This window comes from Paroedura picta, chromosome 5, assembly GCF_049243985.1.
Source record: "Paroedura picta isolate Pp20150507F chromosome 5, Ppicta_v3.0, whole genome shotgun sequence".
Taxonomy (NCBI): Eukaryota; Metazoa; Chordata; class Lepidosauria; order Squamata; family Gekkonidae; genus Paroedura; species Paroedura picta.
This window is the reverse complement of record NC_135373.1, coordinates 57589655-58074336: the sequence shown is the minus strand read 5'-3', so window position 1 is coordinate 58074336 and position 484682 is coordinate 57589655. Positions and strand designations below refer to the sequence as shown.

The 484682-nt window shown below is 42.0% G+C and overlaps 11 protein-coding genes, 1 long non-coding RNA gene and 1 pseudogene across 26 annotated transcripts; 6 read left to right on the top strand and 7 right to left on the bottom strand.

Annotated features, from left to right (window-relative positions):
- The first annotated feature begins 14224 nt into the window (after positions 1–14224).
- Positions 14225–53721, top strand: SLC26A3 (solute carrier family 26 member 3). The gene is made up of 21 exons (XM_077338185.1): positions 14225–14350; positions 17821–18006; positions 24497–24636; positions 24747–24857; positions 26999–27153; positions 30017–30181; positions 30909–31061; positions 32241–32323; positions 33456–33603; positions 33707–33820; positions 33911–33988; positions 38865–38960; positions 40916–41022; positions 43911–43980; positions 44057–44149; positions 45973–46068; positions 47662–47895; positions 49047–49101; positions 50495–50643; positions 50951–51013; positions 53058–53721. Exons 2-21 carry the CDS (start codon positions 17876–17878, stop codon positions 53079–53081), a joined length of 2265 nt encoding a protein of 754 aa, XP_077194300.1. The 5' UTR covers positions 14225–14350; positions 17821–17875; the 3' UTR covers positions 53082–53721.
- A 14244-nt stretch (positions 53722–67965) lies between these two features.
- On the bottom strand, positions 67966–80771 carry CBLL1 (Cbl proto-oncogene like 1). 3 transcript variants are annotated; one of them, XM_077338175.1, is made up of 6 exons: positions 80297–80584; positions 75353–75517; positions 73919–74019; positions 73239–73322; positions 72071–72144; positions 67966–70690 (listed from the first exon to the last, which is right to left on the bottom strand). In XM_077338175.1, the coding sequence occupies exons 2-6, from the start codon at positions 75384–75386 to the stop codon at positions 69646–69648; spliced, it is 1338 nt and encodes a 445-aa protein (XP_077194290.1). In that variant the 5' UTR covers positions 75387–75517; positions 80297–80584; the 3' UTR covers positions 67966–69645. The 3 variants fall into 3 exon arrangements, with proteins under 3 accessions (XP_077194290.1, XP_077194291.1, XP_077194289.1); XM_077338176.1 differs by lacking the exon at positions 80297–80584 and adding an exon at positions 79748–80019 and having other exon boundaries at positions 67967–70690; XM_077338174.1 differs by lacking the exon at positions 80297–80584 and adding an exon at positions 80642–80771 and having other exon boundaries at positions 67985–70690.
- Positions 80772–80823: 52 nt separating this feature from the next.
- Positions 80824–91625, top strand: DUS4L (dihydrouridine synthase 4 like). 4 transcript variants are annotated; one of them, XM_077338179.1, is made up of 8 exons: positions 80824–80986; positions 81708–81794; positions 82859–82989; positions 84270–84391; positions 87852–87969; positions 89077–89199; positions 90513–90739; positions 91134–91625. In XM_077338179.1, exons 2-8 carry the CDS (start codon positions 81726–81728, stop codon positions 91382–91384), a joined length of 1041 nt encoding a protein of 346 aa, XP_077194294.1. In that variant the 5' UTR covers positions 80824–80986; positions 81708–81725; the 3' UTR covers positions 91385–91625. The 4 variants fall into 4 exon arrangements, with proteins under 4 accessions (XP_077194294.1, XP_077194292.1, XP_077194295.1 ...); XM_077338177.1 differs by lacking the exon at positions 80824–80986 and adding an exon at positions 81017–81406; XM_077338178.1 differs by lacking the exon at positions 80824–80986 and adding an exon at positions 81417–81625.
- A 5541-nt stretch (positions 91626–97166) lies between these two features.
- On the top strand, positions 97167–121865 carry BCAP29 (B cell receptor associated protein 29). Of its 3 annotated transcripts, none has more exons than XM_077338181.1 (8): positions 97167–97300; positions 98049–98157; positions 104187–104287; positions 105319–105469; positions 107940–108075; positions 111890–112001; positions 118108–118208; positions 120553–121865. In XM_077338181.1, exons 2-8 carry the CDS (start codon positions 98066–98068, stop codon positions 120589–120591), a joined length of 732 nt encoding a protein of 243 aa, XP_077194296.1. In that variant the 5' UTR covers positions 97167–97300; positions 98049–98065; the 3' UTR covers positions 120592–121865. The 3 variants fall into 3 exon arrangements, with proteins under 3 accessions (XP_077194296.1, XP_077194298.1, XP_077194299.1); XM_077338183.1 differs by having other exon boundaries at positions 97183–97328; XM_077338184.1 differs by lacking the exon at positions 97167–97300 and adding an exon at positions 97466–97683.
- A 5723-nt stretch (positions 121866–127588) lies between these two features.
- SLC26A4 (solute carrier family 26 member 4) lies at positions 127589–154962 on the top strand. The gene is made up of 21 exons (XM_077338170.1): positions 127589–127736; positions 129574–129748; positions 130115–130254; positions 130888–130998; positions 131420–131604; positions 132884–133048; positions 135062–135214; positions 135297–135379; positions 137097–137244; positions 138741–138854; positions 140023–140100; positions 140253–140348; positions 142820–142926; positions 143447–143516; positions 144637–144729; positions 144887–144982; positions 145864–146094; positions 147506–147560; positions 149948–150093; positions 152684–152764; positions 153863–154962. The coding sequence occupies exons 2-21, from the start codon at positions 129582–129584 to the stop codon at positions 153884–153886; spliced, it is 2343 nt and encodes a 780-aa protein (XP_077194285.1). The 5' UTR covers positions 127589–127736; positions 129574–129581; the 3' UTR covers positions 153887–154962.
- LOC143837828 (uncharacterized) lies at positions 154669–157704 on the bottom strand. Its single transcript, XR_013231104.1, has 2 exons — positions 157402–157704; positions 154669–156339 (listed from the first exon to the last, which is right to left on the bottom strand). It is a non-coding gene; the product is annotated as an uncharacterized LOC143837828 (long non-coding RNA).
- An 8-nt stretch (positions 157705–157712) lies between these two features.
- COG5 (component of oligomeric golgi complex 5) lies at positions 157713–329415 on the top strand. The gene is made up of 23 exons (XM_077338169.1): positions 157713–157862; positions 158459–158598; positions 162465–162522; positions 167777–167831; positions 167917–167986; positions 168887–169007; positions 229256–229386; positions 255072–255237; positions 259506–259618; positions 259705–259782; positions 275994–276075; positions 281169–281373; positions 282078–282239; positions 284395–284494; positions 297961–298071; positions 302470–302532; positions 306173–306276; positions 309246–309483; positions 319641–319717; positions 320565–320691; positions 321696–321775; positions 328844–328987; positions 329169–329415. Exons 1-22 carry the CDS (start codon positions 157778–157780, stop codon positions 328956–328958), a joined length of 2481 nt encoding a protein of 826 aa, XP_077194284.1. The 5' UTR covers positions 157713–157777; the 3' UTR covers positions 328959–328987; positions 329169–329415.
- Positions 179767–192469, bottom strand: GPR22 (G protein-coupled receptor 22). Of its 4 annotated transcripts, none has more exons than XM_077338166.1 (4): positions 191947–192469; positions 190619–190883; positions 189870–189966; positions 179767–188539 (listed from the first exon to the last, which is right to left on the bottom strand). In XM_077338166.1, the coding sequence occupies exon 4, from the start codon at positions 188511–188513 to the stop codon at positions 187212–187214; it is 1302 nt and encodes a 433-aa protein (XP_077194281.1). In that variant the 5' UTR covers positions 188514–188539; positions 189870–189966; positions 190619–190883; positions 191947–192469; the 3' UTR covers positions 179767–187211. The 4 variants fall into 4 exon arrangements, with proteins under 4 accessions (XP_077194281.1, XP_077194283.1, XP_077194282.1 ...); XM_077338168.1 differs by having other exon boundaries at positions 179767–188491; XM_077338167.1 differs by lacking the exon at positions 189870–189966 and having other exon boundaries at positions 179767–188491; positions 191947–192468.
- LOC143838811 (putative ribosomal protein eL39-like 5 pseudogene) lies at positions 256032–256700 on the bottom strand (annotated as a pseudogene).
- Positions 329416–329469: 54 nt separating the features above from the next.
- HBP1 (HMG-box transcription factor 1) lies at positions 329470–353199 on the bottom strand. 2 transcript variants are annotated; one of them, XM_077338171.1, is made up of 11 exons: positions 353048–353199; positions 348866–349058; positions 344473–344704; positions 343798–343930; positions 343011–343122; positions 342815–342927; positions 340201–340357; positions 337201–337345; positions 334773–335099; positions 332825–332966; positions 329470–330559 (listed from the first exon to the last, which is right to left on the bottom strand). In XM_077338171.1, the coding sequence occupies exons 1-11, from the start codon at positions 353060–353062 to the stop codon at positions 330548–330550; spliced, it is 1581 nt and encodes a 526-aa protein (XP_077194286.1). In that variant the 5' UTR covers positions 353063–353199; the 3' UTR covers positions 329470–330547. The 2 variants fall into 2 exon arrangements, with proteins under 2 accessions (XP_077194286.1, XP_077194287.1); XM_077338172.1 differs by having other exon boundaries at positions 348866–349054; positions 353048–353104.
- A 4013-nt stretch (positions 353200–357212) lies between these two features.
- PRKAR2B (protein kinase cAMP-dependent type II regulatory subunit beta) lies at positions 357213–410237 on the bottom strand. Of its 2 annotated transcripts, XM_077338162.1 has the most exons (11): positions 409898–410237; positions 393602–393637; positions 376590–376642; positions 375334–375417; positions 369173–369279; positions 368542–368695; positions 368036–368137; positions 366863–366937; positions 364595–364660; positions 364273–364411; positions 357213–363182 (listed from the first exon to the last, which is right to left on the bottom strand). In XM_077338162.1, exons 1-11 carry the CDS (start codon positions 410235–410237, stop codon positions 363049–363051), a joined length of 1290 nt encoding a protein of 429 aa, XP_077194277.1. In that variant the 3' UTR covers positions 357213–363048. The 2 variants fall into 2 exon arrangements, with proteins under 2 accessions (XP_077194277.1, XP_077194278.1); XM_077338163.1 differs by lacking the exons at positions 357213–363182; positions 364273–364411; positions 364595–364660 and adding an exon at positions 364667–366425.
- A 9898-nt stretch (positions 410238–420135) lies between these two features.
- PIK3CG (phosphatidylinositol-4,5-bisphosphate 3-kinase catalytic subunit gamma) lies at positions 420136–455331 on the bottom strand. Of its 3 annotated transcripts, none has more exons than XM_077338158.1 (11): positions 454985–455331; positions 446345–448336; positions 434942–435007; positions 434616–434841; positions 433280–433383; positions 430395–430541; positions 429271–429361; positions 427147–427277; positions 425692–425803; positions 424754–424911; positions 420136–422542 (listed from the first exon to the last, which is right to left on the bottom strand). In XM_077338158.1, the coding sequence occupies exons 2-11, from the start codon at positions 448322–448324 to the stop codon at positions 422261–422263; spliced, it is 3297 nt and encodes a 1098-aa protein (XP_077194273.1). In that variant the 5' UTR covers positions 448325–448336; positions 454985–455331; the 3' UTR covers positions 420136–422260. The 3 variants fall into 3 exon arrangements, with proteins under 3 accessions (XP_077194273.1, XP_077194275.1, XP_077194274.1); XM_077338160.1 differs by lacking the exon at positions 454985–455331 and adding an exon at positions 454637–454942; XM_077338159.1 differs by lacking the exon at positions 454985–455331 and adding an exon at positions 450046–450198.
- A 19059-nt stretch (positions 455332–474390) lies between these two features.
- CCDC71L (coiled-coil domain containing 71 like) lies at positions 474391–476424 on the top strand. Its single transcript, XM_077338157.1, has one exon. The coding sequence runs from the start codon at positions 474695–474697 to the stop codon at positions 475571–475573; it is 879 nt and encodes a 292-aa protein (XP_077194272.1). The 5' UTR covers positions 474391–474694; the 3' UTR covers positions 475574–476424.
- The last annotated feature ends 8258 nt before the right edge of the window (positions 476425–484682 follow it).

Sequence of the window (484682 nt, the reverse complement as noted above, 5' to 3'; positions counted from 1 at the left end):
TGTCCAACCCATCGTGACCCCATGGACAATGATCCTCCAGGTCTTCCTGTCCTCTACCATTCCCAGGAGTCCATTTAAGCTCGCACCGACTGCTTCAGTGACTCCATCCAGCAACCTGCTGATATCTGCTTCCTCCAGTGTCAGCAATCATGTGAACATGCAATTTGATTCAGTCTCCTGTTGCCCATAATAGCTCTCCTTGCCTGTAATCACTTACTTTAAAGCGATTTTCCCCAGAAAGCAGCCTTAGCTTGATTTCCTCAGACAAGTATCTCTGTCTTAAAGATACTGGCTTGAATTGAAGTGCTAATTGTGGTCATGAGTTGCCTAGCAATGTCATTCCCTCTCTCAAACTGAATGGGAGACTGAGTGATAAGTGAAGGGCTAAAGATTCAATGTCTCAAAATACAGAAGAATATATGATGTTTTTAAGTCACTCCTTTTTTAAAACGAATGTTTTTAAAAGGAGTGACTTAAAGGGTGGGGTAAATTAAAACAATGTTTAGTGCTACAGGGACCCATGTCTTTATAGTGCTATTAGTACCCATATTTGAGAAGGAAGGACTCCCTGGAGAAGAGCCTAATGCTGTGATTGAGGGCAAAAGAGGAAGGGGACGACAGAGAATGAGGTGGCTGGATGGAGTCACTGAAGCAGTTGGTGCGAGCTTAAATGGACTCCCGAGAATGGTAGAGGACAGGAAGGTCTGGAGGATCATTGTCCATGGGGTCGCGATGGGTCGGACACGACTTCACACCTAACAACAACAAAGTACCCATATTATATAGTAGCTTCAAGATAGTGTGATTTTCTAGTGTCATAGAGACTGATTGCCTATGATATCACTGAAGATGGTCAGCACATGTCTATTCTATGACCTTGCCATTCTCCCCATTCTTCCCAACTTTGTTCAAATGCCTATCCAACTGGCATAATGGCAACACTGTGGCTTCATTTCTGGCATAAACCAGACTATCCAGGGCTGGAAAACCCTCTCTGCAATTATCTGCAGCTTCAGGGGCTGGGCAATGTCAGGGCAATGTCAGTTCCCCCACCACACAGGCATCATTAGCACCAAGACAAGGCCAGGCAGCTGCAGCAATATTGGCAGGACAGGGAAAACTCTCCCCACCCCCATATGGTCTGACAGAGCAGCACTGGAAGGCAGCAATAGCAACAAAGCAATGGAAGCGACTAGGGAAGATTGTGCTACTTGTAGACTGGAAAGACTTTTCCAATAAAGTCATGAGAGCTACACAAAAATATACCTTTGCAGGTTATCTTGGAAAATATTACTCCGCGTATCAAAGTTTAGTCAATATCAAAGTTAATTAACTTCTGCACAGCTAATAAAAAATAATGTTCCACTATGTTCTGTCAAATGTTATGAAATGTCTGATAATGCTTTATCACTTTGTTTTGGCTGCGATCCAAAGAACTGCAGACAAAAACTTCTGCATGCCCAGGTGGGGCCTGAATCTGGATTTCTTTTTTATAAGCAGCCCCCTTCCATGCCACCTGACAATCTCCATTTGAACATTAGGGGACAGATTTAATATGTTTAATAGTAAATTAATGCAATCCAAAACCAGAAGTATATAAGTATAAAATATGTTCTCCTAATCTTGGATACAAGCCATCCAAATCTAGCCAATTTATAAGTTGTCTGTCTGAACGAATAATTCTCAATAAATGCTTCCTATAAGGGGCAAAGTTGTGGAAATTGGGAGAGAGTCTCTGATGTATTTATATGACTTGTGTTCAAAAATGACATGTTCTAGGGCCTCTATACCTTCAGCACATCAAGAGCATGTACATTCAGCATAGGGTATTTTTTTTATACCTGCCTTCAAGAACAGCAGAAGGCAATGCATCACATTGTATCAGTGTAAATATTCTCCTTTATTCATAATTTACTAGATGAGATAGATAAGGCAAGAGTATTATTCTTTTTTTAAAGAGCCTCTTGTGGCGCAGAGTGGTAAGGCAGCCGTCTGAAAGCTTTGCCCATGAGGCTGGGAGTTCAATCCCAGCAGCCGGCTCAAGGCTGACTCAGCCTTCCATCCTTCCGAGGTCGGTAAAATGAGTACCCAGCTTGCTGGGGGGTAAACGGTAATGACTGGGGAAGGCACTGGCAAACCACCCTGTATTGAGTCTGCCAAGAAAACGCTAGAGGGCGTCACCCCAAGGGTCAGACATGACTCGGTGCTTGCACAGGGGATACCTTTACCTTTACCTTTATTATTCTTTTTAGGAAACCTAAATCTAAAAGCTGCTTTCTCATTCTATTTAAGTCATGCTGCCCCTCAACATCCAAAATCCTCTGCTTTACCAAGTGGGACTTAGCTTGACCCTAACCCAAGGAAAGTGGACATTGCTGTGAAAGTAATTTCTTGCTCAGTAAGACAAGATTGTAAAATGGCAAGTGGAGGCAGGGGGGGCTGTTTGTTTGGTTTCTTAAACCAAAATCCTACTTTGTTGCATCTGTTTGAAAAAGCTATATAGATCCCAGCCAATATTTGTATAGTCATAAGTAAGAATGATCATGTATATTTCCCTATTTCAAGCAGTCACAATTTAGCTGCATCTTTCCAAACTGTTCAGATGAGTCATGTGGCCTCTGCCAAGCCCATCTGTTATTGCCCACCTCAGTCCCATGGCCTTGGCCATGGCCTGGGTACATTGAGCCACTTGGAGGCAACCACACTATCTGCCCAGTTTGCTAGCTAACCCAGCAGCAAAGTGTGAACAAGCTTGGTGCCACACACAACCTGGACAAGCCAAGGGTGTTGGGGGAAGGGCACAGGAGGAGGAAGGGTGAACCAATGGAATTAGAAGCATATAACTCCACTTGCCCTGTTGCCCTGTTTGGATCTTTTTCTTGGGGTTGCTACAAACTTAGGTTTGCCTCTCAGCCTGTAAAATATTGCTTCATTTTTGATAATTAATATTTGTTATTAGTTTGTACCCCTGGTACATTGAGTAGATTCCTCTTTATATCCTTATCCATGGTTCCTCTGTATATTTGTGAAACAGCCTGGGGGTGGAACATGTCCAGCTGTTCAAGTTAAATAGGGCCAAAAAGGGTGCAACCAGCAAAGCCGGCTGCATCCTGATTGGCCCTGCAGCTTCCACCCTCTGTCCCTGGACTCTAGCCTCTTTGTTCTCAGACGAACCTCAGTGCCTGGAGCCAACAGCAGGTAAGGGGAGAGGGCCTTGGGCACAGGGTCGTCATGGAGGGCCTGCTAGGCTGGCCCTGCTAACGTGGGCCTCTTGGCCTGCTAGGCTGGCCCTGCTAATGAGGGCCTCTAGGCCTGCTAAGCAGGGCCTGCTAACGAGGGCCTCTTGGCCTGCTAACTGCTAAGCAGGGCCTGCTAACTACCTGCTAAGGAGCTCTGTCCCAGGCCAGCCCCCACCCGACCCACTTAATCCAGCTGTGAGCTGCAGCCCAAAGCCACCTTAAGCTGCCTGGCTGGGGGCCAGGGGAGGGGACCCTTTCAAGGCCCGTTCTTAGGAACGGGCTTTGAATCTAGTTGTTACTATAATTTAATATCGATACACAGAGTTTCTTTGGGTTGATTGAAGTCCCCCCCCCAAAAAAAATATTTTTCTATTTGCTGTACTGTTTCCATATGTTAATTTTATATGCATTTCTTAAGTGTAACACTTTCTTTTAAAGAAGTAAACAGTTTATATTTTGTAAATGTTAAGTGCTCATACAAGTGACTGGTACAAAGTAGCATTAAATGAAATAACTTGTACTTTTAGGAGGATTTTTAAAAAGAATTCACACAAGAATTTTGTACATGTCAATCAGGTCTATCACAATAATTTATTTACTATTGTTTGTGTCTTTCTCTGTTTCCATAAGATTTTCGTGGTATATTAGATAAGATATGTACAGTGGACACTTGCTTACTCCTGAATGTTTTCAAAAAGCCATTTTCATGTACAATAAAATTTGCAGTTCTGCACTGACTTGTCTTCTGGTTATCCAATCAAGGTTTTTAAAAGAATGTCTGTGGTTAGTTTTGCCAAGGTATTGATTTCTGGGCCGAACTTAACATTGGAAGAACAGCCTGATGACAAAAGCTTCATCCCTGTGTTTTGTTCCCCTTTATTCCCATAACATAGAGAGAAACCTACCTGTATCTTAAGAAACTTATCTGTATCTTACCTGCATCAACCCAAACTCCAGTTCACTGGCTGCCATGGGCTTAGGAGGAGGGTCACCTGTCCTACAGCATAATGACATCAGAGTACAGGGTAACTTGTACCAAACACTGAAGGAGGGTAGGCTGTATGCTGCCTTCATGCTTGAGCCAGCCCTGAGTTTCTTGGAGCAACATTTAGTTCTTTGCACAAAACTCAGCTCTGCTTTGTGCCTGTTCATGCACAGGCCATAGCTAAAAAAGACATCTATATTAAGGCATCCCCAAGCACAGATACTTTTAAGGAAACATGATTTGTTTCCTTGGGCAGATCTTTAAATTATGGGTGTTCTGGAGAATAAAGGGTTCAATTTGATACGTTCATACCATCTATTTCACAACTGAAAAGTCTCCTAGTCTGATGCTCTAACCACTATACCACAGTGATGCTGATCTCTTCCATCCTCAGATGCTAAGGATAAAGGGTTACTATGCCTTAACTATGACACAACTATATGTGCTGTTTTGTTGTGAAGGAATAACCACAGTATGCTCCTAGAATGTATACAAATTGTGGTGCCTTTTACACAACCTAGGCACTTGCCTGACTCTTTGTTCTTTGGACAAGTTGACGTTTCCCTTCTGTGGCTAAATTTACTTTGTGGACTTTCCCCTTATTTTCCTTGATTCCTGTATGCACAGAAAGTCCTTTTATCACAGAGATAAAAAAGCCAAGCAGTGTAGGCAAGCTTGTATATGTAAGAACACATGGGGTGGCTGGTGGGGGGAGGTGGTAGTCCGTATCCCTCAGCTAATGTTCCTCACTGCTAAATTATGTTCTTAAGAAAGTTGATAGGAAACGGCAAACATCTTGATGTACTAGACGTACTAAGTACTGCTGAAACGGCAGACACTAGATGTACTAAGTACTGCTGAAACTTTAGGGTGCCATTCCTGGCTTTGAGAAAGGTACTAAAATAGTCACAGAGCCATCTGTCCAGTTAATTTGACCTTATTTTTGTTGATTTTATTGGCATATTTTAAATAGCTCTATACTATTTCTGACATTACTCTGATTATGTGGCATGATATTGCTTGCAAAATCAATATGATCCCAGGTTTCAGTATTTCATTTAAAAAATCCAGGAAGGCATAATATGCAGCAAAATATACCCAGGCCATTTCTCAAAGTGAAATTTAAACAGGTATCGTCTGTGTACCAGATGACATCAAATGATACTATGATTTATATATGATAGTATGCTTACAGTACTGAGTGGAATTTAGTGCCAGATAATGTACTGATGGCCACAAGCATAGAGAGCTTTAACAGGGGATTTAGACAGATTTTTGGTAGGTCTCCCAGTTGGAGGTTCTTTGCCTACCATGCTAGTCAGTCTTGCCATTGATACAAAGTGTCCCATCTTGTCTAGCCATTCTTCAACTTCTGGAACTGATCTTTGCTTCCACTTCGCTGCTACTAGCAACCTAGCTGCAGTGGTTGCATAGGGTTGAACTTTTGATGAGCCTCTGAATAAATAAGCCCTGGACCACTCAGTTGTAAGCAATATATTCACTTATGCAAACTTCTGATATTTTCTGAGTTCCTGGCCTTTCAGATGTTCATCTCATGCCATAATAAATTTTGGGATGAGGCGTATTTTCCTGGAAAAGACAACAATTTATACAGCAATTATCTGAGTAGAGGTAAAATAAGTCTTCAATTTCTCTTTCTGCAAAGCAAGCAGAATCTGATAGGTAAATAAGAGCTGATAAGTGACTAGGTGAGATACTGAGAAATAGATTCATATAAAATAAATTGCCTTCAAGATAACCATGGGGCATGGTTTATCCAGTTTGGTAGGTGGAATCTTTTAACCACATGGTCCCAGTCTGGTACTGAATTAGCTGGAGAATCAATGGGCTTAAGTGTACCCAAATACAAGTAAAAAAGGAACATATATTAATATTCCAATATTACATATGGGTTGTACAGTCTATAAATTTATGAACACTTAATTAAAATTGTAAAAGTGATTCAGGTATTTCAATGGAGGATTTGTAAGGAAATTGCTATATTATTTTTGCGAATTCATTATACATTAACTATTCTATAAGGAAAACAACTGAAAATAGAGAATACAAAGTGTTGTACTGAGCATGCCAAAGAATATCTATCTATTTTGATTTAATCTGAAGAAAGTCCACAAAACACACTTCTGAGCTGACCTGGGTCGAGTTTGCATAGGGCTTTTTATCGACTCCCTGCCTGAATATATTCCTATCCTCTGCACTTAATTCAATTTCTATTTTCATTTTGGGTGCTTTAAATTTTCCCTCTGCAACATGCACAATTGATCCATGGTTACTCTACCTTTCACCCATGATATCCAGGAGCGTATATAAATTACCATATTTGAAAAACTGTATTTGAAAGCCACGAGTGTAGATTTCTGCTGTTTGCAAATTAACTTCCTGCTATATGCCTGCAACACTGACATAGCAAAGCACACTTCGGTGATTAGCAAAGGGCGTCAGTTTAAAAGTTTCCTGGTTCCTGGTTGCAAGGCTTCCTCCCCTGTTTTAAAGTGACTGCACTCCAGAAGCCCACACTTCTCTCAGCATAGATTTGCCTCGTTCTCTGAGAAGCTACTGCTGTCTCGGGAGTCAAAAGAGCAGAAATGAAGCACTAATGCTTGCTGGACTTCACTTGATCCCCCCCTCCGCTAGTTCAGGAAAGGTAGTTCAGCTTTGTGACCACCACTCCCCTCCCCCCTCTGAGCTTCCCCAATAAAGTGCAGAAGGCTTTCTGTTTCAATTTGAAGGGCAGGGGAGGAAGGGGGAAGACCCAGGTTGAAATCAATCTGAATTCAGCAGGATTGACAACGGAAAAAACAAAGTGCCGTATATTTTACCACAAAATCTGGGCAAACTTATTGACTTGCATATAAGCCGAGGGTGGGAAATGCAGCAGCTACTGGTAAACTTACAGGGTGGCCTAAGCGCTTAATCCATGCTCCAATGTTCAAATTTTTAGAACAGGTAGCGAGCACTACAACAAAATGGTTGCCATGGGAGAGAGGACTAATAATAAAATGTCCCATAACAAAACCTGAACCCAGACTGCTTCCTTCAGGAGTACTTGAAGAAGCTCAGACATCACTTATTTGATCACTTAAGCATGGCATATTTGACACTGAATGGTTATTATTCAACTTCCCTAGGATAGAATAGGTCTCTTTAGGAGCCACTGCACCTAAGCCCACCTCAAAGTGGGGGCAACCAGATCTTCTCTTAAGAAGGCATATACTGTCTCTTGGATCCAGTCCACCGGTCCCCTTCCTCCAGAAATTTACACAAACTTCAGATGGGGGGGGGGTGTTAAATGTGACATTGGTGGTTCTTACACAGCCTTAATCTACGTTTTGCCTAAAAGAGATCGTCTTTTATAGAGTACATTAGTAAAGTTCACAGCAACACAGAACAACCTGGGGACATGGACTCAAATTTTGTTTTGCTCTGCCTACAGTCTGCTTCCACGTACTTTGAGAGGAAGCATTGTTATTCTGGAAATATTAGAGCTGATGATTATCTCACCAACTTTAAAAAATTATTTAAGGGTAGGTGGGTAATGAGGTTAAGCGCAACCAAGTATCCCAGTTAGCAAAATCCGGTCGGTATACATAGGGAAAAGAAGTAAAAACTAGACCAAAGCAGCAAAGAGAGAGCAAATGATGGCTTGTATCCAGAAGAGGATTTCCTCAAATGGAAGGGAACAATTTTTTTATTGATCCTCTCTCTTGCAGCAAATCTTTGACCTGTCACATGCTACTCCTGTCCCCTAGAAGCAGCATATGGAGGCACACAGAAAGGGAGAAGGCAGGGTTCTGTTCCGCTAACAGAAATACCTTTTCGCAGTGGAAATAACTGCTGCATCCATGCCACCAAATGGCAAATATTCTGCAAGTGGCATAAGCCTATACCTATAGCAGGAACTGGGTAAAATTTGTCCTTTTTTCGAAAAAGCCAGGATGTTTTTTTAATGAAGGTATTAAAAAATGTAACAATAGAAAGAAAGAATAATCTTTGTGGCATTGTATTGTGAACATATTCTACAACCAGAACATCCAAAACTGCAGCCTCCAAATGTTTATTACTCTCTATGGTGTTATAAAATGAACTAATATATCTGAAGGCAAAGGGAAGAGCCTGTTTTGTTTCTGTCATTTGCTGGAAATTTCCACTTGAGGCAATGAGACAATGCCGTTTGGATTGTCATGTGTTCCTAGCTTGGCTGTTTTTATACCTGTGTCCCACCCATGTATGTGCCTCATAATCTTAAGACACTTTGACAATCACACAGGTCACTGTGAGGGCAACATTTAAACAGCTTTTCCCACAGCAGATAGGCAGGCAGCAATGACTGACCTCCACATCTACCCCAGTGGTTGAGTAGCCTTGGCACATTTGGCAATAAAAGGCTGCCATCAATATAAAGCAGATCTTTGATTGTTCACATCTGAGATGAGCATCACAGAGCCAGTGTATAACAGTGTATCACAGCATTAGATGGATGATTGAAATGAAGAATGCATCTACACATCATGGAATGTTGTGCCCGCATGCACAATAGCAATCATTCACAAATGAATTTTCCTGCATGACAAAACACTTCAGTTGTCAACACACATGAATCTGCCATATGCTCAATAAGGCCACTGGTCCATCACAGTCGCTGCTGTCTACTCAGACTGGCAGCTGCTCTCCAGGGTCTCAGGCAGAGGTCATTCATAGCACTCACAGCCCGGCTACAGTATTCCTATGCAACTGAATGAGCTTGTCCACACAGGAAAATCCAGTTGTGAACAATCGCTCCAGAGAAATTTCCATAATTTAGGCGGCCATGGTTTAGTAATTGAAAAGGAAGGGACAGAGAAAAAAAGCTTCTTTCTGCACTCAGAGATTGGGACCAGCTGTTAGGCAAATTCCCAGCATCTTTTGTTCTTGACAGAGGGCAGTGATGTAATTGCTCGAGCAAGAGAAAAACACAAGAAAAATTCCTTTTAAACTTTAAAATTTACTCTGGACCCATAACCCTATTGGGATATTTGGTTAATATAGCGAAATTTTGCCCAGTCATAGAAGTGTGGTACTGAGTGCAGTAAATAAATCACCCAAGAAGTAAATTGCAAAAAAAAAGAGGCAACTTACATTTATTCAAGTAGATCCAGCTCATCTGCAAGTTGCAGTCTAAAGAAGAGGGAGAAGCCTAATCTAAAGAGAACTCTCCCTATCAGAAAAGGCCAGCTAATCTAGTATCATGTATGAGGACTTGTATCTACCAGAGAGACCTGCAGAGACATTTATCTCCATGGAAGACCATGTGAGGTGAGATAGGACAATTTGAGGAGATTACACTTATACACACTTAGAGTGATGTAGCACCCCCCCCACCCCCATGTCCAGGCATACTGATTCTTTCACTCCAACAGTTCACAGGAGTAATAACTATGATTGCACTAATTCTGTGGAACTTCTGATTGGTACTTATGTTTTTACATAACTGGGACTGATTCTAAATCCCCTCCTGCTTGTGCCAGATTTCTGTTGACACAAAACCCACTGTCCTCTGCTGACCCTGACTCTGAATTTGAGATGAACAGTAGACTGCAGCAGGAAAGGTGTGTTCTGTGAGCAAACCATTGTCCAGAGATCACCACTGGACCTTTCTAGCAAAATTAAACATGATGGGATAGTACAAGTGCTGTCGAGAATTGCTGGAGATGCTACAGCTTGCTAAGAATCTGGTTTCTATAAATACTTCTGGAAAAATGGCTTAGTCCACTTGCACCCTACCCTATGGGGAGCTTTAGGGAATTCTCTAATGTTTGAGGTTTATTAAATATTTTCTCTTGCAGTTCAGCCTACCTCTTCTTGTTTCTCTTTTCTGCTGTGTGTTACTAGGTGTTAGTGCTTGTGCTCTGAAGACCTCTCTGTTGCATTAATGGTGGCAATAAATTCATTGAAAGCAAACAACAAAAGTGTGGATTGGTTTATTTCCTGAACTCTGCCAACAGTTTATTTCAAATGATAAGATAATTGTTTCCCACACCAGAGCCAAGAGTAATACATCAAAAAAGGAATATTTTTGTTTTATATTTTAGTATCAAATGTAGAGCTATAGAAAGATCACATACAGATATTTTAAAACTTTAAAAATGCTGCTCTTTTTATGTATGATGTTGTTCTGAGTACAAAAGTAAGACATTTGCAGGCAAACAGATTAAACTCCATAGCAAGAAATCATCTCAATATATCTAACTACTGTATAAAGGTAAAGGTAACCCCTGTGCAAGCACCGGGTCATGTCTGACCCTTGGGGTGACGCCCTCTAGCATTTTCATGGCAGACTCAATACGGGGTGGTTTGCCAGTGCCTTCCCCAGTCATTACCGTTTACCCCCCAGCAAGCTGGGTAATTTTACCGACCTCAGAAGGATAGAAGGCAGAGTCAACCTTGAGCCGGCTGCTGGGATTGAACTCCCAGCCTCATGGGCAGACAGCTTCAGACCGCATTTCTGCTGCCTTACCACCCTGCGCCACAAGAGGCTCTCTAACTACTGTATAAAATAGCGATCCCCAACCTGTGGGCCGCGAACCACATGTGGCCCTTCGACTAATTGGAGGTGGGCCCCAAAGGACGCCTTCTCCCCCCCCCGGCCCTTTACTTCATCCCCCCCCCGGCCCCTTACAACACACTTCAGGTGTCATTGTCTCCCATCACTCCCAGATCTCGTTGCAGCGAAACAAGCTCAGGGTTCCCATTGATTTGTCATTGTCATGAGTTAAAATTTCCATGAAAATAAAATGTTCCTTATGTTCATTGTTGTGGCGTGTCTGTATCTTATTTTGAAGGAATGTTTAAACATTACCATAGCGATCAGAGAGCGAAAGGGCAGTGGTTGAGAGTAGAGGAGTAAACTATCCCCCCCACCAGGCCTCAGTAAAAGACGCTGAGTGGTTCCCGGTGAGTGGTCCCTGGCATTGAGTGGTCCCCGGTGATAAAAAGGTTGGGGACCACTGGTATAAAACACTGGAAACTAGTATTGGCAGTTTAAATATGCAAAGGAGCAAAGTACTGGCAACTTAAAGAATAAACAGCTTTATTGAGAATAGAAACAGGTTTGTAATGGGAGAGCAGAGAGATAGTCCTGACTAACTGTTCTTTTTCATCTGAAGGCAAGCAGGGAGGAAGTGTGCTCATGGGAGCAGGAAGTCTCCAATTAAGCTAATTAGGAGGAGATTATTTGAAAAGTATCAGGAAGTTCCTAATCTAACTAGGCAAAATACACATCTCCTCTGATGCCTCCTGTAGGATGTTCTTCATATGCTGCTCAATCATGCATACTACAGATCTTGCATATTCCAACTATTAGAGGATGGTTAAATAATGGCACCATCATTTGGTTAAAATTCAGTTAAATAAGGCAAAAGTCCAGTGGCACCTTAAAGACTAACATTACTTCAACAGTAGCCTTTAAGATACCACTAGACTCTATGGCTGAAACATCTAGTGGCACTTCCATAGGAAAGCATGACTGTGGAAAAGATCTTAATTATCATGAAATAGCCACATTAGGTTAGTGGAATGGCCCATGAAAGCCTTGGTGTTCATTGCATTACTGATAATTCCTCAGCCTGAATGTTTTGAACACATTTGAACCAGAGCTACCCGTATATACTCGCATATAAGCCAACCCACATATAAGCCGAAGCACCCAATTTCACCACAAAATCTGGGCAAACTTACTGACTCGTGTATAAGCTGAGAGTGGAAAATGCTCCATCATCACAGGCTCTCCCATCCAGCCTCCCCCCCCCCAACAAGTACAGAAAAGTCAAGAGGATGAATAGCTGCTGGTTTTTGTACCCCGCTTTTCACTAACCAAAGTAGTCTCAGAATGGCTTACGATCACCTTTCCTTCCTCTCTTCATGCCAGACACCCTGAGAGAGCTCTGACAGAACTACTCTGTGAGAACAGCTCTGGAAGGAGAACCAAACAGTGCCCCCCTGGCCAGGAAACCAGAGCAGAACAACAGTACCTGAAATTGGCAACCTACTACCACAAGAACAACAGCTACCAAACTGGGAGAATGGACAACTCTAACTACAACTGCAGTGCCCCCCCCCCCCCAGAACAAAACACTGAAATAAAGAACTGTAAAAATCAACTTTTAAAAGAAACACAACCACAAGAAGAAAAGGCAAACAATGCTGTCCCTCAAATAAATGAAGAAAGAAACACTAGGAGAAAGAAACAGTAAATCCCAAAGCATACCCAGAACCCAACCACAGAAACGAAAAGAATAGTTTGGAAGAAGTGATTAAGAAGAGGAAGAAGTGAAGGCAAAAGGGGGGGGAAAGATCAGAGTTCCTCAGTCAAACCGTTGATGTCATACAAGCTGCCAGAGCAAGGTCAGCTTGCAGTACACATTTGCAAAAGGCAATGCAATGATTGGCTGCCTGAAGCAGGCTTTTATTTCAAATACCATATATACCCGCATATAAGCCAAGGAAGGCTTTTTCAGTGTGAAATGAGGCGCTGAAAAACTAGGCTTATATGCGAGTATATATGGTAAATATTTTTAAATCCCATTTATTTCAAGGGAAGAATATTTGCAAAACAGATAAACTAATTCCCATCTAATTGTACATTTAGGATTGGCGTCTTTGTAGGTTTATCATGGCAACCTCTCATGCTGTGCCCATACAGAACACTTGATTGCTGAAAATGAGGATTCCTTCACTGGCTACATCAAAGAGCTTTGGTACTTAGATTTTAATAAGCAGTAAGGAGGGGACAGAATTAGGCTAATAACACTGTGGACCTGGTCCCCAAACAAACTGGAGGACCAGCAGAAGAATCCCTCTGTGCAGACGCTGACCTTATCCTGCTCCCTACACTGTGCTTTCATACAACACAGAACATGCTTAGTGTTCCTCTATGACAGAGGGCCACTGGTTATGTTATATGACATGAGCAGTGACTCAAGAAAGCTCACACCCTGCCACAAATCTTGTTAATCCTTAAAGATATTAACTTTTGCTACAAACACAGCTACCCATCTTGGTCTATCTCCATGGAAGGCACCACATTTAGCCAAACAGAATGGAAATCCATTGGGTATCTGAAGGGGTGCGCACTGACTCACGAAAGCTCATTCCCTGCCACAAGTTGTGTTTGTCTTTAAGGTGCTATTGGACTCTTGCCCTTTTCTACAGCTATATTCCCAGTTGCAGTGGGAGAGCTTAAACTGCTGGAGAGGAGAACTGTTTATGCCACTAGGACTTACCCCCCCCTCTCCCTTCCTTCCTTCCTTCCTTCCTTCCTTCCTTCCTTCCTTCCTTCCTTCCTTCCTTCCTTCCTTCCTTCCTTCCTTCCTTCCTTCCGTCCTTGCAATGAACCTCCTGCAGCTTAAAGAGTTGTATAACAGGAATTCAACCTGTGAAAAGTTTTCCATTGTAGCATCAACACAGTCTTTCCTCAGCCCCCTCGGGATCAATATACCCAGCCAAGAACCCTCCTTGAGCACAATAGGGAATCTTGATTTATCCTCCACCAAAAGAGGCTGCTTTTTCAAAACATTCTTTAGTACCTCTCAGTATAGGCTGGGCCTTTGCCTTTCGCAAGCCAGCATCTTCGGCAAAGTCACATCCCTTATCATGCTGGAACGCAGAAGCAGCTACTTTTGCAACATTTATAACTGCTTCTCAGACGTCTCATTTCCTTGTCAGTCTAACTTAATTTTGGAAACTGACTGGCATACATCAGTGTGCCTCTCTACTGTTGTTATCCATATATTTGTTCCCATTCTAACTTATGCAAACTAGTCATGTAATATAACTCGACAAGTTAAGCAATCAGCAAGACCTTCAGGAAACCATCCTTATCATCCTTATTGATCATAGGCTCAATGGTCAAGGCCATCATGAAATCTTCATACCCTGTAAAAGTTAATGGAAGTTAGTTATTATAGCTGTACATAGGATGGTGTTTTCCACAGCTATATAAGGAATGGATTCCACTGAAGAGCCAATGCTGTCGAAGTGGTCTCTGGTTTTCTCCTGCCAAATTCCTAGCTGCCTCTAGCTTTTTCTCTATTCATGTTCCTGGCCGCTCATTGATGAAAACTTCCTACAGGTAAGTTCTACTTGCATATTAGATAGATGTGTGTACATGTGAGCAGTGAAAGTAGGTTTATTTCATCCTTTAAAATATTTATTTCATAACTTCATTAAAAACAGCTTCAGTTGCCTAAATAGCCAATCATACATCCAAAATGGTCTGAGAATCCAAAATCTGGATTAACAAGTGTGCTAATTACATAGGTTAACTATCACCTTTTTTCAGTTGTTTGATTTTAAATAAATAAATGTATGTGTTATTTATATATCAACCTATCCTGGTTGGCCCAGGGTGGTTAACAACAACTTAAAAACAATGCACAATAAAATAAATGTAAGATAACTGCCTCCTATTGAAATGTAACCCTGTGAGGATAGAACAGAGCTTGGCGGTATTTCCTGTCTGTGGATGCATTTTCAAGTAGGGAGGCCAGCATCTACCTTCTGTAATAACATGTAACTGGACTATTCTCACCATCTATAATCCTCCTGGCACATCTGATCGCTTTTTTGTGTTAAATAGGGCAAGCACGCTTTCCCCCCCAGCTTCGCTACATGTGAACAAAACACTGGATTTCTGAAAGTATGTGTTCATGTATACCAAATGTGTGGATGCATAGGAAAAATGTGGATTCTAGATGGCACATGTTCTCAATATGTGCAGTTGGAGCACCAAAATCAAACAACTGAAAAGGGCTTGACGCATGGCGAAATTCAGAGAACACTAAACAGGCTCTGTACAACTAGCTGGGTTTTCTGAACCAGGATGAGCCAGCCCAAATGTCAGAGGCAATAAAATTCTGATGGAGCCTGTCTCAGCTATATAAACAAAAGTCTTGGACAGAACACAGCTGCAGACTGCATTTTTCAAACAGGTATCCTAACACAGTTTAGTGGCTCACCAGCTGGGGAATACTATTCCTTACGATCTAAGGGAAGTAATCCTGGTCTTTTTGACCCCCACCCCCAATGCCCAGGGCATAGGCAGAACTAATATGAGAACAAAGTATATGTATGTATATGTCATCAACCTGCAACCAGTGTATGGCAACCACAGCAAAGGGCTTACAAGGCACAAGAGAAGCAGAGGCGGCTTGCCATTGACTTCCTCTGCTATCTTCCTCGGTGGTCTCCTTTGCAAGGACCAACCCTACTTACCTTCTAAGATCTGATGAGACTGGGCTATACCATACCATTCCACAGCCCAAAGAGAACAACGTGCAGATATGACGAAAGGCAAGAAGAAAGCAGTAAACTTGAGCCTTTAATTGTGCTATTGTTAGTTTGACACACAAAACATGGGAGGGCAGCAGGGGGGCAGCCAGAACTCTTGAGCCAGAAACCTTGGTGCAAGACAAAAGACGGTTGTAACTTAAAGGGGTCATTAAAAAATGATTTTGCCATGGAGAGCTCCTGTTCAAAGGGAAAAAATGCCAGCACCTCCCTTGGTCACCAGCAGTTGTGGGTATATCTGAAGCATTTGTCTGGAATGTAACCATCAGGGTTCAGAAGAAGGAGGAACAATAATTCAAATATTCCATTGTTCATGAAGCCGCACAACTACTATGATCTTACTGGACATGTCGACAGATACCAAACTGCTTGAAGAATGATCTGGATTGCTTTCCAAACAAAATATAGAAGAAAGGAGACCTCACAGTACTATTTCCCCCAAACAGGGATTGTTTCTGTTTGGGAAAATTATTCCCGGGTGGAAGGCTTGGGCTCCACATGTGTAGGAATTGAGGAGAACACACAAGTCACACATGGTTGTGCTCTATCTGACATAGCATGTGGGCCTAGACCTAAACCATGAACTCTATAGTGTGCAAAGAGGGAAAGAGTAACATTACTTTTCATATTGCCTGCCTCCTGGTTCTCGATTCAGATCTTCTCCCTCCGGGTCTACTGACTGAGCTTTGCCAGCATCCAATCACTGTGACCTTTGTTGTGTGCAACATGCTTTAACCTATTGTCTAGTTGAAAGCTGCCCATATTTCAAAATTCCATTCTCTGGGGAAAGAGCCAAATGAATCATCAAAACCAGTGGGCTTTTTGCCACTAAACTGGACTAAGCAAAGCACTGCCAACTGCTGCACTGGTGCCAGGGTGCAGCAGTTGAGAGTCTTGGACTGGAATATGGAAGACCCAAGTTTGAACCCCTGCTTGTGCCATAGAAGTCTGCTGGGTGACCTTAGGCCGGACACATTTTCAGCCTAGTCCACCTGATGGGGTTGTTGTGAGAATAAATGGAGGAGAAGAGAATGATGTATGCCACTTTGGGTCTCCATTAGGAGGACAAGGAATAACAAATTAAATGCATAAATAATAAAAACAAAACAGATACAGATGATGTAGCACAAAATACTGTCCACTTTCTCTTCTCTTTTGTGGCTAAAGGATCTCTGCAGTTAGCACCACATTAGCACCTCTATGTTTTTCAAGTGAAACTGGAACAGAACTAATTCTTTTTTTTATTATATTTCTATGCCACCTCTTCAAAGCTCAGCTCAAGGTGACACAGAATTAAAATTCAGAAATACAGCACGTGAACAAAAGTATATATGAGGAGACAACTGTAAATAGTTTCTAGTTACAATATCTGCAGGACGTAATCAGGAAATAGTTGGGATGGAAGGCAATATTACAGTAATAGTATATATATAGATGAAAACATGACATATTTCTAGGACTAAATTTAAACTACAACAACTCCACATGCTTGCAATGCTTTTTCTCAGCCCTGGAAAATCATAAAATAATTAAATAGTAATAAAGAGGAGAAGAAGTGAGGTAGGTGAGCCTGAGAGAGCCCTGAGAACTGTGACTGTCCCAAGGTCACCCAGTGGGCTGCGCATGAAGGAGTGGGGAATCAAACCCAGTTCTTCAGATTAGAGGCCACCGCTCTTAACCATAAATAAGATTCTTTCTCATACTTTGGGGCACCGCAAACCTCTAAAAGGAAACGATATTGGGGTTAATATTCCTGTAAACCTATATACAACCCCAAATCCACAAACCTAGGCTCAGGTTCCAAAATTTCCTCAAGTGTAAAGACAATAAAATCTACGCTCTTTGGCCTGCATCCATCTGTGGGGTGAAATAACAGCCTAAAATTAACCAAGCACTCAGGTCATATAAAAGCAAATACAGTTTACTTTTCTCTCCATTATAATAGGAAATGTGTTTTTTTTTAAGTGATCACCTTATCTTTGGAGTATTGACTTAGAGATAAGAAGTCAGTCTTCTATGTTTTGGGGCTCTTATGCATGTGGAAGTTTTTTGAGCTTTTTTTCTTCTAGAGATAGAACATTTTGGAATGTGAAAAGAAAGGAGGAGGAGGGTCACTAGAGAAACAAGATTTCAGTGCCCTAATACTCTTTTGTTTGATCTTCAAAGGTGGTAATGGTTAATTTGAAGTTCACTGATCTGTGGGCTTCATGGTGCTAGGTTATTTTAAAAGTACACTGTGTAATTTATTCTCAGGATTTAAAGTAAGAAGGACTCAACCAGCTGTCACAGGGACCTTTTTGCCAGAGAAATGGTTGAACCTGTAGGCAACCAGTATGTTGTGGCCCGACCAGTATATTCAGAAGTCCTTTTTGATGAAGACCATCCGAAAGTGCATCGATCTCATAAAACCTTTATAGATCATCTCAGAGTACTCTTTAGGTAAGAAACATTCTTTTACAAATAAAAGTTATGATCAACTAGCTAACTGTTGCAAGTTCTCGGTCTTTTCTTGTTGGAGGGGCTTTTATAATCCATTTATCTTATATTATACACGAGACTACGTAATAAATAATGTATAATACAATATCCATGAGGTAAGATTTGACCATCTAAACAAGGTTCTATATTTCTTTTTTGGCTAATTCTTTCGTTTTTTATTTATGTTCCAAAAAGTAATGAAGGGAGGCCAGACGAGCACAAAGTTATCTTCTGCATATCTGTCTCCATCCCACAATTTCCTACATGGAGATATTTCCCCTATCAACATAGTATAACATACTTTCCTCCACCATTTTTCAAGGTCTGGTGCTTTCTCTTGTATTTATGCTGCAGCTATTAACATACTGACTGTGATTAATATAATTCCTATTAAACACATCTTGCTAACTAATATCCCTCTTAACATAATGGTCAAAGGAGTTGCACTATTATTTTTTCATATTTTTATATGAAGAATTCCTCTCACTAACTTGAACACTGCATTCCAGAAAACTTTTATAATCAAATGGTGTCACCAGATATGAATTAATGAGCTCATGAGGTTTTTTTTACATCTCAAGCATATACTTGATAGGGAAGATGTTATTTTCCTTAGGCTGTCTGGTGTCAAGTACCTCCAACACATGAGTTTAATAACGTTTTCCTTTATTGTTATATTCACTGAAACGTTCTGCTGATTGGGAAATACATTGTACCAGCAGGTCTTCCCCCTCACTCTGTGGCTACTTTTCATTCTACCTCTGCCAGTATACTGTAACTGGGCAACTATGTCTGTTAAGTGATGTTGTAGATATATTTATTTGACCTTGCTTACTCTGTATGAAATATCTCACTTGCCAAAACTGAAAAAAGGCAGAGTCACTATGTTGTATTTGTACATATGATAATACCATCCTTAATAAAGTCCGGCATTTTGCTAAATCCAATTTTCCACAAGGATCATAATTGCTTCATTGAAAAACCTCAGCAAAATCTGCATGTCACAATACTTGCTTACAGAGGATCGTTTCAGCTTTACATTTATCCCTATAGATAATGCAGTCCAAATCCCATTAGAACTTTGTTCATAGAACAAAATTCTAGCCCAGCGGCACCTTTAAGACCAGCAAAGCTTTTGTGTGCACACTCCCTTCTTCAGATACGCTGAAATGGAAGTTACCAATTCATACATATAGGTAGAGGGTGAGCAGCAAATTAGCATGCAGCATAATGAAGGTGTTTAACAGATGCAAGGACCAAACAAGAATAACAGGCTTAGTTTATATGGTCAGCATTTGTTTGGATTTGGAAACACAGTGAGGCAAATAAATATATCAAAATAGGAGATTGATACGTAAGTGTACTGCTAAGAGTTATTAACAGAGACCCTGTTGTTAGACTCCATCCATTTCCTCTCAAGCATGAAGATAACTAACAACATCCTTTTCTTTAAGGGGTGGGGGGATTGGTTGTGCAGTGTCCTGTCTCGTCTGTCACCAGGCCAGAGAAATACATTCCAATCCACCATTCTAAATTACATTACATTACATTATTCATTACATTATATCACAATCTGTAAGCAATACAATAACAAAGAGTATGTATAGCCCTTTTTGGTGAGAATACAGATGTAAGCGTATGTAGAGATATAAGAAATGAACATCCTAGTTAAGTTGGGAGGGGGCATTAATGTAATTCAGCAGTTTCCCCTCCCAGTCTGTTCCTGAGGTTCCTTTGCAATAAAACAGCTACTTTGAGGTCCCTCACTGAATGTCCTGGAAGGCTGAAGTGTTCTCTTACAGGTTTCTTAGTCTTTTGATTGTTGATGACACATTTGTATCCATTTATTCTCTGGCACACAGTTTAACCTCTTTACCCTATGTAGAGAACTGGAGGTTATTGTTGGCATAAACAGCATGAGCTGACATAGTTGATATTGTTAGGTTCATTGATCGCATTGTCTAGGTGTACTTGACATCAAAGTTGGCATCTGGATTGGGTGTGGTGGTTAGGAGTGTGGACTTCTAATCTGGTGAGCTGGGTTTGATTCCCTGCTCCCCCACATGCAGCCAGCTGGGGGTCCTTGGGCTTGCCATAGCACTGATAAAGCTGTTTTGACTGAGCAGTGATATCAGGGCTCTCTTAGGTGTCACCAGGTGTCTGTAGTGGGGAGAGGAAAGGGAAGGTGATTGTAAGCTGCTTTGAGATGCCTTCTGGTAGAGAAAAGCGGCAAATAACAACCAACTCTTCTTCTATTCCATGATCTGGTACCAGTGTTCATGTTCTAGTTAGATGCTGCATTATTGGAGGAGACGAATATTTTAATATTGGTGGGCTGTCTGTGTGCAAGAAAAGGTTTGACCCATAGGGCTTGTGAAAGAGAACTGTTGTCACTCAGCAGGGGCTGTAAGTTGTTGATGCTGCACTGAACTATTTTGAGTTGAGCACTGTATTTGATTACTAGTGGTATTCTGTTATTGTCTCTTTTAGACCAAGAAGGGTGAATTTGGGCAGCAAACTTTTAAAAACTAGAAGTGACGCCCATTTTGAAAATGGCCAGAAGAATGAGTAAGGGAGGTGGCAGAGTAAGGGTTCCTGCCAAGGGGGGTGGGGAAGGCAGGAAGGCAGGCTGGTCAGAGTGGCATGACAGAGCACACTCAGCCACCATCCCTGACAGGAGGTAGGAATACAGGGAGTGGAGGACCATGAGGAGGCGCATGCCCAGACATCATTCCTCACCCAAAAGGGAGGAAGATGCATTGGGGGAGGCGGCGTACAGCCAAGTGCTATTCCTTGTCCTTCCAGAGATAGGCACATAGTTAGGTGAAGTGTGGTAGTGGGTACTCTGTTGGAATGCAAGCTGGCAGAAAGCTCAGGGTGGTGGGATGGCATTTTGCAGTGCCCAGGAGTCTCGCGAGAGCAGCAAGGGCAATGCGGAGCATGCCTGTCTGCCCTTCTGTGGCCTCTTGGGGGCCAGGATGCCAAGGAGAGTGGGGAGGGTTGCATGCAGCATGTCTGGGTGGTGCTTGGTGCCTCTCACCGATGGCCAGGAGGCAAGCCAGGAGGGCAAGGAGAAGGGTGTGTGTGTGGTGGGGTGCAGTGGAGCATGGTTGGACTGCCATCACCAGCTCCCAGTCTCACATGGTGGTGGCTCATCCTCCTCAGGCATGGGAAGCATGGACGAGACTTCGGATGATGCAGCAGCCCTCTGATTGGCCTTCATTGGGGAGGGCAATCTCATTATTGGGGGGATGTCTCCCAATGAGGGCCAATCAGAGGGCTGGCATGTCATTGGAAGGACCATGCACATTTTATGTGTATGATATTTGCATGCCAGTGCTGAAACATTTCAATGCTGGAGGGCACCTCTTCTGAAACAGCAGCCCCTGCAGCTCTGCTTATAAAGGATGCTGACTTATAGCAAACTGGAAAATGCTTCAAAGTAAATCTTCAAGGTGATCTTGAGGGGGGGGGCGGAGAATTCTTCAACTCCAGTTCCTTAAAAAACACTTCTTGATATGATGGCCACAACAATGCAGAGATAGGCTGAAGAAGATAACATATTAATCATAAGCCTCAGTGGGGATGGAGGAGGAGAGAACAATATTCTGGCTACTTTGAATGCCTTGGATCCTGTCCCTACTCCTTGCTTTCCACCAGACTAGATATATTGAAGCCAATAGGGTACTCTCATGTAAGGGGATCACACCCTGCCCATATTTTCCGGGACAGGTGCTAGAGACTGGGGCACGTTTATCTCCAAGCACATGGGAAATGTACTTTAACATGAATTGTGCCACCCCATTGAGGCTGCTGAAAAATTGCAATGCTTCGCATGTGCAAAGTCCTCTTTACCTACTCCTAGAAAATCAGTCCTTAATGTGACTGTGAAAAGACAGAACTGTGCTGGAGAGAAAAAATAAAGGGGAAAAAACATGTATGTGTGAATGGACTGCACCAGTAGCACGATTATCAGAGCTGCCACAACACCCATGAAAACCTGTAAGGTTATATACTGGTTCCTGTGAAATACCTACCACAATGTGTGATTTGCTGGAGCACCAACCAACCGAGTACAATTCAAGAAGCTCATTTGGCCTATAACATATTCTTTGTATTTTGGACTCTCACCTTTATGTTCCATATCAGTTTATAAAACAGTCCAAAGTACCCTGTCAATAGTTTCACCTGAATGTTATGCTTAATGAGAAAGAACCTATAGAAAAGTGTTTGGAGCGGCTAACCCCACCATTGGAGGTTTCCTTGTTCCTGAAAACAGATCTGCACATATGTTCATGGTCTTCTCCTGTATGTTTGTGTGTGCATATCAGCTAAATGGAGACGCACTGTGTATCAGAAGTAAAGTGCTTCAGTTCATGCTACAATAAATCTATCAATTTAATATCTATTAAGCTTATGCTACAATAAATCTATTAATTTTTAAGCGCTATAGTTTTTAACAGACATTTATAGTTACTTCTCTGGAATTTATTACTTTTAATGGCTAATGTTACATAGACAAAGAATACACTAGTTGATTTTATTCCAGTTTTTAATAATAATAATCACAATAACAACAGCAATAAAAACAATGTATAGATCGGGTAAGTTAGGAATGGAACTAAATAAAGCTTATCAGAATTATCTCACCACATCTCCAAAATCCTTTCTGCTGCTTTCCTCTTCTCCCATTTGTAGCTTCTTTTCCAACAGAGAAGGAAATAGAAGGAATAAGGTTTTAATCTATATTTTCTTTGTTGCACAAAAATAAGAAATAACTAAAATAAATAGTTCAAAAATACAGTAAAATCATAGAATACAAATAAATTTGCCTGAAAAACCTTTTGAGGAATGGGTGCCTCAAAATGGAGGAAAAACTAGTTACCTCAGAAACAAGTGTGTGGGAGGGGAGTATGGCATGGAACTACTCAGCATCAGTACTTCTCTGGCCTATATGAAACTGAAGCCATGTCATTAAAGTAGCAGCCATTCCAGACAACTGTGTCAGTTTCCTGGTCACACACAATATGGCATTCATTACCTTAGGAACATAGCAGATGAACATTGCAGGTCAGATGGTTGAGTCATTATTACATGAATTGCCTCAGACAATATAATTATCTTTCAGTTTCTCTTCCCCAACTGCCACAGGAATAATAATAGGCTGTTGTGAGTTAAGGTTGCCAACTCTTTTCTGACACGTTTCTTGGTGTTGTTGTTGTTTTTTAATTGCATGTCAATAGCCTTTCTCGGTCATTCTGATTTTGGCACTTTGACCTTGTGAACCAGGAGAATACACTACATAAAAATTCTCTTGATAACATGTAGTCATGTTATCTTGACTGTGTACTCTTGCTTTAGTACATTAAATTGAAAAACAGGGTTTTTAAATGGCTTCCGGTCACAGTTATTTAAATTGGAAACTATGCAGGCTTTCTCAACAGATGGCTTATGAAACCTTGGAGTTTCTCGATCGTCCCTGAAGGCTTTTTCTAGTACAGTGGCAGTTAATTAATTTTTAAAATATATTTTTAAAAATTTATCACATGATATGACTATATATGGTTAGGTTGACCCGCCCCCCCCCAAATGATCAATGATAGGAGGGGGGCAAGAGGAGGGGCCCCGGTCATAAAAACCCTTGCTGGTTGAGGCTCGTTGCATGGGGTAGTGAATATAGTCCAGAGAGGTAAGTACTCTCATATTAACCTAGCTGCGTGAGGGGCAGTGATGGGGTGATAGAGCAGCAGATGCCTGCCCAAGCCCTGTTCCCTGCCCAGAAGAGTAGGCCGCTGAGCCATTTCTGGTGCTGGGGGGCAACAGAACATGATGTCATATCTGGTGGGAGTGTCTGGGTGATGTCACTTCTGGTGATACGTGACTTCCAGCAGTGTGGCAGGAAAGTATTGTCTACTGACATCTCTTCTGGGGTTTCTCAAAGCCTGAATAATGTTTCAGAAATGGCACAAAGGTCAAGAAAGGTTAGTCACACAAATGGCAGTTTCACATACTGAGAGGATCATGTGCAGCTTTCTCTTCTAATATACAAGGTAGAAACCTCAAGATCATAATAAATGAAAAGGGCTGACTAGAAATTGTGCTGGCAAAGTTTTCCTGGTTTGCAGATGCATTTATGTGAAAGAGTTTCCCCCCAATGAAAGTTGCTGGTCATGTTACAGTAAAAAGGCAGGTGCCTGGCAGAAGACATTGAGAGGAGGTGAGAAGGAACTTGATGTTCCAAAAATGCTGTTTAAATAAACGATGACTATCTTATTACAGTAAGAAAGAGTTCTGGTACTTTCAAGTTGACTCACCTCTGCTTGAACTTCTTGTGATACAAAATCAATATTAACATACATTTATAAATTATCCTTCTGTCTACATTTTTATCCTTTCATTGAATTCCATTAGAAATATCTGTATCTAAACTGTTGTATGGTTGGCTTTTCAGATGCTCACCACAAAAAGCAAAGAAAATTACTCTTGGTGTATTTCCTATCCTTTCCTGGCTACCAGCATACCGCTTCAAGGAATGGATGCTCAATGACATCGTTTCTGGACTTAGCACAGGGATGGTTGCTGTTCTACAAGGTACACTTAAAAATATATTTTTTAAAGTTAGTTTTCTTCTGGGTGTGGTTTTGCTTTATACACATTCATTCTCCCTGATGTGATTTGTGTTCCTTATGTTTAATTTCTAGGCCTAGCATTTGCTTTACTGGCAAATGTTCCTCTACATTATGGACTCTATGCAGCCTTTTTCCCAGTGATCATATATTTTTTCTTTGGCACTTCCAGACATATATCTGTTGGTAAGTTTCCGATCAACCTCTTGGTTCCTATATGCCCTAAACACAGTGATCATCAACCCTTCCAGACCAAGGATGCAACTATAATCCCATTGCATAGTCGGGATATCACATCATGGTCATATGACATGAGTCACTGGAGAAGAGGAGGGAATGTGAGGAATATACCAAGGGTTGGAGCCATGGAAAAGCCCTTTCCACCGAGTGACCTCTCTTTGCCATCCAGGTGTTTTGTTCCATTTGCTTGGGGGGGAAGATAGGAGGTGAAGTGCTCTTGCTTTTTGCTTATGCACATTAGCTGGTCCTTCCAAAAAACAGCTAGAGGCTTGTGACCCAGCAGGTGGGGCTCCACAACCCACCTGAAGATTCTAACCATAGGGTGAAGACCATTGCATTACAGGATTTTAATAAACCTTACACTGCCTTTTCCAGCACAGAACACCATATCCATGAGTCACTTCTAAGTATTGCTGCTCTCCTGCTCCCCTCTTTGTTCTGATTGCCCATCTTCAGGATGAATTCTATAGAACCTTTTTTAAAAACTCGCTTTTTGTGGTCTTTTGATTGATCCTGATAAAAGATATTATATATGTTCTATTTTAGGCATTCTTTTGTGACCCAACCCAATGCCTCTAATCCATGCATTACTACATTCCTTAGAGTAGTGGTCCCCAACCTTTTTCAGGCTGGGGACTGGCGGCAGCAGGGAGGGCGAATTCCCGGCCGCACATGCGTGTTTTTGGCCATGCATGCGCATTGCGCATGCGCGGCCCTGCTTCCCTCCCCCCCACACACAGTAAGAAGCTTGCTGGGCCGCAAGCTTGCGGCCCGGGAAGTTTCTTACTGTGGGGAGGGGGGCGGGGAGAGGGAGCCGCGGCCCAGTGCCAGGGCCTTTGCGGCCCAGCACCGGGCCGCAGCCCAGTGGTTGGGGACCACCGCCTTAGAGGAAGTATTCCATTTGATATCCCAAACAACACCATAAGAAAAGATGTTATACCACCATAGTAGTGTTATGCCAGGCATATATGCAAGCATTAATATTTCAGAACTTGGTGTACTTTTTAAATCCTGGGTGGATATCACAGAATGAGACATAGAACAGATAGCGAGCATGTATGAAATTCAAAGTTTCACAAGGCTTGATTGCTGAAGGGGGTCATGCATTCATTGTCATGCTGTGGAGCGTTCCATTAATTGAACATAGTACATTCCCTAGCATTGCAGAGAATGGAACATCATTTGTACTTTGGAGTCTCTGTGTGTGCACTTGAACCACTTAGTCAGGGTGAATTTTGTTTATTAGTCCGAATTACACATTTACACTTGTAAAATATACAAGTGGGAGGGTATAGGAGGATTCTCAGGTTATGAATTGCATGCACAAATGTCAGTGCAAGTAGATCACATCTATGTGGTCCACATTTGGTGAAAGAAAGAAAGAAAGAAAGAAAGAAAGAAAGAAAGAAAGAAAGAAAGAAAGAAAGAAAGAAAGAAAGAAAGAAAGAAAGAAAGAAAGAAAGAAAGAAAGAAAGAAAGAAAGAAAGAAAGAAAGAAGCAGGCTTGGTACCACAGGCATGTACTCATACTGGCCTGCTTCTCTAAAGGTTCTATGTATACTGTAATGTAAGAACAGGCTCATACCAAAGGCATACTGTAAACTGGTCTGGTTTCTATGTAGGGATAACAAATAACATAAAAGGAAACAATCCCAGCCTGAAAAACAGGTGAGAACCACAAAGGTTAGGGAGAAAAGCAAATGTAGAAAAATATAAACAATTTATTATTAGAGCTCAAAAATGTTTAAAAACCATACAAGAATATACTCCTACCTTGGGATGCCAGTCCCCAGGTAAGACCTGGAGATCCTCTGGAATTATAGCTCATCTCTGGACCAAAGAGATCAGTCCCCCTGGGGGAAATAGCTGCTTTGGAGGGGGGTCTCCATAGCAATATACTCCACTGAGGACTCTCCCTGCCCCAATTTCTGCCCACTCCCAGCTCCACCCTTAATGTCTCCAGGTATTTCCCAACTCAGAGCTGGCAACCCTATTCCTAAATCTCTAAAAATGATGTGGAACCTTCTTTGCTATCCTGGGCTCTTTCAGACTGAACAGTTTTCCTCACCCAACATTAATGCTCCACAGGTCCTTTCCCAGTTCTAAGTCTGATGGTAGGAGCAGCAGTTTTAAAGATAGTCCCCGACGACACAGGCAGTGGCACAGCAACAAAGAGTCCATTGACAGATCAAGACAGAGTCATGGTGGCTGCAACTGTGACTATGCTTGCAGGTATCTTTCAGGTTAGTATTTTCAAACAATATCTATCACTCTTCACCTGCTGCAACCAAATATATGGTGTAAGAACATATTTAGTGTAGAATTTAGTACTGTGTAGAAGTTAGTACAACTTGTGCCACCTTTTGTAAATAAAGAGACATCAGGTTTCAGAGCAAGGGATCAACAAACAAGCAGCACAACTTTGTATGTATTTGTTTATTTAGTCCCTGTGCATGCAAGTCCCCATGTGGCCGCTATGGTCTTCAGACAGCCACTTTTGTTTGTTTGTTTGTTTTGGCTAGTCCATGACTTAAGGTGGCCTGTCTGCCATCAGGCAAACAGCCCTTTTATTATTATTTTTATTTATTCCTAGATTTATATACCGCCATTCTTGGCACAGCCATCTTGTGGCAGTTTACAAGCATAAAGTATAAAATAGATATTTTAAAAAAAACCCTTACACTCAACGATGGCATAATCAATAACCTAACCTAACTCCCTTATGGACCCACAACTCTGATGCTGACAGTCGTTAGTTCCCCACTAGATGACCCTAGGTGATGTTAGCCTGGCATGGGGGGCAGATTGTGGGAGGGACCCACAGATCAAGAACTCCAGTCTCTGCCCTGGCCTCAAACGAATGCCTGGCGGAAGAGCTCCATCTTGCAGGCCCTGTGGAACCCAGAGAGCTCCAACAGGGCCCTTCCAGGAGCTCATTCCACCAGGTTGGGGCCAGGGCCAAGGTCAAGTGAACTCCCAGGAGCCCGACACAACCAGCAAATTCATGCCCAAATGATGTGGAACCTTCTTTGCTATCCTGGGCTTTTTCAGACTGAACAGTTTTCCTCACCCAACATTAATGCTCCACAGGTCCTTTCCCAGTTCTAAGTCTGATGGTAGGAGCAGCAGTTTTAAAGATAGTCCCCGACGACACAGGCAGTGGCACAGCAACAAAGAGTCCATTTCAGAGGCTCTCATTCCTGTGGGGCTCCAGGGCAGTTTCTCTTTCCCCACAAACCCTTTGTTGTTGTTGTTATGTGCGAAGTCGTGTCCGACCCATCGCGACCCCATGGACAATGATCCTCCAGGCCTTCCTGTCCTCTACCATTCCCCGGAGTCCATTTAAGTTTGCACCTACTGCTTCAGTGACTCCATCCAGCCACCTCATTCTCTGTTGTCCCCTTCTTCTTTTGCCCTCGATCGCTCCCAGCATTAGGCTCTTCTCCAGGGAGTCCTTCCTTCTCATGAGGTGGCCAAAGTACTTGAGTTTCATCTTCAGGATCTGGCCTTCTAAAGAACAGTCAGGACTGATCTCCTCTAGGACTGACCGGTTTGTTCGCCTTGCAGTCCAAGGGACTCGCAAGAGTCTTCTCCAGCACCAGAGTTCAAAAGCCTCAATTCTTTGACGCTCGGCCTTCCTTATGGTCCAACTCTCGCAGCCATACATTGCAACTGGGAATACCATAGCCTTGACTAAACGCCCTTTTGTTGGCAGGGTGATGTCTCTGCTTTTTAGAATGCTGTCTAGATTTGCCATAGCTTTCCTCCCCAGGAGCAAGCGTCTTTTAATTTCTTTGCTGCAGTCCCCATCTGCAGTGATCTTGGAGCCCAGGAAAATAAAATCTGTCACTATCTCCATTTCTTCCCCATCTATTTGCCAGGAATTGAGAGGGCCGGATGCCATGATCTTTGTTTTCTTGATGTTGAGTTTCAAGCCAAATTTTGCACTCTCCTCCTTCACCCGCATCAACAGGCTCTTTAGTTCCTCCACAAACCCTTACTACAGAGTATATTCAATATAAATCTGAGTGCTAAAGAAATGGCTAAGTGTCCCAAGTCCTATGCACCTCAGGGGTTCACACAACATCACAGCATGCTGTTTACCGTTAGCCAAGCATTGTGAGCAACTTGTGGGAAGTTTCTGGGACCAGGTGCAATCAAATGAGCATTAATGTGCAAAACTAGAAGTGACATCTTCACATTGGAGTGACGCTTAATGACTTTAGGGGAATAACAGGCAGGCGTGAGGAGGGGGGAGAGACCAGAGGCAGCATAAAGTGGGAATGGACATGTAGGCTCCATCCCCTCCCAGGTGTAGAAACCATGAGAGAACTCACTCATGCTTGGGAGGGGGGAGGGGGAACAATGGAAGCAGTTGATTCCCTAGCTTGTGGTGGTGTCCAGACCTCAGCTGGCCTTCCATGGAATACTGGGGAGGCAGAAACTCTCTGGAACAGTATCCCATGACACAGCAATGCAGTTTCTGGAAACACAACCAGAAATAATGTTGTGGCATGAACAGATGCCATTCCCCCTCCCATTTTCTCCCAATAGTTAATTAATGGTAGTGAGGACTAGGGATGCTTCAACAGGGTTTTGGCCTCCGAAAATGGCAAACCTAACCCACCAGCTGATTCCAAACCTCTGTAAATAGAGTCATAATTTTTCTGAATTTTTAAAAGACCTGCTACTTGTGGACATGTTTAGAGAACAAGTGTGCCATGGCTCCCACTTCTCTTTGCAGGCATGCTGAAAGAAGGAACACGATGGTAAAGCAAGATCATGCAGTGTTGGAGGGGATTCCTCTATGGCACTGACACTTGCCTTCTTTCTCAGTATGGTAGATCTCCTGGTGCTCAGTTTGGGTTTCATGCACACTCAGTCTAGTTCCACAGTTCTGGCCTTGACACTAAATCCTTCCTCTTCCTGTCACATGCTTGCTGTTCAGATCACCCCATACTCAGCTGGTGTCAGAACTGGAAAGACTGAAGACTTTTGAATGTTTCAAAACGGAACCATGTAGATAGTATTATTATGGAACTAGCAAGGCTGACATTCCTTGTTTGTTTGTTCCCATATAAATATCACTTTTGTTTTGTATTCCAGCTGCTACTGGGTATCCTACATGTTGGGTTCATCGTTATTTATTTGTCTCAGTCGTTAATCAGCGGATTCACCACTGCTGCAGCTATCCACGTTGTAGTGTCCCAACTGAAATTCATTTTCCAGCTGCCAGTTCCTGGATATAATGAACCACTGGGGCTTATTTGGGTGAGTGTTTAGATCAAACAACATGTAAGCACTTTACTACAACAAATGCTTTAAAATATGAGTGCCTTTTCCATGTAATTTGAATATATCCAAGGGCAGGCTGTTGAACATTCCCATGAATTCTTTTCAAATCTCACTTCCACTTCTGAAATGACCCATTCCTATATGCTGGGAAGTTTCAAACTTCTTTTCGTCTTGCAATTCAGTGGGTGGAGATAAATTGCAAGCAGATTGGAAGTTTTACAGAGACTGAAAGGCAGCAAGATAGAGACATATTGTTCACCTTTATCCCGCTATCCTGGGTTCTTAGTTTGTACAGGATTTGATAGCAATTTGATATAGAGGGACAGAAGGACTGGCCTTTAATGCAGTCCATATTTGTGCCTGTCTGAACTTCTATGCCAATATTGGCTTAGCCTTGAATACTTGAATAGAGATGTGTCAGTACCGAGGTCCATTTGCCACCCAAGCCATTGCATGGGGAAGCATAAAAAGGAGGATGCCAGTATAGGAGGGGAAGGTGGCCCATAGAACATGAAATGGCTGCATTTTCTTCCTGTGGCCTGTGCTGCCCCCAGAAGCACTGTATGGATCCAGCAGGTGGAAGAGAAGATTGTACCTTGCTTAGGGTGGTCAAGTACTGTCAACCGGCCTTGATATGTGGTTCGAAAGATTACTGCCCCTACTCTGTAATGTTAGACAACATATCTTTTTCACTCATTGACAGAGCCTAAAAGGAGTATTTGAACAGATCACAGACACAAACATTGCAGACCTCGTCACGGCTCTTATCATCTTGGTTATTGTGTTTGCGGTGAAAGAACTGAATGAACGTTTCAAAGCCAAGCTTCCAGCACCCATCCCCATTGAACTCATTGTGGTAATGAAATTATTCTCATCCTCATCCTCATCGAGACTATAAAAGCCAATAGTATACATAATAATGATGGCATTTTTAACAATACTTGCTCTATGTACTGTAGCAAGCAATTCAGTCTTTGTCTATCACTCAGGGAAAAAACAAATTGCATAAAATAATCACTTCTTGAAACAGGGTTGGGGAAAATGCAGTTCTGAAGTATTTTCCAGTATTCTGTGATTCACCAGCATTATTTCTAGAGGTCTCATGTTAACAGATGTACAAACTTTAAGAATTCAATAAACCCAGTTCTTCCTAGCTAAGAAATGAGTATATGCATTGCCTGCTGAATTTCTGCCTCTCTGAGGAGCACAGCAGCCCCCAGAATGGAATAGGAGCAACCCTTTTGTAGATGACCTCCTACAGACACCCAGTTAGACTGCTGAGCTTCTTATGTTAAGAAATCCTTTTTCTTCACCCACATGGATTCTGCTTTGCGTTCTAGAGTACCACATGTTTATATCTGATATATGTTAAACATTTTCCTTTCCCTTTAGCAAGTTAATATAGATTACAAAGGAAGGAAGAGGGTGCCTCAACTAGTGAACCCAGAGAGAAGATGGGGTGTTCCCTCATTATAAATCGCAAACTTGCTTGGTATTATGAAATATATACTAAATGACAGATATGCAGCACCAAAAAAATCAGTTTATGCAGTCCTCTATGACTGGCTTGTCCTTCTAAGATTCAAGAAACAAGTTCTTTACTTAAAATGTTGATAGGTAAAGAACCAGACCTTAAAAACTGCCTGTGAACTGAATGCCAAGAAAATCAGGAGTAACTTGAGCATGCAGAAAGAGAGAGAACTCAACCTATCAGCAAGAGCTTACCCTACCTTGATGGGGAGGTCAAAGCCTCCCCATCAGTCCTTCCCCCCCCCCCCATACACATCTCCTATTGCGTGGTTCAGGAACATGCTCTTAATGGATGCATTTCTGGGGTACATTTCTATGCTCTGTCTGTCCCACTGCTGAAATTTTAATCATTAATATATAGCTAATATTGAAGAAAGACTAGACAATAGAGAAGGAAGTGAATCTGAAAAGTTCAATAACCACAAGATCAATAATATATCTCCTAACAAGAAAGTCAAGACTAGAAAACAAAGGAACACATGGCTGAACCATTGCTTTCTTTTAGACGGTCATAGCAGCTGGAATATCCTACGCCTTCGATTTCAAAGTGATATTCAAGGTAGACACTGTTGGAAAGCTAGAAAGGGGGTAAGTACATGCTATCTGCACTGCTTTCTGATAAATCACATTTCATTACAAGTGAAATTTTGATCAAAAAGAATGGTCACATCTTGATTAAAATCTTGGAAAGCTACCAGAGAACTCACTATGATTGTCCTTCTGAGGTTGTACAAAGATATTGTGATGTATCTGGATTTTCTCCTAAAACTGTTCCAAGCCCTCTTTCACATCTATTCAGCAGTAACTAATCAAAGAAACACATACTCACATGGGGTGGTTTTAATGATTCTGGGGCCCTAGGCAAAACTCCAGGATTGTGGCCAAGCAAGGAATCAATCAAGGGGCAGCCCTTACCTCATTTGAGGTGGGTGGGAGCTGTCAATCGAAGCTGTCTACCTGAGCTCAGGAAGGAGAAGACACAAGCAGCAGCCACCCTGCCAGATGTCTGAGCTCTGGATGAGGCAGGTACAAGTGGCCGTCAGTGTGAGCAGGTGGCCCAAGCCCCAGATGGAATGGATACAAGTGGCAGCAGTGCAAATCTGCTTTCCCCCCTTCTTCCTGCCGCCTTTCACGTGGTTGGGTCTGTGGGCAATTTCCACCTGTTGGTAGAGTTTAAATATGTGAAAGAGCAGAGCACTATGCTTCTTAAAAGAATAAAATCATTTTATTATGAAGATAGACTTTGTATAGAAAGAGAGTCCTACAATCAAACTGACTGACATCCTGTCTGTCCAGAAGGCAAGCGGGGGGGGGGGGGGGGAGTGTTTGAAAGAAACAGGAAGTCTCCAATTAAGCCAGTCAAGATGCTGAGGAAATTATTTGAAAAATATCAGAAAGTTCCTGACCTAAATATGCTAACTGCACATCTCCTCCGATGCCCTCTGCAGGATATTCTTGTTATGCTGCTGAATCATGCACACTATAGATCTTGTGTAGCCCAATGCCCCCCACCATCGGGTTTAGCCCACTTGCCCTTGCCTAAGATGATCCCTGCTCTTGCATTATGATCTTTTGTACAGCAGCATTGTCCACCTGCTGGTTTTCTAACTGAAATTTAAAATTATCCTCTGGTACTACTTTACCAATCACAGCTGAGCCAGCTTGCCACCAATATATTTTCTGTTCAGCTATGATATATATTTTTTTTCTTTGCCTTCAGTTTTCAGGCTCCTGTAGCACCAGATATCAATATCCTCCAAAAATGTGTGGTTGATGGTTTCTCCATTGCAATTGTGGGCTTTGCTGTAGCCTTTTCGGTGGCTAAAGTGTATTCCATCAAGCACGATTACTCCATAGATGCCAACCAGGTAATGAAATCAAGGCCATCCCTAAACAAAAGTCTAATGAAAGCAAGACTCACAGAAATGTTCCATATGACCACTGAATATAAATATCACTTTGATTTTAAAGGAATTAGTTGCCTTTGGAATAAGCAACATCTTTGGTGGGGCATTCAAAGGATTTGCTGCAAGTACTTCACTGTCGAGATCTGGTGTCCAAGAGAGCACAGGAGGTAAAACGCAGGTATGATGCAGCTCAGTATCATGGAATATTTATGATGCAAGAAGGCATTGATTCTAGAATACAAGCTGACATTGGACTTTTCTCATTCAGATTGCTGGATTCCTCTCAGCGATTGTAGTGATGATTGTAATCCTGGCCATTGGCCATCTCTTGGAACCACTCCAGAAGGTACTGACTCCCCACTCCCCATAGCTTCTGTCCTAGAGGAGTGACTGGAAATTATATTATTGTTTCAGTCTGATGCCCCAATTATCCAGTCTTCCCTGGGTCTACATGAAAAAAGAAGCTACAAAATGTGGATTTTATTTCATATCTGAACTAAATTGATAACACAGCAGTCCAGATTAGTGCCAGTATAACCATTTGGTAGAACGAGTAGAAAGCATCAACTGTCAAACTGCATCCATTTCATGTAGCATCCAATAGCTGCATAGATCACCTTCCACTTTTGCATGCCCATATTTATGCTAGCCAACTTTTTACCAGCCTTATATGTGGCACCTTTCTAAAGCAAAACTGATGGCCTGTGATAGGCTAAATCTATAGTTGCTTCTAGTGAGAAGAACCCAGAAGGATGCATGGATTCACCTTTGGCCCATATAAACAGAAAAAAATACATTCCTGTTGCTTTAGAACTGGTCATACATTCCTCTTCGTCTGGTTCAGAACTGATAGGTTGATGGGACAGTAATTTTTTCATAATTCCTCTTCTTCCAAATGTCATGTGTAGAGGAGATATCCTCATAGTTGGAAATCGTACTTTAATGTTCAGAGAAAACCCTGAGATCATCAGCTTTATCTCCTGATGGGTGGCTGCCCGGTCTCCCACCCCCCGGGAAACATTTGCCAGACATTTTGAAGCTGTAGTTGGATGGCTTGAGCAGAGTTGCCTGAAACTCAAGACAGAGGTCCTGTGGCTGGGTAGGAAGGGATCCTATCAGGAAGCGTGTTTACCCAGCCTGGCCAGGGCGCAGCTTAACATCTCACCCCCTACCAGAAACTGGGGGTGATTCTTGATGCCTCCTTATCGATGGAGGTGCAGGTCACGAGAGAAGCCAGCCTGGTGTTCCACCATCTGCACCAAGTGAGGCTACTAGCACCCTATCTGTCCCTGGAGCACCTAGCCATGGTGATCCATGTGACTGTCACCTCCAGGATTGACTTCTGTAACTCACTCTTATGTGGGCCTTCCCTTGTCTTTGAGCCAGAAATTGCAGCTGGTGCAGAATGCAGCTTCTAGGGTCATCACAGAATGGAGTGGATGGGGGCACCCTCTTTCAGAACTCCTGGACATGGACTCTGTGGTCTAATAGTTGTGAAATTCAGAGGGGGGTTAGATAAGAGCCTCCCGGAACTACCGTGAAAGTTTGGAGGCTGTAACTGGAACCCCCACCTCCTCAGGCCCAGGGAAAGGTGGGAACACCAGAATTCCCATTAAAGTCAATAGCACCATTGACTGTAATGGACTCTGACTCGGTCTGGATCAGGCTCCTAGTGCACAAGCCTACTTTGGAGAGCCCATATCCAGCCAGTTGCATTGGCTGCTAGTTGCAGTCTGGATCAAGTTCAAGTTTTTGATGTTAACCTTCAAGGCCATTCGCGGTCTGGACCCCACACATCTGAGGGACTTATGCTACCCGTAGGGCTCTGTGCTTGCCTTATGCCACCTGTAGGGCTCTGTGCTCTTTGACTGCTAATCTGTTGGTGGTCCCTGGCCCACGAGAGGAATGCCTGGCCTCAACCAAGTGGGTTGAGCTTTTGGAAGAGCTGAGGGCCCTGATGGAGCTTTCACAGTTCTGCATGGCCTGCAAGTTTGAGTTCTTTCACCAGGCACGTGGTTGAGGCCAGGGCAGTTAAGATCAGGGGCCCCACCTCGACAGCAGATTTCTCCCCATGAACAACTCTCCTGAGGCACTAGGTGGGAGGTTGTTGTGCAGGGGTGGGGGGTGAGGTTTTAGTGTTTTGCCGCTGAGAGGGAATGGTTTTAAGGTTGGGGAATTGTTTTATTATTTTATTGTGTGGTTTTATTATTGTAACTCTCTGTGAGCCAGCTTTCTGGGAGTGATGAGTAATTAGTCTAAAAAATAAAATAATAAATAATATAATAATTCCACTTAATAGCAATAAACATTGAACAATGTATCATTATTGCTGTGCTCACAATTTTGCACCTCATATGGCCAGGCTGCCTCATGGTCAGGGTGGTAAGGTTTGTTTATTTATGTATTTATTTATTATATTTGTATACCGTCCTCCCCTGAGGCTCAGGGTAGTTCACATGGAATTTGCTTCTTCATAACATATAAGTGGGCTATAACAATAACAACAATAATAACCATAACTGAAGGTAATAGTCTAATTCATAACAGTTCGTACAGGTCCATGGTTCAGGTATATCGGTTCTTGGGAGGGAGGTTCAGGTGTCCTGCAGATGTTACTGATTCCAGTTGGCCTCGACCAAATACCTGGTGAAAGAGCTCCCCTTTTCAGGACCTGGGGAACTGAAACTGTTTTTGATCTAGCAGGACCCTCCAGGAGCTCATTCTGCCAAGCAGGAGCCAGGACAGAGAAGGCTCTGGCCCTAGCTGAGGCCAAGTGGGCTTCTTTGGGACCAGGGATCATTAGCCAGTTGATGGTGGCAGAGTGTAGGGCTCTTTGCTGGGCATAAGCAGAGAGGTGGTCCCTCAGGTACACTGGACCCAGACTACGTATGGCCTTAAAGGTAATTACCAGAACCTTTAGCCTGATCTGGAATTTGACTGGTAGCCATTACAGTTGATGGAGGATAGGCCGAATGTGGGACCTCCACGGTGTTGCTGTAAGGACCCTGGCCATTGCATTTTGGACCAGCTGTAGTTTCTAGATCACGGTTAAGGGCAGGCCTGCATAGACCAAGTTGCAGAAGTCCAGTCTAGAGGTGACCATCACATGGATCACTGTGATTAGGTGCTCCGGGGCCAAGTAGGGCACTAGTAGCTTGGCTTAGTGGAGATGGTAAAATGCCAGTTGCACTACCTTTGTAACCTGGGCTTCCATTGTGAGGGAAGCATCCAGGACCACGACCTTCCTACCCAGCCACAGGACCTCCATCTTTGAAGGGTTGAACTTCAGATAACTCTTCTTCAGCCATTTCTTCACTGCTTCCAGGCAACTGGCTCATGCTTCTGGGGGAGAGTCAGGGCGGTCATCCATCAGGAGGAAGAGCTGGGTGTCATCTGCATATTGATGACAACCCAGCCCGAACTTCTGTGCCAGTTGGGCAAGAGGGTGCATGAAGATGTTGAATAAAATAGCAGAGAGGACTGCTCCCTGTGGGACTCCATAAGCAAGTTGTCAGTGGTTTGATGTTCTCTATCCTATTGCTACCTTCTGTCTGTGGCCCCAGAGGAAGGAAAACAGCCATTGAAGGGCTGTTCCTCGTATTCCAGTGCCAGTGAGGTGAGCTAAAAGCTTGTGTATTGAATGCTGCTGAGAGGTCTAGTAGTATCAGCAGCATCGACCACCTCGGTCCAGCTGGCAACGGAGGTGGTCTGTCAGGGTGACTAGCACTGTCTTTACCCCATGACCAGTCCAGAAACCTGACTGATATAGGTCTAGAACTGAAGCTTCTTCCAGGAATGCTGATAGTTGATCCACAACAGCCCTTTCCACCATCTTCCCCAGAAATGCTAAGTGCAAGATGGGCCAATAATTGTCAGCCTCTTGTGGGTCTAATGATTTCTTTTTTCAGTAGTGGGCTCTTTTAGTCCCTCTGGGAATTCTCCCACTGAAACATTCTTCAGGTTGATTATTTCCTGGAGGGGGGCTCTTATTTCTATGTCAGGTGTTTTTAGGGTTGCTTATAGAGCTATTTTTGAATCCCAGTGCAGCATTTGGCAAAGAATTCCAGCCCTTTTGTAGAAATCCATAGAACGGATTTCTGAGAAGAGAGCCTTCAGCCTCTCACACCCACCCTAATAAAAGCAGAAACAGATTGTGTGGACCTGTTTACTCCCAATGCACTGGACAGGAACCAGAATTCTCCCCCTGGTGCCTTAAGAGGTATGTAGAACACCAAATTAACAGTCCCCTACCCTGTCATTTTCTACAGACTGATTAGGCATCATACTACAAGATACAGATTGGATCCTGCAATCCACAGATACAAGCATCATGGATCTTTCCCCTGTCCACCTTCACCTGGCAGTCCTCTCTGAACCAGGGAAAGTTATGGAACCCAGCTTGTGGAACCCAAGTGTACTAATAGTCATGTGGACTAGGAAGCTGCAGTGTGTGTGTGTGTGTAGTGGGGGGGAGGCTGAAATGCTAGGGTTAGAAAGTACTGGGAGGAGAGGAATACAAAAAACATATTTCTGTGTATTTCACTGACAATAAAGAAGAGCTGTTTTTTTGTACCCAGCTTTTCACTACCCGAAAAAAATCTCAGAGCAGCTTACAATCACCTACTCTTCCTCTCCCTACAAGAGACACCCTATGAGGTAGCTGAGAGAACTATGACTGCCCCAAGATCTCCCAGCTGGTTGCATGTGGAGGAGGAGTGAGGCAATCAAACCCGGTTCTTGAGAATACAGGCCACTGCTTTGAACCATTACACCAAACTGGCTCCTTAAAGGAGGATTTCTTAGTGCAGTGGTCCCAGTCTTACTGAGCCTGCAGACATTTCTGGAATTCTGAGGAAAGGTAGTATGAAAACCACAAAATGGTAATTCTGGAGTGGCTGCTTTCCCTTACTTTTCACCCTTTGGAGGGAGCCATTTAGGAAATAGTGTGATTGCCCCAGCTTACTCATACTTGCATAATCACTCTGTTAAGAGAACTGAAATAAGTTGCAGTTGAAAGTCTTAATTACTATCTGCAGTTCTTTGAGGAATTAGGGGCTCTGACAGGGGAATCCAACTGGTACCACACTGGGGATTGCTGTCTTAGTGGCACAGACCAAGAACGGAGGAGCGACCTGCAATACACATCCTTTTCTTCTATTACTTATTATTCTTTCCCTGGTCTGACTTCAATGCTTAAGTTTTATCTCATTTATTGTTTGCAGTCAGTTCTTGCAGCTTTGGCCCTTGGCAATTTAAAGGGGATGCTGATGCAGTTCAAAGAGATTGGAGTTCTCTGGAAAAAAGACAAATATGACTGCGTAAGTCAGCCTTTCTCAACTTTTTTACCATTGAGAAACGACTGAAACATTCTTCAGGTTTTGAGAAACTCTGGAACTGGTGTGTTTGTAGAGCTGTGTACATGTCCATACAGGACCCCTCCCCTTCCCCTCCCCCTCCAGGCCCATCACTGGCCATTTTGAGAATGGAGGGCAGGTTGACATAACCATATATGGTCATATCACCCACTAAATGCCTAACAAATTTGAAAAATATATTAAAAATTAACTCACCCATTTGGGAAACCCATCAAGGAACCCCAGGGTTTCAGGAAAACCTGGTTGAAAAAGCCTGGCCAAAGTAAATAACAATCTCAATGCAATTGTATTTGAGGGTGGTCCTAAAATCTCTTTCAGACACTGTGAAAGTTGGCTATTTAGAGAAACTGCATTGGTCAGTCCACCACACTTCCACTGCTGGGCTTATTCATGCCGCCTAGCCAAAAGGCGGTGGCTGTCAGGAATGATTGGGGGACCTATTTGCAAAGTATGGCTGGTTTATAGTGTGTTTTGTGTCATTGATTGACTGTTCTTTGCATAACGTGATAACATGCAACATGTTTCCTTTAATAACTGGAAGGCAGTCACAGTTGCGTATTTCAACTATAGCTTTGAAAACAACTAAGAAAGGATCGGAAAGGCAAAATCTGTCTGCGTATTCTTAGAGATAGTTCAGCACAACACCTGATGGCATTTGGAGGAGGCTGCATCCATCCCCTGCTCCAGTACTTCATCTATAGAAATGCCAAGTAGCAGAATTGAACTAAGCTCTCCTTTTTCATTTTTTCCATTGTCTACACAGACCATCTATACCAGTGGTCCCCAACCTTTTTATCACTGGGGACCGGTCAAAGCTTGACAATTTTACTGAGGCCGGGGGGAGGTAGTCTTTTGCCAAGGGACTTTGCCACCGCCTGAGCCCCTGCTCTACTTGCTATCCTGCCAGCGCCCCTGACTTCCCACTGCCTGCTGGGGGGCGCTGCCAGCAGCAGCTGTACAGTGCCATACCGAGGGGGAGCCCCAGCCATGGTGCCCGCTGGAAAGCACCAAAGATGAGCTGGCGGCATAATGGCAGGGCAGCCCCCAAGGCAGCAGCTGGGGAGGAGGACGAGGCAGAGCTTCGGCCCGGTATCGACTGACCTATGGACCGGGACCGGTCTCCAGACCGGGGGTTGGGGGCCACTGATCTATACTATGGGGAAATGTTTAAATGCCAAGGTTACTTAAACCTTGGTAATTGCATTCTCTGAACTTTAGGAGAGCAATGAGAATGCATTTGTTAAGGTCCCTAAATTCTAAAATTCCTAACTCTTTAAATCCATCTAACCCTTCAAGGTGACTTAGAAATGTTTTATTGTACTGAAAAAAAATTCCTGCATGCTACAAGGACTCAGAGAGCACTATGACTCTTCATACTTATACAGTCAAATGTTTGTTGGGGGGCAGAGGATCTTGGCAAGTTTCTGCATCTTTGGGGAGCCACAGAACAGCAATTTCTGAGGTCATTACATTGTAGTGCCACAGATGCGAGTATTAATATTTAATATTAATATTTTTCTCCAGTTCCCATACTCTCTCTGGATACTGGTGGTGGGGAATTGTTTTTAGAAGTGAGGAACTTGGAGGAGACAGAAATGGAAAGTCAATTCCTCTCTGCTCTTGGAGATCTGCTTCACTGATGTTCACAAAAAGAAACTCTTTTGATTGCATTTTGAGGAATAGATGATAAAACTTTTAATCAGACAGAGTTGTGGTAAAGGCCTAGAAAACTCCCTTCTAAAATGTGGTGGCAAACACTAAACACAATTCCACAACTAAAGTCACCTTTAAGAATTCTCTTAAATCTCTTGTAGTTATAGTTTAAAGCCCAACATCTAGATATGAATCTTTTTCACAGTTTCTTTACATGTCTTAATTTTATCTGGGGTTCTTAACAGCTGATTTGGATTGTGACGTTCCTGGCTGCTGTTTTACTGGGTCTGGACCTTGGACTAGCAGCAGGAGTAGGATTTGAACTCCTAACTGTTATATTCCGCACACAATTGTAAGTAAATATTTATTTATTTTTGTTCTGCTTATCATAACAACTTATCATATAGTATAATCTATAAATGTATTAAAACATAGAACATCTATAGAGGGGAAATAATGCAATAGCATACAATCAATATCATAAAACCATTATGAACAAATAATATATACCAGCATCAAATTATAATAAAAATTTAAAAACATTAAGTCCAACTATCAACCTTCTCAAACCACCTTTGGAAGACTCTTCACATTTTCCAGGTCTCTGATTAGACTGCTATGCACATCCAAACTAGTTTCATGTATTTAATAGTAGTAAAACCCATTGCGTTCAGTAGTGCAATGGGCACTAGCTCATGGCTTGGTGTGGGTTTATTGTCTCCCTTGGAAACTGGCAACCCTAAGAAGAGGTTTCTTTGTGCACAGCAGTCCTGACCCTAGTCATGTTTATGCACACCTGGGTAGTGTGGGATTCCAGAACATGAACCTACACTTATGTGGCAACCTTACCTTCTCTCTGCAATGTTTTCTTGACCTGAAATAGGTCACGGGGTGCTAGGTGGCTGGTTAGGCGGCTGCAGAGTCATTACACACTTTTGAGGCCCCACTTCCTGACCTCAAGTAATATTTCTAGACCAAGGACAGCCAACCTCCAGGTGGGGCCTGGAGATCTCCTGGAATTGCTGCTCGTCTCCAGACTATAAAGATCAGCTCCCCAGGCAAAAATGGCTGTTTTGGAGGGGTAATTGTAGCATGGTATCCCGCTGAGGTTTAGGGATGTCAGCCTCCAGGTGGGGTCTGAGAATCCCCAGGAAGTATAGATCATCTCCAGGCAGGGAAAACTCTCCCCCCTCACATGCATGCCCTCAAAAAGAATGCATGGGGCCACAGACACCCCTTGGCTAGCACAGTCTGTTGCTTGGCTGCTGATGTTGGCCATCTGAAGCTTCAGGCCTACTGCTGTCAACTATAGTCCCTGTTGCTGTCTGCAAGGCCAAGTTATTGCCTAATAAAAGTAGATCACCTAGTTCCCCTCTAAGTCTGTCTACTTTCCTTTAAAGCTAACTCCACTTGACATTTTGGGCCACTTATGCTTTTGATTTCCTAGGACCTTCCTGGCAAATACTGTTTTTTATTTACCAGGCCGAGCCTGAAAAAAGTCACTTCAGTTTCTATGTCTCTCCAGCCATTTATTTGTTACCATTTACAGTTGCAGGCTGTAAATATTCTTTATTTATATCTTCCTGTACTTTCCAGACTCGCAGGACCCATGCTGGTCTGACTCTGTCTGTTTGCGCCCCAAAATACAAACAGTTCCTGGTAAGGGCTGGCCAAAGCCCATAGCTCAGGAGGGACACACCCTCATCACTTCACCCCAACCTCAGCCTGCAAGCCACTACCATCATGTCTACTATCGCTGTTCACCTCTAGATTATAATGATCAGCTCTGCAGGCAAAAAATGGCTACTTTGAAGGGTGCACTCAGAGGCATTGTACCATTTTAAGGCCCTCCTGCAAATCTCCAGGAATATTTCCAACCCGGGGGTAGCCAACCTCCAGGTGGGGCCTGGAGAGTTCCTGGAATTACAGCTCATCTCCAAAATATAAAGATCATCTCCCCAGACAGAAACGGCTGCTTTGGAGGGTGGATAGGGTTGTTGTGCAGAAGAAACATTTAAGGCCAATTATCACGTGATAGTACATATACTGAACAATGAACATGCATATGGAAACATACTTAAAGATGTGCACAAGAAGTCATACAAATAAGATAATGGCCAAAGTCATATTGCTGCCTTATATATTTGGAATAAAGCACTACACTACCGTAGCACGACCAATATCTTTTCCATGCCATCAGTTGAGGAGAAGTTCCTGATTGAACTAGCATCATGAGTTTGTTTTTAGGCATACAACAACAACAGGAGGAAGGCTGAAAAGTAGTTTAAGTCCATGTAGAAATTCTGTGGAAATCCATTTTTCCAAAGCTGCTAAAAGATTTTCACATTACAGTTCTAAACTAGATGTTATTTGCTGTTGACCTGATTTTGAGTAAGGTGATACAGGTATAGGGTTTTATACAGAGAATTTCCTTGTTAATGAGCTGTTTCTGAAATGCTATGGTACTTTCAAACAGTGCTGGTTCCCCTCCCCCCACGCTTTTTTGCCAAGCAGCCTTCCTCAGAGTTTAGGGTTTTTTCTAGAGCGCTATAACGCTCAATTTAAAGCATTCAAAAATATCTGCAGAAGATCATGAGGAGATGAAAAGTGGGTGGGAAGTGTCATTGTTGGAAATGCTACGAACAATTTAAACAGCACACCACCACAGTACTTTAGAAGCACAACAAAGGGGCAGGAAATGGAAGAAACTGTTTCCCCTAAAAAGTAGCTAAACCCTGCTTTGCTATCCCAACACAAGTTGGTTGGTATGAACAGGTGAATAAATTCCACTAGCAGGTGGTTATTAAAGAGGATCTGTATGAAATGACAGGAAAAATCTATTAACAACCAGTTACTAAGATGGAATAGAAAGGCAAATGGTCCTAGTGTGAAATGTAGCAACACTATGACAAAATATGATTGATGCTAATATCAATTAAGCCCACAGTTTAAAAACACCCATAACAAATCTGCATTGCGAATATCCATTTAGTTCATACCTGCTTTAATGGCATAGGGTCTTCCAGAAACTCCTGAAAACTGTAATCTGATGAACGTGCAAATAATTCTCTGCTAGAGATTACAGAATGACCATTATCAAAATTAAGCAAAGCAAGCAAATTTCTTTGAGTTCGTGATGCAAATATATTTAACTAATTACATCCTTTCTACAATGCCAGGCATTCATTCTTACTCTATGGCATTCAAATCATTTAATTGTTTCCTTATTTTATTTTACAGTCCGAAATGCACACTGTTGGCTAATGTTGGAAGAAGTGACATCTACAGGAACAGAAAGGATTATGAAGATGTAAGAATCTAATAGCTCAGATTTTGCAACAATATCATAAAATGCTTTTAACTAATCTGCATGCTTTGTGGCATAGATATATGAGCCAGAAGGAGTGAAGATTTTCAGATGTCCATCTCCAATCTTCTTTGCTAATAGTGGGTTCTTCAAGGACAAGCTGATTGCAGCGGTAAGAATTTAATTGGGGATAATATTTAGCAACAACTTTATATATATTAATTTTGTCTTCTCTGCCTCCAAGCCACTTCTGAAATTTTCTTGTGATAAATGGATTTTTAAAAATATATTATAATACATTCTTTTCCATCCCCCTCTTGCTCCTCAGGAGCTCAGGGCAATGTGCTTGTTTCTACTATTAATTTGAATTACCTGGGACCATTACCAAACAGAAGGCATTGGGTCGTGCTGCCAGATGATGTTTGCTCTGGGGTTAATCACCTCAATTCTTCCTGGAACTGCATGGGGATTGTTTGGCCCTCTTTCACCTGTCCACCTGGATTTTCACTACCACACGAGGCAGCCAATGGACAGGAAGTAGAAACTTCCCACCACTTGTTTCAATCGTCAATCATTGTGATATGACAAGAGCTCCCCAGTCATCTTCCAGTGCCATTTGAGTGCCTTCCCCCTCCAAGTCCAAAATAATTTTAAAAAATACCAGGATTGTGTTGTAACGCAAAACCATCACAACACACACAAGGTAATGTTAAAAATTCCACTAAAACCAAGAAAACCAGATCCTACTAAAACCAAGAAAACCAAATGTGGTATCTGTGTGTTGCTATTTCATTATTTTGGAATCATGCTGTGACACAATTGGATTTTTTTTTAAGTTGTAAGGGTAGATGTCAGAAGTAATGCTTAGGGGGGAGAGTAGGAGCATTGCCCCAACTGGGGATGGCCCATATTTCCTGCAGACACACAGCCCAGGCACAACACATGCTCCATTGATGTCCAGGACAAAAAAAGGGCCTGAGTTGGGCCAAGCTTGGGGCAGCCCCGGACCTGCATCAACATCATCAGGAAGTGAGAATTTGGCCTGATTTCCAACAGAAGGCAAGGCCAGCCAACTCCCTCGTGCAGAAACTGTCTAAGTGAATACATTACAGCTCACAGGCTAATCTTCTTAGTGAAGGCAAGCTCAGTTTTTCCATATTCTTCTTGAATCTCTGCTGGGGACTTTGGGCTAGTGTCAGCCTAATCTACCTCACAAAATGGTACTGAGGATAAAGTGGAGGAGGAGGAAATGATGTTACAAGATGCTTTGGCTTTCCTATTTAGGAGGACAACAGTTATATATATCAGCACATTTATTTATTTATTTATTATTGGATTTGTTTCCTGCCGCTCTTGGAAAACCGTCTCACAGTGGGTTACGCAATAAAACCCCCACATAAAACACAACTATAATACCCCATTAAAATTATTGTATTCCCATTAAAATTTTGCATCCCCAGTGGCAAAAAAACCAGGGTGGTCGCCCACAACAGTGGTCAAACTGTGACTTCCTAGATATCCACCAAGTACAATTCTCATGAGCTCTTGCCAGGAAATGCCAGGACATGCTGGCAGGATCTCATGGGAATTTTATTCCATGGAAATCTGCAAAGCCACAGTTTGACCACCCCTGCATTATGATTTATGGATAATAGTATCCAGGCCATGGAGTAAATTGACAAACTGCAGTGGCAGATGCAAAATAATCAAGTTTTCAATTACTGCAGGATTGGTCAAACAGGAAAAGGTAAGGGCTTATCTCATCTTTGATTCATTCACAGTTGGTAAACCCCCACTCTAAAATCATGGATATAATACATGCCAGGGAACAGTCATGCACAGGACATTTGCTATAGCAATACAGTTTGCTGTTAAACATTTAAGTCCTAGAAAGAAAGTTCTGTGCTCTCTGTTTGAAAAGATATTTATGGTTTATCAACATTATGGTCAAAGCAAGTTTATGATAAAATAACCAATACAAATGTAATGTCTCAGGTTGGTTTCAATCCACTGAGAGTGCTACGCAAGAGGAACAAAGCCTTGAGGAAAATCAGAAGGATGCTGAGGAAAGGAAAACTTCAAGTAACCCCTGTAAGTATCTTGAGTTCATGAGGGCAAGCAGAGCCATACAAGTGTGTGTCTATTCTTAATGTTTTGTTACACTTTTGAGCTCATATGCTTCTTTCTCTTGCCACTTTTTGCCTCAGAAGCAAAAATATGTAGGCATAAACCTTCAACCTGATTGTCAGAGTGTTCCATTAATGTCAACAAACCTTACCTGGTTACAGGGTTTTGAGAGTAAAACATAAGGACAGAATAAGTGTTTGCCTATCCTTAATGTTTAGCAAAGTACACGATTTTAAAAAAAAAACAGGATTTATGGCTGAAGTCATAAAGATAAGATTTATAGCCCAGATAGATGAGAATTCTCAGTGCCTCAGTAAGAAATCTAATTCCCTGTAAAGTTCAACCACCACAACAAAAATAGGCTAAAATTTTGGCAATTAAAAAAAAAATTACGATTAAACACAGAACTGAAACACAACTGGAACCTGATTCTCTGAAGAAAGGCTGAACCATGGTGAGAAATTTTTTCACACGTGGCTGAGGCAAACCTAGACAGGCCTTCCTTGTCAATGTTGTAGTCTCCCTAGACACACCTCAGAACCAAACCTAGTTTATCTCTGCCTAAATTATTAAGCAATATGAATCAATAGGCCAAATTCATGAGAGGAAGGAAGGAGTATTACTGAGGTACAAAGGTAAGAAAACAATTTCCTGCCAACCACTTTCAGATAATTTTGAAAAACAAATGAGGCATGCTGCTGTTTTTAATAGGGATACTAGCCTCCAAGTGAGACCTGAGGATCCCTTGAAATTACAGCTCATCTTCAGACTACAGAAAATAGATGCTTTGGAGGGTGGTCCCTGTCCTTCCCAAGTTCCACTCCCAAATCTTCAGGAGTTTCCCAACCTGGATATACCCCCCATTCCCCACCAGTGGCCAGGGTGGATCTTGCAATCCTAGTTTTTTAGCAACTACTGTATCATTACTATTCATCCATTTGTAGTCACATGGTGGCTCATTTAAATTCAAAAGCAGAGACACCTTTACACTTGGAAAAGTGTCATCCTTGTGTCTTTACTAAATTATTGTCTGTAGTATTGTTATGAGCTATTACAAGGAATGTGGGAAAGTTAATTGCCAATTTTCAAAAATCTGGGGAGAAAATATTGTTTGAAGGTCACTAATGATTTATTCATTGGATGTAAGCCAGTGGAAGGCTAGAGAAAATATTCATGTTTACCAGAGTGTTATCAGTATCATAAATAGATGACTATTTATTTATGTATCTATGTATTTATGTTGCTGATATGTAGCAGGACGTCACCAACTGACCATGCTTTATTTGTTTCGCAGTGTGATTTTATTGTAAAAGATAGAAAATTGAAAGTCTTATTCAAATAATTTCACCACCTACAAATTACAGATAAACAACTTATTTTCCTGATGCTTATTATACAGGATTGCAAATCTTCAGGTTGAGGCTGGAGTTCTCCCAGAATTACCTAGCTCATTGTCTAGCAATTTCCCAATATTGAGTTGCCAATCCAATGCTTATATAATCTGAGTCATCTTTTCATGAATAAGCATTCTAACTCATTTTTACCCCTTTTAAACAGAAAGGTTTTCTTTGTACTATAAGTAGTCTGAATGATTCAGAAGAAGAGCTGGACAACAACAGTATTGAAGAACTGGATAAGCCTACAAATATGAAAGACTTGCCAATTCAGTTAGACTGGAACTCCAACCTTCCTTCCAACATCACCGTTCCAAGAGTTGACATCCATAGCATCATCCTTGACTTCTCGGCAGTGTCATTTCTTGATGTTTCTGCTATGAGAGTCCTAAAAGAGGTAATGCAACTCTCATGCAACTTCTTGCTAGTAAATAGAATAAAAATGTTGTTCTACCAGAATTACAGCTGACGTTCACTACACATACTATTTCATTTCACAGCCAAACATTCTCTATAGCCATCTATATTGACCCATAACCTGTAGATTTTGTGGATCTTAAGGCAACTATCAATGACATATAGGTAATGTTATTAATGTGAGTCTAGCATATTTAAGACATTAATGTTTAGCATATATATGGTATTTTACACTTCAAACAACTTTACATATATGATTTCCTTAATCCTTACAATAACCCTGTAAAGAGGAGGAGAAGGATGGGAATTTCGGCTCTTTCCTCCCCCCAACTTTTATTTTTATATGCCTTAGGCAATTTTTTGAGAGGTAGGCTATTTTGATGCTCTAATTAATAGAAAATGCCTATATATAAGAACACATGAAAGAAGGCTGTGCTTGAAGCTGCACTGAGATGGTGACATACACGCATACATGCAGGTCTTGGTTGTGGAACGATTTGAACTTCAGATTTCTAATTCACAGTGTGCTCTACTGACTTCACTGCACTAAGGTTATCCTGTACTACATTTAACATAAGCAGATAAGAAGCATTACCATGCCACTCAGCCATAGCTGTATCTAGCTAGGGTTGGATGATGCCAATAGATTCATTATAACCCCCTAACCTGTATCTTTATTGCTTCTTGGTATATAATATTAATGATATTACTAAAAAAAAGTTCGGTTGTATAGCTTCACTGCTGTTTATGATCTGTCAAGTGTGTTACCACAAACTACAGTAACAGTGATATCTGAAAATAGGGCCGTGAGGAGGATTGATGCTCTATGCCAAAGGGATGCCATAGAATAAGCAGTGGCTGAGTTCTTCCACCATGGGCCATTTTGTACAGAAGTCACTTCTGCAGGGCAAGTGCATAAATCCTGCCTTCAGTTTATTGTGAGGTTTCCTGTTACATGTCCTGTTCATCACACAACAAACTATATATGGAAATTCCATGGTTGCTTATGTGTCAGTACTTCAGGATTTAGTATGTATAAGGCATCCCTATCTGTTCTTTGTCATTTCGATGATGGATGATTCCTGCAATGTTCCATATATCTCTAAATGCTATGCTCTTCTCTGCTAACAGATTTTAAAAGAATTTATCCGGATAAATGTGGATGTATACATTGTGGGAGCACATGGTAAGGTGATCCACTTCTGTTTATGACTATCTAAGTAATAAATTCTAATATGCACAAAATCTGTGTTTAGCTCTGTCACTCACAGCCTAAGCATGTTTACTTGCACACAAGTCCTACTAAAATCTTTCATGCTACAATTACCCCTCCAAAACATTCAGTTTGGACATCCAATGCAAAATGTAGAAATTAATCACACTTAGTATTGTAAGCTTCTGAGGAACAGTACTTTAAATACTAGATTTAGGGTCACTATGATTGTGATTAGCAGTAGGTTAAGGCTTTCCCATAGCATGTGACTGGCCACCTTCAGAAACAAGATAGTCAGCTATATGATCCATCATGGCTGCTCTTTTGCTCAGTTTTAGCACTCAGGGTCATACCGGCTGCTGTTCTTGGGGGTTTTCTGCACCAGATTATTGCATTAGCTTGGCATCTTAACTGCTCTGTTTCTCCCTCCCCTCCCTTGCATATAATATCATTTGCTGGTTGTCTGAAAAAATTGGGACAATGTAGGCTAGGGGAAAATGGGAAAGCAATGACTAGCAAACAATGCTGTATATAAGAGAGTAGGAAAATGATGCAGTTAAGAAGACAAGCTGGAGCAAAAGTGAAGGAATATTCCTTGTTTGGTACCAAATGATATCCATCACAATTCCTAGGATCAGCAAGGGTGGTATTTTCTAGGTACTTTTGGACTAGTGAGCAGCTCTCATCCAGAAGACTTCATATGGTCCAGGGAATAACACGTGTTCTACTCTGACTTACTAGCACAAACAAACTTCCTTTTGGATGTGGCTGGTCTCTTTGCAGTTCTTTTCTTTGTCTGGAATGTAATGGAGGCACACAACCTACATTTGATGCCCCTTCAGTATAGCTGTTCAAAATACTTTACAGACTTGAGCCCTGATAATGTCAACTGCAGCTTTGTTTGACAAATTGTGCTGTAAAAACTCCTAAGTGCTGTGTAAACATGTGAAGGACTGTGGAGGATTAATGCCTCACAGAACCAGAGTGGCTTGGGAGACAGGCTGCTCAAAGGAATTTGATTGGCTAGCAACAGTTGAGCAAAAAAGAAGATTTTCGCACTGACTGAAAAAAGTTTAACACTGACAGAGGACTGGGAAGGTTGGCAAGGAGGAATGGGAGGATTCATGAAGACCCCCATTTGGGTCAGAAAAAGAGAGATCTTTTAGTTAGAGAAATGATTCCCTACCCAATTGATATGGGAGATAGCGCAAGATCTGGAGTGATCCCTAGTGTGTTCAGAGAAGGAATTTTGGTACTGAGATATTTATCCCTGCCTTCTGAAACCCAAAGAGTCAGTTAGACTCACAAAAGTATACAAGAGCTGTTATCCAGATTTGTAAATCTTTTCTCTCACACACTTTTTCAGATGGTCTTCTGGATAAACTGGAAAGATGTGCATTTTTTGATGATGAAGTTAAGCCATCCATGTTCTTCCTTACTATTCATGATGCAGTTCTATTTATATTGGTAAAAAGGGATATGGCAGCTGGCTCCCCCAAGTTCAAACCCATTATGGTAAGAACTCATTGCAGTTTCTGCTCTGTACATATGCTAGGTCACTAGTAAACTTATGCTCTTTGGGAAGGTAGTACATTGATATAGAGATCTTGGTGGAAGTTCTGTGACCTCATCCATATGGACACAGAATGTGCAATGGTTAAAGCAATTTGTTCTGGAGCCTGATTTAATTAATGTAATGGCTGTTGTGGGTAGACTGATGGGGCTGATGTCAATTTAGCAAAATTACAAATGAACCAATCTTTTAAACCAAAGAAGAGACACCAATATTCTTCCCAACTCTGAACCTTCTGTTCCACCACAGGAAAACGAAAACAAAGATTATATCATCAATACAAATGGTGGACTACGCAATCGGGACATCATGGTAAATCATTGTCATTACTTAGTGTCATTACTAAAGCATTTCTGAGACTGTAACCCTAGACTTTAAGTACTAAAGGGCAGTTTCTTTCACCTGAAGGGAACCAGCAGATCATAGTGGTTTGGCAAATTATAGAATATACTTTGAGTAGAAACCCACTTCATCATACCTGAGCACACACCATTTCAGTACCCTGCTCTTAGTACCATGACATACAACAGGCCTTAATAAACACTGGTTTCATTCCACAAAGGACTTCAGTACAGTTTAGAACTAGTCACTACCAATGTAGTTGGAGAGAAATTTCAAAAGGCATCTATGCTTACCTGTTAATGATAATGGCAGTTGATGTAGAATTTAAAGGGGCTTAATGGCTGTTTCCAAACTTTATGATATCAAATGAGAAATCAAACATAAGCAAGACTCTTTTACTTGGAGCACGTTGAATTAGGCCTCTGTACCCAGCTACACATAGGAGACCCAACCATAAAACGGAACCCATATTTAACTATATTGTTGAATGGGCCATCATTTGAAAAATTACATGAGAAGGGAGGTGCCAATAGTTAGTCTTGTGTTGGTTTTTGCCCAGGTGGGTCTGTCAGAAGAGCATAATCATCTCTTATGTAGCCTACTTGGAAGGGAACAGGATGAGAACAAATCTGTGGCAGACCTGAAAAAGATTATGTTGTTACCCAAATTGCTGAACACGTGTCCTAAAACACGTATCTTTGAGCTTGTGGGGAATATTAGCTCAAATGCTGCGAGAGGGGGGTAACTTAGCGTTATTGGATCGTTACCTATGTCTACGAGGGTTTATTACGCCCGTGGGAACTCAAGGCAAACACAGATTTAAAGGTAAAATATTAATATAAGCTTTTATTGAAAGGAAAATAACAAAAGTACACACAAATAGCTAACACACATACAAGCAGCCATATAGAGAAGGGGGAGGAAGAGTGGAAGGCTTGATAGTTACTTGTCCGAGGAGTGGTGGGTCAGAGGAAGAAGCAAGAACCAGCGTGGGAGGTCCCGGGTTGGAAGACACTCAGAGTGGCTGTGTGAAGCCACAGTTTTTATAGGATTTTGGGAAGGAGGCTATGTGACAAGGCTCAGGTAAGCATGTGCTGGAAGTTTCCAGGGTCCCCAGAGATTAGGACAATACCTGGCCAAGTGGGGGGTGATGGCCGTAAATGGATTTGGATAAAGGTATTAATGGCTCTGAGGAAGAGAGCCATCAGGTCCAGCTGGCAGGGTGTGGGGAGAAGATATCCCCTGGCAGAGGGGCCAAGTGTGAAAAATGTTGCAAGACAAAGGATTTTCCTAGGATCCCTTAGGCAAACAGGAGGAAGCCAGTCCACTCACTTAGAAATACAATGGTGTGTGTGTGTGTGAGCTGATGCAAGCTTGAGTCCAGAGGCACCTCTGGGCCAGGCAAAGGCTGTCATTCCAAACCTAGGGCAGAGAGCAAGATTTCTAAGATGGAGTCTGGCCTGGCTTGGCTGACCCTAGCAGTGTCATGGCTTTAGCTTAAGCCTAGACTATTGTGGGGTGCCATTGGTTATAGAAGACAGTGTGCCAAGGCATAAGGCAGGGATGCTGCCATGCGTAACAATGTAGAGAGGCTGCTTGTCATCATTCAACTACAAACCTGTCTGAAGATGTAGATCCTTGTAGACTGGGGACTCTTTTTAGTTATTACAATTTTGGTGTTTTACCTTGAATATCAGGACAGTGCACTATGTGATGACACACACAGTCACCATTTTTTGAGACCAGGACAATTAAAAATTTTTCAAGCTTCAGCACACATGATCAGAAACCATTAAAATGTTTCCAGTGCTGTGTAACAAAGATATATGTATTGCTTTATCCATACAAATCTGCAACTGAGACCATCAGATGGATCATTCATGGTATGCTGCTCAAGTAAAGGAGTGCCAAAAAAATTTAAAAGGGTGAATGAGAATTCGCCACTGAGATTTAGGTAAAACATTTTAAAACCTCTTCTTATAGATACCGTCATTTGTTTCTTTCCATTCCCCAGGCACCACCAGAAACGAAACTGTAACCTAATAAATTAGAAAAGAAACACCGGAATGTAAGACACTTGGAAGACAATGCAAGTGGTGTCAGGGAGAATTATTTCAGATGTTGAAGATATCTTCTAATGTGGATATGTGAATATGTATATAGTGTAAAAATATGTGAAAATGTTGATTTTGCACAATACTGAATTATCAGTCTACAATACCAGGAAGTTAGATACTTGAAATCTTGTTTGGGTTTATGTTGTATACGTGTGCTTGTAAATAGTTTACATGTAAACTGTATAGTTGCAAGTGTATAAATTGTTTTCCATTTTATACAGTGCCTGAAAATATTTTATTTTGTATATATTTCCATAAAGTTTTTAAAAATTCCCTCTAATCTCTGATTCTGGTGCATACTGATATAGTTGCCATAAAACCAGTAATTTAGGGAGAAAATACACCAATCTAGACAAGAGCATAGTTCCTTGTAAGAGTTCTGCAGTTCATCATCTTTACACCGCCCGTGGCGCCACGGGCGCCACGGACTAAATAAAGCCGTAAGGGCTGTGTAGGAGGAGTTAGGGCGGGCTCGGTCCGGGATGAGGAAGGGTGCCGATTGGCCCCTTCCTCTTGACGGACCATCGGCCGAGCCAATCGGCAGGCTCGGTCGATTCCCACCCCACTCGGTCGATTGGCTCGGTCGATTCCCACCCCACTCACAAGGAAGCAACTGCGAGCCGCGCGAAGCGCGGCTCTCAGTTGCTTCCTTGCTGGCGGGCTGACGCGTCGGAGGCGCGAAGCGCCTCCGACGCGTCAGCCCGCCGGCCAGGGAGCCCCCGGCAGTCGCGTGAAGCGCGGCTGCCGGGGGCTCCCTTCCCGGCGGCTTGGCGCAGCGAGAGGCACGAAGCGCCTCTCGCCGCGTCAAGCCGCCGCTCAAGGAAGCAACTGCGAGCCGCGCGAAGCGCGGCTCGCAGTTGCTTCCTTGCTGGCGGGCTGATGCGTCGGAGGCGCAAAGCGCCTCCAACGCGTCAGCCCGCCGGCCAGGGAGCCCCCGGCAGTCGCGCGAAGCGCGGCTGCCGGGGGTCCCTGCCCGGCGGCTTGGCCGCCGCTCAAAAAGCCGCCGCTCAAAAAGCCGCCGGGGGCTTGGCCGCCGCTCAAAAAGCCGCCGCTCAAAAAGCCGCCTCCGCCCTCCGTCAAGCCGCCGCTCAAAAAGCCGCCTCCGCCCTCAAGCCTCGGTAAAGCCGCCTCGCCGCGGTAAAGCCGCCTCCGCCCTCAAGCCTCTGCTGCCGCCGATCTACCCTCGCCTCCGCTCTTAAGCCGCTTCCACCTCCGCCGATCAAGCCGCCGCCGCCATCAACCCGCCGCTCAAAATGGCCGCCAGCGTTCACTGTAAAGCCGCCTCCGCCGCCGCCGATCAAGCCGCCACTAAAACTCGCCGCCAGACACCAAACCCAGCGCCGGGTAAGTAATCTTTTACTCTCCCACTGCCTCCTAGCGCCCATTGTATTTAGGATACAATGGGCTCTTTTACTAGTCAGATACAATTCCAAAGGAGAGTGAAGGGAGGAAATCAGCTATGGTCTGAAGAAAATATATCATCTCCTCAAGTTAATAATACTTGAGGAGTATTATAATAAGTATATAATATAATAATAATAATAAATCCCTAATTTCTTCTGCAATGTGTATAAGGTCCACTGGTTAGAAAAATGCTTTATAAGAGTACACACTAGCACAGAGGAAAGCAATAAAGAAAAGCATTGGCTTCTACAGAACTTTACATTTCAGAACCAAAACAGAGGCATAGAATCTGTGCCTGGTAAATCTAGCACACGATATTATTATTTCACTCCTGCAATCCCCAGTGTGGTGTGCATGCTGAGCTAATCCATCCTTTACTCTATCTCATTGGTGTAAGAGATGCTTGCAAAGAAAACAAAATTGTACTTACCATCTTGGTGTAGTGGCTAAAAGCGGCAGCCTATAATTTGGAGAGCCAGGTTTGATTCCCAGGTCTTTCAAATGCAGCGAGCTGGATGACCTTGGGCCAGACACAGTCCTTTTACAGCCATTCTCACAGAACAGTTCTGTCAGAGCTCTCTTAGCCCCACCTACCTCACAGGGTTTTTATTGTGGGGAGAGGAAGGCAATCATAAGTCACTTTGAGACTCCTTTGGGTAGTGAAAAGCGGTGTCTAAAAGCCAACTCATCTTCTTTTTGTTTGCATGGTCTTCTGTGGATTTGTGCAAGCACAGGCCAGCTGTGGAAAAGATTTCCAGAGCTTTCTAATAGCCTATGAATGCCCTTCGTCCTTCTGGAGCTTTCCAGCAAAAATTAACACATAGCCAGGAGGAGGGGTGCTATTTTCTCTGTTCTCTCCATGCCACCACCAGAGACATGTGTGCTTACACAGAAGACCCCTCGATAATCTACAGCTACAGGTAAATGCATCTCTGTTTTCCTCTTCCTGGCTTCTGTGCAGTCCCACATTGGGAGATTAGCAAGCTCATTGAGTGAAAAAGGTGAGTGTGAATCTCTCAAAGGAAAAGACCATGGAGGTCTTTTGTCAACAGTCATTTAGCATCACATATTGACTTTCACCCCAAACTATCTTCTAACATAGCTGCAAACTCTCTACAAGTGTCCCAACTGAAAACATGCTGAAAGGTGGTTAAAAAAACAAACAGTACTCTTTTGATGACAGCCATAACGCATAAAGTGGCATTGAACAGTCAGGCACTCAACACAGAGTATGATAACCTTTACTGACCAACAAGGATGGGTTGTGTGAGAACACTAACCATGTGCCACATGAGAACTAACAGACAATCCCTGGTAAAGACATCACTCTGTAAAAACTTCATGAATGGAGAGGGCATAGCTTAGAACTCCCAGTATCCTTATTCCACAGTTGGAAGTGCTGCATACAAAAGAACCCCCATTCTAAATTAAACATCAGGGAGGTGAAAAATGAAACAGGGAGTTGGACTTTTAGAAATTCAATAAGGAGAGGAAAGGTTAGAGAGTTTGTGTCTCAACCAGTGGCCAAAACATAACAACACAAGAAGCAAGGTCTAAGCTCTCTCGCAGCTTCTTTTCCACTTAGAAATGCAAGATCTGGTAGTGCAGGTGTGGTGCTCGCCACCAGGTGCATGCATTCGGTTTACCCAAATTAATAGAATAAATTATCAATATTTTCCTGCATTTTCTAAGCCAAACCAGATTATCTGATCTGCTTTGGCTACCAGTATAACTGACCCAGATAAAATTTTCCAGGCTTTTAGTCAGCTGTTCTATAACAGGTCATTCAAAGAGCTGCTGTAAGGTTGTCCTGTAATTCCTTTGTTGTAAACAGGGGTGGGGGGGTGGGGGGGTGGGGGTGGCATGTTGCCAGCACAGAACACATCAATTCTAGAAAGAAATGGAAGTGACATCATTACATTGGAGGATGTGTCCCCACTCCCAAAATGCTCTTAGGGTTAGATTTTTATACTACCCTCCAAACAAGCCAGCTCAAATACTGGATGTTTAGCAAGGCAGGAATGTATATTATCACTTTCACACAGGCTTGTAGGGAGAAGGTCAAGGAAAAATATTATTCAATATATAACATGTTATATGTTAAATAGATCTAACCATCTTAGGAAAAAAGTTTGCTACTCAACTGTATGGATATTTATGCACACATATTGCAGTGCACACAAATGTGACTAATGTTTCTCAGGGACTAGGTTCAAGGTCATTCCACACAACAAGGTATTTAATGAATGTACCTGTTTACAAACATAGTTTAGAAGTGACAGTTTCATATACTAATTTCTCTAACTGAAATGGAAATGCCAAAAATGCTCACCTTCCAACCTACACCATGTTCAAAGGGGTTGCAGTTATTTTAGAAAGATTTCATCCAATTAGGTTTGGAAAAGATTTCAACAAAACAAGGGGGGAAACAGAAACTACATGATTAGAGTAAGGTGACCAGATTTTAAGATTTGTATAGAGGGACACCATTGACCCTGGGTTGCCAACCTCCAGGCGATGTCTGGAGTTCTAGAATCAGACTCAAGCCTGCACAACTTGAAGACACAGTGGGGTTGCCAACCTCCAGGCATGGAGACCAAGGGCTGTCCTGGAGGCCAAACTGTGCTCCTCTCGCACCTTCCAGTGCTGCCTTCCTCTGGAGCCGACCCTTGCAGCCCTTCCCCGCCCCACTGCCTCTGCCAAGCCTCTCACCTGGGGGCCCTCTCCACCCACCTATTTACTTATTATACTGAATAAGTAAAACTATAACTGTTCTCCATTCATCTATTGTCTTCTCTGTACATTTTTACTCTAAATGCAACCTCAGGGGATAAATGTGACCTGATACCATATGAGGAACTCTAAAACTGATTTACCTAAACTTCCTAATGTGCTTAACTGCATACTTATATCCATGGTTTGTTGGCCTAGGGGAATAATTTCTGCTTAAAGACATTCAAATCATATAATGGAAGGAACGTTCTTGCCTGGTGAAGAACAGAGGGCTGTAACTTAAAGAATCAGAGATAAGAGTATAGGACAGTGACAAAGACCATATTTTTCATAAACAAAATTACAGGTTCAACCTATAGCATATACAGTTATAAGGTCTCATTTAGCAGGGTAATATCTTTCCAAGCCTCTAGAGCTGCCAGTCTGAACACAGGGCCTTTTCGCACGGGGATCTTTGTTGCAAATTGTTTGCGGAATGAAAAATCGCCATTTAAAATAGTGGAATTCGTCGTTATGCATACCTGCCTTTGTAGTGGAATCAGTTGCGTTTTTTAGCGTTTCCCACAGGCTTCCGGTCTCGGCAGAAATCGCTAGAAAGGAAGCGCTATTGCCAAGCTCGTCCCGCCCCTGGCCGTCAAGCAGCCAATGGGCAGCCGTTAGCATGCTCCCAAACAGCCCCTTTCCCTTTAAGAAAGGTTTAAAAAAAAAAAAAAACAGACCCATAGCAACGAATCTAGGTAGATTCGTTGCTACGGAGAGACCCATCCAGCTGCCTAATGTGAGCTGTCGTTTGATTGTATGATCGTTGGCACGCTGCCTCGAGTGATAAAAAAAAAATCCCCCCCCCTCACGGGCCCGATTTTCGGCTGAATTTATGTGTAAAAAATAAAGGGACTTTATTTCAGCAAACGGGCTTTTATGTGGTTTGTGCTTAGTGACTAAAGGTGAAGGACTGAAGCCAGGGAAGCCTCTAAACAGAAAGAGGCTCGCTGGTGCGTTTATCCCCGCTCGCTCGGAGAAAAAAAAATGGCGATCGCTTCGCCGGAAGTTTGGAGGACAGGCTCAGGAGGAGGGACTTTGAAGAACCAGCAACAATGGTAACGCACAGGTCTTTAGCGCTACTGTTGCAGATTGGTTGCAGGAGTGTATCGCTATCCGGAGGGTGAATCCACTTTTCTGGATTCCCCTGAAAGCGCTACAACGAAGCGCTTTTTGCGGGTCGGTTTCAGGATTGTTGCAGATTGTCTACGACGTCGTGGGTTATGGCAAATTAGTAGCGTTTCCAATTAGCAACCATTGTGCTATTTTGAAGCCGTGCGAAATGGCCCACAGTATTAGACCAACAGTTCAACTCAGTTTAAGGCAGTTACTGTCAGTTTTTGGCAGTATTATTTATGAATTAACACCCCACTCTTATTAAAAAGCCTAATTTATAATTTTAATTCATATTTTAAAGCCACTTTCCTCCTGCCATCTATAAAATTAATTCAGATGAAAGCAGGGGCCTGTATGCACACATCTATAAAGCACACATCAAAGAAGATACTGAAGAGGGCAACTAGAGATCCCCCAAAAGAGTCTGTAGTTGAAACTAGTTTACAAATAAGGTGACAAAATAACTATTCAGACCATAAAATTTTGTATCAAATATATATATTAGCTAAAATAACAAAAGTACAAGAGAAATAACATCAAGTAACTATTTCCTATTCATGGCTCAACTGTATGTAGGATAGATTCGAATGAGTAGCCATGTTGGTCTGAAGTAGCACAATTAAACCAGAGTCCAGGGGCACCTTTAAGACCAACAAAGATTTATTCAGTGCAAGCACTCTTCGTTAGACTGTGATCTTCTTACATGACAGGTAATGTACATTAAAGGTGCTACAGGACTCTGATTTTACTGTATGTAGGAGATCACCTGATTTGAATGACAGTAATGACATGCCCCTCCCATAGTACAGTGTAATCAGTATTCAAGACAGCAATCAAAACCCCCACTCCAATTCATATGGCACACCTCACTAGTTCTCCTTTTGGGTTGTAGCAAAACCAGCACATGTAAAGAATAGTTAATGTTGTAATTCAGAACCAAGAAATGGAAAGAAAGGCAACAATAAATGAGGTACAGCTAGATTTAGAGCAAGGACAAGGATGCAAGAGGAAAAAGGCAATAAACCTGCCCAATTGTATTTGGGGGGGGATCCAATGCAACCTAGGTAACAGCTCTCATTGCTGCCACGTGGAAAGAGCCTTGTTTCCACCACGGCCACATTATACACATTTGCCCTGGCCAGGCGGTGCCGACCAGGAGCGCAGAAGACAGCTGAGCGCTCGGCCGGAAGAGAAAGGCTCGCTTTGGGGGGACATTGGCCGGGCGGAGGAAGCGGTCTGGCCGTCTCCACAGCCAGCGGGAATGGCAGCGCCATGCAAACCCTGCCCTGGAGCCTGAGCGACTGCGTGGAGGCCTCCTGAGCCCAGCCCGCTTGCTGGGCTGCCACGCGGCACGCGGCCCCCAGAAAAGGGGGGGGGAAAGATTTTTAAAAATTAATAATAAAAAATTGGGACATTTGGTGAATGTCAAGGGACGAGGGGCAGATGCCCCAAAGGTCACCTTAGATTAGAGGGAGACATTTGTGGATACTTGCGGTACCACTTGGTTGCTTATGCCCCCAACAGGGCTCTTCACTCTGCGGGTATGAATTTACTGGTTGTCCTGGGCCCCCCGGGAAGTTCGCCTGGCCTCAACTCAGGCCAGGGCCTCTTCGGTCCTGGCCCCAACCTGGGGGGATGAGCTCCCGGGACAGCTAAAGGCCCTGCCGGATTTGTCAGCTTTCCGCAGGGCCTGCTCTTCCGCCAGGCGCGTGGTTGAGGCCAGGGCAGAACCCCAGCATTCCAACTAGGACCCCTTCCCACAGTTTAATAGATCTGCACCCACTCCCCAGTGGAAGAAGACTTGGCCTCTGGCTGAACAAGGAGGGAGGGGACCGATCGATTAGAAGTTGTCACCGCTTGTTATTTATTGTAAGTGGGGGTTTTACGGGGTTTTACTGGTTTTTAACATTTTATTCTGTGTACTGCCACGGGTTCTTAGGGAAAGCGACGGTATATAAATTGGAAAAATAAACAAGCAAATAAATAAATAAAATATGCTCCAGTATCTGTGACAGGTTAAAGAAAACTGCATATTCCCAGCAAGAAAATATTTCTATCCAAGAATCAGAAATATGAAGCATTTTCCTTAGGATTCTTTCTGATGCCTTCCTCAGGAGCTCACAATTTGTGAGGGACTGTGGCTCAGTGAAAGAGCCTCTATTTTGCATTCACAGGGTTGAGGGTTCAATTGCCAGTTAAAAAGGACTGAGTTTAAGGCAACTTCATGTGTGTGCAGTCTTCTTAGACCAAGATCCAAGGTTAATAGATTGGTCTCAGAAGGGGCATTATTAAAGGGACATTTAGGTGCATTATTAAAAACTCAGACCATATGAACACCTTGACAGTGACACTGTTCAGTCATTCAAGGGCTGCTGTTCTGCGTTTGGAGGCTCTGTGGCCATTTCTGGATTTGTTCCTACATTACTAATTTTGCCCAGCCATCTTTTTCAAAACTGCTTTGGCTTATGGACTCTAGCTGCATAGCCTGTCTTGTTTACATTTTGATCATTCACTTCCAGACACGGAACTTGGCTTCTACCTTCAAAGGCAGGCCTCCTGTGAGCCAAACAACTGATCTACACGAGGTCAGTGCTCTTTCACAATTGTGACATAATGTTCTGATCTTTCTTCCTTTGTCTTAAGGATAAGACACAAAACAAACAAATCTTTTTGCTGACCTGGAGAGCTGACAAGTCTGTGTTAAAGTAGGGCAGTCCCTTTCCAAGGAAGTTCAAATGGGGACCAAGCTACACATAATGTTTAGTGATTAATTTGTTTTTGGCTGCTTTACAAAATGCAGCCAGGGAGAGACTACATAAAATACCAGTAGACTGACTTAGCATAAGGAAGGGGTTTCTTAACCCTTTTCCCCTTTTACCACCAAACAGCTGTGCATTTTCCCACAAAGGAAAAAGTCAAAAGTACACATTATCTTTTTTCTTGCAGTGCCACTGGGGTGGGGGATGTTCAGTATGAAAGTAACCCAATGGTTCTATTGCTGAAGCATCAATATTGTAAGAACATAGTGTTTGAATCTGTTGGTGGTCCCCACCCCATGGGAGGTGCACCTGGCCTCGACCAGGGCCAGGGCCTTCTCTGTCCTGGCCCCGACCTGGTAGAATGAGCTCCTGGAAGAGCTCAGGGCTCTGGTGGAGTTGTCACAGTTCTGCAAGACAGAGCTCTACCACCAGGCATTTGGTTGAGGCCAGGCTGTGGAAGATCTTGGGTCCCTCCTCAGCCTGCCCCGGGACATCAAGGGCCAGAGGTGGGTCTTTTTGAACACCTTCCCAAGTGCTGTAGGTGGTGTGTGTATATGTTGGGGGCATTCTGGTCTATTCTGGACTGGTAAACTGGGGGGGGGGGAGGTTATGCTGCCAAGGGATTGTATTGTTTTATCTACTGTTTAATTGAGGTTTTTACTATAAACTGATACAAGCCGGCTTGGTCCGGGAGTGACATTCAAGAAATCAATTTAATAAATAAAAAATAAAATAAAAATTGATATCTGCCGATGCCTAGGCATTTTCTTGTTGCTGTCATCTGGTGAAATGACCTGCCTCAGGAAGTTATGGAGACTCTCATGTTTCTATTGTTCTGCAGGATCTGTAAAATGGAATTGCTCAGGAAGACATTCTTATGAACTCAATATGGCACTTAATAAATTAATCAACTGCTTGGCCTCTCAGATTGAGTGACCCACTGAAGGGTTTATTTGCAATTATGCTTTCACTTCTGTCCCTACATACTTTAGAACTCTAGGCTGTTTCCACAAAGAGTGAACAAAAGTGTGGCCCACCACAGCCCCAGCACTAAGTGAGCAAGGAATGAATAATTAAACTGTCATGTAAAGGTGGAAAATATGATGGGCTTACTGTTACTTGTTTGTTTATTTTTCAATTTATATACCACCACTCCCCAACTGGTCTTGCGGTGGTTCACATAATAAAACATTAAAATACAATAAGACCCAATAAAACATCCCAATTAAACAACAAAGGCATCAGTGGTCGCATCCTCTTTACCCAAACCTACCCCACCTTGTTCAGCCAGAGGCCACGTCCCCTTCCAGTGAGAGTCGGAGCCGATCTGATAGACCTGGGAGGATCCTTAGTTGGAATGCCAGGATTCTGCCCTGGCCTCAACCGTACACCTGGCAGAAGAGCTCCATCCTGCAGGTCCTGCAAAAGCTGACAACTCCAGAGAATTGTCAGGGAAGGGAAACATCTACTCCGACACAGTGCCAAGGGCATGTACCTTTCAGTCCCAGAGATCAGTCCAGTCAGAATACAAAAACAGGAAAGATATGCAGTACAAAAAAAAATCTTCCCAAACAAAAGATTATCACTATACAGTCTGTATGCCCTCCTATAACTAAATTGTATTATTATAAAACACATTTATCAAACCATCCTTAGTTCAAATCAGGCTCTATATGGAATAATCTCTCTTATAGACACTAACAAATGCACATTTATTTATTTACTAGCGTCAAAGCCCATTCCTAAGAACGGGCCTTGAAAGGGTCCCCTCCCCTGGCCAGGCAGCTTATGGTGTCCTTGAGCGGCAGCTCGCAGCCAGATCAAGTGGGGTGGGTTGCGGCTGGGCAGCTTGTTAGCAGGACCAACAGAGATCCTTAGCGGTCAGCTAGTCAGCTATTTAGCAGTCCTTAATGAGCAGTCAGCAGGCTGGAGGCCCTCGTCAGCAGACCCAGCCTAGCAGGCCAAGAGGCCCTCATTAGGAGGCCCTCCACCACCATCCTTTGCCCAGGGCCTCTCCCCTTACCTGCTGCTGGCTCCAGGCACTGAGGTGTCTGACAGCAAAGAGGCTAGAGTCCAGGTACGGAGGGCGGGAGCCACAGGGGCAGGGCCAATCAAGGCAAAGATGGCTGCACCCTGATTGGCCCTATTCCACCTTGGACAGCCAGACACGTCCCACCCCCTAGGCTGTTTCATAAATATATAGAGGAACAACAATGGATAAGGATACTCAACTTTAAGCCCTTCAACCAAAAAATACCCAAGACAGTTTACAGCATAACTGTTACTTACAGAAGAAAATAATGTAAGCTGTTGAAGACAAAGGCAGGGGCAAAAATGAAGTATTCCAATTCTCATTTTCCATTCTTCTCTGCAGTGCCATTACTTAGTATAGCCCAAAGCTGCTCTGGAACAAGCAGACTCATCCAGACAGACTTTAGAGAAATAGCTGTTCTCGTTTGAGGGTGCAACCACCAAGATTTTGTCCCTGGATTGCCACTTGTGAAACCTCTGTAAAGCCTGGTTCCTAGGGGGCAAGGCCCCATGCAAACTGTCCAAAATATCCTTATACTCATATGTACAAAATGGAAATTGTAAATCATTTTAAAATTCATAAAAATCACACACTCCGAAAACAGGTACTGCTTACTATTCAATTTCCAATAAGATTAATGATGCTTGCATAATCTCTCGTAGAACTAACAATTCACACAGACTGGAAGGAAGCATCTTGATCAGAAACCCTCTTTGATGAAGAAACAAAACTGAATATAGCTCTCATACATTAACTACATTTTTGTACATTTGAGTGTTGTTGAACCACAGCCTAGATCCAGTGGGATTTTTTCTTCGTTCAATAACAGATAATGCAAAATAGAATAATATCAGAATATCAACCAGACTTCATGGAATTGAAACAAGATATATTATCAAGGGAAAATGGGCAAAAACTATTCCTGTAGTAAAAGGAAATAAAAAGCCTTGATGGATGACTGCTGAAACTTTTTAAATTACTAAAAATAAATGAGAAGCAAAAGGTGACAGAAACAGAATTAAAGGCCTAAAAGCAGCATTCCAGTGACTCACACATAGAGACAAAGGGAACTATTATTATAACTGGCGTAAAGCAATAGAAGAGAACATCAAATAAAAGTGCTGGCAATTGGATTCTTGGCCATTATGTGGAAACATTCCACATAATGGCTGGAGCAGCAGTCCAGCAAGTGGGGCTCTGCATTGGGCCTTGCCAGCCATTGCAGCCTCTGCTGCCCATCCCGGGAGCCATTACCACTCTCTTGAAGGTGGGGACAGCCTCAAAAGACAGAGGTGCAGCCTTTCTTGCTGCACCTCTGCTGCTTGTCTTCTGAGTCTGTCCCTGCTCTCCTGATCGCCATGGGCTGTGGACACAGCAGCGGCACAGCCAGCGGGGCTCAACACCAGGCTTCATCAGTTGCCAGCTACTGGCATGGGTTGGGACTATAGATGTCATGTCCATAGTCACATCCATTTCAGGAGGTGCGCCTGTAGATGTTTCCGCATCAAAAAATAACAAGAGATCTGTTCCACAAAATCCAAGATATCAAGGGGAAATTTAGAGCATGATGAGACGTATTGAAAAGATCAGGATGAAAATAAATTAACAGAACAGGACAAAATAAATCAAAGATGAGAGCTATACGGAAGAGATGAAAGGATGACAAGATTCCTTCCAAGAAAAATCTTTTGAAGAAGAACCTAAAGTTTTTGAAATTTAAGTGAAAGCAGCCATGAGAGCAATTGGGAAAAACAAACTGCCAGGAGTAGATGGGATATCAATACCACTATGCTAAGCCACAGAAACTGTTTCCAAAAAAATCTTCACAAGATTGTGCCAACAAATATTGAAACCAAAACAGTGGCCCACAGACTGGAAATGCTCAATTTACATCCCCCATTCCAAAAATAAGAATTGTCAAAGAATGCAACAGCTAAAGGATCACTGCATTAATTTTTCACACAAGTGATGATTAAACAACACTGTTACCATATATGGAACTATATGGTAGGTGTTCACTCTGGATTCACACACTTTTTAACTGTGTGAATCATGAAAAGTTATGTTTGGTTTTAAAAGAACTTGGTGTGGCACAGCATCTGAGTCTTTTGATGTACGACCTGTACTCCAGACAAAAGGCTACTGCTAGGACAGAATATGGAGAAACAGAATGGTTTCCAATTAGCAAAGGTGTTAAACAAAAGATGTATTTTATCTCCCTGTCTCTTCAATCTGTATGGATGACATATCATTAAGAAAGTAGGATAAGAATTAAATGAAAGTGAAGTAAAAATTGGTTGAAGGAACATTAACAATTTGAGATATGTAGATAACATATTTCTGGTAGGAAATATTAAAGACTACTGCTGAAGGTTAAAGCAGAATGTGCCAAAGCAGGATTACAGCTGAACATCAACAAAGATCAAGCTATGGTATTCCATATTTTATTCCCTATTACTATATATGGGTGTGAAAATTGGACAATGGAGAAAGCTGACAAAAAGAATGTTGATTAATTTGAAAAGTGATGTTGGAGGACAATATTATGGATATCATAGAATGCCAAAAAGAAAAATAAAAGGGTTCTGGATCAAATCAAGCTTGAACTCTCCACAGAAACTAAAATTACTAAAGTGAGGCTATTGTACTTTTGTTACCTTATGAGAAGAGTCAATGGAAAAGACAATAATGCTAGGAAAAGTTAGAGCCAACAGGAAAAGAAGAAGACCCAATGTGAGATGGATTGACTCAGTCAAGGAAGAAATGGTCCTCAGTTTGCAAATGTGAGCAAAGCTGTTAACAACAAGAAGCTTGGAGAATGTTATTTCATAGGATCACCATAGGTCAGAAACAATTAGGCAGCAGCTAAAATACACACAATAACATACTATGGTGTGGTGCTACAAACTACACATGAAGTCGCCTTATATTGAATCAGACGTGGCCCATCAAAGTCAGTATTGTCTTTTCAGACTGGCAGCCAATCTCCAGGATCTCACATTGAAGTATTTCATATAATCTACTACCTGATCCATTCAACTGGAGATACTGGGGATTGAATGAGGGAACATCTCTGCATAAAGCAGATGCTCCATCACTGAGCCATAGCCCCTACCTTTTGAAAGTTATCTGTTTCAAAAGTATTTTGTGGCTTGCTGTTCAAGAAACACAAGTCCAAAGTCCTCAGGATCCAATATAACAAAATACAATTATTTAGATTCTAACTAGACTTACACCCTTCTAAATTCACTGAAGCCTAGGGATTTAAGAAGGATATTTAGGATGGCATGGTAATTTTCCAAATGAAGGATAGTGTAACAAGTTCAAAGGACAGCAGCATATTATTTGTTTGCTTAAAAGTTTTAAATAACTTTGGATCTTTTTTATCAGCCAAAACTTTAAGAATACAAATGACCTCATTCTTATAACCTAGCAGTAAGCTGGTTTCACAAGCAGAAGAATGCCACATGTTATTTCCAGTGTTTAACTGCTTGCCAAGGCAAAAAAAAAAAATCCACCAAGAATCCTATTTTAATAACATTTATAAAAGGTTATGAGATTACATTTGCAAACTGAATTATAAAATTCTTCTGATGTTTGAAGAGGTACAAATGCAAATGTCTAATAACAACTTTAGTCTTCCTGATCCAGAAATCCATGTGAGGAACATGGGTTGGAAGCCCCATAAAGAGTTACTACAGATATGTGTACAAATGTGGATTCTCACAATGAATTAGGTGGCTGCATCTCTTTGATGCTGATGAGGCTGCACATTCCAGTCCATGAGTCAATAGTAACACAACGCTGCACTAGAGCTTAAGCAAGGCAACTGGTTTAGCAAAGCCAAAGAAGCAATTAAAACATGAGCTACTCCTCCATACTTCATATTAAAGTTATGAGTTATCTCTAATGGAATTGCCAATGGGAAAAATTACATAGTACTAATATTTAAGAAATTTAAAGCAAAACTGGAACCTCATCAGGCATGATGCGGTCAGTATAGACATAAAAAGTACTATGGTATAGATGGATATGTAAAATTTCCATACACACACTGTGACGTCCATACTTCTACTCTCTCACGTCAGTCCCAAGCACCCCACAAAATGCTGCTGGGGAATGGGGGACCCTTGAAAGTAGCATGAAAGGTGAGTCTGAGAACTACCAAGAAAGGGAGGAATCAGAGAAATGAAACCCTTCATATGCAGATTTTCCCCCCACAGGATCCAAACCATGATCTTAAGATTGATTACCATCTGTCTCTGGTGCAATTCTTTGCTCACCACACCTTGTATTCACAGCTGAGATATACTCTAGCTCTTCTGGTTTGCTCTCCTTTGGATTTGCTAAGCAAGCCTAATTCAGAACACTGGGCTGGCTCCAAACAAACCATTCTGGTGGTATTATTTATTATATATTTATATATAGAATTTCTGTTGGCAGGAGAGTGTTTTTTCATTGATTTCCCGCACACACCAACACAGACCTCAGATTCTGTTTTGAGGATCCCTTGTCATCGAGGAGAATTGCAGAGTCTTAGTGAGCTGCAACAGAAAGGAAGTGGGGAAGCCCTGTCCTGCCAGCTTCACTTAACTGACAGTGCCTTAGATCCAACCTACCAGTTAAACACGCAACTTGGTTATGACTGTGGCAATCTTTTAAATGTGGGAAATCTGGCCCACAGGGGATGGAACAGTGTACATCCTGTTCTGCTACCTGTTCCTGCACTCTTAAATACAGTTAAGAGATCATCCCAGCTAGATCTGCATTTACCCTAAGCAAACATTTGAGGTACGTAGGCAAGAGACCTGAAAGAGATTTGTGTGAGGAAAAACACCTCACTGTAGCAGTTTGACATTCTTCAGTTCAGCAGAACTACACCCAAATTCTTCACCACAGGTGTTTGCCATGTGAAGGAGTCTGTGGCCCACTTTGTGTTTCCCAGCATGAAACACACTGACTGCCACACAATAGTCCCAGCTCCCAGAAGATGCACGCAACTATGTGAAATAACTGGTGGCAAATACCGAGGGCTACATAAACATTTTTACACCTTTATGTCCATGTATAGTGTTTTACATGTACTTGTAAAAGCTTAATGTATGACGTAGTCCTTCATTCTCAAACTAGCCAATTGCATTTGTAAATAATATCCCACACAGGAAATGCATTTTTTTACTACTAAACTAGCAGAGGGGAGGGGAGGACTTGGATCCAAAGGTCATTTTATGTTATCAGAAGAGGGAGGAGACATGAACATTTTCATTGATTTCCTCCCCCCCCCCCGAAGATCCCCATTCCAACCTATTCATGGAGGTCCCTTATCCCCCAGGAGCATCTTTTAGGAGAATTGGGAAGGCTTTTTTTTTGGGGGGGGATTCTAATCCATGGGCAGAAGTACCTTCTGTCACTAAAAAATGACTTCTGGATCCAACCCACCGAAACTGAGCTTGTATTTCAACATTATCACAATTTATTTCCAAAATCACCTCAACATGGAATCATCAGTAAACAGTGAAATACATTTTGTTTTGTGGATGGGGGTATACCTTAAATTTGGAATAAACATAAACGTTTCCCCTATTAAGATATTGCTTTAAAATAATTTGTCATTATTTCCCCTAAGAACTGAAACGTTAAAGGAAAAAAGAAAAACTTTGGCATGCCTAGTTGAATAAGTCTCTGACTTTATACGCTCATGTCTTCTGTGAAATTCAAAACGATGCACTGCCTTGGCAACAATATTCATTTGACAAATAAAAAAGGTTGTTTGACCTATTCTTTTTACTCATTCATTGAACACCTCAACTACCAACTATATGAAGTATTGTCATGCTGGCTGGAGAAATACAAATACAAAACAATTTCTCTCTTTTTTTTTTACACTCATTCTGCCCCTAAATGAGAATTAGAAATACATTCCATTTGTATGAGGGGGAAAAAAGCAAGCACTTTTGGACCATGTCTTAAATTTAATAATACACAGGTTGACAAAAATAAAGGAAAAAAGTATCACAAATGAAACTAAACATCAGATTTAACAAGACTTTAAGAGTGGTACAATAAATGTTTGGTTGTTTGAGAAATACCACAAACATTCATCTCTGGGGTAGGTCAACCAGACTACAGCACAATGTCTGTTAAAATGTAGTTGTTAACTACAGCCACTTTTACCTTAACACTACGATATATCAGGCATTAAAGTCCTACAATCAAAGGGTTTAAAATTTTCACCTTAAGATTCAAGCCCCCAGATAGTTTTATAGTCACAAGTTGTTGTTCAAATAAATGCGGGGGGGCGGGGGGGGGAATAAGAAATCCCCAAACAGTCAGATTCATTTAAAAGCCCATTTAGAATGTTATCCTTCCTATATCATATATAAGTTCAAGTTACTTTTAATATCATTGATAATATGGCCTGTACCTGGCCTGATCAGGGTGGTGTGGTCCAGGAAGTGGAGCCTGAGAAGGTGGGCCTTGCATTCTTGGTGGTGGTGGAGGCGGCCCTCTCGGAGCAGGCCAAATGCCTGGACTCATTCCCCCTGGTTGTGTGAAAGGTGGGCTGAGAGTTCCTTGATCTTCACTGAACTGTGGCAAAGCATTAGGGTTGTAATGATGGGGAGGGGGCGCGTTGACATTGACAGGTGGGCCACCATGCTGAGGTGGTGGTGGTCCAGGTGGAGGATGATTCATATATGGTGGCAGTTGGGCAATAATATGTCCAGGGGGAGGAGTTATTGGTGGAGGGGCAGAGGTCATTGGAGGGGGTGGAGCTTGGCTGTAAACCAGATGTGGAGTACCTGCAGCTTGGGGGGGATGTTGCATTGGATGGCTTATTGGTGGGGGTGGGGGAGGGGGTGGTGCATAATGTTGTTGTGGCGGCATAATATGATGAGGGTGGGACACCACAGGTTGACCCTGGTATTCAGGATGATGGAGAGCAGGTGCCGGGGCAGGTGGCGGTGGTTCTCGAGTACCAGAGTTTGAATCATCCTGTATGGGCACAGTGATGAGATTACTGTGCTTTCTTGTTGAAATGCGAAAGGTGTCTTGACTGACTGAGCGAGGGGGAGGAGGAGCCATAGACATCTCTGCTGGGGATGCCCGGATGTCTTCGTGCGGCTGGTTATAATGCTCGTGCGGTACATGCTGCAGCGGTGGAGGTGGCATCATGATGTGCTGCTTTGGTGGAATGTGGCTCAGATGGTGCTTCTCTGAAGGCATTATGAACCGCTCAGGGATTTCAGCAGGAGGCGGAGCAACAGGAGTATGAACAGGCTCCAACGGAGGACGTGCAACTGGTTTGCCTGCTCTCATATGACGGTGGTTGATGTGGGCTTGCAAGTCTCTCTGGGATAGGTATGTTCGCTTGCAGCCTTGAACAATGCTACACATGAAGAGAGACCCTCGGATGCACTGCTCAATTCGCTGTACCGACTCGTTACAGCTAAATTAAGGAGGGGGAAAGAAAGAATGTCACAGACTCAGCTCCAATTTCTCAGACTGTGCAAAATAAAGTGATTTAGTCTAGTAGATCAAAAGTGATGGAGATATTAAAGCATTGAGAATAATTCTGCTGTATCAAAGTATAAGGAAATATTAAAGGGCTCATTGTTGATCTTCCACAATCAAAATCAGAAGGCACACAAGGGTGACATTCTCACCATCATTTTTGTACTGTATTGATGCATCCCACAAACTTGCAGGAAGGGAGGAGAGGCAGCTGGATGAAAACGGCAAGAAAACAGACAGCTAGTAAAGTCTGGTCTATCAGGATGGACCAGGGTGATGACATTTCCAGACGGGAGAGCAGCAGTGTACTCTCTGGAGGCCTGGTCACCTTAAATCCTGTGTGGTAAGGGAGCAAATGCTAGAAGCCTAAGTCACAGAATCCTGAGCGGGAACCGAGGCCCAGGAGTAACAGCAGAGTCTTCAGGGAGACAGGTAAAGAAGATAGGGGAATAGGAGACCTTCAGGATGTAATCAGGCATTTGAAAATTAATTCTAAAACTCTGTGCCACTGTTCCAAGGTTTTAATTACAAAATAAAAATGTTAGGTTACTCATGGAAAGCATGTATTATTTGTCTTCTAAATATCAACACTGAACCCCTATAAAAATTCCTTAGGCTTTAATAGAGAACTATTCTCAGTGTCTCAATAACCCATTAATCAATTTTGAGTCAAACAAACATTTCTAAAGTACAGTTTTAAAGTACAGTTGATTTATGTTTTGCTAGCTGTTCTTATTATACTACATAGAGCAGAAATACTGAAAATGTACTAAGATGTGTATTTTAAATGGGAAGAAGATATAGAGTTTATCACCAATTCATAACAACCACTGAGATGACCTAATATTGCCCAACCTGATTATTGCATGCAGCTGTTTGTTCTGGTTAGGTCCCTGATACCATTTCTGAACAACACAACCCCCTCATTAATGAACAGCTGCTTTGAAAACCTATTTTCCAGCCAATTCTGCTTCCTCAGAATCGTGCTGGCACAAAAAGACACTGTCCTACTCCTTCCCTTCATGCCTGGTCAAGTAAGAATGGATGCACATGCTAGTCACTTACTATGGATCCATTCTGCTAATGGAGGTGCTTTGCTCCAGTACAAAGAGCCTCTGCCCTGGTGCAAGAGCCTTTTCTGGCATGGCTTCTGCTCCATGGAAAGGCTCCTACCACTGGAGAAAAGAGCCTCCCCTAGCAGAAACAATTCTGGATCCCACCCATTTGAGAATCCATTCACATGTGCTGACTTGTCAGGGGGCAGATTCTGCATTATCTCTCTCTCTCTTTAATAAGCATTCATGAATGAACTTACCCCGGGCACATCTTGTCACCTTTCTTCTCATGCAAAAGAGCACAGTCATAGCAGAAAACATGCTTGCAAGGTATCTAAAAACAAAACAAAAAACACCCACCACCATGTTCAAGGAAATTGCTAGCACAAATGAACATCTTTTCAGATAGACCACTATTAAATCTATTCTTTAAAGCACATTCTTATCCAGCACACCAAGACTTTGCTGTCAATAGTAAAAATCCAAATGGTTTTAACAGGAAATTCAGTTGATTTCAATTGTTTGTGAAGCTTCTGGGCTTGCCTCAAGTAAATATTTGGTGCTTTATTTTATACAGTTCATGACCTGCTGGAGTGGCTCTAATGCTATCCTCCCACCTGTAATAATAACAAAAGTCTTGGGTGGTTCCATATCTGGATGGATCATCATATATCCAACCGTGAGAGAAATCCTACCACCAAAGAAAAGGCAAACTCCCATCACCTTGGCCTGGTACCAATATCAGCCTTCATCTGAACAACAGCACAACTTTAGAAAGCCAACGACAAAGTTACATTCTCCTCTCTATATCTGATGGGTTTTTAATTTTACCTAAAACAACATCTAAAGTCTGTAAAATTGGATTTTCATGACAAAACCAACCCAAAATTCTGGATCTGTCAGTGTTTCACTAAGTACAGTTTAAAAGTACAGTAAAAGGCTGCTGTTCTTTCTGGTCTCATTCACTTTAATAACAAGCTCCATCTTTTTAAAAAAGCAAGAATCCTGCTGAATCAGACCAGTGGTCTATCTAGTCTAGCTTCCCATCTCATACACAGGGCAAACCAGTTGCCATGCAAGGCCAACAAATAGGACACAGAAGCCAAGGCCTTCCCTCGATGGCGATTCCTTAAGATGTTCCCTTAATCCACCATAGTTTACAGCCACTGATGGACTCTCTTCGGTTTAATCCCTCCTTTAAAACCTTCTGCGCTTCCAGCCATCACTATGTACATTGGCAGTAAATTCCACAATGAAATTACTTGTTGATTAAAGAAGTATTTCCTTAAAGAAGGAAAAAACCTATTGTTTGCTGACAGGTCATTTAATGCAACTGGGCTCCTTCTTGCTTGTACATCAAAGATTCATAATTTATCATAACTTGTGGCGGCACAATTGCTTGTTTTTCACCAGTATGGTACTACTTACCATGCGTCCATACATCTTGATGGGCAACCCACATTTGTCACAGAAATGGACAGGGGTGTCATCTTTTTCTCCAAGTAAATTTATCTGTCAAAATGTAAATTTTCATTATTTTATCAGTCTACAATCACACATTGGCACACTAAACACATGGTGATCTTTAAAGCCTGGGTAACGTGCCCACATTTTTCTGAAGACGTAAGACGAACCATTCTCTTTTATTTTAGTGTTATTTTTGCAAGCAGTACAACCAGTAAGGTAAAGGTAAAGGTATCCCCTGTACAAGCACCGGGTCATGTCTGACCCTTGGGGTGACGCCCTCTAGCGTTTTCATGGCAGACTCAATATGGGGTGGTTTGCCAGTGCCTTCCCCAGTCATTACCGTTTACCCCCCAGCAAGCTTGGTACTCATTTTACCGACCTCGGAAGGATGGAAGGCTGAGTCGACCTTGAGCCGGCTGCTGGGATTGAACTCCCAGCCTCATGGGCAGAGTACAACCAGTACTTAGCATTTATTTAGTAAAGTAACAACAGAGCACTAGGCACTATCCAGAAATGGCAATCTATATTCTCAAAGCAAGGTGTAATTCACATCTCCTATTAATAACACTACCATTTTGATTTTCCTTTATACTATATATATGTGAATAGTTTTCATACAAAAATCAGGCCTACAGTCCCACCTTAAAGTCCCAGAAGAGATGTCCAGGAATTCTTCTTTGATTACCAAACACATCACTACTTTTGCATTCATACTGTTGTTCTTCATTATAATCAAACTCTTCTGCAGGAAAAAAAACCCCAAAGAAACTTTAGAGAATTAGTTTTCAAAACATGTGATAACTAGAATACAAGAGAATGAGAATTAACTCAGAAAAACAGATATTAGAACATACCCTTTTTATAAACAGAAAACATGACATTTCTATGCTATTTTAGCAGGTTGACACAAATGTTTGCACACCTGCTTTGCTACCTGTCGTAACAAGATCTGTTCTGACTAGCAAAATCTAGAATGTTCAAGCAGGGCAGAGCTTCCATTCTTTAAAATGCTTCCCCCCCCCCCAATCTTGTCCCAGGAATAGCTTAAGTCTACCTTGAGAGAACGGACAGTTCTTCAGCTCGACTTCCATGTCTCCCATGTGATCCATGCGATGGTCACCTCTAGACAAGAATTCTGCCGCTTGCTCTACATGGGCCTACCCTTATCATTGATCTGGAAACTACAACTGGTCCAGAAACTACAACTGGTGCAGCCAGGGGTCCACATCCCGCCCATGCTCCAACAGCTGCAATGGTTACCCATTGAATACCAGATCAAGTTTAAGGTCCTGGTACAAGGCCATATACAGTTTGGGTCCAGTGTACCTGAGAGACCACCTCTCTGTCCATGCCCCCTAAAAAGCACTATGCTTGGCCAACACCAACTGGTTAATGATCCCGGGCTCCAAAGAAACATGTCTGGCCTCAACCAGGACCATGTTGTTCTCTGTCCTGGCCCCTACCTGGTGAAATGAGCTCCCAGAAGAGATCCGGGCCCTATCAGGGCTACCACAGTTCCACAGGGCCTGCAAAATGGAGCTCTTCTGCCAGACATTTGGTTGAAGCCAACAACAACACCTATTGGGCTCCCAAAACCCCCTCCCATCCAGACACATTCACTCTATGGGGGAGTGACTGTAATGTTAACATGTTTCAAGATTCTGTGAATAAATGTTACCTATGTTATGATTATGTTGACTATACCGCATTAATGACACAATTTATGTTCTCTGTAAACTGCCCTGTACTGCAAGGGAGGATGGTATATAAATCTAAATAAATACAAATAAAAAATAATTATAGAGTGATGGGCAGAGTGGTAAATAAAAAAGGAACTAGATCAGACCCACACAGCCCCACTTGTAGACAATGATCCACACAGCAACAATGGAAGAGATCTGGGCAAGCCAGCAGCATGCCAAAATTGGATGTCATTATTTTAAAACAAAGAATTAAAAAGCCTTTTTTTAGCCTTTTCAATACTGGTGTTTTCATGTTCTTGACTCTGTTAATTCCAAAACTGGCAATAGCAATTGCTCAGTTCCCATATAGCTCTTTATTAAATCACATTTTACCATCTTCACCAGCCTTTGATGGACCCCTGTTCATGTTCCTGGCAGGGCGAGGAGGTGTTGGTTTAGCTTTGGTGGTCTGTTTGGAGATGAGCTTTATAGGAATGCGTCGGCGAACATCAAGACCACCCAAGGAGCCAGAACTATTGGTGCCTTGCAAATCATTGTCTGTGTAAATAAATAAATAAACAATATCTGTTAGTTTCCACTTATCCAAGCACAAGGTCACATTTGACTTTCTTAAAAATTCTGGCCAAAATTACTAAAAACATCTATGCCATATCCAACCACAAGCAGGAAGCCCCCCCCCCTCCCCCAAGATACATGTTGGCAGAAAGTGAACAGGGCAAACTGAGTTTCAGACTATGATTTGGGACAACCAGGTTCAATCTCTACTCCGTCATGGAAGCTTGCTAGGTGAAACCAGGCCAGACACACACGCTTATAATCTAACGTACCTCACAGGGTTGTTATGAGAAGAAAACGGAGAGAATGACATAAAATGCTTTGTGTCCCCACTGGGGAGAAAAGTGAGGTACACATATGAAATGAATAAAAAAGGCTGGGTTTGAATCCTTTAAAAAGAATAACTAGCTCTCTGTGTGCAGAGAGGATTTTTAATATGGGTGTTCAATCAAGCAATGCTCCATCTTAACCTAGAACCATCTTGATGCCAAGTTTCAAAATATTGTACTACTACTGTTTTTAAATTGTACCTCACAGGAGTGGAAGCTATCCCAATCACCAAATTAGATGTATACTGTTTTTAAAGGGTGGGAACATGTACAGTCATAGAATCACAGAGTTGGAAGGAACCTCCAGGGTCATCTAGTCCAACCTCCTGTACACTGCAGGCTAGCTGGCTAGCAGAAAGCATGGAAAGAAAACAATAATGCACTCATGCGTTAGTGAAGAACTTGCCTCTTTCAAAGTACTTGCACCACCATGATCTGATTTGGAACTCACTTTTATTCCCACAATTTTGTCCTCACAACAACCCAAGGAAGTGGACTGAGAAGTCATGACTGGCGAAAGGTCATCTAGTAAAGTTTCATGGTTGAGTTGGGGGGTCTGAGCCTCAGCTTCTGCAGTCATAGTCTAATGCTCTGGCCATCACTGCTCCTTGTGTGAAATCACGGTTTCTGCATTCACTTTCGTCCTTTCCCCAAATTCATCTTTCCCAGAGTCATTGGTTTAGTTCCTTTCTCATTATTAGCACAACTGCATTTGCTAGCAGTCACTCTAACCACTCCTACCAGGTGCCTTTCTCATGACTGAAATTTCAATTGTAAGCCAATCTTTTTTGGTTACATTGCTCTACAGAATATATCATACAGAATGTGATTTATAGAAGGTGATGAGATGCCTTTTAACATCCAATTTTACAAGCTTCCCTTGCCCAAAGAATTCTGAAAAGCTCAGACTGAGGGCCACGTGCAACCAGTTTTTTTTTCACTGGGGAAGAACTCTTTAACCACCTGAAACAGTTATATTAGAGATCATAGGACCTGCATAGACAAAAGTCATGCAGAATGGGGGATGAAGTAAGGAGGAGATGTGGGCAAAATTAAGGGAAAAAGCCACCTGGATGCAATCTAATATTCCCTTCTCTACCCCAGAAAAGATGTAAACTGTCTTTTTAGACATCAGTCCAGGTTTTCTAAAAGCATTTCTTCACAGCCAGTTTGAGGCTATAGCTATGGTAAACAAAGAATGCACTAAAGTTGATGCGCTAGACTCAAACCAGGTATATCAGATATATGACCTACAGGGAACAACTAACACAGGTAACAAGTAACCAGTCTTACTAATGTGCCATTATTTGTAGGAAACCAGTAAAACCCTGAAGCTACTGTACCAGAAACTCTGAGTTGCATCCAGGCTAAACTGGCAATTTCTCTTCCTGTCATTTCTCAATCCCCTATCCCGCAGATGACTATTTTGCACTAAGAGGGAATGTTCCATTCCAAATTCCATTCCATGAAAAATTTAACCTGGTTCCAACCCCCAAATTACATTTACAGGAACTCACTGAAGGGACTCATTCTCTGTTGCAACCCAGAACTTGATTTGTATTAGTTCCTACAGATAACTGAATTAGGAAAAGTGAAGTATATAGAAAATTCCAAATTGATGCTCCAGGAACTTAGGTGAACCTCTTTCCAGCCCTTTACATAGCCTATAACATAAAGCATAACTGACTGGCTTTGGAAATTCTATAATATTCAACCATGTTGCTCCTATCTGCATAATGTTCACATTTGCAGCTGGAAATTATGACAAATAAAACAGTAACCTTTAAAAGAAATTAATGGAAACCTTAACAACTGAAGTATTTAGAATGAACTAACCAAGTCTTTTCCACTGAAGTTCAGTGACAGAAACTACGCTATCACTGCAAGTTCTTGCATGAATGTTTCTGCATTTACTACGTTGATACCTTGACTTTTTCCTCAATCGGGACACAAAGGAGCATTTTATCCTCACAACAACCCTGTAAGTTAGGCTTAGATTGGGTGACTGGCCCAATGTCTCCTGTGGTAGAGTGGGGACATGACTCTGCTTCACCTAGATCCTTGTTCAACATTCTAACAGCTACTGGCTATTGAAATGGAGAAATTCACTTTTTTTAATTCCATATTTCTCTGTCTAACGAGCAACTGTCTAACGAGCACTTGAGAGGGGGAAGGAAAAATGAACAGGAAAAACATGATAGCTTCTGGTGTACTAACAATGCTCCAGTATTATTTTCTACAACTAAAATTTATTGTGAAATTAAGGGGAGAAGTGACATTGAAACTGGGGCTTATCTGCCTGGCAGACAACACTAAAATGTTATAACTGATGAATTAGAATATTTGCATAATGCAAACATGCATAAGGTTGCAATCCCAGAAGTAAGTTGGAGCTAACTCGCATATGTCTATGTCTATAACATGAACATAATTCCCATATTTTCTGCACCAGCGCTGGTGGAGGATGGCATTCTTAGTGCAGCATGTTTAATGTTACATGTGAGAAAGCATTCTTTCTAAGATTCTGATTTAAAGTATCTGAAAACCCATATTTAGGTTTCTTTTTTATGTGGCTGTTTTGATTTGATACATCACATTCTGGTAGACTCAAACAACTGTGCAAATCAAACATGTTCACTCAAAATCAGTCCCCAAATTTAGTGGTAATTATACCAATGTCAGTACGTTTACAACTACATTTAAAAATGTGTATGTTGTTGCTCCCATTTCTGAGATGTTTATTTCACACATGATGATTTCAGTGCTCAAATCTACATTAACAGTTTCAGTATTGAATGGCAGAGATTTGCCAAAACCTGAGTGTTCACCCCTGTGCTAAAAGAGCAATCAACTACAGTAAAATAATAAATTTCAGTAAAACCACTATACATTTTAATGCACCTACTTTATATCCAGTTATCCAAAATTAAAAATTTTAGGCTATAATTATTTTATTTTTTACTTCATTTATTCCTGCTTTTTTTGCCCAACAGGGATCCAAAGCTGCTTACATCATGCTCTTCTCACCTTACACAGCATTTTTGATTCAGTTCCCAAATATATGAACTGTTGTTACCCCTTTTAGCAGGCATAAGACTGGTCAGAAGTTGCTAGTTAACAGAAGCTAGTCATATCAGATGCTTTAATATGGAAGCTTGTGAAGGAATAAGGAACACCAATTGATCAGAGAAAAAGACTGGATAACTTTTAGTCACAGATATTTGTATATCAAGTGTAATTCATAGGCAAGAATAAAAGCCTTTATTCTTTTCAGTAAACACCAAGACAGCTGACAAGATGGACTAATGAAAGTTTCAAGTGTGGATGAACAGCATAACAAATCAAGTATTGTCAGGTTTAATACTAGTTGCTCCTCAAATGATGAGTTCACTTCAGTGCTCATGTTATAAAAATAGCATATGTTGTTTCACTCCATGGCCACATTACCTCTGGAAATAATTTATGCTGTATAAAGCACTGACCCATAAGGACGGACACAAAGGACGAGCCCTGCCCGCAGGCTTACAGACTTGTACGATTCCATACAACTTTAACTCATTCCCCTTCTCTTAATCAATCTGTGAAAAATCCAGTCAACCATGCTTGATTCTTCAAAGGAATTTTACATAAATGCATAACCACAAAAGTGGTGGCGGCGGGGGATGGGGGGGAAAACAGAGATTCATCCGCCACAGCCCTATAGTTAAACACTAGAATAGCAGCAGGCAACCTTTTTGGGACCCAGTGCCAACTTCCTGCCCATGCAAATTCTATCTATGCAGATGTTTGCTTGCTGGCAAATGAAGAGATGAGAGTACTATCGACCAGATTCAGTGGAACATAACTAAATCCTGGTGATCCTGCAAATGTGTCAGGGGCTCACCTCATGCTCATGGATGAAGAATGAGCTCTGCACACTAAACTAAACAGCTTGGTGCAAGATGCTCAGTGTGAATGTAAGGGACTGTTTGCCACTCCTCTAGAATCCCAAACTGCAGTCAAACACACACACGCAAACAGAACCTAAATCGTAGTCACTTCATGTCTATCAGAAACGCAACCAAAAATGTTCTCTGCACTGCATGTTTGCCTGATCAAAGTGCACTTGAAAGGGGGAAATCTTCGTCTCTGTGTTTCCCATTACAATCACAAAGTCCTCACCGCTAATCCCACGTTATGACACAGAAAGAGAGCAAAGAGCCCGAGGAGGCAGCCCAGAGAAAACCTTGAGGGGTTCCAAAATGCCTAATTATTCATAGGACTCCCAAGAGAGGAAAAGGCAGGGGGGGGAAAGCTGTCCTTAAGGCACAAGCCCTTTGGAAGGATCAGGGCACCCATGAAGCCAACCCACTGGGGGCACCCCAGTCCCTATCGTCTCCCCCCCCCCCATCACAGGAGTTCAGGGCCCCTCCCCGTTTTGTCCTCACTACACCTCTATGATTTAGACTACGCGGAGAGAATGACTGGACAGTCTTGCGGGGCGATGTAACCCCGGTTCCTAGGCTGGCCCTCTAAGCACTGTGAAAAAGGGAGCGAGGGCGACGGCCAAGCGCAGATCGCACCCCGTCCCCGGCGGCTTCACGTCCCCTCCGCGCACTAGGCCGCAAGCTCCCCAACGGCCTCCCTCCCTCCCCGCCCACCGGCGCAAGGCAAAGGCAACGGCGTCCCCATGGCCGCCTCCGCTCCCAGCTCCGCGGCGGCGGCGGGGAGGGGGGGAGGGGAGCGACGGCGCGAGCGCCAGGCTATAAATGCGGCTCCCCGCCCGCCCCCCGCTCACCATTGTGGTCCATGATTCGGCGCAGAGCATTCTGGGACAGGAAGTCACGGCGCTACGGGGTGGGCGGAGGCCAGAAGCACACGAGGAAGGAGAGGGGGTGGGGCGTGAGGCAGAGGGGGTCGTACCCACGCAAGCGGAATAAGGGGAGTTTAAACGTTGTGCTGCATATGAGACGCGCGCGCGCGCTATCGGACTACAGTTCTCGGTATTCACAACGCATTAAGCGTTTTGAGGGAAAGAAGGGGCAAACAAACTACATTTCCCAGCACGATTTACTGTCCCTCGCGCAAACGCTTCGAGGGCCCACTGACGTAATCATGCTTCGACCAGTCACTCCTATTAAAGGTAAAGGTATCCCCCGTGCAAGCACCGGGTCATGTCTGACCCTTGGGGTGACACCCTCCAGCGTTTTCATGGCAGACTCAATACGGGGGGGGTTTACCAGTGCCTTCCCCAGCCATTTATAGGAAGCGACAAAGTCTAGAGGCGTCTACTGACGCAATACGCATGGGCCCTTGTGGCCGAGTGGGGAACGGGCCTTGGTCTTAATGTAGAAGATAGAGATCCTGAGGGCTAGAGAGGCGTTAACGGGCTTTCCATGTTGATCGGAAGCACTGGCCCTAGATCGCCGTAGCCAAATACTGTCTCTATGATTCTCCTTGGCTTGGGGTTACCTTGTTATGACGTTTTTGGACTATGGGAGGCTCAATGGGCCAGAAGAAAGAAATAGCGTTCTCGGCATGGATGATGGAGCCACGTGATTTCGTAAGTTTCTTTGCGAGGCGAGGGGCTCTCGGGTTAGATCTGAGCCTCTCGCGGCTTCGGTTCTTGTGCCTTTCGGCTGCTAAGGAACAGGGCGGTTTCGTACGGGGGTTTCGGTGTCTAGCAGATCCGAGTTCACAGTTATCGAGCTTGCCGAGTGACCTCATAGAGTTATGAGAACAAAAGAGGGGATCGTGTGTCATGGTGGTTGGAGTATCAAGGGTAACTAGGAACTGTGGGAAATCCAGGATTAAATTTCCATGTGCCCCAAGATGACCTCTCTTTCGTCCAAATTTATCTGCAGGGTTATTGTGAAGATAGAATGGGAAAGGGAGAATCGTGCATTCTGCCCCGAGGCCCAAGGAAGGTGGGGCAAAACTACTCTAGAGAGGTAAATATTAGCGAGGGGACAATATATTACTGGTTTGCCCGTTTATTGACTTGCATCTGCCCTCAGAAGTTGTTTCCATTATGAACAGCGGTACATTGTCCGTGTCCTGGTGAACGAAAGTTATGCCCCTTGGAAACTATTGGAAGTCTCTTTCTACCTCGTTGAAAATAACTTCAGCCACGCAAGTTTTGGCTGCCCAGTAACGTTCTTTAAAATTGAACCTCTGGGTGTAGGGAGATGTGTGTGGCTTTTAGAATTTTTTTAAAAAATCTAATGGGAGACAGGCAACCACTTTTTTTACCTTTCCGCATTCATTATTCAGTGGTATGGGAAATCCAAAGTTGGATGCATATGGATTTTCGTATATTGCCATTGTACTAAAGGGCAGGGTCCCAATAAAGCTGGGATTATTTTGACACTGGCCATGGTCTCTATTGAATTTTGTAATTTGGAATGGTTGTAGAAACAGAAAATGAATGTGGGTGGAGGGGAGCTGTTGGTTTGCAATTAATGTGATGATATTCCAAGCTGCTTTTAAAAAGTATAATTTTTCAATAGAAATCTTGTACTACTTTAAAGCAAAAAAAAACAACAACAACAGTATAAACTTTTGTGGACTAGAGTTCATCACTGAGTGGATTCTTATCATCTGGCTATTTGTGTAGAAATATTTAAAAAACCATCAGGGCTGTGAAAATACATGATGAAATGTAGAACTTGTATCTAATAAACAAAAATAGAGAAAATGACCATAATGGCAGGGGAGAGTCCTTATCTCAAGTCCAGAAGTGGGGTCAAAACCTAGGATTCCCCACCCATTTCAGGCATTATGTAACCTAGTATAGCCAGTGTATATGTAACTTAGTATAGCCAGTCTTTGTAATTTTCCTGATTTGAGTTTTATGTAATTACATTTCACCATATACCTTCAATGCAGTTAAGGGCTCCCTGACCTCTGTTTATGTTTTTATACTCCCTACATAGCAAAGATCCATTCATTGCAGCTGTCAAGGGACAGTTTTTTCCTTAGTTTAAATGAACTTGATGATGGTGCTTTTTTGTAGATTTGGGCAGAAAATGTATATGTGACTGATAAGTCTGCTTGTACCCAACAACATCCACTCAGAAGTCCAGTCAACTTGTTTCAGTCTGGGAATACTGTGAAAATATGTGCTCCTATGGTAAGATACTCAAAGTAAGTTCCATTTATTAGCTACATACTATTTATCATTTCACCCACATTCACTTTTCCAGAGTGACTTCCGTCATAGTAAATCTTAAATTAGTGGATTGCACTTTGTTTGATTTATTTATGACCCCTCTCCCTCACACCCCATCCACCTATCCCTCATTGTGAGCTTCTGGCCTCCACCCACCCCGAGCGGTCTGTGTTCCTGTCCCTGAAGTGACTCAAAGAACCACCAACCTGCCAAAATATAACTCCCAGTGAGGGTTGGGTAATGATGACCCTTTCCCCGTGTGATAAACAAATCATCATGGGCAATGTTAGTTTTCTAATTTTATGATGTTTTAGATCTTAATTTAGATTAATCTAGATTATGTGTTCTGTAATTTTTAGAATTATTTATGAAATTTTACTTATGATCCGCCCTGAGACTATAGAGCAGGGGTAGTCAAACTGCGGCCCTCCAGATGTCCATGGACTACAATTCCCACGAGCATTCGCTGGCAGGAGCTCATGGGAATTGTCATCCATGGACGTCTGGAGGGCCACAGTTTGACTACCCCTGCTATAGAGATAGGGCGGAATAGAAGTTCAAATATAAATAAAATAAACAAAAAGCCTGCACAGTGTTTTTTTTTTTTTGGGGGGGGGGTAGAATTCTACATGTGAAGGTTGAGTCACAAGCTTGGTATGAACTGGGTCTTTCTAAGTAAATATGTTTTGTAGTTGCTTACATTACATTTATAATACCAACAGTTTGATCAAGGTGCTCATTTTAATCAGTGTGGAATTTGGTCACTGGGATAATGTATGGAAACATGTTTTGTAGCATCTAGTTGCTTTTTAGAAGGGATCAAGGGGGGCATCTTGGGAACCGTCAAGGTATGATGGATGCCTGGCTCCTGCATCCCCTTCTGTTTATTCTCACCACACTGGGTTGCATCCTATTTGCAGTGCAATCTGTTCAGTGTGGTTCACTTGCACAAAAATGTCTAGGATTGACAAACTGAAACTTAAGTTCTTCATGCATATTGGCTAGTTAATGGTATTGATAAATAAGAGAGTTTTCCACAGAACCTGGTTTCATAATGGCATTCTTTAATGAAAAAAATAAAAATCCAGAGAGATTAATATTTTCTTTGTGGTAATTTTAAAAGGGCATCTGAAAGTAAATTTTGTTACTCTGTTAATATATAAAGTTATCCTGTTATACATAGTATTCAGAACAAAACTACTAAAACAGTGCTTTTTATTTTTTTAAAATCTCAAATATATTCTTGTTTCTTCAGACTGGCTTTCAGAACATTAGTTAGGAAATATAATTGTGACCTGTGCTACACTCCAATGATAATAGCAGCTGATTTTGTAAGATCTGTGAAAGCAAGGCACAGTGAATTCACAACAAATCAGGGTAAGTATCTTTACATTTTGTTGGATTTTTAAGCTTATAAAATTCAGTACAGAGTTCCTAGCTCCTTTCTATATTATTTTATCTCATAGCAAGTGTAAAAGCAGCATATACCTCACAGGCCCATGCCAGCTGCACTGTTTGATTGCATCACAACTTGAAGTATAAAAAATACTGTGCACAAAATGTGGAGAGACTTATTCAAATAATAACTCCAAAAATCATTAGTTACACACTAGGTTATCTTTTCTTGACTGATGGAAATGTTCATGGATTTGCAAACACCAGCTGATGTTTTGTCTGACTAGACAGCATGCAGTCCACCAGATTGTTATGGAATTAACAAGATGTACTTGTGAGTCCTAACTGACCCTGGCTTAAATTTTTTGAAACAGTAATATACCCAAGAATGCTTCATTTGTTTGTAAGAGGACTCTTATCTTTTGGAACATTGTCACATCACCCAATGTTTGCAACTCCATGAAAATTTCCACCAGGCAAGAAAAGATAACCTACAAAGAAAGTATTTTCCAGAGGCTTTTCATATAGTGTGTGGACTAATGACATTTGGAGTAATTATTGATAGAATCATAGAGTTGGAAGGGGCCATACAGGCTATCTAGTCTAACCCCAAGCTCAATGCAGTGTTTGTCTAGCCACTGCTTAAAGACTGCCTGTGAGGGGGAGTTCACCACCTCCTTAGACTGCCAATTCTACTACTGAGCTACTCTGGCTGTTTATAAAATGTAAGTTGTTATTTGTTTAATATATGGTATATGTTTTGAATAAGTCTCCACATTTTGTACACAATATTTTGTATGCTTTTGGAGTGCACTTTCCTGCTATTGTGTCTTGTTAGTTGGGTTCACCTAGGAATTTGTATTCTGTTTTTCTTCCTCTCTGGGGTTCAGAGAGGAATTAACAAAATAAATGCAACAATACAAGTTAAACAAATAAAAATTTATCCAATAGTATAGACTGATGCTCATTTCTCTAGGCTGACGCTGGTTTCTTGGCTTGTGACTTCTGTCCTATGGCCCTGAGTCAGCCAAAGCAGTGGTCCCCAACCTTTCCGAGGCTGGGGACCGGCAGGGCATCGGGCCGCGCCCGCACGGACTGGCCATGCCCGCGCCCGCACGGACCGGCTATGCCCGCGCATTGGGCCGCGCCCGCGGCCCGCACCCATGCATCGGGCCACGCCCGCGCGGGCCTCACCGGCGCGTCGGGCCGTGGCCTTGGCCCGCGCCCGCGCGTCGGGCCACGGCCACGGGTCGCGCCCGCACAGGCCCGCATGTGCGATGCGCGGCCCAGCCCTGATTCCCTCTCCCCGACCTCCCGCAGTAAGAAGCTTCCCGGGCCACAAGCTTGCGGCCTGGGAAGTTTTTTACTGCGGGGGGGCGGGGAGAGGGGGCCGCGGCCCGCAGGTTGGGGACCACTGAGCCAAAGATCCCTTGGGCTCCTGGGAAAGGTTGTGCTTCTGGCCATACTCAGGCCTAAATGGCTACAAACAGAAGCTTAGCGCAAGCTTCATTCACATATGAGATCATTGAGAGGTCTCCCACCTTCCTCCCCCTCTACTGGCCGGGGAGAAAAAATCAAAGGAGAGCAAGGCAATCCAGATCTCTTCTGTGCCACCAGCACTTCTGATGTCTAGCTCTGTCAGCCTAGTCTTAAAATGCCTGGCATAGCTATATACAGATATGTGTGAAAATATATGCAACTCTTAAATCCAAGATGTATCTCTGCATCTAGAAGGATACCTAATCTTTATGAAGGAAGTGTGCAGGGCTTTCATTGCTTGTCAACTGTTGCCTTCCATTGTCATTTTCATCTGAATCTTCCTTTTGTGCTTAGGCTGGCAGATCCTTCCTGGCAACGGGGGGGGGGGGGACTTGGTGGGAAGGAGATCCGGGCTACATTGCTGGCAGTGTGGTGATGTCATTTCTGATGTGTCCCAAAATGATGTCATCACATTGTGCTGTTGCAGTGACACTTTGGTACTTGAGCAAAAACTCTATGGTAAATATGGCTTCTACCAGAGTTTTTGCTGAAAAACCAGTATTGCTGGCAATGTGACAATGTGATGATGTCAGTTCCAATACACACTAAAAGTGCCATTGCCACATTGCTAGTATGTCATCTCCTCCCTGCACCTGGTAAATCCCCCCATCAGCCAGCTAGTTGTCAATGAGGGGAGGAACCTGAGGATGGGGGAATTGCCCACTTCCAGTAGGGGGCTGGCAACTCTATTTATGGTTGATCTTTTCACTGATCCTTCAAACCACTGTGACACATATACCCTCAGACTGGGTAGCAAGTAGCTTATTGTCCTACCTTGCAAGAGGGAAAAAGATCAGAAAAAAACTGTGAAAAGCTTGTTGAAAACTGAGCTCCCTCTAACCAGATAGCAGACTTTAAGATACATGTGTTAAGTTGGCATTAGGTGGAATTTTCTCTCAAATTTTGGGCTTATTTGCAATTTTGCTTGTGGAACACTAAGAAATTTATAAGTTTTAAATTCCATATACATGTCAAATATTGTAATTTTATATCTTAAGTAAGTTGCATTTTGTGCTGTTAAAGTGGTAAAATTAGTTTAGATTTGATAAGATGGAAATATTGCATATATATGAATTTTTTCCTAAATATAGGGGTGGACAACTTCTCTATGGCTTCAATATTTCTAGAAATCTTACATCTGTATACTGTATACTGTATACAGAGAGCCAGTTTAGTGTAGTGGTTAGGAGTGCGGATTTCTAATCTGGCATTCTAGGTTCGATTCTGCGCTCCCCCACGTGTAGCCAGCTGGGTGACCTTGGGCTCACCACAGCACTGATAAAACTGTTCTGACCGAGCAGTGATATCAGCGCTCTCTCAGCCTCACCCACCCCACAGGGTGTCTGTTGTGGGGAGAGGAATGGAAAGGCGACTGTAAGCCGCTTTGAGCCTCCTTCGGGTAGGGAAAAGCAGCATATAAGAACCAAGTCTTCTTCTTCTTCTGTTGCTAGTTTTCAAAAAGATGTGAAATGGAAATGCTCACAGCATCACTGCTGGAGGATTATTTGAGCTTGGCATAGTGACTGAACTGTGAATGAGGATGTCCCTGGATCAAATCCCCCCCACCTGCAATTGATTTGCATTTGCTAGGTGTCCTTAAGGAAGTTATTGTTTCTGAGTCTCAAACCCCTAACCTGCAATATGGGGATAAGAACTGCAAGTCAGTATATAGAAGCAACTTTAGAACCTTCAGACTGCCATATTAAATACTTAGTATTACAAAGACATTTATTTTTGTTCTGAAAAGGAAACATAATTTTGGTTTGGGGTGCAGGATAAGATAAAAAGCTGATAATGTTATTTGCCTTCTGGGAATCCAGTTTTGAGGAAATAACTGACATATAATATGTTGTGCGGTGCATATTGTTTTCATTCATTACACAAATACCCTCTGTTTTGTCAGGTGATCGCCCCCTGATTGTTCAGTTTGCTGCAAAAGAAGCACAAGTTCTGGCAGATGCTGCCTGTATCGTCAGTCCATTTGCAGATGGTGTTGACATAAACTGTGGCTGTCCACAGCGGTAATGTTTGATTGAATTTTGGACAGTATTTGAAAATATTCAGGACATTGTGTGTATCCTGCCCATTCTTTAATATCCTGCAATGGGAACTAGTTGAAATACCCTTCATGTAGTTAAATGGTAATTCACTCTAGACCAGTGGTCCCCAACCTTTATTAGGCTGGGGACCGGCAGGGCATCGGGCCGCGCCCAGAGGGACCGCGCGGGCCACGCCCACGAGCCGCGGCCGGCCGCGCCCGCGGGCCGCACCCGCGGATCGGGCCGCGCCCGCGGGCCGCACCCTCGGATCGGGCCGCGCCCGGCCGCGCCCGCAGGCCGCACCCGTGGATCGGGCCGCACCTGCGGGCCGCGCGGGCGCGGCCCGGCCCTGATTCCCTCTCCCCGCCCTCCCGCAGTAAGTAGCTTCCCGGGCCGCAAGCTTGCGGCCTGGGAAGTTTTTTACTGCGGGGGGAGGGGCGGGGAGAGGGAGCCGCGGCCCGGCGCCATGGCCTTTGCGGCCCGGCGCCGGGCCGCGGCCCGCAGGTTGGGGACCACTGCTCTAGACTCAAAGATCTCTGCTGGGTTAGGATGGTTCTTCATTGGAGTTTTGTCTCTGTTGTTGTTTTGGAGACAAAATACCTGATTTGTTAATTAGTTGGGGATTTACTTATATCATATTTTGTATGTGGTTTTAAATTATGCTAGCTGTCCCAAGACCGTTTTTGGAGAGGGGCAACCTAAAAATCAAACTAATAAAATAAATATCAGAGATTAATCTTATAGAAGAGAGAGAAGAAAAATATCTGTAGCCACTTCTTCATTGTGCATCATTTCATAAATGTCTTTCATGCCCTTAGCTTCTTTCTTCTGCACTAAATAGTCTCAACCAATTAGCCTTCCCTCACAGTGAAGGGTCTTCCAAGTTCCAGGATGTTTGAGTTCTGTCATATCCTTTTAAACATGGTGTGATCTGAACTGACTTCAAAATGAACTTTAACAGAGTAGGAAATTATTTTATATTTCCAGGAAATCGTGCATAATCAGTTGACAATTTACTTCTTGGCAATGCCAATTCACGTAGAATGTTAAAAGGAAAAATTAAAAGTATCTTGTTTTGCTTCATTCTAGATGGGCTATGGCAGAAGGTTATGGTGCTTGCTTAATAAATAGATCAGAAGTTGTGCAAGAGATGGTGAAGCACGTAAGAAATCAAGTGGAAAATCCTATGTTTTCAGTATCTGTAAAGATCAGGTAAGTTCTGACATTATCTACCAAAAATAACACTATATGTGACTAATTAAAGGCTAAAGTAAGATGAAATGAAAATCCTTTCTGTAGTAGGAACTTCTGAAGATAGTTTGTACACATTTTCCCCAAGAAACTTGTTGTTACAGCTGCAATACTCAGGGTCACCAAGCTTGCACCAACAAAGGATACACCAGCCAAGCCAGGACTGGTGGGGCAGGTCCTTTCTCCTTTGTTCCTTGGAAGGGGATTCCTTTTCCCAGGGCAATTACCCCCATAGCCCTCCCCTAGTGTGGGTCATATGACTCTTGATACTATATATTAGCAGCTTATTTATTTATTTAGAACATTTATATGCTGCCTGTTCGGACCCACTCTAGACAGCTGACAAAATTATTTTTTAAAAGTTTATAGGGATTTGTACATTCTGAACACCCCAGGTTATATTTATTTATTCAGTTTATATCCTGCCTGTCTCCCAATCAGGACCCAAAGTGGCTTACATCGTTCTCCTTTCCCTCATGTTATCCTCACAGCAACCCAATGAGGCGGGTTAGGTTGAGAATATGTGAGTGGTGCAAGGTCACCCAGAGAGCTTCCATGGCATGATTGGGATTCCAATCTGGGCATCCCACGTGCTAATCCAACACACACCACCACACCATGCTGGCTGTATATTGCACTGACTGTGGGCAAGATTGTCAATATATGAAAACTCTTTACCAAAAATGAAGCCCTGTGTGCAACAGAAACAAGTATAGATAAATTCCAAACAAAATTATTCTTATGTGCTATGTGGCCAGTTGACAGTCCAGTCCCAGAGGACAAAGGTCATCTGCCACCCTATGGCTAAAGGAAACATTGGTGATGACCTTCATTAGCAGTGTCTGATACCACATTTACATAGAAGGGGGAATGTGTTTCCTCAGTGGTTGGGAGTAGGAGGAAGGAACTGGTTCTTATCCCTGTATGCAGTTTAGAGAAAAGCTGGCATTCCATCTGCTCTTCAAGCAGTTTTAGATTGTATTGGTCTGTGCAGAAGAGTACGCTGCCACACAAACTCACATTATCACTTAAATCTGTGGGAGGCCCTGGGCACAACTAACTTTGTCTAGGTTGCAGACAATGTGTACTATTCCCAATCCTTACTGACAGTATTTGATGAATGAGGGTAACAAATAAAAAGTTAACTTTCAAAGAAAATCTGGAATATATTCCACCAATATGTTTTTTCTATTTCTGCTGTTGTTCTTAACTCCATACTTAATTTTCATGAAGTGCAGGTTGCTGAATGATGTTTCTGTTACTTGGAATATTAGGATTCACAATGACCTACAGAGAACTGTAGACCTCTGTCGAAAAGCTGAAGCAGCTGGAGTATCCTGGATTACAGTCCATGGGAGAAATGCAGAAGAGAGGCACCAGCCAGTTCACTATGATGCAATTAAAATAATCAAGCAAAGTGTGTCTGTACCAGTTGTGGCTAATGGTGACATGAAATCTTTAAAAGATGTGGAGAATGTTCATCAAATAACAGGAACAGATGGTAAGTGCAAACCTTAGGTTAAGCTCTCCCGCTCAGTCCCTCTGTAATGAGAAATGGAAATTGTGCATGCATATCTTACCTCTAGCATTAAACTTTAGTTCCGTTTGAGAATTGAAATTTGAATGTACATGGGTTTGATGCCCTCCATATTCAATGTATTGGCCATTAAAATATATAGGCTGTTTTAATTTCATAATTTTTGACTGTGTAATCCAGTGCTATTGTATGTATTACAGTGGTCTCTGTCAGACAGAGTTTATAATTCTGTAATCTGTCATGAATCTCAGTGAGAAAGGGAAATAATATATTAAGTAAATAAAAGGGTACAACACAAAGCATTAATATAAATAAAATCAGCAATATGTTAATTTTAAAAAATGTTTCCATTTTATAGGTGTCATGGTTGCCAGAGGGCTTTTAGCAAATCCAGCCATGTTTGCAGGATATGAAGAAACACCTCTGAAGTGCATCCAGGACTGGGTTAATATTGCTCTTGAACATGGGACTCCTTTTACATGCTTTCATCATCATTTGATGTACATGATGGAAAGAATTACTTCAAAACAAGAAAAGAAAATTTTCAATGTTTTATCAAGTACGTCTGCTGTTGTGGACTACCTTAGAGAAAACTATGGACTGCAATAACAGTTTTTTTACTTGTACTTTTATTCTAAAATGTCTTTGTAAGAGCAAGTATATTTTATATAATATATATGTATGTGAAATGCAATTTCAGATTTCTCTTCTCTATGTCGCAAACATTTGTATTCACAAAGTTTAACACATTCTTAATTGCAGTGCTGTAACAAGATTCAGTGTTGGACATGTCAATCAATGATTTATCATGGTCGTGGACCAGCAGAATAAAACATACATTAGCAATGTTGTCCATGTCTAAGACTGGTATCAAATCCCTACAAACATATGATGTGGACCACCAATAATTTCTCTTACATAGTTTGCACTTACTTCAATGAGGCATAGATAAGACAGGCTGGTTATTCACTGATCAGAACCTTTTGTTTGTAGGTATTCATACTAAACACTGGTAGAATTCATGGGATTCTCTAGAAAAGATATTTGAAGTGCATTTTAAGTGTTTAGATGTCAGATTTGAAAAAGAAATGTAGAAGATTTTTAAAATAATTGTATTAAGGACTATGGTGTGGTGCTGGTGGCAGGTTCTACCAATAATATTCTTAAAATTGTGAACATGTAAGTGACAAATCAAAAAGTTGAAAGTTGATCAAATTCATGTTTGTAGTAAAACTGACATGTTTCATGTTCCCTTGTGAATGGTGCCTCTTAATATAAGAATCACCGTATATACTCGCATATAAGCCGAGGGTAGGAAATGCTCCATCACAGGCTCTCCCATCCACCCCCCCCCCAAATAAATACTGAAAAGTCAAGAGGATGAATAGCTGCTGGTTTTTGTACCCTGCTTTTCATGCACAGAAACCAAAAGAATAGTTTGGAAGAAGTGAAGGCAAAAAGAAGGGAAAAAAAGGTCAGTCAAACCGTTGATGTCCTACAAGCTGCAAGAGCAATGATTGGCTGGCTGGAGTAGGCTTTTATTTCACTCAGTGTATAAGCTGAGGAGGGCTTTTTCAGTGTGAAAAAGGTGCTGAAAAACTAGGCTTATACGCGAGTATACAGGGTATTCTTAAGGCTTTGTGCGTATCTTGAGAAGCAGAAGCATCCCTTTGAAAAAACGTTAAACACCAGCTAATGCTTTACTGAATAATTTAAGTTTTAACGTATACCAATATTTTTAATGATGTTAAATTGTTTTGGTACCTGAAAAATATAGTTCCATTCAGTGTTTCAAAAGGCCACAGCAGTAGACTTACCAGATCCCCTAATAAAGGTGGAGATACTCCGCATTAGACCCTACTGCAGCTGCCAATCCACTGATTGGCTGGACGGGACTTACCAGGAGAAAACCTAGGCCTTGTAGCTGGTGTTGTACAAAAAGTTGTACAAAATGTCATGACTCCATAAACATTTGGGTGACACTCTGGAATTTGGGCACAAACTACCATAGAAGTTACTTTTTACCATAGAGTTTGGCCCAAATACCAGAATGGTGCCTGGATATCACTGGTGTGATGACATCACTTTCTGTGCAATGGTAGCAATGAGGTCTAGGCCCTTCTTTTACTCCTCATAAGTTCTCCCACATCCCTTGATGGTTACCTGGAAATCCTACACAGCACTAACTTTAACATATGGATTTTTTATTCTGTATGATATTTACAAAGCAAAATAACCGTCATGTTAATATCAACGTTTGTACCAAAGAATACAAAAAAAAGCCTTTGCAGGTGCAAAGTCATTGATTTCAGTGAAACATGAGTAAAAATGATTTAAGTTGCTTCCTAAAAGATCCATTATCACTAAGTACAGTGTATTCGATGTTTTAAATGGGAAACCTAGTTGTAGGTAAATACTTTAAAAACATGTTTACACTGAAGCAAATACTTTACTAACTAGTAATAGGCAGCATTGCCTTAAATGCTTTTAGTTCTATCCCCTTCTCCCCCCACCCCAGATTTCTTCTATTTTAAGAGGTGCTAGGAGAGATCTTATTCCTACGTGCCTTTTGAACTGTAGTGAGTTTGGAAAAGAGCATTACATACTATCTGTCTGAACGGGATTTTACTAGTATTGAAAGCATTTGTGTTATCTTTAGACTATTGTTCTGTAGTATTTGAGTCCTTCACAAATACCAGATATTGCCAGTCTGTTTCTCCTCACCACATTTTCTAAGCAAAAGTGAACTAGAAAAACACTTGCTGTGAACTATGAGGGAAATGAAATTGGGCAGATTCTTACAAGACCTCTCCTGGACTTACAAATGCCAGAGGAAGGAAGACGCCCTGATTTCATAAAGGTATGTAAACAGCTATGTGGATTCATTCCATAATATTGCTATTGCAGTTCTGCATGAGTCACTACAAATGTATCTCAATTTGCTTCTCAACACCTCAAGAAATATCTTTGCAGACACTCGCACTTGTACCAAGTATCTAGCATTTGGATTGCACGGACCCAAACTTGCACTCATCAGTCATATAGCTGGCTGCAGAATCATTCTGTACTCAAAAGGGCCATGCAGGTGTTCCTTAGCAGAATCATGACTATCTGTAAACAGCGGTTAACAAAAAAGTAGGTAGTTAAAATATGCTCAGGGATAAATAGTGTGGTTTTCCTATCCAGAAGTGCTGTATTTTATATGTTAAATGAACTCATCACTTAGGGATTGATTTTTTTCCAAAAGAAGTTATGTGAAGAAAAAAGGTCACTCCTGTGAGAAATTAAGATAATTGTATTTAGAAATGTTATTGCCTCTTCTAATAATTATCTCTTAATACAAGATGCACATTGTTGTAAAGAAATATTTGGCTAGTCAAACTCCAGAAGAAGTTACAATGCATATCTGTATTAAAATGGACAATATAAGTTCTGCAAATTTGCTTCCCAGTTATTCCCCCCCCCCCATAAAGGCTCTATTATTTTAGTGCCTCTGAGATAAGATTAGCTCTGCTTCTGTTGTCCATGTACGGGGAGCTATGTCCTGTGAAATGCCTCTGACACATTTTTGAAAATTGCATTCATGGTAAATGCAGTTGTAGGAAGTATACTGTTTGAATCCTGAGGTTGTCTAGTGACACTTGACCAAAAGGAGAAAGGAGAACAATAATTACCTTGGAAACTAAACCAATTAAACATATATGAGAAAGCTAGTGTGATATACTAGTTAAGAGTGCCAGCCTAGGGTCTGAAAAACGTAGCTTTAAATTCCACTCTACCTTGGAAGCTCACTGGGTGACCAGTGACACACACTTAACCTAACCTTCACAGAACTATTCAGAGGATAATATGGAGGAGAGAAATCGCTTTGAGAAGCTATTGGGGTAGAAGGCCAACTATAAATAAAGATTACCTGCCTAAATACACTTTAACCACCCAGTAGTTCAAGAGATAAAACATCAATTTTTCTCAAACCTTTTTATGGGTGGAGTGAAATAAACCACGGAGTAATTAAAGGCTTCTAGAGGTATAATTATAATTGTGTCAACAGAAACATGAGTGGGAGGGCATCCAGTCAAAAACACTGGCAGCTTGACCTACTTTCGTAGTTTTCTTTTTAAAGCTTTTCTGCCCTGATCCACATTTTGATTCAAACTCCCATCTTCAACATGCCCACATTGATCTAGTCCTCAAAAAGGCTTGCCAAGGACTTATTTCAGCATAAGGATTATAACTGAATCCTCAGCACGTGAGGGAACAACAGAGTTTCAGTCTCATTTCAGAGCAAGCAAGGTAAGCCTAGGAGAAAACGGGGGGTGGGGGGGCAGGAGCCCCAGATAGAAGGGATAACAAGGGAGAATGAATTTTGTTAATTAAGTTGCAGCTAAAGGTGAAAGCTGGGGATGCTCAGGTTGTAAGACAACTTTTGAATGGAAAATGAATGCTACTGTGCCATATGAAGCTTGTAGTTTTCTCAGTGGTAACCTAACCAATCTTAAAAGGTTTTTAAAAATATATATTCCTTCCCTGTATTATTATTATTATTTAATTTTTAGACCGCCCTTCTCCAAATAGGTCTCAGGGTGATTTACAACATAAACAGTTCTCCCCACTGGGGATCCAAAGCAGCTTACATTGTACCCTTCTCCTTCATTTTTCATCACAACAAGCATATGAGGTAGACTCAACTAAATGTGACTGAATCAAGGTCACCCAGTAAGTTTCTGTGGTATGAGTGGGGATTCGAACCTGGACTGTCCAGATCCTAGGCCATACTACACTGGCTTATTGTTCAATGGATTAATGAGATAATGTGTCCAAAAACTGAGTAACTAAAAAGTATGGTGTGATCCTCAAAACATATAATTTGTTCTTATTACTTGCTAGCTGTAGAGAAGTATGCTTCTCAAGACTAAATCCAATGTTGTTTCCTGTATTAGTTACTGTGCGGCTGGAATCTTGAGGTCTTTGGCTGAATAACTTAACATATGGATCATCTTGAAGGGATTATGTACTTCATTTTAATACACCTTTCCCACTGAAACAGAAGACTGATTTCCAAATAAAATGCAATGCTCTAATAAGGTGCCTACAACATTTACAGCTTATTTTACCAAATGCCTTGAAGTACCTTGAGAGCCAACTTGGTGTAGTGGTTAGGAGAGCAGACTTCTAATCTGGCGAGCTGGGTTTAATTCTCTGCTCCTCCATATGCAGCCAGTTGGGTGACCTTGGGCTTGCCACGGCACTGACAAAACTGTTCTGACCCAGCAGTGATATCAGGGCACTCTCAGCCTCTCCCCACACCCATACTGGGTGTCTGTTGTGGGGAGAGGAATGGGAAGGCGACTGTAAGCCGCTTTGAGACTCCTTCGGGTAGAGAAAAGTGGCATATAAGAACCAACGTTTCTTCTTCCAGTACAAGGCAAATAAAATTTGTAGCAATGTGTTGAATCCCTCAATCCCCAACATCACCAGTTACAAAGGCCAGAAAATAGGTGGTAAGAAAGGCCTGAGATCCTAGCAGGCAGCTGCTAATCTGTGGCAGTACTGACTGTGATGGACCAATTCAGTACAAAGCAACTTCATAATGTTATGATTAATACTTCTTACAGTGTAATTTTTCCCAACAAAAATCAGCAGACTATTTAAACAGAGGATGCTATTTCCTTTGATGCCTGTCCACAGTAATACTGACTATAGATTGATGTCATGTTGCCCAGTCAAGAATTCAAGGCAGATTTTCCATCACTAGTTGTTTTAGCACCTGGGACATTTATGAACTCAACCAACCATGGCTGTTTCCAAAATTGTCCCTAACTGCATGGAAAATTCAAAAGAGGATACACAGTGAAGTGTTATCATGTCTGTTCAACATTTAACAGAGCACCCATTCCTACTTCACTGCAGCCTTAAAAGCAGGATGAATCGGTCTCGTTTTCTAGATTTCCAGGACATTGGAATGGCGAGGCTACTTCTTTACCCTAGCAGGGCTCCTATCTCTTTAATGCTTTGCCAGAAAAGAAAGAAAAAACATGGCAAGAAAAAGCTATGCTAGTGTGGTCTGGCTACCAAAAGTTATTTTTTTAAGAGATACTTTTAATACTGATTTACGTCTCCTTTGAAGATTAAATGTCTCCCAAAAAACAGAGGGATACTATTGGAAGGAGAAAAGTGGGTGATCTTGTCACCATTCAACATTCCTGCGGCCCTGTATCTCTGCCTCAAGCGTTTGCCAGGCACTTACAGGCGGAAGAGCTGCAGATCTCTTCCGAGCCCCCCTCAAGGAAACCCAGCCACTCTCCGTTACAAGGGGCATGCATATTTACCTGCTGAATAAAACGGGGCTCACTTCTGAGGAAGCACGATTCAAGGCTTGCACTGGCAGCGCCCGTCCTCTCCGGAGGGCGGATCCAAAGCCTCTCATTTGCTGCCACCACAGCCGCCGCCGCCCCCTCCCCCTGCAGCTGTCGCCGCCATCAAGGCGAACGGTGTGCCCAGGAGGAAGTCTGCGACCTCGCGAAGGCCAGTCCACCCGCGTGTTGGGCTCGGGGTATGAAATTTAGCGAAGACCTGAACGCTTCTCAAGGCATCCGGCGAGGAAAGGATCGGGGGTGGGAGGGAAAGTTCCTGCCAGGCCCCGCCTTTACGCGGAAACTGCAGGGAATGCTCCCCTCAGAAATGTGCGCAGGGTAGGGGAAGAGGAGTGCAAGGGGCGAGTTGGGCTCTAGCTTGAAGCAGCTGATTCGGGGAGCCTTTCTCTTTTGGCAAAAGCGCTTGTGGAGAGGAAGAGCAACCCGCCCGGCCCCGTCCAATGGGGCTGTGGTAGCTGCGCATATTTTTGCACGAGAGAAAAGTGTTAGTGTTTCAGAAGGCTTCCCTTCCCGCACTCTTGTGGAGGACACGAGGTTGAGTATAAACTCTGAGGAGAGTAGGCATGGTTGTCTCTTCCCCCCCCCCCCAGCGCGTTTGACTAAAACACACCTTGAAATCGTTTTCCTGTTCTTGTTCGTCTAGGACTACTGAAAACATTGGCCTGGTGGAGTCTGTATTCTTTGTTGTCATGCCTGACGTGTATCTTAATCCCTTTTGTTGCAAGTTATAGTCTAAAATATTCTTCCCTCAGCCATTTAAAATACTGTCAGGCTTCTCTGTCAGCCTGCTAACTGGATGGCTTGTTTTCCCTAAGAGGCCCCATTGCTTAATATGGCCCCTTCATCCTAAATGTCTGTTTGAAACCATGATGAGCTAATGGTGCTTTCCTCCTTTGCAGATCTTTCCAAGGTAAAAATGACTTTTCAGTGGACGGCAGTTGCAGTCTTTCTATATGCTGAAATAGCAATACTGTTGCTGCTCTGTTTACCCTATATTTCTCCCTTGAGGTAAGAATATGTCATGTATCAAATGACTATTTTTTTTAGAGGGAAGAAATTCTAGTCATACAACACTTTTGTGCATTGCTGGACATTGGTTGGATTTTGTGGAGACCTCTTAAAGCTAGCCAGATGGTGTAGCAGTTAGGAGCGTTGATTTCTAATCTGACGAGCCGGGTTTGATTCCCCGCTCCCCCACATGCAGCCAGCTGGGTGACTTTAGGCTCACCACAGCACTAGTAAAGCTGTTCTGACTGAGCAGTAATATCAGGGCTAAGGTGACCAGATTATCCCACTTTTGGAGGGACATCTGGGGGCACTTGACAAATTGTACTTACGTTGCAATTAAAAAATATATATTACAATACAATTTTTGCATTCTATGAAACTTTTTGTTGCTCCATATAGACCAAAATTTTAATCAAGAACCCCCCCCCCCCCAGTCAATGGTGTCCTGCGTTAAAATCTGGTCACCTTAATCAGGGCCCTCCAAGTTTTAAACAATGAAGGCAGTGATATTTCCAGAAAGAAAGACAGGCAGCTTGGTATAGTGGTTAAGAGTGACGGCCGCTAATCTGGAGAACCAGATTGGATTCACCACTCCTCTACATCCAGCCAGCTACATAATCTTGGGCCAGTCACAATTTTCAGAGCTCTGTCAGCCTCACCTACCTCACAGGGTGTTTTGTGGGGAGACAAAAGAGAAGGCAATTGTAAGCTGGTTTGAGACTCCTTCTGGTAGAGAAAAGCAGCATATAAGAACCAACTCTTCTAATGAGTGTTTAAAAAATAGGTATTTTGTTTGTGTCTAGGACTTGTGTAAGCTGTTATCCTGGTATCTGTATTCTCTTAAATTTATTTGTATGCTACAATATGATGCTTGGATGAGAGATGCAACATTTGTACCTAACTCACTCTCCAAAGTCAACATGCTGTAGTCATAACTGTAGTAATCAAATTACAAATTGGGAGATCATCCAGCCTAACCTATCTTGTAGGGTGGTTGTAAGAATAAAATGGAGAGGAGGACAACTGCTTTGAATTCCTACTGGAGAGAAAAGTAGAACAGAAATAATATAGCAACGTTCAGCAGCTCTCTGAAGAGATGGCATATATATTTTCTAAATAATTAATTGAAATATCTTCAAGTAGGAGTAACTGTGAGTTATAAATCACTTGAAGTCTGTGTAGGGTATTCAGGAAAATACCATTAGTGTTAACAGAAACTAGTGGCATTTTCTGCTTGCTGAATTTTAAAGTAGAATAATAAAAGAAATCTAGAAACATAAAACTAAGTCTTCTAGGGGATAATTAGGAAAGTCCATCTGTCATACAATAACAAGGTTACCACAGTTTTTATTCTATTGGGGATTAACAGGATTAGTTGTGGGTGATTTATTTGTATCTTGCCAAGTGATTCCAAAGACTTAAGGACACTTCTGTCTTCTGAATAAGGGGCAATGATTGGAAGTCCATTCCTTTCAAAAGCAGGCTGCATCTTCCCCATGAGAGAGCTGGAAAAAATATAATCTAATGCCCTCATCCAAATCATATTCCTTCCCTCACTTCCTGTGGTTTGTTTAGGTGAGGAAGTGGGGAGGATTCCTCAGACCAGGGGGCAGAGTGTAGGGCAGCAGCCCTGGCTGACTGAGATGGCACAATTAAAAAAAAATGGCAGTGCACAGACCCAACCCTTCCCAAGGCAACCCAACCCCTCCTACTGGGAGGAAGAAGGGGAAATTTCTGAGGATGTGATAATTGTGCCAGAGCAACCCAAGTGTTGTTTTAACCAATAGGACTATCAGGGACTATTAACCAGGACGCTATCTTTCTCTCAGAGTCATGGGAAGCTGGAGATGAAGAGACTTCCTGAATCTAAATCCAAAGGGAACATGGAACTTTTTTGCCAAGATTGCTTAGAGAGAGCATGGATAATGAGCTATTCAGAATGGAACCTTCTGAACACTTGGACTAGCAAAATGTGCTAGTGGACTGGCTATAGAGACAACAGTTGGACAACAATGTGTAGTCTATCAAGATGGAGATCTCTTAAGATCTTCTTTGCAACCCAGTTGTGAACCTTTGACTCAGACCTTCATTAACATGTGCCTGAGTTTTTAAGGTTGCATAAGGGGGGAGCAAAGCAAACATTCACTAGTTTTTCCCAGCCACCAGGCCTCCTTTAAGATTTTCCATGTATTCTAATACCAAAGATGCTGAGGAAATTGAGGTAAGAAAAAGTAACGCATAGCGTTTGATTGGTTGCTCAGACCCATGTTTTCAGCATTAGTGGAATTATCAATAGAAAATCCTTGGCAGGTACCAGCCAGTTTGGACATGTTTCAGCAAGGGCCACTGTAGCTCCCAGACCCGGCATGGCTACACCTGATTGCATGGAAATTGAAAGGGAAAGACTCTAAAAGCCAGGCTATTCTGCAAAAATCACAAGTATGATGCTAGTTTCTAGAAGTGTTTCTTTATCAAAAATTTTCCAGTGGTCCCAGAGGTATCCAGACATCCGCAATAGTCAGATTTCTCAAAGGAATAGCTCATGTCAATTATTTAGTTGTCCATAGATTTCCTTCTTGGCAACTATCTGTAGTCTTGTCAGTGCATATTTGACCGGTGTTTGAATCTCTGAGGGAAGCTGCACTAAAATGTTTGAAAACAATTGTCCTGTTTTTGACAATCCGTCCAGAAGGGTCTCAGAAACAGGAACTTTATCTATCAAGAAAAGTCTCTGTGTGTTTCATGATAAGTGATCCTAAGAATGGATCTCATATTCAGCCCAAATGTCACTGCTTGCTCCCACTGCACGCAGAAGAAGAGGTGTTTATTTATACCCTGCTTTTTGCTACCCAAAGGAGTCTCAGAGGCTTAACAATTGCTGTCCCTTCCTTTTCCCGCAATAGGTACCCTGTGAGGTAGGTGAGGCTGAGAGAGCTCTGAGAACTGTGACTGGCCCAAGGTTACCTAGTTGGCTGGATGTGGAAGAGTGGGGAATCCAATCTGGTTCTCCAGATTAGAGGCCATCACTCTTAACCACTACACCAAGCTGCCTGTCTTTCTTTCTGGAAATATCATTGCCTTAATTCTATTTAAAACCATTCAACTCTAAGGAAAAGTAGTGCAAGTGCTAGATCTTCAGAGCCCTAAGTATTTGCATCAGGTGCACAACAGCATCTTCTTAAACAGTCTCTCTCTGTATCTCAGTAAATTCACCTAGCAAGGGAGAGAAAACATCTGGAGGGCCGCAGTTTGACTACCCCTGGTCTAGACCAATAATACATCTCAGGCAGTGCATCTCACTTGCTTATCAAGCTAACAAGTTCTAGGTACTACTGGGAACCATTCATCATGCTACAATTAACACAGCATTAGAAGCTGAAGTTTCCACTTAGGATATCTTTAAGGTAAACCCATGGTCATCAGGACCTACAGAATGAATATCATTGCTCAGCTGGCAGAACCTTCAGAAGGAGGGTATTATAGCGAGTGGTACAAGTGGACTGATTTTCCCACCCAAAATGGGATACAACTGTTTTTGGATGTCTCATGTGAAGATGCCCCCCCCCCCACAAGTGAGACAGGATCTATGGCACTTACTGTGAGGGTTCATTCTGCTCTGAGGATGGGAGAGCATCTTGTGCTGTGCTGATTTGAATGGTAGAATAACAAGCGATTCATGCCTTCTTGTTTTCTGACCTGTATTTCCTAAAATGCTGACTGATTTACTTAGAGAGCAATCCTAAACAGGTCTATTTAGAATCTTACAGGCCTATTCAGGAGACTTAATCCCAGGAAAGTGTTTTTAGGATTGCACAACAACAGTTGCATGTTTAAGACCAACAAGTTTTATTCAAGATATAAGCTAGTGTATGTACATGGAAGCTTATACCTTGAATAAAGTTTTGTTAGTCTTAAAGGCACCAATGGACTAATGTTTCAGACCAGCATGGCTACCCACCTGAATCTATCATTTAGGATTGCACAGTTAGCACTTCAGTCTAGGTACTGCTTTGATCCCACTGAACTGAGGAAAGTGGGTAACTCTGCTCAGGAGTCAGGAAACCTGGAAGAATTTCTGCATAGCTGTAAAAGGAGTAGAAATCCTGCTATCTGTTGTACCTAACTGGAGCAAGTTTCACCTATCCTCAAGCCCTCGTGAAATAATCAGAACTGTCTATGGTCCAGGGGCTCCCAAAGTGGAGCAGTGGAAGCATCTAGGAGAGCAGTGAGGAATTTGGGGGCAGTAGGGGGGCAGCAGCCTGACTCTTCCTACTGTGGCTATTTTCCTAGAGAGAGATGTTCCAATGTGGCTTGCCTTTGCTTGCCAGCAACCCTGGACTTCCTTGGTGGTCTCCCATCCAAGAGCTGACCAGGGCCAATCTTGTTTAGCTTCCTGAAGAAAATCATAGCTTCAGAAGGTGGTCTGGATGGGATCATGTTCCTGCTGAACTCCTTCCCTTCTCAGACTCCGTCCTTCCCAGTCTCTACCCCAGACCCCCAGGAATTTGTTAACCCAAGGTTGGCAACACTTCCCCAAAAGTCTCCATCGTTGGGAAGCTGGTTCTTTCTTTCTGTTTCTTTCCCCATCTGTCTGTCTTCCCATTGAGGCCCAAAGTGGCTTTTACAAATAATTTTTACAAAAAAACTTATTATTTTTTTTCCAGACTATGTTATGGCTGTTGCACAACCATAAAAAAATGAGTGTAGGCAATATAGTGTGTTTTCAATTTGCAGTAGACATAACCCCAGGAAAAAGGTGTGTGTTTGTAAGTGGGGATGGGGGGAAGCACTAGGGATGTGACCTGGGAGCCAAGGGGGGCAACAGCCCCAAAAAGTTTGGGAGACACTGTCAATAACCCTTTTCTTGATTTGCTGGTGGTCAGTAAATAAGATACACAAAGAATTAAAAACAAACCACCTTTGACAGCTTTGGATAAGTAATCATGGGAAAACTTTTAAAGCAATGATGAATGTATATATGTGAGGAGGAGAGCTGTCCAAATCTGCAGAGCCATTCTCACTGAGGCCCATTATGCATGGCCGCCGAACCGGCGATTTCGGGTCACATGGAAAACGCGGAGAGGGAAGACGCGACGCACGCCGGTTATGCACAGGACAGGGCGCAACGGCGGCAAAACCCAGAGTAACCGATTATGCACGCAGCGATCCGGGCGCCGCTTCTGGTTGCACCCCGGTCACCCGGAAGCTGCGCTTTCTTCCGCGTTTCGCTAACGCGGCTTTTTCGGCGGCATGCACTGAAGCTGCGGCCGGTTGCAGCCGGCACGGTGTGTTATCCGTGATTTTAGTCGCCGCCATTCCACCCCGAATGTGCGTTATTCCCCCCCCCCCCCGTGCATAATGGGTCTGACAGAAGCAGTTGTACACACTGATACTTGGAAATAAGTGCTCCTGATTTCGTTCAGTCTTATATTTAAGTAAGTATGCAGAACATGGCAGTTTCATAAGCACTTGGCAAACAGGTACTTGAAACCTATTGGGGTACCTGGATTAATCTCTGAAGAAGCAACCTTACAGAGACAGGTTTGCTAACAAGATAACTGAAGGTGTTATTTAAATAACACATTAACGGATTTTTGGCTTCAGGATAAGAGGATCTAAAAGCAGTAAATAATTCTCATTAAAGCTGGATGCTAAAAGACACCCTGCCGATCTCATTAGATAGGATTGGCAGATCCAAACGCAGAACAATGCTCACCCCATGGATTTTAATGACTGCTGCAGAAATGTGACAGGAAAAGCTGTATGTGGTGAAATTTTCCATTATGCACAATTCTCAGATGTAGGTGCTTACTCCACAACCCCAAGTCCAAAAGCCCTGTCTGAACTAGATTTTAGAGTGTTTATGAATAGTTAAAGGTACAACCAAGTTGCATGTCAGTATCGTGCTGTTTTGCATATAAAAACGCTTCTTTCCAAAAATCTGGTCAATTTACTATGGAAATTTAAAATATTTTTGTTATCCTTTCATGTATTAAATGTCCTTGTAATGCTGCATTTCTATTTTACAGATGGCAGAAGATTTTTCTGTTTTCTTTATGGGGTAAAATTGCAAACTACTGGAACAAGGCATTTCTTGCCATTATTGTTCTATTAATTGTTTTATTTCTTGGTAAGTAAGAAATATGTTTTGTGTGTGTTCTCATTAAAATTCATTGGATACATGTTAGTGGTGAAACAAAAACCTTGTTTATTAAATGCAGATTATTATGAGGTTAACATGTTTAGTATAAGTATAGCAAAAGTAAGATATATTATAGGATACATTTAATTTAAGACTGATAATATTTTACTATTATCTGATTAGACACAGAACAGCTTTTAAGATTTAAAAGGGAGAAAATGAAGCAGCAGGATGTGTTTTTAAGAGAATCAGCAGAGGGCACTATGTCTCTCAGTTGAGCTAAATACTACAAGGAAAACCTTGTGTCCTGGGATTTATTGACAATGAGTAAGCTATGTCTTGTGCTTTTGTGGGGGGGGGGGGGGGTAGCATTACCATTACATCCCTAGAATGTGTTATTTCATGTATTATAGTGTTTGTTTCAGTTCTGTTGTAAAGTGATGTGCCAGTCAGACTAAATATGGCAAATTTAATTTACGCAAAAGCTTTTTGCAGAATTATTTCTTGTTTCATGGTTTGTGTGTGACACAACAAAGCTATTTATTTGCTTCATTTACAGACTGCCTTTCTCATTGAAAGCCATATTTTTTCAATGCAATCCTTTCCTGAGTTAATTCCACTTAAGCTGACTGAGTTTAGTGGACTTAGGTGAGAGTAACTGTGGGTAGGATTACACTGTTGGTTTCTGAGACTTAATGATCAGAAAAGTAACAGTTTAATTATTCTTTTACTATCCTTTTTGAACAGTTGTTTCAAAATTGGGGTATTTTAATTGCTGTTCTTGTTTTTCTAATGTATGCAGCATATTGACTATCCTACTCACTTGTTTTTATTCACCAACTAATTTTCACAGTCCTGATTTCCATGCACCCTCATATTCTTATCTCTTTACCCTTCTACCACAACACAATCCACTTGTTAAAGTTTGTACACTATTTCCGTGTAGAAACTTTGCATATCATGCTGAATTAATAGGAAAAAAGGGGAATAAAAATAACTGTAAATTTTAATGCTTACAGATGCTGTAAGAGAAGTGAGAAAATATTCAAATGTTCACATAGCTGAAAAAAGTACTCAGGCAACTGCCAGCGCATATGATCACATTCAAATGAAACTCTTCAGATCACAACGAAATCTTTACATCTCAGGATTCTCCTTGTTTCTTTGGCTGTAAGTATAAAGTTCAAACTTTTCTATCATACTTTTCTGCCCAATTAGGGCCCTTAAGGCAGCAAACAACAAAAAGGCATTGAAATCAACTTTAAAAGCATTTATTTGTATTAAATAAACAACAAGGAGGATAAATATCTCCACCTACTAGGGGAAGGCAATGATTGAGGAGGATAGATTAATCTCCCTGGGGAGGTAATTCCATAATTTTGGTGCCACAAGTGAGAAGGCCCTTATGTAGTACTGAAGTTTATTTTATTTGCCTCATAAAAAAATTCATGCCCTGAATGACAAAAAATTGCCATGAAGAACTGTACTGGTTCTTGGCTGGAAAGCATTCTAGGTTGGGTCCAATGAACCATGACTAGAACAATTTCACAAAACAGTTCTCTTCCACTTCCCTATACAACCTCCTGCAGTTCCCAGAAATGTGCTCCTGAACATCAGGGGACCGTTAGATAGAATACGATGTAACACAAACCTTGTTCAATAAATAAATTTGTATGTTACAGTCAAATCATGTATACCCGCATGTACATTTGTACATCTGTTCTTTAAAAAGAGCCAAAACATATTAACTTTACAAATTAATCCAGTACCAGTGCATGCATGGAACATAACATGAGAATTACTTGACCCATAATGACAAATCAAGCATACACTATACTTAGATGTATATACATTTACTGTAATTTGTGTGCAGGGCTATAGACTAGGGTTGCCAGGATGCTCCTGGCCACCGACGGGGAATGTTTTTTTTAGATCATTCTTCTCTAATCAGCTTGTTGTATTGGTGTAATACAATCAGGTTTGAATACCCATTCTTTCACCTCAAAGGTTGTCTTGTTGAGGAGAGAGGAAGGGTAGGCGATTATAAGCCACTTTGAGACTCCTTTGGGTTGTAAGAAGTGGGTTAAAAAAGACAGCTCTTCTTCTTAAGCTTATAAAAGACACTCCTGGCAACAGTGATGACATTGGACACCCAGGAAAAAGGCCAGATCCAGAAGGATATAAAAACGGGAGTTTTCCTGGAAACAGAACTTGTGATTTCAGCAGCGGCTATGCCACCTCCTACAGAAGCTCTTTAAAAAGTGTTCTAGGACTAGGCTGTAATCAGTTCCACTTTCTCAACAGGGGCTATATGGCCATCTATGGCGCCTCAGCCCATTTGAAGGGGGCCACAGACTGAAAAATGTGAGATGGGAAGCCCAAAGGGTTTATGGGGGGACCTGATAACTGAACCAATGAAATAACCTTTTTTGCCATGTATGACACCATTGATTGCTAGAAATTTCGACCTTTGTCAAAGGAAAAAGAAGAAATCACATTATCTGTTTGTTTGTGTGTGCTTGAATCAATGCATTCAACCAAAAAACCTCACATGCTTCATTTGGTCAAATGCTCTAGAAATCTTGCATATATATAAGACAAGGCCTGTTGAGTATAGTTAGTTCACTCTTAACTTAGGCCTTTTTAGTCTAGCTTATTACACAAGCAGCCAGCCTATTGCAGGGGGTCCTGGAACCTGAGAAGAGCTCCTAAAAGGACCGCGGCCAAAAAAGGTTCAGAATGGCCAGCCTAAATAATATACATTTCAATACTTTGGTGTTAATATGCAGCTGTAAATAATTTCTTAAACAATCTAGGCTTCTGTTCAGCTGCAATATGCAATGACATTTATGCTTGATCTTAGATAAAAGGCTGAGAAGAACACATACAGAAAAGTTGAATGTAGTGTGTTTTGACATACTAGCTTGGTCCTTAACAATATCTAAGAGTTATTTGCTAAGGCTTCATTTTGCTAAAGCAATTATTCACTAAAGCATTAAAATGTGTAAAATAATTGCAGGATATTTTCAGTGGCAGTTCGTGCATTTGGAACCCCTTCCTCCATGAGGGTTGTCTGATACCTAAGGAAACAACAAAAGAGGGAACAAAGTCAACCCAAAATACTCCAATTTTGTCAAGTGGGTCAAAATACAACAAGTAAAACAAAATACAACAAATTAAATTAAACATTTATTCTGTAGTATGTACACATGTAAAATCAAAACATGAGGTTTCTGAATATCAGATTGTACAGTTCATAAGCATTCGTAGTGGATGAATATGTCGTACGTACCACATGAAACCAGATAAATTTCAGCCTTTACAGCCTTCCTCTGTGGTCAGAAATACATTAAATATACAGAGTTTGCATTCAGAGAGTATTATATATTTTTTACAACCAGGGGTTCTCTGAAATTGTGCCAGACTAAAACATTCTTTGTATCTAGGCTTTTAACTAATGGGTTTTATCTTTCAAAGGTTTAATGGTTTGTGTCTGGCCTGGGGATCATTTCGTCTACATCATTTCAGCCTGCTTAATGTATTTGGAGAGGTAGCATATAAATTTTCTAAATAAATAAAATAACTGAGTTTTTAATAGATACCATATTTTGTTAGCTCACGGCTTTTCTGCCTCCCTCAGTGTACTAAGGCGTACTGTTTCCCTCATCACTCTTCTGGCAAAAGAGATGGGAGCTCAGGTAGCTCTGGAAATTCAAGTAGCCAACACCAGTGATGCTGCCAGGAAATACCTGGAAGAGAATGAAAAATTGCAGCAGGTCTGTTGAACAGCTGTTTCTGTTGTTGATATGATTTATGTAACTGCTGAAATGCCCAGGGGGTTAGGCCAAGCCTGGTGAGATTCTTGACTTATTTTTATTATAACCAAGATCTCCCCCCCCCCACTGATTTCAAAAGTAGTTAACTCTATGATACGATATTGGGGGTGGAGGCAGTAAATGTTCAAGAAAGGGAAGCTCCAAGTCCTTGGATGCAGAGGGCTAGTAATGAAGCTTTTTAGAAAGCTAAGATAAGCCCACTAAATCTTGATTAGCTGACATAATATTATGAAGGAAGGATAATATCTGTTCTACATAATATATTTCTGGTAAAGCCTTGGAGGAGGAGCATCTCATGGCTTAAGTGCCACTCAGCACATAACACCCACTCAGGGCAGCTGTCCCACCCCTGAGTGCTCCTCCAACCAGCTTGCCTGTCTGTCCAGCAACCAGCCAGTTGCCTTCCATCCCCCATTCCTGACCACCCCCTCCTCCTTCCACTTCGCTCCAAGGATCAGAGGCTGCAGATCCCTGCTGCATGAGAGCTGCCCTGCTGGTGAGTTCCCTTCCCGGGGGCCTCCAGCCTGCAGCCTTTCCAGCTGAGTTCTTCCACCCACTGTCCCCAATCTAGCGCCCATTGTATTCCTGAATGCAATGGTTTTGGCCCCTAGTTTGTATTCATGATACAGGGAATTAAAAAGTTTTATATGCATGATTTATGTAAAATATATAAGGAATGAGATGAGATGTTCTGTTAGACCCAGTTTGGTGTAGTGGTTAAGAACAGTGATTTCTAATCTAGAGAGTCAGGATTGATTCCCCACTCCTCCACATGCAGCCAGCTGGGTTACCTTGGGCTAGTCACAGACCCGTTTTTAGAGCTATTTTCACAACAGTTCTGTCAGCCTCACAGGATGTCTGTTGGGAGAGAAAAGGAAAGTGACTATTAGCCACTTTGAGACTCTTTTCACTTTGAGGTGGTGAAAAGTGGGGTGTAAAAACCCCAACTCTTCTTCTGCATATTCAGTATCAATTCCTGGTTTTAAGCAAATTAAAAGCCAGTCTTAACTTTTCAATATCAGGCACATGTGCAAGCCACTTCTTAAAAATAAACAAGAATAGCACTATGGAATAAAAAAACATAGAAAGCAAATTTACTACCATTGTATATGTAAACACTGTGTAAATATTGCAAGGTGCATCTGTTTCATTACACATAGATTTTTCATGGCAATATAATCCGTTTTTATTATTTGACAGAAGATTTTGGATTCATACAACTCTTGGATTGTGGGGATTTATTTTTTGAAGGAACACAAAGAGATCAGTATTTTTGTAATAAGTTATATCTGCAAAGGATTACTCCAATGACTTGCTAACTCTAAGCAGGAGAAAGTCACTAGACCTGCTGTTGGTCATAAAATAGGGCACACCAAATTTTGTTATATTCTAACTTTGATAACCCCGACTAACCTGATCTCATCAGATCTTGGAAAGCTTAGCAGGTATTTAGTAATCCATTCCATTTATTTTTAATTTTTATTTTTGCTCTTCTGACTAAAGTCTTGAGCATTAACAATCAGGAATAATATCATTACCAGATACAAATACAGTCAGAGATATAGGTATAACCGTAATACAGTAAGTGATCTTGGGCATCAGCAAACACAACAGCAATACTAAATATTGATAGACATACCAAAACTAATATGGCAATAGAAGAGTCCCCAATTTCTATATACAAAAACAGATACAGCCTGTCCTCATCGTAACAAAATATGGCTATCCAATAAATTACATGAGAAATTTTTTTGCAACAGCCATGGTAATTTTACTGTCCTTTCTCTCCAGAAGGTTTTGCCATTTTCAGTAGGATGGGAGACAAACCATATCCTTTAAAAAGAGAAAAGCATTACTCTGAATTCATAAAATTTTGGGCATTCCAATAAGCGATGGAGTAAAGAGTCTCTGCATTCTGTATCACAACTACATCTTTCAGCCAGTGGGACCCTTTCATAGCATCCTTTCAGTTTTGCCATGGGAATAGAATGAGCTGACATAAAGGCTGTTCTATATTTAGGAATTATCAAGTAGTCTAGATAGGTGAGATAAGATTTTGAATATGGCAGGGCCAGATAAAAAGGATAACACACTCTGTGGGTTTGTATTTCAACACTCATCTAAAGCTGAAAGATGTCTCAACATCAGTTTCCTTACAGAAGACAGATTAAGACTATCAATATAAATATTTGGTGAAATTCCCAGCCACTCCATGAGGGAAGTTACTAATTCCTGCCAAATTGACTTATAGGCATCCATTCTCAATTTTTTAAAAACCACTTGTACCAGGGGATGCAAAAAACAACTTTAACAAGAATTCAAAAGTGGGATGATCAAGCTCTTCCCTCTAAAAGTCTCATTCCAAGTTCAGCTCTCAATACCACTCCTGCCACACAATGTGGGGCCCCTGTGATTCTTTGTTAGAATCTGGCAGAGAAAACATCTAACAGATCATAACAGCCAGAGATCCAAATTGGAGCTCCATACAGTAATTGAGCTCCCACCTTGGAAGTATATGCTGCAGATGCCACTGGTATATATTAGCCCCCTTTACCAAAAATTAAAATTACTCTATATCCTCACATATAAACCTAGTTTTTCAGCACCTTTTTTCACCCTGAAAAGGCCCTCCTTGGCTTATACACGGATAATTGAAATAAAAACCTCCTCCAGCCAGCCAATCATTGCTCTGGCAGCTTGTAGGACATCAACGGTTTGACTGTGGGACTCTGATCTTCTTTTTCCTTTTGCCTTCACTTCTTCCTCTTTTTAATCACTTTTTCCAAACTATTCTTCTGGTTTCTGTGCATGAAAAGCGGGGTACAAAAACCAGCAGCTATTCATCCTCTTGACTGTTCTGTATTTGCTGGAGGGGAGACTGGATGAGAGAGCCTGTGATGATGGAGCATTTCCCACCCTCGGCTTATATATGAGTCAATAAGTTTGCCCAGATTTTGTTGTAAAATTAGGTGCCTTGGCTTATATGCGAGTATACACTGTATAAAAAAAGATTTAATTAGGTGCACCAGTGGCAATCTTTTGTGCTTCCTTAATATGTTGTTTCCAGGACAGATTATATCAAAAAGTATGCCCAAGAGTTGTAGAACTTCATATGCATCTGCAGGAGGCTGTGCATGAGGATCTGTGCTTTCATACTTTTGAAACAGATGATGCTAGCTCAGGAAGTGGTAATCACTTGTTTAGTGAGGCAGATACACTGTATTTTACAGGAGTTAATAATTTGAAGGAGTTAATAATTTGAAGCTTAACAGCAGAGTGAAAATAAAAGGATGGGAAAGACATGGGTAACCAAGGATGAATGGGAATATATGCACTATGCTGAATGCAAGACAACATCTAGAACTGATCTGTGATATTTTCAGCTGTAACATTAGCATCAATCCCCTAGCTCAGTGTTTCTGACTCTGCATATTTAACTTCTGTGCTGCTAACATATTTTTAACTCTAGAAACTGAGTTACTGTTAAATGAACTATCATTAACTTATTGAACAGTAAAACTGTGTAGGTGCTGAACAAATAAAACCTTTTTACCGTTAAAATGACTCTTAGTGCAATAAGGGAGGGATGTGTATGTTCTGAGCCAATGAGTGCATTCCAGCTTCATCCACATTAGTCTGAAAAAGAGACAGCGCATAATTTTGGGTCTATCTGTAATTTGTAGTTTTAAATTGGTCTTGTTATTTGAGACTCCGATAAACTATTAAAATGCATCTTTTTTCTTTTTGCTGTTAGTCCTTAATGGAAAGAAGAAATTTTGCAAATGACGAGTTGATCCAAGTAACAAATAAAAAATTAAAGCAGGAAGCTGAAAAACTGAAAACAGAAATAAAGAAAAGCTTAATGGGTATGTTCTTTGCTCCCAGCAGCTTTTATTGGTGTAAGGATTTTCTTTGTGTGAGTTTAGGGGAACTAATGTTGCTTTCCGTATTACAGTAATTGTCTTAACGTCTCATTCTACTCTTCCCTTCAACCATTCCAGTGTAAATGTGGCTTATGCTTCTGTGACTAAATCTAGATTGCAAATGGGAAGTTCTGCTTGGTGGAAGTTTTTGTTCCCCGTAACAAGATGCATACTGTTGATGGTTTCTAACTACTTAAGAACTCTTGATGAAATAACACTGAGATAAGAGCTTCTTCCTGGATTGTGTATGTTCATTCTAGATCTTACAAGTCTGTGATGTTTCCGAACTTCTACGTGGCTGAGGTAACTCTTGTAAATAACAAGACTGCTTATGACCTTGTGAGGCCAAAATGACTAAAATGTCATTCTTTGGCTGTTCAGAAAACTATGCAGTTAGGACCTACCCAAGACAAATCTTATCTACTATTAAATTTTACAGACCCAAATGTTGACACTGAAAGCACACAGTGGGAGAGATAGAAAAAGGTCTCTTACCATCATTAGGGGCTCATCCTTGCTGGGGGAAAGTTGATCATTAAAACAACCTACCCACTCTTCTGCATGTACACAGACATGCCCTAATTGCAGTGTCATGAAGGAGGCTGATATGAACAACTCTGAACGCCGCCCTTCCCATGTCCTCAGTAACAGAGGCATTTATGAAGGCACCCAGGTGCTAAGGTCAACTCAGCTCAACCTGAGCATTGCTTGCTTCACAAACCTCCCTGCAAGTTGCCCCATGACCTGTTCTCCTTCCACCCATGTAGAAGGCAAGCAGTACTTCCATCTTTTGTTAACTGGCTATGGTACCATCCTTATTAAAAACAGATCAACTGGTTTACTGCACAGCCCTTTTACCTCAAAGTGTCTCATGTCCATTCTACACATGTCAAATAAATCCTGTAGTTTTATTTATGCAACACAAAATGAGACAACCCAGTCAACATTAACCTTGTATAATGATAGATCTAAACAGCCTCAGCCTCATATCCCTTCCTCTTTACAGCAACATGCTCCTCTTGCACCATGCTTTCACCTGCACCTGACACTGCATCAAATTGTCTCTTCATGGGTTTTAGGAAAGACAACCCCAGATGGTTATTTCTAAAAAGAAATTCCATCTAAACATCAAGAAGAAGTTCCTGACAGTTAGAGTGGTTTCTCAGTGGAACAGGCTTCCTAGGGAGGTGGTGAGTTCTCCATCTTTGGAAATGTTTAAACAGAGGCTAGATAGCCATCTGACGGAGAGGCTGATTCTGTGAAGGGAGTGGCAAGTTACAGTGGATGAATGATAGGGTTGTCCTGCATAGTGCAGGGGTTGGACTAGATGACCCATGAGGTCCCTTACAACTCTATTATTCTATGAGGAAAACAGGACAACTGCTGCCGGCTCCTATCAATATAGTCATATGTGAGTTAGGAGGCAAGCTGATGTAAAATTAGTGGAGTGCCTATGAATGTAAGATACAAAAGCCCTGGAGTAAAAATCTTGCTTATTTCATGACCTTAAGAGAAGGCACTATTCTCTGCAGCTCAGTGTCCCATATACAGTATCAGGATAATATTTGCTTTTAACAGTGAGGTTTTGAGGAAAATAAGACAGATTATGTATATACTTGGTACTTGGAATATATTATATAAGCGTTTATTAGTAATTTTAATGCCTGAGTTCATCTTCTGTAGTTTTATTTTCATGCTTATTTTATACACTAGGGCATTCACTTCTTATAATAAAATTATGCACCCAAGTTTTGGCAGTATATTTCTGTATGCAAGAGATTTCTTTTTCAGAAAGGAATGAAGAAGGAAAAATAAAAAATAGTCAGTGCTCATGGGCTCTTATAAACAGACATGGTTTGTTTACATAATAAATGTAACAAGAACATTGTTTTCTTAGATCTGCTGTTTACTTTAGGAAGACTTTTTATCATGGTTGGGGTGGTATGAAAATAATTTGACCTCTAATATTAAACTTATTCTATGTTCAGAATTATTTCAGTAGTTTAGAAAATCTGAAAAGAACCAGAACACTTTTATTTTAAAAACATTCCTAAATCTGGTCACTTCGTACTGGATATTTAAATAAAAGATTGAAGTTCATCTGAAGTAAGACAGATAGCAACCTGAGAAAGGGACTTCTTGGTTGTGGAATTGCCTTCCTAGGAAGAGTCATCTGCCCTCTCAGACAGCAGGTGAAGAGCTGCTTGTTCCATTTACTGTTTTCTTATTGGACCCACCTTCCTGTTCATGTAGTTTATTGTTGAGCATACTTTTAAAAAATTGGTTTTTCAACGGGTTTACCACCTTTAGATCTCAAATAGGGTCTGAAGGTAGTATTAAAAATGTTAAATAAAAAAACCCCCTACCTTAGGTACTTATATGAAACTTTGAAGCTCTTTGCAGAAATTAGGAATCACTTATTTACCAGATTATAGTCTACCGCAGTTTACAGTTTAAAAACAAAAGGAGCCCTTACCAATTACAAACTATGCAACTAAACTGATAAATGCCAGATGTAATGAAAAGTGTTCTCTCTATTGTCCATGAAGAGAATCAGGAAGTGTGATTAAGTTCTGAAGCTACAGTGCCATCACAGAAAAGGGTCTGCTCCTGTTTAACCTGCATCCTGCACCTAAACTTGCCTCTTGTTTAAATTGTAGGTTGTGACCACTGGGGATTAGTTAGTGATGGTTGACATGTATCTTGCCAGATGATTCCAAAGACTTAAGGGGCAGTGATTTCCACTAATTTCTTGTCTTGCTGCAGACTCATACTTTGTACCTTCTGTTGTTCTTGATTGATGGCCTGCTGACCTATGGAACAAAATGTTAGGGGTGTCATTGGACTGCAGCAGAACAAGAAAGGGAGAATAAAATCAGAGTCCAGTAGCACTTTTAAGGGGAGGGAAGGGAAAGGAAGGGAGAGGAGGGGAGGGTTTTGCTCTGTGGGGTCCAAACTATGAATGGATTTTGTTGGAAACAAGCCAATGGGTTATGTTTACTCTGCTCAGTTATGCATAGAGGCTTCCTTTAGAGCAGGGGTGGCCAAACTATGGCTTTTCAGATGTCCATGGACTAAAATTCCCATGAGTTCCTCCCAACAATATGTTGGCAGGGGCTCATGGGAACTGTAGTTCAAGGACATCTGGAGAGCCACAGTTTAGCCACCTCTGTTCTAGAGAGACTGCTGCTAGAGGAAGGCTCTACCCTTAGATGAGCAGAGTGATAGGATTTAAGCTAGTCTCCTTTAAATTAATAAAAACAACTTATTTTCTGAATGATATTGGTCTTCTGTAAGCAATGGACACTTTTTAACATGGTGGTCTTATGTGAGTCCCACAGTGGTTAACTACTCCTCTTCAGATATCTCATTCAAGTACAGTAAACTATAATACATCCCCCTTACATCCACCAATATCACTTCTCTCTTCACCCTGAAAAGTCAATTAGAAATGTTTGGGTTATGGAAGTTTTTGAGGCTGAAGTTAAGCATTTATTTATTTGTTTTGTTATTTACTTCATTTCTTATCTGTCTTTCTTATTGAGATTCAAGGCAGATTGTAGAATGCAAAGTACAGTGTGATATGTACATTAAACTGGATCACACAAATTAAAGAACAATGGAATAACAGTAAAATAACATTGCACAAACTGGATCTCACAGTTAGAGAAGAGTTATTTTTTTGTATCCCGTTTTTTATTACACAAAGGAGTCTCAAAGCAGCTTACAGTCGCTTTCCCTTCCTCTCCCCACAACAGACACCCTTTGAGGTAGGTGAAATAAGAGAGCTCTGAGAGACTGTGACTAGACCAAGGTCTAGACTAGACTAGACTAGACTGTGACTAGACCAAGGTCACCCAGCTGGCTACATGTGGAAGAATGGGGAATCAAACCTGATTCTATTACACCAATACATCGAGCTGATTGGAGAAGAATGATCTAAAAACTGGATAATAAAATCAGAGTCATGATGGTCAGTTCATAGTCTGAGGAAGAGTGCTTGCACTTGAAAGCTCACACCTTGGATGAATCTTTGTTGGTCTTAAAGGTGCTACTGGACTCTGATTTTATTGTGCTACTTCAGACCAACACGGCCACTCATTTGAATCTAAAAACTGGATGACACTGCTAGAGACACTGAAGTTTGGGATGGTACCAGGAGCATCTTGTACTATGCTAATTGAATGCCCTGTGAATTGAATGCATCTTTGAAAATTACTACTGGATCCAAACTAGTGTCTGAAAACCAGCTCTGTATGCATTGTTTGCTGTGCCTTGTTTGAATATTAAGACATTGTGAAACGAAGCTTTGTCTCAGACAGTACAGAAAGAAGTGTGGATGCAGTCTTATTCTTCGTGGCCTTGGCAAGATTCAGTATGCCTAATGTATGTGGATATTTTTTTCCTTTTTCATGAATCTGCTTCTCACAAACTTCTGCAGACTCTTTGGCCTCATTTTCTAGTTCCAAGCCAAAGCTCAGTGAGATTTGTCATATGCAGGACCTTGACATTCTTCTGACTTAGGGGTGAGGCCATCTAGTACAAGAGTATTTTGGTCAAAACATAGTTACAGTGCAGTACGTGTTTTTTCTTTGCTCACCTACAACTATCTTTAGCTACCTTCGTTATGTTTGAAGATAGGATTGTTTTTAGTTGCAACCAAGGTGTCAGTCTCCATAAAACAGACAGTAGGAAGTTACTGTTGGATCAAGTTACCAAAAAAAGAATATTGCAGACTCATATATGGGTATCCATTTTAAGTTAAAGAAATACTGTAGAATAATTTATGTGGTTATCCTGACCTTTCCCCAAGGAACTCAAGGTCCCCTCCCCTTTATCCTGACAACCACCTGATGCAGTATATTGGATTTAGAGAGAGAGAGAGAGAGAGAGAGAGAGAGAGAGAGTGACTCATGGTCATCCAGGGACTTCATAGTGGAAGGTTGAATCCTGTCAAAAGATTTTCATGTGGCAGGTTGGGGGTGGCGAGACAGTTCCCTTCAGCTGTAGCAGCCTTCCACCTACCCCCTGACATGGTTTCTGTTGGTCGTTCTTCCATTGGACCGTTTATGCACTGGGAACTTCACCGCCCCACCCCCCTGTCAGGAGCACAGATCGGGGGCGGATGAGGTGCACTGGGCCAAATGCTTCCCCATGTGGGTGCAGGAAGAGGTGGGGCAACCTGCCACAACTAAAACTCCAGTCTGAAGCCCTGCATGAAACCTCCAGTGCGTAAACAGTCTAGGGGAAGCATTTTAGAGAGTATTTGAGGTTGTTCAGGAGAGGTAAGAAATTTAGACAGCGTGAGAGTCTGAATCCATTTCTGAGAGTTTAATACAGTACTAACCATGATGCCACCCCGGGTCTATTTAACTGGTCCCCAAATTATGGTTATTCTTACATTATTCCTTTTAAACCTTGATTTTTAAAGATACACCTTGACACAGTATTGTGAAAGTAGGGAAAATGTCATACATAAAATGTATTCTAAACGAGTTAGATTTTAGAACATTAAATCACATATCATGCTTTTGCATTTCCAATTCTTATTTGTATCTTAAACAGATATATTTTTATTTTCCTGACCCAAGTGATTTCTCCACCACAGTTCTCTTCACCTCTGTAACTACCTTGCATTCCCACTCCTGTCCAATAGTCAACAGATGGCTTCTCTTTCTCTCATCTGTCTCATCAGACCTTTTACTTCCTTCACATAAGCTTAATTGTCTGTCAAAAGCATTGCTTCTGAACAGTTACAATATTTGAGCATTCTGTGACATCAAGGAATCTCACCCAATGGCAGGGACTCAAAGGTATGTGACAGGCAGCAGACAATTATCTAAAATTGATTAAGCAGACGATTATCTAAAATTGCTTAAGCTCTAATGATTTACAAGCCTGCTCTGTTTGACTAAAACACTTAAGACAAATGTAGGAGAACTGACTTGAAAGCAGAAGTTCAGGTTGTTCACATACTCTTAAAAACCATCCTATGTGCTTTGTCCAAATACAGTCATGTATTGAATAATACTGTTCCTGTGTTTTACAGTTCTTGGTAAGAAGACAGATGAAGTGAGTGCAGTTAAGAATCGAGCTGAAAGCCTTAAAAAAGAATATGACCATCTTGTACAAGAACATAAAAAACTGAAGGTAGGTGTCAGAAGCAGCTGATTCACTTGAGCAGAACTTGCTGAACTTGAGAAGACTAGCAGAGATGTCTGGTCTATTTTTGTTTTGAGTGCATGTTCTTCTAAAACTTTTAGACAGCTTTTTTGCTTGAGTGTACTGCAAAACAATATAAACCTTTGTGTGGGAGAAGACAGACCACTCCTGTTTGGGGGTTCAGAAGAATCATATTTGCAGCTTGGGCTGCAAGACTCTTCATTGTCTAAGGCCAGTATTGATTTACTTGCTTGAACTTAATGACCAGAGATGGCATAAGAAACTTCAGGATATGAGACAGAAAATCCATATAGAGCCTCCAACCACGGTGATTAAAATGTCATAATAAACAATTGATTACTTCCTTTAAACCTGTATATCGAACAGTGAAGTATGGTCCCCATCTGCAGATATCTCAATCATCAGGACCACATGGATGCTAAACAAATTCTCCTACACACTGGGGGGACTCCTCCCCTGAGATTTGTAGAAAAATCTGAAATATTTTTAAAAATACACTAAGGGTTTTGAACTCCCCTCAAAAAGAAAATGGCATTGCTTGCATTGTTTTCCTTCTGCATCAAGTGATGGCAACAAACCTCAGGGCTATAAGGGGGGTGAGCTTCAATAGTGTTCGCTTATGGTAACTGAGGGGGAAAAGCCCTTGCCATCCCCCCCCACTGAACCAGGGAGTGGGTGGGGGATCAGGTGCAAACCTGCCTGTACACCTGCTGTATTGACAATGAGGGAGTTGGTTGGGGGTGCAGGAGTCTTTGCCACCTACTCCCAAGCCAGCAACAAAGGCACAAGAGTTGGACCCAGCAATCCTGCCTACTAAAGCAGCAGCCAAGGAGTTGAACGGGAACAGGGAGTGTTCACTGCCTCCCTGCTGAGCCAGCAACAAGAGAGTGGCGGGGGGGGGGGGCACGGGAAGCCTTGCTCTCTTGCCTTGTTGAACTACCAGTCAGGGAGCCAGGTAGGAAGGCGTGGCAGCCATCCTGCTGAAAGATAGGTTCCTCACCTTTCTTGCAATTTGGCTGGTTCAGTCACTGACCTTTGTCTTTTTCAAAAGTATTTGGAAAGATAGCTTGTTCACTTTGGTTGACTTGAATTCTGTCAGGTGGAAGAGGAGTTCAAAATTCATGGTCAGGCTTTCATTTCAGAGTTAATTCTGACAAGATCAATCAACTCATATATTATATTTTTACTATTGTGTGTGATGACAAGGTTTTTTCCAAGTTCATTTTCACTTTATGAATGTGAACAGTGCTTAGTAACAGAGAAGCACTACAGACTTCAAAGATTCTAGTCTCAATACATTGACTAATTCTAGCAACTGGCAACAAATTGGGCTTTAAAATCGTTTGAAACAATGCTTCTTGGGTGAAGCCATAGGAGTGATTTTATATTAAACATCGATCATATTTGAAAGTTATGAGAAACTAATTGCCCAGAGTCTTGTTTCAAACAGTGAGTTCCCCTCCCCCCACTGACTGAGGCTTCAAATCCTGCCTAGTAACTCCCAAAATGGCCATTGACATCACACTATGTACTCATGAGAGCTCAGTGGCATACTTTTCTTAAAGAAGCAGACATTGCTTCTATGATTTCTGAGTTTCTTTAGCTTAGAATATTTTGCGTTTTTATACTTCATATTTATCTGCAAACTTAGGGATTTCCACAATCTGAAGTCCAGTTCAGAACTAGATACGATGATGCTCTTATTTGTTCAGAAGGCCCCATCATTTAGCTCGTATCACACAATTTAAAGACCAAGGTTCTGACCTTGTAGCATTTAATATTATTTTTATTTATTGAATTTATATCCTACCTTCCTCCTTGGACTCAAGGCGGGTTACAAAGAATAGAAGTCCCCTAAAAACCCCACCGTAAAACAGCATGTTCCCACAAAGCTAAGACTGCAAGATCCCTCCTACTTCCCACAGTTATCTAACAAGGAGGTGCGCTAGATGTAATAGCAAAGCTTGTGGAGGGCCCATTAATCCTATGAACCCAGCGTCAACCATAGCCTGGTGGAAGAGCTCTGTTTTACAGGCCCTCTGGAATTTGCCAGCTCTGTCAGAACCCTCAGCTCTCCTGGGAGCTCATTCCACCAGTTCGGGGCCGGGTCAAGACCAGGCATCTCTAGGGCCACAGATCATTTGAATGGGGTATTAAATGGATGACTGTTTCTTAACAGTCTCTCCAGGATGTGCAGCCATTGTTGTTCTCTGGGCACTTTTGTAGGCATTAAAACTATGGTCAAAGTGCTTGATGTATTTAAACTAGCTTTGCTGATTTTCTTCTCACAAGTCTGTCTATATCTTTACAGGAACATGCAGGTGAAAAGCATGATAAGAAAGCCCTGTAGCTACAGGAGGACATTGGAGGGGTTGTGCATCTTTTAGCATAAGCATACATTTTCTCTTGTTGTTTCCTTACATGCTGCTGCCATATAAAATAAGGCTTATTTTTTTAAAGAGAAATGTACTGCTTTTACAGATGAACTCTATAGTATAGGTTGCCAAATATATTCTCGATTGCAATGTAAATAGTAAGTTGTCTAGCAGAAACACCCCATAAAAGTATCTTTTTGTAATCTCTGGAAAATATTTTATAGTGGAAATTTCCATTTGAAGAGATAGTTTCTTTTCAGATTTTGCACTGAAACAAAGTCCAGGGGATGAAGCACTGTCAACTCACCTATTGCTTATAATGTGCAAAAAGATGTCTAAGTTATATCAAACTACAAACTGGTGGTTAATCACCCAGTGCCATTAAATTGGTTACTTGAAAAACAAACATATGGATTTTATCTGTGTGAGGCAATCACAAAAAAACATCAAAATAGACTTGAACATATTTCATTACATCGATCAGTATGCTTTAAAAGTCATATCACTGCATGATTTGTATTTTTCTCTCCCACTCTATAATGTTCCTTTCAATCCACAATATATAATGTTCATTTATACAAGAATTTGTGTACATTGTGTGCCATCATATTTTCTTCTGTGGATTGTACTTCTGAAAAATGTTTAACTTGTAAGTTCTACTTTGTGGAAGCAAATGATGTAGAACTTCATACTAGGCATCCTCCCCAAATATTCATTCATTGCAGTTGAAAGGTTAACTGTGTGTGTTTTTTTGTTTCAATTTTTATTAGTTGTTGAATTCTTAATAAAAGGATTGCCTGCTTTTTCCTTCTAAATGTGTAACTGATAAATCTAGTTTTTACAAAACTGAGATTAATTATAAAAAATCTAACTCTGTCTACTTTGGCCCAGGGTTTCCATTCATATGATGTTCATCAGAAGTGCTGCAAAAATTGTGTAAAAAGCTAAAGACAGTTTGCCAACTTCTATGAAATTGTATGTGAATTCTTCACACAAATGCCAAAAGTGCCTTTTGTATCCACAATTTTATGTTCCTATTTATCTGATTTTTTTTTAAGTTATACATGTCACTAGATTCCGGATTTCAGCCTTTTGTTTTGTTCTTCTAAAAAAATAAGAAGAAGAAACTGGAATTGGATGCAACTAAAACTGTTAATTCATTTGAAACCCTGCACCCAAATGTTTGATTTTTTTTCTAGTGTCATGTAACAGAGTAATAAACTGGTTCTGCATGGACCTAACCTCAGAATTGTACTGCTGATTTTTTCATGTCCAGTACAGAAGCTGGCAATTCAGTGAGGGAAAACTATTTTTATGTCTCAGTTGTTTGACGAGGCTTAGAAACAAACCATGCAGTCCTAATTAAAGTTATATCTGTCTAAGACAATGGATTTTAATAGGCTTAAAAGGGCATAACTTTGTTTAGGATTCTAGTGTGAAAATATTAACCCTACAGGGCTGGATCTAGCTAGCATGTTCATTCAATCTCATTCAGTCCCCACCCCTTACTACAGCACCTGTCTCCCATGGCTTTTATTTATACCGGTCCCATAAACCCCAGTATGGCTTTTTGATGAACAAAGATGATTCCATCCTTGCTTTTTCACCAGCAGAAAGGCTAGAGCCCTAAAAAAATGAACCTGCTAAATAAGATGCTGTCATTATGGAGAATGATGGAGCAGCATGGCTATTGTGTTCCTTCTTATGAAAACATATCCCAGTCCTTATGTATCCCAAGAACAAGGTTTTTTTACCCTTGGATTCTGTGGAATGCCAATCTGAGGTTTTAAATTCTACATTTGTTTGCAGTAACGACTAAGGACCCATCATCATTATTATGTTGCTTTGTTCTCAGTAACATTTACTGGATGGATGGAGAGGGATTGCCTGAAAGTCTTGGTAGAAGTGATCCTCTGCAGGCTGAAGTTCACCTGCCACTATGCTCTCATTCCCAAAGTGCAGTCATGAGGCAGACTGTAGAAATACAGAAAGCCATTACCACCCTTCCATTACACTCCAGCAAAGACCTCTTTGTGGTTCCTTTGGGGCCTGTTGTGGAAGAAGTCAAGGTATAAGTGACTAGACTACTGCAATTGCATTGGCTCCAGGTTGATGACTGACTCATGTTCAAGGTTTTGTACTCACATTTAAAGCCCTAAACTGTCTGAGATCTTAGTACCTGCCGAACCACCTTCTCCACTATGCCCTATAGAAGAGCCTACACTCCAGCACACAATCTGCTAAAGGTCCCCAGCCCCAGAGAAATGAAACTGGCCTCAACCAAAGCCAGGGCTTTCTCTGCTATGGCACCAGCCTGGTAAAATACTTCCAAGTGAGATCAGGGCACTGTGAGACAAAACAGTTCCATAGGGCCTACAAGACAGTTGTTCCAGCAGGCCTATGGTTGAGGCCCACAAAACATCAACATAACTGGCCTCCTTATACACACATGGACATAAACAACATCTGGTCACCACAGAGTTACATTGGTATAGCACTTTATTCCCCACCACCGAAGATGAAAGGGCTCCTGGGCATTTAAATAACTACTTTAGCAAAAACTAGGGGCCATTCCGCACAGCGTTAATGTTGCTGAAGTCTTACCATTGTGTAACACTATTTTTTTAACATTACGCACAACGTCGTACACAATCTGCAACACTCCTGCAAAAATTGCTTTGTTGTAGCGCTTTTCAGGGAAAAGTGGATTCTCCCTAAAACCGCTAGACTCTTGAGAACAGCCTGCAACACATCCAAAAAAGACATGTGCATTCTCAATATAGCGGTAGCAAACATGTCCTTCCCTAAGGTCTTGCACCCAAGCTTCCAGCCTAGAGCAGGGGTAGTCAAACTGCGGCCCTCCAGATGTCCATGAACTACAATTTCCATTAGCCCCTGCCAGCATTGACTATCCCTGGCCTGGAGAAACCAGCTGCTCTGAACTGTGGCCTTTATGACATACCTCACTGAGATCCCGCCCTTCCACGAACCCCCAAATCTCCACACTCAAATCTCCAGGAATTTTCCAAGCCAGAATTGACAGTGCTAGGTATGTGTGTCCTATTTTTCCTCCTCCCTTACCATGGTTTTCCTACTGTGAGTGTAATGCAAATCGTATACAGTTATTCCTGTGCAAGGGTCTTCCATAAGCGCTATGCCCTGAGTTCTGTGTTTTGGGGAAGCACGGTTTCCCCTGTTTTCCCATAACATTGTGGTGCATTCATGCATCTGGAGGTGTCTCCTCAGCTTTTCTCCAATATTTCTCAAACCTGCTTTGCTCTAATTGTGGTGGAAGATCACAGTGAAACTTGGATAAGGGCAGTCTGGATGGGCACCTTTAGATTTTCTGACCCTCATGTCAGCTGTTCACCCTGCCAATGTTTTCTCCTGCCATTAGTGGTTTTTATTTGTTCGTTTATAATTGCTACTAGAATATCATATTGATGTACTATCGTAACAATATGGATATTGAGTTCTCTAAACTCAGCTTTCATTTTTCATTTTTAGAAAGCATTCTATAAATAAAGAAGAACCAATGATTTTTTTAAGGTCAGTATCTAGCTTCTTAATTTGCAGGAAGAAGATATATTTTTGCAGGCAAAAGTCCATGAGATTTACCTTTTTAAAGGAAAAGTGGGTATTTAGGGAAATTGTGGCACCTATAGTTGCAAAAGCATATTGATATAAATGTATTCTAGTGCTTTCTTGCCCCAATCCAAAGGCCCTGGTTGCCCAGGGGAGAAGCATGGCAGGGAAACTGCTACAAAACTTGCCATGAGGGAAGCACCATTGCTGCTGCACCTGATCTGAAGCCACACTACCAACAAGCAAACCACTAAATCCTATCCCTGTGTGGCAGATACCTGCTGTCTAATTATTACTTGATTGTGTTTGAGGCAATGTACTTATTGCAACTCTGCTACCACATATTAATGTGTTGTGAGAGATCCAATCTCTCATTCGTCCCCTCAGCCTGCAGCTCATCAATCATTTCATCATATTAAAAACAAAGGAAATAAAGATATAGTGGGACAATTTGTTTTCCACTGTGGCATCACTGCTAGCATTTCATTTAACTTCAAAGTGTTAACAACACTAGGTAATTGTTGACTGACTGAACAGCAAGAGCTAGGAAAATATGACTTCAGTAAACAGTTTTTAAAGGGAGCTAATTAGATGTTTCATGGGTCTTGTAAAAAATGCAAGCTTTCTCATTATTTAGGGATAATTGTTATAGTTTCAGAACATGGGGTAGCGGAACTGAAAGGAAACTTGAGGAAAGAAGAGGGAAGGTAAATGTAGTACTCCCTCAGGCAAGGCACATGCTACCTTGTAGGGAGGTCATTGGTATAAAGAGCCCTGCGAAGGAAGTTGCTGTATCTAGTTTGTTGCCATGCAGTTCCCTGATATAGCTCTTATCTAGCCTGCTGCAACTGATTCTGCTGAGTGTCCATTATCTCATCTCCATGGATCCCATGGTCCCAGCTGTGGGGTCAGTCACATCCACAAATACATTGTTATATAATTCTTCAGGCTTCGAGAAACCCCAGAAGTGGCATGATCATGCGGAATGTGATTGGGAAGCATTGCTGTGTACATGCCCACTTAGGGCCCCTCCCCTTCCCACCAATCCAGGCCCATCATCGGCCATTTTGAGAGAGAGGGCAGATAACAATAAACGTTTAACAAATTAAAACTATATAAAAAATAATTAGCTCCCACCCATTCAGGAAATCCTTCCAGGGCCATCAAGAAAACCCAGGGTTTCACAAAACCCTGGTTGACAAAGCCTGAGTCAGGCAATCACAGAACCTGATCTTATGACCATAACATTTACATCACGGGTGGGTGCAAAAGTCTTTCTGCTCATAAACTGCAGTTGGATTAATGGCATCAGTAGAACACATATTAGCACCACATAGGAACCCTCATCTTCAGTTCTGAAGTGAAGTGGTATCTCATGAGGGAGGGGCTGTTGGTAAAATGCTGGAGAGGATAGAAAGGAAATAGGAGCAACAGTTATTTCAATGCATGCTTCTTTGGATTCAACAATTCTGGGAACGCTGGCATGGTAAGCAATAAATTCACAAAACTATTTTGATCTAGTGCTTGATTCCACTTTTAAATGTACATTAAACAATTCCATGCAAATAGAAATTTAGCACCATAAGGAAGCACCTTACGCCAATTTTTGCTATGCTGGCTTTCTGTTTGCTAGGAGTTTTAAAATAGTTGAACATTCCATAATGTGATGCCTTACAGGTAGACTGGAGTGGTGGAGTCCACTTTACTGCCTCATTCTTTTTTCATATTTAAGGTCCATATATGCTGGAAAATGAGGCAGTAATGAGGTGACAGAGTGCTAAGGGGATAGAATGGACTGTACAGAATGTAAGGGTGGGTTCTCCAACCTCAACCATTCCCTGTAGATGGAAAACTAGCAAAATATATGAAAGACCAGTATGAAATCCTTCTCCTGGATGTGCTTCCTGTTTGATTGCAAAAAGTTTGTACATCGGGAAAACATTCAAAATTTGATCCTTTCACAGTGTTAAATTGGTACAGCCCATGCTTTCACTACAGAAATCTGCTAAACTGCATGCATACAGCCAGCCTAAATTAGGATTCTATTTACACCAGTCACTAGCCTGTCCTAAAAAGATTTGCCAACACATTGGTCAAACTCACATAGAATCTCATGAAACTCTCCAGGGAAGGGTAGAAGACGGTCAACTATGAGAGACATCAGTTGAGGTATGGAGCTCATCCACTTCTTCATCCTGCAGTGTGGTATCAGTCATCATGCATCAACCCATTCTGCTCTCTTCATAGGGCAAGCAGGCCATTCACTGTGTTAACAGAATAAATGGACACAAATGGATGTTCAAAATAGCAAGACTCAGGAACTGGGGGAGGAGGGACTCAGTCTCCCTGAGTGCTCTTGTTACTGACCTAAAAGTCACAGTTCTCTAGCAAAGCAGCTCCAAAGGGGAAATCCAGCATAAAATTGCTGATTTAGAGTTTATTAGAAAGTGTCTTTGGGATTTAGGACTCATTACAGGTTAGCCAATTATACCTATTAAGGCCACCATTAATCAACAGTATTGGCTTCTTTCACTATTAGGTCTCAATAGCTTTTCACCTTGTGTAAATTATATCTTTACTGTATATTACAGTCTCTTGACCCAGTCTCTTGACCCAGGTGGGTTTGTTTTTACATTAAAAGTTCTTACATAAAATGAATACATATGAAAAAGTGGTTTCTGATCCATGAAAGCTTATGCTGGAATACAAAATATGTTGTTAGTCTTTAAGATGCCACATAGCCTGTGTTTCTCCAAACTGAGCCCCCCACCGCCGCCCATTTAAGGTCTGCCCAACCAGTATCTTTAAAGGTAAAGGTAAAGGCATCCCCTGTGCAAGCACTGAGTCATGTCTGACCCTTGGGGGTGACGCCCTCTAGCGTTTTCATGGCAGACTCAATACGGGGTGGTTTGCCAGTGCCTCCCCCAGTCATTACCGTTTACCCCCCAGCAAGCTGGGTACTCATTTTACCGACCTCGGAAGGATGGAAGGCTGAGTCAACCTTGAGCCAGCTGCTGGGATTGAACTCCCAGCCTCATGGGCAAAGTTTCAGACGGCTGCCTTACCACTCTGCGCCACAAGAGGCTCTTCACCAGTATCTTTACACAACAAATAATTAAAATTGTGGTTTTCACAGCCAGTGGGGTCAGTGATGGCCAAAAGGGACTTGGGTAAATCAAGAATCAAAGAATATAGGAAGAGGAGTACCCACTGAGGGCAGCAGCTATTAGCTATGATGGCTTAAAGGGACTTCCTCCCCATGCCATGTGAAAGAGGCAGCTGGCAAACATGGTCTCCCCTGGCCAGAGCCACGAGGGCCCCCCTCCTGCTCCTTCTTCCGGGCCCCTCCTCCCCACCGCCCCGCTTGCACGTGCGGAAGGCGGGAGCCGGCAACAGGCCAGGGGGGCTTGCGAGCCAGGTTGCTGCCGTGCGCTGCTGTTTCCCTGTAAATAAAGGGAAAGCGGTTAAGGCTAGCTCCAGCCGTATAAAAATGCCGCCACAGGGTCCCCCGCCCTGGCCGGGGCACTGGGCTCAGGTAAGGCGCACCGCTCCTTCCTCGCCCCCTGTCCTTGCGCGGAAGGCTGCTGAGGAGGAGTGAAGGGTCGGACAGCGCTGCTGCCACGGGGCGCGGGATGCGAGGCTGGCAGGGGCAGGGGCAGGGGCAGGGGCAGCCAGCCAGCCAGCGAGCGGGTGCTGGATGGAGGGGACGTGCCGGGAGGCCAACTGAGGAGAGGGGGGTGCGGGCAGGCGGGCGGGGACTAAAAAAGATGAGTGGCCACGGGAGGTCTCGTCTCTCGGAGGAAGACACCACAGAGCCTGGGGCCTTCTTTAAACAAATTTTAAAAATTCGTCGGTGCCTTAAAGCTCTGCGGGCGCCGCCTCTCCTCCTCTGCAGGCCGAGGCAGAAACTTCTCCCTTGTTCCCTCTCTGGTGGGGCTCTGGAACGCGCGCGGCCGTTTAAGCCGCCGAGGGCACCGGGGCACAAGGCAGGAAGCTCCAGGGGCGCCTGCAAGACCCCGGCACAAACTGCCATGGACTTCTTCAGGGGCATACAGTATAAACATTCTGGGATATTTGTCTTCTGGAATAAAAGTCTTTGAAGTGCCACTTAATTCCTGGAGTCCAGGCAGCACCTTCCAGGCCTGTTATGTTTAAAAATTCAACATAAATGTTTGTGGATTAGAGTCCACTATATCAGATGCATAAACTAAAATGAGTTTATGCTGGAATAATATCTTGATAGTTTTTAAAATGTCACTGCATTCCTGAAGTCTTGTAGAAAATTGAAGACAATTTTTAAAAATTAACATAAGTTTTCATGGAGGAATTTATGTATGCTGGAATAAATTCTGGCTAGCCTTTTAAATGTCAGTAGTTTGCTGGGTGCTGGGGGCATCTTAAAAGCTAATGTTGAAAAAAAATGCAATCTAGTGGATGTGTCATAATCCCTTTTAGAATTGTTTGTACTGCAAGAAGGGGTGCAAAAGAATTCTGTTTCAGAGAGCAATTGATGGAGTAGATTCAGTAGATTTTGGTGTGTTTTAATCTATACTTTTTAATCCACATATTTTTAATTTAATGGACTCACATTTTTGGTCCTTGCAATGTTATTGCATAGTTAGCTTCCTTGAGTCTAAGGAAATAAGGTGAGATATTAGTATTTTAAATAAGAGGAAAGCAAAATTACTGAAATTAAATCTTGTAAGTCTTTAAGGGACCATTGAATTCTTGGAGTCCGGGGGTCCAGTGCTATCAGGTTGCAGCCAATTTATGGGGAACGTTTTAAGATTTTCAGGACAAGCAACAAACAGTTTGCCATTGTCTGCCTTTGAATAGCAGCCCTGACTTCCTTGATGCTCTCCCATCCAAGTACTAACCAGAAAAAACCTTGCTTGGCATCTAAATCTGATCAGATTGGGCCAGCCTGGGCTATCCGGATCAGGATAGCTAGAGCCTAGTAGTATCTTATATACTAACCGTGATTTGTAATTCCAAAATAAGGTCTGTTGGACTTGAGCCCACTTCCTCAGATGCGATTTAGTAGTTTCTCATCAGGCAGACCTTTTATATAAAAGGTATGTGGGGAAAAACAAACAGAAGGTATCATGAAATATGGGTACTACTGAGTGAAATAGAAATATAACAAAATTAGATCTATTCAAGAAAAGTACACACCATTCACAGTTGGCATTTGTAAAAGACCTAGATTTTCCTAATTAACTCCTGGAGGGAGGGAGGGAGACTTGAATTATGCGCAGCCAAGACAGAAGAAGGAGCACTGGACACTCCAGGGATAGGAGAAACTCATTGGTGCCTTAGTCAGCCATGTGCTTTGCAAATACTGCCCCTTTGCAGTTTTTTTTCCCCTGTAGGTGGGGGCATGGCAGCTGGTGCTGGTGCTGGAGCTGGTGCTGATGGATTGTTCTCAGATCTCAGACGCTATGTGATCACCCGTCCCATTTACAATGAACCTAACTTCCAAGAGGATAATGAGAGCATTCTTGGACCATCCAGAACTCTCCGGGAACGAGTACAGCAAGCATGCAGGTGATATATGCTTCTGGGAGGGGGGAAGGAGAAGTGACATTTGCATACTGGAAGAATCCTTGATCAAAATATGGAGGCGTACTAGCATGCCAGCCTCCAGGTGAGACCTGGGTATCCCTTGGAATTGTAGCTCAGCTCTTGACTACAGAGATCAGTTCCCCCTGAGAAAATGGTTGTTTTGGAAGGTGGACTCTATGGCATTGCATCCCTGTCCTTCCCAGGCCTCAACCCCAAATCTCCAGGAACCTGAATCTGGCAACTCTAACCCCTCATCCATCACCAGTGGTCAGTGGGGACCTGACAATCCTAGGAGCAGAAACCTTCACAGTGTCGACCTCTAGCAATTTAATATTTTGTCATTGGCAGCTGTTCCAAAAAAAGAAGCCTCAAAATAATCAAGACCTTCTTCCCCATTCTGGAGTGGCTGCCTAAATACAGGGTGAAGGAATGGCTACTTAGTGATGTAATTTCTGGTGTCAGTACTGGACTTGTGGCTACTTTGCAAGGTAAGAAGGGAATTGGATATATGCTTACTGAATTGTTAGTATAACAGCAGTTTGAAAATCCCCCTGTCAAGGATGTTATCTCTAGCCCATTGTAGGCAATCATCCCTGCTATGTTTTAAACCTTTCCAGTGGTCATTTGGAAAATCAGTATATCCTTGTACTCATTCAGAAGGAACCAGTGCATCACTGTCATTCCTTTAAGCTTCACCTATCAGTGCATTTTCCAAAGGGTCATCTATATTTTTCAACTAATGCACATCAGAAACATGAAAATGTTTTGGGCAAGGTTAGTTTGAGTGAATCTCTAGCACCAGAATGTTGCCCAGATTTATTAGACTAAAGCTTTTATTTTTATTTAGGTTTGCAGCCCTAAAATGTTTGAACCAATGTTTGAACCAATGAGACTTATTTCTGAGTAAGCAAGATTGGGATCAGATTGAATACCGGACTGCTTGCAAAATTGTCATCTAAGATGCCCAACCAGAATGACTGTTCTTCTGTGAAGCAAAATCTCAGATATGGAACAAATATAGATTAGGACAACTACACGTTCAATAACAAGGGGAGCTTATATAGATACAAAGAGTTCATTACAAAATGAGAATTTAAAATCCTAACTTCTTTATGTTTTAGGCTTGGCTTATGCATTGCTGGTAGCTGTCCCTGTTGGATATGGACTCTATTCTGCTTTTTTCCCCATCCTGACATACTTCTTTCTGGGAACATCAAGACACATCTCAGTTGGTAATTGTATACCTCCCATTTTAACATCAGGGGAAACAAGAAGGACCGTTTCCACACTGGAGGCTCTGCGCCAGGCTGCAGGCTGGAGTTTGAGCTGGGGCATATTGCCCCATCTCTTCCTGCTCCCGCCGGCGGAACATTTGGCCTGTGCTCCTTTTCCGCCCCAGATTTGTGCTCCCGTATGGCAGCCAGGCTGCAAAATTCCCAGTGTGGAAATCCAAGATCACCTGGTTACACAACACTGCAGCCCAACAGGATTGGGCCCTCATGGCATTTTAAAATAGAGTTGGCATCCATGAGTCAAACCCATGGACCCTATAACATCTAGTTTGTCCCTAAGATATTTATTTTTACTGTTAACTGCTTTTGAGCATATTAAGATGTTTGATGTCTATATATAATGCAACTTTCATTTGAACAGGCCCTTTTCCTGTTGTCAGTTTGATGGTTGGCTCAGTAGTTCTGAGCATGGCTCCTGATGAAAACTTTCTCATCGTCGACAGTAACATGACAGGGCTGAACAGAACAATTATAGACACTGATGCCAGAGATGCAGAGAGAGTGCTAATTGCCAGCACCATCACATTTCTGGTTGGCATTATGCAGGTAATAACATGGGCTAAAGTTGGCTCAAAATGTGTTTGCTTTTCTGCCTTATTACATAATTGGGGGGAAATAAGAAAAACCAGCTTAGCAGCACTTCATATACTTCTGTCAGCTAGAGCTAAAATATGTTGAAAATATTAAAATTAGAATACAAAAGTTGTTTACATAATGTTTAGAGGTTTGCATGGTTTGATAATACTCTTACACTACTTTTTAAACATTTATTTAATGGGATACAAATGGGGGAAAACTTAAGTTTTGCAATCAAAAGTTTAACTTGTCTCCAATATCTTGTGAATATGGGAATGCAAGAAGGTCTAGCAGCTGCAGGGGGGGGTAAGTTGTTGTTATTGTTGTTGTTAGCAAATCTATTAACACTCCATGCAAAAAAAAAAACCCAAGAGACTCCATGCAAGACTCCATGCTCACCACCTAAATGGCAAGAGCTGTGGATTTTAGAAATTTTATTTTATTTCACAACATTTATACCCCACCTTTCTACTCTCATTGGGCTTCACAAAGTAAGATTTATGAGCAGTTAAAACCTTCAGCACAATCAAGTGGTAAAGTTGCTTCTGCACACTACCACTCCAGGTTACAGATTTGAAAGCTTGTATCTGCCCCAAACGGTTTGCACACAGAGCAAAATTGCATATCAGAGAGCTGGATAGATTGAACTGCTTTTCTTCACATGCTTATTGTCTCTATTCAAAGGGTTTTAAAAAACACACACAAGCATTAAAACATACACCCTGACACCATTGGCTGCAGAGGAAAGGACACGCAGTAATGGGTTTAAACTTCAAGTACAACGATGTAGGCTAGATATCAGGAAAAAAATTTCACAGTCAGAGTAGTTCAGCAGTGGAATAGGCTGCCTAAGGAGGTGGTGAACTCCCCCTCACTGGCAGTCTTCAAGCAAAGGCTGGATACACACTTTTCTTGGATGCTTTAGGATGCTTAGGGCTGATCCTGTGTTGAGCAGGGGGTTGGACTGGATGGCCTGCATGGGCCCTTCCAACTCTATGATTCTATATAATCAAGAGAGATTCCCCACTGCTGAATATCTAATAGTGCCAGTCCTAACCAGAGTCACACCGTACTAAGACCATTGATTTAAACTGTGTATGATACAGTAGTAAACTGGTTCTAAAGGCATAATAGAATTTTCTGTTACATCAGCCTGCAGTAAAGATTATGATGTTTTTATATGCTATAATTACTTTCTGCATTTCTTACCTTTTGAGAAATTCATTTTGTTTTTTTCATTTTTTTCTAGTTAGTGCTTGGAGCTCTTCAGATTGGTTTCATTGTGAGATACCTTGCTGATCCACTGGTTGGAGGTTTTACAACTGCAGCCGCTTTTCAAGTGTTCGTTTCACAGCTGAAAATAGTCTTAAATGTTTCGACCAAAAACTATAATGGAGTTCTTTCCATAATCTATGTAAGTGTGCCTTGATAAACTGGCCTTCCTTCCCATGACATATGATTAGAACAAGTGTGGTGTTATGGTCAGATAGTCACGCTGTGATGAGAGATCAACATCAGATCTCCATGCTGCCATAAAGTTCCCTTGGGTGATCTTAGCTAATGGACAACAGGTACAGCTGACCTAGCCCCACACTTGGGGTAGTCCCAACTGCCCACAACTCTGCTGACTCAAAGGATGGGAGACAAGAAGAGCTACTGCTGTTGCTGCACTTGCCCCCTCTGTGGCTTGAATAGCTGACTTCTAGAAACAGCAGTGCCTCCTATCTGTTGGCAGAGTTTGAATATGCAGAAGGAGAGTTAAGCACCAGTCTGCTTAAAGAATAAAATAATTTTTATTCAGATGAGAAACATCTATGTATAGAAAGAGAAGAGACCTAACCATATAGCTAGCTGTCTGCAGTCATTTTTCTTTTCAAATGCTGTTCTGGAGGCAAGCAGGGTGGAAGTATGCTAAAATAATTAGGAAGTTTCCTGTGGAGCTAATCAGGACACTGGAGAAGCTTATTTGAAAATCCCCAGGAAGTTCTTATTCTATCTATACACAATATACATCTCTGATGCCCCCTGCAGGACACCCTTTAAATTCTGTTCAATTATGCCCACTGCAGATCCTGCATATTTCAACACTACCTACCTTGCACAGGGCAAGATAAGGTTGCCAGGTTTGAAACTTTTTTCCTGGGACAAAACCAAATCACACTTCTCTGCATTTAAATTATATGACAAAATACAACCAAAGACAGACAAAATAAATAAATTGTAAGTTCTTTTAAGTAATAGGAACAGCCTCTGGGTAAGCACATTTAGATCACTGAGTAATATGTGATGAAACACATCACAGTCAAAGTTGTCAGGGTATAGAGCGGTAGGCAGTCCCTCAGGTATGTGGGTCCCAACCCGCGTATGGCCTTGAAGGTTAAAACCAAAACCTTGGACCGGATCCGGGCAGCAATTGGCAGCCAATGCAGCTGCCTCAGCACCAGCTGGATATGGGCCCTCCAAGTTGTTCCAGTGAGGACCCCGGCAGCTGCATTTTGCACCAGCTGTAGTTTCCGGGTCATGGACAAGGGTAGGCCTGCGTAGAGCGAGTTACAGAAATCTATTCTGAAGGTGACTGTCGCATGGATCCATAGTGACAGAAGGGAATGTCCATATTTAGAAGCAATAAACCTCTGAATGCTACTGCTAGGAGGTAATCTTAAGGGAAGGTCTTGGCCTCTGTGCCTTGTTTTTTGGCCTCCAGAATAACTGGTTAGCCACTGTATGAAACAGGATGCTGGACTAGATGGCCTGTTGGCCTGATCCAGCATGGTTTTTCTCACATGTAAAAGGCTCATATTGGTACTTGCACTTAACTTTTACAATGAGAAACCACAAACCAGAAGTGTCAACATTTTATGACAGGGATGCCAGCCTCCAGGTAGGACCTGAAGATCCCCTGGAATTACAACTCATCTGCAGACTACAGAGATCAGTTCCCTTGGGGAAAATGGATGTTTTGGAGGGTGGACTCAAAGACATTACACTCCACTGAACTCCCCATGCTCCACGCCCAAATCTCCAGAGGTTTCCCAGCCTGGATCTGAGAACCCTGCCTGCCCACCCACCCCATAGTCCACTGGTGGCCAGGGGGGAACTAGCAACCCTATTTTATAACCTTGCTTTGGATATTAAAAGTTTTGGTTGTAACCTTGTTTTAGTTTTAAAAAACCTTTTCAAAAGCATACAGACGTAATTTCAAAGGTCTTTTCTTTTAAATGTCATAGATGCTTATGTTTATTTTCTTGGAAGTAATTCCGATTAAATTGAATTTGTTTAATTTCAAGTTTTGTGCTTAGGACTGTAGTTACTGATTCTTAAACAGATCGCTTCTGACCCTAGTCTGAACTTATCAGATGTTTTAGGATCATGATCTCATATTTTCTTTTGAACAAAATTATTTTGCACTGTCTTTCTTTCTCTCTAGACACTTATTGAAATATTTGAAAACATTGGAACCACTAACATTGCTGATCTCATTGCTGGCTTGTTGACCATCGTTGTCTGTATGGTAGTCAAGGAAATAAATGATCGGTTCAGACATAAGATTCCTATACCTATTCCTATAGAAGTGATTGTGGTAAGCAGTGAGTAAATGCAAATGGCGGGCTGGGCAATGGGCCAGTGTTCTACATTTAGAAAGATACATCTTTTGATTCCAGACTATCGTAGCAGCTGGGATTTCATATGGTGTTGATCTGGAGAAAAAATACAATGCAGGCATTGTTAAAAGTATTCCTAGTGGGTAAGTGCAGACAATATTGCTAAACATGCTCTAATTCAGCCTTTCTCAACCTTTTTACCATTGAGAAACCCCTGAAACATTCTTCAGGCTTTGAGAACCCCCAGAAATGGTGTGATCATGCAGAATATGGTTGGGAAGCATAGCTGTGGACATGCCTGCCTGGGGCCCCTCCACTTTCCATGCCCTCCAGACGTATCATTGGCCATTTGGGGAGAGGTTTAAATGTTTAATAAATTAAAAATAATTCCCACCAATTCAGGAAACCCTTCAAGGGCTGTCAAGAAATCCCAGGGTTTCATGAAAGCCAACTCTAATGTTTTACCATTAATGACAATAATAAGGCTGCTGAACATATAACATTTTCATAAAAGAGTGTTGGGAATCATGTTTACCTATATGTGAAGTTAAGCATAAAGATTAAGCAGGGCTTTTTTTAGTGCAGTTAGCAAAATACATAGAGCAAAACTGAATCATGTATAGTATTCACATTGAAGGTGTATACAGATCAATATGTTATTTCCTTATGAGTGCTGCCAAAATATCAAGCGTGAAGTGACTCTCAGAAGAAAAGGGAAATAGAGAAGGATTCTCCATTTTTGTTATTTCTGGAGCAAAGATCATGTACTGTTGGGTATAAGCATGTGGATCTCTAAATATGTGCATGCCTTGACAATAACATAAAAATGTGTAGAGAGTGGAAACAGACAGGTACTATTCCACTGTTGTTCCTACTAAATACTATTCAGTCATTACAATTTTGGTGCTTCAGTTTCACATAACAGGAGAGTGTGCTACCCACAATTCTCCTGATCTGTGTAATTGTTATTTTATGTGTACAGGGCAAAGGAAATATTTTCTAGTATCTGTATGTGTAACCACATATGAACAAAAATCTGTACCATAGTGGGGAAATGTGTGCATAGCCCTGTTTACACAAAGAGGGAGAATCAAGAGGTTCGTGCATTGTTCAGTCTTATGATTCAGTTGGATCACCAAATTGTAACAACTGAATATGGCTGTATTTATAGTATAGTTTCCAGGGATCATGCTCTGGGTGCCATACTTGATGGGGATGCACTGGATCTTGTCAAGCCCCCGCAGATGGTTGGAGCCATGTTTCCCAATGGACAATGATTCAGTGGCACATGCACTGTTTGGGCTGGGCTGCTGCTCACAATGGTGTAATGCCCAGTGACTGCCCATACACACCCCTGTGTCCTTCCTTCTGATGGAAACATTGGTGTGGGCTTTCCCTTGATGGACGCCCCCTTGGTGGGGGTGAAGGGACATTGAGCATTGAAGGAGTCAGTTTAGAGGCAGGCATTTCTCTGCAAAGTACTATCCCTGCCCCCCTCTCCACATCACCAAACCCCACCCACCCACTTACCCCAGGCACCAAATGGGGTGGGTATGCCACTGTTTATCAAGCACATATCTTTCATGGTAAAAGAGATTGTGTTGCATGACTTTCATCTAAAAGCAGAAAAGAGAACCATTATTTCTGCAGTAAAGGTTTTTTATAATGTGTAGTCTATGCAGTTTGTGGAGGGGATTGACGGGACATATTTTTCCTTAAATTGCATTTGTTCCCTTGTGAAATAAAGAAATATAATAATTAACAAGTTAAGTAAATCAAACGGTGTGTTCTAATTAGTATTTGTAGAGTGCCCACACATCAGTAGACACATATATATATATACTTATTTAATATTTTTAGATTCTTGCCTCCTGCACCTCCAACTGTCAGTATGTTTGGCGATATGATGGCCTCTGCCTTTTCCATCGCTATTGTTGCGTACGCAATAGCTGTCTCTGTAGGCAAAGTATATGCAACTAAATATGACTATGCTATTGACGGAAATCAGGTATGTAGTTTTAGAGAGCCTTTCTAAATAAAGCTAATTTATCTGTGGGGAAAATATATTATTAATTTATCTGTGTATTGCATACATTTTGCAATTAAAATTATTTATATGATATATGGAGAAAAATAAACTTCATTCAATAATTTAACAGTGAGTGATGTCACAGAGATGGCTAATGGCAGAACTAGAAAGAACAAAATTTAGTGCCATTTCTGAAAATGACATTTTCTCCCCCAGGTCCCATCTTCTTCCTAATAAATTTATTTATTTATTTATTTATTTACAGCATTTATATTCTGCCTTTCTGTCTGAATTGGGTTGTCAGAACATTATAAAATAATAATAAAATCAATTTAAAACAAACAGTAAAATTCATATATAAAAATATAGACTCAGCAATTAAAAGACAGGGCAGGAAGAGAGAGTACTAGATATGAAAAAGTATGACATTACTCTGACTGCTGTTGTGGGAGGACAGTATCATGCCACGTGAGACCCATCACTAGAAAAGGGGAAACTTGACATGGGAAGCCATTTTGGGCCGTCATATATGGATCTAATCTCAGGATTAAAATAAATAGCATGAGTATGTACAATACAGCTGACATTTTCTCTTTACAACTGTTATAAGGTAAAGGTAAAGGTATCCCCTGTGCAAGCACCGAGTCATGTCTGACCCTTGGGGTGACGCCCTCTAGCGTTTTCATGGCAGACTCAATACGGGGTGGTTTGCCAGTGCCTTCCCCAGTCATGACCGTTTACCCCCCAGCAAGCTGGGTACTCATTTTACCGACCTCGGAAGGATGGAAGGCTGAGTCAACCTTGAGCCGGCTGCTGGGATTGAACTCCCAGCCTTATGGGCAAAGCTTTCAGACAGCTGCCTTACCACTCTGCGCCACAAGAGGCTCTACAACTGTTATACGTAGTACTATTTTACAGTGTCATCTTAAACAGATGCGGTTGAAGATAGATTCAGGTGAGTAGCTGTGTTGGCAGCAGAACAAAGTCTGAATCCAGTTGACACCTTTGAGACGTTGAGAAAGGTGTTACTGGACTTAAACTGGAGTCAGTTAAAGTCAGTGGGCTTCAAAGGGTGAAATTCTGCTTAGAATAGATACATTATCAAGCCCTTGGGAAGCACTGGGAATGACTCTAAGCAGATCTACTCAGTTCTATTCTAATAAATGGGGCTTCTTCTCTGGAAAGTATATAATAATGCATATTACAACCTGAATTGGTAGAGTTCTGAAATCTTACAAAGTTTCCATGTGACATTAACATGGTTGTATGTATACTGAGATATTTCACTCTTGATATATTCCTACTCTTCCTTTGTATTACATAATACACTGGTTCAATTTTTTGTTTTGGTTTTGCTCCCCACCAGTTTTTTCTAGCTTATAAAAATTCCCTAAGTAAATAATAATGACTTGTCATATAGAGATGTGTTATTTTTTTAAGAAAATTTTGTTTATACCATTTATTTAATCTTTCAGGAGTTTATTGCCTTTGGGATAAGCAATATTTTTTCAGGAGCTTTTTCATGCTTTGTTGCTACAACAGCACTGTCTCGCACAGCAGTCCAGGAAAGCACTGGTGGGAAAACCCAGGTAATTTCCTCAGTTGATAATTACCATTAAAGATCATTCTGATTCCCATATTACTATAAAATTTTCCCATTAGAGATTTTATCTGGCATTTATTAACAGTGAAACAACTTGTTGCCTTCCTTGATTCCAGTTTCTAACTTATCTGTCACAAAATGTGAAAAGGTTCTTGAAGTACTTATTCACTTAACAAATAATTAGTATAATAAATTACTTAACTCCATTGAAGTAAAATGCTTAGCACTGCACTATAAATTGTGGCATTCACTGATGGTAGATGCAATTCCATTACAACAGGTGGCTTTAAAAGGGGATTGGACAAAGTCCTGGAGGATAGGTCCATCCATGGCTAGTAACTATGATGCTTAATGCCAATTGCTGTATACCTTCAGGAGAAGGCTATGTGCCTCTGGTTGGCTCTCCAGGGCAATTAGTTGTCCACATCGTGGAACAGGATACTTGACTTGATGAATCACTTGTCTGATCCAGCAAATACATGTTGGCAATATAATGTATTTTACCAGGATAAAACAAGATAAGAAAAGCAAAGAGCAAGAACAGTGAGAATCTGAAAGCTTGCTTGGTGGTTTGTGACATTTTGGTTAGCTGATAAAACATGTTGAGGTTGTGAGTTCATGCCTCACCTGGAGCACCTTTTTAACTCGCCTCGGACCTACAGGGAGAGGCAAGGAATAAATCTAATAAATAAATAAATAAAATAAATAAACATGGAAACCTTGAGACAGTCATCGGAAAAGACCAGGATGCCACCTGAGTGTATTAGATCCAGAGGTTCTTTTTAAAATGATAGCTTGTGCAGGCTTTTGTGGGAGAGCTCAGATGACCTGATTACCATCTCCATATTAAATCAAGACTGAAAAAGAAAGAACGTGATCACAGGTGGGAAATTCATGTGTCAGTCTGTCTGAATAGGGTACATGAACACAAACATTCATTTATTTCAATCCAGTCCCTGGCTTCTTCATTAGCACTGTGACATTTGCGTGTATTGTTACTAATTTATTTCTGTATTTGTCCATGAAATTAAAAAGTAATATTCATGAAAAACCAAACTAGCCTAGTAAAGGCAGTGAAACTATGAATTATGACCATGTAAATACAGCTAATAGGAAATCTGTTTGATTAATCATCTAAACCATCTCCTTCTCAGGTTGCTGGCATAATTTCTGCTGGAATTGTACTGATTGCCATTGTAGCCTTGGGCAAACTGCTGGAACCTTTACAAAAGGTATTTTTGTGACTGAGTTTCTTATTGTTTACATATTTGCACTCTTCCTTCCAACAACTAGCTTCCCCCTCACCCCCAATCAAACCCCCACACAGACAGTGTTGGTGTCTTCCTGGAATAATATAACTAATTACTCTTTTTTCTCATTGCAGTCTGTGTTAGCAGCAGTTGTCATTGCCAACTTGAAGGGGATGTTCATGCAGGTGTTAGATGTGCCCCGATTGTGGAGGGAGAGCAAGTCAGATGCTGTAAGTCCTTTAATGTTTTGTTTTTAAAGAGATGTGCTTGATCTATGAGGCAGGTTACTAAATGGATTACAGAATATAAGAACAATTTCAGTCAACTTGCAAAGACTTCTAATAGGCAACGCAATAGAAGAAGAAGAGTTAGTTCTTATATGCTGCTTTTCTCTACCCAAAGGAGTTTGAAAGCGGCTTACAATCACCTTCCCTTTCCTCTCCCCACAACAGACACCCTGTGAGGGAGGTGAGAGCCCTGATACTGTTCAGAACAGTTTTACTATACTAGTGCTGTGGCGAGGCCAAGGTCACCCAGCTGGCTGCATGTGGAGAAGGAGCAAGGAATCAAACCCGGCTCACCAGATTAGAAATCCACGCTCCTAATTACTACACAAAGCTGGCTCTCCTAGGGTTATAGAATTGGAAAATAATGCAAACAAAAAATTGCCCGCTATGATGTACCCTAATGCAGACAGTTTGGTTCTAAAAGTACAAGACACTACAGTAGGAGCTAAGTGATACTTTTATTTTATTTTGCATTAATCTGTTCTTAATTGCCTGCCTTTTGGGCATTCAATACTACAGCTTCACAATAGGTTTTTTAACTTGCAAGAAGCAATTATAAAGGCATGTTTTAGGAAAACTAGTCCATAACCTCTGAACCTTTGTAGACTGATGCAATGTAGGATTGGGCCTGGTGATCTCCCAAAATTACAACTCATCTCCAGACTACTTTTCATTGCATCTTGCCCTTCTTTGTAATATCTTTTCTCCTACCATATTTCTTTTGCTCATAACCTTTAATATAAATGCATCAGCCTAACGGTTGTACACTTCATGCACTTGACGAATTAAGCTCTGGTTCATTAATGCTGGTGCTGGATTCAATATTAAGTCTCTGAAGTGCTACAAGAATACATCTCCTGTACACATATCCCAATAATGCTCATATGCGTATGCATTAGGGTTATCTGGTCCAGGTTGGGAAGCAGCTGGTGATTTTGGAGGTGGATCCTGATGTGGTTGGGGTTTGGGGAGGGGAGGAACGTCAGCGGGGGATTTAATGTCATATTCACCTTCCAAAGTGGCCATTGCCCTCAATTATCCTGGAGGGTCCACTCCAAGAAAATTCCTTTATCTCAGAAACTGTGCTAGTGGCCAGATAGAAACTTGAAGCACCGCTGGCTGACGCTAGTGGTTGTTTTCCTGAAAGAGTGCCTACTGCTGAGTCACTAGATTTACTTTCTCGCTTCACAAACCCAATCTGCTTGGAGGTATATGAGAACCTTGAGGCCATGTGTCTTAAGCTAAAAAAGTCAGTTTATGGAGTTTGCCATAGTATCCTGTCTAATGGCAGCAGAGCTTTGGACTTGGAAAAGTAACTTGAAATGACAGAGAACACTTGCAAGGGCCATAGTAAAAAAATGCACCTCTTAAAACAGAAAGAGAAACAGAAGTTCAGTCTTGAAATTCTGTAACTGGCACCGAGATTCCTACTCTCAATCTCTGTGTTCCTGAGGTTTTGCTGCATCATTCTTGAACTCTGGCTATGCAAGTGCCTTCTGTTTGATAGGTTATATTGGGAAAGAAAACTATCTGACTGTTTTTATGGGGACATAATGGAGGAGGGGAGGACTGCTTATCCCTCCTTGAACTCCATAAAGGGGTGGCAGGATGAAAATGTAATAGGCATCATTATTGAGAGATGCATATATTTTGCAATATATATCGAACTATAATAGCTCTCAGATAAGTTCTACTTGAGTTCATCTATTGTGCCAGTATTCTTAGCTGGGAACTTTTTTCATCCACATAAATACTTAAACATGCATCCATCTGGTTCAATGCAGTCCATTGAATGCATTATGTCAATAAATATCCATGTATCAGGAAACCAGCATGGAAATATCACTAGTCAGTAGATGTGTATTTTTACATATTTTCTCAGAAGAATCCAAGGCAACATGTTTCATTTAATTATTAATGTATTACTGGGATTATCAAGATACTGACAAAATATAATATGCTGAATGAAAAAAATGTAAAACATGGAACTCTTGTTTATGACAATGGCTTTCTGATCCAGAGATCAACAGAATGCCCAAGTGTTCAAAAGACCAAAGCAGATAATTTTTAAAGGCTTCTGGCTTATTCTCTAAGTAGCCTCATGAAGTGCCTACCTTAGTTCTCACTGTATTTGCACAATACAGCTTCATACTGGAGGTGAGGGTTCATGATGGAGGTTTTCCTCCATATAGAAAACTTCCCTATATGAGAAAACTAATGTGTCACGGACCTGTTAGCTTTCTGTATGAAAGGGTTTTTTTCCCTTCCGGTATGGAAGAGATTTCAATCATATGTAGGTCTGCAGTTTGAAGTGGTGCAATCCAGACATAGATTTACTGTGTCTGTGAAAATGAGACCTTCAACTGCAATGTTTATGAAGGGTATCAAGCCTTTTGTTGCCATTTCTTTTCCAGATGATCTGGGTCTTCACCTGCATAGCGTCCATCATTCTTGGACTTGATTTGGGACTACTTGCTGGTCTGGTGTTTGCACTATTGACAGTTGTACTGAGAGTTCAGTTGTAAGTCCATGAATTCAGGAAATGAACTAAGGGTGCACCCAATAAGCACTCTCCCCTGTAATGGGTGTTCCTTCTGCAGCACCCAATTATGGCCTCCCCTGCACTACAAATGCTTTCTGCAAGTTACCTCACAACTCATGAGGCAGGGTACAAAGCATGGCACATAGTCCAACAGCTTCCTGCTGTACACACTTGGAGTGAGTGTGCATGCACCCTGGTGGTGGGCAGAACACAGAGGGGCACTTAGCACCACTGGGAGAGGACATGGTCCTGTTTTCCACCAGAGCAGAGATTTCTGCTTGTGTGCTGGGACCACAGTGGTACTGAGGGGTGGAGTATTGTTAGTGCCCTGAGCCAGCTTAAGTGGCCCTTACACCAGCATAAACTTCACTTATACCAGCAGTCAGGATTGTGCTGTAAGAGAAACTTCACCAACATTTACTTGCAATGAGCCATTCTTTATTTTTCATTTATTTAACATTTGGCTATGTACATTCACATATGTTTTTTTCCCCTCTAGTCCCTCTTGGGGAAGCCTTGGCAATGTTCCTGGCACAGATATATATAAAAAGGTCACCAGATACAAAAATGTAAGATTTTCTCAAGTTATCATGTAACAAGAAGTTTTGTAGTGTTGCTTTTGAGGATTTGGTGGAAGTTTACAACACAGAATTATCTTCAGTTTCTAACAAAGAGAAAAGTAGGACAAATTACAATTACTGTCAGAGGGTTATTGCATGGTGAAGCATGTCAGGCCACATAGTTCATGCTGTGAGCCTTTGCCTCTGAGAGCAAATCTATACAGTTAGCTAATCCTTATCCATGGCTCCTCTATATATTAGTGAAACAGCCTGGGGCGGTGGAACATGGCCGGCTGTCCAAGTTGGAATAAGGCCCCTGCAGCTCCTGCCCTTCATCCCTGGACTCTAGCCCCAGGAAAGTGCACCTAACCTCAACCAGGGCCAGGGCCTTTTCACTCTTGGCCCCTACCTGGTGGAATGAGCTCCTGGGTGAGCTGCGGGCCCTGCGAGATCTTTCAGTGTTCCGCAGGGCCTGTAAGACGGAGCTCTTCTGCCAGGTCTATGGTTGAGGCTGGGGCTGGTGACGTAGATCGATGCCCGCCCCCCCCCCCCGGTGTTTGAGTAGTACATTATCAGACCTCCTTCTCCACCCCGCTAGTAGTGGGGGTCGGGAGTGGGTTTTCCGTCATGTTGGGGTTTTATGTCTTTTAATGGGTGTTTTAATGGGGATTTTATAAGACGCTGTAACCCGCCATGAGCCGGCTAGCGAGTGGCAGGGAATAAATAAAAAATAACGAACTGAACGAATGAATGAATGAATCAATGAATGAATGAAACCATTCAAATTGCCAATCTGGTCCCAGTGAGATGAACTTTGTCAGTTTCTGATTATAGCCTTGTAAAGAGAGTTCCATCTTAATTTCCATCTTAATACTTCCACTATAATGCAATTTTCATCTTAATACTTCCACTATAATGGCTTTTGTTGTTCAATAATGATAGCAAATTATTAAAGTCTTTCTGCAGATGGGCCAGTTTTACTGTGGGATGGTGGACTTTGTAACCCATCACAGACCCATGAAAAATAGAAACAAGCATACTGTGTGTGTGTGTGTATGTGTATATATATATATATATTCATATTCCTATACAGTATGCTTGTTTCAATATGAAATGATTTTCACAACAGGTGCTTGAACCGGAAGGAGTGAAGATTGTCAGATTTTCAAGTCCTATTTTTTATGCTAACATTGATGGCTTGAGAAGCAGTGTCAGATCTTCTGTGAGTAACCTGTGATAATTCTATACATTTTCTATTTTTCATGCCCTCAATCCAATACAGTTCATTTAAGCCCATTGATGTAATTGGATTGTAGCCAGTATATTTATTCTTTGGAAGACAAATTGAGTATTATTTTGTTCAATTATTCATTCTCCAGGTGGGATTCGATGCAGTTCGAGTATATAACAAGAGGCTTAAAGCGCTAAGAAAAATACAGAAGCTAATTAAGAAGGGGAAATTAAAAGCAACAAAGGTAAAGTATTAATCTTCCCTCTCCATTCAGTAATTAAGGGTTTGTCATGACCTGAAATATAGGTGAGAGTTCTTATTCAAACATATTTATGGGATCTGCTTTTCTATTTTAGTTTAAAATGAAGAATACAGCAATTGGTGGGGTTTATGCCACCAATTTTACCACCCCATTGAGCTGACTGAGTGAATGAAAATATTTATACCCCATTTTTCCTTTTGGCTCAAGTTTGAAGCCTTTATTCTGTCAAAGGAGGTTCCTTCCAAAGTGTGGCTTCCTCATTGGGAAAACACCACTTAAGTTGGAGGAAGGGCCCCTTGGAGAATGGTTGCCTCCACCACACTGTGTTCAGCAGCAAAGAGGATGGGATTGCGTGTGAATGACAACAGCAGAATTATAGGTTCCCCTCTCCCTGTAATATTCATGGACTCCTTTTGTAACCAAATTAACCAAAAGAAAAAGGAAGGGGGAAGCAATGCATATGGCTTGGTAAGACCTGGAAATGTTTCCAGGATGGAAAACAGAGCAGTGGCATGTTAGTTAAAAGGGGAACGTGGGAGTGGAGGAGAAATCAGTCTGCTCAAACATAGAGAATACTGGGAGAGGGAGATTTGAATGGTGGGGCTGGATTTCTGAGTCACCCCCCACCAAAGGCCAGCTCATAAATTACTAATGGCCATAGCAACGTGAGGAAACTGAGTTCCTAGATGAGAAGTGAAGGGTCAGATTGGGTTGGGAAACTTGTGCTGTAAAAGAAGACTTTCTGAAGAACTCTGCCTATCACACATACCTGTGTGTATACTGCTTTTCATCTTGGAAGGAGTTGTTTGTTCCTTTATTAATAAGTGTTGTGCTAAATATATAAATGCATATATCCCCACTAGAATGGCATAATTAGTGATTCTGGCACTGCTAACGAAGCTTTTGAACCTGATGAAGACCCAGAAGATCCTTCAGAGCTTGACATTCCAACTAAAGAAGTAGAAATCCAAGTGGACTGGAATTCAGACCTCCCTGTGAAAGTTAATGTCCCTAAAGTGCCTGTTCACAGTCTCATTTTTGACTTTGGAGCTGTATCCTTCATGGATGTAGTAGCAGTGAGAGCTATGAAAACGGTAAGAGTGATTTATCATGTTGATGATTGTTAAATGTTTCTAAGTATTGGTATTTATTAAATTACAAGGACATTTATGAACATGTAGGGGCAAGGCAAATTTGAGCTGGAAACAAGGTAATTCTGAACGTGTACATATCTTTCCATGTGCACAGTCTGAGTTGGATCCAGACTGAGTTGGATCCCCTGCTTTTCACACTCAGTGGCATCCATTTTTGACCCTGGGAAAGCTCATTTCCAGGATCACAAGGAATGCGTGGATAAGACACATGCAGGTTGTTGAGCTGCAACAAGATTGCTTCCTTCTTCCTCTTCCATCAATGGATGTCTGCTGATGGAAAAGCCAGGAAGGGTGATATCATCCCTTTCCTCCTTCCCACTGCAACTACCTGACCTATATGAATATGGGTCTCATGACTCAAGGGGGTACTTTCCCCAATTAGGAAGGTCTACCAGGGTAAGAGAGGGGGAAAAGGTTAGTTCCTATCCCTGATGGGCTGTTAGGTTTAATACTTTGTCTACAAACATTTTGCAGTGCAAAATGGCAACACTGCTTGCACTGTGGGCAAAGAAGTTAAAGAGAAAGAAATATTTTCTTGTGGTTTGTTTTGGGCTAGTATGTACTTTTGTGACTTCTTTAATGTGTAATTTGTTAGTTGCCAGATTTAACTGAGACGGGTGAAAGCCTCCATTTTTGTGGTGGTCTGTCCTGTCACAAGCACCAGTGGTGTTAATCGATGCAAAATGTGAAACTAATATATTTATCATCATCATTTCTATTTAGATGAAGTTCTTAACGCTATGAAACAACCTCAAAACACTAGTACAATCTTATGCATAGTTACTCCAGTCTAAACCCATGAAAATCCATGAGTTTATCCTAGTGTAACTAGGGTTAACTTTGCAAAAGGTTGCATTGTGTCTTTGCCTGCTCCCTCCAATAAAACTGGATCAAACAATTTGTATCATTGGCGTCAAACCTATAGGATTCAGATAATTGATTAATATATTTGTCATTGACCTATCATATAACATCAATATGCAGTACTGCAACTCATTCCATTGGGTTGCCAACTTACAGGTAGGGGCTGAAGATTTCCCCAAATTTTAACTGATCTCCATAAATTGCTTATATCTCATTTATTTAAAACATTTATTTCATTTCTCCTGGAGAAAATGGCTACCCTGGAAGGTGGACAGCGTTGTATTATCCTGCTGAGTATCTTCCCCTTGCTACGCTCCTAAGCTCCACCCTATAATTTCCAAGTATTTCCTAACCTGGAGTTGGTAACCTTATTTCTCAATTAAAGTTTCCTAACATCAGCTTTCAAAACAAGCCAATGGACTGTAACTTCACTGCAGTGTTAATCTACATGCAAAAATTAATTCCAGCCCAAACCTTTCCTTTTCAGATTGTCAAAGAATTTGAGAGGATTGATGTGCGAGTATACATTGCATCACATTTAGGTAAATATTGTTGCTAATGGGAAGCATCTGTTAGTAAGTGTAAAGTGGAAGGGAGAAGCCATAGCTTAATAGCAGAGTAAATTCAGAGGGTCTCAGGCTGAACACCTTAAAAAGGAACTTCAGTTGTGAGTTAAGGAAATATCTTTACCTTGGAAAACTATTAACAGGTATAATATGTACTGCAAGTATGTCAAACATATGGCCCAGGGGTGGAACTGGCCAGACCAGGTCTGTTATCCAGTTTGCAAGCAAACAGGAAGGTGGCAACGGCTGGGGCAATAGCAGAGAAAATACCTGTTTCAGGTCAGCTACTGGACATCCCCCCCCCACACACACACACCATTCCTCTTGTTCTCAGTTGGGCCACACTGGGCACATTCAGCCACCATGTCCTTCTTTTCCTCCTGTTAGAGGCTAGAGGTCGCGGCTTCCCCATCAGTCCCCATGTGCAGTGGGCCCCCTCCATCGCTTCCGCAGCAGAAGTCACCTTTGCCAATGTTGCCACCGCCACCTTTTCCTCTGTCCACCTCTCTCACTCTTTCTGTGTTCCAATGTTGGAGGGGGGGAAGGAAAAAGAAGGGAGGAATTAGGGTGGTTTGGAGAATTTATGTATTTATTTATGATGATTTGGCTTACATACCTCCCCTCTTCACTAGCAAGCTCAGGTGGTTTACTGCAGTAGGTTAAACAAATTATACAACCATTAAAACATCAAAACATTATAAAAACTAAAAGCTAACAAAGCCCCTCCCCTAGGCCAGCTTCAATCTGACCTGCAGAACTGGCTGTAGGCAAGGTAACATATACCAAGCAGGGGGAAACCTGAGAGGAGACGAGGAAGTATATGTGAAGGTGGTGGGGAGCTGCTGATGGAAACAGGTATTAGGAATGATAAAGGCATACTCAAATGGATATTCCTGCTGCAACATAAATGCAATGTAAATCTCTGCTAATTGTTGGGAGGCACATTTCAAGGTCTTAACTGCAGCACCATCTGCTGAAAGTATCCCTGCCCAGATGGTCCTTGCTCCAAAGCCTGAGAAATGGCCCTTGTCACACTATTGGAAATTAAATTTTTATTATTTCAGATGAAATCTGGCAAGGCACCAGAACCTGACCTGATGCCTTTGGAGCTGCTTAAAGCAAATGCCAAATGGTGGGCAGAAATGTAGTGGTTAAGAGCGGCAGAATCTAATCTGGAGAACTGCACTTGGAAAGCAGATGCTAGGCTGAGAGCGTGAGAGGCCCAAAGTCACCCAGCAACTTCTACAGCAAATGGGGGTTTATGAACCTGGATCTCCCAGTTGTTCATCCCCATGCTTGAACCTCACCACCATGGAGTGTATTTATGTCTTTGTAGAAAGTCAGGTATCTAAGCAGGACTGAGATGCAAATAAAGGAGTGGTCAGTGAGAACAAATTTGAGATTTGGAGGAGAGTCTGTTGGTGTGGATGAATCACACGGAAGGCGGGAAGGGCTTTTAAAGGAGTTCTGGTTATTGACAGGTAACTGTTGTAGAGGGTTCATGATCTTTGTGGTAGATGGAGCAGTGTTGAGGATGGTGACTTCAGTTCTTTGGGGAGCTCATATTATATGTGTATGTTTTGCTGTGGGCCTCTCTATGTGGGGAAGAAACCCTGCTTCACACACAAAAATGCTTCTAGGGCTGCAGAAAAAAAAGTTGCTGATCTTATTTGGTGGGGAAATGTATTTTCTGAGGGGGGACAGGATCCCTGGGATTACTTGTGCTGGGGAGGGGCAGAGGATGGACAGGAAAAATTTCACTAAGGTGGGAGGAATACTTAAGGTGCTTTATACATAGTGAGTCAGTATAGTCAACAGAATGGGTCATTCATACTGCTCCCCACCTACCAATGAAAGAATGTCACAGGTGGGTAGCACTCCAACCAGCATGTCATATTGGTTCTCCTAGCTTTATGTAGGAAACAGAGATCTGTGTATTTCTGTCTGCAAACTTACTACTAAGTTTATAAGCATTCCCTGGCAAACCCTGAACAGCCCCACCCATTTCTGTGAGACGCTACTGAAGAGACCTGCATAGGATTCTCAGTAGACCAACTTAGAATTGCGCTGTTAGTATCTTAATGTGCATGGCATTTTAGGAAGAGCTCTCTGTAAACTCAAAACCAATCGGTATTCCTTATTAAGCACCTGTTCTTGAATTTCAAGACAGGGAAGACCTCCTGACATGTATGTGTTCCGTGTCCCAGATCAGGTCCCTGTATCTTTGTACCAATGACATCATAGGCAATATATCTTTTGAAATACAAATTACATCAGAAAAAAGTCTTATTCATTATATGTTTGGGAAAGTGATGGAAGATAAAACCTGTTTAGAATGTTTATTCTCATCTTTTCGTTTTCAGACCACATTATGAAAACGCTGGAACTCTGTGCCTTCTTTGATGGAATGATCCAAAAAGATATATTTTTCTTGACTGTCCATGACGCTGTCCTCCACATACAGAGTCAGATCGTTCACAGAGACACCCAGGACCCTATACTTGAAAAGGTAGGTGCACTACATAGACAGTTTTTTTTTAATATGCACATATTTTGTTTTGTTTTATTTTTAAATATATATACTTTTTAATTAAAAATATACAAAACAATGTATGATCAAATATTTGTCATAATAACAGGTCATTCAACTGGTCTGTCTTCTCCAGTATAGCACAATCACTTATGATAATCCTTACAAATGCTAGCTTGGTGTAGTGGTTAAGAGTGGCGGTTTCTAATCTGGAAGCTGGGTTTGATTCCGCGCTCCCCACATGCAGCCAGCTGGGTGACCTTGGCCCTGATAGAGCTGTTCTGACCAAGCAGTAATGCCAGGGCTCTCTCAGCCTCACCCACCTCACAGGATGTCTGTTGCTGGGGGAAGAAAGGGAAGATGATTGTAAGCTGCTTTGAGACTCCTTCTGGTAGAGAAAAACAGCATATAAAACCAACTCTTCTTCTAAAATGTTACCTTTCTACTGACCTTTACTTTCCCAGTTACATACAATTTTGTATATATGTGTAAAATTATGTATGAGATCCTCCCCCCAATTTCTTTCTTTCTTAGATTCTATCTATTAACCCTGTTGCCATCTTTTAACAATGGGCAAAGATTGTTAATTTCATCTGATGTTCTCTCAGGGATCCCTCTTCCTCCCCTATGTTTTAATTGTATTTATGTTTTTGTATGTGTATTTTACGAGCCTCTTGTGGCGCAGAGTGGTAAGGCAGCCGTCTGAAAGCTTTGCCCATGAGGCTGGGAGTTCAATCCCAGCAGCCGGCTCAAGGTTGACTCAGCCTTCCATCCTTCCGAGGTCGGTAAAATGAGTACCCAGCTTGCTGGGGGGTAAACGGTAATGACTGGGGAAGGCACTGGCAAACCACCCCGTATTGAGTCTGCCATGAAAACGCTGGAGGGCGTCACCCCAAGGGTCAGACATGACTCGGTGCTTGCACAGGGGATACCTTTACCTTTACCTTATGTGTATTTTAGCCTGGGTTTTATTTTTATGTTTTTAATCTGTTAGCTGCCTTGGTAGTGCTGATGAGTACAAAAAGGCAGAGTATAAATTTTGTAAATAAAATATCCACAATCACTCTAGCAATTTTTTTGTATTATTGCTGGCTGCTATATGAATAGTTTCTGTCAAGATTCCTGGATTCAATTACAATGAATCCTTCAGTTCTGAATCATAACACTCTGATGTGCATATTAGAACAGGAGGTACAATGCACAGGACTGAATTGAAAATTTGGTGTTACTTATTTTATGCTAACTTCAAAGTGGTCATTTCTAAAGGACTTTGGGAATAAATGATCTAATAATTTAAGCATAAATCCATTCTGTGGATATGATTCTGCCTACAATATCAATTGCCGGAGACTTTATCAATTATTCTCATCTTTAGAAACTTTATGTATATGCCAACACCTGAATGTCATGTCATCTGTTAGATAATAAGGAAAGAGAAACTATGGGTGTGACCTAGCTGAAGTTAGACACTTTAAAGCTTCATTGATTTGCATTGGTTAGTTAAAACACATTCATAAATCTCTTTTACTGAAATCAGTGAGACATAATTAATTGGCTGTTATGCTCCATGCTTTTAGTAATAAGAAATTTGCAAGAGAGCAAAGATGTATAATTTAACTACTATTCCATTTTAGCAGTACCTACATGGTAAAATAGAGCCTCTTGTGGCGCAGAGTGGTAAGGCAGCCACCTGAAAGCTTTGCCCATGAGGTTGGGAGTTCAATCCCAGCAGCCGGCTCAAGGTTGACTCAGCCTTCCATCCTTCCGAGGTCGGTAAAATGAGTACCCAGCTTGCTGGGGGGTAAACGGTAATGACTGGGGAAGGCACTGGCAAACCACCCCGTATTGAGTCTGCCATGAAAACACTAGAGGGCGTCACCCCAAGGGTCAGACATGACTCGGTGCTTGCACAGGGGATACCTTTACCTTTACCTTACATGGTACAATAATTTGTCTAGCCTTATCCTAAATTGTCAGTTTCTATCTTCCTAGATCATGTATTCAATCCTGGTAACTCTCCTCCCCCAACTCAAATTTGTATTTAATACAATATCCTGAATGTCTTTATTCCTGCTTCTATATTTAACAGAAAACATGTTATTTACAAATAACGAATCTCTGTAGCAGATATTGAAACATTGGAGTAGAACCAGTCAGCGTTTGCATTCAGTCTTACCTTTCCTTACTACAGCCCCTGCTTAACATGGCTTTTGTCCATGTAAGTCTCATTATCCCCAGCATAGCCTTTCTGAGAGGTCAAAGGAAACTCTTAATCTCCTTTTTACTGCAGAAAACCTCTTTCTATCTAGCATATTATGAAGTGATGGAAAATGTCCCATTAATGCCTGTACCATCAGTTTTACTGGGGTTAGTATCTATCTAATACATTAATATTGAAGAAACTGATATCTACTTTAAAAATAAAAATTACAAATCAGTTCCAAGTATATATCAGAACATTGTTAAGTATAGAACAACTAAGCTTGATAAATCCCACTATGTTTAGTGTAGCCCTATTGACTATTTTATAATAAATTTCTTCATGACATCTCTCAACTTTTTGGAACAGATTTCACTAATGCAAGAGTCAAAAGAACCAATTGGATTCACAGAAACAAATCAGGATGAAGAACTTGATGTTCAAGAAGAGGTATGGTTTTATTTAGTATTTTTTACTGTTCTCACAAGAGCCTCTTGTGGTGCAGAATGGTAAGGCAGCAGAAATGTCTGAAAGCTCTGCCCATGAGGCTGGGAGTTCAATCCCAGCAGCCGGCTCAAGGTCGACTCAGCCTTCCATCCTTTGGAGGTTGGTAAAATGAGTACCCAGCTTGCTGGGGGGTAAACCACCCCGTATTGAGTCTGCCATGAAAACACTAGAGGGCATCACCCCAAGGCTCAGTCATGACTCGGTGCTTGCACAGGGAATACCTTTACCTTTACTGTTCTCACATTCTATGTTGACAAATGTATGGAGCTCAATTAGCAAACTAGATTATTGTTAAATCCTCTTCCAGTAGGATTGTAGGTTTTGAAATTCTTGGGAGATTTGGGGATGGAGCTTTCGGAGGGTGGTGTTTGAGTAGGGTTGCCAGGTCCCCCCAGCCACCAGCAAGGAATGGAGGGTATAGGTTTACCAGATTCAAATTATGAAAATCCTGGAAATCTGGGGATGGAGCCTGGAGAGGACAGAGGTAGTGGTGTACAGTGTCATAGAGCACCCTTACAAAGCATCCATTTTCTCCCGGAGAACTGATCTTTGTAGTCTGAAGATGAGCTGTAATTCCAGGGGATCCCCAGGCCTCCCAGATTGTCCCCTCCTTCCACGACCCAAGAGTTTGTTGTGTCCCAATCCCTGCACCCAAATTGTGTACTGTCTTTTTAGTAAGCTTTTCCGGGGCTCAGAATAGTCTCCCATGAACTTCTGCCACTCTTGTATTCATTTTATGGAACTGCTAAAGGAGAACTTCCCAAAGATGCATCCACAGATGTGACATCACTTACAGTGGGTTTAACAGGGAACTGCAGTTCTGTAGTGGATCCCTAACAGAGAATTTACAGCACTTTCACCAAAGTACATTTTCCAGAATTCTTTGAGAGAAGGCATGCTAGGTAACATAAATTAATAATATTGACATGCGCTAAGTTTCAGTCAGCCTCTTATTTTCTATGAAGGGTTGTTTTTAAAGACAGATTATGATTTCAACAACAGTTTATTATTCTGATTTCCCTTATAAACTTTTATTACTAGGCTATGCGCAGACTTGCTTCATGATGGAAGATTACAGAATTCATATCAGTGGACTGTGGGACAAGCCACACAACAATATTTCATGCTTCATCACTGGAACCATTGGGACTAGGAGAAAACATACTGTATGCAACAGATGCTGCAGACTCACCTAATTTATCTTTTCATATGCTATCCTTGATTTAAAAATTATTTGATAAAGTTGCTCAAAATTAAATACAGCAAAAATGGGTTACATATCACCATTACTGTAGCAGAACCAGCAATTAGCTTTTGATCGCATACACATGCTTAACAGCATTTACAGTCCAGTTTTACTTCAGTGTATCCAGGGCGAAACCCTATGCAAGTCTGTTGGAAGTCAGTTCCACTTTATCCACTGTGGGCTATTCCCAGGAATCAGTTATTAGGATTGTACCCATAGCCACCCAAGAACCCGAGCTAGTTGTTGATGTAACCAGGGAAGATGGTTAAGGATTTATTTGTACAATATCAAGCAGAATGTTATTTCTCAGGAGTATCTTTTGGTGCTACCACCACAAAGGGCTATTTATGACAATAAGTAATGCAGTAATTAATAGTAGGAATCTGAGTCGGGGGGGGGCAGACTCTCCGCTGGATGATTAAGGTTTCATAAAAGTCTTCATTAAAATGCATGGGGTAAAACTTAGAAATGATTTAGTTCACAAATAATGAACAGAAATCTGTAAGAATTACTTTAGAGCATAAGAACCTAAGAATAGCCCTGCTGAATCAGTCTACGGGTCCATCTAGTCCAGCATCATGTCTCACACAGTGGTCAACTGGTTCCTCTAGAAGTTCATCAATGGAGCATAGAGGTGAAGGTCTTCCTCCGATGTTGCCCCCTGGCCCTTGTATTCAGACGTCAACCGCTCCTTCACTTGGAGATTGAATAATTATTGTCATTGGCTGCGTACACTGCAAATCTGTATTAAAAATAAAATCTTGCAACACACATTTTGACCTTTAAAAAAAAATGGAACAAAAGTCATTACTGAAAATACGGGATTCTGTTCTACTGATACAATAGAACAATTTTCTTCGCATAAATTAAACTGAAATTGACCAGTCTTGCATAATTTATTGTTTACTTATTTTATTAATTTAATATACATCTCTCCTTTGTGGCTCAAGGCAGTTTACATTGAAGTTTGTGATGCAATACAAGGAAAACATCATGATTGCGAATGTATAACATTACTAATGGTATAACTTGCAACAATAGGACATTTAACAGCAGAATGTTGTGACTTTATAACTCTACAACTGTGCTGTTATTGATTGCATCATGGTTCAGCTCTTCTGCAGGGTGCAGTTTATGGTGGGAGGGGTTTCTGGGAGCTCTAGTTGGTCGAGTTGGTTCGTTGGCCTTGACCAAAGACTTGGTGGAAGAGCTCCATTTTGCTGGCCCTGTAAAATTGTTTTAACTCTAGCAGGGTCCTGATCTCTTCTGGGAGCTCATTCCACAAGATGGAGGCAAGGATGGAGAAAGTGCTGGCCCTCATGAAGGCCAGATGACCTTCCCTGGCACCAGGGATCACTAGTTTGTTGGTTTTAGAGAGCATACTGCTCTCTGGGGGGCATAGGTATAAACATGGCTGGAAGAAAATGACATGGTGTGTCTGCCCCAACTTATACCCCCTGGATATGCAGTCCTCCACCAACCCTACACAATCTAATAATGGAACAAACATGGTGAGAACATCCATTTAACTATAACATACTGATGGCCCCATGGGATGGACATATCGGTGGTAGTTTTCATGGGAGGTTCAGGTGCCAATGGAAAGTGATTGAATTCAGGTTGACTTCAACCAAATGCCTGGCGGAAGAGCTCCATTTTTACAGGCCCTTTGGAACTGTTTAAGCTCCATTAGGGTTCTGACCTCCTCCAGGAGCTCATTCCACTAGATGGAGGCCAGGATGGGGAAAGCTATGGCCCTTAAAAAAAATTTTGTATGCCTAATTATTGACTTGCATTTATTTTGCCAGGGCCTGTGATATCTTCTGTTTAATTCAGTGGGGCAGATCTTCCACTTAAAAAAAGACACTTTACTTTTTGACTTGTGTTGCTAACTCTGTATAGGCCTGTACTGTTTGCTGTGCTACACTGAACCTTCCAGAGGAGTAGATGGGTTAGGTTGCATAAATATTTTGCATAAAAATAATAATGGAATTTGCTTCTATGTACACATACTTAGAAGAGCCTCTTATGGCGCAGAGTGGTAAGGCAGCAGACATGCAGTCTGAAGCTCTGCCCATGAGGCTGGGAGTTCAATCCCAGCAGCCGGCTCAAGGTTGACTCGGCCTTCCATCTTTCCGAGGGGGGGTAAACGGTAATGACTGGGGAAGGCACTGGCAAACCACCCTGTATTGAGTCTGCCATGAAAACGCTAGAGGGCGTCACCCCAAGGGTCAGACATGACCCGGTGCTTGCACATTGTCCAGTCATTCACCTGCAGCAAAAATAAACAGGAATTTAGTGGCATTTTAAAGACTCAAGATATTTTGATCCAGCAGAAGTGTTTCTGGACTATCTTAAGATGCAATGTACTGGATCCTTGCAGGCAGATCTTTTATGTAGGACCTATGAAGAATTGGGCTGTAGTCACGAAGGTTCATGGTGGAATAAAATTTTACTGGTCTGTCAATTCCAAGGGGTAATCCTGTCATAGTGCAATCCTCAACTAATCTAGACAAAGTCCATTCAACGAGGCTTATTCCTGGGAAAGTTTTCTAAGGGCAGAACTGCTAGTTTGCCACAACAAGAAATGTGGGGAATTCTTTTTGGCACTTTAAAGACAGTGTTTTGTTTCATAAGAAGCTTATCCTTCTAGAGTGGTTAAGAGAAGCAGACACTCACAACAGTGCATTATTCAATGTGTGTGGAATGGAGATTTGGGCTTGATTCCCCACTCCTCCACATGAACCTACTGGCTGCCCTTGGGCCAGCTAGAGTTTCCTCAGTACTCTCTCCGCCCCACTTACCTCTGTTGTGGGGAAGAGTAGGCAATTGCAAGCCACTTTGAGATTCCTTAAGGTAGAGAAAAGCAGAGCATAAAAGCAAACTCTTCTGTTCACATGCAGTGCAGTAGATCCTCCCAAGCAGATCTTAGGGAGGGGGATTATCTATTCATTGCATCTGAAGAGGTGAGATCTAGTCCTGAACATTTATACTGGAATGAGATACTGCTAGTCTTTAAAGCCACCTTGTCCATGGGGTCGCGATGGGTCGGACACGACTTTGCACCTAACAACAACAACAAAGCCATCTTTCCTCTTACTACCTATGGACAATAGGGTTTCTCATCTGGATTTTAAAACTAACAGGGTTTCATTCCACCATACACTTGTGTGCCAATTTTTCTCTCACGTCTGTAGTAATAAAAAAATCCTGTTCATTTTCTTAACTAGGCTTACCAACTCTAAACTGCGAAATTTTGGAGACAGAGCCAGGGGAGGGTGAGGACTGCAAGGGCCTCAGCACCAAAGTGGCCATTTTCTCTAGGGGAACTGACCTTTGTCTCCCGAAGATCAGTTGCAATGCCAGAACGTCGCCAGCCACCGGCTGGAGATTGGCAACCCTACTCTTGAGGGACCTCCTGTTGCTGCGCACTAAACCCACTCATTTCATTCATTCTGCATAGGCTGTAACACGGCTGCCATTACGGAATTTGCAAGATTTTGTAGGTTTCAGACTTAACTGCAGGATCTTTCATCCTATTTCATATTATGGCCGCGGTTCCGCCATCGCTTTTGTGTTAATAAAGCCAGCGATTGGCTAAAAGCGACGCGTTGCTCCGGGAGATCATCCCGGAAGAAAGAACAGCCTGAACTACGTTGAGCTCGCCGTCGCATGCTGACTGCGTCATCTAGAGGCGGCTGTATGCCAGCATGGAAGGGGAAGGAGGCGCGTTCGGCTTGGGAGCTGCACCTGCAGCCCCCCAGGAATCGGCAGTGGGGCCGCTGCTAAGAGACGGTGAGGGGACGTTTCAGGAGCGCTTGGCAAGCGAGGAATGGGTCTCATGAGCGGCCCTCTTCATGTCTGCTCAGGAGACTGCTCCAGTATGCTAATCACTGGGATTTGTTACCCAGGAAGTGATTTGGGGTTTACAGCCCTTCTGTGCTGAAAGTCGTTTTGCTAGTTTGTAGTTGATGTTTTTTACGTTGCGATCCTATGCAGAAGCATGCCAGTGTAAGCCCATGGCTTTTACGTTAGACTTCTTCCTTTCCCGTGCCGTGCTCTCAGGCAAACAGCACGAACTTTGGCGAACAAATATGGACTGGGGGATGGAATGTTTCTTTTGCCCGAATTTATGGGTAGTGGAGTCACAGTGATTCTGCTGCAAAGTTTTAACAAGGCTATCGTGATGTTTCTTATGTCTTAGTAGGGGGATGTGATTGCATTAAGAGTTGCATGCCTTAGGTAATGCAAGAGTCGAAAAGTGCAGTCCCTCTAGATCTGTGTAACAGATGTGGGAGATGAGTGAATTCCATGGAGGCAGATTGAGAGTCAACTTGGAAAGCTTGTTAGGGAGAAGGAAGTTAAATCATGCCTTTTGATGTCTCTTTCAGAATGTTATGCTGACTTTTTGAGGGAAGACTTTGATGTAAAAGCATACACCTCCCAGTCTATTCATCAAGCAGTTATAGCTGAACAATTGGCAAAACTCGCTCAAGGAATCAGTCAGCTGGATAAGGAACTCCACTTGCAAGTAAGCATCCTGCAGATTGCCCACGTCTACATACAGAGATTTGAATAGGGCTGATTCTGCAGTTACTTTGTTTTTTCTATTGTGGATTTTGCTTAATTCAGTTCGATTTGAACTCTGATCTTCCTCTATCCCCCTCCCCCTCCCCTCAATTGAAACAGAAAGTGTTCTGCACTTGATTGGGGAAGCTCAGAATGGGGAGGGGTGCCAATTGCAGGAGGAGTCTCTTTCTTTTTTGAAGGGGGGGGAGAGGCTTGGAGACAGTGGAGGAGAGGGAAATAACAAGAGGCAAAACTCTGCTGAGAGAAGTTAGGGCTTTTGGAGCGCAGTCACTTTAAGACAAACCCAGAACCAGGAAGTCTTTGAACTGATGCCCTGGCCTATCAGGGAAGAACACTTTGCTACCAGGCATGGAGAAAGGAGTTAATTCGCAAAAAGCAGAAATCTGCACACTTCCTGATACTGATTTTTGAAATATCAAGGGTTATATCCACTTCTGGATTTTGCAGGGGAAAGGTAGGGTCACTCTGGATCAATCATGCATGTTGCAGAGAGAAAATTTAAAGTTTCCCAAATCAAAATGTTAATCAAATTCAGTGTAGATGGGAGGGATTCATTCAAACTGGGACTGGGTAAAAAGCCCAATTCACAATACACCCAGCTTTGTACAGGTGGCTTTTAAACTGACAAGTAACTTTATATTTACTTGTTGGATCTATATCCTCTTGTGCATTCATTTATGAGGAACTGATTGCTAATTTTGTCTCTTCCAAAAGCTTTCCTATAGTATAGCTGAGTTAGTGCTAGCAGTTGTTTCAAATTGTAAACTTGTACATTTTCCAAACTTTAAAATGTAAATAATGTAAATAAGGGTGGTGCATATAAGATATGTGTGGGTTTTGGTGTTAAAACAAGTCTTGATATTGAATCACCAAAGTAAGCAAAAAGTTGTAAATGTAAAATGCTTGTCCTTTATAGGGGAAAGTTGGTCTTCTTTGCTTATAAAAGTGGGAGTCTTTGTTTGTTTTGGCTCCTTTTACTTCACTTTTCTCCACTGAATGTGGACTCCAAGCAGCTTACAACATGGGGAAACAACAGATCATGAAATACAACAAATTGATTTGGCAGAAGCAAACTAGTTTCCAGTGGAGTTAAGGGAAGCATAGTGAGTGGGTAAAAGCTCTGCATTGGGGACAACACTCTTTCCTCATACACTTTCTCCTTTCTAGGACGCAAATTCCCTAAGCTTCAAGGAACTATAGGGGATGAACAGAGCAGATACCTAATGTCTCTGCTCAAACACTGCTAGATAACTCAATTTCTGTGCTTTAAGGAAAATGAGGTTTCATAATGAGATTTTGCTTTTGAACATCTATGCTAGTCGTTCACCAGTTTTATGAGGGGGGAAAAGTGGAATCTGTTCCCACTGATTAAAACTGGAATGTTTCTGGTCTCTTATGAAAATCTCTGTCTGCGATGCTTTATAAAATACTTACAAAAGGCAACCCATTACATTTGCTTTTCCATAGTGTTCCTTTTGCATGCCATTTATTCTTTTATGTTAATTTTGGGGGTGTAATAGTAACCAAGGCTTGATACGAGAGTAAGCTTCAGTTTCAGCTCTTTGATTTCAATTCTGTTTAAGATCAAACTTGACAGTCTTTTGCCATGTTTTAATTTGGAACTGTAGAATGTCTGACCAAACATTATGGAACTGGGAAAGTCATAGAGTTCAACATCAGCTAGCAATATTTCACATGGAAAAGATGGCACAGCTAAATAAAATGTGTATATAAAGGTAAAGGTACCCCCTGTGCAAGCACCGGGTCATGTCTGACCCTTGGGGTGATGCCCTCTAGCATTAAATGTATATATAGTACTTCTCAATTAAAAAGTCATGAAGCTACTTTATTATAAGTACCTGAACAGGCAGAATCTGTTGGGCGATATTCAAGGTGCAGCAGGATGATAAAACTTTGTCAAGGATTCATATGAAATACATTGCCTTATATAAATTGTCTGTTAACAGTTCACACCAGCTGGAAACAGTTACTTAGAAAGCCCAGTTTGATCTGAGGAAAGTGAAAGTCATCAGAACTTGCAACCATTTGTACACTGGGTTGGATCCCATTGAAAAATATCTGCATGCTCAAGAGGGAAGCCAGGACTCAGTGATAGTGAGGACTTCTCAGAGGAGAAAGGGGCTAGCATAGCCAGATCAGAGGCTGGAGAAGCCGACAAACAAGAGGTGCAAACATACCAAGATTTACAACTGAGAGCTTGCACAGAATCACCTCCCATCCCCATCCTGTTCTGCTTAAGCAGATGAAAGCCAGCTGCCTGTTTCCAGCTCTCCAGAATCCAGCCCGCCAGGCATATGTTTGAGGCCAGGGTTGGGGTCCTGACATTCGATCTAGGACTCCCTGTGTCCTTCTGATTGATCTGGTGCCTCACTCCCAAAAGGAGAACAGCAGGATGGTTGTCCCCTGGCTGAACTAGGGGAAATAGATAGTTGTTTTTACCTGTCGCCTTGGTATTAATAATATTTATTATTAAGGGAATTATGGGATTGTACTGCATTTCGAAGAGCCTCTTGTGGCGCAGAGTGGTAAGGCAGCCGCCTGAAAGCTTTGCCCATGAGGTTGGGAGTTCAATCCCAGCAGCCGGCTCAAGGTTGACTCAGCCTTCCATCCTTCCTAGGTTGGTAAAATGAGTACCCAGCTTGCTGGGGGGTAAACGGTAATGACTGGGGAAGGCACTGGCAAACCACCCCGTATTGAGTCTGCCATGAAAACGCTGGAGGGCGTCACCCCAAGGGTCAGACATGACTCGGTGCTTGCACAGGGGATACCTTTACCTTTATTGCATTTCATTCTTTTATTCTTGTAAACCGCTGTGGGCCCAGCCGGGATTGACAGTATATAAATCCAAGAAATAAATAATAAATAAATAAATAAATATGTGCCCCATTAGACAAGTGAAGGTGCAGGTTTAGAGCAGAGCTGCAGGCTAAAAGGCGAAGCACTCACCTTATGGCTAGATGTCAGCTGTCTGTTGAAAGTGATGTGTTGTTGCGGGATGAGTTCAGAGCAGCTGGTGTTTAGCTATAAAACATCCTGAGGGATGATGTGAAGTGTGGATGCAATGTAGCTATAGGTTGACATGCTGCCACTCTTTTGCTTGAAATCCTTGATCTCTCGGTCTATGCTTGATTGATTTCTGGGCTCTTGAAACCATGGATTGTAACAACCTTGCATCCTGTAATCTTTATTGCCATTATTTGCTTGGAATACTAGTGAAGGATGCTGCAACCTGATACAGGTATCTGTCCAGCTATTACAGCAGCCCTCAGACTCTTCCCCCCCCCCAAGTTCCTCTAGAGTCCCTCATCCCCCTGGAGCAGCATTTCAGAGGACATTTTGGGCTGCTTTGAGAGATAGGGTAGTTACCATTGTACAAATGGAATTTAGACAAGATCAAACCCAGGAGGAGATCTCCAGCCAGTTCACTGAAAATATTTTCAAATCTGTGCCTTGATATTTGATTATTATGAAACGAACCAGAGGTTTACAGTGGTACTTTCTAGGATTGTTGTAAACTAGAAGTTGCCTCATCAGAATAGGTTACCGCTTACTCTGTGGCAACATAATAGTAGGTGAAATACAGTTGCTATTATGGTCCATCAATACCTTTGACTTTATAGCCTGCTGTCACTAGTTTCAGTGTAGAACCATCCAAAAGCCAGAAAACTGGCATCTTGTATTTGCAGATGGTTTTGACGTGCACTGCTCAAATTGTGGCCTTGTGTGTAAACCATTTTTTATTTGTGACTTAGCATTCAAATTAAAGTCCATATTCTTATTTTCTAGGTTGTTGCGAGGCATGAGGACTTGCTTGCCCAAGCAACCGGCATAGAATCTTTGGAGGGTGAGCATGTTTTATCCTTTGAGTTACTGCGATTTGGTGGCTAGAACTTTTGCTTTGCATCCTGAAGATCTCTGGTTCAATCCCTGGTACTTCCAGGTAAAAGAATTGGGTAGGTGGGGATGGGAAAGACCTCTACTGAGAGTCTAGGCTACTATTGCCAGCAAGAAGATGTAGCTAATAGAATGGCTCAGTATAATGTAGCTTCATGTGCTGTTTTCAAGTATCAGCACATATGGTTAGGGGTGGATTCAAAATCCCTTTTAGTTTAGTGAATAGCTTCTGGAATTTATTTAAGGTATTGATTGATCAATATCTCATGTGGCTTCCATACAAGGCAGGTCACAAAGTAATTAAAGCAAAATAATGTAGAATAGCTAGATTAGAGTCCAGGTGCACCTTGGAGATCAAGAAGACTTTTGGAGTATAAGCTTTTCCTTTGAGCAGGAAGTGACTTGGGGATAAATCTAACTAGTATCAAAACTTATTTAAAAAATGGGCTCTAAAATAGGTGTTGGGCAGGAGGGCTCCTGCTGAGCAGGGTGGCCCAGCCGGTGAACTGGGTTGCCTGGGCCAATGCAGTGCTGCGGAATGTGGCTGGCCACCCTCCCCCACTCCCCGGTGGGTAGAAGGTCTGGGAGCACGACAGCCTAGCCTTGGGAGCTGGGCTGCCAGGGCCAGTGCTGCACACACGGTACTGTGGATCATTGGGAGCTGAGCTGCCAAAATCAGTGCTGTGCCCACAGTGGAGAGTGTCTGGCTGCTCCCACCCGGCTCCACCCCGCCCCGCCCTACCCTCTGCTCTTCTTTCTCCCAAGTGGCTGGAAAGGTATGAAGGAGGAGGAAGGGGTGGGGAAGACTTTGGTCCTCAGTGTGGGCGCTCCCTCTCCCTATTGGATGTATGTTTCCCACTGAAGACCAATTGAGGTGGGTTTTAACTGGTATGTTGTCTGCATGCAAACCGGGTTTTATTAGAGCTACACATAGGGAAGATGACTTGCTTATAGTGCTCTCTTATGTGGTTACATCCTTCTAAGCACATTAATTTAAGTGGAATTAGAAAGGCATACTTCTCTTGCCCTGATATGGGTAGACCATGCTAGCTCAACCTTGTCAGACCTCAGAAGCTAAGCAGGGTCAGCCAAGGCTAGTATTTAGATGGGAATCCTCAAAGGAATACCATGGTCATGATGTGGAGGCAGGCAGTGGCAAACCACCTCTAAACGTCTCTTGCTTTAAACCTCTCTGGGATTGCCGTAAGCCACTTGTAACTGGATGGCAGGAATCAAAACCCTTTATTTAGGATTGTGTAATTCTGGTGGGCAGATTTAGCTTGTTCCTGATTGCTTTTAGCATTGATATCTGAGTAACTGACCTTTGGCTTCTGAAAGGAAAGCTTATACCCTGGGGATTTGTTGGTCCAAGATGCTACAGGAATTGAACAATGTATGTGGCACATTCTATTACTTTTTTGCTGTAATGTAGGTTCTTAGATTGTCAGCAGGTGGAGCCTGTAGTTTAGAGATTGTTTTTGATAGAACCTTTCAGTGTTTACAGAGACTTATACAGAAAAGCAAAACATTCTGGAAATCACTGGAGGCATGGATAACTAGAGACAAGATTTTATTATGCGAAAGAATTCTCAAAGCAAGCAATTTAGAACCAGAATATTTTTTCTTCCTAATTACTGTTTTTTTTTTTGGGGGGGGGTACCAAAAGTCATAAACAGTGAGTCATCACACACTAAAAGGGAGGCCTAAGATTTTCTACCTGTATAATATTACTATTTTGGTGAATAGTCAATAGCCAATTCCGCCTTGAGTTCCAGGGAGAAAGATGGGCTATAAACAGCTTCAATAAATATCTGAAGTAGAGTCTTGTTCTTGAGTTTGTGACCTTTATCTGAAGCTAATGTGACTTCCTGATCTCAGGATTTATATACAGGTATATAAATGTCCATATTAGTTCTTTTCTATGTAAAGACTGTTAACTGTTTAAGTAGTTGAATATATTGTATGCACCTTGCCTTATATGGGTCTTAAATGGGTTTTTAAAATGCGCAATTAAAAAAAATTCCTGGAGATTATATAGCTGAGAACAAGATTGGCTTAGAATAACTTTGTTTTCCCATGTCATTATATCTTTTGAGTGATCATTTCAAATGCTTATTGTGTGAAACTGAATCCAAACACAATTTGCTGGCTGAAGCCAGTGAGGTAGAGTGGTTAGAACTTAATAGAATCTGGGAGACCCAGAATCAAATCCCCATGGAAGCACTGTGTCCTTAGGACAATCTCTGTCTTGCTGATTGGAGCTATTTTCAGATGTTATTCTGTTAGAAATTTCCCTCCTGTTGCTCTCCTTGTTAAAAGCAAAAATATGAACATTTTACCACCTGTGTGAAAGGCCTTGGCCTTGGAAAGGCAGTGTTCTTTCCCACAAGACTGTTGGGTAACCTCATTAAAAGGGGAGATGGTTCAGTTAGTTACGAACTTGCAGCTGCCTTTTATTGTATATAGCAATTTCAGTTTGGCAAATTCTTTTTTTTTTAATGGAGGACAGTGAGTGAGAGACAGGGCTAGACTCAGATGGGAGTCTGAAGTTCAATTCCTTGGAAGCTATCCTCCAGTAGAAGAAGACTTCTCCTTGTGCAAGAGTAGAGCCTTTTGTGTCAGTGGAAACCCTCTTCCTTTAGAGGAAAGCAGAACAGATCCATAGAATTCAGCTCAGTATTTATTAACTTACTGTGGAGAGAACTCTTGAAACGACCACGTGAATGCATGGAGTACCCTGTTGTGTCTTCAATATGGGTTACTGGATCTACCTGAGTGCCTGTTTCCCCCCTCCCTTTTAATCTTCTTCTTATTAAATAAAGCTTGACAATATGCGACTTGGATTTTGGCTTCTTGATATATAGATGACTAAGCTTTGGCAAATGTGTGGGTTGACAGATTCTTGTTATGTCACCCTGGTGTGCTGAGCCTAGTTTATATAGAGAGAATTGGACTCCTACAGGCTTCTGAGTTTGTACATGAATTTTAACTGTGAGTGTGTATGTTAAAATCGAGCCCTGACTTCCTATAACTACCAGTAAGAGGTGCATATGACCTGAAATATGTTGAAATTTGGCTAACTTTCTGATGCTCTTTTGATATTACCACTCTGTAGAAATGGTAGTATTCCTCAGTGATGATATGATTTCTTTCCACCCTTTAATTAGGACAAAAATCTGCTTGTTTTTGAGGAACACTTTCTCTGTGATATGAAAGCTTGATGTTTTTATTTCCATGGAGAAATTAAAACAACATGAACTCTTTAGTGTTAAGGCTGTTTTCTACTAATTGTTTACTGACTCTTCATTGGTATTAAGTCATCATGGTAAATCGAACCAGAGTCCAGTAGCACCTTGAGGACCAACAAAGATTTATTCAAGGCGTGAGCTTTTGAGTGCAAGCACTCTTCGTCAGACTATGAACTACCATCCTGACAGTGGGAACATAAAGCAAAAATTAATTCTGTTAAAATAGTAAACCGTGTCGCACATACAAATACAGCCTCTTTTGCCTCCCCTGGGAGCAGGAATTGGGTTTAGTCGTCGCTGTTCTTGTTTATTTTATTGCCTATTGTTATTGTATTGTGATGGGCCTCTTGTGGCGCAGAGTGGTAAGGCAGCAGACATGCAGTCTAAAGCTCTGCCCATGAGGCTGGGAGTTCAATCTCAGCAGTCGGCTCAAGGTTGACTCAGCCTTCCATCCTTCCGAGGTCGGTAAATGAGTACCCAGCTTGCTGGGGGTAAATGGTAAAGACTGGGGAAGGCACTGGCAAACCACTGCGTACTGAGTCTGCCATGAAAACGCTAGTCACCCCAAGGGTCAGACATGACCCGATGCTTGCACAGGGGATACCTTTACCTTACTGAATTGTGCTTGGTTGGTTTTATGGGATTTTAACACGCACTGTAACCCGCTGCAAGCCTTGTGGAAGCGGTGGGTAAGAAATGTAACAAACAAATAAATAAATAATTATTTGCCAAAACAGCCAATCAGTCCCCTCAAATTCAGTTGTAGTTCTCAAAAATATGGGAGAAATAAAACTGTCTATGTCAGTGATCAAGGGCTCCCACCCCACCATTTGCTGCTGGCCCCATATTCTCCATACAAGTGTGAAACATTTCTGCAAGTGAATTCAGCTGGTTGTTGTAGACATTTCAGAAGTAGCATATTTTGTTATTGTCTCTGCTGAGTTTTAATTGCCATGTTTCGGTTGCTGTGTTTTTAAATTGTGCTATGGTTTATTTTTGTACTTCACAATTTTAATATTGTACTATAATCACTTACTGTTTATTGCTTTGAAAAGCAGTTTAGGAAATTTGTAAATTGTAGGAAAATTGGGAAGCCAGCCAAAAGCTGGGCAACAGATAGCATAATGTGAAAAACATCCATTATTCAATATCAGGGTCTCTGGAATTGCTTTCCCCTCTGAGCACTGATAACCAAATATAGGTACACATTATGTATAAACTGGGAATTCTGTTTGTGTTTATGTATTATGCATGTATTATATAGGGAGATTACCAGAAGATTACCAGAACTCCAAGCGCTGCAGCAGATAAAATGCTTTCTCACCCTACTCAGCTCCAGCCCAGACAGTTAATCATAGCCAAGGGGTGAACATTTATTCCTATTTGTCTTGAATTTAGGGGGACATTTCTGAGTAAATGTATGAATAAGATTGGATTGTTACGGTGCAGGTATCCTAAGTGGCTTACATTGTTCTCCTGCATTCAGCTGTCAACAAGTCACCATTTATTTGTGACATAAGCCTGAAATCCTCAGGTTTATACTCCCTCCCACTCACTTGTCTCATTATGGCTTATCAAGACTGAAGATTTCCTGATTTTAAGGAAGTCTTTAATCTTGCCTCAAATTATTGCAGATAATTATTGCAAAAACTGTGCAATCCTAAACAGAGTTACACCCTTCTAAACCTGTCATAAGCATACAAAATCCCCCTGCATTCAGTGGGACTTACACTTAAAGAAACTCATTACAGCTCAGACTGCAAGAATTATAAAGAAGATGTTATGGGAGAAGAATATTTACACATACACACCACACACACAGAAATGTTGCGGATGACTTCAACATCTACTAAAGTTCATCAGAAATATTGTCTATATTTTTCAAATTAAATCAGCCTTAATGTTAGATCTGTGGTAATGAAATACTGATTGTTGTCTCTTTTAACTCTCATACAGGTGTTCTTCAAATGATGCAGACAAGAATAGGTGCCCTACAAAGCACTGTTGATCGGTATGACTGCTCTCAAATATAAATACAAATATTAACTTCTAATGTACCACCAAGGTTTCTAAAAATACTTTCATTTTTTCATTAGGATCAGAACCAAAATTATCGATCCCTACAATAAAATAGTGTCTCGAACTGCACAGTTAGCAAGGCTTCAGGTAAGTTATCTCCTGTCTTTTGCCATCTATTTCTCTGCCAATCCCTTCCTTTTGGTTGTACAAAACGCAGGGAATTCAGCTATAGCGTTTCAGAGAGTTACGAATCTGCCAGTGCTGCCTGCGGGAAACATTTCTTGCAGAAAGAAATGTCATAATTTTGAGAACAGCAAAAGTGTTTCTTAGGAAGTGCTCCTGTAATATCAACTGATCCATGTACAAGAATTAATTGTAGCCAGATATAACTATAGTCTTTCCATTGGCTGAATCCAGAGTGTTGCTATGGATACTGTGTAATGTGGGGTGGGAAAGGTCAATGACACACTCCCAGAATAAATAATTGAAACCACTGAGGATGTATTCTGAACACATCAACCATCTTTGCTGGGGGGAGGGGCATAAGCCAAATGGAACTGTTCATTACAGACTTGTAGGACAAACTCTGTACAGGGTCTTCTCCAAATTGCTTGTTTCAAAGTGATTTTGGGAGAGTTATTATGAATGTGTCTCTCCAATAGCAACACTTAATGTATTCTGATATTGATCAATAGCAGTAGATAAAAAATGATTGTCCAGGACTGGTGGAGCACAGTGCCCCTCACTTAACTCTTTAAAAAGTTGTCTGATTGCAATATTAACAGAACTTATATGGTTGATTAAAATTAAAGATACAGACATGTCCGAATCATGTTTTTCAATGTTCTTGCAGTTCTACATGCTTATTGTTTATTGTTCATTGGATCCATTTGTGATTTGTTGGGCTCAAGTTCATGAAATGGATCTCATTTCAGAGAGTTGTGTGTGTATTGCATTGTAAGCCCAGAAGTGCATGCAGCGTTTTCTATAGTCAGTGCTTCAAACTGTGTAATAATGCAACATGTTGAATATGTTCTTCCTCTCAAGGCTGCCTGCGACTTGCTGCGGAGAATAATACGCATCTTGTATCTCAGCAAGCGACTTCAAGGGCAGCTGCAGGGAGGGAGCCGGGAGATAACAAAAGCTGCCCAGAGTCTCAACGAGCTCGGTGAGTCTCCTTGGTCATTTCAGTGGCTTTCTGTTTGCTAACACGCAAAGCTCTTTTGATAGTTGAACTGTACATTCCTGTTCATTTAGGGAGTCATTGGAATGCATAGCAGACAGAATTCCTCTTACTTGAGGTGCATTTGGAAACACTGAAAACTATAGTGGTGTTGACTTCCTCCATTTCTAATGGCTGAGAAATTGCTAGGTTGGTGCAGATCAGTTTTTGAGCCTTGATTATGCGTTTTTAAGAGCCTCTTGTGGCGCAGAGTGGTAAGGTAGCCGTCTGAAAGCTTTGCCCATGAGGCTGGGAGTTCAATCCCAGCAGCCGGCTCAAGGTTGACTCAGCCTTCCATCCTTCCGAGGTCGGTAAAATGAGTACCCAGCTTGCTGGAGGGTAAACGGTCATGACTGGGGAAGGCACTGGCAAACCACCCTGTATTGAATCTGCCATGAAAACGCTGGAGGGCGTCACCCCAAGGGTCAGACATGACTCGGTGCTTGCACAGGGGATACCTTTACCTTTACACGTTTTTAATGTCATCATTTTTGTTGTTCTGATGTTGCTGAGGAGCCATGTACATCATGTGTGAGATGCCAAAAGCCATCAACTTAAAGCATTTCCATGTTTGTGTGCATTTTGATTTTTTTGTATTTGATTATGCCCCCTTGTGTTGTAACAAACTCAAAAAATCAAAGTAACAAACTCCTTCTCCTGTGACTGGCATAGGATCTCATTTTAGCCAGGGCATCAAAAAGATTCCCTATAAAAGTGATAGTTCCAGTGCTGTAGCTGAGTTTAGTGGTTTAAGTGATTTAAGGAACTGTACATAGTGTCTTTCAACTTTAAAAAAAGCTTTTGAAACAGTTTACAACCTATTACAAACACAATACATCAATGGAAAACATCACAAAACTGCCAATCTAATTGTCATTACAAACTCAGTTGTTAATTTCCAGCATTCTGTAGGGGGTTGGACTAGATAACCCTGGAGGTCCCTTCCAACTCAGTGATTCTAGGATTCTTAAAGAGGGCAGACTTGGCCCAGTACTTGATAATGATGAACGGATGGGAGGTTCTGTTTGAAAGATCATCAGTCTCTCCCAGTGCAATTTTCAGAGGAGCTGAAGGGAGCTGTGGTTCACCCTCTCCAGAAAAAAACATTGCTAGATGCAGGACCCTGCCAACTATGTATCAAGTGCACTTTCTACAGAAACCGTCTTGCTCAGTCTCTGTGTGGCTTCATCCGAATCTTTTATTGGCATATAAAACTATCACAGTTAAAATTAAAATAGGTAAGCATAAAATGACAAAGTAGATACAAAGAACCCAGAAGGAATGAAAAGTATACAGCAGATTGTCCTTAACAGCAGTCCTGATGCAATTTGATTGCACTTCGCAAAAATTTGGCCACACTTCCTATTTTTCTCTTCATCCAGAAGGAAACCTTCAGAAGGTCAGGAACTCAGATATTTTATACCAATACTTGTATGTGTAGCTTCATCCTCAATCCAGAGAAGTAGCTTATAGAGCAAGGAAGCACACAGTTTGCCCACCACTGATAAAAAACTTGTACCAATAATTATTTGGGTCCGTTGGGTCACCTTTTTATTGATAGGGACTATTATATGTGACCAGGAGGTGGCTACAATTCCTGTCTCATTAATTTGAGTAAATATTGGTGACAGAATCTCCGCCTAGCAATCAACATTTGCTTTAAGAAGCTCTGAAAGTATCAAGGCCAGGTCCTGGTGCCTTGCCAGATTTCATGTGAAGTATTAAAAGATTTCCTATACTGTGACCAGGGGGCCATTTCTGAAGCTTTGGAGTAAGGACCATTTAGGCAGAAATACTTTTGGCAAGATGATATTGCAAAAAAAAGGCCTTGAAACGTGCTTCCCAGCAAATTAGCGAAGATATAACAGGGAAGCAGGGAGCTAGTATTTAGCTCATTTACAGTCATATTAAATGGGAATTCCTGTTCAGTATCTTGTTTATTTATTTAGATTTATTTGTCACAGTTGAGATACATTGATTTGTATCTTCTTGAGTTTAAGAAGAATACACTTTTTCCTTTGCAACAGATTGATTTGTAAATTAGTTGTCCGGCATTTTGTCTTCTTCAGTGGGCCACAGTGATGCCGTTTGGGAGCCTGCCTGTTGCTTAGAATTTGGTAATTGGAGGCATACAGCTTATGAACATGGAGATCCCTTGAATTTGTTTAATGCTTCCTGCCCCCACCCTTAAACATTCATAGTGCCGGTGCCTGCAGTCTGTGCAACATGCCTTCTAATTCTAAAATTGATAGGGGGGTAAGGACAGGAGTCACTTGCTCACAGTTCTGCCCAGCTAGCCAAGTCTGTTACCTCCTAGCCATCGTGAAGCAAAAGCATTGTGTGGTTGGACTGCCACCTTGGTACTGCCCATGGGAGCAGAAGGAGCAAGTTCTTTCTTTTGCAAAGATCCCAGTGGGTGTTTGTCAGTCCTTGGGAAATCACCTAGTGCTCTCCTGACAGATCTTTATTTGCCCTCTGCATATCCCTAGTGCTTATATTGTTGTAACAGATGACATTATCTTCAAGGAGATTAGTTTAGTAATTGCTCAGCTGTGTTTTGAAAGCTATGATGTTCTTCATCAGCTGAGGATTTTTTTCCTTTATATGTTTGTTAGAACCATATGAAATCTGTGCCCCCCCCCCCGTACCATGCCCTTTTCTCCTCCACCATTTTACATTCATAGTACTCAGCAGGACCAATTGTAAACAACAACAGGATATAGCCTCCTCTTATCTGTACAATAAGGTTTTCGTTATAGTTTTGCTTAAGAAATAGCAGCCAGCATACCATATCATTAGTGCACATTGTGCAGAAGCTAAGCTTTTGCTGCTAGCTGTTCAGTGAACCGCAACTGTAGAGATGTCTGCGATGGGCTGTGATTATCACATGAATAATATTTTCTAGCTTAGCTCGTGTATTCTTGCTTGGTGCAGCTGATTTGGGAGATGATTGATATAATGACCGAAAAGGATTTATTGTCAATTGATGCACTTGATGGAATGTGAATGCTTAGTTGAGTTTAATCGGGAAGAGACAGAGAGATGCAGCAGAAAGTTAAGCTAGGGTGGGGAGATTTAAAGTAATCCAACCTATTCAATATTTTAAACACACTTTGAGTTGCCAGCTCTCATGATACCATATTGGTGGCATCAGAAGTGGAGTAAAGGTGATTATATGTAAAAGAAAGGCAGTTCCCTTGTGTGTATCATGCCTGTTTCCAGGCCATTCTATATCTTCACTTAGCGCCACAGAAAATTTGGGTTACTTCTGAGCAGTTCTGGAGTAGCACCAAATGATATGGTGGAGTCTTTGACTACATATTTATAAGGATTACAAGGATCTCTTTTTATCATCCCATAAGTATCTCTCAAATGCATTTTTGAAAGCCCTCGACCTGACAGCCGGTATGGTGTAGTAGTTAAAGAGCAATGGACTGTAATCTGGAGAACTGGATTGAATTCTCTGCTCTTCCGCATGCAGCCAGCTGGATGATCTTAGAACAGTCACAGTTCTTGCAGAGCAGTTCTGTTTGAGCTCCCTCAGCCCCACCTACCTCACAGGGTATCTGTTTTGGGGAGAAAGGTCACTCGCTTTGGGACTCCTTCAGGTAGTGAAAAGAAAGTATAAAACCCTCTGGCTCTACTTCTGTTTGAGAATACACCTTGAATTCTAAAGGATGTATTACATGATGAACGTTCAAATTCAGTTCATGGGTCCTTTGCAGGTGAACAGATTAACAATTTACTATTTAAATTATGCCTAAGGCAACATTAAAAATAAATCATCCAAAGCTAAAACATAAAGCAGTAGAAACAATGGCATGTATCTGACCGTGTAGCTTCTTTGATGGAACAGCATTTCCATGTGCATACCAGGGATGCTGATTCAGCCAGTTTCCTCCTCTTTTACTATAGGCCTCCACTGATGCCCCCCTCTCCCTGCCGTCACGACCAGAAACAAATGGGGCGGGGGGGAGGAAATCAGTGTTCATATAGTTGGATACACGTCAGTGATGCAATCAGCAGGATAAAATCAGAAGTTAAAATAAATGTAAAGGTGGCAGTAAAAACGCAATTATTATAATGAGAACAAAACCAGGCAAAATCCCTGAGCAAATAAAAAAACTTACACCTGCTGTGTAAAACTAAAGGCTTGTATCAGACTCACTATTTTGGGAAAGGTGATCTGGTTTAGATGCCTCTTCAGAAAACTTCCAGTTTTCTGTTGCTGCCTTCCTTGCTGCAAAGATGAAGGGAGCCCTCTGATGCTGGTCTCAGCCAGTGACCAGATTCTCATGGTACCTGTGGTCATTTAGGTTCCTTTTTCTCCGTATGACTTAGAGTTTTCAAGGTAAGGACCAGCATCTTGAATTGTGCCTGGATACTAATAGGTAATGTGTTTCTCTTAAGACCAATAAGACATGCTCTACAGAATCCACCCCCCAGGTCAATAATTATTTTGTTACACTTTACACTATCTGTCATTTCTGAACAGTGAGAAATTAGGAGGGAGATTGTGCCCTTTCATCCCCTTTTGCAGCTTGGGATAAAATTAACCTGGGAATGCTCCTAAAGTTGACTTGAAAACCCTGAGTAGATCTCTGTTCTTGCAGTGAATTTTATCTTAACTGAAAAACAACTGAGAAGATTATTGTTAGCTTGAGTTCTATGTGGATGATCTCCGGCGCCAGCTGGACAGAGGTGGGTTTGTGCTCCTTGTGCTACTAGATCTGTCAATGGCATTTGATGTAGCTGATCATGAGTTGTTAGCCTAGAATATGTTGTACAGCCCTGCAATGGCTGATCTGCACACAGAGAGTTGCAGTGGGAGAGGAGAAATCGCTCAATTAACAACTTCTGTACAGAGCCCCACAAGGGGCTCTCTCCCATGTTGTTTAACATCTGTATGTGCCCTCTGTCCCAGATGGTCTGGAATTTTGGGCTGAGTTGTTATCAATATGCTGATGACACCCAGTTCTATCTCCTAATGAATGGCCAGGCTGACTTACCCCCTTCCCACCTCTGGAAACATTTGCCAGCTGTTTAGAAGCAGTGGCTCAATCAGAGCAGCCTGAAACTCAGCCCTTCCAAGACAGAGGTTCTGTAGCTAGGGAGTAAAGGCCCAGATCGGGAAGCACATCTCCCTTGCCTGGATGGGGTGCAACTAACGATCTTGCCTGGCCAGGAATTTAGAGGTATCTTCTGATGCCACCCACTCTATGAACACTCAGGTCACAATAATAGCCAAGCTGGCATTTTTCCATCTGTGCCAAACAAGGCTACTAGTGACCTATCTGGCCCTAGAACATCTGGCTACAGTGATACATGCAATAGTCACCTCCAGACTAGACTTCTGTAACTTACTCTACTCTGGCCTGACCTTATCCTTGACCCAGAAGCTGCAGCTGATTAAAAATGCAGCTGTGAGTGTCCTCACAAGAACACCATAGAAAGCCCATGAGGGCTGCATGGGCTGCCAGTCCGGATCAAATTTAAGGTTTTGGTTTTGTCCTTCAAGGCCATTTGTGGTCTGGACCCTGCGTACCTAAGGGACCATCTGTCTCCCTATGCCCCTAGCAGAGCTCTGTGCTCTGCAAATCAGAACAGGTTGATGATTCCTGGCCCATGAGAAGTATTCGCCAGGGCCTTTTTGGTCCTGGCTGCAACCTGGTGGAATGAGCGCCCGAAAGAGCTAAGGCCCCTGTCCCCTGTCAGAGCTCTTGCAGTACTGCAGGGGCTATCAAACAGAGCTCTTCCACCTGGCAATTGGTTGAGGCTGGGTGGTGAAACATCAGTTGGGTCCCTTTTTCTAACACTCCACCGTAGGCATGTGGTGGCACTACAAGAAGGGGGAGATTGGGGGTGGACAGAATGGGCTTGTTTTTCTGGTTATTTTAAATCTGTATTTTCATATTGATGTAAATCGTCTCGAGCCGGCCAGCCGGGAATGGCAGTAGAGAAGTACAATAATAAACAAACAAACAGAATGATGAGAAATCTCAATGTTCTGCTTCAAAGTTCACCATTATTTGAGTTTCAGTTGCAGTTCTCAACTTAGAACACTTTTAAAAAGTCTGTGGAAGATTGCACAGGGAGAAAAGCGGCATTGTAGGAAGCGCTATGAACATTTTAAACAGCACACTACAATGATTCAGAAGCGGAATGAAGTGGTTGTAATCAGAAGAAAGTAGCTTCCCTCCAAAGTGGCTCAACTATGCTTTGTTAACCCGATGCAAGCTGGTTTGTATGAACAGATAAATAAACTCTGCTAGCAGCCAGTTATTAAAACAGGCCTGTCTGAAATTACAGGAAAAAATCCATTTGCAACCGGTTATTAAAACAAAGGAAATTTGAAAATGGCCAAGCTGAAGTCTCTTTTTCTTTGTCATTATTATTGCAGTCCCACCAGGAGAATTACTGTATTGCAGATGGCATATGAAATTCATTCTTGGTTTAGTTTTATCCTCAAGCCATTTCCAAGGGGTGTCTGATCAGATAGTGCTCTCTGTCTGACTGCCAAGAAGTCCATTTTCACACTGGAGGGTGTCTAAAGATTTCAAAGAACTTTTATTATAAATATATATATATATATTACCCAAGGTTTTTAGCAATTGAATAGCTCTGCAGGGAACATTCAAGGTGGCATTTAGGTTGAATGCATTTGCTGGATTAAAGAGGCTCTATGCATATTTTTAATTTGTTAGTAAAACATATTGATTCCCAATGGTCTTACCTTCTAAACACTGAATTGTATTATATGCATAAGATGTCTTTGTCTGGGATGTAATAACTTCTAAGGCACATCTCTAATTTTATGGTCCTTAAAAGGGCAGCTTTGTAGTTCAGGGTCAGAAAGCCCTTGGTAGAAATTGTATACTAATGAAGTTCCTTCCTCTTCCTTTTATGAAACTCCTTCCTTTATGAAACTTTCAAGGGTTGAGGAGAGTAGTTTGCTGTCTCCGTGAACTTCCCTGACAAGATGGTGAAAGCTTTCATGCAGTTCTGCAGTTTAGTGCAGTTCTGAAGTGGCATTGGGAAAATACAAACAGCCAACAGAATAGATGAGTTCAGGAGGGCCATAATGAAAGCCTTAGCCAGATGCCTGGAAGCAGTGATGAGGTGGCTAAAGCCTTCAAAAATGGAGAACCGATGGATGGGCAGGAAGGTACCAAGTGAGGAAGTGTGTGTTCCCAATATGGATGGTGTACAGCTGTCAGTAGCTCACTCTGTCAGGAACCTGGGTGTGATCCTCAATGCCTCCCTCTCTGTGGAGGCACAGGTCACAAGAGCTGCACGGCTGGCGTTCTACCATCTGCACCAAGTACTAGCACCGTACTTGGCCCCAGAACACCTAGCCACAGTGATCTATGCAGTAGTCACCTCTAGATTGGACTTCCACAATGTAGGCCTACTCTTAACCTTGATCTGGAAACTACAGCTGTTCCAGAATGCAGTAGCCAAGGTCCTCATAAGAACATCATGGAGGCCCTACATCCAGCTCACTTCCAAACAACTGCACTGGCTACCAGTTGAATTTCGGATCAGACTTAAGGCTTTGGTAATCACCTTTAAGGCCATATGTGGTCTGGGCCCAGTGTAGCTGAGAGACCACCTCACTGTCTATACCCCTTAAAGAGCTGTAAGCTTTGCCACTTCCAATTGGCAAGCCCATCTGACCACAACCAGGGCCAGAGGTTTCTCTGTCGAGGCCCTCACCTGGGGGAATGAGTTCTCAGAGGAGATCAAGGTCTTGCCGGAACTAGAACAGTTCCTCAGGGCCTGCAAAAGGGAACTTCACAGCCAACATCTGACAACATCTACTAGGCTTCCCAGAACCCCTCCCCAAGGACATCTTGAACTAACCAACAAGTTAATATTGTTCGATCAGTTACTGAACATATTAGAACCACTGTTATTCTGTTATCACTGTTATTTATTTGACATTGTTACTAAATTATACTGTACTGTTCCATGTTTTCCCATGTTCCATGTAAATCACCCTGAGCTGCAGGGGAGGGTGGCATATAAATATAATAAATAAATAAACTGTCTAGAAGAAAGTTACATAAGTAGCTGTTTATGAATCCTAAAGTTTAATGTTGCCCCAACATTAGGAGCAACAAAGGTGCCTTTTTTCCTTGATTATGTTACTTTAATGGGAGCTCAGGTAGCATGCCTTGTTCCCTCCCCCAATGTGTAAGCTATGTATATAAGAATTTAAAACGTTAATTTGCTTTTATTTCTTTAGTTGTATTCCATCTCTCTCTCTTTGCTTTGTTTTAAAAAGGAGATTCTATGCTGGTGGCTGCACAATGATTTCTACTGGGCAGTGGAATATGTAGTGATGATTAGGGTTGCCAACTCTGGGTTTGGAGACTCCTGGATATATTAGGGTGTGAAGCTGGCGGGAGGATGGTATTTGGGTAGAGGAGTGACCTCAGTAGGGCATAATGCCATAGAGTCCACCATCCAGAGCAGCCGATTTCTCCAGGGGAACTGATTTCTGTAGTCTGGAGAACAGTTATAATTTTAGGAAATTTCCAGGCCCCTCCTAGAGACTGACCACGCTTGAGGTGATATTTTGGTTGATTAGTATTATGATTCTAAAGTCTGTATGGAAGGTCTTGTTAATTTGGGGTTGTACTTACTTTTATAATACCCTATATAGTTTATATAATATGTCTCAGGAGGCCTTGTACAACAGTTGGGCATCTTTCTAAAGAATGAACTAACCCGATAAGATGAAATTTGATATCTTCATCAGCAATTACTGTATTTTTGCAAATTCTTATTTACCAGCTGTGCTTCTTATAGAACAGCTTTATATATTTTAAAAAAACCCTTCCTTCCTGTAAACATGTTCTATCAGACAACAAAGTCTTTCCTCTTTGCTTTGAGAGCTGACATTTTTAGCAGTGTTATTTATATACTTACACTTTGAATAACACTGTAAATAACACAGTCAAACTAATGCTTTGTTGTTTCTCAAACTGGATTTAGGGGCCCTGGGGTACCCCTTGGGGGTATTTAAGGTGTTTGAAAGACTTTTATAAGAATAGAAGGAGAGCTCTATTTATGCCCATATGGCTAACATGAAAATGGAGTCCTCACAGTTTTCTTGGAATAGATGTAGGGACTTTCTACCTTATTTGTTATTTTATTTTGGGGGCTTCCATACCACCCCCTCATGATTGGTAGCCTCAGGGAAAGAGATGGAGTTGTCTTTCCACCTCCCCTTTTAACAGCAGGATTTCATTGACTTCACCTAGAAGCATACTGGATCAGACCTGTGGTCTGTTTAGTCCAACTAATAATGTTGCAAACATAAAACATTTGTCAAACATTTAAGGAGGCTGTCAGCCTGAAAGCTACTATTTTAGTATTATGTCACAATAGGACCTCTAACTACTTCTGTCAATCTTCAAGAAACTACAAAAGCACATTTATTTATAACTCTTGCTAAATAAAATTAAAGATGATTAGAAAAGCTATAGTATTGTACCAATAAAGAAAGAACCTGTTCAAATTGTTTGAATATATGTTTCATATCCATACTAGGGGCAAAGCCCATTGTATTTTAAAATACAATGTGGGCTAGCATGAGCGCCAGTGGGGCGGGGGGGCTCGCAGGGCTGCTTGCGGGGCCCCCTGCTGCGGCGTCCCAGGTGGCCCCTCTCCCCCCCTGTTCTGCCGGCTTTGGCACGGTAACAGGAGCAGGCCCAGCGCATCAGAGATGCACTGGTCCAGCTCTTTGCGGCGCAGCGCAGCCTTCCCTGCCCCCTGGCCGCGGTGCGGGGAAAGGAGCAGGGCGGACGCGTCTCTGACGCGTCAGGCCTGCTATTCTCACCGTGGCATTGGCTTTCCCCCCTCCCCCCGAGGTCCCGGTGTCGGTGCGCCCAGAAGACCAGGCCTGCACTTCAGGGCGCGTTGAAGCCTCCCCACCACCCCCCTCCCCGGCCAAGGTCCCGGCCTCGTCTTTGACGCGGCAGCCCTGCTCATTTCCTGGCGGTGAAGCCTCTTCTCCCAGCCAACTCACTGGGCAGTCCCTGATGGGCCAAGTGGCCAATGGGGAGCCATGCTGCGTGCGGCTTCCCATTGGCCACTTGGCCCCAGAGTGACACTTGGAGAGGCCAATTGGGAGCCACTTTGCCGCTCCCAATTGGCCGCTCTGAGTTTTTATCACGGACTTGCCCCACCCCTTTCTCCTTCCACCTACCCCTTATTGTTTTATTTTTACCGCTCCACAGGAGCAGTTTACAGATAAGCTGAAATCCGAAGAGCTCATTATCCAAGAAGCAACCCCCAAACTTGGGAAGTATTTGATAGGGGTTTATGATTTATGATGGCAATTAAAAGTAAAAGATGCTCTAGTATATATAGAAATTGTTGAATAAATAAATAGGACTCTCTGCATTCTGGCAGTTTATTGGTTGGCATTAGATACTGTTTTGCAAATGTCTCTAGTAACTCTTTTGTGACGAGGGTCTTTGTCTAGGGAACCTCATTCTGCATGGCTGCTAAAAGCATGATGAGTTGCGGAGTAGAGGGGCACCCGGTTTTGCTTCTGGCTAATTGTATTTGGAAAGGATGTGCCTGGTTAATGAAACAATTAAATTACTAAATATATACCACCACAGTAAGCAAAACCTAGCAAAAACATGGATGCCTCAAATTTCAGTGTTAAAAAGAGAAAGTAATCCAAGTGTCATGATCAACCAATGATCCATCCAGATTTAATCTTTCCTTATTTGTAGAAATAACAGTTCGAATTGCACAGGTTAACCCAGGCTTATTAGAGTTCGAGAGTTAAGCAGATTGGCCACAGTCACAGCCCTTGGATAGGTTCACTGGGGTTGCTATGCAGAGGGCAACAATGGCAAACCACCTCTGATTATCTGTTGTTTGGAGATTCCCACAGATGGGGTTGCCTTGAGGCAGTTATAACTCAGTAGTACATTGTTGTTTTTCTTATTTGTAAACACACCAAAAAATACTTTAGACAAATGTAATTTTGTGACCTGAATACTTCCACACAATGAAACAGATACATACACCCTTGTAATACATGATAGACAAATATAGGTTTCATGGAATTTCTTCTGTGAAAGTTACTATTATGTGGAAATCTTGTAGATGAGATCAGAAAGTTTTAGGTGGCACTGTCACTTTGCACTTAAACAAGAAGTTTGCAAGACTTTTTTACATTGACAAGAAAATATATTCCTTTGTTCCAGCATCCTGTTCCTTTATGTATCTGCTTACGCATAAAGCTTGTCAGGTAGATTAGAACAATTGGGCATGTAGATACAGGGGGAAATATAACACCAGAATACCACCCAAACTCCAATGTCTTATTTCTACAATCTCTGACCATGCAAAGATGTCACTTAATATTTGAAATATTTTTATTAAAGGTAGTGTTTTTGTATGTAAGGTTTTCTGCAAACCTGGTTATTTTCTGAATTTCCAAAACTTTGTATGAGTGTTGTGCAAATTGGCATTGTGAGGATTTGAATGGGGATATTTATTGTAGACCCCAATAAATAGCACTATATCTAACAGTAAATTGCTTGGCTCTGTAACAAATGATAAAATCTGTAAAATCCAATAAATAAAAGCAGAGATTTTTTTGTACTTGGGAGACTCCCCAGATATTGGAGGGGAGTCTTTATAAATTAATAAAAATTAAAAGCAATTAAAAAATTATACCATCTTCTCTATAAAAATTTGTTGAATTTTCTTCAAATTAAGGAACTGAATTGTCTACCAATATGGCAATTCAGCATGTACAAATTGTACAAATGAATGCTATTTAATTTTGTAGGTATACGGCATTAATTGCCATTACAATGAAATTAGCTATTTTGAATAGCTGGGAAGAACAAGTTAATCTCATGTGTACAGCAACGATACATGGCTCTTGGCATTCTTATCAACAACATCAACTATATCAACAACATCAAACGGGTTCAGGAGGATTGGCTATTTTTCACCCTACATGTGGTATTCTTATGTACGACTAGATTTAATGCCCATTTTAAATACCAATAAAATGGGCGCTATAAGGGCGCGACCGATGGTGTGGCGATCGTAAAAGAGTTCTGTATAGGGAGGGAGGCAGGTGGAAGAGGGGCATGAGGCGTGCTGGTGGCGCAGTGGGCCTCGGGGAGTCTACCGCGGGCAAACTAACCTGGGCTAGGGCAGCGGCGGTGTGAAGGAGCCGAGGAGGGCATCTGCGGCCATGTTGCGGTGGACGGGCGGCGAGGGCTGTGCACGGCGCAGGGGGCGGCACGGTGGAGTGCTTTGGTGCATGGCGAAGTAGAGGGCGGGCGCAATGTCTGGGGCCGTTGCGTACTGCGGAGCGGCTCGGCGGCAGCCTTGTCCTCTCAGCGGTGCTCTTTGAGGGCGGTGGCTGGGCGTGGCGGCGTTTGCGAAGTCCTCCTCGTCTCGGGGGCCATCGTGGAGGTTGCTGGCTGGGCACGCTGGCGTCGGCGAAGCTTGGAGGGCGGTGAGCATGTTGGCTGTTGTCGGCGGTGTGCGGCTTCCCGCTGAGCGGCTCGTTGTCGTCGTCTCGGGGGCCATATTGGAGGGTCCATGCTGGGTGGAGGTCGGGGAGCATCTTGGCTGGAGAGTTCTCGGTGCGGCGTTCGGGAGACGGGCCAAGTGGCTAACTTGGCCCTGGAGTGCCACTCGCGGCTCCTGATTCGCTCCTCAGAGTTTTTATACCAGACAGGGCCCGCCCTAACTCCTCCCCAACAACCTTACTCCTTTAGTTAATCCGCTCCGCAGGAGCGGATTAAAGATTATTATTCTCCTGGATGAGGCCCTAGATGTAATATATGATACCCTAGAGATGAGGGAACTCTTGCAATCCCCCCCCCTGCATTTATTATTCTTTACCAATTAGCAGAACTTTGGCTCCAAAATATTTTTTTTCAGTTCGCAGATGAATATTTTTGGCAAATTTTGGCGACAGCCATGGGTTGTAAATTTGCCCCTCAATTAGCCGACCTGTGTATGGAGAGGTTTGAAGAGAAATACATCTTTTCAAGTATATATAAACAAATTATTGTGAGTAAATGATTTTTGGATGACATCTTTTTGATATGGGATGGTTCAGAAGAAACATTACTTCAGTTCACAAAACATATTAACATGGTTCATAGAACCATTAAATTTGAACTGAACTATAATGAGGACAGCACCGATTTTTTAGATGTAATAGTTAGGAATCAAGGCAATACCATCCAAACAGATGTTAGCTCCTTTCAAGCAATCTCTTAAAACATGCTCTCTATAAGGCCAAACAAATTCCAAGATATATTCTTTTGATGCCAAAAAATAAAATCAATATTACAGATAAAATGTTTGTTTTAACTTAACAACAAACATTAACATAAAATTAAAAATACCATTAATAAGTATTGGTATCTCCTCTTTTAACATTCCAAGGTGCATCTCAATTCTTTTGTTTGCCCAGAAACAATAAAAAAAATCTCAAGGACATGCTGGTTCACAGCAGCTTCTCCCACATAGAACTGGCAGTAAACACTGTAAATGGAAAAGGGTTACCAAATGTTTTTTCCCCCCTTGCCACCACTGTAGATTGTTTCAGCATGCTATAAAAAAATGCAAAGCTTTAAGGGTTCCAATGATAGAACTTTCTCTATCAATCAGTATATAACTTGTACTACATCTGGTGTTATATATTTAGTGGAAAGTAAATCTAAGAATAATATAGATTTCACATCTAGACCTTTAAGAGTACGTATCCTTGAACACCTAAGCAGTCTCAAAAATCATTGAACCTCTGCGCCAGTGGTCCAACACTGTAGAACGATTCAACAAACCATGAAAGATCTTCAGTTTTATGGCATTGAGAAGATCACAGTGCCCAAGGAACATCTGATATTTGCTCTAAAGAGAAGAGAGACCTTTTGGATATTCACTTTTGGGACTCTGGAACCAATGGGTTTAAATCAAGAGATTGACTGGATGTGTGTTTAAGCACAAAATGTTGCTGTTTTCTTTGTTTCTTCTTCTCGCTGATTCTAATGTACATGAAAAGGTGCCTGTTCTCAGGTACACAATACAAAGTTTCCCCGCCCCCTCCTTCTGGCTCTGGCTGGCTGCAGTTGGTCAGAAATGGCTCTCTGTCAGCACTGTTGCATCGTCCTCTTACTTTATAAGATTCTCTCCCTCATCATTCCACCACTTCACTCATTGCAATACATGCACTAATAAGGAAACACGCCATTGAACATTTTTGGGTAGCCTTTGGAAGGTAAATTTCATTCCATCTTTTCCCCTTTCTGTTATTAGGTGTTAACAGTTTGATTACATTTTTCATAATTGATTTTTTATAGAGAGCTAATGACTGAAAACTAGATATCTTTCATTAAGTGATTCTGATACTTTGCAGTAAGTTTTATGACTTCACAATTTCTTCTGTTATGTATTAACTTGAATTGTGTAGAATTACAGTGTATTTCTTTATCTTTTACAGACGCTTACTTTGGAGCTTTTATTGGCTGCTGTATGTATTTTATATATGTGTTAAGAACGGGTGTGTTAAAACCAGACCTTTGAAGAAGGCCCTAAAAGGGCTGAAACACGTCAGTCTTTTTGGTTGACATAGTACACAGCATACTGGCTTGCAATAGCCTATGTGCTGGATATATATTTTTAATTCCTAAAGTTGTTGTTTTTTAATTGTGCACATTAAAAATAATATAATTTTAACAACAATACAGACATTCAACCTTTGTAGGTCCTAACTGTTACCAGTTGGTTTTATGGTTCCAGTTCCCCCCACTTGGTTTTTATTCTTAGCTTTATGCCTTATTTTATACTGACAAAAACTTGCCTGCTAAATATTCTCTTAGTAATATTTTTACTGTCACCGCCCTGTAGTTGGTCCCTTTGCATAGACATGTTTATGTCCCACTTTAAAGTATGCCTTCCCAGCTTGTGGCTAACTTAAGTAGAATGCTGCTCAGTCCCCTTGAGAGGCAATCAGGGTCTTGATTAAACCACCTGTTATTTGGATGCTGTTAAGTACCTGTTAGAACCTACGTGTGACTAGTGGACTGCATTTCATGGGTCATGTGTGATACATGTTCAGATTCTAAATATTTATTGTATTTAATATCTGGTTAAACCTGATTTATTTTTAAGCATTTACCATAAGATTTAGCATAAGATGGAAATGGAAATTCAATCAGTTGCCATAAAAAGTATTTTGAAAATTACATGACAGATGGAGTGGTTAGATCATAAGTAGAATTAGGAGACATTTGTTATACTTTTTGTGGTAATAGGGACAAAGTGTTTGAGTTAAGACACTTTAAATTCTTATATGGACTGCTAGAAGATTTGAGTGAGAAGAGACTTTTGGAGGAGAAGGTAAACTTATAACCCAGGTCACTTGTCAATGGGCTGTACAGCAACCTCTCTCCATGAGTCTAATAACAAAGCTTCTGAGTGTTTGGGCCGCTGAATCACTTGTAGTGTGATGTGAAATATTGCATATTGTTCTGTTAAATTTGAAGTGATTGTGTGTAGGTGTGTGCATCTGAGTAATTGTGGCAGCACCAGTTTCCCACACTGATACCTTCAGTTGATCTCAAACTGAAAGGAATACTACTTATCCTGCCTTTTCAGAATTATCTTTTTCTTTCCTTTGAAAGTCTGTGAGATGTCTGCACTTTCAGGGTGTCATTTTGAAAGCCTGTGACATAGGTTGTTTAATTTCAGAAAGGGTATTTGTGGACGTTTCTTTCTAAGCAATCATCTCTCCAGCCCACAGTGCTCAAGTTCCCATCCATGACATTAAAACAGTTGAAGGAAGGATAGCTTGATGAGTCATAGAGGATCTTGCAGGCTTAAATCCAGACAATTGATACTGGGAACAGAGATGTCCACTGTGACATCAGAGCAAATCAGGCAATGGCTAAGGGTAACAGGAAGAATTCAACCTGCCAATCTCTACATTAAGGTAGTCCACCAGGATGATTGGTGTCATTTCCTCTGTTCAGAAAGCAAGTTAAAACAGACCAAGGAGTTGGATGCCTCATCTAGCAGTGCCTGTAGCTGTACCATGAGCATATATTCAGGTGCTCACACCTTTAAAAAGGTGGGTCAGCCGTGCAGCAATGGGCTGTTAAGGAAGCCTGATAACCAGAAGATGGTATCCTTTTCTACTCCAAAGTGATACTCGCTGATCTTGAGAAGCCAACCTATACCACCTTGGTGGATTAAGGACTCAAGCTATGCTGGTGGCTTTGACAGCCTTAAGCACCTTGTCAATATCTTCAAGATCCCCATTTTGGCTGTAAGCATATTGGTTCAACATTTTTATTATGAAAGGAACTGGCAAAGATGCTACAATCTTACATCTACCCTAAATTGGTACAGGATTTATTTTGGGACCAGACTGATGCTTAATTGTCTATGCTATCCATTATTTAACAGCTGGTATTACCTTGGGATAATATGAAGGATAAGCATGTAAGAATAGAAGCCCTCTCTTTGAGGACCATGTAGGTATTTGGGCTGGGTAATAACAAATGTGGGAGTGGTAGAAGAGTTATTATATCAGTTAACAGTCACTGCCCATCTTTACAACCAGGCAGCACTCAGAATTACCATCCCCCTGCTACCAGTTTGGAAAATTCTATTTTTTCATTGGCATTTTAAATGCTGGCTATTGCTCGATTCATGACCAAACTATGGGCAGCAATTCTGTGTTGGAATGGAAATGCAAACCATAAGTTTGTGGTCTAGATGTAGCACCAAACAATTTTTCTCAACAGGAAGGGAGGGGGGAAGAGATTGGACCTGAGGTTGACCTGAGGTTAGTTCATGTAATTACAAACCATGGTTAGCCATTGCATTTAGACAAGCTTGTTAGTTCCTGCACCATTTCTCTCTCATTCCATAATGCTAGTGAGCATTATTGTGATCCCTGACTTCTAGAGACATTTAGTGGAATTCAGAATTTGCCTTTCAGGTACACAATGCTGTTGAAATTTCCTAAAATAAGCATTGAGATGCAGAAAACACTTCTAGTTAACAATCTTGTGTAGCTTTGGATATGTAAGCAAGTACTTAGTGTGAGTAAAAGCCATTACTGTTTCCACAAGATAATCATGAGGAATATGTACTCTATATAGGTGCCTTAAAATTTGGTCTCAGTTGATAGATCCACTGTTTACTTATAAAGAATTTAAGGGATTGAAATTGGTTTGGATTTTGCATGCAGGTTACCATTTTTTTTAGCTTTGTACTTTTAAAAGTACTCTCACATGACTCTCTTTTAATATGGAAGTAAGAACAATTATAACATTCCATTTTCAATGTAGTCAGTGGGTTTAGAAGAGTGTAACTCAGCTTAGGACTGCACTGAATTTCTTTTCCTTGTGGAAACTAATTATAAACAAAGAGGAAAGTATCCAGAGTTGATTGGAGGCATAATTTTAACCTATTCACGGCCATCGGAAAATGCCCAGATTTCATTGACAGAAATCTGGGTAGTATGTCTAAACAGGAGCAGATATTAAGACTTTAGAATGAAGGGGCTGAATCCAAACAGTTTTTTTCATTCAATCTCACAGTCTACATCCCACATGGCTTTTGTTCACTCATGTCCCACAATTCTCAGCATAAACTTTTTGAATGTTCAAAAACGTCCCCTTTCCTCCTCTCAAGCAGAAAACTGATTGGATCTCTCCCATAGTCAGGTGACTTCTTTGTGGCCAGGTAGCAAACTGTTTTTTTTTTTTTTTGGCAGAAAACTTAAAAACAAAAGCTTTATATATTTACAGCAGATCAAATATAACTTTTTAAAGTGTACACTTCTTTTAAGGCTTTTTTAAAAAAGAAAATATTTACTTTGATGTATATTAGAGGACAGGCTTTTGACAAATTATACCTATGAAAGCATTTTGACAAACTGCCATGCAATGTGCATCTTGACTAATGATGAAGGAAAATATACAGCCCTAATCTATTCAGCATACATGTCAAACACTTACAGTCTAGGCAATTCTTCTTTTGTTTTCTCTTTTTTAAAAATCCTTATTTGGCAGTATTTATTTTACTTGTTTTTGTATTTCCTTTTAAATGATTCCGTGATTACCATACTGTAGTCTAGTCCGTAACAACCTGAGGCACTAAACACTTCTGCCTTACTTCATTGTCTTCAAAAGTAATTGTCCTGTTCCTCTTAGGCTCTATCCATGAGTTGTGTATTACAGCATTATTCGGGATTGGGTCCGCTTCCACTATTGAAACCACTCGCTTTTTCATTTTACTTTTCAGAACTTTTTGAAATTTCTGCCTAGTGAATGCATATAAAAGAGGGTGGAAGATGGTAGTTCCATATGCCATGACTAGAAAACACAATCTCAACTTTACCAAAAGGTCACTTGGGCCCAAACATAAAATTGTTGTATTTAAAACAGTAATTGGTGTCCAGCAGAGAAGAAAAGTTGAAATGATCAACAGTGACATCCTGAAGACTCTCTTCTGTCTTTCCCGTCTTTCGCGATGTCGCTTTACTGCCCGCCGTAAGGCAATTATGACTGACACTGAAGTCCTTACACCAAAGACCACATTTCTCCCTCCACTGCTTTGTGATGCATCAGTGGTCTCATGTTGTGTGGACAAAGAAATGGTCTTTTTCTTTCTTGCTTTTTTCTTCTGCCCTGTAGAAAACCTTGTGCCTATTCGGATATTCAGTGCCTGGAGTATTTTGCTATATGTGATTAGCATTACTATAACAGTAAAAAAAAAGATAGGAATTTGTACTAAAAGGTGGTAGTACATCCCTAGTTCTGTGTGGTATTCATTTGCACTAACACACAGAAGTGTCTTGTTTTCCCAAGTATTTGTACTTTGAAGACTGAAGAAGCTGACTTCGATGAATGGAATCAGGAATGCAAAAAAAGAGACGATCCATATTGATGTCATAAGCATCACAGCCCTTCCCATTGTCAAAATCCGATTAGCTGGTTTCACAGAGATATCGTATCGGTCCAAAGTGATAGCGAAGACATTGATGGCGGTGGAGACGCTTGCGAAAGACACACAAGCCTCGTGGAAGCAGCAGATCAGTGCAGAGTTACTCTCCAATGAAAGCAGAAGAATAACTATAGTTAGAGGAATACATCCCATACAAATTATTACATCGAGAACATGAAGGTTCATTGTAATAATGTTACTGACAGAGTTGATTAAGTTGGATTTCATGCAGTAAAGTACCAATACGGTGAGGTTGCTGCCAAGTCCCAACACAATTTCCAGCATCAGAAATCCAGCAAGAGAAACTTGAAAGCTTAATGGATAAGACAGTGGCTGGTACATATTGGTGCTGATGTCATCAATGGCATCTCGAACTGTAATGTTAGATTCAGACTGCATGTTGACTTCTGGAATGGAAGAGAAACACATTTTTTTTGTTGGAGGATCGTTTGGCCCTAAAAAGATGAGAGAGACAATATAAAGCAGTTTGAATTTGGATGTTCTTATGGTGAATCGCATATATATATAGACAAGCAGCTTTAATTGTACTTTAACAGACAGTAAATTTGGAATTGTACTTGGATTGTGGGATTTTGAGATATTAAAAATTACAGATTTTTAAATAAAAAGCAACAACAAAGGCAGTTGTCACACCCCAGTATTTGCAACCCGGATGATATATATGCATAGATACAGTTTGTGATCATTGGAAAAGTAAATCAAACTATTTTATATAAGAGTATGAGGAAGGACCTAGATTTGAAAGAAATCCTCCTCCTGGAAGAATTCTTTGTATTTAAATTGCTGTTTCATTGCTACTTCAGAAGTTGTGCTGAATGTATTGAAATGGTATAGCATTGTCTACTTGAAAGTTTCTCATGTGTGTTTCTCTGTGCATAACTACATGTATACACAAAACTATGTCGTCACATGTTTATTCTTGTGCTTAATTGTAAAACTGTAAAAATTGTAAAACTGCTGAGATTCTTTTCATTTTATTTATTTAGATTTCTATACAGCCCTTCCCTACGGCTCTGGGCATATATTTTGCATTTATATATTGCATATATTTCCATTCTAGGAAATTCTGGCTACTAACAGCCAATATTTCATATAAAAAGCAAAAAAAATTAATTGTGGCACCTTTTTCACATCTAAATTTAAGAACATATATTAGTTAACACAGTGGGGATGTGCAGACAGACGTAAATAGATCCAGGGTATGTGGATTTCAGTGTTGCAATATAGGGTTATTTCTCTAATTATAAAGTTTTGATAGTGAACTGGCATTAATTGTAGAAATATGACCACACTATATTTTATTACAAACTATTGTTTATAATACTAATATACCATATTTATGTGAGGTGTTTGATAGCTACTGTTTTGGACCAATGCATCCTTTGCATTGCAACAAACAATGTAAATATTTGATGTCACCCTGCAAGCTTTGTATGCCTGTCTAAATGTATATCATAGTGTTTTGCAATATATTTTTAAATGATTCAGGGATATTAGCGATAAGCTGAAACAACTGGTATCATAGCTTATCCCCTTTGAATAAGCTGCAGGAATTTGCAAAGCAAAATTTGACAAAAATGGAAATTTCCCCATGAACCAGCTTTTAGACAGGCAGCTTTAAGCAGTGAGACTTTGTTGGATCTGTTATTAAGATAGGCAGTTGAATGAAATAACAATATTCAATGGGAAGGTAATTAAAATGAAATGCATCTCCAGAACTGTAAATGTGAAGCAGAGGTTGGGTACATGCAGCATCTGACCTACCTGTTTTCTCTTGCCTCAAGGGCCTCTCAGCTTGCTGGAGCAGCTTGTCATAAATTCATACATGGTGTCACTGACAGATTTTGACAAGTGTTTTCACCTGGCAACAGAGAGATGGCTGCAATCTGTTTCCTGCCTTGCAGAATATTTTAGTTTTTCCTTTTCCTCCAATACTTTTAGCAGTAGATTTTTTTAAAAAGAAAACCAAAGGATATGATTCCCTGATACGTTTCTATAGACCAGTATCAGAGAGATATGAATTATCTTTCCCTTTTAAAGCCATTAGTGGAAAGCAGAGCTTCTGTAAGAGGCTTGTGATTTTTTTTTACCCTTTTTGTGTTGCCTGGCACCATTTTTTAAAATTTTCCCAGATGGAGCAAAGTAAAAATGGTTAAGGAATAACTGACTTCTGAAATGTATTCAGACATCCTCTTGTTATAGGTGTACTCTGATTTCGATTGGATTTTGGTGCATTTATCTGTTGTCACGAGTTTGTCACAGAAGTTATCGTATAATTCAGTTCCTGTGTTTTCACTGAAGCCCGTGAACTGTATCAGCTGATCTGTGATAGTTTTATTAAACTTTAGTCACTGTAACTAATGACTTGGATAATACTTTATAGATTATTTATATAGAGCCTAATTTTAGCATTCTGATGACATACAGAAAGCCACATCCTAGTATACATTCATCAGCCATTTCCACAGGTCTGGTTTCACATTATAAATCCCCCTTTTTAGTGAGATGCTCACCATTTTGCTGTAGTCATAAACCCTTGATTTAATCTTCTCTCCATGAATACTTGGATCAGGTGCCTTAATCTTCTTTCTATGCTGATGCGTTGCATGTATTTAAGGGGTAATATAGATGTTCTCCATGGTTTTGTGCTGGTTCCTTTGTCTTTCAAAAAATAAAAAGCATATCCTGATGCTTGTAGGGCAGATGGCTCAGAAGATTCCCCAAGCTACTGTATTCTTCATGTGGCTATAACCAAAACCAAATTAGAGGATCTGTACCCTTGAAGACAGAGAGAAAGAGAGAAAAAGGTTCAAATAGACATTCTAGCATAAAGGGATTCCAAGTATTTCTAAGGATAACATTTTCATATAAGGTCATCTGAAGGCACATTGTGTAACATTGCACCTTTTAAAGAGTGTAAATTTTTTGTGTGAAGTATGTAGAATTAAGCACATTTATTTGTTTACTTTTAATTATAGTGGTTTTTTCCCCATCTCTGAAGTCAAATCAGTTTCTACTGTGTACATTTCAAAATATTAAAGGTAAAAGACAGTATGGCAGTAAAAGGGGGAAATTGCTGCAGTATTTTTCTAAGTGTGTCCATAGGTGCTATTTTTGCAGTGTTCATGACTAGCTGTGTACTCCTAAGAATGCTTTCCTGGGAGTAAACCCTATTGGCTGTAACTGAGTAGACCTCTTTAGGATTACTCTCTAGTTTAACACAGTTCTGGGTTGACTTCATGTGACCATGGAAGAGCGTGTGCTGTTCCATGGGGATTACAGCTGTTTTCATTCAAAATTCCCTACTTTGTGTGAGCTTATTTACATAACATTTATTCAAGCATACCTGCAGTAACAAAGCGGTTAATAGAGTAACACACATGCACAAAAATAGGCATTTTTCTTGTGAGCACATCAGGGTTTAGTGATATAACCAATCCTCCCCAAAAGAGCATCTCTGGTCTTTTATATTTTGAATCTATTTACAACATACACAAATGTCGGTAATTTAAAAAGAATGACCTGTACTAAAATCCCTTTTTAACGGCATTAATTTTTTTTTAAGCAACAGGACCTTAAGCTGCACCATCTCTAAGAGCTTTTTGGCACAGGAATGGTAATTTTCCACATTTATGCATTTATAGAAAAGCACACAAAGAACTGCATTTTTTTTTATCCAGTGGAAGAAAAGCACATTTGACTATTTAACATGGTATGTGTCATCAAACATATGAACAGAAAGTTTAAAAAGTCAGAATTTTAAAGTTGATCCTGCAATCTCATCCCCATCACAAACATTTTTTTGCTGAGGCGCCGTACCATAATAAGGAATGCACCTTACCTCCACTGAGGATTGGATAAATTCCCGAAGCTGGTGGAGCCGTTCCATTTTAGAGGGATTCATTGTTGGGGGTGGTGGTGGGGGGTTTTGAATTTTTTTGTTCACTTGTTAGCAGAGTACAAGGGGAAGAGAGTGAACAGCATCTCTCCAAAACAGGACCTCAATGCAAATTTGTGCTTGTGCTGTGCCATTGTTTCAGCGTTTTGTTCACGCCTGCTGCACGGAATGCTGCTCTCAGAGCCTGCTGCAGTCTCCCGCTTCCTACTGTAGAATCAATAAGCGTCTGAAAAGGCATAATGAAAGTAATTTAACATACTGAAGCCTTGTCTCCAGAGACAACATTGAGGCTCGGTCGTTGTGGAACAGGAACGGCACAGGCTGCTTTCGGAAAGCTTGTTCTGGGCAGCCTGTGGGGAATGACAAGCCTACCTTGTCGCTTCTCCTTCACTGCAGAGAGATGCAGTGCATTCACTAATTTTGATTGGTCAGCGATGGTTGGGCTTAAACTGTGCTTCATGCCTATGGGAGTGAATTTTCTTTTTTCCTCCTTTTAGATGAGGATTCTTTTTTAAAGGGCTAAATTTACAAAAGTGATTTGTGTTTCCTTTGAATGCGTTAAGGAAATGGAGTTTTAGTTCAACTGTCGTTCCCCCAACCCACCCCCCGTGGGCTTCTCACTACATGTGCCACGTGAGATCACACTAGTAGGTGAACACAACATGTGCCTCTGTTGTATATATTGTACTTAGTTTATTATGTTGGTTGTATAGGCGGTATCTATTTTTTTTCCTCAGTCTGTTCTACGATAGCTTGTAATGCAAAACCAGCTGTGTCTTTGGTAGTGGATGTCACTTAATCTTTGCTAATATCTTTTGTAGAATGGATCAGCATTTGTTCCTTCTTTTTGGAATAAACTGTCTTTATGATAAACAGAAATGTGAAAAGAGATAAGAACATAAGAAGAGCTCTGCTGGATCAGGCCAGTACATCTAGTCTGCCATCCTGTCTCACAAGTGGCTAACCAGTTCCTTTGAATGGCCGGTAACAGGGCATAGAGACTGAGGTCTTCCCCTGATCTTGCCTCCTGATTCTGGGGTTCAGATGATTAGTGACTATGGCTAGTAGTCATTGATAGACTTATCCTCCATGAATCTATCTAATCCCTTTTAAAGCTGTTTATTCCTTAAGCCATCGCTACATCTTTTGGAAGCGAATTTCACATTTTCATTACTCTCTATTTCCTTTTGCCCATCCTAAACCTACTGCCTATCAGCTTCAAATTCTAGTATTTTGTGAGAGGGAGAAAAAAATGATCTTTGTCAACTACCTCCATCCCATGGATATTTTTATAAACCTCTATCATGCCCCCTCTTACTCACCTCTTTTCTAAACTGAAAAGTCTCAGGCTCTTCAGCCTTCTCTCATAGGGAAGGTTCTCCAACCCCTAATCATCTTGGTTGTCCTCCTCTGTGCTTTTTCCAGGTCTGTAATGTCCTTTTAGAGATACAGTGACCGGAACTGTACACAGTCTTCCCAAAAGAGGCCACACAATAGATCCATACAGGAGTGTTATTACAGTATTGGCTGTTTTATTCTCATTCCCTTTCCTGTTGTTGTAAGGTGCGAAGTTGTGTCTGGCCCATCGCGACCCCATGGACAATTATCCTCCAGGCCTTCCTGTCCTCTACCATTCCCCGGAGCACTGACTGCTTCAGTGACTCCATCCATTCCCTTTCCTAACAAACCCTAACATAGAGTTTGCCTTTTTCACAGGGTTGACACTTTCATTGAGCTCTTCAAGTTTTTTCCCCATCTCAGTCTCAGCAAGATTTTGTCTTATATGCTTGTAATGTTTACTTTTGTACATTTTTTCACTGGTGGTGTTCACAAATTCTGGCTTAATATAGATCATTTGCACAGTGATATGCAGTGAACGTTAACATTGTATGAATAGTGTTGTGTGTTTTTGAACACTGATCTTATTTGTTCTTCTGCTTTTATAAGCTCTTTCCTTTATCTTGTCTTTGTTTTTCATTTTCATTTTAAACAATGTTCAGTTTCTTGATCTTTATTCATATATCAGTAAGATCATTAATGGTGGTGGGTACATGATTTGCAACTGAACCAAGGAATCAGAATACTTTATTATGTCTAAGCTGTGAATAATACATATCTAGAAATTGCCCTTTATTAGGTTAATGGGAGTGTATAGATGTGAGCTGCATTTTAATGGAAACAAGCTACTGTCCAGTTTGTACAAGTGACTTGACTATCCAGCTGTGGCCGGTTCAATAATGAAAACTGTCAAAAAGGTCTTGGCTGTTGATGTGGAAAACTTCAACGTAGGTAGTGTCTTTTGAGAACAGCAGTTGCACATTAAAGCTCTTATAAAACTTCTTGTAAAGTGATAGCTATGTAGAATTGTTGTTAAAGGGAGGCTTAATTTCATTTCAAACAACTACCAGCAGCCTGAGCATCTTGTGGTATTGCCAGCTTTATCAGAAAATATTAATGGCAAGGTAGAACTAACAGGGAATTCACAAACTTTGCATCTCCCCTCCCCAATTTAAAGGTTGGGCAGGCTCCTTTCCTACCCAGAAGTCACACTAGGCTTAGGAAGTCCTTCATAGAAGTAAACAGATCTCCTACTTCCAGAGTATAAGAATGAGAGAAGGAAAGGTAGAGGATTCCTCTGTGGATTGATTCTGACTTCAAAGATTTTTTTGAAGCCATGAGACTTCTCACTGTCTTTGTATGCCTCTAAATGCAGCAGAAGTTACCCCTCCCACCCACCCCACCCCCCAAAAAAGAAAAAGAAAAATGCCTGTCACTTAGCATTGGCAACCTATTTGCTTATACTTGCTATTAAAAAATACATGTTCATCTCTGGTGAGTGGAGCCCTGAAACTTACCCAATATTTTGAGTCATTTTCTAGTGTTTTCCTGATCTGACTTTGTTTTGTCATCTTATCTAAACATGGGACTGAGTTACTGGGTGCATGTTGAATGTGTCTGCAGATGTATCCTTTCTACTGAGTTCTGTAATACTGTTTTTGGAATCTTATAGAGACAAAAAGAAGTAGAATCCTTGTAAATATATTCATCCTGGACTCCAAAGCTAATTTCCTCTTCTGTTTCTCCCTTGCTTTAGAATGAAATAATTTTTATTCCCCCCCCCCAAAAAAAGTTCTTTGTATTGGAAAAGGTTGCTAGTTTTACCCTTGTTATATTATACTCATTTAACTCTAACCTCTTTAGCTGCTAACACATATCAAACTCTGTTGTTGTTGGAGTGACTCCAGTTCTGTTTCATAAGCTTTTTAAATACATACTGGAATATAACAAGAGGGAACTTTTTTTTTGGGGGGGGGGGTTGGCTTTTGAGCTGTGCCTGTTGAATTTCACAGCTATGACACTTTGCTTGTCAGGTTTGCTCAACACTTTCTCGGAAGGTGTTCTGATATATATAATTTATATTTATTAGCAACAAGTAACATACCTAGGAAGGGAAGGCAGTGTGGTGTAGCCCAATCTTGCCAGATCTTGGAAGCTAAGCAAGGTTGGCCAAGTAGGAGCTTGGATGGGCGACAATCGGAAAAGGCTGGGATTGCTCTGCATAGGAAAGGAATGGCAAACTACCTCTGCTTCTCTCTTGCTTTGCAAGACTCTTGCCCTGGTTGCCATAAATCACTTGTACCTTGATAGCACTTCTGTACCTTGGTTGCCATTTTCTGTTACAATACTAATGGAACAACAAATAATAGCATATCCTACATACAGTCTCTTGGCAAAGTAGCTGAGGACTTTCAAGGCGTATTCTTGTCATGATGTGTTTGTTTGTTTATTTATTTATTTATATTTATATACCTCCCTCTCTTGAGGCTCAGGGCGGTTCACATAAAACATAGAAAACTAGTAATCAATCATAACGATTTTCATACAACATAAATAATATGACCATTAAACTGTAACATAGGTGCAAACTATAACAATTCAAACAGGTCCAGAGCAGAACATATAGGTGGATTTTTTGGGATGGAGGGAGCAGGGGCCCTGCAGATGTTGCTGGTCGCTTGGTCCCAACCAAAAGCCTGGTGGAAGAGCTCCCTGCGGAACTGTTTTATGATATCTGAATACAACCTCTGTGTTCATAGGCCTCTCAAAGCTTTTTCATTGGATAGAATCAAAACTTTTTAGCTGCCTAGAGTTAGAACTACAAGTGCTATATAATCTCATGCTTCAGACGTAAACTACAGATGCTTAACTGGTAAAGTCTCTTGGTTTAATTTGCCCTATTTGGCTTTCTATTTTTAGTGTTTGTTTTCAACATGGAGGTGTTAGAATAAAATTTCACATGCATGTCTACCATGTGATTACAGAGTTCAGGTTCCAAAACCAGCTTCACCTCTTGAAGACATACAGCCCATCATGGAAGCTAGTGTTGTAGATGCAGAGCAGTGTGTTCTAGGGTTGAAATACCAACATCTGCATCCTTTTCAAAGAGGGAAAGAATTTTGCAGTGCACAGTATTTGAAATAAGACTTTCTGAAGACTGCTTCAGTGGTATATTCATAGCTGACAATTCATTTTTAATGGTGTCCTGCACAATTTAAAATGTTTGCATTGATAATTAATGAGCTGCTAAAATTCAAGGCCACTTCTAATGCAGTAGTTGGTACAGCACAATAGTTCTATATTTGGTTCTGACTTAGAGGCTGTTCAGACTGGAGACAAGGAGTTTCTTAATATTCTGGAAGTGCTATTCTAGGCAGACTAAGGAATGTTGGCAGAGATTATAATTTGCATTAAGGCTCTTGCCTGTAAGCACTGGATGGTAGATGGGTGGAAGAATCCTATGAGTTGCAGATGATGGTGGTGTCCACTGGACCAACTAAAATGCACTTAGAATCTAGTCAATATCATTCTCCATGTAGTTTAAACCCATTACTGTAGGTTCAATCCTGTGCTGCCAACAGGAACCTTTTCCTGCCCTCCTCTAAGTGACAACCTTTCAAATACTTAAAGAGGGCTATCATGTCCCCTCTCAACCTCCTTTTCTCCAAGCTGAACATTCCCGAGTCCCTCAACCTATCTTTATAGGGCTTGGTCCCTTGGCCCCAGATCATCCTGGTCGCTCTCCTTTGTACCCTTTCAATTTTAACTACGTCCTTCTTGAAGTGAGGCCTCCAGAACTGCACACAGTACTCCAGATGTGGTCTGACCAGTGCTGTATACAATGGGAGTATGACATCTTGTGATTTTGATGTGATGCCCCTGTTGATACAGCCCAAAATGGCATTTGCCTTTTTTACCGCTGCATCACACTGCCTGCTCATGTTTAGCTTACAATCCACAAGTACCCCAAGGTCTCGTTCACACACAGTGTTACCTAGAAGCATATCCCCCATCCAGTAGGCATGCTTTTCATTTTTCTGACCCAGATGCAGAACTTTACACTTATCTTTATTAAATTGCATCTTGTTCTCATTTGCCCATTTTTCCATTGTGTTCAGATCTCGTTGAACTCTGTCTCTATCTTCTGTATTTGCCAGTCCTCCCAATTTGGTGTCATCTGCAAACTTGATGAGTAGTCCCTCCACCCCCTCATCTAGAGCATTAATAAATATGTTAAAAAGTACCGGATCGAGCACCGAGCCCTGAGGTACCCCGCTACTCGCCTCCCTCCAGTCTGATGAAACGCCATTGACAACAACTCTTTGAGTGCGGTTCTCTAACCAGTTCTCTATCCACCTAACTGTCTGAAAATCCAGATTGCAGTCCTTCAATTTATCCATCAGAATATCATGGGGAACCTTATCAAAAGCGTTACTAAAATCCAAGTAAACGAATTTCCACAATCCAGCAAATTTCCACAATCAAATGATCTATCCAGAAATCCACTACAAAGATGTTATAGAGATGACAGAAATGTTCCCGTAGTCCTTCCGTCCCTGTTTACGGAATGTGTATTAACAATCTGACTCTCTTGAACTGCATTCTGAAATGGCACAGGCCATTCTGCTTTGCATTTGGGATGGACCTTAACCATGAAAACCATGCAGTGAGGTATTTTATTGGCTCTGTAAAATGGTACAAATCATATGTCTCTGCCACACTTCCCCACCCTCCCACTTTTCTGTGTAAAATATCAATTTCATATGCTCATAAAGAAATGAGGTTTGTCTCATGAAAGCTTATGCTGGAATAAATTTGGTTAGTCTTAAAAAATACTTTAAAAGCCTCTTGTGGCGCAGAGTGGTAAGGCAGCAGACATGCAGTCTGAAGCTTTGCCCAGGAGGCTGGGAGTTCAATCCCAGCAGCCGGCTCAAGGTTGACTCAGCCTTCCATCTTTCCGAGGTCGGTAAAATGAGTACCCAGCTTGCTGAGGGCTAAACAGTAATGACTGGGGACGGCACTGGCAAACCACCCTATATTGAGTCTGCCATGAAAACGCTAGAGGGCGTCACCCCAAGGGTCAGACATGACCCGGTGCTTACACAGGGGATACCTTTACCTTACTTCTGTACTACTTTGGTGTAAACAGGTATATCTTGTATTATATTTTTATTGTTCTGATATGATTGTGTAATAAACTAATTAAATACAGAATAATAGAACATTTATAAAAAGGGATTTTTAAAAAAGCAATTCTGAAGGTGGACTGCCAGAAGGGTTTTATCCAGAGTTCGACAGGCAAACAAGACTCTCAGGGACTTCTGTCTCACTTTGAGAATGGTGCCCCCATTGCTGATGGAGAGCATGTTCCTTTTTGTGTGCCAGTTGACAACTAGAACAGTGGTCCCCAACCTTTCTATCACCGGGGACCACTCAACGCCTTTTACTGAGGCCCGGTGTGTGTGTGGGGGGTAGTTTATTCCTCTACTCTCAACCACTGCCCTAACGCTCTCTGATCGCTATGGTAATGTTTAAACATCCCTTCAAAATACGATACAGACATGCCACAACAATGAACATAAGGAGCATTTTATTTTCATGGAAATTTTAACTCATGACAATGACAAATCAATGGGAACCCTGAGCTTGTTTCTCTGCAACGAGATAGTCCCATCTGGGAGTGATGGGAGACAATGACACCCGAAGTGTGTTGTAAAGCAGTGGTCCCCAACCTGCGGGCCGCGGCCCGGTGCCGGGCCGCGAAGGCCATGGCGCTGGGCCGCAGCTCCCTCTCCCCGCCCCCCCCCCCCGCAGTAACAAACTTCCCAGGCCGCAAGCTTGGGTAAAAACCTTTAGGCAAGTATGGCAGCATTCTATAGTGGTGACAAACACATAAATTTATAGAATACCTTCCCAGTTCTTCCCTCTCTTTGCCCTTGTTTCATACTAGTTGTCATGTCCCCGCCATGCACTTCCAACAAGACATATAAAACAACTTTAGTCAGTCTTTATCTGTTCAAATCCACCACTGAGTAGTTTCACAACTTTAGTTTCCATTGCCCATGTGTGGCCTACAGTTTGCTGACATATCAGATTCACCTTGCAGTCTTATGAAGTCTTTATTTTTTATCATTTAGTTTAATCTCTTTGGAAAAGAATGTGCTACCAGCTGCTTAACAAAGATTGTCAAAGCAGAGATGACAAAACGCAAGCCTATACTCATCGCTAATTTCCTACTTCCTGTTGGAACTGATGAGAGATGCATGTGAAAACATACTGTTGCTTTGAAAGGAGATCCAGTGATTAAACCATGACAGTAAGGAATACGTTTGCACACATCTGTCAATGACAAATGTGTGCCCTGCTTTACTTTAGGCAACTAAGTAATGTATTGGTGGATGGTGATTTCCTTGTGTTAACTGATGAGCCAAAGTAATTAAAACTATCCATCAGACCTTGTGTTCAATTCAAATCTGTGTGCTTGTTCATCCATATTTATTAGTACTTTGTTCTTGGAACTGCCATAACAGTGCATTTGTACTGAATACTATGTGTCTGCTGCCTGGCTTGTATTTCATGTTAAAATGAAGTCAGTGTCTTCAATATACGTTATGTGAAATAAACAATCTTTGCTTGTAAGACTGTTGAGAAAGATAGATGGGTGCTACATCTGCTGAGAGCTTGAGCCAAAAAAGAGATAGGTTTGAGGAATCGAGATAATTAATCTAGTTTTGACAAATTAATGTAAGCATTTAGAAACCTAAATGAACCTGTGGAAGATGTAACAGATGTAATATGTTCCTCTGTGGGACTGTTTTTGCAATTGTTCACATTGGGGCAAACAGGTGGAAAAAATCTGCTTGGAGTCCAAGTGTCATGTGTTTTTTTCAGAGAGCAGCACAGAGAAGAGTTGGCATGTATGTTATATCCTACGTGTTACTTGTTCCTGAATGATGCAGGTGGCTACCCTGTTGTAATAGAGGGTTTTCCATTTGTCTTTATCTGCAGTTGTGATTCCTCATGCATTTAACCTAGGTGTTGTGCATTATGTTCTCTTGTGCTGTATCACTCTGAGAGACTGAGGGACCAAGTCTCCATCCGTATCAGCTGTTAATCAAGTAGTCAGTCAAGCAACTTGCAAGTTGAATTCCAGAAAAAAATTCCTTTGATAGTCAAGGTTCTGGGTTTAGGTTGAAGCTCAAAAAACGTAACTAAAATATATTAACTAATGAGGTTTATCAAAAGAAATGTGAAGTATTTAAGCAGTTCAAAACAGAGAAGAAAATAATAAAATTAAATAACTATCTTAGAACACTTATTCAGGCTTTAGTCCTTAGACCCAGATGTTACCTGGTGAAACTGAAGGTACAGGATCCAGATAGAACTCGAAATCTAAGAAGTACGTGTTCTGGCCACACAAGGCCGAGCCTATAGTCAAAAGGAGGACAAAAGGGGAGCCAGTCCTTCAGGGAAGGACCAAACTGGAATTAATGTGATTTATGCCAGATTGTCTGGCCATTAGTGTCCATTCCATATTGGGCCATCCTGCCAGACTTAATATTTTAAATGTTAACCCGCTCATCTCCTCTCCCCATTCCTGTCCAGCTAGCAGTCCGGAGCTCTTTCCTTAGGAGTGGGGGGCCAGATCTCACCAGCTCCCTGATGGTAATTCCAGGATCTCTACCTGGCCTCAACCATATACCTGGCCCTGTGGAAAGCTAATAACTCTGGCTGGGCCCTTAGTTCTTCTGGGAGCTCATTCCACTAGGCTGGGGCCAGGGCCGAAAAAGCCATGGAACTGGCCAAGGCCAGGCAAATGTCCTGGGGTCCCTGCTTGTATATACATTTACAATACGTATTTTTTTTTTAAAGTGAGGATTGAGAGCTCTGAAGGAACTGGATTTATCACCCTGGGGTTTTATAAGTCTCCTTTTCTCTTTTGGTTGGCAAAAATTAATGGTCCTTTAAAACAAAACCTTAACTAATACATTTATTGGATGGATAAAGTGAAATTATATACAGTTTATAAAAGTACATTGAAAATCCTTTTATTACCAGTTCAAAAAAGTTAACTGTTGTCCTTCCTTCAGAATAATATTGGTTAGTGACTAACATTCGCCTTCCTTTCCTCTTCCCACAACAGACACCCTGTGAGGTGGGTGAGGCTGACAGCCCTGAGATTACTGCTCAGTCAGTAAAGCGCCTCTCGCGCCTCTCGCCACATCAGGCCCCCGCCCGAGGGAGCCCCTGGCAGTCGCGCGAAGCGCGGCTGCCGGGGGTTCCCTTCCTGGCGGGCTGGCGCGGTGAGAGGCGCGAAGTTCCTCCCGGCCTGACGCGGCGAGAGGCGCAAAGCGCCTCTCGCCGCGTCAGCCCGCCAGGCAGGGAACCCCCGGCAGCCGCGCTTCGCGCGACTGCTGGGGGCTCCCTGGGTCGGTGGCCTGATGCGGTGAGAGGCTCTTTGTGCCTCTCGCCGTGTCAGGCCGGGAGGAACTGCGAGCCGCGCTGCGCACGGCTCGCAGTTCCTGGAGCTGGGAATTGGAGGTACCAATCGGCATGATCTGAGTTTTCAGAGAAAGAAACTTCATCTTTTCTAGGTCTCAGCCTGAACAAAATATTATAGTGTTGCTTTGATATCTTTAAACCGCCCGTGGCGCCACGGGCACCACGGACTAAATAATTCGGTAAGGCCTGCCGAGGCGGGATGTGTCCGTGATGAGGAAGGGTCCGGATTGGACCCTTCCTCACGACAGACAATCGGAGGGACGCGCCTGCCGATTGGTACCTCCGATTCCCAGTTCCTCCCGGGCTGACGCGGCGAGAGGCGCAAAGCGCCTCGCGCTGCGTCAGGCCACCGACCCAGGGAGCCCCTGGCAGTCCTGCGAAGCGCGGCTGCCCGGGGTTCCCTGCCTGGCGGGCTGACGCGGCGAGAGGCGCAAAGCGCCTCTCGCCGCGTCAGGCCGCCGCACAAGGGAGCCCTCATCAGTCGCGTGAAGCGCGGCTGCCGGGGGTTCCCTGCCTGGCGGGCTGGTGCGGTGAGAGGCGCGAAGCGCCTCTCGCCGCGTCAGCCCGCCAGGCAGGGAACCCCCGGCAGCCGCGCTTCGCACGACTGCCGGGGGCTTCCTGGGTCGGTGGCCTGACGCGGCGAGAGGCGCTTTGCGCCTCTCGCCGCGTCAGGCCGGGAGGAACTGCGAAGCGCCTCTCGCCGCGTCAGCCTGCCGCCAGTGATAGAAGCTCGCCGCCGCGGACCAGCCCGCCGCCGCCGCAGACCAGCCCGCCGCCGGCCAGCCCGCCGACGTCTGAGGTTAGGACCTAGCGCCCGCTGCATTCCCCTGCAGCGGGCTTGATTACTAGTTTATGTATATGTTGGTTAAACTCCCAGAAACTAAAATTACATATTTAATACAGAAAAGTAACTTCCTATGCAACATTTTTACAGTTCTTTTGACTCTTGTAGAAAAGAGAACAAATAGCCCAGCCTTCTCGCACCTGCAGGCATTAGTTTTACAGCCACACACAATGTCAGTTGTTCCTCAGGTACGGGTCTCAGACACTTTGCTGGCATCAAATGAAGGGTCATTCAAAAGTGGACTATCCCTGCTCTTTGCGAGAAAGTCAGTAATGAGAAAGTACCTGCCAGGTAAACATATGAACTGAAAGAGACAGGGTTCTTTCACCCAAGCATCAACAAACACTGCTGATACACATTATCACCAGTGGTGGTGGAATGTGCTTTCTTGTGGCTTATGGCAACACTATACAGTTTTCAACACAAGAGATGTACAGAAGTGGTTTACCATTGCCTGTCTCTCTATAGTAATCCTATACTTCCTTGGTAGTCTCCCATTCAAATATTAACCAGGACTAACCCTGCTTAGCTACCAAGATCTGGTTAGATTGGGCCACTTTGGTCAGATTGTTAGCACCAATAATGCTTGTGTGTTCCACCTGAGAAGCCTTACTTGGATTGACTGTAAAGGATCCATCTACACTTAAAAATATTGGCCATTTGAAGTTCGGAGAGTCTCTGTGAAACAGGCTCATCAGCTGAAAGTATTCTGTGTTGGTAAATCAGCTAGATTCAAGACCAGTAGTACCTTAGAGCAGTGGTCCCCAACCGTTTTATCACTGGAAACTGGTCAACACTTGCCAATTTAACTGTGGCCTGGGGGATAGTCTTTTGCTGAGGGACGTCGCCACCGCCACCTGAGCCCCTGCTCCGCTTGCTTTCCCGACCTTGCCCCTGACTTCCCGCAGCCCACTGGGGGGCGCTGCCAGCAGCAGCTGCGCAGTACCACGCTGAGGGGAAGCCCCAGCCATCGCGGCCGGTGGAGAGCACCAAAGGTGAGCCGGCGGCAGAGTAGCAGGGCAGCCCCCGAGGCAGCAGCTGGGGAGGAGAGCGATAAGGAGCCACAGCCCGATACCGACTGATCCAAGGACTGGTACTGGTCCCCGGAACGGGGGTTGGGGACCACTGCCTTAGAAGCCAATGAAATTTTCATATCTGATGAAGGGAGCTTTGATTCTTAAAAATTCATACCCCAAAAATCTTGTGAGTACCTCAGATGCTACAGGACTTGAATCTAGCTGCTCTACTTAGATCAACAAGGCTTACTTCTGAAACTGTTGGTACGTGTTGCCTTGCATTTCTGTAGGCCTGCAAGGTACGTGTTGGCTTGCATTTCTGTAGGCATTAATGAATAAAAATGGGTTATGGAGATTTGGGGGCAGATCTGTGTTTCACACTCATAAATACATCTGAACCCTGAAATAAAGTGGAGGCTTTCTTTCTACAAGAATTCCATGGTGGATAAATCCATGTAGAACAGTGATACTCACTCCATGTCTCACATACAGGTATATGACTACTATATGTCCTGTGCACCTCTCCTACTATATAACAGTATTAAATATATATCTATAGCCTACTTCTGAAGGTGTAGATTTTTCTCTCCCAACCACTGTTGAACCGTAGCCAGCCCTTGAATATCTAGAGCAAACAAAAGGGCTTCTCTGCCTCCCTGCACTTTCTTTATCATGAGGAACAGTAGCTCAGAAATTGCCAAGGTGCCCAAAAGAGAATAAGTCATCTGTGGAGAAATGGGAGCAAAGCTATCACCACTCAACTATGGCTGGATTGTTCTTTTCCTGGGTGGGTACCATGGTAGTAGCTACTCTCTCTTCTCTGCTGCCTGGGTGATAGGATGAGAACATAGAGGCTTTGGAGAAGGAGGGTGTATTAGGGAAGAGGGGCCTTTTCCATACCTCCATGGCCCAGGGAGCCCAGGGAGTTTTGCTGCTTACCCATTCTCTAGTCCCTACAGTGTTTCAAAAGGGGGCAACCACAATCCTTACCAAGCAATGGCTTTACACATTTTCCTGGAACATGATGTGGATGCCATACTAGGGAACAGTGCTAAGAAGAGGCATAAGTGGAATGTCAAAGAGACATGTGTACTTCCAAGCCGCTGAATATCACTGATGCAGAAAATGATCCGTAACGTAAAAATGTTTTTGACAACCCTTGCTTTTGGTCTTTAGTATCCTTTGTAAATGGCACGTGCAAGGCAACAGTGGCCATCTAAAAACTAAACATTGATATTGCTCTCATGAACTCTATAAGGCAATGTACACTGATTTGTACCACAGGGTTCCAATAATACTCGGAGTGCTAGATAAATAACAATTCATAACAGAAATGTGTAATGAGAAACTCATAAGCAATTTGCTGACATTTAATTCTTGTCTGAAATGGCTAATTATTGCAATTTTGCTATTTTGATGAGTGATTGGGGGAGATGAGTTTATTCACTGAATAGATGCTTAGGAAAAGCAGGTGGCAAAGGGAGAGCATTTCAGGTCAGATAATGGATTCTTGCTGGGGACAGCAGAAGCAGTACAAACACATCTAGCCAGAAGCAAGGGATATAAGTGTGGCAATAGTTACACTTTATCAAAGAGTCATGCAAATGGGTAATGAAGGGACACATTTTGATGTCCAGGGGACATTTAGATACATTTATCACTTTAAAATGAAAAATGAGACAAAGCAATGGAATTCTCTACTAAACATAGACTATGAATTTGGCTACAAGAGGGGAACAAAGACTTGAAAACACCTTTCCTTTCCTTACCCTGTAAGTTAGGAGCCTGAAAACCATACATGGGAATATTTTATAAATGATTTATAACTGCATAGATAAATGTGGCTATGTTACATGCCTGATAATATCTTTAGTTTCTGTTGTTCTAACATATTCAGTCCAGAGAGTAATGGATGCAAAGTGAAATATTAACAGGGGCAGCTAAAAAGGATATGGACAATTGATACAATAAGTATAAAAGCATCTTTCATGGAGGGTTCTGCTAAAGTAGCCCTTCATCCCAGCAGAAGGTAGTGCATTGCATCTAAGTAATAGGGAAGAGTGATGATATTTTGGAACTATTAAATAAAAGTATTTAGGCAGTTCAAACATTTTCTGTTAAGATTAATGGATATAAGTAGGGAAGCATTTCCAATTGGCTTTGAGTTTTAGCATAGCCCAATCTTTTTTTAAATAATCAACTTCATACAGTTAACAAGGATTAAAATAGCAAGCTTTGAATCCAACCAGGAATCAGCTGCTACTAGTTACAGAGGGCAGAGATGACCGAGCATTATAATCATGGAGTAATAATCTGAACTTGATAGTATGGTACCGGGATAATGTTGAAATCTGAGAGAGTCTGAGCTCTAGTTGCACCACCATTGAGGATACACAGGGAGGGAGAGAAACATTCTTACTCCAGAAAGTTTGCTGGAGTTTATCAAGAGGTTCCAGTGGTCCACTGATCCAGATTGGGCATGCACAGAGCAGTTTAGGAAGAATGATGACCTTGTATAGCTTTGAAGTGGAATAAATTGGCTACCTTTGGTATAAAATAATTTCTTAAGAGTGTCTAAAGCCATTTTTTGTTATGACAGAATTTATATGGGAGTTCCAACTTAAATCATAATTAAACTGTCTGGTACATTTTATTTTATTACCAGAGAACATATAAATTTTTAGATGAAATCGTATAAGGTGCCTTCCAACATTACCTTTGCAGCACCAGAACAGCAGCCATGCATGCATACTCTTTCTGCTGTTCCAATAACATTGCAAGCCCTTCTAAATATGAGAAGTCCCTCATGCTAAAGGTGTTTCCTGGCATCCCCTTGCTTTTTCTGTTTTCTTTCCCAAAACAGGGGCTATTTTGGCTTTTCTCCTCTTCACTGAAGTAGAAGCTGCAAAAGAGAAAGGAATTTTTTTGTAGTTTATCAGATAGGCATTCATGACCAATGTAGGCAGGAAAATCCTTGCTCTGCATATATTAATTTATAATCCTGGCTACATAGTAACCATTTACAATATAACACAAGTTGATATTAAAATGCAAATTATAAATTTGCATTTTAAATTATAAATTTAAATATATATATTTAAATTTAAATATATAAATTGACACTGTATAGTGGTCACTGAATAACACCACAAAAACTGGTAAATTTTAGCAGGGAAGCATCAATGAGAAGCTGGAATTTGTCTTGGCCACTCATACATACCATTAAAAACCATGACCCAGTGGTTAATACACATAGTCAGTATGCATCTGTTAAAAGAAAACAAAAAGGATGGTGTAGTGCAGATATGGAGTTGGCCTTGGAGTCCTAGGTTGAACTTCCTGCTGAACCGTGAAGAACTCTAGATGGTCTTGGTCATCTAAACTTAGTCTGCCTTATGGGACTGCTGCAAGAATAAAGGGAGGAGACATAGGAAAAACCACATAAGCCACCCTACCCTGTACTCCTTGGGGAAAAGGCAGAATAAATATAATCATAAGTATAAATAAAATATAATGAAGAATGAAAGGTGCACACAAAAACAGAACAAACTATGGTTAAAAAAATAATTGCCAAAAGGAGATTCTGTAATGTGGATAGACAAGAGGGGAAGCTACAGCAAATCAAACATTTTATATAAATTAAAAGAAAGCAATTTTTGCTTGCAACAGCAAAGTAGGAGCAGCAAAAAAATAAAAATAGCACTACTAGAAACAGTTCTTCATGCATAGCCAAACAATGAACAGCACTGTGTCATTAGAGGGGATGGAGTAGCTTTCAGCAAAAAGAAACTATGATCCGAATTGCACTGGTGATGAGAACCACCACCAGTCCAAGTTGGTGTTGTAACATCCACTATGGTCTCAAAAGACTTTCACCTAAAAGCAGCAATATATAACAGGCAGAGCTAAGGTTTTTGTTTGCATTGGAAACAGAGGGCTATGGATTAATTAAAAGAACTGTGAAATGGTATGGTTTAATTGCCAGATATTGGAAACTAAGGAGCCACACATTGTGCAATCCAGATGTAGCAGTCTCCAGCATATACTGATTATATCAAGAATCTAGAGACAGAAACCAATTAGAGGCAACCATGTCCAGGCAGCAATATTTGACAAACCTTTCCAAAGGAGAAACCTGGTTAACTCAATAAAGGAAGCCACAAACCTCAGTTTGTAAGATCTGAGCAAGGCTGTTAATTGTAGGACCTTTTGGAGGTTATTAATTCATAATTAATTCATAGAGTTGCAAATAGACAGTGACTTGACAGCTCTTACACACATAAAAACACACAAACCTGGGAGCGACAAAGAAAAATGAGTGCTAGAACAGGTTTACCACTTGCACAAGAATAAGAAGGGGGGAATGCTGGATCTGGGTAACTACCAACCCCATCAGCTTGATCTCTATAGCCAGTTAAATTTTAGAACAAATATCAGTCAGTCGTTGAGCTGCTATAGTGGATGGCTGTAATTACTAAGAGTCAGCTTGGCTTTCTCAAGAACAAGTCATGTCAGACTAACCTTATCTCTTTTTTTGAGAAAGTTACTACCTTACTAGATCAGGGGAATGTTGTGAACATAGTTTACCTTGATTTCAGTAAGGCTTTTGATAAAGTTCCACATAATATTCTTATTGACAAGTTGGTAAAATGTGGTGGGGATCCTATTATTGTTAGGTAGATCAAGAGCTGGTTGATAGATCTCACCTAAAGGATGCTTGTAAATGGTTCATCAACTTTTTGGAGAGGTGTGATTAGTGGAGTGCCTCAAGGATCTGTCCTGGACCCTGTGTTGTTCAACATACCTATAAATAATTTGGATGAAGGAATAGAGGAATTCCTTATTAAATTTGCAGATGACACTAAACTGGAACGGGTAGCGAACACACCAGAAGACAGAATCAGAATTTAAGATGATCTTGACAGGCTAGAAAACTGGGCTAAAATGAATAAAATGAATTCCAATAGTGATAAATGTAAAGTTCTTCATTTAGGTAGGAAAAATCATATTTATAGTAATCATATTACTATAGGATGGGCAAGACATGGCAGTAGAATGTGTAAAAAGGATCTGGGGGTCTTAGTACACTGAACATGAGTCAGCAGTGTGACTCGATAGCTAAAAAGGCAAATGGGATTTTTGTATTAAAAGAACTATAGTGTCCAGATCATGTGAGGTAATGTTATCATTTTATTCTGCTCTGGAAAAACCATACTTGGAGTACTGTGTTCATTTTTGGGCACCACAATTGAAGAAAGATGTAGAGAAACGAGCTGCAAGGAAAAAAAAAGCTTGCTCAGAGATATCGTCCTTGTGTCAGCAAATTGATAGAGTCAAATGAACATGTGCTTTTGTTCTGCCCCATTTATAATGCCATTAGATGTAATTTTATCAAGCCAGTTTTGAACAACTATCCAAGAACTTCCCCAAAGGAGGCAACCAAGATGCTGCTTCTAGATGAAAACAGACAAATAACACTTTGCACAGTTAAATTTTGCACTGCCACCATGAAATTGCGCACTATGTATGTGGGTCAGAAAGTTTCTGTTTGACTTAAAATGAGTCAAATAAGATCCGATTGTCATTGGTATGTTAAAGTATATTTAAATATTGATTTTAACACCCTAAAGTTCTTGTGGTGTCAGACTTTTTAATCTTTTATACTATTATTATTGTTTTCTCTCTTTTTGAATTGCTTCAGTTTTTAATTATTAAAGTGTATTTAAATTTTGGCCTGAATAACCGTAAAATAAAGATTGATTGATTGAGAAACTGGAGCATGTCCAGAGGAAGGCTACATAGATGGTGTGGGGTTTGGAGATCAAGTCATATGAGGAAAATTGAGAGAACTTGGTCTGTTTCGCCTTGAGAGAAGACAACTAAGAGGTGATATAACCATCTTTGAACACTTGCTGTCATATAGAAGATGGAGCAGAGTTGTTTTCTGTTGTGAGGGTCAGGCCAGAACCATTGGGTTGAAATTAATTCAAAAGAATTTTTGGCTAAAAATCCCGAAGATGTTCCTGACAGCGTGGTTCCTCAGTAGAACAGGCTTCCTTGGGAGGTGGTGGGTTCTCCTTCTTTGGAAGTTTTTAAGCAGAGGCTAAATAGTCATCTAAATGCTGATGTTATGAACTTAGGCAGATTGTGAATTGGTGGGCAGGAAGAAATGTGCCAATGTTTGTTTCTTGTGGCCCTTCCTTGCATACCCAGGGAATTGCTGTTTGCCATTGTGGGATGGTAGGTGAATTTTCTCCAGGCCAGGCTGGATTCTGGAGATTTTTTTTTTGTGGGGGGGGGGTCAGGAATGAAATTGAGTGGGCAGGTAGTTGTGAGTTCTTGCATTGTGCAGGGGGTTGGACTATATGACCCTGGAGGTCCCTTCCAACTCTGTGATTCTAGACAAGATTAGATGAGATGTAGATGCAAAATGTATTATTTCACATCTTTCCTATATTTTTTTTTGTAAAGGATACTTTGATCAGCCCAGGCAGGGAACTAGAAATTAGTATTTCCATGACAACCATAAAGACAGCCTCCTCATGCTTGTACATAACAAGACACATTTGGGATGAAGAGAATTTTCCAGACTTCTTTATGAGCTGACATCTCCAATGCAAGGAATAGCTGTGTCCAATCCCCACTCTACCTAGTGCTCTGGTTGCACCAGATTATTTAAAGTAAAGCAGCAAGAGGTCCTTGGGATGAATGGGTTGTTTATCTGAAGTGGGTCAATCCTCATCACTGAACAATTGTGCACTTTCTCTATATTAATTGCAGTCCTACTCGTGACATTTCTGAATGATACACCAGATCTTACCTGCAAATGCCCCTCCATTATGGTTGCCAACCTCCAGCTGGGGCTCAGCAATCTCCCAGAACTACAAATGATATTTAAGCTACAGAGATCAGTTCCACTGGCAGCTTTGGGAATTGGACTCAATGACAGTATACCCTTCAGAGGTCCTTCCATTCCATGAACCCCACTCTTCCTGGGCTCACCCCCAAATCTCCAAGCATTTCCCAATAGGCAACCCTATAATCCACATCAGATGCTGCAACATGCCTTTCACTTGGATGAAAACAAGGCATCATCATAAAGACAAACAGATTTATTGAAGCAGAAGCTTTTTGATCGGCAAGGGGGAGCTATGGCCAAATTTACTGTACATTGGGTTGGATCCAGAATAAATTGCCTAGTGGCAGGTTGTCTCCCCCCCCCCCCAATCCCACAGCAGTCCTCTGATTGCCTTGAAATACTGCTTGTTGGGGACAAATGACTCTTGAGGAATTACATGGTGAGGTTTTGAAACAGGAGGGGACAATCAGCAGAAATTGCTGCTTTAGTCTGCATCCAACTAACTGCAGATACAATACTCTAAAAAAAATAAAGTATAGTCTCATGCTGGAGAAACAGATTATATGAAGGTATAAAGGGCTGCAAGATCATAAATTCTGGCAACACAACTCCAATCTGAGCTTTGTCACACTGACTGTACCACTGTCCTCCCTCCAATGATGGTTACTGCTAATCTTTTTTTTTTTGTTTCTTTGGCCCTTTCTAAAATAAGGGCTATTTATCCCTTTAAAAATTTAATCCTGTGAACCCAGAATGTACCATTAACTGACATTTTAATAATATTCTGATGAAAAGGTAAACTTGAACCTTAGATAAAAATAAAAGAAGGAACCCATAAGATGAAACCTTGCAAAAGCTGGATTTAAAGAGAAAACGAAATGTACTTACAACAATTGTACTATTCTTTCATCTCTAACAGAGTTACTCCTCCTCCACCCCCTACACAACAGATTTGTAGGAAAATAATAGAATCTTGTGCAGGCAGCTCTTCTCAGGGGTGAAACCCAACTGCACAAGACTTCCATCTGTGTAGCCCGTTTTCCTTTGGAAAATATTTTATTAACTTTTCCTGTATAGAATGCTATCTTTGCATAAGAAAACAACATTTTGCAAAAGGATATGACTTACATATACGTGTGCATATTTTCATTTTACACTTGAGCAATTTGCATCAATTGGGCAATGTTCAAATTTGGCTTCCAAGCATAAAGTCTAGGGGGGGGGGGAGACTATCATAGAGTTCTTTGATAGATTCTCATTGTAACTTGCCATTAAAGCTCAGGTAGTTTCTTTTTTTTGCTGACACTAGTCCTGCAGTTACACTGTCTGTAGCCGAATTCTCGTCTATGTTTTTGGATACTCTCCTGCTACGTATTCACGTGACAATCTCATTGCCTAGTCGCACAGTTTTCCTTTATCAATTATTCTGTAATTGTTATTTACATTTGAACTGTGATTTTTATTGGATGGCTTTAAGAAGTTTCATGTTAAATTCTAACAAAAGTTTACTGTTATTTAAAGCTGCAGAGGAAAGAATTTCTTTATGTTTAGGAGTTGTCACTTTAATAATTCTGCTACATTTTGTCCCAATATTGCAGACATTTTAAAAATAACAGATTGTCTGAATTTATCCTTTCCTCTTCCTTAAAGAATAATCCATCATTTTTAAAAAACAAAAAAGGGATAGTATATTTGGTTTTATCAAGCCAAAAAACATAGTTTGACCCCAATATGAGCATCCTACAAAAATGTGAAAAGTATCTGCCATTTTGCCAAGTGGCAGCTACAGGGGAAAATGGCTGTCTGCAACTAATGTAATAGTGTATTTGGCTTTATCAACCTCAGAAACGTATTTATACATCCATTTTTAATATTATATTAACTATATCTGAAATATTGGAAAATGATGGCTAGAAGAAAAATGTCCCAGTATTGGAATATCTGGGAAATTTTAAGGCAGTAGTGCCCTGAAGCACACACAACCAATAAAATTCTCTGAATATTGCAGGGGTCTATGATGAATCCAGGACTAGAGATGTTGGGGGCATCTCTGCAACTCTCTGATGTTCTTTCTGTCCTTGCAGAGGGTGCAGTGAACCCAAGGGAAATAATCCCTCCAGGAAATGCACGGTGGCTGGGCCTTTCCATCTAACACAGATGAAATGTTGTTCCCTGCTCACATCTGGTGATGCAAGAGTAAAATATAAGCATTTACTGATGCACCTCTTGCTGTTTTCAGTAGGCAGTCCTCTCAGTGAGCAAATCCTGAAAAACTGCAGTGTCCCAGAGTCCCCCAGAGCACAAATGCAAGTCAGTCTAGGTGTTCTGTTTTGTTTTTTTAATCTAGTTTGATTAGAGTCTGGATACATTGCATTTTGGATTCTAGTTCTTTTCACTTAAATATCATCCCCAAATATCATCAGTTTTCAATAAAACTCTTCTGGAGTTTGGGCTACAAAAGATGGGACTGACATTTTGGCTGCCTATGCACCAGTCAGCCCAGATCATCTTATCTTTTAATGCCATCTGTGTTATGTCTTCCTAAGTCCATTCAACTATTTGTGTCTTTTTAATTACCAAAACTGACTTTAATTTTATTTTTATAAAAGGAAAGCAAAGCAATAATCAAGTTAGTCCTCTAAGAGGATTCTTATGATAAACTGCAAGCAGAGGCCAGTGATCTGGCTGGCATTTGGGTGCATGTTGGGTGGCCTCAGCTAGCCTCGGCATGAGTGAATTGGTGGATGCTCTTGGGGGGCAGAATCTGGGGGGTTGCTAATCCTTCCAGGGATGGTATTAGGAGGCAGGATGCCTCGTGGAGACGCTGGGGTCAGAAACCTTCCAGGTTAGCAGACAAGTTTTTAAATGAAGGAGAATTAAATCCATACAAAACTACTGTGTGGGGGAAGACGAGAAGGAGCCAGCCAAATAGAGCTTCTGGAGACCTTGTGCTGATGCCATTTTCACCACCTCTCCTTTGTAGGCAGGCAAACTGGGGGAGAGGGGAGTAAGCAGATAGCTACTGAGGTTTGCAAGGTCTGGCTTGCTCCCTTTTGGTACTGAGCAGCAATGCCAGAAAATTCTCCAAATCAGAGGAGAGAGAAAGTCTGCTAAGAGAGATGGAGGAGGGGGAACTACTGCATGAGCTAAATAGGCAAGGTGGCAGCGCTACAGGAGAAAGTGGCAGCTGCTGCCACCCTCCTGCTTCCCACCGCATCTTTCCACAGAGTGATGAAAAGGGAAATGAGTGGACAGCAAGAGTGGGGTGGCTGGGTGGGAAGGCTGGTGGGGAGAAGAAGGCAGAATGGCGAGCGGGAAGTAGGCCAGATCCCCCCTTGATAATCATATGTTCCCCACTTGTATATATTTGTGTTAAACCCTGTGCCTTTGACAAAGCAGTAGGTCTAACACATACAATGCCTTAATTTTCTTCTACCATTCACTTGCGCAGGGACTTCTTTCCTAGGTATAGATTCAAATGAGTAGCCATGTTGGTCTGAAGTAGCACAATACTTAAGCATGCTTTAGGATGCTTAGGGCTGATCCTGCATTGAGCAGGGGGTTGGACTAGATGGCCAGTATGGCCCCTTCCAACTCTATGATTCTATGATAATAAAATCAGAGTCCAGTAGCACCTTTAAGACCAACAAAGATTTATTCAAGGCGTGAGCTTTCGAGTGCCAGCCCTCTTCCTCAAACTAAGAAGCTTTGCTTATATATTCCTACTGTTATGATGGTCAGTTCTTAGTCTGACGAAGAGTGCTTTCACTCGAAAGCTCACACCTTGAATAAATCTTTGTTGGTCTTAAAGGTGCTACTGGACTCTGATTTTCTTTCCTAGGTGTCATACAAAGACTAAAGGTGCTGTGGTGTTTGTATTGAGAGTTATCAGCTGGTATTATCTGACCTGGATGGCCCAGGCTAGTTCAGAGTCATCTGATTTCAGAAACTAGGCAGGGTCAACCTTGGTTAGTACTTGGATGGGAGACCACCAAGGAAGTCCAAGGTTCCTATGCAAAGGCAGGTAATGGAAAACTACCTCTGTTTGTCTTTTGCCTTTAAAACTCCAATAGGGTCACCTGTAAGTCTACCACCATCATTGTTCGGGAGCTCTGTGGCATATTTTAGGAGAAAGCATAAGGAGACCACAGTACTGTATGCTAAAGCTAATAGAGCAGAAATTCTCTCGGCTATTTTTTCCAGAATTGTTGAGTTATAGAGCAGCGCCACCCCACATGCAAAAATGAGGTCATATCCTAATCATAGTACCTAAGGATAATAGGACTCCAGTTATAAATCCTTTCAGTTCTAAATGGTAAAAATGCTACTGAACTGTCCTCTTCCTGACATTATCCTAGTGCTGGACACACACTGTAAAAACAGATTCCCTGGCCTTATGCCTGCTGTTCCCCATCCTTCATCTAGCAATGGATCATATAGTTTAGAGATGGTCCTTCATGCTACATAATGAGAGTTTCTCAAAACCCAGACAAATGTTTAATTTTATGAAGGCATTTTTAAAAATAATTGTTTTAATGGGTTGGATACCATGGATCTGTTCTGCCGACAGTGACACTTTCCTTCACTGCAATGAGCCTGCTTGCTTCTTTCTTCTCTCCAGAATCTCATGTGTGGGCAAAAGTTTTCTTGTACAGAGGGAAGCAGTGGAACACATTTGTGGGATTCAACACAATTGTTTTTTGCATAGACTACTGAGTTTGAGGAAAAGGGAATACAAATATTTTGTAAGTGAGAAGGAATCTAAATGTAATACAAAAATGCTTTTAAAAAATTAAACCACCTTCTCTTGATTGCAGAGTTTCCTCATTTAACTCCAGTGCTATAGGGTAGCGATCCCCAACCTGTGGGCCGCAGACCACATGTGGTCCTTCGACTAATTGGAGGTGGGCCCCGAAGGACACCTTCCCCCCCCCCGGCCCTTTACTTCATCCCCCCCAGCCCTTTACAACACACTTCATTGTTGTGGCGTGTCTGTATCTTATTTTGAAGGGATTTTGAAACATTACCATAGCGATCAGAGAGCACTAGGGCAGTGGTTGAGAGTAGAGGAGTAAACTACCCCCCCCCACCGGGCCTCAGTAAAAGGCGTTGAGTGGTCCCCGGCGTTGAGTGGTCCCCGGTGATAAAAAGGTTGGGGACCACTGCAATAGTGTACAAATCACAATGCACTCTTAAGAATTTCTGTGCGCAAAGGACAAAGTTTGAGTCCAGTGGCACCTTTAAGACCAGCGAAGTTATATTTAGGTATAAACTTTCATGTACTCGGTCTTGTATCCAATCATTTATTATTTATTTATTCATTCATTCAATTTATATACCGCCCCTCACTACTGCGTCTCGGAGCAATGAAATCATGCATTTAAACTCCAGAGAGTAAATTGGTTGCTTCAGTCTGTAGATTTTGGCAGACTCATAATTCTGTTTCCCATTTTTATTGTTGTCCTTAAAATTAGCCTTGAGCCAAGTAATGCAATCTCATTTGGTAGATTTCATATGTGTGGCTTATAGGTTTATGAGTGAATGATAAATTGTAGCCTCTTAAATGGGTGGTTAAACCACTAGTTGAACAAATATTTCTGCTCTGCAAGGACCTTTTTAAAGCTCTGAGTAATATTCACTTGCAATCTGCAGTGTAGAGAAATGCTTTTTTGAGATTCTTTGTTTGACATCCTTTAGATGTTCTTCAGAAGCCTGAGTGGGAACGTAGTGGTCCTGGAATGTTAGCAAGTAATAGACATTGCTAGATTATTTGGGGCGAGAACTCCTGAAGTAGAAAATGGTACAGTGTTTGATGACACTTGTTTGATATGTTCTGGCTGTGCATATCAATTTTCGGTCTGAATATAGTCTCTTCCCTCCCCCTGTTTCATTACTTTATCCTTCTCGTCTGTGATGCATTTACCTTAGCTTTTGTTTCTTACCTCCTTAGCTTCCCATGTGCCATTTTGTTTCTTCCTTGTTTATTAGACCTAGTATTAGTTTGCAAATATTATATGAAATTGTAGGATCTCCTGCACAAAAGAAAGGGAGTGGGTTGGTACTTAATTTTAGTGGGGTAAGTAGAGATGTAGACACACATGAAAATGTCTTCTATCAATAATTCACTAGCTCCCTGAAGAGATGCCCAGAACTGAGCCTGGTTCTGTATAATTGAAAGGCCTGCTACTGATCTGTATTTTAAACAAAAAGATTTGGGTAGTTGATGGAAGTTGCGAATGCATGGAATTCATTACAAAAAAAAAATAAAGTGCAGCTACAGCATCCACAAAGTAGATTTCTATAGAACATGTGGAACTTATTTTGTCAAGAAATCCTGCTCTTTGTGAGTATGAGTAGAACTGAGTAGAACTGCTGTAGTAAACAGTGATCGTTAAAGTGGTGCATGAAGGTTCTATGGCAACCATCAGTAGATTTCCTTGCACCCATTTGCTTCTTCCCCCAAACAGAGAGCCGGTCTTGGCTTTCCTCTATCTCAGTGGAACATCTGGTGTTTCAGAAGAATCTAGCAGTCATCACCTCTATCTGTACAGGTTTCCTACTTGGAAACAGCTACCTCCATCATAGGATGGCATTGGCTTCAAACATGTTTTTATTTTATTTGTTTATTTAGTTATTAGATTTTTATACCACCCTCTCATACAACTCAGGATGGCTTACATATAACGTCACGGGAGGTACAAAGAGCAATGCTGGCTGCAAGCCTGAGCATGTATTTTAGGGAGTAAGGCCCACGGAATAAGCTGGGGCTTACTTATTACCAGACTGCTTCCTAGAATGGCCTCTAGAGAGCAAGTCCAGTATATTTTTGTCTCATTCAAGGCCATTTGAGTATCAAGGTAAGCATAACCTCATGACTTAGCGTTATCATCTTGTTATTTTATTTGCAAATTCTGTAAACAGTCATCCTTAAATACCAGTCATTTTACTATATAGAACAATTTTTTTTTAGGACTAGCAATGCAGAATTGCTTTATGCTGTGAAGTTGCTAGCGGATTTCCGATAATACAGGGAGTACAATATGCTTCCAGACAAGAACAAACAAGCAAGTTTGTTTGCTAGGTATGTCCTGACACTTACCTTCATTCCACAGCTATTATATAAGCACTAGTCCTCCACACAATGAATAACCAGCTGCGGGAAGAAAGTGATGGGAGAAAATTCCACCCACACCTCTTCATGTAATTAGAGCACCTGCTATAGAGATCTGCCACTTTTCTGGAGTGGGAGAAGCCTAAAGTGGTGGGAAGGAGGGGCAGAGGCAGCCATTCTGTGATGCAATTGCAATCTTTTGGGGAGGCCAAGAGATTGCATTTTAAGTAAAGGAATATTGCTGGATTTTGCTAAGAAAACTTTAAAAGGACTAGTTTTTAAAATGTCACCTGGGTCCATGTGGCTACCAGCATGGTGCTGTGGTTATGTTGTCGGGGTAGGACTGGGGAGACTTGGCTTCAGAGCTCTACTCAGCCATGAAACTCGTTACGTGACCTTAGGCTAGTGATTCTCATTTGGCCTAATGGTGTATGTTGTTTATAGATTATTTACCATGTAGATTCTTTGTTTCAGCGCAGCATTTTACCCAGCAATAACTATATCCCAGAGAGGCATTTTGAAGTGATTGCTCTGATGGGTGTAAGAACAATCCTGTGTTTTTGAAGAAATGTGGATAGCTCCTAGCTCAGAAAATATTTTGACTACGTAGCCTACAGTATAGACATTTGCGTTTTCTCCTTCAACTAAAACTGTTATATAACTACCTTTTGAAATACTGGCTTAAAATACAAAGATTACTAAACAGCAGCTCCGCAGCAAGTTTTACAAATCTGTTTAGCTATAGTAAATCAAGAAACTTGCAAATCTAATGACAAAGAAATCTTTCTTCTTAAAGGGTCCTGCCCCTTTTTCAGACTGCCCCTAAATGCCATTAATCCCCTTGGTGTTGTAGTATCTTATATAATAATCTTATATACTAAGGGATTCATTTATTTTATTGTTGTTTTCAGCCGCAGACACAATGGGCAGAGCAATCTTTTGCTTTCTGTGGGTGCTATCTTGGTAGCATACCTCACAACTGTGCTGTTGTGTTCCATGAAGGTCTGGAGACAAGGCAGCAGGGAGAACAGGACAGCCACAACCAATCAGGAGTCAGCAGGCAGGGAGGCTGAGTCAAGCACCTGTCACAGTCCAGGGACAGAAAGGGGCAGGGCCAGGGAGTGTTGCCCAGAGTATACCCCCTAAAAGGGACTAAGTCCCCTTACAAGTCCTTGGCCATTTGACAGAGCTATAGGGGCCTGAGCTACCCCTTAGATGTCCCAAGCTGGTTCCCTGTCCAGTCAAAGGGCACCAAAGTTCCACAAGGGGGAGGGGGCTGTTGTGGGCAGTCTATGCATTAGCTGGTGCCCTTCATTCACATGGGGCTGTGCCATCCAGCAAGTCACCTTCACTGCTTAGAGTGCTCCTGCAGAGCATGAGGTGGAGCTGGCAGGGCGGGCTGTTGAGGGGGGCTGAAGCACCCATGACAGGTCCCTCAACAGGTGCTTGATGCATACCCATCCTTCCTTTATGTCCTTTGCGATGGCAAACAGCCCCTCCAGGTACCCGAGAACCGTCATCACCAACACTGCCATGCCCTCCATCCATTGCTGACTCCTGGAGAAGGCTTCCTGCCATTCTTAGTATCTCTCTAACTGATCATGCTCAATCACAGCCCACATGGGTGATGGGGGGGAATGGGCTGAGTCAAGCACAGACCCTGTACCTGGTAGCCAGGCAAGGGCCTGGAATCTGGATAGTTGTCCACCCCACTAGTGGCACCTAGCTCTGGATGAAGTGGCCCACCTCTGCCCCCCACTCCACCCTGTTTCTGACAGCCCAACTCTGCTGCCATCCGATGATGTTGAGTCAACCCACTGCATGGGCTCACCATCAGCTGCTGGGCCTAGGGACTTCCGAATGCCCAGTATCTATAGGAGGAATGACCTAGCAACTGCAGTCTTCTTCATGGGGGTCAGGGCAAGGAGGAGGTCCATGATATCAGCTGCAAACATCAGGGGAGAAGATACTGGATTGGATGGACATGAGCAGAGTCAAATGAAAAAGCCACCAGCTGCCCTCACAGGGACCTCACTTCTCACGATCTTTGTCTAATTGGCCTGTGTGCCACAACTCAGCTCCATATTCTCTTGATTTGCCTCAGGAGGATGCTGGTCTGGATCCCTGAATCTCCCCACCTTAGCTGGGGAGACAGAGGCTCCATGGTGGTGGAATCCCCCTCTTTCTTGGGGCCCAGGGCTGGCGAACCCTTGCTTGTAGCCCCCCCCCCTCACCAAAAATGGTCCTGCAACAGCATCTTTACTGTGTTAATTGCCTGCAGGAAAGGAATCAGAGCATCCAGGGGTGAGGGAAGGGCGTGGGCATTAGGTGGAGGAACCCCCTTGCAGGGTCATGTGGCAGTAGAGCATGTGACTCCCTGCATAATATCTCAACACCATGGCTGCCACTACAATGGGAGGTATCACTGCTGACATGATGGCCTCTGTTTCTGGCAGAACTTCCTCTATAGCCTGCTTATAAGGGACACCCCTGGCCAATGAGGGCTTGCACATACTTCTGAACAGCACTCCAGAGTAGATATCCCCTTCCAGGTGGCATGGATGGCAGGAGATGGCAGAGCTGGACCTGGCAGTTACTAGGATTAAACTTGCACACTCCACTACCAACCTGTACAGCAGTGCCTTCTCAGCCTCAGTCTGAAAAGGCTCTGGCCCTGGTTGAGGCCAATTTAACTTCCTTGAAACTGGGGATCCTAAGCAGATATCGGTCACTAGAATGTAACAATTTTTTTTGGGGGGGGAATATAATGAAAAAGGCGATCCAGTAGATAGGAAGGTCCTTTTTAGGGTTTTGAGGGTGAGAACCATAATCTTCAATCTGATCCTCAGTCTGGATCCAGTGCAGCTGGGAGATCACAGGTTGTATGAGTGCTGTCCATTAGGTCTCTTTGAGGACCGATGCAGCTACATTCTGGACCAGTTGAAGCTTCCAGAACAGCTTCAAAGACAGACCTGCATAGAGTGAGTTAAAATAATTTAGCCTGGAGGTGAGCATCGCATGGATCACAGTGGCAAATGCCAGCAGGTAGGGTGCATCTTGTCATGCCTGGCGGAGATGGTAAAATGTTTAGTGAGCGACATTTATGATCTTGGCCTCCATAGCTAAGGAGGCATCCAGAATCACACGAGGCTCCTGATTTTGTTTTGTTTTTTTAATTATTTATTAGGGTTTTTAAAATATTGCCCATCCCAGTAGTCCAGCTCTGGGCATTGATGGTTGTCATAGCTGTCAATTGTACCCCATTTTGAGCTGGGAGCTGCATTACTTCACCCACCACAGGCAAACCCAGCCAGAGGACCTCCAGCTTAGCTGGATTAACTTCAGCTGACTGCTTGAATTAATCCACCATGGCCTCCAGACATTTGGCCAACAGATCGGGTTGTGTCAATGGATGGCTGTCCTACAAAAATAGCTGGATGTCACAGTGTTTCACATTTCTGTTGTGAGAATAAAATGGAAGACTGGATGAGTACGTAAACTGCTTTGGGTCCTCTTTTGGGGAGAAGGTGGGGTACAAAAGATGTAAATAGCTAATTAAGAATTGGCCAATGTGAGGGACCTAGTCTTTATTTTATTAATTTAATTTATATACTACCTCTCAGTATTACGGCTCTATTGGTGTTTTTCTTGGGGGGGGGGGATCAATGAAATTCTGGCTCTGCTGCTGGATGAACAAATGTACTGGGTGAGACATAGTAAAAACATAAAATCACTAATCAAGTTTACCTTGTCTGAACTTCCCCAATTATATGCAAGATGAGTTCCTAATTGGATTGACTCAGTGTTCCCTCGTGAAGTCTGTATTGAGCACAGCACCTTTGTATATGAATGGTAGCCGCTAAGATGTGCCTCCTTTGGCCCAGGCCAAGAATTAAATCCACCCACTGGCTTCAGAAGAGGGGTCTTGGTTGTATGGGCCATTACTGACTTGTGTAATATGTGGGATTATTTGTAGGCCATCTCTGATTTTTGTGCACGCACAGTCAGGGTTCCTAGACAGACACCAAAATCCCAAAGAGAGGGGGAGTCATCAGAGGAGGTCAGACTTCCTATTCTGGAATTCCATTAATTATTTTCAAGAGCTGTGGGAGCTTCCAGTCGCATAGTGACCGCTCGTTCAGAATTTTACAGTATTTCAGAGAGTTTATAGTGCTCAAGTGGAGAGGCCTCTCTTTGCTGTTTTCACAGCCCTCCCCCTGCCCTGTAATGCCTAAAATGCACTGTTACCTTTTCCCAAGGAGCTTTGATGCAGCAGAAACAAATGAATGTGTATGTGGTAGGTCAAGTCATTGATGATTTACGGCGACTCCATAGGGTTTTCAAGGCAAGTGGTTAAGCAGAGGTGGTTTCCCATTGCCTTCCTCTGCAAAGTCATCTTTCATAGTCTACATCCCAACTACCAACCTTGCTTAGCTTCCAAGATCTGATGAGATCAGGCTCTACGATGCCATTCTACATCCCAAGGAGTCAGTAGCATGCAGCTTTCCTGTCTACATATGGAAGGGGAGGAGAAGAGGCAGATGAGAAAAGATACTGGTGCCTTTGTTTCTCTATCCTGAGCAAAGGTGCATGTGTGTCTGCAGGAAAGAGAAAGAGGAGAGGTTGCCGTAGTTTTAAATAAAGTGATTACGGAACACTGGAGGAGAACAACTTTTTGTTTCCTGAAGAGTGACTGCCCACATCTTCTATAACAGTGGTCCCCAACCTGCGGCCCCCGGCCCGATGCCAGGCCGCGGCTCCCTCTCCCCGCCCCCCCCCGCAGTAAGAAACTTCCCAGGCTGCAAGCTTGCGGCTCGGGAAGCTTCTTACTGCGGGAGGGGGGAGAGGGATTCAGGGCCGTGCATGAGCACATGTGCCATGCGCAGCCAAAATCGTGCATGCGCGGAAGTGCCACGCATGCGCAAAAGTGCCGCACATGCACGATTTCGGCTGCACATGGCGCATGTGCGCATGCGCAATGCGCGGGCGGGCAGTTGCCCTGCCGGTCCCCAGCCTCAAAAAGGTTGGGGACCACTGTTCTATAAGTATAAAGTAAATTTAAATCTCAGACTTATTTTTATTTCCTTTTAAAAAGCAATGGTTGCAGCAGCAAAACACAGGGGCAGGTGAGTGTAATCATATATGAGGAAACAGCATAATTGCACAAACATCCAACTGCGCAGTTGGCTCTGTGTTCCTGACCATCAAGAAGGGTGTGAGCCAAATAAGCAGGTGACCAAGCATGATTAGGTAGAATTCAGTCCAGGTCATGGGCTATTTTACACTTAGTTATGAGAGACAGTAGGTTTATTCTTCCCGCTTAACTAGCTTAAGAGGAATTGCTCCCTTATGCATGCAGGCAGGGTTTGCAAATTTCTGTTGGGCCAGTTTGCAACTTCTGATGATGCTTCAACCTTTCTCTCTGTTGATTACGGAGTGGTGGCTATGGAGCGTACATCACAGTGATGATGGAATACAGTATTGTCACATGATGCTGGCTTAATCCAGGCTATGAGGCTGCACATCTAAGAATGTTTACATTGAATGGTGCCTCCGTCATTAGTAAGACCTTCTTAGGGAACACAGTGTAGATGTATTTATAGTGATGCATAATTTCCTTTTCATCACACTGGAAACTAAATTGAGTCAGCAAATAAACATAGCTTGGCTCAATACCTCTTATAACCCATCAACCAAAAAATATAATGAGCTTCTCAGAACTCAATATGCCATAAACACTTTGCATGCCCAGCAGGCTTCAATTGTTCTTAGAGTCTGGGGAGGAGAGTTGGTAAGCTTTTGCTCACAAGCTTCAACAGTTTTTTAAATGGAACAGTGATACCAAGCATGAAAGATCTCTGTGAGCCAATCTCATAGAGGCACACAGATTACAAGTGTACTATTTTGAACCATTTTGATAAAATGGAGGCAGTATATAAAAAGGAGGCAGTATTCTTGCAAGAAGGGTTTTCTTCAAAATACGCTAGTGTCCCTTCTAATGGAAGCCAAACAAATTTTGCTTGAAGTTCCTACACCTGAAATGTAAATTTGCGAAGCAAATAAAGGCTTGGGGGAACCTCTGGTTTTGATGAAATAGAATAATAGCACAAAGTCTTCTCCCACTTGCCAGTGTTTTTGACATGAGATCTGAAAAGCTTTTTTTAATCAACCTGAAAACATGTTGGGAGCAAGTATCTATGTTCCTTCTACACCAGGCAGCAGTTCCTCTTGCTAATTAAGTTGTTATAATTTCTATGACATTGGACAGCTAGTTAAGTAAAGATGCTGCCACTTTGCTGCACACTATTCCAACAGGTCTGTTCCTGAGCATCAAGGAGGAAGACCATTTTAGGCTTTTGGTCTTCTTAAGCTTCCACTCCAGTGGAAGCAACAAAAGAATCACGATGATCAGGATGGTATTGCTGCTTTTTTGGTTATAATGACCCTCCACAAGTAAATCTTACTGTAGAATTTATCCTGTGAGGACAGGTACTTCATAGATAAAAATATCCCCTTCCTTTGTCTGATATAGTAACTGAATCTCTTGCTTGGACCATCAGGCAGTCCCAAAGTCAAGGACATCAAGATTAGCAATTGACTAATTAATTTTTTATGCTGAGTATTGTTTTAGGAAACAATTCCTAAATCACTCATACTAATAGGTCATTTAGGAATATCAGTTGGTCTAGAGCAGTGGTCTCCAACCCCCGGGCCGGGGACCGGTACTGGTCCATGGATTAGTTAGTACCGGGCCGTAGCTCCTCCTCGTCCTCCTCCCTGGCTGCTGCCTCGGGGGCTGCCCTGCCACTCTGCCACCAGCTCACCTTTGGTGCTCTTCAGTGGCTGCCATGGCTGGAGCTCCCCTTGACGTGGCACTGCGCAGATGCTGCTGGAAGCGCCCCCCAGTGGGCGCTGGGAAGTCAGGGGTGCCAGCAGGAAAGCAAGTGGAGCAGGGGCTCAGGCGGTGGCAGTGGCGACGTCCCTCGGCAAAAGACTACCCACCCTGGGCCTCAGTAAAATTTTCAAGCATTGATTGGATGATAAAAAGGTTGAGGACCACTGGTCTAGAGAGCAAGGTTTGTGTCCAGAAGCACCTTTAAGACCAGCAAAGTTTTATTCAAGGTAATATAGAAGAAGAGTTGGTTCTTATATTCTGCTTTTCTCTACCCGAAGGAGGCTCAAAGCGGCTTACAGTCGCCTTCCCTTTCCTCTCCCCACAACAGACAACCTGTGAGGTGGGTGAGGCTGAGAGAGCCCTGATATCACTGCTCAGTCAGAACAGCTTTATCAGTGCCATGATGAGCCCAAGTCACCAGCTGGCTGCAAGTGGGGAAGTGCAGATTCAAACCCAGCATGCCAGATTAGAAGTCCACACTCCTAACCATTACACCAAACTGGCTCTCAATATAAGCTTTTGTGTGCATAAACATTTCTTCAGATACATGGTATAAGCATGTTGGTGCCAGAACTTTGTTCTGCTGCTTCAGGCCAACTTGGCTAATCTTCTGAATCTAACTCCCTAGTGCCTATCTTAGTAGTTACAGGGAAATCATTAGTTATGCTACTAAAACTTGGACTATTTTGCAGGTAATGAGTTCATATATGGGCAGCCACTGTATTACCATATGGCACAAGAAGAGTTGTAAATGTCTTAGAAATTTTGGAACTGTGGAAACTAGAAAAAATGACAAAAGTATATGCAATACTTACTTTCCTATCAAACCAAAACTTCTTTTGCTGTTTTAACAACATAAAATGCATCAATAGTGTACTTGGCATATAAAACTGTACTACTTGGGAAATTTCTGGAATTCAAAAGTATAAATGTCTTCATTTTCTGTAAGGAAAATTGTATGTTTATTACTTGAAAAAGATAAATTCTGCCATCTATTAAAATATTGAGGGCGGAAAACAAATTCTGAAGTAAACAAGCAGATTATTATATGGTCAGAAACACTCTCATTCAATCAGCATATTTCAGTATTGAATTCAGCTCTATAAGACTGAAAACATCAAACTCTCTGATAATGTGTCTTTAACCACATTATATCAGGGGTCCCCAACTTTTTTGAGCCTGTAGGAACCTTTGAAATTCTCAAACAGGGTTGTGGTGCTTAAGACATTGTTCATTGGAATATAATGAGTTTGCTCTGTTTCATGTACTTTTGAGTTGCTTAAACCATTGAAAAGCTGGAAAATTAATTAAATGTCTGGTTTTGTTATTAGCTAACAAAGACCATGTGATTAAAAAGTATTGGATGCAATTTTAGTCATAAATATAATAAATCATTAACCTTCCACGTAAGTAAATTCCTCCTTATAATTAGTCTAGGTATGCCAAATATGCTACAAAGTTTAGTTTGGTTTTAATTTCTTAGTTGTAACACTCTTATGAACAATAGACATGTAATTATGGCTTTTTACAACTTCCTTGTGCTTTCAACTGACCCATAAGTGCATGAAACAAAGCAAACATTCCAATTATCAGTTAAATCATACAGGTCACAAAATTCTGCAACTGGTGGCCTAAGGTCGTATTATTTGTTGAGTGAGAAAGAAAATGTCGCTTTGTAAAATGTGCCCTAAGAAGTCAGTCTGTTTTCCAAGAAACTTAATAAGAACCCTATGTACATGATCTCATGTGGATCTCACTAATGCTGAAATCACTCTGGCATATCCACAGTTGGGAGTTATGCAAGTGTGAAATCTGTTAATACTCGAGATGTTCCTTGATATACATTGGTGTATATGGATTTGTTCATTATAATGCAACATTGGTATGAATTCCACACTCTATTAAGCAAAATATGAAACACTCCTTCAATATAAGTGGGTCTTCCACCTGAGGAAGAGCTACTTAATTGGCAGAAGACTGGAGAAGGCTGGAGGAACGCTGAGAGGGAATGGTAAAGTCTCTGCCACTGTGAGCAATGCAACATCTCCACTGTTACTGCCCTGCTGAAGCATCTTTTGGCCCAACAAAACATTGGTGGATCCGTTGACATTTTATTTATTTGTAAAAGTGACACAAATGTTGACTGATACACATTTACACTGTTTAATGTAAATAATAATATTAACATTCTAGTAAACTACAGATTCTAATTGTTTTTAAAAACTGGTATTTTTGCTATGAAGAAATGGATATGAAGAGCTGTAGCTGTGACATGGTTCTGGAGAGAGGCATTAGAGTTTTCACAAATGTAAAGGCTTATTTACTGTCTCTTCTGCGATACACTTCAGTGCCTTTAGAGCAATATTCAGTTATCAGCTGCTTTTAAGTATCGTTGAGCAAGAAGAAATTACTTCTACACTTCAAATGCTGGGTTTCTGTCTGGAATAAAAAATGAATTGAGATTTGGAATTGCTCAAGAAATGGTTTTGATTTGTTTTATTAGGGCTGTTTATTTCTAGAAGTATACACTTTTTTTCTCCTAGGTGTTTTTTTGGTTCAGGTAAATGAGACCCCCAAAATTTGGGGATTCCTGGGGGGGAAAACAGATTCCCAAAGGGTAAAGTATTTGGATCCAGTATTTTTTTTAAACCCTGAATTTTTTCAGGTCCAGCAGACCCAAACTGTCCTGACCCTTTGGGGAAGGTGGTATATAAATGTAATACAATAAGTAAACAAACAGGAAAAAAACAGGGGGAGGGGCAGTAAAACTGCAAAAAACAGCTGAGAGGTCTTAAGCTGGACTGCCCAAAAGAACTTGCAGAGTAGCTGATCCGGCAGGGAGAACTCTCTCCACAGGCTCCGTTGGACTACCCAGTTTGAGAAGAAAGCCCCAAAACGGCTGTTCTTGGTTTGCTGGTAATTCCCAAATAGATCTGGATTATTTTAGGGATTCTCCCCAAAAATCCTGGAGACATTTAGGAAGCCAAAATATATCCAAAAATATCAATAAGGTGTTTTTTTGGGGGTATATTTTTGGTTTGGGTAGACCCAAAGGCACACCTGTATTTATTTCCAAAAGAAATTGAAATAGAGCACAACTTTGTGCTAGCTTAGTAAACACAAGTAATTTACTGAACAAAATGTCCTTTTGAATTTGTAAAAGAAAGAATTCTGACATATGCAGGTTGTTAGTAATATTTCTGTTCATAGCTTTGTCTACTGTCTTGTAATAGCTAGCTGTGAGATGCTTAATGGCAGCAATGGAATTTCAGCCCTTGGGTCAGATCCTGCCAGCTTTTCCATTCCATGTTTCCCAGTTCCCCTTTATTTCACTATCCCATCCCACATGTCATTTATATACACAGGCCCTGTGGTCCTCGGAATAGCCCTTTTGGATAGTTAAACTGGGTACTACCTTCCTTTTTCACCAGCTGAAAAGCTGATTGGCTCCAAACCATAATCCATACTTCTTTATGAAAATTAAACAGTTCTAGGTCATGTTCATTTGGCATACTATATGATTGCCCACCTCAAAAACTAGACCTCTTCTGTCATTGGCTGCAATTGCAAGTATAGTTAGATTCTTACACCCAGGTTACATCAGTCTATGGGTTTGGAAGGGTGTAACTCTGTTTAGGATTGTGTTGATAGTCCTTTAAGGCAGATTACATGGGATATAGGACTTGATCATGGTTTCATGGAATGTGATAAATGATTCTCTATAGGAGAGAGCTTGACACATGATAATGGCTTTGGCAGCAGCTGTTCCTGATTGCACATAATACAGTCTTGCATTTTTATTCTTTGTTTTGTATTATTTCAAGATACTGGGGTCCTTCTTTTATATACAGCTCTTGTTAATTTTAGCATTTCCCTCTTCTTTACCACGATATGGTTTTACTCTTATCTCACCATTGAATTAAGGAGAATTATCCTGAGTTTCAATACAAAAAAATGTCCAGTTAATTATATACTGTTACTATTTCATTTATACTTGTTGAATAGTGTTAAAATAATAGTGTAAAAAGTGAGCATCCCAGTTTAAAACAGATTGGTTTCCTTTTTTTGTGTAACTCCGTAATCTCATGGATTGGATTTGGAGAATTTTGAACAGAAAGGACATAGGGGCTACTTCTGGTCTGCAAACTCTTGCACAAGATACATTGCTGAAATATATTCAGTAGTGACTCACATGCGTCTGCTTGTGCAAGTGGAATAACATCCATCGATCAATGTTAATCTTAAAGATCCCACTGGACTCAAACTCTGTTTTGCTACTTCAGAGCCACACAGCTACCCACCTGAATCTATCAACGGGTTTAATTTCCTTTTTACACACAGGACTCTGAACATTATGTACACCAGACTTTTGAGCATCAGAAAGTTCCTTTTGCATATGGGAATGCATTTGTGGGTTTAATGAATAAATCTTGCGCTTGAATTGGAGTGTTCTTCTGATCACCTGATTGTGCTTAGTAGAAGCAAATTTACCTGGTACATTGTTGGAATCTTCAAAGCTTAGTGAATAGCATTTTTTTCTTGTAAAATAATTTGCTGGAATGAATGCCAATATCAAGTGTTCTAGATATGAAAATGTGACATATGAAATAATACCTAAAAGGTGTTACATTTTATATTCTCATTGTCAGACATTTTATAATGTATCAAAACTCTGTTACTTTTATAGATTACCTTTCTCAAGGAATAGATCTCTCTGGAATAGAAGTGATTGAAAATGACCTGCTTTTTATTGCAAGAGCTCGACTGGAGGTGGAAAATCAGGCTAAACGTTTGCTTGAGCAAGGAATTGAGACCCAGGTACCATCTGTTTTGTTTTTTCTTAGAAGCAGATACATAAAAGTTTTACTCTTTATAACAAAGTGGATGGATCTGGATGGTTTGCAGATATCTCTGTGAATATGTTGGCTTGCTTCACACCTATTTTAGATGACTGTATTGTTCAAAATATTTCCTTGCTTACACACAGTTTATCTGCAGTCATGCAGTGAAGATCCTTGTGCTGTGGTGGCAGCTGCTGTCAAAGCAATGTTTTTTTAAAATATGCCCAGCCAGTGAGAAGCCCTGCTGTGGAAAAGCCCCATCTGGCCCTGTTCACTTTCTGAATACACTTGATGGGCATCTGGAAAAGTGACGGTTTATGTGTACTTGATGAACATCTGACACCTACCACAGAAGCATCTGTTCCGGAGGGGGTTCAGAATTATGCATTTATGGAATCTCTGTTTCCATTTTCATTGTAAAAAAGAAAGAAAAGGAATAAGGTTTCATGATTGGGTAAGATCTGGCAGAAAACTTCTGGTAACAGAAGGAGGGGGTGATTTCCCCCAATTCTGTCCCCCAATTCTGCAGGCTTGTACTGTCCCTCAGGAGCAACAGTTTGGGGATCATCTTGTGCTGCAGCTGATGGGGGAAATTCTGTTCCACTAATGCAAGATCCAACCCACTGGATAGAAAAACCTAAAAATGGGATGTTCAAAAAGCCAACATTACACAGGTCATTTTCTCCTTGTGCCCCACCTGTACCTACTATGCTAACTGAGCTGCCACTACCTTCCTATTTTACCTAGAACCTCTTCACTCCATTCAGTGTAACCTATGTAAAATAAGTTGATGCATGCGGACCTGCTTATGAAGGAGGGGAGTATTGCTTTTCCATTAGTATTCACTTAGGGACTCGTTTGCAGGGGTTGGGGGAGAGACAGGGCCAATATGTAATTATCTGACTATAGGTATCTGAAAATACTTACTGCTGTTAGACATAGCCAAAGTGTCTAGCACACAAACCATTTTCTCTTTCTATTAAATGCTAAAGAATAGCTGACAAGTGAAGCCTTGAAAATTAATTACCGTTGATTTGAGTAATTGACAATTCTGCTAGGTAGGGTATCAAAATAATTATGGAATGATTAGTCTGCATTCCTACTGTGTGTGGCCAGTGACTCACTTCCAGTCACACCAAGGACCATTTGGAAGAACTTTATGAGTGTTTAGTGGAAGGAAGATGGAAAGTACCATGATAAAGTGCTGCTCTGCTAGCTTCTTTGTGTTCTCTGCAAGAACGAATAGATGTTTTGTTCTCTGAGAACCATGTCAAAAAAGGTTGAGGAGGTGAATAGAAGAAGAAATTAAAAGAGAAATTACAGATTTTAAATCTTTTTCATTGCTCTTCAGATGGTACAGGTGATGTCTTTTTAAAAAATCTTCCTCGTATGGTTCAGGCTGTCCTTTTCTTCCCTCCTCAAATATTTCAGCCTGTGTGTGTTCATATGATGATTGAATTTATATTCTTGAATTCCATAGTATGCTAATTTGAGTGAAGCAGTCAGTAGAATTTTGTGTGCATTTAAGTTCATTAAGAGTGAAGTTTTGAGTTCTTTTACCGTTCTTGATGAATTGTAACCTTACCAGTAGCTCCAGTTCACTTTTATTTATTTATTTTATTTTTTATTTTTCATTATATTTATATACTGCCCTTCCCTGAGGCTCGGGGCGGTTTACATGGAACTGGAGAAAAAACAGTACAAGTAACAGGATAAGTTGAACAATAGCAATACAGTCATAACAGAACAGTAACATAATGGAACAAACATGGTGAGAACATCCATTTTAACTGTAACATACCAACAGCCCTGTGGGATGGACATGTCGGTGGTGGTTTTCATGGGAGAAGGGGCTCAAAGGCCAATGGGTAGTGATTGAATTCAGGTCAACTTCAACCAAAAGCCTGGTGGAAAAGCTCCCTTTTGCAGGCGCTGCGGAACTGTTTAAGCTCCACTAGGGCTCTGGTCTTCTCCGGGAGCTTGTTCCACCAGGGAGGGGCCAGGATGGAATCATAGAATCATAGAATCATAGAATCATAGAGTTGGAAGGGGCCATACAGGCCATCTAGTCCAACCCCCTGCTCAACGCAGGACTAGCCCTAAGCATCCTAAAGCATCCAAGAAAAGTGTGTATCCAATCTTTGCTTGAAGACTTCCAGTGAGGGGGAGCTCACCACCTCCTTAGGCAGCCTATTCCACTGCTGAACTACTCTGTGAAAAACTTTTTCCTGATATCTAGCCTATATCGTTGTACTTGAAGTTTAAACCCATTACTGCGTGTCCTCGCCTCTGCAGCCAGCAGACACAGCATCCTGCCCTCCTCCAAGTGACAACCTTTCAAATACTTAAAGAGGGCTATCATGTCCCCTCTCAACCTCCTTTTCTCCAGGCTGAACATTCCCAAGTCCCTCAACCTATCTTCATAGGGCTTGGTCCCTTGGCCCCAGATCATCTTCGTCGCTCTCCTCTGTACCCTTTCAATTTTATCGACGTCCTTCTTGAAGTGAGGCCTCCAGAACTGCACACAGTACTCCAGGTGTGATCTGACCAGTGCCGTATACAATGGGACTATGACATCTTGTGATTTTGATGTGATGCCCCTGTTGATACAGCCCAAAATGGCATTTGCCTTTTTTACCGCTGCATCACACTGCCTCCTCATGTTTAGTTTACAGTCCACAAGTACCCCAAGGTCTCGTTCACACACAGTGCTACCTAGAAGCGCATCCCCCATCCAGTAGGCATGCTTTTCATTTTTCTGACCCAGATGCAGAACTTTACACTTATCTTTATTAAATTGCATCTTGTTCTCATTTGCCCATTTTTCCATTGTGTTCAGATCTCGTTGAACTCTGTATCTTCCGGAGTATTTGCCAGTCCTCCCAATTTGGTGTCATCTGCAAACTTGATGAGTAGTCCCTCCACCCCCTCATCTAGATCATTAATAAATATGTTAAAAAGTACCGGGCCGAGCACCGAGCCCTGAGGTACCCCGCTACTCACCTCTCTCCAGTCTGATGAAACACCATTGACAACAACTCTTTGAGTGCGGTTCTCTAACCAATTCCCTATCCACCTGACTATCTGAAAATCCAGATTGCAGTCCTTCAACTTATCCATCAGAACATCATCTTCCTTGGGGCCAGGGATCACTAGGCAGTTGGTAGTAGAAGAGCATAAGGCTCTTTGAGCGGTGTAGGCATAGAGGCAATCCCTTAAGTACACTGGGCCCAGAACGCAGATGGCCTTAAAGGTGATTTTCAGAACCTTAAGCCTGATCCGGAATTCAACGCTGCCACGCCCCCCCCCCCTTTCAAAGCCCGCTCTTAAGGGGGAGGGGTTTGAAGCCTAGTGGTAGAACTAATATTCATGCCCTAAGTAGTCACTTCTGTGCCTTCCTATAGAGTTACAGAATTACTAATTTGGGTTCTGGCCTAATCATAAGAACATACATAAGGACACAAGAGAAGCCATGTTGGATCAGGCCCATCCAGTCCAACGGTCATTGTCACACAATGACCAAAACCCAAGTGCCATCAGGAGGTTCATCAGTGGGGCAAGAACTCCCACTGTTGCCCTCCAAGTACCAAGAATACAGAGTACCACTGCTCTAGACATAGCGTTCCATTATACCTTGTGGCTAATAGCCACTGATGGGCCTCTGCTTCATATGTTTATCCAATCCCCTCTTGAAACTTTCTGTGTTTGTAACTGCAACCACTTCTTGCAGCAGTGAATTCCATGTGTTTACTCTTCGGGTGAAGAACTATGGTGTCTTGAAAGCTATGCCATCTTTCTTCTCCATTGAAAGGAGTGTAGCAACAAACAGGCTGAAGTTGCTCTTGCTGTGGTTGTCTTTCTGGAAGTATATACACATATTCAGTATGTGTTGGATGCATTAGTATACAAAAGTGAGATTAGATAAAAAGAGAAATAAAAATGCAGAATATGCTTTTGCGTTTATGACCTATCAAGATGACACTGCCATGCCATTATCTTTTTTTTTATGATAATTTTATTGTTTATTATTATATAAAGCATTTACAGAGAAGTTGTAAAGAAAAAGCGACCAGTTGATATGGTTTGCCATCTCTTTTAACATAGATATTTAGTTCTCATCACATATTATTCCTAGTCTAAAAGTTTTTACCATTTTTCTTAGCCAAGTGATTGTTAATACATATGAGATCTGTTATAGGAATACATTCTGTTATTATCTTAAATGATATTAGGTCAGTCTCCTTCACTACTGTTGTCTTGTTAATGCCTATAAAATATGGTTTGTCATCCTCTTTTGGCATACATATTAACATACATATTCAATTCCCATCGCATATTAATCCTGATCTAGGAGTTATTACCATCTTTCTTAACAAAGTAGTTGTTGATACATAGGAAGGTATAATCTATTATAAGGATATATTCTATTATTGTCTTAAGTGATATAAAGTCAGTTCCCTTCATATATTAGACCTGTCCTAAAGGTTGCTACTGCTTTTTTTTTTTTTTTCTCACAAGAAGCCAGGAGAGTACTCCATTGTTCAGCTCATCTTTCAGGTGGTCGCAGAAAATGAAATTGTATTTTTTTCCATAGTAGAGTGTTTCTGATTGTCCTTCTGTCAGGGCCAGAGAAATCTCTTGCTTGATTCTTGCTTGTAATCGCCTTTGAGGGGGCTCTGAATCCTTTGTCAATCTGGATCTCTTCCTCTGGTCGCACAGAAATATCTCCTGATAGCTTCCTAGTTGCTGTCGCTTTTGAATAGACTCTTTTTATTTTGCTGATCCAAGTCATTTCCTGCTCTGAATAGACTTCCAGGTTTTTGGTACTTTCCTTCCATGAATCTGTTTTCCCAGGTTCTTTAAAGATACTTTGGGTTTTTACATCTCTGGCACTCTCTCCCTCCAGTTGGTTAACTTCCAGACATTGAAGTTTCACTTGATTTACTGTTAGCTGAGCTGCGTCATCAGCTGGTCTCTCCGGATCTTGGGCTCCATCCAAAAGCTCCCCCTTAGTCCCACGAATTTCCTTTTCCAGCTTATTGACTGCTTTCAGTATCTCTGAGTTTCCTTTGCATAACAGATAGAGAAGCTGTGCCTTTGTTAATTCTCCAGTTGTTAATTCTTCCATAGTTCTAGGCAGACACAAATGTTGTAGGTTCCAGCTTCTGTCAGCTTCTGCTCCTATCGATCTGGTAAATGATGGTCTGGGAAGAATGTGAGGTCGGCTGGTCGTTTCAAGCTTGTAAAGTTGTTTGCGACAAAGACGCCATCTTGACCTTGAGCTCAAGCCGCTATTAATCCAGGGAGGTCTTGCTTCTCCCTACGGATCTGTAGGACCCTCAGGTCACCGTTCCCGGTTCCTGGGGCGACCGGTGAGCAGATTTGCGTATCTGTTCAGGTCTGCCAGGTGCATAAGCCCCTGACCCTCGGCATGGCTTAAGAGCTGAACTGAAGTCCAGCTTTCTTATGGCGCCATCTTGAGGTCTCTCAGATCTTTATCGCCATGCCATTATCTTAACTAACTTGATAGGCTTTAAAATATGTCCATGCTATGCCTTAAATAATGCATAGTATGCCATTTCATCTTCTATCAGCAGCAAGCCTGGTCAAGGACTGAACTACCAAATGCGGCCTGTGTGTGCCTTCCCATCATTAGCAATCAATATAATTGGGCCCGTGCCCAATTTAGTAATAGGAGGGCTGACAGGCACCAGAATAGCACTTGGCCTATTATCAGTTAAGCACTTTTCTGTCCTTGTGACACTTGTGACTATTATGCTCCTTTCCCTTGGTCATACAATAGAATTAGTTTGCAGTTAAGCAGCCTATTGTCCTCCTGGAGAGAACAGGACACTTCATAAAGTCTGAAAGGCTTGGATTAAAATAAATTGTTCTACTGAATATGGATGCCAGTATAAAAATGGTACTCAACAGCTGTCATTATTATACTTTTAATTTCAAAGCTGGAGAGTTCGGGACATTTTATCTTTTGAACACCTTGTGAACTCCTTGACACTCTCAGAAATTTGGGCCTACTTTGCTCATTAAGCAGGGATCATTTTGATTTCCTGTTAATTGGCCATCCATTCCCGAGGGGATGCTTTTAATTGTCTAACTTTCTCAGTTTGGCACCAGTATCAAAGCCTAAACATATTATGTATTACGAAGCCAGTTCTTTGACCCTCCTGGAAGATGCCCTCAAAATAATTTTCTCTGATTAGCTTGGGAACGCTTCTTTGTGGCATTTTTCCTATGCAGAATTTTTACTTTTAGAATCAACACGTGCTGATACATTCTATGAGCATTTGTATACTTGCCAGGAAACTGGTATATGCAATTATAGCAATTGAAGTGTATTTTTAGCATCGTCATGTATGTATTTATGCATGACTTCTTCATGGAAGTAGCCCTTAAAATGAGGCAAAAAGAATGGAGAGAAGGTCAATTTCTGTGAATTCATCCTTGCATTGCTAGACCCTACCCTCCCATTCCTAAGATTTATTTGGAGCATCCTCCCATCTTAAAACCGCCCGCGGTAAGCGGCGAGTGGGAGGAGTTAAGGCGGGCTCAGTCCGTGATGAGGAAGGGTGCCGATTGGCCCCTTCCTCCGGACTGACAATTGGAGGGCCCAATCGGCAGGCGCAACATTGGAGGGCCCTCTGATTGTCCGCTTGCTGCCAAGGGAGCTGCCGCGAGCCGGCTCCTCCCTGCACGCCGCCCTGCAGACTCGCCGCCCTGAGATCGCCGCGCCCCGAAGACGAGCTGCCATCAGCCGCAGCAGCCCCAACATCAGCGGTGCCGCGATTGGCGCGCCCGGCGGAGGAGCCGCGATTGCCGCCTCCGGCCCCGCGAACGCCGCTGCCTCAAGAGACGACGACGCCCGCAGCCGCGCCCACCCGCCCTGCCCGCACACGGACCTCAAGACACTTTGCGCCCTCAGGTAGGCTGTGGCGCGGCCGGGGGGTCCACGAGTCATACCTAGCGCCCGCTGTATTTATACGACAGCGGGCCTATTTTCTAGTAGGATATATTCTTCATATTTAAAAAATCTACGTATCTCAGGGCGGTTTACATGGAACGTATGAACAGTAACATGAAAAACCATAACAGTAATACTAATAACTGATAGTGGTAACAATATAAACAATGCATCAGTGCAAAATCGGTCCAGAGCGCTCTGGTGGAGTTCTGGGAGCTGGGGCCCTTCGCTCGCTGTTGGTTATGCCTGGTCTCAACCAAATGCCTGGTGGAAGAGCTCCTTTTTTCAGGCCCTGTGGAACTATTTAAGTTCTGTCAGGGCCCTGATCTCCTCTGGGAGCTCATTCCACCAGGTGAGGGGAAGAACAGAGAATGCTCTGGCCTTGGTCGAGGCCAGGTGGGCTTCTTTAGGACCAGGGACCATTAGCTGGTTGGTGGTGGTGGAGTGTAGAGCTCTTTGAGGGACATAGGCAGGGAGGCGGTCCTTCAGGTACACTGGGCCCTGATTGCGTATGGCCTTGAAGGTAATTACCAGAACCTTTCGTCTGATCCGGAATTCAACTGGTAACCACTGCAGTCGGTGGAGAATGGACCAGATGTGGGACCTCCACGGTGTTGTTGTGAGGATCCTGGCTGCTTCATTTTGGACCAGCTGTACTTTCTGGGTCAAGGCTAAGGGCAGGCCTGCGTAGAGCGAGTTACAGAAGTCCAGTCAAGAGGTGACTATCGCATGTATCATTGTGGCTAAGTGTTCCAGGGCCAGGTCGGGCGCTAGTAGCTTAGCTTGGTGGAGGTGGTAAAATGCCAACCATGCTACCTTTGTGACCTGGGCTTCCATTGTGAGAGAAGCATCCAGAATCACACCCAGATTCCTGTACAGCGAGCTGTACAGAGCTGCACACCATCCAGGGTAGGCAGACACGCTTCCTCACATGGGCCCTTTCTACCCAGCCACAGGACCTCCTTCTTTGAAGGATTGAGCTTCAGACGACTCTGCTTGAACCATCTCTTCACTGCTTCCAGGCAGTTGGCTAATGCTTCTGGGGGAGAGTCAGGGCAGCCATCCATCAGGAGGACGAGCTAGGTGTCATCTGCATATTGATGACAATCCAGCCCAAACGTCCGTACCAGTTGTGTGAGAGGGTGCATGAAGATGGGGTGGGGCATCATATAACCAGCAAAGATCAGATATTCAAGTATTTTAACTTACTAGCCAATAACTTTTTGTTATTTTGCTTAGGAAAATCTGAGTACATGCCTTGTAGAAATAAAGTTGCTGAACTAAAAAGTCTGAATATTTCCTCACTCACAGCCTTGCTTCTCCATGATACTGACAAAATAGACTATTTTTAGTGACAGTCCTCAGGGCACACTAATAATAATAACAACAACAACAACAACAACTATTATTATTATTATTATTATTATTATTATTATTATTATTATTATTTTGATTTATTTCCCGCCACTCCCAAATGGCTTGTGGCGGGTTAAGAGAGAAGGGGCAGATGTTACCTGGGTTGGTGGCATGCTACAAGAGAGGGGCAATTAGTGACTTTCTGCACCCAGTTCCTGAGTTGTGAGCTGGAAGGGGGAGTCCGAGGAGAAATTACCCTTGCATTTACAGGGTAGTGAGGATAACAGATTTATTCCAAGACAAATTTTTTAAAGAATAATCTACAGTTTTACAAAATGAACTGAAAACTCCACTGAGAGCAGTTTAGAGAAACAAATAACCAAGAGGAAACAGAGTACATCAGAATCGTAAGAAGAATATACCGACAAATATAAAAATCAGAATAATGACCAACAGAGTGGAAATGGTCCATTTACATTCCAATTTGTAAAAAAGGAAACATAAAAGACAGTAACAGAAGCCATGAAGGAGTTGGAAGAGATCCTTAAGTGTAAGGTTGTGTTGCTGATAACCAAGATCAAGTTGATTCATGCCATAATATACCTTATTAGTATATATGGGTATGAAAGCTGGACAATGAAGAAAGGTGACAGGAAAAAAATTATTCCTTTGAAATGAGGTGTTGAAGAAAAGTTGTATGAATACAGTAGACTGCCCAAAAGGCAAATCAGTGGGTTTTAGATCAAATCAGTCCTGAACTGTCCCTAATTTGGTCTCTGAGAAGACTGGAAAAGACAATAATGCTAGGAAGAATCAAAAACAGCAGGAAAAGAGAAAGGCCCAACCTGTGATAGATTGATTCCATCAAGGAAGCCACAGCCCTCAATTTGCAAGACCCGAGGAGGCTATTAATGATACAACATTTTGGAGGTTATTAATTCATAGGGTTGCCATAAATTAGGAATGACTTGACATCAGTACACACAATACAATGCCATCCCACAAGTATCTTAAAGACAAGTGAAATTGTTGTGTCTTTCAAGAATCCAAGTCCACTTTGGCAACTGTGTGAAGGGTTCCATTGAGTTGTCAGATATGTACACATAAACACATTGGAGCACATAGAGCACAGTGGATGAGAAATATCACATGGATAGTCCAAAGAGGGCAGTTCCTAGAACATCAGTGTAATACATTACATTGCAGAGCATCAGTGAAAGTAGTATGCTGTCAAAACCATAATTGATTGAATCATTGAGGATGTGCTGCTCCCTGCAGATGATACATTAGCAAAGAAGGATGAATCTGAATAGTGTACACAAACCTATAAGGAGGGAACGACTGTTCTTTGTATTAAATTATCCCAGTACGATGGTATTAAATTGAATTCTAGTTCAGCGGCTTCTTCCTGGAGTCTCTTTTTAAAACTCTTCTGATGACCTCCTGCAGCCTTTAGAATCTGCCTTTAAAATAACAAACAGCCTTCTGTCAAATGATTGTATTAAATATCTTGATTTTCTTGTAAAATTGGGCACCCTCTGTGACCCACTTTGAGAGGCTATATTTCCCTAAAGAGTCCCTCTGTAGGCATGTTGGTGAAGCACAAACGCTTGCATATTCCAGCCAGCTTTCAGCATGAATTGCGGCACAGCTTATGGACTACTTGAGCACTCTACACTTCCTTCATGTGAGTGCTCCCTGTCTCTGGCTGCATTGCCTATGATGTTGTAGGTAGAATGGAGCATGGAAGTATTTACAGTCCTCCTCATCTTGCTTCAGCTGGAGACTTCTTTTGGGGAGTCTAGGAACCAGGGCACAAAATTAAGTTTCCTTTTGTCTCATAACTAACATTTCTTATTAAAGCATATATCTATAGGCTGATCGTTACCATATTTGTTGGAAATGATGCCCACTGGCATAAGACTTTACTTAAGACTTCAGCCAAGAGTGTTAATGTCATTGTTCATACAGCACAATTAAACTTCATATACTCTATCTGCTATGGCCACAATCTGAAATGCTTAATGCTTGCCTTGAATGTTCATCCTGATGAAACTGAAATGTGATGCATGGGCATTAAAATCAGACTAACATTCTGTACTGAAATGCCCCCCCCCTCTCAAACTGGGGTTTAAAATAAAGCACACATTTCTCTGCAGTATAATCAGCTGATAGTGATATAACCTAGAATATCTTTTCAGTTTCCATAGGAACAGATGATAGAATGTTTGAGTCTTGAAGTAGGTAAAATAAATTTCAGGGGATCTTGCTTATCAATGTCTATATTGTTGGAAGACACCTCCCCCCCAAAGTAGCCATTGCATTAGACACCTCTTGTTGATATTTTTATTGTTTAACTTTGGGAATCTTTGTTTTGCATTAGGATGATTGTGCATCACATATAAGTGTTCTCTAGCATTTGTTGGTATGTGGATGGTGGTAAAGACATAATTTCAATAGTAACACATCATTCTCATTTAACGTTTGCTATAAAAATTATAGCCTTTATTAGTATAGCATAGTACTTTTTTGCCATGTCTGCTGGTGTAGAAACCTAATTTCCTCCCCTTACAGACAAATACATCTGTATTATGTAGGATCATAATCAATGGATCAGGAGAAAAAAATGAATCAGTTTCTCGGGTGTGTTTTAATTTATACTTTTTGTTTGCTATAGTGTAGTCATAATTCTGCACTAAAATTGCTGGTGGTTTCTGTGGCTCTGGTGCTGATCCTGGCAGAACTATACACACTGCTTCTTCTTCAGAATCTGAAGAGGTTACAACTGGCAGGGGTCTGACACAGTCTGTAGTAAGCAAAGCTGAAGATTTAACTGTGCCTGCAAGCCAGGAAAGGTGCATGCATACCTTCTTGCCTAGCCCAGAAGCAGCCACTCCATCCTCCTCCTTTTCTTTCTTGGCAGGTATCAGTGGTGAACTATGGGGTGCTTGCAAAACAAATTGTGGCAGTTTCTGTCAGAGCAAAATTGTTTTCGACTTTCCCTCTTTGTTTGCCAACTGTTGACAATGAGACAATGGAGGCTCTGCAGTGGGGGCAAGACAGTAAGCAACTTGAATTTATCCCTGAATAGCATATATTGTGGATTTTTTACAGGAGCTCCTTGCCTTGCTGCACTATATTTTTGCGTTTATTTGGCCAACCCCTCCCCATTTCCTTTGATGTTAATACCACCTAGCTCGGGGTCCCCTTTCTGACCCTGTGGACACCACTAGAATTCTGTCTCAAGGTGATGAGTGCTGCTACAAAATGGCTGCCACAAAATGGATATTGCAAAATGTCTGCTGTAGTTTATCTTCAGTCACACAGTGAATATCCTTATGCTGTATTGGCAGATGCTGCCAAAGCAACATAAACAAAAATTGCACAGCCAATCAAATATTCAGTGCCAATCAACAGCTTCATCTGGTCCCACATGTTAAAAAAAAAACACTTGGCAGGTGCCTGGAAAGGTGTTGGCGGGTATCATGATGTCTATGGCCACCATGTTGGGGACCCCTGACATCACTATTTCTTGACAGTTGATTAGTGAGTTTGTAACTCACAAACAGTTTGTGAGTTACACCAGCTGCAGCAGTTGCAATAAATGGCCAAAGGAACGACCAGTTGTTGTTGGTGTCATTCCCAGGTTGTGTTTACATGAGTGCACTTGTGGGCTGGTAGGGAATGTTATTGTCAATAGTGCAGAGTCTACAGGGGTGAAACTTCAAAACCAAGCTTTTGTAATTTATTGTCTCTGTTGAGGGAGCCACAATTTATATACATCTTCTGACTCCACCTCTTCAAGCAGTGCACTAAAATGAATGACAGGGATTGTTCATTGAGAACAATGGGAAATGCAGGCATGCTTGCTGAATATAGTGGAAGCCAGAAAGGACAACTGCCTTGCACTGGCCCATTGAACAGCAGAGAAAAGTTGCAATGAAAATGCAGAATCGGGTTTGCACGAAGATCTCTGCTTTAAGTACTCTGCTCTGATACTGGAATAGCAGCCCCCAAGAGTAAGCTGTTTTGAGTCTTTTTTGGGAAGTGAAAAGTCGGGCATTAAAACAACTCTTCTAAATTTGAACTTGTGGGGTTCCATACTAAAAAGATTGAGAATTGATGCTATAGGGAGAACTTACTGGGGCAGATCCTATAACTGGACTGTAGTTTTGCATATATCAGTTCTCTAATGCCTTAACAGCCTCTAACCTTCACAAGTTCAGAAGACCGGCCCATGCTTCAGCTTGGATAGCCCCCAGCTGCCAGGGTTCCAGCCCTCTAGGCTCTCGCTGCCTTCTGAATTGACTGACAGTTCTGGCTCAGTTCAGTCTCAACTACCAGCCTCTGACCGTCATGTCTTTTGATCTGTCATTGCAGGGTAGCCTGTTCTGGTTCTCGCATTTAGGTTTCTCCTGGTTGAAAAGGACTGAGGAATATCAGCCTTGTGGGAAGCTATTGTGTGTGAGGAGAGAGGTAGTGATTGGAAATGTTATTTTATGGGGAATTACAGACTTGAAGGAGACTTACTAGTATAGGCATCAGAGTCCTGGAAGATGTTTGGAGTGATTGGCATGGTCATTGCCAGCATTGAGCAACTGGGTTCTGCCTTCTCAAAGCTTGGTAAGTTCCATGTGTCTCATCAGGAAATGCATTTTTCATGCCACAGGATACTCATGGGTCAAGGACTAGTGTATATGTATACTCTTGTCCTTCCTGTTCCACACAAATATGGACTAGATCATGACTCTTTACCATGTAAATAATGCTATTTTACAATTCTCCTCTCTTTAGATGTTACAAAAAGTTCTGGAGGCCCTTCTACTGTTCCCTCTCTACAAGACTGACAAATAGGTCAAATGTGAACTACATTTATTTAAATTAATAATGAGCTATCCATTATATACAGGGTATTCTAGTAGATGGGAGAAAAGACAGCATGGTGTATCCCTGTCTTGTCAGATCCCAGGAGATATTGAGGGTTCGTTCTTGGATGGGACACCACAGAGGAAGGCAGTAGAAAACCAACTCTGCTTCTCACTTGCTTTGAAATCTCTTTTCTGTCGTCTCCATAAGTTATTTGTGGTCTTGATGTTACTTTTGTATGTGTTCTTGTAGGTAGAAGATACATTAGAGTTTTAGGTTTAAAAGTATTCAATATTAATTTCTTTATAGTAACTGGTGCTGTTATTGGTAGATGAGTGAATAATTTCTTACAACCATATGTACTATAGACAGCAAGCTGCTATTTAACAACCAAATATTTTCAATGATTATATGACAAAATGTGTTGGGACCCATGAGTCACGGCAGCCAGCATTAATGTCCACCTCCGCACAAGAACATTACCCTGGCTTGAAATCCTATCTACTTGAAATAAAGGATGATTCCTGTTAGTAACAGTTACAGTTGAACCATTTTAAAAACCTTGTTAAATATTTGAATGATATCTTTCCTGGAAAAAAATAGTGACAGGGTCTTTTGGGAAGGAAAAGAAGTGAGCTACCTCCAAGCATTAAAAACCAGGCCTCTTATTAAAAGGTGTCATTCATACAAATAGGAACCTTTGTGCTCTTGGAAAATCTTTACTCTCTTTAGAATTTGGTTAAACTTTTAAAAGAAAATAAATTGTTGGCAGTAATTACTAAATGAGAAATAGGAAGAGAGAGGGGACATTTATCACTCTTAATCATGGAGCTTATCCAACAAAATCTGAGTCCAGGGGCACCTTTAAGACCAACAAAGTTTTATTCGAAGTATAACCTTAGGTATGTATGCACACTTCTTCAGATACACTGAAATGGAAGTTACCATTCCATACATATAGGCAGAGGGTGAGCAGGAAATTAGGATACAATATGAAAATGTTTAACAGATGTCAGGACCAAACAGGAATAACAAGTTTAGTTTATATGGTGACCATTTGTTTGGATTTAATTCCAGGAGGGAAATATAATGAAGCAAATATATCAAAATTGGAGATAGATATGTAAATGATTTTTTTTCTTTCCCCAGCAAGGTGGGTAGGTTGGTTGCTGCTGGTTGTTATTGGTAGTTCAATTGTTGGTTTTAGTGGAAATAGGGATTTTAGGGGTTTATACTGTTTTATTTTGTAACCCGCCATGAGCTGGCTTTGCCAAGAGTAGTGGATAATAAATGTAATAATAATAATAATGATGATAATGATAATTATAATGATAATAAATGTACCCTTCTTAATTGTGGAATGCTGAGAGTGATTAACTGAGACTGTTGTTACACTCCGTCCATCTCTTCTCTTGGTGTAGTGGTTAGGAGTGCGAACTTCTAATCTGATTAGCTGAGTTTGATTCTGCGCTCACCCACATGCAACCAGCTGGGTGACCTTGGGCTCCACAGCACTGCTGTTCTGACCAAGCAGTAATATCAGGGCTCTCTCAGCCTCACAGGGTGTCTGTTGTGGGAGAGGAAAGGGAAGGCGACTGTAAGCCGCTTTGAGCCTCCTTCGGGTAGAGAAAATTAGCATATAAGAACCAACTCTTCTTCTTCTTCTTCTTCTTCTATTTCCTTAACTCTTCTTCTATTTCCTTAACTCGCAACTGAAGTTCCTTTTTAAGATGTTCAGCCTGAGACCCTCTGAATTTATCAGGGCCCTCTCAGCCTCACCCACATCACAGGGTATCTGTTGTGGAGAGAGGAAAGGGAAGGTGATTGTAAACCAATTTGAGACTCCTTCATGTAGAGAAAAGCAGCATTTAAGAACTAATTCTTTTCTCAAGCATGGAGGTAACTAACACTGTTCTTTTCTTTAATATTTATTTACTTTGCTTATACTCAAACTTTCTCCACAGCGGGGATAAAAGTACTTTATATTATTCTTTCCTCCTTTTATCCTCATATTAGTAAGAGTCTAATATGATGTTACTTACGATGTTACTTAGTGAGCTCTTATGTCAGACTAGTGATAAACCCAAGTCTCCCAGACCCTACTATGAAGAATCAACTCCCACACCACACTGGCTTTCATAGGGTGTCTGCTGTTGAAAAGTACACTACATAGAAGAGAGATGAACATGGAAATTATCACTTTTAGATACAGAGCTTACTTCTCTAGAGGAGAATAATGGCTTGATCTGCCTCTCTAGACAGATCCACCAAGCCTGGGATGATGAATCCCAGTTTGTACGCAACTGCCACCCGCCTCCGAGGGTGGGGGAGAGCCAGCAGCCTGGGCGCCACACACGCGTGGCAGTTGTGTGCAAACGCACATGCACAGTTGCTGCGCATGCGCAATTGCACCAGCTCTTCTCGCCGCGTCAAAGCCTTTCCCCCACCCCCCTCCCCGGCCAAGGTCCCAGCTTCGGCGGTGGGAAAGGAGCAGGGCCGCCTGTTCCTTTCCTGGTGCCGAAGCTTCTTCCCCCAGCTACCTCACCTCCCGCCCCTTTCTCCACCCTTGCTGTTTTATTTTTACCGCTCCGCAGGAGTGGTTTACAGATTGCCCATTGCCTACAGAAATCATAACAAGAAGCATGCATTTTGAAGAATGTTGGGGCAGCCCAGGAATGTGCTACTATATATTAAAGATGTGTCTTTTACTAGAAAAGGACTATGATCTTAAATTATAAGAATTTATGAAGTCTTTCTGTATTGAAAATCTTTCTCAAACTTCCTACAACAGGGATCCCCAACCTATTGGCACATGGGGGCCAGATTAGCATGCCCAGTGCCTAAAGGGGGCCACATCTTAAACCAAAATGTAACAAAATTATTAACATAATGAGGGTGATAGCAGCAGACAATGGGCCTCAGGTTGGGGACCCCTGTCCTGAAGAGATTAGTAAATATGGCTAGATCAATATTGTTATTCATGTTGTATTCAGTTCTCTTTTGATCTAAGTTCTAGTAAGGAACAAAGGCTATTTCTGTTTACTAGCTAGAAGAAGAAGAGTTGGTTTTTATATGCCGCTTTTCTCTACCGAAAGAGTCTCAAAGCAGCTTACAATCTCCTTCCCTTTCCTCTCCCCACAACAGACACCCCTGTGAGGTAGGTGAGGCTGAGAGAGCCCTGATATTACTGCTCGGTCTGAACAGCTTTATCAGTGCTGTGGCGAGCCCAAGGACACCCAGCATATGGGCGAGCGCAGAATCAAGCCTGGTTTGTCAGATTAGAAGTCCGCACTCATAACCACTACACCAAGCTGGCTGATAAATTGGTTATTAACTAAGAAGCTCTGTGGTAGAAATGGGCATGAACTGGAAAATTCCAGTTTAGTTCAGGGTTTTCACAAACTGAACACCAGAACCAAACCTAGCCCAAAGCCCTGAAATGAACCAGTTTTGACTGTTCCATTTTGCTCCTGTGAAAGTGAAAGGGACTGCTAAAATGGCTGCCAGCTGTTTTAGGTGTACAGTATACTGGAGCGCTCACCTTGCTGTCAAACTAACATGGCTGCAAGCCATTTCATCAATCGATTTGGCACTTTCTCACTTAGAAGCAGGGCGGGAGCAAAATGGACTGCTAAAATGGCTGCCAGTCATTTCAGGCTGACACCAATGAGGTGTACTTGTTAGCTTCAAAAGGGTGTCAGCCCTTTAAACCTTCTATTTTATTTGGAAGGAAAGAAGTGAAACAAAGGCTTTAACGAAGAAGTGAAACAAAGGCTCCCAAATGCTGGGAGCCATTTTAGTGGCTTGTTTTATTTCTTGCTTCTAATTGGCAGGGAGTGAAATTGATCACTAAAATGACTTGCAGCCATTTTAGCCTGACATCTAGGCAGGCGCACCTGTCTGCTGTTGGTTTGAAATGGTTGTGACCTGAACCCCCATACCAAACAGACAAAGGTCCAGAAAATGTTCGAGGGAGATGCATCCCTGAACATTGGTTTGGGGGGACACAAACTGGGACATTTTTGTGGGGAAATTTGGTTTGTGTCTCAGTTTGTGCCCATCGCTACTCTTTGGCTAAGTTCAGATGATCTTCTAAACTATGGTCTAGTGAATTCTGAATGAGATTTATTTGCCCCTAGTATAGTGCTTGCTTCAGTAATACTTTTATTCTATCTGTGATAAACTGTGTCCTTGCAGCCTATCTTATGGGATGCTTGTTATAAAAGAACATAAGAGAACCCAGTTTGGGTCCGTGCTGGGTAGAAAAGCATTCTATAAGAATCTATTTCTTCCCAAGATACCTTGTTACACTGTAAGAAGGCTGGATTCGTTTTGGGTATGATTTATGTGTGAGATCTAATTTAACTAGTATGAATACCACTTATGAACGCGAATCAGCTTCTATTTTACTGCATTTTACAGGATCTAGTTTTTATTCCGTCCAAAATTACATAATCACCCAACCCCACCTGAGGTATGACATTAAAACATCCCCAACTTTCTCTTTGCCTGAGTAAAATGATGATTTGTGTTCACTGGGTTCAATAGGCATTCATCTAGATGTGGACTATATTACCTGACTCTTAAAAATATGAGGGAAATCTCCAAAGCTTGGAAGTTAGCTCACTGCCATATAAATCACCACAGAAAAGGAATGGACTGTGAACAGCTCACTCTGGCATTTTTGAAATAGTTTTCCTCTGTTTCCCTGCTGATTTTAACTGTGCTGCTGGAGCAGCCTGCCTCACAATTTAATTAGGCTTTTCTGTTGTTATTGCTACAAGTTACATTTTTAAAATAGAAATCGAGAAGGCGAAAGCAGCACTTGCTGCAAGCAAGCACCACACAAGCCTGTCACGACAACAGTATTTAAAAGGAAAGAGACTCATGAGCTGTTTAAAAAGTAATACTGCTTGCCAGATTCCCAACACCAACTCTGGCAGGAAAGCTAGAGAAAGAGGAAACGGCTAGGAGTGTACTGCTTGGATAACTTTTTCCTGTTTGAAAGAATTAAACCAAGAGCATGGTCTACATTGAATTTCCAAGGGCATTGATTCAGGATTGCCCAAATGGTTAATTTCAGAACTAATATTAAATGTAAATTCCACATGTTCCATGGATTTATAGCATTGTCAGTTTACGGAGTTACTGTGTTTCACCAGTAACAAATATCTCCTGAACTTTGAGCTAGGCCAGTGATGGTGGAACTTTTGAAGACCAGGTGCTCAAACTGGAACCCAAAACCCACTTATTTATCACAAAGTGCCAACATGGCAATTTAACCTGAAAACTGCCCTGTTTTGTGTCCCCCTCCCCCTTCTTCTTCTATGACCCTTTTCCTATCTCTTTCTCCTCGGTTTGACCTTTTGTTGTTGGGCTGTTTATTTTTAGGTTTTTGTTCACACACACACACACCTTTTTTTCTTTTTTTGCACCTTTCCTGTCCCTCCCTTTCTTCTTCACCTTCACTCCATTGTGGGGAGGTGGCAAGGCCAGGTGGGAGTGGGTGAGGGCAGCGGTGTGTGGCATCTTCAGTGGGGTCTGACCCAGCTCTGCTTTCCCAGGGCTCTGTTCATCGCAGCCTTCCTGTTCCCGCCAACACTTTTAGACGCCAGCCCACCTGAGCAACCCGAGCCAACCAATCACTTCCCAGGCCAGGGAACACATGGGACGAGTCCACCCCATTCTCTGGGCTCCAGGAAGCCAGACCTCATGCAGGCTGACTCGCTGAACTCTGTGCTGGGACAATGGCGTGCATGCCCACAGAGAGGGCTCTGAGTGTTGCCTCTGGCACACATGCGATAGGTTTTCCACCACTGAGCTAGGCTATCACGGCTTGGATCCATCTTTTGTGCTGCACCCCCTAAGTAGCCAGCCAGGAATCCTTCCAGAAATGGGTGGGAAAACTATGTAGTGGGAAGAAGAATCAGCCGCAGTCTGGAACATCCTCCTTGTTCAAGTGAAGTGTATTTTACTCTCACAAGGATTCCTTTGAATCCCGGTCGTAACTTTGGATGTACTTGTGTGCAATGTGCATATGTCATGAAAGCTTTAACAAGACATTTCATATAGAAAAAAGAATTTGAATTATATTTTGGTCACTTTATCTGTTCATATCTGACATTTGTATTGTTAACAGTGCTTCGTAATTTAAAAATAAAAACCTTCTGCTAACTCACTGAGACACATCATGGCACTTGATTATGGTCAAATGCAGGCAGAAGCTTATTGATTGATTCCTTAATCCATAAAATTGTGTAACTCAGTATTCAAGTACATTAAGTACTGTAATACCACTGTAGATGGATACTCCATGTTGTACATATACAACTGTCACATTCTGCTTAATTTTTGACATTTTTCTAGAGTTCATTCAAACATATAGGGAATCTAAGCATAATGATTATGTACAAGTTAGCAATAAATAGCTGTAATAGTAAAGCTAAGCACGAACCCTGAAGTGACATCCTTAATCTTTCAAAGCTATTACCTCACTGATGCATGTGGATTCTGAAGGCAGACTCTGGAAACATCCACACCTGCTAACATTTCCCTTTTGAAAATTTCAATACACTAGATGCCATGTTAAAATTCATTTTTGCTGCTTTCCTTTCTGTTGTATTTAGAAGCCAGTTTATGGCAGTTTCACAACAGTATTCATGGTGGAATGTTCTAATGTTAACTTCTTTCCCATCAAAATGGAATAGAATTGAGAGGATATATGACAAGTGTCACAGTGGGAGCATCAGTGGGTATTGACACTGGCAAACTGAATGGAAAATAACTTATAAATGCATGCAAGCCAATGGCCACCTTCAGCTGTGTTGTAAAAGAGTATAATTTTCCTGCCGTAAAACTTGCATGGTATCTGGCACATTTTCTCCTATGCGCCTTTGCTAGATAGGCAGTGTAATCTAACTGATGAGCATCGCATCTGTTAGCAATGTCCTTTTTTAGGCTTGTGAGATTTCCCCATCCCTATTAGACTCAAGCCTTGTATCTCTTTAAAAAAAAGAAAGAAAGAAATTGCATGTCTGAGGTAGTAGGTGGCTGTGATTCATAAATGCAAAATTAGAACTAGAGATTTAGGGAGTGGTGAATGGGCCATTTGCAGATACCAGTCTGTGCTTCCTCAGTATTGCTTCACAAACAGCTCTTCACATTCTAGTATTCATCTGTGAGACTTTATTGTCATTGCGGTTCATAAAATCCTTTCATTTTATGTTCCCACTTTTATGACAGCACACGCTGTACCACCCCCCTCAATGTGTGGGTAGGATTCAATACTCCAATCATGACAACACTCATATTTTTGTGGTGGAAATAATAGATAAAAGCTGCTAACTTCAAAAATATTTGTTTTTCCTTTTCTGTATGAATCATTACTTCCCCTGAATTTAGCAGTAGGTTTTATTAAGGAACTTGTTGAGGAATGATTAAATATCTTTTTAGTCCATGCCCTGGCCTTACCCTCTCTTTCCCCCCATGGTTAGTCTGTGTGGCTGTGGCAATCTGCCAAAAAGATATTAAGAATGAGAGATTCCCTGAGAAATATTGGCTTACTTTACTACTGACATAGAGCTAGATATTGCTTTAGACAGTATTAAAATGAGATTTTTTGATCTCTAAGTTACAAGCTGAAAGTCTGGTGCTGAATGTCTTTTCTGACACAAGTCTGCTTATGGATTGGTGGACAGACAGAGGGCCATTCCGCACCGGGATCCATGTAGCAAATTGTTTGCTGAACAAAAAATCGCCATTTTAAATAGTGGAATTAGTCGTTATGCATACCTGCCTTTGTAGTGGAATCCAGTTGCGTTTCTATCGTTTCCCACAGGGTTCTGGTCTCGGCAAAAATCGCTAGAAAGGAAGCGCTATTGCTGAGCTGTGTCTTGCCCCTGGCCATCAATCAGCCAATGGGCGGCCGTTAGTATGCTCCCAAACAGCCCCTTTCCCTTTAAGGAAGGTTTAAAAAAAAAAACACCCATTGCAACGAATATGCGTTGATTCGTTGCAACGGAGAGACCCATCCAGCTAGCAGGTGATGTTTGAACTGCCGTTTTATTGTTGCCACGCTCCCCCCGAGTGAAAAAAAATCCCCCCCCCCTCACGGGCGCGATTTTTGGCCAAAAACAGTGTGAAAAATAAAGGGAAAATAAACCAGCAAATGGGCCTCTATGATGCTTGTGCTTGGTGACTTTAAACAGAGGGACTGCAGCCGGGGAAGCCTCACTGGGTAAATGAAGGCTTGCCGGTGCGTTGATCTCCGCTCGCTCGGAGAAAAAAAAATGGCGATCGCTTTGCCGGAAGATCAGAGGAGAGAGCCAGGGGGAGGGACTTTGCAGAAACCGCAACAATGGTAACGCACAGAACTTTCCCGCTAGTGTTGCAGATTGGTTGTAGTAGCGCTTTCCGGAGGGTGAATCCACTTTTTGGGATTTCCCTGAAAGCGCTACAATGAAGTGCTTTTTGCGGATCGGTTTCACGAGTGTTGCAGATTGTCAACGACGTGCATAACGGCAAAACTGTACCGATTTCAATTAGTAACCATTGTGCTATTTTGGACGAATGCGGAACGGCCCAGACTTTCCGCCCAACTAATTCATGAAAGCAAGTTTCTATAATCATCTTACTAATAAGTGCAATACAAATTTAAACAGGCAGTGGCATATTCTGTGAGGTGAGAATGTTATTATCCTTCCCCTTCCTGGTCCGAAGGAGAAGCAGGATTTGGTATCCAGTGCAAGGCAAGTGGAACAGATCTGGTTACAATGTGTTATGGTAATCCTGATTAATATATTTCTGCCTGTCTCCTCAGTCAAGGTGGTTTCAACATATCAAGCACACAGTGTCAAATATTAGATGCTTTGATCTGCACTGACATAGCTTTGATGGTGCCAAAACTTTTAAGATGCCATCTCTAATCATGTCCTGCTTTGAGTCTTTTCTAGACTGCTTGAATAATTAATGCTGCAGTTAATTGCTTTTAGTAGTGTTGCCTGTTTATTTATTTAAAACATTTTTATGCCACCTTTCCACCCAATCAGGGTTCCAAGGTTTCCACCATTTCACAGCAGGACTTTTTGGGTCTTCCCTCAAAACCAGCATAATGGCAACCTTAAAAGTATGACTCTTGTAGCTATGCACCATACAGCAAAGATTCTTCATTTTGAATTCATTGATGCTGCAAATGCAGAAGTATGCCCAGTGACACCGGGACTTCCAGAAAGGTGTCTTCTGCTCACTTTCCTCTGACAGCCGCTATTTTCACTGCTTTTTTCTTTGCTTTGCCACTGGAGGGCATGGTGGGCCTTTAAAAGTTATCAGTAATTGTTTTAGTGTTATAGCACTAAAGCCAGTCTGTCTGTCTGTTTGTCTGTCCCTCCCCCCCCCCAAAAAAAAAAAGCTCTCTGGTGGCACATCAGGAAAAATGGCAGCCACGCAGGGCTGATGAATGAAAAATTCTGTAGATGTGGGTGTGTCATTTGAAAATGCATGCATTTCCATCCAGACACTTTGATAATCTATTAGGACTTCTTTCATCCTAGTAAGAATGGAGAGAAAGGCAGGCTTTTGGGAGAGAGCATAACAACAACTGAAGTACCATTAGACCATGACATAGTGTGGATGCTGTTGGGAGGGGGTTTCATAGCCAAAATGAAGAAAACTTCCATATAGAAACAGCCTGTGACATAGTATCAGCCAGTGCTGCTTTCCTCTTTTATCCAATGCTCTAAATCTATCAAGAATCCTGTTTTATTTACCTGTTATATATGCAGTTCTACTGGGTTACTTGGTTGTAAGGGTCCAGTTTTAGTTGTCTGTGTTTTAATTTATATCCCTCTATAGTGTACTCCCAGTGACTTTTAGTATTTCTCTGGCACATTTCAGAAATGAGGTTGTTAATATATGACGCTGATCCCTTCCAGATACATTGTGTTAAATGCCACCCCAGACTCTGTAATTCCATTTCAATGTTGTGCTGTTGACTGTTGATTGTTAACAGGTTCTGAAATAATTTCATTATGTGAGATATGAATACATATGCACCATTAATAGACCGCATCTGCTTACAGCAGAGTTGAAACTTTGTCTGACAGCCCATGAGGTCTTCTACAGGAAACCAAATATAATTTTTCTTCCTCATTGGATTGATAATCTGATTTAACTTATTTCTTTTTCTCTTTTATCCCCTTTAGACCCATAGGTTCTTGATTTTGTTCTCTCTCTGAGGCTGCTCATTAAATAATAATTGCATATTGAGACAGAAGTGATCTTGCTGAAATTTATGTTTCATACACAATATTACATCTTTGCACTCCACATTAATGAATCATAGAGTCACAGAATCATAGAGTTGGAAGGTTCCCCAGGGTCATGTAGCCCAACCCACTGCAGAATGCAGGAAATGGCCACAAGAGCCAAGCACCTACACAATCCCTTCTGTCCACTCACTTGCAATCTACCTAAGCTCACAGAATTAGCATTTCTGTCAAATGGCTATCTAGCTTCTGCTTAAAAACTTTCAAAGAAGGGGAACCTACCACCTCCTGAGGAAGCCCGTTCCACTGAGGAACTGCTCTAACTTTAAGGAACTTCTTCTGGATGTTTAGCTGAAAATTCTTTTGAATTACTTTCATCCCATTGGTTCTGGGTGATAGAAAACAACTGCTCCATCCTCTATGTGGCAGCCCTTCAAATACTTGAAGATGGCTATCTTAGTCATCTTCTTTCCAGGCTAAGCAGACCAAGTTCCCTCACCCTTTTTGTAGCCCTCCTCTGGACATGCTCCAGTTTGTCTGCATCCTTCTTCAATTGTGGTGCCCAAAACTGAATGCAGTAATCTAAGTGAGATCTTACCAGAACAGAGTAAAGGGTACCATCACCTCATGTATTCTGGACACTATACCAGTATCATCAGGTGCCTGTACAAACCTACACCTCAAAAAAGGATGATATAGCCCTGGAAAAGGTGCAGAAAAGAGCAACCAAACTGATTTAAGGGGATGGAACACCTACTGCAATGGCAGATGCCCTGCCAAATCTCTTGGAGCCGGTGACTAGATGGGCATTGCTGTTCCCCAGGATAATAATCCTGGGAGACTTCAATAATCATGTGGAGAAAATCAGCACCTCACAGTTTTCGGACCTGGTGTCCACCATGACAACATTAGGACTTAAGTTCATGGCACGAGACTCATGAGAATACACTCAGTTTTAGAGAGGGCTTCTACAAGGGTGGCATTTTGAAGACAAAATATTCTAATTGGGGAGCTCCAAGAGATATATTTGGATACCTTTCATTAGTGTGAGAGCCTCTCATTTCATATTGTTCACCACCTTGTAGTCCCCATTATTACATCACATGAGTGCATTCAAATATTGGACCACTGAAGAAGACCCCAAGGAGGGTAGAAACGCATTCGGTTATATGGTCATTTATCCATGTGTCAAAAGATTTGGGGTTTGTGCATGATAGATGTTGATGTTTTTAAGTTTTATATGTGCACATGTATTTAAATATTTGCACTTAAATATTTAATAATTATTTTGCTGCTGCTCAACCTTTTAGGTTCCTAGCTTATGTAGATAGGTAGAATTACTTTGTTCCCTCTTTTTTTATATCATAACATTAGGACCCTCCCAGTCAGTTACTTAGTCTCACACATCAAGTAGGACACCCCTGGATTTGATCTGTGGGGTGGGGATCAATGAGGATCTGATATAATCTCAGAAATCTGCAGTGGTCAGAGCACTTTGCCCTGATGCCTCAAATCAGTGACCCACTCCCTCCCTGTATAGACAGAGACCACATTTATGCTCACCTGAGGAGACTTGTATCCAATAGGATTCCAGAATGCTCTGCAGGATCTGATGCCCCAGATGACTTAGCAGATGAGCTAGGGAAAGACTGCCATAGCCATCCTTCTGAAGCCATCAGTGAGACTGCTCTCCAGTGCCCTCTCTGCTATTGTCTTCCAGGGTATACCTTGGAGCTGCACAAACAAAAATGGGCTGAGGGGCTGCCTAGCTCCCTATGTCCCCAACAGGGCTCTTTGCTCTGCAGGTTTGAAAAGACCAAGGCTAGGTTCTTTTCAGTCCTGACCCCTGTTTGGAAGAGTGAGTTCCCAGAAGAGCTAAGGGCTCTCTTGGAGCTGTTTGTTAGATGAGCTCTTCCACCAGACATTTGATTGAGGCTAGGCTAAGGAAGATCTTGGGGCCCCCTCTTCCTTCTCTTCCATCTCTACTTACCCTCTGGAGGTGCTGGGTTGTGAGGGACTAATGTGGTTTAACGGTTGCGTGGGATTGTTGTACTGTTTTTATATATGTTTATTGTTGCATACCATCACAAGTCAGGTAGATAGGTAGACAGAACGAACATCAGGGCTGAGGACTGAATTAATTCATAGCAAGAACATAAAGATGCTTTCTGGTGTTTGATCTTCTCTATCTCTTCTTAGAACCCTACACAAGTTGGAACTGCTCTTCAAGTTTTCTATAATTTGGGAACCTTAAAAGACACGATCACAAATGTTGTGGATGGATATTGTGTATCCCTGGAGGAGAACATCAACAATGCCCTGGATATTAAAGTTTTGACTCAGCCTTCACAAGCAATGGTTCGAGGTACTATTGTTTTTTAAATAATCTGTAATAGAATGATGCCTAGTAATATAACATCATATCAAAAAGGGAATAGAACACAATTCTGATCTTTCATATAATTTTTCATCATACCTTAATGTTCAGTAAGCTTTTTTCTTTTGGTGTGGTTACCCCACAATCTCTGGTGTGGAAAATCTGCATTAAGGGAAATGAAGTTGACCGAATGCAAAGCCATTTTTAGCTGAAACGTGGCATTGTTCTACTTTTTTTAAGCCAGATAAAAAAGAGACATGTGATTGTTCACCATGTCTCTTGTAGCTGTTTTAGCCATTTAGGTCTCTTCCTAGCATATATAACTCACGTGGTTTTCCCACCAAGTAGAGGGGCTTTTCTCTCTTTCCGTTCAACTGCTGCCACCATCTGGCGTTTGTAGGAATTGCCCACTAAGAAGACCAGGACTAGGGGTAGGCATGAAGCTGAAAAATTGAGGTTTGTGTGGGTTCATGGGCTGGGGATGTGAACATCAAACCCCAAACTTAAACAAACCCTGTTATTTTTGCAGACTGGTTCAGTTTGTTGGGTTCGTTATGTGGTGGGCTGTCTCCCGTGGTGTGTTAGAGATGAAAAATTCACTGTGGAGGGGTGTGCCATCCCCTTATCGTGGACATGGTTTCTGGGTGTGGCACAATCCTGTCACTTTTGCCCCTAGGAAGTGGTCACCCACCCACCTTCCCAGCCAGATTTTATCCCCCAACCCTCCCCCATGTGCACACAGCTACCAAACTCCAGGTGGGGGCTGGAGATCTTTGAGAACAACAACTGATCTGGGGAATATGGAAGGAAGGAAGGAAGGAAGGAAGGAAGGAAGGAAGGAAGGAAGGAAGGAAGGAAGGAAGGAAGGAAGGGAGGGTGGGTTTATGTTTCATGAAAATGTAACTGTTTTTCTTAGGCATTTGATGTTTCACTATCCAATCTCGTTGTTTATGCAGAAGCAAGTCCTGCTAAATTTCAGTAGTATTTTCTCCCAAGACTATATACCTAGGAACAAGGGAGCTTTAATGGTCAGTTTGCTCATGGTAATTTAAAAATAGAGTTTTGTACTTTTTATTAAAGAACTGGTACTTAATTTCTTCCCCATTATTCAATTTTAATTCTTCCCCAAAACTCTTTGTGAAACTAAAGGTTTATAAAAGAAAATATGCACAGCACGAGTCATCTTTGAAAACCAGCCCGTGGCAGGTTGGTAGCAAGGGGCCATCTGAGGTCTCGCTGCAGGATAAGATGGGCCACAAGGGCTTCTCTTTACAGGCTTAGTTTGCTCCTTCTCCAGTGCCTTCTTTTGGCGTTGTATCTGATCTTATTACCAGTTTTCATGCAGCTCCATTGCAGAATCAGCTGGGTCTGTTTCTGCTTGTTAACAAGAAACTGTTGATCTTGAATGTTTTGTGGGAGGACAGGATGAAGACCTGACAACTGGTCACCATAATGTCACAGTGGAAGAGCCTGGTACTTTAAAATTGATTTTTAAATATATAGTCACTGTAAATATCCATGGGTATTTGAATAATTGTAAAGAACCTATGTGCATTTTAAAAATAATTGAGAGAGAGGAAGGAAGTAGGGTGGATGGAGGAGCACGATCTCCCCCCGCAACTTAGGCGGGGTGTGCAGGAGCGTGCAAAGGTTGCACCGTCCTTTTGGGGCCACTGGGCAGCCTTTCCTCAATTTCCCACCCACACCAATTCGGGCAGGGTGTAGAGGAGCATGCAAAGGCCATGCCAGCTACTATGGGGCCAGCAGGCAGCCTTACCTTAATCTCCTGCGTCCCCTGACTCGGGCAGGGTGCAGCGAAGCATGCAAAGGCTGCACTGGCCACTCTTGGGCCAGCGGGCAGCCTTTGCTTGATCTCCCATTCCCTCCCAACTCAGTTGGGGTGTGGAGGAGTGTGAAAAGACTTCCCTATCTAAAAGCAAACTCTATCCGCCACAAACCACCAAGGCCATCAAGGTGCATGCAGTTGTCGGGATCGTGGCTTCACGAATGCCCGTTCGCGAACCACAAGCCTCCCCATTTTGTAGTCTTTTAGGAGGTTGTGTTATAGTTCATGCCCATTTCTAACCAGGACTCCCAGCTCCCCTTCTCAGATCCGAGTCCTGGCCTGGTGTCTCCCACTATTTAGTGCCTGGTTACTGTTGAAATAGCTTACTGCCTCGTATGCCATGGGGGGAGTAGCCCCTTGCAAACTGACTGCCCTCCCTTCCTCCTGGCTCTCATGTTAGAATAGTATGCTCAAGACAGTGGAAGTCTATATGGTACAAAGAACCACTATCAGTATCAAAGTTATAAAGTATTTATTAAGAAGAAAATGTCCAAATGCATATCCTCAGCACAGCTTTTTTAACGATTTCAGAAGAAAATGGTAGAATGCAATTCTTCTGTCCCTTCCTCTATACATGCCCTAGCTGATAAATATGAGGCAGGCCTCTTAGTTTAGAAAGTCACAGATGTTTTACAAAATTTCCATTAGCTTGAAGCCCCTACTCAGATATGGCAATGGCTCCTCCAACAGCCATCAGGCTGGGGTGTGTGTGCAGTCTACATTAGTAATACTGGGCTAGTTATATGGCTTTTGAGAAGACTGTTGATAGAATGTCTGAGAAACCTTTTGAAGAAGAAAAGAAGAAGAAGAAGAAGAAGAAGAAGAAGAAGAAGAAGAAGAAGAAGAAGAAGAAGAAGAAGAAGAAGAAGAAGAAGAAGAACTGGTTTTATATGCTACTTTTTTCTACTAGGAGTCTTAAAGCGGTTTACAGTCGCTTTCCCTTTCCTCTCCCCACAACAGACACCCTGTGAGGGAGGTGAGGCTGAGAGAGCCCTGATATTCCTGCTCAATCAGAACAGCTTTGTCAGTGCTGTGGTGAGCCCAAGGTCACCCAGCTGGCTTCAGGGCATCAGACCCAGTTCACCAGATTAGAAGCCGCTGCTCCAGTCCACTACACCACGCTGGTTCTCAGGACCTGGAAGCATGAAATAGTGACACATAGGGTGGAATACAAATTTAAGAAATTTAATAAATAAATGAATAAATATATAAATGATAGCATTTAGAAGCAGAGATTTTAGAAAGTACCCATATTATTTTGAGCATATACTTCATTAGCTTCAATTAATATATCAGAATGCATTATAATTCCTTAATTGCCAATTCGATCCATGTTTCATAACCTTTTGGAAAATGCTCCTTGTCTTACCTTGGATAAGCACTTTTACAGTTGTCTGTTTTATGTAGTATACATATATCTTGTTTTTTCTCCAAGTCAGCAAAGTTCAAAGTGGCTTCCATCACTAAATCTCATTTTTCAAAAATGCAATAAGCATAACAAGAAGAGATCAAGCTGTTTATCCATTTGTCAGAACTGACCAGTACTCTAAAGCCAGCAAAAGCACCTTGGAAAAGCTCTGCCTCACAGAACCTTCACCGTCTTCAAGGGGGGGGGGTGCCTTCCTTGTGTCCTGCATAACCTAGTTCCATAAAGCAAGATTTGCCATTGAAAGAGCCCAAGCAGACACAGTGCACACTATCCTGAATGGAGAAACTATTCATAACCTCTGGCCTGACTAATTGTGTGATACTTTCCCTCCAAGGAGCTCAGGATAGTATATATGAGAGACACTCTGTTTATTATTATTATTATTATTATTATTATTATTATTATTATTATTATTATTATTATTAGATTTATAGCCCGCCACTCCCTTGCGGCTCATTTAATCTTTTGAACATCTCTAGGAAATAAGCAGTAGGTAGAGATTTTCAGAAGACTACTCAGTGAGTTTCATGACAAAACAGAGGCTAGAACTTCTCCAATCCAAGGTTCTGTTGCTGCTCCCTGCCTGCCTAAGGGAGCATTGGCCCTTAGAATCATAGAATCATAGAATCATAGAATCATAGAGTTGGAAGGGGCCATACAGGCCATCTAGTCCAACCCCCTGCTCAACACAGGATCAGCCCTAAGCATCCTAAAGCATCCAAGAATATCTGCATCCTTGAATATCTGCATCTTATGTCAAAAGTGATCTTACATCTAGAGCAGGGGTGACCAAACTGTGGTCTTCCAGATCTCTGTGGACTATAATTCCCATGAACCTTTGCCAGCGTGTGCTGACATGTGCAGGGACTCATGGGAATTGTAGTCCATGGACAACTGGAGACCTATAGTTTGGCCAGTTGCTGCTCAATGTAATTTTGTATGTTCAGTTTTGATGCATATTTTCACTTAAAACCTGTTTAGGTGGTCCTGGGCGAGCCACTATGCCAACACCAGGAAACATGGCAGCCTTTAGAGCAGCTCTGTGGACAAACATGGAAAAATTAATGGATCAGATCTGTGCAGCTTGTGGACAGGTATTTGGTCATTTAAACATCTGTTCACATTATGGTCTAATTTTTGAAAAATAAACCATTTCCAACAATGTCTCTTCATTTTATAGGTGCAGCACCTGCAGAAAGTGTTGTCCAAGAAAAGAGATCCTGTTACACATGTGTGTTTCATTGATGAACTAGCAAAGGTAACTTTCCATCCCTCTCCTTCTAGCTAAGTAGGGTCTTGCCAAAACAGTTTAGTAACTTTCATTTAATTTATTTATTTACTTCACTTAACACTCTGTCTTTCTTCCAAATAAAGATCTAAAGTGGCTTATATCATTTCTCTCCCCCCATTTTCTTTTCACAACAATGCTGAGAGTGAGTTTAGCTGAGAAAATGGGACAGGCCCAAGGTCACCCAGTAAGCTTTCGTGGCAGGATATGTATTTGAACCTAGACCGAGATTGCTTCATTTAAAATTCAAGAGTAATATATAATTAAGTGAAAAACTGGCAAGAGGAGAAAGCTGGCATAACAAAGTTAATTGATGGGTACAGTTTTGCTTTCCTGCAGCCACATTTTAAATTAGGTCTCAATCTTTCATGGCTTGAATCCAAAGTTAAACAGGGACTTTATCTTCTGACTTCTGATGCAGTCACAGAACTGTGCCTGCACAGGCCAGTCACAGACATTTTGTTCCTAGCTTTGAAAACTAAAATGAGGGTGCCCTGTTTCGTGGAGCTTTTGCATGTGTGAATTTGCTCCAGAGACAGGTTGCTCCTCTCCCTCAGTTCCTTTTTTGCCACTGCAAGAATTGGATGCTCCTAGCTGTTGCTATATGTAAGATTGTTCTTTAGCATTCTTTTTTCCTCTGTAATTTTGAAGAGCTTTGATTTTCTTTTGGATGTCATTGGTTCCTAGTAACCATTTTTAAAAAGAATATATTTTTGGTATTTATGCCCGTCTGTGGTCCCTGTATGGTATCTGAGGTCCTGTTTAAAAAGTGCATAGCAAAAATGAACACTCATTGTATATGCTGTGTCTGGGTGAGGCCCACAATGTGGGATTGTGTGCCAAAATTTTTTTGCCAAGGCCTGTTCAGACAGAGCTTCCAGGCTCAAGGTGGTATGGGAAATGGGCCCACTTGGCATTGATCCCACCTAAGACAATCAAGGGCACCTTGGCTCCACTTTGGGTTCTGGCCTCATTGGTTCCCAAGCCCAAGACCTTGCATACAATTGGTTCCAGCAGGTCCTACCATTAGAATTATATCTCTACTTCAGAAGACTAAAACTTCAAGGTCTTCTTCACTGGAACCCACAGGTCTCATTCAGAGCCCCTTGTCAAGAGAGAGACAAAAAAAATCAAAACATAAAGAAAGACTCCAGTTCCAAAACCCCGGGGGAGAAACCAGCACCTGCTATGGCTCCTATTTCAGATCAGGCTCAGCTCCTCCTTGGATCCCATCCCCACATTTGGACTGAATGTCAGTGATGTGAGCTCCAATATTCCAGTTGGGTAACTGAGGTTGTCAACTGAATCTTGACTGACCTTGTCTTAGCAGTCTGTCGTTCTGACACAGAGATACTTCATGACATCTTTTTGGCCAATTGGGAGGACTATCTTCAACTGCTCAAGCCTGAGCTTAGAGCACTTTATCAACCCGCCTGAGGCTGTCTTCCATACACTTTGCTAACTTGAACCTGAGATGTATGCCATCATGTCACACTGCAGCTTAAAATCGGCATTGCAACCTTCCCCTGATGATACTGTGGGGGACCCCACTCAAGTATCTCCCAGAAAGGATTTAAGGCTTTATGGGGGAACAGATGCTCCAAGTGGCCAAGTTGCTTGGCATAGGCCCATTATGCACGGCCGCCGAAACGGCGATTTCGGGTCACATGGAAAACGCGGAGGGGGAAGACGCGACGCATACCGGTTATACACGGGGCGGGGCGCGACGGCGGCAAAACCCAGAGTAACCGATTATGCACGCGCCGATCCGGGCGCCGCTTCTGGTTGCGCCCCGCTCACCCGGAAGCTGCGCTTTCTTCCGCGTTTCACTGACGCGGCTTTTTCGGCGGCATGCACCGAAGCTGCAGCCGGTTGCAGCCGGCTCCGTGCGTTATCCGTGATTTTAGTCGCCGCCATTCCACCCCAAATGTGCGCTAAAACCCCCGTGCATAATGGGTCATAGAGGTGTTTAACATCTGATAGTAAACCTAAGGACAAAATCCTTAGCTGCCTTTATTCTGATTATATGGACATGGTAGCTTTTCTGATCCTAGAGGGCCGTATGAATCTTGACAGTTTTGATGTGGGCTAAAACATTATCTGCCCAGGCTACCACTCAAAAATTTGAGGACCCCTTTACTAGAGTATTTGGGGAAACACTAGAACAAAAACATCTCATCATAAATATTTCAGTAACTATAGATAGCTTAAGAAAGTGTTATTAGCCTGAAACATAAGGCTTTGTAGTAGAAAGAGTCAGTCAGAAAGGTATTATTACTAGAAGCTCACACCTGCCTTCCAGAATTAGTAAGTTAGCTTGCTTCTCTCTTACGTGGGACTGCACACACATCATGGTGAAGAAAGCAGAGTTACACTTACTTGTAACTGTTGTTTATCCTGTGGTAATGTGTGCAGTCACACATCCCTGCCTCCTACTGTGTTGTGAGCTCTGATGTTTCTAATATGTTTGGCTATCTCTCCCCAATGGCCACAGTGAGGAACTGAAGGAAGAGCACTCCACCCCCTCCTATTATGCTGGAAAATGCAGGAAATAAATGTAGAGATGGAGGAATAAGTTTCCTCTGGACTTTTTGAGCTTTGAAATCTCTCCACAGCAGGTCTGCAGATGCTCAGGAACACACATATTACTGTACAGGTGACCATGCAATATTTGAGTGTAACCCTATTGTGTCAAAGCACCTCCTAGAAGTCAGAGCAGACAATACTGACCTTGATTAGACCAGTGATTTGGCTCACTATAAGACAGAACCTCAAAACAGTGTTAGAAATCATTCATTAAAGCACTCCAAATTGCCGTGTCTTACTAAGGAAAACCATTTTGAGGTTTGCAGATTGGTCTCCCAAGCCCATTCTCTGGGTTTTCCCCTCTTCCTTCCCTATGCCCCAAGAAGCCCATCCTGGAGGGAGCCTCCAGATCTGGTTTCTGGGTAATGTGAAGGGCTGTCAGTGGCGGTACTGTGGCAGGATCACTGATTTCCCCCACCCCTGTAGATGCACAGAAGAGACTTCTACTTATGTTTTATTATTTGAGGCCCCAGTTATTGGCATGGCTGCTCTTTGTTTTACTTGATGGAATCTAGAAGATAACATTATGTCCCTTTATTAATTATCACTGTTGCCTTTCCCAGTAATACTGTGTGGACTGACTAATTAATATTTTTGCTTTATTAAGACAGTGCCTTCGTATGGCATGTAGTATGATTTAGCCATCTGCTTCTCTCCTTTTTGGCAGCTTCGTCTCTGAAAGACAATCACCACTGTTCTTTGCTACCAGGAGCTCCAGTGTGAATACTTATTCTTATCCATTCATGTGTATTGTTTTATGTTCTTATTTAGAAGAATTTGATTAATGATTTTCCAAAAGGCTGAGAACAGTACTGCCAAAATCATTTATCTGTAATAATGTATGAGGAGAGAACCCGCCCTTCCCCTCATGTTTAAGCTCTGATTTTATGCATCAGGCGGGCAGGGAGAGGAAACCTTTCTATTTCTGGACAGCTAGATTAATTCTCACATTTTCTACTTTTTAAATGGGAAGGAAAAACCATGTATGCAAATCTTTTGCAGTACTAAAATTAAACAATGACTGTATGACACACAGTTTGTTTCTCTTGGCAGATCTTGCTGACAAAAGCAGAAATAAGTTTTTTGTTTTGTTTTGGTTCTTTTTAGAAAGCAGATCTACTTTGTTTGGGCTATTTGTTCATGAAGCATCTTTGTCTTTTTATTGCTATTGTTGGAGATGGTGCTGCTTACAGCCATCTCCACATGAACAATCTGTTTTAGCCATCTTGACATTAGTGACTTATTTTAAACTGAGTTTTAAGGGGCTGGGGTTTTATGGAGGTATATTGTTATGTGATCAGCCTTGAGTCCCAGGAGGAAGGTGGACTATAAATCTAATAAATAATAATAAAAACATCTCTCTACTTCCACGCTTGGATCAGGCTTGGTCTTGTTGGAAATGAAGAACTTTGCGATGTCTCTTAGCCTCAGATTCCAGAGGGGACTCTCAGAGCATTAGAAAGACAGATGGGCCAGGACACAGAAGATCCGTTCTAACTTTATTACTGATCCTTTGATATAAGGATTGGTACTCTCAGGGGACTTTCTTACTTCCTCCTTCATTCCCTCTCTAACACACACTGCCACAATCTCCATCTTGGCACCATGAGTGCAGGATGGATTTGTGTATCTCTCTCCATCCTAGTTAGAATAGATTAGAACTCTGTCTCTCCACTATCTTATCTAGAAATGGCTTTCCTATAGTAGTTAAAATAGCTTGCAAAGATAAAGAGAAATCTTAGCTTTCTTTGTTTTCTTACTTGCGCGCACACAAGAAACACATGGCTTCTGGTGTAGCTTTTAGTTGTTATACACTCTGCTGATTATCGGAATATTGCCTTAATATTTCAACAATGCAGGATCAGCCTAAAGCATCCAGGATAAGTATCTGTCCAGCCGCTGCTTGAACACTGTCACTCCACCTCCTTAGGCAGTCAATTCCACTGCTGAACTGCTCTATTAATTTTTTTCCTGATATCTAGTCAATATCATTCTCCATGTAGTTTAAACCCATTACTGTGGTTTCAATCCTCTGCTGCCAACAGGAACCTTTGCCTGCCCTCCTCTAAGTGACAACCTTTCAAATACTTAAGAGAGCAATCATGTTCCCTCTCAACTTCTTCTTTTCCAGGCTGAACATTTCCAAGTCTCTCAGCCTTTCGTCATAGGGCTTGGTCCCCAGGCCCTGGATCATTCTCGTTGCTCTCCTCTGAACCTTCCCAATTTTGTCCATGTCTTTTTGAAGTGTTGCCTCCAGAACTGCACACAGTGCTCCAAATGGAGTCTGACCAATGCGGTATACATCTTGTGATTTTGATGTGATGCCTCTGTTGATATAGAATGAGTCTTTGGTGGAAGAGAAAGCCAAAGCTACAGGGTACAGGGATTCTTGGTATCTGCCCCTCAGCTTTGAAATTGTCTTCCCCTAAAAACTCACCAAAGAGTAAATCTAAACATAATCTTCAAGCTGGTGAATCTCTCAATTAATTTTAAAGGTTTAACACAATTCAAGTCAAGTATCACATTAAAGACCAATCCTCTCCCCCCATTAAGCTTTCATGAATCAGAGCTTATTTATTATTTATTTATTTATTTATTTATTTATTTATTTAGATTTCTATACCGCCCATTTCTTTGCAGCTCTGGGCGGTTTACACAGAACATTATAACTTACATGAAACATTATGCAGACTATAACATCAAAACAACTTTCAAAAATATCAAAAGATTACAAAACCACAATTATAATCTAATAACAATTAACAGTAACTTTGGGAGAGTCGTGGGCAGGCATCTGGGGGGACCACCAGGTGTTCTGAGTCAGTCGGCCTCAAGCAAATGCCTGGTGGAAGAGCTCCCTCTTGCAGGCCCTGCGGAACAGTGGAAGTTCAGCAGGGCTCTGATCTCCTCAGGAAGCTCATTCCACCAGGTGGGGGCCAGGACCGAGAAGGCTCTGGCCCTTGTTGAGGTCCGACGCGCTTCTCTGGGGCCAGGGATCTGCAGCCAGTTGGAGGTGGCGGAGCGTAAGACTCTTTTGGGTGTATACATTGTATATATACATTGTTTTTGGTAAAACTTTTGGGTGTATGTCTATTTTGGCTCAAATGGGTCATTAATGTACTACTGGATTTAAATTTTATTTTACTACTGCTGACTAACATAGCTTTAAGCCTGTTAAGTTCTTAAAGGTTGTATCAGAAGGTGGGGTGGAAATAGTGACATGGACATGCTGCATCTAATTTCTCCTGATACACTCTATTTGCTAGAAAGGCTAATATCTTCAAAATGCCTATAAATCAATATTCATTCTCCATCCTCAGCAGTTCCTTACCTTATTTGAGACCTCTGCATCAGCAGCTCATTTTGGTCTGGGATCCATATAGAGTGGGATGCATAGATCTTGTGTGAAGTGTCAGGTGATGGGAAATGGATTTTCATGTGATCTATCATTCTGAACAGCTTGTTTATAAAAAGATTGTTAGGCGGGAGGCTTAGTTCCTGATTGGTAGAAGCCTTGTTTAGCAACAGAAGGCCAGTAGAGAATGGAGGTGTGGGGGGCATTGCTGGTTATTGGTTGCTCTACCCCTTTTAAAGTTGAAAGAGTCTGACTCTAGACCCTTTGAATGATTTGTGGGTATGTTAGGGAATCTCATAGATAATTCCTGAAATTTCCTGGAAGCATTATGCTGAGCAACATTCTTGACTCCTCTCCTAGCCCTTTCATAGCTCTCAGGTTGTTCAAGTGGGGTTAACTCAGTGCTCAGCTATGAGAAGACTGGTTAAGCATTAGTTAATGGAACTGGTGTGTCCACTGGCATGTACTGCTTGCTCCCCGGTTGGCCTAGGACTAGCTGCTGCAACTCTGATTTTTTGTTGCATTAGGAGATTGAATATTAGCCCTTGTTCATTCAGGGCACTATATTGGCCTGGGGATGAATTCAGAAGAGGCATGTAGAGTCAGCACATGTGCCACCATTTTATATTTCCCATTCCCATCAGCAACACAAAACAATTTAAGTGGTGCTCATGAGCTTTTCATGTACCTGATGTCTAAGCTTTAGGAAATGGAAGATAATTGCAGGCAAGTGATTTTAAATTGGGCATGCCCATAAGTTTGCATACACTAACTTCAGTAAACCAAAGCCAAGACTTAACTGTCTGGCCTTGTGGACAGCTTTGGTGAGCTTCCAATACAAGTTCCATTATGGGCAGCATTACAGAGATGTGGCCACTCACGCCAAGCAAAAGGACTTTTTTTTTCTGTTCTAGCAGCGATGAAGTTTCATTTTCACCTTAAACCACTTAGGTGTTGGAAATGTGTGCCAAACAAACTGGCTTTTGCTGGGAGAAAGTTGTCTCATGTGTTTCAGGGTTCTCCAACATATTGTCACAAGCTGCTAGATAGGGCTTTTGGAACTGCCTAAGAAACAAAAGTTTAGGGATGCATGCACATCAACATTGCAAGTTAAACAACAGGGACAGCAATCTGGAAGAACAAAAGCAATGGAGTCTACTGCCAGGAGTTATAAATAAGTGGATAACTTTAGTACAGAATCTTAGATATTCTACTATTAATTAAAAAGCTGAAGCCATTTCATGTACCATCAAAGTTACAGCTGATATAAAATGTCTGAGACAAGAGGCTGGATATCTGTGTATCCACATTGCTCAGCTCAGTGAGCAACAAAGCACCCCCAAATTTGGACACATTGAAAAGGTGGTGTGCCCACTCTTGCAGGAAATAGGACTGTGAACCCTGCATTTTACATTCTGCTTGCTAATTACAGTTAGTGAGGTCACCATTGTCAATGCATTCATCTTCTGCAACAGCTGCAGTTTCATTTTGCTTTGGATGTCTGCCTGTCTCCTTGGTGATACTGCAGTGTAAGTCCCGTCCTTGACCTTAAACCACTATGGAGATGTGACCCAGCCATGCCGGACACATCTCCTTTAAAAACAACGGAATACTTGCACCTTTTATATTTGTAAAACTTCTTTCAGCTTCATCTCTTCCTCGTATCTTCTTGTCATCTTCTTCATCATCCTTTTCTTTCAAGGCTCCATGTTACGTTTGCCCTTGCTTGCCTCAATTATTTCCTCTCTGTTGGTCACTTGTGTCAGACCTATCCATTTCCTCGTATCTGAAGGTTTCAGAGCACTTTACAAACAATGAATAAAATGTACAGTGCTTCCCTGCCAAGATCCAAAGAACTACTAGACCCATTTTCAATTGGGTTTCAGATCAGTTTTTAGAACAGAAACTGTCTTGGGAACCCTGATGTATGATGTTTGCTGGGAACACAACAGGGGGTTTGTGTTCCTGTTAGTTCTGCCAAAACACTCTCCCACCTCCTCCTGGACTCAGGGTGGTTTACATGGACCATAAAAAACAATACATGGAACTTACCGTATATACTCGCATATAAGCCAACCTGCATATAAGCCGAGGCACTTAATTTTACCACAAAATCTGGGCAAATGTATTGACTTGTATATAAGCCAAGGGTGGGAAATGCAGCAGCTACTGGTAAATTTACAGGGTGGCCTAAGTGCTTAATCCATGCTCAATCATCACAGTCTTTCCCATCCAGCCTCCCTCCCAACAAATACAGAAAAGTCAAGAGGATGAATAGCTGCTGGTTTTTGTACCCCACTTTTCACTAACCAAAGGAGTCTCAAAGCGGCTTACAATTGCCTTCCCTTCCTCTCTTGATGCCAGACACCCTGAGAGAGCACTGACAGAACTGCTCTGTGAGAACAGCTCTGGCAAGAGAACCAAACAGTGCCCCCCCCCCCAGGACAGCAAACCAGAGCAGAACAATATTACCCAAAGTTGGCAACCTACTGCAACAAGTACAACAGCTACCAAATTGGGGGTCCCCCAGAACAAAACACTGAAAGAAAGAACTGTAAAACTGAAAGTTCTGTAAAAATCAACTTTTAAAAGAAACACAACCCCAAGAAGAAAAGGCAAACAATGCTGCCCCTCAGATAAAAGAAGAAACACTGAAAAAACAGTAAATCCCAAAGCACCCCCAACCCCCCCCCCCCCGAAACCAAAATCATAGAATCATAGAATCATAGAGTTGGAAGGGGCCATACAGGCCATCTAGTCCAACCCCCTGCTCAACGCAGGATTAGCCCTAAGCATCCTAAAGCATCCAAGAAAAGTGTGTATCCAACCTTTGCTTGAAGACTTCCAGTGAGGGGGCACTCACCACCTCCTTAGGCAGCCTATTCCACTGCTGAACGACTCTGACTGAGAAAAACTTTTTCCTGATATCTAGCCTATATCGTTGTACTTGAAGTTTAAACCCATTACTGCATGTCCTTTCCTCTGCAGCCAGCAGAAACAGCATCCTGCCCTCCTCCAAGTGACAACCTTTCAAATACTTAAAGAGGGCTATCATGTCCCCTCTCAACCTCCTTTTCTCCAGGCTGAACATTCCCAAGTCCCTCAACCTATCTTCATAGGGCTTGGTCCCTTGGCCCCAGATCATCTTCGTCGCTCTCCTCTGTACCCTTTCAATTTTATCGATGTCCTTCTTGAAGTGAGGCCTCCAGAACTGCACACAGTACTCCAGGTGTGGTCTGACCAGTGCCGTATACAATGGGACTATGACATCTTGTGATTTTGATGTGATGCCTCTGTTGATACAGCCCAAAATGGCATTTGCCTTTTTTACCGCTGCATCACACTGCCTGCTCATGTTTAGTTTACAATCCACAAGTACCCCAAGGTCTCGTTCACACACAGTGCTACCTAGAAGCGTATCCCCCATCCAGTAGGCATGCTTTTCATTTTTCTGACCCAGATGCAGAACTTTACACTTATCTTTATTAAATTGCATCTTGTTCTCATTTGCCCATTTTTCCATTGTGTTCAGATCTCGTTGAACTCTGTCTCTATCTTCCGGAGTATTTGCCAGTCCTCCCAATTTGGTGTCATCTGCAAACTTGATGAGTAGTCCCTCCACCCCCTCATCTAGATCATTAATAAATATGTTAAAAAGTACCGGGCCGAGCACCGAACCCTGAGGTACCCCGCTACTCACCTCTCTCCAGTCTGATGAAACACCATTGACAACAACTCTTTGAGTGCGGTTCTCTAACCAATTCCCTATCCACCTAACGATCTGAAAATCCAGATTGCAGTCCTTCAACTTATCCATCAGAACATCATGGGGAACCTTGTCAAAAGCTTTACTAAAATCCAAGTAAATGACATCAACCAAATTTCCGATCCAGCAAACCTGTTACTTGGTCAAAAAAGGAAACTAGGTTGGTCTGGCAGGACCTGTTGGAGACAAATCCATGCTGACTTCCTTGGATCACCAAATTGTCCTCCAGATGTTTGCAGATCGCTCCCTTTAATATCTGCTCCATTATCTTCCCCACAACAGAGGTCAGACTCACTGGTCTGTAGTTTCCCGGGTCATCCTTCCTCCCTTTTTTGAAGATCGGAATAACGTTTGCTCTTTTCCAGTCCTCCGGGACATCTCCAGTCCTTAAAGAGGTTCCGAAGATGATGGACAAGGGCTGTGCAAGTTCTCTGGAAAGTTCTTTGAGTACTCTCGGGTGCATTTCATCTGGACCAGGGGATTTGAACTCATCCAGTGCAGCTAAATGCCTCTCGACCACCTCTCTATCCATGTTAACCTGCCACCCAGACACTATCCTTTGGCTACAGCCATCTCTAGATGTGCCTAAACACTTAGACCTGTGGGAAAAAACAGATGTAAAATAGGCACTAAGCCTTTCTGCTTTCTCTGCATCTTTCGTTAGAGTTTGTCCATCCGCACCCAACAGCGGGCCTATTGCCTCCTTTACTTTACGTTTGCTCCTCACGTAACTGAAAAATCTTTTCTTGTTACAATGGGCTTCCCTGGCCAATCTTAGCTCACTCTCAGCTTTGGCCTTTCTGATGATTGATCTACAGTGCCTAGTAACCTGTAGGTACTCTTCTTTAGAGCTCTGTCCTTCCCTCCATTTCCTGAACATTTTCCTTTTCTTTCTTAGTTCCTCTTGAAGTTCTCTGTTCATCCAAATAGGCTTCTTAGAGCTCCTGCAGTGTTTTCGTCTTTCTGGAATAGTCATTGATTGAGCATGCAATAGCTCTTGTTTGAGTAGCGCCCACCCTTCACATGCTCCCTTCCCTTCCAGCATTCTCGTCCATGGTATGACACTCATCATGTCTCTGAGTTTATTAAAGTTTGCCCTACGAAAATCCAACATCCGCGTCTGGCTACAAGCTTCCTTGGCAAAAGGAATTCTATGAGGACATGGTCACTTCCCCCTAGGGTCCCCACCTCCTTCACCTCATCCACCAACTCTTGCCTGTTGGTCAGTATTAAGTCCAGTATGGCTGAACCTCTTGTGGGTTCATCTACCATTTGATAAATGAAATTGTCAGCCAGGCAGGTCAGAAACTTGCATGACTGAGGACGCTTCGCAGAGTTTGTTTCCCAGCACACATCTGGGAAATTGAAGTCACCCATGATGACAAGGTCCTGCCGTTTGGATATTTTCTTAAGCTGCTCACAAAGTGCAGCATCCACATCCTCTCGTTGGTCAGGCGGTCGGTAGCAGACACCAACCACCACACTGTTTGTTTTCCCCTCGCTTATTTTCACCCAGATGCTTTCCACTGTAGATATGCTCTCCTTCACTAGAATTTCCTGACAGGTAAGCCCTTTTCTCACATACAGTGCCACTCCTCCACCTCTTCGATCTATTCTGTTTTTTCTGAACAGTTCATATCCATCCACCATTACATTCCAGTCATGAGAATCATTCCACCAAGTTTCTGTGATGCCTACTAGATCATACCTTTCCATCAGCATGAGAAGTTCCAGCTCTTCCTTTTTATTGCCCATGCTTCGGGCGTTAGTATAAAGACATCTGAATCCTTTTACTTTTGGTTCCCTATGAGCTGGCCTTGCCGGTTGGGCTGCCTCCGATAGTTTTCCTTCCATACACTCCCTATGTTGATCGTCTCCTTCCCCTAGTGGCTTTAGTTTAAAGCTCTCCTGATGAATCTCCCCAGGTTCCTGCCAAACACATTCTTCCCCAGTTTTGATAAGTGCAGTCCATCAGGTGCTAGTAGGCCTTCCTCAAGAAAGCCTATCCCATGGTCCCAGAAACCAAATCTCTCCTGCCGGCACCAACTACGCAGCCAGTGATTCACCTCCATTATCTTCCTCTCCCGACGCATTCCTCTTCCCTTGACAGGCAAGATTGAAGAGAATACCACTTGTGCCCCCATTTGCTTGAGCTTCCTCCCCAGATCTTGATAGTCTTTTTTAATAGGAGCGATGGTATTCAGGGACATGTCATTCGTTCCCACATGGACCATCACAAATGGGTAGCGATCCGTAGATTTGAGGAGTTTGGGCAGCCTTTCTGAAACATCTTTAATTTTCGCCCCTGGCAAGCAACACACCTCTCGGGTTAGGGGGTCGGGCCCAGCCACGTGGCGATCCATTCCTCTTAGCAGGGAGTCTCCAATTACCAGTACTCTCCTTTTTTTTTTCTTCTCAACTCCATTTCCTTCTGTCCCCGTGGCCTCTTCCCTTTGTCTTAGAGTTTGTTTTGGGACCTCTTCCCTTGTTGTCCCTTGCACCTCCTCTGCAAGGGCCTGAAATCTATTCTGGAGCTCCAAAGGCCCCGAGAACTGTCTCGCCCTTCGCCGTTCAGTCTTTTTCCGAACTGCCTGCAGAGGCTCCCTATTGTGGTCAATCTCCTTGTCCTCTTCAGGACTGGTTGTATTCTCTTTATTCTCTTTATTCCATGTTGCAGAGCTCTGGACTACGAACTCCTCCCCTTTCTTGCTTTGGGTCAGAGTAATAATTTTGTTTTCTAATCCCCTAATCTTTTCCTCCAAAAGTTTTACCAGCTTACACTTGGGGCAGCTGTAGTCCATCTTGTCTTCTGGGAGGAAGGCAATCATGTCACACTCACTGCAGATGATGGGATGAGTGTCCTGGAGGTCCATTGTAATGTCTAGGCAGTGCAAGTACTAGGGAAATATAATCTACTGATATAATCTACTGATTCTAATTGCTCGGCCAAGAACCACAGGCTAAGAGCCACAGGCCAAGAGCCCTTTGTCTCTTGCCAAAGGCTCGCGCCTCTGGTGAGGAGTAGCCCTTTTTAATCCTCCCAACAATTACCCAGCAATCACCTCACCCAGGCAGAACAATAGCCTCACCTGGTCAGCAGCAACTCTCCCCAGTAGCTCTCTCCACGTGCTCTCAGTTGTCTGAGCTCTGCCTCTGGTGAGGAGCAGCCCTTTTTAATCCTCCCAACAATTACCCAGCAATCACCTCACCCAGGCAGCACAATAGCCTCACCTGGTCAGCAGCAACTCTCCCCAGTAGCTCTCTCCACGTGCTCTCAGTTGTCTGATAATAGTTTGGAAGAAGTTTGGAAGAAGTGATTAGGAAAAGAAGGGGAAAAATATCAGAATCCCTCAGTCAAATCATTGATGTCCTACAAGCTGCCAGAGTAAGCTTTCAAGATATTTTGATTCTGCTCTCACAGCATGTCTGTTGTGGGGAGAGGAAGCTACCTGTATCGTTTTTCTTGTTCCACGTAAACCGCCCTGAGCCTTCAGGGAGGGTGGTATATAAATACAATAAATAATAAATAAATAAGGGAAGGGAAGGCAAATGTAAGCTGCTTTGAGACTCCTTCTGGTAGAACCATATAAGAATGGACTCTTCTTCTTCTAATTGGCTCTCAGCCATTTTAGCTTTACAATGGGGTGTCTCCATGCTTGTTTATAGAAGTAAAGCAGGAGTCGCAACTTGTAAATGGCAGCAGGAAATATCCAGCTGCAGCAACTGATACCCAGTTTATTATCAGTAATTCAGCAAGTAAGGGAAAAGGATGGTGTTGACAAGTGAAGACTTGGGACAGCTCAGGTTTTCCAGCCTCCTGGAGATTAACCTGAGGGAACAGATGGGGTCTCATAAATCTGTTCCTTCATAATATGATTTTATGCTGCATTTATACATCCCTATTTTTGTGAATACTGGCAGAAGAAACACACTACTGTTCATTGTTACCCAGGCACCACTCAGGATAAAGCAACTCTTCTCTCAATACATATTTCAAATACACCTATTTGGCATAAAAATCACGAGAGAGTCTTGCTCTTGTTTCTGGATTGCCTTTTTAAGAGGAAGGAATTGTATTGAAATTATTCTCACAGAGTTAAAAAAAATAATTGGATGCAAGCCATTAGTTGTCTTGCCAGGAGCTTCTTCTGCTGGGGATTGTATTACAAGGTGATAAACTGTCTGTGACTAGGAAATATTACAAGCGAGGGTTCTTTTCTCCTCTTATTTATTTAAACTTTCTTTGTGTACAGTTCTCATTCGGTTTTTAAACTCAGTAAAATAATTCATTATAAATTTATTGACTCTAGTTTTCATTAATGTATTTATACCAGAACAGCTGTAACAATATATTCTAAGTTATGCAGCGGACATCTAAAACAATGTGGTTCTACATCGGCCCTGTCCTGAATAGTCCAAGCTAAGCAAGTTTTTATGTCAAGAGACATTTGTCCAAACCCCAGCCTACAGGGGATTTTTAAAAGCAGATGCATTAAAATGTTAGTTTTGTTAAATTTTCAATTGTATGTTGTTATAAATTGAGCGATGGCATGGGGACGGGGGTTAGTTCTATGTGTCTGCCTTTGTGGTTGTTTTGTATGGTGGCATGTTTTCATAAAATTATACAAAAACAGCACAGAAATGCCCGGAGTGAGTTAGTTCCAGGTTGTGGCCCATTTTTCTGCTGCCATCAGGCATTACTCTGAACTGTTGCTCCTTGCTGTTGTCCTTTCGCCCGCAGTTCCACCTCTGCATTGTGCTCTACCTTTTTGCTGTTCACCCCCTCCTCAGTCCTAGCAGTTGATTTTTAAGACTTTTACCTTCCCATTTGACTTGTGGCTGCTTTCTGCTTCAGCTCTTCTATTAAAAATGGTCATTAACACTTTCTGTTGTTGTTTTTTTTCAATTAGTGCCAAGATTTTAGTTGATTTTAATGAATGACAAATATGCATTCAAAAAGAAAGCAAACACACTTTCACAGCATAAATGTGAAAGTGGGGGAAGGAAAACCAACGTGAGGGAGAGTGATTTGATTATCAATATAGTGAATGAATGGTGCAATCCTATGTACAAGTTACCTATGCTCATTGATTTCAGTGGGCTTATACTGGAGTTCCTCTGCATAAGACTTCATAGATATGAACACTTACTGTGTAGGAATCCTCCTTGAGCATTAATGGATCTAATTTCAAGCTCTCATCTCTTAGGGTTGCTCTGGAAATATATTATCGATTGACTGATTTCACAATACTTTTATCCTGCCTTTCGGACTTCCCAATTGCCACCAAGGTGGCTAGCAAATTAAAACACACATAATAAATTAACATGTAAAAGCTATTAAACCAACTCCTCCCCCTAAGGTACACATCATTAAAGCAGCTAAAAACAGAGCTAAATTCAAATACATAAAACAACAATTAAAACGTTGGTTGGGGAGAAGTGATCACTGTGGTAATGAATGCCAAATGAAAACCAAAGCCTTTGCTCACTAGCGGAAGGTGGAAAGGATAGACCAATCTTCCTGGTGTGAGTGTTCCAGAGTTTTGGTGGACTGACTGAGAAGGCCCTCTGCCAAGTTGCCACCTGCCTAATCTCAGAAACTGAGGGCACTCAAAGCAGGGCTTCTTAGGGACAGATAAATCTACTCTTTATTTATTTGGTTTGGTTAGTACTAAAGATCATCAGTATTGTGGACAAAGCATTACAAAAACGTTTTCATATTAGAGTTACATTTATCTGACATATTACACATTTGAGATATTCCATCCAACAGCTCTGCAAACCCGTTATCAGAATTTAGAGGTACCTAAGCTTTCTAATCCTTTATGCCCATTCTCTTAGCCACTGGCCATCTGCAACTTGTTCAAGGCCCAGATGATTGGTCTATAACCAATTATTAAATCAGTAAAGGATGATTCAGGAGCAGTTGGCAGCGGTGGGTTATTGAAGAAAACATGGCAGTGTAGTTAATGTTATACTCAAAGTTATGGGGAAAAGATTAAATGGTGATTGTAGGACAGACAACTTTTGGGAAATCTTGTATAAGCATTGATAGCTGAGGACTGGATTGCAGCCTAACAGTTGTAGAATAACAGTGGAACAAAACAGGACTATATTTATAGCCAATAATGTTTTCCAGTGATTGCTCTGTGTTTACCCTCTTGTTTTTTGCATAGTGTGTATTAATTTAGACTATAGACTAGTGATTTAACCCTTTTATAAGTTGTGTAAGTGTATCCATTTAAAATTCAAAAACAATATATGTACTCAGATCCAAGTATTTAAGTGAGGCCTGCAATTATATCAAAGGAATTTATTTTCTTATAACTCTGTGCCCTCTGTGTTGAATTAATTGCTCATGGTTAGTAAGTAATGTATAATTGACCAATTGAGATAAGCATTATTACACTTTTTTAATACAAATAGCAATATAATAAGAACTACAGAATGCTTATTTTCATTTTTCTCACCCAGGATGGCCAGTCAGACATTTTGTATACATTTTGGACAGCGGTAACTCGGACACTTGCCTCCCAGTTTCTGACAGCAACAGACTGTAAGTTTCAAATTCAGCCTGTGTGGCTGTTGTGTCCATTTGGAATGATTCTGTAAGTGCATTGAGTCTTCAGACTCACCATCAGCATCTGCTACAAGTGTAGTGGCAAGGACAGTGGGCAGAGAAAGAAGTGGTGAGGGAAGATCTCTCCTTCCACATATATTGATGGTTCAGATGCTGTGTGAAGGAAGGCAGAGTGAGTGATGGCCTCCATCAAGTTGTATACCATCTTCAGGGACACAGTTACTGGAATGGGACACCTCTGCATAATACAGCCATTCCATTCGTAGAGGTGATCAGATATTTTCATCCCTTGGCTCCACTGAAATTTCTAGAAACAAAGAGTTCAAATGGTATCTTCACACCTCACTGATGACTATATAGAAAGTCTACACATCTTTAATTCTGATGGAGAATTTGACATTTGACCAGAACTTTTGGTGATACTAGGTTTAGAGCTAGTAACAAAATCAGAAATAGGAGTTTTTCTCTCTTTCACCTTCTTGTCTATCAGATAGCCATTCTCTGTAAATTATCAGTGTCATGAAATGTGGAAATTTCTAGTATCTTTGGGCTTGTCTAGCCACAAAACCCTGCAAGGGATGGCATCTTTTTCAGTTGTACAGTCTTCCCAAGTTATATCCAAGAAAGGGGGTATGGTTCTGTGTCTATAGAGCTCTGTTGAATTTAACTTTCTCAACCGACAGGGAAATGAAAATGTTTGCCCTGAGCCTTCAGGGAAGGGGAGCATATAAATACAATAAATAAATAAATAAATGCTAAGGCTGATTTTTTGTGACATTAAGGGGCAATTTGTGTCCCAGCTCTGAAGAAGGCACAACTTTCAACTTTTTAAAAGGAATTGATATGTGAAAGGGTGATGAACAGGGAAGAGGGAAGCTTACAGCTGCATGTTGATTTGTTTTTACTTGTTTCTTTAATGACTAAAGAAGAAAAGCTACTAAGTAGTACAGAATAATGCAAAAGGCATAAGAGTTGCTTTACTGGTCATTTGCCAGTAAGTAGTCATGGAATCCATCAGCCAAAGGTCACAGAGAACCTTTGATGACATTAACGTGAGTGAGAGTATATTTTTCCAGCTGTAAAATGTTGTTTGGTATGCTAGGAAAGTGTCATTTTCCTGCACCAAAAGTGTTGCCTTAAAGAAACCTTGATTCTGTACCATGCAGACAGGTGCTGCTTTGGCTGTTAGATACTCTGCAATAACTCGAGTGCATTTTTCTTTCTTTTGCACTGAAATGTTATCTTCAGGACTGTTGGGAGGATAAATGAAAACTGGATTTTCTTGAATAATTAGTATTGAATATGTACAATGCAATATGAATGAATATTCTGAAGCCCTAGTTGGTATATATTGCCTGTGTGCCTACTAACAAAGACCCATGAAAAAGGAGTCAAGTGAGGGTTAGCAACAAATTTCCTCTTCCACAGCATTCCTTTGGGGCCTCCTGTCCCTCAGGCTCAGGAGCAGTATTTTATGGAGATTACTGGGCTGCAGTGGGAGCAAAGAGGCATTTTGCCATACGAAAATTTAATTTGGATCCAACCCATTGTCTGCAATCCATTCCCTTTCAAATAAATGAGAATGTCCCTGTTGACTATCATGGGAGATAGACTGTGCCATTATGGTGCAATCCTTTGCAAAAGTATTTCTATCTAAGCCTGTTAACAAGTAGCCTCTGGGTACGATTTGTCAGCCAGTTATTGAAGAGTGACAAGTGGAGTACCCCAAGGATCTGTCCTGGGGCCTGTGTTGTTCAACATAGTTATAAATGATTTGGATGAGGGATTAGAGGGGATACTTATTAAATTTGCAGATGATACTATACTGGGAGGGGTAGCAAACACAACTGAAGACAGCAACAGAATACAGGATGATCTTGATAGGCTCAAGAAGTAGGCTAAACTGAATAAAATGAAGTTCAATAGGAACAAATGTAAAGTTTTGCATTTAGGTAGGAAAATCCAAATACACCAATATAAGATGAGGGAGACTTGTCTTGGCAGTAGCATGTGTGAAAAGGATCTAGGAGTCTTAGTAGACCATACATTGAACATGAGTCAGCAGTGTGACTCAGTGGCTAAAAAGGCGAATGGGATTTTGGGCTGTATCAAACGGAGTATCGTGTCCAGATCATGAGAGGTGATGGTACCGCTTTACTCTGCTCTGTGTTCACCCTCACTTGGAGTCCTGTGTTCAGTTTTGGGCACCCCAGTTGAAGAGGGATGTTGACAAACTGAAATGTGTCCAGAGGAGGGCAACAAAGATGGTGAGGGGTTTGGAGACCAACACATATGAAGAAAGGTTGGGGGAGCTTGGTCTGTTTAGCCTAGAGAAGAGACAACTGAGAGGGGATCTGATAACCATTTTCAAGTATTTAAAAGGGTGCCATATGGAGGATGGAGCAGAATTGTTCTCTCTTGCCCCAGAGGGACAGACCAGAATGAATGGGATGAAATTAATTCAAAAGAAATTCCATCTAAACATCCTGACAGTTAGAGCAGTTTCTCAGTGAAACAGGCTTCCTCGGGAGGTGGTGGGTTCTCCATCTTTGGAAATTTTTAAACAGAGGCTAGATAGCCATCTGACAGAGAGGCTGATTCTGTGAAGGCAAAGGGGTGGCAGGTTACAGTAGATGAGCGATTGGGATGTGAGTGTCCTGCATAGTACAGGGGGTTGGACTAGATGACCCATGAGGTCCCTTCCAACTCTATTATTCTATGATTCTATGATTCTATGAAGTCAACAAGTTTAGACTGTAGTAATTATGCAGGCGGTTGGGCTACTAGACTTAAATATTCATGCAGTCGTAATGCTAACTGGGAAGAGTTCCATAATTTTCCTACCACATAGACTTGTTATCATGAAAATAAAATGAGAAATCCCAAGATTCTTGAAAGAGGTTGATGGAGAAAATAAGCAGTAAACTGAGATGAGTGTGTGTGTGTTTATGTATTTAGTATTGTGACAGGATAATAATATAATAATTATATTATTAGTCAGTGACTGTGGAGCCTGGATGTAGATTTTTCCCCCAGGTTATACAGATGATGATGATGAGCCCATCCAAACAATATTTTTCTTCTGTTAATTTGCTAGATTAAAAAAAAAAAAAACGCCTGGGCACAGGCAACTCAATTTCTGTTAACCAGGCTGCTTCGCTACATGAAGAGGAAGAAGCCCCCAAGCTTAAAGGAAACATTCACACAACATTGTGCTCATCCAGAACATGACTAGTGAGCTTATTGAGGCTTTCTGCTTTAAACTGAATCAAAAATAAACCTCTTTTGGTTCAATTCAAGAGAGTGTTCGTCTGCACATCCTCCCCCCCCCCCCACAGCCATTTTGCAGCTCTTTAAAAGGGGCTTTCCTTTCTTGCCCTGCCCAGCCTTTCTGTACCATTACAGCACAGCACCATGGGAAATGGAAAATGGGAGGAAGGTTAGATTTCCAAACCAGGAGGAGGGAGGAATCACACTTGCCATTCTCACTCTGCTGTGGTATCTGTCCATAGCTTAAGGCCCCTCCTTACATGCTCTTAAACCTAGACTGTGCTTTTGCAACATCCTACTTTAGCTTATATTTATTTCTTACCATTTTTCCCCTTGTTCCTTTCTGAGTGTTAAAGGGTATAATTATTTCTTGTTTATGAGACATGGAATTCCTCATTCTAAGGTTTCCTGGCCCTTAGCTATGTCTGTTTATTTAGTAACAAGCCAGATTTATATAGATAGAAAAGAGTCTTTTCTTATAAGTACTACTGATTTTGCTATGAGATATAAAATCCAAAAGTCAAAGCTGCTTCAAGCCCTTTCTGTAGCTCCTGTTATAGGAGCCCTCTTTAAAAGTTGTTTGTTTGTCAACTACCCCAGGGCCCTTTCAGTTTGCCAGAAGTGAGGATGGCCTCTGCTTTGTCCTAGCTTTTCGGGCAATGCAGGACCATCCTGTTTAGATAGGCCTTTGGAGCTTGTGCAGGCTGTGTACTGATGTGAACGAGATGGTGGAGGCATCCTTGATCCTGCCAAAGATGGGATAAAATTATTGTAATAAATAATAGCATGGAGAAGAAACGTGCAGCAAAATTAATGGACACATTCAGAGTCAGAATAAAATCCCAAAATCAAGCTGGAACATTTAGAATTGTGGAACAAAGTTTGAGTTCAGTGGCACCTTTCAAACCAACAATGTTTTATTCAGGATATAAGCTTTTGTGTGCAAGCAAACTTCAGGGGACTCATTGTTCTGCTGCTTCAGACCAATATGGCTGCCCACCTGAAACCTATTTAGAATTGTGATAATGTCTGAGGAAAGACACCATGTTTAATTTTTAGATGTCAGATCTCAAATCCATTTAGAAGATGGAACCCTCTGAAGTAAAGTCCTTTCCTCTTCGTCCCTGATATCTTGGTGAAGGAAATTCACTTTGTACTTGCTTAAGATGGACTTCCTATTTCTGTGTTCTAGGGTTGAGCCATGGCCCTGAAAACAAATGCCATGAATGAGCCCAGGGATACATTAATCCCTGAAAGGAGGACAGTGAAAATAGCTAGAAGACAAGGAAGTTTGGAACAAACATTTGTCTAAATTATCTTTGCCAACATTAATAACAATCATTTATCATAGTAAGGCTGTTTAATAAAGTAATAATTTTAGCAGTAAAATTACAGGAGTTAGGAGAGAGGACTGTACAGACTGTGAATAGTATTTTATTAGAACAGAACATGTGAAAATAGCCTTCTGCTAGACACACCAGGGACTTCCTCAGTCATGCGTTCACTTATCTCAGGACTAATGAGGGGAGCAGGCAACAGACCTGATCTTCTCTTGTGTTTGATCTTGGAAAGAAGGGAAATTGAAACAGACCCTGACACAAACCTGAATTTATTTAAAAACTGTCTTTCCAGACTGTCACATTCTTAAAATGATATCTAGTAAAGGGAGCTTTGACTCAGAAGCTTATACCCTGAAAGTCCTCTTGACTCTAAGATACTACTGGACCAGTTCTTAAAATGGAGAGAATCACAGGATTTAATACAGTCCAACACAAGAATTCATGGCTTTTGTCTTACAGCTTCCATGTTTCTGAAACAAGCTCTTGAAGGTGAATATCCTAAATTATTGAGGCTCTATAATGACTTGTGGAAGCGCCTTCAACAATACAGTGAAAATATTCAAAGGCATTTTAATACAAATGGAACTTTGGAACACTTTGTTGAACTTCAGCACATAGAAGATGATATACATGACCTATTCATGCAAAAGAAGCAAGATTATGAGTATGTGCATTCTGTGTATAATTATTATATAGGAAATCTCAGACTAGAATTTCCCCCTATCCTGCAGTGTCTTTCTTTTGAAGTTTTATTGGAGAATCCATAGTATTTGACTACCAGAGAGAGAGAGAGAGAGCGCATTTTTTGAATCATAAAGACAATGCAATTTTTGTATTGGTCTTCCGTTGAGCACATTTACTTTGCTCCCACTAGCATGTACAGTTGAGTTTTAATTAGTTTTAATTGATGCAAATTCATCTTTGAGTTTCCATATGTGAAATAGCTCTTTGGGTTTTTTCACCACCAGCAGGAACTGAAGAATTCAAATATGACATGCTTTTAACTGAAGTTGGTTGATGTGCTGAAATTACTCTGGGTAACTAATTCATCAGAATGTGTATTTTAAAAGATGAATGAATTCCTAAGTACTACTGATCTTCATCTGGGGTGTGAGTCTTCCTGTTATTTATGGGATTTAAGATTGATGGACTTTTCTCCCCTATATTGTTAGGAAAAGAATTACATCAATGCCTTGAGAATTGTCAGATTGAAGAATAAGGTCCTAGTTGAACTTATTAATTCCACAAGAACCATGCCCCTTCAAAGCTTATGAACACTAAAATTAGTCCAGCTCCAGATCTGCTGCTGTATTTTTTTGCTTGAAAAAATGAAACAAACATTTTAAACCAAATTCCACTATTATCCAGTCCAGAAACAGCCTTGAAAGACTCTCTGCAACCTTATGAAGCTGCGTATTTGTCAAAGTCATTATCAAGACTCTTTGACCCTATCAACCTCGTCTTTCCCCCTGGGGGTCGCAATCCTCCTTCAACTGACGAGCTTGACAGCATCATCAAAACCATTGCAAGGTATGTGTGCTTAAAATAAATTTCCATCTATAATGTGTTGCTCTTTTCCCCCTCCTTAAATTATACTTTTAGAAATGAAAGTTCATTACAGCTAAATGTTTGATTCCTCATTAATTATACAGGCAATTACTAGTGAAATTAAATCAGCTTATCTTCTGCATTTTATTGTGCAAAGTGGGGGAGGGGATCCTGAAATTTTTTGTTGGGCCTGCAGATATTACATTTGATTTCCTAAAGCTGTTACACGATTATGCTTAGGAACATTTCTACTGTTGTTCCTTGCCTGGCATTAAAAGACAGTGGAAAGAAGAAATATTGAAGACCATTGTTTGCTAGAAGTTGTATTTCAACCAAGTGTCTGTGGGCTGCCACAGAACTGTTACTACACCCCTTCTGTGTGAACTTGGAGTTGACAGTGAGTGACTGGGGTAGGGGAGGGCTGTGAGAAAAAGCCGAGACTGGTGCACAACCCTCTGGTCCCAAACTAAAAACTAGCGTTTAGATGGAAGATCCAGTTGTGTGTTCCCAGCACAACTGTGGTTCAAGCCCCTCTTTTAGTCACAAATGCTTCCATTCAATCTGAAATAAAAACTGAAAATGACTGCAGTTGTTTGATGGTATTAGGAATTTTAGCCCAGTGTGTGTTGCAAAGGCGTATTAAAAGAAAAGTGATTTTCTTACCTTTGTAGGTTACATTACCTATCACCTATACTTTGTAATTTGTGTGTTGTATTTTGGATATAAAGTCCTTGAAAGAGGTTATCCATTGTGTTGGATGTTGGGGGCCATCAAAATGCTAATGAGATCAGGTTTTATATTTGCTTAATGCTGGCAGGGCAGTCCTGAGCAAGAGTATGGTTGAATTGCTAAAGATGAGCAAGCTGAAAATTGAATCCTAACAAGATAAAAATGATGTTGGGCATTAAGGCTGAGGTCTTAGAGCAGGCTTTCTCAACCAGGTTTTTGTGAAACCCTGGACTTTCTTGATGGCCCTGGAAGGGTTTCTGGAGTGGGTGGGACTTAATTAATGTGTTTGGGTGTGATATTTGTTGAACATTTATTGGGTTATATAACCATATAGGGTCATGTTGACTCACCCTCCCCTCCCAAAATCATCAGTGGTGGGCCTGGATGGGGTGGGAAGGGGAGGGGGTGTCTATACAGCCATTCTTCCCAACCATATTATGCATGATTGCACCATTTCTGGGGTTTCTTGAAGCCTGAAGAATGTTTCAGGGGGTTCTCAATGGTAAAAAAGTTGAGAAAGGCTGTCAGAGGATATTGTGATAATGATTATGATATCCATTCAGTCGTGTCTGACCCTCGGCGATTCTATGGGGTATTGTGCTCCCTCACATGTGGTAGGGTACAGCTCACTGCTTAAGAATCATGAGATTTTACTTGACTCAGCATTGTGGCTGAAGAAACAGGTGAACTCAGCTGTGAAAAATTCCTTCCTCCATCTTGACCTAGCATGGAGGTTAGTTCCCTATCTTGACTCAGCTGATTTGACCATATGGATCACAGTAACTTTGAACTTGGCTCTTGTAATATGTTGTACATGTGACTGTCCTTGAAGACAATCACAAGATGCGTTCTGTCACAACCTGTCCTTGGGCCTAGTTCCTATGAGTTGGAAAAACCTGCCAGCCCTGTTTAGAAAAGTCTCCAAATGTTTTGAACAGTCTATATTAGGAAAGGACATGAATCAGAGAATTCTGGTTCAGTTCAAGGTTTGGCGTGTTCTCAAATTGAACCACAAACCCAGATGAACCAAACCCCCCCCCCCCCACATACACACACACGCACAAACCTATCTGATTCAAACTGGTTCATTTTGCTCCTCCTTATGTGTAAGCGGGGGAAGGGGGTAACAAAACACTGGGCTGAAATGGCTTATTGCCATTTCAGGCTGACAGCGGGTCACATGCTCTTCTCAGCTGAAAGTGTTGCAAACCATACCAGCGTGCCAGATTGCCCCCCCCCCAAGGGAAAATTAATTATGATCCACATCCATTTTTTTATTGAAAAGGTGGGTTGCAGCAGCATATAGTGAACTGCAATATCAGGAATAATAGCTGAAGTTAAAAAAAAAACTCTACTAAAAAGCCAATGTTATTTCAAGAGATGTTCTTTTTCTCCCCCCCCCCCCTAGTGAGCTAAATGTGGCTGCTGTGGATCCAGACCTCAGCCTGGCAGTATCTAAAAATGTGGCAAAGACTATTCAACTGTATGCTGTAAAATCTGAACAGCTTGTAAGTAATTGCACTACTAAATTGTTTCCTCTAAAACTAAATAAGGTGGCCATACAGTGTGGGCAGTTCAATGTATTTGTATTGTGCATTTTGCTAGTGGTGAAATATCCAATGTCGACTGCACTTGAAATTGGTTGTTCTATGCTGCTGTCTTGTCTGAGATATCTTGTAATTTCAAGTTGTTCTACATTTTACCCTCAAGATTTGACAGGAAAAACTTGCAAGAATGAGCTGTAGTGAGCGCTAAGTGCCCTGAAATCAATTCTGCTTGAGGCAGTGAACTCCTAAAAAAGCAACAACAAATGAAACAGAAGCCAATGGTGTGATCCTAAGCAGAGTCATGCTCCTTCTAAGTCTGTAGAAGACAAGGGGGTATGAGAGTTTATTAGAAACAGTAGCCTTTCCTAGTGCTTGGAGAATTAGCTGCTAAATGCAAAGCTGTGCAACCCAGCACTAACTCGCATGATTTTGCATGATCATCAGAGGTCCCTATCCAATGGGAATAGCAATCCCCTGTGCTGCATGTGTTTCCTGGAGTCTGCTTGCTTCTTGCATTTTTGGATTAAAATTCAGAAAATCTTGAACAGAACAGAAGAACAAAAACCAAAGACTTCAGGTCTCTCCCAACCAGCTGACTGACCTGTAGTTTGTTTTTATCATTTTAGTATTTTAGTATTTTAGTATTTTAGTATTTTAGTATTTTAGTATTTTAGTATTTATTCATTTATTCATTTATTCATTTATTCATTTATTCATTTATTCATTTATTTAATTTATACCCCGCCCCTCCTGACACGTCGGCTCGGGACAGCTTACAGAAACAAAAAGGCAAAGAGCCAAATACAATAAAACCAACAATAATTACCAACAGTAAAAACCAACAATAAAACCAACAATACAGTAAAACCAACAATTTCCCCCAATTAACCCTAAAACCACATACAAACCAAAAACAGCAAGATAGCGGATAAAAATCAGAAAATACCTCACCAACTCCCTTTCCGGTCGTCCATATCCTGCCAATAATGGCATATGATGTAACTGCCCAGCCGTCAGATATACTAACCAGCATCTAAGCTTGGAAAATTGATATAGGGTGGAACCCCCAGATATATCAGCCCCAGCATTTCCCCTGACCTCAACCAAAAGCCTGGCAGAAGAGCTCCATCTTGCAGGCCCTGCGGAACGTTGATAGCTCCATCAGGGCCCCCAGTTCTACCAGGCTGGGGCCAGAGCTGAAAAGGCCCTGGCCCTGGTCGAGGACAGTTGGACGTCCCAGGGGCCCAGAATCACCAGGAGATTCATACCAGTAGAGTGAAGCACCCTGCGGGAGACATAGGCAGACAAGTGGTCCCTCAGATTGGCAGGACATAGCCTTGAAGGTTAAAACCAAAGTCTTGAACTTGATCCAGAAACAGACGGATAACCCATGCAGTTGACGTAGCACAGGCTGGATATGGGCCCTCCAAGATGTTTCCTCCAAGAAGTTTGCTAAGCTTGTCTCAGCAGGTAGCTGTATACCCTCAGTGTTGTCATGGGCACAGATTTTTTTGTCCTATCACTGGACTTGGCATTCTCTCTGTCACTGCATAGGGAGCAAAGCTTCCCCATTCTTTGGAACCAAATAGTCCAAACACTGATTTAACTGTAATTCCTCCATCTTGGAGTCAGGGCACATTAGAAGAACCCAGTAGGCATCTCCTTTCATTCTGCAAGGGGCATCTATTCACGAGCAGCTGCCTGTCACAGGACAACACATAACCCACAACCTTTCTGACCTTTTGTGACTGACCCTACCCTCATTGCATTGGTCTGCTATATGTTCCCAGAATTCCATAGGTGCCTGCAGGCTCGAAGTTGGGGTCTGTATAGTAGAGAGTGACCACAACTTCACTGGCAGATGATTGGATTCTGGGAATTTTCATATGAAGACAAATGCATTGCTATGATCAGTTGAGTTGGTTTAATCTGATGGCATGCTTCTCAAGTTTATCATGTGCTAAGATATTAAAGTAGAGGAGATAGTCTCATTTTATTTACATTATGTATTTACTAGATTTCAAGCCCATTTTAAATTTAAATAAAATGGGCGCTAGATGGGCTGGGGGGGAGAGCCCGTCCCCCGCAGAAGCCGGAGGGAAAAGGGGGGCTGGGAAAGGAGGCTTCTGTCAGGGCGGAGATCTCCCTCGCAGGTGCGAGGGAGAGCTCAGCCCCGGCAGAAGCCGGAGGGAAAAGGGGGGCTGGGAAAGGGGGCTTCTGTCGGGGCGGAGATCTCCCTCGCGGGTGCGAGGGAGAGCTCAGCCCCGGCAGAAGCCGGAGGGAAAACGGGGGCTGGGAAAGGGGGCTTCTGTCGGGGCGGAGATCTCCCTCGCGGGTGCGAGGGAGAGCTCAGCCCCGGCAGAAGGCGGAGGGAAAAGGGGGGCTGGGAAAGGGGGCTTCTGTCGGGGCGGAGATCTCCCTCGCGGGTGCGAGGGAGAGCTCAGCCCCGGCAGAAGCCGGAGGGAAAAGGGGGGCTGGGAAAGGGGGCTTCTGTCGGGGCGGAGATCTCCCTCGCGGGTGCGAGGGAGAGCTCAGCCCCGGCAGAAGCCGGAGGGAAAAGGGGGGCTGGGAAAGGAGGCTTCTGGGTGCGAGGGAGAGCTCAGCCCCGGCAGAAGCCGGAGCGAAAAGGGGGGCTGGGAAGGGAGGCTCCCGCCCCCCCACCCTCCCCAAAGGCTCCCACGGCGTCCTGTCGGCCCCGGGAGCGGGCTCGCCGGGCGAGGCCGCAGCCGGGGCCGACAGAAGGCCGGCTCCCACCACCCCGACCCTCCCCCAGCGGCGAACGGCGTTCTCTGGGCCTCCGGAGCGCCCTCGCGGTAGCGAGGGCGCTCCGGACGCCCAGAGAAGGCCGGCTCCCACCACCCCGACCCTCCCCCAGCGGCGAACGGCGTTCTCTGGGCCTCCGGAGCGCCCTCGCTACCGCGAGGGCGCTCCGGACGCCCAGAGAAGGCCGGCTCCCACCACCCCGACCCTCCCCCAGCGGCGAACGGCGTTCTCTGGGCCTCCGGAGCGCCCTCGCTACCGCGAGGGCGCTCCGGACGCCCAGAGAAGGCCGGCTCCCACCACCCCGACCCTCCCACAGCGGCGAACGGCCCCCGAAGCGCTTACCTGTCGCTGTGCGGGTGAAGCAGGGAATGGGGAGCCGCGCTTCGCGCGGCTCCCCATTGCCTGCTTCGGGCGGGATGGACACTTGGAGGGGCCAATCAGGAGCCGCTTCGCGGCTCCTGATTGGCCCCTCCAAGTTTTTATCCCGGACCGGTCCCGCCCTAACTCCTCCCCACTACCCCTTACTCCTTTATACAGTCCGTGGCGCCCGTGGCGCCACGGGCTGTGTACAGATAGTCTCTGTTTCTCACTGAGACTCAAGGCAGACGACACAATCAAAAGGATGCATGCATTAGGCATTTCTTCTGACTTACCTTTGTTACAGCAGGCGTCCAGATCAAAGTGCGTTTGCAATATTTTGTCAGCCAAAAAACGTTGCAAAACTATCACAACTTACTATCTGGGATGGTTGTGAAGGAGCTGATACAGCAGTAGCAGAGAGGTAACATTTTTTTGCAGCTGCCAATGTCATTCCATAGGTTTTCCAGCAGGCTGTGTAGCATGACCTGTCAGATTTAGTGTGGGTTCCTGTCTGTCTCCTAGTCAGTATAAGGACAGTATTGTTTGCAGATGTTAGCATTACATTTAACATAACATGAATGTACTGCTTGTTTAGTGCTTACTTGTTAAGGTAAAGGTAAAGGTATCTCCTGTGCAAGCACCGAGTAATGTCTGACACTTGGGGTGACACCATCTAGCATTTTCTTGGCAGACTCAATACAGGGTGGTTTGCCATTCCCTTCCCCAGTCATTACCATTTTACCCCCCAGCAAACTGGGTACTCGTTTTGCCGACCTTGGAAGGATGGAAGGCTGAGTCAGCCTTGAGCCGGCTGCTGGGATCAAACTGCCAGCCTCATGATCAGAGCTTCAGACAGCATGTCGGCTGCCTTACCACCCTGCTCCACAAGAGGCTCTACGTTTACTTGTTATCATTAACAAATCAGATTTTACAATTTCCTTATTATATTGATCATATATGGAACTACGATACTGCATCAGACCATTTGTCTGTCAAGACCAGTACTGCTTCCAACTCATAGGAGCTAGTCTGGCTGGTGGCAGCTTTTCAGGGTCTTTCCATGGGGATGCCAGATATTGAGTCTGTGACCTTCTGCCTGCCAAGCAGATGCTTTCCCTCTGAACCACTGCTCTTCTGTAACACCAGAATATAAGAACTCATTGCCTGGATAGGGCCAGGTCTCACATTGTCTTTTGGTAGCAGCCTTTAGGTGCGCACAGGCAGGGAATGATGATAATCTTTCCCTGTTTGGTCCCAGTTCTAACGCTCACCCCATTCCTTGTAAAGGCAGTCAATTGTCTTCCATGTCTCTGGTCTTAAGATGTAGCTCAGAGGACATGTGCCTTGAAAAAGAGTGGCTGACCAAGAAAGTATTTCCTCTGTACATGGAACTTCTGTTTAGCTGTCATGGCTCATAGATGCTTGATCAGCCTACCTTCTTTCTGATTCTTTTGAAAATTCTCTAAATTCAGGGCCTGTCAGCACAACTTTAGGGTTATATGTATATATTGATATTGATGTGCATGTAAAGTCATGTTGTTACGGTTCTCTTTCTTTGTGATTTGTAAACTACCTTGAACACATCTCTATAGGGACAGTATATTAATCTAAAAACAGCAAGCTCCTGGGCAACATGGATTAATTGGCAATAAGCATTATGGACTTATATGTTGAGCAGAAAGAGGAAATGCCTCTGCCATTGTGAAACATGTTGTGCTTCATTTCATTCAGTGCCTCTTTTGTATGTTGCAAGCAGCATCTCCAGCTTTATTTTGTCTCAGCTACCTGTTGTTTGTGTGTGTTTGGTATATGTGTCTGTGACACAGCAACTAGCATGCGAATCTTTTGTTTGAAATATTAATGCTTGCTCTCCTCGTTCTTTGTACATCCTCATATATTATTTTCTTTGAGCACAGTTCCTCATTGATTTGGTTTATATTAAGCCTGTCAGTAACGGTCTAGGGGAGCACACTTAATTAAGAACCCAGCTTTGTTTGTGGCTGGTTTTTCTCTCTGTGTTTGTCAGAAATTAATCCCATCACTTCCATGCTGCCTGTTCAGTGAGCTTTGGAATGTCTCCCTGGTGTTCCTCAGTATTCCTGTAGGCTTCCCTCAATTAAGAAGTGATCATTATCAGGCCACTCTTCAAAAATGAAGCCAGATCATCTGTTCCCTCTTAATAAAACAGTAAGGGGTGTTGGGGTGGGCTGTGTCCATGATCAAAACTCCCGTATTGGCCCCTTGGCCCCGGACTGACAAGCGGAGGCTCTCACTAGGGCCCTTACTAGGACAGACCAGAGTTCCAGGGCAATCTGGAGAAATGGCTGCAAGTCTTTAGTTTTTGCCTGAAGGAGGACTTTAGTTTTGCCTGAAAGTGAGTTGGAAGTAGAGCACTTGCATATTTTCTTGATGCTGGTGGAACTTTTAAAGATAACCACTACTTCTCCTAGGTGAAGGCAAAATAGCTTGGCCTCTAAGCACTGTTGTTGGCCCTCTTGAGTAACTGGCTGACTGCAGTGTGGGCTAGATGCTAGACTAGGTGAACCATTGGTTTGATCCAGCAGGGCTCTTAGAATCTTCTTAGCCTTCATGAATTTTGAGCTTTGTAAGAAGCTCATTTGGAGAAAAAGTTCTGCAGTCTTTACAATAACATCCTCACCTTCCATTTGACCTCTTGGTGGAGTTCCAAATGGATAGCGTGGACATTCTCAACATTCATGGATAAAGTGTATTTGGGAAAGGAGGTCTTACTTCGACTGGGAACTTTACTGCCCCAGCTCCTGTGCAGGAGCACAAATCAGTGGCAGATGAGGTGCACCGGTCCAAATGCTCCCCCGTGTGGGTGCAGGAAGAGATGGGGCAACCTGCCACAACTAAAACTCCAGCCTGCAGCCTGGCATGAAACCTCCAGTGCATAAACGGTCTTCCAGTGCTTTGTGTTTAAACATGCAGTCTCACCAGTTTTCAAAATGAAGAAAATTTGTTTTCAGGAATAAAAGCCTTAATCAGATTCTCTGGTTTTAAAGGTTTTCTTGAAAGGATGAATCATCCTCTCTTATTTGTGCCTTTAATAATTCTTATTGGGTAGCATGACTGTTAATGCAAACATTTAAACATTTTTTGCAGTCACTTTATCAGTACATTCCATGAGACACATGAAAATACACTCAGGCTCAGTGAGGACTTCTATAAGGTGTGAATATGCATATACAAGGTTTTTAATAGGAGCATTCTTTGGATTTTTATAATGAATTAACTTGCGTATTTTTAAAAAATGTGTACTTTGAAGATTAAATATTTGAATGGGGGGGGGCTCCAATATATTTTGATACTTTTCATTAGTATGGGAGCCTCTCCATTCATGTGACTAATCATCACCCTAAGTATTTATACACAGACATATATAAAAAAAACAGTTAATGGATTTTTATTGCATAACAATGCTCTCCATAATACATTTTGATCTATTTCAGATTGTTACCATCTTATACTCTCCATGATTACAACACATGAGTACATTTAAATGTTAGACCACTGAAGAAGTCCTCAAAGGGGGTTGAAACGCATTTGGTTATCTGTTTCTTGTCATTTATCAATGTGTAAAAATGTTTTGGATTTGTGCAATAGTGTTTGACATATGTTGATGTTTTTAAGTTGTGCACATGTATTGAAATAAATATTAATACATATTCTGCTGCTGCTCAACCTTTTAGATTCCTAGCTTGTGTACACAAGTTGGGTCATTTTGTTCCATCTTTTGTTGTTTCAAGTCCCTAAGCCACGGAGGTCCATCGGGTGACCTTAGCCCAGTTGCACAAACTTGGTGGTGATCACGAAGATAAAATAGAGGAAGGAAGTAAGGTGTTAAACCACTTTGGGATCATATGGGGGGAAAAGGGGGGCATAAATATTCAGCTAAGTAAATAAATAAATGCCACTCTAAGAACATATCCCTGTCATTAATGAGAAGATTCTGGTTAAATTCTGGGGACACCATAGTTGAAATATTATCGTAGATGTGCAGTTTTAGGACTGTGGTACAAATCATACGATGCAGTGTTCAAAAAACCCTCGTTCACATTTAATTAGATGCATGTTATATAATAACTTAAATAAAATATTACAAGCAAATTTAAATGGTTTCTTGGAAGTTTATCAGAATGGAGCAAATAAATAATCCCTTTCTGTTTGTCAGTGAAGGATTGTTCCCCAAATGCTTGTAATTTTTAAAATCCTTCTCTCATTTTGAGCAATATGTGCAGTTGGCTCATACTGTGTGAGTGGTAATATAAAGTACTGTATGTTCTTTTACTTTGATGCTATTTCTGTTAAGCTTCCCATGTGGGTGGATAGAAATACACTAACAGGCCCACCTGCTGCACATAGATAAAATGTGTTGTACTGTGAACTGGAAAATGAAGTTGTCTAGAAGTGAGGGATGTGTTCCTTTTAGTCTAAGAAATTTGAGCTAATATTCCCTTTTAAAAAAAAATCGGGTATCTTGTCACATTACTTTTTAAACAGCTCTCATTCTGCTATCCATTCCGAGTGACCTTTCCATCCCTCCTCATCTCTCTGTCTTAACTGATAAATAAATTTGTTAAAATGAATATTTTGAAGAGGCTGTATCATTTGTCATCACGATATGCAAATAGTTTCTAGGAATCTAGCAGCTGTCTGCTTCTTTAGAATCTAGGATGTTCAGTTACGTCTTTTTCTCTCAAGCTCCCTTTTTATTCCACCTCCATTACAAAGCCGTCTTTGACACTATCTGGTGTTCATTTGTGAGAGTAGATTTTTTTCTGAAGCATACATAGCAGTTCCCTCTATTTTTCTACCTAATAACTCTTATGATCAAGAGAATGCTAGTGGATTTGGGACTGAGTGACTAGCATAGAGAGCCAAAGGTGTGATCTCTCCCTGTGCTGGCCTGGGCCACAGCATTACATAGCTTGTTCATTTAATCGAATCTCTGCTTGATAGCACAAGTATTTGTCCCATATGTCATGACTTGGCTTACTATGTTTGCAAACCTCTGTCTTTCATTTGTTTCTCCCCCCCCCCACACACACCAATTAGGGAACAGAAATTTGCTAGCACAGGAGAGAACAATCAAAGAACGTTGATCTCTCACATTTCAGCTTCTTTTATGAGTAAATTAAAGACTCTGTTTTTTAATGGATGAATACAGAGAAACTGCTGTTAGGAAGCATGGCATTAGATAAACTATTGATTATAGTCTTTGATTATATAGCATTATGTTCTTTTGCATAAAAATTAATGCTGTGTGTTGCATTACATTCAGTTCAAAAATGAAACATTATTTGAGTTTTATTTCAGTGGTGAGTTTGTCAGACAGCTCCAAGAAAAATGTATCTGGTCCTCTTGCTTAAATATCCAATTGTGAACTGCTACACAATAAAATTGAATGAGCTTGCCGAGGTAAAAAATAATCCTAAAAGGTCCAGATAAAATAGCAGGGCTGCAACAGACCCACAGGTCAGTATCATCAATCCATTAGTATTTTCCCTTTATCTGGGGGATAAATATCTTAGTGTCCAAACAATATGAGATATTTAATTTGAAGACCTAACATGAGAAAAATAATGCTGCTTTTAAGTGTGTGTGAAGTTCATGTTTGCTTTCTAGAAACAGAGTCCTTAATTCAGATTTAAATGTCACATGAGGAGACATAGTTATGTTTTAATAAGGCATAAGATATGATCTTTGTTGTTTGAAACTTTAATAGGATCAAAGTGAATGTCCATACTCAAGACAAGCAGTAGAGTGAGTGGTGGAGGAACCCAGGCAGGGCCACTGCACTGGAAAGTAGTCACCTGTGCCAAAAAAACCCAGGACAGGAAAGGGGCTGGGGAGGCAGGCACCCCTATGGTCTGGACTTCCTACTATCCCACCTCTTCTCATTCTGAAACAGAAACTCCAGATGTGATGGCAGAACCAGGTAACATTAGGCAGCAGCAACTTCCAGGAGATAGGGCATGAAGGCAGCAGATGACAGGACAGAACAGCTGAGGTAGGATGGGCACAGAAAACGTTCAGGGGTAGGTAAGGGGATGGCACCGAAGACTGAGCCAATCCTTCCAGCACCAGGAGGAAGGAGAGGGAAAGCTGGCATTCACCAGAAAAGGGGTTTGACAAGTGAGGGAGGAAATAAAATGGGACTCCTGCTGATAGGCTGGGAAGCAAGAAATCTGCTGAATCCAGCTTGGTGTAGTGGTTAGGAGCGCCAACTTCTAATCTGGTGAGCCAGGTTTGATTCTCCACTCCTCCACATATAGCCAACAGGGTGACCTTGGGCTCGTCACAGCACTGATAAAAACTATTCTGACCAAGCAGTCCTGTCAGAGCTGTCTCAACCTCACCTACCACACGTGGTGTCTGTTGTGGGGAGGGGAAAGGGAAGGTGCATCTTCTTGTAGAGAAAAGCAGCATATAAGAACCAAGTCTTCTTCTTCCTCCTCAACCCAGTTGGACAGAAGGTCCAAGAAATTATCCTCTGAACCTGGGTTGGGGGCGGGGAATGCACCAGCCAAATTTGTGACAGATTTAAGGTTGTGAAAAAGTTTGTGCCCATCCCTACTTTTGGTTGAGGCATCATGGCAAAGGGTGGCCTACCCCCCCCCCCTCCCAGGAGGAAGGCAGGGTATTTAAATAATAGACTAGAGAAGCAAGAATGATCTTTATGGCCATTTTGTTAAAAGTTATTTGAAGTCTCTGCTGCTTTATTGACTTGAAGGTGGAGATCAGCCACCACAGCGACTTAAGCCATCTTTGTGTCATAGCCATGCCTGAGATTGATTGGAAAGGGTCAAGGATGGATGAGTCACCCAGGAAACCCTGGACTAGCTCAGTCAGCACATCTTGCCTATAAAGGGCAAATTGAAAACCAGCCTCTAATTTGCCAAAGTTCCCTCATCCAATATAATTAGTGAACCTATGCCTCTAAAACTGGTTCACTAATTATATTGAGAGCCAGCTTGGTGTAGTGATTAAGAGTGGTAGCCTCTAATCTGGAGAGCTGGGTTTTCAAGAGCTGTGTAAACTTTCTATTAATCACATCACAGGAATTTTAGAAGTCATGGCTGAAATTATCTAGTTCCTGTACATATAACAAAACAAACAGGTAACTTGAATATTTCCAGATCAGTATAAAACATTCTGGGTTGTTTATTGTATTTCTTATGTACTTAAATTATTTATATACCACCCTGCTGCCCAGATAGGGTCCCCTCCTTACAAGAAACCTTCTAAACCTAGAGAGGTTTGCAGCCTTGCAGCCTTTCTTCCAGACCACTTGTTCTGAAATAGAGCAGTCTTCTGCCTGACTTGAATCAGTCCTATAAAAAAACCTGTTTTAAAATAGATTTTTAAAAATTCTCAGGATTAACACAGCAGGGCTTTTATTATGCTGTATATGCTGCAAACATCAGTTATCTTCAGGATCTGAAAGATTCAGGGTTATCTCTCTTTGGTTATATATTGCTTGCTGTTGCAAATGTTTCTGCCTTTCCCAGTTCTGATCTCTCTTTTGGATCTGAGATAACGCCTCACATCTTTCAAACTCTGTCCTATCTGTTCTGTAACCTTTTACCTCACGTATTCCCCTTGCCCTTGCCTTCAGTTCTTGTTCTTATTATTTTCTCTGAAGACAATGTTTTAGCCGGTAGACTGAATTCAGTGGCAGAAATTCTTTAGCTGTAGGTTTTGAAGAACAATTACATTGTATTCCATTACTCTAATGCAGTGATAAATTTCTTTATTCAAAATGTTGTATCTGGTAAAGGAGCTATCACATAAATCAATAAATACTCTACTGCAGAGAACAAAGAATGTTTCATCCAACCTGTTAACATCATAGACACAATGGAAATTATGAGTGGGAGCATGGACATTGGGAGGGGGTAGCAGAAGGGCCTAAATGCCCCCCTTGACATTAGGTAGGGGGGCTGAGCCCCATATGGAAGGATAAAGGGGGGGAAAAACACCCTTCTGACAAGGATTCTTGTCCCTTATGTGGAACAAAACTCCTGGCAGAGACTCCTTCCCCCCACCTTTCGCTTCCACAATGTCCTTCATTGTCCTTCCCCCCTCCCTCTCTCTCTCTTAGACACACACACACACACACACACACACGGAGACACAGAGTCCTTCTCCCCCAGTCCCCCTGCTATCTCCCCCCTTATCTCTCGCATCTCTGACCTCGTCCCTAGTCTACCCCCCCTCTCAGACACAACAGAGTTACTCCAGCCTCCCCTTCCCTTTCCCTTCCTCACCTTTTGTGAGAGGAGAGCCACCATGTTTGGCAGTCCTCCTCCACCTCAGCTGGGTGACCTGTGACTGGTTTCTGCAGGGCTCTTCGGGAGCTCCTGTGGCACCATGGCTGGGCCGGCCTGCTCTGCCACAGTGGCTGCCCTGGCCTCCATGAGTGCTAGCTCTTGGTGGCTCTGTGGCTGGGCCAGCCTTCTCCTCCACCACAGTGACCCCAATTCGGTGTGCGGCTGGGCCAGCCGCCTCAGCTGCCACCACTGCTGGCCTCCTCCGTGGCAGCTGCCACTCAACGTCTTCTGGCGTGCTTAGTGGGCAGGACATACATTCTACTTCCATTTCACTGAGCATGCCAGAAGATGTGTTCCACATCAACAACTTCTGTGGTATTCAAGGCTAATTCAAGGAGATGGAGAAGGTACAGCCTTAGGAGCCAGTAGACAAATGTGAAGTTGTAGAGGGAGGCAGCTACAGGGAGAAATAAACCCTGTATACACTACCCTGACATATGGTGACTAAACACGTTAACCCACCAAGTGTTACCAGTCTCCACATGAAGTCTGGAGACCTAGAATTACAACAGATTTTCAATTCCCCTGAAGAAAAACGCTGCTTTGGACGTAGACCAATGAGGTTTCTCCCCTTCCCAAACCATGCGCTTCCTAGGCTCCATCCCCTAAATCAGTAGGCATTTCCCAACCCAGATTTGGTAACCCTTGTGCCGCCCCCTGCCTCAGTGCAATTGCCAGCTCATGAGCAAAGGTGCCTATGCATGGAGGTGGTGTAAAAAAGTCATACAGTTTGTTCCCCCTCCTTTCCCTTCCTTTTCTAAAGGTTAATTGGCATATCTGTAACAAAGGGACAGCCCACACTAGCCTTTTTTTCCAACACTGTTGATGTATCTAAATACAGAGAATATTTCTGTCAAATTCTTTTGTTTACATCTTTCCTTGAAAGATCAGATTACCATCAGTAGACTCATGGCTACCTTGGAAGCCAGACAGTTTCTGGGACATTGAGAGAAAGAATTTTCATCAGTATATTGTATAAAATAGCTTTATTCAACTGATTTATCACCATGCCTCCTCCTTTTTTTACTAAAAATAATGTTACTGAATTTTTTTGCCAGTAGCCGTTGGGAAGCATGCAGTGATTTAGTCCATTTATGAATTGTATGTCTATGACTGAAGGAATTGCTTTGTGGGTTACATTTTCTAGGTGAGCTAGAAATGAGACAGGGATGAACTCCATGAGGCTCTCCCAAAACTGAGTATGGGCGCCCTGCCCCATCACGGACAGGGCCCACCCCAAGGCCCCTAGCGTTTTATTTATACCGCTCCCGCAGAGCGGTTAAAGATGTTAAAATGCAAGACGTTATATTTGCTAGGGGAAGATGGTAAGAAAAATTCCCATTCGGTCTTAAGATAACATTGAATTTTATTTTGCCTTTCATGCCGTGTTAAGAGGCAAAATGTTATATGTTTGGATTAATTGCCTCGTAGTCCTTATTGTCAAGATCCTGTTTTTATATACTCTTGCCATGTTTGATTGTTCAATTTTCTGATTGTTTCTGCTGTATTATTTACCATTATGTTAGTAGTTAGCTTTTCTTGGGTTTCATACCATTACTTGACCAAATGGGATGCCTGGTAGTTTTCTTTGTTATTTTCCTTTCAGTGCCCCCCTTCTGGGAGATAGATCAGTAAACTTCCAAGTGCCTCTGTTGAGCCCTTGGGTTACCTCTCTGGCCTTGGGCAGATGAATTGGCACGTCTACGCGGAGTGTTTTTGTGACTTTCATTTTTGTAACCTTGGGACATGGGGAAGGGAACAATTACGTGTCAAAATATGCCAGGGGGCGGCCTCTGAGGAATTATGTATGTAGACTAACTTCAGTTTCTGCAAAGGCATCATGTCTACATGTTCATTACTTTTCCTCAACAAAGAAAATGTCTTCACCTAAAGGGTCTGCTTATTGGGAAGTTCAATGGGGCACTGACTCTTCTGTCTTGTCTGCAGCTCTCTACGCAAGGAGATGCCAGCCAAGTAATTGGACCATTAACTGAAGGACAAAGACGAAATGTTGCTGTGGTGAATTCACTGTACAGGTTACACCAGTCTGTGCTAAAAGTAAGTGCCAGGGATGCCAAAGTATTTTTATGAAGTTTTGGTCTTAATGTTTCTCTGTCAGTTCTGAATCAAATTGGAGAAGATGAATGTGAATCAGGGACATGCATGAAAATATTGAAAATATTCGAGATTTTTGGGAATGGGACCAAGATCCCTTCAAATGTTTAAAAGTCAAAGTTCACTCCAAGCTGCAAAGTCATGAATTTGAGGCATGCCTTCTTCACTTCAAGCCACGAATTTGCAGCTTAGAGTAAATTTTGAATCTGAGGCATTTAAAAGGACTGAGATACCTTTAAATGCCTTTTCCATTCCCAGCTGTGAAATCGTGACTTAGAGTGAATTCCGAGTCCAAGCCATTTAAAGGGATCTCAGTCTTATTACATCCTCAGAGTCATGGAGCTGAAAAAATGCATTATTCCCAAATATCTGCCAAATCCAAATACCATACCGGTGTTGGGATTTGGGAATATTGGGGGTTCAGTATATCTGAAAAAATGCCAGAGGGGGGTTGCACACCCCCTAATGTGAACACTTCTTAAATGTTTTCTGTAAAGATTGACATAGAACTCCACTGTTGTATGTGACTTTGTTAAACTTCTACCTAATAGATATAGATTTGTTGTTGTCTTTTTGTATTTGCTAATTGGTGCCTTTATTCCCATGATGTGCTTTTTAGTTTTCCCTGGTAATGTTGAAGGCTGGCATGGACTTGGACCAGATGATGCTCTCTTGAGTGCTCTTGACCAAGCTACAGATGGTTATATATTTGCTGTAATAATTACAAAGGACTGCTTAGTTCTTCATCTGAGTCATAATATACTCCAAAGAGCATAATTTAATTGTGCTGAAAGGCTTGGTGGGTTTTTTACTTTCCCCTTGCTTAAATCGCAGGTCCTCAGGAAGCTGTCTTGCATTCTTCAGGCTGGATCTGGCAGACCTGTTTCACTAGCAGAAGCACTTTCTTTTGGTGGAAAGGGCCTTCCCCAATGCAAGATGAACTTCTGGGCCTCATGTTGGAGAAGGTCCATCCACCTGAGGAAAACACCTCTGCTGGTAGAAAGGATCAATGGGATCGCAACCCTATATATGGACGTCACTTGCTTCAGAAGTACCCTAGGTCCCCTTGAGTAATTCCAATGTGATCCTGGCCACTGTAGTCAGAATCAAAGACATAACCAGAAGGCACAATAGAGGCAAAAGTAATGTTTTCCCTCATAATCACTGAATCAGGGATTAACAATCAAATTGTATACAGACATCATCATGGAATATAAATCACTTGTTTTCTCATGTGTTTGGTAAACTGCATTTCAGAATACTTGGATTAAATTGGCTGTAACAAAAACAAGCTCTTAAAAAGATTTAGGGGAGGGAGAATTGCTAGCATGCACTTTAGTGTGAATGCTGAGTAAGTTCAGAATAATTGCAAAGGAGAAAGGAAGCCGTATGTTGCAAGATGTTACATCAATACCTTTTAATTTTTTAAGTGCTGTGAATTCAGGATTATGTGCAAGTGAATGCCTGTGGAAAAACATGTAATGTCTGTAAAAGAAAACAGATGGTTTTATTGCACTGTTAATATAATATGCATTATACTGGTGTTCATTGTTTTCTGATGTATATGGTATACTAACTTTTTTTAACAACTTTGGAGTTCTGACATAGATTGGTGAGCACATCCACTATATGGCTACCACAGGAGGTAGAGCCAATCACAGGGAGTGATAAAGTGCAGCTGTAAAAAAGGCAAATGCCATTTTGGGCTGTATCAACAGGGGCATCACATCAAAATCACAAGATGTCATAGTCCCATTGTATACGGCAGTGGTCCCCAACCTGCGGGCCGCGGCCCGGCGCCGGGCCGCAAAGGCCATGGCGCCGGGCCGCGGCTCCCTCTCCCCGCCCCCCCGCAGTAAAAAACTTCCCAGGCTGCAAGCTTGCGGCCCGGGAAGCTACTTACTGCGGGAGGGCGGGGAGAGGGAATCAGGGCCGGGCCGCGCCCGTGCAGGCCGCGCCCGCTCGGCCCGATCCGCGGGTGCGGCCCGATCCGTGGGTGCGGCCCGCGGGCGCGGCCGGGCGCGGCTCGCGGGCGCGGCCCGATCCGCGGGTGCGGCCCACGGGCGCGGCCGGGCGCGGCTCGCGGGCGCGGCCCGAAGCATGGGCGTGGCCCGCGCGGGCGCGGTCCCTGCGGGCGCGACCCGATGCCCTGCCGGTCCCCAGCCTAATAAAGGTTGGGGACCACTGGTATACGGCACTGGTCAGACCACACCTGGAGTACTGTGTGCAGTTCTGGAGGCCTCACTTCAAGAAGGATGTAGATAAAATTGAAAGGGTACAGAGGAGAGCGACGAAGATGATCTGGGGCCAAGGGACCAAGCCCTATGAAGATAGGTTGAGGGACTTGGGAATGTTCAGCCTGGAGAAAAGGAGGTTGAGAGGGGACATGATAGCCCTCTTTAAGTATTTGAAAGGTTGTCACTTGGAGGAGGGCAGGATGCTGTTTCTGCTGGCTGCAGAGGAGAGGACACGCAGTAATGGGTTTAAACTTCAAGTACAACGATATAGGCTAGATATCAGGAAAAAGTTTTTCACAGTCAGAGTAGTTCAGCAGTGGAATAGGCTTCCTAAGGAGGTGGTGAGCTCCCCCTCACTGGAAGTCTTCAAGCAAAGGTTGGATACACACTTTTCTTGGATGCTTTAGGATGCTTAGGGCTGATCCTGCGTTGAGCAGGGGGTTGGACTAGATGGCCTGTATGGCCCCTTCCAACTCTATGATTCTACGATTCTATGTCTATATACGATTTTGCAAGTGTGCTCCATTATATGCAGATACCTGGATTCACAGGGGACATACTTTCCTCAAATAGGTTTCTCTACGTTTCCAGAAAAATCTGTAGAAATTTTAAAAGAAAAATACATTTGGGAGTATAAATCCCCTCCAAACAAACGTGTTGTCTGCATATATGCAGACATAAAAATTTACCTTTCATTCAGCATCAGTGGGTGCAGTGGGCAGGGGAGCCACAGTGGGCTCTGCTTACAGATGCTGGGAGTCTTTCTTGGCCCTGGGGTGGCAGCATCATCAGTGAGGGCGGGTGGGGGGGGGTGGAGAGAAAGCCACAGTGAGCCCCACAACAGAGACTTTGAACCGTGCCAGGTCTGGGGACAGCAGCAGCATTGATGGGGAGGAGGGAGAAAGCCACAGCAGGACTGGCAACAGAGATGGCAAACCTGACCAGGCACAGAAGCAGTTGTAAGGGGAGGGTGGAATCTGATGCAGGGCCTGCTGCAAAGTCTGGAAACCTCACTGGGAGCACACACCCCAAAAAGCATGAAGGAACAGAGGCTGCTGCTTTGTACTAGGTTCAGTGCCACCTCCTACCAGTGTAAACATCACAAAATGCCCTGTATACACATGAAGGAACACCCCACCAAGCAAGAGATGCCTTCTAAAATGAATAGATTATTTATAAATATTTTTTAGAGTTACATAGCTTACCTTCAGCAGCATATTGAAAATCCTTATGCCGTGGTAGCAGCTCCTGCCCAAACAAAAAAAAAAAATCTGCACAGCTGATCAGATCTCCCGTGGCCTCTGAGAAGCCCGGCTGAGCAAAAACCCCACCCACTTTTTAAAAACGACGTGGAAAGTTGTTGGTGGGTACCATGGTGCCCATGATCACCATGCTGGGGACCCCTGGTGTATTTCTGTACCATTTATGTTTGTAGTCTGGAGTTTGTTAGTTTAAAAAACTTGTAATCCATTGAGAGTCTCTGCGAGAAACATGGACTAGAAATGAAATAGATAATGATATGTATACCTTCAAATGTAACTTATTTTTGTGCTATTATGGAACATGTCATGGTTTTATTATAGTTGTCAACATAATAGTTAAGTGGTTTTCATCAGGGGGAGGGCAAGGATGGAAGGGATTCCAGTGTGCTTTCTGCAGCAGAGACAGGAAGAGCTATGCAGCTAACCAGCAGTCTCACCCCATTTCCTGTAGAGTCTCATATCGAAATGGGATCAAGATTGCCAACCTTGGGCGGGGGGGGGGTTGGAGCTTGAGATCTCCCAGTGATTCAGCTGATCTCCAGGCTACAGCAGTCAACGACCTGGAGAAAGTGGCAGCTTGTACTCTCCCCTGCTGAGGTCTCTCCTCTCACCAAACCCTCACCCTTCCCAAGCTCCAGTCCCAAATCTCCGTGAATTTCACAGCCTGCAGTTGGCTACCCTGATTTAGGGTCATAGCCTCAAACAGGCATTTTGTATCTGCCCCCTTAGAGCTTAAGAACACAGAGGCCCATTGCTGACACCATATAAGTGTAGAAGTAGACGAGTGTTGGCTTCCCTGGGACTTCAGTATAAAAACAAGAGTTGTTCTGCTTGTCTTTCAGGTAGTCTCCAACCAAAGTGCATTTCCAGCAGCTTCTGAGCAAACTATTAGTGCAGCTGTGAAGGTAGGTAAATATTAACAAGACACAAAGGTGTTTAGATACTTCTTCTGTTTTTCCCACAATGAAAAATAGACCATATTCCCTCCCTAGTAGTATTTGTTTTCATTTTTATATAAAGTCTGGTGATGGTTCACATATATATTATATGAAGATGAACAGGTGCTAAAAATCTAGGGGAAGTCCCTGTGCCATTTGCTGATGACAGGCTGCTTATTTCTGTTTCTTCCCCCACCTTCCAACCTGTCTGTCTTGCTTTATGTTGTGCTTTGTGTTTTTACCTCGAGACAGCTCTTCTCCAGTCTCTTTCTTCACAGGTGTGTCTAATGCTATGTTCTGTAAAAGAGCTAGCAAATAATGCTGCCATATTGGTCACCTGCTGTTTTGAAGATCTTTCTGTGTACTGGTGCCTTCTTCCACGTGACACCTGAAGACCTTGATCTTTAATAGCAGATTATTAATCATAAGAGCATACTGTTGTTAGAACATATTGGTCTGCAGAGGTTGTTGGTTTCAAAAGATACTTTTAAAGTAAGCACATCTGAAAATATACAGATCCTAAATGGCCCTAAAATGCCCAATATGCATGTTGCCTCACCTCAAATAAGTATTTTATATTTTAAACACTTGAAAATGCCACTGGTTTTACTGGAAGAGTTCATCATGTCCTTAAAATTTACATCTGAGGAGCTTGAAACTTTCTCGGCCAGCTGGATCATGCCCTCAGTATTTTACTTGAATTGAATCTTTATTTACGGTCATTTAGACCAAAATTTTAGATGCACTACTATACAATAGCAGTTTGTAAAAGGGAAGGTAATACATTAAAAGGTTAAAAATGCATCAACAATAAAACTTCTCCACCATAAAAGCCAACAATTAGAAGCATTAACTGCTGTTGACTATTTTACAAGGATAAAATGAGCCATAAAAGCAATAAAACTAGCAAAGCTGTTAAAATATAAAACAAAAGACAAGATTAAGAGACGTTCGATAATATTTACTAACCAAAAAACTTAAGAAGTTCTGTGGACCTATTATGGCTATACATGAGTGACCCAATCTTTCCTAATTCTTAAAGCTAGCCACGCAAATTTTGCTACTTTCCTAGTTAACAAATTATCTGTATCTGATAGCAATATTTGCAGGCGATGCTTTCTCAGGTCGTGAGGGCATTCTATAAGCATTGGTACTAATGCACCTGTGTGAATATGATTATACAGCTTGCACTCAAATAAGATGTGTTCTGTGTTCTCTACTTGACCCTCATTGCAGATACAGAGTCGATCCTTGAGAAGGGAGTCCATCAAATTTTACTTTATTCATGTGTGTCAGAAGTTGAATGTATTTTTTAATTTTCTTTTATGTTTGATTAAATATGTTTTAGATTTACAGATATGCTGCACAGAAGGAGAAAAATACCTGTGAGCAGAAGACCCTTGTGGTGTTGAATTTTTCCTCCTCTTTTTCTTCCTACAACAGCCCTTTGAGACACCCCCATTCATTGCAATACATTGCACTAATAAGAGAACACACCAGTGAAATTTTTGGCAGCCTTTAGAAGAAAGCTAATGGCTAATAGGCATCTTCATCCATTGATTGCCTTTGATACTTTACAGCTCTCACTTTGGAGCTTTTATTGGCTGCTACACATATTTCATAGGTGTAATGAATTGGTGTGTGTTATAACCAGACCTTTGAAGAAGGTCCTACAAGGGCTGAAGCATGTCAGTCTGTTGGTTCATATAGTGCATAGCACACTGTTTTGCAATAGCCTATGGGCTGTACATACGTTTTTAATTCTTAAACGTTTTTTTAGATTGTGCACAATAAAATTATATAATCTTAATATTAATGCAGACATTCAATCTTTGAAGGTCCTGACTGTTATCAGTTGGGTTTTGATGGTTCCAAAAATCTACTAAGGCATGGTAGGTTACAGCACAAAGGGGCAAAACTGCTGTTACACCAATGGACACTTTGCTTCTTTGCTCCTTCCACCAAGTGGAAGTGGAAAAGCAAAGCAGAGCATATTTTCAGGATTGATTGCAGTACCGCTTGCCTGGTGACATTTGGTCTGTGAGGTCATCCCCTTCATTTGGTACCCATTCTTGGTAGCATTTTGTTCACACAAACATCCCAGCAATGCCTTTTCATTGAACCACAACTGGTTCAAAATAGGTCAGATGCCTATTGATGGTTGGGGGCACATGTGAGGCCCATTCTGAAACAGCTCTGTTGGCTTTCTGCCTGGGCTCGGTCTGTGGTGCTCCATAGAGAGGGATCAACATTGGATGATCTCTCTCTAAGTCCCTACTCTGGATGAGGTCCTTGGGGCTGCTGTTTTTTTCAGTGTCTTTGTCTGTCAGTTTCAGCCCCCCCTCCCCTTCTCTGTGATAGCACCACCACCGCAAGCAGTCTGGTAGAATGGATTCCATAAAATATCCTCCTCCCTAGAGTTCAGCAACTGTTCAAGGCTGTCCTGTTTCAAAGGACCTTCTCAAATCTGTGTGTCTGAAGGACTGAGTTTCTGTGTTTTATCCACTCTGAAAACAGAAATTGTTGCAGGGTCACCGTTATTAGCTTCCAATGTTTGTTTTGTGGTTTATATCTTTGTGAGTTTGTGAGTTTGTGTGAGCTGGCCGCTACAATAAAGCCACATATACATTTCTAGAAATAAATAACATATATAAAGGAACAGTACTATTCTCACAATAATAACCTAGTTTTCTCTTCACATGAAGATGAAAATAAAAATATAAATAAAAAAGGGAGAGAGAAAAGCAGCAGTTGGAAAATAACTGAAAAGATGGGGTGATGCTTCTGTTTCTAGATCTAGAAATAGGTGTTAAATGGGATAGAACTTTTCTGCAGAACTACTTTCATTACATGTGGGCCTTGGTTGCCCTTGCTTTGACCCATTCATTCCTGTAGGGTGGGCAGGGAAGATTTCCAGCAAAGCAGCACAAAATAATATGTTTAATTTTCATCTATGGGCTGTGTCCCAAAAAAGCATTGTTCAAAGTTAACTGATCAAACATTTAATAGTTTAATTATATGTTGGTACTCATGGAGTATACACATGCCCTCAGCGTGTCCAGAGGAGGGCAACAAAGATGGTGAGGGGGTTGGAGACCAAGACGTATGAAGAAAGGTTGGGGGAGCATCTGTTTATCCTGGAGAGGAGACGACTGAGAGGGGATCTGATAACCATCTTCAAGTATTTAAAAGAGTGCCATATGGAGGATGGAGTGGAATTGTTCTCTCTTGCCCCAGAGGGACAGACCAGAACCAATGGGATGAAATTAATTCAAAAGAAATTCTATCTAAACCTCTGGAAGAAGTTCTTGACAGTTAGAGTGGTTTCTCAGTGGAACAAGCTGCCTCAGGAGGTGGTGGGTTCTTCATCTTTGGAAATTTTTAAACAGAGGCTGGATAGCCATCTGACGGAGAGGCTGATTCTGTGAAGGTTCAAGGGGGTAGCAAGTTAAAGTGGATGAGCAATAGGGTTGTGAATGTCCTGCATAGTGGACTAGATGACCCAGGAGGTCCCTTCCAACTCTATGATTCTATGATTCTATTATTTTACATGCAATTTTTTTCCTTCTTGATTGTTTTCTGCCCTTGGTTATATATTTCCTTGTAGACAGTTCATGATTTGATGGGAAATGCTGTGCAACCTTTACTGAACTCAGTTGGAGACTCGATAGAAGCTATTATCATCACCATGCATCAGGAAGACTTTTCTGGGTAATGGATTCACTACTGCAGTGTTGTCTTAAGATGTGCATATGATAAGGAATTCTGGAATGACTAGAAATTACATTAACCCCAGTGACCTCATTCTAGGAGTGCTGGCCTCAGCAGCCCAGTCTGTATTCCGGTATGTAGGTTAAGAAGCAGCCGTAATTCTGGCTGTTCAACTGTATACAAGCCACTTATCTCTTTATTAGAACGGAAACCAGTCAATATTTTCTCATAATAAAAAGTAAGAGGAAAAGGACTACAAAAGGCAATTGCTCTGGTAACTTATTTTGTAAGAAGTTTAACGTTGGCTATGTTGTCAGACTAAATATACATTAAGCTGCAACTACTGATTGGATTTCTTTTCAAAAGTTTGTGATTTGGGTTTGTTTTTTAAAGTCAATTCACTCCCACAAATCCATTTTGCTAGCAGAGAGGCTTTCTTCCAGTGGAAAGGGGTCCTCCTGCTAGTCCAGTAGAACAGGGGTAGCAAATGCTGGCAGGGGCTCATGGGAATTGTAGTCCATGGACATCTGGAGGACCACAGGTTGACTACTCCTGCAGTAGAACATTTATGCAGGATCCCTCTCTCTCTCCCTCCCTCAGCATAAAAATCAAATGTGAAAGCAAATACTGGGTGTGATATAATTATTTTCTTCTGGGAAAGATGCAGCATAATCTTCATTAGGCATTTCACACCCAAAAGGAATTTTCTTTTTTACCAGTCTGATTTGCCAGATGAGTTGGAATCCCAGACATCAGCCTAGTGTTGATATGGATCAGGGATTCCAGATGCTTGTCACAGTTTTTGAATCCCAGACAAAGAGCTATATGGGGGGGGGGGGGTTGGAACCCTCCCAGAGGTGAATGTGCCTTTGCTCGGGTTTGTGATGGAATAGGTTAGGATAGCGATCTCCAACCTGTGGGCCGTGGACCACATGTGGTCCTTGAACTGATTGGAGGTGGCCCCTTCTCTTCCCCCCCCCCGGCCCTTTACTTTATCCCCCCCAGCCCTTTACAACACACTTCATTGTTGTGGCGTGTCTGTATCTTATTTTGAAGGCATGTTTAAGCATTACCATAGCGATCAGAGAGTGTTAGGGCAGTGGTTGAGAGAAGAGGAGTAAACTACCCCCCCCCCACCGGGCCTCAGTAAAAGGAGTTGAGTGGTCCCCAGCGTTGAGTGGTCCCCGGTGATAAAAAGGTTGGGGACCACTGGGTTAGGAGACCAGTAAGCATTAGAATTTTGTGCTGAATGAACCAAGCAGCTACCCGATGGTGAACTCCCCTATCCAACAGTGGGGGCTGTTTTTTCCCCCAAAAAACATTAAAGCGAAGAATTCTTGCTGCTACTTTTGGAATCTTGCTTTGGTATGTGGGGGTAGATGGGTTTTTTTGGCAGTGTCATAAATTGTTCTTGCAGGCTTCTCTGCCCCAATTGCACCCAGTTTTGCTTCTCTCTTAAGGGAACCCAGTGAACAAAATGTTGCCTTGTGGAAAACATTTTAGAAGAAGAAGAAAAAACGTTGGTTCTTATATGCCGCTTTTCTCTACCCGAAGGAGTCTCAAAGCGGCTTACAGTCGCCTTCCCTTTCCTCTCCCCACAACAGACACCCTGTGACGGAGGTGAGGCTGAGAGAGCCCTGATATCACTGCTCAGTCAGCTTTATCAGTGCCGTGGCGAACCCAAGGTCACCCAGCTGGTTGCATGTGGGGGAGTGCAGAATCAAACCCGGTTACATTAGAAGTCCACACTCCTAACCACTACACCAAACTGATGTAATATTATGGACTGTGCTGAAGATACATGGGGCATACCTCGGTCCTTTCTGAAATGTATTTACAAACATAATTTGTTCCCTGGGTCAAGAACGTGTCCTTCCCTTTTCCCTTTTCTCTCCGCCCCCCTCGGCTTCTTATACACAGAACTATAGTTAAAAACCTTGGGAGGGTGGAAGGTTACCCCTCAGAACAGCAATAACTGTGTCACTGATACTTGGGGTTCAACTTTATCTGTCTATTAATGATAGATAGATGGATGGATAGAGGGACTGTAGTTGGTGATAATGATTTTTAGTGGGTACCTCTTGTTTGTCAAGATCAAATAAGACCCTCTAATTCAGTGGTCCCCAACCTGCGGGCCGCGGCCCGGTGCCGGGCCGCAAAGGCCATGGCACCGGGCCGCGGCTCCCTCTCCCCGCCCCGCCCCCGCAGTAAAAAACTTCCCAGGCCGCAAGCTTGCGGCCCGGGAAGCTTCTTACTGCGGGAGGCGGGGAGAGGGAATCAGGGCCGGGCCGCGCCTGTGCGGGCCACGCCTGCTCGGCCCGATCCGCGGGCGCGGCCCGATCCGTGGGCGCGGCTCGCGGGCGCGGCTCGGGTGCGGCACGATCCGCGGGCGCGGCGTGGGCGCGGCCCGACCCGTGGGCGAGGCCCGCGGGCGCGGCCCGATCCGCGGGCGTGGCCCGCACGGGCGCGGTCCGCGGGGGCGCGGCCCGATGCCCTGCCGGTCCCCAGCCTCGGAAAGGTTGGGGACCACTGCTCTAATTCATGCTTGCCATTGCAACAGTTCTTCTCAGAATAAAAAGGAATACAGCATGCACATATTGGGGTAATAATGTGATGCATAAATATAGGATGGAGGATACCTGGCTTGATAGTAGTACACATGGATTCAAATTACAGGAAAGGAGGTTCCCCTTAAATATTAGAAAGCATTTTCTGGTGGTGAGGGCTGCTTGTAGATGGAATATGCTGTCTTATAGGGTGGTGGAGTCTCCTTCTTTGGAAGATTTTATGAGGAGATTGGATGAGCACCTGTTAGGAATGTGTGGTTTTTATGTTCCCAAGAAGGTGGGGGGCTGGACTGGATTGCCTTTTATGGTATCTTCCAGCTCTGTGTGAGTCAGATTCTCATCAGTTTGTATTGGTTATAAACAGAAGAGTAACTCTTTTGTCTTCTCTGATTCTCCCGGTAGGTCACTGCCCACTTCAGGAAAGCCTGACATTCCTTGTTCACTCTATATGAAAGAGCTGCAGGGATTTATAGCTCGAGTTATGAATGACTACTTCCGACACTTTGAATGTTACGACTTTGTCTATGAGAGCACCGAAGCCATCGCGCAGAGAGCAATTGAACTTTTTATTCGCAATGCCAGCCTGTTAAGGTCTCTAGGTGACGGAGGGAAAATGCGGCTTGCGGCTGACTTTGCACAGGTAGGCAAAAGAAGACAGGCCTCAGTTTCTGTTTGCTCAGACCTTGAAGTGAGAATGTACATGCCAATACACACAAGCACACACTGATGCAGTGGTTCATACTGCCTTCCTCTGTCTGTCTGTTACGTGTTTATCCCGCCCTTTCTCAAAAAGCTTAGGGCAGCATGCATGGGCCTCCTCCTTCCTCCATTTTATATTCCCAGCATTCATATGAGGTAGGATAGGCTGAGAGAGAATGATTGGCCCAAGGTCAACATTTAATATATTTACAAAATTTATACCCTGCCTTTCTACCTTCATCAAGGTTCAGACTCCCCAAAATAGGTGGCAAGTGTTATCAGTCAACACCAGCTGATGTGGCCCATGCAGACTTGAATTGGTGGGGTCCAGTCTTTGGGGCCTCTGACTGTGAAACCTGTACATGCTATTGTTTGTGGCCACCGTCTTAAGCAACTGTTGCTGGTAAAAATATTAGCGTGCCACAAGAAAGTAGAACATTCTAAATGTATTTTGGTTTAATGATGAGACTAATCCTTTCATTGTTATCTTTTATTATTCAAGTAGTCTTTTGTCTAAAAAGGTAGCAGAACCCTCTTATCTGTGTGTAAAGGGATGTGTATACTATCCTGCATTGTGTTTACTATAGCTACTGACTTGCTCACTAATCTCTGTGGTGATGGTGACTTGGGAGAGAGTTTTATAGAAGCCTGCAGAATGTCCAGTTTTGAGACCTTCAATTTGTGACCGTCTTGGTTTGGGATGTTCTTTTTTCTATTGGATCTTCTCTCCATCAATATCACACTTTTTCCTCCTTGATGTGGGATTTTAAAAAAATAAACTAGCATTTGGTCCCCTCAGTTTTTCATGTTTCCTCCCTTTGGGGGGGGGGGACTGCTGGTCTCATCTTGATATCTTCACCTTCAATTGGCTGTTTCCAAGCAAGGGGATGAAATACATTCTCACAGACACCCTCACGAGAGTATTGAAATTCTTAGGTCTCTTTGCAATCAGCATTTGTTGCACATGTAATACAAATGAGAATGATCTGAAATGGAGCGTGTATTCACCTCTCCTTCAAAACAGGGAATGCAAAATATCCCAGATGTTTCCAGTTCACCTGGGAAAAGACAACAATGCTAGGAAGAATGAAAGACAGAGGAATGCCTAACATAAGATGGATGGACTTAATGAAGGAAGCCACACCCTTCAGTTTGCAAGACCTGAGCAAGGCTGTCAGTTATGGAATGTTTTGGAGGTCATTAATTCATTGGATTGTCATAAGTCAGAGGCAACTTGAAGGCACATGGCGCAACATATCAGATCACCTAGAAAAGCTGCAGTTTAGTATCCAGGTAGCCAAGAACATATTGATTATTAGAAAAATGTGAAAGAGAAGGGGGTATTCATATTCCTTACAATACAAATAGGGTGGAGTTTTAAGGGCTTTTCCAGAACCTTTAGAATTTCGGTACATAGAGAGCCCAAAATATTCTGGATCAGTAGACAAGACTGAGAAGACGATGTCTTACGTAGAGTCTGGAATATGATGACAGCGTTCCAGCTCAGACGACAGCAGAGATGGTAGCATTCCAGCACAGAACAAAAGTGGAGAAAATAAAGTGTTGTGGGATTTGTGTTTATAGATTTGTGAGGGGGAAAGGGCACTTCCAATAGCAGCCAGGAATGAGCATCTGTATTTTGATGTGCCGGGAGGTACTGAAATAGCCTGGGCACTTCCCATCGTTGTGGACCATATCCTTTTAAGGTAGAAAGATATGTGAAAGACTGACATGTTTATATTTCCAAAACGGGAGACTTGCCATGTACCCACATGTGGTTAAATTAGCTTCCAAGCAAACCAGAATGCTGAAATTTGGCATAGCGTAAGATGTTGCATGCTAGGAAAGTTTAAAGGGAGGCATTTATATGTCTTACCTTAGATGTGTATCTTCCAAGGATTACCATGTTTCCATGTTCTTCAGTTTAATGTAAAATGTAACATACTAGAGAACCAAGTGTCAGATTAGGACCTAGAAGATGCAGGTTCAATTCCCTGCCCTGCCATGGAAGCTTGCTGGGTGCTCTTGGGCCAGGTCACAGGACAGCATTTCAGCACTGAGCAAGTCAAGTCCTGCAAGGGCCATAATTGAGGTATGATAGGAAATGGGTAAAGAAGCAACCCTCAACTTTGAGCAGCAGTTTAGGAGCAGAATGCCATGGTTTTTTAAAAATATAATAGGACTGCTACTCCCAATAAGGCATTTAGAAATTCAGTGAAAAGAAAATGAAGAGCATGCAACTAAATTGACAGGACTTTCAACAGCTTTGTGCAAACCTTGTATTGTTTGATTCTTCATAAGATAAAAATAGATTTTGAAAATGTCTTCACACTTGGACCTCCTCAGTGATGTTGGATGCCTCCGGTCTTGAACAATCATTATTAAGATAACAGTTTTCTTTTTAATGAGAATTCTAAGCTGTTTCATATTACAAAATAAGATGCTGGACATGTGCAGAATATGTCATTTTTAAAGGGTTTTCTGGTCCTGGTTATGGACGCTAATTGCAGCTCCCCCAGAGCTAAGCCAACATTCCCAAAGGCTGATTTTTTGTTTTGTTTTTAATGGTCCAGGTAACGGTAATCAAACTCCAGAGCCTCAGGGAGATAAGCAATGTGTTATCTGGTCTTGTTTAACGATGCTCAGGAAAGCTTTTCATGGGCCTTCTGTAAATTCTCTTTTAGCTGCATTCTCCTTCCTTTCTCTTTTCTTGCTGTTTTTATTTTCTGGTGAGCCAAAAAAACCAATTGCCCTTTCTAAAGCCTCAGTGTGAAACCAATTTGCATAGTGCAAATAGGAGTGAGGGGGATTCCTGTTCCAAAGCAGGTAATTACAGATTCCATTGGCATCACCAGGCATGTTGTGTACTGAGCTGAGCACGCATTTAATGTTAGCCGCATGCTGAACGTTCACTTATCTGCAGAGATAGGAGCCTGAAAATATTTGCAGTGTTTTATCCCACCATATTCCCACCTGCCTTGGGTTCAGATGTTTAATTTACTAGCACTTTGCGCTGTCTTGCACACAGGCAGCCCCCCAATCTCAAACAACTCCTCACCCACAACAATGCAGCATCTAATGTGAACATGGACACTGGTACTAGAGCTTGCAGCAAACCCAGATGCCAACTTTGCTGCCACATACACTCCAATGCCACAATTACTGGACCTAACAGCATCACCTATAGTATCAAAGGCTTATTCACTTGCTCATCTTCTAACATTGTATATCCCATTAAATGCCAACAATATCCCTCTGTTCTCTACATGGGGCAAACAGGTCAAACCCTTTACCAAAGAATTAATGGACAGACTTGTCTTCAGAAACCACAGGACTGAAAAACCTGTCGGGGAACACTTCAACCTTCCAGGACATTCAATAAGGGACCTGAAAGTAGCTATTTTATTGCAAAGGAACTTCAAAAACAGAGTAGAAAGGGAGATTGCAAAAATGCAATTTATTACAACACTGAAAACAATGGCATACCCTGGACTCAACAAGGACATTTTTTTTTAATTTCACTATTGTGACAACTACTGGCAGTAGCACCAAAGTCATGATTGACAACGAGAACATCGAATGTATTGATGATTTCATCTTTCTTGGCTCTATGATCAATCAAAGTGGTAGATGCAGCCGTGAAATCAAACAGCCAATAACACTGGGCCGGAACGTGTTAGGCATGAACCGAATATGGAAGAGTTAGGATATCAGCGTTAATACAACATGCCAGCTAGTCAACACCGTTGTCTTCCCTATAACAAGCTATGGATGCGTAAGCTGGACTCTGAAGAAGGAAGACAGGAGGAGAATAGGTGCTTTCAAATTATGGTGTTGGAGACGAATGCTGCGAATACTGTGGACAGCCAAAGTTACCAACAAGATGGTTTTGGAGAGGAGCAAACCAACTATGTCATTAGAAGTGAAGATATTACGGCTGAAGCTCACTTACTTTGGAAACATCATGCGACACGATCAAAGCCAATACAGGGATGACCATGAAACAACTAAAAGAAGCAGTCAGAGACACGGGCACATGGCAAAGACTCTCCTATAGAATCGCCGAGGGTCTGACACGACTTGACGGATGACATCATCATCATCATCATGCATGCTAACATCATTCAACTCTTATATCCACAGTCCTTACAATCCTCTTCTTTTTAATTTATTTGTGATGTTAGTAATATGTAATGTAATATTGAATTTAACTCTCTGGTCTCAGGCCAAGATAGTTGCCAGCACAGCTTGTCATTGGCAGGGATGTTTCCACACTTGGGTGAAGATGGATGGGGCCAGCAACAAATGGGACAGGCTCTGCCATTAATTTCTAACATGGACAGTTTTCTTTCTCCAATGTTTTTGTGAACTACGATTGAACTCAAAAGTACTGATTAGCTGTTTTAGCAAAGAATTATCATATGGCATCATATGGATTTTGAACTTGTCTGAAAGTTGGACCATAAGGAAGGCCGAGCGTCAAAGAATTGAGGCTTTTGAACTCTGGTGCTGGAGAAGACTCTTGCGAGTCTCTTGGACTGCAAGGGGAACAAACTGGTCAGTCCTAGAGGAGATCAGCCCTGACTGCTCCTTAGAAGGCCAGATCCTGAAGATGAATTTCAAATGCTTTGGCCACCTCATGAGAAGGAAGGACTCCCTGGAGAAGAGCCTAATGCTGGGAGCAATTGAGGGCAAAAGAAGAAGGGGGCGACAGAGAATGAGGTGGCTGGATGGAGTCACTGGAGCAGTAGGTGCAAACTTAAATGGACTCCGGGGAATGGTGGAGGACAGGAAAGCCTGGAGGATCATTGTCCATGGGGTCACGATGGGTCAGACACGACTTTGCACCTAACAACAACAACAATAACAATCATATGGCTTAATTTGAATGTTGTGACACAGTTTACTAATTTACCAGAATTAGCTTTTGCCTTATATTTCCACTGTTATGATAGTTTCTCATATAGTCTGAGGAATAGTGCATGCGCTCGAAAGCTCACGCCTTGAATAAATCTTTGTTGGTCTTCAAGTTGCTACTGGACTCTATTATTGTTGTGCTATTTCAGACCAACACGCCTACCCACCTGAATCTTGCAAAATTGGTGTCGCTCATGGCATGAGTGTCAGTCAGTGAGACAGTTAATAGAAATCTGTTTTGAATCCATCATATTTCATAAAAGGTCCCTTCTTATAAAGTTTCTGAACATTCAGGGATAACCTGGTAAGGATTTTTAGGGGTCAGTGAAGTATTCTGAAATGACATTTTCCTGACATTTATGCACACTGTGAAGTTTCAGCTGAGAATTTATGCACCTTCTGACCCACTCATTAGGAAGAGCTTTTCTGCTGTGTAACAAAGCTAAGTGCACTAAGGTTGCAGTAATTTAAAATAGTTTAGGTTCCATTCAAAGATACATTGCTGAAAAACGTATCTTGGCCTTTAAATGTGATGCCTCTCTGTATGATGAAGAGCATCAAATGGGAACATGGAACTGTAGAAAAAAAGCTGATTTTTTTCAATCCCTAGCACCAAAAATATTTCTAGACATCTAGTCTTTACTCTTTGACAAAGAGGCACTAAGAGAAAACCAATTTTCATTTTATGTAAATTTTATGTAAAAGCAAAACTGTAAGATTTGTAGAAATGTTGAAGACATGGAATTGTTCTACTTGGAGAGGAGGGGATTGAAATATACCCAGTTCTTCCTTATCAAATCTGAACTTCCTTTACGGATCTAACAGCATCAAATACATGATTTGGAATTCATCCTTTAAAATTGTGCTATCTGGCATATTTAGGTACATTCAAGGCCTTTATTGGTATAACACAGGGGTAGTCAAACTGCAGCCCTCCAGATGTCCATGAACTACAATTCCCAGAAGCCCCTGCCAGCATTCGCTGGCAGGGGCTTCTGGGAATTATAGTCCATGGACATCTGGAGGGCCGCAGTTTGACTACCCCTGGTATAACAGAAAGAGTAAAGCAGAAATCAGCACAGTCACAGTGCAAAACCAGGTTTGCCAAACAAAATGATTACAAATAATCATGGTGGTTACAAACAGTTATAGCACTCATCCATTCCAAGTTAACAACTAAAATCAGGACTAAGATCAGTGCAATCACACACATCTTAAGTGTATTTAAACACTCGATTATTCTAAAGAAGCAGAGTTACAAATCTGCCCAATCCTCGAGAGCGAGAGCCGTGCACACTGTTGCATCCAGCGCTACTTAAGCACATTAGGAAAGCATGAAAAATGAAAGTAGAACAGTCTTTATGGCAAATAAAAGGAAGTGTTATCTGGTCTTCATAGGGAATGTTTCCTTCTTTGCGGATTGTGCCATAGTTGTATTTTGCAGCATATGTGGATCATATCGTTTGGTGATGGGGGACTTGTGAGCCCACGCAGTAGCTCCAACGGTGGCCATGCCAGATTCACAATAGGTCCTCCTAGCTGTTTCATAATGGGATGGAATTCAATCAGAGGGAGAAACTGACGACAAAGGAAAGGAAAAGTAGTATACAGACAAGGCAAAAGGCATTTACAGCTTGCCACCCATCTTGCCAGCAGCATAGGCTGCTGAAGGGAATATTGGCCTGTCAGCTAATAATTTGTGGTCCCTATATGATTGTCTCCCCCTTCAAGGATCGCTGCCTTGTTGTGGCAAGGGGGCTTGCGTAGCTCAGTGAAGCTATGAGCTATGCCGTGCAGGGCCACCCAAGACGGACAGGTCATAGCTGAGAGCTCTGACAAAAGGTGATCCACTGGAGAAGGAAATGGCAAACCACTCCAGTATCTTTGCCATGAAAACTCTATGGACAGTTCCAATAGGCATAACGATATGACGCTGGAAGATGAGCCCCTCAGGTCGGAAGGTGTCCAATATGCTACTGGGGATGAGCAGACGGCTAGTACGAGTAGCGCCAGAATGAATGAAGCGGCTGGGCCAAAGCCGAAAGGACGCTCAGTTGTGGAAGTAACTGGTGGTGAAAAGACAGTCCGATGCTGTAAAGATTTTTATTCCATAGGAACCTGGAACGTCAGATCCATGAATCAAGGCAAGCTGGACGTGGTTAAACAAGAAATGAGAAGACTGAACATCGACATTTTAGGAATCAGTGAACTAAAATGGACAGGAATGGGTGAATTTAATTCAGATGACCATCAGGTATACTACTGTGGACAAGAATCTCGCAGAAGAAATGGAGTAGCCTTCATAATCAATAAGAGAGTAGGAAAAGCAGTCTTGGGATACAATCCCCAAAATGACAGAATGATCTCAGTTCGAATCCAAGGCAAACCATTCAACATCACAGTGATCCAGGTCTATGCCCCAACCACTGCTGCTGAAGAGGATGAAGTTGATCAGTTCTATGAAGCCCTACAACACCTTATAGAAGCAACGCCAAAAAATGATGTGCTTATCATCATGGGGGATTGGAATGCTAAAGTAGGAAACCAAAAGATAACTGGGATAACAGGCAAGTTCGGCCTTGGAGTACAAAATGAAGCAGGGCACAGGCTGGTAGAATTTTGTCAAGAGAATACAATGGTCATAGCAAACACTCTTTTCCAACAACCCAAGAGACGACTCTACACATGGACATCACCAGACGGTCAACACAGAAATCAGATTGACTATGTACTCTGCAGCCAAAGATGGAAAAGTTCTATACAGGCAATAAAAACAAGACCAGGAGCTGATTGTGGTTCAGATCATGAGCTTCTTGTTGCAAAATTTAGGCTTAAATTGAAGAAAGTAGGGAAAAGCACTAGGCCACTCAGGTACGAACTAAATCATATCCCCGACGAATATACAGTAGAGGTGACAAATAGATTTAAGGAATTAGATCTGATAGACAGAGTGCCTGAAGAACTATGGACGGAGGTTCGCGACATTGTACAAGAGGTAGCAACTAAAACCATCCCAAAGAAAAAGAAATGCAAGAAATCAAAATGGCTGTCTGAGGAAGCTTTACAAATAGCTAAGAAGAGAAGGGAAGTGAAAGGCAAGGGAGAAAGAGAAAGATACACCCAATTGAATGCAGAATTCCAGAGAAAAGCTAGAAGAGATAAGAATGCCTTCTTAAATGAACAGTGCAAACAAATAGAAGAAAACAATAGAATGGGGAGGACCAGAGATCTTTTCAAGAAAATTGGAGATATGAAGAGAACGTTTCATGCAAAGATGGGTATGATAAGGGACCAAAATGGTAGGGACCTCACAGAAGCAGAAGAGATTAAGCAAAGGTGGCAAAATTATACAGAAGAACTATACAAGAGCGAGCTTAACATCCCTGATGACCACAGTGGGGTAGTTACTGACCTGGAGCCAGACATCCTGGAATGTGAAGTCAAATGGGCCTTAGGAAGTCTGAGCAACAATAAAGCTAGTGGTGGTGACAGCATTCCAGTTGAACTATTCAAAATCTTAAAGGACGATGCAGTAAAAGTGCTACACTCAATATGCCAGCAAATTTGGAAAACTCAGCAATGGCCACAGGATTGGAAAAGGTCAGTTTACATTCCAATCCCAAAGAAGGGCAATGCCAAAGAATGTTCAAACTACCGCACCATTGCACTCATTTCTCATGCTAGCAAAGTTATGCTCAAAATCCTACAAGCTAGGCTCCAGCAATATGTGGACCGAGAACTTCCAGAAGTACAGGCAGGATTTCGAAGAGGTAGAGGAACTAGAGATCAAATTGCCAACATACGCTGGATCATGGAAAAAGCTAGGGAGTTCCAGAAGAACATCTACTTCTGCTTCATTGACTATGCTAAAGCCTTTGATTGTGTGGAGCACAACAAATTGTGGCAAGTTCTTAAAGAGATGGGAATACCAGAGCATCTTATTTGTCTCTTGAGAAATTTATATGCAGGTCAAGAAGCAACAGTGAGAACTGAACATGGAATCACGGATTGGTTCAAAATTGAGAAAGGAGTTCGTCAAGGCTGTATACTGTCGCCTTGCCTATTTAACTTGTATGCGGAGCACATCATGAGAAAGGCGGGATTAGAGGAGTCACAAATTGGGATCAAGATTGCAGGGAGAAATATCAACAACCTCAGATACGCAGATGATACCACTCTAATGGCAGAAAGTGAAGAGGAACTAAAGAGCCTGTTGATGCGGGTGAAGGAGGAGAGTGCAAAAGTTGGCTTGAAACTCAACATCAAGAAAACAAAGATCATGGCATCCGGCCCTCTCAATTCCTGGCAAATAGATGGGGAAGAAATGGAGATAGTGACAGATTTTATTTTCCTCGGCTCCAAGATCACTGCAGATGGGGACTGCAGCAAAGAAATTAAAAGACGCTTGCTCCTAGGGAGGAAAGCTATGGCAAATCTAGACAGCATCCTAAAAAGCAGAGACATCACCCTACCAACAAAAGTGCGTTTAGTCAAGGCTATGGTATTCCCAGTTGCAATGTATGGCTGCGAAAGTTGGACCATAAGGAAGGCCGAGCGTCAAAGAATTGAGGCTTTTGAACTCTGGTGCTGGAGAAGACTCTTGCGAGTCCCTTGGACTGCAAGGCGAACAAACCGGTCAGTCCTAGAGGAGATCAGCCCTGACTGCTCTTTAGAAGGCCAGATCCTGAAGATGAAACTCAAATACTTTGGCCACCTCATGAGAAGGAAGGACTCCCTGGAGAAGAGCCTAATGCTGGGAGTGATCGAGGGCAAAAGAAGAAGGGGACGACAGAGAATGAGGTGGATGGATGGAGTCACTGAAGCAGTAGGTGCAAACTTAAAAGGACTCCAGGGAATGGTAGAGGACAGGAAGGCCTGGAGGATCATTGTCCATGGGGTCGCGATGGGTCGGACACGACTTTGCACATAACAACAACAACAATATGATTGTCTGCTTTTCATCAGCTGACAGGAGTTGTATGTCCTGAGTGTCCTACTAGCACTTCAACTCTTGAAATCTACTTACTAGTTAGAGCCAAACATGCAGCTGGTGGGAAGTTTCACTTGTCTGTGAAATTCCCCCATTGATGATCTGCACCCCAACTGCTGGGTGTTGGGTGTTTAGTTTGGCCTAAGGGATTGAATTCTTGATTGACCCCCAGTTTTCCTTCCTTTTTTCAGATGGAGTTAGCCGTCGCTCCCCTCTGCAGACGCGTCTCTGACCTGGGAAAACCTTACAGGCTCTTGAGATCATTCAGGTAACCTCCATTCAGAATTTTTTTAACAGCTGGGCTACATGAATTAATTTTTTTCATTAAACAGAGTCGCCTACTTCTCATTTTATTTGGGATTTAATTAAAGCCTTCTGCTAGCATCACATATAAATTACCAACAAATTAGAGTCTTTGCGTATGCTGCTTCCTTTAACATTTTATTCAAAGTGGAAACTGGCTTGGAGAATTGTGTTGTGCTAATGTCAGCTAAATTGCACCTTTTTGCTTTTGTTTTTGATCTCAGTTCTTATGATAATGAGCTGTGTGTAGTCACACTGGGTTTTTTTCTGAAAAACAGAGAAAGTATTGGGGGACTGTTTAATTAAAATAATAAGCTGTTACCTCAGACGGCCACCTACCAAACCCAGTAAGAGAAGAGTGTGAAAACTGTGAAGCAAAGTAGCGAACGACAGCATGAAGAAACAGCTCCTTTTTCAAACAGTGGTTGTTCCCTAGTATGATGTAAACAACACAGAAAGTGGTTCCTGAGCTATATCTCTTCAGCCCACTCCCAGTTGCAGACCAGTGTGGAGCGACTCCAGTCTGAGACTTCAGTGAGCTTAGATTTGGTGACTCTGCATTAGGATTGCACTTCCAAACACAGTACTTGCCTCTTGGTAGCCTCCATAAAGTTCAAAATAGGCCATGGTAACCAACACTGTTAGGGGAGAGGTCAAGCCAGCTGTCCCCTATAAAGTGGAAGTAATCTGGGGCCCCTGTGATGTATCCTCAGAGGATAGAAGGCAGGCAAATCCATTCATTGTGAGTGGTGTTTGCTTTGGGTTGGAAAACTTTTGATGGGATAACTTCTGTCTTTATTCTCCCTTTTCAGACCACTGCTCTTCCAGACAAGCGAACATATCGCTAATAGCCCAGCACTGGGAGATATCATTCCGTTCAGTACTATCCTTCAGTTCTTATTTACAAGAGCACCACCTGAATTGAAATCCCCATTCCAGGTAACCCAGTTATACAGTATTTGAAAGAAAAACAACAACACCTGAAAAGCCCAATTCTCCTTAATTGGCATCATCTTTGTCCAAGCATTCATGATATGGCCTGCTGCGTTTGCCCTGACAGAATAAAGTTCACAAGTACTGTCTATTCGATTTAGCTCTTCTAGAGCATTGTGGGCTGGATCCAATACCTTTTTTTATGATTGTAAGGAAACTCATGCAAAGAGGAGCATGCCCTTTTTACTAATTTACGCTCCTTTCACCCAACATGGATAGGCCAGGCAAGTCTAATCCCATCAGATCTCAAAAGCTAAGCAGAGTTGGTCCTGGCTGGCACTTAGATGGGTGACCTCCAAGGAAGACCAGGGTCGGGACACGGGACAGGCAATGGCAAACCGTCTCTGAAATGTCTCTTTCCTGGTCACCGGGCTACTTTAGGACCTCCTGGCCATATTACACACATGCCATGTGATAAATGAATAAATCCCCTGCCTCCAGCACACAGCACTGCAGACCTCACATTGCACCCATGCTGTAGGTCCTGCCATGTTTTGGGATCCTAGAGGGGAACAAGAAGGGTGAAATGGGAAAAGATCCGTTGCAGAAGCAGAGTGGCATTCTTTGTCCTTTGAATCCAACAGTCTTTGTGGTTGATTTTTACAGTACACTAGTCCAATTCTGCATTAATAGACTAGTGTGCAAAATTCAGTAGCAGAAAGAACAATATTTAAAATGAAAGGAAAAGTATTCTGCCATGATTATCCTAAGCCTGGACTTAGGGTAAAACTTGATTGGATGGAAGGATCCATGTATAAATATGTCTTCCTGTTCTTGTGTTTTTGACCAGAATTGGATTCTACAGGGGAGAGGAGCAAAAAGACTAATCAATTTGTAGGATTAACTTTCATTCCACACTTGAAAATTACAGGGAATAAATTTTGCATGTACATTTAACTTTGGTTAAATATTTAATGGAGAGTTGGTTTGTTTGTTTTTGCTCCTGGAAGAGAGCCGAGTGGACCGTTGCCCGTTATTCCCGATGGCTTGATGACCATCCCTCTGAGAAGGACAGGCTCATTTTAATCAGGTATGTATCCACTGAATTCAGGCCTGGGATCTAATCCTCTGAATGTTTCCACTAGTGCCAATGGCTTTGGCTTCGCCAACACTGAAGGGCTGTTCCTTTGAAGATCTTAACTTTTGTTTCCTACTGGCCAGTTAATTGTCCTTAAGCGGCACAATGGACCAGCTCTATACACCTCTATTTAACATTGATATCTAATATTTCACAACCTGCATCTAGTTCTTCAAGATGCAGTCTTGATAACTACTGGTGACTCGAAATTACACTGAACTCCTTACAAATATTTTTTCAAAGTGTGTTGAGTGTGCACAGTTCAATGCTGATAAGACCCAGCAGTTATTGAGTCACTTGCTTCACACCAAAAATATCTTACTTAAATTTTACTATAGCATCCTTTTTGAGCTGACGAAGCCCCCCCCCCCCCCATTAGTTAAGATGTCAATTCAGAATCCACAAGTTGTCTGTGCTCTGTGAAAGTGATCTTTCTCTTTGGAAGACTCTCCTTGCCTTGATGCTGAGTCCTAGGCAGAGGTAGGGGTAACTACAGCTGAGAGAACAGTTTGGGGACTGCTGTGCTGTGGCGTTTGAAGGCTATGAAATACTGTTTGCAGCTACCTGTGAGTGAAAAAAAGCTCTTTGCAAATGCTCAGAGACATCTGTTGCTTTATATATTCTGAGCTGAGCCCTGGCAGTAAAAGAACGCCTTGTCTAAATTTTGGCAAATCCTAGTTCAAATGGAAGAGAGACAGCGGGAGACACAGCTAGTACTGGTTTGTTGAAAATAGGGGCTGTTTTAGGCAAAAAGAATTTCTGTCTTCGGTCAGTTAGAATTTCTGAGATGAAAGACTTGTCCTATATCACTTTATCCCCTATTCTTTTCTGTATATGCTTTTGAGGCCATGGCAGGGGGGAAAGTTTTAAATCCTTTGTGCAACTTTTCACATTATGTATTCTTTTTCTTCATTTTGTAGTCGTATAACCTCAAAGGAGCTGAATTTTGTATTTACATCATGGTTTTTAAAAGTCTGATATCAATAATCTCCCCTTCCCTTGGTGTATTAAATGAATACATTCAGAAGACAAACTACTAAAACTGTGTGTATGTAGGTGTGTGAAGGTAGCATTTGTGAGCTCATTTGCTAGGTTGATTCATCAGCATTGTTAAGAATGACAGGCTGCAGCAATGGGGCCAGGGAAGGTCTGTAGCACTAATACTTGCTCTGTGGGCCCAGGCTGGCCTGATTGCATCTGACCTTGAAAGCAGTTGGCCTTGGATGAGAGATGACCAGGGAGGTCCAGGATTGCTGTGCAAAGGCAGTCAATGGCAAACCATCTCTGCTCATTCTTTGCCTTGAACACCCTACAGGGGACACAGACTGTGACTGCACAGCACTTTCACCATCACACTCTGTGGATGAATGGAGTCTGCCCTTGCTGTGCCACAAGATAGTTTTCAAAAACTGGACTCCTGAATAATTATTTCACTGCATGGGAACCCTCAGAAGTATAGGTCTAAGTTCCCCCTCCTTCCAGCTTTATCCCTGATTGCTGGACTGACCATAGATATCAGATGCTTTGAATACCATGGTCTGTTACACTACAAATCTCCAAGCTTTGCTTTTGACACTAGCCCCTTAACTTTTAATCCCCTGCTGCGCATTAAGGATGCAGCATTATCATTGAATGCTTCCAAGCCGTAAAAATATTCTGTAAAAACACTACTTCAGTCAAGGCAGCCTCATTGTTATTTGGATATTTATAATAAACTAGTAATCAAGCCCGCTGCCCTTGAAATGTAGCGGGCGCTAGCAGCCGGCAGACCCGGCTGGTGGGAGCCTTAGGGAGCCCTCCACCCCTGCCGCTGCCAGCACGGGTGTCCGAGGCGGGCCATCTTCGCCGCCGGCATCGCGGCCGTGTCCAGTGGTGTGTCCACGCTGTCACCTACCTGTGGTCGTTGGGGTGAGGGAGGAGATGTCCATGGGCGGTTGGCGGTGGGCGCAGAGCGCCGGTGTCGGCCTGGGCGAGTGGGCTGTGGGCCGGGAGAGAGGTTGGTGGGTGGCGGCCCATTGGCGGCGGCGCGGCTGGCGGGCGTCGTTTTCACAGGCTCTCCCCCCCGTTGGTTGTGGGCGGCAGTTGCCGCGGCGACATCTCCACGGCACGGGCCGGCGCTCCTGTAGGCAGCGAGCCAGAAGATGGCGGTGGGCAGCTGGCGGTGTGGGTGAAGCGCGGGTTGGCTTGAGGGCGAGCGGCGGCGGGCCGGCCAGCATAGAGTGGGCGGCAGCAGCCCCCGGCAGCTCTGGTAGTGATAGTGGTGGGGGCAAGCCAGCCCACGTGATCAGTGGCTGCTGGCGCCACGTGTCCGCGGTGGCGCGGGATGTCGACTGGGGGGGGCGGCTGCTAGTCTTGGCGGCTAGGGAAGAAATGGCGGAGCTCGTCCGAACGCGGCGGATATGCGAGGGGGCACTGCGCGCGTCTCGCTATGGGTCCCTTGCCGCCGGACTGACAATCGGAGGGCCCAATCGGCAGGCGCTTTGCACCTGCCTATTGGGCCCTCCGATTGTCAGTCATGAGGAAGGGGCCTATCGGCACCCTTCCTCATCACGGACAATCGGAGGGCCCTCCTTAGGTGCCCTTAGCCGATTATTTAATCCGCTCCGCAGGAGCGGTTTAAAGATATGCTGAGGGAGGAGAAACAGGTTCTCTGATTGCACCACACAGGCTCAGTTTAGTGGTCAGAGAGTCAGACCGTGATCTGGGAGACCCAGATTCAGATCCTTACTCATGCTATGGAGGCTTGCTGGATCACCTACCTCAAGGGCTAGTTGGTGTACAACATATTGTGCCACCATAGCTGGCCCTCCACACAACATACTGTGCTCCGTTCTTTGCTGCTGGATTTCCCCCAGTCAGACTGAAAACTGGGTCTGTTTGCTCATTTTCACACTCTGCATCTCAATGACACGCCAGGGCCATCTCCTGTGGGTGGTATCCATGTTATACGTATGGTAACACCCCTTTAACACAGTTCCTCGTGTTTTGGTGACCCCCAACCATACATTTATATTCGTTGCTACTGTATAAGTGTAATTTTGCTACTGTTATGAAGCTGCAAAATCTGCCCTGTTTTGATGAATGCAACTCCTGGATGTCTGGAGCAGGCATGGGCTCAAGCAAAATACCTCCAGAGCCCCCTCCAAAAAAACCCACCAGAGCCCTGATCAGTCCAACCTTACTCCCTTCTGTATAGGAGTCAAGTTGTTTCCATCCTCGCGAAATGACTCTTCAGAATGGATGTGCTTCCTGAGCAGGGGGAGAATACCTGGGGAGGGGGGGGAATGCTGCTGTTTTTATTAAATACTACTTTTCAGTCCCACTTGTCAAGTTATCCAGGAAAAGACAGACAGGGTGGAGGAAGGGAGCAGGGGGGCATTCTTTATTAACCCCGGTTGCTGGAGGGGTGAGCAAGCACACCCTCAGGGAGGGAGGGAGGGCACAAGATCTGCTTCCTTAGAGCCTGATTTCACAACACCAGCTCCCCAAATGTAGGCAGAACAGTAGCAGAGCAGATCTCCACTCCGAAAACCAGAGGGAGGGGTTGGAATAAAGATACAGAGGAAAGCAAAGGAATCCAGAGGTCAAAAGCACAGGAGACAGTCCCCCCCTCCCCAAGATCCCCTTTGGTTCGAGAGGAGCCTGACAGGGAAGAGACAGGCAAGTTGCTTGCCAAGGGGTGCCCCTGCTGGTGTCAGGCACAGGATGGCCGCCCAGTGGCTGGCTTAAGTCCCGCCCTGCTCATCCTCTGCACCTGCTCGGCCAGCAAAGCCTCATCATGAGGGGAGGTGAAGTTGGAGTCTTCAGGGGCCCTACTCGGGCAGGTGGTGGGGTGGTGGCAGTGGGCTCCCAGGGCTGGCAGGCTCAGTAGTAGGATCCATGCACTCCCAAGAGGGTGGCCAGAGTCCTGGCGGTGGGAGCAGGAGGGGGCAGGCGAGGCATGTGGGGTGGGGTGAGGGCCACCACTGTGCCTGAGCCGAGCCTCCTCCTGGGGGCATGGGCACAGCATCTCCCGCTCAGCTCCCTTCAGAGATGTGTCTCACTCCAAACTTGGCACGGCCGGCGCTGCCCCAGCAGGCTGAGGCGAAGGGCGGCCACCCCGGTCTTTCACAGGATGGGACACTGACCCAGAGGAGGGGGATTGCTGTGACCCCCCAAAGCCGTTTTGTCTCAAACAAGCGAAGGGGAAAGGGGAGCGCCAAGAAGGCAGCCAGGCGCAGGCTTCAGCGGTATGTCCCCTGGCAAAGCGAGCCTTGGCCACCTCTCCTTCCCATCCGCACGAGGGGTCTGGCAGCCCACTTGCCTTTCCTGCCCACCACCATTGCGCGCGCACACACACGCCCCCCCCCTTCCACACAGAACAACCTTGCAGCTGCGCTTGGGCCACTGGCAGACAGGCAACCCCTGTCAAAGGGCTGTTTGACACCCAAAGGGGTTGTGACCCACAGGTTGAAAACCGCTGTTCTAAAGGAAGTTTGAACCACAATACAACAGAACGTTTTGTTGGGCACTACAACTTAAGCAGATATCCTACGCCCATGGGAGTAGCCTTGGCCAAAAAAGTAATTGTTCTAAGCCAGTGATTCCCAAAGTGGGCGCTACCGCCCCCCTGGTGGGTGCTGCAGCGATCCAGGGGGCGGCGATGGGCCACAAGTGCATTTGGGGGCGATGAATAACTATTAAAAAATTTAAAAAAATTAATTTCCAGGGGGCTGAGTAATATTTTTTCTGGAAAGGGGGCGGTAGGCCAGATAGGTTTGGGAACCACTGTTCTAAGCATTGGAGTGCTGCAAGATAAGGTGGAGAAAATGGCAAGGCTTTCAGTCAGATGCTAGGTTGATGGACTCATCTGAAAAGAGATGCATGAGTTACAGATGTGGCATTGCATATCATCCAAACAGAAATGAGGATATCAGTGCATCCATCTCTTGTGCTACTTCAGACCAACCCATTTGAATCTACTCTTTGGATGAATTGCAGATGCTGAGTATCAGAATGTCTCCCTACTTGTCCCTTGCATTTACTGCTGTCCTAACATGTCAGTATGCCCCTCTGATGAAATCAGTGTTGAGATTTCTCTCTCTTCTCTTTCTCAAGCTAAGGGACTAGCTAAATCAAGCCTGAATGAAAAAGAGAATCAAACCCATAAACCCAGATGAGCAGATCACAAACTTCAGCAGGTGTTGAGCCTAGTTTTTGACAAATGGACCTTGAATTTCCCCGGGAACTGCCCTAGCAGTTGGAGTTGAGAGAGAAATGCAGTTCCCACAGTTCACCCAAGGACTGTATTGCATTGTCAGTAAGGTTTTGTCCAGTTCTCTGTGCTAATCCAAGCAAAAGATATGTGAGCCAGTCATGCTGCATAAATAGTCCTCTGTATTTGCTGGTGAGCATGTGAGATATATAAACAAAAGTAAACCTTCCTGGCAGCCAAACTATCACCTGTACTTTATAACATTATTTTCTTGCTAGCATTCTATTTTGGTTGACTTGTTTGAGTGAGCCCTAATGCAATTTGAAGTAACTTTTCTTAATGTACCACACTCATTGCCTTCAAACTGGGATCTTTGCTCCCCCACTGTTTTGTTTTCATGTATAGGAATCATTTGGATTAAATGAACAGAGACTCCAGCAAGTGCTTTATATGCAGTATAATAAACAGTTGCTGCGTTTCTTTCTCCTTCTGGTGCTTGACCTACATGTTCCTTAATTTCAGAACAATTGTGTGTTGTACTTTTTACTTTTACTTGTGCTGTATAACAGACAGAGGAGTAATCAACGCTTCCCCCCCCCCCCACCATCATGTTGTCCATATTTCGACATTATATTGGAAGTGTGAGAGGCATATTCATGAGTCTCTTCCCTTCTTTCGGATGAATTAGTTAGCATTTTAAAGCATTTGTTTCTTAGATGAGTGGCTCTCACTAGAACCTTAACTGTGGCCTAGATTCCCAGCCCCACGTGTTCAGTGGCCTCAGGTGTAGCACTTCATTTCATTCCGCAATATGAATCAGTGCAACAAATGTAGTTCCAGACTTGCATGGAGAATGGACAGGGCCAGTGCTTGTGGAAACGTAGGGGATGAGTAATGTTTTTCCTCACCATGGAACAGTCTCTTGGCCCTCCTATAGATGTTCTTGGTTGCTCTTGCAACTGTTGGATCTGTCCCTGCCCATGAGCCGTCCCTTCAATATCCATGTGACCATTGGTGGCGTCAGAGCCCAATGATTGTACTCAAGGGTCCCTGCATTAAATTAATCCATATTATATACTTTTAGTAGTTAAGTTTGTACTATTTTTGTTATATATAAACCATTTGTCCTTACCCTGAATATAACTCAAGCATTCTTTTGCTCAAGCAGTTGTGCTCTAAAACTTTCTTGCCTTTATGTGGGAGGCTGTTTTTCAACATCAGATGGGGGGGGGGGGGATGTATCAACACACTGCTCAGAAATGGAATGGCAGCTTGGTGTTGTGTTTGTGTTTTCTCTCAAAACCTTTTCTTGTTGCACGTTTCTTGCAATAAATTTTTCTTAACAGGGCCGAAGCACCTGTAACAGGGGCTAGTGGCCCAAGGCTTTTAGAATATTCAGGAGGCAAACAGTAACCAGCAATTTTGCTTTAAATTATGTTGCTTCACAACTTTGAGATTCAAAGTGAGGATGAGGAGGTTAATTTGTGACACTCACATGCAGATCTTGATGGACTGCTGCTGTTGTGGTGAAGTTGCACATTGTTTTGTCTCCACTTCACATAAGCAAATGAGCCAAAAAGATTCAGCTACCTGACATCGTCACTGAGAACAAAGGGTTCCAGGTGGAGTTACTGAAGGGGTATTCATGAAAATTACTGGAAAGTCATTTCTGCTATAGTGACCACAGGCAGTAGTTGAATCGTCAGCAGCAAAACAGTAGGCACTTCTAAACTGGTTTGCAATTTTGGAGTTCTAATTCTATAGTACAAGCTTGCTTTCACAAACAACTTCAAAGCATTCTAATTAGCATTTTCCCCTTTAAACAGAGGTGCTCTGGAAGCTTATGTGCAATCAGTAAGAAGTAGAGAAGGAAAGGAATTTGCTCCAGTCTATCCCATCATGGTGCAACTGCTGCAGAAAGCCATGTCTGTGCTTCAGTAGAAATGGCGCTTCAAGACTCATCAGCAATGGTAGGGTACTGTGTTCAAGCTAAATGACATCTTTCTGTTGCAAAAATCTGTTGCTGTTTTACTGAAATGTGTTACCTCCTACAGCTTTCATTATCAACAGAATATTTTTAGTGTATTTTATTAGACTAACTTCAGATAAATATATTTATAACAATTTTCTAATGTTGTCCTTTGAATTTAGAAACCGAATAGCCACTGAGAAGCCTCCCTTTCCTGCATTTGATAGAAGTGGGAAAGCTGAAATAGGATTTTCACAGGCACTAGTCCTGGAACGATTGAAAAGCAGCAATAGTGTGCATTTGCTTCCTACCAACAACCTTCAGGCTTTATAGTAGTTTCCTGCATCTGTTTTGATTCAGACCTCATTAGACAAAGTTCTGTCCGTTTCTAAATGAAAACAATCCAATTAAAAGAAATTCTACGTTTGATTCTTGCTTTCCAAGCGTCTTTTATATCAGATAAGTTAGTCACACCTCTGAGAGTGATTGGGTATCAATTTTATGCAATTCATAAAATGTACAATAATATGTCTTACATATTTATCTGAAATAATACATGAATATAGTGTGCAAAATCATAGGAGCAACATCATGTAGACATAGACCTGGCAGGTGCTGAAATTTATAGTTGTGATTCTTATACAGAAACACGCTCTATTTAGTAATATTAAATCTATGTTGTAAATGTTCACAGCAAAAGTAGCCATAAATCTAATGTATCTGCTCTACTTTTAGACAGTGGAGGGAAGGGGAGTAAAGTGCAAATGTTGCACCTCTAGTAAGTGCAAAGTTTGTCCTCATCATAAAAGATGTATTCTGGCAAAATAAAAACTTTAAAAATATGCAGCATAGGAGGCAAAATAATAAATGCTAAAAATAAAATGGTGTCACCCCAACAGCACCATTCTTTTGGGATAATGCAATGCTAGCAATGAATTTAGTCCTTGGCCATTTATCTGCAGCCCTGGCAGTTCTGTGAGCCTTTCATTTCCAACAGGAAAGAGCTCCTAGTACAAACATAAATTCTACATGCAACGCCTCCCTGGTCAGACAAAAATCTTGCTACATATAGGATATACTCTGTTTTGCCACACATTCTGGTAACGTTTTGCACTGGGCAGACTAGAAGTTCGTATGTTATGTCAGAAAAATCCCAGCTCCCAGATTTGTAGTTAATTACATAGGTTGTGCAATACATATTAATCAGCAATAAGAATCAATGTATAAACAGGTGTTACATATTTCAAAATTCCCCTTTTTGTGCATTTTTTTAAAAAATAAACATTTATACAAAGCTCCTCTTCTTCCTACTATTCTTTAGCACCACAGGATATCCATTTTTCAAGCCTATTACACCTGACAGACATATATGTAGTTTGGAAGAAAAAATAAGGCAATTTGGTTTAAAATGTTGATAGTTGTTGCTTGCTTAATCTTCTACTGTAATAAGTAAATCCTCATTCCTAATGACCCAATGCAGCCCATACTTTATGGTCACGCCTTCACAAATGATGAAACCTTGATCTTCCACCAGATATACATAGAAGAATTCTGATTAATATTATTGTGAACCCTGCAAGCAAACAAAAACAAATACTCACTTAAAAACCAGCAGAGATTTTTTAAAAATGGCTTTGATATGATAGATCCAATTTGTACATGCAAACAAAGAGTCTGTTCATTCATTCTGCTTCCTGAAACAGGTCTTCAAGTTCCTAGCTCAAGCTATAGCAGGTCCTCTCCCTAGATGATAGGCAAGAAGTGTTTATTCACAGCTGTAAGGAGGTCTCAAAGCCTGTTCATCAAATATTAACTGTAATGCCATTTATAGATATGCACACTTAATGCTATAGTTGCAAAACCAGTGGAATCTGTCCTGACTTCAACTTGTACGTGGCTCCATCTACTGTTGAAAACTTTTCTCATGCCAGCTCCATCTTCTCACAGTATAAGGGTTTAGTGACACCATCCATGGATTAAGAGGCAGCTGAACTATCATGCTGGTGGGGCTCAAGAAAACACATTGACATCTGAGGTCCATGTCAATAGCAAACAATGGCTTTTAGAGTGGTCTCTGAAATGCAAGACAGATCTATCTAACTCAGAGCCAGCATGTCCATGGACATCTTGAGAGACACAGTTTGGCTACTCCTGATCTAACTGATGAAAAGCAAATGGAATTTCTGGGTAAAAAAATTCCTTGGTATAAGAAAAAACTCATATACCCAATACTTGAGGATCAGTTGCTGTAAACGTAATTATATATTATTATTAAACACATTGTGTGTGTGTGTGTGTGTGTGTTAATTGCCATCAGGTCGCTTCCAACTTATGGCTGTTATATGAATATGAATCAATAGCCTCCAAAATATCCTCTTGTTGCAAACGGAGGGCCATGGCTGCCTTGAAGGAGCCAATCCATCTCATGTTGGGTCTTCCTCTTCTACTGCCTTCAACGTTTCCTGGCATTGCTGCCTTTTCCAGTGAGTCCTGCCTTCTCATAATGTAACCAAATACATTATAGCATACTAATTTTCCCAACATTTCTTACATGGAAAAAATTCTTGCAAATGTATGCATCAGTGTATGGTATGTACAGGAATTATCATTATCTAATTCTGCACATCATTAGTAATATTGTTTTTCTTTTCACAAGGCTAAAAAAGTGTTTTTTCCAACAATGTTTCCCCAGTTTTAATCGTCGGATCTTTTTCATGCTACACATTTGAAATGTGACTTTTTTTCATACTATACACTCTGAGTGAAAAACTCTGCTTTAAAGAGCATTTCACTCATTCTAAAAAACAATATATTTAACAGATTTCCCCCCAGATTTTTCCAACTTTTTCCAATGTTTCTGTCAGAGATCCATAAAAACATCCTCACAAAAAACCTTCTCCACAAATGGTTCTAGCTTTTCCCCAGGCTTTCAAATTTCTATTTTAACTCTGGGATGGAATGGAATTGATTCCTGCATATGAGTTTAAGGGGGGGGGCATAGTCTGAGACTTGCCTATCTTAAAACAGCTATATAGGCTGCCAGTTTGTTTCCAATTTAAGGTGCTGGTTATGACCTTCAAAATCATTCAGTTAAGATAGAAGACCATATTCACTCATATATCCCTATGCACCACCTACCTGGCATCAACCACAGCTCCTTAATTTTACATGTAGCTTCCACTTTGTGGAACAAGCTCTTTGGATAGGTGGAGAAATAAGGCACTGTAGGGTCACCAGGACTTTTAATAGGGTATAACTGAAGGCAGTTTGGAGGGGGCATATCTGTTGTGGGTTATTCTTCTGGTTTCAAATTGTAATCTTTTTAACTGTGTAAGCCATCTTGAATCATACAGGAAGGTGGGAAACATATTTTAAAAACACAATAACCCCTCACGTTGCTCCCTCTTTCAGCAGCACAGTTCTACAGCTGGAAGAGATGGGAACAGTGCCCTCCCTTACCTCCTCACTGCATCCCACCAATCTACTGGGCTCTTATTTTATGCTGAGCCCAGGTCAAAACTGTGCCGTAGAAGATTTGTTAGCCACCTGGTGTAGCAGTTAGTGTCTGACAGGAGAGACTCGGGTTCAGATCCTCACTCCACCATAAAAACGTGCTGGGTGCACCCCAAAGAAACTCATTCTCTTTTGCAAAGGGAACAAATGACACAGCTATGATAAAAAGGAAGAAAGACTGTTTTTAACTCTGAACTTCAGAGTTCAGTTTCTGGGACAAGTACAAAGGCTTGTGTGTCCTGTTTTTGTTTAAAAGTTGCCATAAAATATTCTGCATGAACTCCAACTTTCAAGACTAAAATGTCAAGAACAAGCAAAAACATACTGAATTTGTTCGTTTCCGTTTCCAGCAGTCAGGATTTAAACGTTTTTGTTCTTCAGCCAAGGCCTTGGCTTCTAAGGTATACATCCGTCTTTCTTCATTTTTCATTTTTTTCCACCTGTCACCAAGTATCACACTTATGGCTCTAGAAAAGAAGCAGAATACATTGAAGGCAAGAATTTAGTGGGCTAAACAACATTTTCTAATGTCCATTTCCTTTCTAATGACCCTCTCTAAGTTGGTACAATATTTAAATGGATTCCTGGCCCTCTTCTTAGATAAATTGTAGTATGAAAAGGTTACAGATCAGTGTACCAACATTTTAAAATGGCAGGCTTGGATGTTTTCAGAACTCTAACCAAACTGGATTCCGCAGCTTCTCTTTCTCACCATTAAAAAAGGCACATTTTGTTGAAAATATGCAGCTTCAGAACTACACAATAATGACACCAAACTCTTCAAGTTCAGATTTTCCCAAGTGGTGGCTGCCTATTTTGAATCTAAATTATGGATGATGTTACAACCAGTCACTTTTGTATAACTGTTCCTTAATAGTTGTGCCTGAGAACACAATAGCAGATCAGTGCAATTAAATTTATAACGGAACTCTCAAGACCACCTGAGGACTGGCATTATTGATTAGAAGTTTAATAAACATCTTTTGCTCCAGAAAGTGTACATTTAACCTGCCAACCCATATAATGCATTGTTAAGTTTACTTCAGGTCTGATGAAGTAAAAGATTTTGGAGGCAAGAGAGGGTAATGGTTGGCTCCAGGCATATGAAAAGCAAAACACAATGCTAGGTATTTTGGGTAACAGACCACAAGATACAACATACCATAACAGAAGTCCACCCCACGCACAGCCTTTAGTGAAATGGTGTATAATTCAGTCTTTGTAATATCTATATGCCTTAGAGCAGTGGTCCCCAACCTTTTTATCACCAGGGACCGGTCAATGCTTGACAATTTTATTGAGGCCCGGGGGGGGGGGTAGTTTTTTACTGAGGGAAATTGCCACCGCCACCTGAGCCCCTGCTCCACTTGCTTTCCCGCTGGCACCCCCGACTTCCTGCTGCCCACTGGGGGGCGCTGCCAGCAGCAGCTGTGCAATGCCACGCCGAGTGGATGCCCCAGCCATGGCGGCCATTGGAAAGCACCAAAGATGAGCCAGTGACAGAGTGGCAGGGCAGCCCCCAAGGCAGCAGCCGGGGAGGAGGACGAGGAGGAGCTGCAGCCCGGAACTGACTGATCCACGGACCGGTACCGGTCCCCAGACCGGGGGTTGGGGACTACTGCCTTAGAGCTCCAGTTAATATTACTAAGATAGCTATGTTAATGGAATCAGAACTTGTTAGACTGATAATAAACTGTTGGATGCATTGGGCTGGATCCTACAAATTGCCAACACAAAACAATATTGAATTAGAATCAGTCACCCAGTGGTCACTCTGGGCTGCTAGAAAAAGGGTGGCACTTATTCTAACCCTGAGTCTCTCCTTCATTGCTTACATCTTTTCTCCTCTGCTGCTTTCAAGAGAAGAAGAAGAGTTGGTTCTTATATGCCGCTTTTCCCTTCCCGAAGGAGGCTCAAAGTGGCTTACAGTCGCCTTCCCATTCCTCTCCCCACAACAGCCACCCTGTGGGGTGCGCTGATATCACTGCCGGTCAGAACAGTTTTATCAGTGCCGTGGCGAGCCCAAGGTCACCCTGCTGGTTGCATGTGGGGGAGCGCAGAATCGAACCCGGCTTGCCAGATTAGAAGTCTGCACTCCTAACCACTACATCAAGCTGGCTCTTGAAAGCACATACTGCAACAGCCCTTCTCCAGAATTAAACAATTCACCACACAGTCTCTATCCAGATGAATGGGATACACAATGGCAGGCCATAACTGAACTCCCTGCTTATAAAATAGAAAGTCCAATTAGAAGGGTAAATATTATTTACCTGTTATCTTTTCCTGGATACATCTGAGTATATTCTACTCTGTATTTTTTGGCAAAAAGCATGAAGGCATTCATTGGTCTTTTGCACTTGTTGGGAGATGTGACACTCACAGTACTTGCAGTCCCTGAGCTGTGGTTTTTGCCAGCTTTACTACACAAAGAATTGGATGACATCTGTGATGACTGGGCAGGTCTACAGTTTGTACTGCATTCTGATCTTTCAAAGTCCTGGCTTCCTGAGCCTCCACAAGATAGAGAAGCACGGCGCTGACGAGCCATGCTGCTTAGCACATAAACTGCAGAGGAATCCATTGGTGTAAAGTCATAACTGAAAGGAAGGGGAGGGGAAGAAGTTTAAAAACTCTTGCTTTCTTTCCAAAAACCACATATGAACGATTCAGGTCATTTTAACTTGATAATCCAGGCAGTTCTTTCATTCACCTAATTCCCATCCTCATTACAATCCCCTTCCCACTCCACATGGCTTTTGTCCATGCATATCCCATGATCCTCAGCATAACTATTTAGGGGGTCAAGAGGAACACCTTCCATCCCTTTTCCACAGAGAAAAAACTGGTTAAATCCAACTCATGGTGGGTTACAAAGTCCTCGATAAAAACCCAATAAAACCCCCATTAAAAGGATGTTCAAAAATACAGCAAAACACAGCAAACAAGGTGATAAAAACAACTCGATCCCCACGCCAATAACCTGCTATGTGGGAAGGGAGGGAGGGCCCTCCCTGGCAAACAACCCGGGTACTAACACTAGCCTGGCGGGGGGGGGGGGGACGATCTTCCTCACTGCCCTCGCCTCAACTATAGACCTGGCAGAAGAGCTCCATTTTGTAGGCCCTGTGGAATGCAGAAAGTTCCAGTGGGGCCCGCAGCTCAGCTGGGAGCTCATTCCACCAGGTCTGGGTCAGGGTCAGGGCCAGGGCCAGGGCCGAAAAAGGCCTGACCTGGGTTGAGGCCAGGCATACTTCTCTGAGGCCAAGAATCACAGACAAGTCAGTACCCGCAGAGCGTAAAGCTCTGCCAGGGGCATAGGGCAACAGGTGGTCCTTCAGATAACTGGGGCCCAGACCGCAAAGAGCCTTGAAGGTCAAAACCAGAACCTTGAAGTTGATCCGGGCCGCAACTGGCAGCCAATTCTGCCCCCATCTGTAGATAGTTAAAATCTACAGATTGGGCCCTCCTGGAAGTTAAAGAAATGTCTCAGCAAACTTAGGGTACTCCCCAGGCTTGCAGAAAAAAAACTGATTTAAACACACACACACACAAGTAGCATTCTCTGGGCAAGCGCAGAGAACACATTTATCGGTTCAAGTGGCAGTGGTGCAGAGAACCACTTAAAGCTGGCTGCAGCAGTGATGGATGCTGTAACCACATTGTTTATCTGTGGCAGGACAAGACACCAGCAGAGGCTCTGGGCTAAGGTGCCACAGCAGAGCACTCCAGGAGCTGCCCTGGGTCCAGGCAGCATTACTGTCCAAGTGTTGCAGTGAAGCACTCGAGGAGACACCCCAGGCTTGGATGCTGTGGCAGAGTGCTCCAGGAGCTGCCATAGCTGAGCACTCTAGGAGAGGGTCTGACTTGGCTACAGCAGCAAAAGACACCAGGAGCTGCTCCTGGTTCAAAACAGCTTCCAGGCACAGTTGCTGCCAACTAAAGTTGGGTGGTGGGGCCTGGAATTGCTATGGAAGGAGAGGTGGGACTACTCTGAAAGTCTCCCCCCCCCCCAAACCTTAAGGAGAAATGTCAGTACTGCTGGTCCCCACTTTTAATTTAAATAATGAGGAATAGTACCTTGCCAAACAAGCTGCAAACAACAGGTAATGGAAGATTTAATTTATTCAGTTTTGAATTCATAATATTGCACCTCTGAGTGGAAGAAGTCTGAGTTCTACAATTTTTATATTGACCCTATGGATCTCTGATGCTTAGACAATTATGAAGAGGGAGAAGATAACCTGTTACAACAAGGTCCATATGGTCTAAAAGAGTCATTATCATCTTTAAAACATGTCCTTAAACTACTTAAAATCATGAATTATTTTAAAACTGGGTGTGAGATTGCTTTCATCTGTCTCCACTGCTGTGCAAGAAAAAATTATACAAAGCAAAAATTTACTAACCGAAGATCTTTGTGCAATTAAAGGTAATCTACTCTGTTCTGTTCAACTGAAGGTTGAACTAGAAAGCCTCTGTAGATAGGCAACAAGAAAGTTGTGCTCCAAGTAGCAATCTTTCCACCAACAGAAAACCACCAGTGAATATACACAAATATTATGATAGTGCATACTTATAACCTGAACCTTGCTTCGTATGCCAATTGTATTCTCACAAATTAACTATTTCTTCCTTCTGATAAATTCAGAATAGTAGCCTGGCCCGTTAAAAATTAATTTATAAAAACAAAGAAGTTACCTTCTGAATGTATCAAAAACACCTGAATCATCAAAGTTAATGGCATCAGGGTGACCAGGAGGTAGACATACATCTCCAGTATGCATTTCATAGCATGGAATGCCATGCTGAACCACAGTTAGGCTCGGATAAAAAGATGACCAACCTGCATGAGAAAAGGAGGATTGGGGGGGAGGGGTTGTTCAGTCAAATAGTTAGCCACTTCCAGCAAAACTTGATCATGCAAATGTATAATGCAAATGCCCATGAAGAACAGCAGAAGATGAGGTGGGTGAACCATTCTGAAGTTCTCCTTTCAATTCACTCCCTTTCTATCTTCACTTACTCATTCTCTCTAAGCTTCTCTTATCTCACAAAGTCATCATTGTAAATATACAATGGAAGAGGAGAGAACATAAGCCGCTTTGGGTCTCCACTGCTGAGAAAGCAAGTTACAAATATCTAAATTAATTCCCCCTCTACAGGATTCTTTAAGTTCTTAAGGATTTCCCCATCCATTTCTGTTTTTCTCTGACTCTCGACGTTACATGCTCCTGTCTTCACCAGGCTAAGGTGTGTGTGTGGGGGGGGAGGGCTGTTCAGGTTGTGTTCTCCATATCTGGGGACTATCCAGTATGTCCAGACCCCATCTACTCTGTGGGCCCTCCTGCTTTTGAAACTGGCATGAGGTTGAGGCCAAAATATGTCTCTGTCATTTTAAATTCTTTGGAAAATCCATTGTGTTAACCTGAATGTATAACACAAGGAAGTCACAAGGAAACAATGTTCAATTAAAAAATTAAGGGCTTTGTTTGTGCTTCGCTACCCAAAAATATTGGTGCAATCCAGCCACGGTTGGTCTGGTTTAAAACCAACTGAAGTAGCCAGGTTAATAGGTACTTATAACTTACTGATTTCTATAACACTCAAACACAGTGCCCATTAGCTGGCTTTTGTAGTTTTTTTAGGTTTTTTAGGTGGGGTCGTGTTCTGGTAGTCTTTGTTCCTAACACTATACCTGCATCTGGGGCTGGCATCTTCAGAGGTATCTCAGTAGATGTGTATCTCCTCCTCCTGTGACATACACATCTTGCTGTAACAGACCTATGAAGAAGCCAACCACAGATGCAGCTGAAACATTAGGAGCAAAAACTACCAGAACACGGTCTCACAACCTGAGAAAACTACAAAAGCTTCTTGATTTCAGCCGTGGAAGCCTTCAACAATATCCATCAATTTCAGCAAACACATCTATAGTAAAGACATTTCATTCTATAAAGTCTGTAAATTATACTGCCTGATATATTCAATTTCTATTTATCAAAGGCAGTTTTCAAGTTCCGGGATATTCATCATCAAAGCCATGGAAAATATTTACAATCCAGTTTCAGGATTCATCTTGCCAGTACAGAGATTTAAGATATCTCTGTACACAATCAGATATTATGCAAATCACAAGTATAGTTAGCTGTTTGTTTTTTAAAAAATCTTCAGGGACTTTCAATTGCCATCATTTTTTACGTTTTTTGGTTCAGAAAAAAGCCATAGGTTATAAATAATTTGATTTGCGCACGCGTTCTCCCAAGTTCACCAAATAGTATAGGGCAGATTATCTAGCAAGGGCTGACATTCACTATAATGAACATTCCTCTCAACTCTCCCACAGCCCAGCAGGGTCACCCATTCACAAATAAGGCTGCAAATATGATGAACAGTATGAGAACCCTTTCAGAGGTTATAGATATCACTTTCTGATCAGCAACACTTCCAATATGAAATAAAATCTTGGAGCTGGGAAACATATATCAAAGCTACAGAATATATTAAAGTCCAGTAGCACCTTCAGGGAGTTGTGACTCTTGCTTATACCCCCAAAATCTTGTTGGTCACCAAGTTGCTACTGGACTTGAATATGTCTCTCTTTTCTACTGCAAATCAACATGACTCCTGTCCTAAACTATGTAATATATTCTACATTCTACACAATGAACCTCTTAAAATTTTAAATTGTATAAAGCATTAACAAAAAGCAGTATTTCTTTAGTTACTTGGGGTTATTTTAACAGTGACTGTTAAATATTATCTGATTTCTACAGACGGTCGAAACCCCCTCAGTGGTCCAATTGTTATGAGAAATTTTAAAATATATATTTTTACAGCTCAACCTTTGGGTTCCTAACTTTTCCGGTTAACTTGGGTTTTGGTTTCCCTTTTTGGTTTTGTATTTAACAGACATTCCCCACAGTCTTCAACAGAAGATACTAAGTTTATGTTTCAATGCAATATAAACACAGGAAATGTGGTCACAGCAAAACTGTGACCACACAGTTCAGGAGGGATTGTATGATAAATACTGGACAAAGATACCAGATATAATAAAACAAGATATATATATTTGGAGCCTTAACAGATTTGGTATAAATAGAAAACATGTTTCAGGCTAATTCAGTGACTAAAAATAATAGCTAGAAGAGCTGGAATGCTGCATGTCTTACTTATTGTGCCAAGTCACTAGTTACTAACACTTAAGAATTTTTTTTTAAAGAACAAACTGGAAGGGGAAGGTAGCAAGCATGCAGTGGATTGTTAATTATAAAGGGTTTTCATCTTGGATCGCTGAAACAGACTGCATAGTGGTGTTCTAGTCCCCGGAGGGATGGACCAGAACCAATGGGATTAAATTAATTCAAAAGAAATTCCGTCTCAAGATCCGGAAGAAGTTCCTGACACACAGCAGTTTCTCAGTGGAACAGGCTTCCTCAGGAGGTGCTGAGTTCTCCATCTTTGGAAATTTTTTAAGAGGCTGGATAGCCATCTGACATAGAGGCTGATTCTGTGAAGGCTTAAGGAGATGGCAGGTTACAGTGGATGAGCGATAGAGTTGTGAGTGTCCTGCATAGTGCAGGGGGTTGGACTAGATGACCTAGGAGGTCCCTTCTAACTCTATTATTCTAGTTTCAAATCAAAAATTATAAAAGATAGTTGAAGTTGATAGTTGATAAGAGACAAAAATGTTCCTACCTTTATTTTTAACATAGAAAGGGTGATCTAATCGGCACTCCACAGTAAGCAAGCCATCTGCCGTTGTGCCAGGATCAAATGTCAGTTTCAATACTGACTCACCAAATGAAACACTTTCTTCATGAGAGATCAGCTTCAAACCATCAGAACCATATCCCTGTAAAATGTGTGTGTTAGTTACTGAAAAAAACATGCAAACTTATGCAACAAATACTAGTAGATCTTATGGCTTCTACCTAACAGAAGTGGACCAAGATTATCAAAAAACATAACCCAAATACGGGGAGGGGGGGGATTTGAAGTGCACTTTCTCTCCCCCAAATTCCAGACTTAGATACTATGTTTGCAGACACTCTTTTGCCCACTTTTACTTTGATACAATCTACCAATATATGATTGCACATGAAACAATGACTCTGAAAGCAGAATTTTCTCATTAGAGGCACAACTACACTATTTTCTATTTGTCTACTTGTATGAACACTTTCCACCACCACCACAAACACTTGAGTAGCAAACCTCATCTGCACACCTCCTCCTCCTCCTGGCACTAAAAAGCTTTCTTTGAAATTCATAACCTTTCTCACTTGAGAAAATACTGCACATCACTATAGTGTTTCTACAGAACATGCTTTCCCACAATCGCATATACAATGCCTATCTTTGGGAGAGATTCTGTACAGTCAGCTTTGTAAAATTGGCCTTCTAAGCCTGTTGCCAGCTCCCCCCACTTTCATCTGCACACTTCTCCTTCCCAGCCTGACTGTATGGACAGCATATGTAACACAGTGAGCAAGTCCTAAGAGGCACACAAAGAACCCATAGAACAACTATCAAGTTTTGTCTCTCACAGAAAACCTTGCAGCAGAGGGTCTTGGGACAACCACAGCAAATGCCTCCAAGGAACTTCTCTGGGGAAAAACAGGGAGTGCCAACTAGAGGTGCATATTTGGTATCTTTGAAAAATTCTTTATTGGTATTTTCTGGGAATTTTTCTACCTGGACAGAAAAACTGAAGTATTTTTTAATTAACTGAGGTATTTATTCAGCTATTAAAATGGCTAAGCCGTAAGAACTTTTGGGGGGCTTCCAGATAGCTCAAGTTAAAAAGATGTTTAAAGGGATTGCAAAATCTTTAAATCCCTTCCCAGTGGACCTGCGAACCTTCAGAGTCAACATGCTGCTTGCAGAAGGCATTTTGTGCTCTCTTTAAATATCTTTACCCGCTCTTTCCACTGAACCCAATGGAGAATGGGGGCCCAAACAATTGGATCCTTGGTCCAATCTTTTTAAAATTTGGGGGGGGGGTTGTGAAAAGACACCAGCAGCTATGCTGCAAATTTAGAGCCTCTACCTCAAAAAACAGCCTCCATTATCCCTTATGGCAGTGGTCCCCAACCACTGGGCTGCGGCACGGTGCCGGGCCATGAAGGCCCTGGCACCGGGCCGCGGCTCCCTGCCTCCACAGGGCCACACATGCGCATTTGAGCAGCTTGCAGTTTGCAGCTGCACATACGCATTTGTGGCCGCGCATGGCGCAAACACGCATGCGCGGCCTGGCACGGCCCTGCGGAGAAAAGTACTTCTTTCCCTACCTTCTCTATCCCATGCACAATTTTGAAAACCTCTAGCATGTCGTCCCCTCAGTTTTTTCTCCAAGCTGAAGAGCCCTTCTTTAACCTTTCCTCATAAGGAAAGTGTTCGGTTCCCTTAATCATTTTAGTTGCCCTTTGCTGCACTTTTTTCCTATGCTACAATCATTTTTGAGGTATGGTGACCAGAACTGTGCATAGTAGTTCACGCTGCTGAATGTTTGGTTGTTACTCCTTTATTAAATAGGATAAGGAACGTTTTTGTGTTTTGCTTTAGTACTACTAGCATTTCCTTAGTATTATTCCCCACCACCATGTTATTGTACCAACTCCCTATGTAAACTCTGTATTCTTTTTAAGTCAGGTATCTGCTATCCTTGATGTAGTGGTTAGGAGAGTGGACTTCTAATCTGGCGAGCCAGGTTCAATTCCGAGCTCCCCCACATGCAGCCAGCTGGGTGACCTTGGACTCGCCACAGCACTGATAAAACTGTTCGGACCAAGTGATAATATCAGGGCTCTCTCAGTCCCACATACCTCACAGGGTGTTTGTTGTGGGGAGAGGAATGAGGAGGCGACTGTAAGCCGCTTTGAGACTCCTGGTAGAGAAAAGCGGCATATAAGAACCAACTCTTCTTCCTACTGAAAACTCGCTATTCACAGCCACCCCTTTAGGTAGAAGATCCTAGTTTTTTGCACCTTATAAACATGCAAGCTAATTCCCTTTGTTAACATGAATATAGTGTTCAGATGTTTGTGGGGGTGCAGGAACTAGCCTATGGAGGTATCAGGAACTTTCATAAGTTAAAATTAACATAGAAATTAAAGCTCGGTCCTACCAATAGCCATAATACAGCCATTCTGTGGATAACTGGGATCAAAAGGGATTGCAGAAAAGAGTGCACCTGAAACGATTCTGAAATCATCTGAATATGTGTTTCTGCACATTAAGTAATGCAACAAGTGAAAACATAATTTTTATAGTATCTACTGCATAAGAATGTGAAAAGCACAAAGCTTACTTTGTAAGCACCCACTGAAACATCAGCTTCATTTTCAAATCCTGCAGACCTAGCAAACTCTTCAACATCCTGCCATTCCTTACCGCGTCGTTTGTGGAAGCATAAACGGGTGCCTGATGGTTTTAAAAGAGGTTAGAGTCATATAAAAGATAATGCTGATTATTAAACTGTCACCACAAAATGACAGGTATTTTACCTTTAAGGAAACAGTGCCAAACAGTCGGAGGCCAAGAATGGCACCATCCAAGATCATCATCATCTGACAGTGAAGACATACAGAAGATGCCAGATTCTGATTCACTACTTGTCTATGGGGAAAACAAAACCAGAGGAAGGATTCTGAATTAATATGTATAGGAAATGCTTGTCCACACTGCTCTTTGCAAGGGAAGACTTCCTTAGAAGGTTCCTATCTTTTACCTAACTATGCTGGTATCTTTTCCCAAGTAGTTTTATTAGTACATATCTCTTATCTGATATGACATAGTCACATTGCTTCTGGCTGAACAATCCCTCTCTTTTCTATGTTTAAGCATGAGAAATATTCATGCACTACTTCACTCATCAATTCAATCCTACAAGACCATATTCTATCTCTTACAGCAAGGAGAAGCAGCTGTTAAGAATGGCAGAGTAATTACAAAAACATAGGGCAGTGGTCCTTACTGCATAGTAGCATGTATGAAACTAAGAAGGCCTGGAAAGTGAGATTAAGCTCTTTTCCAAGCTTTTATGAAGTATCCTTTGATTGGCTTAGGAATCAAAATGCAAACTCTTGCATTGACTGACAGTACAATCTTCTAAGTCTTTTGCCAATTGTATAAATAATAATTTTAAAAAGGCTTTTGCTTGGTATTTTATCCAGAGTTTTCCTTTTTCATCTACTTTTGTCCTATCTACTTGTTCACAAAAACAAGAAACAGCTTACAAAATAAAACTGTTACAGTTTCCAAGTAGTTTTTCTCTTAATAAATATAGCTTACCCTTTCATGTCTGACTGGAGTTTCATCTATATGATGCTTGGGAAACCCAGAATCAATCTGAGAGGGCACTGGTGGAGGGCGTGCATAGGAATGTAAACTTTTGCTTGTAGCTATTAGGTGAACAGGTGATGATCTAAGAAAGAATTTTAAAATAAGAATTAGGTGACAGAAGAATATGCTGCTAAATTTTTTTATAAAGGGGTGAACTTATATTCTGTGTGCAATGCTTCAGGCAGTTGGGGTGGAGAAAAAGTATCCAGCAGACTCCAGTAGCTCTCCCATACCAAGAGTTTGCATGTTTATGTCTATTTTTTCATTGTGAAATTAGGAAATCAGATTTTTGACAGAGCTGAGTAACAAGAGATAGACTTAATTTAAAATCGCATACTAGTCCTGGTATAGGCATTCTATTCAACCAGTAGATCATCTCCTAGATCTCATTCTAGCACAGCAGAATACACATCCATAAGCTCTTTGTGATGACAGAATCACATTTAAACTGTGCCATAGATAAACAGCTGCATCAGATATAGGCAACCATGCATACAAGGATGTTTCAGCTGTCATACAGGAAAGGGATCATCATCAAGATGAAAAAGTTCATTATGCTTGGATGCTAAAACCAAGTGGTTGCTTTTTAACAATGCTTCCAGTATGAGTAAGTTCACATTGTACCTGTTATAAAAAGAGCACTGCATGAGAGGACTCTGTGGACTAGTGGCAATATTTGCCAGTTCTGTCAACCAATTCACTCCATTTTCATAATGAGCACTTTCTGAACTGCTATTTGAGGTATGTTGGTTCCATGAAGGCCTTGAATATTCCTGATGTGAAACGTCTGTGCTCAGTTGAAAAAGCGCAGAGGGGATAGAATCAGTATGAACAGCCTGCAGTTCAGGTAGATCATCTGCAAAGAATTGCACAAGAAGTTCAAACACATTCCTCTAGCTAGCTCAATCCATCATAACATGGCCCAGAACTGACTGCTGTCTCTGCCCTGAATATCATCTCTAGTCCTCTAGGGAAATGGGATTCCTCCCATGTGGATCATGACACTCAGGCAGCATAATGTAAAAAGTGGAGCCAGGAACGCAAACCCATTAAAAGAAGATGACATCTGCACTGTTCTTCCCCTTCTTGGATGCAAGGGGATGTGGTGCCAGTTTCCCAGCCTGTCTTACAGTCCCACCTAGACCTGAGCAAATTGCAGGGACAGTAAAAGTTTCATGTGACATTGCCTCTGAATTCATGAGGCATTTGCAGAGCAAGACAGAGAGGGAGAAGGAAGAAAGATGCAAACTCAGAGGAGACACAGTAGGGAAACTGCAGTTTTCACTGAGCTGGGGGTGGGAACTGATTGAAAGGGGATAAAATGAAGTGTGGAGAAATTGGTGGGTGGGAAAAGAGGGAAGTAGCTCAGTGAGAAAGAGAGAAGCAGATGGACTGGAGAGAGAGGAGGGGGCACTCTGGAGCTTGGGTAAAATGGAAGGCATTAGAGAGATTTGACAAGATAAAGTGGGAGTTAATGGAAAATTTAGTAAAAAACAAAGACTGCATCAAAACTTCGCCAAAAATTATTTCCTAAGGTTAACTTAGTGAAATGGTTCTCCCTTAGTTCAAATGACTGGAATTCTGAATCCTTGCCATTGATGGACAAAAGAAAACAGACCGTTTCCATTCAAAAATCATAGCAGCAGCATTTATTTGTCTGCATACTCCCATTCCTCCTCTTCCAACTAATTCCCTTTCACTACTTGGCACTGACATCAGTAAACATACTAGGACAGGTTTCAAGCAGTCCTGTAGGATAATTGGGTCTTGGGTACATAGAAGCAATTAAGCAGTGGAGGCAGGGTATGAATTCATACATGCCATGTGCACTTTTCAACCCTTCTCCCATTGTTGGTATGATTGTGTGAAAACAGAACAACAGCTTCAAATGCATTTATACTGGTTTTCTGAATGGAATGATGGCTTTTTCCACATGTTTCTGCTCTTTACAATGCATGTGTTATTTTAGCTTGGCTCTGATGCTCTGTAGGCTTGATAGACAGAAGGGAGAAGGAAATTGAACAGTGTAGAGAGAAACAGAAGGCTGAATAACATCATTAACAGAATTTCTTTAAAGATTAAATAGGAAGTCACCTTAAAAAATAAGTAGTAGAAGATTCTGTTACACCAACTTTGGCAACTATTTGCTATATCCTAACTATGAGTGAAATGTTTTAAATAAGCACCTATCTTTAAATAAGAGCATATTTGAAACACAGGAGATTTTAGAGCAAGCAATTATGTATTTTTTTCGGAAGGCCCCTGCTAGATCCTGCAAAGTTTCTGGAGATAAGCAGAATAAATGCATGAATGTTCCATATTTGATTAAATAAGATTTAAAAGGATACAATAACCACACTGTATGCTTTTTTCCAGTCTTTTATCTGGGCATTAACTGTCCTAGTTCATGAAAGCTACCTCTAATTTCTTACAGACAGACAACTGGGCCCACAATAAATCAATGGAGAACACAAAGAAAGATTTATGTACTACTTCATGCTAACAATGCACTTGACAGGAGCAAATACTTCACTGAGATGGAGCTTAATCTGAAACCTTCTGAAATAATCCAGTATAATGCTCATATCCTGAAAGGGGGGAGAAGAGTGATAACCGGATTACTGGTAACACTTCAAGGCTAGAATTCACAGCTGGCAAAATGTGCCTGTCAGGAAACTGATTTTCCTGTGCAGTTTCTTGTTCAAGTTTTCAACTTTGGTTCATGCTTTTGGCCTAATAAAGAGGCCCTAAAATTGTTTTTTTATCTGAAACCAAACAATTAGATGCTTCAGGGAGATAGTTGAGAGATGGGAGATAACCCAGCTGCCTGTCATTCCATTACACCTGGCAGCTCCAAGGACATGAGACAGGGGAGACTGCATTCCATCTTACTAGCGCCTGAAATCATGGGTGGGAAGAGAGGTGTTTGAACCCAGCACACTTGCAGAGTTTAACTGACAAGCCCCTTTGATTGGTTAGATCAGGGGTAGTCAACCTGTGGTCCTCCAGATGTGCATGTGCATGGACTACAATTCCCATGAGCCCCTGCCAGCAAACTCTGGCAGGGGCTCATGGGAATTGTAGTCCATGGACATCTGGAGGACCACAGATTGACTACACCTGGGTTAGATCATTACCTTAGGACCAGCTCTGGTGGTTAGGTTACATCATTTGTTCTACATCTGATTGACTAATTAGAATCAGGCCTACACCAGGCCTGGGCCATAAAATAAAGGTTTGCATTCAACTTCTCTGCTACCAGACAGGAGAGCAATAGAAAACCCATGGCTACAAATCACTGGAGGTACAGGCCATGTGATGGACTACCAGTCAGGAAAGCTGTGTAAAGTCATCAGGCGACATGCCACTGTGTTGTTGACCTGTTATCTTGGGTCCCAGGAAGTGATGCCTGGGAGGCTCAGGTGTTTGTTGAGAATGACCCTGTGCTTTGATTAGTCTGGATGCTGTCTTGTCTGTTGATTCTTACTGACTAGAAACCTTGACTTAGACTTGAAACCCTGAGTACCTTAGTTTGCTGTTGTGTAATAACTGAAGAATTAAGTCACAGTTCGTGAAAGTGCTTAAATGTTCAGCTTTTGTTATTTTTATTCTCACTACTCTGCTTTAATTATTTCTGCATGAGATTCCTGCCCTTGTTTGGCAGCTTGGCCTTGAAGTCTTGTGACAGTGTCATGCTTTTCAACACTGTATAAATCAGCAAGTATCACTTCATGCCAGGTATCTACTAACTGGCTAAACTCCCACTGGCTGCCCGTAGAATTTTGGATCAAAGTGCTGATGTTAACTTATAAAGCCCTGGGGAGCTTCCCCTGAGTATTTCTCCTGAAGTGCTTTGTACTCTGTGAATACCAACCTGTTGGTGATCCCTGGCACCAGGGAAGTGTGACTGGCCTCAACCAGAGCCTTGGCTCCTGCCTAGTGGAATGAGTTGCCAGTAGAGATCGGGGCCATGATGGAGCTAAGTAAGTTCCACAGGGCCTGCAAAAGGGTACTCTTCCACCAGGCTTATAGTTAAGGCTAGGACAACTGAGATACAACTATGGGCTACCCCCTGCATTACCCATTTCATATGCCCGCTCTCTCTGTTCCATCTTCATGCTGATTCCCCTTGCCCCATGCCTATGGAAACCATCAAGACTGACGAGCAGTTGGATAAGACAATGGGGGTTGTGGAATGAATAGAGATATTAAATTTGTAAATTGTTTTAAATGTGGTTTTGTATATTATGAGGTACCCCACGCACTCTTGCAGGGAGAGATGGCCTAGAAATCAAAATATAAAAAACACATACGTGTAAATACACTGCAAAGATTATAATACTAGTTGCAGGGTTCCAGTTAGTTTTTGAAAGGTGGGCTATTAAAAAGAACTATGAAACTGGACTTGTGGGGCCAAAGTTCAGACTGCCAAACGGCAAGCTGAAGAGAGTTTCTACAGTACAGGGATCAGCTGTACAAAGAGCATCAAAAAAGGCTGAGGCTAGAAAAGCTTTGATTCCCCCCTCCCCCTCTCATGACTGATATAACATTGAGACATAACATCTTCATCCGCCTGATACATGGGGTCTGATGGGGGAGGTGGCTCCATGGCTGGAGCCATCACCAGGGAGGAAAAGGAAGATGGGGTGATTTTTTTTTGTCTGCTGCTTATGGGTAATTGATTTTATTAATATTGGAGTTAGTTTTATATTTTAATGTTATGTTTGTACCTCTTTTTGAATTTTAAGTTGCCGCAAGCCAGCCTTGGCTGAGAACGGTGACATATATCGAAGAAATAAATACAAGTTTAGATAACTAGCACAAAGCACTAAAATTTACTCCAACTAGTCTCACATAAGAATCAGCCAGAGACTCTGGACTTGGATGTCTTCTCTTTATAAAAAGAATTGGTATGAGTCCAATTCCACGTGTAGTGCCTACTGACATCTATTGGAAATCCCCTGTATGGCACAGACAGAATCTCAGATAACTTTGAGATAGTAAAAAAAGGTTTTACCAAGCTCCATGTGCTCATCACAAGATGCATATCCAGGAGAAGATGGGAGATTCTCGTTACACTTCAATAATTCCAAAGATTCATTCATTCCTGAAGTTCTCTTATCCACCACCAACAGGAGCTTCTGTACTGTATTAGGCATCTGATTAGCCTTCAGTTCCCAAACCATTGTAGGGTGCTTCAAATTATCTGACTTAAGAAAAACAAAAAACGATTACTCACAGTTGCAGAAACTACTCATATCTGTCTTAACATATTTTGTTAAACATCCTGTTGTGGCAATTTCCCCTCCTCCTAAATGTCTTTAAATTGTGGTACATATGCTAACTCTCTCAAAGTAAAATAGATAGGTAGTTATTTAAAGCCTGTGTGTCCTACAGTTTAGGAAACACTGTAATTTGCCAAAGTTCAGTTATCTACCTTTTCATCTAGCAATGAACTAAAGCAATTAACATGGCTAGCAGCTATTTCCCTTAAGTATTATAAAACGTAAAATCATACATATTTTGCACATATATGACTGCAATGTATAATTTAGAGAGAGCTCTGATATTAGTGCTTGGTCAAAACAGCTTTATCAGAGCTGTGGAAAGTCACCCAGCTGGTTGCATGTGGAGGAGCATGGAATCAAACCCAGACTGCCAGATTAGAAGTCTGCACTCCTAACCACTAGAGAATGGCTGTAGACAGTGGATTGTTTGATGTGTTTAGGATGGTAACCGGCAGTCTGTAGATATATCTGACAGTAGGTGGCGTTTATATATACAAAGGTATCTGTATGCTACTGTCTAACACTTCCTTAAACCAGAAACTGATTGTCAAGCATACTGTTTCCAGAGCCGGTTAAAGCTGTACTTGTTTACCTAGGCTTGCTGTTCATTATGCTTTCTTTTAAAAATGTGATTTTTAACACGTGATTGTTTACACTGTTTTTGTTGTAAGCAACTTTAAGCATAGTCAGGTGAATAAGAAATTTTAAAAACCAGATGCCTAACATAATGGCAGTCACTAAGAATAAGTACTCTATAAACAAAACTAATTTCCCTCCATCTGCATTGGCCTTTTAATTTTTTTAATCTTTTATGTGTAATCACAACAGCTACATGAATCTTTCTTTATATATTAAAAAGTTAAAATTCTAAAAGTGATCTGACTCTGAACCAAGCAACAACTAACACTACAAACATGAAAACAATAAAACAAATGACTTTTTATAAGAGATGATCCAGAGGTAACATTTGCTGAATAAAGAAATATTAAACATACCCACTAGACCCACTAGACAAACGGTTCACTCCCCTGCTGTTTATATAATGACCAAGCTTTATTGGGGAGGAGGGTAAGCAAACCAATTAAAAAGCTGCAGACTTTTCCTTTCAAGTGAGGAGACAACACACACACACAGACAAAACAAATATGAAGGAAAAAAAACAGTGCTTGAACAGTGATGCTATTGTTTCTCTGCCCACTCAAGCAGCTGAATATGAACAATCATGAGAGGGATCGTCAGGCACTTCATGCTGATAGTCTAAATATTGGGGAAACCCTTTGAGTTTGGTTATAGAAGTACCAATAGCCAAGGGCTGCTCTATTCTGGAAGTATAGTCATCATGTTCTTGTTGGATGCATCTATTGCTTAACGGGGCCAAGCTTAACCAGTTGGGCAGGTTGGAAGAAGCCAATTCTGCACAGAATTGACTGGAAGGGGTCTTTTAACATAGTTGTACTCCCCTTCCTTTCTAACCAGTGCAGCTCTGAAGTTTTTTAAAAATGACCAGGTTTTAAGAACACTAAAACATACCCCTAACTATTTTTTAAAGTTGAAGACCTGTCAGCAGAGGCAAATCAGAAATAATTAAGTGTACAACTCAAAAACATTTTATTATAATTATTATAGTACTACTACTAATTTGATTTATTGATCTCCCCTCCTCAGGCTCAGAGCAGCTCACATCGATAAATACACATATACAAAGAAAATGTAAACATTTTAAAAAGTAGTTCTAAAAAATCTCCTAGAATACACTGATATTTCTGTCAATTGCAACAGGAAAGGAAGGAATTCACACTGCTGAATTAAAAACAGCCCTGTACCAATTCTGGTGATTTTTTTTTAAGTATCTGTTTTATTTAAAAGATGGAACTACAACATGCTTAAAGGAAGTTCAAGAATCTTCAGTCTTACTGGATGCAGTTTTATGCATCTTAAGACATCTGTATGAATCACATGGGTTCGGGCCACTCCTGTCCTGAAAATCTCTAACAAAAGTTTGAATTAGTTATTAATTGTTAAAACACACAAATTCACCCATCCATTCAGAAGATGGGTTTGGAATAGAATTACTTGTTACACTGTCATGGTGGGACATACTTTCAAGGAAGATGTGCCTGAGTTTGATAGTACCCCATAAAGAAATAGAAATTTTGTTTTTTTTTCAAATCTGTCTTCCTGGCAGCAGAGTGAAGCTCTGTTGAACTGTGGCTCTACTCTTGAGTACTCTTTACTACTGCTGCTACTATTGCCACTGATTTCTGTAATACAATTTAATTTATAGTTTGTCATATATGATATGTATGTTTTTACAGCTGGCACAAAAAATTAGGTATCTGTGAGATAGTGTGATTTATACATGCTATATACAAAAATAAGAATTGTGGATTGCTAGCCACTCTCCTCCCCAAATTTTTTTGTGTTAGATCTGTTCATTTTAGTCAAGAAAGGAGGGGCCTAAACTGTATTGTAAGGCTGGTTTTTGGTGTACATTGAGATTATGGTGGTGATCATTATTGTTGAGAACAGTTAAAGTGTCTTGCTTAAGTGAAGTTATTATAGTGGATGTTACTGTTCCTGTATGGAAGCTCAAAAATGAGAGATAAAGACATTTTAATAATGCTGCAAGTGCACATATTGAAAACACAGGCTCTGGTCCAAAAAAAGTCAGATGTTAAAAAGTGGTCTATATTCCCTACATGCCATTTAAGCCCATGTTTTCATTCTCTGCTTGTACAAATGAGCCTTTATACTATTTCTTCACAACTACCCCAATCCCATACATAAAACGGCCTCATACCCACTCTGGCCGTGCCTCAAGCAGATAACGTGTTAATTCAGTATCTCATTTAAAAACTCTATCTACTAATAAGGTGGGAGTAGGTAAGTTTTATTTGTACAAAAATTTGTTCTTGCCGGCAGTAGCTCCGCGGGCCCTCTGGCGAAGGTTTTCCCTATCACCTGATCTTCCTGACGTTAAGCGGCGAGGCACCGCTCTCCCCTCCCCTGTACAAGACACAGCCCGGGCGGCGAAGAGCGCAGCGCTGCTGGGCCTTCACCTCGTTGTCCTTCGCCCTGTGGCAGAAGCCAGCAGACGGCGAAGGAGGCGGGCGGGCGGGGGCCCCGCCGGGTTTGCCCCCAAGCAAGACCAACTCGGAGCCCCCCCAACGCCGAAGCCGCGCGCCCAGCCCATTGGCCGAGCCTCCGTCACGTGCTGCCAGAAAACAGTTGAGCTCGCGCGCAGCAGCACGGGCAACCGAACGCCGGAGAGAACTGAACACGGGAAAGGGCGGGCAAGAGAGGACTGCCAGTCACGCCCCTCCACTCACCCTGCGGCCCGCCCACATTCGGTCACATGGTTCTCCCCAGCTTGGCAGAGGCCCTTGTTTATAAACTTTTCTTCCCCTCCTCCTCCCGGGGCAAAACGGCGCATGCGCCCAAAGGCTCATTCATTCAAAGTGCGTAACAACAACAAGGTGGGGGAGGGGTGCTGCCCCCCACAGTTGAAAGGGAAACTTTTGGCAATTGGAGTGGGGAGCGAGCGCTCGGGCCCGCTTCCTCAAGAAGCCCCTTTAAAACACGGGATGGGACGCCAAGGAAAGGGGGGCAGAAAGTAAACACAAAGGAAACAAGCAGATTTCTCCTCACAGTAACGTCCGTATCCTGCAGGAGACTACCGGTCGGCCCGCTTTCCTCAAGAGGGGCCTGGGGAACCGGTCCCAACGGCGATCCGAATCTGTGCGCGCCCCCCTCCCTTTCCCGCAAGACTTCGAGTGGGAAGCCCTTAAAAAGTAGGACAACTTCGGATCGGGGAGGGGAGGGGACGAAGAGAGGCATTTCACTGTTGGATTCTCCCCCCGCCCCGTCCTGCGCGCTCCCACACGCCGACCGAAAACTTCTAAGGTACTCACCAACCCCGTCGCCATTACAAGACTCCCTTCAGTTTTTCTCTCCTCCGCCCTTTCGCCCCGTTTCGGAGAAGCCCCGCCCACTCCGTATTAAACTTCTCGTCCTTAATGGCCGACTCAGACATCCGTCACGCGGCTGTCTCGCCTCATTGGATGGAATGACTGCCTGTCACACGTTATTCGCGGAAAGTGGACTTGTTTTGATGGCCTTCGCACACTTGATTGGATAAATTGTTACGCCAGTCAGGTCGAACGAAGGAATCCAGACGGATTTTTTGCAATCCCGCCCCAACCCTAGGGGGTTATGGGACTTGTTGTTGCTCCCCGCGGGAAGCGAACTAAGTAGGCAGGCGAGGAACAACAATTCCCAGAAGGCGCTTGGTTGATGGTAAACAAGACTCTTAGGGACACGTGTATTTTATAGGTAGCAGATACTTCGACTATAGAGAATGCCCTTTCAATTTACTTAACTAGATTTTCTTATTCCGAGCAGGAAAATCCAGCTGCAAAAGCTCACTGAAAGTGCGGAAGGGGCCCTAGTTCCACCACAAACATTCAAGAACAGCTTCGGGGGAGCGTGTTCCCCCCCCCATGAGAATTATGCCTAGCATTCTGGAGACAAGCTAAGGGAGCACTGTCACACCATCAAGACTAGCAGGATCATGATAGCATGAATTTTCCTGGACGAAAGACCATTTAATCAGATGCACGAATCCTGACATCGGCTTGCAACGGTATATACATGAGCACAAAGAAGAAGAAGAAGAAGATAAATCATAAATTCAAATCATGAAGAAATGTATCAGATGCAACCTGTGAGATTTCTACCTATAGCTCAATGTTATACAAGATAGAAAAATCTATATTACAACAATAATGGATGTAGTTAGACTGTCTAAACGTGATATGGATAATAAGCCCATTGGCACCTGTAAGATCAACTAAATTTTATTCTAGGTGTAAGCTTTTGTGTGCATGCAGAATAAACTTTGTTGGTGTTAAAGGTGCCACTAGACTCAAACTGTTCTTCTGCTTCAGACCAACATGCTGCCTCCTGCAGTTTATCAAGCTATGCACATCACACAGCTGTGCATCCACAAACTTAGCCATGGACATGGACCTAAAGCTCTTTCAGTCTATAGTAGGTACTTCCACTTCTGCATCTTGATTTGTTTTGGAGAACAATAATTCAGAGAGTTGCCATAAATCTTAGGAGAAAAATTATGACCTTCAGGACAGCAGCAATATGCCACAGTTGACAGGCTGGCCCCAATGTAAATACCACACAAAAAGCCGGATCAGCACCCAGGATCCCAGAGCTCCACAAGGAGCATCTAACCCCTAAAGTATGGATGTGTTGTTTAAGCTCCCTTATTTAGAAGTGCAGCAAATTCATGGGGGAGGGGGACCTGTCACCCAAGGGTCAGACATGACCCGGTGCTTGCACAGGAGATACCTTTACCTATACAGTGACACTTATGAGCCTCTTGTGGTGCAGGGTGGTAAGGCAGCCAACGTGCTGTCTGAAGCTCTGACCATGAGACTAGAGTTGAATCACAGCAGCAGGCTGAAGGTCGATTCAGCCTTCCATCCTTCCGAGGTCGGTAAAATGAGTACCCAGCTTGCTTGCTGGGGGGTAAAACAGTAATGACTGGGGAAGGGAATAGCAAACCACCCTGTATTGAGTCTGCCATGAAAAAGCTAGAGGGTGTCAACCCCAAGGGTCAGACATGACTCGGTGCTTACACAGGGGATACCTTTACCTTTACAGTGACACTTATCAGGAAAGCATTCTTGCAGCACCAGTTCTGTGCAGATGCAAAAAAATGTAAATGGAAAAGTAAAAAAGATAAAGGTATCCCCTGGGTGAGCACCGAGTCATGTTTGACCCTTGGAGTGACGCCCTCCAGCGTTTTCATGGCAGACTCAATACAGGGTGTCTTGCCAGTGCCTTCCCCAGAAAAGTAGGTATCATTAAAATAGGGATAGAAAATAAGGCATACACTATCTATATACACATAGTCCCCTGCTTCCCCAGAGGGCAGATATGCCATATGGCTGTGGTCCCCAACCTTTTTATCACCCGGGTCCGGTCAACGCTTAACAATTTTACTGAGTGGGGGGGGGTAGTCTTTTGCCGAGGGACATCGCCACCGCCTGAGCCCCTGCTCCACTTGCTTTCCCGCCAGCACCCATGACTTCCTGCCACCCGCTGGGGGGCGCTGCCAGCAGCAGCTGCGCAGTGCCACGCCAAGGGGGAGCCCCAGCCATGGCAGCTGCTGGAGAGCACCAAAGGTGAGCCAGCGGCAGAGTGGCAGGGCAGCAGCCGGGGGGGAGCCACCACCCAGTACTGACTGATCCACGTAGCAGTCCCAGTCTCCACACCAGGGGTTGGGGACCACTGCATATGGGATGGACTGGGTTTTTTCTTTTTTTCCCCACCAGGTTGTTCTTAGTGTTATGTATTTTAATGGCGGGTTTAATGGGATGTTGTTCTTGTTAGGTTTTTATGCTGTAACCCGCCACAAGCCAGCTTGCCAAGTGTAGCGGGTAAGAAATAGTAGTGGTGGTGGTGGTGGTGGTGGTGGTGGTGGTGGTAGTAGTAGTAGTAGTAGTAGTAGTAGTAGTAGTAACACAATGAAGTTACATTTGGAATCCCATGTTTAATTCTGACCATCATGTTCCAAAGAGAATATTATAGAGCTGAAAGAGGTATAGAAAAGGACAAGCAAAATAATCAAGGAGATGCAATGACATAAAGGCAGGATTTTTTAGTTCAAGAAAGGTGCATTTCTAAAGGGAGGCATGATACAGTAATTTTAACATTATGACTGGAGAAAACAGACCTCTTCCTCTTGTATAATACCAATTAGAACCGAAAATTATGCACTGCAATTTCTGGCAGTAGATTCAGGTCCAATGAAAGAAGTACTTTATCATTTCAAGAAATATTGTTCTAAACAAAAAAAGTCAACTTTACATTTTTTGTTTGATATACTATTAATCTTTCCTAATCAAACTTTGTAGAAACAAAATCAGAATACCTACTATTGGCTTTACATCTGTTGAACTATTTGGTACCAAAAGGCTTGCTTTTTATACCAGCTATTGATCTAATTACACAGAATGTATCTTTTAATTCGTCCTACCAATTGAGATACTTATCATAATCATTTTCCAGCACATCAACATGTATACAATCCCACTATATATGAAAAAGATGGCATTTCCAATGCCATAGTGCTAATCATGCCCAACGTTGTATGTAATAGCTAATCTACTATGTGGCAAGAAGCATTAGTTAGTCATTTTCATTTAAAAATGCTTCCTTTGCAATAAATCTCTTATAGATAGAAAGGGTATTCCTCAAGGTATTTTATATAGAGTGTATCATCACAGTTCTGACCACTGAGGAAGACCCAGCAGGGTCAAAAAGTGTTTGGTGTTATGTGCTGTTAGTTCTGTATAGTTTTTATGAAGTTTTTATTCTGTTTTTAATTGTGCATTATAATAAACAATCAACAAGTTTTACATAATTTTATTGTACAGCTCAACTTCAGAGTTCCTTCCTAATAAATCTCTTATCACCAGGCATTTTTTTGTTTTGCTTTGGGCACATTGCTGGGTAATGTTCACTTTTTTTCTTCACACTGGTAAATGTATTGCGTAACAACACTGCCTGTCAACTTGTGTTTATGTATTGTTCTTTGTTCCTATGTAAACCGTCCTGAGCCTTTGGGGAGGGCGGTATATAAATATAATAAATAAATAAAGCTATAGTTTGGTTTCTGTAGACATGTAAAACAAAGGAATGGAATGTTTCAAAGATCCTCAGCTCTCTAAGCTTCACTGGTGTTGTGGGACTTGGTGCATATATACCAGATTTGCTGAGTAAGAACATGACAACGCTAACTCAATAGATGACAAGCCCTGATCCTCAAGACACTTTAAAATAGAAAACACCACACACTTGTCCTCAACTGGTTCAACCACAGTAATCATTTCCAGCAGAGGGAGTGCTAGTATTGTGTTCCATCTCAAAATACAGTTACAACATGACATTAAGTTTGTATGATTTTGTCACGGAAACCAAGATCTGATTCTGCTTCAACTTCCAAGAGTAAAAAATGTATCAAATGTTTGATGCAGTCCACAGACTCATGAAACATTCTGTATTCAAAATTATTTATTTTGTATTTTGCAAATCTTCACAATTTATAGGTACCATAAAAAAGAGGCATCAATAAAAAGACAACATTAAGATTCAGGAAGGGTGCTCAAAGAAATCTATTTAGGAAAAGCCACAAAACAAAGTCTATTTCCTAATTTGTTTTTTAATCCTGCTGTACCCAAAGGCAGGTTTACAGTGTTTCTAGAACAAAACATGAAACGCACATATACATATCGAAATAACTCCTAAATCCTACTAAATACATTCTTGCAATCAGTTCTTTTTTTTAAAACCTAGGTCATTACAAACCAACCTAAATAGGAATATGCAATGCCATGGGAAGGTGTTCAGATTTGGACTATAACTCCTAGGGAAAGTGGCACTGTTATATAGCAATGACATATGAAACTGAACATTTGTTCATAAAATCCAGCAATATATTCTGAAACTGGCTCTTCAAAATCTTAGGTAGAGTCAGTTCCTCTACTAGAGGTCTTGTTAATCAGAGTTTCTGGAGACTGAACTTGGAACCTGTCACTAGCCAATAATATACTCCATCACTAGGCTCTTTCCTCCCCAGTTTAGTGTTTCTATTATTTGGATTACTTAAACCCTTAGCCATCTACCTGAAAGACTGCACCATCTGTGTGTCCCTAATCTCACATCAACATTTCAGTGCATTTTAGACAAGTTGCACCTACACAGGACTAATCAGCTTGATCCTCTGCCCCTGCCCCCTGTGGACATGGACACTATACATGCAAGATCAATTATTTAAAACAAATTCAAAAACATTTTTTTCTTATAAGTATAGATTTTATTAGTATATACTAAATTAAACATTGACAATTTGCCTTTTTACCTCTCTTTTCCTCCTTCTTTAGCAATCTCTTTATTGGGCCTTTTTCAGTATTTGGCAATGCCTTTTATATGTCTGTACCCAGTGTATTTTATTATAGCTTATGTGTTAGTTCACTGCATCAAGTAGCCCTCTAGGGCCTATTCACTTTGGACATGGACCACTCAGTTCAGCTTGCTCCTGGCCATTAGCGGCACTCCAGGTCACTGGCCTATCAGGGATTTTTCAAGCAAGCTAGAGGGCTAGTCTAAGTAACCCTAGGAGTTGAGCATGCATAAAAAGGTTAAAGAGATATTAACGTGCAGCCTATTATCGTAACAATGTGAGGATAATTTAAAATATTCAAATATATAGAAATACAAGTGTTTATGGAAATACATGTGTTTATTTACAAGGGAAGTTAAAAACAATATAAGACAGTACTAGCTTCACGTACAAAATCAATCTAGCAAATACAGTATTTTAGGTAAATAGAATCATCACCACCTTATTACAACTGCATTGAACCAGGGCCTGCAGTTATAGATAAAATTTCAACCTAGCTCTGTGTTACATTGTATAAGATCAGTAAATTATTTAAAACAAATTCAAAAACATTTTTTTCTTATAAGTATAGATTTTATTAGTATATACTAAATTAAACATTGACAATTTGCCTTTTTACCTCTCTTTTCCTCCTTCTTTAGCAATCTCTTTATTGGGCCTTTTTCAGTATTTGGCAATGCCTTTTATATGTCTGTACCCAGTGTATTTTACAATCTATGTATGCTTATGTATGCCTGACCACTAAAGAAGTTAATTGTGCTGAAATGTGTTTGCTCCAGGTTATCTGCACCTTATTTAAAATTAAAATTTTCATAACTGATTTAGTACGTGAGGCTAGTATTAAGGTCTTATAGTGTTTTTGACTTTATTTGTAAATAAATACATATGTTCATATATATGAACACCTTAAATTACCTGTGCATTGTGTTTACAATAATAGGCCACACATTTATAACTCTTTAACCTTTTTGGGGGGCTCTTGATTCATTTTTGGGATGTTAAGTCCTTTCCCCTGTTTGGGGGTAAGCTAAGAATCCACAGTCAGCAACAATAGGTGCTCCTGCATCCCAAAACATATTATACACTTTCAGCTATGCAAAACATTATTTTTTAAAAAATCCTGGCTTTATACATGAAAGTTTCCAGATTATAAAACAAAACCTGATTTGCAGCATTCACCCAAAACCAGAAAGCGCCATATAACAAAAGACACTTCCCATGCTGCTACTCTCTGTTCATATAGTCAAGGTGTAAGAATTATTATTTATGACAAATGTATCCGATGAAGTGACATATCTGACCAAGCCCTGAACAAAGTTCTCCCTTGTCCCATTATATCTGCTGGGAAAGAGCTGAAAGATGCCAAACTTGTCCTTTGGTCATGTGATGGTTCACAAAACAAAGTGATATTGTCTAGTCTCTTCCATATATGCTACTTGAAGCATATGATTTTTTTGGGGGGGAGGGGGAGGGAGTAACATGGGAAACAGTATAATGAAAAATTGACTTAAACATTCCACAAGGTGCAAGCGGTATTGCTCTAACTTTTTGTGCAACTTTCAGGGACTTGGCCTAGAAACACACTTCTGCGATTAACTAGTTAGAAAATAATATTTTCAGGATTTTTAGAAGTATTATTGATTTGACTGAACTTGCCAGTGATAATTTCTTCCAAATATTTAAATGCTCCACTGTTCGACCTTAAGGTAGTTCAGTTCACCAGTACCATAACAGAAATAACTGGATTGGGTGTGTTCTTGTGATGAACGTTCTTAAAAATTCAGTTCTTAATTACAGTAAATTAGTCAAATCCAGAGTATCTTGAAACATCCATCTTGCTCCTCCATTTGTAAATATTAAAAAAATACAGAAAAGATGAGGAACAGTCCAAATATTTGGTAACTATGGGGGTGGAGTAAGTGTGCCACAAAAGTCAGCCATCTAGTGCCGTTTAGTGCTGTCTGTAACATTATGCAGGGTGTCTGCTTCAAGATTGGGAGTGGTTTTGCTCATGAACCTTATTTTGAATCCAGGCCATAGTCTGGTCCTCTCCTCTCCAGGGCAGTCCCTGACCTTCATTTTTCCTACTATTTGTTACACATCTGGCATGGGCTGGCCATCTACACTACAAACCACAGTACATATATTGTGAGAGTGTTAAGCTAATCTATGTCTCCAGCTGAATTAAACTTTCATATTTCTATCTCAGTATAGCTATGTAAGACATCCAAGCTTTGCTTATTGAATCTTCCCCAGAAAGTGATACTCTCAACTTACAGCACACATCACTTGTTGGTGGGAAAGAGACACCTCAATTCCAGGGCACAATCAATGATCAGAATTAAACTGATGTGATGATCCTCCATTAGCCACTATACACATAAACCAAGAGACCCTTTTCTCCCAGAGGTGGTCTTCTGCACTGGCATAGGCATAATTTTTGCCAAGAACCCTGTTTCCCCTTGCAAATTTCCTTCAAGTTTACTATGAGATCACCTCTTGCTATCAGGGAAGACACAGATGAACCCTGGAAGCTCAGATCTCATGAACTGAAGCAATCCTAAAGGAAATTATGTTATACTAACTGCTTGTGTCTATACACATATTGCAGCTCTACTATACATCACTAGCAGTGCAATTTTACAGAAAGATGAATGGTGTTTAATTCATTTGCATTGGTTCAATACACTTTCAAATCTAGAGTGTCAAATGGAACAGTGAGTATGTGCAAGATATTTTAACTATACAACATTAAGACTTGTGTTTGCTTTGAAAATCACTGTCAAATGTGTAATTCTTTTCTAACCAACATCAAATTATCATATAATATTTAACTGTAGATCAGTGAATGCCACAAAGGGTTGAGATCCAAAGTCTTATTTTAGGTTTAGCCCAAAGTTTGGGAATGTTTGATAAAATTTCCTCCCTCACACTCTCTTACGGGCAGACTCTCAAGCTATGTCAAATGTCTTTTGAATGTCCTTTATTATCAAAGCAGGTTTGGCACTTGATGGGGGAGGGGGCTGCTGTTCAAAAAACAAAAAAACTAAAATTCCTTTCAGCATGTGAAACTAAATTACATGGTTCTTTGAATCCAGGCTCAGGTAACTTAATCCTGAAAAGCCTTCTCAAATACAGAACACCATCACTTTTTAAATCGAAAACCAAAGGAATTGTATAATTTATATCATAAATATATGATATAAATAATTATATATTTATGATATAAATTATACAATACCAATAACATTGTTGAATAATAACAGCCTTATAGTGTAACTTTATAAATTCAGACCTTATCCATCACAAACTTTCAGATATATCATTACAATGACATTTATACGGATGAATACTCTTTCTTCACTAAGACAGAAGAAATAACTATCTGGTGAAACTAATATTTTATGTTGCAGGAAGTCTTTGGTCTTTAAAAGCCCAAAAGTGGCTCTAATACTTGTATTCCAACAAGCCTTCCCAAGGAAGAAAATGCTGTCTTTCAAAACTTAAGTGCTTTCCTGCAGATTATTCTGAGTCAACACCAGGTAAAGTTTGGCAAGTCAAGTTCGTCTAAAATGAAATTCAGACATGGCAGCTACCATGCGTACTCTTATTATGCAAACCTTTCCATGCATCCTATATGTCCATAGTTCAAGAATTCCTCAGGTCTTTCTGGCCTGTAAGAAGTCAGGACATCTAATAGTAAGAGGTGGGCAAGGAACTACATGGCAGGATTAGACCTGGCTTTAACTGGAGTGGTACAAGTCATGGTTTGCAGCATTACAGCTAAAACTGAACTATATAGTATTAGGACTACATAAATTCACTCCATGGAAAAATAGGAGAAACTGTTTAATAGAAACAAGATATAAAGTTTGGATTTAAAAAATAGCTAAACAAAAAATAGCAAAATAAATTAATGTGCGATATGGACATTCAAACCCAAGTAATTCCATCCCTACAGATCTGAAATGTCAGCTCTCAAAAGTAATCCTAGATTGCACCACAATAGGTTCTGAACACAATGCAAATTCTATGAAAATGTGGGATGTGACAATGGCCTATCCAAAGTTACTTTTTATTGAATCCTTTTAACTAATGAACATCTGAAATTAGTTTAAGAAACATACAAAATATGTAATGCATTTAAAAAGTATAAAAATGTGAACCTTTCACATTTCACGAGATATGCCACAGCTCCTTGTTTACAGATATAAATGTGGAATCCAATGTCTTATTAAGTAGAATTTACCAATTAAAATGAAAAGTTGAAATTAAGATATAAGTTATAAATTTTATCAAGAATGTGAAGCCATAAGGATTTTTTCAACACACCTTTGACAAATATCACTTTAAATCATGTTAATTCAAGGAGTTCAAAAGCCAAGTAAGTACTGTATGGCGGGTTTGGGTGCACTGACATGTTCATGTTATTTGAAAATACAAATAAACCCATAGTATGGTCCACAGAAGGAAAGCAAACAAACAAACAAAAAATTTGGTCTACATACTGTTTGCCTTGCAGCCATGGACTTCTTTAATTTAAACTTCTTAAAAAAAAAGGTGTTATAAAAGATCTGTTGTTTTTAAAGAGGTTGCTGAAGGACTGTGGTCCTAAAACTGTATACAAGATAAAGGCTGACAGGACTGATTTTAAGGACTATTGCCCAGAAATTGAGAGGTTGGTGGTTTAATACTTCTGCAAGACAGGGCAAGTGATATGATGTCACCTCTACTCCATTCAATGAGCCCTCTCAAAATACAGAAAAGGCCCCAAAAAAGTTTTTAAAAACTAAAGAAACCCAATCCCCTGTAAAATCACAGAAATAAAATGCTTAGCATCTACAGGAAGATAGATACATTTCCAGTGGACTAACCACTACCCGTGCTATTTCTCATAACAGACCTTGTGGCTTTGTACTGTACTTTAGTTCATGCACTGGAATCAGAAATGTCCATGTTTGTTCCAAACAGAGCAACTAGCTGTTCTTCATAGTTTGCAATGTTCCTTTTCATAATTTCCATACAAGGTCCCAAAAGCCTTTCGAATGCTTGTACATCCATAACTTTTTTCCAAAGACAGAAAGAAAAAAACAATATATGTTAAAATTTGGAGTCAGGGAGAAGTCTTACACTTCTTGTGTTTAGTGTTTAGGTTCTGAAAGGATTATTGGAAGGAGTTAAATCCAAGTACTCATTATTAGAGAGCTCACAGAACTAGATCTTTCACACCATCTTCTTCCCACATGCCCTGCTGAAAAGGCAATGCTAAGGAGCTATAGGATAATATCCACACACAAAAAAAAAAGGGAAAAAAGGAACCCAGGTATATTCTCCAAAGTTTTAGGGACTAAATAGAAATACAGAGACTGCTTTTAAAGTATAAACATTATCTACCCTGTTTTCTCTAATGTGTAAATTTATATATTTTAAAAAGAAAAATATAAAATCTCTTTGCTGACTGGGCTGTTTTACATTTCTTTCATTTTAGTCTGAGAAAGTTATTTTTCCTTAGCATCATATGGTTTATTTAGCAGGAATCATACGACTAAAAAAAATGTTCAAATTTTTTGTATCAGTCTACTGTTTGGAAAGCACATAATCCTTTGAAGTTTGAGATCAGTCAAATATAAATTCGCAGAACAGAAGATTTTTAATATTGGCGGTAACTGAAAGCAGATTCTCTGAGGTAGTATAGATGCTTAAGAATTGGTTGAAAAGAGTTGCACACTGTTTTTTATATTTTATACCCTGCATTTCTCCCCTAGCAATGGGACTCAAAGTGGCTAATGTGCAGTCATCAGCACAAAACCACTTCCCATGAATCTTTGAGACATGCTACCACTACCTCTGGGGGTTCACCATATTGTTAATTAAGGCTACAGTCATATTAATACACACCTGGGAGTAAGGCCCGCTGAACCAAGTAGAACTTGCTGCTGAGTGTACATGTATAGGATTGCATACCATTCTTCTGATATCACCCAAAAGCACACTAACAGATGCAGTAAGTTTTAACCTATCAATTCCACAGAATGTGTGAATGGAATGGAATGTGACTTTGCATTATCAAGGCAACATACTGTACAAAATAATGCAGTACCAACAAAAACTACATCACTCTTAATTAGTGAACAAAGCAAAATTTAAAGTTACCTAAACATTTGACTGTGCCGAGCGCAAATGCTGATGCAGCCCGAGGTTTGTTAGTTACAAGAGCAAGTTCACCAAAATACTGTCCTCTGGTGTACCGAGCAATTTCAACAGCTTCATTCTCATCTACATCCTGTTTACCCTGAAGTGTCAGGTAGGAAAGAAAGAAAACACATGGGGGACTTTAATGAATGGAGGTTTTACACCCAAATGAATGCTCAGCCCACTGCAATTAACAAAAGGGGTAATAAAAAATGCATACATCATCTTTCTCATGTCAAAAAACATTCAAAAAGCCTCAAGATTAAATAAAGACACAGCATACCTTTCTTTTCATTGTTATTCGTACTTCTCCAGATTCAACAATAAAGAAACAGTCGGCCATCTCTCCCTGTTTTGTTTTTAAAAGACAGATGACATTATTTATCATTAGCAAGAAAAAGCACAAACAAGTTAAAACAAAACCACTGACTCAAAACCCATTCTTTTGGTGGCTTGCTCATGTACCTGTTTTGACAATCCATCTTCCTAATGCAAAAAGGAACATACACAAAAAGACATTAACAGTCGATCAGTTCAGCCATTAATCTTGGTGATAAGTGTATAGCTTTCTACTGTGCTAACAAGCACCACATCAGTGCCAGGCATCTGTGTACACAAGAAAGATATGCCACACAGCATGGCCACAATACAATAGTTGCCATTTCTCTGTCCCCCACTGGTAACAACACACATCCAGGGATCCAGCCCTTATCATGAAAATGGGGCAAATCAATAAACAGACCCATATCCAAACTGTGGGTTTACCCAAAAACAGAATGGCTAAATGTCTTCAGAAGATGTGGCTATGTGCTTACTGTTGTTTTGCCTATTACATCACATTCCAAGTTACAACAATATACTAATTTAGAAAGAAAACTGGTGAGGAGAGTTTGAGACAACCTCTTTCCTTTCCTCACAAACAGATGAGCAGCTCCCACATACTATATAATCAAAATTAGAGTAATTTGCAGTTTGCTAGGTCTGCTCCCATGAAACATGTAATTCAGTTTTAATTTTCTTCAGTCAGTCTTCAGAGATATCTTTGGGAGGAAGTGGAAGCAGTTAGTATCTGAAGGGGCTGGGGAGAACCACAGCATGTTGCCAGGCCCTGAGCAGCCTAAACTTATTCCGGAAGATTCCTCTTCACAGAGTACTCTTTGTACTAACAGTAATATCCTCCTTGGTGTTATACAAATTAAACAGACACAGAATGAAAAGCAGAAGTACCTTCTCTACACATTTGCTTGCTAATCATTCTCAAGGAAGATGCCAAGAAAAAGACAGTTTACTTTGTCCATCCTGTTCAGAAGAAGAAAAGGCTCCTCCTCTAACAACAACAGAGATGACACAGAGCAGCTGTTGCAGCTACAGACAGAAAATCCATAAAATTTGACAAGATATGCTAACGCACCCCCCCCAAAAAAAAAACAAAAACCGAATGCCCAAGCGATTCCACTAAACAGTAGTTTGGGACCTGCAGCTTATCAGAAATTAATTGTTCAAAGGCTGGCCGCTGAGTCATTGGGAAGTCGTTTTTTTTTTATCTCTGAGGCAATTAAAGAACTCCTAAATGGCACACTGCTATAAAAGGCAGACATCAAAAGACAAAATAGGAGTTCTATGTATATCAACATTTCCATTTTAACACTGAGGCTTTGTACATGCAGCTTCCATTTGGGAAATTCAAAAAAATTAAAATTGGCATAATCTTTGTTTCCAGGTTATGATTCTCCTCTCCTCTGCATGCAGTCACCTGGGTGACCTTGGGCTACACATAGTTCTCTGAGAGCTGTTCTCAAACATCAGTTCCCTTAGAACTCTCTCAGCTATACCTCCCTCACAGGGTGTCTGTTGTGGGGAAAAGTAAGCCACTTTGGGATTCCTTTGTATACTGTAAGATGGGTTATAAAAAAACAGCTCTTCTTCTATTCAATGAGATTTTAAGTCAGTTGCAAAGAGAGATGGAAGGGGCTATCTAGTGAAACGTTTCACTATGAGCAGGAAATCCAAAGCTAGAGTATTCCTGACAAATGGCTGTGCAGTCTCCACTTGAGTATCTCCAGTGAGGGGGAGCCCCTTGCTCCAGTAGCTGGTTGCTTGTAGAACGTCTCCTCCTGTTGGGAAATGTGTCCTAATGTTCAACCAAAATTAACATGACTGTAACATAAACCCATTAGATCAAGTCTTGCCCACTGGAGCAAGACAGAGAATGAGTCTTTGCCCTCTTCTATGAGACAGTCCTTCAGATAATTTGAAGAGCACAGTCAAGTGTCATTTCAGTATTCTCAGTGATAAATGTACCAAGTTCCTATACATTCCAATTGATGACGACTAAAATTATATTAGTCTTCTTTGCAACTACATCACCCTGCAAACTCCTATTCAGCTTGTGGTCTACCAGAGTCCTCAGTTCCTCTTCAGGATTCTTTTTGTCTAAATGCAGAACTTTTCACTTTGCTGAATTTCATTTTGTTAATTTCAGCCCACCTTGCCAACCTATCAAAAGAAAGTAATTGAATTTACAGAAAAAATACGAATGTGAACAATGTACCTGAGCAATAATTTGATCTCCATCTTTGTATACTTTGGTGTCTATCACATCCACCACTTTCAATCGTTCAGAAAGCTTTAATAAAAAGGGAAGGTCGATTATGTTGAGGTACACATCCATCTGATATTTCACAATGAAAGTGGGCACACTTCTGTGCTTATAACATCTCTGACCTCAAACCTACAACCTCCCTATCCTCACATCAAGTACTACTGCCTGAAAGTTTCAACCTGAGTTCTAAAAATGTTGCTCTTCTGTTACTGCTGTGCACAGTATTTATTTGCTTATCAACAGCCCATCCTGCACCAGACTCTTAACAACTGTTTCAGTAAATTGGCCACAGCTATATTTTTTAACTGACCTTCACAATGGATTTAGCGATAATTCTAGAATACCTATACCTTTAACATATTCAGCAACAGTTAACAATCTGGATAAGGTTTTATGAAGGTGGAAAAGAAGCTGTGAACAAGCACTTTGTATTTAGGTAAAGGTAAAGGTATCCCCTGTGCAAGCACCGAGTCATGTCTGACCCTTGGGGTGACGCCCTCCAGCGTTTTCTTGGCAGACTCAATACGGGGTGGTTTGCCAGTGCCTTCCCCAGTCATTACCGTTTACCCCCCAGCAAGCTGGGTACTCATTTTACCGACCTCGGAAGGATGGAAGGCTGAGTCAACCTTGAGCCGGCTGCTGGGATTGAACTCCCAGCCTCATGGGCAGACAGCTTCAAACAGCATTTCTGCTGCCTTACCACCCTGCGCCACAAGAGGCTCTTACTTTGTATTTACATAACCTATAAAAAAGTAACTTTGCCATGCACACTAACATGCATTTAAAAGGATACCTCCAAAAATAATAATTTTCAAGAGGCATATAAATTGTGACTGCCTTGAAAATAAGGGCCATTGATGCATATGGGTATGCCATTATTTCTTGTAAATTTCTAAGGCATTAATAGTGTTATTCAGAACTTCAACTTCAAATGTTGAAAAAAAATGCATATTTATCCACCCCATTTCCACCTCAAAAAAGTTTAAGGTAAAATGAAATAAAACAACATTGTTAAATTACTAAAATAATAAAATGTTTGTATATGCCTTGAGTCCCACCAAGGAGGAAGGCAGGATATAAGTGTAATTAATAAATAAATAAGAAATAAAATAAGAAACTTACTTCTAATGATTTAAGGAAAGGCAATGACTCAATAAAATTTTCATACATTTTCCTCTTTTTGGCATTGTTTTTCACAATAATTCTCCGAAATGTGGCTCTGTCCTATAAGAAAAATAAACTTGTATTAAAAAAAGAATCAACATATAAAATATGCAGAAGGTTAAAAATGATAATTCGCACAGTGATTTGCTCCGTGAAAATACTGAGCATGCATTCTCATTTACGGGAGAGAATGCTAAATGGGATTCAACATATTGTGATTTTTTTTAAAGTGTATTATTCTAAGTATAAAATTAGTGAATGTACATCCCACCAATGGATCCATTCCATATGGTCCTCCCTGGCTGCGGAAATCAGATGCTCCTTTCTTAACAATGAAGCAACAGTAATCCCAACTTTGTTAATGCACATTTGGAGTTCATGTTAAGCTTCTGTACAGGGCATTTTACAAGATCAGTTGCTCTGAGCTGCCTGGATAAGGCAGGCTATGAACATCATAAACTTACCAAACCCCACACAGCGCCAGAAGAGGTAGCAATGATTGTAGCTGCTCTGGATGTATTGTACATTAAAGCCAATTCACCAAAGCTCCCACGGTTATCATAGGTGCCAACACACCTTCCAACACCATCACATTTCACATAGATATCGTACGTCCCTCTGCAAAATATGCAAAGATTATATGAAACAATATTGGAAGGTATTAAGTTAAAACTTCCTGACTTGGATGGCCCAGGCTAGATTGATCTCATCAGCTCTAATTAGACCACCAAGAAAGTCTAGAGTTACAACAAAGTGGTAAGCTATGGCAAACCACCTGCTTGTTCTTGCCTGCTTGTTCTTGCCAGCTACAAACTGACAACACTTTCCACCACCACCAAGTTAACATGAAACAAAACCAGATATCAATTTCATTAAAAACAGACTCACACTTGATTTGATTTATATATTTGTTTATTTTTGCATTAATCTTCAGATATTTTACTTTAGTTTTTCCATTCTCCAATGTAGAACTAGGGCAGAGAGATTTGCACAATGCCATCTGTGGCAGAGAGATATGGACAAAAAAGTAAAGCAGAGTATAGTTTTTTTACGACAACTCACCTGAAGCATAACTACAATATGTACATAACTTACCGATCAATTACATAGAAGTTGTCACCATCATCACCTTGATCAATAACATGTTCCCCTCCTTCAACCAGCTTCTCAAACATGGCATCTAACACCTGAGACATCTGTTCCTGTTAACAGAGAATAGAATTCCTTGCTTTTAAGATCTTGTCTCTATGAGATTTAACTCTTCAAGCCAACTAAAAAGAACATTCATTCTCCTATCTATTCTCCTATCTCGTATTCTAAAATTGATAAATAGCAAAACAAACCAAGTTGATGAGCAAATGTAACAAAAATCAGCAGAGGATCCACAAAACTACTAGGGAAAGAATGTCCCCCTTCTCCTTCATTATGGCTCTCCCTTCCTTGCTACTACTACTGCCACTGCTACCCTTCCTCCATGGGCATCCTCATTCGTTCCAGGTAAGAATTTCAATGAAAACTGAGGAAAATTCAAAAGAGAAACTTTGGAATTTATCAACACAGGCAATCTATTTCCATTTCATTTAAAAAATGAGATTCTTTCTTTAGCATTCAAAGCAGCTTTGCTAGACTCTTCATTTTAAAAAATCTAATTCTATGCAATGAGGTAATAAATTTAGCAGTTTGTAAGACACAGAAAATTTATGGAATTTATGTATGTATTTATATTTTAACATATAGGCTGCCCCTTTCCAAAAAGTCTCAGGGCAACTCACAACTGTTTAAAAACAAATAATTGGTTTTAAAATTACATAATCTAAAAACCAATTATTCTCCAAAGGACTTCCCCTATAGCAGTGGTCCTCAACCTTTTTATCACTGGGGACCAGTCAACGCTTGACAATTTTACTGAGGCCCGTGGGGGTAGTCTTTTGCCGAAGGACGTCGCCACCGCCTGAGCCCCTGCTCCATTTGCTTTCCTGCTGGCGCCCCTGACTTCCCGCCGCCTGCTGGGGGGTGCTGCCAGCAGCAGCTGCGCAGTGCCACGTCAAGGGGGAGCCCCAGCCATGGCAGCTGCTGGAGAGCACCAAGGGTGAGCCAGCGGCAGAGTGGCAGGGCAGCCCCCGAGGCAGCAGCTGGGGAGGAGGACGAGGAGGAGCCACAGCCCGGTACCGACTGATCTGCAGACCGGTAACGGTCCCCGGACTGGGGGTTGGGGACCACTGCCCTATAGCATCTGGGAATTAAATGGATGGAATACAGATTACTGACTAGGCACAAGGAGAAGTCCAGCTGGGGGGCCCTTTCAGATGGTAGTGCTGATCCTTGGCCTCAGACAAATGCCTTGTGGAAGAACGTCATTTTGCAGGCCCTCTAGGACTTAGAAAGTTCCGTGAGGACCAACATCTCTGTCAGCAGCTCATTCCACCAGGCTAGAGTCAAGAAAAGGATCTGCCTCTGGTCAAGGCCAAGTCTTTGGAGACAGGGATCACCAGCAAGTTGGAATTTGCTGAATGAAGAGCTCTTCAGGGGGCATACTCAGGGAAGCAGTCCCTCAGGTACAAAAGTGCCAGACCTTGTAAGGATCTGAAGATTAAAACTAGCACCTTAAACCTGATCCAGAATACAACTGATAACCAGTGCAGCTATAGTTACTAGGTGTACAAAGTGAAGAGGGCTTTATTCCCAAGTCAATTGTTTGTGGTACAGCAATTCCCACTGTCAATAAAAGCCCTGGGTGTATGAATGCCTATCTCCCATGAATTTAAACATCCACTATGTACTACCCATGACACAAATGTTATCTTGGCACTATCTTCCCCATGTTAAAGGAGAAACAGCATGCATACACCTGATCCTCTGATACAGAAAGCGTCTCAGTGGTCCAGTAATATATAAACTAAGCCCCAGAAACATTCCACACAAAATAAGCTAATTCTTAATTTGATTTGTTTTGTATTCCTTCTGAAATCCCTCCTTCGTGCCCTGTTTCAATTGTTGTTCTTTATGTTCTTGTATTTATATTTTCCTTTTGGTTTTAATTATGTTTTTGTTGGTTTTAATAGTTTTTAAAATGTGATTGTATTATATATGTTAATCTGTTAGCCACCTTGGTAGGTGTGGAGGATCACCCAGGTAATCTCATGAGCAGAACAAAATGCAGGTCATTAGTCAGATACAACCACCTTTCGCCAGAAGACTTCTGCCCTTCCCATGCTATCACGATTACTATGACCAGACAAATCCTTTTTATGCCAATCAAAGTTGGAAGTAGGTTGCTTCATGTCAGCCCTTAGGTTCTGCCATCACCACAAATGTGCATTCACTAACTTTGCCCCTTAGAATTAAACAACTCCTAAGTGCAAGCTCTAAGAGAATTTCACCAAGGGGTAGGGCCTTTCACATCCTAGTGCTGCCAGGAAAAGCCAAGTCCCCCCTAGCCACTGGCAGGGGATGGGGTGAGTGTCAAGCTGTCAGATCCAGGATGGGAAGATTTGAGGATGGAGTCTGGGGAAATAAGGAACCTCAGGGGAGTACAATGGCATGCAGTCCACCACCCACAATAAGGTGACCAGATTGTCCCACTTTTGGAGGGACATCTGGGGGCACCTGACAAATAGTACTTATGCTGAAATTAAAATATATATATTACAATACTATTTTTGCGTTCTATGCGTTCTATGAAACTTTTTGTTGCTCTATATAGGCCACATTTTAAATCATTGACCCCCCCGGTCAATGGTGTCCCGCTTTACCAATGTTAAAATCTGGTCACCTTACCAAAGAATCATTTTTTTAGATGAACTGATCTCTGTAGTCTAGTGATGGAATGTAACTCCAGGGGATCCCCAGGTCCCACTTGGGGGCTGGCATTCCTACAGTAAGCACAGTTTCTCTTATATGTTAAATACTCAAGGAATGAACCTGGCATATTTCTGCTCCTACCTCTCTGGCCCCTCATTCCTGGCCCTTCATCTCTTCTTCCACTCGTAGACTTTCCAGGTCCTAGGTCTTGCAAGAAGTCTGTCTCGTCCTAGTATCTAGCCCAATCTTTAGTCCTATACCTTCTCCACCACCACCCAGTTATTCTTTACATAGTTTACAAATGAATCACCTCCTTCAAATATCCTGATTCTCAGCCAGAATCTTTAACCGTTTGGCATCTGTGCTTCATTCCCATTTCATGCCAACACTGAAGAGCTTTTTCTGTCCTGTATATTTTTTTCTTGTGAGTATTCCTTATTAGCTTCTCCTTCTAGTACCCTCACTTATCTGCCTGTATCTTAATCCACATCTGACTCTGCACCCTTGCTCTGGTCAACTGGTGGCTAAAGATTCTTTAACCTCAAAGATCTCTCCCCACCCAGCCTGGCTACTCTCATCAAACCACTCCATACAGCCAATATGAGGACTTTATACCACCAAACTGTCCTCTCACTCCCCAGAACACAGTACGCCATTTGTAAACATTTGCCTGCTTCATTTCCTCAGTCCTTTTTTCTAAGTATTCTAAGTCATTTTTCAGCTAAGTCAATATACTGCCAGAAGCTTCATTATTCCTGCTAATGTAAAAAAGCATTTAGCACATGATAGTACAAATGATGCTATGTTCACATATTATGCAAATAAAGTGCACAATGAAGCAAAATGGTTGACTAATTATGAAATCAACATTTGCAGGCTTTCTAAGAAGAATCTTCTACAAAGGAGCAACTGTTTTATTGTTTTGGACCTCAAAGTGAAAGTATTTCAGGGTTTTGGAATTATTTATAAGGAATTCAGCCTTCACACAAATTTATTTCAGTACTACATAAAAACTACTGTATATACATAGACACAATTTGAAACTGCAAGCCATCTTCTGAATAAGAAGATTTTGTAGAGGAAAGCTGCTGTGAAATATATGTGTTCCAAAATGATAGGTGTTTGTGATGGACCTCCAAAGTTGGGAAGTCATAAGAATAGTACAGGACTATAGTTTGTAACAGAAAAATTTTACCAGCAAGTTGCTGTAGACATTGGCCCCATGCCCCAGCTTCTACAAGCAATGGGAAACAGGGACTGAGGCAGAACCAGGAGTCATGCACATATTGTGTACTAGCATGAAACACTAGTCCCCCAACTTGAGTGGTCATTGGGCATTCCCTTCTGCAAGAGAAGACAGAAGTTTGTAAGTGGATAAGAGAGCCTTCTCATCCATCCTGGAACAGTAAAGCGCACCAGGGTTTAGAAAAGGATGGTTCAGCCATCTTGGCTGTTACTGAAAGCATTTGGCACCATGGAAAAGTCACCTCCCTAGGAGGATACAGCTGGGCTACTCCCTATTCTCTCCTACGCCTCAAACATCTCTAGTGGCTGTTCATCAACAACTGGTCACAGATGTCTATACTGTTACTCGAGATTCAATGAAATCCCAAGGGAACAAAATGCGAGATCCAGGTTTGCTTCTCAGGAGATTTTTAATAAAGCATCAAGCTTACAGAAAATGCAAGCTAAGCTCCCATCAGCTGGGCCTCAAGTGTATTCCCACACAGCTATGCTTGCCAGAATCCAGGACCACATGCATGGCTAAAACTAGGCATCATACCCTAAATAACCCTAAGTCATCATTAATTAAGCTATCCCAAACACTTGGATGTGCCAGGCCATCTTGTACCTGGCATCCAGTAGTGGGCAGAAGCAACCCAGGCTTTGACGACACGGGCTGATAACAAACATGAGAGAGAGAGGAAGGTTCCCTGGGGAGTAGCCAATGCCATTCCCTCACAACACTCAGGGCAACTAAGCACTCGCATGTAACAAAGATGAGAGTCGTGCAAGCCATGCAAGTGTATGAAACTAGGAACTTGTAGAACAGTGGTCCCCAACCTTTTTTTGGCTGGGGACCGGCAGAGTGACGGCCACGACCACGCAGCGCGCATGCGTGGCCGCGCCCGCACATCACGCATGCGCGGCGCGGCCCTTATTTCCTCTCCCCCCCCCCCCCCGCAGTAAGAAGCTTCCCGGGCTGCAAGCTTGCGGCCTGGGAAGTTTTTTACTGCGGGGGGCGGGGAGAGGGAACCGCGGCCCGGCGCCCTGGCCTTCGCGGCCCGGCACCGGGCTGCAGACCACAGGTTGGGTCCCATTTCTGTTGTAGAAGACATAATAGTGAATGGATGTCAATGAAATGGCTATGCTCATGTTCCAAAACCAAAACAAACTATGACTTCATTACTTGTTAGTGCCTTTTGTCCACTGGATGCCCACCTGACAAAATTGACTCCAATACTCCTTGTAAATGGGAAAGCAGTATCTGCAACTGTGATATGAGTATCAGAGTGTTTATCTTTCCTACAGCCCTTAAATTAATAATTCACAGTCCCAACTCAGCTGTGCATATAGGCAGCAGCTGTTGAGAATAGCTGTAATCACAATCACAATCAGCTGCTCAGCAAAGTTGGGAAAAACCAAATCCATTTCCTCTTGGTCCCATTTCTGAACAGCTGATAACCACGGATACTACTTTAACAAGCGTTCTAGGTCTGTTTACATGAGTTCTTCATCTAGCTAAGGATAACTAAATGGAAGTGCTTCCCTCCCCAAAGCTTGAATACAAGGAACATGCTGAGAGTATGAAAAAATAGATGCAAATGAGAGCTGGATTCAGAAATTACATTAAGATAGATGTAAATGCAGAGCCTCTTGTGGCACAGGGTGGTAAGGCAGCAGAAATGCTGTCTGAAGCTGTCTGCCCATGAGGCTGGGAGTTCAATCCCAGCAGCCGGCTCAAGGTTGACTCAGCCTTCCATCATTCCGAGGTCAGTAAAAAACGGTAATGACTGGGGAGGGCACTGGCAAACTACCCCGTATTGAGTCTGCCATGAAAACGCTAGAGGGCGTCACCCCAAGGGTCAGACATGACCCGGTACTTGCACAGGGGATACCTTTACCTTTTAGATGTAAATGCACAAATGAATAAGAAACATCACTGTTCAGCTAAAACCTTTTACGTTCAAGTGACAGGCATATGAACACACATATATAAAATCTATGTATTTTAAATAATCTGAAAACAAATATAACAAGTCTGTTTAAACAATATTAATATTATTTGATACTGACAACGCAGTTCCTGCTACCCATAATGAGGCAAGTCTTCCATGATGTCTTTTGGGTAAAAAAAACTAAACCCCAAACAGCATAATTTTTTTAGGAGATAATTTTTTTCATTAGTGCTTGCTTTCATTTCTACTGCCTGGCACACACACAAAAAATCTTACCGGATCTAGGTTCTTAAATAGAAGAATGTCTTTGCAGGCTTCTTGAAGTCTGTTTCTTTGATCATCTGTTTTGGGGTGAATAATCTAGAAGAAATGATTGCTATGTTTTTTTAAGGCAGTTTTAAAAATAATTACAGAAGGTCATGCCAACAGAACAGCCTCAATTAACATTGCTTAGAAATTATATCACACAAACAGTCAAATTGGCATACCTGAAGTGGCTTTTTAAAAAATACAGTTTGGTATTTACCAATGGTATTTCTTTGCCATTAAGCTTACAGAAATCATGATTGTGGTATGTCTTCTTCCAGTACTTCTAATTCAAACGTTGTAAATCAGGATAACCAGATTCCCATTATATTATTCAGTGAGTTAACTCTGTTCCAGATTCCATTCTATCCATTTAAAGAGTGCCTAACAGCAATTTTGAATTGATGCATGCATCACTTGTCACAGTTGCTAGTTATTTCATTCCTTGCAGGGTATCAATGAGAAATATACACTGATTAGAATATTTTGCAGAACAAGGAATCTTAGTGGAAGATCTCTTATTAAAGCATTCTACTCAATGTGTGCACCTGAACTAAAACTTACACCACACTGTGCTTTCAAAAATGGAACAATGGCAAATTGCAAGAGCATATGTGCCACTGTGAAAATAAAATCAGTCCGTCACAGATTTGAGCTCCTAAAGGCAAGGCTATCTGATCTTCACCGACCCTACTACATATTAATAAAGTTTTGGTAAAAGAAAATTAATAATAATTCCTTTTCCTTGTAAGAAAGTGAAGAAATGAGACCCCAAGTGCATTTCCTATTAATGTTCTTGTCCTGTTATGAGTGCCACATAGGTACTTGGGGGGGGGGCACTGATTCAGATCACCCCACCCCCGCATAATCAGATCCCCCTGACTATTTAGAACAAGAGCAAAGGATAATACAGGAGATCCTGATTAGTGATCTCTTGTATCTCTCCATCTTCCAGGAAACTTCCCATCATATTTCAAAATGTTGTCTTTGATAATATTGATCGGCAAATTCTTTTTGAAGATGAATACATTTATCACTTTCCCTTCAAGTATCAGTCTTCCTCAAGAGCAAATGATAAGCTATCAATAAAATACATCTTCTTTTGTTATAAAAAGGAAATTCAATATAAGTTACAAAATAAATTTTGTTTACATTTTATATGCATGTAATAAAAATGCATCCTTCTTTTAAAAAACCTATCCCCTGACTAGAAAAGCATGATATACCCTTATTTCAGTGTCATCTTCTTCTTCATCAGGATTGTAAGCTTCTGCACAAACTAAAACAAAAAGCAAATAAAAGAAATTATGTCAAACATCAATACACTGCTATGTATTCAAAATATGTTTTTGCAAACATTTGTAGACAATTTTTTTTTTTACATGATACAAAATGCATCCATCTGAACCTACCTTCCGTAAATGTAACCCTAGGATAGCACTGAGGTCACTGCCTACTCAGGCTGTGGTTCCATTTGCCCACAATGTTGTTTCCACATCAACCAACTAATTCCTGTACATGCTCAGATACCAGCAAAGGAATCTTTGTACCCCTCTATCTAGCAAGAGACTTTGGCAGACTTTCCTTTAGGCACCCCATTGCCATTTATCTGGACATTGCATTTTCATGCAAACAAGCAATCAAAGAAAATAATGAAGAGTATGTTCCGCCAGTGCGATGCAAAAGTTCAAGTTACAGATCTGGGAGACCCAGGTTCAGATCCACGTTCTGCCACAGAAGCTTCCTATACAACCATGGGCCAGTCACATACTCTCAAACAGGCTTTTACAAAGAACAAACTGTTACAAGATCTTCTTTACTGACACCTAGAATTATACAAGTCAGTCCATATAGAATGATTATTCCATTACCCTTTGATAGCCAGATAAGAATGTTATTTCTAAACACTGGCACCTCTTATCCAAGATCCTGAGATGCCATTGTACTGTACTCTTTACTTACAGGAGATCTGCAAGTACACATTGGTCAGAAGCAGACTTAAAACCTCCCCCACAGATAAGATCGGAATGAAAAGCAAAGCTAGGCCACTTGCCATTCATTACCCATGTGGGAACTGCTCTGTCTGCTGTCTTCATTTTAATACTGACATTTTCTAGGATTCATCAAAACAGAATAGATATTCCATAAAATCATTTGTTAATTTCAATTCCAAAGCTGTCATTTATGTCATCCTATGCCCTTGCATACTACCACAATTGTGAAGAAATGAATTTGTAAGCACAGAAATTGCACTAGGTTAAAAAGAAGGAATGTACCTTTGACTCAACATTTCAAAACCTTGGGACACACAGATAACCAGCTATGCTTCCCTGTGTTGGGAGAGGTTCTCAACTATAACTGCTTCAACATCTGAAAGCAAGGGAGCCATACTAGATTTTGGTCCTGAACACTTTATTGAACACATGGCCTTAATGAGGAAGTGTTTTGTTTTGAAATAATACTGTGCTATGTAGTATTGGTATTTATCTGCACATTTCACATCCTCCCTTCTTCTTGTGGCCTTGGACTGATACATGTGCAACATGAGTGCCCTTTTAAAAATCTGGATTGCATTATCTTTTTTTCCCATCTTGATAGCATCATGTCCGGACTGCATCATCCTTTTTGGTATATAAGAAAGGGGAATGTACTAGGCACTACATACTACTACTATAACATTGGCTTCATACTGCATCTGTACTATATTAATTTGAACCAGGATAGGAACCATAATTTTTATGGTTAAGAATTTATGGATCCTAATTATTTTGTAAAGTATTTTTGAAAATTTTATTCAATATGTTATTCTGAAATGTTTTTTGGTATATTATAAGAATACCATTCTTAACACGAGTATTCATCCAAGACTGAAGTTTATTTATATGAGACCTCTGAAATTATATCTCTGCCTTGTGTCACAAATAATGTTTATAGGTGAGTAATCTAAAGTATTTTAGAACACATTTTTAATCGCAACATACTGATTTAATTTATGAAATCTCTTTTTTCCTTCCTTTTATTTTACAGCAATTTTAACTTGTTCCAAGTTTTAGAAATTATTGTATAATATTACAATGTTTCGAGCCATTGTATAATCATTCTGCTTAATCATTGACAAGGGTTTTTTGGCCGAAACATTTATAGTAAGGGTAATATAGGGTCTATATTTTACATACTTGTATGATTTTATTCTGTTTTGAGGATATTATATTGGCCCTAAAAGTGTTCTTAAATTCAACTGTAATAGACACATGTATTTTCCCAACATGTTTGTTATATATTAGCACATAGCATTATTGGGCCAATAGATTTGGAATTCTTTAACCTTCTGGTTATTAATTCAATTACTGGGTTAATTTTTTTCTCTGCCCCTCACCTTCTTTGTTTTTTGCTGCTGGGATACATCATACAATTAGCCTTGGGGCAGTCCCAATCTGTTTATCTGGAGACTCAGATTTGTATAAATGGCATTGGGGGCCAGTATCCCACACATCCTTCTTGCAGCAGAATTCTGACTTAGTAGCAAAAATCTAATGCCAATGGGTTAAAAATAATCCCATTGACAGAGTGGAAAGTTGATCCTTGGGATTTCTTTAGTAGCCATTTATGCTGTCCAACTTTGTAAACTGTTTTGTAACAGATAACCCAAATTAAGTTTTTTACCCAAATTAAGTTTCTTTCTAATTGAATCATGTACACCCAACACTTAACAAGGTATTTCAAATTATGTTTTAATCAAGAACCTCCAGATCTCCCATGTAAATGTCCGGGACTGACTTCTTAGTCACAGAATACCAAAATTGTGCTAAAGAAAGAAGAAAATAAGGCCTTGACCAGTAATATCAAGTAACTTGGAAAGCTCATTATTACAGTAGCCTAGTAGCTTCCCGTTGAACCTTCTGTCTGGATACTAAAAGCTTCAAAAGTAATTACAGTCACTACCATGTGGTACTTAAACTGGCTCTCTCCTCCTCCCTCCCGTATATATATCTATAATAAAAATCAAAAGTCTCCCAAGGTAGGCCATGATCCATCAGCAGACCTCTGATCACTTTCTGTTGGAACAGTTAGCAACTGCTGGTTTCTAAGTACTGACATGTGCTGTCCCGGATGGCACCACACCTGTATTGTTATTTGCTTTGTTTTAGCTAGGAGGCAAGATGCTTTGCCATATAATCACAGTTGGATACAGGAAGCTCCTGCCCCCCTCCCTGGTTTTGCTTTCCTCTTTAGAGCTAGGAAGCAGATTCATGGTGAATGGAGCCTGTATTGGGGATGTGGATGTATCTGAGCCAAAAACCTGAACAATACCTTATTGGTATTTTTGAGTACACTTTGGTTTCTAAATGCATCCAGGTTTTCTCAGGAAAACTGGAAAAAAATTCTGAGAAAATCCAAACTCCTTACTCTTCAACCTGCTAGCCAACCTCTTTTGTTTTTGTTTTTTTTGGAGGCTGTAAACAAGAAAATACTAGGGAAACTATAGTGCATTGGACTGGATATCCATCTACTAGTTGCCCAAGACGAAAGAACAATCATGAGGCAAATAATGCAGAGAATGGAGGATATAGATGCACAGATACTGAGCTCAACATCTAACAGCACCTGTTCCCCTCAACACTGGGGAATCCTCCCTGTATAGAGATCTTCCTCTGCATATTTAGGAATATTGGATGATAGTTCTCTTAGAATAGCGATCCCCAACCTGTGGGCCGCGGACCACATGTGGTCCTTCGACTAATTGGAGGTGGGCCCCGAAGGACTCCCCCTCCCCCCGGCCCTTTACTTCATCCCCCCGGCCCTTTACAACACGCTTCGGGTGTCATTGAGTTAAAATTTCCATGAAAATAAAATGTTCCTTATGTTCATTGTTGTGGCGTGTCGGTATCTTATTTTGAAGGGATGTTTAAACATTACCATAGTGATCAAAGAGTGTTAGGGCAGTGGTTGAGAGTAGAGGAGTAAACTACCCCTCCCCCACCAGGCCTCAGTAAAAGGCGTTGAGTGGTCCCCGGTGAGTGGTCCCCAGCGTTGAGTGGTCCCCGGTGATAAAATGGTCGGGGACCACTGTCTTAGAAGAGCCTTTATTCAGGCACAGCAAAGTATCTTTCCCTCCAGTGTATCCAGAGGCCGCCTTTAGGACATTCCCTTTGCAGAAAGGTTGTGTCTTCATGGCTGTGGTGTACCTGACACTTTATATCACCTACTGATGGAGTGTCCTAGATTTCTCCACTTACAAAAATCACTAGTTAAATACTGGAGAAAACTGAAATCTACTAGTATAGACGAGAAGGACACAATGCATAGAATTCTAGGTGAAAGTGATCCAGAGATTATCCAAGAAGTAGCCAAGATATGTTAACGATACAAAGGGTGAATTGTTCATATCTGAACCCTGTACCAGCTAAAACCAAACCTCTGTGAACCCACTGTAGACAGCACATCACAATATGGCCATCTTGTGATATATGTATATATAATTGAAAGATTGTACATATCACTTAATTGTATTATTTTGGCTATATCATTTTATCTTCTTTTTCAAATTATTATTATTATGCCAATAAAGGTATTCTGTCTGTCCGTCCTGGATATACTTGGGGATTACTGGTACATCTGAGATCAGCTGTTTGGCAGGGTTCTACTGTAGGCCATTTAAAGTTTAAAGGGATTGCAGAAGACAGCTCAAGGATCAGATGTGCTGGGAGGAGCAGACCAATCCCACTGGCTCAGCTTGGGACAGGCTTCTCATGCAAGAAAGCCCTGTGGAGAACTGCAAAGATACCACAAGGATGAACCTCATAATTCCTCCTCACCATAGGAAGTAATATCAAGTGAACCTGGCTCCTGCTGGACACAGCCTTTTCCTCAGCCCTCTGAAATGTTTTCAGAAAGGAGGAGAAGTTTGATGGAAAAGAAGAGAAAAATATAAGATGCCCAAACAAACACAGTGCACCCTGGCTCTCATGTTAGGGCTTGCATCCTTGACACTGAAAAGTAACATGATCCAAAAACGTTGCATGAAAGAGGGCCTGTTCTTTTCTCTACTTCTTTAATTTTATATATCTGGTAATGGATGGCCTCACAGAATGGGCTATATAGCCACAAAATAAGGACAACAGCAGCCCCTTTCTAATTTAGAGAAGTCTCTAAAATATCGAAGACAATGAATCATATGGTTCTTAACCAGTATGTATCCAACAATGCAGTTCCCCAACAGAACAATGCTGCTGACGGCCCCATCTCCCAGTGGAGATTCCAATTTTGCTCCTTACACTGCTTTCACAAAATGCTTGACTGTGCCCCAAACATTCATCTGGAGAGGTATAATCTTTTGTATGAGAAAGACAGAGAAGAGGGAACACTTCTTATGCATATCTGCCTTCCACATTTTTCTCCAATATGTTTTAAAAACCAATTCAGTTTTTAAAACTTGCTGCTTGATTGAGGACACTTTTTAAATCCACATATTAGAATTTATTTATTCATTGAATCAGTCAACCAAAAACCATCTTTCTTTATAACCATCATTATTTGTAGTAGGCAATTATTACACAGCACTGAATGTACCCAGTTTCATATTCCCCAGAGAACTGTTTTGATGTTGAGTTCTTAGCCAAAATATTATCCTCTTTTGCTTATGTCTAATTTCTGGTAGCTGACTGCACATATATCATAACAAAATTTGGCAAATATTTTTTCCACATTGATAAAGAAGCACTTTGTATCAGCACAGCACTAAATTAGTCCGTCTGTTTATTAAATCAACCTCCTTGCTACACAAATGTTACAGTTCTACTTTTTCAAATCCTTGAGTATAGACATGACTCCAGACAGGAGCTTAGCCAGACTGTGACATCTGCCTCTCTGAACATTCTCTTGTTTATATAAACTGAATAACCAAAGAATCTCCATAAGCATTCTATACATCAGTGGTCCCCAACCACCAGGCTGTGGCCCGGTGCCAGGCTGCGGCTCCCTATCCCCCCCCCCAGCAAGAAACTCGTCAGGCCACGAGCAAATTGGCTGCCAAAGCGGCCGATTAGCTTGCGGCCCGGCAAGCTTTTTTCCGCGGGAGGGGGGGTGACAGGGAAGCGCGGCCGCCAGCATGCCGGCATTGCAAGCACGCATGCGTGGCAGTTTCGCACATGCGCACATGCACAAACCTGACATTCATGCACGTTTGTGGTCCCACCAAGAGCGCAAATGTGTGCAAGCTGCAGGTCCGTGCATGCGCGCAACTGTCGTGCATGTGCGTTTGCTGCCCCACCGGGCTCAATCAGCCCTATGTTTTTTGCAATTAGGATCAGGTAGGTATTGTTTAACTATGCAAGAAATAGGAGATGTATAGTATCTCCTATTGTATAGTATAGATGTATAGTATAGATGTATAGTAGATGTATAGTATACATTTCTTGCACAGTTAAACAATACCTACCTGATCCTAATTGCAAAAAACATAGGGCTGATTAGTATCTTGCAAGAAACTATTTGCTTGAGGAAATGTCTTGAGAATTTGTTGTACCTGAGCTAAGTTGCCAGTTGCAATGCTTTCAAGCCTAGGCTCCTGCCTGTTTGATATCAGGTTTTGAAATGGTCTGCTGAACCAAGCCGACCACTGTTGTTGCTAAGGCCCAATTTAACAATGAGACCTGTTAGGCAGCGAAATTCCTCATGTATGGAAATATAAAACTATCAAGAAATTGGTAAAAACATGGGGGAAATTAACATTTCAAACCAAAAAATGTGTATTAAAATATAATGTATGACATACTTGTTTTACTGTATTAATAGCATACATGCATTGTTTATAACTTATGAAATATATGATAAACCTACCTCCCAGTAGGGTTGGGCGCTTCAGCCGCCAAAGCGGCCATTCCAGCTCAAAACAGCCAGCACTGCGCCACACCACAGGGAGGGAGGACGGCACCATTGCCGGCATGCCAGCAAAACTGGGTGCTCCCTGATTGGGCTGGACCTTAGAGCACCCGCCCCCACAAGGCAGCCGTGTGGTGCTCTGGCAGCCTTGCTGGCATACACAGTCTGGCCACCAAAGGGAAAAGACCTGCGGCATGCTGGCCTGGCTACTGTTCACCCAGCCCGCAGCCCACCAAGGTGGGCGGACCTGCAGCACGGTGGCCTGGCCGCTGCTTGGCCCAGCTGAGCCCATGCCCTAACAAAGCAGCCCTGTCCATGCGCCCTTGGACCACCCACCCTACGGAATGACCTGCCCCGCTGCCACATGTGCAGTCCTAAGAGAGGCTAGCTGCAGTCGCATTGAGGGGCCCACGTTTAGCGCCCATTGCATTTCCAGCTGCAACAGACTTTCTAGCTAGTATCTCATAAATCCAACATGTTAAAATTTAATGCAAACACACATAGAGTACCTGTTGTTCATGGAAAATAATAGGGCCTTTAGCAGACATGCTTTTTGTTAGACAAAGAGGAAAAAACAACAGGCTCTATGCTTCAAGAACAAATGAAAATAAGAGTATTTTAGAAGCTATTCAAGATTGAACTAAACAGCCTTAACGTCACAGAAAAGGTAATGCAATTCCTACTGTAACTCATTGTCTTATTGGAATGAAAAATTAACGTAATTTTGATACCAAATAAATAATGTATGAAATCAGTTACATAATCACAGAATTCATTAGGTTACAAATAGAAGAGCAGAAATTGTTAATATTCATTTCATCATTTGTACAGTATTACACACAGATGGGTAACATTTCTGAAGTTCATTAAAGCACAACTTGCAGAGTAATCTTTCTACTCTAAGCATCTAAACACAGAAATATTTTGTTACTTTTTTCATATAATATGGTCTATACCAGTGACCTTCACTCTGTGATTGAAGGAATGTCGCATGCACAATTCCTATCAACTAAAATATCCATATTTACATTCATGCCTAACATGAGGCCTGATTCTCACTGTTTATCTTTTCCTCTGCCAGCAGCTATTTCAAGGGGGAACCAGTTGCCCATTACTAGCCCCACCAGGCAATGGCCTTCCAAGAATTCTTGAAAAGTGAGGCATATCATAATGCAGAGAAAAGTTCTCAGAAGAGGTGGCTCCCAAGCCACTGAGTATCACTGATCTATACGTATCAGTTTCAGGGTTTCATTTTGGTAAAGTCTTTTTTAAACATACCTAATGGAATAGAATCTGCCTTCAGACTAGTTGGTACTGCTCACAACCCTCAGATGAGTCTTATTAAGTTATTATTATTCAATTATTATAAATGATTCATTATTCAGTGGTATTGGAACACAGATCCATCCATACATATAATTTGTTACACAATAAGATTTGAGGGGTGGTTCATCATTTACTGGAATATTTAATATCTTTTGGGTAACTTCTCATGTTTTTGAGAACCGGCTTCTTAATAAAATGTTTGATATAAACATACTCCCTGAAACCTAATATCATATTGCTAGGGCACTTAAAAGAATTATATGGATGTCTCACATATGAAGCTAGTTTTAAGGTCGTTCACTAACAGCAAGGCAGTTATAGCAGCAAACTGGAAAAAGGCAGAACCTGCCTTCTATAAATTAATGGTTTAATAATGTACTAGCCTATTGAGAAGACTGAACATATCAGAAAACCAGGAAAGGCATTTTTTTAAAAAACTGATACATTTAATAATCATTGGATATTGTTTATTATGTTTTAGAACGAGAAAATAAATGATTTGTTGTTGATTATTTTGTTGCTTGTTATGAATTTTGCTCTTTTTATTTGTTTGAATATTTTTTTCTTTATGTGCATGTAATTAGAATTATAAACAACATATATATAATTTTTTCAATGACTTAATAATTGGTTAAAGCCAGTTTTTTCCAAAATATTGCTGGAAAAGGAAATACCTAAAGAGATAAATGGCTGATGAGGCAGATATAACTTTTTATCAATATTATATCATGTCAAATTCCTTTTAAGGCTCCGCGCCTCCCAACGCATCAGGCCGCCGGCAAGGGAGCAACTGCGAGCCGCGCTCTGCGCGGCTCACAGTTGCTTCCTTGTTGGAAGGGCGGGAATCGGCCAGGCCAATTGGCCGATGGTCTGTCCGGAGGAAGGGGCCAATCGGCACCCTTCCTCATCCCAGACAGAGCCCGCCCTAACTTCTCCCACTAAGCCCTTACGGCTTTATTTAGTCTGTGTTAAGATATATATATATGTATGTATGTATGTATGTATGTATGTATGTATGTATGTATATGTGTCTGTGTCTGTGTCTGTGTCTGTGTCTGTGTCTGTGTCTGTGTCTGTGTCTGTGTCTGTGTCTGTGTCTGTGTCTGTGTCTGTGTGTATATATATGTGTGTGTGTATGTGTGTATATATATGTGTGTGTGTGTTGTGTGTATATGTGTATATGCGTATATGCGTATATGTGTATGTGTATTTATATACATATAGTGTATTATATACATAGTGTATTTATATACACTATAAATATAAATTAAATGTATTACATCATCCTAGAGAATGGTGCCCCAATCAAAGTCCCTGTTAACTGTTGTGACTGGCGCATCATTTCAGGAGTACACTTAGTTGGTGAACAAATTGCTAGTTGAAAGATTAATAACCTCTGAGACCATGTCAATACATTGGCCTGCAACATTCATATGAGGAAATTAATTCTTTATCTAGGGAGTCTTAGTCATTTGACTGTTATACTTTAACACATCTGTTCATATTTAAGATATCACTAAACTCTACCTCAATATGCAGAACTACTGTAAGTAAAATAAGAAATGCCTGCCTGAAGGAATTTTTTGAATATTTGAATATTTTATCTGACACTTGATCTACCTGGTATTCTAAGAAATCCAGTAAAAGCTACAGTTCTATCCATACTGTGGAATATCACAACCATCTCATGTAGTGGATGTGGCTATATCTGACGACAGAATCCATGCCTCCATTACTGGGAAGACAGCTAAGGAGACAAAGTACAGCATATTGTATAGGTAGAGGCTAAAACTGTTCTGCTCCATCTACAGTCTTCTTTCTTTTATTTTCCTGACCGCACAATGCATGGATTGCACAAATGAAGTTTTGTGGATCTATGTGATACTCATTTGCCATTATTACCATTCAGTATAGGCATGTATACTTCCAACTCTGGCATCAAGGAGGCTCAGTGCTTGCTTGTTCTTCTGTCAGACAAGCCCTACTAAGAGACAGACGTTTGCCTACTTTCCTGAAACGAGGGCCGGTGCCACACTGAGGAACATTGTTTAGAAGAGCCAAAAAGCCACATGTGGCTCCCAAGCCACTCAATGAGTATCAGTGATCTGCATTGTTACCTGAATCCACAAGCACTCAGCACATATCAGCTTTCAAAGAACACTGTGTTTCCATCTGTGTTTGTAGTTTCTTTCAGATGGATTCATTTGAAAATGAAAAATACTCAAGAAAATTCAGTTTGATTCCAGACCTTTCAGTCCATTCTTAATTATTAGAAAATAGCTAGTTCTACGTACAGAGAGTGCTGTAGTTCTAGCTCTTTTAACAGGATTTAACTGGTCAGAACTGCAGCCCTGAAGGCTTCCTTCTCCCCTTTACAAGACTTTTGAACAGAATGGAAGTTATACAAGGACTGAGCTAATAGGCTTGCCAAAGCTCCCATTCATTTGCACTGGAGATGTTCCCATTCCATTTGATAAAATAAATCATCCTCCACTTTCTGAGAAGAAGTGCCCATAAAATGATGGCTTAGTGGTATGGCAGAAGAACTTTTCAATATTAAACTGCTGCCTTCTAAACATGCCTAATTACTTTATCAGATATTTTCATACTGGAATGCTTTTAACATGTTTTAAATATGCACCACACAAGCAAACCTTTAAAATCTTAGAGAACAAATTGCATTTTGTACAAAAGACATTTTGAAAAATTCAAAAGATCTACCATAATCACCTTAAAACATTCTTCCTAGTGCTGAATATATGGCTCCTCGTTAATATCATTAGCGTCTCAGAAAATGTGATATTAATCAGCAATACTTCAATTATGGTTGTCAGAGCTGTCTCGTCAGACTGGCAGTGACTCTCCAGAGGCTTTCACAACACCTGCTGATTTGGCCTTTTAACTGGAGATGCCAGGTACTGAACCTGGGACCTTCTGCTCTCCCCCATGCTATTTAACGTCTTTATGCACCCTCTGGCCCAGCTGGTAAGAAGTTTCGGGTAGGGATGCCATCAGTACGCTGATGACACCCAGCTCTATCTCCTCATGGATGGCCACCTCGACTCCCCCCCGGATCCATTTGCCAGATGTTTGGAAGCAGTAGCTGAATGGCTTGAGCAGAGTTGCCTGAAACTCAACCCCTCCAATACAGAGGTCCTATGGCTGGGTCGTAGGGGGCCAGGGGAGAAAACACGCTTACCCTCCCTGGCAGGGATGCAACTCAAGATCATATCTCAAGCCAGGAATCTGGGGGTGACCATTGATACCTCCTTAACTCTTGAGGCACAGGTCAAGAAGGTAGCCAGCCAGGCTTTTTTCCATCTTCGCCAAGCTCGGCTACTAGCGCCCTACCTGTCCTCCAACCCCCTAGCCACAGTGATCCATGCGACGGTCACCTACAGAATAGATTTCTGTAACTCGCTCTACGCTGGCCTGCCCTTGTGTTCCACTCAAATGGAACCAGGATTAGGCCTGAATATGGTATGTATAACCAGGACTACATGCCTGCCTCCATACTGAGCAGTATACAGTTGCCTGAATGAATCAAACAAAGCGAGCCCTAATCCACTAACACTTACACTAGAATGAAGTGTTGTTTATCTTTAAGGTGCTACTACGCTCCAGTTTATTTTTGCTACAACTCCTCTGAGATTAACACTTTGGGCTGTATTGCACACTTAACATAAACACTGTCTCTCTGGGAAATACACACACAGAAAAAGCGTTCTTCAAATATGACACCAATGTGGGAACGGAAGGGAAAGTTGGAGACTGGAATAAGTAGCTTGAAACAGGCAGCTAGGAATTAAAAAGGTCAAATCTTTGAAGTATTTTCATACCCACAATCATGAATCTGTTTTAATGGTCAAATAGGTCAGTTCCTACTGACCAAAACATCTTCCTTTTCGAGACTAAGCTGACCTGTTTACCAGAATCTGACAGTGGAATGGAAAGCCTGTGTATTACATGTTGTAGCTAGATCTTAAATTTCCTCCTTTCTAATTGCTTCCTCACTAATATTTATTCCATCTGGCCAACACTACAATTTTAGTCACGGTCCCTTGGAATCAATAGGTTTTATCTGTGTTATATTTTAAATTTTTGAATAAACGTTTTATTAATAAAATAATAAATCAATGGGTTCACAGGAGTGTAACTCAGTTCAGGATTGCACTGTGGATTACTCCAGAGAGATCATTACCTGCCCTGTCAGATCATGTCAAAGGTGTTAAAACCTTTGCACAAGGTTTTTACTACATGAATGCGTTGTTCCTAGTGATTAGCAGGCCTAAGGCTGTCTTGTATTGGGAATTCAGTTCATTTCTTATTCAGTAAAGATTATTCTATCCCTCTCCAGGGGGTTTTGACAGAAAAAAAGCTTATGAGAACCAGCTAAGGAGTCAGTTGGCAATTGGTTTTAAAATGGAATGAGTTTGGATATAGCTGAATTTCCTTCTTCTTCTTCCTGAAGCAGAACATAGATCAATGCCATCTTGAAAGATCAACATACATCATAAGGACAGCACCACAAAAGAGAAAAAAATAAAGAAGTAAAATAGGTACAGCAGCAAGCACTTTATTCCCCGAGTAATCCATTTGGTTTTAGACATCTGATAAATCACTGGTTTTACACCGACTACTATCAAGTTTTTCTTCCCAAAGGCCAAAAGTGCTGCCAATAATCTTTCCCCAAATTTCACTCTTCCCCTACAGCTTCAAAACGTCCAGACATTTTACATTTCTAAGCCAGATGAAGTTCTAGATGGCTTTTCTAGAGAAAATTTCTAGAGAACTGCATGGATCATTTAGATAGGTTTTATGAATAGACACTAAATCAATTTTATTTTGAGATTTTTCTTGGGCCTAACACAGCTACTTAGAACCTTAAAGGTAAATTTTCACTTGGGTAGCTTAGCTTGGGTCTATATAAGCCTGACACCCAGCTCCTGCAGTAATCCCCAACCTTCCCCATTATTAACTGTTTCTGGTTTATAAACTTTGAGTGCCTTGTAAATCCTGCTTTTGTATCTCTGGGGCCTTTTTATAGTCCACCCACCTATGCCCATATTTGGATAATATACACCAGGTTGTTTTTTCACCAACACTGAAGGTTCTTTGGTTCCTTATAGAGGAAGAAGATCATAGCTGGTTGCCCCAAAAAATCAGCTGATGGCAATAATACTGAGGGGGAAGAAGAATATGGGGACAGGGGGGCCGGAAGTTAGGATGAAGAGCACTTTGCAGATTCCCAGAGGTTTGGATTCTCTATATCCTCATTCTGTCCTGTGGTTAAGTTCATAAGTTCTAGTGTCACTGGATATATTGGGAAGGGGAAGTTAATGATTGCAGGTGCAAAACATGGACCTTGGCGATATTTCTGCAGATCAACACTGCTCATAACATAGCCTTAACCTGTCCATACAAGGCACATAGGCAAGGAAGGAAGGCAGCATATGGGAAATATTTAACATTTCTTCTTATTCTCCTGGTCCTGTTCCCAATTTCCTTAAAGGGTTTGTTAAAATAAAAGAATAATGTATTTTTCAGTCTGGATTTCAATGAAAATAGATCAAACAGGAATCTAAATACAATCTAATCACTACAGCGCACAGCCTGAAATGCCACCACAACAGGAGCAATCTATTAATGTTTTAATCAAAGAAGCCTTTTGGGGTTTTTTTAAGAGACAAGCTTATTTTTTTTAATAAAAAGGTCCCAATATTCTTTTTCAAGCTTTTCAGTATGGATGAATCTATGCAGTATTAACAACAAAATGCCTGTAAACCTATAAAATGTTCTTCTTGGTTTTGTTTCTGCCACAATGGGATGAAGGTTCTTTGACAGAGCAATTGGTGGGACATAAAGTATAAAATACTAAGAGCCACTGGCTGAGGCAAGTACAGGGGTAATTTTTACCGAAAAATGCAGGTAGGTACAATACAAATCCATGCCTCAATCACTTAATCAATTTAGAGTCCAATGGCACCTTTAAGAACAACAAAGTTTTATTCAAGGTATGAGCTTTCATGTGCATACACACTTCCTCAGATACAATATGATGAAATGGAAGTAATCAGTTCATACTTACAGGCAAGTGTGAGGTTAAATTAATGGCATAATGAAAATGATTAACAGATACCAGAGATAAATGGGGAAAACAGCAATTTGGATCTCTTTGTGTTAACTTGAGATTGAACTGCATGAGAAACATCTTGGGTTCAATAAATATGTCTCCATTATGAGAACAGAGATTGTTATGTCTCCCCCAAAATGTTTGCAATGTTTTCTTGAGTAGCACTAAGGTGCAGCAAGTAACTGCTATATAAATTCTAAATTTTTCTTCTAAAATGTTATTCATGCATGAAAGGCTGCAACGAGACATTGGAAACATGTTTGATATGTATGGATATGATCCAGCGTGTTCTACTATAGAGAAGCCTAGTTATTTTTAGTCTTCTCCAACAGCTCCTCCCACTGAACCCCAAACTATTGTGGAGGGGAGGTTGAACCACTAAATTTAGAAATTACCTGCAGTGAAAGGCAGTAAGTGAACTTGGTGCAAAGAAAGCATGTAGCTTGAGTGAAAGATAGACTTTACAGAAAATTAATTTGAGTGGAAATATGCCACTGCGGCTGCTACAGCCAATTATAGTTATCCAGAATGAAGGAAAAAATAGCTGATAGTCACAGCACGTTGGTTGGAATAACTGCTAAATAATTAACACCCCACATTATTGTCAGCAGGTGCTTCTACAATTAACCTCTGGGTATTTAACTGACAGCTCTTCCCGGAGAAAGCAAGTGATTCTTAAACTTGCATCTCAAATAGGAAGAAGGAAATGATTTTCCACCTTGACATCCTTTATGCTTTTTTCCTATTCTGATCAATTTCACCTACTCTGAGGGTTAGGAATAGGGGTGTGCAAACCCTCTGGTGTTTCTTTGAAACCCCAAAATATTGCTATTTCCTGATATTGCCAAAGTTCAGTACCAGTAAATATTTAGGAATGCCAATTTTTTTTGGCTCCATTATACCCTATGTAGACCATTATACCCAATGGGGGGGGGGCAGAGTTCAACCTGCACAGTTAGAAAAAGACTGGGCTGGGGGTTTAATTCTATGGTCCCACAATGATGATGTCACCATCCTCCAATGTTTTCAATGAAAGAAGGAGAAAGGGAACACGTTCCCTTTAAAATTTAAACACATTTTGCAAGCCATGGTATGAGTGAATTTCAAACCTCCAAGCCACAAACTCATCCAGAAAGAGCCCCTTTAAACAACCTTTCAACTTCAGCTATGCAGCAGTCCCAGCCATTTTGGATAGCCAAAAACGATCTCTAGCCATCTGAAATAATTCCCAATCAATCCAATAAAGTGTTTTTTCATGTTTGCTTTTTTTTTGCTTGGATTAGTTGAATGTAGAAAAATTAATTACTGGCAATTAATAGTTTTCCATAACTCACCAAGCTAAATAAAAGAAAAAAGTTTGATTACATTAGTTAGATTCTTTGCAAGTTAATTAACACTTAGATATCAAGATCAGGTCGTGTTCCTGGAGCTGCTCTCTGTTGCTTTTGGATTTTAACTTGAACTATTAAAACAGACTTATATTTTTGTATCTTATTTCAAACATTCTTTCCTTCCTTCCCTTTTCATTAGTGCAGGGGTAGTCAACCTGTGGTCCTCCAGATGTTCATGCACTACGATTCCCATGCTGGCAGGGGCTCATGGGAATTGCAGTCCATGAACATCTGGAGGACCACAGGTTGACTACCCCTGCATTAGTGGATTTTATCCCTGCCATGGGAAATTCCCATTTTCCAGGAAATACAATTGCATGCAACTGTACAATTTAAAGCTTGTTTCTTTCCCACAACCAGAATTAAACTGTGATTTAGAACTTCTATGTGAAAGAACAACTCTACTTGGTTTAAAAGTTTACAATCATGCATCACAGCTAACTGGAGTTTAATTGAAGACTTCCAAAACCAAGATGTTTTCAACATTCCATTGACAAACAGGAGGAGAAGAGAACCAAGCAAGTTTTATCCCCATTGCAAACAATTTCTGTCTGTGGATAATGTCTGAATGCAGCCTTTGAGCTGCTAAAAGAGAATTTAAGATCCTGCAAGAAAACCTTGCTGGAAGAATCCTAGCTCAGGACAAATGTATCACTTCTGGCCCTGCACTGGGAAGTATCTTAAATATGCATCCATATAAATGATGCTTAGGAACATTAACTCAATGAATACAAATACTCAAGGTTCTAGTCTTGTTTCTAGGCCTTCCATTTCTATCAAGCAATTTTTTCCAGCTGGGAAAAAGGTGGATGTGCACAAATTGGTACCTATGTAACAATTTTTATTATATTTTTTATTTTATTTTACATTAGTTATATTCCACCTTTCATAGCAATGGTGACCCAAAGTGGCTTACATCTTCCTCTTCTTCTCCATTTTATCCTTACAACAACCTTATGAGGTAGGTTAAGCTGATTGTGTATGACTGTCCCAAAGTTACTCAGCAAGCCACCAAAGCAGAGTGGGAATTCAAGCCTCGGTTTCCCAGACCCTTTAATCACTTTACCTGCTCACAGAGAGAGAACGTGCTCCTCTTAAATGTTATGCTTACAAAGGCTCATATTCAAAGCAAAACAACTAGAGTAGGCTTACAAGAAAGTATGTCACTTCTCCCCTAATACCACAGCTTACTTTGTGTCTCCCCCCCCCCCAATCATCTCTCTTTGGGTTGGTGGACCCCAAGGAACACCATACGAAGAAAACTGGAAGTCTATGAGGGAAATCAGCAAAAGTGACCTTCTTTCCCATAAATGGAAATGTCGTTCTGTCAGATGAGCTGTTTCTGCACCAATTGACCTACACCATAGCATCCAGGCCTAAATGTGGAAGACTGTGTTAGAGCACAGCTGTTTCCGTATCAACATTATGAAATGGCAACACATACAATAATGTTCCAGTAATCAAAATCCAACATGCAAAGGAAAACATGCAAATGAATCCAACTGACCTGATGCTCGCCTAGTGAACCGGTTTATCACTGGAGCTAGAAAAGAAAAGTAAAAGAATTGTTAGTAAATTCTCAACACTTTAAAGATAACATAGTAAAACTCTGCTAACAGTGTGTGAACCAAACAGTTAATACATTTCACTTTGCATAATCTGTTTACAAAATCCACCACAGAACTGTAGAATCACACATAAATACGGGGACAAATCTCTCAAAACATCTTATTAAAAACTGAAGGGACCAAGAAGACTCTGATGACTCTGATGATGAACTCAAGGGAGACTGCCAAATTCTTCCTCTACTGCCCCTTTTGTTTTGGCCCTGAAACACAAAGACTCCCATCCTCCAAAGCTTAGTTGGTCATTCTTAGCAGCTACAAAAATTCATAAACCACAATATTATCATGCTTTGCATGAGTACACTGTAATTCAAGAATATGATTAGCCAGTTGCCCATTAACCCAGACTGAGCAGTGAGTTCAGAACAGATCATTAGATTTACAGGCTCCTTCTTCTAAAGGGTGATGCGGACACGCTGATATGCTTAGATTCCTCTTCCCATAATCTCTGGAGGCAGGAAATGGATTGTACTTTCCGTCTCCAGAGAGAGATCACCCCACAGCTAATAACAGCCCACAGTGTATGCAAAAAAAACCCCCCAGAAAACAAGACCTACACAAACCTATGAAACAAACCATATAGGTAAACTGTTAGAATAGTGAAAGTGGCCGAGGAAGAATGAGAACAGCCACAGGGAAATGCCGCTTCCTGCTAAACCATACCAGTCATCTCTAGTTAACAGACCTCAGCCAATACGTCCACTGGCAGTCTATTTGAAAAATACAGCTCACTGTGACAAACAGGGAGAATATTCTGATCCTCTGCAAGCAGCTTCTTGTCCTGCCATTAAATAATCATGATGGCTTTTTGTGGCACTGAGACAGAGACAGCCATGGAGGCAGGGGAATATGTATGAAAAACCAAACCACACTCCACAGTAGCTTGGTTAGCTAAACAAGGTCATTTCCTACCTCAGAAAAAAGAAGACATTTTGTCTGTTTTCTGCACTACAATTCTTGTGCAGGGATTCACTCTCCAAAGTGAGCTAGAAGTACATTTTTGAGCCCCCACCCCACATGCCAGACTCTTCCTTGGTATCTCAGTTTGCAATTTTGGGAAGCTAAACTGGTTTTGGGAGCAGGGTGATGCAGTGTTTAAAAAGAGGTGGACTCTAATCTGAAGAACTGGGTTTGATTCCCCATACCTCCACATGCAGCCAACTGGGTGACCTTGAGCTAGTCACAGTTCTCTCAGAGCTATTCTTGTAGAACAGTTCTGTCAGTGCTCTCTCAGCCTCACCTACCTCACAGGGCGTCTGTTATGGGGAAAGGAAATGAAGGTGATTGTAAGCCATTTTTGGACTCTTCCAGATAGTGAAAATCAGGGCATAAAAAAACAGCTAGTTACAAATCCTGCTTTTAGATTATCAGAGAAAGGAACTTCTGCCACCCAGTAGAAGGATTCTCAACAACATACAAGGCAGACTTGTCTTACAGGGCAGTCAAAATCACCAGTCTATGGGTTCATTTCTGCACAGTATAGTTGGAATTATACTGCAATAATATTTTTAGGGATGCTGGTGATTCCAAAATGAACCCCTTTAAATGTTGGAGAATGTGGCACTTGCTAGTTAGTTATGTGTTGTTAAAATGGCTGGCGGACTTGACAGCAGGGCCCACGCACCTCTTGGCTGTCAGGCCAAAAAAGCTGCAAGCAATTTCAGTGTGCCAGATCATTTCCCACCCTGGGGGCTGAACTGGGGAACTGAAAAGGCTCGCAGCTGACTTGGCCTCACAGTCGAAAGGCCAGTAAGCCCCGCTGTCAAGCCCAAAAGATTGCCAGTCTTTTCAGTCCGCAGGATCACTTCCCTCCCTTTGGAATCCAGTGCTCTGAAAAGGCTTGCAGCCAACTCGGACTGACAGTGGGGCCCACAGGCTTTTTGGCTGTCAAGCCGAGACAGCTGCAAGCAATCTCGCACACACACACACACACACTTCAACGCAAGCAGAAGCAAAATGGTCTGGTTTATTTTGTGAGGGTTGGGTCATCTGGGTTTGAGTGTTTGGTTCAAGAACACTCTGAACTGGACCCAATGCTAAGATTTCTATTAAGTTCCTTCCCTTCCTATGAATGTGCTTGGACATGACAAAAACCTGAAAGTAATGTATTGACAGAAGTTTAAAGAACAACCATATTGGGTTAAGTTCACTATAAGTATTCTTCAAACTATTTATTTATATTTTCTATAGGCCACCTTTCACATTGAGCTTCAAGGTATATTACAGAGGAGATCCAATAAACAATGTGATAGGTTTGGACAGAGGTCCTTTCACTTTTTGCATGAGTGTGTGTGAGAGAATTGCTATTGTTTCGTTGCTAAGGAGACTGACTTGCGTCATCAAAAGTATTCTGCTCCTACCAACATGCCAAGTTTCCCTTCGAGGCCTGAGCACCTCACTAGTGTCTCATTGAGGAGGGCCAGGTGTTCAGAACTATCTTCACCCAGCATCTTTCCAGAAGGATGAGAGGAACTCTGCTGAAAAAAGAGCTATTTTGCACCATTCCTCAGCTATCACCTAGAAGTCGAGTTACAGCTCTGGTTCTGCACTGTGTTTAACGCAGCACTCTGTTCCTCAGTAAAATCCTGAAATGCACTACACACAGCAAGATCCTAATGACTCAAAAGCAAGTCCTATTCAGTGCAATGGGATCAAAATGTTTCCTACAAGCCAGTAAGCACTGCAACTCAGCCATTATTTAAATTAATAAACTGCACCATTGCCCCTTTGTACTGTCTCACGTGCCCCTTGCGGGTTAAGCTGATGAAGGAAACAAGCCATTTGTGCCATGATCTTATCTCCCACACATGCACCAAGAGAAACATGCAAATTCATACACAGCCCTGCTGCCACTTTTCTTCTCCCTCACCAAGGAAATCAAGCACTAGGATTTGTGCCCCAGAACCAAGATTGTCAGCAGTCAATCGGAGTGAACAGTGGAGCACCAGGCCCAAATCAGGACTCGGCAGAGAGCAGCTCTCTGCTAGAAGATGTCAACAACACTGAACTATAATAGCTTCTTAGCAGTGCCAAGCAGATCCTCTGTATCTGGAGGAGGAAGGATAACAACTGCAGACAAAATAGCTAGCCTGGATATCAGTCTCATTTTTATCTTGTTCCTCCTTCAAGGAGCCCAGGATGAAGTATATTGTTTTCCCTTCTTCCATTTTGGGACAAGCTAGGCTGAGTGACTGGCCAAGGACCCACTGAGCTTTCCTGTCAATATGAGGGATAGAACCTGGTCTCCCCAGTTCTTATCTGACACTAGGCCACACAGAGCACTAGAAGGATAGGTCCAGAGCTAATGTGTTACCTTGAGCATGCACCAGGAAGCCACAACATGTCCTCAAGTACAGTTAAAGAGGATATGTATAAAGGAGTGCATCTCTGAAATTTTCCTGAGGCAAGCTACATTTTCAGACGTTCTTTTAAAGCAGGGATTCCCAACTATGGCTGTTCCCGACTGCTTTAGTGGGCTCAGCCACAAGCTAAGAACCAACCACTTTCATTGCCCCCACCCCCCCCAGCATGATTGTGTTCTCACGTGGTTTCTGTACCTGGGAGAGAGTGCAGCCTGTATATCTACTCCATTCTTAATCTGCTTCCTGTCTCTCCTCGCACAGTCCTCCTTGAGCCTGCCTGTTAATGTGGTGGTGACATCACTTCTGGTGACATGTTATTTCTAGGGAGCATAACAGGGAGGCATGGCCATCTGACGTAACTCCTGGCCCTCTTCTAGGCCTGAAAAATTACTTCAGGAGCTCCTCCATGGTCAAAAGGTTGAAAAAAGCTGTTATAGAGCAGTCAAATCCAAAATTCTTTGTTTCTTTGTTTGTAGTCTTATTTCAGTAGTGTATTATCACTACATTAACTACTGAAGATAACTAGGAAATGTGCAATTTAGATATCCTTTTGTTGCAGAAAGAATGCATAAAATGTGCAGAGATAATATAAATCTGAAAACAAAAATAGGTCAAGTAGTAGGTTTTCAAACATTACCCTCACGTATAAGCCTAGATTTCCAGCGCCTATTTTCACACTAAAAAAGCCCTCCTTGGCTTATACACAGATATAATGGCAAAAGGAATGGCAATGCTGGATGGGAGGACCTGTGATGATAGAGCATTCCCCACCCTCAGCTTGTATGCGAGTCAATAAATTTGCCCAGATTTTGTGGTAAAATAAGGTGCCTCAGCTTATCTGCGGGTTGGCTTATATGCGAGTATATACAGTAAGCATTTTTGCTACATTTAAAATACTTAATAATTAGGGAGAAAGGATGTTGTTGTTCTTGTCAGCCATTCAGTCATGTCAAACTCTTGCCGATCCCATGGCATAGCTGTTGCGACAATCCCCGATCCTGCACCGCCTCCCTCAGTCATGGGATGTTCTGGCCAGTGTCAGTTTTGATCATGTCTAACCACCATGTTCTTTGTCAGCCTGGTTTCCTTTTTCCGCTGACCAATACTACCTTTCTCCACTGCATTGGATTGCATGATATGGCCAAAGTAAGCGAGACAGAGTTTGGGGATTTTACCTACTAATGATATTGTTTAGAGAACCGCACTCAAAGAATTGTTGTCAATGGTGTTTCATCAGACTGGAGGGAGGTGAGTAGCGGGGTACCTCAGGGCTCGGTGCTCAGCCCGGTACTTTTTAACATATTTATTAATGATCTAGATGAGCGGATGGAGGGACTACTCATCAAGTTTGCAGATGACACCAAATTGGGAGGACTGGCAAATACTCCAGAAGATAGAGACAGAGTTCAACGAGATCTGAACACAATGGAAAAATGGGCAAATGAGAACAAGACGCAATTTAATAAAAGTGTAAAGTTCTGCATCTGGGTCAGAAAAATGAAAAGCATGCCTACTGGATGGGGGATACGGTTCTAGGTAACACTGTGTGTGAACGAGACCTTGGGGTAATTGTGGCTTGTAAGCTAAACATGAGCAGGCAGTGTGATGCAGCGGTTGTTGTTGTTAGGTTCGAAGTCGTGTCCGACCCATCGCGACCCCATGGACAATGATCCTCCAGGCCTTCCTGTCCTCTACCATTCCCCAGAGTCCATTTAAGTTTGCACCCAGTGCTTCAGTCACTCCATCCAGCCACCTCAGCGGTAAAAAAAGGCGAATGCTATTTTGGGCTGTATCAACAGGGGCATCACATCAAAATCACAAGATGTCATAGTCCCATTGTATACGGCACAGGTCGGACCACAGCTGGAGTACTGTGTGCAGTTCTGGAGGCCTCACTTCAAGAAGGCCATAGATAAAATTGAAAGGATACAGAGGAGAGTGCCGAGGATGATCTGGGGCCAAGGGACCAAGCCCTATGAAGATAGTTTGAGGGACTTGGGAAAGTTCAGCCTGGAGAAAAGGAGGTTGAGAGGGGACATGATAGCCCTCTTTGAAAGGTTGTCACTTGGAGGAGGGCAGGAAACTGTTCTCGTTGGCTGCAGAGGAAAGGACGCGCAGTAATGGGTTTAAACTACAACGATATAGGCTAGATATCAGGAAAAAATTTTCACAGTCAGAGTAGTTCAGCAGTGGAATAGGCTGCCTAAGGAGGTGGTGAGCTCCCCCTCACTGGCAGTCTTCAAGCAAAGGTTGGATAACACACTTTTCTTGGATGCTTTGGGCGGATCCTGCATTGAGCAGGGGGTTGGACTAGATGGCCTGTATGGCCCAACTCTATGATTCTATGATATAGATGCATCTATTATAAAATTTGAATTGTAAAATTAAGCTATTTTCATCTGAGCATTCACATCATGACTTGTTTCACTTTAAAGATTTGAATATCTGCAGCAAGGGATGAGGAGTCATGCATGCAGTAGTGACATAAGCTAAATGATAAGAGATTGGGGCTGCTGAATTAATACTGTTCATTTATTTTGCTTGCTTTGTGCCTAGAAACGTTTTTAAAAGGCTCAGCTAAAAGGGTAATAGCACTGTAATTATTCTTTCTTGCTTAATGGAAAGGCAAGAAACATTGTTACAAGACATACAAGCTTTTCTTTTTAATTGCATTTTTTGAATATCGGTTGATGTACTAATTACTCTATTGCTTGTGTGTGTGATGTATCCTTTGTTGCATTTAAATACATAGCATCTTTGGTTCTGAAGCAAAACACTTTTGCAGCACCATCAATACAGCCAATAGATAAAACATGTTTGTTATTATTGTGTTTAGGGGTCATTCAGTGTATCACAGTTCTGCATATGTCATGCCAGCACTGGCAGTTATCATTGATCTGGGCTAGATCTTTTCAGTACAACCCTGTGTCTGCATACCGGAAGTCCTTACCGTAGTGGCACTTCAGTTAACCCTGGTTAGTGCTGTGCAGAAGAAGGCAAAGTTGTTGGTAAGGACTGACAGCTGTTAAGGGTCCCCTGTTAAGGGGTGGGGGGGCGGGGCAGGAGCCGCTTCTCGCCTCATCACTGGTTCGAACTCTAACCAGTTGGGTGAGGGGCCAATCACAAGGTGTTTCGCACCTTCCGATTGGCCCCTCACCCGGACTGGTCTCGCCCACTATCCGCCCACTTACCCTTTAACCAAATATGATACCACTCACCGAGCGGTTCCAAATGATAGTTCTCTTTCTAGGAAATCATTGAGCAGACATAGGAAACTAACTAAGCATGGTGTTCTGTTGAGCTCCATAAAGAGCTGAATTCTTTTTTTTTCTTTTATTAACTTTTATTATCTTCTAAGGGCTATCTCCTTTTTCAAACTTGCTGGTTTGAATTTAGTTTGTACTTTGTTTTGTTTCAAGGCAACAGTTTTGGCCAGCTCGAGCTTCTTTTCTTCTCTGGGTGAGTGTAGTCATTATGCTTGGGTGTGAGGGGCGAACAGCTGGCATGCAAACAGAGATAGTGTACTTATTTTATTAAACTCCTATCAGTTATATTTAGTATTGTATTATTCTTTGTAGTTCAAAGGTGTGCTTAGTGTGTGAGTGTGTGTGGAGTTTCTTGTTCCGTTTTGTTTTTAAGCTAAAGGAAAGTTGACCTTGTCTGGCTATTTCATTTCTCTCTTCCCCTTGAAGATGCCAATTTTGGTTAGTTTGCTACCTAGGTTAGAAGAGGGGTATTGTCCTCTTTCTTTTTGTCTGTTAAAATGAGCACAGACAGATTGATGATGAACCTTTTATAAAAGCTACTAGGGGCAAAGCCCGTTGTCTCCAAGAATACAACGGGTGCTAGAGCTTGGCAGTGGGAAGAGGAAGGGGAGGAGTTGTCCAGTCTGTAAGGGCATGGGGTTGAATGTTGAGGCCTACTGCACAGGGTTGTTGTGCAGATGAAACAGGAGACAAAAGAGCCAGTTTCCTCTGCAGTGGCCTCAAACCTACAGAGAGTTGCAAAGAAGAAAGACACATGGCTTGGCTGTGTCTAACCCCTGGCCAGAGCAGTGAAAAGGGGCTTTTCTGTGGCCTCCCTGTCAGCCGTTTGGCAGAAGGGGAAAGTCCCCCCCCTCAAGAGGAAGAAGAAGAAGAAGAAGAAGAAGAAGAGTTGGTTCTTATATGCCGCTTTTCCCTACCCGAAGGAGGCTCAAAGTGGCTTACAGTCGCCTTCCCATTCCTCTCCCCACAACAGGAAGGCCCTCAGGCTCCCCTGTGTTGCTCTTGGAAAGGCCTCCCTCCCCTCAGTCAGGGGCTGTCAGAGGCTCCTTCACAGCAGGCCGGAAGGGGGGAGGGAGCGCACTCTGCAGCCTCCTGCCAGCTCTGTCAGGGTTCTGGGGCAATTTGCAGTTGGACTAGACAGTTAGGACAGCCTTGAGGTGAAAAGCGCTGGCGCAGCCTCTGTTCTCATCCCCCTTGGCAGGCCTGCTGACCTCCTCTCCCTGCGGTGGTCAGGAGCAGACTGGCGGCCAGACTGGGCTGGGTGAATGGAATTTTGGTCTGTCCTGGTGAGGGGCCAATAGGAAGGCGCTTCGCGTGCCTCCCCATTGGCTGCTTGGCCCTGGATGGACACTCGGAGGGCCCAATCAGGAGCCACGAAGCGGCTCCTGATTGGGCCCTCTGAGTTTTTATCCTGGGCAGGGCCCGCCCTAACTCCTCCCTAGGTGGCCTTACCCTTTTATTTAATCGCAGGAGCGGTTAAAGATAAGCAAAGTAGATTGCAAAACTTTTAAATAAATGAACTGTCCCCTATGCCACTAAAAAATTGGTATGAGGTTTTGGATAATTATTCTGATGTGAATGAGAGACTTAGTTGATGCTTTAAAACTAATATATGAACAACTGGTGTTTGTAACTGATTATTTATTGAACTGTTCCATAAAGAACTAGGATGAACCAGTTCAAAACGAAGAGGAGGAGGAGATGGAGTTTCTTAAGTGGCTTACATTTGCCTTCCCTTTCCTCTCCCCACAACTGACACCTTGTGAGGTAGGTGAGGCTGAGAAAGCCCTGATATTACTGCTCGGTTGGAACAGCTTTATCAGTACTTCAGACGGGCTTCAGATGGGCTTGACCCTATTTGCAGTGCACCAAGAAAGGTAAATAGTCTTTTGGCGATTTCTCTCATCGTGGAGCAAATCAGGTGAAAACTCGTGCCAACTCCTGAACAACCGCGGGTTGCTGCTGATGTCAAGCAGAAGCAGCACTAGAAGAAGAGGAGTTGGTTCTTATATGCCACTTTTCTCTATAAGTCGCCTTCCCTTTCCTCTCCCCACAACAGACACCCTGTGAGGTAGGGGAGACTGCGAGAGCCCTGATATTACTGCTCGGTGAAAACAGCTTTCTCAGTGCTGTGGTGAGCCCAAGGTCACCCAGCTGGTTGCATGTAGAGGAGGAGCAGGGAATCAAACCTGGCTCACCAGATTAGAAGTCCGCACTCCTAACTACTACACCAAACTCTCTCTATCAGAGAGAGAGAGAGAGAGAGAGAGAGAGAGAGACAGATCCAATGGTCATTATTTTTAAAAGGTTAAAATTTTGCCTTTTGCAAATGTGTACTGCAAGCTGAGGTTCCAATGTGATTTAGAGCTATCTGGAATGGAAAAGGGAGAGAAATAAACATTTACTAGGATAAACTGTAAATCGCTCACATTAAAAGTGAAGTTTGGGCCAGTAGGGAGCATGGATCCAAATACTTAATGTTAAATTTAAGAGAATTGTTAAACAGACAGCATGACCAGCTGTTGGTCGACCCCTTCTATTCATTTTATAAGTGGGTAACGAATGGGAAGAAAAACTTATAAATGAGATCATCAAGTGGTCAAGTCTCTTGAAAGCAAATGATATTAAAGTTCTTTAAGAAATTCATAAAGTCAAGATCACCCCTTTTATTCCCCCAGCCAGCAATATTCCAGGAAATATGTTGAAAAGGACTAATCCCTGACCTGTTCTGAGGACTTCAGTCAATATATGTTGGTGCAGGTAGGACGTGCTCACCACGCTTTCTTGACCTCATTTATTTTCCAAATCTTATGGCACACTTTTAATTTAATAATTCCATCCTACTGCAGAGCATTTCTGTTAGCCACATCCAATATATTCCCCTTGGAAATGGTTGTGAACAAATACAGGGGTACCCCTCACAATAAAAAAGCTATAATTAATTAAAGAACCTATAATTAATATAGAGTAAATTCACCATATCATTTTACAATGTATTAATTATGACCAGCTACGTTGGTGTTTGATTTTACCTCTTTTACCTTCTGCTAATGTTAAAGACAACAAGCTTTTTGTTAACAGGCAAGTCCCTTGAAATCACAGAGCAGGTTGCTGAATTTTAATGGTTATGTTATATTAAGTCTAAAAAACAGAAGTATTGAGGGCCTTGTATTACTGTTTCTTTTGAATTACATTTATTATTGCTTTGAGCTCACCAGTATATTTTATTGTGTGTGTGTGATTCCTCCTTTCTTCTGGACTACTACTCTCTGGGCCTTACCAACAAATGGAATAGAGGGGAAAAGACAAAGTGGGTCAGACCCTACCAGCTTTTCATCTGGTGAAAAAGGAAGGAAACATCCTCTTTGAAAGGCTATACTGAGAATCACAGCATCTGAATTTTAAAAAGCCACGAGAGATGAGGACTGTACAATGGAAAGTAATTGAGTGAGACTGAAAAAGCCTGACTAGATCCAACCACGAGTGTCTATCGATGTATGCTTTATGGAAATGAGAATATCAACAATACAGTTTCCATTATCACAAAGACTAACAGTGAAAGAAGATGAAAATTCTCTTATGTACACAGGTGCTACAAATAATGGTCCATTCATTATATATTAATTTTCAATATTGATGAATACCACATTTCCTTGGAAGACCAATTTTCTGTTTGTTTGAGTATTATATTCAGCTTGAAGTGTATGTGGGGGGGGAATCATACTAATATTCACTCTGTCCATTCCTTGTATAACAGAAAACGTATTCCAGGGTTCCCAGACTGGCCACCTAAGGGTATATGTACCTTTAGTGGTTTCCTAGAAAGGAAAATATACAACCACTGCTAATTTCTTTCCCCTTACATACTCTTATACTATAGCACCTGTGTGGGAAAATGTCCTTCTTCCAAGCAATTATTAAATGTACACAAATCTTTAAAGATTTGTACCTATCAATCTATTTGGACAAAAACACCAACTGTAGAATTTTAAGTATTTTCTCAGCAGGGCTCCCATGCTATTAATGGCTGGATAATAGGCATAAATTCAACTAGTGCAATTTCCTAGCATTAAAATATGAGATTGGAAATACAACACAGTTGAATTTCTGCATGCCATATGCTGAAAACAAGCATCCAAACCATGAGGTGGCCATATGCATGCTAAGGATCCATAAATTCTGAGAAATATTACAAATTCATTTTTTAATTCTAAGAACAATGTCCCTCCTTGCACATCCAAGCAATACTCTCTATAATACATGCCATGCAGTATCCAAGAATACACTTTTGAAACTCTAGCTCCAGAATGCTTAAATATCAAGAATTTCTAAAGAAAAGAGTTATCACTGTGGCCTCTACAGCAGTGACTGCGATATCCATTCAGCAAGACCCTAAAAACAAAACTGTAATATATCATGCAAACATTTACATGCATTCCAGAAGCTTGAGCCCTTAGTCAACCCCAAGACACTGTAAGAAAATACTTCATGGAAATTTATTCCAAAAGGCATGTGTGCTCCTTATTCAACATTGTTAATAATTATACCATATTGGAAATCTATTCACCAATTTCTAAGACAGTTGCGTTAACATTTTTATTTGTAATACTACTTTGTTTAACAGCTGTTACCTAAAAATTAGGTCATTTTGAATACAAATGCAGTGCAATTCGCTCACAGCTTTCTCGTAGCCACCTAAGAAGAAATAAATTAAAATACAAAAGCCTCAAAACCCACCATCACTAATACACTGTGACTTACCAACGGTTAAATCCACTGCCTTCTTAACGGTATAGCAGACCCCAAGTTTGACAGTCATAATGTTCAGGATCAAAGAATGAAGGTATTCTAATCCATTCCCATTATCTCTCACACACAGCTCGCAAGCATCCCTCTACTTTCAGGATTCTCCCCCTCCCCCAAATCCTCACAAGCAATATAACTGGCTTCAGGAGAGTTTCAAGCTGCTGCATACATCTGTACTATCCAATCAAAAACTATACATTTTCACTGATTGAACACTCCAGAGAACTATTGGCTGAAGCAATCATTAAATGGGCTGACTCTTTTATCAAACAACACAACTGTCTAGAAGCCGTGTGCGATTTTGCGTGTTTTGTTACAAACACATTGAAGGCACAATTCAACTCAGGTTTGAGATTAACTACTTGCCTTGTTATCTTCAGCTAAAGGAAACCGACTAAAGGAAATCCTCCCCATTTTCCTTTCTAAACTTAACAGGATTAAAGACCAATCTTATTGGTTCAGCAGAGTTAAGAGTTAGTGTTAGAGAAATAGGGGATGTGTGCCTCTAAACCACATTTTTCCAGAACAGATGCGCTGTGTACACTGCTATGTATACCATATTTCAGAGGAAATGCTATTAACAGAGGCCTATGTCATAAAGCCCCTCAAAAAAGGAAAGGATTCCAGAAGAGATTGGGTGGATGGGTGGATGGAGAAATCAGGCAAGTGGAGCTAAAGGAAATTTTATTTGCCATTTAACATTAACCTAAAAGGAATTTATGTCCTGGCCCACACATTTTTAGAGTTCTTTGACCTAAACTTCTCTGGCCATCACGTATCCCATCTCTTTACACCCCCTACAATACACACTTTTGTAAAATGGACAGATTTCTCACCCAAAAGTCCTCTCACTCCCACCTTCCCCACCAACATAGCCAATTTTTTTCCACTTACAAATCATCACTCCCCCTCATAAAAAATGAAAACACTGATCAAGAAAGGATCAACCTCTTAATTTCATATTGATTAGAGGAAAACACAGCAAGCTCCTGCTTCCATATTTATTGGAGAGAGGGAGAGAGATCTATCAATCTCCTGCATCCATAAGCATTGAGGATGGGAAACCTAGCAATTTCAGTACATCTGAGCAATTTGAAAATGAAAAGATTTATGCCGAACCGCAAATACAAGGTTTTGCTGTACCCACATCCAGCAAGTTAAAGCTCAACTGGAATATAAATCAGACAGTTCTGCAGAATGTTGTGATAATTTATCCTAAAATAGTAAAATGTTTCATTTAATCAGCATCATCCGCCTATATGAAGAGTTCGTTCTTATATGCCACTTTTCTCTACCAGAAAGAGTCTCAAAGTGGCTTACAATTGCCTTCCCTTTCCTCTCCCCACAACAGACTCCCTGTGAGGGTGGTAAGGCTGAGAGAGCCATGATATTACTGCTCGGTCAGAACAGCTTTATCAGTGCTGTGGTCCATGGTCACCCAGCTGGTTGCATGTGGAAGAGGTATGGGGAATCAAACCTGGCTTGCCAAATTAGAAGTCCGCACTCCTAACTACTACACCAAGCAAGTGAATGCAGTTACTAAAAAGGCTTACTTCTAACTCAGCATAGCCCAAAAGATTACCCCTTACCCTGATATGGCTGATCTGGCCACCTAAATCCACATCACAGTAACATTGAGGCTATATTGAAAAGCACTGTACATTGGTAACCCCACAAAATCAGTTTGGAAACTCTAGCTGGTGCAGAATGCCACAGATTGGCCATTATTGGGAGCTGGATGGAGCAAGTATCTTATTCCCACCCTGCAGGCATTTCAATGGCTGCCCATTAGCTACTGGGCTCAGTTTAAGGGGTTGGCTATCACATGCAAAGGCTTTCATAGCCTTGGGCTCTCATATATGCAAGTCTTCTAGGACCCCACTATGGAATTTTGCATCATTTAATGCATCACATTAATACTTATGCTTTGTTACAGTTCTGTGTTTAGACTTCTGGTTGGTTTTACAGCCTGCATCCTACTGCATTGTTCATTAAATGTCCCATCCATCAATTGTATTGAGTCAAATACCTTGAGTCCATGAGAACAGCAGACTACAAATAATGTAAATAAATAAGTTGCTGAACCCCACTGGAAATACCAGTAAGCTTGCCAGTATCTGCATACAACAAATGAGCCATGAAAAAAAAATCCAGCAAGTATCTTTCCTCATTCACCAGTGTGCAACATTCTATTCTTTCAAAATCGACATGCTACTTACCACATTTTAAAATTTATAATGAAATATGATTTGTGCTTCCACTTTAAAACAAATGTAATGTAATATGATCATTTATTTATCATCAAGTAACAGCAACAACTCTATGCTGAGTGTTGAGCATACAAAGCGGCAAGCCTGGAGCTGTGACTGAGTGCTATAATTCCATGAACAGGGAAATCTTAATTCACACTTTCTTCAGTTTACTGAACAGCAGCAACAAGCTAACACAACACCAATCCTATCATAGTATTTTGTTAACAACTGTGATTCCCACACACTCTTTTATTGCAGACAAATATCACAAAACTTGAACAATTTCTGAATGAACTAAAGCAAGTCATGTGCTAAATGTTGTTGCATGTCAATTCACCCCTGTAATCTGAAGCACTCTCCCCGATCAATCCATTCTTCAGCAGGGAAGGGGGTCAATAACACACTCTCCCATCTTTACTTTGCTTCCACACTTTCCTTTCAAAGCTCAGGCATCCTTTAAGAAAACGTCCATTATCTCAATGACATAATCATTCATGAAAATGCCAAACAATAATAACCCAGAATTCGCTACAAATAAATTTAGCAACTGATCACAAAATCTTTGTTTAATATAATTTTCCTTTTTGACCTGACTCTAATTACTTAATTTTGGCTCAGTGTTGAAGAACTTCTTGCACCCAGAGAGGATTCAGTGCATTGATTTCACTGGCCTGCCTTTTCTCTTCCACAAGTGCTACACAGTAACTCTGCCCTCCAAGGATGTGGTGGCCACAGCTGTCGTGACAAGTTGCTGCCCCCTTTTGCATTCCATTCTTCATGAAAGCACTATAATTCTATAATGGCTCTGTTAATATTAATATTCGGGATTGGAATTGACAGGTGACAACAGTCTACACAGCGTTATAATATACAGCATTTACCTTTTTTAAAAAAAAGCTCTCAAAAAGCCCTCCAGCAGAGAAATGGCATTGTGGGCAAGACCTTTCCAAGGCAGGAAGGTACATGATACACCTTCCAGGTGGCATGTTAAACATGGGATATTGCTGCCTGTGATTGCTAATTGTTGAATAAAGGTGTTTTGAAGATATTCATCAGATGTGCAATGCCAAGCTGTGATGCTGATCCCTTCCTCCCTCTCCAGATAGAAGAAGATATAAATGCATCTCAATCTCCATCCAAAATCTGAAGCTACTTTGTAGAACTGGGTCTTCTTCTGTAGCACAGCTAATCTACCTGAAAGGGGGGGGACAGTCACACAAGACTCCAAAAGAAAGAGTAAGTTCCACAACAGGCTCTCTTTAACCCAAGAGCACAGGGAAGGAAAATAATAAACAAATTCCTTGATCCTTCTCCAGGATGAAAGGATATCTTCTGGAGGAAGCCTTCCATAAGAACTGTTCCTCATGGAATATGAGGCATCCATACGCTTGAACTGTATAAGCATGACTCTCCGACCACCGCCAACCAAAGGCCTAAACTACCTGGAGAGATGGATGATCACTATAATGCAGGTGGTCAATCCACAGTCAATTATCAAAACAGCTCTTGGAAAAAATGAATCTGGACAACTGAACAATAATTCATCAAGACAATGCAAGACCTTTAGCGAACAAGTTTGATTAGCAAGGAAAACTGTTTTTCAGAAGTTGTTGTTGTTGTTAGGTGCAAAGTCGTGTCCGACCCTTTGCGACCCCATGGACAATGATCCTCCAGGCCCTTTTCAGAAGTTAGGATGACACAAAACTCAAGGCCCATCTAAATGCTTACACTAAGGATTACTGAACATTCTTGTCAAGACATGGAAACAGGTATCAGCATCAAGCAGCATCAAGCAGTTAAAAGACACAAGAGCACAGGCAGATGAAAATTCCCACTTGTGGCCTGCTAAGAACAATGCCTGTGCTGGTTGACAGAGTTGAGGCTATTAGAGCGCCTATGCAAATGGAAAGCTTTATGCAGCTTAGAGGCCAAATTCTGAAACATCCTAATTTTAATGCCCCAGGAACTTAAGACATGGTCCTGGGACCTTTATGAGCTACAGAAAACGGCAAAAGGTCACCTGCTTATTTGCTCTCTGGCTTGTTGGCCAGCTGCTGAAGGCAGCACAGTTCCACATGGATTCTGATCTAAACTGCCTGGTTAGGGGGCTCACCACCAACCAGCCACCGGCTACCTTCATCCCTCCTGCCTTAGAAGTTCTGCAGGTGCCTACATGGGGCGGGGTCTTTTCTGCGGGAGCCGCCGCCGCCCCTTTCCACCTGAGGAAAAGGAGAGCACCGGGCTTTGCCTCTTCCACTGTGGAAGGCAATCGCTTTTTAGTGACGGGGATGTCCTTGCGCGGTTTCTGCACCTGCCCTTTGGGACTTGCACGGCGCGGGTCTGCCCCGGAGAGCCCTGCAGGGCAAAGGGCTCTTCCGAGGGGCGACGGAGCCAGTCGGAGCGAAGCGGCTGCCCGAGGAGAGGGGTGTGCCTGCGAGGCGCAGCGCAGGCGGCCGTCGGGAGAAGGGGGCGGCGGCGGCGGCGGCCCTTACCGGCGAACTCTTCCTCCTCGTCGTCGTCGTCCCCTTCCCCGCTCTCCGAATCGGTCTGCATGGGCTCCTCGACGAAGCTGACTCCGCGGCACTCGGAGGGGGCCCTGCGGAGCGGCAAGAGGCTTCCGCGGGCCGGGCCGGCCGAGGCTGCATTCAGGCGGGGGCCGCCACCTGCCTCCTTCCCCTCCGCCTCGACGCTGGCTCCTTTTTCCGCCGCCGCCTTGAGGCGCCCGAAGTACTGGAGCGCGAATTCCAGCAGGTCCCCCGGCTGGCTCCGCAGCACCTCCACGGTGAAGCCCTGCAGCAGCTCCGTCAGCCCCTCCGGGATGGAGATGCTCATCCCGGCGCTCGACGGGCGGAGGCGGGCAGCCCGGCAGCGGCCCTCCCCACCCGCCGCCTTCCCCCGCCGGCGCGCCTCGGCAGCGAGCGCAGAGCAGGGCCGATGGCGCTGGCCGGAGCTGCGCGCTGCAGCCAACGAGGGGCCAGTCCCGGCGACGGTGGCGGCAGCGGGAGGAGCAGCAGCAGCAGCCGCCGCCGCGTCTCCCGCCCCCAGCGCTGGGGAAGGCGGGGGGAACTTCGCGCGCATGTGACCGGGGAAACCATGACAACCTTCCGCCGCGCGCGCCGCAGCCGGGCCTGGAAGCAGCGCTGCTGGGGGTGATGGGCGCGGTTGCACACTGGCGCCTGCCAGAGCGCCGAAGGCGTGGAAAGGGAATTCGGCGGCGCGTAGCTTGGCCTGCAGACCCAGGTCCCGGAAGCCGTTTGGAGCACAGGCACAGTGCCCGTCGGCCCTCCCCTCTGGAGCTAACGAGTACTGTTTGTTTGTTTGTTTAATGGCTTCCACGCCTGCGTTCCTAAACCGCTGTTGGATCGACAAGTCAAGCTTCCTTTGAGTAGCCTGCTCTCCAAACAGCGCAGCGGTTAGTTGGCAACCGGGCCACAGCATCTAGTTCTTGGCGAGACTCCACCTACGTGCCTGATGAAGGAAAAGGGGCTGCCGGCTTATCTTATACCAAGGAACCCCAGGGTTGGGGTAGGCTAGACTCACTTTGCATGTTGCAGATTCAGGTGGGTAGCTGTGTTGGACTGAAGCAGGAGAACAAAGTTCGAGTCCAGTGGGCTCTTTAGGACTAACAAAGTTTTATTCTTTTATGTGCATATACAATTCATCAGGTATATTGAAACAGTTTAGATAGGGGGATTAGTTGCCAAGATGAGCTAGTTAGACTCAAGATGCATAAGTAATTAGGCTGTGAATGATGGCGAGTTAGCATACAACTACAGAAGTTAGCCAACATTATTTAGTGAGTGAGTTAGATTTATATACCGCCCTTCTCTGCGGCTCTGGGCAGTTTACATAAAACATTGTAGAACATTTACATAGAACAATATCAATATAACAAATAATAATATACTAACCAGAACAGCATTTCAACAAAAGTAACTTTGACAATCTGTCCGTAGGTTCTGCCTCTCAGTCGGGTGGGGGGTGGGGGGGGGGTGTTTTGATTCAGTCGGCCTCAAGCAAATGCCTGGTGGAAGAGCTCCTTTTTGCAGGCCCTGCAGAATTGTGGAAGTTCAGGTGTAAGTTTGGGTCCAGTGACACCTCTAAGACAAACACAGTTCAATTCAAGGTATAAGTGAGAACTGCGAGACTTAGCATGTGTAAGATGCCCACTTCCTCAAATACACTGCAACAGATTTCCCCAAGCGTGACATATAGGTGGGTAGGGGGTTAGTTGTTAGCAAGGGCTAATTAACATAAGTGGAATAAGTCTGGAATAAGTCAGTTGACTGGAATAAGTCAGTCGATAAGGTCTGCAAATAGCAGTATGCAGATATAAGAATTACCAATAGATGTGAGAACTAATTGCAGTCCAGTGGCACCTGTAAGACCAACTGTTTCATTGTTGGGAGAAGTTCTTGTTAAAATTAGCAGCCAACAGGTTAGAGAGCTTGCATGCACATGAAAGCTTATACGCTGAATTAAACTTTCTTGGTCTTAGAGGTGCTACTGGACTAAAATTTTGCTCTTTTGCATGTCACAGCTATTGTTAGTCTCAGGGCATTACTGTAAAGAGTTGCTCTAGCCTTTTTCAACCTTTTTACCAATGATAAACTCTTGAAACATTCTTCAGGCTTTGAGAAACCCCAGAAGTGGTACGGTCAGGCAGAATATGGTTGGGAAGCATAGCTGTGCATAGGGCCCTTCCCCATTCCAACCCCTCCAGGCCCATCGTTGGCCATTTGGGGGTGGGCCAATTATGGTCATATCACCCAATGAATGTTTAACATTTTTTTAATATATTAAAAAATAATTCCTATCAGTTCATGAAACCGTTTCCAGGGCCATCAAGAAACCCCAGGGTTTCATGAAACCCTGCTCTAGGTTATCCCTGCTCATTTAAATTCATTTATGTATCTATTTAAAACAATGTTTTATCCATTCAGTAGCCATAGACTGAAGTAACCCTGCATACTGAATGCCTAAAAAACCCAAAAAACAGCAAGCTTTACATTACAATCTTAAACAGCGTTACCCCATTCTATCGACTTAAATGGACTTAGAAGGGTGTAACTCCATTAAGAATTGCATTCTGGGACTTGTAGTTTCTAGGCCTGCAAAATTTCAGGCTCTGCTCTAGAGTGCCACTGTGTTGCAGTGATTAGAGTGATGAGACTCACTCTTCTGTGAAGCTTGCTAGGTAACTATGAGCCAATCACACCCTCAGCCTAAGCTACCTCACAGACCCGTTGTGAAGATAAAATGTAGGAAGGGAGACTGGTGCATGCCCGCTCCTTGAAGAATGAAAATGTGCCAAAGTAGTTCTCAGCTAATTCCATGGAATTTCACAGAGGTATGTTATGTCAGATTATCCCAGGCCATCTGGGGGGGTCTCTGCTTTCCTCACTGGGGTATTCAGCAAGCCAGTTCCCCTCCTCTCACAAGCTGTTCACATCACAAGAGAGGTTAAAGGTTCCCAACAAGCCTGTGCTGACCAGTGACTCTCTGAAAATGAGACTTTTAGCTCAAAGTAGTCCATACCAGCAGGTTCCAGCATCACTGAGTGAGGAGGGAGAATGACACAGCCAACTGATGAAGCATACATGCACTTGAAAGCTTATACCCCCAAATCAAACTTTGTTGGCCTTAAAGGTGCCTCTGGACTCAAACTTTGTTCCAGCCTACTCATGTTCACTTCCCATGTGCTGCTCCATTGGTGTGGTGTGAACATTGTGTTTCCCTGCTTCAATGTGTGAGATTCGTTTACTGCTAATGGGAGACGTGCCAGTGGGCTATTGATGCTTTCTGGCTGGTTGCCCAAACAGAGCAACCATCACTTTCCTTGAAGAGGACATTTATCTCTGTTCATGTTTAAAAAGCTCCAGCTGGCCTGCCAACGTGGGCTATTTTCAGTGTTGACACTGTAAAGTTGACCTGCTGAGGAAATTGTGATGTTACCATGTGATTTCTCCTCTCATGTCTCCCCTCAATCTGTTTTCAAGAGCTTATGAAGACCCTGCTCTGTGTGATAAAATCTCCAGACGGGTTTTGCATTTCATGCAGCAGACTTGTGAATTCCTTGGTAAATGATGTTATGTTCAAAACTAGGAGGTAGGAGGTACACAGAGATATAGGGGTAGTCCACAGTTTGTTTTATTCATTTATGCCCCTTCTTTATCCCCATCGGGGACTCTAAACATGAGCAGGCAGTGTGATGCAGCGGTAAAAAAGGCGAATGCCATTTTGGGCTGTATCAACAGGGACATCACATCAAAATCACAAGATGTCATAGTCCCATTGTATACGGCACTGGTCAGACCACACCTGGAGTACTGTGTGCAGTTCAGGAGGCCTCACTTCAAGAAGGACGTAGATAAAATTGAAAGGGTACAGAGGAGAGCGACGAAGATGATCTGGGGCCAAGGGACCAAGCCCTATGAAGATAGGTTGAGGGACTTGGGAATGTTCAGCCTGGAGAAAAGGAGGTTGAGAGGGGACATGATAGCCCTCTTTAAGTATTTGAAAGGTTGTCACTTGGAGGAGGGCAGGATGCTGTTCCCATTGGCTGCAGAGGAAAGGACGTGCAGTAATGGGTTTAAACTACAAGTACAATGATATAGGCTAGATATCAGGAAAAAAAATTTCACAGAGTAGTTCAGCAGTGGAATAGGCTGGCTAAGGAGGTGGTGAGCTCCCCCTCACTGGCATTCTTCAAGCAAAGGTTGGATAAATGCTTTAGGATGCTTTGGGCTGATCCTGCGTTGAGCAAGGGGTTGGACTAGATGGCCTGTATGGCCCCTTCCAACTCTATGATTCTATGATTATCTCTCAGGTGCATCTCAGCATCCTTTCCCTTTGACCTCCAGATGGGCACTACTAACCAGGAAGTGTTTTTTGTTTTCTTTTTATGGACCTTCCTCATCTCCTTCCTGAGGAGTACAAGAAGTGGGAAAGCATGTTCCTGTTTCTCATCCATGCAAATTGAAGCTGTTGGAAGCCAGATTTATTTCACCCAACAGAACTAATTCACATTTGTACTTCCCAGGGTAATGAAAAGAATAATAACTCTCACTGTGATAACTTGCAGTCATCCCCAGAATTTAGCTTTGCAAATGAAGACCAGGATGCTTTAAAGCCAGGGAATTTATCCTGGATATTACACTTCTGTTTTCAGGTATGGCATTACAGATCATTCTGATTAATCCCCATCAGAAAATGTGCAATGGGGCATTTTTTGAGAAATGGGGCTTCTAGGTTATTGCACTGAGAAAGTGCATTTGTTTGTCAGAGTGGAAAAGGGCCCAAGCACCTCTGCAATAGCCAAGAGAGCCAGCAGAGAGCAATCAACAGCAACAGAACCAATCAACAGCTGCTCCCTGGCCTCCCCCCTCGGCCAAACACATGTATAACTGTTCCACCTCCTTTCCAGACACTCCTGTTGTTGTCTACTCTTTTTACCTTTGTTTTATTTTTTTTTATTACTTGACCAATACAAAAGACCAATGTAAATTCAATTATAACATGTAAAACAAGATGGGTATATTTCTTTGTTTATTTACTGTGTTTATGGCCTACTGTGTTTATGGTTATGGTAATTGCAGGATTTGTGTAGATCTTATTGCCAGATGTCGGGATTTTAGTCTGCATCAGCCATACTTTTCGGGAAGATCGTTGTTTTCCATGATCTCTCTGTATTCACGAAGAGTAACTTGCCTTTGGAGATGCAGGAGAGCAGCGTGGCACAATGTAGGTAGCCAATAGATCAGAATGGGTTTAATGGTTCTCACTGTTGTATTGAGTGGGACATCAGTTTGTGGACTTGTTGAGCCACACTGAAGCACCAAATTCTGCACTGCTAGACACCAGCCTCGAAGATGAACATCTTAAGTATAGTAGCAGACACTCCCCAAGTTGTTCCATGTAATTTTTGGAGATTGTTTTCTGTATGCATTTTCACTGCTATGGCCTTTATAGCTCAATGTCCTCTCCAGGGGAATGCCAAGGTGTATAGTTATGAGTAAGTCGGGTGACATCAAGGTAGACATTCAGTTGCACGGTTGGCAAGATAGTTATTGAGATGGAAAAGGAGCGTTTTGTTTTGCTTTTTGACCTTTTCAAGCTTCTTGACCTGCTGATCTTACTTTTACTGATGGCATTTATTGATTCTACCACTTACGGCCCGTAAATATTTTTATTGATTTGACTTTTGTGACATCTATACTCTATAACTGTTGCTTCATAGGACTGAAGTACAGGAAAAACCTAATTCCTATGAAGCAATAGTTAGAGAGTAGATGCCACAGAAGACAAATCAGTAAAAGTACGTGCGAGCCGGAAGTGGTAGAATCAATAAACATCCATTGTAAAAAGCAGGATCAGCAGAGCAAGAATCCTAAAAACCTCAGCAGGGTATAATGCCATACATTCCACCTCTCAAAACATCCATTTTCTCCAAGGGAACTGACCTCTGTGGCCTCCAGATCTCTAGACAATACCTGCAGGTCGGCAGCCCTTATGGCATGGATCCAATTACACTTCAAGTTGGAAGCCTGTTCCTTGGGCAGGAGGGGACTGCAACCCTATCCAGGATGACTCCTTATACCCCTGGGAGCAACTTTATCAACAAACAGAACCTCGTCTGCCTTAGTTTATTGTTCAGTCTGTTACCAGCTAGGTATACCTCTTTCCCACACCACTCCCCTCCTCCCCACACTCTAGCTTTGCTGAAAAGAAGCATGGCTGATTATCATGAAAGCTTGAGTGGCCTTAGCTCTTCTGTTTGAGCACAGACGGTGCTAATTGCTGAGGCAGGCCCAGAAGCACAACCTTACAGGTCAGACTGCATCCAGGGAAGAAAAATTGTAATCAAATAGTTTAAAATCAGGGCCACTCTGAAGTTTGCATGACCTTTGAAACTCCTTGGTTTGTTACCAGCAGGACTCCTGACAGCCACCACCAATACTCAGATATTCCTTCTCCCAAACACACACCCTGTCCAGAGACAATATGACAGTGAATCATATGGCTCACAGGGTGACCAGGAGCCCAGGAACTCTGTCTCTTAATCCCCTCTTTTGACAACCCTGCTGTCCCCAATCCTCCCTTTAGGCACTTAATGCTTTCAGGTCACCTAACATAGCCATTTTCAACAGGGGCCACATGGTCCCCTGGGGGACTCCGGCATATTTGAAGGAGGCCACAGACTGTTTATGGGAGGCCCCGGTAACTGAACTGAAAAAAAAAACAAAAAAACTTTTTTTTCTTGTTTGACGTCCTAAATACTTGATTTCAACCTTTGTCAAGGGAAAGAAAAAGAAATGTAATTTAATCCGTTGTGTTTGAATTAATGTTTTAATGAAACAAATGAACATACATGCTTCTCTTGGTCAAATGTTCTAGAAATCTGTCTTGAATATATGTAAGACAAGGTATGTTGAGTATAGTTAGTTCACGCTTTTTTAGCCTACCTCATTGCACAAACAGTCAGACTACTGCAGGGGGTCCTGGAACTCAAGAAAAGCTCCTGAAAGGATCATGGCCAAAAGAAGACTGAGAATGACTGACCTATCGCTTTGAGATTCAAAGTTTTATTTCCTGTGTAAAAATGGTGAATTTATATATAAAACAAGAGAAAACAACAGTTCGGAAACATCTCGTCAGTCCTGCTTCTGTGTTCTGTTGTTTCTGAAAGCCAGAAAGGCAACTGCTGCTTTGCCCTTACCAAAGGAGACCTATTATATTGCAGGAAGATGTCCTTTTGTGTTCTCCAAAGCATACCCTGTCTCAGCTCATACCGATTTGAACGTGGATGCCTATTCTTTTGTCTCCCTAGGTGATCTTTCTTGCCTAGATTTCCTAGATATATAGATAGCATCAGTCCTTTGGTCACAAATACAGCTCAAACAGCATTTTAGAAACCCTGCTAAGAATAAAACAGATTCCTTCCAGAGGTCAGCACAGCACAGCTTTATACAAAAACAATTTTTGCTCCCTGAATTCTTTACTGAGAACATCTGCCCTTCCACTGCAGCAGAAAGCTTTGTTGGGTGTAATGGATTTACTAATGTGTCTGAACACATAGAAATTGGTGGTACAAAAAAGGTGATAATATTGGGTGATTCTTCTTGCCCTCTCAATATATTGACACTTATACAGCAGTCAGGTGTGGGAATAAATAATACCTGGCATTTAAACTTGGAATAATGCTTCACATTCTTTATCTTTTTGTCTTAATTCCTACAACAAGCATTCTCAACCACAGTTTCGTGAAACCCTGGTGTTTCTTGAAGTATTTCCTGAATTGGTGCGAGTTAATTAATTTTTAATATTTTAAATTGTTAAATATGTATTGGGTGATATGACCATATATGGCTATGCTGACCTCCCCCCACCCATGTCCAATGACAGGCCTGGAGGTGGTGGGAAGGGGAGCGGCCCTTGGTACGTGCGTACCCAGCTATGCTTCCCAACCATATTCTGCATGATCATGCCACTTCTGGGGGGTTTCAAAGACTGAAGAAAGTTTCATGGGTTTGTCAACAGTAAAAAAAAAGTTGAGAAAGGCTGCTGCACAACAACCCTGTTGTTATACTGTTATTGTAGATGTATCCTCCTAACCTTGCCTTTAAAAAAATGGTCCAAATTACCAAAATACGTGTTTAATGGCGGAAGTGTCCCCTTTCCTTTTCCTAGTGTAAACTAACCTGTTTACTGGTATGTAAATGTATAATTTCCTTTGATACTTGCTGATGTCATCTACATTTCTTTTAATTGAAACATTTTCCTTATTGCGGCAGTGGTTCTCAACCTTCCTAATTCTGCGACCTTTTAATACAGTTCCTCATGTTGTGGTGACCCCCAGCCATAAAATTATGCAAGTGTTATTTCACAGAAATTAAACTGAAACTGACCAATGCCATGAAGATCCATCGTTCATGATTCTATATAAATTGTTTTTTTTTTTCTGGGGTTGCAGTTCAGTTCTGCCTCTTGTCCCAGCATGCCCATTTCGTTCTTTTCCACTGCTCCAGACAGACAAATGCCCTATCTCGATCTACCCCGCAAGGCTGTTGTGCGGATGAAATAGATGAGGAGGGATGTCAGCCACTTTGGGACACTGGTAATTCAACCCGCAAAGGGGTCCTGACCCCCAGGTTGAGAACCACTGGCTTAGTGTCTGAAGGATGACTCTTCATTCTCAATCCAAGAAAAGGTGATAATGAATTGGCCAGTAACCATCCAGGCAGCCCCAGGAGTTCTCAAACGCTTCCGTCAGTCATTTTCTTCTGCATTATAGGTTAGCACCTGTTGGCATGTTTCTCATCTAGTTGGAAGGTGGATTGATTTCCTCATTAGATAAAAAGCCTTTAACCCAATCTGAACAGAGGCCTATTGCTTTGAACAGATGTTTCCTCGGAACTTCTTGGGAATGAGGTATAAGGTCAGAGCTGGTCTCAGAGTTGTTTGGAACATCTTAAAGACTATCCTGCCAACTTCCTGCCATTTGAAGAAGCCCCATAATCCAACTCTGTTTTGAAAAAAAATCTGTAAACAAGGTCCTATCCTAGCTGTAACATTTGGCTGTAGTCAGTGAAGCGTTTATATTCTTTTTATACATTTTGACAGGGTTTTTTTTTATATTTAATGTGAATTTCTGGTTTTTCTTTTATAGCAAACAAGAGGGATGCCTGTAAGGAATCCTGGCAGAGTGGAAATCACGATCCCTCCAACAGCTTCCACATTCCTGTTCTCTCTTATTCTGCTTTTGCTCCTTCCTTCCTGTCCCTTCTTCTGCCTCTGCCCATGCTGGTTCTAGGTCTGCTTCCCTCTCTTCATCACCACCTCCTCCTGCCATCTCATGTGTTTCTTGAGGTTGCTGTGACTATACAAAATGCTGCATGAACTCCAATTGTTGGGGGGGGAGGTTATGGCTGTGGAATGTAATTTTTGAGAGTTTTGTTTTTACAGAGACTTTTTATAATGATACTTACCATAAATCAACACCATGGCTGTCCCTATTCTTTGCTGTTTGTGTGTGTGTTTAATCTACTCATGATAGCCAGCACTTGGCTATTAAATATAAACATGGTTTCACAGCCTTGCCTGTGAAATTGAGAATATCTTAATCTTCCACCTACCTCTGACTGCTTTCTATCCAAGTTGTTCCCTAGTTTATATTAAGATGTCTTTTGTTTCTCATAAAAGAAGTTTACAGTAAGGTATGCTGATCATCAGAGCCTCTTGTGGCGCAGAGTGGTAAGGCAGCCGTCTGAAAGCTTTGCCCATGAGGCTGGGAGTTCAATCCCAGCAGCCGGCTCAAGGTTGACTCAGCCTTCCATCCTTCCGAGGTCGGTAAAATGAGTACCCAGCTTGCTGGGGGGTAAACGGTGATGACTGGGGAAGGCACTGGCAAACCACCCCGTATTGAGTCTGCCAAGAAAACGCTGGAGGGCGTCACCCCAAGGGACAGACATGACTCGGTGCTTGCACAGGGGATACCTTTACCTTTACCTTTATGCTGATCATCTGAAAGAATCTAGTCAACTAGATTTAAATGTTGGTAGAACTGCAAAAAAACGTGATAACAAAGGCATAAAACCTCGGCTTCTGTCACTTTGTACTTTTGGTTCTTAATTTCCTAGCCATGAAGAAACAAAATCTACATTTTACTTACTATTTTCTCTGGCACCTTTTCTCCATTGTAATTATTAAATAGGCAATGGAACAATAAGAATTCTTTAATTAAACATATATATAATTTATTAATTTCAGAGTTAGAGCACACACCCAAAAGTTACAATACAAATGATTACCTCTCCAGTGTGTTGCTACCCATAACATAGTAAGAATGTTTCTATGTGGTTTCATAAAGATTTTTACTTTTACAATGATACAAAAGATTGTTCCCCCAAGGAGCAACAATCTTTGAAATAAACAAATGGGTTTTAGCTGATAGAAGTTACAATATGTAACAATTTTTTTCAAGAACTCTGTACTTCTTTTAAAAACTGACCCACCATGTTAATCAATGACAAAGCAGTTACACATGGTATGACAAAATTTAAGTCCAATGGCACCTTTAAGACCAACAAAGATTTATTCAAGGCATGAGCTTTCGTGTGCATACACACTTCTTCAGATACTTCACACCTTGAATAATTTTTGTTGGTTTTAAAGGTGCCATTGGATTCAAATTCTGTTGTGCTACTTCAGACCAACACAGCTCTGCTCCTACATTTAATGTGTATGCTGAACTATCTCAATGGGCATATTATTACATATACAACATAATATGTGAAAATACACTTCAAATCATATTTGCTGTGGAATTTGTTTTAGTAAATATAAACTGTTAGACAAAATTTGTCCTATCCCTAATGTAGCATATATTCCAGCATCCTCCAAGAGAAAAGATTAATAAATCTAGTATTTATCTTGAATACATATTTCCCTTAATATGCCTTGAAATAATTGAAATAAAATACAATCCCACACAAAGTTAACTCTTTTTTTCTAGCTATATGTGTATTTTATTTAAATATATATATCTTACCTTTTGGTTCAAGACAGTGTACAATAAGAGATAAAACATCCCTGTATAAAACCAAAGATAAAATAGCAGGACCCAAATCTCTCCCTCCTTAAAACACATGTAATTTAAAGCTCTACAAAGTCCTGACAAACAGGCTGGCCTTGCAGTGACTCCTGAAAATCTCAAGGGAGGAGCCCCACCTCACCTCTTATATAAACCCATTATTATTATTATATTCATTAGATTTATTAACCGCCACTCCCTAACAGTTCGTGGCGGGTTACATACAGATGCATAAAAAACCCAATAAAACCCACTTAAAATTAGACATAAAATCACAGTCGTAATCCAGTCAAAAACAAGCTATGGCAGAAAATAACTAAATAGCCCAAGAACCAATTTACAATGGAGTGAGAGGGAGGAGGGTACAGATGTCAGATTGCAAACTGTCACAGAGTGCCTGGAAGGGGACCATATAGATCTTTCTAGGCCATACCAGCCTCAACTATAGACCTGGTGAAAGAGCTCCGTTTTACAGACCCTGTGGAATGCTGAAAGCTCCTGCAAGGACCGCAGCTCTTCTGGGAGCTCATTCCACCAGATAGGGGCCAGGACCAAAAAGGCCCTAGCCCTGGTCGAGGCCAGTCGGACTTCCTTGGGGCTGGGAATGACCAACAGATTAGTATTCCCTTCTAATACCAGAGATACGCATAGTTAAATCAGTTGCTGGGAAGCACTGGCAAGATGATGCTGTTGCAGTCTTCCTGTTTATGGGTCTCCTGGGGGTAGCTGGTTTGCCACTGCATGAATAGAAAGCTGAACCAGATGGGCCTTGGGTCTGATCCAGCATGGCTCTTGTGTTCTCGATAAGTTGTCAAAAACTTAATTTTTGCTACTATTACAAAACAGAGATAATATTTAGAAGGACTATTTGTAAAAGACTACAATTTCCTACTGCAACTAAAGTAGCTCTTTTGGAGGAAAAGAGAAACGTCTGAACAGTAAACTCTCAGAAGGCCGGCTCCCTCCATTGTATTATCTTCAAATGTCTTTTCTGTCATCTCTAAACATCAAAAGATTATCACCTCATATTTAAAGACTAAGGCCAGTAGGAAAAATGCAAGTATCAGTAAGACTTTGAATACATTAAATAAATTATCACTGTGTATGACAAGCAGCTACAAAAACTAGATTCTGTAAGGTAAGCTAGGTTGTTTTCAAGCAGGCAAAAAAGCTCTCAGAAACCTTTGAACAATCTGAGTTAAAAATTATGAGCCCTCAAAGTTGAAGATTCCTTGCTCCTACTTGTCTTGTGTACACAGCATCATCAGGCAGAATGCTTTTCTACTCCTTGTTTGATTCCCAGCACCAGGTGTAGAAACCAATTGAACTGCACTGTCCAGCCTTTATCTCTACAAACTTCAATCTGATCCAGGAAGTATCTTTTAGCATCTTCATCACTTTTTCCTACCATCAGGGCAACACGGATGTATTCAATATCTTCTTTGCTAGTTAGCTGAGGCATGCCAGTCATTAGCATCATAGAAAACAAGATGATGAGGAGGCTTGTGTGATTCCGAAGCGCCAGGTAAGCCCTTACACAGATATCCTGTAAAAAGGGGAGGAAAGTTCTCTCATTAGCATGACTGTGACTCAGATGTGTCACTGAATTCCAAATGAAGACACCCTTTTATGTCAGATGAAGATGGCACTGATGTGAACTCTTCCACATTAAGAGACAACGCAAACACCATGCCCTCTCCAGGTATTAGGTTTCTGGTGCTCCTTGTTTACTGGGAGAGCACAGTGCTGCAGTTCTGCATGAAAATGGCAGTGCATGCATTTTGCAGCTTCAGTATGCAAAACTGTCTGGAAAACACACAAAACATTAATTTAGTGTACCAAAATGACTAAGTGTATAACATTCTTCAGGAATGCAAGCCTTTGACAATACTTTCTTCTCCGGCACCAGAACTAGAAGATTAAAGTACGGAGAGTAAGGGCAGACAGGTGGAAAATGGAATGAGGTGCAAGCATCCCATCTTGTGAACGATGATATTGCAAGGGTTATGGAAATTATTTTGTGCAAACAGGCAATAGGTGGTTCCTGACCTGGGGATTGGGACTCTCGAGCAGGACGGCATCTATGGAGTTATGATGTTGTCATGTATTTTCTCAGTCAACATATAATAATACTACATGTGGGGAGGGTAACATTTTTAAGGAGTCCTCATATTTAAAAAGGTTGGGAACCATGGCAATAAGCTAATTAGGACTTCACAATTTTCTGGCATCTTGGAGACTTTTCTACATGTATTTCTGTAGCAAGAATCATGGTAAATCGAAGACAGTTCTGGGAACATACTCCACTCATGCAGAGTGCCCATTTAAGCTTCTTGGTCAATATCATTATCTTGAGTTTATTATTTATTCAGTTATACCCTGCCTTCCACCCCAGTGGAGTTTACATCATTCTCCCCTCCTCCACTATATCCTCACAACAACCCTGTGAGGTAGGTTAAGCTAAGGCTGCAACTGATCCAAATTCATCCAGCTATTATACTAGAGTGTACCCTCTTCTTTCATGCAACGATGTATTTATTCACTAAGGTTAGTAGTATAGGTATGTACTGTTTCCAGGAAGATCATTTGCCATTTCTGATCTTCTCATTCAGAAATTTCTGATTATTCTAAGAATCTATATACAGCAAATTTCTTAAAGAGGAATTACTGCAGTTGATGCAAAAAAAAAGAGGTATAATAAAGGTATTTTTCAGGTATCTGTATTTCCCAACATTCCTGAATATCAACACCAGTACAGTATTTTTTCAGCCCCACCAAACAGCTGAGCCTGTGGAGAAAACTCTCTCAACAGGATGGGCTTGGAGTCTGCTGGGGGACCCAGTCTGAAACCGCCCCCCGCCCAAGAACCTGCCAAACAGCTGCTCATGAAGCAAGAAATCTCTCAGCAGGATCAGCTTGGGCTGTGCTGGGGGCTCCCTTGCAGAATCCACCAGCTAGCAACCATTCTAGTCCCTTTCACATCTCTCCCTTTGGAAGTGGGGGAATTAAAAGGGAGCGTTTAAATGGCTGCTGGCCATTTCAGCTTAAGAGCTAACCAGCAAACCAGTCAAGCTATTAGGTTTAAATGACCAGTAAACATGTCAGCTGAAGCAGATTGGAGAATCGGCATTGGATTTAGAAATATTTTTCAGGTGAACTGAATGCACATGCCTAGTCAGAACTTCAGTGTCACCATGCAGAACTTTTCAAGACAGAGTCCCATACCATTTTTATTTTTAGCACTTAAAAGTCCTGAAATTAATCCCAAGTCCATGGAAATTTTTCTATCACAATACTGGCATACATTTATAGCATATATAAGTCCCTGGAAAAATGAGCTTAAGCACTCAAAGAAGCACAGTACATATGACCTGTCCTTGTGTTGACTGACTGCACAGGACAGCCCTGCCCCCTAAGGCCAGCGTCAACATACCCTGAGGTGGGGCAGCTGTCAGGATCGAGAGCTTTTATGATCCCAGCTGTATGCATAGCCAAGCATTGTCAGCAAATGGGCAAATTGGTGCCACAGGCAACTGTGACAGCAGGTGAGGAATGGACACAGTGGGTAGGAAGGGATGTTTGCACAGGGTGCTAGACAGAGAAGAGGGACCCTGGACACACACTACTCAGCCCCCCCCAAAAAAATCTGGGACTGGCCCAGCTGCATCCCCCCTCCCTCCAGTCTCTCCCAAATTGTAAGCACAGGACAGGCATTCTTAAAAGATCATCCCCACTCGCTCACATTATGCTTCTTTACCTGAAAATTCTGAAAGTGGGGGCTTGTTTTCTTTCCAGAGGTTCCCATGACAAAAAGAAAATCTGGAGTCAACACAAACGGTACTCTTTCCTTATTAAAGCCAAGGAAGCTTTTGTAATTTCCAAGGATGTGGCCAAAATCAATATGAAAAAGATTACCTTAGGGAGAAGAAATTGGTATTACAAGACTGACTCATTAAAAATTTGGGGGGCTGAATATAATTTACACCAGTACATGTAATATGACTTCTTTCAAAACTTTACCCATCTTCAGCCTCCATATTTATCTTTCAGTTAAGGTACCTCTTTAACTTCTGTCATCATCTACTTTTTTGTAACCTGAAAATTGCACTCTGCTACGGAAAAAAATTGACTAATCCAAGATTGAAGGGGAAGATAGCTATCAGACACACCTCTAGTACCCATTAGTGCTTACTTCCCCAAGCCATTGAGCAGTTGTGTTTTAAAAATAATTGAAGCAGGAATTTATACAAAACATGAGCCAAATCTCTCTTTTTTAAAGTAGGCTGTCTGCCTACTTCAAGAGGAGAGAGGCAACAGCAGAAGCTATGATATCTGTTTTAAAGATCTAAGCAGTATAAACTAACAAAGCAGAATCTCACACTCAGGGCATAAAAGGAATAAAAGTTCAAATAATAATAAAATCCTGCCCCTGTCCCACACCAAGAAGCAGAATGAAATAAGATATTCTGCTAAACTGTAGAAGAATATAATCCAGAATCACGAGGAAACACATTGCATCAATTACCAAGTTCAATCTTAACCTGGTGTGCTAACTTGATTGAAGCTGCAGCATTGTTTTTTAAGTTTCAGCAAAGTAGAGAGCAAAAATTAAGTAGCAACTGGGGAAGGGGAGACTTAGCCCCCCAACTCAATTTTAACTGAAATATCTGTGGATAAAACTATCACCACACTCACCTGTCTCTGTAATCATAATATTGTCATTGTGTCTGTCTCCAATTCCAAGTACAAAGGTTGCCACGCAGTAACCAGCACAAGAGTATACGAATCTTTCCACTGCTGCCTGAAACTAATAATTTAAAGAAAACAGCTATAGGAAAAAATGTAGATTTGCAAGGTAGTTCAAAATCCACTTGACTTCCTCGGGAGTTTCCAATATTCACTGAACTTTAGTGCTGAGATTCATCCGTTCAGGGGCACAACTTAAAAAAAAAATCACAGATCAACAGAACTACAAAACTTTCTGTTTTCAAGGCCCAGATCCCTTGCCAGCACTGTCACCTTGAAGACTTAATGGCAGCTGTTGTGTCTGTTTTATGCGGGATCAAATCAGATTCAAATTGATCCCATTTTAAACATATTATATAGTACCTCTTATTACAATAATTGGTTTACACTCTATGTTCAGATACATTTTAATGTATTTGTGCAGGTCACTTTTGAAATTAGAAAAGGTCCATAAAATATTTCTGAACCTTTTTCTTGAAAGAAAAATTGGAACAACAACACTACGCCTTGAGATACCTCCTATGTTTTGAAGATTTCCACAATCCCAAGGGTCTCATATGAAAAGCATGCCTCCTTCTCATTTTTCTGGGTACAGTTTTCCCTTCTGGCTCTCATAATAATTTAGTGATGATACTTCCTTTCAAGAGACAGCAATTTTATCTGTTTGCAAGCACTGCACTCAGTAAGTGTGATTAAAATTATACCTATATTCTCCTATTCCTGCTCCTTCCCATTTATTTTGAAAGTATCAAGGGGGAATAACACATGACCAAATAATGCATATTATATCAAAATGGATTTCTAAAAAATCTTTAAACTATTATATATGCAGTACACACTTGACAGACAGATAGAACCGTACACTGGCATTCTTGAATCCCTCTAAATGAGAATCAAGAGGGATCATACTTCAGGGGAGGGAGGGGGAGCTCATTTTCATTCTTGGCCCTCACCTGGTGGAATGAGCTCCTGGAAATGAAGAGTGCCCTGTGGGAGCTACCACAGTTCTACAAGGCCTGCAAGACGGAGCTCATCCACCAGGCATTTGATTGAGGCCAGGATAAGGAAGATCTACATGGCACCTCCTCCAAATGTTTAAATCCTTAAACATCAAAAGAATTAAACATCTAAACCTACTTTGAGGCTTGGAGCCAGGTTAATTGGTGGAGCCGAATGGGGTTACTTGGGGGAGGGGGGTGTTTTCTTACTGATTTGTTTGTGAATTTATTGTGGTTTTACTATTTTGTGAACCGCTGAAGGCCAGCTGGCCCAAGAGCAGCAGCCAATAATTCTAATAATAAATAAAACATTTTTTAAAAATCCAATTCCAAATACAATTAATATTTTCTCATAAAATCTCAAGTGTCCTAAACTAAAAAGTAACATAAGCAGACCATCCACTACCTTTTCTTCAATTATACACTTCTCCTTGAGCCACTGGTTTAGTATTTCATCCTTAAATGCTCCCGTGTTTCCAACTGTGCTTTGCTGGATTTTAGCAATTGTTGTAGCATCTTTCACAATCTCTATCATTCCTATAAAAGGAATAAATGGTGATATTCTCATTATATTGGTTTTCTTTAGTGCTTTCAAACAGAAGAAATAACTTGTATGTTTAAATGTTATGTTTCTTTTGCAGTTCTTTAGGCCTTTCGTAGCACTGTCAGGCCCCTCTCTCTGTACAGTTGCTTTGCTCTAGCCACCTGACAGGCTGTTCTTCCATTTCCCCATGTAGGACCATAGGGTTACACCCTTAGGGTTTTTTTTCTTACTACATATTTATTGGACTTTTGCTACAAATGCCAAAAGATTGCTATTTTTAGCATTCCTCCTTAGCTCAGTCCTATCTCTCTTAACTAAATGCCTCCAAGACAACTCATGAAACTCTGGGTAAAGCAGAGCTAGCCCAGAACCTTGCCCCATGCCATGGTCTTTGTCAGGCCCCGCCTGACAAAGCCTTTACTGAGCCATTTTCCTCTGCTTTTTGGAAGGATCCGTGGCTACTACTCATGTGTAGAAAACAAGGTCAGTGTCTCCTGCCAGAATTACAACTGATTTTCAGGTGACAGACAGAGATTAGTTCAGCTGGAGAAAATGGTCCCTTTGGAAGGTAGACTCCATGGTATTATAACCCTTCTGAAGTCTCTCCAAACCCTGCCCTTCTCAGGCTTCACCCCCCAAATCTCTAGTTGTTTTCCAACATAGGGCTGGCAGCCCTAGTTGCTCATGGTCCTAGCCTTGATGTCAGTGAAGTCCTAAGACTGGCTCCTCTTATTCCTGTAACTGTCACACAGCTTAGTGGGTCCCATGCTACTGCCCACAGATTCAAACTGGGGAAAGGGAAGAACACAGTACTGCAACAATGGAGATGAAGAGCATACAGATTAGTATTAAAAATGGAGGGGGTGAAGTGACAGAATAGTGGATTGGGACTCTCGGGCAAAGAATGACTTTCTCTAGGCTCTCTGCATTGCACAAGTGGTATACAGGGTTTACCTGTCTTTGTTTGGTAATCCTGGATGTCTTGGTGGGTCCCCCATTCAAGTACTAACCATAAGCAACCTTGCTTAGCTTCCAAAATTTCACAAGATCACACTAGCGTGGACCATCCAGATCAGGGTGATCCACATATGTCAGCCTTGCAAAAACGTTTATTATAGTATTTAAAATGTGCAACATGCTTTCACCTGCATAATAGACCTAGCCTAAAGACACTGCCCTCTAAAGGAGGTGTTTCCTACAGGCAGGCTGGATGAGGGGTTGCCTGGCAACAGGGCAGGAGAAGGAAGGGGAGAATACCAAGAGGGAGAAAACAGCCAGAGGAGAACGGGGAGAATTTTTTTCTTCGGATGGTGATAAAAATTTCTAAAGAGGCTCCTGGAGAGAGTCAACCATGGAAACAGAGAGAGGCAGTTAGCGGAGGAGTAGACTGAGCTGTCGATCCTGCAAAGAAAAGTAGCTGTCTTATGACAACGAGATAACATAACTTCTCAATGACTCTCAGGAACACTGACTGGAAGATTTCTTTCTATGTTTGCCCTATATTTGGGACTGCCATTATAACTTTTGTTCATACTATTTATTAAACCTCTCTATCTGATCTTGTTGTTTTCCTCACTTTTCAAAAAATGTTATTTGCTTGAGTTCAGGGTTTGAATGGGGCATCCACAATCCTGTGGCCAAAACCTGGCCCTTTTAAGGCGGAGATTCATTAATTTCTTTCCCAGAGAGATTTCACATTTATGTTATGTCCATCGGTATGAAATTAAAGTTAACTAGTATCTCCTTCACAAACAAGAGCTGATGAAGAATACAGGCTACATATTGAGGAAATATGTAAAGTTTAGCTGAAGTTGAGAGTTGACAGAAAAGTCATTTCCTTCATTCACATTTCTCTGCATGGAACATCATTTCTGTTAGTAGAAAGCAAACATGAATCATGCATAACAATCTAGTATCTAATATCCAAACATTGCATTCCATGCACAGTGTAATGAAGAGATGAAGCCTGGTTTTAAGAGCACTTACCTATTTTATTTCCTGTAGAAATACAGCCATATGGCAGTAAACATAAGTCCAAGGATTCTTCTTCCCAGATTGACTCCATTATTCGTAGAATCTGATAAAAATGAGGGAGGAATAAAAATATTTCATTGCAATGGTTTATCTTCATTTAGTATTACCAACTAAAATTTTAAATCACCCTATATTATTTCTATTTTATAGAACAAACCCAAAAGAACAAACTGCCCGAGCTTACGGAAAAACTGGATATAAATGTCAGATGTATACAAATCCTTGCTCTTGTATATATGAATTATCCATCCTAAAACTAATCACCACTACCCAGAAAACCAGTATGTAGAGAAAGGGTTTATTCCTCCTCACAATCAAATACTGCAGCGCAGCTCAGAACCAGGGCTGTTTCCTACCTTTCAAACAAAGAGGGAGGAATATCCTACTCCTGTACCATCAATTGCATGTAGTTTGGTACTAAACATTAATAGGTATAATGTTTTGCATCCCCAAAATCATAGGATTAATTTTTAATGTGGCATGCAGGAAGGAGAACTCACAACTCAGAGTACAGCTACACCACAGTGACATAAGTATAGAGACATATAAAGAACCTAACATGCTTAATTGTAAAAGGCTAGGATCAAAGAGCTTTTAAAAGAAAATCCAAGACATGCAAGTCCCCAGATGGTCTTTTTTGATGTTTCCCCTGTTCTGATCAATAGACTTCCATCCATGCCATATATAAAAAAGGAGTGAGACATGCAGCTGTTAATGGACACAGGAGAAAGAACTATACACATCTTTGGATCCTCTTCAAATTCTAAGCAGATCATGCATGACATTCATCTATATTTTCTTTGGAACAAGAAAATATTGGTTTGGATCCTGCAAAAATTCCCACTGGATTTCTACAGATGATTTCTGTCAGTGGAACATGACTTTTAGACCTTCCCATCTTACTGCAGCCTAAAATCCGGAACCTCTTCCCACTGTCACTGCTGAGATGATGCAAAGAGATGAGGGAACTGGCAAAAATCACTCCCCCTTCATCAGTGGTAATGATCAGTGAAACCCTATTGCCTGTATCTCTAAAGATTAATCAGCATTTCAATCACAGACCATGCAGACAATACCTGTAAAATAAGCATGTCCTGTCGCAAATCATCTCCATGTTTGAAGATGATGCCAATTGTTTCATTGGACAGGGATGTAGGATCTGCACACTTAAATTCTAGCCAAAGTGGTTTTTTCTTGGATGCCATTATTTTACATTTTTCTATCTGCAAAAGACACATTTATGTATTTCTTAGAGCAATAACAGATGCCTGGACACTGAAAGGCTGAAATAGGCATTTTAAAATCATGCATCTAATCCTATTAAACAAAATTAAATGTTAATTGTCTGTAAAATTAATTACCTCTAGTCAAACTATGTTCAGAGAGTGTTTACAATCAAGTTTGTTTTTTCAAAATAAAAATCAATCCTTAAAAGTGTTATAATAACACAGATTCAAGTTGGTAGCTGTATTGGTCTGAAGCAGCAGAGATAAATGGAAAAAAACAGCAATTTGGATTAGTTTGTATTCACTTGAGATTGAATTGCATGGGAAATATCGTAAATTCAATAAATATGTCCAAATTAAGAGAATAATGGGAGTCTAGATAATCAGCTGCTGAAAGCAGATAGTTGAGAGCTTGCTCTTCTGCCCTCTGCCTGTCCTCTAATTATTCCAATAAAGAGATAAATTAAAATACAGAAGACATTTGTCGTTTCTGAGGGATTGTTAAGAATGTAGGTTAGTATATGTTATAAGAAATCTTAGGTTATAGTACAATCTACTTGTTCAAATCAATTATTCCAAATAAGAGATAAATTAAAACACAGAGGACATTTGACCTTTCTAAGGAACTGTTAAGAATGCAGGTTAGCATACATAGTGAGTCAAGAAACCAATGTTGCTGTTGAGTGGAGATTCCATTGCTCTGAGTGTTGTAATAACTTGCATTCCAGTAATTTCCCTTTCCATTCTGTTCTTGAAGTTTCTTTGTAATAAAACAGCTACTTTGAGGTCATCTATTGAATGTTCTGGAAGGTTAAAGTGTTCCCCCACATGTTTATCAGTCTTATTGTTCCTGATGTCAGATGTGTCCATTTATCCTTTAGCATAGGGTTTGCCCTGTTTGTCCTATGTAGAGAACAGAAGGGCATTGTTTGCATTTGATGGCATATATAATGTTAGAAGATGAGCATGTGAATAAGCCTTTGATGGTGTACTCGATATTGTTCGGTCCAGTGATTGTGTTGTCTAGATGTATGTGACCCAATAACATCAACTACACCAGGGGTAGTCAAACTGCGGCCCTCCAGATGTCCATGGACTACAATTCCCATGAGCCCCTGCCAGCGAACGCTGGACATCTGGAGGGCCGCAGTTTGACTATCCCTGAAGTATACCATCAAAGGCTTATTCACATGCTCATCTTCTAACATTGTAGAATGGAAAGACATATTTTTTGAAACAAAGATGTTTCCCAAGCAATTCAAACCCAAGTGGACACAAACAAATCCAAATTGCTGTTTTTTTCCTATTTATCTCTGGAATCTGTTAGCCATTTTCATTATGCTGTATGCTAATTTACCCTCACACTTGCCTATAAGTATGAACTGATTACTTCAATTTCATGATATTGTATCTGAAGAAATGTGCATGCACACAAAAGCTCATAACTTGAATAAGACTTTGTTGGTCTTAAAGGTGCCCCTGGACTCTAAATTTGTTCTCATGATAATAACATAGTAGGTAAAAAGTAAACTCATGAGCCCCTTGGTCCATCTAGTTGACAGCACCTGGCTCCTGCTCCACTTCTTTTTCATTATCATACGGCTTCAGAATTCCCTCTTTGTATTAAAATCCGAGACTCACTCAATTGATAGTACAATCCTGTTGATGCTTACCTCAGAATAAGGTAATTGTGGATCATTTCATTTACCTATAAGTGCACATGACTTGGATCAAGCTACAGGAGAAATTTACTTGGAGAAAAAAATCCAACTTGGGATACATGGAGGAAGAGGTTAAAATTGTATGGCACTGTAGAAACAAAACCACATTGTGTACAAGACTGAAGTAGACCCTAAGAATAACCCTTCTGGTTCAAACCAATACTCAGAATTTTGCTTTCAGTACCATTCAGCTTGGGCAGACCACAAGTAATGGCCTACACTCCTGGCAGGTTAACTCTGAACTAGTTAGTCACCTTACTAAAAGCCACTGAAAGGACAATCTAACTTATCTAATACCCTTCCAAAAGAAGCTATGCTATTGGCCACTGCTACATCTTTTGGTAGAGAGTTCCAAAAATGGGATGCATAAAGTTATTATTTTCATGAATCGTGAATTTTATTCCTATCAACATCCTAGTACTCTGGGAGAGTACTCTATATCCACTTTGCTGCATAAAGTTCTACTGAAATCTGGCCTCAATATCTCAGTTTGATCTTTATAACTTCTCAGTTATGAATCTGGGAACAAGCAGGTAGTCATTGTTATGGTTTCAGCATCTTGACACCTGTACCATCTGTGGTTTTGAACAAGATTTTCCTTACTGGTCAATCATACGTTCTCATATTCAACAATCAAGTGTTATTGATTTCCCACAAAAGGCTGAGAAAGCAGCTAGGGAATTCAGGTGTCTGTTTAAAACTTTCTTTTTGTCATCATAGTTTTGCTTAGTATTGGGACAGTTTATTTTCTTAGCTGTCTCCACATCACATTTTAAAGAGAAGTGTTGAAATCTGTTGGAGGGTCACCTTAAAGCAATCTATTCCCACCCAAAAGTACTATTTATCCTCCGTTTCCTTTCAAACCCCTTGTGCCCCAACCTACTAAACTTGAAGATTAATTAAACTTGAACACTCCACGAAGTGTATGTCCAAAGGGACATAAACAAAACTGTAACTTACAGGTGTGCTCTAGACTGGAAATAAAATGCATTTTTAGAAATACAGAATATTTACCACGAGGGCTCCTGCTTTCAATCCAGGGTCATATGGAACTCTAAAGCATTCAGGAAATTTACTGTCCTGCAGTTTCTCAAGTTTTTGTTTTAGTTGTGTGATAACTGAAAATTGTCAATCAGAAGAAAAAAAATCAAATATTAGTTAGAGAGCAGACTGCTTTTCCAGGGTTGTCTGTGAATTGAGAGATTCTGTTAATATAATGTAGAATCAGTTCGCTTGAATCTGTTTGTAATCAAGATTTCCAAATGCTGTGTTGTTGCAAAAACCTGTTTGACTAGAACAGAAGTTAGAAGTCAAACTTCTATTTCTCTCAAGAAATCTTGTCCATTTCTAGGCTTTACCTGATTAGACCACTGAGCCATGATCTAGATTAAAGGTAAACTGCTGTGGATTCACAGCTGACTCATGGAAACCCCATAAACTTCCACTTCATGGATTTTAAATGGAAGAGATAAGCAGACATGGTTTGACATTGCTTTGATTTACATAGCAGCCACAGTCTTTCTTGATGGTCTCCCATGAAAATACTTATCTTGCTTGCCCTCCAAGCTCTGATGAAATCAAGCTAGTCTGGGATACTAGGTCTGCTCCATGACTTAGATAAGAAATTACCAAAGTAACTGCCCAGGCAGTGGTACACATACCTAACTAACCTCAACCAAAAAAGTCACATGATGATTATATTCCCTGTGAGTCATCCCACCAAACACACACTGAGTGTAACATAGTGTTCAGTTTATACTAGCACCTATAACCTTTTTAAGTACCAAAGTACCTTTGAGTACACAGGGCTGTCTTCTCCCATCACTGTTGAATTGCAGCCAGCCCTCCGGTGCCTGGAGTGGGGGGAGCAACTTGCAATTCAGATTTATGATACAAAACAGTGTGCAAGCCTTCACATTCTCCATATATCACCAGGCAAAGGCCTTGCCCACTCTTCTGGAACACAGGTGGAATGTCAAACATCCACATGTGACTCCCAAGCCACTGAGGATTACTGTCCTAAAGATTTTTCAAAATGCAAATATATTACAGTCTTCAGTCTATTTCTGACACCAAATGTCAGAACTGTACTTGGGGACAGAAATTCAACACAGTGGACCTACTTCAGAATAAATATGCACAGAATGAAATCACACCAGGGTAAAGAGAGATATGACAAGCTTTCTGATGACCACTATGTGCCTCACTTTTGAAATATATATTATCATCTAAGTGGAGATGAGGGCATAAATCTATATAACTGTATCAGTGAATGATATTATAGACTTCACAGCTTACCTTGCTTCATACACATGACAATTTAGATACTGAGTGTAAAATCTGTATGTACCTTGAGGAGTGACGTCATACTTTTCAGCAGAAACGAGCTTTATCTCCATTGTTACTTTATGCAAGAGCTCAGTTACTTGAACCTGTTTCAGGAAGTCGTCTAGCATTGCTTTTCCACAGCCTCTAAGATAAGCTTCTAGGATCACGGCAAATCTTTGCTGATAGTGCATGGATTGTGCAATCTCACTTCTTAAAAACCAAAACAAAAAGTGTCCAATTCTTTTGTTCTATGGGTGCAGAAGTGGGGGGGGGGAAGTCATTAACACACAAGATGTCTTCACAGCAGACTTTATTTTGCCTGTATTTTTTTTTAATCCAAACACTTACTTTTAAGCCTCGTTTTAGAAGAAATCGGGCTAATGCACTGTCATGGTAAGGCTCAAATTTCACAGCCTGAAAAAAAAGATAAACAGAAAAGGCTTTATTTAAGCTTTCCTATAATTTAAAGTTATATTACTGGATATATAACCCTGTGTACTTCTTGATACCAAAAATCCTGATTTTAAAAAATGTCTTTAAATGTGTCTAAGGAAACAGCATTTAAGAATCTTGGTTCAGGAAGGCAGGTCTCAAAGGATCCCTAAAATGTACAAGAGTCTACTTCTTACAATACCAATGGGGTTTTTGTACCACTTCAACACATCTGACATTGTGGGCTTAAAGTTTATAAATGTTTATGTTATGATGAACATGTTTGTTTTTAAGATGCCATACACCCTCACACACTTCCCCACTCTGAGATAAAAATTTTCCTAAAATAAAATACTGGTCCTTCACAGACTGATCAGCCCTTGTGGTGTGGTTACTTTGTTATAAAATAAAGCTGACTGTCCAACTTTGTCACTGAAAAATCTTTTGACTTTGCTGAGCCCTGGAACTTTTTGGGAAGCTATATAGACCGCTTTTCTTTAAAGTTGGTCAGAATGGCATTAAGGCATTGTTAACAACTAACAAAATATTTTATTTCAGATCAGATAGGGGGAATGGATAGTTGGAACAAGGAATTAAAGCTTTTATACACAAATCAGTTATTTTACAATTTAAATTTCTTTGTTACAGGCTTTAGAGAGATTTTAAATGCTTTTTTTAGAAGCGGAGATTTTTTTACACTGAGGAGTTTTGTTACTGCGCTTATCCAAAACAACTGTTTTTCTTTTTGAGTTTCCTGAACTCCCCTCGTTTCTATAAGGCATGTACCCTTCTACTAGTACACCTAATCTCCCATTCCCAGAAGTACCAATATCCCTCTGACTTCTGAAGAGTCTGAAGCAAGCTTTCTCTTTCACATGTCTATCCTCATACCTGATTTCCTATTTTTAACTAGACAGGAATACTCCTTTTCTCTCTATTGTCTCTCTCCTTTGGCCTGAATTGAAAGCATCACCTCACTGCTCAAATTCCCCCTACCAAATTAACTCTTCCAGTTCCCCAGACATTGTGTAGATCTGCTTTCAGCTTTTAGTAATGACTCTTTTCTCTAACTAAAATTTCTCTTCAGCTGTTCGGATGTTCAGCTAAGACACAAACAGGTTTTCCCTAGACGCGGGTTCTGTCAGAATGCCAACTAGACTCAGAATGAATTCTGTCCAGCACACAGCTACTATATCAATTTCTTCTCAGCTGTTGCTGATTAATTAGAGCATTTGGCGCTACTGGTTCTTCAAACTCTCTTCTACTGGGGAATTTTAACCCTTCATTCATTGTTATTTCAGCACTTGAAATCTTATTTTTATACTGCTGTCCATCACAACCTCTTGTTCAGTAGTCTCCAATTGAGAATAATCTGGAGTTCTCCCAAACTGAGAGAGCACAGTTGTTTTGTGGTAGACAGAGGCATTCTGGAAAGGGTCACTTGACCCCCAACAGAAGTAGTATCTATTCCCAATTCTTTCTTTCTTATCCCCCTCACTGGCAGTCTTCAAGCAAAGGTTGGATGCACACTTTTCTTGGATGCTTTAGGATGCTATGGGCTGATCCTGCGTAGAGCAGGGAGTTGGACTAGATCAGGGGTAGTCAACCTGTGGTCCTCCAGATGTCTATGGACTACAATTCCCATGACCCCCTGCCAGCATTTTATGGCAGGGGCTCATGGGAATTGTAGTCCATGGACATCTGGAGGACCACAGGTTGACTACCCCTGGACTAGATGGCCTGTATGGCCCCTGTTGATGTAATGATAATACAGATGGTACAGGAAACGACAGTTCTTGTATTTTCCAACTCTGCTGAGTAAATACATATGACTAGCTTATCATGTGATTATTTAGTCATCTGTATTACTGCAAATGCAATATAATTTTTTCTTGCAAAGCTTCTGTTGGACCATCATTTGCATTAGCAAGCAACAAATGAGACACTTAAGTTTGGAAATTTGTACAATTTGTTAAGAGTTTTGAACAGCTCATGTTCCCTGCTTTTTCTTCATGAGTATTCAAATTTCAAAATGCTCAGCCATTTGTCCACTTTGAAAGATTTAAATACTGAATTTATTAAGAGTGTGCTTCATAGTTCATATTTATTTTATTTATTTATTTATCATCATACTTTTATACCGCCCTCCCCGGAGGCTCAGGGCGGTTTACATTATAACAGAGAACCATACATAAAACAGTCTGTAGAACATGTACACCAATAACCAACAATTGCAACCAAACACAACACAGTATAACAATAAACAATCATAACACAAACAGGTCCAGGGCTTGTTGATGGGATTCTGAGGGGGGTGGCTTATTGATTGAATTCTGAGGGGGGGGTGGGGGGGAGCAGGGGCCCTTGGTCGCTGTAGATTACATCTGATCTCGGCCAAATGCCTGGTGGAGGAGCTCCTTTTTGCAGGCCCTGCGGAACTGTTTAAGCTCCGTCAGGGCCCTGATCTCCTCTGGGAGCTCATTCCACCAGGTAGGGGCCAGAACAGAGAATGCTCTGGCCCTGGTCGAGACCAGACGGACTTCTTTAGGGCCAGGGATCCTTAGCTGATTGGAGGCAGTAGAGCGCAGAGCTCTTTTGGGGGCATAGGCGGGGAGGCGGTCCCTCAGGTACACTGGGCCCTGACCACGTATGGCCTTGAAGGTAATTACCAGAACCTTTAGTCTGATCCGGAATTCAACTGGTAACCATTGCAGCTGATGGAGAATAGGCCGGATATGGGACCTCCATGGTGTTGCCGTGAGGATCCTGGCTGCTGCATTTTGAACTAGTTGTAGTTTCCGGGTCAGGGCTAAGGGCAGGCCTGCGTAGAGCGAGTTACAAAAGTCCAGTCTAGAGGTGACCGTCGCATGGATCACTGTGGCTAGGTGTTCCGGGGCCAGGTAGGGCGCTAGTAGTTTGGCTTGGCGGAGATGGTAGAATGCCAGCCGCGCTACCTTTGTGATCTGGGCCTCCATTGTCAGGGAGGCGTCCAGAATCACACCTAGGTTCCTGGCAGAGTGAGCCGTAGAGAGCTGCACGCCATCCAGGGTAGGCAGGCGCGCTTCCTCGCATGGGCCCTTCCTACCTAACCACAGGACCTCCGTCTTTGAAGGATTGAGCTTCAGACGACTCTGCTTGAGCCATCTCGTCACTGCTTCCAGGCAGCTGGCTAATGCTTCTGGGGGAGAGTCAGGGCGGCCATCCATCAGGAGGAAGAGCTGGGTGTCATCTGCATATTGATGGCAACCCAGCCCAAACATCCGTACCAGCTGTGCGAGAGGGCGCATGAAGATGTTGAATAGGATAGGAGAGAGGACCGCTCCTTGTGGGACTCCACAAGTAAGTTGCCGGCGGCCTGATGTTTTCTCTCCTATTGCAACCCTCTGTCCACGATCCTGGAGGAAGGAGATCAGCCATTGAAGGGCTGTCCCTTGTATTCCAGCATCGATGAGGCGGCGAGCTAGAAGCTCGTGATCGACTGTGTCGAACGCTGCTGAGAGGTCTAATAATATCAGCAGTGCCGACCCGCCTCGATCCAACTGGCGACGGAGGTCGTCCGTCAGGGCGACTAGGGCTGTCTCTACCCCATGGCCAGGCCGGAAGCCAGACTGGGATGGGTCTAGGACCGAAGCTTCTTCCAGGTATTCTGTCAGTTGGTTTGCGACTGCCCTTTCTATCATCTTGCCCAGAAACGCTAAGTGAGACACGGGCCTGTAGTTGTTAGGCTCTTGTGGGTTTAGAGATGTTTTTTTCAACAGTGGACGTACCACAGCCTCTTTCAAACCCTCCGGGAATTCTCCTGTTGTTAGAGATAGGTTTATTATCTCCTGGAGGGGGCCCATTATCTTTATGCCAGCTGTTTTCAAGAGCCAGGATGGGCAAGGATCTAGTGGGCATGTAGTTGGTCTTGTTGTCGCTAGAATCCTGTCCACTTCGGTCAGCGTGAGTCGTCTGAAGTTACTCATAGTTTTCTCCAAAGATGGCCAAGGGGCCTCTAGTTCACTTTTTGTATCTAAGGTTGGAGGGAGGTCGTGGCGGAGTGTCGAGTGTTACTTCATTTAAAACAGCTTATATCATTCTTCTCTCTTATCCTCACTAACAACCTTGTAAAGTAGGTTACACTGAGAGGGTATGATTGATCAAAGGCCACCCAGCAAGCTTCCACAGCAGAGTGGGGTTCTGAAGATGTGTCTCCCAGATCCGAGTCTGACATTCTAATCATTACTCCATGCTGACTCTCAAGAAATCATAAATCAGATCTTCTCTCAAGTTACATTTGTTCATATATTGTCCAATAGAGGGGAGGTAGGACTTCCCCCCTCCACTTTTTATTTCAAGGAGTAAAGCAAAATCCACTTGAATAGAGTCCATGTGTTGAGATTGCCTGTGGATAATTTTAATTACACACAACAGGGGCTTTGAAAGAAACTTCCCATCCAATCATCTACTTTTGTAAGCAATTCAGAAGGAGCAACAAAACACTGCAGCAAACCACCAAGCAATAGGTACAATTAAAATCTTTACTCCATAGCAACAGAACAAGGCAGAAATTAGGGGCAGTATAAGAGCAACCAGAAGTATTATAAAAATACCCTGTCATCTGAATCTGAGAACTTCAGCATTCATTTAAGGAGCACGCCAACTTTCCCATGTGGGAAACAAGCCAACTTTCCCATGTGGGAAACAAGTTGCATTCACTCATATATAGGAACAGTTACAATCATCAAAGAAAGAACAAAGCACAAGAGCTTCCCGATCCACATCATGTCCGAAACTGTAGTAGAGATTGGTACAGGGTTCAACTGGTGAACAAGTGGGTTCTGTTTTGTTTTGTTTTTAAGCCTATCTATTGCTGTAAACTGGCTTGTGATTCTGCCAGCGGTTTCAGGTTTTGAAGTTGGGGTATCCTGTAGTTATCACACAAGATGGGAATGTGCAGGGCTCCACATATTCAAATTGCAACTCTTCCCTATACCAACATCACTAATGCTAGCCCAAGGAATTCCACAGTTCTATTTGATGTAGTATGACGACATGGTGGTGGGGGAGGGACATGCAAAAATTAAAAAGCTATCCCACAAGAGTCCCCTGGGTCCCCAACTATCTTTTGAGGATGCAGGCACCTTAGCATGGAAGGAGGAGTACGGTGTATTGGTACTGTTACAGCCACTCCCAGAGGATCTCTAGAAATAAGAATCTCAAGCCTTATAAATAAGAATTTCAAGCCTCCTTTCTTCCTTTGCAAAAGAACTGCGTATCAAAATCTTTATTCAAAATCTAGCCGTTGGTCTGACAAAGTTAGTATTATCTGTATTTTGGTTAGAAGAACAGTCCAACCACTGGGAGGAGAGCAAGCCTGGAGTGAGTTCTGCTCTTGTAAACATACCTCCTTTTATGCAACAAGCACAGTTCCCTGGACTTGGAAGACTAAAACAAAGCTCTCATACAAAGAAAAGTTATAGCAACTGAAGCCTGAAGGAGAATGGAACCACACACTGGCTAAGGAAAGTCCAGGTGTTTATCAGTCCTCCTCCTACTGCAGCTGTGGAAAACCCTTTCCTTGGAGTTAGGACAGCCACTAAAAAGGCCCTGCTTTACAAAGGCTCCATTTTTTGAAAAGCTCACTGGATGCCAGGGGAAAATGCAGCAAGTGCTAAGTTGCCAATGGCTGCTATGTTGAGAAACCTTGGTTAGTATAATAGCCTGGAGGCTATGAACAACATACATTTCCTAACAGTGAATCTTGATCTGTTTGCATAGTGCAGCCTTTTCAACTTATTTATCATTGAGAAACCCATGAAACACTCTTCAGGCTTTGAAAACCCCCCCAAAGTAATGTGACAATGCAGAATATGGTTGTGAAGCATAGCTGTGTACATGCCTACCCGAGGCACCTCCTCTTCCCTTCCTCCAGGCCTATCACTGGCCATTGGGGGGGGGGGGCTTTGATATGACCATATATGGTCATACCATTCAATAAATGTTTAACAAATTTAAAGATAAATTAACTCCTACCCATTTGAGAAACCCATCGAGGGCTGTCAAGAAACCCCAGGGTTTCATGAATGCTTTATCCAGTTTACTTACAATCACAACTGTATTTTAATATGACTCTTCCCCTGGAATATTTGCTAGTTAATATAATGGAACAATTTTCAACATTGGAGCCAGAGCAAACTTAAGGCACAGTTTCAGTTGTCACTGAATAATGTGAACACAATATAAAAGGTAATTAATTAACTATATATGGAGAGCAATGTCTGGTAGAAGACTGAAAAAAACTCTGTAAAGGTGAACTATATTATTTATTTAAAAAAAAAACAAAGCCTACATTTATCATTGCTTACCATTTTGGCTTGCACAGATATTTTTTCTTCCACCAACATCAGCAAAACTGAGTGTATTATAAGTATCTGTTTGAGGATCACATTACAAGCAAACAGGTAGTACAAGCTGGGGCCCTGTGAGGAGCCACCGGAGAAGGAAATCATTTGTAAAACACAGTCCACCTCTCAAAGTTTCCCTCCCCAGAATTCTCTAAACTCTCAGGGGCTTGATCAAACTGATTTCTCCTGCACCCCAATCCCTTTCACTGAATCTCAACTGGTATGAATCCTGTGTCCCTTCTGGGACGTATTTTAGGAAGACTTTTCCTCAAGACACAGTCAGAACACCCTAAGAAAAAACCAAATATAATCGGAGTATTCTGTCCAACCATACATGTACCCATCTTTGTTCTACCTGCTCTGCCACCATTTATCTCTCAAAACTCAGTGTGCTGCCTTACTAATTTACCTGTGTCACTTTCCCCTTCCAATAGGACTGCTGTGTGCTAAAAATCAAAAGTAGCACAAAATGGGCAAGTAAAGGATTTTGGGGCTCCTAAAATTCTTCATCAGATCATACAAATAAAAGTAGGTGAAGAGAAAGGGAAGGACAATGTTTCGGGGCATGAGGGAAGACTCCAGAGTTGCAGCTCTCTTGCAATGGAGACCAGGAGGGGCTGCAGAGTTAATTGATGGTGATAGGGACAAAATGCACCAAAGAGCAAAGGGACAAATTAGACTTTTGGTTTATGCTCTCTATTTTGTATTTTGGGTAGTCCCAATAAAAAGTTATTATATTGTTGCTATTGTGGGGGGGGGTCCCCCTTTTGGCCCAATGTGACTACCTACTTTTTTTCAGCCTGACAGGAATTCCTCAGAAATACAGTGCTGTGCAACATTAATTTGATTATACTATTCAAATAATGATGCTGCAGACCACCCCAATAATTTTTTAAAATTTCAAGTATCAGTGTTAACCAGCACAGAATGGCTGGAAATCCTAATGACAGAGTAAAGGTAAAGGTATCCCCTGTGCAAGCACCGAGTCATGTCTGACCCTTGGGGTGACGCCCTCTAACGTTTTCATAGCAGACTCAATACGGGATGACCTTGCCAGTGCCTTCCCCAGTCATTACAGTTTTACCCCCCAGCAAGCTGGGTACTCATTTTACCGACCTCGGAAGGATGGAAGGCTGAGTCAACCTTGAGCCGGCTGCTGGGATTGAACTCCCAGCCTCATGGGCAGAGCTTCAGACTGCATTTATGCTGCTTACCACTCTGCACCACAAGAGACTCCCTAATGACAGAGTATGCAGATCTAATTTTAGAATCAAGCAAACAGGCGGAGTCATGCATCCAGTTCTAATGTTCAATACTCTTTTCTTATTAGGAAGGGTGCCAACTGGGACAATCCTCAATAATCACCTCCTTCCTGTCATCCATAAGCTAAAACAAAAAAATGACAGCATAGCTAAAGCATGAGCCCATCCATTCCAGCCACAGTCATGCAAATGTCAGCTTTCCCTAGCAGTAAACAACCCCACCAACAGAATTCATAGGCAATCTTTGTTTCCATCCTAAATCAATCACACCAGAACACAGAATTTATATCTACGTCCTTAATCCTTATGTTTGTATCCAGAAGTTATAAATCTATTTCTTCTCTTATTTGCACATGTTCCCTCTCTGCTCCCCTTGCACAGAATATGAGTGAAGGCATCCCTTGTTTCAGGAATATAAAATCCCATTTGCTGTGATGTCCAAAGCAGGTGCCGGGGGCAAAGAGGGATTTGTTTTCTCCAGGTGCAGACTGGGAAGTTTAAATGGCCTAGAAACTTGCCAAACTGAGCAGCCCGTATAGTGCTCTAAGCCGGCACAGCAGGGACACAGCACCTCAGGCCCCGTCAACAGGGCTGTTGATAAGGACTGGCTCACCCATCGCCCTCAGAGGTAGTATTTATTTATCGATTGGATTACTGATGCTTTGTAGGCTGTCTTTCTCTTCAAGCAGGCTCGGGAGAGCTAGCAACATGTAAAAACCCTTACATACATAGTTAAAACTGTTAAAATTATTAAAATTATCAACGTAAAAGACGTTAAGTGCTCCGACAAGTTCACCAATACAGGTTGACCCAGATTCCAATTCCCCATGGTGAGGGATGAGAGGGGGAGAAAGGAGACCCTTCTTGATCTCACTTTTGCTTGTTTTGGCTTCAACCATACACCTGGTGGAAGAGCACCACTCTGCTCTAATAGTTCCAATGGGACTTGGATCTCTGCTGGCAGCTCATTCCACCAGGTTGGTTCTTCAACAGAAGTCAAGCCACTGCCCCTTTAAGCTCCCCAAGAAAGTCTCTGAGGACAGGAACAGATGTATTATTTCCCCAGAAGCTTCCCAGTACTCTTTGTTACGTGTTTTTATGAACCACGAAGGACAGGGTTCCAACAGGCAAGTGATTGGCCTAATTGAAGCTAGCAGCCTATCCACCTCGGTATGTGTAAGTCCCCTTGTGTAAGTACCAAACTGATAACTAGTAAGCTATTGCTGTTGCCGCAGAAGGGTCTGAGCCAAGCAGCTGTTGGGGCTTAGCATCTTGTTCCAAGCTGCCAGTGACCTTTCAGGACCTTGCCCACCAGCCTGGCCCTGGTTTTTGTCATACAATCCACGACTTCAAACTGTACATCTTATTATCTCAAGGGACACATAAAGCTACCTAATACTTAAACCAGAACATTGGTCTACCAAGCGTAGTATTGTTTATTCAGACTGATAACAGCTCTCCAAGGTCTTTCGCATCACCTGGGCTTTTTAACCGGAGATACCAGGGATTGAACCTGGAACCTTCTGCACACAAACAGAGGCTCTTCCATTGAGCTACAATGGCTCAGGGGACAGAGTGCCCATCCATCCTTTCATGGTTTTCAGAGAACCTTCTACATTCCCAGGTACTGTTTGGTTGGCTCTTATGGGCAGGCAGGCCAATAAAGTATTTTAAGGGCCACTAACATCTGTAATTTATTTTCAAGGCTAATATCACTATTAGTCTCCAAGACAAGTAACGGGGAAAAACAAGCTGGACATAATTCTGTAAGTCAAAAACTTTCCCATCCTGTCTTTGTAAGCTGGTAGCTTCCTTTGAACCTGAATATCACCTGATAACTGAACAGCAACCAGATAACCGAACTGCAATTGCAGGGAACTGGCATGTCTTTTATGCTTTTATACAATTCGCAACACAGCACTAATGGCTATTTATTCATCCAGGTTTACAATTACTGAAGCACTGAGGACAGACAGGTTCAGGGTTGCCCTTTTCTCAATGTCTTTTAAACAGCTGCATGGCTGTCCACTTGAAACTTGAGGGCATTTTTGACTGGCATGGGTACGTAGAAGTGAGGAAAATCATACCGGCTACATTTTGACATGTTAAAGGCACCTGAGCTCAACCAGGAATTTTGCATGCAAATTTCATACGCATATTAGGCTGTTTCTACCTTAACAGAAACAAATCTTATTAGCAATTCTTCTTGAAACAGCCAGCTCTGGAATGCTCATTAATGCACCTAGACTGGAGTGAATGCTGCATTTATTTAGATAATTCATACTGTTCCCACAACAGAGAGGGATGAAAACCGGAGTCTCCTAGATTTTACTTCTCCCCTTTAATGACTGGTCCTCTGATCAAGGGTAGAGATCTAGCAGTAAATAAGAAAACCTTGGACACAAGGCTGTTTAACACAACTGTTCCATTGGTCACTGCGCCATAAAGTAGCAATTCACTTTTGCAAATGAGCCATTAAAGATTTCAGAACATTCCTTATAGTTTGATTTGATGGAAGCTCCAAAACAACACTTTTCCAAAGCATTGTTTCAACACATCTGGCTGCCAGTCAACAAGAGCTGAGTGATCAAGACTGTTTAAAAACACGCTTGTGATATGCATTGCCAATATGCCCTTCAAGGCTGTCCAGACGCAAGCCTGCCCCCAAACTCAGACCTCCTCCAGGCCCCAGAGCTGGTCTGCAGTCTGAGAGGAAAGGAAAGGCACCAGAGAACAGGCTGCAAGCCTAAAGCAAACAAGGGAATCCTCAGGTGCCAGGCAGCAGATGGAATTAATGCCTGGACCAGGGAAACTGGCAAGGCCAAACCAGGCCCAGGCGTAGGAGATATTGAGTGAATATGGAGGGGTGGATGATTGGCTCCTCAAAAATAGAGGAGCAGGAGGAAGACCAGAAAGAGAAACAAAAGACAGGCTTAACAGACAGGGCAGGGAGCAGCATAATGCTAGAGAGGGAGACAGAGTGCTATTTGAGGGGAGGCGAGGGGAGCAGACCGACCTGTCTTGCTCATCTACAGTCCTATCTTCCCCAATCTTAAAACCTAAAGAGCTCCAACATGCAAGGCATGACAGCAAAGAGGGGTGAGAGTGATTCTGTGAGAGGGGCGCTCACAATAGCATTATCTTATATTGCTTTTAATAATTTGGTTGTGTTCTTATCAGAATCCCAGGAATTGTCATATTGTGATTGATTGTTGGAGCTGTCTGTTATTGCCAGGCCTGTGATACTTCTCAGTCCCTGCTTTTGCTTTGCACCTCAAGGCTGAATTTCTTTGTCCATAGTTCATGACTTTCGATTCTCACACCACCTCTTCACCAAGCTATCTCCCCCACTGACTCCCTATGCCTGTAGATTGTAGGATTGTTTGGTCTTCCTCTGAAACCCAAGTCATCACCTTCCCAAGGGAGGGGGAAGGTGCTTGTATTTTATATATGCTCTCCTTTGTGTGTAAAGTCAGTTCTGCCTATAGTTATGCTGGATGTCTGAGCTTTTGATTAAGGAAGCTTTCTAAAACAGAATTTTACATGTCTGAAGTCGAGCATTCTGACAGTTCTGTTCTGAAAGAGCAACCAAGAAGATACCTCAGCCTTCACAATAATCCTGGATTCATTCAGATACATTCAGAGGCTGCCACAAGGACATTCTCCCTTACCTGAACGAGTTGCAGGAGATAGTGAAGAACGTCATCGTCCTCTAACCCCTCCAGTTTTTGCACTGCCATAGCTCTTACATTTTCATCTGAGAAGTTACAATCTAGGAGTTGCATTGTCAGTCCAACATCCAAAGCGCTACAATCCCAAGCATCTCTGTTAGCTAACAGTTGGTAAGTTTTGGCAACAGTTTCCTGCTGTCCCCACCTCACCGAGCTAAGTAACTTTGGGTATGCCTTTGGATGCTTTATACTTTCATATCTAAAATGCCACAACAATTCTTTATCTTCTGGTGTAAGTGGGTTAAGAGGGTCGGTGGCTATGATCTCTTCAAGCTGCTTCCGCAGCTGGTTGGGCATTTCAGCTCTAGTCCGGTCCCCCTGGGAATCAGCAGCTATCCTGTGTTTAGGTAAAGCTATTGGGTGGCAGTATCTGTCCAGAACAATTGAAATAGCCATTGAGTTTTCTTTATCTGGGTTGGTAGCTGACGTGAGTTTATCTGCATTGATGCTTCCTTGATCTTCCCCTTTGCCTGTGATTTTCCACATATGGAGCACATAGTTGCCAGTCCGTAGCAGGGAGCGGTGATCAATCAGCAAAATATTTACATAATAGAGAAGCTGAGTTTTGCTTTTGGTATCAGGACTGGAAGGATCATGTGACTGGAGGTTAGTCTTAGTGGATGATGGAGGTGCTTTACCACAATATATCTGCAAATTCAACAATGCCCCTTTGGGTAAGTCTTTAATCTTGATGTCAAACTCAAGCCAAATGTTCCACAGGACTTCTTCAGTGAATGGTTTAGCTGTTGTTCTTCTCTGAGACAAAAGCTGCTGTCCATGTTGAATGTTAGCCTCAATAAATACAGTCAAGTCTGTGTTTCTTGGTAGCACAGGGATATCAATGCCAATTATCTTTACCCTAAATTTCCTGTTGCAATCCCACAGTGAGATAGTGAACACTTTCTCGTGATCTTTACCATCTATCGTTAGTTGTTCATGATATCCTGAGACTCCAGTGCAGTCATCGACTAAGGGCCACTCCTCTTTTTGAACTTCATCTTGATTTGGGTCAGGTGGACTATCTAGTACTAGATGAATCTCCTCCCCGTTCTTAAGACACTGTCTTATCCAGTGGAAGTTTCTGATAGGTGTCTCTCCTACAATATACTCATCTCTGCCACTTACCCTGAGAACAAAGTCTAGCTCACTATATTCTTCAGGAATATTGATCAAAGATTTCTTCTTTGCCATTTTTGTGAAAAAGTTCTGAAGGATTAAGTCTGGAGTGTCATCAATGGATACTTTAATCTTCTGGCTAGTTGTCCCTCTGTGTATATTTATTAAAATGTTGTTATTGGTAATTCTACTAAGCAAATATTCTGGGAGAGGTTTCGATGTAGTCCAAGGGTGCATGGAATATAATTTGGGGTCTCTGCAGGACACTTCAATTGTCCGTGGAGTGACTAACCTGCGACGAGCAAATTCCAGCTCATCATCATGAACATTACGTATATCAGTGACATCATAACCAATCAAATAATTGAGTTGCTTTTGGAATTCCTGAACTTCCTCTGTGGGCTTTTGCTTTTGGAATACATGGATTTTGCCTATCTTCTTCTGTAGCACTTTCCAGTACAATATACAGTCCAGGGTCTGTATTATCTGATGTTTGTCATAGATTTCATACCACTGTCCCTTCTTTTGGTATTGAAGAACAAATTGATCTGGAGTGAATTTATGATAGAAATCAGAGTTCTGATTCCTCTCTATTGCTCGCATCCAAATCTGTGCTTTCATCTGCTCTACTGTACAGTTGCTGGCTATGTCTATCAGCATGTTGCTTGTAGGCAGAATGAACTCAATGGATATTAACTCTGTTGAAGACAAACTGCTTGTTGTACAGTAGGGCTTCATCCTCCGCCGCCGCCGTTTGTTATCCTCTCTCATAACAACAGGTTGTTCACTGTTCTCCAAATCCATGCCACAGGAAACCTAGAAAAATACATGAGAGAAAGAAAAAGTAGTCCTTTTCCTAATCAACTTCACATTTCTGCTGAATCTTCAATATAATCATCAAAATCATTTTTACATAAATGATAGCAAGCCAAAATTCAAGACATTTGCCCCTTTGCGTCCTTCCAATAAAATAAACAGAACTGACAGGCTTCACTTTGGGAAATATTGAGCATAATCCAGCACAAATGTCTGAACTGATTATTTACCTGGAATAGCAGTGCCTCTATTTAAAAAAAGACTGCTATGGGGAAAAAATATACAGAGACCACACCAACATGCTGTAAATCTAAAAACGTCAGATCCATAAAAACTTACTAAAATGAGATCTGTAAAAATTCACTACTTATTTTACTTTCCTTTTTCTACATTTATGAGCCCCATCCAATGTCAAGAGTCAACAGCAGATACCACTGTTCAAGGCTACTGGCGAGCTCCAATCAGAGAATGGCATCAGACATTTTGAAACTATTTCTCTGAAGTACAGTTTCCTTCCTCAGCTCTGATTTTTCTCTTGTTATAGATGATATGCTTGGATAATCCTTCTAAACCCAGAACTACATGTTACTACTTTTTAAAGGTTGTCAAATGCCATTTGCTCAGAGAAGATTTATTAGACTAGTATGTCAGCTGAAAAACAACTACATTGTGGTTTTGTTCACCATTTTGTTCACAAAATCTCAGGGCGTGGTTCCCTAGATACAAAGAAATCTAATACTGGATCCTACAATACTGATTATTTCTGTAGCCTTGCACAAAAGATATTAATAAGACCATTAGAGAAAGGAACATGCAGATTCTTTGCCACCTCATAATTTCAAATAGCCTACCTTCTTTAATAATAAGAGATCAGTTACCCAAGTATTAAGCTATAAACGATTACCAGCAACATATTATTTATATCTGACAAATCATGTTGGTCTCTAAAGCGTACTGGAATCAAATCTAGCTGTTTTACTGCAGACCAACACCTTGGAAACTATTTTCATATTGTTCAGGCAGTTGATAGAGCTGGCTCAAAAAGGTTTAGGGTGGAATAAACGCTGTTAGTCTTCAAGGTGCTACTGGATTCCTATTTTGGTGCTACAGAACTAACATGACTGGAATTCACATTACTTGATAACAATAAGCATGTCCAAACGAGCATCACTGGCAGGCACAAGAAAAGATGAAACAACTCCTCAGATAACATACAGAGAATATCTCATATTCTCTCTAATGCACTTAAGGACAATCTTATCAGATTTGGCTAAAGCCCACTTAGTCTAACATTTGCAGGGAAGATGCTTCTGGAAGTCCAAGAACTGGGTGTGAAGTAACTTCCCATATATTCAAAACAAGTCCTATACAGGCTAAATAAATAAACAAATCTCCCTGGCATTAAGAAAACATAAAAAGAATTTTCCCCTCCTCTGCTTTATCAAAGAAAAACAAAGTTGCCAGACACATGTTGCTTTAATTTTTCCTTAACCAGTATGCCCAATATTCCTTCACATCAAAACAAAAAACAAAACAAAAAACCCCATCTGTTCCCCATCCTCTGTCTCTCAAACAACCTTAGGAAAAACAAACAGAAAACCCCAATATGATCAAACATGCTACTCAACAGGTTTCCTTATCGTTTCCTATAGGCCAATAACAGAAAACATAATTTTAAGAAACAAATGGACTGTCTAAGAAAGCATTACCTGGTTGAAAGGCAGAAACTGAGCTGTTGAAGACAACTCATTTGTTTAGTTCTTCAGCCCAACAATTTGAAAACAGCTGCAGTTCACAGTAGGAAAAGATGTTCATGGAAGCGGTTCTGCTTTTTTATTTGCCTTCATAAGCAGATGCAAAGGAAGGTCTGCCGTAACCAGGAAGGAAGCTTTAACCCACTGGTTATAAACATTGTTGTGTTTTTATAGGCAACTTTCTTCCTGTTAGAATAGGCAAAGAAATGCTTCCGTAATGGCTACCCCCACCCCCCAAAAGAGGAAACTTGCTGGTAAAGACATGGCTAAAATTTGTCCCAAAGAACAAAAAAGAAAGAAATGAGAAAATTAATCATCATTTATGAAAATAACAGATGATCAGTGCAAATACAGAGTTATTCCATTCTAAGCTGGATGAATTCAATGAGCTTCGGGGTGCCTCTGCACAGGATTGCAATGCACGTCTTACGTTTGGCGATAAAGAAGTTCCCTCTTAGCTGAATGGCTCTCAGACTCTGGAACAGGCTCTGTATTGAGAGCACAGGACCCCAGTGGGGAGAAGGCACCAAAGGTCCAGAGAGGGGTAGCATTGAGGCAGGGGGAATGTTCCATCCACCACAATGTTTTATTGCACTGTTCTCTTGTTTGTATTCCAGGGTTGTTGGTTTTCTTTTTTCCTTTTCTTTCTTGCAGTATTTTTCTGTATTTTTTTGTGTTATAGCGGTGGTCCCCAACCACCGGGCCACGAAGGCCCCAGCACTGGGCCGTGGCTCCCTCTCCCCGCCCCCCCCCCCCCCGCAGTAAGAAACTTCCCAGGCTGCAAGCAAATCGGCCGCAAAAGCCCGGCAAGCTTCGTTTTGTGGGGGGGAGAGGGAAGCAGGGCCATGCATGAGCATTTGCGGCATGCGTGACCGCGCAATCGCCCTCCCCACCACCGCCGGTCTGCAGCCCTAGAAAGGTTGCGGACCACTGTATTATAGTATAGTGTTATAGTATTTGATTACCTTATTCTGTATTTATTTAAAATATATCTGCATCTCTTTCTCCTGAGTATCACAGAAGCCAATAAAATCAATCATTTGATTAAACATGCATTAAAACATAAGATATTTTTCACAGTCATGAACACCTGGTTCTCCAAATGAAGACCAAGATCCAGCAAGATTTCTGAGATCTTAACACTATCTTGTAGCTGTAATTTATTACACCATGTTTTTCAGCTCATGACTTTGGGATCAGGCAATCACTCACCCAAATGCTAATGTCCACATTAATCACTGGAACTCCAGGCAACCTTCCTAACATCACCATCTTTACTTGTCTCGCACTTTTCTAAGCTCCCTTGACTTCAGTGACCTTAAGAAGGGGATAACTCTGCTTAGTGAACTTAGAAGGGGGTAACACTGCATTTCCCTTTAGGCCATTAAAGGTCAGGCTGTCCAAATCAGCTTAAGGTCCCCAGCCCCAAAGAGTTAAAAGTGGCCTCAACCAGGGACAGAGCTTTTTTGGCCCTAGGCCCACAACGTTTATTACAATATGATTTTTTGCAACTCACAGCTAACTTCAGATATGTAAGGAAATGAAATCGTAGTAGTAGTGATTAGTTTATTACACAATCATATCATAACAATAAAAATATAATACAAAATATACCTATTTACACCAAAGTAGTACAGGAGAAGTAAGGTAAAGGTAAGTTAAAGGTATCCCCTGTACAAGCACTGGGTCATGTCTGACCCTTGGGGTGACGCCCTCCAGCGTTTTCATGGCAGACTCAATACGGAGTGGTTTGCCAGTGACTTCCCCAGTCATTAGTTTACACCCCAACAAGCTGGGTACTCATTTTACCGACCTTGGAAGGATGGAAGGCTGAGTCAACCTTGAGCCGGCTGCTGGGATTGAACTCCCAGCCTCATGGGCAGAGCTTTCAGACTGCATGTCTGCTGCCTTACCACTCTGTGCCACAAGAGGCTCTACACAAGAGGATACAACAAATAGAAATTAAATAGAGAATCTTTCCTATAGATAAAGATACTGGGGGAGCAAAAGTATTGCTGGACTTTTATTTTGTGCCAACAAACTAACATGGCTACCTATTTGCAAGCCCCTAATAGGCAAAACATCACTGCCATGTTTTGAAATGAACAGACCGTTTTTTGGGGGGAGGAGAGAAAATCTTTGTGATGGAAAATATTTCTTATCTTCACAGAACTCCTTCCTCAATGTAAAAAAACAAAAAAACCTCAAGAGCAATTCTACAAAGAGAACAGAAATAAAAATAAGATTTAAAAAAACACATATCATTTGACAGAACTCCACTGAGCAGGTGTTTGTGGAAAGGGCTTTTCACCATGTCATTCTTTGTCACGGCAGCACTAGAAGCAGAGTCTTCTAACTGAAGTGGCTTAGCATGTCTCATCACGAGACAGGAACCTGTTCTGAGGCATGATGTTGAAAATAAAACAAGTAAGCAATTGTATGCTTAAATCCAAAAAATCTGAAGCCCAGATCCCATCATACTTTATCAGGCTTTCTCAACCAGGGCCTGATAAGGCCCTGACCCTGGTTGATATTGTACTTCAATATCTCAGAACAGATATCCACAGTGCAGCTTTGGTAGCATGCAGATTTATGTGCACGTGAGTAATCTCTTGCCTGTTAACCAGTTAATTAACTGGCAAACAGCACTAAACTCAAACAAAGCAAGAGGCTAATTCAAAAACTGGAGCAACCATGTATATAATAATGAATGCTGCATTGGAGGAAAAATGAAATATTTTAAGTTGATGTAATCTCTGGTTGATTTTTTTAAAATATCTTGAACTCTGCCCTATTCTTCCAAACTCATGTTGGTTCTAGTTCCTGGAAATGGCATTACACAAAGAAACCTCTGCCAAAATGATGGTTAGAAGTATGTACATGATCAGACCCTTTCACTGCATGCATTATCAGGACGTGGACACTGTATTCTTCTGCCTGCTTGGAGCTCTGTTAGCATCAAATTTCATTATATATAACTATAGCAATAAATAACTATATATAATTATACATATATAAACATAAACTGCATCACAGGCAATCACTGCTACATATACAAGCATATATTTAGCTTTCAGTATATACTTAAGTCTACATCAGTGAGAACTGAAACAACAAAATATTGGGTGATATGGTATCTTTGCATTCATTAATGATTTTGTCCCTCTCAGAATCAAGTGCTCAGTAAGTTCCCCTTATTACGCCCTACTACAAAATGAAGGCCTTCATTTTATACTCTGACAGTTTGTCACGCTTAAAAGTGGATAGAGCATCTTTTTCTTCATGTGATAAACATAATATCAATCTTTTTCTTCAGCTGATAAACAGCATGATATCCATCTTTAATTGGGAAGCTAAACAGGGCTAACTCTGACCATTATTTGGATGGGAGACCTCCATGGTTTTAGGTGGTAGTTCCTTCAAGGAACACTAGGGGTCACTACGCAGAGACAGGAAATGGCAAACAACCCCCAAACATCCCTTAATCTCCTGTCTACATAACACACGTGCCATACAATAAATAAATAAATAATCCAAACAATAAGGCAAACATGAGAAATAAATACTATGTTGCTGGCAGGGAAGCAATGGTTTCAGTGGTAGCTTTTTTGTGTGTGTGGTAATAGCATTTCTTTTTGCACTCAATTCAGTTGCCATTAAGCTTCAACAAGAGTGTCCTGCCTCTTTAATAGAGGCTTCTTGTGTGAAAACTGGCAGCTGCAATGGGATAAGATGCCATGAAGCCTCTATTAAAGGGTCAGGACAGATATGTTATCCAGCCAATGAGAAACTCAAGCATACACTTGCTTATAGCCCCCACAATCACACTTCTCTAGCAGATATACATGAAGAAAATCTTCTTCACCCCTTATTCCCCTAAGCAGCTATACCTACTGGAGGCACTCTAACAAACCCCTGCAATTTCTCTGTGTGGAAGGCAGCAGTGCAGTCAGTCTTGCTGGCCTTTTAAGTCGTTACTGAAAACAAACTACGGTGCCAGCTAAAATCTAATTGCCAGTGATTCTTAGCTCATACCACTCAATAGAAAATGATGGATATGTCTGTTGTAGGACAAAGCCTGCAAGGAAGCACTTATCCCAAACAACGAAGTTCAATGTATACCCAGTAGTATAACACAGCGTGCATTGCCTACAGGAGTTTGTTTCTTTAGAGCCAAACTATCCAAAAGTTTACTCTTCAAGCCAGGGAGGGCCGGCCAGGGTCAGCAGACCCAAGCCTCAGTCCCAGATAAAGATGTGCATTTTCCTTTGAACACGCCTGGAGCCACTTCCCTTCCCAGAGATGAACCAGAACCAGCCCAGGCCAATTTTTATATGCAACATAAAAGGATGTTTCGTGCCTGTCACTGCGGGTAGCCCCACCACTGATGGGGGTGGAGCATTTCCAAGATGGAGTAGACCCCAGTCTAAATGCACGTGCTGCACTTCACCACTTTCCCCCCTTCGTAAAGAAGCAATTTTGTTTGTTTGTTTGTTTACAGTTGCTAACAGCAGGGGCTGAGAGTCCTGAAAGGCCCCCCTCGCACCTGCAGGCTCTCCAGAGCACCGACGCTCGGCTGGAAGCAAACCACGTCGGTCTCGACCGGCGGCTCCTGTTGACGCACTTCTTGGTTGCCACAGAGGAAGGAGGGCTCCTCGGCGCAGATTCGTTCCCTTGGCCCAGCCCACGCCGCGGGCTCTTGCAGTCCCCAGGCGAGGGCTGGCGTCGCCTACCCCAAGGCTCGGAGGGAGGGGAGCATGTTGTGCTGGGCAACGCGGGTCCCAACGCAGCCACCCTCCTCAATAGGGGCGCCACCTGCAGCAGCCCCTCCGGGCGAGGGTCCTCCCCACGGGCCAGGCAGAGGGGAGCCCCTGGCGCGCCCCGTCCTACTCACCGCTCTCGCCCACCGGCGCCCAGGTGTGCAGACGAGCCGCTGGCCTCGGCCACTTCCTCGCGGCAGGCGGCGCCTGCTGACCCTGGCTGGGCCCTCCCGCCTGCCAAGCGCCCGCACAGCACCTGCCCGGGCAACTCAGGCGCCGCACGCACTTCTCAAGCGGGAAGTGCGCCGGACGAGACCAGCCAAGCGGGGGGCGAGGGGGCGTGAGCCCTGCGAGGAAGCAACCAGTGCCCGCCGTCACGCACGCCGCTCCCGACGCTCGGCTGCCACCTCCAAAATGTCTCTCGGGTGCATTTGGAGCCCGCTGTTCCTTCAAGGAGCGCCGGAGTGCGCAAGGCCTCCCTTGCTACGGACCACCCTCACAACAATCTTGTGCGGTAGGCCCGACGCAGAGAGAGCGAACTCTTGACTTTTTAGCCTCTTCACAATCCATGTATAGCAGACAACTATACTGCCTGAAAAAGGGAAGCTGCAATCCTAGTGGACCCCACAAGGGTTGCCATTATTTATCCAGCCTACAATCCCTGTAGTGTGTACGCTTGATTTTATTTTAATATGTTGAGAATTCTTATGTTGCAGTCAATACCTACAGCTGAATATGTGCGACCCTACTTATCCCCGATTTCAGTTGTATAATACATGTGCATTGGCTGTTTCTTACAGTGAGATGTAAGCACACGCAGATAAGTTGTTTGTGAATTCACTGTAACCTGAACAGTACTGTCATGTAGCAAAGATTGGGTGATATGGTGGGGTTACTCATATGTAAACAATCTGAGTTCAGTGAGATGACCTAATGAGTGGGCAACTGAATGGCAGCCTTGTTTACTTTTAAGTCATTCCTCTGACTTTTTTTTATTTACAGTAAACAATGCAGTAGTTATATTAATATGTCTGTATTTGAAACACTGTTTACCTACCCATTTCACAAAAGAGGTTTAAGGCATCTTGTAAAACAGATTAAAATTACAGATCACCGGATCACAGGCCCCCAAATGCTCTCGTGAATAGTTCAGTTTTACACCACAGCATATTTCATAAACAGGCACAGAATATCAAAATTGTGGGTTCTGAACAGCACATTCTTTTAAGAAATAAACCCTCCTGTGCTCAATAAAACTGGCTTCCTAGAAAAGAGCATTAAACCACCACTTTCCCCCATCCTGACAAGGTGGCTGTGTCCTTCTTGTTACCTGACTACATGATAAGCAGAAGTTCAACTGATGCAGCTTTAATTCACCCATTGAAGTCACAAATGTCCACAACCTAGATAAATAACAGCAACTCTTGGGAGTATACAAAAAAGTTCCTGCAGACCTAGGATTATAGCCTCTCTTTTGCAGGCAGTGTGATTATCTGCTGTGCATGAATTCAGCAGGTTGACACCTTCCCAGTCCTGGGGATGCAGCAATGTAAAAAAAATCACCACTTCACTTTGTCTATTGTGTAGTGGATTAACAGCATGGGAGATTTGCCGACCTAAAAAAAGGAAAATAAGGTGCTGAATGGCTCTAATCACTTGATACATCATTTTCTGTTTATATATAGCTTATGGCTACAAATATACAGTCACAGCAGCACCATATTTCCTTAACAAATAAGTTTCCATTGATTTCAGTGAGAAAAAGGTTTAGGGCTCCAGTTTTATTGAGCTCCAGTAGGACCCAGTTCCATGTACATGTATTTTGGGATCTGAGTATTTTGGGTGATAGCATTTTTGTTGCTGCGAAGTCATGTTGCGAAGTCATGTCAGACCCACTGTGGGTCGCAATTTGTGACCCTATGGACAATGATCCTCCAGGCCTTCCTGTTCTCTACCATTCCTCAGAGTCCATTTAAGCTCGCACAGACAGCTTCAGTGACTCCATCCAGCCACCTCATTCTCTGTCATCCAGAGAATGAGGTGGCTCGATGGCATTTTAGGGAGTTCAAAATTATCACTGTAGTTCAACCAATTTTCACTCTGTTGCTAATATTTACCAAGTGATTAACTGTTAAGTAGAAAAAACACATCTCCTATGAAACTACTCCAGATTATCAAACCTGGTTTAACCACAGCATGGTTAATAACATTGTATATGGGTCTGCCCAAATACTTTTTCAAATGCCTACTGCAAGTTCCCTTCTAGAAATTCAATTCCCAGGAACACGGGGGCCTCTGACTCAGATTGGGGCCATGACATATAGGAAGGTCTTCATTCTCCACACTTCTTTTCCAAACTAAAATGGCCCCAGGGGGCCACATGTGCTGATAGAGCACATTAAAATTTTCCAATAACATTCCTTGGAGCTGTTTGATACTGGGGAAATAGTGTAAGCGACTTTTTCTTTCACATTGCGGTCCCAGTCCAAACTGGGTTCATACACCTAGGAACAGAATTCTGCCAGTGGGGAATTTGAGGGCCCTTCTCTGATAGAAAGTCAATGTAGCAGGCATGGATGTCTTGGGCTGCAAATATCTTCAAAGCATAGCCAAGCCAGTGTTTCAGTCTTAAATGTTTGTGTATGCTTTGCATGTGCGGAGTGGTAAATTATTGTATATTATTATGCTGAAGAAAGGGTTTTTTTAATGTAAAGAATTGGTAAAACAGTCTTTAACAGAATGAGGATGCTTGTGGTCATTTATTTTTGCAATAAGTTTTTCATTTACTTTCCTATGGCTATATGCAAAATGTGGCCTTGCCAGAAAGAGGATCCATCCCATCTTTAAACAGGACTGTATAAAGGAGTAAGGGCACTGTGGGAGGAGTTAGGGCGGGCCCTGTCCGGGATAAAAACTCGGAGGGGCCAATCAGGAGCCGCAAAGCGGCTCCTGATTGGCCCCTCCAAGTGTCCATCCCTGCTTCACCCTCCAAGTGTCCATCCCTGCTTCACCCGCACAGACAGCCACAGGTGAGTGGTGGGCCGCGCTGCCTTCTCCCGGGCGGCGGAGCGTCCTCGCTGCGTCGTAGACGCAGCGAGGCTGCTCCACCGCCCGGGAGACGGCTCGAGAGAGCCTCGGGGGCCGGGGCTGGCCTGGAAGCCTTCTCCCTGGCGGCCGAGTGGCCTTGCTGCGTCATAGACGCAGCGAGGCCGCTCCGCCGCCCGGGAGACGGCTTGAGAGATCCTCGGGGGGCGGGAGGGTGGGAGCCGGCCTTTTCTCGCCCTCCAGAGCGCCCTCACTGCAGCGAGGGCGCTCCCGAGGGCGAGAGAACGCCCTTCGCCGTTTGGGGAGGGTGGGGGTGGTGGGAGCCGGCCTTTTCTGTCTAGCGTCCATTTTATGGCAGTATAAAATGGGCTTTAAATCTAGTTATGCAAATAATTGGGTAGCGATGGACAAATAATCTCAAGAAATAATCTCAAGAAATGGTTAATTTTATCAATCTTCTTAACTAAGAAAGTTAACATTGCTATCCTAGGAACACCTACTTATGCATACCCTTCTCCCTTCCTTTCTTCTCTCATAAGGGCCACAAATTAAAACATACATAATAAAATCTAAATTAACCAAAAAACACACCAGTACAATAATTAGAACCAGAGCTATAATGCAAACACATAATTGACAATTAAAACATTGGGCAGGAAGGCAAGACTGAGAGAACAAACAAAACAAGTCTTCACTCACTGGCAAAAGATAGCAACAGAAGGGACCAGACGAGTCTCCCTGGTGAAACTGTTTTGTTGCCATGACCAAGGAAGTCCCTCTTAGATTGCTACTCACCGGATGCATTCAAAGCAGGGTTTTTGAAGGTGACTTTTTGTTCATAAGAGAAAAGGTGATCCAGTAGATTTGTTGGTCCCAAACTATATGGGGTTTTGAAAGTCATCCCCAGCACCTTGAATTGTGCCCAGAAAAAGATCTGAAGCCAGTATAGATTGGCCAAAAAAACCAATTTATATTCTAACATTATCAACCCTTAAAATAGATAGCAAATCCTACGATACTAGTCTTTATTATATTTGTATTTCACCCTTCCACAAGGTGCTTAATAATGGTATACTTGGCAGAGAGTACCACTAATATCTAGGCCCTACTCTGGTTTCTCTTCAGATCGTATAAATCTTTTGCCTTTTATTGGAATCTACTATTCCTGTGCCTTTATTTGAACACATCATGTCTATTGTCATGCTTTGAAAAGCCTTAAGAGTGGATCCCTGCAGATCAGATTGCTGTTAAAAGCACAGGAGCAAGCCAAGCCTCTATTGGATGAATTGGCAACCTTTAACAGCATTAGCTGACCCCTTAACAGAATCAGATGAACACATTGTTTCATGTTTGTTGGGTTTAACCTTAAGAATACACATGTGATGTTTGTTTTTTTTTTAATAAAGAACAGAAGAATCCAAAAATCTCATCAATACACACAAGAGGTTCATAGATTGATGAAAGTGAAGGCCACTGATTTGGTATTCAAATGAGGCAATTTTAATCAAAATTAATAATGCAAACAGGCTATTGGTTTGGTAATATAATCAAGAGGAACAGCATCAGGATGCATTTGTTGGCCCTGTATTTCATTACTGAAAATAATTTCATGAGGCATGCAGTCATGAACTTACATATGAACCTTAAATTGCAAAAAAAAAAAACATTTCACAGTTGCAAACTTTTTTTTTTACATTGGGTTACTAACAGTTTATTTGGTTTTTTTTAACCAAAGGAAAAGCCCGCGTAGAGCAAGTTATGGAAGTCTGGTCTGGAAGTGACCATTGCATCGATCACCGTAGCCAGGTATTCTGGAGACAGGCAGGGCACTAGCAGCCTGGCTTGCCATAGATTGAAATATACCATCTGGTCTACTCTGGTGATCTGTACCTCCATTAATAGGGAGGCATCAAAAATCACCCTCAAATTTCTAGCCTCAAGGTACAGTTTTGTTTGGCAAACATGATTTTGCACTGTGACACTACTTAGTTTTGCTTTATTCTTTTTGCTAAGCCAATAAATGTATTTGTATATATATTTGTAGAGAATGTTCTCGGGCCAGGAAAAAATATTTGGAATGCAGAAACAAGTTCCTATTGTTAAGAAGGTTTTTTGACTCAAGTTCCTATTGTTAAGAGTGTTATATATTCAAAAAAGATGCTTATTATATTGTCCTGTTTTCATAATGTTCCAGTGTAAACCGCCTTGAGCCATAAGGGAGGGCAGTATATCTTTAAACTGCTTGGGGAGCGCTATACATATTTTGTTAAGGGCTAAGTGGGCAGAGAGTGGGCGTAGCCAGGGCCTCTCTGCTGCCATTGTCGGCAGTTTGTCCCAGACACACCCCAGGACACATGTAAGTGCCCTGGGGTAGGGGGAAGGGAGGGGTTTCCATTCCCTGTGGTCCCGCGGGCTTTCTAACAAACGGGCTTTGAATCTAGTACATATAATAAAATAAGTAAATGAAACAGCAACTATGAGTACTTGTTTTCCATTGTTTTATGGTATACGTTATATGTCTTACAATGCCAGAAAAATGTACAATGAGAGAATAAATACTGCTGAAAAGCCTGCTAACATGCAAAGGATGTTATTATGGATATCTTAAATAAATCAATGATACACGGTAAACTCATAGTGTAATATAATGTTTCAAGTTGTGCAAAAACAATTGCAGGTAAAGAATCTGGGGCAGCCTTTAATGGAGACTGAAGCACAATGTGTAAATTCGACCTGTAATGGAGGCCTATACTAGACAGCATGTTGGATGTCTGAATTTTAAGTGGCTTCTTTATCTCCATTTTTCTGATCTATGTTAAATTAAATTTTCTTGTTCTTTAATAATCCAGATGCACCAGAATAGGGGAGTGTGAAGTTATCTAATTTATGGAGATCTAACAGAAACAATGTTGGTACAAGAGCATCAGTTAAGGATCTGGGTCACTGGGTGACCTTGGACCAGTCACTCTCTCTTAGCCCAACTGACCTCACAGGATTGTTGTGAGGATAACATGATGAAGAGAGGCTTGTACCCTAAGCTCCTAAGGAAGGGGGATAATATAAACTTCTGCTTGTTTTCTGTGGCAGAGAAATAGGTTGTACCAGGAGCAACAGTTTCAGTTGTGAAAAGTGCAATTAAACAAGTTTCACATGGGATCACAAAGTTCCTTCCACCTTATCTGGGTTTATATACAGTACACAGACCAAAAAAAAATCTAGCAGCACCTACAGCAGCATATTGACTGAGAGAATAACCTGCTCCACCGATTGCCAGCTAAACGCTAAAGGATAAAAAGAAAGAAAATATGCAGCACAGGTTTTGAATCTCATATACTGATCCCCATTTCTCTATTGAATGTGATTGCCAGAATATAAGGCCACTTGTTCAGCTCTGGCAATTTAATGATTGGTTGCTTCTAGTGAAGCCATGGAGACAATGATCATCTAATAGTTGAATGAATATGGGAGAGCGTAAACTTTGGCCTCTATTGCCATGGGCCAAAATCTGTAATCCTTATTTTGGATTGCTGCATTGAACTCAGAAGGCCCCAACTTTGAGTAACCATGCTATTAACTGACACCACTTAAAAAGTCTCACTGAATCAAGTGCATTTATGAAGGGACATTTAGATCAATGTATTTGTGGACTCCAGGGATTGGTAGAGGACAGGAAGGCCTGGAGGATCATTGTTCATGGGGTCACAATGGGTCAGATCACAACTAACAACATTTATGTAATTTTATGACTATGAATGGGAACAGCCTTGTCTCTTTAAATAAATCATCTAGTGACATCTGCTGGATGGGTGGAAAATAAATGGGTCAGACTCTGAAATATGATTTCTCAATCGATTACCATAATATGATTTTAACTCTTCTGAGCCATAAAGGAACTATGGGTATAACAAATGCTATGAAAGATTCCTTGGACAAACTTTATAACTGTCATGAATCATCTGTTGCAAATTTATTTAAAGACTGTGTGTATTCATGACAGAGTCCAAACTTTTTAAAAAATGTTCCTTTATTATAAAGATACTGGTTTATTGGTAATCTGTATTGCACATATTGCCTTGTCAAAAAACTAAAAAAATAACATTGTTTATGGAAATATATGTTAACACAGAAACTGTATTCAAAATATGGTTCGTTAGTAATGTGCATCTTCAAATGATTAAAGGTAAAGGTAAAGGTATCCCCTGTGCAAGCACCAAGTCATGTCTGACCCTTGGGGTGACGCCCTCCAGCGTTTTCATGGCAGACTCAATATGGGGTGGTTTGCCAGTGCCTTCCCCAGTCATTCAAATGATTATCTACTAGATTATACAATATGGCAACAATGTGGCTTCAGTATTGCATTATGATCACTGCTTATTATAATACTTATCATGGAATGGAGGAGCTATAAGAATATCCCCTTTCACCGAGTTTTTGTGGAAGTCGCCAAATTGAAACCAGAGAACATATACCATTCCACTGCTCTGCTTATGCAGACATTCAAGGCAAATTGATCTACCCACTATCCAAAAGGTATCCAGAACATCCAGATGCAGATTGAGCAAACAGGCCATTAAGTGATGAGACCCCTCCGCTTCCATAAAACTAAAAAGTTTGGAAGAAATATAATTTTAAGTTTTATTCTTAGGATTTGTCTTAATTGTATTACAACTAGTGACCATTCTGTTTTAATTTTGTTTATGTAGCTTGGTCTGAACGACTATAATAATAAACTTTGACTTTGGAATGGAGGAGGAAGGATCTGTGAACAATAATTTATTAAGAATTTGAATTGTTCATATATTTCTTACTCTGCAGAACATGCAAAACAAATGTTCAGGTGAGCATTTTTATAAAGGGAAACTAGAGCTAAAATATAATGAAACACCTCAGGAGGCTGCTTCTATAAGAGAACAGGATTGTAGGTTATTGAAGTGCTTATTGTATTTATCACATTGCTTTTACTGCATTCTCTTCTACCTTTGTGATCTACTTCCCGCATCTTTATAGTAGCTTGAGTCTTAGATAGTTTTCAGTTTAGACTGTTTTATAATTCTATCCACAAGAAAAGCAAAAAGAGGATAGTAGTTACAAAAAAACAACAAACCTAACCAACCAGTAATTAGGACTCAAAAGGTTAGGAGTCCACAAAATATAAATATACAAATATTATTGTGTACAACTTATAAAGGTAAAAACACAGATAAAACCCATAGGCTGATCATTGAAATCACAAAATATGCACCATATAATGATAGACCTAGCACGTTTGACCCCAAAATGGGTCTTCCTCAGAGGTCTAATCCTTGAACACACATGTGATACAGTAGAGATTGTAGCCAGTGAGATAAAAAAAAGTAGTCTTCTCCATACCTGCTAAAACATTCTGGTGTCTTGCTAGCATCTGTGCATGTCCTTTTTTCACCATGTGATCTGCAGGTCTTTTTTCTGAACGTTCTAAGTTGAGCACTATCAAATGTTTCTATCTGAAGAAACTCTATGAGGTTGGCTCTTTGACAGAAGGAAATTCACTGTATGAAATCCCCATCCTTGTATCACTTTACTCGAAATCAAGCTAACAATGAACAACATCTGGTTTAGAATGATAATGTGAATATCTGCATATATTTTAAACTTCTGAATGTGTGACAATTATATTTTTCTATTATATCTTGAGCTGAAAGGGCAAACATTCTCCCATTTTTTTAATCAGGGAAATGGGGTAAATTAAATGCAGCAGCAGTGAGCTAGAGAAGGTGGAACAGAGATTGCCAGGGGTGCTGGCAAACCTAGAGCCAAAGAAGAGCAGATATGAATAGATGTTTGGATACACTTTATGATACATATTACTTACATCACAAAGAAAGCTGCTTTTAACTGTGTCCAAGAACAGCATTTCTTAAATTGGGGTCTGTGAGTATACTTCATAGGATATGCAACTGTAAGGACAGAGCACAGGCATGTCTACTTAACGCAAAAATTAAGCCCCCACTGCCAAAGTGGCTGGCGTTCCCAGCTTCCAGAGGTGGTGAGAAGGCAGTGGTGTGGCCTCTGTGGAGGAGGAGGCCAGGTCTTGCAGCCCTCACCTCCTCCTCCTCCTCCCCCCCCAGGAATTTGGGGGTGATGCTGGATGCCTCCCTGGCTATGGACTATGGACCAGGTCATCTGAGTAGCTCAGCTGGCATTTTAACCGTCTACACCAAGCAAGGCAACTAGCACCTTATCTCTCCCATGAATACCTTGCCACAGTGATCCAGGCCAGATTTCTGTAACTCACTCTATGTGGGCCTATCCTTGTCCCTATCCTGGAAAATGCAGCTGGTGCAGAATGCAACTGCTAGGGTCCTCACTAGGTCATCTTGGAGTACCCATATCCAGTCTGTGCTAAGGCAGCTGCATTGGTTGCCAGTTGTATATTGCGTCAGGTTCAAGGTGCTAGTATTGACCTTCAAGACCTTACACAGTCTGGGCCTGGCATATCTTAGAGACCATTTAACCCTCTATGCCCCATACAGTGTGTTGTGCTCTGCAACTGCCAATAGATTGGAGACCCCCAGACCTCGTGAGATTTGTATTGGCCTTGACCTGAGCCAGGGCCTTTTTGGAGACAAGCAGTCCCTCAGATAAGTAAGGCCTAAGCTACAGATAGCCTTAAAGGTCAAAACCAAAACCTTGAACCTGATCCAGGCCAAAATTGGCAACCAATGCAGCTGCCTCAGCACAGGCTGGATATGGGTCCTCTACGGCAGAGGTAGTCAACGTGTTCCTCCAGATGTTCATGGACTACAATTCCCATGACCCCCTGCCAGAAAACGCTGGCAGGGGGCTCATGGGAATTGTAGTCCATTAACATCTGGAGGAACACAAGTTGACTACCCCTGCTCTACTGTGACCGTAACAGCAGCATTTTGTTCCAACTGGAGTTTCTGGGTCAAGGAAAAGGTCAGGCCAGCTTAGAGAGAGTTACAGAAGTCCAATCTAGAGGTTACTGTTGCATGGATCACTGTGGCCAAGCAGTCCAGGGACAGGTAGGGCACTAGTAGCTTTGCCTGGTGCAGATGATAAAATGCCATGCAAGTTACCCCTGTGACCTGGGCCTCCATAGATAAGGAGGCATCCAGAGTCACCTCCAAATTTCTCCCTGAGGCTGAGATGTTAAGCTGAACCCCAGCTAAGGTGGGTAGGCACGCTTCCTGTTCTGCCACCAGACACAGGGCCTCCATCTTTGAGGGGCTGAGTTTCAGGTGACTCTAACGATCCAGCGATGGCTTCCAAACATCTGGTTAATGTATCTGAGGGGGAGTCCAGGAAGCCATCCATGAGGAGATAGAGCTGGGTGTCATCCGCATATCGGTGACAACCTAGCCCATAGCTCTGGACCAGCTGTGCCAGAGGGTGCATAAAGATGTTAAACAGAGTGAGGGAGAGGACCGCACCCTGTGGTACCCCACAAGGGAGAAGAGCTGAGGACTGACGGAGCTGAGTAAGTTCCACAGGGCTTGCAAGAAGGAGCTCTTCCACCAGGCTTTTGGTTGAGGCTGAGCAGATGAAGAAGGGAGATCTGCCCCTTCTCCAGCACTTCCAGCAAGCATCCAGATCTGTGCTCTGGAGGAAGGCAGCAATTCAGAGGAATGGGAGAGGGGGTAACAGGTATGGGAGGGTGGGGTTGGAATATTGTTCTACTGTTTTATGTGTTGTTAGCTGCTGTGAGCCAACTGGTTGGGAGCAGTGGGTTATAAGTATGAGAAGTAAATAAATAAATAATATACTCAAGCCAAGTGAACACATTAATGACCTACAAACCATGCTGGATAGTGACACTTCACTCACACAGGCACTGGGAACTGATCTTTTCTTGCTTACATATAATCTGCTGACCAAAAACAACATCTCATCTGCAATGATAAGCTCCTTAACATGGATTCTGTTACCAAGTCCTACAACAAACCAAGATACCAATTTTGCTCTCATATAGATCCTAGCAGTACCATCAGTGGGCCCAGCAACAAAAGCCATACCATCTTGGATTCATACTCCTGCTCATCCTCTAACGTGATTAACGCTATCACCTGTCAGAAATGCCCTTCTACCTTCTACAATGGTCTAACAGGACACTCCCTTCTGCAAAGAATCATGGACATTGACATTATAAACCAGAACATTCAAAAATCAGTAGGGGAACATTTTAACCTTCCGTTTCCATTTTCTTACAAAGGAATTTCAAAGAGAGATTAGAAAGAGACTGCTGAATTGAAACTGATAATGAAGCTCAAGATAACGTATCCACCCAGACTTAATGAAGACTTAGGTTTTCTATGTCATTACCAGTGCTGATTTCTATAAGCCTCTGCATATCACTCCTCTGCATATCACACCTAATCCAAATTATGCCTGCTATTGTCATTCACCTGCTAATGTTATTCAGCATCTGAAACCACTCAATTTTCCAACAAATATGACAGGTGGACTCACATTCTAATTGTATTGGAAGATGTGATCTACTGACTCACAAAAGCTCATGCCTTGATTGGGGCAAAGCACCCCTGAGTCATCCCAAGGATTAATGTATATAATAACATGCTCATTCCATCTTGCAGGTATTGCTAATTGGGCCTCTCTGTTTATATGGCCCTTCTCAGATTCATGGCAAAATTAGGAATGGGATCATCATGAGAACCTGCAACCCACAGGATGGGAGGGGAGAAATCAGGAGTGATTATTTTCTAGAGGGTTCCAGCAAGAATACATCCTGATACTTGTTAGCTAAAAAAACATAATTAGGCTAAGAGCCTAGACAGAAAAGCTAGCGGTTTCTGATGGTCTAAATGCTTGGACTAGGGATTCCCAACCCTAGTCTGTAGACTCCTGGGAGTCCATGGGAGTTCTGAAGTGGGTCCATGGTAGCTCTGAAGTAGCATGGTGTGGGAGGGTCTGTCTTCTCAGCTCCTACTCTCCTTTCTGGCCTACATGAGGCAAAGATGCTATACTAGTAGGAAAGGCAAAGGGAGGGAGAAAAAGGAGGACTAAGGGTATGGTTAGTGATGTCACTTCCAAGGGCATGGCAGGAAGTGTGGCCAGCTGAAATCACTTCTGGGGCTCCTCAGAGTCTGAACAATTATTTCAGGGGCTCCTCCATGGTCAAAAGGTTTTAAAAGGCTGGCCTAGATTATAATATGCTTGCATTTCCATGGACAGCAGTGTACAAGATGTTTAAGCTTTGGAACTTTATAACTATGTCAACTAATGCAGGTTTCAAATGTGTTAGATAGTTAAGCTAGATTTTGTTTCCTTCATGGTTTTAGAGTGGTATGTTGCTTAGATATAAGATTATTTCTATATATTAAATAAATTTCATATATTTTTACAAGCATTGTTTTTCTTGTGCATGGTAGTTCTGGGAACCCATGGGGTTCAGTTCTGGAATCCTTGACACTTTGCCACAAGTTGTTAGTCTTTGAGGTGCCTACTGGACTTTTTTTTTCAAATTGTTCATTTCAAATTTTCAAATTGTTAAAGTTTCTTCCACCAGTTTTCACCCCACCTCCATCTACATTTAAGCCCATAATTTCTTAAGATATGTAACAAGGATATAACTCATTAAAGAACTATGAAATAAGAATTCAGAATTAATAAGAGTTGTCCTGACCTGGGTAGCCCAGGCTAGCCTGATCTTTGAAGCTAAGAAGGGTCAGCCCTGGTCAGTATTTTTATTAGAGACCACCAAAGAATACCAGGGTTGCTTTGAAGACAGGCAATAGAAAACTACGTCTGAACATCTCTTCCCTTGAAAATCCTGTGGGGTCCCAGTAAGTCAGCTGGACTCAATGGCAAAAAAAGAAAACAAAAAGGCTGCTACAGCAGGATATAAACATGAGTATCACTGAAAGAAGCTTCATCATCTGAAAGTCCTGCCCTTCTCGCTGATTAACTCTAAGGACTGCCCTTCTCACTGATTAACTCTAAGGCCTACCCTCCCCCCATTTCAGAAAAAAGAGATAACACTAGTATGCATAATACAGAGAAGTGGGGTGAAGGCAAATTACTTTCTAAGCCAATTGAGAAAGAATAAAGGTTGGAGGTTTTCAGACTTCCAAGGACAAAACTTACTCTGTTCTTGTTGGGTACTGTTATTCACAGACTAATAAGATCAATAGAGCTAAGATAAGAAAGAAGTTTAATCAAAGAAGGGGGAAGATAATTTCATTACTTTGTTTTCCCAGCTGAGCAAACTATCTCTAACCAGAGCAAGCAGCCTAGAAGGGAAGGGACAGATCCCAAGGAAGGAATCTCTGCTTTCTGCCCCTCGCCATTTTTAAGCTAAAAGTCAGCAAGTATCTTCCTTTGAATGTACATCAGTGTATAATTACTGTACAAAGCTGTAGTTCTGAAGAACACATTAGTAAGCACCAAATTATTTTGGGGATATCTGAGTGCAATAAGGGCCTCCTTCCAAGTCTTTGATTTTTCAAAGCTTGCTGTGTTGAGATGGAAGATATTTCAGAGGATTAGGTAGGTTATTTCATATTACAAAAGTGAGTCCTGTGGCCAGTGAAATGCAGTATAAGGCTTTCTGAACTAGAAGCCTTGGTTTGATGTGAGCTTGACAACAGAGTTTTTTAAGGCTTAGATAAGACTATTAATGAAATCTGAAAAATAGAGCAAGTGAACTGGTGTCCTTGACTGGGCCAAAGTATTGAAAATTGTTATTTGCTCTTGGTCCAATACGTTATTGTCATACCAAATGGTATCCACTTATTTAGTTCTTTTGTTTATGGAGAGCAAAAGCACAGAGGGCAATAAGTTTCCATTCAAAGAGTGGGTGTGGTCTACTTCCAATGGTTGATGAATTAGCAAGGTCACAAGAGTAGTATGCAATGGGGTGGAGTATTATGCAATGGGGTGGATGCCTGATTTGATTCCCTGGCACCTCCAGTTAAACAAACTAGGTAGGTGGCAGCTCTGTTTCACTATGTGGTTTGCACAACTGATCCAACATCCCTTTAAGTTTTTGTGAATCTTTAATAATTAAATCAGCTTACTCACTTGTATGTTCTTCCAGCTCTCAGGGCTTTTCTCCAGATATGTGGGAAAATGCTCTGTATTTGCCAAGATTTGAAAGTGCCTCTGGCAACAGAGGTAAATGTCAGACCTAAAATAATATAGTACCTCTGTTCACAGATAAAGAGCACACTAAAGCTAGAATACAAAAATGAACTCATCTACTTATATGGCTGTCAAATAATTCAACAGTATTTCTGAATTTTCAAGATAACACCACTGTAATTCTTGCACACTCACATGTTGGATGCAAGAGAGCAAAAGGTGGTTTTCATCAATGTGGGCAAGTCAAGTTAGGACTACTGCGATTTCGGTTCAAATCCCTATTCTACTGTCAGCTTGCTGCATGACCTGGGGTCAGGCACCCAAACTCAGCTTGACCTACTTCACAGGGTTGCTGAAAAGACAACATGGAAGAACCATGTATGCTGCCATAAACTCATTAGAGCATAAGCAGGATACAAATTACTAGATTTTAGAATTACCTGTCAAAATGTTTTCTTTAAATATTAAATATGCAAAGGTCTGTTTCCACAAAGAAGTAGTTCTTCTATTGAGTCAATTTTCCATGGAATGTTATTACTTTTTTCTTACTAGAGGTGTTCATAAACTTCAAATAGTAAAGGGAGGATGATATATAAAACAAACAAACAACCATTGTAAAGTCCACTTGGTTCTCTTTTATCTCTTTCATACATGTTAATTGTCTCTTGTTTTCTATGTCAGTCAGTAACCTTTTATTGGCATAAAATATGTGTAAGACATATAAAAATAGGGTTTAAAATTTAAAATAGGCCATGGGGTTACATAACCAAACAGATCTTAAAATGATTAAATAAACTATAAAAGATAAAATACAAGGTAGGCAGCATATTATAAAAGCATCTTAGTTAAAACTCTGGCAACTAAAATGGTTACCTCTGGGTCTTTGTCAGAGAGCAGAAATTGCAAGGTCATAGATTTACTTACAGAAGGCTTGTTTCCCAGCAAAGCAACAAAGCTGTCATCCCGACACTGCTCATATAAGGGGCAATCTAACAAAATGTGTGAGACAGAGTCAGGGCAGCCAGAACCACACGGACAGAGTCTCGCATGGTATGGGATACGGTGGAATCTTCCCTCTAAGACCTTTGAGGGGAAAGCATTCATTCGTGCCAGATGAAAAGCTCTTCTCAGGGGTGGGACATCAAGAAGTTGCAAATATGTAGGCATAATATTTCTCTGCATAGTGATGCCAAAGAATGCTGGTGAGCAGACTTGAGGCTGGGTAGGTATGAGTTCCTGCTGCTCATGATCTAATATTCTCTGTTTAATAATCCAGAAGATACATTATTCTTCCAGAGGTAGTAGGGAGTTCAGATCGATGCCAATGGAGACTAATTTTATTCAATAGCCTGGAACCATCGAAATTTAAGAGGGTCTCTTTTCAGACAAGTTAAAAGGCTGCCAGTTTCTATTCTAAAAAATAGTCTGACTCAAAATTTAAAAGTAGCTATCCAGGCCCTTGTCTCTACCCTAATTTGGCCAAATTCTGTGCAAATGGCATGGTAGGAGACACAATTGGGAACCCCTGCAATTTGCCTATAGAAAGCAGATTGAACACCCTCAATAGATTTATTAAAGGCAGGAACCCATAAGGGGCATCCAAACAGGAGCTGTTTTCTATGTTGTAAATTCTCAAGTGTTTGGGGAATATAACATAAAAGACCATGTAGCAAATTAAAGCTATACATGCAAATAGTTGAAACAATTTAAGGAAGTAATGCTTCTAGTCAGAATCTTCTGGAAAAACACAAGAGGATTTTGTAGTGAGTCAACATGCAGTCATTCAGGGAGTGTCAAGAAGACTACAGAGATTGAAGGAAAGTAGAAAAGTGGAATAGGGTAAGCTGCATGGTGACCCATGTACACAGGATGAAGAAAAAACATCCTCGAAGAGTCCTAAGTACCACTATTGGGAAGCATAGTAAAATAATGCAAGTTAATTCCTGGTAAACTTGGATAGGATTAGTAATGATCAATACTGAGTTTGATTTGGAATCAATTTTGAATTTATGAGTTTCTCTGGAAAAAGCTTATTAGTGTTTCTGAGAGTTAGTTCTCTTTTGCTTCTTCATACTGGAACATGTATCCCCCTAGAGCAGTGGTTCTCAACCTGTTGGTTGGGACCTCATTTGGGATTGCCTGGCCACTTCTGGGGGGGTCGCCAGGTTGGTTGCCACTACTGTGGCAGCAGCCGAAAGTGGTGGTGGATGGCAGCAGCAGCCGCAAGCGGGCCAGTGGCGGAAGATCCATGGTAATAGCCACCTCCATGCCACCTGACTGTTGTGGGCCTGTGCACGTGTGCAGGCTGACCCCGCCGCTGCAGTTTGGGTCGCCAAATCAGAGGGGTTGAGAACCGCTGCCCTAGAGACTGTAGTATGGTTTCTCCTTCTCTGCCCATAATTCACCCCCCTCACCAAAAAAAAAAAAAAAAACCCCAGGAATGAGAGGGTTTTAGATCTAGAAGGAGACAACAACTACACGAATCATTTTCAAGAAGCAATCAAAAGTGAGCATGATGTAGTAATTAGAATTAGGATCTTGAAGGCATGAATTCAAATCCCCGTGGAAGTTTGTTGGGTGACTTTGAGTCAGTGACACAGCCTAAAGTACCTTACAGGATTGTTGTAAGGATAAAATTGAGCTGGGGAGAATACTGTAAACCACCAAGTCCCCACTGGGGAGAAAAACTGCATATAAATTAAGTAAAATAAATAAAACAAGTGTAAAAATCTATTTGGATGTGGACTGATTACTTGGATAATTTTCAGTGATCTGAGATAATTCCAGGAGTAGCTCAGTTAGTCTGTTGCAGCAAAAAATAAACTGGAATCTGGTGGCATCTCAAAGACTATAAAATTTAATTCTAATCCATGAAAGCCTATGCTGAAATAATGTTTTAAATAAAGAGTAAGTTGTTAATATTGAAGAACTGCTCATGTACCTACAAATATTTGTATAAAACAAGAATACTAATCGCACTTTTGTCTTTATGACTCTGTGAGAAAAGGGTGCTTTAGAATACATGGTTCACACATGCAATCAATAACATTTTTTGTTGAGAGTAAAATAATTAACATTAAAGTACACTTTTTAAAAAGTTCTATGTGTCTGGCCTATTGAATGCTCATTGTGCATGCTTAAGACTCTGGATTAAACATTTCAGTCTGAAGAACAAGTGAAAATGGTGGTCAATTAATGGTATAGATGAATACTCCAAATAGGACCGTTTCTTAGATCGAATCCATGAATTTTGGTGACATCAATAGGGATGGGCATGAAATACTGAACCATAAGCTGAAATGAACTGATATGCCAACTCATGAACTGAATCTTTTGTATAAGTTCATGAACCATTTAAAATTTAAACCACACGGGCCAAGAGCAGAAACCAGGGTGTTAAATGGCTTCTAGCTTCCAGCTATTTAAACCAAACAGCTGAGTTGTGGGTCCCATAACAGATAGGTTCTCCAGTTTTGTCCCCCACACACACACACTTCAAAGTGGCAGGGAGAATTTAAATGGCTGGTGGACCACCCATATATTAGCTTTAAAAGACTCTCACGTCTTTACCCTCTGGTTTTGCAAAACCAGAGAGTTAAATAAGAGTGTGAAGCATTTCACCCCCCTTCTTTCTGCTGGCTGTGGCTTTCCCTGGCAAGCCAAAAGTAAAAGATGAAGTGCCTCACATGGTACACTTTACCCCCTCTTGTCTGGGCCAGCAGAAATGCCCCCTTGAAGGTACTTCCCACATTCCTTTCTGCTGGCCATGGTGAGCTGCATCCTGCAAAAAGGTGGGGTCAAGTACCCCAGCAAGGGACTTTCCCAATGGTCTGCAGAAAGGTGGGAAGATCCCCTAGAAAAGGACTTAGCCCCTTCCATTTAAGCTCTGCTTTCTGCCACTCACAGTTCTCCACAAGGGGCAAAGTCAGGGCCATTTAAACCCATTTTCTGCTCCCCATGCTCACATGGAGCAGAAAGCAGCTGTAGTTTAAATGGCTCAGAGCTAGGTGTCTTAAGGCTAGTCACTCTCTTGGCTTAGCCTGCCTCACAAGGTTGCTGTAAGGATAAAATAGAAAACCAGTGAACCAGGTATGTAACCTAGATGTCCTTTGGGGAAGGTTGGGGTAAAAACTGTGATAGATAAAAATCTGTTGAACTCAAACTTTCAACTAAAATTAGGATTGTTCTGTCTAGCAGAACACAACAGAGACTTGACTCTTAAATATACAGTGTAATCCGAAGAATGTCTATTCAGGTCAGCCCCACTATTTTTCATGGCACTTCCTTCCAAATTGGTATACATAGGAATGTACACATACTCATAACTAACCAGAGCAAGGCTCCCAATAAGATGTTTAGGAGGTCCTTAATAGAGTTGCCATAAATTGGAAGCGATTTGAGGGCACTTAATATAAAGTTTCCAAATAATTGGAAACATGTTTAAAATGCATCTAAACAAGTGTGACCCAAGTGGGTAGTGATGTTGGTCTGAAGCAGCAGAACAATTTTTGAGTCCAGTAGCACCTTGAAGACCACAAAGTTGGTCTTAAAGATGATACTGGAATCAAAATTTGTTCTAATCTAATGTGTTCTACTGATTTTGGTGGAATTTTATCCTAAAGAAAAGGGAACAGGAATCTATCCTTATAAATGGATAGTAATTTGTATAAAGTAGTCAAGTAGTCAAGTCAAATTTTCTAACATTTTTGGAACCAAGAGAAGAATCAGTATTTCGGATCAAGTGTACACAACATTTTGGCATGTTCAGCCAAAGAACTTCACCCTAAACTTTTTATCTGGAAGCAACTCCCACTAATATTCATGTAAACTGAATATTTAGCATCCTGGGGTGTGCTATGTAACTCAGAAGACCACTAGGATAGATTCAAATGAGTAGCCGTGTTGGTCTTCCTCAGACTATGAACTGGCCATCATAACAGTAGGAATATATAACCAAAAAGTTAATCCTGTTACATTAGTAAACTGTGTCACAGTTTATATATATATTCCTACTGTTACGGTGGTCAGTTCATAGTCTGAGGAAGAGTGCTTGCACTCGAAAGCTCACGCCTTGAATAAATCTTTGTTGGTCTTAAAGGTGCTACTGGACTGATTTTATTCAGAAGACCATCTGAGGCATACACAGTTATTGCAGTCAAAGTCCATTAAAAACTATAGGCTTAGAATGGAGTAACTCTGTAGAGGAGAGCATTCTAATTCCCTCTTCCAGAAACAAACTTCCAGTGGTCTCCATGGTGGACATAGTGGGAGGTAGCAAACTCCGTGTGGGGTAGGGCTTCATGTGAGTGATGCAATTCAAACGGGCCAATTAAAAAAGCGAAGGGTCTAGGGGGCGTGGAAAATGTCGCCTTCCACCTCGGGGCTTTAAAAAGGGCTCCATTTTGTGCCGGCCGCCCGGGAGTAGGCGGTGGCGGCGGGATATCGATCGGCGCTCTCTGCCCTGTTGAAGGGAAAGAAGTTAAGGCTGGCAAAGGGGCGAAAAAAGTGCTGTTTCCACGTAGCCCTTTAAGAAGTGTGTGTGTGTGTGTGGGGGGGGGGCGCCTGAGCGGTGGGGGCCGGAGCAGAGACGCGACCGCGGCAGATCCCTCCTCAGGATCCCGTCAGCCGCAGTAGCCTCTCGACGGCAGGCGGCGGCGCTGGAGAGAGTCCGCGAGAGGCCCCGCCACGGCGTGAGGAGAATGAAGCAAGGAGGAGCCGCCTCCACCACCGGCCTTGGGGCTGAGGCAGCGGCGGCGCTTCCTTCAGCCGCCGCCGAGGCTGGATTGGCGCCGGTGGGCTGCGAGGCGACGGAAAAAGTGGTCCATTCCCGCTCACAGGTGCTGTTTTCGGGCGGCGGCACGAAAGCGCTGGGCGACGCCTTCAAGCTTCTGGTGCCCAAGTCGACGGAGTTCATGAGCTCGGACACGGAGCTGTGGAACTTCCTCTGCAGCCTCAAGCACCAGTTCTCGCCCGTCATCCTCCGCAGCAAGGACGTCTATGGCTACGCCTCCTGCCGGGCCGTGGTGCCGGACATACCCCGAGGCTTGGCGACGGCGCGTAGAAAGTGCCGCCCGTGGAGGAGAGCCGCCGCCAGGGGGAGGCGCCTGCGAGCCACTGCAGCTGCCCGAGGAGGAGGAGGCGGCGGCGGCGGCGGCGGCGCGAAGAGGGCGGCGAAGAAGCGCTGCCTGGAAGGGGCGGCGGTGCCTGCTGCTGCTGCTGCGGCTGCTGCTCCTCAGGCAACGCCGTCCGAAGTTGCCTTCCTGGGTCGCGGCGCCCGGGAAGAGCCTTGGCAGCAACAGCAGCCGCGACCCGGACTGGCGAAGCCGCGGGCGCCCGCTGCCTCGTTGCCCTCGTCTCCCCCCGCCCTTCCGCGGGCGGCTCCTCCTCAGGGCAGGGCCCTTGAGGAGATCTGGAGGGCGGCCACCCCTCGCCTCACCGCCTTCCCGACCATCAGAGTACGCGGGAGCGTGTGGAACCAGCGCAGCCTGGAAGCCAACAGGCGCAGGGCGCAGCGCATCCTGCGAGTCAACCTGGCGCCCGTCGTGAGGATGAGCCGCTTCCCTCTGGCCAGATGCTGAGGGGGGAGTTTCTCCCTATAAGGAGCCACGAATAAATTAATTTCCACTACGGATTATGGGATAGGAGATGCAAGACTTGGACATTTCTCCCTCTCGTGTGGAGGCAGACAAGGAGGCATATGTCAGCCCCCTGTTTACAAATGTTTTGGTCTGGATCGCATCCTCCTTGATTCAGTTAACTGCACTTTAGGACAGGCGAAGTTGCCCCTTTTCTGTCGCTCTGCCCTTCACACGGGGATTTAAGATTGTTCCTCAGCCGTCTTGATGTATAAGTCTGTTCCAAAAAGACCTCTTTCCTAGGCTTGGGGAGCTAAATGGCATGAAGATATTTTACCTTGTCTCCACTCCCTCCCCCTTGGACTACCTCTCTGGTCTGGAACTCTGAGAAAAATAACATTTGTTTTGTTTTTCAAAGGAACTTTCTGCTAACAGAATAAATGCCAATTCAGCTCTTTTCCCCTTCTAGATGTAGCCAATGACTATTATGTATGACTATTTTGTGCTGTTGCACTGTGTGCTCAGGGTTGCTTGAATGCCAAGTGTTTCAGATTACTGACTGAAGCTTTGACCAAGAATACTCCAGGAATGAAGACTTAGAGCCCATGGCTGATTTGATGGTGCAAAATGTTTCACTCCTTCTGGTTTGTTTTGTATGAGTTGGTCTTAACCTACACATTTTCAATATAATGGTAAAATGTTTTGTATGTAAAAGTTTTATAGATGAAATGATATTTCTGTTACAGCTTCTAAGGATATTTGTATTGGATACATCATTTTTATATAACTTGCTTTAAATAAGAGGTTACCAATTTAAGTGAAAATTAATAAAAGATCAACTATTTGTATTTGAAGTGGTTATTTGCAAAGGATTTCTTCTTATTTCTTGAGGAGGGGGGTGTTATATTAATGTGATAAATAAATAAATAAATGTTAGGGTTCAAAAATAGTGTTCTAAGGCAGTGGTACCCAACCTTTTTATCACCGGGGACTGGTCAATGCTTGATAATTTTACTGAGGCCTGGGGGGGGCTAGTCTTTTGCCGAGGGACATTGCCACCGTCTGAGCCCCTGCTCCACTTGCTTTCCCGCCAGCGCCCCTGACTTCCCGCTGCCTGCTGGGGGGACGCTGCCAGCAGCAGCTGCACAGTGCCATGCCCAGGGGGAGCCCCAGCAATGATGGCCGCTGGAAAGCACCAAAGGTGAGCCGGCAGCAGAGTGGCAGGGCAGCCCCCGAGGCAGCAGCTGTGGAGGAGGATGAAGAGGAGCCGCGACTTGGTACCGGTCTCCGGCCCAGGGGTTGGGGACCACTGTTCTAAGGCAGTGGTCCCCAACCTTTTTGAGGCTGGGGACCGGCAGGGCAACTGCCTGCCTGCAATGTTGCACATGGGCGCCCGCACATGCGCAATGCGCGGGCGCGGCCCTGTTTCCCTCTCCCCCCCTCCTGCAGTAAGAAGCTTCCCGGGCCGCAAGCTTGCGGCCTGGGAAGTTTTTTACTGTGGGGGGGCGGGGAGAGGGAGCTGCGGCCCGGCGCTATGGCCTTCGCAGCCCGGCACCGGGCCGCAGCCCGCGGGTTGGGGACCACTGTTCTAGGGGACTAGTTCTGCAAGGTAACTGATCTATAAAGTAACAAGGAGGAAATGATGTACTTTGTGGCCCACGGCAGCATTTTCAGTTGCTACTGTATACTACAAGTGATATTTTCAGATGTTTAGATGATACTGTGTAAGTGGGAATTTTAGATTTCAAATGTCACGTAAACTAGGGGTAGTCAACCTGTGGTCCTCCAGATGTGCATGTGCATGGACTACAATTCCCATGAGCCCCAAATGCTGGCAGGGGCTCATGGGAATTGTAGTCCATAGACATCTTGAGAACCACAGGTTGACTACCCCTGACCTAAACAATTATGAGGCTAGTCACATGTGTCCCCAGTTCCCAGGAAATCTTGTAAAAGGAAATCTCAGTGCATAAGTGGACAGTTACATTTGCTCCAGGCTTTAAATCACACCTGTGATCTCAGCGGATTTTCATTCTCTTTAGAGCTAACTGCAAGTTCAACACTCATGGCAGATGAAATCTCACTAATTTTTGTACTTTTAAAAAAGTATTTTAACCTTTTGGTGCAAATTGTGGGAAATGCAGGAGGCATGTCAAAAGTCAAGATAAATTTCAGCTACATTCCTGTAGGACAGTGTTCCATGGCCCACTGGTATCAAAATGTTGGACTTACAGTAAAAATGCTCCCTTAATGCATGTTTAAATAAGTCTGTACAACCTGCAAATAAATAAATATTTTGTTGAACGGAAATGTAATGCCCTCCCCTTGGAAAAACAACTCTACCAGGTATTCCTACTGTGTTTGCTTATTATAGCAACTCATTTCAGATAACACCTTCATGAGGTACAATCAATGCATTGGTCGGTACCATTAATATCACTAATGGTTATGCCTGCATTATTAATGCAAATATCACATTTTATATTTATTACGAGTTAATTATTTCACTCTGTACCTGAGAATTAAAACAAAAGCCTTAGCACTGGTAAGGCAATTGCCTATTAAAGCAAAGCTACTGTTCAGTTTGGAAAGTATAACTTCATTTTCATGGGGAATTAGTTGTCCTCTGTTCTTTCTCCAGAACTGTTGGAATCCCCCCCTGCTCCTTCAAAAAAAAAAAAAACAGGCATAGGGTATAACAGATAACAAGGTGCACCCTTGGGATGCTGGCAACAAACAAAAAGATGGAAGTCTTGCTATCCTATATTCTGATAGCCAAGTTGGCCAGTTTCTGGATGCTTAAATTGAGTGAATGGGCCAGAGAGATCTTTCTACAAAGCTGAAAAAGCTCTAGGTTTGCAGAGAAATAGTATAATAGTAAAAGATGGGGTTTGTGGGGAGGTATAACCCTTCCCATGCCTATTTTCACCTTTGAAGGGGGACTCATTAGGACCAGACTGACTAGGGTTGACCACTCTAGGCTCAAAACTTTCTGGAGATTCTATGGTGGAGTCTTGAGGAGAGCAGGGTTTGGGGAGGGGAGAGGCCTCAGCTGGATATAATGCTATACAGTCCATCTTCCAAACCAGTTATTTTCTCCAGGGGGATAGATCTCATCTAGAGTTCAGTTGTAATCTGGGAGATCTTCAGGTCCCACCTGGAGATTGGCAACAATATGCTTGGAACAACTTCTGCTTGATACCACCTGACTTGCATGATTCAGCTAGGCCTGTCTGCTTGCTACTGTTCAACAATAGCTACCCTATGAAAGCCAGTATGGTACAGTGGTTAGACCTTCAAAGTAGGTCCTGGGAGACCCAGGTTTGAATTGCCATCTTAATGTGAAAGCTGACTAAGTGATTTTGGACCTGTCATATACTTTCAGACTAACCTACCCCACTCAGCTGTTGTATGGCTAAAAAGAAGAGGGGGATAATGTAAGTTGCTTTGGTTGAGAAATGTGGGATATAAATGAAGTAAATATATAATCCATATACTGAATATGGAAGGCAAATAAAAGGTAGATTGTTGAATGGCTGAGAAGGAGAGAATGGGGCAGGGAACTGTAATGCCAGACAACTTGGCCACAATTTTCCTAGACAGAGGCTGCTGGAGTGGGGAGAAAAAGTTTAAGACAGAGAGAAAAAGATAGATTACTTGAGAAATTACACGACTTCAACAACGTTCATCCCATTTCTTTTAACCAACTGCTTGCATGACTGTTAATTAAGGAGCCATTGACTCAAACATTTGATTAGTGGAAATGCAAATATGTCACAGTCCTTGCATATATGGCACCACTCTTATCAGAACCAGGTATGCATACTTAGATTGTTTGAAGTCACAACTGAATATTTAATCTTATTTTTTGTGTAGCATATTTACTTGAAAGTAAGAGAATACTGAATGTAAAACTATCTCCTTTAAAAGGTCATTCACAAAAGTTTGTACTATTATTATTATTATTATTATGGTGCTGAACTGTAACTTATATGCAAATTTAAGTCAGCCTCCTCTTTTTGTTGATGACACTGGAGCCAGCTTCCTGTAGTGGTTAGGAGCGCCGACTTCTAATCTGGTAAACTGGGTTTGATTCCCTGCTCCTCTACATGGGCTTACCATAGCACTGATAAAACTGTTCTGACCAAGCACTAATATCAGGGCTCCCTCAGCCTCACCTACCTCACAGGGTGTCTCTTTTGTGTGGAGAGGAAAGGGAAGGTGACTGTAAGCCACTTTGAGACCCTTCTGGGAGAGAAAAGCAGCAAATAAGAATCAATTCTTCTTTCAGGTAAAGAGATGGTTAGTAGACCACAGGGCTGGCATTTAACGTCATAACTAAAGTGAAGACATACTGTGTCTTCTATGTATTTAAATTGGGAAAATTCTAAAATACTAAATGTAATTTTTTTAAACCATTAAAATATGATTTCCTCTTTTCCAGTGGTACGTTTCAATACTAACAGTATGTTCCAGAAGTAAATATTTTATTGACTTTATTCATATCCCACCTTTCTCCACAATAGGTACCCAAAAAAGGTCATATCATTCTTGTGTCCTCCATTTTATCCTTATAATAATCCTGTGAAGGTTCAGTTAGGCTAAGAGTATGTGGCTGGCTCAAGGTCACTCAGTAAGCTTTCATGACAGAGTGGGATTAAAAAACCAACAAAGAAGAGGGGAGAAATAATATATATAAAATAACCCAAGTCTTAAAGACCATTTTCAGTGGGGGGTGGGGAACAATTTTCATGAAGTCAGGATTGTGTAACAACACAATCCCACCTTTGTGAAAAAACTTTAAATGCCCCATTTGGCTCCTCAATGCTGCAAAGTGCCTTGGAGCCAACTGCAGCATTTTTGGTCCCTTCTGGGACCCTGCAGGTGGGGGAGGAGTCAGGCCTGGAAATATCCATGTTCCCTTGTCACAGGGCAATGGCGGGCCTAAAGCACACCAGGCCTTGAACAGAGCAGAGCCGGCATCAATGTCGTGTGGAAGCTCGGCCTTTTTGCCCCGTGCGGAATTGGTCCCCGTGTGGAAATGGACGCAACAGAGCAAAGTCCCAGAACATCAGACACTTGATCAAAGTCAGTTTATTAGAAGGAACATACAGGAACAGGTTTCAGTGGAGGTTAATCACAGCAAGGAACGATAAAGACAATTTGAACTAAGGACCTAAGGGACTATTTATAAGTTTAGGCTCCTGTCTCTGCGATCAGATAGGAAACCAGGTTCTCAGGGTAAATCGTTTGAAACACAGAGGTGCAAATACTGGTGCCAGCGGGGCTATCTCCCCTGCTGGCCTTCTACTCCTAGTCACTACAAAGGTCTTAAAGGTGCTATTGGACTCTATTTTTGTTGTACCACAAAGGTTGTTTAACATTTCATGATAAACATGAAAGACCCGGGGAGGGAGGGTTGGAGTGGAGGATGTCACCTCCAGCCCTGAAAAACTAACAGAGATTGACATGGGCATATGAAACCTGTCTCTATTGAAGCTACACAGCCATAGAAAGGCCTTCATTTTCACAAGATGCAATGCTCTTCTTTCTGCAGTGCTAGAAGGATGGTACAGAAAAGTCCCTATTGAGGAAAGGATCTGCCCTTGCAGAACTGGTGAGACTGAAAGTACAGATCATGTTCTCTTTCGCTGCCCGTTATATTCTGACATCCGTAGCAAGATAATTACTCTTTTGCTTGACAGCTGCTGCTCAAGCTTGGAAAATACCAAGTCATTACTGGAAGATGGCTACCTGAGATTTACAGTGCCAGTAGCAAAGTGTTTGTTTGTTTGTTTTTTTGCCATAGCCAGCAAAACTCATCTGTCAATACTGAATTCAGGGCTAATGTAAAAATTATGTAATATTAAATTTATTCTATGGTTTTATTACATTAGATAGCATTTTAAATTGCTATAACAGTATAATTTAAACTTTTGATTGTTGGATTATTATAATTTGCTTGTCTTTGACCATATAATAAATTCTATTCTGTTCATCCAGATCAAAGGAAGAGATGAAAAGTTAATATAAATGTTAGCATCTCTGAGCTGTTATTTAATTATTCACAGAGACAAACTGACATTGGAGGTGTTGGATGGCCTCTATGACACTCTGACCAATACTCACTTTGACCAGGAAGGGGTTAAAATGATATGTCAATATCCCTTCAAAAGGTATAATAAAAGAGCCATATTGACCTGCTGATATGCACCTTAAAGGGAACATGTGGCAGAGGTATTCCATTTCCCACTCAGGTTATCAAGTGTTCGGCTCTCACATTCCACAGTGGTTGAATTAGATATGGAGTACTATTAAATGAGCAGGCCATCAACAACCATGGAGACGACCAGTGGAATCAGATATATTTACTAAAGGACTGTAGTAGGGGCTGTAACATCAACTAAAAATGAGAGTTTGCATGTCAAAGAATTTGTCCCATGGGGCACCTGTATTGAGAAGAAACAAACTGTCATTTAAAAAGGTGGGTATGATCTGTACCACACCTAACTCCCCAATAGGGCCCCAAAATGGCTTGTAACATTTTACACTTTTCCATTCCATTCTCACCAGGACCCTGTGAGACACGTCAGGTTGATAGAATGTGATGTGCCAAAAGTCACAATCAAGTTTTTCCAGCAGAATAGCATTTGAAACTGGGTCACCAAGTTCCTAGCTTTAACTACTATCCCACACTGGCTTTCATTAGAAATAGGGTCACATAGGAATGACTGCAGAGACAGTTTGAACCCAGCTGAAATAAGAACTCTTTCCCAGAATCCGTGGTGAGATCCAGATACACAGAGTGAGTCAGTGCTGTTTCCCAGTAGGAAGACGGGCTGTTGGCATACATGAAACCAACAGGGAAACCAACAGTCTACAAATGGACTGAACTTAGAGATGAAGATGTATTATTGATACTGGGGGGAAAAGCAGCCAGCAAGCTTCAAACCATCACTGATGGTTCCGAAGGCTACCCTGGAATTGAAAGGAAAGGAGTACTGCTCAGGCTTGCCTCCCAAAAGCATATGTGCTGCTCAGTTCCAAGTTCCCCATGGAAATGGCAACAGCAAGCCTTGCCTCTGCTTGAAACAGCACCTGTGCTGAAAGCCCCTGAGGATTGCGTTGCAGTGCTGAGAAATTGCATCAAGTTGATGGAACCAAGGCTGCTGTGTCACAATGCCAGCCTTTAGAACTAGGTAGTAGAAAGAGGCTTGGAGCCAAGATCAACAGAGAATGAGCTCTGACCTTTGAACACAGGCAGTCCCAGTAGAGTGAGTGGTAAAAGGAAGCTCAGCATGCCTTAAGCATAACCAGTTTGTTGTCTCAGAAGAACACAACCCCATCTCCTTTCCACAAATACAGGGAATGAGGAGGTCCTAATAATGCTAACTAACAGGCACAATACCCTTCTCATACAAAACAACTTTCACAAAGAGCCACTGAGAACTCCAAGGCTCTGTTCTCATGCCCCTAGGAATTCCATCTTGGGACTGAGGGTAGCCAGGAAAGGGCTCCACCAGTCAAACATACAGATAGCTAAACATACAGATACCTTACGCTCTGCAGGGGCTAACCTATTGGTCATTCCCGGTCCCAAGGAAGCTCGTATGACCTCAACCAGGGCCAGGGCCTTTTTGGTCCTGGCCCCAACCTGGTGGAATGAGCTCCCGGAAGAGCGGGCCCTGCGTGAATTGTCATCATTCCACAGGGCCTGCAAGACAGAGCTCTTCCGCCAGGCTTTCGGTTGAGGCCGGGCAGCAAGAAGATCTAGCCCCCCTCACAAATGTGATGGTTGCGTCTGTCCCCTCCCATTCCCTTCTTAGTAGGTGTGGAATTGGGTTAGCTATATTGTATTTTGCCGCCATTCTTGTTTTAACTTTTGTATTAATTGTATTATGTTTTATTGTGCTTTTATTGTTTTAGGGGATTGGTTTTTATGTGTCCTGCCTCGAGCCTCTGGGGGGAGTCGGGATATAAATTTAATAATAATAATAATAATAATAATAATAATAATAATAATAATAATAATAATAATAAGGGAGTTCCCATCAGGCCACATATTCAGGCTTCTAGCCTGAGAGAGAGAGAGAATCCGGGAAGGAGGAGGAATTCCTCCAGTCTGGCAGTGTCAGGCCACATCTCCGGGCTTCTGGGTCAAACTAGGAATGCCAGTCCCCGGTGGGATCTGGTGATCTCCTGGTATTGTTGCCCATCTTCAGACTAAAGAGATCAGTTCCCCTGGAGAAAATGGCTGCTTTAGAGGGAGGACTCCATAACATTATACTCCATTGAGGTCCCTCCCCGCCCCAAAGCCCACCTACTCCTGGCTCCACCCCTAGTCTGAAGGTATTTCCCAATGCAGGGAAGGGGAGGAATTCATTCAGTTAGGCAAGTTGTGGAAGCCTTAGAAAAGAGCCAGTCTGAATCCAAGGCTCTGTCAGGCAACATCTGGAGATTTCTTGCCTCAGGCCTGAAACAGTCAAGGAGATGGAATATGCCTTTATTCAGGCAGATATGCAGCCAAACCCTTTTTAAAAAGCTAGTGAATCTGAGGCTCTGTCAGACCACAGCTCACCAGTAAGGTGGCTTTATTCAGGCTGGCACAGGGCCAAAGCCTTTGAAGAAATGGTGACAGAAAGAGCAGGCAGCTCTGCTGTGTGACACTCCAGGCAGATAAGGCACAAAGAATGGGCATTTATTAGCACCATTTTGAATCCACAGTTGGCATGATCCTGAAAGGGCCTCTCTTGAACCAGAATTGCAAAGTGGAATGCCAGAAAATTTTATTATTTAAATATAGTTTATTCTTTGCTAGAATGACAATTGATTACAAAAACAACCTTAGATACAAACAAGTCTTAGCAGCGTCAAGAATGAAAGAACAAAACAAAAGTATCCTCTCATATCAGCAACAAGAAGAGAACTGAAGGAGTAGCATCCTTCCTCCTGGTCTTGAGGTGATTTTGGCAGGAAAGTGCAAGAGGGAGGAGGAGTGCTCTTGGTCTGCTAGAAATCTTTGGAAATATTTTCCACGACTGGCCTGAATAAATGCAGTCCCAGCATCTGCCCGCCTAGTGATGAACTCAGTGATGAACTCAGAATTGCATTT

What these genes read in the sequence shown, in the direction of transcription:
- SLC26A4 (XM_077338170.1), top strand. Translation starts at nt 129,582, where the DNA reads ATGGCAGCTGGTGCTGGTGCTGGAGCTGGTGCTGATGGATTGTTCTCA. An exon ending in TGCTGGAACCTTTACAAAAG is followed by an intron (nt 140,101 to 140,252) that starts GTATTTTTGTGA and finishes TTCTCATTGCAG; the next exon opens with TCTGTGTTAGCAGCAGTTGT. An exon ending in ATACATTGCATCACATTTAG is followed by an intron (nt 147,561 to 149,947) that starts GTAAATATTGTT and finishes TTTCGTTTTCAG; the next exon opens with ACCACATTATGAAAACGCTG.
- CBLL1 (XM_077338174.1), bottom strand. An exon ending in ATCAAAGGCTGGTGAAGATG is followed by an intron (nt 74,020 to 75,352) that starts GTAAAATGTGAT and finishes TTTTTCCTGCAG; the next exon opens with AAGAGTTTGATTATAATGAA. An exon ending in GGTGACAAGATGTGCCCGGG is followed by an intron (nt 70,691 to 72,070) that starts GTAAGTTCATTC and finishes TCCTTAATTTAG; the next exon opens with CTGTAACGAGTCGGTACAGC.
- BCAP29 (XM_077338181.1), top strand. Translation starts at nt 98,066, where the DNA reads ATGACTTTTCAGTGGACGGCAGTTGCAGTCTTTCTATATGCTGAAATA. An exon ending in ATTAATTGTTTTATTTCTTG is followed by an intron (nt 104,288 to 105,318) that starts GTAAGTAAGAAA and finishes TAATGCTTACAG; the next exon opens with ATGCTGTAAGAGAAGTGAGA. An exon ending in TTCTCCTTGTTTCTTTGGCT is followed by an intron (nt 105,470 to 107,939) that starts GTAAGTATAAAG and finishes TGCCTCCCTCAG; the next exon opens with TGTACTAAGGCGTACTGTTT.
- PIK3CG (XM_077338158.1), bottom strand. Translation starts at nt 448,324, where the DNA reads ATGGATTTGGAGAACAGTGAACAACCTGTTGTTATGAGAGAGGATAAC. An exon ending in TTCTAAAACGAGGCTTAAAA is followed by an intron (nt 434,842 to 434,941) that starts GTAAGTGTTTGG and finishes CTGCACCCATAG; the next exon opens with AACAAAAGAATTGGACACTT. An exon ending in CCCACTTTCAGAATTTTCAG is followed by an intron (nt 422,543 to 424,753) that starts GTAAAGAAGCAT and finishes CCCTTTTTACAG; the next exon opens with GATATCTGTGTAAGGGCTTA.
- DUS4L (XM_077338177.1), top strand. Translation starts at nt 81,338, where the DNA reads ATGGGAGGCTCAATGGGCCAGAAGAAAGAAATAGCGTTCTCGGCATGG. An exon ending in TGAATTCACAACAAATCAGG is followed by an intron (nt 84,392 to 87,851) that starts GTAAGTATCTTT and finishes CTGTTTTGTCAG; the next exon opens with GTGATCGCCCCCTGATTGTT. An exon ending in TCAGTATCTGTAAAGATCAG is followed by an intron (nt 89,200 to 90,512) that starts GTAAGTTCTGAC and finishes TTGGAATATTAG; the next exon opens with GATTCACAATGACCTACAGA.
- PRKAR2B (XM_077338162.1), bottom strand. Translation starts at nt 410,237, where the DNA reads ATGAGCATCTCCATCCCGGAGGGGCTGACGGAGCTGCTGCAGGGCTTC. An exon ending in AAGATGACACTGAAATAAGG is followed by an intron (nt 375,418 to 376,589) that starts GTATATCATGCT and finishes CATTTCTTCTAG; the next exon opens with ATTATTCACCCCAAAACAGA. An exon ending in CTTTCCTTAAATCATTAGAA is followed by an intron (nt 366,938 to 368,035) that starts GTAAGTTTCTTA and finishes TTTTTATTAAAG; the next exon opens with CTTTCTGAACGATTGAAAGT.
- GPR22 (XM_077338166.1), bottom strand. Translation starts at nt 188,513, where the DNA reads ATGTGTTTCTCTTCCATTCCAGAAGTCAACATGCAGTCTGAATCTAAC.
- CCDC71L (XM_077338157.1), top strand. Translation starts at nt 474,695, where the DNA reads ATGAAGCAAGGAGGAGCCGCCTCCACCACCGGCCTTGGGGCTGAGGCA.
- HBP1 (XM_077338171.1), bottom strand. An exon ending in TGATGAGCACATGGAGCTTG is followed by an intron (nt 344,705 to 348,865) that starts GTAAAACCTTTT and finishes AATTCTTTGCAG; the next exon opens with ATGATCTACCTGAACTGCAG. An exon ending in TATCCAGGAAAAGATAACAG is followed by an intron (nt 332,967 to 334,772) that starts GTAAATAATATT and finishes CTTCTTTTCTAG; the next exon opens with AGCCATAAGTGTGATACTTG.
- SLC26A3 (XM_077338185.1), top strand. Translation starts at nt 17,876, where the DNA reads ATGGTTGAACCTGTAGGCAACCAGTATGTTGTGGCCCGACCAGTATAT. An exon ending in GCACAGGAGGTAAAACGCAG is followed by an intron (nt 33,821 to 33,910) that starts GTATGATGCAGC and finishes TTTCTCATTCAG; the next exon opens with ATTGCTGGATTCCTCTCAGC. An exon ending in CTATGAGAGTCCTAAAAGAG is followed by an intron (nt 47,896 to 49,046) that starts GTAATGCAACTC and finishes CTCTGCTAACAG; the next exon opens with ATTTTAAAAGAATTTATCCG.
- COG5 (XM_077338169.1), top strand. Translation starts at nt 157,778, where the DNA reads ATGGAAGGGGAAGGAGGCGCGTTCGGCTTGGGAGCTGCACCTGCAGCC. An exon ending in CGGCATAGAATCTTTGGAGG is followed by an intron (nt 162,523 to 167,776) that starts GTGAGCATGTTT and finishes ACTCTCATACAG; the next exon opens with GTGTTCTTCAAATGATGCAG. An exon ending in CTGTAAAATCTGAACAGCTT is followed by an intron (nt 284,495 to 297,960) that starts GTAAGTAATTGC and finishes TCTTGTCTGCAG; the next exon opens with CTCTCTACGCAAGGAGATGC.